General features: G+C 41.3%; 3 protein-coding genes across 11 annotated transcripts in view; 2 read left to right on the top strand and 1 right to left on the bottom strand.

The window, feature by feature from the left end:
- Positions 1-1,620: 1,620 nt before the first annotated feature.
- TJP1 (tight junction protein 1) lies at positions 1,621-317,653 on the bottom strand. 6 transcript variants are annotated; one of them, XM_030577350.1, is made up of 29 exons: positions 317,472-317,653; positions 306,549-306,681; positions 109,964-110,020; positions 93,458-93,582; positions 92,923-93,025; positions 84,067-84,346; positions 82,684-82,787; positions 79,978-80,146; positions 79,465-79,609; positions 59,120-59,262; positions 56,632-56,737; positions 55,724-55,874; positions 52,695-52,803; positions 51,694-51,913; positions 50,646-50,830; positions 50,427-50,522; positions 49,395-49,477; positions 44,177-44,387; positions 42,972-43,072; positions 40,477-40,830; positions 39,797-40,048; positions 38,291-39,190; positions 37,883-37,977; positions 37,008-37,232; positions 19,214-19,386; positions 14,632-15,109; positions 12,918-13,135; positions 11,301-11,444; positions 1,621-3,132 (listed from the first exon to the last, which is right to left on the bottom strand). In XM_030577350.1, exons 1-29 carry the CDS (start codon positions 317,636-317,638, stop codon positions 3,038-3,040), a joined length of 5,622 nt encoding a protein of 1,873 aa, XP_030433210.1. In that variant the 5' UTR covers positions 317,639-317,653; the 3' UTR covers positions 1,621-3,037. The 6 variants fall into 6 exon arrangements, with proteins under 6 accessions (XP_030433210.1, XP_030433212.1, XP_030433211.1 ...); XM_030577352.1 differs by having other exon boundaries at positions 11,361-11,444; XM_030577351.1 differs by having other exon boundaries at positions 11,340-11,444; positions 317,472-317,582.
- Positions 317,654-375,202: 57,549 nt separating this feature from the next.
- On the top strand, positions 375,203-398,805 carry TARS3 (threonyl-tRNA synthetase 3). Of its 2 annotated transcripts, XM_030578428.1 has the most exons (19): positions 375,203-375,475; positions 377,231-377,323; positions 378,710-378,900; positions 379,517-379,640; positions 380,921-381,042; positions 382,624-382,741; positions 383,444-383,508; positions 384,867-384,945; positions 386,786-386,932; positions 388,702-388,800; positions 389,269-389,435; positions 390,100-390,262; positions 391,013-391,150; positions 393,168-393,245; positions 393,354-393,454; positions 394,741-394,845; positions 396,536-396,608; positions 397,144-397,258; positions 397,659-398,805. In XM_030578428.1, the coding sequence occupies exons 1-19, from the start codon at positions 375,221-375,223 to the stop codon at positions 397,805-397,807; spliced, it is 2,382 nt and encodes a 793-aa protein (XP_030434288.1). In that variant the 5' UTR covers positions 375,203-375,220; the 3' UTR covers positions 397,808-398,805. The 2 variants fall into 2 exon arrangements, with proteins under 2 accessions (XP_030434288.1, XP_030434289.1); XM_030578429.1 differs by lacking the exon at positions 388,702-388,800.
- A 5,802-nt stretch (positions 398,806-404,607) lies between these two features.
- TM2D3 (TM2 domain containing 3) overlaps positions 404,608-417,530 on the top strand; it is a 15,747-nt gene continuing 2,824 nt past the window's right edge. The window contains exons 1-5 of one of the 3 annotated variants that reach the window (XM_030577132.1): positions 404,608-404,797; positions 406,064-406,162; positions 413,583-413,740; positions 414,065-414,239; positions 414,892-414,967. In XM_030577132.1, coding sequence (XP_030432992.1) covers positions 404,704-404,797; positions 406,064-406,162; positions 413,583-413,740; positions 414,065-414,239; positions 414,892-414,967 — 602 coding nt within the window. In that variant the 5' untranslated portion in view covers positions 404,608-404,703. The remainder of the gene's footprint in view (positions 404,798-406,063; positions 406,163-413,582; positions 413,741-414,064; positions 414,240-414,891; positions 414,968-417,530) is intronic. The other 2 variants (XM_030577131.1, XM_030577130.1) reach the window with 2 other exon arrangements.

Genomic DNA, 417,530 nt, shown 5'->3' with positions numbered 1-417,530 from the left:
CCCTTCTATTAAGAGTGTCATTCAGGCTACTTTACATACCATAAAGCAGCAAAAAAGTACTCAAGAATGCCCCCCCCCAACCCCCTCATGTCACTTATCAACCTCTAGCTTCATTCTAATCATCTCTAAGACATTAACCTACTTGCTCTCTAATCCACTCTTCCTTCTGAAATGTCATCTACATTATAGATTTTTGGACTTAAAAGCACCTGCTATATCTAACACCCATCTACACACAGGCGCTTTCAACGGTGTACAAATATTACCAGCCCCACTATAATTGCACTTACTAAAAGCAAAACTCAGACTCATCACAACTGTACTCTGCACTGTATCGTAATAGCAGTGTAGACAATGTCCATACTTCAACTGCACTGATGCAAGTGGTCCACCCGGCATATAGGTTTCCATAAACCCTTTAGTGACTCCCATTTGCAATGTCTTGTATTCTCCTTAAATTGCTAATTTATTGTTTTGAGCTTCTGGAGAGCTTCTGTAAATTTATATTTTGGGAGTTTACAGTTCACATTATAAAAAGTGTTCCAGCATTTCTTCAACTCTGGGTTCCAACTCCCACAAACCCCATTATGGGAACCCACAGGACAAGTACCCACAACATGCAACTACTGAAATATTTGGAGAAAATGCTGTATTTAGATATGCGGAACACATTTTACACTACTTTGGACACAATAGTTCAACTGAGCCATTGCAAGTATCAGCAATGTGTTTTCTAATGCACAAAAGTCTTGAGGGATGATGTTGTCTGCTAATTATCTATCCAGTAAGAACGAACTTAGAATGGAAATGCTTCAGGTTTATAAGCCATATTTCAAAGTGATTTTTAAGACTACTTCCAGAATTTAGGCGGGGCCTTACAGAATCAGACTATACCTTAATCATCAGTGACTTACCATTCAAGTGACAGTCCTGCCAATGTAATTCTAGTGAAATATCTTAAGTTTTAAGCCAGAAAAATACTGAGCATATTATAGAGCTCATTAAGTTTGTGTACGGGTATTATTTAATAATTTAGAGCAACCAATTTAGAGCAACCAAAGGGCATGATTTATCTTTTATCCTAAATGTACCCAAGGGATAGTTGGCTTTTATTTAGTGTAAATCTATTCTAAACTTTTGGTTTTTGACATACAATAGATTGTAAGCCTATACTATCATGGCCATCCTGTTATTGAGGACCTTCTAGTGCCAGCCCTATATTGGATTTTGCCTCTGTAAGACAATTCCCAAGTTTTGGAATAGATCTCAGGAAATTAAAATGTGTTTGCCAGCTTGCCAGCATGTTTTACAAACTAATTTACATAGCTGATACAATAAAGAGCCTAATTTACCCATGGTGATTCATGGCATAATTCTGCCACTTGTACTTGCTTCGAGTAATACCCTACTCTCGAGTAGCCCCAGTGGGCTCACACCACAATTGCACCTTGAATTGGTTTTATTATGAGAGTTAAGACTATTCAATGCGGAGTCTCCCAAAATAACTGAGCATGAGTAAGGATGGCAGAATCTGGTCCTTAAAACAGAAACTAAACTGATTTGGAAGTGTGCACATAAATGCATTTTGGAAACAATAAGATACTGAAAATATCCTTTATTATTTTAAAAACAATTTTATTCTGTATATTTAGAAATGTGTAATTTTAATAACTGCAAAGAAAAATCAGCCACACCTGAATAGCTAAACTGATTAACAGAATGCAGTGGTATATTATCTAAACAGTGGTAGTGCTGATGTGCCATAATAAATTGTTTATTAGTAAAAAAATACATTTTAGGGCACATAGTATAGCTCCTTATCACAAATTACAGTAGGGATATTTTTCAAGATTTTAATCAAACTAGAGAATTCCGAGTTATAGTCTTCAAATGCAGCTCTTAAAAAGGTAACAACATTGTGCATTTTTTAAAAAATGTTCTTGTTTGTATATTGCAGAAATGCTGCTTTATTGCTGCAGATGTCAAAGTTCAAGGCTCAAAAGGTGTGAGAATACAAAGATATCCTTAAGAAACTTTGTTTTGTTTTTATATATATTTATATATAAAAAGGTAAAGCTTATAAAAGTTAATTTACAAACCAAGAACAAAAGTGGTATGCACGCTTTATATACAGGCATTCTATAACATCTATAAATTTTCAAATGCATAGCAGAAAACATACCATCATTTTCTTCTGGCTCTTTTCTGGTTGATCAACACAAACAAACAATACTTGTTCTCTAAACCAGCAAGTTCACAATAAGTCACTTTATCAATCTGTTTCATGATATATCATCTAATTAAGCACAAAAGCCATACAAACTTAGTAATATAGAGACCTATGAGAACTAAGACTATTAAAAACATGAGGGTAAGGCATCCCTGCTGGTTAATATGTCTGTAGTAGTGTGTTGGTTAATTTACAAATCCACAGAGGCAACTGAACCATAGTCATCTCACATGCTTTCTATCCTTCCCATAACAAAAGAAAACTAACAATGTTTTCATGTACAGTAAGTAGACGTGCTTTTATAAGCCTCACAGTAGAGGAAAACATCTAAGTTGTGCTAATTAAAAGTTTATCGCTACTTTATGGGACATGTACACCAAAAGAGCCATCGAAAAACCAGAGATGGAAATATAGTATTGTGTATTTTAACACCCCCACCCACAAGTTAAAAAATAAAAACGCCAAATTCTATAGTTCAACCAGTGGACTATGAACCAAATTCAATTCTTCTGTATGTATTCCATTGTACTTTAAATTTTAACAATGAAACATTAGCTGTGTCCATTTAAAAAAAAACCAAAAAAACCCAACATTCGGAACCCACAAGAACCCCACCCTGTTTCCATAGTACACTTCCTGTTTGTGGCATGTATTCTGACCATGGTTCGAGAGTGTACTTGCTAACCATTGTTAGTTAAAGCAAGATGCTTAAACAGTAAGTTCCGTTAATACTTGATAGAGTCATTCAGTTTATATGTAAGGTCCATCTCAGTTTCACATTATTTACTCAGTCAGCTAATTTAAGGATTAGAAGTGGTCAATTAGGACTGAGACACAGTTTGCTCCAACAAGATAGTTTGGATCTCCAGGAAGAGACTTGTTCTGCCAAGTTTTGGGGTCACCTGTGGGAGGAAAACACAATGTTGGTGTTTAGAATTGAACGTCAAACAGTGTACATCTTGAAAGAACCATGTTTTTTGGATAGTACCTTCTAGTTCAGAATCAACATGTTTTACAATAAGAAGTTTGTATTTTACTCAGAAAGAATGCAAGGATGGTACAGTTTTAATTTAGTAAACTTATTCTTGTTGTGGTAATTCAAAAGAGACTTGGAGGTACTCAAGGACTGTTGTACATACAAAAGAGATTTGCTCTGCAGCAGTACCAACATAGTGCTTTCCCTTCAAATGATCAAAACTAATTTATACTGGATGCTCACAGGACTTTTGTATTAAAAAAACAGAAAATTTGGACATTTACTAGGCTACATTGACTAATCATAATTTTAACAAAGACAAGTCAAAACTCAAGATAAGTTCTACTCGCTATGAAGTAGGGGGAACTTTATTTTGTATTATGAGTAATTTTTTATCTGAACACAGTATACCAGTAGTACAGTATAACTAACTGAAAAAAGATGGTTACTTACCTGTGTCATAACTGTTCTTCAAGGTGTGGATGCAGACATGTATTCCACTCAGCTGGTCATATGCCCAGTGCACCAAAGCCAGAGAAATAGGCCTAGCAGTATCAGTAGGGATGATGCTTGTGCCCTTTGCTTAATGGTCCCTCTTGACTATATATGGGTCGTGCTACCCTAATTCCCCTCAGTTCCTTCACACCGAACCTTAGGCTGGGGATTCTGTTGCAGAGGGGACAGAGGGTAGGTTGTGAATACATGTCTGCATCCACATCTTGAAGAAAAACAGTTACAACACAAGTATGTAACCATCTTTTCTTCTTCAAATATCAGCAGACATGTATGCCATGCAGGTGACTCACATGCCGCTTAATGAGGAGGTGGGGCTCAGAGTCTATTTAAAACAGTGATAGTAGAACTGCCTTCCCAAAAGTTTACATCAGCCTTTGATGCTGTGGTGATAGCATAATGTCTAAAAAAGGCCGTTTACTGGAGACCACATTGCAGGTATGTAGATACGCACTATGGAAACATGTCTAAAAAATGCTGTTGATGTTGCTTGAGCTTGGGGACATAATCCAAGCCACTCCAAAAGTCATAGTAATTTAGATATCCATTTAGATATGATTCAAGCTGAAACCAATTGTCCTTTCATCCACTCAGTGTAAGATATGAATAGACGAGGTAAAGAACAAAATGGTTTATCCTTTCAGGATAAAATGTCAAATACCTTCTCACATCTAAGACGTTCTTCTGCACCCAAATATGATTTGGGGACAAAATACAGGTAAGAAAGTGACACACTGTATCTCAAAATAGCATCCTGGAGCCCCCATATTCACCACTGTGATACGATTGATAAGTTTGGTACAACACATGCCTTGTGAGGTATCATTTTAAAAGTCCTGATCTGTTGAATGTTAATATTCTGTTGGATTGTATGTACTAACATTGTATGTGAAGTTATGAAGTATTGCTGCATGTGCTTGTGGGGGGCGGTTGCCCCACCCCTATGAGAGATTGGGCTAGGGCAGGCCAGAACAGCTGCAATGAGAGGCAGCCAATCAGGGAAGGCCTGAGGGAGAGCCAATGAGGGCTGAGCAAGTGGCAGCCAATCAGGGCCAGGCTCAGCCCTATATACAGGCTGCCTAGGAGAAGAGCAGGCAGTCTCTCCCAGACGTCCGACAGGGAAGGTCTGTCTCCTGAGCTGGGAGACCAGCACTGGGGGAAGTGCCAGGCTGCGGACCCTGAGGAAAAAGCCTAAAGGGTGCAAAGGGTCAGAGGGGAAGTGACCCAGGGAGAGTGGACAGCAAGCGAGGGGAGAGAAGGGCAAGGAGGCTGCCGCTAGAGGGTCCTGGGTCGGGACCTAGAGTAGTGGGGGGGCCTGGGTCCTTCCCTTCTCCCTTACATTGCACCTGGCCGTGGGAAATTCCCATATTGGACTACACCATACTCCTTCTGTCAGGGGTTAGACTTTGGGGGTATAGGTGGCCACTGTGGCAGGTGGAGGACTGCTGTTAACCCCCCTCTACCCCCTGGAAGGGGGTGAGAAAAGACTAAGGAGGCACTGCCAGAGGACAGTGTCCTGAAGGGGACGCTGCGAGCAGAAGGAAGCAACACGGATCCAGGCGACAATGGAGGGTGAGAGATGGACGGCACACCACCAGGAAAGGGTGCTCCTCATGGACTGAGCTAATTCCCGAAGTGACCAGTGGGAGGTGCCGCACCGGTGAGTCCTGCCCCGTCACAGTGCTACTGAAATATGTTGAGACTGGGAAACTCCCACAGCTAGCCTTTCAGCTGCAACAAAGGATGGCCTTGACAAGTGTTGATGTCCCATCAAAAAAAAAAAAATCATCCACTTTCCCAGATTCGTCTTAGAGTGCACACAGGCAATGGAGACTGCTTGGTACTGACATCACAGCAAGGATCTTTCTAGTAGTTAGAAGAAGATATAAAAAGAGACTGTATTATCATCATTTGGCCTCTTGCCTCCCTCTACCCTCCCCCCCATCCCAAATCTTAATACGTGGAAGATTATCTAGAAGACAAAGACTTTGAGATCGGGAGATTGAACTCCTTTCCAGCTTGGAATCAGTGTGAGTATTAAGAACTGTAAGATGCCTGTAACAGACAATGGGGTGAGAGTCTGTTTGATTCAAATCTTGCTTAGTCTGTTAAAGTTAAAATTTAGACTGTGAATTTATTTTTATTTATTAGGTAATAAACTTTGATCTCTATGCCTGCTACTTATCACTTAAAATAAGTCTTTCTGTAGTTAATAAAATCTGTTTTATATATGCTTTAGGTTGAAGTGCTTGTGGAATCTCAAGTCAGATTACAAAGGCTGGTGCATGTCCACTTTTCTATGAAGAAGTGGCAAATGTATTAATGATCTTGCTTTGCCCAAAAGGAGCCTTGAGCAGTGCAAGACAGTATATTTCTGAAGTGCAAGGGGAGATGGACTGTTGTCTCTCTCTCAGTGGCTCAGGGAGTCTTCATGCAATATAGCAGGGTGTTGGGCTCTACATGGCCATGACTGAGTGATCATAGTGCCTGGAGGAGTGTTGGTGCTTGTTACTGTCATAGCTTTCTGGGAGACACCCAACGCAGGAGAGTTTAGGATGCACCATGGTCCCATAGTTTCAGGCTCTATCCTGAGGATTCCGTCACACAGTAACCTGATTAAGGCAAAAGAGATCTCTTTTGACAGAAATTCTGGATGTGGTTTTAAAATTACCTTGTCTTTGCAGAGCTAGGTGTACAGGGGATTCAGCATCAAGACTTGTAATTTACTGATTTGTCTAGTGGATGTGATAGCTACCAGGAAGGTAGTCTTCTGGGAGAGGAGAGTGAATGAATAGCTCTAATGGTAAACCCATTAGTGCATTCAGCACCATATGAAGGTTCCACAATGGCGCCATTTTCTTTCATTGGTGGAAGGAGACAGACAATGCCTTTCAGAAACAGCCCTGCTATAGGACTTGGCACTACTGACTTCTCCCAAAAAGGGGAGTGGAAAGCTGAAATTGCAGCCAAATGAACTTTCAAGGAGCAAAGAGCCAGGCCTGAAGATTTCAACTGCAACATTGTCCAAAATGTTCATCATATGTCAGGCGAGATTCAGAATTCCCTTCGAGATCATCCAAATTGAAAACTGCTTCCTCATAGACAAGTAGGTGTCCCTCGTAGATGATTTTCTATTACGAAGCAGAACTTCCCCAACTACTTCTGAACACCGCATGTCCTCCTCATCTAGCCACACAATATACACATGGTAAGGTGTAGACTGTCTGGATGAACACTCTGGCCATGATGTTGAGTCAACAGGTAAGGGAGAAAGACTTGGGAGGTCAAACTGATAGCATATGGAGATTGGAAAACCGATATTATCTTAGCCTTGCTGGGAAAATTGTGATCAGCTTGGCATGGTCCATTTTGATTTTGAGGATAAGCTGAGGGGTAAGAGGGATGGAGGAAGGCACACATTAGTTTGGACCCCAATTCAGGTGAAATCCGTTTGTGAGACATTCTGGCATTCTTGGAAGAGGGCCCTCAGCACACTGTTCTTCAGTAACCACTAGTGGTTGTTCAAGAAGATTCTCCTAAGGTGATCAGCCAGATGAGTCTGAGAGCCCGGTCAGTGAGCCATTACTAGCATATTTTTGTTGATGTAGACGTGCCAAAATTTTATTGCTTCATGACAAAGTTGACTTGAATGGGCTTTTCCCTGCTTGTTGACATAGCACACCACAGTGATATTGTCCACGAGTACTCTGCACTGTTGTTCCCTGAATGTGATGCCAAAAGGCCCACCACACATTGTACATTGCCTGAAGCTCCAGCACATCGATATGACAGGACGATTCCTGTTCCAATCACAATCCCTGAATTGTTAATGATTCCAGATGCACTTCCTAACTTATGGAGGAGGCACCAGTGACTGACATTCTGTAGGCATGGCACCAACAAAGGGAACCACTTGACACACATTTTCTTGAATTGTTTGCCACTGCAGCAGGGTGTTTGGTATTTCCAGAGGTACTCTCACCAGAATGTCTAGTGAATGGTAACTTGGACAATAGACAAGCCTCACATGCTGCACTATGTAGATACATGTGGCCATATGGCCTTATAATTTCAGACACACATGGGCTGTTGGAGTAGGATGTGGAGGTCCAGACATAGGTGAGTTTTTGGTCCTTTTTCTTGGAGGACCTGAGGAAGAGGAACAGAATATCTTCCTGCTAGAGGCCGCCTCAGAGTCCTGCTGAGGAACATCAGCATACTGGTACCATCTCCTATGCTGCTATAGGCCTCATGGCTTGCTCCATCAGGTACTGCTTGAGTCTCAAGTCCCTTGCCATCTGTGCCCTTTTCTTGAAGGACTTATCGATGGAACCCCTATCCTTAATGTGCCTCTTTCCCAGGCTGAGTTGAATAGTGATGCCCACACATGGTGTTCAAATAGCCCCACCACATAAAAAGCAATATTTAAATCCTGGTGAAGGTATTCCACCAGGAAACTACTGCTAAATTCCCTAATCAATCTGTGGTATTGCTAATAAACAACTAAACTATTTACAAGTTCTCAAAGACAGAGAAGGGGAAAAAACGGGCAGTGTGAAGAAACATTATCGAGGGTGCTCCAACTCCAGTCTCAGGCAATGAGAAGGAAATGAGGGGAGTCAGGGCAGTGCCACCCCTACAGGTACAGCTAGGCAAATTTCTACAGCTTGTGTGTGCTAGGCACCTGCACATCTAAACGGTATACGTGTCTGCAGCAACTCAAAGAAGAACTTCTACTAATCTTTGAGAGAAATTTTGCTAAAGCACTGATGTGCCAATGAGATGGTAATTTGCTGATATTTATTTTAGATAAGATTTACAACTGATATATTTCTACTTATGGTCATTAAAGCTCCTGTGATACTTTCTTTAAAAACAGAAGGTTTATTCTTAGTTGTCATTTGACAGAACTCAGAAGATTAATTCCACTCTATACTTATTGTCCCTTGTAGTTTCAACTTGAGAAGTTCCCCACCCAATAAACCATCGCAAGATGTTGCTGGTCCAAAATATAGTGTCCTCATTCCACCATTTTAGTGGTAGATTATCTCCTGAGATAAACATAGTAGTGTTCTTTAAAGCCTGAAGGATAAATGGCACTATAAAATTTCAATAAGATGAGCCAAAAAATACATCTGTTTTAAGATTTGGAGACTTAATTTACATCATACAGCATCTCAAACCTTTGTGTTAAAGGAAAAACCCATGAAAACAAACATGAATTACACAATGTGCTGAAATGATGACAACACCTGATGTGGAGACTGGGAAAAGTAAACATGGCCTAGGGTTGTCATGTGTATTTAGAGAATTTTAAAACAAATCAACTGATTGCAGCCAACAAATGCTAATTATTTAAAACAGTTCTCAACTAGAACTTTAGTGCTGCTGGAGGATTTTCAGTTCTGTAAATACATTAATTCCATTCAATATGGAAACCTGAGTCTTTGTAAAATATCTGAATAAATTTGCAAATTGTAATAAGGATAGGTTTTAATCTCACAGATGAGGCAAACATTTTAACACACCCCCTCCATGGTTAGATTCTAACCAATACAACCTATAACTGTTACTCCACAAGTTGAAGGTACGATTACTTTCCCATGATTTGGGCATTTAAATCCTTTGAAGTAATGACTGTACAATATCAAACTAATACAGTGCAACAAGTGTAATATAAAAGGAAATGAATGTACTCTTAGTCATTTAAAGATGCAATTTAAATTCTCTCCACTCAAAAGTTAAAATGAGATTAACCAAGAATTTCAAATGTTTTAGGGATAATATACAGGTATTTCTGACTTTAGTGTAGCAGAGAGTAGGTCAGTATATGTAATTAAATATTCATTTAAAGAACAGGACATGGAAACAACTGAGATCAAGCAAAAGATTGAACAGAGAAAGCACCATAGTGTTGCAAACCACTACTATAAAGGCACCTGAAAAATCAGAGTCCTGTAACCAGCTAATTTAAAAAGAGAAAACAAATATTTATTTAAGACACAGTATGGTCTACTTACATATGAGCAGACAGAATTGCCTAATTCTGAAATCGTCTCAAAAAGCAAGATTACTGATACATCCTATTTCAGTTAAACAGAATAAATTGTTGTGTTATAACTCCAATACAGAAAGTGTTAGTACTTGTATATGCTTTCTCTCTCTCTCTCTCTCTCTCTCTCTCTCACACACACACACACACACGCTAATTTAGGAGAGGAAATGATCTGTCTTAAAGAAGTTTTGATTACTATTTGGGAGGACTAGCGTTTCTCCTTTCATTTCAAGTAAATTCATGAATAGATTTTTCAGTTACAAAATATGAGTGCTTTTTAAAAAGCTTTATGTAGTTGTGATGGCGTTTTTTGGGTCCCCATCACTTAAGTATCAATGTTTTAACATTTCAAATATGTACATACAGTTAAATAGATGTATGGAACACATGCATATAATAGCATAAAAACCATCCAAATGTTGATTTCTTTAAATCAGATGCCCATTATCAAAACGGATGCTCTGTCAGTGTCAACGCACTGTTAACAGGTATAGATACATTAATGACAATACATTTTGTTTTAAATACTGTATACATAAGTACTGTGTTTAAATATTATATATAGATTATATGTACACATTAGAGGTGTAAATCCTCCATTGTAATGTTAGAAAGTAGCTGAATAAAACCTTTACTTTCTTCAAATGTGCAGATATTAATTTTTAAATTGCTGTAAGTTCAGACATTTCATGAAATTGCTTGAAACTTGCATAAAAATTCTACTTCTGCCTAATACTGATCACCCAGAATTTCAGCCAACAGTGTTTTCTGTGGTCCAAGTAAGGGGGCGAAAGTGGTAGTGAACGTACAGAAAAAAAGAACAGGCATACAAAACTGAAACCTGGTTGCAACTTCAACTATGAAAAGCCTCTCTCCATAATTCTGGGTGCAAAAAGGAGGTTGGTGAAGAAACAGGTGGAAGCAAGCAAGAAAAATCGTTTGGAAAATCCAGCCATATTAGAATGAACTATAAAATGCTTTTACAGACAAACACTTTAGTTTTCTTTAACAGTCTGATTGTAAGCATCAACTTGCAAATATGAAAACAGTTAATATGTAATAAGCCACGATTTAAGAGCGCAGAGGTTAAATTTACAATTTAACAAAAAGTATTATATGGCCAATTAAGAGAAGACATGAGTTTGTGGTTTAAAAGCCAATTAGCAGTACATAATCATTTCCCCCAATTTATTTTAGTGCAAATTTACAATTTTAAAGTGTCTGCAGCTGTAACAGTCCTCAAGGAAGAAGAAAAAGTGTAAAGTATGATGCTATTTAACGGACCACGGATAAGGTAGATAATATAATACTGTATTTTTCTTCACCATCTTGGTTTGTCAACCACAATTTTAGCCATGAATTTGCACCATGAGTAATGAAAGTGAAATGGAGAGTTTGACACAAATACAATGATTGAGTTATATATTACACATTGTCACCTTTAGCCAAGTGATCTTAAGCCAAGTGATCTTAAATTACACCATAGCACCCAAAAGCCCCAAAAGGACAGAGGGAGGACAGCATACCCGACGAGGAGTCGGAGGATTTTAGAGCAAAAGACCAACCATCAGGGGTCATGGACGCACAGTGTGGTAAGCGCAGCTCCACTGGCTTCAGGAATTTTAGTCCATGGGGCCCACACATTACCAACGGGCTAAGTAGTGTTTCACCTACAGTTAAAGAGAAACAAAAAGTTAACAGTGGAAACCAGTTTGCCTTGAAATACATTCAGTATTTCTTCATACACAAACAAGAGCAAAATATAACTAAATTAATTTATAATACCTATGAAAATTTAGCCTCGCAAATAAAACAGAACTACTCAGCAAAATTGTTTCTGGTTGCCTTTCCTATTACCATACTCCAGTGTATTTCAGCTGGACTGGATCATATTACAAAATGAAAGGCATATGGCCAGACAGGCCAGACTATTGGACTACATTAGAATTTTTCTGACCTATAATTCCAAACATGTGCTCTATACCAGGGGTACAAACGTGAACCTCTCAGTGCCTTGCCAACACCACAGCTTTGCTCATGCTACTGCTAGTGGTGTTTTATCCACTAGGATGTCAACCATTTTAGTGTTGACAAGGGAATGCACAGGGTTGAAGCAAGAACCCAAGAAGTCACTTGTTGAAAGTGATAGCTGAGCTAGCAAATAGTTGCCTAAGAGCCTAGCCCTCTCAACAGTCAAAAGGCATGGTACAAGGAATTGAGAGTTTTTATTTTTGCATTTCGATGCTCAACATGGTAACGAGAACATGCTCCTTGACTAAACCACCCATATTCAGATGATAGGTCTAGAGCTGCTTTGAATCTTGCGCCACAAAGTACCAATATAGTGCCTCAATTGTAAATTCCTGAAATTGAAGTCCTGAAGGAGAGAATAACTTCTCCTTAAATGACACATATATAGTACATGTTTAAAGAGCTACTAGTTTCCATTTGTCTAGGTTCTGGAGTGGCTATTGAAAAAACAAACTGACTACAACAAAAAGATTTGTAGGTTATATGCTGTACTACTTGCCACTTTTAATACACCGTAAAAAGTGTGTGTTTTAGGAAACAGCAGTAGTCATTCAGGGATTGTCAGAAAACCAAGTAAAAAAAAAAATCTCATTTCCTTGAGTATTTTCTACCTCATGCCTACTTTTATAAAGCAAAGAAGGACAGAAAAAAAATTGGCTGTTAGTAGGTCTTTGAAACTTCCAGCATTTGAGGTAAATTCTCTCAATGTATTTGGCTAACACTTCACTTAATTTTTAAAAAGATATATTGTATAATGGTTTCAGTCTTATATCATGTGAGGAAACATGAACCTGGCAGACCAGAATACACTCATTCACTGACTATAGAGATAATGAAGCAATCAAAGTCATTTTAAACAATTATTTTCAAAGTATATTAAACTTTAATTTGTGCATGTCAACATACTTAGATATTAAAAATTATAGTCAAAATGGCGACACCCTGAATTATTCTCCCACCTGAAAATATAATTGAACAAAATACTACTTCCTCTGTACTTCTAGTTTGTAAGCTTCTTGGGGGCAGAGACCATGTCTTCAAATATTTTGCAGTCAGTGCTTAGATAATTAATAGCAATAGATGGTATATTAAGATACGAAGACAACTCTTACCTTTCTCTTTATCTAAAGGTGGGAGGATACTATTATCTCTGCAGACCTTGAAATAGATTTCTTGCTCTATTCCCTCTGGAATGGCTCCTTGTGGTATAATTATACTAACTCCTGTCTCTATGGAGCTTAATACACCACCATTGCTGTTAAAAACACCTCTTGCTGTGGCTACTACAGTGTGTCCATCCTCCTCCTCGTCATCCTCTAGTGCTGAAGGGCTAAACGTGAGATACATAGATTAAGCACAGCAGTTTTATATATATCTCCCCCAAAATCAGTAGCACACACTGTATTTTGAATTAATTTACCAATGCAATGGTTACATTAGGCAGGCTAGCCCTTTTAAAGTGTAATCAGTCTCAACTAAGAAATAAGTCAAATGGAATAGGGTAATTTTTGCTTATCTTTTGAGAGAAAGGATAAATGGAGATGCATTTCTGCTGTAGCCACAAAAAAATTAACTTGGAAATTTACCAACAGCATCAGTTAACTAGTTTTGAGTGGTCCAAAATCTCTAGTTAGGTTTTTGAATGCTCAATTGTTTCAGAATAGTCACCCCAACTACAGAGCTCTGCATAAGAGGACTAAAATTTACTAGAATTCTGTTGTTCCAGCACCACATTTGTCATGAGTTTAGTATCATATAAAAACACAAAGCAGATGCATTATGTTGATAACTCTTATATGACCCTCACTGAGACTTTTCTTTCACTTATCTTTAACTAAGGACAATTTGTCAGCCTTAAACTTCTATAGCACCAACAAATACCACTTAGAATCCTGCTGTTTTCCAGGCTGTGAAATCAATGTTGCAGAGGAATGGAAAAAACCTTCACATTTTATCGGGAGGTTTATTGTACTTAAGTTAATTTTACGTCAATTTCAGAACTACTCATTTCTTTTGGAAAGAGACCAATAATTTAATAAATCAGTATCAGCTCAGCTTCTCATGGCATAAAAGAACCCCAACTGCTTTAGCACAAACTGCTCATTCTTATGTTGCATTACTGAATTTTAAAAAACAGCAAAAACTATTTCAAATTTGAATCGTACATTATGATCACACAACATATGGCAATTGAGACAAAATATTTTGCAAAGATTTTACAAACAGATACCCTATTTTAAAACAAAAATTGAGGAAATGCTCAAGTTAGTGAAAAGTATGCCCCTTATAGATGAGTGGATTTTGAGTTTTATAGTAGCTTCATAATTTGAGAATGGGTAATTGCAGCTTACTCTTAAACAGTTATATTGTTTGGTCTCATAGCAGGTAGAACAGAGTTGTTGAAATGACTGATCTCTTTTTAAAAGAGTGCTTTTAAAAATTGATCTGAACTAAAAATATAGCTTCCTCAACACATACAAGACCACTCCCACTGAATTTACAATATTAAATTGTGACATTAATCATTTAGTAATTTCAGCTTCTGAAGAGGAGTTGTTTAGAGCAAGACATGTTAATTTTTACTAAAAGACAAAAGAAGAACGCAACTACATTATCAAAAAGTAGGATACAGGCAGACAGGACAACCCATGTCTCCCCAAAAGCCTCCAGAGTTAGTCCCAGGAGATGCATCCTGGTTTTTGGATTAGAGAGTCTGGGCAAACTAACAGCAATTCACCCAGGACTGGACACACTGCCTAAAAAACTGTAATTTCATGAGCAACTCCATTCTTAAAAACGTATAAAAGAAAAAAAAATATATCTTACCTTACAGGAATGGCTTTAGGCACAGCATTAATGTTATTTGGTTGATATTTAGGCACGTCTGCCTGTATGGAGAATGTATCCATTCCACTGTCAAACTCAGAAGGCTGCAATGAGTTATGTGCTTTTAAAATTGGTTGAGGAGAATTTGGAGCCTTTGATGGCAACTCTGGTTTATGCTGAGTTTCATTTGGCAGTAGATTGTGGTTGAATTTAGGACTTTCAAACTTTCGCTCAAATGGCCTGGCAGCACTTGTATAAGGCTTCGTTGTAAAGCGATTATAAGCCGGGGTGACTGTTTTCTGAGTCTGCTCAGTTCCATTAATTGGACCCTTGTCAGTGAAGCTTTTCTGAGGATAGAAGGTAGACTGCACAGTGTCCTCTCGGTTGGAAGATCTGAAAGCTGCTGGCTTATTTTGAGATGGAGGTGGGTCAGGCTTGGGCACTGTGGAATTCTGGAAATCTATGGACATAGAGTTAACTGTAACACAAAATGGGGGAAAAAAACATGAAAAAATCCATATATGTAAGCCTTAATATTCAATTTTACAGTTGAGACATTTAGGTCTATTATGAAAATTTTTTTATTTGCAGTAGGGCTGTCGATTAACTACAAAAAATTAATTGCAATTTAAAAGTTTAATCATGATTAATCAAACTGTTAAGCAATAGAATACCAATTGAAATTTATTAATTAATTGTTTGTGGATGTTTTTCTACATTTTCAAATATATTGATTTATATTATAACATGGAATACAAAGTCTACAGTGCTCACTTTATATTATTTTTATTACAAATATTTGCACTGTAAAAATGATAAAAGAAATAGCATTTTTCAATTCACCTCATACAAGTACTGTAGTGCAATCTTTTCCATGAAAGTGTAACTTACAAATGTAGATTTTTTTTTTGTTACATAACTGCACTCAAAAACAACAAAGTGTAAAACTTTAGAGCCTACAAGTCCACTCAGTCCTACTTGTTGTTCAGCCAATTGCCAAGACAAACAAGTTAGTTTACATTTATGGGAAATACTGTTGACTGCTTCTTATACGTCACCTGAAAGTGAGAACAGGCATTCGCATGGCACTTTTGTAGCTGGTGTCGCAAGATATTTATGTGCCAGATATGCTAAACATTCACATGGCCCTTCATGCTTCGGCCACCATTCCAGAGGACTTGCTTCCATGCTGATGATGCTCGTTAAAAAAAATGTGTTAATTAAAATTTCTGACTGAACTCCTTGGGGAAGAATTGTATGTCTCTCCTGTTCGGTTTTACCCACATTCTGCCATATATTTCGTGTTATAGCAATCTCGGATGATGACTCAGCACATGTTCGTTTTAAGAACACTTTCACAGCAGATTTGACAAAACACAAAGAAGGTACCAATGTGAGATTTTTAAAAATAGCTACAGCACTCTACCCAAGATTTAGGAATCTGAAGTGCCTTCCAAAATCTGAGAGGGATGAGGTGTGCCGCATACTTTCAGATGTCTTAAAAGAGTAACACTGATGCAGAAACTACAGAACCCGAACCACCTCAATAAAGAAAAGCAACCTTCTGCTGGTGGCATCTGACTCAGATGATGAAAATGAGCATGCGTCGGTCTTCTCTGCTTTGGACTGTTATTGAGCAGAACCCGTCATCAGCATGTCTTCTGGAATGGCGGTTGAAGCATGAAGGGACATATGAATCTTTAGCGCATCTGGCAAGTAAATATCTTGCAATGCTGGCTACAACAGTGCCATGCGAACGCCTGTTCACACTTTCAGGTGACACTAAACAAGATGTGGGCAGCATTATCTCCTGCAAATTGTAACCAAACTTGTTTGTTTGGGCAATTGGCTGAAGTAGGACTGAGTGGATTTGTAGGTTCTAAATTTTTACATAGTTTTATTTTTGAAAGCAGTTATTTTTTGTACATAATTCTACAGTTGTAAGTTCAACTTTCATGATAAAGAGATTGCACTGCAGTGCTTGTATTAGGTGAACTGAAATATACTATTTCTTTTGTTTTTTACAGTGCAAATACTGTACACTTCGTATTGTGTTATAATTGAAATCAATGTATTTGAAAATGTAGAAAACATCCACAAATACTTAAATAAATGGTATTCTATTATTGTTTAACAGTACGATGAATTGTGATTAGTTTTTTTAATTGCTTGACAGCCCTAATTTGCAGTAGATTTAGTAGGATGTGATTGTATGTTACTCACAAAGTTAGCATTAAGGGTTTCAGAACAGCACTGAAATTAAGCTACTGTTTAAGAGAAATGTTATTAAATTATATTTTTTAGAAATATAAAGGCTTACTGCCCATTTCTGGTCCTACACAGTCATGACATAGGAATTTATAGTTTTCAATAAATGTAGGACTTGTAGCCTAGTTTTGGTCTTCTATAAAAAGTGTGTTACATTTAGGTATATACTTCTTAGATGTTAGCCTTGCTAGCTTCCTAGTTGTAGGATAAATAGGAAATTTAAGAATTAGAGTTAAATATATTTTCTTACGTAAACGTAAGTTATGTGTTGTAAAGGAAGGTCCTGACTAGCAAGTAGAATGAAAGCCTTGAAAATAATAAGATATAAGGTCAGAAGGAGTAAAGCAGGGAGAATGTCTGATGCAAAGAGTAACTTGAGAGAAGCGAAAGTTTCTAAAAAGAAGGCCTCTGACCGATAGGGATAATTGTAGATGGTTTTAAAGACTGTCTGTCTTAAAATGAGCCAACATGACCCTTTCCAAACCCACACACCAGTGTTAAAGCCTATGTAAACCCAGGTGCAATGGAAAATACTGTAAGGCAGCAAGGAGGAGGGGAAGAAAAGATTTACTTTCTTCCGAAAGCCTATCTGGATTAAGATTGGAAATAAGGGTAAATGGTCTCAAACTGGTTTTTAGCTCAAGTCAGTAACTGGCAATATCATCTCTCTTGTTTGTTAAAGGGTATAAACAAGTAAATTATTAAAAGGTTAATTGCTAATACTTGCCTGACCACACTTGAGCCAACCAATTCATGTTTAAGAACCCCTGGGTTTAGCCGGTTTGTAAGGATCTTGATCAAATCCTTATAAATCTTTTGTTACTGTTTGAATGTAGTAAATTGCTTTACTTAGGCTTTTTAGGCAGGTTTAGAGCAATTGTATAAGTGCCATTTGGCCTTTGGGTTAAATAAAGGAATTTATGGTTAAATTAGTGTATAGCGGTTAATCATCCCAAATAATAATTCCAACACTAGTATACTTCATAGTGATATGTCACCTACACTTTTGTTACCTGTATTAGCACATGTACACATTGTACATACATGGCTTTCCATAAAACATATGCCTAATTTACACAGCACAAATTTGCTCTAACCTTTTTATGAAATGGAGTAAAACAGAGCCACAAGTAGCTGAAGTGGCTGGAACCAAACAACAGACAAGCTACACTGAAACATCATCATAAGCTTGAGCTAAAAGAAAGAACATTCTTTGTTAAGGCTGCCTAAACAAAGTAGAAAATTCTCTATTTTCACAGACTTGAGAGAGACACACATCAGGCTCAAAGAGGTGCGGGGGTGAGGAGGAGCTGGGAGACTGCCTATAAAGAAGAAAAAGATAAAATTGAAGTAGGAAGACTAATCTGCTTTATCTCTGTTGAGACTGTTAACATGGAATCAACTACAATATAATAGTTGTTACGATATGGACATTTCCCTGAAAGAGGCTCAGCTACCATCAAATTTTTTCATAGAACTCAGTAGAATCATCAAATTGTCAAAGTATAGCATTAGCTCATTGGTCCTGATTTCAACTAGTTAAAGTCCCATTATTAGTATTGTCAGTGGTTCTCAACCAGAGGTATATGTGTATCCCTGGGTATATGTAGAGATCTTCCACAGGGTACATCAACTCGCCTACATATTTGCCTAGTTTACCAACAGGCTACATAAAAAGCACTAGCGAGCTCAGTACAAACTAAAATTTCATATAATGACTTGCTTATACTGCTCTGTATACTATACACGGAAATGTAGGTACAATATTTATATTCAAATTGATTTATTTTATATGGTAAAAATGAGAAAGTAAGCCATTTTTCACTAATAGTGTGCTGTGATACTTTTATATTCTTATGTCTGATTTTGTAAGCAAGTAGTTTTTAAGTGACGTGAAACCTGGGGGTATGCAAGACCAATCAGAATCCTGAAAAGGATACAGTAGTCTGGAAAGGCTGAGAGCCACTGTACTAAATTATACATCCAAGTCCCTAACAAATAGAGATTTTTGTATCTTTAAGTGTAAGTGGTCTAAGTAAGATTCCCATTAATTGAAATGTCTACATCTTTAATCAACACCTTTATCCGAACCTATTGGTTCTAATTCCCCAACTAATTTACATTTTTTACTTAAACTTGGGTTGAAATTATCATAGTGACAGAAACTGTGTGTGCAAGAACTGAGTAGTTCAATTTTAAAAAGTTTGTGCAGTAACTTAAGTCTGTACTGGAGAATAGGAAACTAGGCAAATAGAACATTTGCGTAAATTCAACACTTCTTTCTATTAGACGTGCCAACTTTCAGATTTCATACCCTCAGAAAGTGCAGACTTGGGATGTGCCTGAAGAAGTACGACAGGGTTATTAATCGACTGAGGTTGAGTATACTGTACTGGAGGTGGGGGAGGAGGAGTAACTTGAGGAACTAGCTCATAGCGCTTTTCACCACCAGGTCTATCTGTGGGCTCTGCATCAGTAGGCTTCCCCCTGTTGGAAATAAAAGAAAAACAATAGGCTGACTTGTCTAATTTTACAAAAGTTTTCAGTTCCTGAATTCACCATTATTTCTTCTTCTATAATACCTAATTTTCATCTCTTCCTATGAACATTAACTGTTTCTGTATAAAATCCAATCCTAAGTACAAAACATTCATTTATAAGCACAAGAGATTTCAAGACAACACTGAATCTTTAAAAAGATTAGTAACACAAACCAAAAGATGGCAAACAAAAGGCAGATGACATTTTGGGTGTATTTTTGTAATGTTCAGCTCTAAATCCTTCATTTTCAATTTAGTTTGGGTGGTCTTTCAATTGAGGAACTGTGCCATTATTTAGGTATGTATTAAAAACAGTAATTTAAAATTATCTAGTTCTAAAAAAAACATGAATTGGATGTTCAATAGAAAGACTGATTTCTGTCAGAACTCTTCTAAATACACCCGATATTTCAACAATGCCATCTTAATCATAAACGCAATCAGCTTAAGCGTCACTAGCTTTATGTGCATAAATTTTAGCTAGTTAAACAAGCAGACCATTTAAACGTAAATTTCAAATATTTCTCACACATGATTTTCAGGAAATGGCCAATTTTCAAAACTACCTACAGTTTTTGGCTATCTTAAACTTACTTTCAAAATAATTGTGTTTAAAATTTTAGGTGCACATAATGCCTGTGAGAAATGTAACAGTGAGAGGACAGCTTAAAACATCCTCACATCAACGGCAATCTTACCACTTGATGCTCCTTTTCAAGTAGTCATAGCTAGTGTAAGAGCCAAGAAATCTAGGTGATGGCAAAGCAAACAGCAATAGAAGAATGAAAGAAAAATGGTCATTCTAGCTTAAGCACATTATTTCTTCATACTTTATGTTAGTCCTAGAACTGTTCACATGACAAGACATTGTACAAAGAGACCGAATAAAGTTAGTCAGCTAGCATTCTGACAAGACCTTATTGTATATGTACAGTGATCATATGCTATGCTTAATATGAAACTTTTGTCCATGAATTACAGGCAGGTGAGGCCTCAAGGTGTCCAGTCTCAGTAGTTAAGTTCAGGTCAGACTGAAATAGAAACCTTCATCATATCTTGAACAACACTATTAGAAGGCAATGAAAGAATTTCAGACTCTCATTCTACTTGACTGTAAATAGGAATTTTAGTATTCTGAATTTGATATACTGTAGGTACAAATCATGCTTATCGCATTCTGGGGCTATTTACTACACATATGCTGTAGTTAGTATTGCACTGCAGATGACTAGCTGCGAAAGTTTTTATAGTGAAGAGTTCAATCTTATTCCTAGAGAAACTCTCAGCTCTCCAGTATCAGTGTCCACACATTAAAAAAAGGTTTCTGGTCAGCATTACCATGTCCTGTAGTTACTCTCCCAAATAACTGTGTGACATTTTAATTCTGCCTACTGAGAGAAGAAAGGTGAAATGCGCACGCACACACACACCATGGTTTGTGTTGTAAGTGACCTTTACTATTGTGATCCCTTCTTCCTTCTTGGGGAGCTGGGGACTACAATTGGGAAGTAAAAAACCTGAAGTGAAGCATCCACAGGGACACTACTCGAAGAAGTATTATTATCCAGATATTCTGCAGGAATTTTGTTCTAAAAGTTCAATATCATTTTATCACTGAGATAGCAGTAAGATTTATGCAATAAACTGAAAAATATTACTAGCTCCACTTTCAATTAAAATTTGGGAATATTCCTTCCAACATATATACAACTCTACTTAATGTTAATATGCATGAATTTCAGTGAGAATGGATCCCTTTCCTCTCTATGGAGTAATTTAAACATTTTCCAAAAAAAAAATCACTTATGGTCATATTTAAAAAAATACAGAGGCTATTCAAACAGTGTTCTCTTTCTAAGCCACATAAATCAGATGCAAAGATGAAAACTACCCTCTAACTAAAAAGACCTTTGATGTCCCCTCATCTATGAGTGGCTCTCATTTATTTGTGGTCACTTATTTTAAGGCAATTACTAGCTATGTAGTTGATAACTGATTGAACTCATTCAGCTTGTAGGACTACAGTCCGACATAATGGCATTCACAAGTATTCTCCTACAACATTTAAAAAGTTAACCTAGTAAAGATTTATAACTATTTGGTAGACCAAAAAAAAACAAAACAAAAACAAAACACAAAACCACACCAATCCACAAACTTAGCCTGTTCAAAATGTAGACTGCATCTGAAAACAGGATCTCCTTGAAAGGAAGAGCATTCCACAAAAATGTAGCTTTGTTTTAAATGCACAAGTTTTATTTTTATTTCCTATTACGGTAGCAGGTAGAAGCTTCAAGCAAGAATCAAGGCCCCATTATGTTAGGTGCTCTACAGACTGCTGGTAATAAGACAAGTCTTTTCCCACTGACAGAAAGAAATTGTCAAAGAATAACCAACATACTGAAGAACAAATAGTAACTCATTGCGAAGGCACTGGGGTCAATGGGTAATACAAAACTGAATAATGGGTAGAAAACATTCTAGAAAATTAAGACAACATTGGCTCTTCCTGAAAGAATGGATGAGATCCCATGTGCATTATGTGGTTCCCCTCAGTTTGAACCCCAGAATACTGCTCCATTTGGGATCGAACACAAAAGCTCGATGGAAAGGAAAGATCACTCAGTTCTGCTTCAAGAAGAGAGCTACTCTTCCTTGCCCATTCCGATATAGGCAGGATGAAATGTAAAAGCAGGACACCAGCAATCCTAACTCTGAAAGATGCTGTGAGGAGAATGGACTGGGATAGCCACTCTCACAGTTAGTAAACAAGGCCTGTGACTGCCAAAACTAAATAATCCTCATTTTAAGATTTCAGTATGTCAGTATTGTAAAAGGGCGGTTTGGATTTATAGTGTTAACTTCCAGACATGTTGATTTTGAACAAAAAAATCTCCAACCATATACAGTACTCATCCCACAACAAGAGGAGTTACCATTACAGGCCTGTTTCTGCCACCATGGGACCATGCTGTTCGGGGTCCAAGACAAACGACAGGACAAACTCAAATAGGGTGCAAAGGTCTACAGAGCCAGTTCCCAACATGTTTCTGGGCAGGGGATGCCTACAATAGTCTCATTAGGCTTCCTCTGCCTGTCCTAGGCCGCAAAGAGAGACCAGTAGTCTTTATGGAGAAAACCAAATAGTTTCATGAAACAAAAACTCAGTCTTGTACCAGGCCTACCTTCCTCTACAAGGCTCTGGCCGTCAGTAGTCTCTGCAGAGGTTCTGGGCTGGTCCTTTCCTCAGAAAGCAATGGTCTGTTCTCCTCCCTGCTTAGCCAAGACTGAGCTGTCCTCTTCCCTTTTTAGCTGCCCACTTGGTATCTCACAGCAAGTGCAGGTGTAGTGCAGTGAGGCTGAGTGGCACCATGACAGTCTGATAACCCTTGCTGGTTCAGTGTGGGATTTGCATACCCCATCACATAACTTACTGCTCAAGCCAGTTCCTGGGGGGACTAGACAGATATCAGCTTCCCTTCTTCCCAGGAGAAGAAATTTAGAGCTGAGTCAGGGGGAAAGTGGAGAACATGGAGACCTGGAAGATGGGTCGGAAATAGGAGGGAGCGTGGGCTATAATGGCAAAGAGAAAGGATGGTCAGGGAAAAACTGGGAGGCAAAATCAAATCAGTATCTTAGATGCCTATATACAAATGCAAGAAGTATGGGTAATAAATAGAAAGAACTGGAAGTGCTAATAAATAAATACAAACTATGACATTGTTGGCATCACCGAAACTTGGTGGGATAATACATGATTGGAATGTTTGTATGGATGGGTACAGCTTGCTCAGGAAGGATAGACAGGGGGAAAAGGGAGGAGATGTTGCCTTATATATTAATAATGCACACACTTGGACTGAGGTGGAGATGGACATAGGAGACCTTAGTGTTGAGAGTCTCTGGGTTAGGCTAAAAGGGGTAAAAAAACCAAGGGTAATGTCAAGCTAGGAGTCTACTACAGGCCACCTAACCAGATGGAAGAGGTGGATGAGGCTTTTTTTAAACAACAAAATCATCCAAAGCCCAAGATATATGTTGGAAAAATAACAAGCAGGGCACAGACTATCCAGTAAATTCTTGGACTGCATTGCACATAACTTTTTATTTCAGAAAGTTGAAAAAGCTACTGGGGGGGGGGGGGGGCGCTGTTCTAGATTTGATTTTAACAAACAGGGAGGAACTCCTTGAGAATTTCAAAGTAGAAGGCTGCTTGGGTGAAAGTGATCATGAAATCAGAGTTCACAACTCTAAGGAAGTGTAGAAAGGAGTACAGCAAAATAGAGACAATGGATTTCAGGAAAACTCAGAGCTGATAGGTAAGGTCCCATGGGAATCAAGACTGAGGGGAAAAACAGCTGAGGAGAGTTGGCAGTACTTCAAAGGGCCCAAAAGCGAGCTATTCTGCTAGGTAGAAAAGATAGAAAATGTGGCAAAATACCAGCTTGGCCTAACCATGAGATCTTGCATGATCTAAAAAATAAAAAGGAATCATATAAAAAAATGGAAATAAGGGCAAATTACAAAGGATTAATATAGGCAAACAACACAGGAATGCAGGGGCAAGAAACTAGCTATGGAAATAAAGGGAAACAAGACAACTTTTTATCAATACATTAGAAGCAAGAGGAGGACTAAAGAGAGTAGGCCTACTGCTCAGTGAGGAGGGAGAAACAGTAACAGGAAACTTGGAAATGGCAGAGATGCTTAATGACTTCTTTGTTTCGGTCTTCATCGAGAAGTCTGAAGGAATGCCTAACACAGTGAATGGTAATGGGAAGGGGGTAGGTTTAGAAGAAAAAATAAAAAAAGAACAAGTTAAAAATCACTTAGAAAAGTTAGATGCTTGCAAGTCACTAGGGCCTGATGAAAGGCATCCTAGAATACTCAAGGAGCTAATAGAGGAGGTATCTGAGCCTCTAGCTGTTATCTTTGGAAAACCATGGGAGACAGGACATATTCCAGAAGACTGGAAAGGGGCAAATATAGTGCCCATCTATAAAAAGGGAAATAAAAACAACCTAGAAAACTACAGACCAGTTAGTTTAACTTCTGTGCCAGAGAAGATAATGGAGCAAGTAATTAAGGAAATCATCTGCAAACACTTGGAAGGTGGTAAGGTGATAGGGAATAGCCAGCATAGATTTGTAAAGAACAAATCACATCAAACTAATCTGATAGCTTTCTTTGATAGGATAACGAGTCTTGTGGATAAGGGAGAAGCGGTGGATGGGGTATACCTAGACTTCAGTAAGGCATTTGATACGGTCTTGCATGATATTCTTATCAATAAACTAGGCAAATACAACTTAGATGGGGCTACTATAAGGTGGGTTCATAACTGGCTGGATAACTGTACTCAGAGAGTAGAGAGTTCCCAATTCTGCTGGAAAGGTATAACAATTGGATTTCCGCAGGGGTTTGTTTTGGGACCGGCTCTGTTCAATATCTTCATTAATGAATTAGATATTGGCATAGAAAGTACGCTTATTAAGTTTGCAAATGATATCAAACAGAGGGATTACAACTGCTTTGGAGGACAGGGTTATAATTCAAAATGATCTGGACAAATTGGAGAAATGGTCTGAGGTAAACCGGATGAAGTTTAGTAAAGACAAATGCAAAGCACTCCACTTAGGAAAGAACAATCAGTTTCACACATACAGAATGGGAAGAGACTGTCTAGGAAGGAGTACGGTGGAAAGGGATCTAGGGGTTATAGTGGACCACAAGCTAAATATGAGTCAACAGTGTGATGCTGTTGCAAAAAAAAAAAAAGAAAAAAAGCAAACACGATTCTGGGATGCATTAACAGGTGTGTTGTGAGCAAGACACAAGAAGTCATTCTTCTGCTCTACTCTGTGCTGGTTAGGCCTCAACCGGAGTATTGTGTCCAGTTCTGGGCACCGCATTTGAAGAAAGATGTGAAGAAATTGGAAAGGGTACAGAGAAGAGCAACAAGAATGATTAAAAGTCTAGAGACCATGACCTATGAAGGAAGGCTGAAAGAACTGGGTTTGTTTGGTTTGGAAAAGAGAAGACTCGGAGGGGACATGATAGCAGTTTTCAGGTATCTAAAAGGGTGTCAAAAGAAGGAGGGAGAAAACTTGTTCATCTTAGCCTCTAAGGATAGAACAAGAAGCAATAGGCTTAAACTGCAGCAAGGGAGGTTTAGGTTGGACATTAGGAAAAAGTTTTTAACTGTCAGAGTGGTTAAACAATGGAATAAACTGTCTAGGGAAGTTGTGGAATTGCTGGAGATATTTAAGAGTAGATTAGATAAATGTCTATCAGGGATGGTCTAGACAGTATTTGGTCCTGCCATGAGGACAGGGGACTGGATTCAATGACCTCTCAAGGTCTCTTCCAGCCCTAGAATCTACGAAATATGATCTATGGTCGGTCAGCCATAAGAGCTCCTAATTCACTCACCTGTCTGGCTGATGTGATGGCAACTAGGAAGGTGACCTTAATGGAAAGATGGGACATTGGACACATGGTCAATAGTTCTAAGTGTGGTTGATAAGTAGTGACAGTATAAGACTGAGATCCCATTGTGGCACCATTGTTGTTGGGTGAGTAAAAACAGAATGGCCTTCTATAGGAGGATGGAAGGCACTGATTGCTGGAAGGTAGCTAACAGCAATCCCTGACATCTTCAGGGACAGGGGATAATCTGAAATAGCTGGGATATCTACTGATGCTGGAGATAACTGGTTCTGTTGCATCAAGATAGAGAAACACCTCCATTAAACCAGATAGCATTTTCTGATAGTCTTCTCTGCTTTGATTGGTAATAGATTGAATGGCTTCTGAATATGAACAGTAAGTCTGATGCTCATTCAAACACTGTGAAGAGAGGAGAGTCAGGTTGGGATGTCTGATGTTGCAGTTCTCTCCCAAGTTAACAGATGCAGTAAGGGACATATGCTGTTTGGAGGACATACTGATATTCACAAGACATCCAGAAACCAGAAGAAAATGGTTACCCACCTTTTTGTAACTGTTATTCTTCGAGATGTTTTGGTCACCTCCATTCCATTGTAGGTGTGCGCACACACCCATGTTGTGGTCATCGGAGATTTTCACCTTAACGGTATCCATAGGGCCGGCTGTGTCGCCCCCTTGAGTGCCGCATTCATGCGCTGGTATATTAGGCTGCCCTCTCATAGACTCATAGACTAATAGGTCAGAAGGGACCAATCTGATCATCTAGTCTGACCTCCTGCACAAGGCAGGCCACAGAACCCCACCCATCTCTCAGTTCTTTCTTGCTGACAACTCTGACAGAGGGGCAGGAGAGCAGGTAATGGAATGGATATGAGCAAAAGAGCTTGAAGAACAGTTACAAAAAAGTGGGTAACTTTTTTCTTCTTTTAGTGAAATTTAATAGGCAGCAGATTTTAAAAAAAAAGTATTTCTTCATGCAATGCACAGTCAACCTGTGGAACTCCTTGCCAGAGGATGTTGTGAAGGTCAAGACCATAACAGAGTTAAAAAAAGAGCTACATAAATTCATGGCGGATAGGTCCATCAATGGCTATTAGCCAGAATGGGCAGGAATGGTGTTCCTAGCCTCTGTTTGCCAGAAGCTGGGAATGAGCAAAAGGGGATGGATCACTTGATGATTATCTGTTCTGTTCGTTCTCTCTGGGGCAACTGGCCACTGTCAGGATACTGGGCTAGATGGACCTTTGGTCTGAGCCAGTAGGATCGTTCTTATGTAGTGCTTGCTCACGTCGATTCCATTGTAGGTGACTCACAAGCAGAATCTTTGGAGGTGGGCTCTGAGTTCACAGCCTTGCAGATTGTAGCATTGCTCTGCCGAAGCCAGCGTCCTCTTGAGCTTGCTGGGTCAGGGTATAATGCAATGCGAATGTTTGGACCAACGACTAGATCATGGCTTGACAGATTTCTTGGATCAGCACCTGTGCCAAGAATGTTGCCAATAGCACCTGTGCTCCAGTTGAGTGAGCTGTTACAGTTGCCAGTGGGGATACCTTTGCCAGCTCTGCATGGACATAGGGTGACCTTTCATCCTATCTGCCATGAACAGCTGCTTTGACTTACGTAACAGCTTCATTCTATCTATGTAGAATGCTAGCAACCGCCTGATCCCCAGGGTGTGACTCCTCCTTTCCTCATCTGATCCATGGGGCATTGTGACCCTTTTGGGTCGGGACCCCAATTTGAGAAACTCTGGTCTTCCCTGTGAAATCAGTATAGTATTGGGCAAAAAGCACACAAAAGACCAGATTTCACAGGGAGAGAGACCAGCTTTCATGGTCCGTGATGCATTTTTCATGGCCATGAATTTGATAGCGCCCTATCCAAGAGATACTTCCTCAGACGGGACTCCCATCCCTCATGTGTTTGGGGATGGAGGGAGTGTCAGATACTGCACCTGGTGGCAATATAAGCCTCCCCAAAGCAGTGGTGATATGAGCCACTGATGGAGAAGGTACAGGGGCAGAAGTCACTTAAACTCCAGAACTCTGGGCATAGTTTTCTCCCGATTGGGGGAGAGAGGAAGGTAGGGTCCCTGAGGTAGGGAAGGAACTATCCTATGCTCATTATAACAACTAGGAAAAATTCATTAAAAACACTAACCTATTTTCAGTGTATATTTATAGATAAGGCGGCTATTTAGAACCTTTGGACACAGAGGATTCTGACTCAGGCCACGCAGTGGTGAGGAGGACCTGGAGAACTGTTGGTCCGCACTGACCCTTATGCTCTCAGTACAGAGCATGAGGATAGCAACTGCACAGGCGCAGACCAACGGACACTGCTTGCTAGAAATATCCTATCTCAGAAACATGAAGCACACGTGTACCCACATGTGGAATACCCAGAACTCAAAGAAGAATTTTTACTTTCATCAGGTTTTATGTCAAATTGTACAGATATTTTTACCCCCCATTTATAGTCTCGTAAGAACACCCACAATGCAACCAAGATTAAGGCTTTGTTTTCATCTAACTTACACCATTTTTACACCAATTACATTGACTTCAATTAAGCTACTTGTGATACCAGAGTCAATGAAAGGATCATCAAACTTATCGGCTGTGTCTACACTGGGAAAAATTTAACAAAATATTCTCATAGGTTCCAAAACCTGCTGCAGAGCATCACCATAGAGTGATGGCTCTGGTTGCTAGACTCACTTCTACCACTCTCTCAGTTAAGCCTGCTGAAAAGTAAATTTAATCAAAATGGTGTTATATATCCAGCTGCAGGTCCCTCACCTACACTATGACTCCAACCACTTTTCAATAAACATCCTTTCCTCTCTGTGGTAAAACAGGGCATAAAAATGGATATTACAAATTTTCTACTTTAGTGACAAATCTACATAATTTGTTCAAGCTGTTAAAATAAAGCCTTCTTTTTTTCATACTACGAAACTGGAGGAATATTTTTAATAGGTTTTCCCAGTATAGAGAAGGCCATGATTTTATCCTAAAATGTAAACCCAACACAAAGACAGTTTTCAAATGTTATTTACCTTATGTGGACAAGACTGTTATTTGTCAGTTGCTGATAAAGGAGTTAGCAACAGATGCAAATGACCTAGTGCTGAACACAGTTTAACCTCAAGTGAAGAGGTGGCCAAATCATGTTCATTGCTCAGGAATAGTGATGAAGCTGACCAGAAACAGCCAGCAGTGTTTCGTAAAGAGCACTAATGAACTTTTTAAATTTGCAAGGTCTAACATAACCACTTAACTACAGGGCAACCAGAATAATTCTGAAAGAAAACTTATGGGAGAAAAAGTGAACGGCAAGACTAGACTGAGTAAAACAATACCTCCAAACACATCACCTAAATCTAACAATTCAAAACAGGCAATCTTTTACAATCAACCCCTAAATGAAAGTCCACACTGCATATAAGGAGAGTTTTGCTCTAACGTCTATAATTGAGAATACACTCTCCTAAGCAATAGGCCTATAAAGCAAAGGATAGAGCGAAGAGAAAACTATTCATGTACTACAACTGCTGACAACTAGAAGACACAAATGTGACATTACCCTTACAAAGCAGCTTCACTGGTGCCACATATTTTCTAAAATGGACTTTTTGGCATGATTCCCCCATGAAGAACGCCTGATTGGTGGACATAAATATGATGAATAAAAACATTTGTACACATACATTTCTCAGTGCTGAACTTGTAACATGAGATTCTTTCAAATGTAAAGTTACAACTTGACATTTCATATAAGGAACACTAAACCATTCAAACTGCTAAATAGATTAGTTTGCTTACAGTATAGAGTTTATTGTTACCAAGTAGACAGATTTTATTACTTACTTTACTAGACTATTTTGTTTCCAAAACAGTTATCTAAATTTGTTAGGGGCAGGAAAATGTACATAAAATATTAATACAAAATGTGTCAGTCAATGGATGAATAATATTTTAAAATTAATGGAGTCTGTCCACTTTGTATTACACCGATGTACAGTGAAATTGTAAGCCTAGATGCCAAAATGTATGTTTCTTCTAACCACAGAAACCATCAATAAGACAAGTGCTGAGTTATGGCATTAAAAATTTATAATTATGTGAATCTTCACACAGAAGACTCATGTAAGTATTTAACTTTGGCTTGTCATAAACAACTGTGTTGTATCTGACCAAAATGCACTGCTCCTTTCTCAATATTAAAATTATGTTAATATTATGGCCCTACAAAGACTTATACAAATGTTTAATAGCAAACAGTCCTATTGACTTCAGTGGGGCAACTCACACTGCATAAAGCTAAGTAGGAGCCTCTCTGCAGGATCAGAGCTTCTGTGTGTGGTTATTCAAGGCAAGTTCCCAAGAAATTACAAAAACAGACATTTCATGCAGCAGGTATCTAGATGTGCTAGGTGCCTTTATGAGGCAAATATAAACTGAGAGGGGCAGAGGAGTAGACACTAATTCTAGGCTCAGAGTTTCTTTAACAACACCCCTCCATTACTTGTTTAATTAGCAATTTCTTATCTATCAGTGACTAATCATCTATATACCATATGAGATTTGTGCAAAAAATCTTTAAGTCACTTTCTTGCAATTGGTGAGTAAGAAAAGCCAAATACTATAAAACATTAGCAAAAATAACGGGATATTGGGATAAACAGAGATCATGATTTTAATATGCAAACCCAAACCCAAAGTGCTGTTGCATTTAACTCTGTTACTGCATGTTCCAAGAACTCTACGCAGTGCATTCATGTCAGATCTCTTAGGTGGCTCTACCTTTAAGATGTCCTCAGAAGGCTTTCCCTCTCCGGCAGCTTCAGAGATTTTAAATGTTACATACAGACGCTCGCTGGGTTACGCAAACTTGACTTACGGAAATCCGCACTTACGGAAAAAGTTCTGTAAGCTTTTTTTTGTTGTGGTGGGGGGGGGGCGTGACTGTCAGGTATATGTTCCCGACTTATGCAAAATTCGACATACGTAAGGCGTTCTGGAACGGAATGCTTGCGTAAGTTGGGGAGCCTCTGTACTCTAGTACAGGGGTTGGCAACCTTTCAGAAATGGTTTGCCAAGTCTTCATTTAGTCACTCTAATTTAAGGTTTCGCATGCCAGTAGTACATTTTAACAGGTTTAGAAGGTCTCTTTCTATAAGTCTATAACATATAACTAAACTATTGTGTGTAAAGTAATAAGGTTTTTAAAATGTTTAAGAAACTTCATTTAAAATTAAATTAAAATGCAGAGCCCCCTGGACTGGTGGCCAGGACCTGGGCAGTGCGAGTGCCACTGAAAATCAGCTTGTGCGCCACCTTTGACATGTGTGCTATAGGTTGCCTACCTCTGCTCTAGTAGGTTCTACTTACAAAATCTGAATAGAATACGTGAAGATCACATACTGAAAAGCTACTCTCCTTGATTAGCACCATAGAAATTTCAGCCCAAAAGCTATTTTCCCCAATCAGAAATGTGAAGAGAAGAGATGAAAATGCCTCCTCCTTCCCATAATCACATCATTGTTGTTGAAACTTTAATAATTAACTCTCGCGAGTTTAACAAATTAAAATTACTAATACAATCCCCATGCTAATAGAGTTTAGGATAACGGACAAAGTTTTCAAAAGTGCCTGCTTGACTTAGGAGACTAAATCATGTATTTGAAAAGCTCCTAAAGCCCACTGAAAGCCAATGGGACTTCAGTTCCTAAGTACTTTTGAAAATTTGACCCATCATGATGCTGTTATGTGTTATAGTATTTTCCCCCTTTTCACATCAGTAATACAATCAATGGACCACCATTACATTGTGGTTTTATGCACACATTTCCCCTCTCCCTGTTAATGCCACCAAGCAGTTCTAGTATCATCTAGTTGCTGCCCTTTTATAGTAGCTCAGTTAGAGATAGTGGACAAAGAATAGTGAAATACCTGCCTAGTGAAATGCCCCTTACTGCACTGCAGTGACAGTTTAACTACAATAGCTAATGTAGATCAATTAACCCAAAGTGGAGGATCACTTTTGTCTTCAAAAATGTTTAAATTTTTTTTAAAACTAGAATTTCCCTCCATTATCCATTCCTACCTCATTTACCCACCACCTGCTTTTCTACAGTGACATCAGGAATACTCCCAAGAGCTCACTGCGAAAGTAGATAAAGCTTTTAGAAAAAGATCCCGTCTCTAAATTTTTCTCTGCTCTGAACTGTCTTGAACCTGACAACTTAACTGAGATCAATAAGACATAAGTTTATGATGGAATTGCCTATTTGCAAACAGCACCAACAATCTAGTCCCTTATCTCCGGAGCGTGTCATGTCTCAAATTCTGATGAAATCTTACAGCCCAGCCAGGCCTGACTTTGCTCAGCCGTTACTATTCCCATGTAAAGTGTTTATTTTGTTTACAGTAAATTGTTTGCATTTCTCTCTTACAAGTCAGAATGTTCATCCTCTCAGATTTCACCATTTTCTGTCTGATAAATGTGAATTTTTTCAAAAGGAACAGACACTAACCTTAGTTTGTTTGAATGCAAGCATCTATGATAGCAGAACGAAAGTTTACAGATGAGAAACCACAGTACTTGTTCATTGATACTGCAAAGCCACATAAGAACGTATACTCATTTCTCTCTCAATATATACACCTCTACCCCGATATAACGCTGTCCTCAGGAGCCAAAAAAATCTTACCGCATTATAGATGAAACTGTGTTATATCGAACTTGCTTTGATCCTGCAGGAGATGGATTGCAGCTCCCGCTTCTTCTACACCCTGGAGAAGAAGGGGGCGAAAAAGCACATCCTCTGCCTTTTGGCAGCGGATGGCACCCCCTCATGGATCCAGTGAAGATGTGCAAGAGGGCCAGGGCCTTCTACGCTGGCCTTATCTCCCCAGATCCAACAGGCGCCAATGCCTCCGGGGTGCTTTGGGATGGACTCCCAGCAGTCAGCACGGGTGACCGAGACTAGCTGGAGCTTTCTCTCACTCTTGCTGAGTTTTCAGAAGCCCTTTATCTCATGCCCACCAATAAATCTCCGGGTATGGATGGGCTGACTGTGGAGTTCTACCGTGTGTTCTGGGACGTCCTCAGCCTGGACCTTGCCACCGTCTGGGCCGAGTCTTTGAAGAGTGGGGTCCTCCCTCTGTCGTGCAGGCAAGCAGTGCTCGCCTTACTGCCGAAGAAGGGAGACCTCTGTGATCTCCAGAATTGGCTTCCCAGCTCATTCCTCAGCACAGACTATAAGGTCATGGCAAAGGTCACCTCACTGCGGCTGCGGTCCATGCTGGCGGACGTGGTCCATCCAGACCAGACCTACACCGTCCGGGCCATATCATCTTCGATAATCTTTATCTGGTCTGGGATCTCTTGGAGCTTGGGTGTAGGGATGGTCTGTCGTTCGCCCTCCCGTCCCTGGATAAGGAGAAAGCGTTCGACCGGATGGAGCACGAGTATCTTCTGGACACGTGGGCATTTGGCTTCGGGCCCCGGTTTGTAGGGTTTCTCCAGGTGCTGTATGCCTCCGCAGAGTGTTTGGTCAGGCTTAACTGGACCCTGACCATACCGGTCAGCTTCGGGAGAGGAGTGCATCAAAGCTGCCCACTGTCGGGTCAGCTGTACACTCTGGCCATTGAGCTCTTCCTTCATCTCCTTCACAAGAGGTTGACGGGGCTGGTGCTGCATGAGCCGGAGGTGCGTCTGGTCCTGGCAGTGTACGCCGATGACGTACTCCTCATGGTCCAGGACCTGGACAACCTGGAGACTTGTCAAGCTGTTTACTCAGCAGGACTCCTCTGCCCGGGTCAACCGGGTCAAGAGCTCTATCCTGGTGGCGGGTGAGCTCCCTCCCACCCATGCTTCAGGGCATCCAGTGGAGCGCAGGTCTGCTGCTCTATCTTGGCGTTTATTTCTCTGCCACGCATCCATCTCCACTGGAGAACTGGCACGGTTTAGAGGGCAGGGTGACTGGGCAGTTGCGGGGCTGGACAGGACTGCTCCGGTGCCTCTCCCTCCGGTGAAGAGCATTCGTGCTTAACCAACTGGTCTTGTCCATGCTCTGGCACTGTCTCAACACCCTGTGCCTGCCCCCGGTGTTCTTGGCCAATAGCCAGAGGCTGGTTCTGGAGTTTTTTTGGCTGGGACTGCACTGGGTCTCTGCAGGGGTTCTTCATCTCCCCCTGGAGGAGGGAGGGCAGGGCCTAATGTGTTGTACATGCAGGTCCACGTCTTCTGCCTCCAGGTCCTCCAGAGACTCCTTTATGATGCAGGTAGCTCGGCGTAAAGCATATTGGCGCACGCCTTCCTCCGCTGCCTGTGAGGGCTCCAATATGACCAGCAGCTCTTTTTCTCTATCCGAAAGCTCTTCCGTAAGACCTCTCCGAGCTGCCAGTCTTCTACCAGGACCTCCTCTGGACCTGGAGGCCAGTTTCAGAGACCAGGTCCTTTGTGGCCACCGAGGGGTAGATCTCCTTGTGGAGCCCCTGCTACATAATCTCCACCTTTGTGTGCAGGTTGTGGAGTCCCCTTGGTGCGCCGGAGATTGGTCCTGGAGGGAGTCACCAAGATCGAAGACCTCCTGGACTATGACCTGGGGGGTTGGGTGGATCCCCAGGTGCTCGGTCACCACATGGGGCTCTCCACACTTACGACCCCCTCCCAGCGCATACTCCAGAAGGTGGAGGCAGCCCTGCCTCCCGCGGCTCGGTTTTTCCTTGAGCAGGTCCTGTGAGAGGGCCTGCCCCTCACTCCAGGCCCTCTGGATCTTTCCATCGCCCCTTGCCCCGTGAGCCTTCCTGGCCTCCCCCTCCTCAGGCCTTGAGCCGGCTGCGTGCAATGCAGCGAGGTCGTTTACAAACCGTGCCAAGGGACCATCTCTACATGCTCATGCTGCACATGCTTCATTACCCCACCCTCATGTCCTGCCCTGATACCAAGTGGCGGGAACAGAGCCGTGAGCACAGGCATGTACTTGGCACGGTTTACCTCTGTCCCTGAAGTCTGTCCCTTTTGTGGCATGAGGGAGATCCTGGCATACATGTATTTTTAGTGAACCAGGCTGCAGCCCATTTTCCGGCTCCTCCAGAACCTCTTATTGAGGTTCTGACTGCACTTTTCCCCGCACTTGTTTATTTATGCACACCCAATTTGAGGCCCCACTAAGTCGCGGGACCACCTCGTCAACCTCCTCCTAGCCATGGCCAAAGTGGCCTTTCGTAACACCTGGGAAGGGGGGAGGGAGGGGTGGAAGGTGCTGCGACTGTGGAGCTGTTTTCCATTCTTTTATCCGTTCACATATCCGGGCAGAGTTCCTCTGGGCAGTGTCCACCGGCTCTCTCGACACTTTCAAGGAGCAGTGGGAGCTGTCCAGGGCTCTCTGCTCGGTGTCCCCTTCTGGTTCCCTATTTCTGACCCTTTGACCCACACGCTTGTTCCTGTTATTGCCTCTGTTGTCCCCCAAACTCAGTTGGGTTCTGGATTTAGTAGCTCCTCCCTATGCTCGGGGAGGGGCTTTTTAGCAGTGAGCGAGCACTAGCACCATGTCCCAGTTCTCAATAGGAACATTCTCCTGTATCCATCTGGCCTGCCCCTATCACAGAGGATAAACATACTGCTGTTTGCACTGGTATAGTTCTTTTCATTATGGATATTAAAAATCTTTACAAATATTAATTGAAACTTACAGCACCTCCTTGAGGTATCATCACTGCCAGCCATTGTTCCTCAGGGTCTTGCTGCATGGTGAAGGAATCACTTGCTCAGGGCACACTCTCCAAGGGCCAAGAAAATTCCCCAGTTTTGCTTTGACAGCACAAGCCCTAGTAGACTCTGGGGGCCAGCTGAGCTGTTTAGGTCACTTCTTGTGATGTCTGGAAGCAAAGAAAGGGACTCCTTTCCTCTACCAAGAATTGTTAGGTGGTTGAAGTCCGTTTCTTTCTTTCAGAAGATATATAGAGGAGGATGAAAAATAAGAACTGATTCACAGCTGCCTGGGTCACTAAACACATTCCTCTCCTCCTTTAGTATCGTGTGGGAGGAGCAAAAAAAGTTGGAGATCATTGCTCTATATGCAGATCTTATTTAAACAAGTAACAAGCTAGTAACTAGATGATTCATACCGTTCAGTATGATTCTTCCTTTTTTAATTTGTATAATATACTTGGCTGACTTTTGCAATTTTAGGTTCTCCTCCCCCACTACCTTTAAAAGACATCGTGCAACAAATTCAGTAAATCATGTGGAATTTTATGTATCAAGCCTCAACTCCTAGAACGTTATTTTCCCACAGATTCTTAGTGTTAGATACATTATCAGGGAAACAATATCTTATACCCTGTAATTGTAACTAACACTGAATATTAGTGAATTCACCCACTAGGTGATCTAGTGCTGGACCGTTCTATTGAGAGATTTCCCTAAAATCCCTCAGCACACACAAAGCCTGTGAAAAAGCTATCATCATTTTCAATTTTCAGATGGAGGAAGTGAAGGTCAGAGAGGTGAAGTGTCAGAGTTAGGAATAGAATCCAGGTGCCCCGACAGTCCACTACTCCAGACACTGGTGCTCACAATAAGGTAAAAGGATAGAACAAATGACAAGGAACCAGACAGATCCTAAAATACTGAAAGAGCACGGGAAAGCCTATTGACTACCTAGTGGTGATGTTCTCAATTAAAAAACAAACAAAGAGAGCAAGTAGTAAAAATGTGCACACACACATGCGCATGCACACATATGCACACTATGTGAGCTAAATTTGTGTCAGAGCTTTCACACAGTTTCTGTATAAATGTTCCAAATCAAAGAAGTGGTCCAATACAGGAAAAAGATGTTTCCATCTACAGAGAAAGACGTTTAGTATCAACATCACATCCAGAAAGTGTAATGAAAGTTTTTCAGACTAACTTCATACAAATAAATTCTCTTGACAATAAAATTGTCTGTTACACAAAAGCTATGCTTTTTCATCAGGTACTTTGGACATCCATCTTGGTGGTTACAGAAATTCATACATAGTAAGTTCAGTTTTACTCCTAAATTCCACCTCACTTTAAAAACAAATGAATAAGACAAGATAAGATGAAAGATCTTACTTAGAATAGTTAGTGAAGTTCAGTTGATTCTGAGAATGTACTGGTTTAGCAGGCTCAGGGTGGTGGCTGGCTGGAACCTGTGTAGAGGGCTTATTTTCAAAACTTCTGCGATCAAAGTAGGAAAGCTGCTTTCGATAGTACTCTTCATCTTCCTCAGGATCATAGTGATTTGAACGTACTATGTCTTCAGATGGCTTCACTTGAGGTCTCTGTGGTTCTGGAGCCCTAAATGGCAATGATGATGATAATAAACAACACTTTGGTGGTTTTTAGTAGTAGTTTGTATTTTAATTAGAGTTCCACATCCCAAATGCTTCTTTGTAATCTAGCTAACCACAATACAATTTAAAAGTAACTCTCATACAACTATGTAGAAATATATTAAAACTGCTTCTCAAATAAATAGAATTGCATTTAGCTGGCAAGATACAGAGCTTACATATGACTCAACAGTGGACTGAGAGCAAAACCTTTCAGCCTTTAACATATACTGTATTGAGGTTAGTTAGCTACGGAGGTTGTATCACAACAGTAAAAATCCCTTAAAACCTTTCCTTCGACTTTACCCATTTCAAAATTATCTAGATTAAATATTAAAAAGGTCTCCAACTTGCTGCTGTCTTTTCTTATGCCATAATTATTTATTTCTTAAAAAGATCTCAGGAAAGGGCACAGTGAAGTTCACTCAATCTTGCATCAGAGCATCCTTTAAGAAAAGTGTCTTGGTGGCCTCTATTACAGATGTACATGTCACAGTGATATAACATTTCTACTGTAATTTTAAATACCCAAGCAGAAATATCTTACCATTGAAACATCTCCTCTTTTACTATTAGATTACATATTTGTGTGTTAATGAGAAATGGTACATTTACCTGTAAATTGTTTTGTCGTGTTCATACTGATTTTGAGAGGTTGGTTTGGAACCACTCACTGTGACAATGGCAGGTTTAGGTGCTAGTTCTGGAGGCTGTAAAAAAAATCCAACATATAGCTTTACTTCATGACATTCCTATATTTAGAAAGTATCCATGGTATTCGTTTAAAAGAAAACCATGTGATTCAAAGTATCAAAATCTGAAGAAAGGGTGCATTTGGGGTAGCAAATTCCCCTTAATAAAACCTTCCACTTTCTATTTTTAACATACAGTATACTGAAGTTACATAGCTAAGAAGGTAGTACAACAAAGAAAGAACTCCCTCTCTTTATATATAGAAAGACTTACTGTTTCTGGTACAACCTCGTTTGGTACTTAACTTCAGTATATGCATTAATTATTTACCTTGACAGCTGATGTATCATTAGGGTCTTTGATTTTTTCCACTGATGCTGATCTTTTGTTTTCAAACATCTTAACTCTAGTTAGCACTGATTGTGGTTTCATGGCTGGATCTTCTTCTTCCTCTGTTAGAGTTGGTGGTGTAGGCAGTGGTTTACTGTTGGAAGGCAGTACTTCTGGTTTGGTTTGTGATGAGGGTGGGGGAGGAGGAGGAGGCACACCTGCAGTGCTATGAGAAGGCTCATACTGTCCTGCTTTAGCATTAAATCCTTGTGGAGGACCTTGTTCATAGCCTCTCATATGTGGATCGAAGTACTGCTTAGCTTCAGGAGACTTAGATATTGCTGAAGGGTATGTCTCAGCTTCTGATTTATATCTACTGTGAATATCATATCCAGGAGTGGGCTGTTCTTCATATCGCAGTTGTGGTAGACTGAAGTTTTTAGGTGCATGTTCATAGCGAGGCCTACTGTCATAAACCATTGGAGGTGGTTCTTCAAAGCGAGGTTGTGCTGGGTAGTAGCTGCGTTCTGTGCTCTCTTCTACATTTTGTCTGGGGTTAAAGTCCCTAGGAGGTTGGTTATCGTAAGGTGGTCTTGACTGGTAGGGCTGTTTTTCATCATAATATGCCCAGTGGTCCTCATAGGGAGGTACATGGTCATCATAATGCAGATGAGGGTCATAACCATGGGAAAACTGATCTACATAGTTCGTAGACTCATACCTATATGTTGACGGCTCATACTCTCTACTGGGTTGTTTCTCTGCATACTGAACCTGGGATTCGTAGATCAGATTTGTCTCTTTCTCCTGTCTCTGTACTGGATGATTAACTGCTGGTTGTTTCAAGACGTAGTTCTGTCTTGGTGCCGCCTCATTAATGTATGGATCCTTTTTGTATACCTGTAGAAAGAGAAAGTCTCATGTGTAACATGAAAAAAGTGATTGCGCCTATGTTTATTTAAAGTGCTACACTGCAAGCAGAATTAGATAAAATTAGTTTAGGGGTTTATTTAAATTACAGGGAAAAGCAGTCTTTTTTTAAGAATGGAAATTAACTTTAATGTTTGAAAAAATTCACATTCATATTCAGTGTACCCTGATCTACTCATTTTATAAATTATCTGTTTCCATTTAGTAAATTGGAATCCATAAGGTGTGAGACAAGTTTAGCATCATTTTGAGGACAACACAGGTTTTTGACAAAGGCTCATTAATGAACAGCATAGGACGTTGACAATTTAAATCAAATATGCAAACAAAAAAAAAATCAGACAATGCAAATTTCATTTAAAATTTCTTGTTTTCTAGAAAAAATAGAAGAGGATGTACCGTTTGAAGCCATGCAAACAAAAAACAGGATGATTCTTAGAAATCTAGATGCACAGTTGTATAGTTCATGAACCCTCAGAAAAATCAAAAGGAATTCTCCAATAAGGAGCAAAAAACCCAGTCATGTGCTAGCTTGATGTATAGCAGCAAATTAGTGCAATGATGCAGCACAGGTACCTTTGTTGGATCTATATGCGGTGATAAGGATGATGGCTCTTGATCTCTTAGCATTATGTGAACTCCCTCAGTGCTTGGTGTTCTTAAGGGGCCAGCTTGTAGTTGAAAAGAGTTGTAAGGAGCTGAGGTGGGCTCCTCCAGTCTGACATTAGTTAAGTTTACATTAGGATTAACAGCAGAAGGTGATGAGGTTGCAGGGTTTGTTTCAGGCGACGGGGAAAGGTAAGGGCCTGCAGGTGAGGCTTCTGCTTTCTGTGAAGTGTTCAAAATATTTTAAATATAGTGCTCCTGTATAATGCTATGACTTTCCAGTCTATATTAAAAATAATACTAAATGTTTCGATCAAACACATCTACTACATGTATAGTTGTTTAAAGAGCACTGATAGAAAGTATCAGGCACTAGCACTTTTCAGCAGTTTTAGAAAATCATATCACTTTTTACAAAATGAAGCAGATATCTAAATATAAAGTAGACTGGAACATCAGGTATTTTCATATCAAAATAAACCACAGCCCCTTTATAAGAAAAAAACCCCAAATTCTCTAACCCATTCTGGCATTATTACTGGCAGCTTCTGTGGTGCACTCACAATATTGTCAAGGACTGTATACAAAAGTCCCTGCTCCTTACACTCTAAGCAGAATACCTCCTATCAAAGCGTAAAGTTGCTGCTTACCAGTTGAGAGGCAGCTGTTTTAAATCCTGGAGAATCTATTCTATGATTTGGCTGGGTCTGAGCTTGCGATGCATAAGGAGGATATGTTTGACTTTCATGATGCATTCCAGAGGAATCCTCTCTTACAGGTTCAGAGGACCGTGTAATAGCAGATTCAGGAGGAGTCCCAACTTCATCATTGAGCGTTTCATCAAGTTCTTGATCAGTGTAGGCACCCCCTTCTGTATCTGTGTCATCATAATCTGAAGTGTGTCTACTGTCTGTGCTGTACATGGAATATTCACTACCTGGAGCTGACAGGTAGGAAAGGCGATCATCGTGTAAGTCGAGGTCATCACTTGTAGCACCATCTGCCTGTGTCAAACAAAATTAAATTAAGATCTTTAATAATTTTCAAAGGATGCCCTTCACCTTTCATAGGAAACTGGGAAGGATACTTTCTTGTGGAGAACTAAAAATCCATGTAAATTCAACACACTGTATGTATCTGCTTCCAATGTGTGATGGGCAGTTAAAAAGCCTGGTTCTTTAAAGCGATTAAGGGTTTGATTTCCAGATGTGCTGAACAAATTCAATAGGAGCTATAGGTGCTCAACAACTCTGAACACTTCTGTAAAATCAAGCCCTTATTGTTGGAGGATATCATATAAACTGCTCTGAGGGTAGGAGTCTGCAGTTTTCCTATCTCCATTGCTCCTCTATTTCAATAACTGCTGGCTTTCCAGCTGCTACACACAGTCACTTCCATTCTGGTTGATCCCATGGGACTGGGGGCAGGGAAAGGGGCAGCATATAGAGAGAATCAGAGCTTCTCTTCCTTCCCCCGCCCACTCCAGCAATGGCGCTGTGGGATAAGTGGCATTAGCCATTGCATGCAGCTGGAATTGCTGTGCTCCCGTTGCCCCTACCTCCATCTCATATGCCTGCTCAAAGGGAGCCTTCCCCACAGGTTAGGAACTGTTCTCTGAGGGTATGTCTACACTGCAATTAGACACGTGTCTGAGTCAGCTGGCATATGCCAGTCACAGGTGTCTAACTGCAATGCAGACATACCCTTAAAGCAGGAGTGGGCAAACTACAACCCACAGGCACGATCTGGCATCTCAGGGCTTTGGATCTGGCCCACGGGATTGCCCATGCCGCTCCCAGAAGCCGCAGGCACCATGTCCCTGCGGCCCCTGGGAAAGGGCAGAGGGCTCCGTGCACTGGCCTCGCCTGCAGGCACTGCCCCTTGCAGCTCCAATTGGCCGGGAACAGGGAATTGCAGCCAATGGGCGCTTCGGAGGAGGTACCCGCAGATGAGAACAGTGCGCGGAGCCCTCTACCCTCCCCCAGGGGCTGCAGGAATGTGCTGCTGGCCACTTCCTGGAGCAGTGTGGGGCCAGGGAGCCTGCCTTAGCCCTGCTGTGACTTGCCACCATCCCAGAGCTGCTCCAGGCAAGTGGTGCAGGGCCAGAGCCCGCACCCTGAAACCCCTGACGCACCCCTCCTGCACACCAACCCACTGCCCTGAGCCCCCTCCCGTACCCTGAACCTTCCTGAACCCCAACCCCCTACCCCACATTAATGGCCCTGCATGCAATTTCCCCACCCAGATGTGGCCCTTGAGCCAAAAAGTTTGCCCACCCTTGCCTCAGAGTATCACCACCACCATATCAGCAGAGATTAAGAGTAATTCCCACTTGGCAACTGTTTAGTGGCCTACCCAAAATGAGTCAATCATTTCTATTCAGTTCGTCAGGCCTTTCTGATGTTGGCACCCTTCTTGATAAAAAAAATGACCAATGATTGAGTGTACATGATAACATAACTATCTTCTCCTACTAAGCAACAGGGTTGGGGTATTTTAGCGCAGGCAGTGTGGGGAAGCTTACAATGCAATTGCCTGTGCTGTATGTGTTAAGGCCACAAGGGACTATCAAGCTCTAATCTGACCTCCTTTATAAACAAAGACCATAGAATATCTCCCATTAAGTCCTGCATTTAGCCCATGATTTCTGGTTAAGCTAGCGTATATCTTTTACAAAGTCACTAATCCTGACACACGTCAAATGACAGATAATCCACCACACCTCTTTGTAAGTGATTTCCATGGGCAAATAACTAAGTTTTTTGTCCTCGTTACCAAGGTTAAGTCTCTACTTTTATCTTAGTAGAAATCAGTGTAGAGCAGTTCACAGTTGTCAACTGAGTCAGTTGATTCCTTTAGACCTGGAAGTGATAGGCAGAACTATAAAAAAGTTTTTTTTCATTCCAGGAGAAAACCCAATTGTCTTGAAAGCACAACTGAGAGGAACGGAAGAGAGATGTACAGATACAGTGGTGACCACTAAGAGCAGCAATATCACCAGGATTGTTTTTAAGCCACAAAGATACTTTATAACAATCTTATTATGATCATGAAAAAGGGAAAGGAAAGACTGCTCACTATTTTACTGTACAAGAAGAGTAATGGTTTTATCATTCGTACTCGAAGGGAAAGTGACATTCCTTACCTTTCCTTCTGAAACCCACACCAACTGGTTCTGTTGCTGCTGAACTGCTTCCTTTAGTGCTCCATACCAGCCATCATTCATTGAATTCAAGTTGATAGTAGCTAAAAATAAAATGGGATTAATGACTTCTTATATAACATTTCTTTTTTAGTTGGAGAAAGTTCTGGACCACTATTACCAAATGTAATGTGAATTGTGAGTTTAAATAACTCTTAGGGTACTTTGTATACACACATTTATTTATGTCTCCCTTTTATACAAAGTAGTTTTGGGCATTTTATCAGTTAACAATGAGAGCTGAGTTCAAGCACAATTCTACTCTAAAAGAAACTATTAATGTGGCATCTTTTTCCTTAAAATACTTTCCTCTTGTGTTTAATTCAGAGTCCTATCTGTTTCCTTTAGACTTCCTAAATTGTTTCTGCTGATTTTTACTCCTGTTGGCTTTGCCAAGCCAACACAGCTAAGAGAAAGTGAGGTGGCTTAGATTCCTACCCGTGCTTCAGCAGGACAGATCTTTACTAAATTCCACCTATCTATCTGAGACTACACAAATACAGCAGATGTAATCTGGTCTACAAAAGTATTACTGGTGATGACATACAAGGAAGAAAGCGTCTAGTTTGACAGCTTTATTAATTGCCAGCCCTGTAAGCAAAAATCAACTTTTTTTTTTAATTAGCGAAACTGATCATATTTGATTCAGGAATCAAATATAGAAAACTGCAGCACCCTATGATGTCATTTTTACAGTCACTTTCAAAGCAGAACCACATGTTAAGCCATCACAGCTCTCCCACTGTTAATACCACTCTTTGCTGCTATGGGGCAACAGATAAGTCTGAAAGTGAATCAGGACCAGAGCGCAAGGAGGAAGGCCAGTCATGGATACAGTGGGAATTAGTCACAGTGAGAACAGCATGTGATACCCAAAAAAGGGAAAGAGTTTGGGAAGGGTCCAAAACGTACCATAGGTCATGAAGGGATCTTTGTCTGCTACCCCCCCTTCAAGAAGAGAGGCAGGAAGAAAGTAGAAATACAAGAAGAGAAGAAAAGAACCACACAAACTCAGTTACCTAGGAATGCAAAACTAAAAATCATATTCATACTATACAAGAGATGCTGTTCAAACCTATGTTGGATATATTACCCCGCCCCAATTTAAGTTGGGCTTGGTTCATAAACATTTCCTGCTGTTTACTTACTTGTGAAGAGATGATGATTATTTTTCCGTAACTTGTGAGCTCTTTCATACAATTTTCTGGCACTTTTCCGTGATTCTGGACACAGTCTCATTCTCATGGTTTTTACACCCTGCTTGGAATCAGGGTTCAGGAACACCACAATGGGATACCATTGTGCATAATTCAGACGATCCACAGCATTTGGAGTGACATCTAATAATGCATGTTTGTCCTGCAGAGAATAGTACATATGCAAGTAAAGTTTTCAAGCGCTCTCTCTCTAGATAATGCATTTTTAGTGTCTTCTACAGGTTTGTTTTCTATTTACCCTATAGCATTTATGCACTGATAACTAACTTACTAACCTTTTCCATCCTGAAAATGGGAAAACATATGGGAATTCCCAATACAGCCAGGCTGCCCATGCAATCAGTCCCATCAATATCAGTACTACTTAAAATTGGTATGCCTAAACATGAATTGTTATAACATGTAATATATTTAACCCTTATAAATCAGGCACTTTTCCGAGGTAAAGGGTGAGTCATAAAAGGGCATTGTACCAGAAAAAGTCTGTGGTTACTAGGAAGAAAGGCCAGGTCCAGATTCCTAGGCAGAGCTAGTTTTCATGTCTCTTCAACTCTCCTTCCAAGAAATCCCTGCCACAAAGCCAAACTCAGGAACATGCAATTAGTGCAATAGCATGTAGTGTTTCCAGTTTGTGATGTTCCTTCAGTGGCTCACATTTTTTCACCGGAGGGGGCAATAAACAATTTTTTTTTTAAAATAAGACGAAAGAAGAGGAAAGGGATGGGAGTCACATGGGGTAAGCTAGTATTAGACATCTCCAGGAATCTAAGTGAGGGAGTATGGCATCAGCTTCTTCAATTAAGTAATCTGTCACTTGCTTAAAAAAATGCATATGAGCACCACAGCTGCAAGTCCCACCCTTCTTCATGTGAAGAAAGTATAAGAGAGTAAGCAGCTTAGAACAGCAGTAATGGAATAGTAGAGACTTCTTGAAACAGAGCCTACAAGCACGTCCAGATTGAAGAATCTAATGACCAGGAGCGGGGGGAGGGATCAAGTTTTCAAGTGAGAGTCTGCATTATATTCCACAAGTGGTTATCACATGTCTAGTCTACATGCATTGGATAACTTTTTAGTTAGCAGTACCTGGAGGGGTGGCACATCCACCGTTCGCTTCCTCACATGTATGACCAAAGTATAAAGAGCAGAGTGGACCAGTACTGCCTGTGATTCCACGTGGTGAAGCACAAGTCCCTGAGTTTAAAGCACTGCCCCCTCCTGGGAGACCATCCTACATCTCAATACCCATGCAAGTGGCACGTTCTGGACTGGTGAGAGATCCTTTTTGAAACAGATCCAGCATTTAAGGGACTAGTGCTTGAGGACCTTCTTGTTGGGAGCAGTCTGTACACCCACACTTTGTTCCTGGGCCCCCAACATCCAAACCTTTTGGGGACCAGAGATCCTCAAGGTTTGCACCAGACACACCATCAAAACAAACTGAGATGCTCTCCCCAAAGTGGCCTTGATGCCAAGGGAGAGTCAGGTCCAGCCAGACACTGAGCAGAAGAGGTGCAGAATGTCTTCCCTAAGCTCTGACTCTAAGCCTCACAAAATGACATAGCTGTCAGATATCAAAGGTACATCAAAATTGAGGAAAAACTCCCTAAGCACTGCAGAAAGCACCAGTCAGTATTACCCAGATGTGCCATAGGTCTCACCTAGCATGAGCCATGCTGGGAATGGGGAGCATAGCCTCAAATGGGACCTGACCCAAGACTCCAAGAATACTGGTACAGTGACCATTCATACCAGCCCCCATGACCTCCCACACTATACAATGTTAATTTATAGGGTATGTGGGCCCTATAAGCACTCCCAGTTTGCCAAGGACCCAGCTTCCCTTGAGCAGTGTTTCTCAACCAGGGATACAGGTACCCGGGGCGATGTGTAGAGGTCTTCCAGAGTTGCACACTGATGAAGTTGTCAATCTGCCATAGTTCTTCCTGAAGACTCATGCAAGGAAGGCAAGCAGAGGCTGCATAAAAATTGGATTGAAGAAAGGCCTTTCTGTTCTACTTATGCTAGGCCCTTCAGAAAATCCCTCTATCTCTTGGTGGTTTATGGGGGGAGAGGGCTAGGGGACAAGCAGTGTTCACTCAGAATATTCCAGTTGGATAATCCAGTTCATGTTTAGACTGGCAGGGGCTCCTCTCCTTCGCGGAGTACTAGCACACCTTACCAGGGCACAAACTACATCAGTGGCCTCTTTGGCAGGCATATCCCTCAGAGATATCTATAGGCTGGCAACTTGGTCTTCTGTGCACACATTCATGAAACATTATGCATGAGTGCAAGCAAACAGGGATGATACTGTTTGGCAGGACTGTGCTGCAGTCTCTGTGGGAAGGCCTACTGTTTGGGAGTTACCAGCAGCAGAATATGATATGGACAATCACCAAGAAGAAAAGGAGATTACTTACCTGTGCAGTAACAGATGATCTTTGAGATATATAGTTCATATACACATATCCCATGTATATGGGCTACACATCTCAATGCAAAAAGGCTGTGTAATAACTGTAATCCTTCAAGATGCATTCCCCCTCCCACCACCAATGGGCACTTCACTTCACGTGAACATGCACCCCACATGACTTTGATAAGAGATTTTCATTAGTAATGTCCGTTTGGCCCACACATGCACTGCTGATATTCTCAAGCCCTGCAACAAGACAAACTGTCCTCAGTTCCTTCTCCACTAAGTCTCAGAAGGAGCTCTGAAGCTGAGGGGAAGGAGGACAGGTAGAGGAACACCCATAGGGGACACACATCTCTAAGAACCATAGTTGCTGCACACAGCGAGTAACCTCTTTTTCTTTGAGTAGTGTCCCTACAGATGCCCCACGTCTGATGACTCCCAAGCAATACTCCCATAAAGAGGATGGAGCTCTGGAATTTGAGTCTAGAACTGAGGAAAGAACTGCATTGCCAACAGCCACATCACATCTAGAGGCATTAACTATAGCCTAATGCCTGGAGAAGGTATGTACTGAGGACCATGCAAATCTCAGATACTGGGACATTTTTAAGTGAAGTCATAGATGTAGACTGGGACCTTGTAGAATGAATTGACATATCAGAAGGAGGTAGAATGCTGGAAGCACTGCAACATACAATAATACATCCTGGAATCCATTTTGACAGTAGTTGGATGGAAAGAAACTGGGAATGGATCCTACGGTTACGTAACGTTCTGAAGTGCAGAGTAGAGTTGTGGTATTGAGTGACATGCTTGTACCTCCAGGACAGTACCAAGAGTTTCAAGTGCTTTACAGAAGGTGCTGATGTAGCCGGAGGCTTAGTTTTATACAGCACCAAAGAACCTGAGACGGGTACTGGGAGAAGGGTTAAGTCTGACCCTGATCATCTGTTTGCGCTCTGGCCATCTCCACCAGATGGTATTGGGGCTTTCTTGGAGCCAGGCTTAGCCTTAGAGGTATGGGATTTTCCTGCCTCACTAGTATCAGAGGAGCCCTTTTCCTTTGGCCAAAAGGTCAAAGTCCCAGACTGTTGACCAGCTCAGATAGTTTTCAAGTAGACTCCTTAAGAGGAGAGCTAGACCTCCTCTTCTTGAGATCTTTAGAGGAGGTCTTCGAGGCAGTCTCTCTTCCAGGAGAGTGCTGTACTGAGGTTGATGAGATGCTAGATATCCCCATAGACTGATGTGCAGGGGGGTTCTCCTGACCAGGCACCGAAGCAGGATAAAAGGAGCACTCCATCATTAACAGTTGCAGCTTGATTTCCCAGTTCTTTCAAGCCCTGGATTTGAGGGCTAAACAGAAGTTACACTTCTATAGGACATGAGACTCTCCTAGGCAGCAAACACATTTAAAAAGAGCGTCTGTCGCCCACCATGATGGCCTCTAAACGTGTGGCAACATTTAAACCCCAGTGAACTGGGCATGCTCATCGCACGGAGGACCTCCCAGGAGAAAATATAAATCTTCTAAATAATCAGTTTAACTAACTATAAACTAACTTACTAACTAAAACTAAAATCAACTAAGTTAGACCAAAGTCAGCAAGTAGCCAAGGCACGTACCATGAGGACGTGCTAAGCTGTGTCTCAAGCCAAGGCGGTTGAGAAGGAACTGAGGGCTGTTTGCTTGTGCAGCTTGATACAGTCTTGGTCTGTAGGGCACGAGGACATGAGCAGCACATGTGTAGGCCAAATGGACACTACTAATGAAAATCTATCAAAAGGTGCATGAGGCAAACCTTGAAGTACATCCCTTACTCAGGTAAGTAATTTATGGCTTTAAAATTTGTTATTGGAACATCTTTGAATTGCCATGCCACTACGAGATAATAGTAATTGGAGCAGAGACTGGAACTTGGATGTCCCCCGTGAGTACCTTAACCACTAAGGTACACACTCACTCTCATACTCTCTCTCTGGGCAAATAAATATTCAAGTGTTTTATACTAAGTGGAACAGCTTCAACAGGAGAGACTGAAAGACACCTTTTGACTCAAGCAAGGCAGAATCTTTTTAGGTAAAACCTTTTTTCACTGAAGATGAAACAAAACACTTTAGCAAATTTGTGTCCATTTCAGCAAATTGTTTGTCAAAATGAAAAGAAATCATTCAGAAATGTCTAAACAAAAGTTTTCAACATTATCAAAACATCAGTGTTTTTGGAGCTAGAGTCACCGGGGATTTATGCACTAATCACAGAGGAAGTTGGTTGAGATGCCCTTTTATGCCCAATAGCCCAGGGGGTATCCTAGGTTAAAATCCCTGCTCTGGAGCAGGTACTTGAATCCAGGCCTCTTTTCTCCCAGGTGAGTGCCTAACCATTAGGTTATTGGCTAGTCTGCAATGGGCGCTCAGAGAAGTGTTGGATCAACTTTTAAAAGCTTCTACACAGAGAAAGTTGTTTCATTCAACATTTATATCAGTTACACAATGACAGTAAAAGAGTACATAATTTACTACAGGGCCTGGAGATAAAGTATGTACATTTTTTGTTTTTGAAATCTGATTTATACTTTGTTGTTTATGCTATTGTATGTAAAAACCCCAGCATTTATTAGGTTTATTCATATGATTGGTCATTCGATTAATCAACACTCCAGTTCTCTCTCATTTGTTTTCAGAATCAACTACACATTTAATGAAACAAAGCATATTTTTACCACTTACTCTGTCAATTATCTGTTTTATTGTATGAAGACGAATAATGCCAGAACTACGTTGGTCAGTACCAGCATCTCTTGGTTCACTTTCTGTTCAAGAAAACACAGTTAAAAGTCATGATTTCTTAGCCACCTACTGGTCAATTACACAACCCTCTCTATGCCCCCATTATAATAAAATGGGCCATCTCCTTTTTCTAGCTCACAATACTGATTCAGACCTTATACAAAAGTTACAATGCTGAAGATACATTTTTTACTTAAAAATAATCCAAGAATTAAACTATTAGGTTTAGTTATAAAATCCTAAGAATTTGTTAGGTATTTACTAGGACAGGGGTAGGCAACCTATGGCACGCGTGCCCAAGGCGGCACGAGAGCTGATTTTCAGTGGCACTCACACTGCCCGAGTCCTGGCCACCGGTCCTGGGGGCTCTGCATTTTAATTTAATTTTAAATGAAGCGTCTTAAACATTTTAAAAACCTTATTTACTTTACATACAACAATAGTTTAGTTATATATTATAGACTTATAGAAAGAGATTTTCTAAAAACTTTTAAATGTATTACTGGCACGCGAAACCTTAAATTAGAGTGAATAAATGAAGACTCGGCACACCACTTCTGAAAGGCTGCCGACCCCTGTACTAGGAGCTTAATTCTGAAGGTTTTTTGCAAGATGCTGAATTAAAGAGGGGACTGGGGAGGGAGCCCTAAGGAAGCTCAGCATGTTACAGGATTGGGTCCTATGATAGCATTAATAATAATAAATTGAGTTTGCATTCACTCAATGCATGTAATGTTTCCTGAAGAGTCCTATAGCAAATCTGTATTACTTAACCTTTAAAGCATCTGTATCAATCATTAGTTAACTGTGACTGAATGTAAGCCTTTCAGAGTGTTTCCATAAATTGCTGACAATATAAAAGTGAAACTTTAAAACATTAATGGCTGCAGGAATAACGCAGCAAAGGCTAGCAAAACAGGTGATTATGCAATTATTTTATATTAAATCTGATAAGCAAAGAGAGACACTTACTTGCAACTTGATAAATATCTGGTTCTTCTCTTGCCAGTTTCTCTCGTGCAACATCAGCAATTGGCCCGAAGATAGTTACAGGCCTGAGAAAGCCAGCTGGAATAAGAAAAATCAAAGTAAATTGATTTAAATGTATTTTAGGATGCTATTTTTCCATCATGAAGATTAAAATGTTGAACTGAAACAGCAAATATTTTAACCTCTTTAAAAGGAAGTTACCTTCTCGAAGAACAACTCTTTCATATGCAGGAAACTTGGTCTGAACAGGTTGGGCAGAAAGATCTTCTCTGCTTTTTCTGAGATTTCTCTTTGAGCTACGTAGACCTCGGAACCTCCAAAAATCTGCACGATCTCCCCCCGCTGTCTTTGGAAGTGTGTACTGTACACTAGCTAGCTGTTCAGCTCTAGGTGGGGCAGAGATTCCAGGGGTCAAAAAAAATGACAGAAAACCCCAACTTCATCAACAAACAAATTAGCTTTTGAAATGACACTTGATTAACAAAGTTTAAACCTGTGAACACATTATAATGACAACAGGCTAAAGGATCACTGATCACCAAATGAGGGGTTCCCAGTGTTTTTCAGTAATCTTAAAGTGATTACCTTGCGGACCCCCTTCTCCTGCCACTGGTGATCAATTAACACAGCTGAGGCAACTACAGCACTTACAAAGTATGTACTTTTCAGAAAGTATTTATGTATTTGTAATTTTTTAGCGGAATACATGTTGTGTCTACTCTTGCTCTTCATTAATTTTAGGCCCTATCTAGACTAGGAAAAAAGATGACAGAATCCCCACTAGATTTTAATTTCACCAGATTAGCACATGCTGAAATACAATTGCTTTGTCTTGACTAGAGTTTTAGAAGGTGTTAATTGAAATCAGTTAGCTAATTCAATCTGACACACCTTTAAGGCCTTGTCTGCACTAAGATTTACTGCCCCATCCTTGTGTCTCTCTTGCCTGGAAACAGGGAGAGACAACTCCATGCAACTAGCCAATGGACTGTTCAAGGGCGACAGTCTGTGAACCTTTGTTCTAAACTAAACCCAAATGTCTATTTGGGTACTCAAACTGGATACGTCTAATTGCAAACTATTTGGAGGTTCTACAACTGTTTTTCTTCCAAAATGTTAAGAAAGGTATAAAATGTCTGTGTGACAAGGAGATTTTACTAAAAATAGCATTAAACAGACACAGAACTTGCACAAACTTGGGCCACAGATTTCACAAGCTACCTTGTAGTAAATAGTTTCAATATACTACCTGTTTTTATTGGGTATGATGCCTCTTTCCACCTCTTTGTGATTCTTGCCAATTCGAATAGCCAGCCAGGACCCAAGCTTGCCATTGTACAAAGTATCCACGACCCGGAAGACTTCACCTTTGTTGAAACTTAGCCCATAAGGAGATTCCTTTTCATATTCAAAATGAGTTCTGATATAGAAAGAATCTCCTACATCGGACTCAACAATGCGACGATAAACTGTAATAAAATTTACTTGAAGTTGAAGTACATTAAAGGATTCCTAATGCTCACAGCAGTTCTATAAAAAGACTGAGCAGAAATCTTGCCTATCCTTAGTTCTCCATTTTAACTGTGAGGTATTTTGGAAACCCATAAGACTAAAATTCCCACATATCAGCATGTGAAGTTCACATACAATCCATATCATGTTAGTGTGATGCATTCAGAAACAGTTGGTATCCTCCTTGAATTCACAGTACTTATATGAAAAAAAGATAAATAGTATAATGAGTTCAGAGCTGAGTTAGTGAATTTAGCATATCAAGCCATACTGACAGCACTGGAATCAGAGATCACCTACTACAGAACGAATGAACCATAAAGCATCGATAGTGCAAGTTTCCTCATTGTCCAGACACTGTTTTTCAGCCATTATTTAGACCTAGTCTACACACTTTTGTACTGATATAACTCTTTCAGTTAGAGTTGTGTGGTTTAAAAATTAAGAAAGAAAACAGTTATAGCAGTACAACCCCATTCACTTGGGAAAGGATTGAGACCACAGACTCATTTCAAAACAAGCTATTGGACTGTTGCCAGATAATTAATCTATCACTACTGTACAATCTCTACTGCATTTGAAATAGTGACCTAAAAATGAAAGGCTTCACTTTACCACCCTTCTTGAGTTGCCACTCCCCAGGGCAAACAGTTATCAAAGGTTAGCTATACTGTCTCTATCTGGTCTCAAAAAGCCTACCAAGCAGTTTCTGACCTTATATTTGAGGCAATTACTTACCATCCTTTTTCTTCTGTGCCAAAATTGTCACCTCTTCTCCTTTAGGGAGATCAAGCAGAAAAAGCACTGCTTCCTCTCTGATGATATTTGTGAAGTCTACATTATTTACCTGGCATGAATACAATAACGGTTTTGAATTACTTCAAGATGTAGTGAAACACATACACGCACTGTGAAAAATACATTGTGAAACATACATTTCACATAAATAATGCAGTTTTTAACAACGTATTAATGTTAGAGTGGTTTATCCTGTTAAATATAACTTAACTGCATGAACTTCAAGAAGCTTTTTGCATATATTTCTCAGAATAAGTGAAAAATATTGCTATTTAACAAAAATATGCAGTATCTACAGAGTACAAATTGAATAGACTTTTTTATTGAATACTTCTAGGTCACCCATCGTGGATGATCTAGAAGTACCAGAGATTTTAAAGGGCAATATATTTAGATTATTAGAGATGAAGGAGCTTCTTAGGATGTGTCTACATGGGGAGTTAAACCAAATTGATGTGACAGGTGTTTAAGATGCAATATGTAAGTCATGCTAATGGAAGGCATATAGGATGGCTATCTCCTCTTTCAATTTGCATTGCGTACACATGACTGTGGCTTGCCATGTACTAGCGTGTGACATTTTTAGAGGATATTCCATGGCCCTTTGCTTTGCTATTGAGCAGTCTGCATTCTGGAATTCTTCTGGCTGTGCATTGCAGGATGGATAAGGGAAGCCAGGCAGATTCCAATTTTTAGTGTTTTTTTTAATCTCATATCTCCATCATCTCCACACCAGGCTCCTCTCTGGACAGGATAGTGCCATTTCTGAATTGCTGGCAGCCAGCATGGTCGCAACAATGCTCTTCACCTCTATGCTGGCAACTGCAAACATAGGTAGGCTGCTTGTGCTTTATTTCAGCTCTAGTAGCCAGTTGAGTTTGGTTTTGGACTTTGACTTCGACTTCTGCACCAAGATGATGATATGGCAGCAGCAGGAGCTTAAGCATCAACAGAAGAAGCAGGATGAGGAAGAAGAGGGTGACATCCAGCAACTGCTACTACAGGAACTGTTCCTGGAGCAACTTTGCACCGCACAGCACTGTCTCTAGGCTCAGAATATGAGAAACAACTACTGGTGGGAAAGGTTTGTTCTGCAGATCTGGGATGACCAGTAGTGGCAAGAGAATTTCAGAATGGCTAAAACAACCTTTTTTGAGATGTGTGTTGAAGTAGTTCTGGAAGTGCAGGAGCAGCATGCTAACATGCGGTGCCCCATACCTGTCAAGAAGTGGGTCACCACTGCCATCTAGAAGCTAGAGAACCCCAAATGTGAGCAGTCCATAACCAATTCAGAGCAAGAAGATCGACTGTTGGAGCCACTGTCATGCAGATGTGTGATGCCATGGATAAAGTACTGTTTCACTGGGTTATAAAGCTTAATAATGCTCAGGAGATTTATGGCTTTGTATGCATGGGTTCCCAAACTGTACTGGGGCAACTGAGGAGACCTCTGTGCTTATTATTTCAGTTTCACCCACATCTCCCCTGACGAGGGCTTAGAATTTATAAACAGAAAGGGGTATTTCTCCATGGTGCCAAAAAGGCTGGTTGACATCCATTGTGTTGAGTGGTGAGGCTTGAAGCTATACAGAGCATTAGATGGCTCAAAAGGGCTGAGCTCAGTATCTTGTGCTATCTAGGAGGTAAAGAACAAGGCTAGGTCCTGGTTTGAAGCACTGCCTTGCCTGCTGTCCTGGCAGGAGAAGGAGAAGCAGCAGCAGCAGCAGCAAGTGCTGATTCCAAGCATTCTAGTTCTGTATTGCCTCCAGGAGTTTCCTCTGCATCCCCATCTTTCTCAACAGTGTCTTTTGCTGCGGTAACACTGTCCCTGGCCACAGCAAATTCCATTTCTTTATCACTCTCTGATCCAAAGTAAAATCTCCATCTCTCTATTTTCAGGGGTTTTATGAAGAGTCAACTTAATTCGGTTTAAGCCCCATATAGACAAACTCTTAGATTAGTTGTCCAAACTCGTTCCACATGATTTTCATTTACAGTTGCCCTTACTCCTTGCTATCTAATCTTTAAGGATATTTGAACATTTGAGTTCTGATTATCAACAATAGGTAGTCAATGATTAGCACATGCATGCTGTTAAACTTTAAAGAAACATGTTTTAATCAGTTCAATTTCAAAACTTTAAGTGTAGGTCTATCCCTTTTCCCCACTGAAGTCCATAAACAGCAGGTAAAGAGGTCCAAACATCTTGCTTTTGAAAATACACTGAAGGACAAAAGTCCTTGTAAAATTAAATGAGAAATAAAAATTCCATGTTTTAAACTTTATCATCAATAGAAAAGAATACGAAGAAATTACTTTTCTAGAAAACAACAACATGCCCTAGTGGCATTAAGAGAGTTTTACTCTCATGTGGGAAAAAAAACACAAGTTTACACAATTTACCATATATTCTGCAAATTATACATAAGGGGTTGGACCAGGTCTCTAATGGTATACTTTTAATAGCATATGTGATACCCAAGTTTTACTCTATTCACTAACTGAGCTAACTGTAGGGTAAATAAAGCACATTCTTCTCCTGTTGAAAAACGTGTGTTGGAAGCACTGCTCTGAAATAGGGGTGGGGATGATTGGGCAGTAGATTCCTGTGGACAATACTACTTATCTAGTTCTGCAAAGTGGCTAGAAATCTGTAAATGAAAGATGCTAAGTGCTACGTGCTGACTATTTGTATATATGATACAGATATTTATACACACTTTTTAGTTAACAGTTTAAAAGCCAATTAGTTAAACAATTATTTGTCCAATCTGAAACTAGAGAACTTGGGAGCCATAGTTTACCAGTGATCTAGTAGCAACAGTGGAAGCTGGAAGAATTTTTACCACCATCGTCTACTCCTATTCAGGGTAGGCACAGATAAACAGTCTACCTAAAAAGGCAACATGTACCAAAATTTTGTTGCATTACTGAACAACAGATTCTTTGTATGAAAGATTTTGACCTACTCTGAGAATTTGATCTCCTTCTTCTAATCCTTCTTTTGCTGCAGGGCTGTCCTCCAGAACACCAGCTACAAATATGCCTACATCATTGCCGCCAGCCAACCGCAAGCCCACGCTGTCTCCTTTTTTGAATTTTACCAGCTTCATGCTTGGCCTGTAGGTTTATAACACGTTCCAATTAACAGAGATACAGTAGTCGAATATGCGGTCATAGATTAGCGGCTGGGGAATTACACCAGCAGAGAATTTGTTCCTTATTGCAATTTGATATCATCGTAACCAAGCTACAGTATTTCTTTTAGCAACACACCAACTATAATAGCATAATATTTTTCTCATCAGCTGAGCTTTTGAAAATAATGGTAATATTCACTTGCTTAAGAGATTTTGTTGTTTGCTTTAATATATAAATCTTATTTTAAATAGAATACTTCAAAATTTAAGGGTTTTTGTTTAACAGTCAACTTTCCTTTGGAAGTTTAGAACTGAACTGTTATTCCTCACTCTCTCTCCCCTTTTATTTTTATTTTTTTGGGGGGGAGGGGCGGACATAGTATATAACGTGATAACATTATTATAGGGTTCTCCTGAATGCAGGACTGTTTTTCCTTAAAAGAGAAGAAAAGTAGTATTTGGAAGAGAGAAACAAAACATGTTATTAAATAATATCTATAAAGTGATGAGTAAGTTTCTGAATTACAAAATATGTAATATAACTGTTAAAGCACCCAAAGCTCACAGATGAGCCTCAACTCCCCCACCCCTAATACTTATAAACAGATTAGAAACGTATGTTAACACAAAGCCCTAGATGTCTCCGTTCAGACGTAATGTTCATTGACTTAATGAAAGCTTGGTCTGCTTGAGGACTGTAGGATCAGGTTCAAGTAAATAATTTTGAATTACATTACCGAAGCACTCCATCTTCATGAGTTGAACTGGGTAAAGGACCATCCGATGGACTGACTGGTAAATCTACATCTGGCTGTCCGGCTTGAGCATACACTGGCTTTGGCTCTATTAAGAAATAAAAACAAAAAACCCCAACTTGCCATGCTATTAATTCTTTAAAGGATGTGGAACCAATACAGTTTAACTCATCCTTGAAAAATTGTAATCATGATAACTACCAGCTCAGGAACAAAATCCTTCTCCCATCCACAAGTGTCAGTAATGAAAATAACTCTCTTGTACTGACTGAGTAAGATTAGTTCTCTTGGGTGAGTAGATTTTTTAAGGCTGATCTAACTACTGCACTGCGGGTTTTGTTTTTTTTCCTTCAAATTTCCCATTGTACTTTGATAACGTCCATTGAAATTTTGAAGCATGCAAAATACATCACAGATAAATACAGGATCTTTAAAAGAGAAAACACATTATGCTGTTTTTTCCAATCATGTAAGATTTGGACATTAAGGATTAGGATTCCACTAGGGTAACCACTGTCCAAAAATGGGAGAAGCCAGAAGGGTTCATTCAGTTACTGTAATCTTCCAGCTAAACAACTCTACATCTCTACCTTATTTGAATCCCAGACATGCCATTTCAACTGCCTTTGACTCACTGTTCAAGCTTTTCCACCTTCCTGTCATAATTTCTTCAAAGAGAAAAACTGACAAAATGTGATGTGATCTTCCCCCTGTCCATGGATTGCCTTCCTGTCTCCTCCCCCAATTCTCTTCCTTCTCCCCTGTAACAGATGCAGAATTTTGCTTGATCTCCTCCTCCAACCCATCCATTTGTCCCAGTAACTCCTTACATCCCATCCCCTCATTTCCTTCACACCCACTCATCTCCTCCTTACACTTCACCCCTCTCCTCCCTCTGGCTTTCCCATCCCCTCACAATACAAGCATGTTTTCATTTCTCTCATTTTACTATCTCTCAAGATTGCATTTCTAAGTTCATTGAAAGCACTGTTTACAGTAGCCATCTCGAATTTCTCTTTCCAATTCCATCCTAGATCCTCTCCAATACAACTCCTGCTCCTTTCATGCCAATAAAACTGCTCCTGCTAAAGTCTCTATAACCTTGTCCTAGCCAAAGCTCAGAACCAGTACTCCATCCTCATCCTCCTTGACCAGTCCGCCGCCATAGCCCACGTCCAGACTACCCCGCCGTATTGGCGGGTTAAAATCGATTGCTCGGGGATCGATATATCGCGTCTAATCTAGACGCGATATATCGATCCCCAAGCGTGCTTACATCGATTCCGGAACTCCATCAACCCGAACGGAGCTCCGGAATCGACACAGAGAGCTGCGGACATCGATCCCGCGCCGTCTGGACGGGTGAGTAATTCGATCTTAGATATTCGACTTCAGCTACGTTATTCACGTAGCTGAAGTTGCGTATCTAAGATCGATTTTCCTCCCCTAGTCTGGACGAGGCCTTTGACACAGTTGACCATGTTCCTCCTCCTTGGGTTGTCTTCCCTATGTCCTCTTCTCTCCTCCTAAATCTCCAATGACTGCTTCAACATTCTGTGAGGAGTCCACAGAGATGTCATTGGTCACTCTCTCTACTCCTCTACATATCTCTGGGTAATCTAATCAGTAAAATACAAATTTAACCACAGTCTCTATGTTGAGAGAACTCAGATCTCTACTCCAGACCTGCCTACTTCCATCTAAACTAAAATCTCTGCCTCTCTCAGATATTGCCTCCTAGATATCTTGCAATGAGGTCAAACTGCACACAGGTAAAACAGAGCTCTTAATCCTCCAAATCCTCCTGCTACCTCCTTTCTGGATTACTGTGGACACTGCCACCATCTTATCCATTACTCCAACCTGTAACCTGGCATCTGCCTTTTTGTTCTGTGTTTATACAGTGCATGGCACAATGGGGTCCTGGTACATAATTAGGGCCCCAAGTGCTATGATAATACAAATAAACAAAAAAAGATTTAGCTCTCCATTGAGATCAAAACTGTTAACCACATCTAGGTTTAAATGGGATAGTATGGTTTTTAGGGGAAAAAGCCCTCCATCTTATCTTGTCTTTGGAAATCACGAGAGAATCCTCTTAGCAACAACTATGCTTAAACACAGCTATAACCAACACAGGTTTCAATCCCACAGCAGAGAGCGCTTTAGAGTGATCTTCCAGAATTGAAAACCACAAATACCACAAGCTGAATTATGCTCAGAGAGAGTCTTGCATATTCAGAAAAATGGAAAAAACGTTGGGCCCACTTCTGCCATTACTTAAACTGGCTTCACCCAGGTAACTAGGGGCAAAAAGCTGGGCCCTTTGAATTTGCATATTCTGAGTATTTATGCAGTTGTATATTTTAACAGCTTGAGAGAAATCATATTGTAGCTATGAAGTAGTGCAAATTCCTACCGAGCATTCATTAAAGGCAGCAGGCATAGCTTGGCGTTTTACCATATTTACCTGGCAGAGGTGGAGTTTGTTTTTCATTTCTTTCAACTATAGCCTCTTCCATGGTTTTAGAAACGGGGATATCATCTGCATTCTTTACAGGTGTAGAGACAGCTCCTGGTTTTGATATTCTCTCATCTTCTCTGCTCCGGAGACTATATATCAGAAAAACAAAAGATATGACATTTAGTTTGTACGCCATGCTACCTCACAGTATTATTGTAAAACCACCATTTCTGCATTTCAGTTCAAACAGATTTGCTAACAGATTCATCCCCAAATAATCTGCATAGTGGGAACTCTCCACATGTAGATCCCTGGAAAAGGGAGGGCAAGGTAGAATAGAGTGCTCTTTTCACTGCCCCATGTCATTCCCATGCCTTGTGTGGATAGTCTTCCATGCTAAATTCAGAAGCAGGAATGGAGATGGGAGCAAGTGATGTGCTATTCTCTGTGACACTGTGGAGTCTAGTGATTTCTGGGCAAAAAGCCAGGATTTACCATGAACCTTTGGACCCCTCCTGTGGTTGCTGACTCAGCTAGGACTGAGGAACTCAGCCAATGGCAGCCCTTCAACACTGAAAGGAGGTTTCCCTTCCCCCTAGATCCCTTGAGGTTGGAAAAAAGCAGCCTTCAAAATTCACAGCTCTTCCAAATACTTTACACTTGAGATTGGTGCAATGAGGAAAAAAGTGAGTGCCTGCCTCCCATACCAGCTCTCTACTTCTTATTTCTTCAGCGAAAACAGGAATAGCCTCATGTATTTTCTGCTCCAGAATGCATCTACATAGGGTTACAGCATGCAACATCTAAAGAGAATGTGATGCACTCCTTGCTAGATAGTCTCTGGGGAGTGAACCTGGGAGCTCTAGATCTAAAAGCATCAGCACTTCCATTGTTTGAGCTAGAGAACCAAGTACTTTAGCAAAGAGGCAATAACAAACTCAGTCTGTACACATGAACAGAACCTCAGTGGATTGTACAAGCATGCAGTACCCTATAATTGTATGTGAGCCGTAGCCGTATAGCTACAGACAAGATTCAAACTCTACATAGGCTTAAAAGTAGTATACCACCAACTTACAACTACTTCCTAAAAATCCTTCAGGTCAGAATTCCTGGCACATATGAATTTCAGATACTTTCTACTTACTAATGGCTAATGATAATCAGCACTGATGAGCAGTTTAATCAAGCATTGTACTAAAAAAACCACAATTCCAAAACATATTCATTATAAAAAAGCATTAGTTTACAAGATATTCAAATTCTGCTGAAGTATTAAAAACACATGCATATAAAAATAAAATGGTCAACAGAAGATACTGCATAACAAGTACGTTTACTTTTATTTCCGTCACGTTGTGTGTCAATAAAAATGCAATGAGTGTTCTAAAGGAATTATATATTTGCCAGGCATTAAAGGATACTGAATTTGACTTTGTTAGGAAACATTTGTTTCCTTGAGGACACCGACCTGCTCAGTTACTCCTTCCTGATGAGCCACCAGGAAGGATTTTGGGTAAAAGTGTCCTTGGTGAAGTATATTGTACAAGATAACACAACATGATTAGATGGCTTTCCTTTTGGATCTCTCTATCATGGACTGATGTGTTCTGAAAGATGCAACCTTTCTTAAGATACTACTGATTCCAGAAGCTAGATGGAGCTATTGGGCAGTAACTTATATATATATTTTAAAGGATGGAAATACATCTCCACTGATACACATTATGCACAGCAAGATTTTTCAGTTGTACTAAAATAATTACTTCAAAGCTGTGAATTAATTATAATGATGGGAAATAAAGTTTTTTTTTTTAGTCAGAGTCTCTACTGAAACTAAGCCTGTACCGAAAGATAGAACCACTAAATTTATAAACATGGGTGAGATGTGCTTTCTCTGGCAATATTAAGCAGCTGGGATCAGAAGCAAGGTTTACACATTCTGCTAAACTAGGGCCACCATTCACTGGTGTGTTACTCAGGATAAACCATTAGAATTTGATACAGTGCCTGCTAGAGCCAACATTTTCAAACTTGAGTGCCTCAAGTTGGGCACCTAACTAAAAATAGCCTGCTGTTCAAGAGTGCTGATAATTCACAAATTCGACTGCAATCTGTATATCCCATTGATGCTCTTCACCTTTGCAAGTCTGGCCAACTATACTTCGATACTAAAATTAGCTAAAAAAACACCTGTACTTTAGGCATCCAAGTTTGAAAATTTTGGTCTTTGAACTTTAATTTACACTAATCTCTTTTTCTATAAAATAATTTTTGAACACTTATCTGACTCCCCTTTTCTCATAATGGTATTCATATTGAATAATTTTCAACGTTTTTCTTGGTGGCAATTTGGTACTCGTAAAGTGAAACTAATAGCGTTGGCTTGAGCAATGACTGGGAGCAGGCACTGCAAGTTTTCCCACCTTGTGCTGCATAAGTAATACATTAAGCTTCTGCAAAACCTTGGCTATTCCATTTCCACATTTCCAGCATACATGTCCTGTTGGACAGTGATTTTAGGATGTGGACAAATGACTGTCTCTTCACTTCTCAACTATGCAAAGGTTTGAATCTTTGTTCCCTAGAAATAAAATGCCAGTTCCCAATTAAATATATGGGCATACTTGGATGTGTGTATGAAACAAGGAAACCTTTTTAAAAGCCGAGGAAATGGAGAAATGAAAATAAGCTCGCATGATGATGTGGTCCAGAACTAGATTTTCTTATTTTTGGACACTGAATAGTAGTTAATGATGTTCTACAATACAACTTTTTATTTTGGTATAGCATTTTTCACTATCCCAAAATGTTTTTCTTCTTGAAATATTACTATTTCTGACATTTTATATTAGTTAATTTTGATCTTCAACCTCTTCTACATGCAACTTGAGGACTTTGTACTTGCACATTCTTGCATGTTAGTATCCTTTACTGATATTCTTGCATAAATGTAGTTGCTATTTTTAATTAGTGCAGCTCAAATATGTAATAAAAAGTTGAGGCGGCATTGAATAAAAAGGAATAGAGTTTCTAACAGCAAATTCCCCCCATGACTCCCCTTTTGATTTTTCATTGTATTATAAATATTAGTCAATTTATGTACAAGCTAACTCTTTATACAGGGATACAGAATACATAACAAAGGACTTCAACATACATGTATGGGTAAAAACAAGGTCTCTCTACATTTGTTCCCTCAAAAATGGGGCGAGGGGGGAAGAAGCGGAAAAAGAATCCCAGGTTTACAACCATGGTACAAGTCTCATTGCAAAAGGCAATTATTTATTCTAGAATGTTTTATCAGAATTCTAAAAAAAAAAAAAAAAAGTTATTTCCCATCTCCTGCAAATATGGCTGTACGTCCACAACTCAGGAATCTGATTTTAATGAAGGTTTCATTTGAGCTTTTCAGTTGACTGAAGCTATGTTACCCTAAACTCTCAAAAAGAGATATTATTTAAGTTTCCTACTATGAAGTATTTTACATATTTATATCTAAGCATTATTTATACAGCCATGTTAGTAACAGGAGAACATGAAGTTTATACTCTATACACTACCACTCTGGTAAGAGAAACAATTATGTAAAGCTTGTCTTATATATACTTATTAGGAATGACTCTGCAGTACTACTTAGGGGCTTCATGTCACTCTGGTATTCCTCACTCAGGCAGCCAATCTCTAATTAATGAAAAGAAGTGTTTAAGTGTTCACTATCATATTCTCTAAACTAGAGGAAGACAGAAACATTAAGACACTGTGTACAATGCTTCATGGCATTTATAAATGAACATTATAAGCATTTTGAAGAACAGCCACTGTTAAAAGACTTTAGATAAAGTAATTCAGGGTCACTTGCTATCACATGGACACCATTTTTTAAATTAAAATCTTTATGTCTTACATAATAAAAGTTTTCTTAAAAGCACATTTCAAATTACAGAATTATAAAGCTATGAAGGATGCTAGTACATATCATCTTTTATAACATCAACCACTCAATGGAATTATAGTCCTGTAATACAAATTTGGTTTTATTAGTTTAGGATCCAGGTATCTGACAGTCATGCAGTTTGAATACTGACACACATTATAGCCAAAGCATTGAGAAAGCTAGAGACAGTGAAAGATTTCTTCTATGTTAATATTATATCCTTTTGCCCTTCTCTTTTGGCTTGTCTACACTTAAAATGCTGCAGCAGCACAGTTACGCTGCTCTAACGCTTCAGTGAAGACGCTGCCTATACCAACAGGAGGGCTCCCATCAGCATGGGTAATCCTCCTTCCCAAGAGGTGGTAGCTAGGTCGATGGAAGAATTCTCTGAACAACCTAGAGCTGTCTGCGCCAGAGATTAGGTCAGTTTAACTGCTTTGCTTGGGGTTGGATTTTTCACACCCTGAATGACAATTATATGAACCTAATTTTCTAGTGTAGACCAGGCCATTCAATTTATCAGGAAGATTTTCCTTAAGAGAGAGAGTCATCTCAGAAACAAAAACTACAGTAGCAACTATAATGAGTAGATTTAAAGTCAGACCTGCATTTAAAATGAGTGGAAAGTTTTCTAGAACAAACATAGAATAACCAAAATATATGCACTAAAAGATATTGGACCTGCTTCTCCTCTGTGTTAGTCCAGTTTTATCACAGTGTAATTGCAATCTCCTCAATGGAATAACATAGGCATAAACATGGAGTAATGTAGTGGTAAATCACACCAATTATAGGCTTATGCAATTACTCGTTCACATTACTCACTCTTACAACTCCAATATTAATACACTTTTTAAAAACATCTTCATTTTGTTTATGAAGAAAAGTTTTATTTCAATCAAAATCTAAAATCGTATTTTAAGATGGCAGTAGATGGTACTTCACTTGCAGCTCAGGTCATATTCCCCCTCTCACTTCTAATTTTTAGTTCTCACCACCTAGACAATGATTAGAGATTTAGATTTTATACAACCACATGAAATCAGAGAGAGAAGTAGAGAGAAACAAAAGCTTCAATGTAGTGTGGTAAGGAGATGGGGAAAGTAGAGGTCAGAAACAACCTAATGGGTCAATGAAAGGTGGCTGGAATTAGTCCCACGGAGCTCAGTGTCACCATAAAAGCACTGTGCCTAGGAGTAAGTTATTTGCAACAGGAGATCTTACATAAGGAAATCAAAAGAACATGTGGAAATCACATGTGGAAATCTACATTTATTTTTAATTTACTTTGAAGCCTTGACGTAGTATTGCAAGAGTTACCATCCATTTCAAAGTTACATTATGATTTATTTCACAATGTTTAGAAAGGGTCATTTTAGAATCCTAACATATCAGGTTGACTAGTATGCTGGGATGTCATCAGTATATGGTGGTTCTAGCTTTGCCTTCAATCTCATGCTTAAAATTACCAGAGATGGATTAATGCTCTTGAATGAAACACTCCTAGTCTTTTCATACTGCTGAAATTATCCATTCAGATCATTTTGCACATTTTAAGACACATCAAATTAAAGAAACAAAAGGTTTCACTTAATTCATAGATTTAAGGATCATCATCACAGTATACTCTGATGGGATCACACAGGACATAGAATTTCATCCAGGAATTCGTGCCCATATTCCAAAAAATTATAGTTGAACTAAAATATATATTTTAGAAAGGCATCTAGTCTTAATTATGTCAAATTATGGCCAATTTACCACACCCTTAGTAAAGTGTTCTGGTGTGGTTAATTATCTTCACTGTTAAAAACTAGAGTTTCACTTCCCGGGTGTATTTTTCCAACTTCAACTTCAAGCTACTGGATCCTATTATCTTTTTGGTCTGCTAGATGAAAAACTCCTTTAGTTCCCTTAAAATTAGATCACTTCTCTCTGTGTAAGTATTTAGACTATGATAGAGTCACCACAACCTCTCTTTTTATAAGCTAAACAGCATGACCTCATCAAGTCTTTTTTCATTGCAAAGCATGCTTTACAGACACAGTCTCTCTTAGAAAAACTTCAGAGTACATGAGAAGAACTAACATTGTTTTAAAAGCATGGCAACGGAACTGGACCCACAACTCCAATAGTGATCTAAACAGTGCCATATACAAAAAGGAATATATCACCTCTGTTCTCCTACTGCATGTTCCCCACTTTCTATGACTTTGTTTTTAAAGTGACAAAATCTTGTTAAAAATTACAGCTGCATTTCCCATGAGTCATCAAAGGTGTTAGTTATTTTGCTGTGTATGTGTTCTGACAGTATTGCTTTTACTTCTAACATCTGTGCTGTGTCAGGGAGGACTTTTTTAGCATGCTTAACACTGCGGCATTTTTAAATAACCTTCAGTCACAAAACAAAGTCAGCTTCATGTTAGTTTAATCAATGGACTGCTCTTACTTTTTAAACAAATTTCATGGTGTAACTGACAAAGAAAACAAAAAAGTTTGTGACCTGTAACAAGAAAATGCTTCATGAGTTTGTACACAAACTCTTCAAGTATGATTGACATTTAGAGCCTGTCCACTCTAGTGCTTTTAGACTTTTAATACCATTTACTATTTAAGATGATGGATGGTTCAGCATGAAAGAGAGAAGCATTTTTTGAAGAGCACCTCAATGTAGATTATAGTTTTGTCCTGATGTGCACGGTATGCCAGTTTCAGTGGGGCATTTTGGATGCTAACAAAAGAACGGAAGGAAAATCTCGTGTGCTACAAAATAAATAGTTGACTTTTGGAATGAAAGTTGTCTTCATTCTTGGTACAACTTCATCTTTATGGGAAATGCACCGTTGCCATCTACTAGTAAGAATCTTTCTTGCTGAGGCAATTCCAATCACGATACTTTTAAAACAGAAAATAGAGCTACTTAGACCGATTGAAAAAGATGCTTCTTTAGGGACTACTACTAAATTAAAGGTCCAGAATTATTCCAATTGGTGTAGGGTAAACAAGAGATGCTTTTCTGAGAAGCCTTTCAGTGTCTGAGGGTAAGGAAGTCCCATGCTTGCCTGCTATCTCTGGTATGCTAGATATGACAGACATTTTGAAATTTCAAAATGAGAGGCTTACGGCTTGTAAAAAAGTTAAAGTTGTTCTACATAAACGCCAAAATATATGTTTTGCTCTTGTCTTGTCTGCCGCCTTTCTAATAAGGTCCTTACACAAGGCTTTAAATCTAGATCAAGACTTTCAATATGCCCTGCTTGTAGAATTCCTTCCAGAAGCTAAGAGTCCATCTGAGGTCATTCGAAAAATCTTTTTGTTTCACCTGGTGCCTCTTCAATATCATGTAGCTAGATTCTCCTTTGCTCTAGGTTGGTATGTAAAATTAGTGCTTGTGATAGGAGGTATTTCCAGCAGAGGAGAAATAATTGAAAGGTGGCTGCCATCTGATTTAGGTCCAACAACCAGTACCTCACTGACCACTGTGAAGCTCGGAGAATACATATGCTTCTTCCCTCTATCCTCTGAATGGTCCCTAGGATCATTGTGAATGGGGGGAAAGACAAACAAAAGACACTTATGGGAGCAGATAAGAACACATCGTCTGTTGCCTTGGTTTGGTGAAGAACTTAAGAACCTTTGTATTGAACCTGGATACAAATACTTCTATTGAGGGGTGACACAGAGCCTTGACTACTGAGTAAAAAGATATTTGTATGTAAACTATATACATCTTCAGGCCTATTCCTTTGGTTGACCATTCTGCTTGTAGGTTCAGCAGCCTTTTGTGTGGAAGGCTGCCAGTGACAGAAAAATGGCTTCCTGTACTTCTCTGTTGATATGAGCTAAAGCAGAAGTGTTTTCAGGCATCACCAGTACATAATAATTGGTACAATTTGATGATAGGACATACTTAGTTTTTCTGAGCTTGAGCCAATTGATATTTGAAGCTCCTTGTCTCTCCAAGATCCTTGCCCCATATGAGATTTCCCCATCCCTTGAGACTGGCATTAGTTATCACCACAGTTCTAATATTCTGTGGCCATCCAAGTATCTGCTGATTTCAGGCTGCCAGGACAAATTTTGATACTACATTGGATACTTAATAGTGAAGATAGGGAAATGCTGTGAGTTCAGGGAAATAAAAAAAAAAAAAAACTGCTGGAGAAGATATGAACAGAACCTTGCCAAAGCAAGAAGTCAAACACAGGATAGTGTCATTCCCAGTAAAAACATCAGAGTCCTCATTGATATGGCAAGAGGACTGATTATCTGTATATACAGCATATACGAGCTTCTGAACCCTGTCTTTGAGAGAACAATGCTGTGTAGCTTAGTATCTATGATAGCTGCCAAATGTCAAATAGAATCAGAGTGTCATTTGGGGTTGAGGACAAAAGGATGTTGTTCTATAATCTGCATAATGAGGCAAGTTACTTCCTGATCCTTTTTCAGAAAAGGTGTGCTGATGAACAGGTTGTTGAGGAAGGGGAACACATGAATTTCCTCCTGCCTAAGAAAAACCACAGATAATAAGCCCTTTGTTAGGGATCCTTGGGTGGTTACTGGGCCAAAGGATAAAGCAGTGTACTAATAAGGCTGCCCATTATAAAGTAAATTGGAGGTATTCCCTGCATGTATGATTTACAGAAAAGTACAAATGAATTCTATATGTTCATTCTGAAACTTTGGCTTCCAAAAGAACTTTTTCCAAGAACTAGAGATCAAGTACTGCTCTGCGTTCTCCAGAACACATGGGTACTAGGAACAGGCAGGTGTAACATCTTAGTGACATATGGCAATCATCATATTTTTGAATTTCATCTGGTTGAAGGAATGGGAGAAAACTGAAGTCCTTCTGGCACAGCCTTCCCCTCCAAAGCATAATTAAGGCTGAAAACATCCAGGACCCATCTCTCAGCCATTGCATTGACTGCCTGTTTCTTGTGGGGTCAGGTCATCCAAAAGGTCCAGGCCAGTTGTCTGCTTCCTGTGGGGCTGAGTCGTCTGGACCAGTCGTCTGCTTCCCCAGGGGTCAGGTCAGTCCAGGATCCAGGCAGTCTGGGCCAGTCATCTGCACTCCACTGGCCTGCTGCCACCTCCCAGCGTGAATGTTCAGGGGATGCATCTGTCCCCTCCAGTGGCTGGGCCACTACTGAGCTTCCAGATCCCACCTTCATACTTCTGACCCCGCCCCTTGGCTTCCTGGGCATGGAACCATCCTCTTCCTCTGTGTTTGCGGAGGGCCAGTCCACCTCACTACAAGAAGGCTAAGGGTTTTCCTATGGAATTTCCTTTTTCCTCAAGCCTCTGAATCTAGTCCATCCGCCTCAACCTCCTCCTGGGACATTTAGCTGAACAGGAGCTAAAGTAACATCATGATTTGTAACAGGGCCTGAATTCTCTTTTTGAACTCTTGTATGCTAACAAGTCTTCTATGACTTCTCTTCAGCTGCTTTCTGAAGAGAAGATTCACTGAAGTGCCCGCCCCTCCCATATACTTAAGAGGTGACCAGGACCTGCTTGGCTTCAAAATCAGCCTTCCATGGCTTTAGCCAGAGCTTGTGATGCGATGTGGAATTGTATCATTACCCTTGCAGCAAATCTGAGGCTGTCAAGAGAAGCATCCAGCACAAAAGCCACTGCTTACAAAAACTTAATTTGGCAAACAGCCTACAGGATTTCCTGATCTTGAAAGAACAGTGTCCAACAGAAAGTCATCCATACACATGCTCTTATGAATGAAGCAGATGCAGAAGAGGCAACTCCTGAGATAGCATCAAGAGTTCCTTCTGAGGAAAGACAATTCTTCTGCAAGTATGGTCCTTAGAGAGGAAGTCACCATCAAAATGAATCAACTGTCTTTAATAAACAACGAAAGAGCTACATCAGTCTTCGGTAGGGTAAGTTGGTCAAGATTTGGTTTTATGGACATAATAGTGCTCTTTAGCCAGCCTCTTGGTTTTTGTTGGGTTTCCTACTCAGTCAATGCTACTTACATCCTCAAGTGCTGCATGCAAGGACATATAGTTTTCAAATCTGATGTGAAGTACTTGCAAGTGGCCTTACTCTCCTTTCTACACACTTACTCAAATGCCGCCTCCTCCTTCAAGGGTTCATCCGGGGGAAAGCCGAGCCACACAACCAACCTTAAGCAGCATAGACAAAACAGGTTTTGAAAAAGAGCTTGTTCTGAATTTCCTCAGATATTTTGATTCAAAAATCTGAAAGCTGCCCTACTTCCCAGGAAGGACAAACCAAGGAATCCTTTCTGGATCTTTTAGCCTTTTTCTTGTTCTTTTTGTAAATCTTTCTTAAAGGATTCTCTCTCACAGGAACTTGAGGAAGATGTGGAATAATCTGCCCACCTCTTGCTCTTGCACTAACTGAGCTTTACAGATGGATTCTGTGGAGGAGCGACCATTATGGTTACAGTCTGAAGATGAATATTATGGTTTGGTTACAGGAACACTTCTTACTCTTTTTAGATGGCAAAAGAAAAGAAATATATCACCTGCATATGGAAGCCTTTTTAGAGTCTACTTTGTTTTTACTTCTTTTCTCCGGATCCGAAGAAGGAATGTGGTCCTTAGATGACCCAGAAAGAGAAGGCTCTCTAGGCAGGCAGGGGCCCAGGTCCTTGATGGTCATGCCCATGGCTGAACTTTCTTCGTCCTTGTCATAAACAGATGGTTAAGGGTTAATGTCTCTTTTACCTGTAAAGGGTTAAGAAGCTCAGTGAACCTGGCTGACACCTGACCAGAGGACCAATGGGGGGGACAAGATACTTCCAAATCTTGGTGGAGGGAAGTCTTTGTTTGTGTTGTTTGTTTTGTTCGTTGTTCGCTCGTGGGGCTAAGAGGGACCAGACGTACACCCAGGTGTTCCCAATCTTTCTGAATCAGTCTTTCATGTTTCAAAATTGTAAGTATAGCCAGGCAAGGCGGATTAGTCTTATGTTTGTTTTCTTAACTTGTAAATGTGTCTTTTGCTGGAAGGATTTTTACCTCTGTTTGCTGTAACTTTGAATCTCAGGCTAGGGCGGGGGGGAGTCCCTCTAGTCTATATGAATCGGAGTACCCTATAAAGCATTTTCCATCCTGATTTTACAGAGATAAAGAAAGAAAAAGTAAAAATTAATTAAAAGCTTTCTTTTTAAGAACCTGATCGATTTTTCCTTGTTTTAGAATCCAAGGGATTGAGTCTACTCACCAGAGATTGGTGGAGGGAAGGGAGGGGGGATGATTAATTCCTCCTTGTTTGAAGATCCAAGGAGTTTGGATCGATGTGAAGCTTCACAAGGCAACCCAGGGACGGGAAAGTCTGGGAGGAAAAGGAGGGGATGGTTCATTTCTCCTTTTTTAAGACCCAAGGGGTTTGGGTCTTGGGTTCCCCAGGAAAGGTTTTGGGGGAACAGAAGTGTGCCAGACAGACTTCTGGCTGGTGGCAGCGTTACCAGATCTAACCTAGGAATTAAGCTTAGAAGGGTCCATGCAGGTCCCCCACATTTTTACCCTAAAGTTCAAAGTGGGGAAAAAATCTTGACAGTCCTACATTAGGATGTTTGCTAATGTTCCCAAGGGCAGACACAAAAGTGCTGAGGAATCCTGAAGCAGGTAATGGTATGGAGAACCCTGAGTATATGAGAGCCAGCCAGTGGATACACTAACCCCGACCCCTGGAAAGATGAGGCAAAAATTGTACACCCTAGACAGCTCCTTGTTGGCTGCCTGGATGTCATCTGAGCTATCATAGCTCTCACTACTCTTTTGGTGGGTTTACAGTTAGGCAGAGTGGTACAAGTTAGCAGAGGCCTCGGTATGAGGCCATCTTAGCATCCTTTCCCCACTGGTATGATGGCAGGTTTCTTCTGCTTGGGTGTCCTTCTCTTTACGCCCTGCCAGAGCAATCATATGCATGACATCTAGTGCGTGAAAATGGATCAGTCCCACAGGGAGATGAGGGACAATCATCTATCCTCCTTGTTCCTTCTCTGATCCCCCAGAGGTCTCACAGATGCATGTGGATGGGTGGAGAAGAAAGATGGGGTGACATGGTCTCTGCAGAAGACAAACAGGATCCCACATAAGCAACCCTCAAAGGGAGCTACGCTGGCCTTTCTGCTTGTGCTTCTTTGTTCACCATTGCAGCAGCCAGCTCAGGGACACTGCTGCACCCATTAGTCTTAGGCCACGTCCAGACTACTCGCTGTATCAGCGGGTTAAAATCGATCCCCGAGCGCGCTTATATCGATTCCAGAACTCCATCAACCCCAACGGAGTTTCGGAATCGACACAGAGAGCCGCGAACATCGATCCCGCGTGGTGTGGACGGGTGAGTAATCCAATCTTAGATATTCAACTTCAGCTACGTTATTCACGTAGCTGAAGTTGCGTATCTAAGATCGATTTCCCCCCCCTAGTGTGGACCACCCCTTAGTCTTAAACAGACAGGAGGAGGAAATGGGGGAGAAAAAAAAGTCTCCAGAGCTTATTCTAGCCCAACCTACCCATACCTAATTTAAGATTTCAAAGTGTTTTTTAATTGCTCTGAGCAGACAATTTGGGTGAGACTGTTGACAGCTACTGGAGGCAGAATACAATTGATAGGGTCCTCAGGAGCATGGTCACTTCAAGTGTCTCCTGCCTGACAAGTCTGCTTGTCTCCAAACATGGTGCAACAAACAGAAGATCTGCTGTAATGTACCTGTAGTTCCTCCCTGTGAAGATGAAAAGTGAAGTGCATTTCTTCAACATTCATGGGTAAGCAAAGGGCTATAAAATGAAGTTCAAGATCTCCAATCATTAGACTATACCAAATAAAATTTGAACATCATAAATACAACATTTCTACTTACCTGGCAAGATACAGGTTCATGTGTTTTACTCCGTTTCATGGACTAATGATTAACAGTGCTCAGACTCCCTGCTCTTAGGTGTTTGTGGTTTTACCATCTAATTCAAGAGCAGTTTCAAACCCTGAGTTGGTGTTTTGGCAAGGAAAAAAGTTGTTTAGCTTTTTCCTCGTAACTACAGGAATTTAATAAAATGTCATCTACACACTTTCCTGACGGTAATCGCTTCCTGAAATATCTTGTCATTGGGGCTCAAATTCATACATAAATTTGAAATATCCAATCCTGACCCTGTTTGGATCTGAGGCTCACAACTGATAGCAATACCCTGTCAAACTAGGCAGCTATTCTGACAGGAATATCCCATTCAGCAATAATCTGGAGCATTCTATTACATCTCAAGCCTAATTCTGGCATCTTTTCTTGACCAACAGTCTGTAATTGGTCTAAGCCTGAAACTTTTCTTCTCACACACAACTTACTTGAACAAGAACGTAGAAATCTCATAAATTGGTTAACTTCCTATTTCTAACTTGAATTGGAATGTCACTATTTAATGCACATGCTGTGCAAAAGTGAAATGGACGCATTTATATTATTCTTACCTAAGACTGAATTCCATGTAACAGCCTCGTCTAGACTTGAACAGGAACAGATAGAGAGAGAACCCATTGTGCCCCACTTTTAGCTAGTATCATTTTCCTACCACCAAATACAAACATTTTAGATTAAATGTTTGAAGAAAAGACGGTTACTCACCTTTGTAACTGTTGTTCTTCGAGATGTGTTGCTCACATCCATTCCAGTTAGGTGTGCGCGCCGCGCGTGCACGTTCGTCGGAAACTTTTTTACCCTAGCAACTCCAGTGGGCCGGCAGGTCGCCCCCTAGAGTGGCGCCGCCATGGCGCTCTATATATACCCCTGCCGGCCCGCCCGCTCCTCAGTTCCTTCTTGCCGGCTACTCCGACAGTGGGGAAGGAGGGCGGGTGTGGAATGGATGTGAGCAACACATCTCGAAGAACAACAGTTACAAAGGTGAGTAACCGTCTTTTCTTCTTCGAGTGATTGCTCACATCCATTCCAGTTAGGTGACTCCCAAGCCATACCTAGGCGGTGGGGTCGGAGTGAGAAGTCGCGGCCCGGAGCACCGCAGTTCCGAAGGCCGCATCCTCCCTCGACTGCTGGACCAGGGCGTAGTGGGAAGCAAAAGTGTGGACCGATGACCAGGTCGCTGCCCGACAGATTTCCTGGATGGGCACACGGGCTAGGAAAGCCAGCGATGACGCCTGCGCCCTGGTAGAATGCGCAGTCACACGGCCCGCAGGGACATGGGCCAAGTCATAACAAGTCCTGATACAGGACGTAACCCAAGAGGATATCCTCTGGGAGGAGATAGGAAAACCTTTCATACGATCTGCTACCGCCACGAAAAGCTGGGGGGATTTTCGGAAGGGCTTAGTCCTGTCTATGTAGAACGCGAGAGCCCTACGGACATCCAGCGAGTGGAGCTGCTGCTCCCTGCCTGAGGAGTGAGGTTTTGGGAAAAAAACCGGAAGGAAAATCTCTTGGTTGACATGGAAGGCTGAGACCACCTTGGGCAGAAAAGCAGGGTGTGGTCTCAGCTGCACCTTGTCCTTGTGGAAGACCGTATATGGGGGGTCTACCACAAGAGCTCGGAGCTCCGACACCCGTCTAGCTGAGGTGACAGCCACTAGAAAGGCAGTTTTCCAAGAGAGGTAGAGCAGGGAGCAAGTAGCTAACGGCTCAAAGGGGGGCCCCATGAGTCGGGACAACACCAGGTTAAGATCCCAGGTGGGAGCAGGGGGACGGACGTTAGGGAATAAACGTTCCAGCCCTTTAAGGAATCTCGACACCGTCGGGTGAGAAAAAACGGAGCGACCGTCCGCACCCGGGTGAAAGGTGGAGATAGCAGCTAGGTGGACTCGCAACGACGATAAGGCCAGACCTTGCCCTTTGAGGGACAAAACGTAGTCTAATATTTCGGAAACCGAAACTTCCATAGGGCGGAGATTTCTCTCTACGCACCAACAGGAGAAGCGCTTCCATTTCGCTGAATACGTGGCTCTTGTGGACGGTTTCCTGCTGCTCAAGAGCACCTCTCTCACAGGCGTGGAGCATCGCAGCTCTGGGCCAGTCAGCCACGCAGGAGCCACGCCGCTAGGTGCAGCGACTGCAGGTCTGGGTGACACAGGGTCCCGTGGTCCTGGGTAATCAGGTCCGGATGAAGGGGCAGGGGAACTGGGTCGGCTATGGCCAAGTCCAGCAGCATGGTGTACCAGTGCTGCCTGGGCCACGCCGGGGCTACCATGATCACGAGCGCCTTGTCCCTGCGCACCTTCAGGAGGACCTTGTGGACTAGAGGGAACGGGGGAAATGCATAGTACAGGTGGGTCGACCACCGGATGAGGAAGGCGTCCCCTATCGACCCCGGTTCCCTGCCCTGAAAGGAGCAGAATGCTGGGCACTTCCTGTTCCCCCTGGACGCAAAGAGGTCCACCCGGGGATAACCCCACCTCCGGAAAATGGAGAGAGCGACATCCGGGCGAAGGGACCACTCGTGCGACAGGAAGGATCTGCTCAGTCGATCTGCCAGAGTGTTCCGTACTCCAGGGAGGAAGGAAGCCCTGAGGTGAACGGAGTGGGCTACGCAAAAGTCCCAGAGACGTATCGCCTCGTGGCACAGGGAGGAGGACCTGGTGCCGCCCTGCTTGTTGATATAGTACATCGTCGTCGTGTTGTCCGTAAACACGGCGACACAACGACCCTGAAGCTGATGACAAAACGCTTGACAAGCAAGGCGGACCGCTCTCAACTCCCGTATGTTGATGTGGAGCCCCACCTCCTCCTGGGACCACAGGCCCTGTGTCCGCAGGGTCCCCAGGTGGGCCCCCCAGCCCAGATCTGAGGCATCCGTTGTCAGGGATACCGATGGCTGAGAGGGGTGAAAGGGAAGACCCGCACATAACACGGACTGGTCCAACCACCAGCCGAGAGAGTCCAAGACCTTCTGGGGGATTGTGACTAACATGTCTAAAGGTTGCCTTTGCGGCCTGTAACGGCTGATAAGCCACAGCTGGAGAGGCCTCATGTGGAGCCGAGCGTAGCCGGTCACAAAAGTGCACGCTGCCATGTGGCCTAACAGGGTTAGACATGTCCTTACTGACGTCAACGGGGCTGACCGCAAACGCTGAACGATCGCCGCCATGGTCTGGAACCGTTGCAGAGGCAGCGAGGCCCTGCCCATCGTGGCGTCCAAGACCGCCCCGATAAATTCCACCTTTTGCGTGGGCCTCAGAGTGGATTTGTCTGTGTTTATCAGGAGGCCCAGACTTGCAAATACGGCGGTGATCAGGCGGACATGGCTGCTGACCTGCTGCTCCGACGTGCCCCGAATCAACCAGTCGTCCAGATAAGGGAACACGTGGACACGGTTGCGTCGAAGATGCGCCACGACAACTGCCATGCATTTTGTAAACACCCTTGGGGCCGTGGACAGGCCGAAAGGGAGGACTGCAAACTGATAACGAAGAGCCCCCACAACGAAGCGGAGAAAGCGTCTGTGGCGCGGCCAAATGGCAATATGAAAATACGCGTCCTGCATGTCGAGGGCGGCGTACCAGTCTCCCGGATCCAGGGATGGAATAATGGTCCCCAGGGATACCATGCGGAACTTCAACTTCACGAGGTATTTGTTGAGTTCTCGCAGGTCGAGGATAGGCCTGAGGCCCCCCTTGGCCTTGGGGATCAGAAAGTAGCGGGAATAAAACCCCTTGCCTTTCTCGTTTTCCGGAACCGCCTCTATGGCTCCTTTGCTGAGGAGCGTCTGCACCTCCTGTCGAAGGAATTGCTCGTGAGAGGGGTCCCTGAAGAGGGACGAGGAAGGATGGCGGGAAGGAGGAAACGAAACAAACTGCAGGCGGTATCCCGTCTGCACCAGGTTTAAGACCCAGCGGTCCGATGTTATTTGGGACCACGCCGGGAGGAAAAACGAAAGGCGGTTTGAAAACGGGGGGAAAGGATCCATAGGGGAAACTGCTACAGCGCCCTCGGGCGCACCTTCAAAATGAAGGCTTAGGACCAGGCGGGGGTTTCGAGGAGCCTTGGTTCTGCCCCCCTTGGTTCCCAGACTGCCTGCGCCTGCCGTTCCTGCCGCGGCGCCTGTAAGGGTCCTGCCGCTGGCGGAACTGGGAAAACGGCCTACGGTACGGCTGCTGCTGTGGCCTAAAGGGTCTACGCTGCGTCACGGGGGTGTGCATCCCGAGGGACCGCGCAATGACCCGGTTGTCCTTCAGACTCTTGAGTCTGGGGTCTGTCTTTTCCGAAAACAGGCCCTGGCCTTCGAAAGGAAGGTCCTGTATCGTGTGCTGGAGCTCTGGCGGAAGGCCGGAAACCTGCAGCCAGGAGATGCGACGCATCGTAACTCCCGACGCGAGGGTACGGGCAGCCGAGTCCGCAGCGTCCAAGGATGCTTGTAAGGCCGTGCGCGCGACCTTTTTGCCCTCGTCCAGGATGGCCGTAAACTCCTGGCGAGCATCCTGTGGCAGCAGCTCTTTAAATTTGTCCACTGCCACCCAGGAGTTAAAAGCGTACCTGCTCAGCAGGGCCTGCTGATTAGAGACCCTGAGCTGCAGGGCCCCAGCCGAATATACCTTACGGCCAAGGAGGTCCATCCGCCTGGCCTCTCTGGATTTGGGGGCCGGAGCCTCCTGGCCGTGACGCTCCCTATCGTTCACCGACTGCACCACCAGTGAACCGGGAGTCGGGTGAACGTGCAAGTATTCATACCCCTTGGAAGGGGCCATGTACTTTCTCTCGACTCCTTTCGCTGTCGGAGGAATGGAGGCCGGGGACTGCCAGATAGTATTGGCATTGGCCTGAATGGTCCGTACAAAGGGCAGGGCGACCCTGGTGGGAGCATCCGAAGAGAGGATGGTAACAATCGGGTCCTCTATCTCCGAGACCTCCTCTGCCTGCAGACTCAGGTTTTGGGCCAACCGCCTGAGGAGGTCCTGGTGCGCCCTGAGATCCAGCGGGGGGGGACTGTTGGAGGAGGTACCCGCCACCGCCTCATCCGGGGAGGAGGATGAGGAGACCCCAGGCACGATAGTGTCCAACTGAGGGTCTTCCTCAGCCCTCGCCTCTACCTCCGGAGCCACAGCGGAGTCCTGCTGTTTGGACCCTTCCTCCGCCTCCGGGGAGGGAGGGGGGCGAGACAAGGAGGCTTCAGGGGCCCTACGCTCCGCATTCGCCGGTGTGGGAGGGAGCTGCTGGGGGCCCTGGGCCTGATGGTATGCCCAGGGTGTCCAGAATCCCCACTGTGGTGGGCCTTGGTCTTCCAGCGGCGGATCCCCGAAGAGCGCCGCCTGCCGGTCGGTGCCGAGCGCATACGCACTGTCCGCCTGCGAAGATACGGACGGCTGTCTCGAGGGCCACGGCGGGGCCGACCCCGGATGGTACGGGCCGGTGCGGGTCGGCACGGAGGATCGTCTCGGTGCCGGGGACCGGTGCCGGGAGTCGTATCGGTGCCGGGATCGGGACCGGGACCTGGATCTGTCTCGGTGCCGGGATCCTGATCGGTACCGGGTGTCGCTTCGGTAGCGGGACCTGCCACCGGCTCGGTGCCGGGAGGTCGACCGGGACCTACCACCGGCTCGGCGCCGGGAGGTCGACCGAGACCGGGACCTGCCACCATCTCGGTGCCGGGAGGTCGACCGGGACCTACCACCGGCTCGGCGCCGGGAGGTCGACCGAGACCGGGACCTGCCACCAGCTCGGTGCCGGGAGGTCGACCGGTGCGGCGAGTAGCGATGGGACCTGCTCCTGGAGTCGCGGTGCCGGTGACGCCGACTGGAGCTTGACCGCGACCGTCCGGAGGTCGACCGTTGCCGCGAGTGCGACCGGTGCCGCTGAGGGGAGCGGTGCCGGGACTGCGAGCGGCGTCGGGATCTGGAGCGCCCAAGACGTCGGGACCTAGATGGCGAAGGACTGTCTCTGGGCGGCGCCGACATCATGGGCTTGCCCCTGGACACGACCCGCACCGGAGGTACCGGGGGTGGCAGCCGAGTGGGCTCCGTCAGGGCAATAAGGTCCCGAGCCGAGGCGAAGGTCTCCGGTGTTGACGGGACCACTATCTCAACCCCAGATCTCATGGGGGAGCTCGGCGGCACCGGACTCAACGGACCCGCCAGGCCCGGAGTCAACGGTGCTGACGGTGCCGGCGGTGCCGCGGCCGATGTCGAGGCCGGGCGCTCAAGCCGGGTCTGCCTGGCCGGAGTAGCAGACTTCGACGGCCTAGGCTGTGATTCCGGTGCCGGAGAAGGTCGGTGCCGAGGAGTCTTCTCGGTGCCGGAGCGATCCGGTGCCGGTGCCGAGACCACGGTCCGCGAAGTCGACGGGTCAAGTGCCGCCTCCATGAGGAGAGTTCGGAGCCTCTGATCTCTCTCCTTTTTTGTCCTCGGCTTGAAAGCCTTACAGATGCGGCACTTGTCAGACCTGTGCGATTCCCCGAGGCACTTCAGGCACGCTTCGTGGGGATCGCTGGTGGGCATGGGCTTCTTGCAGGCCGCACACTGCTTGAAGCCCGGCGAAACAGGCATGAGCCTGGCGCCGGGTGCCGGGAAGGGCTAAGCCCCCGGCCAAGAACTATTTAACAACTATTGACTAAACTATTTACTTAACAACACTAATTAACACTATATAGAACTAGAGATAAGCGATTGAAAACTAGGAGAGCTAGGGACGTGGAGGACAGCTAAGCCGCGCTCCACAGTTCCAACGACCGACACGGCGGTAAGAAGGAACTGAGGAGCGGGCGGGCCGGCAGGGGTATATATAGAGCGCCATGGCGGCGCCACTCTAGGGGGCGACCTGCCGGCCCACTGGAGTTGCTAGGGTAAAAAAGTTTCCGACGAACGTGCACGCGCGGCGCGCACACCTAACTGGAATGGATGTGAGCAATCACTCGAAGAAGAACTACTTTTCCTAAATAGGGTAGTTTCACTGGAATTAAAAAGTTTTTTGAAACATGTTTGAAAAACAAACTAACTGTGTTAAAGTCTGAAAACAAAAGTTGTTAACTAAATAAGCACCATCTCGCAATAACTACTCAGACTGAATTGTCAGTGGGGCTTGTGGTACTATTCAGCCTGAGTATAGCTATTGTAGTCCACTTCTAACTTTCTGAAACTGAGATAGTGAGATAATTTATATACTTCAGTACACTATATCACTAATGTCAAACCGAGTAAGTCACATAAAAGGAATACCATTTAATTTTGATAATTTCCTTAAAGAACAGGATAAAGTAGAGAAGAGTCCAAGCCAAAAAATTTAGTTCCAGGTTCAAATTTCCCTGAAACTGAAAGATGTCTGAAACATGAGTTTGGTTCAGGCCCAACTCTAGATACATAATTTCAGTACTATATCATGCTACCATTTCCACAATACTGTGCCACATTTGTGGTACTGTAAAAAAACACAAACAATCTTGGTACTTAATGTCACTTTAATAGTTGATTAAAAATAATACAATGCTACCATCACCTGCCGTTGCTGGGCTGCTGTGGAGAATGTCTGGAATGGTCTGAAGGCTCTGACCTCTGGTCAGGAGATCGTGAACGACTGCGGCGGGGCCTGTCATGTGATCGGTTGGAATGATCTGATGCCAGCGACTGAATTTCTGAAATGTCTGTTAAATAAAAGTTGTTTTTTCATGAAATGATTGTAAGTAAAATGATGATATGACCTGCCCAAAATGGAAATAATTTTGCAGAAAATACATATGAAGTGCGTCAGATCTTCTGCACTGACTTCAAAATAAATCACCTAAAGTTAATGTTCCTTTTCTTCCAATTGCTTTTTCTTGAATAGTCTTTTTTTCATATCCTTGAAGATGTGAATTCCAATGGTGTTTGAACAAGTTTATCAGCCGCTCAAATGTCGATCCCTCCTCTTTTCTCCTCCCTCATCCTCTGTCTCCACACTAGGATTTCACATCTTCATGACCCAGCGACATAAGAAATATATTTTTACCTTGGGAAATAAGTTTATACTCACCATCTCTTTCTGAAGCATTAGCAGAATGAACGCTGTCAGAAAGATCTGGGACATTCAAAAGAGTTGCTCGCTCATCTCGTTGAACCACCATCTTCAACTTGCCTTTTGACCTTTCTATTAGAGTTTTTGCATCTGTCAGCGACATATTTTCAGTGACTGTGCCGTTTATCTGTAATAGAGCAAAAAGACTAGAGATAGGAACTGAACGGAAAACAAAACAATCTAGCTCCACTAGCTAACTCCTTTAAAGCTAACAAATAAGAGTACTCCCTCTCTACAATAACTATTTTTAACTCTTAACTGGTCAAATTTACCCCTTCAAAATTAGTAAATATAATTTTGCTGTTAAATGGTCTTCAACCTTGTTTTAAAAATGGAAACAACAAAACAGCAATATCTAAGCAAGTAGCTAAAAGATTCAAGTTTAGGCAAGCAGATTAACTGAAATAGACCAAAAAGTTATGGAAATTCAGTGGTACTTTATCTTGCAGAACTGATGCCTAGGGAAACTACTTCTAGTCTAACAGCAGTTCTGATTCAGCTGAGTTCTTAAGTTTTGCCACCTCGCTCTTTGCAATGCAAGCCTCCAATTGATTTATCAGAATCAGATTGCCTTGATCAATCTTGCACAAAAATTAAAATCTATAATGACATCTTTAAATGACAGTTTTAAGTCTGATGGGACTTAGAGATACCCAGCTATTTAGTCAAGAAAAATGAATATAATATACTCAACATATTTATATATTATGAAAATATTAATGCAAACACATCTGAGCCACAGAACGCAGAAAACTAATGCTCATCTTTTAAATTTAAAGTCTCATTACTTTAATCTGTAATGATTAAGAAACCTAAAGTAATTTCTTTTGTAAGCCTTACAAAACTCCACATAGCAGTGGGAGGATTTGCCCCTGATCACTAATTGCACCAATAAAATTAAGATTTGTAGCAATGACATGCACTGAAAACTGTTAACCTCCCCACACAATATAGTTTATGAAGTTAATTAAAAATAATTCAGCCCAAGACATCTGGTTGTGATGCACAATGGTATACTTCTGTATTAGAGTTACTAAATTAACGCCTAATCTTGAAACCTTTGCTCAGACAAATAGCCCCAATTAATTCTCCAACTAATCAATGACAAAGCAATCGTTTTAATGATTGGGCCTACAAATTGACCCTAATTACAAGATCAACTGTGAAAAGTGAGTGAAAGTTCATAAAAAGTCAAAATACTTATACTTTTTTTCCCCATCACTTTGTTATTCATAAAAGGGAGAGAGAGAGAGACTGAATTAGTACAAACAAAATGGCTTACCAATATAATTCAAGGCCTGTATTAAGATCAAGATCATGCCTGGTAAACAAGAAAAGCCTGGGACTGGAAATCTATGGACTAAAATTTGTCTCTCAAAAATTAGGCCTAAACTGGTGGACAAAATAATGACAGGATGCTCTAATTCCCATGTCTCCCCTTTTGGAGGTTCTTAAAAGAAAATACTTTGGAGAAATTAAGAAGCTGGCTGCCAAAAACCATGATGAACAAAGAACAGGAAAAGAATGAGCTTTACCATCATGGTTGCCACCGCCACCGTCTCCTGGGACCACAGAGGATTTACCATAACACTTTTAAGTCTGTCTTGGACCAGTCTAGGGACTTCTCTCAGGATAAGGACAGTAGAGTGACCCAGATAGCCACTTCCACTTGCTCCAGATAAATCTCAATCACCACCTGGGATGTGAGACTTTGTCACCCTCTTAGGCCCACTCAGGTCTTTTTCCTTCCCCATCTCATTTCTTCTCTCTTTCCTATCTACTCCCCTTGCCTTCTGTCTAACAAGACCCTGGCTTCGTAGGCAAAGACTGTATATTGTGCAACACTGCTATGAGCCCATGACCAAAGAGGCAACTAAATGCAATGCCCTAAACAGCCTGATGCTGGTACAACTTTGGCAGGTCTCAGAATGACTAAAGATTGTGTGGCATGCCTGTGTTTCTCCAGCAGGGATGTTGGAAGTGAAAGGCAACCACAGAAGCTGAATTTTCCATCTCTGGTGGTTTTTTTCCCCCCTTTTGTGTGCTTTTGTCTTGTTTTGCCTTTTAGGAAATGGGACTGGACTTTAAAAACAACATCAATAGCTCCAGCTCATCTCAACTAATTTCTTCCCTTTTTCCCCCCCAGAAAAGGACATTACCATTTTTTACTGTCAAACAAGGGGTTTACTTTCTGAAAACTCTTTCCAGCTAAAGGGAAAGGGAACAAAGGATGTTGTTAAAATAAAAGCCTTCTTAATACTTTATATTTCAAATGCTTTAACATGTTTTTCCTTCTCTGCTGTATCTTTAACACAAGTTTTAAAAAAATGTAATGGCTTGTTTGCCATGACACTTAGCGGGCTGAGATTTCTGTATACTAAACCCCAAGCCTCGCTTAACACTGTTTAATGTTGGACACTGACAGGGTATTGTTAGCACCTCTGACTCTTTGGGCCCATATAATCCATCAAAATTAATACAACAGGACTAATTATGTGAGTAAAGGCTACAGAATCAGAGACTCTTAACCTTCCTCCCTCAATGCAAAAAATACAAAACCTGACATTTCTTCTATTGACAGTTACATACACCTGTGAGGCAGTTACATCTAGTACAATCAACATACTGGTTCCTTTGCTAAGCAAAGACAGCTATATACTGTACCTTCAATACAACATCACCTTCCTGAATGTTGCCGTCTCTTGCTGCCAAACTATCTTGGGATATTTCTTTCACAAATATGTGGCTAGCCAAGCGCAGACCATACTCTATTTAGAATAAAAAAAAACCCAGTATGAAATCTCAGTTTAAAGAAGCAACATTTATGGATATACAGCACTGCTTTACAGATTTACATTCAAACAAGAACCCAGTAAAAACTCAAGTGTTTTTAATACAGTAGCGTATTGAGGGTTATAGCAAACTAGTATTGTTAAGCCAAGGGCAGAGATACGGTACAACTGCCTATTATGAAATTCCCTGTTCTCTGAACAACTGTGGGAATCTTACTTGCATAATTGGCATATAGCTATTCCTTAAAAACTAAGGTATGCCAATCCCTATTTTCATATGGGCTGGCTGCCAACGGCTGCCAGCGTAGCAATTTGTATGAGTGCTATATTCCTCAATTGTTCTGTGATCATCTAAATTCTTCCTCTAACTGGCCCCTATAATCAGAATAAACAAACTGATTTCAAGCAACAAAGATGCTGCATCCACTTCTGACTCCCAAATTCGACAAATGTTTACACAACATATATAAAAACCTAATAAGGCTGTAAAACTATGGGAAGAGGATGATTTTTTATTTTAAATAAAGTGAAAATCTTATCCCCTCTCTTCTTTCCTTCTCTACCAAATTTTTCCTTTTTAAAGGTCAGCAAGATTACTGACCTCATAGCACCACTATAGTTAGAGCTAGATATTATGCGACAACTTCGCCGTCCCTCACACACTGAGGTTTATCTTCAGAATGACCACCAAACCTTTCAGATCGTACTCATATTATATAGCAGTTGTGTAATTTTTTTTAAATAGCCCCATGCTAAATGGAAAAAAAAAAATCACACATTAACCATGATTCTGTGTGTGGTGGGTATTTTTTTGTTTCTTTTGTTTTGTTGTGTTTTTTTTTTTTAAAGTTGGCCATCTTTCAAAAAAGCTTGATAGCAGATATAGTCTCAACCTTAATTCCATGTTAAAGTTTATTCTATATTTTGAGTGTGTATATACTATTCAATATGTGTTTGTAAAATTTTAGTGGCTAGCAGAAGTTGGATATGCAATTACAATTCCAGTTCAAATGAAATTTGAGCATTCCCTTCAATCAATCACATACACTAGTACAAGAAAACATGGAGAAAAACCTAGCACTAGAAGTACAGTAATTTTAAGACCTGTAGGTAGCGCTCTAGTCTAGATTAGTCTAATAAGCCCTTAGCAACGTAACATTCATCAATAATTCAATCTAAAATTCAACCTTTAACATTTCGGTACAAAATTACAACCAAAAGTATGACGGAGACAGCAAAAAGTCAGTGGACATACCTTCATTTTTCCTAGATTTCACCAATGTTACTTTGGTAGGTTTTGCAGGTTGACTGGAAGCAACAGATCTCCTGTCTGATCTTGGTGATAAACTTCTCTCTCTGCTTCCGCTTCGGTCTCTTACCCAGCTCTTCTCATGCCTTCTGCTGACGCCTGGCCCACTGCGTGCACTTCTTGGATCATGCATTTCCTCTTCATAACTATCCTCCTCATTTTCAGATACTGGCTCAGGTTCCGGCCGGGCTACTGGAATCTGAACTTTCTTCATTCTTCGAATAGTCTGTAATCAGTAGCATTAATTACTTAATTTCTGGTTAAATGTAAAGTATATTTTTTTTTTAAAAAGTCTTAAAATTAGGCAATGGGCCACCACAGATTTATACTGCTGTATCTAACGAAAGGTGCACTAGGGACCTCAACACAAATATGGAAGGCAACATCCATATCCCAAAGGACTTACAATCAAACATCTGGATGTCTGAAGGAGAAAAACAAGGGGGGTGGGGGGAATTCAGAGCCATGAAAAGATGGTTACTCACCTTTGTAACTGTTGTTCTTCAAGATGTGTTACTCATATCCATTCCAGTTAGGTGTGTGCGCCGCGCGTGCACGTTCGTCGGAAGATTTTTACCCTAGCAACTCCGGTGGGTCGGCAGGTCGCCCCCTGGAGTGGCGCCGCTATGGCGCCTGATATATACCCCTGTCAGTCCGTCTGCTCCTCAGTTCCTTCTTGCCGGCTACTCCGACAGTGGGGAAAAAGGGTGGGTGTGGAATGGATATGAGCAACACATCTCGAAGAACAACAGTTACAAAGGTGAGTAACCGTCTTTTCTTCTTCGACTGATTGCTCATATCCATTCCAGTTAGGTGATTCCCAAGCCTTACCTAGGCGGTGGGGTCAGAGAGAGATGTCGCAGAGTGCAACACAGCAGAGCCGAAGGCTGCGTCATCCCTAGATTGCTGAACCAGGGCGTAGTGGGAAGCGAAGGTATGGACAGAAGACCAGGTTGCTGCCTGGCAGATTTGCTGAATGGGCACGTGAGCAAGAAAAGCAGCCGATGAGGCTTGAGCCCTGGTGGAGTGCCCAGTCACGTGGCCCGTGCGCCAAGTCTTAACAGGCACGGATGCAGGACGTTACCCACGAGGAAATCCTCTGCGAGGAGACGGGTAACCCCTTGACACGTTCAGCCACCGCAACAAAGAGTTGGGGGGGGGGGTTGCGGAATGGCTTAGTTCACTCTATGTAAAAGGCAAGCGCCCTACGGACGTCCAGTGAGTGTAGCTGCTGCTCCCTGTGAGTCGAATGGGGTTTTGGGAAGAAGACACGTAGGAAGATCTCCTGGTTAACATGGAAAACCGATACCACCTTGGGGAGAAAGGCTGGGTGCGGTCTCAGCTGCACCGTGTCCCTGTGGAACACAGTATACGGGGGATCTACCGTGAGGGCCCGAAGCTCCGAGACCCGTCTCGCTGATGTGATGGCCACCAGGAAAGCAGTTTTCCATGAGAGGTAGAGAAGGGAGCAAGTCGCTAATGGTTCAAATGGAGGAAACATGAGCCGGGTCAGAACCAGGTTAAGGTCCCAGGTAGGGGCAGGGCGGCGAACCTAGGGGTAGAGACGCTCCAAGCCCTTAAGGAATCTAGTCACCGTAGGGTGAGAGAACACCAAGTGGCCACCCCCCCCGGGTGAAAGGTGGAGATGGCAGCCAGGTGAACCCGGAGAGATGATATCGCTAGGACCTGTTGCTTGAGGGACCAGATGTAGTCTAAGATATTAGCAATGGAGACCTCGGTGGGAAGGAAGTTCCGTTCCGCGCACCAGCAGGTGAAATGCTTCCATTTGGCCAAATACATGGCTCTAGTGGAAGGCTTCCTGCTGCCCAGGAGCACTTGCTGCACTGGGGTAGAGCAACGGAGCTCAGACTGAGTCGTGCCACTCAGGAGCCACGCCGTGAAGTGGAGTGATTGAAGGTCCGGGTGATGGAGCCTGCCGTGGTCCTGAGTGATCAGGTCCACATGAAGGGGCAGAGGGACAGGGTCGGCTATGGAAAGGTCCAGCAGCATGGAGTACCAGTGCTGCTGGGGCCACGCTGGAGCTATCATGATCAAGCGGGCCTTGTCCCTGCGCACCTTCAATAGGACCTTGTGGACGAGCGGAAACAGTGGAAAGGCATAGAGCAGGTGCATCATCCACGGAACAAGGAAGGCGTCCGCCACCGAATCCGGTGAGAAGCCTTGAAAGGAGCAGAACATCTGGCATTTCCTGTTCCCGTAGGATGCGAAGAGGTCCATTCAGGGAAACCCCCACCTCCAGAAGAGCGAAAGAGCAACGTCCGGGCGAAGGGACCATTCGTGGGAAAGGAAGGACCTGCTGAGATGATCTGCCAGCGTGTTCCGAACCCCCGGGAGAAAGGACGCGATGAGGTGAATAGAATGGGCTATACAGAAGTCCCAGAGCCGTAAGGTCTCTTGACACATGGGAGAGGATCTCGTGCCGCCCTGCTTGTTTATATAATACATGGTCGTCGTGTTGTCGGTGAATACCGAGACACAACGGCCCTGCAGATGCTGACGGAACGCCTGACAAGCAAGGCGGACCACTCTCAACTCCCGGACGCTGATGTGGAGGGCTAGCTCGCGAGGTGACCACAGGCCTTAGGTTTGCAGGAGCCCGAGGTGAGCCCCCCAACCCAGGGAGGAGGCATCTGTTGTCAGGGATACCGAGGGTTCGGGCGGATGGAACGGGAGCCCTGCACACACCACGGGGGGTCCAGCCACCACTGGAGGGAGTCTAAGATGTCCTGGGGAATGGTGACAACCATGTCGATAGAATCTCTGGCTGGATGGTATTGTGCGTTGAGCCAGGACTGGAGGGGTCTTAGGCGGAGTCTTGCATAGTTCGTTACGAACGTGCAGGCCGCCATGTGTGCCAGGAGGGTAAGGCAGGTGCGCACTGAGGTCAGGGGCGCTGCTTGCAGTCTCCGTATGATGGCTGCCATAGTTTGGAACCTCGACAGAGGCAGAGAGACTTTGGCAAGAGTGGAGTCCAGGGTGGCGCCGATAAACTCTATCCTCTGTGTGGGAATTAGTGTCGATTTTCCCATATTGATCATTAGACCTAGGCTTAAGAAAAGGTTCTTGACAATGCGGACGTGACTGAGGACTTGCGCCTTGGAAGTCCCCTGGATAAGCCAGTCGTCTAGGTATGGGAATACGTGTATACGACTGCGGCGAAGGTGGGCGACGACTACAGCCATACACTTGGCGAACACTCTTGGGGCTGTAGATAGTCCGAATGGGAGGACCGCAAATTGGAAATGTTACCAGTTGACCACAAACCGGAGGAACCTCCTGTGGGGTGGGAAGATGGCTATATGGAAGTAGGCATCTTGCATGTCGAGGGCAGCGTACCAATCTCCAGGATCCAGGGATGGGATAATGGTCCCCAGGGATACCATATGGAACTTCAACTTTACTAGGTATCTTTTGAGTTCCCTCAGATCAAGAATAGGTCTGAGACCTCCCTTCACCTTGGGGATTAGAAAGTAGCGGGAATAAAACCCCTTGCCCCGCTCAAGCTCGGGAACCTCCTCTATGGCTCCTTTGGCGAGGAGCGCTCGCACCTCCTGTAGGAGGAGTTGCTCGTGAGAGGGGTCCCTGAAGAGGGATGAGGGAGGGTTTGAAACAAATTGCAGGTGGTATCCAAGTTCCAACGTGCGTAAGACCCAGCGGTCCGATGTTAGCTGGGACCATGCAGGGAGAAAAAGGGAAAGACGGTTGGAAAAAGGAGGGGACGGATCCATCAACGAAACTGGTACAACACCCTCGGGCGCACCTTCAAAAGGAAGGTTTCGGCCCCGAAGAAGGCTTGGAGGGGTTCTGGTTCTGGCCTACTTGGTTTCCAGATTGTCTGCAGCGACCATTCCTGCCTCGCCGTCTGGCGAGGTCTTGCCTCTGCCGGGGTTGGGGGTAAGGCCGGTGTTGTTGCTGTGGCCGGAAGGGTCTGCGCTGGGTTACGGGTGTATGCATCCCTAAGGAGCGCATAATGTCTTTTAGGCTTTGCAGCCTAGGGTCAGTTTTGTTGGAAAACAGGCCTTGGCCTTCAAATGGGAGGTCTTGAATGGTATACTGGAGTTCCGGGGGGAGGCCGGAGACCTGCAACCACGAGATACGGCGCATAGTAACACCAGATGCCAGAGTACGTGCAGCTGAGTCCGCGGCGTCTAGGGAAGCCTGCAGGGAAGTTCCCGCGACCTTTTTGCCCTCGTTGAGGATCGCGGAGAACTCCTAACGTGCTTCCTGAGGGAGCAGCTCCTTAAATTTGTCCGTGGCGGCCCAGGTGTTATAGCTGTAGCGGCTAAGGAGGGCCTGCTGATTGGAGACGCGGAGCTGGAGGGCCCCCGCAGAGTGGACCTTTTGGCCGAGTAAGTACATGCGTCTCGCCTCCTTGGATTTTGGGGCCGGGGCCTGCTGACCATGTCGCTCCCTCTCGTTCACAGATTGGACGACGAGGGAACAAGGGGGAGGGTGGACATACAAGTATTGATTCCCCTTTGAGGGGACCATGTATTTACATTCCACCCCTTGCGCAAAGGGGAGAACAGAAGCCGGAGACTGCCAGATCGTAGTGGTGTTAGCTTGAATGGTTTTAATAAATGGAAGGGCAACCCTAGTGGGGGCATCCGCTGACAATATGTCCACCACTGGATCTTGTATCTCCGAGACCTCCTCGGCCTGCAGGTTCATGTTCTGTGCAACACACCTGAGGAGGTCCTGGTGTGCCCTAAGGTCAAGTGGAGGCGGGCTGGTAGATGATGTTCCAGCCACAGCCTCATCCAGGAAGGATGAAAAGGAGAGACCTGGGAGGAGCGGGTCTGCGGAGGGCTCTGCCTGAAGAACTGCGTCCAACTCCGCAGGGGGTTTGGGGTCCTGAGGCTGGGACAACTTTCCTTTCCGGTGCCAACCGGAGTTGCTAGGGTAAAAATCTTCCGACGAACGTGCACACACGGCGCGCACACCTAACTGGAATGGATCTGAGCAATCACTCAAAGAAGAAGATACCAGTTATGGAAGACAGCTACTATGAACAAGCTACAGTATTGTTACATGTTATCAGTGATCTTTGCAGTACTAATAAATCCATTAAAAACTCCAACAATGTGCCAAGAGTGAAAAAAAACAGCAGCAAGGCTAATCTGAAATGAGCTATTGTGAATGCAAAGTCAGGCAAACAGCTTTTCATTGCTCCAGGATTGGAGGATGGAATACAAACATTGCAGAACCCAACTGGTTAGCTTCCTACTTCACTCAAAGATTGTGTTTTCCTACGCAGAGTTTTTGGATAAACCAGTGTCATAATGCATTGCAATTAAAAAAAACATTTCTTCCCCCACTTAATTGCTTTCTGCTTTTTCTCTTTCCAAATTAAAAAAAAAAATCAAAAAAAAAATCAGATGTTCATGGATATGGTCATCTAAGAGACGAGTTAGGTATTTGACAAAAGGATTCCATACATGTTTAAATGAGATGGCATAAATGCCTTAAAAGCATGGTGCCAGCTGGGATGAGAAACAAACCCAGAAGCAGTAACTGTCAGATTTCTCCTCCTGTGAGCTTTCCTGTCATTATTATCTTTACATTTAACAGCCACTTTAACCTGAATTGTTCATTCAGGTATGAATGAATTTGGTTTATAAGACCAATGATACACCTGAGAAAAGTCAAACAGCCATCCCAGTATTTTACTGGTAAAATGCCCAATTACATATAGAAGCATCATTCCTTGTTACCAATGTCTGAAAATTTTAAGTTTCAATAGTTATGAAATGTAAAACTAATTGTGACCATAAGGTGGGTAATATAGTAGAGATATAAAGCTGTCTTATACTTACCAATAAGTACCAAGCATAAATGGGGAGGCTAATCTAGACCACAAGATTTTGCAGTGGTAAATAAAGGTAAATAAAGCAGCTACTTTACTCAAATGGCTTCTATGACCAAGGTCCATAGCTATGGAAGTAGCAAATTCATGAATTTAAGAAGAGGTGAGCTGACAGCATCTTACTTGGCCAAAACATATGGAAAACAGAGTAAGTGTATTCCATCATCTGTTGGCAGCACTACTTCATCTGCATTTGAGGCTGGCAAGAAGACCAAAACTAGAAGTATACTGGTCATCTTGTAGGAGGATAGCGGTCAAAGATATGTAGGTTCTCTCCTCAAAAGTCAGAAAGCTAACTTGTTTTTAATTTTCAGTCCTTCGAATTCCCTTTATTTTTTTAAGTTAAGTTTGTCTTTGAATATTGGATTAAAAATAAACTTCAAGTGTACTCATGTTATTAAAAGCTAACTTAAGTATGTTGTTCTCCTTAGAAATTTTGTTTTAATTTACAAATATTGTTTAAAATGATTTTGAACCAAAAACAAAACTGGGAATAGCATTACCCTCTGCATTACGAGGACAGAGGCATGAAAGAACATTCCAGGTCCCACAAAAAGTAGTGATTGAAAAGCCGTCAGCTAGAATTCTGAACAAAAATAACCCCCTTCCATACAGTTTATTTCACTTGGGTAAAGTTATGTAGAAGTTAAGAGTCCAAAGTGATGTGGCCTTGATGTCGTATGTGAGACCTAACTGCGATGTGTAATCAGCCTGACAAAATGAATTTATACAAGGTTTTCAAGAAGGGCAACACTCAAGCAGAACGCTGTCAGAACCCCCCATCCTTCTACTATCAAATACAGACTTAGGCTAGGCTAGCAGAAAAAGTTCTGCTAACGCAACACAGGAGTCCAACAGTAGCCTCAAGAAAGATGGGTTGTGGAAAGCCATCTAGGGAATCTGACTGAAGGTAAATCTGATAAAAATCCCGCTGCAGAGCAAAAGTGGACATATGCCAAAGCAAAATAATGCCACAGGGAGATTGGTCTAGAAAGGAGCTGTCTAACAAGCCTCTCAAGAAGCAATCAAGCTCTAAGGCAAGTTGCAGAAGCCCAGAATGGAAGATGGTGAACAATGAACTATAATAAGGCTCAGATAAAGACACTCTTTCCTGATATGGAGTCCTTGATCGTTTTAGCTCGAAACAAACCAGTTCTACTCTACAGCAGTGCACTAAAAGTTTTATATTCTCTTTTATACAAGAAGAGAAGGAACTCACATAATCATAGTCCAGGGAAATCCAGTTTGAGAGAGGACAGAGTTGGAAGCTCTTAAGGGGTCCAAGGTAACTTAAATCCCGTCTAATGTACAGTATAGGCTTTGCCCTTTAAAAGTACAGCTGTCCCTTGTGAAACCTTTGTCCTGGTCACAATGTAACTAATGTGGTTGTTGTGCAGCTAAGCCCCAAATCCACATCCATTTTAAGATAGTAACACATCTGCATTGAATAGAAATAAAGCTAAACAGAAGGCAAAAGAAAATATGATAGATGGACTTACGTTGGGTCTACATTTCTGCATTTTTCTGGCAACTGTATCCCACAGATGGCGAGACAGAGTAAAAGCCATTAGTTCAGACTGATGGAACACTCCGCTTTATTGTCAGTTACATTAACCATTTTGCCAAATCAGCACATTAGTTTTCCTATTGCAGTCCAAGCAAATTGGTAATTGCTAACAAAATAAGAGTAACAGCTATTGCAGTGCAATATTCTATTTCCACAGAGCTGCAAGTCTGGATTATTTCCCCTTTAATTAAAGCCACAAACCAGTTATTGGAACTACTCAAAATTCTACTCATTAACATATAATCTATTGTATACTGAGTATCTTATTGACAGTAACTCTGTTTGGGTTTGAAACCTGCCAGTCTTTCAGGATTGTGATTGGGCAAACCACAGAGGGAAGAAAGCATTAGTATTGATAGTTCAAAGTTGAGATTTATCCTGATAGTCTATATCATTAGAGGGAACTAACTATGTTTGAATATTCTGCTTCAGTAATTATACCCCTGTAAATATTTGGGAACTATAATATATTCTTCATTGTTGTTGGGTTTTATGCACAAGTACAAAAAATATTATATTTCCACTACAGATCATGCCATTTCTGCAGCAAAACCACCAGAGCCTCCACTGATTTGCTTTACAGCATTACTCTGAAATGTCAGCTTTCTAATATGAAAAGTTGTACAGCTTGGCATGCAAGTTATTTTTGACATCTGCAAACCCACTGGATTTCCAAATTTATAAACATATAGCACTGCAATTACTGCAAATCTGTATGAGCGTGTGAAAAAGAGCATTACGGAATAGCCAGGAATAAAAAAGTAAAGTTTTTAAGCCCTAAAAACAAAACCACTTTCCAAAATTAAACAAATTGCCAATGTGTTTATTTTCTATTTCATTTTTTAGAAATATAAATCTGCAAAGTTTTCAGAAAACCAGATTACTACCTTTCACTAATGTCCAATTTTGTTGTTTTGCAAGTTCAAAAGCTATCTATATCCTCTGAATAAATCTGAAATTATAGGAATTAAGGTTATTGTGCCTTATTTTGGCAAATGGTGTTTACTGAACACAAAGATGGGTTTGTTGGGGCTTGAATAAAGAGTGAAGACCTTCGGCACCGACTAGCATTTGAAAAGCCTGATAATGCCTGCAGAAATAAGCTGAGAAATGAACTGTCTCGGCAGCCTAGGAAAAGTCTTCTTTATAGTGAGAAGAGGAGCTTCTGTTACCTAAAGTCTTTTCTGACTGCATGTCTTGCTAATCAAAAACTATGGTTTAAAAGTTTTCAAGAGTAATTTTGGGTGTCTTACTTGACAGTTTCTCAATAATAATGTGCACAATTCCACCAACTACTGACAGTATAGGCACTTCTACTAAATTTAAGGTTTAAAACACATTCACTTACTATTTTGGCATTTTTTCCACTTTTCCTCAACTGTTGAACGGCAAATGCATGTTCCACGTTATCCATCGAGACTCCATTAACCATTGCCACACGGTCATTTTCCCTAAAAAAACCATAATGTGATGTGTAATAAAAAAAATTCCAATGAGCTGAAAGAGAACATTAAAGAAATGGCAAAGAGTAGTCCTTGTGGCACCTTAGAGACTAACAAATTTATTTAGGCATAACTTTCCGTGGGCTATAACCCCCAAAGTCGGTTATAGTCCATGAAAGCTTATGCCCAAATAAATGTGTTAGTCTAAGGTGCCACAAGGACTCCTCGTTGTTTTTGCTGATACAGACTAACACGGTTACCCCTCTTAAAGAAACGAGTCATTGAAGAAGCCACTTGCAGTATCAGAGGACCACTGCGCAGCTATCATATCTTGAGAGCTACCATAAGATAATTAGGAAATTCATCTGAGTCAAGCACTGATATCCCAAACCTCGATGAAGTAGTAATCTCCCATAGAAGGAAAAAAAACGTAACACTTACTGTAGTAGTCCTTCTGCTGGACCTCCTTTCAGGACATCAGAAATAACTATTGATGTTTCACCACTCTGAAAATGGGGATTATCTCTTCCTCCAGATATCGCAATGCCAAACCCAAATCCTGGAGCCTAAAACAGAACATAAGAACCATCCTCAGATACCACATTACCTACAGACCAAATTGCAGTTCATACTATTTCATCAAAAATTCAGAATACCAGCATTTTAATACACATCTCAGCAAAAATAATAATATGTAATTAAGGAGTAAGAATACTTTCCTCTTCTATAGCATTTTTCATCTAAGGTTCTGAAAGTATTTTACAACGATTAAGTCTCATAGCAGACCTGTAAGTAAAGTAAAAGTGTATGCCGATGGGGAACATACCACCAACCCCTAAAATGATTATGCTCGTTGAGAGGAAGACAGCAGCTGATAAAACAAGCCAGAGACTATACAACCTAAGGTCAGGAGGTAAACAACAAACAACAACAACCACCACCACCACCACCAAACTGTACAATTATAAGTGCAGGGGGAAATTTGAATTGTCTGTCTAAATTTCCCGAAATTGAAATTTGGGCAGAACCTTAGAGTTCACACCCATACTCTTATGAAGATAAAAACGGTCATACTGAGTCAAACCAAAGGTCCTTCTAGCCCAGTATCCTGTCTTCCGACAGTGGCCAATGCCAGGTGCCCCAGAGGAAATGAACAGGATTGGTAATCATCAAGTGATCCAGCCTCTGACTCCATTCCCAGCTTCTGGCAGACAGAGGCTATGCACACCATCCTGTCCATCCTGGCTAATACCCACTGATGAACCTATCCTCCATGAACTTATCTAGCTCTTTTCTGAATCCTGTTATAATCTTCGCCTTCACAACATCCTCTGGCAAAGAGTTCCACAGGTTGACTGGGCATTGTGTGAAAAAAATACTTTTGTGTTTGTTTTAAATCTGCTGTCTATTAATTTCATTTGGTGACCCCTAGTTCTTGTGTTATGAAGAGTAAATAACACTTCCTTATTTACTTTCTCCACACCAGTCATTATTTTATAGACCTCTATCATATCCCCGCTTAGTTATCTCTTTTCCAACCTGAAAAGTCCCAGTCTAATTAGTCTCTCCTCATATGGTACCTGTTCCATACTCCTGAACCTTTTCCAATTCCAATACATCTTTTTACAGATGGCGTGACTACATCTGCACTCAGTATTCCAGAGAGCCTCAAAGTGGTTACAACTAAACGTCCCTTATCACAAAGGCTGCAACTCCAGCAAACATAATACCCCTTAATATTCTGAGGTAATGGTTCAGTACAACCCTGCTTCCTGCAGCACTTAGGTGTTTCGTAGAGTTCTCATTTTGCAATATTCACCCAACCTGACCCTGCATCATAGCACAATGTAGTAAGTTTACACGCTCAATTCTTAGTAATAACAGCAGGACTACTTGTATCATTAAATACATCAAAACCTTGTCAGCACTGGCAAGTCATCTACATGTTAACAAGAGTCATTTGCTTCAATCTTTTCCCTCTAGGGTGCTATCCCTCTGCAGCAAGGTCAATGCTCTGAAAAGTTATTGCTACTGGATATTTCAAGATTTGACAATTATGCTTACAATTTCTAGTCTGCCCAGAAGTGGCAAGGGTGGGAAGTACATTTTAAGTTGGTAAATCAGTTATATTTAGTAAACTGACTGCTTAGCTCTTCCTGGGAAGCATAAATATTTGTGGGAAACAAAACACTATCTTAAGTAAGTATGATATATTGCTGCAAGATTTGATTTTTCATTAAAAAAAACTTTAAAATATTTGTTCAGTATATTTTTTCATAGTAATGGAAATAATAAATTGTCTGGGTTCCAATCTACCTTCATTTTCCATCACAAAGTTTTACTTCTGTGCTTCTCCCTGTCTTTTTCAGCATAGGAAAGGACCCACTCACATGAGACCACTGAAGATATGGATTTTTTCTCTAGCAAGCCCATTTAAACAGCCAAACAACTAGGCTGCTATAACAAATTCCCAAAGGAAGCGATGAATTCTCCATCACTTAAGTCTTGAAATCAATGGATGTCTTTCTAAAAGATATATGCTAACTCAAGCAGAAGTTATGGCCTAGATGCAGAAATTACTGGATGAAATTCTATGGCCTGTATTATGGTCAGATTAGATCATAACAATCACTTCTGACCTTAAAAGTCTAGGAATCCATGAACTGAAACTATTAAGAGTATCTTGGACCAAGAACTAAAATTCAGAGAGATTAGAATTAGCCCCAAACAAGTTTTTCACCAGTGCAACTCCACTGATTTCAACAGTGCTCCTTCAGATTTTACATTACTGTGTCAGCAGAACTTGGCTCATGCTTTTAATTTGGTGGGCTGAGGAAGAACAAACAAGAGTGGAGACTAACCTATTTTTAGATCTGTTCTCAGTTTATCCTCCCGTAAATGCATAAGCACAGAAAAAGTTTCCTTTTCTATTAATTTGATAGTCCTTCACTCAAGGGAAAAGTCGTCTTTTCATCTCTCCAAGTTTCTCCACTGTCATTACAGGTAATGCTTCTAGTTTCACAGTATTAATTCAGAAATCTAGAATTTTTTTCCCTCCAACTCCTATACAAATACATGTTACTTAACTGTGAACACTGATGGATTTAGGTGACCAGCATGAGAAGAAGAGAACAAAAGAGGTCTACCAGCTGAAACTACAAATCAGAAAATCTGATTCCAGATCTAGCTCTCATGTAAAAACATTAATTTGGCTCACCATTTAATTAGGGCTCCAAAATCATTCCATCATAAATGTCTAATTTCATAACACAATTTTTCTGAAACAACATCATGAGGGCAAAAAATGTCCATTTTCCAGCTCTGCCATCATATTAAATTTTCTTGGGAAGTCAAGCAAAATCTTATCATTTAGAGATGGTACGGATGCGAGAAGCAGCATCACTATTTTCTGCCATTTCAAAAAAAATTGTATCTACTCTTTAAGACAGAGCGAAAATACAAGGAGAAGAAATTGAAAAACTGGATGTGGACAATTTTTAGTGGCTTTGCATAGTTTGACAAGAAACTTGCATTTATTAAATTTATGACCATTTGGACTTTCTCCTGTACATAACTCAGTATGCAAATTTCCACTCTCTACAGGAGCATACATACCGAGAAATGTACCTTGGATGCACATTTTCAAACAAACATTCTTTTGCCAAAAAAAATTAATTTAAAACCTGAACTTATTTTCCATAAATTCAATTTTGGGTCAAACTCTAACATTATTCATTAGTTGCTGGAGTAAGGTGAACATGATTTACCCCTTTATTGTGTCAATTTCAATGATCCCAAAGAGTCAACGTTTGAAGAAAACTGGTCCATGGTTTTAAATTTATGAACATTTAACTTCAGCAACCCCCAGTAGTACCTTTACTCTCATATACGTAAAAGGGTATGTGTACAAAAAAAAAAAAAAAAGACAACATTAGGTGAAAGTAAAGTCTCTAGTAGTAAACTTTAGGGAAAAGCTTTAATAAACTTCCTGTAATTTTTTATATTGCAAAACTGGAAAGTTCAAATAAAACTCGAAAAGATGGAAAAATATGAAAGTTTCCATTTAACAACTTACTACAAGTCACTGACATGTAAAACCCTCAGATATTATGATAATTTGGCCAAGAACCCTGAGAGATGGGAATACTTTAAAACTTGGAATGCTGATGACAACTGGGGACATTTTAAAATTAAGTCCACTGCAGTTTATCCACACACAACACAAGTAACCTGATTACCAAGTTTGAGAAGTCTGCAGCCACATAAGCCCAGCCATTGTAGAGACAGATGAGATAAAGTGGTTGTGAACTTTTCATGACTAGGAGAAAGGGGAAAGAGACTTGCACATATGAACTGTTTAAAAAAAAAAAAGGAATATTCTCTACAAGCTTTGAACACAAAATTTAATTCCAAGTTGGAAGAAATTCACAAGATAGGCAGGGGAAATAAGTAGAACTCATTTCTAAAAACCTTTGCTTCTGGGTACAGAAAACCTGATTATCTCTCCGTAGGAGGGGAATTAGCTGATATCTCTATCAGATGAACTATCAAAAGGCAGGCTCAGATCTCTTATGAACTAACAAGTAGCCCACTATGTTAGGGAATGCAATAAAAAAAATACTCTTTTTTAGAAGTCAAAGACAACGATCTTTTGTGTTTCAAAGCATAGCTTTCTCTTGTAAAAAGCTTTAACAAAATTCAAAGAGACTTCTTAAGAGCTACCACCACTGGAGTTCAGCAAGATACTGTATTCCATGCTAGCACACTCAGACCTCTTACATGCATAGATATGTTCCTGATTCTAGAACTGGTGAACTCGAAGTAACTGGATCAGGTTTGATTAGATTAGATTAGAATAAAACTAGATTAGAACACTAGAACTCACATGCCTAGGTTGCAGCTATTAGGATTAAGAGTGCTCTGACCCCAAAGAGGAAGCAAAATCAGAGGCATTTCAAGTCGTGTTTTCCTGCAAACAAGTTCATTGAGGTTCTCCCCCCTCTTCTTGGGAAAAAGTGAATTTACTGTGTTGTCTTTTAAAGACCACTGGGAATTTTATATTTGGCTTAGAGAATTTGTCTTCTCTAGACTACAGCCAGCCTCCAGTAGCATCTGAGGAAGGATGCATTTGGGCTACAGACAAACTGCTGCTTAACACAGTAAGCATGAGCAAGCCCTTCCCTTCAATGGATTGAGAACAACAGTATTTCCTGTTGTGAGGGGAAAAAAATGCTGTGAGAAGTATATGAATGGTCTTAATTACACAAAATTTAACTGCAACCTGGACTTGCTGGCTCTGGTGGGCTCCTCAATGAGTCTAAGGGTCATGGTCTGTCAAGAGTTCTTCAGCTGAGACTCAAAGCAGAGAGTGTATGGCCCCTGAATAAAACTAAGAATCATGAATGTCAGGGGTAATGCCAATGAACCTCTTACGGTTCCAATGGGAAGGGCATGAGCTAAAGGTTCAGCAGTGGAGATGTCCCCCCAATGAGTCTCATAAGGATTGCACCTCTGGAGCTTCATCCCAAACTTCAAGTGTTCTTGTCAATTAGATTTGCTTAAAAATAGCATTTTGTCTCTTTTCAAATGAGTTCAGTACAAATCTACAGCAATATACTGAAAACAGAACAAGAGCATCTTGCAACATCTATGTAACAAAATCTTTTTTAAAAAAGTCTTGAACTATTGCCATTATTTGATTTATACTTGAGCTCAATGTGCAGACACTATACTACCTCATCACATGAAAGCAGCAAGAGAATCAAAAGGATGTTATACAATTTCTAATTTGTTAAAGAATAAACAGAAAAAAGTGGATGCTTATCAGAGTTGGGAGAATAACTGATTTTTCAGTTTGCAGACAGTTCTGAAAGGTTAACAAAATCAATTTGGGTTAAACAAAACGTGAAACATTTCAGCAAATCAGAAAGTTGACAAAAACTCATTTCTTGTCAAAGCATTCGTTTTATTAGAAATGAACTGATTTGTTTAGCTAATGGACACATCTTCATATAAAAATAATGGAAACGAAGGACTAGATTCACAAAATGGTCTGTGCCCCATCTTACAACTTTCAGCCCAATTCTTAGGGCACTCACCCAGGATGTGGGAGACCCAGGTCCAATTCCCTCTTCTGCCTGATGTGGAGAAGGAGTTTGAATTAATAGTCCACAACTGATCAGCAGCAGACAGTGGTAGTGTAGAGTTAGTACACTGTATTACCGTATAGTATTTACTACTGAAACCTTCTGACTTTTTAAAGCATAATACTGCTCTGAAAAGCAATTATGTATAAAATGGCACCTTCTTACTTAAATCCACTTCCTGCTGACTTTGACTTAACTAAATTACTACATTGTAAGTCATGAAAAAGCCAGAATAGCTTTGAGATAGTAAGAGGAATTTTACCCTAGCATGCATCTCAGCAAATAAATCATTCACTAAATTCCATTGGAGAATGTTTACTGTTGTGATGCCTGTGCCAGAAATAACCTGACTGAGTTTGAAGGAGTGGCAGCCAGGAAAAAACACATTTTATTTGTAAACTGAGCAGGTTTGATGTTGAAGTCACTGAGGGACTAATGAAGAACCCCACAATGTCATTTCTCATAAATGAATTGCACTTTAAAACACTGGCCTTAGTCATGATTAAATAAGAAGCAGCCATTTACATGGCTATTTACATAATTTAAGTGCTGTACAAATGAAGACCCTGACCCTACCACTGAATCCTTGTAAAACTCATGTGTGTGTGTGAAGCCACAGTGAAGTTAATGGAGCTCCAGAGAGATCCACTTGGGTCCCAATCCTGCACAATATATTAAATCTCTGCACCCCCAAGAAGTACCACTCATTTTTTAAAAAAGGGGCGGGGGAAATGCGGGGGAAAGGGAAGCAAAGAGCAGATAAGAAACTTTCAAAGTAACACAAAGGAGATAAGGATTTGCAGACTGGCAATGAGGAATTCCTAAAACCTGTCTGCCTCCTGACAAAATGTACTACTTTATGAGAAAAATATGTTTTATGAAGGGAGGTAAAGTTATTTTTTACAATGCAGACTTCGTCACTGCAATTCTCCTTCAACAAAGCAATTACCAGCAGGGCACAAATGTGAGCCTTAAAACACTGGGTGAATGAAAAATCAGTCATTGAGGAATTCGGAACCTTCACTGAACCACACACACACTTTACAACTCAAAGTACTGATGCTTTCCCTTTACCTCTCAAATGGTTGCTTATTATAGTATATGCTGAGTGGTTCTTATTACTAAGTATTTCTTTTACAATGCACATTACTTTTACTAGGATTATCAAAATTAAAACTAAACTAGAAATGAAAAAATGTACATATGGCATGTTCTATCATACATTTATGTGGAGTTTTTCTGGTGTTTATTTCTTAATTTATGCAGTGCTAAGTATCAGGGGGTAGCCGTGTTAGTCTGGATCTGTAAAAGCAGCAAAGAGTCCTGTGGCACCTTATAGACTAACAGACGTTTTGGAGCATGAGCTTTCGTGGGTGAATACCCACTTCCTCAGATGCATGTAATGGAAATATCCAGGGGCAGGTATATATATGTGTGCTAGCAAGCAAGCTAGAGATAACGAGGTCAGTTCAATCAGGGAGGATGAGGCCCTGTTCTAGCAGTTGAGGTGTGAAATCCAAGGGAGGAGAAACTGGTTCTGTAATTGGCAAGCCATTCACAGTCTTCGTTTAATCCTGAGCTGATGGTGTCAAATTTGCAGATGAAGTGAAGCTCAGCAGTTTCTCTTTGAAGTCTGGTCCTGAAGTTTTTTTTACTGCAGGATGGCCACCTTAAGGTCTGCTATAGTGTGGCCAGGGAGGTTGAAGTATTCTCCCGCAGGTTTTTGTATATTGCCATTCCTAATATCTGATTTGTGTCCGTTTATCCTTTTCCGTAGCGACTGTCCAGTTTGGCCGATGTACATAGCAGAGGGGCATTGCTGGCATATGATGGCGTATATTACATTGGTGGACGTGCAGGTGAATGAACCGGTGATGGTGTGGCTGATCTGGTTAGGTCCGGTGATGGTGTCGCTGATGTAGATATGTGGGCAGAATTGGCATCGAGGTTTGTTACATGGATTGGTTCCTGAGCTAGAGTTCCTATGGTGCGGTGTGCAGTTACTGGTGAGAATATGTTTCAGGTTGGCAGGTTGCCTGTGGGCGAGGACTGGCCTGCCACCCAAGGCCTGTGAAAGTGTGGGATCATTGTCCAGGATGGGTTGTAGGTCCCTGATGATGCATTGGAGAGGTTTTAGCTGGGAACTGTATCTCCAATGCATCATCAGGGACCTACAACCCATCCTGGACAATGATCCCACACTTTCACAGGCCTTGGGTGGCAGGCCAGTCCTCGCCCACAGGCAACCTGCCAACCTGAAACATATTCTCACCAGTAACTGCACACCGCACCATAGGAACTCTAGCTCAGGAACCAATCCATGTAACAAACCTCGATGCCAATTCTGCCCACATATCTACACCAGCGACACCATCACCGGACCTAACCAGATCAGCCACACCATCACCGGTTCATTCACCTGCACGTCCACCAATGTAATATACGCCATCATATGCCAGCAATGCCCCTCTGCTATGTACATCGGCCAAACTGGACAGTCGCTACGGAAAAGGATAAACGGACACAAATCAGATATTAGGAATGGCAATATACAAAAACCTGCGGGAGAATACTTCAACCTCCCTGGCCACACTATAGCAGACCTTAAGGTGGCCATCCTGCAGTAAAAAAAACTTCAGGACCAGACTTCAAAGAGAAACTGCTGAGCTTCACTTCATCTGCAAATTTGACACCATCAGCTCAGGATTAAACGAAGACTGTGAATGGCTTGCCAATTACAGAACCAGTTTCTCCTCCCTTGGATTTCACACCTCAACTGCTAGAACAGGGCCTCATCCTCCCTGATTGAACTGACCTCGTTATCTCTGGCTTGCCTGCATATATATACCTGCCCCTGGAAATTTCCACTACATGCATCTGACAAAGTGGGTATTCACCCACGAAAGCTCATGTTCCAAAACGTCTGTTAGTCTATAAGGTGCCACAGGACTCTTTTATGCAGTGCTGTAATTTTTCAATTTTTCAGCCATTACTGTGAATTAGCCAGGTTCCACTGTAGTTCTGAGTCCTTAATCACTACGGTGTAGTGCCATCCAGTGTTATACTGAAAAATATTTTTGTTTGAGAAGTACGTTTGAACGTTTTAGGCCTTGTCTGTATAGTTGAAACTGTGCTAGCTATAGCCTTATTTAAATATGGTTCTCTGACTGATTCAGACAAATTTTATGTTAGGAAAGTTATGCTGCACAGTATTGCCTCACCCTTGAAGTAACTTCTAGAACAAATATGGGAAACAACTGTGCTATCATTTCCTGTAACAGATATGGTATCTAAAAATTGCCCACAGCAAAGCTGCTAGCAGCAACAAGTCCTTGCCAGTCACCATCTTTCCTCTGTGAAGTCAGAGGAGTTGAATATCAATAGAGTTCAGGGAGTTTTTAAAGAGCCGCAACCTAAATGAAGATATTTGTTCCCCATCAGAAGGGCACTGAGGTTAAATACATTAAAGACTGTAAAACGTTGAGATACTATGATAGTGGGGGCTATAAAAGTATCTTTGATAGACACATGCATGAATCATTTTTAAATAAACTGGCAAAATTTTTCCCCTGCCACATCTGTTGCCCACTTAGATAAACAAGCCATCTTTTGTCACTAAGAAGTATCGAACCAAACTCCACTACCCAAGTCCACATGGAGTTATGAAAATACATAAAGCTAAAATCACACTGTGAAATCAGTCTGTTCCACTGCCTTACTTGGCTTCACTCCATAATACACATATTAATAGCATTTAGGTCTTACAGAAAAGCATATGGACAAAATCATGGCAATTCTGAGGAACTGTGCCAGCAGACTAAATATTTCTTGGAGAAATACAATGAGCAGCCAACCTAGTGTGGAAAGGGGGTGTCTCCAGTTTGATCCATCTCTGCAGCACCTCCTTCTGTGCTGCATCTGAATAATTCAATGCTAACTTGCTGCTCTCAGCTGTTTCAGGATGAGCAAATTCCAGAGGGGCTCCTTTAGTTCCCTACTCCTGTGAAGAGAAATTTGAATCTTGAAGGCCAACACATCAGAGACTAGATGGATGGAATCTGCAGCAGGTCTCTTTAGTCTGGACTCATGGAACTACTGAGAGGGCAAGTAAGTCATGCAACCATATTCTTATAACTCCTGGGGAGGTGTTTTTCCCCTACATCGTTTTAGTGCTCTGAAGATTGATGGCTGTGACTGAGGTCAAAAATTAGCCTCTTATATGCCTGTATTGTAAGGTTATATGGTAGCCACCTCATCTACTTGATAGCTTCTGAGTTGCTGACAAAGTCTGAAAGTGAACAAACAACCACAAAAAAACCTTCTAAAAGCTACCTCTTCCTTCACATCTCCATCCCAAATAGTGACCGGTTTAATATTTTTAAACAAAACCAAAAATCCCACATTAACAATTAGAGGGGCTTGCATTTGGTGTTTAGTACAGGCTAAGTTCTTGCTATCAGTGTTAAACCTTGTGGTTTACAACAGGACAAGACCACCAACTACTCAACATGTAGATGTAGGTATACATTTGTAGTGGCTAGAACAGTAAGCACACATGACAGAACCACAGACATGGGAGAATGTCATTCTGGAAAATGGGAAGTGTCCAACAACTTTAACATTGTGCAGAAAAACACATACTAAAATGGCACTTTGATACCAAGCAGGAACATTATGAAGTTTTATATATTTAGTATAGTGCTGTTGCTCTCAATGAAAATAGAGGCCTTGTTGAAACAATAAATCGCTTTGCAAAATTCCAGTATACAACCATTTCCAAAAAGGCAGCAGCTCCTCTGGGTCTTTTGCTAAATACAACTTTTGGAAGGGCAGCACCTGCACTTCATTGCACTGTAGTGTATAGTGAAAGCTAAATTCAGAGGCGCATAAAAACAGCATTCTGCCCTGCATGACTGCCTTCATGTATGTCACTCAGTATTACTTTAAATGTTCGCAGCTATTGACAGTGCCCCAGACAAGAAAACTGAAGGAAGCTCACTATGGGTTTGTTTCATGGGGAATGATCTAAAATATGAATTTACTCATGACCTCACCAGGATTTGAACCCAAACCCCAAGAAGTAAAGATCACCTTACCGTATCACATTCAACAAACTGGAATATTTTAATTTTTTGAAACAAGAATTAAATGAAAAGCTACAGAAAGAGCACTGGAAAATTAAGTCCTACATATCCACAGCAATGAAAGTGACAATGCAAACTTAATCAAATTGCTGTGCTAATGTGCCTTGAACATTCTGAGAGAAATCTATCTCTAGGCCTGAAAGGGCAGTTCATTCTTTGTGGACTATTCCATTTTTCACTCTGTGGTAAGACTGCCAAAAAGGGTCCTACATATTATGTAAGCTACACCACTCAGATACCCTGACACCCCAATATTCACCACTGTCATGTAATTAGGATATGTTTTGTACGAAGTATGTCTTGTGAGGTATCATTCGAAAAGTCAATCTACTAGACATTAATATCTTGTTGGATTGTATGTTTTATCATCATATGTGAAATTATGAAGTTTGGCAATATATGTGTTACTGAAACATGTTGTGAGTTGAAAAAAACATCCACAAGCATCCTTTCAGGTACAACAATAAAAAGGCCAAACAATTTTAATGGCTTACTGGGGAAATGTACATAAGCACAAGAATGACCCCAGGAACTGTGTACAATAGAAACCTCTCAGATATAGCCCTACAGAATGGGAACTGTTTGACCCAGGAGACAGCAAAAGAGCTTTCCAGCAAGTGGGAAGAAGATATAAAAAGGAGGACAAAGGCATCATGAGGATACCTCACTCTCCCTGTAACAACACACCCGGAAATACCTGAGGGGCAAGGGCTGAACTGTGGGAAGTGATGGTCCCAGGCTAGAAGGATTCTTAGCCTGTGTATGAAAACCTGGGAAAGCCAAGGCAACTTGTGCCTTAAGAATCTGCCAGCATGTTTATCACTCAGGGTGAGAATTTGCTAATTTATATACTATCTAGTGTGTTAAACTCAGTTTGTGGTTTTTGTTTATTTACTAAAGTAATCTGCTTTGATCTGTTTGCTATCCCTTATAATCATTTAAAATCTATCTTATGTAGTTAATAAATTTGTTTTTGGTTATTCCAAAACCAGTTTGTTGAATTCATAACTATGGCAGGGGGGAGGAGAGAAAGAAAGCTGTGCACATCTTCCTCCACATTGAGGGAGGCGGTGGATTTCACGAGCTTACGCTGTACAGATTCCTGTGCAGCGCAAGACAATACAATTTTAGACTTACACTCGAGAGGGGGCATGCACTTGAGTATTGGTCAATTCCAGAGCTGAGTCTTTCCACACAGAGCTGCTGATCTCAGTGTCAGTGTCTTTCTGCAGCTGGGTGTGGCCTTACCGGTGCGTGTGCTGGAGGAGACTTGAGGGCCTGACTCAGCAGGGCAATGTCAGAGAACCCAGACTGGCAGAACCAGCAGGCTCAGGGTACCCCAATACACCAGGTGGAACTCCAGAGGGGGCAGTGGGCAACCTGTCACACACAATATCAGATGTTCACAACTTTCCATCACTACCAGCTTGAGCAAGATTTGAACTAGTGATCAAGAGGCACAGACATAGGCCTTGGCTACACTCACACTTTACAGCGCTGCAACTGGGGTGTGAAAAAATACCCCCCTGAGCACTGCAAGATACAGCGCTGTAAAGCGTCAGTGTAATCAGGGCAGCAGCGCTGGGAGCCCGGCTCCCAGCGCTGCACACTACACCCGTAAGGGATGTGGTTTACATGCAGCGCTGGGAGACCTCTCTCCCAGCGCTGCCGCTCTGACTACACTCATACTTGCTTTGAAATTCCAAATGTAGCCATACCCATAGATATATCTATATCATAGGGCAGCTCCTTCCTGGGACAACCTCCAGCTGTAGGGTTGCTGCTGAACAAGTGCACCTGCATCAGTTTCCCTCCTTCAGAGTCCTCACTAATTCCACACCAGGCTCTTTCTGCTCCATACCACTACTTTTTGGGTGCAGTATATTACAAAAATGTATGGCACAACAGTCCATAACTAAAGTCCCAAAACAGAGTCTCTCAGAGCAAAATATATACAGTTTTTAAAATCCACATCCTCGAGTCCCTATATGCCCTACATAGCACACTCCGGCATCATCCACCATACTTGGGCTCTTCATTCGTGCTCTCCTGACCTTTTAGCAGGACAGTCACCTCAGCCCTTCTAGCTGGAGTGCAATTCCATTTTTCCTAGCTGAAAACCCCATAACTCCTGTGCTGGAAGTTCACCCTGCCCTGGCTCCAACTTTCCACTGAGATGTCAATGGTTAAGCCCCTCCACTAGCTTTAAGCTCTCTCCAGCCCTTGGCTTTGTCTCCCCATGATAAGAAAAGTCAGCAGATGACTCTTGCTGCTGCTCTCTGGCCTTCAGCCTCTGAGCCCTAGCTCTCTGGCTTGGGGTAGTCAACTGACAAACTCCTCTTGCTGATCTCTTGCCTTCAGCCTTTCCCCAGGACCCACCTACAGCTTTTCTGGTCTCTGGCAGCTCTCACCTGCCAATCTCACTCCCAACCAGCTCTGACCTGCCCTTTTCTAGACTGCCTCAGGCCTGGTCTACCTTAGAATTTACATCGACCTAGCTACGTCCCTATGGGATGTAAAAAAAATGTATTTCAGGGGGTGACATAATTAAGCTAACCTAACCCCTACTGTAGATGTAGCGAAGTCAATAGAGGAATTCTTCTGTTGCCCTAGCTATCACCCTTCCATTGACTCAGACATAGGTTAGGGATTTGTTACAGGAGTGGGTGGGTGAGATTCTGTGGCCTGCATTGTGCAGGAGGTCAGACTAGATGATCATAATGGTCCCTTCTGACCTTAAAGTCTATGAGTCTATGTAAGAAGAATCTATGCTGTGGTGCTACAGCAGCATAGCTTGGGCTGTGCTGCTATAGCACTTGTAATGTAGACACTGCTGCGGTCCGTACTCTAAGAAGGTTCTGACTAATCAGGTCTGTCCCAGCTCTAGGGCCCAGGAGCCCTCTTTCAAGCCCACTTGGGGGTCAGCTGATAAGTCACAGGCACACGGTCTTCTTCCCTCTTAAAGGGCTAGTACCACCCTCTAACAATTTCATTATCATTTTATTAATCTATTTAGGAAGTTAACACGTTTCAGTACTATGGTCTATACACACTCCCAACTTCACATGTTTTCCCCTGAATTTATTACTCAGGTCTAATTTATCAATTTGTGTCTACTGCTCCTTTCTGTCCTTCTCTCTTTATTTCTTGACTTTAGTATCTTTTCCACTTTAACAATTGTTTTCTATAGGTCCTTTTCCATCTCACCTTCACAATCTCCCCCAGAGGTTCAGAACACATTCTGTAGATTAGCAGCAGTGTAACAAGGCAATCAAATTTAAGAAACAAAAGTTTAGAACTAGTCTTGACCCTGTGATGCTGCTTTGGAAGAGGATTACTTCTCAGCTGCAGAGCAGACTGAAGCAAGAGTCAGCCAGCCTGATGTATACATGTAATCCTAATATGCATACTTTCTCCAGAGGCAAACCCAATGTCTTGAAAAGTATGTATGTGGGGTGAATGGTGTACTATAACCCTTTATTAGTACAGGATAGTGGGAATCCATTGAACCTTTCTCTAGCACTAATATGTTTTAAGGGTTGGTTTGTTTGTTTTTTACTTGAAAGATTTACATTATCAATGTTGATATTAGATAAAATATTGCATTAGTGAATTAATGTCACAGCATTAAAAGAACATAATCAAAATGTGTGTTACAGTTGATATTGAAGTCCAATCAATTTAAAATTTACATGGAATTAAGTCATTTTGTTATTAATGATGTGTGAACTTGTTAATTATGTGTATAATATAGTAGCATACATTTACATTGTGTATACCCCTGTAACTAAATAACCTATCAAACGAGAAAGAAGCCTTGTGGAACGTAACAAAGAAATTTAACAGAAAAGTGCTAATTTCAAAGCAAGTGATCAGTTTGTGTGATGGGGCCATGGATCAGCCTTCCCATCGCACTCCCCCTGCCAGTTGCTGGCCCAAGCCAAGGAATCTAATGATCCAACCAGACGACCAAATTAAGTGATGAATTCTGGTCACATGCCACCTGAGGTATGTTGCACATGTGCTAAGAAGATTGTGTGTGATAATCGGAGGTCAAAGACTCAAAATACATTCTTTACTCTCCAGCATCAATGGAAAAGCCCATCTGGGTAGTGACACTGTCAACTTGTTTTCTGAAGAAGCTTCAAGTATGGATTCAAGGAAAGATCCTGGATCTCTGGACTCTTACAGTGAAGTGTACCAGACGCTAAGCAGAGCTGCCCAGAGACAAAGACTTTTGAGAAAGTGGCAGTTTATAACATCACTGCCACTATTTGGAATTACAAACTAACTCACCTGTACATATATTTTTACGTGCTTTAACCTCTCAATAACTCTTATTTCCTTTTCTTAGCTAATAAATCTTTAGTTAGTTTAGTATATAATTGGCTACCAGCATTCTCTTTGGTGTAAGATCTAGAGCAATGGTCCCCAAAGTGGTGCCCTCGGGCACCATGGCGGCTGCCAGAGCATCTATGTGCACCTGCGTACTGTCCAGCCGACGCACATCCGCTGAAATGCCGCCAAGAAGCAGCGTCATCCAGAGGTTGCACCGCCGAAATGCCAATGATTTTTGGCGGCATTTCGCTGGCGACGCCTCTGGATGACCCTGCTTGTCAGAGGCATTTCAGCAGCGACGCCTATTGTTATTGCCACTTCTCAGCATTTCGGCAGATGCTCGTCCACTGGCCACAGCCCTCGGTGGCTCGTCGTCTCACACCCGCCACACGAAAAAGGTTGGGGACCACTGATCTAGAGTATCAATTGATCAGGGGTAAGTGACTGGTCTCTTGGAACTTGGAGCAACCTGATGTGGTGTGATTTTTGGTTTAAGTGACCTTTTATCATAAAAAGTCCAGTTTGTGTGAGTGGCAAGATAGACTGGAGAGTCTAAGGGGACTGTCTGTGAAGCCATGGTAAGACTGGTATTGTGATCCAGGAGTTCACATCTGTCACTGGTGTGGTGAAATATAAGTATAGAACACACCACCAGCATAAGTGGTTTTCTGACAGTCTGCCCTGAGGTAGGCACATTCAGTCGTGAGCCACTCCAGACAGTGTGACAATTTATAAAAACAATCTACTCTGCCTACCACAGGTCAACACAAGCAGATGACTGAGGCCTCAAGCACAATTTCCAGCCAATTCTGGTCAGTACATGGTCAAAGTGTCAAAGTATGTGTATCAGAAGTACAGGTTTGTACCAACTATTCTCAAATGGAAATTTTTATTTGTGGAAATTGTATTCTATTTACATTTAACTACACTGTCCTATAAAAGTTTCAGCAAAACAAGCATTTGCAACACATTTGTGTGTTTTAATTACACAGTTATACTGCTAAAACTCTTAGCTTTGCAATGCATGAACTACACTTCAGCATAATTTTCAGTCGTGTGGGGATATGTACAAAGAAGTTACCTAAGAAACTCAGGCAAGATCAAGAGTGACTAGGTAATAAAGTTGTCTTCTTGGCAAGTTTTACCAATAACTACTGTTTGAGCAGAGAATTTACAACAATTCTAATTTTAAACAAAGGAATGTGACAAAATCAGTTTCCTTTTCTTTTGCTTCCTGACATCTGGCTCTTTTCTATTGTTTTCAAAAGCTGCCAGTATCCTGAGTTATGCATACAGAATTAATTGCTGTAATAACTTACCCTGTGAAGGGTCACTGTGTGTTGTTCCCATATAGCTGTTTCTTCCATTGTTGTGCTCTGATTTAAAAAAAAAAAAAAGTGAAGTTAGATTTTGCTGTCAATATGTAGAAGTTCTTCTGAGCTGTGCAGTACCTCAACTGTAAATTGACAAATTTATATTCATAGTTAGCTACTCATTGGGAGTATTAAAGCTGAGGAAAAACAGATTTTTTACATAGAGACAGGAAACAGCTCAATGGAACTTCCTCGGTTTCTAACTGAAACATTCGGAAAAGGACTCCTCATTATATTCACCTCATACTAGTTGCATGGCAATTTTCAGTGCCTATACAAGTACTACGTTAGTACTATTGCTCATCTAGTGGCTGTGCAATTTTTGCTTATGTAACTGCACTTTCCCCCACACAGAAGTTTGCCTTTTCAGAACCAAGTGAAAAATACAGAAAGAAATTGCATCCAACTTTAAACACTGTGTTTAGCAAACCCTTCCTTCCACCCAAATTCAAACACTGAATTTCAGAGAATCCTAACAGATCCAATAGATGGCTAGACAGTCCCCATTTGGTTTTACCTTATTACAGAGAAAACCTAAATGTGTCACTTCCTATTTTCTTGAGTTATTTCAATAAGAATTTGAGTACCAAATGAACATTGCAGTACTACTTTTTCAAAGAGGTTCTGAATTTCCTTGATTCCCAGTTGGCAGGATTAGGCCCCAAAAGGAGATTTTAATTTAATTTTTAAAATAAATTTCATTGTTTATTCTTTGTGCCTGTAATGTTAGGGATATGTTACAAACTATATTTAAATTTCTTTTATATCAGCAAGCTTTGATCAGAGATACAATGAAAATGTTTAGAGAAAAGTGTAAGGTCTGTGGAGTTGAACAAAAGGATGAAATTCCAAATGTTTCCAACCCTTGGAATTATAATTAAGTTTAAGAGAAAATGTATAAACATTTGTTATGTAGGTTCCCACTTGTTCAATGAGCAGTAGTGAGTGCTGTTGGTCTAATGTCCAGTTTTAGTTTTGCTATAATCAAATGTTGAGTTATTAGCTTCTGATAATACCTCAGGTTTTGTTAGTATTCCACCATTTATTTCTGTTCTAATTAATTTTCTCTCTCTCTCTCTCTCTACGGAGTACAGTACACAAGCTATTGTACTGTACTGTGCACAGGGGTCACATTCAACTGACTCTGCAGTTCAATTAATGCTAATCTTTTATCTGAACTGCAGAACAAAACAGGGACCCCATGTAAGGGAACAAGATTAGACAGTAGCAATATAAAAACATTTACAAGCCCTGAATTTTTGCCTTGAAAATAAAGACTTGCAAGTCTACACAGTGTGCCACAAGAAGTGGGCAATGAGGGGAAGAAAAAAGCAGCTAGTAAGGACCAGGAAGGGGCTTTGGAGAAGGAGCAGGAAAGTCAGTAGGCAATATATGGGAGTGGCACTGAGCCTCCACCTATCCTGCTGAAGAACTGTCTTGCTTTTCGAAGTGAGTGTCCAGTCAGCCCAGAACCTTTCATGGACAAACAAATCAGACATCTATTTAATAAAAAGTGAATATAAATAGGTGAACATACTCAAAAGAAAGTTTCAATAAAAACAGGTCTAAAACCAGAAATAAAACAAACAGTCTTAACTTGGCAGCCAGCAGTTAACTGTACCACCCTATGTCAAATACTAAGACTCAGTGCAACAATATATACAGATGGCTTATGATACAAAATGAAAATAATATCCATTACTATGCTCTACTTTTGAGAACTTTATCCTAATACCAGACACAGAGTGTGTACTCTTATCCCCTCATTCAATACCTTAAAAAGTTACATCAGAGTATTACAGGTATATAGAACACTTTACAGGTAAATACTAAGGTCCTTGCCTGACCCTAAGAAGCTTACTTCACACTTGATACTAAAATGCCTGGTTTTCTTTTTTCCTAGTGCACATTGTGTTTCCTAAAGTGAACTGATTTTTCTTACAGTAGAACATATTTTACTAAACTGCAACTTCCTTTCTATTACATACTACCCAACTGATTTGAATTAGAAAGATTATGGCTTTTTAACTCTTTCCCCTAACAAAAGTATGGCATTTAATAGTATAATTATGCCAAACACTTAAATACTGAACACATTATCATGAATATAGCACCAGTGAGAGATTGTTTACATACTAAAAGGAAGTCACCTTAGCAACAAAAGAAAATCCATCTGTTTGTTAAGCAAGTAATACCAGCAAATGTTACTCATTTCCTGATGGTCTTATTCACCTAGCTTAAAAAATAAAAAATTAGTTTTCGCAAAAAAGTTCTTTAGCCTGAATACTCTTGCCAAGCTAATGAAGAATTGTCTGTCCTAGTAAATTAAGCTCTCTTCATCCAATTTTGTTGAAAAAACACCCATTCATTTATATTGTGGTTTGTTAATGTTTCTGGCTGATTGCTGTCTTTGTGGGCCTTAATATTGGAGTCAACAGCAGGAGATGAGGAAACTGCTGAAGTGCCTTATAAGGCATGAGTGTAGTAAACAGATCCCACAACTCAAGATGCTCCATAACTTTTTATAGTAATCAAGTACTTGTCTGGGATTTAAAACATACATATTTCATTTTTTCTGAACAATGGCAGCCTAATTTCTACTGTTTAGTGATACATCTAATTCCTTATGATAATTCATAGACTCATAGGTCAGAAGGGACCAATATGATCATCTAGTCTGACCTCCTGCACAAGGCAGGCCACAGAACCCTACCCATCCACTTTTATAACAACCCCTAACCCAGGACTGAGTTATTGAAATCCTCAAATTTGGTTTGAAGACCTCAAGCTGCAGAGAATCCACCAGCAAGCGACCCATGCCCCACGCTGCAGGGGAAGGCAAAAAACCTCCAGGGCCACTGCCAATCCGCCCTGGAGGAAAATTCCTTCCCAACCCCAAATATGGCGATCAGCTAAACCCTGAGCATGTGGGCAAGACTCACCAGCCAGCACCCAAGAAGGAATTCTCTGCAGTAACTCAGTTCCCATCCCATCCAACATCTCCCCGCAGACCACTGAGCAGACTTATCTGGTGATAATCCAAGATCAGTTGCCCAAATTAAACTATCCTATCATAACATCCCCTCCATATACTTATCAAGCTTAGTCTTAAAGCCAGAAAGTCTTTTGCCCCCACTACTTCCCTCGGAAGGCTGTTCCAGAACTTCACTCCCCTAATGGTTAGAAACCTTCGTCTAATTTCAAGTCTAAACTTCCTTATATCCAGTTTGTACCCATTCGTCCTCGTGCCTACATTAGTACTAAACTTAAATAATTCCTCTCCCTCCCTAACGTTAACCCCCCTGATATATTTATATAGAGCAAGCATATCCCCCGCAGCCTTCTTTTGGCCAGGCTAAACAAGCCAAGCTCTTTGAGTCTGCTTTCATAAGGCAGGTTTTCCATTCCTCGGATCATCCTAGTAGCCCGTCTCTGGACCAGTTCCAGTTTGAATTCATCCTTCTTGAACATGGGACACCAGAATTGCACACAATATTCCAGATGGGGTCTCACCAGCGCCTTATATAACGGTACTAACACCTCCTTATCCTTGCTGGAAATACCTCGCCTGATGCATCCTAAAATCGCATTTGCTTTTTTTAACAGCCGTATCGCATTGGCGGCTCATAGTCATCCTGCTATCAACCAATACCCCAAGGTCCTTCTCCTCCTCTGTCGCTTCCAACTGATGCGTCCCCAACGTATATCTAAAATTCTTATTATTAATCCCTAAGTGCATGACCTTGCACTTTTCACTATTGTATTTCATCCTATTACTATTACTCCAGTTTACAAGGTGGTCCAGATCTTCCTGAATAGTATCCCTGTCCTTCTCCATGTTAGCAATACCCCCCAGCTTTGTGTCATCCGCAAACTTTATTAGCACATTCCCGCTCTTTGTGCCAAGGTCAGTAATAAAAAGGTTAAATAAGATTGGTCCCAAAACCGATCCTTGAGGGACTCCACTAGTGACCTCCTTCCGCCTGACAGTTCACCCTTCAATATGACCAGCTGGAGTCTCCCCTTTAACCAGTTCCTTATCCACCTTACAACTTTCATATTCATCCTCATCTTTTCCAATTTAACTAACAGTTCCCCATGTGGAACCGTGTCAAACGCCTTACTGAAATCGAGGTAAATTATATCTACCACATTTCCTTTATCTAAGTAATCCGTCACCTTCTCAAAGAAGGAGATCAGATTGGCTTGGCACGATCTACCTTTAGTAAATCCATGTTGCAATTCGTTCCAATTACCATTGACCTCTGTGTCCTTAACTACTTTCTCCCTTAAAATTTTTTCCAAGACCTTACATACTACACACGTCAAGCTAACAGGCCTATAATTACCCGGATCACTTTTATTCCCTTTCTTAAAAATAGGAACTATGTTAGCAATCCTCCAGTCGTACGGCACAACCCCCGAGTTTATTGATTGCTTAAAAATTCTCGCTAACGGGCTCGCAATTTCACACGCCAGTTCCTTTAATATCCTCGGATGGAGATTGTCCGGGCCCTCCGATTTTGTCCCATTAAGCTGTTCAAGTTTGGCTTCTACCTCAGTTGCGGTAATATCCACCTCCATATCCACATTCCCGTTTATCATCCCTCCATCATCGCTAAACTCCTCACTAGTCTTATTAAAAACTGAGGCAAAGTACTTATTTAGATATTGGGCCATGCCTAGGTTATCCTTAACCTCCATACCATCCTCAGTGTATAGCGGCCCCACTTCTTCTTTCGTTGTTTTCTTCTTATTTATGTGGCTGTAGAACCTTTTACTATTGGTTTTGATTCCCTTTGCAAGATCCAGTTCAGTGCGGCTTTTAGCCTTCCTCACTTTATCCCTACATGTTCTGACCTTACCAAGGTAGCTTCCCTTGCTAATCCCGCCTTTCTTCCACTCCCTGTAAGCTTTCTGCTTTTTCCTAATCCCCTCTCTGAGTTGCTTGCTCATCCAGCTTGGCCTACAACTCCTGCCCATGGTTTTTTTCCCCTTTCTTGGGATGCAGGCTTCCGACAATTTCCGCAGCTGCGACTTAAAGTAATTCCAGGCCTCCTCCGCATTTAAATCCACAAGTTCCTCCGTCCAATCCACTTCCCTAACTAATTTCCTTAACTCTTTAAAATTAGCCCTCAAGAAGTCGAAAACCCTAATCCCAGATCTACATTTGTTTATCCTTCCATCTAGTTTAAACTGAATCAGCTCATGATCACTCGAACCAAGGTTGTCCCCTACCACCATTTCTTCTATGAGGTCCTCACTGCTCACCAAAACCAAATCTAAAATGGCATCCCCTCTCGTAGGTACTTCAACTACTTGATGAAGAAATCCATCCGCTATCACATCCAGAAAAATCTGACCCCTATTATTCTTGCAAGCACTCGTCCTCCAGTCTATATCCGGGAAGTTGAAGTCTCCCATAATCACACATTTCCTCTTTGTGTTTACTTCATTAAAGACATTAAAGAGGTCTCTATCCATATCCAAATCAGATCCCGGTGGTCTATAGCACACCCCAAGCACTATCTCAGGGGAAGCTCTAGTTGCTTTTTACCCAGTGTGATTTTTGCCCAGACAGACTCTGTCTTATCCATTCCATCGCTTCTTATTTCATTACAGTTAATCTCATCATTGATGCACAAGGCTACTCCACCACCTTTGCCTTTCTTCCTGTCTTTTCTAAACAGCACATAGCCTTCAATACCTGTACTCCAGTCATGAGTACTATTCCACCAGGTTTCTGTTATCCCTATAATATCCGGTTTCACTTCCTGCACCAGTAGCTCCAGTTCCTCCATCTTGTTACCTAGGCTCCTTGCATTAGTGTACAGACATTTTAATTTTTGGCGTTTGGCGTCAGTGACATTCTTTCCCCCGTCGTGCACAGACATTCTACCCCCAGCATCACCCGTTACTCTGGTTTCTACTCCACTATTCCTCCTTGGATCAATTCTTTGGTCCGCAAGGGTATCCCCTCTCACTTTGTTTACTTCCCTCTCCAGGTTATATTCCGGCGTGGAGATCTCTTGAACATCTCCCAACCATCTCCCCCAACTTCCTAGTTTAAAGTTCTCTTGATGAGGTCGGCGAGCCTCCATCCTAGAATTCTATTTCCCTCCTTACTTAGATGAAGTCCATCCTGAGCGAACAGTTGTCTATCCGTAAACGCTTCCCAATGACCGTACATCCCAAAGCCCTCCTTATAACACCAATGCCTGAGCTATCTGTTGATCGCCATAATCTTGTCACTCCGTCGCCCTGCTCTAGGAACCGGCAGAATCCCACTGAAGATCACCTGAGCCTCGATTTCTTTGAGCGTCTTCCCCAGTCTGGCATAGTCCTCCTTGATACAGTCCAGCGAGTAACTAGCCGTATCATTTGTTCCCACATGAAGGACAATCAACGGATTCTTTCCCGCTCCTGCTAGGATCCTATTCAGCCTCAGGTCCACATCCTGTATCTTAGCCCCTGGCAGAGAGCACCCCCTTCTGTTCTCCCGATCAGGTCTAGTTACAGGTCTGTCTATTCTTCTCAGTAAAGAGTCTCCAATCACGTAGACTTGCCTTTTCCTGGCGACAGTGTGATTCTCCGATCTATCCCCCACACCAGCTGGCCGCAAGTCCTCTTGATTTGTATTCGCCCTTACAATCCTCCTAGGGCTCATACTTGGTGTCGCCTCCATTGACTCCTCCCCTCCTTCTGCAGGACTAGCTGCTCATCTCTTTTTCCTTGCCCTCTCTCCTTCAGCAGCCTGCTGTGCTCCATCTTCATTTTCCAACTCAACAAACCTGTTCCTGAGTTCTATTTCTCCATCGCTGGCCCGTCTTTTCCTCTGCCTGGTTCTCCTAGTCACATGCTTCCACCGTCCACTTTCCTCACCCAGCAGCCCCTCCTCAGAGTTCTTTGGTCCTGCTTCTATCTGCTCGTCTGAGCTTATCCCCTGTGCCTCATCATGTCTGTGTTCCACCATCTGCTCAAACCCCCTTCTAAACTTAGCCAGAGTTTCCACCTGCATCTCCAGTCCTCTTATCTTTTCTTCCAGCAGGTCTATCAGGCAGCAATTCAAAATTAAGCACCAATATTTCACTTCAGGTTACAATCTGCAATGTTACAAGCATCAGGCAAATAAAACTGTGCACCTATAAATCACCATACACTTGGGTAAAGACATGATAATGAACTAGGCCATAAAAGTATGCTCAAGAATAAGACAATTCAATCAGAACGCAACGCCATTATCTTATTGAATGACAAAACTGACATGGACAGAAGCATATGCAATATTAAACAATGAAACTAATCCCAGGCATTATCAGCTGGTTTGCTGTGTCTTTACTTGACTACCTGAGTCATCACCAATACTGAGTTTGAAGCATTTTTGCCCCAGCCCTTCTGACTAAACTTCAGAATCACTGCTACCCATTAAGTTACATCACTTCCGACTAATGACAAAAAAAAATTTCATCAATTTAAGAATGCTTAAAAAAAGAAAGGAGACTAAACATTAAGAATATATGTGTTCAATATTCAACAGATTTGTGTATTTAATCTTCATTCATTTAACTCGAGAACAATTTCTAATCCCTTTCCTAGTATATATGTAGGGCCCTATCAATTTCATGGCCATGAAAAACTTGTCCCAGACTGTGAAATCTGATCTCCCCTTGCTGCTGGAAGCACCTCAGCTGAGGGCTCCTACCTGCGAGTCCTAGCCTGGCTGGGGAGGGATAGGACTTGTACTTCCCCTGCATGGCTGTTCTTGGGGGGTGGAAGGGATCAGACCTACCTCCGGGTACCTTTTGGGTTGGGACCTCCATGGTTACACCACCTTGACATTTCAGATGTAAACATCTGAAAACATGAAATTGACCAATTTTAAAACCCTCTGGCCCTGAAACTGATCAAAATAGACCATGAATTTGGTATGGCCACAAATGAAGTAGTTCAAATGACTTACATATCAAAATAGTTTCATAATTACCTGCTGAATTTTAATTACCTCAAGTAAGTAAGTTAACTGTGTGCAAAAACTAGACTACTATCCAAACACGCTTTCTCCCCAAATCACCTTTAAAGAGAAGTGACAAAAGTCAGCTTCTGATGAAACAGCATTATAGGAGAGAAATACAAAAAAACCCCCCAAAACAGTTGATATAATTACACTACAACCAGATTTTTCCCCAATAAGAAAAGTTGTTTGAGAAAAGATTGAAAAGTTATGGCTAAATAGATCTTGATGTGTCATCTTTCAAATTAAGAATGAGCAGTTTTATAGTGAGCATACTTCGTAGTTAAATACCAGTTCTAAAACAATTGTTTCTCAACTTGAAAATGCAACAAGATTAATTTTTATGTTTTGCTGTAGTATTTATGTATGTAGAAGTTTTGGGGGAAGTTTAGGTACGTTTGGAAATATCTCTTCTGAGAGGACTGAGCATGTGATGCTGAAGGTTGTGACTGATCCTGTCCTCTGGTATGTCATGAGTCTTCTGCCACTTGTGAGGAGGTTTATAGGTTGTTGGAAGAAGTGGGGAGTTCTGAACTGTTGTTCAGGTTGCAGACAGTAGACTTTTCTTTTGAATACAGGTGCACAGATACCCAGAGATCATGGAGTTGCTCTGGAATCTTTGAGAGAGTGGAGGGAAATGTCGGTCTTCTGACTGAATAGATGAGACTCATCAAATGGGAGGTCCAGTATGGTATTCTGTACCTCCTTGTGGAAATTAGATGAATGCAGCCATGATTTCCTCCACATAACAATTCTCCTGGCATTGAGCACGAAGAAGTTTCCCTGACCAGCTTGCTCTCCAAGATAGCCTGAAAACTGGCACAATCTTGCTAGGAAAGTTTGTCCATAAAGTCCTCCAATTTGCTGTCACTGAGAAAGTCATATTTAGCCAATAATGCCTGGTAGTTGGAAATCCTAAGCTGGAGACTAGCCCACGAGAAAACCTTGTGCCCCAGTTGCTTCCCCTGCTTGTCTGCCAGGGTGGAGAGTGGGTGTTTCTGCCTCGCCCCCTCTGTCACTGTCTGTATCATGAGGGAATTAGGTGTGGGGTGAGAGAACAGAAACTCAATTCCTTCGCTGGTACATGATACCTCTTCTCTGCCCCCTTGGAGTGGATGCACAAGTGGCTGGGGGTGTGCCAAACAGTTTGAGCCAGTTGTAGAATGACATTGTTGATTGGTGGAGCAACAATGCCCAGTACCGAAGCATGCAATAGGTCAAGAACCTGATGCTGTTTGTCCTGTATTTCCTCCAGTGGAACATGGAGGTCCTCAGCCACTTTGCTTAAGAGGTCCTGGAACTGAGAAAAAGTCATCCAATAGTGAAGGGGGAGCCAAAGACACAGCAACATCTGTTCTAGTGGCACCAGATCTGGACTAAGTGGTTCATCCTCCAAAACTGGTTGTAAATGCCCACTTGGGGATGCTCGAAGTGGGGAAGGGGGTGAATCCTCTCTTGCTGAACGGGAAGGCTCCGAAGCTGGATATTGAGGCCAGGACCCCCAGTACAGCCAACAGGACTGATCCGGCAGATGCTGTGGAGGGCTCCACGGAGTGTGACACCAGTGCAACCTGTGTTGGGGAAAAGGGCGGGTACTGTTACTGAGCTGGCGGAATAGTAAGGTAGCCATATCAGCGGTAGGGCAGAAGCAGCCCCTGTGCTCTTTCCAAGTCCTCCAATGATGCTGAGTCAGAGCCCAGTTCCAATGACAGTGCCATAGGAGAGTGGGTGGAAGCCCAACTCAAGTGAGGTAAGTCCAGGGTAGGAGAAAGTGGGAATCTCATTTCCCCTGATCAAAAAAGTTTACGGGGCCTGAGCACAAGCTCCGTAGCCAGAACCAGAGGGCTACTTCGGAACCAATGGTTCCCTTCATTTAGGGGGTGACAACTTGGAAGACAGACAGGGCTCAGCGAACAGTGGGTCCACCAGTCTGTGAGACTTCTTGTGCTTGTGAGCCTTGGAACATGCTGCTTGTCCATAGCTCGAACTCGTGGAAGATGCATTGTTCTTCTTAGCCTGGAGAAAAACTTACTGGCATGTTTATGTGCATGCTTCCCTGTCTCATGACTAGACTCTGGCATGAGGTCCACAGTACTGGTACCAGTGAAACTGGACTCCCTGTCTGATCAGAGGCATAGTCCTGGGTGTCTCAGGCCAATGTATGGAAGGTTCCCTTGCCTCAATCTGACTGCGGCCTCATGGCAACCTCCATGAGATGCTTCTTGAAACGGAGAGCCTGAACTTCCTGGGTACAGCTTGGGAAGGAGAGGCAGATACTGCACCTGGATAAAATGTGGGTTTCTCCCAAGCAGTAAGGAGAGCACTGGTGCTCATAACTGACTGAGAATCAACATGGTCAGGAGGCACAGATCTTGAACCCAAGCACCTTTGGCATAATCCGGTTCAGGCATGGGTGATTGGGGTGGGCAGGGGACCCGAGGGGACCTGAGAAAACAGAGTTTCCGAAGTCTCTTAATTTCTAAAACTATTACTGAACACTAAAACTACAACATAAACAAAAAGAACTATGTACAACTCCAAAAAAACAAACAAACAGGTGGTGGATTTTTCCTCAAAGTGCATCAGAAACAAGAGGACACTAGCAGTTCCAACTCGATCTACATGGCAGTGAGAAGGAACTGAGGGTGCAGTTGGTCTGCTCCGCCCTTTATCCTTAGACAAAACCAAGAGGCAAAGCAATGGTGCATGTGCGGACCAACAAAATTCTGCTACTTTCAAATTCTCAAGCTTTGGATACATGCTACATGTGTACAACTCTCAGTGAAATTTAGGGACCATCCTTCACAAAAGAACTGAAGGTTGCCCCAGTCTATGGCTGGGGAAATCCAGCTGAGCCCAAACAGCATATGGAGGGTATGCAGGCAGAGAGTGAGACATTATCACCACACAGTCCAAAAACTATATTCTCTCAACTCCTATGCATTTTGTTTTACTATAATACACCAGCCTTATCTGGATACACAGTCTTTGCACTAAGTACAAGAGTACTTGTGGCACCTTAGAGACCAACAAATTTATTTCAGCATGAGCTTTCGTGAGCTACAGCTCACTTCTTCAGATGTACAGAATGGCTTTGCACTGAATCTTTCAGCAAGCATGCAGAGGAATCTTATTCCATTGCATGACTGTGGTAATCACACCAAGTTGCTGCAGTATGTGTTAAAATATTTTTTTTTATGCTCATTTCATCTATGTTGCACATACTGCTTTACCTCTAATCCAAGTTCTCTGGCCTCCCATCCTTTACCTTTTGCTAATTACTAGGTACTTTGTGAAATCCAATCTTCTTGGCTATAAAGTTACTGATTCTGCAGCCATCCTTGTCCTGCTTATTTCCCAGGAGATTTCTAGGTGCAGGCGTGAGATGCAAATCTAAAAAAAAAAATAGAACCTAGGGATTGTGACACCAAAACAACTTTAAGATAGCTTCCAAAATACCTTGGGTGTAAGAGCTGCTGCACAGCATTAACTTTCTCTGTGCCAAAACACCCAATGGAGTCTAGCCATGAGATATCAAACTTCAAAGAACAGATTCTGCCAGTTAACAAAATAAATTAAGATAGAATAGGCTGAATTCTGTGCTGAATGCCCTTTGTTAGCCAATATATTGGGGCATTACAGCACTATTTAAAATCACAGGTCCCAAACCTGCAACTGAGTCTCTCTCAGTTAATATGAATGGAGGACGAGGACTTTTCGTTTTTAAATTTAAAAAAAAACCTATAAGAAGCATCCGATCAATTCTACATTTGTTCATCTTGCAGCATGCATCATTCTCACACAATCCAAATATTGAACAAAACGTTGATTATACAAGACAATCCACAGAGGTTCAAATAAATAACGAAGCTATTTTATCAGCCATGGAGTTTTCTAAGGGTACGTCTACACTACGGGATTATTCCGATTTTATATAAACCGGTTTTATAAAACAGATTGTATAAAGTCAAGTGCACATGGCCACACTAAGCACATTAATTCGGTGGTGTGCGTCCATGGTCCGAGGCTAGCGTCAATTTACGGAGCGTTGCACTGTGGGTAGCTATTCTGTAGCTATCCCATAGTTCCCACAGTCTCCCCTGCCCCTTGGAATTCTGGGTTGAGATCCCAGTGCCTGATGGGGCAAAAATCATTGTCGCGGGTGGTTCTGGGTAAAAGTCGTCACTCATTCCTTCCTCCGGGATAACAACGGCAGACAATCATTTTGCGCCCTTTTTCCCTGGATTGCCCTGGCAGACGCCATAGCACGGGAACCATGGAGCTCATTCAGCTTTTTTTTTTTTTTTACTGTCACCGTATGTGTACTGGATGCCGCTAACAGAGGCATTACTGCAGCACTACACAGCAGCATTCGTTTGCTTTTGCATGATAGCAGAGATGGTTATCAGTCGTTCTGTACCATCTGCTGCCATTGTAAATTGGCAGTAAGATGACGTTTATCTGTCGTTCTGTACTGTCTGCTGCTATCATGGGTGCCCCTGGCTGAGGTGGGCCGGGGCACAAAGGCAAAACTGGGAATGGACTCCTCGAGTCAATCCCTCCTTCATGATTTCTAAAAATAGAGTCAGTCCTGCCTAGAATATGGGGCAAGTGTGCTAGAGAACCAGTGTATCAGAGAGCACAGCTGCTCCATGTCAGATCCCACAGAAATGATGAGCTACATGCCATTCACGGGAGGTGCCCCTGCAACAACCCTACCCGTTGCTTCCCTCCTCCCCCAACCTTCCTGGGCTATCGTGGAAGTGTCCCCCCCATTTGTGTCATGAAGTTACAAAGAATGCAGGAATAAGAAACAGTGACTTGTTAGTGAGATAAAACGAGGGGGAGGCAGCCTCCGGTGCTATGACAGTCCAGGCAGGACATTAAGCAGTGTGGAGGAGAGGAGCCCAGCATCCCGCTGCTATGATAGTCCAAGCAGAACAGAATCTTTTCTTTAGACAGGAAAGGGAGGGGGCTGATGGAGCTCAGCGCCTAGTTGCTATGATGAGGATGGTTACCAGCCGTTCTGTCCCATCTACTGGGAATGACCAGGAATCATTCCTATTTTTACCCAGGTGCCCCCAGCCGACCTCACCTGAGGCAAGCCAAAAGCACTCACGGGCTGATGGCGACAACGGATATCAGTCATATTGTACCGTCTGCCACCAGGGAGGGGAGAGGAGCGGATACTGCTCTTCACTGCTGCAGTATCGTGTCTACCACTAGCATTCAGTAGACATAGGGTGACATTGAAAAAAGTCAAGGAACAATTTCTTTCCCTTTTCTTTAACATGGTGGGAGGAGGGAGTAAATTGGCAAGCTATACTCTGAACCATGCTGGACAATGTGTTTGAACCTACAGGCACTGGGAAATCAGCCAAGAATGCAAATAGTTTTCGGAGACTGCTGTGCACTATGGGATAGCTGGAGTCCTCAGTACCCCCTCCGTCCCTCCCTCCATGAGCGTCCATTTGATTCTTTGGCTTTCCATTAAGCTTGTCATGCAACACTGTGTAGCCTGGAGATATTTTTCAAATGCTTTGGCATTTCGTCTTCTGCAACAGAGCTGTGATAGAACAGATTTGTCTCCCCATAAAGTGATCAGATCCAGTATCTCCTGCACAGTCCATGCTGGAGCTCTTTTTGGATTTGGGACTGCATCGCCACCCGTGCTGATCAGAGCTCCACGCTGGGCAAACAGGAAGTGTAATTCAAAAGTTAGTGGGGCTTTTCCTGTTTACCTGGCCACTGCATCCGAGTTCAGATTGCTGTCCAGAGCGGTCACAGTGGTGCACTGTGGGATACCACCCAGAGGCCAATACCGTTGATTTGCGGCCACACTAACCGTAATCCGATATGGTAATACCGATTTTAGTGCTACTCCTCTCGTTGGGGAGGAGTACAGAAACCGATTTAAAGAGCCCTTTATATCGATATAAAGGGCCTCATAGTGTGGACGGGTGTTACGTTAAATCAGTTTAATGCTGCTAAAATCGGTTTAAACACGTAGTGTAGACCAGGCCTAAATTTCTTTAAATCACCTCCTAGATGTTAAGAAAAGTCTCTATTGTAGCAGTGTGTGTGTGTGTGTGTGTGTGTGTGTCCTTCATTTGGGCCACACAAATAAACCACCTGCTTGTGTTATGAACAGTAATGTTGGTAAGTAGCTATGGGTCAACTAATGTACCACAAAAATTAGATTTACTTCACTGTGTTTAGTGCCAAGTATTCTCCCCTATAATATGGCCTCTATACGCAAACGCAAAATTAAACATTACTTCAGCTTCTGCTACCCTCGTGTTCACACCTGCTTCTAAAGTCAGCCGCCATATTTTGTTCAATTAAAAACTAAATTTAGAAGCTACATGTGATTCTACTAACACTTCCCTAATGAGCAATAGGCAGCTTTTCTAAGAAATCAAGAATAAGTTTAGACAACTAAAATCCCAACCTCAATTTCACATTGTCTTGTGTAGCCTTACAACTGATCCAATTATCCACTCATCTTTTCTTTGTAACAATTCTGCTAACCCAAGCTGCTAGATATTTCCAGCATTAAAATCATCATGTGGCAAATGGGTTCCACTCAAGGCCAATGTGGAGACAGACAACACAATTTCTGACGTGTCCACGAATTGCGAGACATGAAAAATTTCAATATCCTATTTGGGACAGCAATACTGGGTAATATGCACACCCACTATTACTTCCCACCAAGGAAATGCTGGAGAGAGAGAGAGAGAGAAAAAAAAAAAAAAGGAAATGCTGGAGAGAAGACAAAAATTGGTGTTTTTCGAGATGTGTTGCTCATGTCCATTCCACATTAGGTGTGTGTGCTTGCCACATGCACTGATGCCAGAAGTTTTCCCCTCAGCAGTATCTGTACGGGAGAGGCTCTGGTGCCCTCTGCAGTGGCACCTGCATGGTGCAGTATAAGGGGCACTGCTAACTCCCCCCACCCTCAGTTCCTTCTTACCGGAAACTCCGACAGTGGGGAAGGAGAGTGGGTCATGGAATGGACACAAGCAACACATCTCTAAGAACACCAGTTACGGAACAGGCAACTGTCTTTTCTTGGAGTGCTTGCTCATGTCCATTCCACATTAGGTGACTCCCAGCAGTTCCCATGGAGGCAGGTAGGAGTTCATGGCTGCGTAGATTGTAATACAGCTCTGCCAAACCCAAGGTTGTCTCTGCCCTGCTGAGTGATAGCATAATGAGATGTGAATGTGTGGACCAAGCACTATGTCGCGGCTCTACAGATGTCCTGGATTGGGATGTGCGCCAGAAAGGACACCAAAGACATTTACACTCTAGTCGAATAGGCCCTGACATTTGGCAGCGGTGGGACCTTTGCTAGCTCATAACAGGTCTTTTTGCAAGAGGTGATCCAGTCGGAAATCCTCTGCGAAGGAACCAGGAGGCCTTCATCCTATCCATCGTAGCGATGAAGAGCTGGGTCGATTTCCGGAAAGGTTTGATACGCTCCAAGTAAAACGCCAAGGCCCTCCAGACACCCAGTGCACGTAGACGCCTCTCCTCAGCAGTCTTGTGTGGCTTAGGACAGAACACTGGCAGGAATACGTCCTGGCTCACGTATAAGGAAGATACTGCCTTTGGCACGAAGGCTGGGTGGGACCGCAGCTGGACCTTGTCCTTATAAAATGCGGTGTAAGGCAGTTCCAAGGTCAAGGCCTTAATCCCTGAGACTCTTCTCACCGACATCACCGCCACCAGGAAAGCACCCTTCCAGGACAAGTAGGAAAGGGAGCAGGAGCCCAGTGGCTTGAAAGGCGAGCCAGTGAGCCTGGAGAGGACCAGGTTAAGGTCCCACTGCGGGACAGGGGCCCATACCTGTAGGTAAAGGCTCTTGAGGCCCCTCAGGAACCTGATAGATCATGAGAAAAGGCCATCTGACCTTGGATTGGCTAGTGGAATGTGGAGATGGCCACATGGTGCACTCTGATGGAAGAATGTGCCAGACCTTAGTTCCTGAGCTGCAGTAAGTAGTCCAAGATGGACGGCACTGAAGAATGCGAGAAAGAAATGCCGCGCTCTGACGCCCAGCAGGAAAACCTTGTCCCCTTGGCCAGGTAAGTCAGTCTTATGGATGGTTTCCTACTTCCCAAGAGGACCTGCTAGACCTCCTCCGAGTAGGTACGCTGCTCTGGGTTCGACCATGGAGCATCCACGCCGAGAGGTGTAGAGACCCGAGGTTGGAGTGTAGGAGCTAACCATAATCCCGTGACGGCAGGTCTGTACTGAAAGGAAGAGGTCAGAGTGGCCACCACCATGTTCATGAGCATGCCGAACCAGTGCTGGCAAGGCCTGTTGATGTAGAACATCGAGGCCATATTGACCATCAGGACTCCCACCACTTTGCCTGACAGGTGCAGCAGGAAGCCCTCATAGGCCAGTCGGACCGCTCTGAGCTCCTTGCCATTTATGTGTAACCTTGTCTCCTCTGGGGTCCACATCCCCTAGGTCCGGAGGCACCCAAGGTGCACCCCTCAACCAAGGTCCAAAACATCCAACACTAGCTCGACAGATGGAACAGGACTGTCAAACGGGACTCCTTCCAGGACCTTCTCATGATTGGTCCACCACTGCAGCAAGGTGAGAACCGCCAGAGGAACGGTTATAATCTTTTCCAGGTGATCTCTGGCTTGGAAATAGGTCAATGCCAGCCATTACTGCAGTGGCCGCATTCAGAGCCTGGCATGGCAGACCATGTATGTACAAGCTGCCATGTGGGCTAGCAGGCACAGGCACACCCTAGCCATTATCAGGGGAAAAACAGACACTTCCACAGTGAGGTCCATCAGGGTCTGAAATCTGTCCAACGGCAGGAACATTCTCGCCTGGGTCAAGTTGAGCACAACCCCAATGAATTCTATCCTTTGAACTGGACCTAACATGGACTTTTTGTAGTTGAACTGTAGTCCCAAGGAGCAGCACGTGGTTTGTAGTACAGTGATGCCGCATTGGACCTTAGCCTTGGAGTTGCCTTTGACCAGACAGCTGTTGATGTCTGGTTAAATCTCGATACTCCGACACCTGAGGTAGGCCGCAACTACCACTATGTACTTGGTAAATGCTCTTGATACTGTAGCCAGGCCAAACAGAAGGATCGCTAACTGGTAGTGGGTCGAACCAACCAAAAAACAAAGGAAGCGTCTGTATCCTAGAAAGATCACTATGCGAACATATGAGTCTTTCAGGCCGAGGACAGCATACCAGCCTCCTGGATCCAGGGAGGGGATAATGGAGGCCAGGGAGACTATGCAAAACTTTAGCTTCCTTAGGTATCTGTTGAGGTCTTGCAGGTCCAGGATGGGACGTAGCCCACCCTTGGTCTTTTGGACCAGAAAATACCAGGAATAGAAACCCTTGTTTCGGCGGTGGAGGTCCCACCTCCTTACCTGCACCTCTAAGAGCCCCTGAACCTCCTGTTCAAGAAGACTCATTAGAAGGGTCCCTGAAGAGGGACGGGGGAGGAATGGAAATATATTAGAGGGTGTAGCCATGTGCCACCATACTGAGGATCCAGAGGTCTGAAGTTATCGACGACCACATCGGGAGGAAAAAGGAAAGGCAGTTGCAAAATAATTGAGAAAAATCGGATCCAGGAAAGACTGGTAAGTCGCCCTCAGACATACCCTCAGGCCTCAAAAAGACTTTTTAGCTCCTTGCTTGGAGTGGGTCATGCCCAACTGGGCAGAGGGTGGGGGCAAGTGGCTCGTGAGCCATCTATAGCCCTTGGGCTTTTTGTGCGGCAGGTCCTGTTGGGGCTGGCTTCCTTGCCCCAAGAAAGTTACAGTTTGAACCGCTTATGTGCTGGGTCCAGAATGTAAAGAGTTTTTAGGGTGGTTCCGAAGTTCTTCAGCCCATATAATTTGTTGGCCGTCTACTCTGCAAATGGGGTCTGGTCATTGAAGGGGAGGTCCTGAATCGACTACTGAGCCTTGGAGGACAACCCAGATAGGAGCAGCCAGGACGCTCATTGCATGGAGATGGTGGACGCCATGGTGTAGGCAGTGGAGTTTGCTGCGTCAGATGGTGCTTGCAGGGCCGCACTCGCAGCAGCTGTACGCTCATCGAGGATCGCCTGGAATTCTTTACACGAACCTTCCAGGAGAGCACTCTCTCAAACTTGGCCGCAGTCTGCTACATATTAAAGTCGGAGCAGCCAAAGAGGGCCTGGTGGTTGGCCACTCTCAACTGTAAGCTAGACAAAGAATAAATTTTCCGTCTGAACAAGTCCAATGTCCTGGCATCTTTATTTTGGGGGGTAGCTCTGGGTTGCCCCTGGTATTCCCTGTGGTTAATTGCCTTGACCACCAGGGAATTTGGGGCAGGATCAGAGTACAGGTATTCATGCCCCTTAGGTGGGGAAAAGTAGTTGCGCTCTGCCCTTTGGAAATGGGAGGCAGAGAGGAGGGGATTTAAGGGCCACTCTAGCAGGGGCTGTGGAGAAGAGGACGGCAAACAGGGAGTCCGCTTGCTCCTCCAAATCCTCCACCTGCAGGCTAAGGTTGGATGCAACCCTCTTCAACAGCTCCTGGTGGATGGATGGAAGGAAGGATGGAACGTGCGGTGCCAGGACACACTCCTGTCTCGGTGGCGAGAACAGTGCCACAAGGCTCAATAGGTTCTCCACTGCCTCAAAAGCCAGGGTGGATGGGAGCAGCAGATGCTCCGATAGGTGCAGTGAGTGAGAGGACCCAGGCTTGACTGCCTCACTTGGGCAGGAGTCAATGTGGCTCCACTTTGAGTCCCCAAGTTGTGGCCCAACTGAGGTGCCACTGGTGGCTGGTCCCTTGGTCTTGCTGAGGGAGACAGGCCTCTCTCCAACCTCTCTTTCTTCTGCGTCAGCGACTGGGATCAGTGCTAAAGGCTGCTATGTCCCTGAGAGGCTCCATGAGGGTGCTGAGCTTCCTTGTCAGCATCTTTCTTTGGTGCCGAGTCCTTCAAAGATGGGGTCAGAGTGCTTTGCACCAAAGACAACATGCTGGGAGCAGGATCCCCGGTGCCTGGGTCAACTGAGGTCGGAGAGCTACCTCCATAAGGAGAATTTTGAGACACTGCTCCCTCTCCTTAATGGTTCTCGGGTGGAATTTCTGACAGATCTTGCAGCAGTCCTTCCAGTGACCCTCACCCAGGCATAGTAAGCAGTTGGGAGGAGGAAGGGGGGAGACAGTTTTTGGCATTCACTTTGTGCAAATCTGGCAAGTCTAAAAGCCTGGGGATCATGGCATGCCCCAGTAACAAATGAGGTGAGGAAATGGGGACGATAACCTCCCCATAACTGAAACTTACAAAGAACTACTGAACTATACTAACTACCAGAAACTAACTATGTACAGTGTATAAAGCACTGTTAATCCATTTGCCGAAGCAAGAGAAAAGAAAGTGGAAGTTCCAGCTACCATCACTTGCTGTAAGGAGGAACTGATGGAGTATAGGGTTGGCAGGGCTCTATATTGGGCGCCATGAAGGCATGAAGCCAGGGTGCGCTCAGCCTGACCCTACGGTCGCTGCTAGGGGAAAAATTCTTCCAGCTACTGTGCATGTGCACACACACACCCCTGACTGGAATGGACATGAACAAACACTCAAAGAAGAACTGGAAATTGCAGAAGTAAGAGTTTTGCTATATTGATTTGACAGTTCTTATAAGCTATTAACGCATCACTTGAATCAGAGGTTAGTTTTTTGGTTTTTTTTTTAAATGAGGAATTATCTTGAAGTGAAACATTCACTTACAATCATCAAGTACATGTTGGACAAGGCATACGGGTCACCAGTATCATTTGCTTCAGAATGTCTCACCCGGTACCCTCATCTTCCAGCTGATTATGATTTCTTGTTGCTCTTGGACATAGACTATAGGAACGATTCAACGGAGCCCCCACATTCAGACACTTGAGAAGCCCTCAACCGAGAAAGTAGATCCAGAGACATTACACACTAGGAGTCTGCACCATCATTAGTACATGTGTATACTTCCCCTCTTCCCCCTTTTCTTGCAGTTCTATATAAGATTCAGAAAATGCTCTTCTGGTTGTTGTCCTTTAATTCTGAATCCTCCACATACATTTTATAAGTCATTGTTTTTCTTGCATTTCATTACCAGATTTGTGTCTTGGTACTCAACCTATCCTACTCTAGCACTAATAGACAAAATCTGAAAACTGAAGCACATAAGCTAAAAGAAGCCACCATAGATGCAAGTCGTGTATTCAATTGTGAATTCCACTCATCATGGTTAGCTGCATCCCATAAAGGATTAAGTCAAGAATGCCCTCCATGCTCTGTACCCTTAATAATTACAGCTTTCATAAGCACCTTCACCTGTAAGATGATGTTTGAGCAGGATATAATATTAGGCAACAATACAGATTCAGAGTCTAATGATCTCCTCATATCAGAAAAATCACCACATACTGTACCATTTTGAAGTTAGCCAAAAAGTTTAAGACGAGGTAGTCATTTCTATCACTGTCTAAAGACTGCAAACTTCTAAAACCATGCACGTCTATTCCATGACGCAGGCCTCTTTTCAGTACGTCTCCTGAATAAGGCTACAACCCTATTGGCAGAGGCATGACACTCAGGTACCACCACAAAAAGGTGACAAAACCAGTACTGGAGTTTCCCAGAATAAATTACCAATTGCTTATATATTTTAGAAAAAAATATCACAGGATAAATGTTAATCCACTGGTGATTACATGAGATACTGTAAGGCTAGTTCACAGAGTGTTCCTGGTCTTTAAGAGCAGCATAGTTGTTTGTGGCAAAGTCAGCCAGCAGCTAAATGAAACTTACTAAACTCACAATCTCTGAAGTGTGGGAACGCTATGCTTCAGAATCTAGGTTCCTAGCCTCTTTTGCTTCTCCCCACTTTTCTATGAAGCTGGTCATGACAACACCTAGGCACTGCTTCTGAGTTTGCAGTTCTACCAGTGCTTCAGGAATCTTGATTCTAGTTTCACTTTGCTACAACATTGAACACAAAAACAGAAGTGAAAGGAAATAGAAAAAGAGAAAGCAAAATCAGAAGCCAGATTTTGTAAAGACAATAAATTAGGAAGAAGAAAAAAACTGTTAATAAAGAATTACTTAAGATTGCAAACTCTTTGGGGCAGGTATCTTTTTGTTCTGTGTTTGCACAATGGAGTCTTGGTCCAGGACTAGGGCTCCTAGGCACTACAATAAGTAGTAAACATTAAATCAGCATTAAAAAATTAGTTCTTATTTTAAAGCTATTGGAAAAAATTAATTAAAATTTTCTAACTTTGGAATGTGTAATATCATAGAAAACTTCAGATATTTATCACTGACCACCACACTTCATAAATTCATCCTATTTTATTCTTTCAAATGACTAAAGTAAATCTTTGTATTGACGGAAACTTCTAAATATTAATGTAAACTGTGGCCATGTTTTGTATTTAATGGTCATATGTTTCATACAGGTCTTAAAACAAAATCCTAGAAATCAGTTAAGGACATAGCTTCAGTTACCGATCTCAGACTCATATTAAGATACTCTTAGGAATTAACTGCTTATCCCTTTCAGGTAAGTCTTAGCTCAGGGGTGGGCAACCTACAGCACGCGTGCCGAGGCAGCACGTGAGCTGATTTTCAGTGGCACTCACATTTCTTAATCTTCTTAAACATTTTAAAAACCTTATACACTTACATACAATATCTAGTTATATATTATAGACTTATAGAAAGAGACCTTCTAAAAACATTAAAGTGTATTACTGGCACATGAAACCTTATATTAGAGTGAATAAATGAAGACTCGGCACAGCACTTCTGAAAGGTTGCCGACTCCTACCTTAGCTAGAATTCTGCCAACTTGTTAGCAGAAGTGTCAGTATCACAAAACCAGTTTCTCCTTTTATATAAGCAGCAGCTGAATATTCAGACTCACTAGCTCAACTAGTTTTACTAAAAAGACCCCCCCCCCCCACAAAAACTGTGAACAAGCATTTCTCGAAACTGGAGTCCATGGGTTCCACTGATCAACTCCTCCTCCTCCTCCCTCAACTCTTCCCCCTCCCTCCCAGTGCATCCTGCATGCTGGGAAAGGAGGGGGAGAAGCAGAGATGGGGGCGCTCAAGGGAGGGGGTGAAAAGAGGCGGGGAAGAGAAGGGGCAAGGGTGGAGCAGGGGTGAGGCCTTGGCTGAAAGGGCCAGGGGATGAGAAGAGGACTTGGAGGTCCACAGCAAAATTATAAATGAAAATTGGGGTCCTCAGGTTAAAGTTTGAGAACCGCTGTGCTAACAGAAACATAAAAGATGCCACTAACTGCTTTTGCTGTATGGCCACACCCTGGGTTTATAAATGCTAATATCTTCCCTTAATAAAATTAAAGCGTAAGAACAGCAACACTGGGTCAGATCAAAGGTCCACCTAGCCCAGTATTCTGTCTTCCGACAGTGGCCAATACCAGGTGCTCCAGAGGGAATGAACAGAACAGGTAATCACCAAGTGATCCAGCCCCTATTGCCCATTCCCAACTTCTGGCAAACAGAGGGTAGGGACACCATCGCTGTCCATCTTGGCTAACTGCCATTAACTTATCTATCCTCCATGAACGTATCTAATTCTTTTTTGAGCCCTGTTATAGTCTTGGCCTTCACAACATCCTCTGACAATAAGTTCCACGGGTTCACTGTGTGTTGTGTGAAAATATACTTCCTTTTGTTTTAAACCTGCTGCCTATTAATTTCAGTTGATGACCCCTAGTTCTCGAGTTATGAAAAAGGAGTAAATAACATTTCCTTATTTACTTTCTCTACACCAGTCATTTTATAGACCTCTACCATATTCCCCCTTAGTCAGCTCTGCTCAAAACTGAAAAGTCCCAGTCTTATTAATCTCTCTTCATATGGCAGCTATTCCATACCCCTTATAATTTTTGTTGTCCTTTTCTGAACCTTTTCCAATTTCAATACATCTTTTTTGAGATGGGGTGACCACATCTGCATACAATATTCAAGATGTGGACGTACCATGGATTTATATAGAGGCAGTATGACATTTTCTGTCTTATTATCTATCCCTTTCTTAATGAGTTCCAACATTGTTTGCTTTTTTGACTGCTGTTGCACACTGAGTGGATGTTTTCAGAGAACTATCCACAATGGCTCCAAGATCTCTTTCTTGAGTGGTAACTGCCAATTTAGACTGCCATCATTTTAAATGTATAGTTGGGATTATGTTCTTCAATGTGCATTACTTTGCATTTATCAACACTGAATTTCATCTGCCATTTTGTTGCCCAGTCACTCAGTTCTGAGAGATCCTTTTGTATCTCTTTGCAGTCTGACTGTGACTTAACTATCTTGAGCAATTTTGTATCATCTGCAAATTTTGCCACCTCACTGTTTACTCCTTTCTGCAGATCATTTATGAATATTCTGAATAGGACCAACTGGTCCCAGAAGAGACCTGTTGGGGATACCACTATTTACCTCTCTCCATTCTGAAAACTGACCATTTATTCCTACCCTTTGTTTCCTCTCTCTTAACCAGTTACCAATCCATGAGAGGACATTCCCTCTTATCCCTTGACAGCTTACTTTGCTTAAGAGCCTTTGGTGAGAGACCTTGTCAAAGGCTTTCTGAAAATCTAAGTATACTATATCCACTGGAACCCAGCTTGTTGACATGTACAACTTGTCTTTTCACCATTCCTATTTTTAACCCTAAAAGACCAGTTCAAGGAGTAGATATTAGCTTAGCACAGTAATTTATTTTATCAAATTTAGAACACAATGAGAATTTTAGTTCACTCATTTTAAATCTGCAGGTTTTTCAAGATAATGGGGGGCTTCAGTAAAGGGGAGGGAGAGAGACTACCACAATAAGACAAAAGCAGCATTGTTTTTCCAAGGTTTAGTCTTCAAACTTGTCTGATATCTAGCAGACCAAAATATAAATTTCCATTTTAACAAGCCCCCTTTTGGAGACAGAATTTAGACAAATTATTTCCAATTCTAGAAACCATCTTAGAGGGTTGCATGACGTGGCTCAGTTTAGAGAAGTGGTAATTTTAGGCTTGGTAACAGTCTTATGCTAGGAAAAAACCACACAAATTGTACTAGTGGGTTAACTAAAATCTTTTTTTATTCAACAGAAATTCCATGTTTGGTTCACCTTCACCTTTATCAATCTAGTTTTTCAGAAAGTACGATTTGAGAGGTAAGTATTCCAACAAATCAATCTCCTAGTTAATGATCATGCCAGTTGCAGACTATATTTTCAGTATGGAATTCCAAGGATTGCCAAAATAATTATTTTTTTAACTACAACAACTGGAGAGACGAGAAAAGTACAATATCTGTTTGGCTATTAAAGCTCTTAAATAAAGAACCAGTGAAATGCATATAATTCCCAAGCAGAGACAACCACTTTCAGCAAAATCTCAAAACAGGAATACCACAGTGATTGGCCTTTGCTCCCATTAAGAGTGACTCCCAATTAAAAAGATACTACTTTAATAGCACTAAAGATTATTCTGAAGAATTAATCAGCCAAGTGAGAGTTAAATTAAGAGAAGAGAAACCAAAGGTAACTAATGAACTGTGCTGAATATAACAGGGAGATGAAAGACAGAATTACAGGAGAACCTCAGAGTTACAAACACCAGAGTTATTAACTGACTAGTCAACCACACACTTGGACCTGGAAGTACACAAATCAGGCAGCAGCAGACATGACCCCTCAAAAAAAGTGGGGGGGGAAGAGGAGGGAGCAAATTGATAAAAATCAATGAGTTGGGTTTTTTTTAAAGAAAATTTTTAAAATCAATTTAAAATCAGATTTTTTTGATAAAGATTTTTTCCTCAAAAAGCAATCTAAAGGTAGTCTTAATTAAGATACAATATAGGTCAAAGATCTCTCATCATGGAACAGGGATTATAAATTCTAATTCTATAGTATGAGACAATATATTCATGTAATGTTTAAGAAAAGTTTTGTAAATGAGTTCCAATAGTTCATGGATTAGGGACCCAAATTTATGGGATTCCAGAGGCTTCAGTATAGATTATTTAGGTTAATCTTTCTATTTACCCAATGGGACTCAGGGCTTAGTCTAGAAGATACCATCAGAGATGCTTAGATTTGCAGTTCTCAAACTGATTTGTGTTTCCAGAGGTAACATGCTTGTTAATGGCAAAAATGTTTTAAAATAAATAAATATATAGAGGTGAGAAATAACAGACCTCAACTCTATTGCCTCTCTGCAAATTTGTGTACACAGAGTCAATCCCTTATCTCTCTCTAAAAAGTGTAAAGTTTCAAAAAGTTCAATGAATAGAAGATAGTTGGAGGTGGAATAGATCTGGACAAGGAGAAGAAGTCTGGAGATAAATGTGAGAAGCAAGGGACTTTTGCTTGTTTTGTTAAAATATATGATTGCTGTTGAAGAAAAAAAATCCACAATACTTAATGATGTTTTAGTTAAACAGAACAATTTAAATGTCTGTTTGGTAATGCTCTCCTCCCAATACAGCATGGCAAGAAAATCCTCCAAATATTAACGATTAACCTGTTGAATTGGAGATATTTATAAAGTCATTGGGAGGTGAACTATCTGCTTCAATTACCTTTGGTAAATGAAAACCAAACAATCATTCATTTTCTTATATAGCTGTAAAACAAATCTGAAAATCTTTCAAAATAAATCACTTTACAAATGTATAGTGCGTACCTTCTAAAAATGAAACCTACATCTCTACCTTGTGAAGAATATGTATTAAGGTTATAACAACCAACAAGAATGCACTTTTATGTAGAAAACCATGATTAAAGAGTCTGACTAGAGATTTAAATTATTTAAATTAATTTAATTTAAATCAAATCCATCCTGAAATACTGTACAATTACTAAAAAAAATAAAAGGAAAGCAGCATTTTTCTTCTGCACTGTAAAGTTTCAAAAAGCTGTATTAAATCAATGTTCGGTTATAATTTTTTTTAAAAGCACCACCATAATATTTTGTTCAAAGTTACAAACATTTTAGAGTTACAAATAACCTCTATTCCCAAGGGGTTCATAACTGAGGTTCCACTATACTCCTTTGGTTTACTTACGAAGTTAGTAGTTGTTTTAGAGCAGAGAGCATAAACTAGTTTGGAATCGGAAAATAAAGGCTGAAGATGAAGAAAAGAGAAACAGGACAGAAAGTTAATTCAATGTGATAACACCAGAATTTGGAAGGAAAAAAATTGTAGAATATAAATTTTAAAAATAGGTGGGATTGAGAGGTTCCACCCCCCCTCAGAATGGAGATACAAATGTGTGCTTGGAGGCTGAGGGAAAAGGGTGGAGGAGTGAGTTAGCCAACAAGAAATTTAAGGGGATGGATCAAAAGAACAAGAAAAGGGAGACCTTAGAATAAAGGGCAGTGTGGAGAAGGGTCATTGTTTTAAACAGTCTAGATCCTTGGCAAAGGGAAGAGAAGGATACATCTCATTCAGGTAAAGGGACTAGCTTATTGTCACTAACAAAGCTTGGTTTTGTTTTGCTAAAGTTCTTAATAATGAAAATAAGCTCAAGGTTATCTGGCTTCCCAAACACATGTTTTGTTTTGTTTTTTATTTATTTAATCTGATTTAATAAGGCAGTTAGTGTTAAATGATGATCTCTTTCTACATAGCATGCTTTGAGTCACAAGTATTGTTTTACAGGAAATTCACATGCATATTTTTACTGTACTTAAAATATTTACTTCCTATCTTAAGGGGAGAACCAAAAATAGCAAACACAAAGGAAAAACCCCAAAGTCAGCCAACAGGTTGACTGAAAACTGAGCAAACAAAATGAAATTGTATGAAAGTTATCACTAACTGTTCACAAACCTTATCACGACCATTTCTCAAGATTGAAAAAAAAGTGTTAGCATCGAAGTGGGGGAGCACAGTTTGTTTCTAACTACCAGTATGACAAGTCAAAATATAACCCAGCAACTGACAGTGATATGAAAAACTCACTCCCGAGAGACGTAGCTAAGCTGATCAAAATCACAGTGTAGACACAGCTAGGTCAACAAAACAATTCTTCCATGACAATGAAGTGCACTTTTTAATGAGGCTCTCACAGCTGGGTGTAGGTCAGGCTGTCATTGGGAAACATATCCCTAGTGGTGGAGCGCATGTGGTACATGGTGGGTCAGGAACATGTGAGGAATGTGGAAGGGGAGTTTGGGATGGGCATGGAAGGCAGTTCTGAATGGGTTGCAGGGGGAGGTGAGCACAGATGTGTTCTTCCTGCAGTGCAGTCAGGGACCTCACTATGTCAGCGTGGTCCTTGAGCAGCTGTATCATCTGCTCCTGCCCATTTCCTCTCCTGACTATCCATTCTCAGTTTATCATTGATAGCGAACAGAGAGCTTGGAAAGAGGTTATCAGCACGATCAGATGATTGTAGCATCTCCCTGACTAGGTCTTCCCTGCTCCACTTCATTTGTCTCATCATCAGAGCTGCTCCAGCCACTGTGCAGGAGGAGACTCTCAAGGCCACATTTACAGAAGCTAAAGACACAGAGGCACTGTTATGAGTGCACTCACAGCCTTGATTCATATAAATTACATAAACCACTCTCTCAACTTCCCTTGACATGCACACAGCACGGTGAGAGCCCTAGCCACAGTGAGTTAGGCATGAGAGGGATGGGGCAAGATAGGACAAAGCATGGGGTAGAGGTGTCTCGTAATGATTCCCTGCTAGGCACCAAGGGACACTATTCTGAATATTGGGGCTATTTTCCATAGGCTCAGGTGATAGAAGCGCTTGAGGGTAACTGAGGATGCAAGGGTACAGTTCCTGCATGCGTGCAGCTGCAGACCAGGTCAATATGCTGCTACCCTGTGTGCTGCTTTGGTCCCTGTAGATGTAATTGTTTATTGGCAAGGCAAAGTTTCCTTCTAAGGGGGAAAGAACGAGGCAGCTGTCACAAGGAGTCTTCGGCAGAGGATTGCAGAATACCTCCACAAAAGTTTCCTAGAGATTAGTATGGAGCATTCCCGGGACATCCCAGTGTGCATCAACAATCTTTTCCGCAGGGCTCCCTCTGTTTAGCTAGACAAGGGAATGAGAGGCAGATGTATGAGGTCATACGGTTGATTATTTCTATCCCTTTCCTACCCTGGGGGGAAAAAAAATAGCTCTACCTCATTTCTCCATGCAGTATTGAAGCATGAGTACTTACCAGAGCTCCCTTCCCTTGCATCAGGTGCGCCAGAGTTAAAAATCAGCTCCTGACTCTCCATGTCACCAGACAACCCCTGCTGCCTGTCCCCCATCTTCCGCCAACTCCACTTTGTTCTCTGCCTTCACTCCACTGGCCGCTGCCTCCAGCTCCACAAAAGTATCCACGAGGCACTCAGTGGGGGGTCACCTCCGGAGATTACATGCAGTTCCTTGTAGAAGTGGCATGTCTTTGGCAATGCACCAGACGGACAATTAGTCTCCCATGCCTTCTGGGTGTTCGACCCACCTCTGCATCCAGCCCTGCCCCAACTCCATCCTTTCCATGAGGCCTCGCCCTTGCCTGCCCCCATTCCAACCCCTTCCCCGAAATCCACGCCCCTACTCTGTCCCCGCAATGCCCCTATTCTGACTCCTTCCCCACATCCCCTCCCCGGCCCTACCTCCTCCCCTGAGCATGCTACGTTCCCGCTCATCCCCCCCTCCTGGAGCAGCCAAGCAGCTGTTTGTCAGCTGCAAGGCGGGAAGCGCTGGCAGGTGGGCAGGGGAGCGGGGACATGGCATGCTCAGGGGAGGAGAGCTTGGCTACCAGCGGGTGCAGCGTACTCACTAACTTTTCCAGCCCCAGAGCACCCACTGAGCTGGCGCCTACGTGCCTGCGTCAGCTCGATTTTGGCATGGCACTTGTGTGCGCCTCTCATACCCCTCTATGCCACAAACAATCTGCCTGTAGCTATTAAAGTTCCTATGGCAGGAGTGGAGCTGTGACTACACAGCCTCCTCTCCCCACAGACCCAGCAGATCCAACTCCTCCAACGTAGTCCAAGCAGGAGCATTTTTGCAGGAAGTTGCCATGGTCAGCTGGAAAAATGCTATATGAGCTATCCATGCTGAGCAAACAGGAAGACAAATTTCAAACATTCCCAGGGCTTTAAAGGGGGAGGGATGCATGCCTGTGTAACTGAACTCCACTGCCCAGCAGCCAAAGAGATGACCAGAGCAGTCATGATTGGTATTGTGGGACACCTCTTGAAGGCCAATTAGGGTGACATAAGCAATGCAATTTCTACACTGACACCGTGTTGTTCCCACTTCATCACCTCTTCTCCAGGTGGTTTTATTATGTCAGCACAGCAAGAGAGTTAAAATGGCAAGAGGAACATTGCACTGTGTAGACATCCACTATTTAGTCAACAAAACTGTGCAGTGTAGACATGGCCTTAGAGTAGGGAGAAACAGGGCAGCTCTGCTGTCTGAGAATTAAAGACTAGTGAAAAGACAGTAAAGTCAGCTTGAGCACTGAGCTTCCAGCCATCCCCTGCACAGCCACAGGGCAGCCCTAACTATAATCCTCTTCTACCTACCAGTGGCTATGATCCCACTCAGTTTTTCCTCAGCCACTTCTTACTGGGTAAGGGGAAACTCAACACCCTCAAGATCGGCGGAGCTGTAGTAAAGAGAGACAGAATGAGTGTTTCCATTGCTAGATTAAAGGGCTGCTGGAAGGGGATTAGATATGGGCCTCACTAGCAGAGAGAAAAAAAGAAACAGAACTCAGGTCCAGCATTACTGACTGTTGACCAGACCAGAGCTCCCAAGCAGTAGTGGTGTCCACCTTGGAGCAAAACTAAAAAAAACCACATTTTTCAAGGTGACCAGGAATGATCATCCTCATCATGACCCCGCTTTTCTACAAGTGAGGCCAGCAGCTCCAAGTTTAGTATTTTAGTGGTTCTTTGATTTAATAGTTACCAAGGTCTTCATAAATCAGATATTACAAAAATATCAAGCATCAAGAACAGTGTAGAGTCCAAAACAAGTTAAACAAACTTCCCTACACCATCTTCCTGATACATTTTTGAGGTTGAATATTTTAACTAAAAAAAGAAGTTACTTATGTGAAGAACTATTTAAATCTCAACTAGACATTCTAGTTTAAGACATTCAAAAAAGCAATCAAGAGATATCTTTAGAACTAGTCACTTCAGCTAGCTCTGGAGATTTTTTTTTTCTCTCCAAATTTGTCGACTGTTAATACATACCTAAGATACTTTTTTAAAGCAAAACAGACCCCCTCAGCAACCTTAATCACATGGCATCCTCCCCTCCCCGACCACAACAGTATTACTTGAAATACTCTCTCCAATAAGATGGAAAGTACTATGTCAAGGGTCCTGGGGTACCTTCTCAATTAAGTCTTCACAGTGTACATGTACCCACCTTTTTGGTATATAGGTCTCTACTAGGCTAGAAAACTATTAGAGCACAAATGATAGAGGCTAGATAACACAGCTCTATTTTAAAATATGCATAGTGCCTCTCCATAGCACTGAAATTTTCTATCAAGAATCATGTTTAAAACATGGCTGTCTAAGAGAAGGCTTAAACAGTTTGAAAATCTAGTATAAACAAGTGTATAGTTAGTGAAGACTAAAACATGGAATGGTCAGCTGACACAAGCCAGTATTAAAGAGAAACTGCTCCTCTTTCTAGCGTATATTCTGATTCAGACCTGGCTACACTTGCAGGTGTGCAGCACTGGGAGTTACAGCTGTCTCCATACAGCTGTGTAGGAAAAGCGCTGCAGTGTAGCCACACTGACAGCTACCAGCGCTGCAGTGTGGCCACATTTGCAGCGCTGTTCGGAGTGGTGCATTATGGGCAGCTATCCCACAGAGCACCTCGTCTCATTTTGGCGCCGTGGGCTGTGGGAAGGGGGCGGAGGATGCGGGTCATTCTGCTTCCTGTCCCAACGTCCCGTGATGCATCGCTTCACATCCCAGTAATCCCTGTTTTTCCGTCCACGTTTGGTGCCATCTTGACTCTCTCAACAGTTCCTGTGCAGCACGATTTCTGTGGGAAATGGAGCCCGAACTGGTGAGGAGTATGCTGACAAATCTTGCCAGCACAATCATGTTTGGCAGTTGAGCTATTTCTTATGATCCAAAGTGATCAGGAATCCGATGATAGCGAGTCGCCTGACGCGTATGACACGAAATAGCTGCTGGCATTCACGGAAATGCTTAGCACCATGGAACGCCGCTTTTGGGCTCGGGAAACAAGCACTGAGTGGTGGGATCACATCATCATGGAAGTCTGGGATGATGAGCAGTGGCTGCAGAACTTTCAGATAAGAAAAGCCACTTTCATGGGACTGTGTGCTGAGCTCGCCCCCACCCTGTGGCGCAAGGACACGAGATTGAGAGCTGCCCTGCCGGTGGACAAGCGGATGGCTATTGCAATCTGGAAGCTGGCAACTCCAGACAGCTACCGATCGGTCGGGAACCAGTTTGGAATGGGAAACTCGACCGTTGGGATCGTTTTGATGCAAGTTTGCTGGGCCATTAATTGCATCCTGCTAAGAAGAACCGTGACTCTAGGGAATGTGCAGGACATTGTGGATGGCTTTGCACAAATGGGTTTCCCTAACTGTGGAGGGGCGATAAATGGGACGCATATTCCTATTCTGGCACCACCCCACCTAGCATCCGAGTATGTTAATCGGAAGGGGTATTTCTCTATGGTTCTCCAAGTGCTTGTGGATCACCGTGGGCGTTTCATTGACATTAACACAGGCTAGCCTGGAAGGGTGCATGATGCACGTATCTTTCGGAAAACTGGCCTGTTCAGGAAGCTGCAGGCAGGAACTTTTTTCCCCAGACTGGAAGATCGCGGTAAGGGACATTGAAATGCCCATTGTGATCCTTGGAGACCCCGCTTACCCGTTAATGCCTTGGCTCATGAAACCGTATGCAGGGAAGCTTGACAGGAGCAAGGACCGGTTCAACTACAGGCTGAGCCGGTGCCAAATGACTGTGGAGTATGCTTTTGGCCGTTTAAAAGGGCGCTGGAGATCTCTGTATGGGAAGCTAGACTTGGGGGAAAGCAGCATCCCTGCGGTTATATCCGCGTGCTGTACCCTCCATAATATTTGTGAAGGGAAGGGTGAAACATTCAGTCAGGCATGGACCTCTGAGGTTCAACGCCTGGAGGCTGAATTTGCACAGCTGGAGAGCAGGGCTACTAGAGAGGCCCAGCACAGGGCTTCAAGGATTAGGGATGCCTTGAGGGAGGAATTTGAGGCTGAACACCAACAGTAATGTGTGGTGCCTTGCAGGGGAGTGAAGTGCAGTGGTTATAATGTTAGTAGAAATCCGTTTTTCCTAAGCTGATTTGCAGTGCCTGTTTCTTTCCTGGGCTAAGGTATCTTTTTACTTTCTGCAATAATAAAGACTGTTTTCAAAGCCAAGAATTCATTTATTGAAAAGAAAATAACTTTATTGACACAACATTTTGGGAAACTAAAAGGGCAGGGGGGCTGCGGTGGGGAACTGTACAGTCACAGGTTTGAATGTGTCATGTCTGGAGAGCTGTGCAATGACTGCTGCACTTCAGGATGCCTGTACTGCATGGTGATGAGGGTTGAGTGCAGAGGGTAAGGGTGTTAGTTCTCAGGGCTGGTTGGTGAACGTACAGGTGTTGGAGGCAGCTGGTGGTGATAGTAAGAACCTGGATGCTGGGGAAGGGGATTTTGAGCTGACATTGGGGCACACGTGAAAGAGCTTTGGCCGGGGGGGCGGGGGTTGGGTTGGCACAGTAGTGCTCTGCCTGAATATCTACGAGCACCTGGATAGAGTCCGCTTGCAGCACCAGGATGCTTATCAACTGCTTTGTGCTTTTCTTCTTGGTCGCTGGCGGATCCTGCTTTCCCTTTCCCTCCAGTCCTGCAGTTTTTGATTCTCTCTGGCAGAGTGATCCATAACTGCTTGCAGCAGGTCGTCTTTGCTTTTTTGCGGCTTCTTCCGGAGGTTTTGGAGTCTTTCAGCTGTTGATAATACAGGCATCTGAGAAGTCAAGGTTGCTTGTAGAAAGGCAAAAATGGCAACAGTTAACAGAGGCAGCATTGTTTATATCTCAGACAGTTTATACCCACACAGTGAAGGAGTTCACCGTCTTCACAATAGCATAATTTTCCCATGCCAAAGAGAGCGCACATAACCCAAAGGAGCCCAGAAACGGTGAGTAAGGGGGACTGATTGATTGCTACTGGGGTTTTTGTGCATTGGGGAAAGCAAACAGCTGCAGGGGGCACCTACACTGAACAGTCTCCCAGGAGTTGATCCTGCAAGATCTCTCACTACTGTGGGTCACCAGGGAAGAGCGGGAGGGTCTTCTACAGCAATGCGGATTCCACCCTGTCCCCTATGCAGCTTGCCTGTGTGCAGCAATAGTCCCCCCACCTCTCACGGCTCAGTGCTGTGGACGTGTTAGCCTAACTGGGACAAGGACCACAGAGGCTCTCCTAATAAACTTGCGCAAGCGCATTGCCCATGCTCTGGCTGAAACTTTTGAAGGGATTACTGACGCCGATTACCGCGATGTGATAGACCACATCAATGGGCTATTCCATATCTCGGCATGCATGCATGCAGCCCTAACCCTCCCTCCTCTCCCGAAACATTTCCATCCTGAAAATACAAGCGGCTTACCAGGAACCTGCTCCTCTGCTTGTCCTTCACCGAGTACCGGCTGCTGCGACTGGCTACCTTCCTCCTGGCTTGAGAAGAGCTCCTGGTTGCATGCTTCCTGGGACTCCGGGGTGTCTCCCCCCATCCCAGTACCCTCACTCTCGGTTTCCTCCTCCCCCACCACCTCCTTCTCCTCTGCTCCCCCCCCCCCAGGCTCTGAAGTGTCCATTGTGGTCCTCGGATTGGCGGTGGGGTCACCCCCAAGTATCGCGTCCAGCTCTTTGTAAAAACGGCACGTCATGGGGGCAGCACCAGAGCGGTGGTTTCCCTCACGGGCTTTGCAATAGGCACTCCGCAGCTCCTTCACTTTAACCCTGTACTGCAGAGCATCCCAGTCATGGCCCCTTTCCATCATATCCCGTGACATCCGCCCATAGGTATCGTAATTCCTACAGCTGGAGCGCAGCTGCGACTGCACAGCTTCCTCCCCCCAAACACTGATGAGGTCTAGCAACTCTCCACTGCTCCAAGCTGGGGCTCATTTGGCGCATGGAAGCATGGTCACCTGGAAAGATTCGCTGACTGCACTCTACACCTGGCTGAGCAAACGGGAAGGGGATTTTTAAAATTCCCAGGGCACTTAAAGGGCGGGTCACCTGAGGGCAGGGCAGTAGAGTGCGAACTGATGAGCAAAGTGGCTGAACAGGCATTCTGGGATACTTTCGAATACCTCTGGAGGCCAATAACAGCGCTTTTGGTGGCCACACTGGCAGAGCAGTGCTGCATCACCAGCGCTGCAGTCGTTATTCCCCAGGCAGAGGTAGAGTACAGCCAGCGCTGTATCCAGGGAGATACAGCGCTGGATGTGCCTTGCAAGTGTGGACGGTGTGTTAGTTGCAGCACTGTAAAGCCACCACCAGCGCTGCAACTCTCCAGTGTAGCCAAGCCCTCAGCTAAAGCTTTTAAGTCATAAGTCTAAATTACTATCTGAAACTCAGGTTTACAAAACAGAAAAGTGTTCAAGTTCCTACAACCTCTAGCTCATCCCTCAACAATTCCATTACTCCCCATTCATTATAGCTTCCTGGAACAAAAGTGACTTAGCATTTACTAGGGGGAAAAAGTTTCAAAACAAAGGTCAATCAGTGTAGCTTGGAAATCTGAACCTCTTTGTCCCATTGTTTTTATAAGGAGAAGGTGGTAACATCCTGGAAGTTTACACAGGGTAACCCTTTACACCAGTCACAGATTTTATTAAGAAATTACAGACAGAAATTACAGCCTAATATTGCTACTTAAGAGTGACAAGAAGTCAAAAGTTGAAGTAGGGGGAGACATACAAAAAAGAGTTAGGAGGAAAGGGATTCTGAAAAATTAAATATAAAAATAAAAAAGAGACTAACTTTAGACACACCACCATGCTGTACCCAAATCTTGGCAAACATTCTTTGTGTGCTCCTATTTTTATTACTCACCGCATTTCTAATGAAAAAGCGTGAACAACATACTAGTTCCTTATCCAAGCAGCTGAAGACGACACTGGATAAGCCCTTTTGACAGTTGAAATTCTCATATAAATTCTTTGCCAATGATATGTTTATCCTAGGTGATAGCTGCAATTCATTTGTCTGTTGTTTCAGATGCAAATAGCATGCTATCAAGAATGAAGTACCATAGGTACTAAAAATCAACTACACAGATACTTCAGAGCACTCTCCTTCCACCCAACTTCTCCATTATTAAAAACTTTAAATTGCAAATGGATTAATAAAGAAGTCATTGTGAATAAACTAGAAAAAAATCACTTGAAGTTAAGAGGAGAGTAGAAATGTCTTTATGTACTTCTGGCGTTTCCGTGGTATATGAGAACTGCACCAACAGATCCCCACCCAAAACATTTCTCTTGGCTGGTGAAGCTAAACCCTAAAGGAGGAAGTGAGAAGAAAAAGGAAACGTGGGCCTGGTCTACACTACGCGTTTAAACCAAATTTAGCAGCGTTAAACCGATTTAAACCTGCACCCGTCCACACAACGAGGCCCTTTATATCGATATAAAGGGCTCTTTAAACCGGTTTCTGTGCTCCTCCCTGACAAGAGGAGTAGCGCTGAAATCGGTATTGCCATGTTGGATTAGGGTTAGTGTGGCCGCAAATCGACAGTATTGGCCTCCGGGCGGTATCCCACAGTGCACCATTGTGACCGCTCTGGAAAGCGATCTGAACTCAGATGCACCGGCCAGGTAGACAGGAAAAGCCCCGCGAACTTTTGAATTTCATTTCCTGTTTCCCCAGCATTGAGCTCTGATCAGCACGGATGGCGATGCAGTCCCAAATCCAAAAAGAGCTCCAGCATGGACCATATGGGAGATACTGGATCTGATCGCTGTATAGGGAGACAAATCTGTTCTATCACAGCTCCGTTACAGAAGACAAAATGACAAAGCATTTGAAAAAAATCTCCAGGCTATGATAGACAGAAGCCACAGCACAGTGCTGTGTGGCAAGCGTTAACGGAAAGCCAAATAATCAAATGGACGCTCATGGAGGGAGGGAAGGGGTACTGAGGACTCCAGCTATCCCACAGTCCTCGCAGTCTCCGAAAAGTATTTGCATTCTTGACTGAGCTCCCAATGCTTGTAAGGTCAAACACATTGTCCGGGGTGGTTCAGGGTATAGCTCGTCAATTTACTCCCCCTCCCCACCCCCCGTGAAAGAAAACGGAAACAAATCATTTCTTGACTTTTTTCAATGTCACCGTATGTCTACTGCATGCTGCTCGTAGACGCGGTGCTGCGGCACTGAACAGCAGCATCCATTCCCCTCCCTTCCCCGGTGGCAGATGGTACAGTACAAAATGACTGATAGCCATCCTCATCATCATGTGAGTGCTCCTGGCTGGCCTCAGTGAGGTCGGCATAAAAATAGGAATGACTCCCGGTCATTCCCAGCAGATGGCACAGAATGGCTGGTAACTGTCTTCATCATAGCAACTGGGGGCTGAGCTCCATCAGCCCCCTGCCACCCCTTTCATGTCTAAAGAAAAGATTCTGTACTGCCTGGACTATCCTAGAAGCTGGAGGCTGCCTCCCCCTCATTTTATCTCACTAAAAAGTCAGTGTTTCTTATTCCTGCATTCTTTATTACTTCATCACACAAATGGGGGGACACTGCAACGGTAGCCCAGGAGGGTTGGGGGAAGAGGGAAGCAACGGGTGGGGTTGTTGCAGGGGCACCCCCTAGAATGGCATCATTTCTGCGGGATCTGACACGGAGCAGCTGTGCTCTCTGGTTCTCTGGTACACTGGTTCTCTAGTACACTTGCCCCATATTCTAGGCAGGACTGACTATTTTTAGATAAAACAAAGGAGGGAATGACCCGGGGAGTCATTCCCTTTTTTGTCTTTGCGCCCCTGGCTGACCTCAGCAAAGGCCAGCCAGGAGCACCCATGACAGCAGCAGACGGTACAGAACAACTGATAACAGTTATCCCATCGCCAATTTACAATGGCATGACAAATGGTACAATAGAGATGGTAACCGTCTCCACTACCTTGCAAAGGCAAATGAATGCTGCTGTGTAGCACTGCACTATCGCCTCTGTCAGCAGCATCCAGTACACACACGGTGACATTGAAAAAAGGCAAAATGGACATCTGCCAGGGCAATCCAGGGAAAAAGGGCGTGAAATGATTGTCTGCCGTTGCTTTCACAGAGGAAGGAATGAGTGACAACATTTACCCAGAATCACCCACGACACTGTTTTTGCACCATCATGCATTGGGATCTCAACCCAGAATTCCAATGGGCAGGGGAGACTGCGGGAACTATGGGATAGCTACCCACAGTGCAACGCTCCAGAAATCGACGCTAGCCTCAGTACATGGACGCACATTGCCAAATTATTGTGCTGTGTGTGGCCGCGTGCACTCGACTTTATACAATCTGTTTTACAAAACCGGTTTATGTAAAATAAGAATTATCCTGTAGTGCAGATGTACCCCTAGGCAGTAATTCTGTCACAAGACCATAAGACATACAATAGATGCTGAGTGTTGACAGCGCCAACAATTTGCGGAGTTATTAAAAAAATTAATCACCATTAGCATGATTAATTGTGCTGTTAAACAACAGAATACTATTTATATAAATATTTTTGGATTTCACATTTTCAAATATATTGATTTTAACTACAACACAGAATACCAAGTGTACTTTGCTCACTTCATATTATAAATATTTTCACTGTAAAAAGAAACAGTATTTTCAATTCAATTAATACAAGTACTGTAGTGTAATCTCTATCATGAAAGTTGAATTTACAAATGTAGAATTATGTACGAAAAAACTGCATTCAAAAATAAAACAATGTAAAACTTTAGAGCCTACAAGTCCTCTCAGTCCTACATCTTGTTCAGCCAAGTGCTCAGACAAACAAATTTGTTTACATTTGCAGGAGATAATGCTGCCCGTTTCTTGTTTACAATGTCACCTGAAAGTGAGAACTGGCATTCGAACGGTACTGTTTTAACAGGCATCGCAAGGTATTTACACCCCAGATGCGCTAAAGATTCATATGTCCCTTCATGCTTCAACCTCCATTCCAGGGGACATGCTTCCATGTTGATGATGCTTTTTTTTTTTTTTTTTGATGTCAATTAAATTTGTGTCTGAATTCCTTGGAGGAAAATTATGTGTCTCCTGTTCCGTGTTTTACCTGCATTCTGCCATATATTTCATGTTCTAGCAGTCTTGGATGATGACCCAGCATGTTTGTTTTAAGAACACTTTCACTGCAAGATTTGACAAAATGCAAAAAAGGTACCAACGTGCCATAGGTTGCCTACTCCTGCATTAATGGGTTGATCCTGCATTTTCTTTGCAACCAAAATCCCAATGTCTGCAATGGGAGTTTTATGGGGCTCAATCCTGCATTCCTTGTGCAACCAAAAAACTATACACACTATAAAAATATAACGTGATATTTGTTTCCCTCTGCTACTGTGTTTAACATCTGCAGAAAATAGTTTCACTTACATATAAAAAAAATCAATACAGAATATCAATGAAAAGGTGATCATCATCCTCAACTGCCTGCAATAAGCATGAACAAGCTCCAGCACTGAAAAGGGCCTATCACATATACCTTAACTCAGGCCAAGGTTCCAAAACCTGTTCCCTTGAGGCTCACCTGTACAACTGCAAAAGGAACTGCAGCCCATTATTAACACTTCTTGAGGAAAATCATTTTAATTACGCAGATATATATAAACTATAACACTGTAAATAAACAATGCACATTTCATTTTTTTTCCATGTAAACAATTGTAATGACAGAAATCCCTAGCATTATGCACGCAGAGAAATACTTCAAGATCTTTGAAATCAAACCATTTTTATAAAACTATACCTTTAAAAGAAATTGAGAGCAAACTGGGGGTCAAACGGGAAAAAACAGTTTTGTATAGAACTGAATAAGCAACACAACAGTGTTAACAAAACTGTCAAGCACATTCTATTATTTCCTTTTAAAACAAAATAGTTGTCCAACTTTGAACACTATACTGTGCTTTCAAGTTTTTTGGTTTTTTTTTTTAGGGTAAAATCTGAATTTCTGTGATGTGTAAAGACCCAACCCCATTCTCTACTAATCAGAAAAGAATAAAATATTGTAAATAAAAAATATATGAATAAAAAACTTAGTCTTCTTAATGGAATGGATGTGCCTGCTTCTCTTTGCAGAGTTTTACCAGCTGTGGACACATGTTAGTGAGGCTCAACCTTATCTTCAATTTTTGGCCTTTCAGCCAGCTCAGGTTGCAGGCAGGGAGTAGCTAGGGGCTGTGTGCAGGCAAGAGTGTAGCTCGGGGTGCAGATGTGGGTGTAACTAGGATCTGTATGTCAGGAGGGGTGCAGCTCAGGGTTTAGGCAAGGGCTGTGTCCAAGGGGGTGTTGCTGCTAGAGGGCCCAGCCGTGAGCTCAGTCCCTAGTTGGCACAATGGGTGCAGCTCCACTTCTTGTTCAAGCCAGGCTGAGTGAAGCCATGCCATTCTACGTGGTCACTGTGGCCACCAGCATCCAGTGGTTTGCTGGCACCAAGGACTACACTTACATTGGAGGCCATGGCAGCCATTACCCAGCCCACACCAAACATTCCTCCGTGGTCCCCTAGACAATGGATATGTCAGATCAGAAATTTTAAGTGATTAGGAAAGTTTGCTTCAAGAACTTAAAGTACCAGTATATGTTCAGCTTCTTACTTCTCTTCTAGAATGACACTGAGCGTTTATTTAAAATAGACTAAGAGGCCATTTTGTGGTGCAGCACATGTTCCATTCGTGCAAGTTCTGAAAATAGTGAAGACTATCAGCAACAGGTTTCTATGTCACACGAAAGTCACAGAAACGTTTTATGTAGCAGAATTGCTCTTTAAGGACTCAATCCTGCAAGCAGACACGTAAGTGCACATACTTTAGACCATGCAGAGTTCAACAGAATCCAGCTGGAGTCAGTGCTAGTTGCAGATCCAAATGCATGGTTAGTATATAACTGAAGCTACCATACTTATCTGTTTTTTTAAATGACAAATGACTAGTTGATTGTAAGGACTCTAACCGGACAGACAGAGCAAGTATACTGAGCATAGTATCTTTGTCATATCAAATTAATTTACATTACACTAACATGTAGTCTTCTTCTGCAATTTCTCAGAGTCAAAGCAGCAAAGAGTCCTGTGGCACCTTATAGACTAACCGACGTATTGGAGCATGAGCTTTCGTGGATGAATACCCACTTCGTCAGATGCATGAGTGGAAATTTCCAGAGGCACATATAAATATGCAAGCAAGAATCTAACTAGAGATAATGAGGTTAGTTCAATCAAGGAGGATGAGGCCCTCTTCTAGCAGTTGAGGTGTGGCTAGCCAACTACAAAAGCACTTTCTCCTCCCGTGGAGTTCACATTTCAACTGCTAAAAGAAGGCTTCATTCACCCTGATCGAACTAACCTCGTTATTTCTAGCCTGATTCTTGCTTGCATATTTATACCAGCCTCTGGAAATTTCCACTACATGCATCTGACAAAGTGGGTATTCACCCACGAAAGCGCATGCTCCAATATGTCCGTTACTCTATAAGGTGCCACAGAGCTCTTTGCTGCTTTTACAGATCCAGACTAACATGGCTACCCCTCTGATACTTGATCAATAGAGTAAGATTTTTTCCTCTAGAGATTTTCCAGACTTTTTAAGAAGTGGATTAATTGTTTAATTACTCAGACTGAAATGAATATATTTTACCTTACTGCATCCAATTGTAATCAAGCTAAGTACATAAAACTATAATTCATCATGTTAGCATCGAGATGCTAAGACAACAGCCAGGAACTTCTAAATTAGTACTGAATCTGCCTGATCAGCCCATTCTCCTCAGGAGAGCTGGGGAAAATGTAGTATTTTTAATAATAACTTTCCTGCACTGAGCCATTGGTACGAACTCCATGTGGCTTTTTAAATTTTAGATCATTCCATTTTTAAGCAAAACCCACATACTTTCTGTATCTGTTTATTACAATCTAATAAACAGCACTAAGTTTATCCTTCTATTTATAGTGAAGATATTTCCTCTTATTCCAATACTCATAATATACTTTTAACTGTGTTAATGTCAGTTAAAATTAAGTTATGTCTTCACTGCAGAGTTAACTTGTAGTGTTACTCGAATGTTGCCCTTAACCTCCCTCCCATCTACACACAAAACATTCTCACCTGAGTTTGGTTGTACTTTCAACCTGGGCCTTAGCTGATCTTGTCCTGTGGTATAAGCAAAAGGCCAAGTCAAGCTTTCACTCCAGCTGGGAATCCACAGAGCCCTGGGCCCATACAAAATTTGCGTTTGCATCAAGTCCACAATCGACCAATATGGTCTGCAGATAGCCACATCCATGGATGCAAACAACCACAGATATAAAGCAGATGTCCATAGATTTGCAGGGCTCTAATAATCCATCCACTTTGCAGTGAGAAAGCAGATTAAACCTTTCCAGTGCTGGTAGTTTTCCAATACTTTCCACAATTTCCCCCGTGTCCCAAGGAAGACAGGCACCTTCTTTCATACTTCACGAGGAAAGAATCATAGAGCAGCTCAGCTAACTGCAGCAAGAAGAAAATGGGATATGGCCTTAGGAGTCCTCGCGATACATGGGTGAATGCAGCACCAGTGAGAACACTAACTTAAATGTAGCCTTGCAGTAGAGCTGCTCACATCCATGCTAGGCTAACAAAGGTACTCAGACCCAGATCTTAATCACCTAAGTTAGTCCTACTGTGAAGACTTAGTGGGATGTCTACACTTCCATCAAAGGTGTGAATACAGCGCACATAGGCATACTTGAGCTAGATTTAATCCAGCTATTTTTAGAGACCAATAACAATGAAGCCACAACAGCACAGGTTGTACAAGCATGCCCATGTGTACATACACCTCTACCCCTATATAATGCGACCTGATATAACACGAATTCGGATATAACGTGGTAAAGCAGTGCTCTGGAGGTGAAGGGCTGCACACTCCAGTGGATCAAAGCAAGTGATATGATGTTATTGTCTTATTATTTTTCTGTGGTACTCAATTGTTTAGTGATAACCAGCATGGGTTTCAGTGTGGGATGGTAGGCAAACTCTCACAGAAAAATAATAAACAAAATCACCATATGACATGGATGCAAACCAGTTTACGCAAATCACTCCATATCTGACCTCCTAGGGCATGTCTACACTACAGTGGTTCATGTCAACACTACCCTCCTCAACAGGAGTGCTTTCACTGACTTAAGAAGGGCAGTGTGGAGGGCCGAGAGCCTGGGCTCTCAGCTTCACGTGTAGTTCCCCCCACCCCATCCTCCCAGGAGCCAGCCCATCTGGGAGCAGGGAACACTGACCCAGAAGCCACCAGGGCTCCCAGTGGGGACCTAGGACCTCAGGCAGCAGCCGGGCTCTAGCTCGAGCCCCCCCCCCCACCTCCCCACCCTGTGGTAACAGCCTGAGCTGTGAGCCAGGTTTTCTTGTCAAGTTCAAGGCTCCAACAGGGAACTGTGAACTTGACAAGAATGACAGCCAACATCAGATGTAAGTAACTCACACTGTCTCCACCAGTGGTCCCCAAACTATGTGGCATGCCCCCCCCATAGGGGCACAGAAGAGCATGGGGGGGACGGGGAAGGCCTGCACAACCCCCAGCTCCACTCTGGCCCCAAACGCAGTTCTGCTCCATTCCCAACCCTCAGCCCAGTTCTGCCCTCATTCCCTCTCCACCTCCAAGCCAGCCTCAGCTCCGCTCCCATCCCCCGTTGCGCTCCCAACTCTGCAATCAGCCCAAGTTCCTCTGCTGAGCTAACTGTGTAGTAATGAAGTGGGGGTGTGTGGGCAGATTACATTACTGGTAAAGGGGACGCAAGACAGGAAAAGTTTGGGCACCACTGGTCTACATGGATACTACATCACCCTAACTACACCGATATAAGCCCTGTGCCTCTCATAGAAGTTGAGTTATGATCTTGATGTAGCAGAGCACTTACATCAGCAGGAGGAAAACTGCAGTGCAGACGCTGACATAATTAGATCGACAAATAGCTTTACATAGACCTAACTCTGTAATGTAGACCAGGCCGTAGTCCTTGTCCTGGAAAGAAACCTACACGACACTTTAAAAAGACAGGCCTGGGAGCTTAAATTCATAACTTTACTGGTCACTAAAAATCATTAAAAACACTGTTATAATAAACCCTATATCCAATCTGTAGGACAAAGAAGGGGTAGTGGATTACAACTGCAGAGGTGCTAACAGTCCATTTCCCCTTGAATGGTCTCTTGCAATATGTTTTAACTCCTTATGCTAAACAATCTGTTCCCACCTTGTTCAAGTACGTTCCCCAGACAGGAGGAAAAGCTGTGTGTAGCTCAAAAGCTTGTCTCTCTCATCAACAGAAGTTGGCCCAATAAAATATATTACCTCACCCACCTTGTCTCTCTGATAGTGCACAGTGTTAATATACAGTTATATTCTGTCTGGAATCACTTTGTAAAATATTACAGTTTTTAGATCACATGCTGTTAACACTTCATCCAATACTCTTTATTCTACTCACTATTAAATGCTTGTGGTGGTGGGTAAGGGTGAAATATGATTCTCTGAAAGTGAGACTAACTGCACATAAGTGAATCACCACAGTAAGGGAAATGGGGTTTAACAGAACACAAACCTCCCTCCCCCCACAATGATTTCCTCTTCTCATGAGATAAGGAAGGAATGTTACCACCAAAGGTGAAACAATGTTTCTCAAATGTAAAGGCCAAAGGCAATTAGATTGCCCCTTGTATTTATTTTAGGACTAGTCTATGTTTAGTTTTTGTACCAATGCAATGCTAGAAAAAGTTTGCTGATATAGTTACACTTGCAAACCCTTTTAAGGTAGTCACAGCTTGTAAAGTCAAAAACTGCTTTCTACCAATTTGGTTAAACTAGTGAAAGAACTGAACGTGTACCAGATCTCAGACTATGGATGAAATCTCTTGAACTGTCTAGTTTGTCCATTTCAGGTCATCATCGTCTACAATTCCATGTACAGGTGATTCAGGAAAGTCTCCTACAGGAAAAGGTTGTTTGGAAGGTTGGAAGGACTGACTGGAGATTAGGAATAAAACCGCATAAATCCTAGCCATATTTATTAGAAACGTTGAAATTGTTTACATAAGAGGGCACAAAACTTTTGGTTTGCTATGCACTTTTGCGTATTTTATATTAAAAGAAAAAGTTTCTTTTGAGACCCCCTCCTGGGACTGCCTATTAGGAAAGCAAAACATTAGTTTAATTAATTCATAGCTCACCTGATTTCTGTAAGATTTGTATTTTCATAGGCATGTAATCTCTAAATTTACATAATATGAAGTACAGTAATTTAGTGTTTTAGTGCCTCTACCATTGTATCCACTTCATTTTTATGGGGATATTTTAATTATTCCCCTTTCCTCTCCCCCACATTCCAAATCCTTCTTGTACGTTTGCCTTGGGGAAAAAACAAACAAACAAACAAACAAACAAAAAAAACTCTCCTCAAAATCAGGACCGAAAAAACCAAAATTTGCGACAATACCATTCTTGCTGCAGTTTACCATTGTAAACAGAATAAAAACTAAGGAATAAGGGAGAGATGATATATCAGTTTTAAACTGAGCAAGAGACTATATGAACTAGTATTTCAATGGCAATTAAGATATTGAAGCAAAGAAAACCCGATAATTTTATTTCAATGTGTATTAACAAGTGATTAGCCCTACTGTTGACCATATTAGCAGCAGCCGTTAATCCTTTTCCTCAAAAAATTAAATACAGTAACTCTTTTGAATTGAAGGTCTAATTCAGCAGTGGATAGTCTGGTTATGACTTAACTGCATTCTCTATTCTCTTTACTGCACCTGCTGCAGCTGGGAAGTCTGCATCCACATTCCTTCACAAGATTAAATCCGCATGCTAGCAATCATTGTAGTAATCTTAGCTAAATAGCAAAAAAAAAAATATTTTAAATATACCAGCTGCTCAGTCCTAGAAGTTCACTATTAGCTCGATTAAAAAATGGCACCACATATCTGAATTTTGGTGTTATCGTATTTCCCTTTTATGTTGACTTTTGCCCCCTAAATAAAGATATACTTTTAAAAAAATAAACAGTGCTAATGACCACATATAGCCACACGTTTCACAAACTATCCTCAGGCCTAAAATTATACTAGCATTGAGTAGAGATGTAGAGAAAACATCACAGAAAATAACCATTCCAAGAAGAGAAAACTGAAGGTGTAGGTCCTGATCCAAACCCCACTGAAGTCAAAGGGAGTCCCTTCCATCTACTTCAAATAGACTTTGGATCAGACTCCCTGCACCGCAGACTCAAATACTGGCAGGGTAAAAGTTAAGCCTTTTCATCTATCTGAGGTTAAACTCATGCAGAACTATGATGCTTACTGTATGAAAATTATTTGTATTAGACCTTAACACCATGACTATCTGCTCTCCATGGACATCAAAGACTGCATTATATTTTCCATAAAAGCAGGGATTCACTCAAGTGTCCTTGGGCAAGCAAGGGCCAAGTTCTTCCTCTAGTATATTAGTCACCCAAATCAAGCTTTTAAAAAAAAAAAAAATTTTTTTTTGACTGTATTCTGAGCCTTACAGGTCAGACAAGAAATGCCTCTCTCTCACTGTTGAAAAACTTGTCTTTTAAACCAAGAAACAAGAAAAAGTTTATGAACTTCATTATCCAACATGGATGAATTTTGTCCATTAGATCAGTGTTTCCCAAACGTGGGATGTCGCTTATGTAAGGAAATCCCCTGACGGGAAGGGACGGTTTGTGTACCTGCCTCGTCCGCAGGCTTGACCGATCGCGGCTCCCTCTGGCCGCGATTCGCCACTCCAGGCCAAGGGGAACTGCTGGAAGTGGTGGCCAGTATGTCCCTCAGCCCACGGTGCTTCCAGCAGCTCCCATTGGCCTGGAGCAATGAACTGCTGCCAGTGGGAGCTACGATTGGCCAGACCTGCGGACGCAGCAGGTACACAAACTGACCCGGTCCGTCAGAGACTTTCCCTACACAAGTAGAGTCCTAAGTTTGGGAAACACTGCATTAGATCATCTCAGTTTACTTGGTTAAAGGTTCAGTTAATTTAGTTTCCTAGTCCCATTATTTCCTCCTATGTTTGTTCAAGAGTTTATTAGCATGATAGCTGACAATATTCGAACACTTATTAATATTCATGTATTTAGTGAACAAACTTGAGTGAGCACATTCTTGACAGTTGTCAGGTATTTCCTCTTCTTTGGCACATGATCCAGGCAGAGAGCCATCTTTTCCCAAATTTGTTTACATGATGTGCTATATACAGTGAGGTTATTTCCCTTCCAAGTTTCACCTGCCTTACATAAATGACCATTTGCTTTTGATTCTCTCACAAACCCATTACATCCATCTGCTGAGACTATTTGTAGTAGCTACCCATCTCCAAGGGATAGCTTAATTTTTAAGCTATCAGCTGTATTTTGTACTTTAAAAATAAAATGGGAATTAATGACTGGCACACAATTTGAAGGAGAGAGTCCCAAGATGGGAAAGAAGTGGTTCTTGTGGAAAATGAGGGCTAAACACCTAATATCAGAGCAAACTTTGTTTACAGTCAGAAGCTTACGCACCCATCAGCCTGCAACAGCTTTTTTAAGAAGAGCAGTCTCGTAGCTTTCTACAAGTTAATCAGCATGTGATGGGGCAGCACCTTATTACACTGTAATAGCTATCTCTGCATTATAGGAGTGCTCATACTGACCTAAAAGATCAGATGTCTTCAGCATTCCATTAACTTCCAAGTTGATTTGGCTTATCACTTCAGAGCAACATAAAATGTGTTTGAATAGATGGAGGCTAGACAATGAGGTTTTATTTATCTAAAATCAAATTTTGATTAGCAATAATTAGATTTTTTCATATTTCCTAAATCTACTATGTATGTATCAACTATCAAAGGAAGGACAAAAATCAGCTGTGACTATTCTGAATTCAACTTGTACAGCATACAAATTATTTTTTAAATATAATAATATTTTTAAAATAGTAATACACCTCTACCTCAATACAATGCTGTCCTCAGGAGCCCAAAAAAAAAAAAAAAAAAAAATCTTATTGCGTTATAGGTGAAACCATGTTATATCGAACTTGCTTTGATCCGCTGGAGTGAGCAGCCCCCTCCTCCCCCCCCGGAGCACTGCTTTATCGTGTTATATCTGAATTCATGTTATATCCGGGTAGAGGTGTATTTAATATAGAATATTTAAATGATCAAGAATAGATAAGATTTGAGAGTGTACTTAGATCTAAAGTTTCAAATTCTACTCTTTAAAAATGGGTTTTTATTTAAGGCTAATTAGTTTGGAATGCATGGGGGAGTAGAGGGTAGAAGAGAACAAATTCTAAACTACTTAAACTCGTTCATTATAGGAAAAAACACACCATAAGCCGAGCAATATTTGGTGACCCATACTAAACTTCGGGTTCCGCTTGAAGTCATGGCCCTTCCTGCAAACCAGGAATGAAAAAAGGGAAAAGATCACACACCTAGCTAATCTAATATGTTAACAGCAAAGCAAGTCAATTAACACCAGTCCAAATCTTGCCAAGAAAACTGAAAGCATCCAGGAATAGTATTAATCCTAAACTAAAATGTGAAGGCACAAGATTAAAAAAAAATAAAAAAATCCATCCTGCATCAGGATTTGACTCTTTACAAATTATTTCAATGCCGTGGCTGCTTCTCTGCTCTTGCATGCATGATATTTTCAATGTCAACCCCACTGGAAGGCTCAGGAACAAACATCTGTAGTTGTGCCTCATCACATACAAACCATTCTTGTTCATCTTATTCAATTTGTTGCACAGAAGTTCACAGCCTGCTTACTTTACACAACTAAACTACTTTCTGCCATCTCTATTCTAGACCACCACTCGAGTTTTCTTCCATCTACCCAGCAACAACAAAAAGGGTGAGGGGGAATAAGACAGTAAACATAATGGGGTAAGCAGGAAGAAGCATTTCAGAATTTCCCCCCACAAAATTTAATCCAGGTATAATTCAAATAGATAACCTTTAACAGTCTCTGAGACAAACCATTATTTAAAAGCTACTCGAAACATTTATCAGTTTTTTAAAAAAAAAAATGGTGTCTTGCCTTATTGCCAAACATCAGTCTGAACAAAAACCTCATCATACTCCTAGCTAGTATGATTTATGGTCTTGGTACCTATTAGTGCTTGACTATACAAAATCTACTGTAGATATGAACAAATAGGTTAGGATTATGTTTTAAGAGGAGTCAATTCAGAACACAGTGGTTTAAAAGGATAATTCCAAAATCCTTAGAAACGTGTAGACATAAAAATGGTCATATTAAGCCCTGATGCATTTGACTTACTGAATTTGGTCCAGAAATTCTAAGTTACTATACACATCCTCTCACCTGCATTTCAACATATCAGTTTCTTTTAGTAAAATAAGTTCAATGAACAATTTGAGGGAGTCTTTCTACTAAATCTGAAGTACAGATTCCACTTTCCATAAACACAAAATCCCATCTTGGAAAAAACTTCACTATTCCAATGTTTCTTCCTCTTGCATAGCAAATACATATGTTTTGTTGTGAAAAGTTACCATGTCTCATGATCGGTTGCTTTATAAAAATGTCAATGTTACTAAGAACTATTTTTAGAAAACACTTCCAGTAAATCCTGTGTTGCCAACATTATATACAAACTAGGACAACAGCAACACTGATAAAAAGAAACAAGAATGCCTTAGGCCATGTCTACATCTAAAATTTTGCAGCGCTGGTTGTTACAGCTGTATTAGTACAGCTGTATAGGGCCAGCACTGCAGAGTGGCCACACTTACAGCAACCAGCGCTGCAAGTGGTGTTAGATGTGGCCACACTGCAGCGCTGTTGGGCGGCTTCAAGGGGGGTTCCGGGACGAGAGAGCAAACCGGGAAAGGAAACCAGCTTCGCCGCGGTTTGCTCTCTCGGTCCCGGAGCCAGCCAGCAAACCGCAGGGAAGGAGACCTGCTTGCTCGGGGTTCCGGGACCGAGAGAGCAAACCGGGAACGCCGCGGTTTGCTCTCTCGGTCCCGGAGCCAGCCAGCAAACCGCAGGGAAGGAGACCTGCTTGCTCGGGGTTCCGGGACCGAGAGAGCAAACCGGGAACGCCGCGGTTTGCTCTCTCGGTCCCGGAGCCAGCCAGCAAACCGCAGGGAAGGAGACCTGCTTGCTCGGGGTTCCGGGACCGAGAGAGCAAACCGGGAAAGGAAACCAGCTTCGCCGCGGTTTGCTCTCTCGGTCCCGGAACCCCGAGCAAGCAGGTCTCCTTCCCTGCGGTTTGCTGGGTGGCTCCGGGACCGAGAGAGCAAACCGCGGCGTTCCCGGTTTGCTCTCTAGGTCCCGGAACCCCGAGCAAGCACGTCTCCTTCCCTGCGGTTTGCTGGCTGGCTCCGGGACCGAGAGAGCAAACCGCGGCGTTCCCGGTTTGCTCTCTAGGTCCCGGAACCCCGAGCAAGCAGGTCTCCTTCCCTGCGGTTTGCTGGCTGGCTCCGGGACCGAGAGAGCAAACCGCGGCGTTCCCGGTTTGCTCTCTCGGTCCCGGAACCCCGAGCAAGCAGGTCTCCTTCCCTGCGGTTTGCTGGGTGGCTCCGGGACCGAGAGAGCAAACCGGGAAAGGAAACCAGCTTGATTACCAGAGGCTTCCTCCTTCCACGGAGGTCAAGAAAAGCGCTGGTAACTGTCTACATTGGATTACCAGCGCTGGATCACCAGCGCTGGATCCTCTACACCCGAGACAAAACGGGAGTACGGCCAGCGCTGCAAACAGGGAGTTGCAGCGCTGGTGGTGCCCTGCAGATGTGTACACCTTCAAAGTTGCAGCGCTGTAACTCCCTCACCAGCGCTGCAACTTTCTGATGTAGACAAGCCCTTAGTATGTTTGCTGTGTTGTTGTAGCCATGCTGGTCGCAGGATATTAGAGAAACAAGGTGGGTGAGGTAATATCTTTTATTGGACCAATTGGTGAAAAAGACACGTCTTCTAGTTTACACAGAAGAAGAGCTTGTCTCTTTCTCTAACAGAAGTTGGTCCAATAAAAAATATTCTCTCACTTACCTGGTCTCCTAAGTATTATAGTTTATAGAACATGAAAAAAAAATTCACAATCTCAAAGTTAAAATATTTTTATTGGTGCACTGTAAGTTAATGCAATTTCAACAAGAATCTGATGTTATTGGAAGATCTCCTTGCAATTTAAGATGACATTGGAGCTCAAATAAAAACATTTCTCATTGAAACAAGAATTAAAGTCTTTTTTTTTTTAACCTGAACACTTATCATATATGATGTTACAGTACTTCATTATTCTTTTGGATTAAATCCATCAGCTTCACTGCATATCAATATTCCTTTCAGGTTAATAGGCATTTATGCCTCAGACATATTGGGGAATAGTGATATTGTTAAGAGTTTTTGCATGTAATATAATCACCAAGAACAATCTGTTTTCTATAAGAAGAACTTTAGAAAAATCAGTACTTCTGGAATTGGTTATTACTATTCCATTATACCACTGATTTCACCACTTACAGATAATGCAGAATGTTCTGTACATAAAGGGCAAGTTAAGTATTTCTAAAACTAAATTTAAAAAAAAAATTTAACAGGGTTTGAGATAGATGGTATGTTAATACTTGACATTATTAACTTGATTAAAATAAATTTTAAATTCATGGGTCTGTAAAACTAAGTGTCTGAATGACAAATTTATTAGTAAGAGGATAGTGAGAAACAAAGGGAATAAAAGCCTCTAAATTATATGGATTTCACCCCTCCCCTGCCTGGCAGAGTACCCTCTTTCATTTCTGACAGAACTGATCATTTTAGCATCTGGAAAACTAGCAGATGGAGGAATTTGTTGTTTGAAACATTCCTTTGGTTGGCTGTTTCAAATGGAGTTTTCTTCTTAAAATGGTCATTAGCAACAATGTTTTAATGTTCTCTGGAAACATTACTTTTGTTGCCATAATCAAAAGTCTACTCCAACAAAATCTGCACCATGGAAATTGTAAACAAGTTAAAAAAAAATCAAAATTCCATTGCTTTTTTTTATTAAAAAAAACCACCTCTCATCTGTTGGCATTTAAGCTAATATCTTAGCAACATGCGCAAATGCTAGGTCAAATGCCTTAAACCCAAATTAGCTTTCTATAACTATTTTTAACCATTTGATTATAAAAATTGACAATGAAACCTTTTGAAGGGCAAGATGTAAACCTTAAATAGTTTGGCTGACAAACTAAATTTACATACTAAAAAAAAAAATGAAACATACACAAACCAAACAGTCCTAGCATTATCACTAATCAAGTTGATAAAAGAAACTCAGATGTCTAGGAAGAAAACAGCACAGTCCATTCTACAACACAAGAGCGATCTCAGCAACACTGGCTTCTTACTATTGTTTAAAAAAAAAAGTGTTAAGATAAAAAGAAGCATTGACTGATTTTAGATAATGAAGGATGCAAACAAGGGTTATTGGGTTTTTTTTAAGTTAGTATTGGTTCACTTCAAATAAATCATCTCGAACTTTGCATACCCCAAACTGCCAGCACAACAAATTTCTTCAAAGAACATGCACCAAGTTTCAACTCAATATTCCTCTTAACAGACCAAGTAACATTAATTCTTGCCAGAAATGAACTAACTTTAAATTAGAAACATGGATTAGAAGATTTCATCTGAACTATGGCATGTATCAGACTGTGTAACCTGATCTTCTTGGATGGCTAATTACATCAAAATCTGAATATGGGTTAGCTGAAACAACACCACCTCAAACTCAGGCAACTCACATCTTCAATTATCATGACAGAAATTCTCAGGTATCTGGTGTGACCGGTTATTCTGCAATTACTATTCACATGAGTAAGTCTTGTGCACAAGATAGTCTTATTAAGTTTAATAGCCTGGTTTGCATTTAAAAGTTACTGTTAATTAAGATTGTAGGATCAGAGTCAAGTTGCAACCAAAAAAAACAAAAAAAAAAACACCAAGAAGTTTAAAATATTGAGTTGCAGGAATGGAATTCTGACGAGGCTAGTTAAAGTTAGACTTTTATGCAAAACACTTGGTATATACTGTCTGCACAAGCAAACATAAGGCAATGGAAAAAATTACAGACATCTATGAAAGCGTTTAAGGACTTGAAGGATTTTAAATGGTTTTTTTGTCTCTCTCACACATAATCCAACTTAAGGCTTCCATACCAATGGTCTTCCCAGAAGTATGGCCTTCTAGAGCAGGAGAGGCCAAACTTACTGACCTGCTGCAATCTTCTCAAGCCAAAAAAAAAAGATATTAAGGAACATAATTGTACTTGGAGAGTGATAAAACCAAGCCAATACATCCCCCACCCTCTACACTTCCTTCTTCCCCATCCCACCACAAAAAAGGAAGTGATATACTGATATGGACTACAAATAACGTTTAAAAAAAACCCAAAATCCACTAGCTCAGTGATTAAACCTACTTGTCACAGTGAAAAATACATGTGCCATCATGCTCGTACACCCATCCCATGCCCATCCACACAAATAAAGCAGGTGAGTATTAGATTGCAACATATTGTCTATTTACTTTCTACTGAATACATTTTATGCTTACATCATCTGTCTTACATCTCCTTTCTCTTACCAGCTTCACTCCACTTTTCTTTCCCATGACAGTTTCACTTTTCCTCTTTGGAATATATTGTTTCCCCTTTATCTTCTTTCTCCTTCTCTGCATTCCATTCTTTATTTCCTTACCTATAATTTATTTTCTCACTATCATTCTTCTCCTAACTTATCTCAATGATCCCTCTTTGCCTCCTCATGCACTTACCAAGAGGGCTTGGAAATTGCCACATCTCTAATAGCCAGAGGACTAAAACTACCAGATAAAAGGCCAATCACTACACCACTAGCATTCATGGGCAACTGAAAAGCTCCAGCCCAAAGCTCCACAGCAAAGAGGATGCTGGGATTCCACACCAGTATATTATCGCAAGTTTCTGCACAAGACTCCTTCCTTCAGATCAGATTCACAGTGGCCAGAAAATTTCAAATAAACAAACATAATTGATCTAAAAAAGCCACTCGAAATAGCAAGGGGGGGGTGAGGAGCAAGAGCAGTGAGGTGTGGAGGTAATCTGTCATCAGGCTGAGCATAGGGATGGGATTTGCACCTTTGAGTCATCCTGTTGCATGATCACACTGTCTGTGTGGATGGGGTTTGCCTATATGTCACCATGCTGGAATGGGTATGGGGCATAGTCCAAGAAAAAGCAACTCCAGAATTCAGCAGAAAACACTCGCCCAATCTTTAAAAGATAATCTCAAATATCACCAAAATCAGCCATCTAAAACATTAATGTATTCACTACAGTGAATTACTAATTTAATATTCTTGTGTCTTGAAATTTGTTCAACAAGCAACACTTGATGTACTTAAACCGAGATACTATCCTAATTTACTGCAATATTAGTTGCTCATTAGTCTTTGAGTAGCTGAGTGACCTTGGGCAAGACACTACAGTGTTTTGTGCCTGAGCTTCCTCATCTGTAAGTTAAAAATAATGATACTGACCTTCTCTGAGATCTCTTGATGAAAAGCACTATATTAGAATTAGATATTATTATTATTATAGTTCTTTGATTTATTTTTCCTACAGTCTTTTTTAGTTATAGTAAACTTAGGTATTAACTTTAATGAATAGCAGGCAACTCATTTTTAGACAGAAGTATGATTTAAGCACCAAATTTAAGTTGTGTAAACTGATTTCTATTCATGTGTTTGTTTGTTTTTAAGTGACTACTATTTTTTCACTCTTTTTGAAGAAAACATTTGCAGATGTTTTAATGCAAACTCAGGCAGTGTTCAAAGTGCAAACATTGCACCATTAAAGGTTTGAAAATGAAGCCAACCACAAAAGTGAAAGTGACGTCAAGGTCAAACAGCAGGGGTGCTTAAAACTAAACTAATTTTAAAATGTTTTCAATTTCAGTTAAGAGGTTATTCATTTCCTTTACCTATTCTACTAACAAATATTTTTAAATTGACAGTGTCCTTTTAACCATAAGACAACATTCCTCACGTTTTACAATTAAATAATACAAAGAGTATTAAGTCATATTCACTTGAGATAGTTTATGAATTTAATTTCTTTATCTGTAGAGAAGAAAAAAAGACAACAACAAGAAGGATGTTGCTGTGCCATTGAAATTTGGCTATATCAATTTCAAGGCTGGAATATAAAGACCAAGCTTTCAACTATTTAACACTTGGAAATAGAAAATACTAAAAGTGAACATAATGGAGAGGTGAAAGGGTAGAGGGTTTACAAGAACCTATTTGTTTTTATGTGATGGGTTTACAAAAATGGCATAAAACACAATTAGACGTATAGAACAGCTTCCATATGAGTAGAGATTAATAAGACTGGGACTTTTCAGCTTGGAAAAGAGACGAGAAAGGGGGAAATATGATTGAGATCTATAAAATCATGACGGATGTGGAGAAAGTAAATAAGGAAGGGTTATTTACTTCTTCTCATAACACACGAACTAGGGGTCACCAAATGAAATTAACAGGCAGTAGGTTTAAAACAAAACAAAAGGAAGTATTTTTTTCATACAACACAGTCAACCTATGGAACTCTTTTCCAGAGGATGTTGTGAAGGCCAAGACCATAACAGGGTTAAAAAAAGAACTGGATAAATTCATGGAGGATAGTTCCATCAATGGCTGTTAGCCAGGATGGGCAGGGATGGTGTCCCTAGCCTCTGTTTGCCAGAGGTTGGGAATGAGCAGCAGGGAATGGATCATTTGATGATTACTTGTTCTGTTCATTCCCTCTGGGGGACCTGGCATTGGCCACTATCGGAAGACAGGACACTGGGCTAGATGGACCTTTGGTCTGACCCAGTATGGTCATTCTTTGGTCTGACCCAATATGGTCATTCTTATGTACATTCTTTCTAGTGTTCAGATTGAAGTATGGGCTGAAGGTATTCTTAATGAAGTTTTAAAGCAGTGTCTTGTCACACTTTTTTACAATAGCTATATTCCATATTGCCACTTCTTGTGGCATACACAAGTGCAAGGAGCTGGACACAAGAGCAACACTGCTGTACCCCAGGCACTTCTGACCCAGAGATTACACTTTTCACGCTTCCCTAGGAAGGGGATCACTTGATTAGAAACTACAGCAGTGGTCTTACTGGCAGCACCAAAATGCATCCTGTTCCTTCAAAAAGCTCCATATCAGGTGGTAACAAAGGAAAATAGGTGGGAGAGAAGGAGACCACAAATGCAGGTCTATGCATCACTGAGTGATGATAGAAGCTATCAAGCACTTTTGCTTCCATACTCTTAATGAGGACGCAGTTAATGGAACCTTATCAGCACCACATAAAATTGGTACTCTTGAGGGAATTCTGCATCAAAAAATTTAAAATTCTGCACACAGTATATTTTAAATTTCTGCACAAATCTGCAAATTTTGTCAATAAATAAATGTGGGTCCAGCTTGGCAGCAGGGAGCACAGGCCACTAGCAGCACTAAAGTGGGAGATCACCCTGAAGCCCCCACCTTGCCTGGTACAGGAATTAGACAGTGAGGCTGCATCTGACTCTGATACAGTGCAAGAGCTGTGCCCCACCCCGGAAACACCAGAGGGCCTAGCCCCTCTGCACCAGGTGCAACAGGTGGAGGTGGGCAGGCTTGGCCAGCAGGATCCAAGTGTGGAGGGGCTTAGTGTGGGGCAAGAGGTTTCTGCGTGGGGCAATCTGGGTGCAGGCGGCTCACTGCGAGATCTGGATGGACAGGAGCTCATTGTGGGGATCCAGGTGCAGGGAAAATGGGACTCTGGTTGGGTGAAGTTGGTTGTGGCTCAGCAGGGGGGTCTGAGTGTGGTGAGATGGGGCTCACTGGTGGGGGGCCTGGGTCCAGGTGGAGGGGGGGTACGGCTTGTCAAGTTCGCTGGACATGCTTAAAGGAGGAGCCCCAGTTGCTGACAAGGGGACATTGCATTTTGGGCTCCCACTTCCTCTCCCCTCCCCCGAGCCCCCATCCCCATCTCATCGCCCTCCTTGACTGCCCCATCCCTCTTCCCTCTCTCCATTCCCCTCCCCCTGCCCTATTCCATCTGCCTTCCTTCCACACTGACTCTTCCCTCCACCCCCTCAACCCCACCTTCCCTCATTTTCCCCCATTGCCCCTTAGGCACTCACTGTTGCACTGAAAACAGGGATGTTCTCAGCACACAGAAGGGGCGCATGACTGGCACTAGGACCCATGAGGTGTCATCCAGCTGCAGAACTAAGATGCAGCCTCCTGATTCAGCTGGGCAGCTCTGCACTTGCAGAAATGAGGGTGGGGAGCCATGGCACGTAACCCCATATGCCCCCCCATGCCTCACCTCTGAATGAGGGGCAATCATCCCCCCCAAGAACAGTACCCCTGGTCATCCCTCTCGCCCCACATGGCTTCCCTTTGCTTCTCTGCCATTTTCTGCAGGGAAGCACAGGAATTCTGCAGGGGCATGGCGTTTTCTGCAGGCATGCAGTCCCACAGAATTCCCTCAGGAGTAAATTGGGTTCAAGCAACTCAACGTCCTGAAGGACAAGAAGAGGACATCAAATAAGCTTAGGAGATGGAGTGAGCTTCCAATTTTAGAAACAGAAAAAAAAATATCTGACAACACACATAATTTGTTATTTAAGCAACCAGCTTTTATGTGCAACATTATACTTTTTAGGCAGCTCAGGTTCAATTTTATCATGCTTTGTGATGTGGAGGCTAGAGACAGAGTTTTTTCAACACATCTCATGCATCTCAGAAGTGTGTTTAATGACCAAAATACATATCTAGTCTAGTCCTACCTTCTCACTAGATATACCACAAATCATAATAGCAAAACAAAAAATTCCAGAAACACGGGAAGTTCTCTTTCACATTATAGCCTCATTGAATATTCAGCATATTTTCTTGCTATTTCACTACTGGACGTTTGTTGACTCTCATCATACCTCGAAAGTGAAACTAGACCTATGTCAACACTACGGCGGTAAGTCGACCTATGCTACAACTCCAGCTACGTGAATAACGTAGCTGGAATTGACCCCCTGTGGTTACTCAACCTAAGGTACGTCAACAGGAGAAAATCTCCCATCAACTTACCTTACTCTTCCCTTTGGGGGTGGAGTACAGGGATCGACTGGAGAGTGATCTGCAGTCAATTTGACGGGTCTTTATAGGTGGATTAATCTCAGAACATCGATCCCTATCATAGTGTAGACCAGCCCTAAGTGTAAATATTGGTATGCTAATCAATCACACTATGTCCCTGAAGCTATTGAGCAGGACTGCCTCCTTCCAGTTAGGTGAAATGAGCCAACAATTAAATGCTCGTTTGTTTAGTGACAGGAAAACCACCACACTAAACTGCATGCAAACCTGGTCAATGAATGTGCCATGAAGTCTGAGGACTATGTACACACTATATCTTAAATCAGAATAAATTATATCGTTCAAAGCTGTGACTAAGCCACCCCCTGAGCAACCTAAATTACACCAACCTAAGTGCCAATGCGGACAGTGCTATGTCAGCAAGAGAGTTTCTCAAGCTGACGTAACTACTGCCACTTACGGGGGCTGGAGTAATAAAGTCAAGCTCTCTCCTGTTAAAGCATCTTGCACTAGCTGTGCTACAGCAGCACAGCTGGATTGGTGCAGAGTGTAGTGTAGCCATAGACTAAGGGGAACGAGCTCAAAAAGCAGCAAAAAACACTACAGAAGCACAAAGTTGTACATCTACACAGCAACTAGATACCCGTGGCTGGCCTGTGCCAGATGACTCAGGCTTGCACTGTTCCATTGCTGTGTAGACTTCCAGGCTCAGGCTGGAGCCTGAGCTCTGGAATCCTCCCACCTCATAGGGTCTGAAGTCCAAGCCTGGAAGTCTAGACAGCAATGAAACAGCCCTGCAGCCCAAGCCCCACAAAAAAACAAGTCAGCTTTCACAGGCCAGCCCTGGGTGTCTAGCTTTTGTGTAGACATACCTTCAGAGACTGTCAGAGAAATACTTATAGCATGACACTTAGGGGGAAAAAAAGCTAGAATGCTGGCTTTAAAGAGGTTTGAGAAAATAATAAAGAAACTGTCTCCAGCTGTTTGATGCCTACTGTGTTCAGGGAAACATAACCCTATGTACAAAAGAAAGGATATACATAAACAGGACTGCATAAAAGAAATACCTGACTCCATCATTAATTTTTCCTAACAGAATTAACTGTGAATTCTGGCTAACCATTTAGGCCAAAAGGGATAACAGTGTAACTGTACATTTCTCAGAAGAATATTGAAGTCTCCAATGCAATGCTCCCTACTGCTGTTTTGTTGGAGTTGATACAATCCCACTCAGGACAATACATCTATTTATAATGGATTAGTTGGTAATCAGAGAATTCTGTTAACAATTACCAAATAGATTTGGAAAAATAAATATTATAACATTAAAAATTAATATTTACATTTCTAATACCTATGATTTGTTCAAGGCTTTGAAGGATTAAATAGACCATAATGCATGGAGTCTGGAAAGGACTCTTAAAAAATCATTACTGAATACTCCATTGACTTCCGAATTTGCTGACTGTGTTCCCAGTCCCACAGACACTGGGCCAGTTCCTCAGCCCAAGTACATAAAGGGGCTAGAGCAGAAGTAGAATAGACAGTTCACCATAATGCTGGCTTAAGCAGTTAGCAGAGGATTCCCCTGGCATGAAACACAGAGCTGATACTGCTGGCCCTATGTAACCTCCTAAACTATAGTTGTGATGAGGGCATGGTGGGTGTGTGGCCATGACACTGTTGTTCTCCAAGGGTCAGCGCTCATAACAACTTAGAGCACGTAAAGGCACCATTTCTCTCATCTTTGCAGAACCTGTGCCAAGCTGGACCTAAGAATCCTATGTACAATAGGTATACTCACACTACCAAATGCTATGGGCAAAAGCGCTTGTAGAATCTGCCCCTAAAATAGCACTGCAGTGTAAGCTATTATAGAAAAAAAAGAACGGCTGAATTTAAAAATTTCTCTTTTAGACATAGAGTTCAAATATGCTCTATGGCAGGGATCGGCAACCTTAGGCATGCGGCCCGTCAGGGAAAGCCCCTGGCAGGCTGGGCTGGTTGGTTTACCTGATGCGTCCACAGGTTTGGCCGACCGTGGCTCTCACTGGCCACGGTTCACCATTCCAGGCCAATGGGGACTGCAGGAAGGGCAGCTAGCCCATCTCTTGGCCTGCGCTGCTTCCCGCAGCCCCCATTGGCCCAGAACAGCAAACCGCAGCCAACGGGAGCCACGATCGGCCAAACCTGCAGATGCGTCAGGTACACCAACCAGTCCGTCCTGCCAGGGGCTCTCTCTGTTGGGCCATGTGCCAAAGGTTGCCAATCCCTGTTCTGGAATCCTGAAATTTATAAAAAACACCCTCATGACTTCTTCTTTATCAAAACTGACATATTGTGTAACCAATGGAGAGCATATCCACCGAAGAAGTCATTACTAATGTTACTATCCCTGAAAAAAAACATGATTAGAGAGGGTGTAGTACAGATGGCAACAAAAATGAATCCATAATTATCACGACTGAAGGAAAAACCTGAAAGGGACACAAACAGGTAACACTTTAATCAATCTTGGGGCAATTGGCTGTGTAAATTACACAGTATCAAATATTTTCTAAAAACATAAGTAAGCATGATTGCCCATATATAGCCCTAGATGGACACTTAAAACCTAACACTGTGCCAGCAAAACCAAGGTAGGACAACTATGGAGAGCAGTGTGTAACGGTGCATATGGTTTTACTGTCCTCCATATTATGTTCGTAACCCACTAGATCCCAGGTTTGTTACCGTTCTGGATACACTACCAAGCTTATCTTTTTTCTTGGGCTCTTGAGAAGATGAGGTGTGGAAGGGATTAATGTATTTATATGTTTGTTCCCAGAACTGTGATTTATAAGAACCACAAGAGGTTGACATAAGCAGTTGCATCTGAGTCTCCTTGGTTATTTTGATGAATTGAACTTTGGAAGGAGTGCCCTGAAATTGGGATAGGTATTTGTTACCTTCATTTTATAATTCTAAATAAATAAAACCACAATGTATGCCATAAACTTCACAGTAAAAAAAGTGTTTTACCAGTACAGCTTGCCTGCTCTTTTTTTTGGTCATAGCCACATACCATAACACTTGGGGTACAATAATACATTTTCAGTATCAAAATGGACATATATTCAACCTTACAAGAACTTGGTATTTCATCTGTCTGATCCGACAAGATTTCAAGATATCACTTTTAAGATTTGTACAAGCAACATTTGATGTTCATCATAATATACAAATAGAGCTAACAGAATTGACGGGCTCTCACACTCTTCCAGTACAATATTTGTCTGAAGAACATTTTTGCAAGTGAGATTACTTGTATTTTTATGCAGCAGCTTTCCTGACACAAAGATGTCCCAATCAGCAATTAGAACAAATACCTTAGTGAGTTTATTTTCCTTCTGTAAAAGTAAAACCAACTTAGTCACAGCCATAGTTTTCAGACTTTGTTAGTACTACCATAATCTTTTTCCTGCATATTGAACAGGAAACACACTGCAGTGTACACTCTCTGATAACAATGTACAGATGTGGATCACTTCCAAACACATGACTTATGGCTCTTTGTTGTGCCTTTGAATAATTTTGCCTCACAGCACAATTGTTACTGAAAATGCAGCTGAACTTTTATCAGAACACTGCAGTTGCCAAAAGTATTACTAGATAGATAAACAGTTGGAGATCTGAGGTTTTTAAAGAGAACTTTAAAAGGTAACTTACCCAAAGGTTTGTTACTTCAACTTAAAAGGTTGAAAACTTGTTTGTTACTTTTTCAATGCAAGTTAAAAGGACATCATCAAATGTGAAATCTGTTTTTCTTTATAGTCAAAAGGAGATTAAAATAGGATTGGGTACTACAGACATTCCCAAGTCCCTGACAATTTTTGTGATTTTACAAATCTATTTTCTACCCATCTCTCTCCTTTGTTGCAATATGTAAAGAACCTTACAGACAAACAACAGAAGATTGTTCTGACATTACAGGAAGTGCTCTCTCAAATACACAAGTAAAATGGAAAAAGCCTACAGAAATTCCTGCTCCCCACCTCGTCTTTCAATTTCATTTATTAATATCTGGTGTTATTTGTAACAATATTAAGTAAAAAACTTCATACAAGCATCTATTTTAAGTTGATAGTACCCTTTAAAAGCTTGCATGCAAGTTTCAAAGAGGAAACAAATATATGGGTGTTTGAAAGGTTCAGGTTTTGGAATGGAACGGTGACCTATATTTACAATGAGTGCAATGTCATCCCCTCAGGCAGAGAAACCGGAAAGTGTGCAGCTCAGATTCCTCAGGATCATCTGAAAAGGGTAACGATTATTGCAAGTTTTGTTAAACACAGCACTAATTCTATTTTAAGCAGCTTTTTTTTTTGTGTGGGTGGAGAGGGAAGGATATTAAATATGGGCTTAAAGGGGAGAAAGTAAAAGACTAGAAACCAAATTATTACAATAGACTCAGTTACCGCCCTGTGTTTTTACACACAGGGGCTTGTTCTCCTCAATTTGTTCTTGGAAAATACTCTTTTTTGTGAAGCTTGGGAGCAGGGGGAAGGAAGAGATGCATCACATATGAAGTTAGCAGTGATGAAAGATATCAGCTTGAAAGTCTTCTATTTAAAAACCACCACAAAGGTATATCAAAGGCAACAGCATCATAACGTTAGTGGCAGCCACAGAAGAGACTATTTAATGCCAGTAGTGTTGGTTGTTTTCATAATGAGTACACTCACTCAATAAGCACTGAATGGATATCAAAAGTATTTCTCATAAGCCAAATAACAGCTATCAGAATTTTTGTTCACTACTAGCTTGGCCTGGATTTGAACTTGCAACCTAAAGCTAAAAAGCTCAACATCTCATCACCATTTACCTCAGCTCCTATTAGTATTAAGTGACAAAAGCATATCAGAAGAAATTAGGCTACCTACATTTTGCAATCAAATTCACCATAAGATTAAACTGTAATGGAGAAAATGGCAAGGAAAATTAGAGAGAATCTACAGTATACTAATAGGCTGAGCACGTATTTCAACTCTTAAACAGTGAAATTATCAGAATGTATGTTCTTAACTTAACGCAGAAAAGAATTAGAGTACCAAATCTGAGCAATTTAACAAAGGACCAGCCAACACAGGGCAAACTAACATAAAATGAACAATAATCAAAACTTCTAGAAGAACGCTACCTAAGGCATTATATACGTAGTCAAAACTTTTAATTTTTTTTAAAGGAAGTATTAGTCAGTACGCCAAATATTGAGATATGCAGAAAAAAATTCAACAGGTTAGATAGAATGTGCTAAACAAAGTTTTTCTAACCGCTTACAAAAACTTGTAAAAATTACAGCTGTTATTCTTACTACACTCTGGTCCAAAGTGAGAAATTAAGTATCCCTTCTTTACTGCTGATAAAAAGACTAAACTTGAAACTGGAATATGAAAGGCATTAGTCCTCCAGAAATCAAACATTTCTGAAATACTTAAAGCTAAATTTGTCTTCCTTATGTCTCCAACTACGGATTAGAGAAGTGGCATGGGGCATAGGTCACTACACAAAGATCAGTCTGGGGGCTAATCACTTAAGCAGGAATACCAGCATACGATGAGTTTTAATAGTTTTATACAGAAATTCAAGTTAGTTGTAAAATATTCATTCTCGCACCATTAGAAAGCCACAACTTATGTGATAAAAAAATAAAGGTAAAGTTAAAATTATACAAGATTTCTTGAATGTGTCCTTTTGAGAGCTATTTTTTACAGCTTACCCTTAACACATTTGAAAATAAAAGTTCTTGAATTGTTGACCCAGAGGAAAAAGCAATAAATATATCTTTTTTGTTTAAATCCATTTGTGCATGCCATTCATACACATGCGCACATGTGCCCATCATCAATTTGGTATAGAACCAAGGCCTGGAAGTTGTTTCAGTTAACTGTTGCTACAGTATGCAGAGAGAACCGATAGCATAGGTCCACACATAAACTTGCACCAAAATTACTAAATGTTTCAACCAATTTGTCTTAGCAAAATACTAATTGTCTAGCACACTTGCAAGGTAGCAACTGTTCTATTAACTTTCACTGGATATGTTTGTTATCCAGTACATAAATGGATCTGATACAGAAATGTACGGTGCACTATAATTTTTTTCTTATTCAGGAATTAATTATGTCTCAATTAATTTGGAAGTTTTAACAAAACATTTTTAAAAAGGGTTACTAAAACCCAAACACATATGAAGCACTTACAGTGTAGAGCTACATTAGTGTACATTTTTTTTTTAAATCTCTTTAAATGCATTTTGAATTACCGCACTTAAGTCTGAAATGTAATTTTAAAATAAAAATGTTGATATAACTTGTATGTTAACAATAGTCACATTTGGGCATTTTGAATAAAACTTAACTGGTCAATAAAATTAAGAAATCCTAACGTATGCAAATTAGTCTGGTTAACTATGATTTACAATTAATTTGTATCACATTATCACCTTCCAGCCCTACTGGCATCCAGTGGGGGTGGGCGGGCGAAGCCTGCCCACTTCTAAAGGACCTCCCCCCAGCCTAAGGGGAGGACCAACAGGTCTGGGACACCAAGTAATTACGGGGGACAACTAATGAAAAAATAGGATCAGGAGTGAGGTCATAGGGCTAAATGAAGGGAACCTGATGAGGACACTGAGTAATAGGGACTTCTAATGCTCAGATCTTACATAGCAAAGGGCAAACCTTACCACATTAGTACCTCATCCTGAAGAGGAGCACTACTAGGTGCATGTGTACACAACAAATGACATCAGATCGAAACTGCATAGTTTCACTTGAGAGCAAACATTTCAAACTGAGCAAATATTCGCCAACACATCAGGGAACTTGTTCTAATGAGTCTATGGTCCCAGCCTAGGATCATTTATAGCTAAAATTAGTTTGCTTTTAGACACTGAAGCACTTTCAAATCAAACCTTTCATTTCACACGTAGGAAGAAATAACCTGTTGAATGTTCGTAACTCCACCTTTCCCCCTGGGGAAGTGAAGCGATTACACATAGCAGCGGCATTGCTGAGAGAGGTCAGAGTACACACCCCGCAACATGCACCTGCACCTTAAACACCTACAGATCACGTGGAGAAGTTTCTCAAGGGCTAGCACCACCCAAAGTCAGCAGCAACTTCCCCAGCTGATTCAGAGGCTGCGCCCGAAACATCCAGTATTACAGGGCTTTAATCTAGCTACATTTTTTTCCCCTTCACGTCTCGTGTCCCTCCCACAAGGACATCTCCTTTCTAAGCACAAAGACGGTCCAAACACAAAACAAACACCCCACGCCTCGGACACATTTCCACTCCCCACCCTGCTCAAAGCACATCTGCCCGGCCTCCCCAGGGGCTTCGGACCCCGCTTTCCCCTACGCCCAAACATTTGCATCAACTTTTTTTCTTTTTAAACCAACCACAAGCGTAGCATCTAAAAAGAAAACTCGGCAAAGAGCCCGGGCAATAAAGCAACGGGGGGGAGCTGGGCGGACCCTCACCTGAGTTAACGATCCCACCGAGCCGTTTGCAAAGGCAGCTTCGGCTGCCCTCCCGGCTCTGAAGGGCTCAAACCGGCACCATCACAAAACAAAGGGGACCCCCCCACCCCCTCCTCTGCGCTCTCTCTCAAGGCCAGGCACGCACCCAACAGGTGGGGGCCCGTGGGAGAACCCGCGAGAGGCCGGCGCCAATCCTCCCAGTCAGCAGCGCCGAACAGGGGCGGGGGACGAGGGGCCCCGTGCTACCTGCGGCTCTCCCAGGGCACAAACTGCCAGGAGCAAGCAGCTCAGCCCCCCTTCCCAGGGTGCAACGGGCTGAACGCTGGACACCCCCGCCCGCCGCACCGGAGGGGACACCAGCCCCCCACGAGAGGCGTGACACACACAGGCAGGCAGCGGCCAACGGACAGCGACTGACCCGGGGGGCTCCTCACGCCCCGAGGAGCGGAGCTGGCTTTGGAGCCCATGCACGGCCACACCGGGGGCGGGGGGCGTGCTGCTCCCCTGGCCTGCGGAGCTGGGACGAGTCTCTTACCTTGGGGGAAGCAGCCGCCGCTCTGGCAGACATTTTGTTTCCTTCTTTCCCCAGAGTGGTGTGTGTCTCTCGCTAACCGCTCCAGCCAGGGAGAGAGAAATGCCCCACCTCCTCCTGCGTCTCACACAGCTGCCCAAATAAACATCGCCCGGGGAGAGGGGGAGGAGACGAGGAGGAGGCAGGGGAGAGCGGATACAAGTTTGATGAAAGTCCAGCTCCGCAATATTCCTCCTCCGGGGGGGGGGCTGGCGCTCCACTGGCCAGGAGCGCTGCTGTGCGCCGGGCCGCCGGCTCTTGGGGGGGGGGAGCTAATGCCGTTCCCCACTGTTTGCCCCTACAATAGCAGGTCCGCTCCTTTCTCCCAGCAGCAGCTACATGCCTTTCTCTCCAAGCAACCACTGACATGTCTGACTGCTGGGACTGCCCATTCTCTGGCCTGCCTGGAGGGGGGAGCTTGCTTCTCAGTCACTCTCCCCCAGATCTCCCTCCCCCCAGGCCACATGGCACCGCACAGAAGTGAAAAACCCAAAGCCCTGACAATGAGCACCCCCTTTCCCTGCTTATCTCTGGGCAGGAGTCTCGCTGACAGCAGCTCGCAGTTCTCCTCCTCTCCCCATTCTTTCCACGCTTTGGTTTGGACTGCAGACACTGGTGACTGGGGCAAAGAGTTCCCTAGTTAGACCACACAAGCCTATCAGGGGCTAGGGGGATGGTTTGAAATGCATGGAACAGAGCAGGCCTGGGATGGAGTTCATTATAGAGAGAATAAAACAGGGCCAACCTAGCACAAAGGAAGAGGCTCACCCCCTGCCCTTAGGGGTGGAGTCAGCTGAACAGGAGTTATGGAAACATTCTGGGGAGTTCAAAACAGACCAGGTTAATAGGTCTGTTATTCGGCATCCCACCCCACTAAACTTGCTGTAAGAGCTGGGAAGGAAAAAATATTTATCCAGGCTTAGTTCAAAAACAATCACTGTTGCTTTGTATTATTTCCATTTTCTGTAATTTGTGGTCTGATCTGATTTTTACTATGGTGTTTATTTTACTTTTCAAAGACTAGAGAGATGCAAAGATATTACACAGAGCCTTATCTAGCAAAGTAATTTCCCTGGGGAAAGCGAGTGCAAAATGGTTTTAAAGCACTTCTAAATCAGAATGGCAGCATTTTACATGAACTTTGATCCCATTTGGCTAGGTATAGATGACTACAGAGGTTCAAGAGAGTAGAGAATCTGTTCACAATATTTTTTTCTATTGTACTTTCTCATGGACAGCTTCAAATGGAATCTGAAACTCCTGACCACTTAAACAATCTCTCCAACCTTAAATAATGTCCCTGAAAGCTTAAATAAGGCAAAATATTTAATAATTCTTTTAATCTCTCTTTTACGTTTACCAAACTTTATGGGCACTGCACTGAAATGCATTTTCTTTTGAAAAAAAATTCAAATAAACAATTTATACAAATTTAGGAGTCAACAGTCAGAATTCAAAATGGAGAGACAGATTCTCAGCTATGCTCAAGTAGCACTGGGCATAGTTCTGCTGAGGGAGACCATTGTAGCCTTCCCTGATACTGGGGCAAACTCTGTGCCAGCCCACTTCCTAGCATAGATTAGGGTAGCTACAAGGCTGTTCTACACTATAGTGGCTGCTAGTCACCCTCTGGGGCTCTTCTGGCAGTTGGAGATTACTGGGGTGTACAAATGCTCTTTTTTTCTTTTTTCCCCAAACTTCCACTGTGTTGGAGACAAGGAATGATTCACTGGCCAGATCTGCTGACTTTAGAACAGCATTGCACAAGGACGGAAGTACAAACCTACACTTATGGTTTTATTAATTACTTGAAATAACTTTGAGCTTTGCTTTATATTTCTTTTGATACATTTATACTCTGGTTAAGAAGAAAGGTCATGTTTTATAACCACATATTCAATTTACATTGTCTACAAGTACACACAGAGAGGGGCAGGAAGGAAAGGGTGTAATCACAACAGGAAAGAACGGGAAAACTCCAAAGTGCGGAAGAGCAGGGGAAGAAACTTAGCAAGGGGAGAGTGACCCCAAAGAATGGAAGACAACCCCTGAGATTCAGAGAGATGAAAAGAATCAACTGGAAACACAGAATAAAGAGTGAAAAAGGGGAATGGGGTGGGAGAAAGAGAGACCCATGGAGTTAAAGTGAGCAGAGGGCAAGAAGAGAGTTCTGGGGAGGGACAGAGAGAGATAGATGAGGTGGATAGCTAAGATAAAAGAAGAGAACGGAATGGGAAAGAAAAAGAAAAAATACTGTCATGAATTCAGATGCTGAAAAACACTGGGGGGAAAGAGAGGCAGGTAAACAAAAGAAACTATCAAGCAAAGAGAGACAGAACAAACAGGAAGATGTAGTCAGTCCATTACTTTTTATTGTTTTATAGAAAACTGGATGCCAAAATATTACAAATGCATACAAGCATATTTTATTGTATTCATCAAGAGATCTAGGAAGCGTGATTCTCTAGGACATGTAGGAGTTTGAGAGATTGGGTATGGATAAGAGTTGATTTGTGTATTCCTGCCATTCTGGGGTGGAGATAACCTGTTTTGTCCTGATTGCTGATAGGACTGGTATTTTTTTTAACAAGACTGGTGCTAGCTATCTAAATATTTCTTTATACAGTGTCTGCTTCTGTCAGTATCTGTTGGGGTCTAGGGTGCACTTAGTGGTGTTTTAATAAAACATAACCTGCCCCAATGCTAAGTCATGCTAGCATAGGATTCCCTATAAGCACCAGTGATGCAGAATTTTTTCATAAGCTTTTTTATTTTAAATGTTATTACATTTTCCAGAGTGAAGGGAAACTGATCCTGCCATTTCAAAATATTATTTCCTTGAGAAGAACCTTTGCATTTTCTCACTGCCTTTGGTTTCCTACAGCCTCTCCCTCTTCCAGCTGGCTAGATGTGGGCCAAAGGATTTATATCTAAATTTGTGGCTTAGCCCCTCTTTAAGTAAAATGACAAAGAGAATTTTAATTGTTACTTTTAAATCAGCTAGAGTGCTTTTTAACTTTCCATTACCAAACACTGTGAGAACATTATGCTTTAAAAAGCTGTAACAATAAAAACATTTCCTGAGGAATGTCCTTTCTTTTCCAAAGAGTTTGAAAACTCTTTGGTCAAATAACTATGGCCCCAACCCTCCAACTGCTTAAGCATAGGCAAAGCCTTGCACCCAGAATATTACCAACCTCAAGTGTTCAAAAATCAAGACTTGGGGATTCCAAAAATTGAGATTTACTTAAAATCATGAGATTTTTTAAAACAATATAGTTGGAGTTCTTTTTATTTGCCTTTTGAACCTTTATAGGTCATGTTTTCAAGCTCATCTCTGCAGCCATGAGGGCTAGAGATTTACTTTATACTTTTAATAAACGCTGAGATTCTGGTATATTCACATGATTCCTGAGTTAAAAAATACCAAATACATGGGAATACACAACTGGGGAATTTAGCCTCTCCCAAAAAATTAGTAATTGCATTAATCAATAAATAAAGGAAATATTGAGGTTATTTAGCCCTATCTCCCACACACACATTAAAAAACCATTGCTTACACCCCTGAAATGTCATGAGAGTTGGCAATACTGCATGCATGCAGAGCCTTGTTGACTTTAGCAGGAATCTGGGTGCACATAAGAGTTCACCTGAGAGATCTAATTGCAGGATTAGTGTCTTTACTCATATTCCAGTTCCCTTCAGCTAGTAATAGTGGGACCTGCTCTCACACTCTTTTCAGAGGTTAAAATCCTGTTGAAGTCAATGACCTCCTTACTTTGGCTTATTAAGGATTGTAGGACTAGATTCCATCTTCTTCTTCTTAAAGAAATAAAAAGTATGTAACTATTCTTTTCATAAGTATCTGTTGGCAGATATCTAAAAGTATTTAATTATGTTTTTTATCTTGGGCAAGAGAGTTTAAAAAAACACCTTTTATGATTCAACCAGTAACAATTCCTAAGAAGTTCATGCCGAGATGAATAACATTTTTATTCATTTAAAGGACACAGACAAACGATCACATGTGTGGAATCTTAACTCTAATTTGTGGTATATGCACAGCGTACACTAAGATGACAGGAAGTCTGTTCTGTAATTTCTCATGATTTAACTTTTCTGATTGCTCAGTATCAAGAAAGAAAGGAAACTGAAAAACCACAGCGGCTGAACAGATAATTTCCTCTGTGGTTTTTGGTGTCTGTGGCCCAAGAAGAGAACAATTTTACAAAGGTTTCACTCCTTTGTGTTTGCTGCTGTAACCAATTAGTCTTGCAAAAAGTGAAATAAAAGATTGTGTTTTATATATATACATATATAATTGTACATTACATTTTTGTGAAAATTGCCCAGATTCAGGATTTCAGTAATGAAGGAGGAAGGGACAGAGTGGAATACACACTTCAACCACAGGAGAAAGAAGAAAAATTAACAGGCTTCCTCATCAAGAAATTATAAGGTGGTTAGAGAAATCAATGGGACCATCCATGTGCGTAAAGGTAGGCATATACTTAAGAACCTTGCTGAATTGAGTCCTTAGGGAATAAAGTTCATGTGTTATTGATGTCTAGTGAGTACTGATCTTTTTTTAATTCTCTTGAGATGAAAGAACTATACTGATGCCCTATAAACTATACTTTATGCCCTCTAAAAAAAACAATCCTATATGCAGCTTCAATCTCCACCCCATATGCACTGCAGAGGACTTGAACAATGTTCTGTGTGTGTAGATGTCACAAAGTCTTCCAAGAACCCTCTCTCTTTCATTGAATACTGGGCCAGGGCAATACTGCAAATACACAATGACTAATCTATGCTGCTTTTATATACTGATCTAGCATGTAGAGTCTATGTTTCTCTCAGTAATGCCAGATCTGCTTACCTTTTATTGCTCCATTTGTTTTTTCTGACGTATTAGGTGAAAGAGGGAAGGTGGAAGTAATAAAAGACAGTTTTGAAACTTAACAGGGCCTATGTTTACACCGTGTGTCACTACATACACATCAGTGGTGTTAAACTAAAGATGAATCTGGTCTAAAGGAATGAGAATATGTTCCAGCCATCAAACATTTTGTTTTAAAGCACTCTAACAGCACCATGTACATGGTATGTGGGTAGCATTTAATTCCTACGTATTCTTGTCCTGACAAAAGATACCTTCTACATAAGAACAACAGTCCGACTTCACATAAAGCTCATTATTACCAGAATTTAGTATGAACATCAGTCTAAAGATCTTTTTCTCTTTCAAGCTACAAACTTTTTGGAAAGGTAGCCCAAAAGTATCCCTTCTTTTATGTTAGCAAAAGCATTTAATGTATTTCACTTTTTGATAAGCAATAATGTATTCACAATCAATATTTTTCAGAAATGATTGCACACTATAAAATGGCCAAACTGCGTTCTGAAAGCCAAGCAAACCCCCACAAGGATAAAGCTGTGAGTGTCTGCCCTGTAAGGGTGTGGTTTTCCTGTTCCTGAATTGTTTTAAAACTTGAATTTGTGTCTCTGTTCTCTAAAACACAGCACACAAATGTCCCTGTTATGATGAGTGCTACTTTAATCTAAAATAAAGTGTTGTGACAGATATTGTTGATGAGAAGGATATATATCTTGAACAGGAAAACATACATTCAAATTGTTATATTGGTAATGAAGATGACCAGAAAAATACCCTAAAGACTTGCGATCTTGTTTCCTAATTATTTTTACAATAAAGGTTTAATTGCCTAATTATGAGAGTTTAGAAAACTAGATGTGGAACTTTCTATTGTTTATTCTCTACAGATTTTTCCCTTTTTTAATTATTTCCTCTTTCTTCTCACAATTTTTTGGACTCAGTTTTATCCCCAGGAATGCACATCCATACCTCCATAAAGTAGAGGGGCTATCAGCAACCCTTAATGGTGAGAGACCTGGCTATATATACTACCTCCACTGTGAGCCCTGCCGTCAGTTGGCATCTTAAGTTCTGACACCACTTCTTGTTCCATCAATGAGAAAGTTTCCCATTGACTTCAACATGATTGGATGAAGCACAAAGGGTGATAAAGATTTTGATGATGTGGCCCTTAGGATGTTGAACTCTGTCCACCTGGATACCTGCCTTTGCTTATTCTAATTCTTAGCTTATTCTTAAACCAGCTAAAAGAACATTTTCAGACCTGTGTTTCATCTTAATCACTATTTGCTTCAGTGAATAAAACAACTCCTTTTAATGATGCCACTTTGGCTTATTAATATTGTATTCTTCTATTTTATGATGGATTAATTTTGTACAGTACTGTAGACATTTGCATAGTAAAGTCAAAAGCTTTCTAGGGAGTGCTTTATAGGTAAATAAACCATTGTTATTTTGTATTATTAAGCAAAAAGGATATTAAGCCAGATACATGAGTGTCTCAGACATATATCTATGCTATAAAATTTTCAGATGGGTTATATTTTAACTAAATATATATATATCAATTATTCATACTTTGCCATCTGAAACATGCATATCTAAAGCAAATTTATTGAGCACCATATAGTCAACACTTTGGCTGGAAGAAGAACGAGGAGAACTTGTGGCACCTTAGAGACTAACAAATTTATTTGAGCATAAGCTTTGGTGGGCTAAAATCCACTTGGAGTAAGTACTGCTTCTAAGCCACCTTCAATGCGCAGCCACTAGAGAGCTGTCTGGTTACTCATGATATTACATATGTTTATTCCGCTAAGTAAGTCAGAAATCCAACAGCAAAATTCAGCTGTCAGGGAGAACATGTGGATTTTTTGATACTCTCTTGTGGAATATATTCTATCTATTTATCTTCCTGTGTGACTGGTATAGTGTGAAATGTTATGAATTAGAAGTTAAACATCCTTCATTTTATTTAACTGTTTCAGAATACAATGTGCAAGAGAGCTGGATGGAAATTTCTTATGTGGGAAGAGGCTGTGGTTTTCCCAGACAATAATTATCAGGGCAGGGAAAGGCATGTCACATGTTGGCTTTGGTATGCCATACAACTCGAGGTGGTCAACAAGTGACGTGCTGTGAAATAATGAAACCCCTTCTGCAATACCATACAGTACGTACTGGCCAAGTATATAGCACTGCTGGTCTAAAAGTACTTTTTGCTTGTACAATAGAGGAATAGGATATGAAAAGTGTAGAGCCAAATTTCTGCGTTCCTTAGCAGACATGCAGTTACTAAGATTCCTGGCTAATCAGAGGAAAGAGGACTATGGAGCCAGGGTTGCTTAGGAAGAGGAGGGCTTTGAGGGGCTAAAAACAGAGTGAGCCACTGGGACCAGGCTCCTGGCAATTCACATTGAATCCTTATGCATCCAATAGAGAACATTTTAAATCTTGAACATTTTGGACTGGTCCAGGGCCCACTGAAGCCAATAGGAGTCTATCCATTGATTCATTTGGTGTTGGATATAGCCTTTTGTGCACTGCATGCACAGAGTTTCACATGCGTGAACTGCTGTAATGCTTTGGTTCTTAAAAATTCTAAGAACTCCAAATCATGGAAGGCACTAACATTTTCCATGCACAACTATTTTCAATGTTGGTGGCTCCACTGGCTTTCAGAGGACCCACACCACTTCTCCAAACCTCCCGCTATTAAAATGTGAAGTAGTGGGGGTCCGCTCCAGCAGATTTCCAAAGGTATGGGGAAGAGGAACTATGCATCATACAAAGACTACAGAAGACATCTGCACTAGGTAGTGCTCAGGTAAATTATACAACCATACATATGCGTCATAGACCTCCTTAACTGTGCATTTTATGAGCTTAAAAGTCCATAGAAAACTGACTGAATATAGGCTGCACAAAACCAGTTCTTATTAGCATATTTGACTTCAATGAGGGCTATTTCCATGGCAAATGTAAAGTTTTACCACAGCCATTTTGAAACCAGAGCTGTTCAAAAAAAATTTTAACATTTTTTCATTGTAGAGAAAGTGGATATTTTTCATTCTTCTTCTGTTAAAAAACAGCTAATAAACAATTTTAGCTCAAGCTTTTTAAAAAAAAAACTTTTTCACAAAGAATAATCCTGAAAATTGTTTAGCCTAACAGGTGAGAGTTTCATAAAGTTAAGTGTGATTAAAGTACAAAGTTAGAATGCAAATGGTTATGCAATCTTCTGTATAGTCATAATTACTGCTCCTGCTGATACTGAATACAATATTTATTGTATCTCAGTTGGAATTTTACCTAACCAAATCTATTTGATCTAATCCATCTATCTAGGCGGCATTTTATAGGAAACAGATTTGCAGATATATTCTGATTTACCAAATCTGAAAGTTTTTCAGAGAGACTAACGGCTGGCATGTTTCACCAGCTGACTACCTTCTGATCTCCAATAAACAGGTACATAACTCCACATAGTTTGTAAAATTGGATACTGTACTTGCATACGAAAACAAAGGGCATTATCTGTCTTAGATGACAGAGAGCTACAAAGAGCCATGTATCTTTAATAAGATTCCAGTGTTATTGATTTGAAAATCAACCAACCTACATTTTTCCCAATTTCAGTTACAATTCTGAAAAAAAATCTTCTTAGTGTAGTTCCCAAATATCATGACAATTTAATAATTATTTTAAAATAGTGCCCTGGAGCTGCAATCAGGATTGTGCCATATAGTCTCCAAACATATACAAAAACACAGTCCCTCGCCTAAAAATAGTATAATTGAAGGCTGAGTGCGGCTGAACACTGCAGACTTTTATTATTGGATAAGACGGTTACTCACCTTTGTAACTGTTGTACTTCGAGATGTGTTGCTCATATCCATTCCAGTTAGGTGTGTGCGCGCCGCGTGCACATTCGTCAGAAGATTTTTACCCTAGCAACGCTCGGTGGGTCGGCTGGGCGCCCCCTGGAGTGGCACTGCTATGGCGCCAGATATATACCCCTGCCAACCCAGCCACCCTTCAGTTCCTTCTTGCCGGCTACTCTGACAGAGGGGAAGGAGGGTGGGTTTGGAATGGATATGAGCAACACATCTTGAAGAACAACAGTTACAAAGGTGAGTAACCGTCTTTTCTTCTTCAAGTGCTTGCTTATATCCATTCCAGTTAGGTGATTCCCAACCTTTATGTAGGCGGTGGGGTCGGAGTGAAATGTGGCAGAATGTAAAACTGCTGAGCCAGAGGCTGCAGCATCTCTTGACTGTTGAACCAGAGCATAATGCGAAGCAAAGGTATGGACCGAGGACCATGGAGATGCGTGACAGATCTCGTGGGTAGGTACATGAGCCAGCAAGGTGACAGATGAAGCCTGAGCCCTGGTAGAATGCACGGTGATGTGGCTTGGGGAAATATGAGCCAAATCATAACAAGTGCAGATGCACGCCATCACCCAAGATGAGATCCTCTGAGAGGAAACAGGTAGGCCTTTCATTTGGTCTGCTACTGTGACAGAGAGTTGGGGCGTTTTACGAAATGGTTCTGTCCGCGCAATATAAATGCGAGCGCTCTACAGACGTGCAGGGAGTGCAATTGTTGCTCCCATTGCGTTGAGTGTGGGTAACATGAAAGGCCGAAACCACCCTAGGGAGGAAAGCCGGGTGTGTCACAACTGCACCTTGTCTTTGTGAAACATAGTGTACGGCGGAACCACCGTAAGAGCCCTGAGCTTGGAGACTCGTCTGGCCGACGTAATGGCCATGAGGAAAGCTGTCTTCAAAGGCTGGTATAGTAGCGAGCAGGTCGCTAACGGCTTGAATGAGGGAGACATAAGTCTGGTTAAAACCAGGTTGAGGTACCAGGTTGGGGCTGGGCGGCATACTTGAGGGTGTAAGCGCTCCAAGCCCTTGAGGAACCTCGAAACCATAGAGTGTGAGAACATGGAACGACCACCTTAGCCTGGGTGGAAGGTAGAGATGGCTGCCAAGTGTACCCTCAGCGATGACACCGCTAGGCCCTGCTGTTGCAGGCCAGAGGTAATCCAAAATAGAGGGGATCGAGACCTCAGTAGGAGTAAGATCAAGCATTTCGCCCCTGGAGGAGAAACGCTTCCACTCGGTCAGGTACGTTGACCAGGTGGAAGGCTTCCTGCTACCCCGGTTTAGTCACGCAGCAGCCACACCGTGAGGTGAAGAGACTGCAGGTCCAGGTAGCAAAGCCTGCCGTGGTCCTGAGTTATGAGGTCTGGGTGGAGTGGCAGGGTAATTGGGTTGGCTATTGACAGGTCGAGCAACGTGGTGTATCAGTGCTGCCTGGACCACGCTGGAGTGATCATGATGATGCGTGCTCTGCCCCTGCGGAGTTTGAGCAGGACCCAATGAACCAGCGGGAACGATGGGAAGGCATAAAGGAGTTGGCCCTTCCACGGCAGCAGGAAAGTGTCCGAGATCGATCCCGGGGAGAGACCTTGGAAGGAGCAGAACATCTGGCATTTCCTGTTCTCGCGGTAAGCGAACAGGTCTATGTGGGGAAAAGTCCCCACTGCTGGAAAATAGAATGCATCACATCAGGGCAGAGCAACCACTTGTGAGACAGGAAAGACCTGCTGAGTCGAAGTGCCAGGGCGTTTCGAATGCCTGGGAGAAAGGACATTACCAGATTTATTGAGTGGACTATGCAAAAGTCCCAGAGATGGGTGGCCTCCTGACAAAAGAGGGAGGACCATGTCCCTCCCTGGTTGTTTATGTAGCACATGGCCATTGTGTTGGCTGTAAACACTGAGACACCATGGCCTCGCAGCTGCTACTGGAACCTCTGGCACACCAGGTGGACTGCTCTCATTTTTGGACATTGATGTGGAATGCCAGCTCCTGAGAAGACCAAAAGCCTTAAGCTCAAAGGTGACCGAGGTGAGCACCCGAGCCGAGAGATGCCGCGTCCATTGTCAGGGACAGCGAGGGCTGGGGCGGATGGAACGGCATCCCTGCCCACACCAGGGAGGGAGTTAGCCACCATTCTAGGGAGCCTAGGGTGCTCGAGGGAATGGTGACTATCGTGACCATTGGGTCCCTGTCCGGGCGGTACGCCGAATTGAGCCAAACTTGGAGAGGATGGAGGCGGAGCTTGGCGTAGTTGGTTACAAACTTGCAGGCAGCCATGGGACCCAGGACACCGAGACAAGTGCGAGCCGAGGTCGTTGGGAAAGTCTGCAGACCTTGGATGATTGTTGTCATCGCCTGAAACCACGGCTGTGGTAAGCAGGCTCCGGCTAGGTCGGAGTCCAGGATAGCTCCTAGGAAGTCTAACCTCTGCGTGGGAACCAGAGTGGACTTTTCTGTAGTGATCATCACGCCTAGACGTGTGAATAGGTCCTTGACGATGCCCACATGCTGAGTGATTTGCGTCTTGGAGTCTCCTCGTATAAGCCAATCATCCAGATACGGAAAAACGCATATCTGACGTCGGTGGAGGTAGGCGGTGACTACGGCCATACACTTGGTCAATACCCGTGGGGCTATAGAAAGGCCAAACAGCAGGACCGTAAACTGGAAGTACTGACGGTTGGCTAGAAAGCGGAGGTATCTTCTGGGCGGAGGGAAGATGGCGATGTGAAAGTATGCATCCTTCACATCGAGGGCGACATACCAGTCTGCAGGATCCAAGGACGGGATAATGGTTCCCAGGGATACCATGCGGAACTTCAACCTTATCATAAACTGGTTGAGTCCTCGCAGGTCCAGGATAGGTCTGAGACCTCCATTCAAGTAGGGGACTAGGGAATAACGGGAGTAAAACCCCTTGCCCCTTTCGTCCATCAGCGTCTGCACCTCTTGTAAGAGGAATTGCTCGTGAGAGGGGTTCCTGAAGAGTGACAGGGTTGGAACAAATTGCAGGTGGTACCCATACTCCACCGTGCGTAGTACCCAGCGATCTGAAGTTAACTGGGACCATGCCAGGAGGAAGTATGAGTGGGATCACGGCCTGTAACTGGTACGCCGCTCTCGGGCGCACCTTCGAAAGTTCGTCTTTGGTCCCGGTGATTGCGAGGGACCTTGATCTTGACCCTCTAGGGGTCCTGACGGTTGTGTGCAACCACCTTGGCCGCACCGTCTGCCAAAATCCTGTCTCTGGCTAGGCACAGAGTACGGCAGTGTGGCAGGGGATGGAAAGGCCTGCGTTTGGTCGCCGGCGTATGCACACCGAGAGAGCGCATTAGGACCCTGTTGTCCTTCAGGCTTTGCAGCCTGGGGCTGTCCTTGCCGTGAAGAGGCCTTTACCATCAAATGGTAAGACCTGAATGGTATACTGCAGCTCCGGCAGGAGGTTTGAAACCTGAAGCCATGAGATGCGCCTCATGGCAACACCCGAGGCTAGAGTCCTGGTTGCTGAGTCTGCTGCATCCAACGAGGCCTGGAGGGAAGCTTTGGCCGCCTTTTTCCCTTCCTCCAAGAGGGCAGCGAACCCTTGGCGGGAGTCTTGAGGGAGAAGCTCCATAAACTTACCCAACGCCACCCAGGTGTTATAATTATAGCAGCTAAGCAAGGCTTGTTGATTTGCCACCCCGAGCTGTAAGGCCCCTGCAGAGTACACCTTGCCGCCAAGTAGGTTCATTTGCCTAGCCTCCTTCGATTTTGGGGCTGGCGCCTGCTGGCCAAGCCGTTCCCTCTCCTTAACGGACTGAACGACTAGTGAGCAGGGAGGAGGACAGACATACAAGTAGTCGTACCCCTTAGAGGGCACCATATATTTATGCTCGACTCCCCTGGCCGAAGGAGGGATATAGGCTGGGGACTGCCATATAGTATCGGCATTCACCTGGATGGTCCGAATAAACGGGTAGGGCCCCTCTAGTGGGGCAATCACCGATAGAATGCCCACTACCGGGTCCTCTACCTCCGGGACCTCCTCCACCTGGAGGTCCATGTTGAGTGCTACCCTCCTTAGGAGGTCCTGATGGGCTCTCAGGTCATTGGTGGACACATCAGAATCGCGGTCCTAAGCATAAGAGCTGTCCGCATGGGATGACACTGATGCATGTCTGGATGGCCATGGAGGTGTTGAAAACCATGGGCAGAGTCTCTGACGCCATCGTTCCTTGCCCAACTCGGCACCGGGGACCGGTACCGGGAGGCGTACCGGTACCTGCAACGAGATCCGGACCTGCGACCAGAGCGGTGCTGGAAGGTCGACTGCTCGACGTCGGGAGCGGCTACGGGAGTCACGGTGCCTGTAGCGGTGCCGGGAGCTGGAACAGTGCTGAGAATAGCGGGTCGGCAAACGAGATACCGACCCGTGCGGCGAGTGCGACCGGTACCGAGGAGAACAGCACCGGGACTGCAAGTGGTGTCGGGAGCGGGAGTGCCGACAGGACCTGGAGCGTCTGCAGGACCGTGATCATGAATGGTGCCCTCTGCTGTGCCGACAGAGGATGGTTGTATCAAGGGAGGCTTGCCAAGAGACTGTATTACCCACACCAGCGGTGCCGGGGGTTCAGGCAGCATCGACTCTATCATGGCAATGAGATCCCTTGCTGTTGGGAATGTCTCCAGCGTGGAGGGAACAGTAAGCTCAACCACAGCACGTACCAGGGATCTGTCAGGCACCGGATTCGACAGCCCTTCTGGGACCGAGATCGACGGTGCCAACGTTGTCAGTGCCTCGGCAGGTTTCGGTGCCGGGCGATTTGACTTAAATAGGCTCTCTGGCTGCGGTGCAATTGGCTCGGAAGCAGCAGGAGCAGGGAGATCAACTAAGGCGCGCGCCGGGGAGCTGTCAGGCACTGGATTCGACAGCCCTCGAGGGACCGGGATCGACGATGCCGACGTCGTCGGTGCCTCGGCAGGTGTTGGTGCCGGGTGATCCAACTTAAATAGGCTCTCTGGCTGCGGTGCAGTTGGCACGGAAGCAGCAGGAGCAGGGAGCTCAACCACGGCGTGTGCCAGGGAGCTGTCAGGCACTGGCAGGAGGAGTCGTAGGCTTTTTCGACCTCGGAGAGAAGGAGTGGTGCGAGTCAACTTCGGTGCTGGCGACGGCCGGTGCCAAAAGGCCTTGGCAGTACCGGCAGGGTCCGGTGCCGAGGAGGCGCTTCTGCCCGCTGATTGACCATCGCTCGGTGCCGAAGGCGGAGAGGTAAGTGAAAATCTCGCTCCTTTTTGTTCTCGGCTTAAAAGCCTTGCAAATGAGTACTTAGCTGTCAAGTGCGATTCCCCGAGGCACTTCAAACAGGAGTTGTGCGGATCTCCTGTCGGCATCGGCTTGTGGCAGGCCGAGCACGGTTTAAAACCCGGTGAGCTGGGCATGGGCTCCGGCACCAGGTGCGGGGAAGGGGCTACTCCCCGAACCCCGCTAACTATTAATAAACTAACTATGCTAGTAAAGAAAAAACGTATAACTATATAAATATATATATAAAAAGATTATAACTATATAACTATATACACGAGAACTACTAGTAGCTAGGGAAGTGGAGGTCAGCTAAGCCGCGCTCCACTGTTCCAACGACCGACACGGGCAGTAAGAAGGAACTGAAGGGTGGCTGGGTCAGCAGGGTTATATATCTGGCGCCATAGCAGCGCCACTCCAGGGGGCGCCCAGCCGACCCACTGAGCGTTGCTAGGGTAAAAAACTTCTGAAGAACGTGCACACGGCGTGCACACACCTAACTAGAATGGATATGAGCAAGCACTCGAAGAAGAATAGATGGGAACAGACATTGTATTTACCACATCTGGATGATTCTGAATGTTTTTCATGTTTTGAATTCCTAATTGATTAGACAGCATAAACTTTACAAAAGAATAAGAAAATTATGTACTACATGGATTTCACTAGATAAATTTTTTATTGACATCTGCCATATTTTTTTTCCATGTGTGAAATGTTAATGCAGGTGAAAGATGCTAGAGTGATAGGGAGAGCACTTCAGTCTCTAGACTGCTTATGGAACAGGTAAAGCAAAGGCAATAAGCAAAACAAGCTTCCTCACAATATCCAGTCAGTGTGCCACAGCTCTAATTTGGCAGAATTGTTTCTAGGAGAGAAAAAGACAGTACTGTCTAGTTGGCCCTTACAGCCCTCTGCTGGGAGAACCAATGGTATTGGGTTGTGGTACTTGTCCACTGGGAACTGAACTTATCAATCAAATTCACTTAACATACCCATCAGATACCTACATTTTTCAGTCACCACCAACCTGAATTAAATTTGAAACAGTGACATAGAGGTGAAAGTCTCTCTTATTCACTGCCAATCCACTAAGCTATGCAGTCGCCAGTAGTCACCACACCTGCTCAGCATCTTTCTGTATAAACCTGATGCTGCCGCTGATGAATTAATCTTTCTAGAAGTATTTTCCAAGTTGAGACGAGTTTACAGTGTTGCCAGGTGTCAGGATTTTCAGGAGTCAGAAAACCTGTTACTTCTGGTGTGAATTCATTTAGGGTGAGCAAATGTTAAGAGAAACAATGAGATATGCTTGATATTGAAGCATTTTACATAGCTTCTTGAGATGTTTGTGGAGGTGGAGAAACACTTCAAATAAGACTCTGTTTAAACTTATTCTGAGATAGCAGAATAGCAGATTCCATACCTCTAAAATGCTTCTTCTTAGAAGGGACAACCCTCATTTATAGAGTGATATCTTTTTCCACCTCCCCAAAGTGTAAGAGTATGTCCCTTACTGTTTTTTTAACAAGATGCATCAAGTCAAGACCATATTAAAAAAAGAAACAAATTTTAAGAGAAGGAAGGTGTCATAGTATAATTCCCAAATCTGGACCTTAGCGTCCAAAATATGGGTACTAGCATGAATTCCCCTAAGCTTAATTACCAGCTTAGATCTGATAGGCTGCCACCAATCAGGACTTAGAGTAGAGCACCTGATAGACTCTGGTCTCCCCCAATACCTTCCCTGGGGACCCCAAGACCCAGATTCCCTGAATCTCCCAACAAAGGGGAATAAACCATTCCCTTCCCCCTCCCTTCTTCCTCCCAGCTCCTTCCCACCCTGGGAACACTAGGAGATCGCCTGATTCAACTTCTTGAATCACCACACCGAGAGGAGTGTTACCTTCCCCCTCACCCAGAGGCACTACAGATTCAAGCTGCGTGAATCTAACACAAAGAGAAAATTTATCCTTCCCTTCTTCCCACCAATTCCCTTGAACCTTAACTAGGAGAAAAAAATTAACAGGTCTTACAACCAAAACTTTTAATAAAAAAGAAAGAAAAAAAAGGAGAAGGTTTATCTCTGCACTTTAGATGGTAAACAGTTACAGGGTCTTTCAACTTATAAACAATAGAAAGAAACTTTCTCCAGCAGAAACACAATTTAAGCTACTTCCAGCAAGTACACATATGCAAATGGAAAAAAAATTAAAAGACTATGACCGCCTTTTCTTACTTACAATTCTGAATAGATAAGAGACTGTAGCAGGGAGATTGGCAGAACCTGGTTGCACCTCTAGCCCCATCCAGGACCCAGAGAGAACAAAGCCAAACCCAAACCCCACAAACAAAGGCTTCCCTCCACGAGATTTGAAAGTATCTTGTTTCCTGATTGGTCCTCTGGTCAGGTGTTTGCAGGTTACTGTTTGTTAACTCTTTATAGGTGAAAGAGACATTAACCCTTAGCTATCTGTTTATGACAGAAGGAAAATCAGTTTTCACAATTTCCCCTTCCATTCTGATCTCATTTTTTCCTACCTCTATTTCTTCTCTGTTTTTCTTATTCTCTCCTTTCCCAAACCTGCGTTCTCTTTTTCCCATTCCATAAGTGGCTATCAATTATTTCTGTTTAAAAAAACACACCCTCTTTTCCAGTAGGCTGTGGCCATCATGGGTTAGCATCTCACCTATTGTGAAGCGAGATGACTGTAAATTTAGATTGTATGTGAAAATGAGTTAGGTAATCTCAACCCAGTTCCAATGAATGGATTTCAGCATTATATCCTGTTGATTCATGAGAACTCTTGGACAGGAATAGTAGAATGGAGAATTCTGGAATTATGTATTTTCACAATCAATATTAGGGCTGTGTCAACTTAGGCTTTGTCAAAAGTTCAGTTTTTAACCTCAGGATAACTAATGCACATGAGCTACCCTGAGGTAAAAATGTAGTGATGACAAAGCACTTTAGTTTTACCATAAGGTAAACTCACTGAAGTCAGTGAAACTCACTATAGCCCTGCCTGGGGTTGACATCCCCTAGTTTATCTTGTGGTAAAACTAAAGTGCCTTGTCTCCACTGTGTTTTTACCTCAGGATAGCTCATGCAAGTTAATTATCCTGAGGTAAAAAGCTCTCCTTGTTTATCAATAAAGGCCTCAATACCTTTAGCCATAGAAGATGTTTCTCTTTATTTAAAAATAAACTCTATTCTTAAAAAGAGGTTATTTTATCACAAGAAATACGGCTAATGTTATGGGCTATCGCATAAGCCAAATGGTGCTGTTAACTAGAGTGGTCTCATCTAAACTGAGGATTTTTCCTAATTCTTCCATTATGGTTCTAGCACTAGTGTAGCTTCACTGGTGCAAGCAATAGTGGGAGCACCACTGTTAAATGGCTGCCAGCATTTCTGCCACTATGTCATATTGACCTGGCCTATGCAGGGTTAGATTATAGAAAGAGTATAGAGAATAAGACAATGCCTATGCTACTGGACCTGGCTCAGGAGATCTGAGGTCTATTCCTGGCTCTGCCACAGACTTCCTGTGTGACCTTGGCCAAGTCACTTTTTTTCTCTGTACTTCAGTTCCTCACTTGTAAAATTGGGATGATACTACTTCTTTTCTCCCATGCTTTGTCTATTTAAACTATAAATTGCTCAAGGCAGAGACTGCCTTTTACTATACACATGGACAGCACTTAGCAAAATGGGATCCTGATCTCGGTTGAGGCCTCCAGGAGCTACCATAATAGTACTATTAAAAATAAAAAGCATCTGTGCCCTATCCACACTAGCATTGGAATCTAAGGAAAATACATGCACGGGAGGAAGGCCATGCTGTGCACTGACAGTCTGCTAACTGAAAAAGCATAAGGCTTTCATGATGATCCTTAGATTGGGATTCCTAATATGTCGGTCTTATCCATTAAGTTAATACAACTTTGCCTGAAAGGGAGTGCCTAGTAATAGGCAACTGAACTAAGGACATTTCAAAACATTGATGAGGATGTACTGGTTAGATCTCAGGACTGGGAATGAGGCAACCTAGGTCACATCATAAATCTGCCACGGGTTCTCTATGTGACCTTGGACAAATCACTTTACTTCTTTGTGCCTCCATTTCTCCAAATGGGGTGGTAATAGATAGTTCTTTACAAAGACTTAAGGTCTTCAGATAAAGAGCTCTATACAAAAGCAAAGTATAATTACTATATTTGACACACAGGAATGTGGTTTCCTCTACCTGTGAATCTGTAAATGTACCTCAGGACGGAAGGAACAATAAAGTAGTCTCCGGGGCTTGTTAAGTGTTGCAGATAAGTCTTGGGTGAACAGGAAAGGCTTTATCTCACTTATGCTTTTGACAAAATAAAAAAAAGCAGTGAAAGGCAAAAAGGCATCCTTTAAAAAGTGGAAGATAAATCCTAATGAGGAAAATAGAAAGAGCATAAACTGGCAAATGAAGTGTAAAAATATAATTAGAAAGACCAAAAAAGAATTTGAAGAACAGCTAGCCAAAGTCTCCAAAAGTAATAGCAACATTTTTTAAAAATACATCAGAAGCAGAAAGCCTGCTAAACAACCAGTGGGGCCACTGAACAATCAAGATGCTAAAGGAGCACTCAAAGATGATAAGGCCTTTGTGGAGAAACTAAATAAATTCTTTGCATTGGTCTTCACTGTCGAGGATGTGAGGGAGATTCCCAAACCTAAGCCATTCTTTTTGGACGACAGATCTGAGGAACTGACCCAAATTGCGGTGTCATTAGAGGAGGTTTTGGAACAAATTGATAACTAAACAGTAATAAATCTACAGGACCTGATGGTATTCACCCAACAGTTCTGAAGGAACTCAAATGTGAAATTGCAGGACTATTAACTGTCATCTGTAAACTATCATTTAAATCAGCTTCTGTACCAAATGACTGGAGGATAACTAATGTGACGCCAATTTTTAAAAAGAGTTCCAGAGGTGACCCTGGCAACTACAGGCCAGTAAGCCTCACATCAGTACCGGGCAAATTGGTTGAAACTATTGTAAAGAACAAAATTGTCAGGCACGTAGATGAACATAATTTGTTGGGAAATAGTCAATGTGGTTTTTGTAAAGGGAAATCATGCCTCATCAATCTACTACAATTCTTTGAGGGGATCAACAAGTATGTGGACAAAGGAGATCCAGTGGATATAGTGTATTTAGATTTTCAGAAAGCCTTTGACAAGGTCACTCACCAAAGGCTCTTGAGCAAAAAAAAAGTCATGGGAGAAGAGGGAAGGTTCTCTCCTGGATTGGCACTGATTAAAAGATAAGAAACAAAGGGTAGGAATGAATAGTCAGTTTTCAGAATGGAGAGAGGTAAATAGTGTTGTCTCCCAGGGATCTGTACTGGGTCCAGTCCTATTAAACATATTCACAAACAATCTGGAAAAGGGGGTAAACAGTGAGGTGGCAAAATTTGCATATGATACAAAACTACTCAAGATAGTTAAGTCCCAGGCAGACTGTGAAGAGCTACAAAAGGATCTCACAAAACTGGGTGACTGGGCAACAAAATGGCAGATAAAATGTAATGCTGATAAATGCAAAGTAATGCACATTGGAAAACTTAATCCTAACTATACATAAACAATGATGGGGTCTAAATTAGCTGTTACCACTCAAGAAAGAGATCTTGGAGTCATTGTGGATAGTTCTCTGAAATCATCCACTCAATGTGCAGCGGCAGTCAAAAAAGCAAACAGAATGTTGGGAATCATCAAGAAAGAGATTGCTAATAAGATAGAAAATATCATATTGCCTTTATATAAATCCATGATATGCCCACACCTTGAATACTGCGTGCAGATGTGGTCGCCCCATCTCAGAAATGATATATTGGAATTGGAAAAGGATCAGAAAAGGGCAATAAAAATCATTAGGGGTATAGAATGGCTTCCATCTGAGGAGAGATGAATAAGACTGGGACTTTTCAGCTTGGAAAAGAGGCGACTAAGGGGGGGATATGGTAGAGGTCTATAAAATCATGAGTGGTATAGAGAAAGTAAATAAGGAAGTGTTATTTACTCCTTCTCATAATACAAGAACAAGGGGCCACCAAATGAAATTAATAGGTAGCAGGTTTAAAGCAAACACAAGAAAGTATTTTTTCACGCAATGCACTGTCAACCTCTGGAACTCCTTGCCAGAGGGTGTTGTGAAGGCCAATACTATAATGGGGTTCAAAAGGGAGCTATATAGATTCATGGAAGATAGGTCCATCAATGGCTATTAGTCAGGATGGGCAGGAATGGTGTCCCTAGCCTCTGTTTGCTAGAATCTGAGATTAGGTGACAGGGCATGGATCACTTGATGAGAACTTGGCTGTTCATCCCTTTGGGGCACCTGCATTGGCCACTGTCAGAGGACAGGATACTGTGCTTGATGGACCTTTGGTCTGACCCCGAGATAGGACAGAAGAGTCTGTCGGGCTAAGAGTATAGCTGGATAGATTAACAATATTGTTAGGTGAGTTAAGGGAACCACACAAATCTGACATCAGGAATCATAACATTCAAAAAACAGTAGAAGAACACTTCAATCTCTCTGGTCACTTAATAACAGACCTAAAAGTGGCAATTCTTCAACAAAAAAACTTCAAGAACAGACTCCAACATGAAGCTGCAGAACTGGAATTAATTTGCAAACTGGATACCATCAGATTAGCATTCTAGACTTTAAATTCCTCTGGTTTTCCCACAGCTCTGGTCTGATGGTTCTTGTTTAGCAGACTCCTAAGGCCTCAATAGCTTCACATCCTGGACCTTACCATAGATGGGAGAGTTCCTCAAACTAAAGAGAAAAATGTTATTCTACTGCAACAACATTCTGTAAAGAGATGAATTTTGCCTCTGAAACTAATCAATTCAGCCAGTATAATCTTTACATGAACTATTTAAGTGATCCACAAAAAATGGTGCCAGTCTACTTTCATCCATTCCCCCTACCTTCCCCTGAGCAAAGGGAGAGAAGGACTCTTACTGTAAAATTGTGGACTTTTAAACCTGTTGACTAAAACAGTAAGTAATATTAATTTATATTTGTGAAAAAAATGCCACTGTCCTAGTGATTTCTGATGTAAATATATTGTTTTTTATAGTATGTATTACATTTTCCTACACTGTCAAAAAAAAAATTAAAATGCCCCATGTCGTAATAGGAGCAGGAATGCCTTTCAAAAGTCATGCATATAGGGTTTGTTGGGAGTAACTACTTCTTTTACTCTGGGCTAAACTCAGCTTTCCATGGGAGCAGTGATTTGCAAACCGTATGTTCTTGCAGAGCCCAGTCAGCTGGACACCAGAGTGGGAATCATGTGAGATAGGGCAGATGGCAGTAATGGTTTCCACCAGTGTTCCCTCTAATTCTTATGTGCACGTGAAGAATGAATTTTGTTATGTGCACCATTATGGAGGTGATGTGGGGTGGGGCCGAGGGGTTTGGAGTGTGGGAGGCGGCTCAGGGCTGGGGAAGAGGATTAGGGTGTGTGGGGAGGTGAGGGCTCTGGCTGGAGGTGAAGGCTCTGGGGTGCAGCTGGGGATGAGGTGCTTGGGGTGCAGGAGGGGGCTCAGGGCTGGGGCAGTGGATTGTAGTGTGGGGGGGTGGGCTCTGGGGTGGGGCTGCCCTGGGACTGCAGCAGGGAGAGGGTTTGGGGTGCAGGCTGGGCTGGGGCCAAGGGAGGGGCACCTCTCTCCAGCCATGGCAGCTCTGCTGAGCTGGGGGAGGGATGCCTCTCCATGGCTGCGGCAGCTCCTGCAGGCAGGGGTTGCCAACTCTGACTGAAGCTATTGTGGGAGATTTTTTTTTTTCTAACATGACATAATGTCATTTTCTTAAAACATCCTATTAAAATCTCCTGGATTGCTTTCAGTGGTCACTGGGACAGCAATGCTGATTCTGGAAGACTCCAGGCCAACCCTAGAGGGTTGGCGACCCTACTGGTAAGGCTGGACCGGGCTGGGGGAGGGGCACCTCACCATGGCAGCTCTGGCGGGGTGGGATTGGGCTGGGGGAGGGCCCCTCTCCCTGGCGGTGGTAGCTCTGGTGTGGTGGCGCTGGGCTGGGCCACTGCTCCCTGCCTGCGCAGCCCTTGTTAGCCTTAGTCATCCACCCACCTTCCTCTGAGTTTTCTTATGGGAATGGCAGCTTTAATCTCTTCCTGAGAGCTCCACTGAAACTCTTTTAGTAGGACTGGCTACAGGAAATACTGAATGCGGCCACGCCCCACAAAACCATCCTCACTACCAAGCACCCTTTCTGACCAATGTCACTCACTTTATAATCACAGACTCATAGAAATGTAGGGCTCAAAGGGAACTTGAGAGATCATCCCCTCTTGTTCCATATGCTGAGGCAAAACCAAGTAGATCTAGTCCACATGTACACTACCACCTATGTTAGCAAAATGTACGTCACTCAAGGATGTGAAAAAACACGCCTCTGAGCAATGTAAGTTCTTCTTCCAGTGCTTGCTCATGTCCATTCCATATTAGGTGTGTGTGCTCGCCACATGCACTGGTGCCAGATGGTGCATGTGGCAAGCACACACACTTAATATGGAATGGAGATGAGCAATACATCTTGAAGAACACCAGTTACGGAAAAGGTAACTGTCTTAAGTGGTAGTGTGCACAACGCTATGTCAGTAGGAGAGCTTCTCCTGCCAACATAGCTTCCATGGCTTATTGGGAGTGGTTTAATTATGTCTGGGAGAATTCTCTCCAGTCAACATAGAGCAGCTACATGAGAGTTCTTACAGCGGCACAGCTGCATTGGTACAGCAGTGCCACTATAAGGTCTCTAGTGTAGATATAACCCTAGACCAGTGGTTCTCAATCAGGGTTCCGAGGCCCTTGTGGGGGTCATGAGCAGGTTTCAGGGGGGCTGCCAAGCAGAGCTGGCATTAGACTCACTGGGGTCCAGGGCAGAAAGCCAAAGCCCTGCCACATGGGGTGGAAGCCTGGGCCCTGAGTCCCACATATAGGCTGAAGCTGAAGCCTGAGCAATGAAGCTCTGCGGGGCTCCTGTGGCATGAGGCCCTACTCGCTATCCCCTAACACCGGCCCTGGCTTTTATATTCAGAAAACCCATTATTGTGACAGAGGTGGGCCATGGAGTTTTTATAGCATGTTGGTGTGGCGGCGCCTCAGAAAGAAAAAGATTGAGAACCCCTGCCCTAGACCATGTGTGACAGATGTTTTTTCTAATCTCTTCTTAAAATCTGCAATGACAGTAATTCCAGAACATCCCTTGGGAACCTATGCCAGCATTTAACTATCCTTATACAATAGTTATAGAGTTTTCCGTAAGAATGCTCCATATCACTGCCATCCTCTTTCCCTAGACAGAATCTACCATGGATCATCCTCTTCAGACTCTGGGTGAGTCTAGTCCTCTAACTCTCTTTCTTAACATTTTTAACAAATGACTCAGTTGCTGCAACTTATTGCAACAGAAACTGTGATATATGTCATTTTTACATTTATATCGCACCTTTCTCCTCAGAGGAATATACATACAACCAACACAGAAATACAGCCAGCTCTAGGGTACAAGTAGCAAAGTGGGCAGTTGGCACATAGCACAAAATTGGGATGGAGAACAGAATATTTGAGTGAAGTTGAACATTCCTGCATTCTGTCAAAAAGCTGCATAGATTTTTTAATGTCTATGCATGGACAATAGCAAAATACTCAGTTATAAGGTTTTGTACAAAACACACATACTAACTTGCAAGCAGCTGAACATATCTTCCTTGGAAGGATGAAGAGATGACCCAATACTACTGGTATATAAGCTTTTAGTTACAGGGACTCTAGACATTTCAAACTTGATGCCTGGATAACTAAGCCATAACTTTCAATTTTTCCAGCAATGTCCAGAGGCTTTGCTTGTACAGGAGTGTACCCCAATATATTGCACTCCAATTTTGGAGCTACGTGTATATAAATCCAACGTGAGTTGCAGCACAAAATGCTAGGACACCAGCTGAGATTTCAACTCACTGAGGCACCAGTCATATACGAGCAACTCTTGGAAAAGCAAAAATCTGCCTCTGAGTGCATAGGAAAGCAAACAATAGGCAAGACAAATATTGCACTAACCTTCACAAGCAATCTGATAGTTATTTTGGATACTTTCTCTGATATATTGTCTAGGGGATTCAGTACTGATTATGAAAACATATTTAACTACAACATGCCACAAGAAAATGACAAAATATACTAGTATTTCTAAATTCTAAAATTTGTTTAGGTTTTAAAATATATATTTGATTTTAATTAGTGAAATTATCTATACATGACACCCCATCCCCAAATTCTTCCTATATAACCCATTCCTTGCTACTTGGAAGACCCATGTGTTTGGCAAACTATCATATAAATACAGATTCACATACAACTGATTATTTTTTCCCAGACAAACTCGTTTGTGAAAATACAAATGCAACTACAACCACAGCTGGGACATACTGCAATGTCTGTCATTACAGTTCTGATCAAATACCTGTTCCAATTGCCAGGAATGTTTGTTGAGCTCCACCTTTAATAGAAGCAGTGTGAAAGCAATCAGCTGTGACCACACCCAGGGTTTATTGTGGCAGCAGCAGGATACAGCTGTCAGATTCAGGACTTGTGTTTCATGTAGGTGTGTAAATGGCCTCCCACCTGGTTACTCATAATTTTGTTTTCCAATTTTTGATAGTCCCAGCATTAGTGGAATTACATTTGCAGCAACTTAGGGAACAATGATTTGGCTTTTTGTTTCTTGCTATTCATAGGTATTAAAAGAAAAACAAACTGTGTTGCTTCATTGAGGTATAGCTGATTTTCACTATTATTTATTATTACTGTTTTTCTGCTCTGTTTAAGAAAATGTTCAGAGTACATATGGTACTGACTTGGTCTTGAAAGGCACAGTCTAGTAGGTTCAGCCCAAGACCAAAAAGCAGGAACTCCTAGATTTTGAGTCTAGTTCGGCCACAGAGCCCTCCTCTGTGACACTGGGCAAATCACTTGATTTTAACCTCTCTGTGCATCCAATTCTGTCAGTAAAATGGAGATATCCTTCAGGGGGGCTACATTAATATGTTTGAAGTACTTTGAAATCCTATGGTAGACAGCCCCATATACATGCAAAGTTCTGCTATTAATTAGTGGTTTCAAAGCACAAAGTTAAGTACTAAATATTATTAGTTGCTCTTCAAAATTCAGACAATGTGCACATTGATTTGTTCTACATATATAGCTTTTAATTTTTCCTCTGAACTATAATACTTTTGCATATGGAGTCCAAATGGCTTTAGTTTTTTTGGGGAAGCCATAATGCATTGCAAACTGGTATACAATTTCCTTCCACTATCACACCTACCTCACTTTCAGCATTACTGATAAGTCTAAGGATTCTGCCTGCCACTGCAACTCTGGATATATTATTCATTACACTTTCGATATTAGCCTGTATTTTCCAAAATGAATCACATTTTGTTATATTCTGCATATTTCTTATCTCACTAGTTCTTTCTGCATTATTTTCTATCCTAATTTTCACAGCTCATCCTCGTAAAATTATTTAATATGCTTTTTTTACTCTGCCTCCCCATCTACTCTTTGATAAGAGACATTAAAACCAATTTTACAAATATGCTTTTTAGACATTTTTCTATATTCCTCTCTCCAGGAGAAACTATAACAACTCCAAAGGCATTATAGTCCTACACTCTCCCATGCATTTACATATTAGAAAACTTAGTCTGTTGGAGTCTAGAATCAACAGAGAGAAACGAGGAAATGTACAGTTAAGACTTAATCTTTTGTCCTAGCTGTGCCTGGGTTTTGCAATACATAATATGTCTCTATGTTATCACCATATGTTATCACCAAGGACCAAGCTGTAGCCAGGCACAAGAACTCTCAATTTTCTTGCTTTTGTAGATTTAAGATCTTAATGATGCAGCAATAGCTTTTTGTTTGAAAATATAAGCTGGTATAAATGGCTCTAGTGAGTAATTTTCCCTTAAGGGTAGCTGCATAAGTCTGACATATTTTCTGACTATTCGTATTATTGAAGGTTGTTTACAGCTCTAAGCAAAACAGAGAAAGTACTGCAGCCCTCATGATCAAGCAATCTGAAAAGACAATTGTTTTGATAGCTACAGAAGAAGAACTCAAATATATCTAAAATCACCTTTCAGTTTCATCCTAAAACTCAGATCCACACAATGCTATGAAATAGCAGGGTGGTGGAAGGGTATTGAAATGCAAATTAGCATTCCAACTTTGCTCCAGAATTCCAATAGTTAATACTGCCACAACAAATAGCTTTTTATCCAAGTCAGGTATCTATGTGCTGCATCCCCAGAGATTTCTCTCTTAAAAACAAAAAACAAAAAAATCAAATCTGGAATTTAACAGCCAGAAACATATTTTTCCCCAAAGTATTATTTTATGGAACTTTCTTGTCCGCAACGGAGTACTTGAAAGTGATTCATCTTATTTTCAAGATATGGAATGTCATTTGCTATTACCAGCCAATTCAATGGTGCAATAAGAATATAATTCTTAACAGTGCATCTCACTGTTTGTTGCATACTATTAAAATGGTAGTGTCCTGACAAGAACAGCTCACCATTGAGAGGACACAGGGAAAACACTGATTTAGCTGAAGAGCCCTAAAGCAGCAGTAGTTCAGAGTTCTGTCTCCAAAAGAAACTTGCTGGGAGCCAACTGCTGCTGCTTCTTTCCTTGCTTTCTGTTCCTGACAAGACTGGAACTATTTTTTATTGACATGCCACTTACAATGTGCTGTGAAATGAAGACAAAATGCAAAGGGAGATCACAAGCTGTCTCAATTAACAGGTTTCAACATATAGAAATTGTTTTGAAATGTTTTGAGTTTATGCAGGGCCTCCTGGGTGGGGGCAAGTGGGGCAATTTGCCCCAGGACCCGGGCCCCGCAGGGGCCCCGAGAGTTTTTCGGGGCCCTTGGAGCGGGCTCCTTCTCTCGCTCCGGGGGCCACGGAAAACTCTCGCGGGGCCCAGGGCCCCAGAGCTTCTTCTGCTCCGGGTCTTCGGCGGCGGTGGGTCCCGGAGCAGAAGGATCGCCCGCCGCCGAGTTACCGCCAAAGTGGGGGCCCCCTGCCGCCGAAGACCCCAGGCCTCTTGAATCCTCTGGGCGGCCCTGAGTTTATGCAGAATGGGGGAGGGTAATATACTGATTTAGCTCTTCAGTAGCCATAGTTTTTGCCATATCTGCCAATACTTTACCTACAGAGAAATGTCAGAGCTATGAAATTAATTGCTACCATACCTGAAATAATTTTCAGTGTATCTTTAAAATTAGAGTTCTGTCAATAGGGATAATATTATAGAGGTTAAAGCACATGACTGGGAGTCAGGAGACCAGGGTTATATTCTCTGCTTGGCTACCGACTTCTTGTGTAACTTTGGGCAATCACTTAACTGAGCCTCAGTTTACTCATCTGTAAAAAGGAAGTATTAATAATACTTACTTACCTTTGTAAAGCACTTTGAGATCGTGGGATGAGAAAATCTTAAGTATTATTATTATTTCTCCCATCCTATGTCACATTCATTGTTTTCCTCTCTGTTCCCAAGTGCAATGTAAAATCCCACCTAATTTTCCAAACCCCGCAAAATTACCTTGATTTGCTCTTATTTTAAATGTAGCTACCCCCTGCTTGCTCACTTCATTCCTCCAATCTTGTTCTCTTCTTTGTCCCTTCTAATCTTCAGCTCTTTCATTTTTGCTGCTCCATCTATCTAGAAATCATTTCCTCCCTGTCTTTGAATTGTTGAGCCATTTCCTCACTTCAGAATCCTATCTACAAACTTTCCTGTTCACCTTAGTCCATGATTGACTGTTCAAACGCATTTCCCTTCCCCCACCATAACGCATGCTCATTTTCTCCTCATTGGAAGTAGAATGCCAGGATGTTTACTTGAACATGTACTGCAATTCCATTTCAGTTGTTATTCTGCATCATTTCCCCTTTTGCTCTCTATGAGATTTCCTGCATCTACTTTGCTGGAGTTTTTCTCTCTTCATTCTGCCTCTTTCTGTAAATCATTTGGTAGCAACTCTGAACAACAACAAAAATAATGTTATCTAAGGATTCAGTTACTTCTGGATGTGTTAATAAAATGTAGCTAAAACACATTTTTTGACAATAATCCCAGCACAAAAATAAAGCACATTTCAGGAAGAGCACTATATTAAAATAAACAAGGGGATTCTAGAACAAAGGTCCTCAGGGTTTTTTTTTCCACAGTGCTGGATTCTGCCACCTCTACTCATGATGAACAATCTTATTCCCAGAATAAGATCCTCTGTCAGGTGAGGAAGGCTAGCAGAGTCTGGTCCTCAAACTGGACTTCGTTTTAACAGATTGTCCTGTGTGCACACCTTCTCTCCTTTTCATGATAGTGCATGCCATCTCTGTGGTAACTACAGCAATTACCTCAAAGGGAAATATTATCAGGAAAGTATTTAAGGAATGTTTAGCAGTTAGTTGGAAACAAAGACGAAAGTCAGAACCAGTTCTCCATGGCCCCCAGTTTGGCAATGTCTATTCTAGCGTAATGTCTAATCTGTAGGAGTAACATCAAGGGTGGCTAGAGCACCTGGACCAGCAACCTTTTTTAGCATTTGTATAAATCCAAGTAAAACAGCAATGTAATAATAATCACACACAACACTTCTGATAGGAGAAGCAGTCGGGTTTAGAAGCCAAGCCTGGGATGAAGCTCAAATTCCATTCAGCATTCCAATTCCACTTCTACCACACTGGGTGACCCTGCATAACTAAAATTAAACTTCTCTGTGTCTGGTTTCTCTGGGGCAGATTCTCTGTGTAGCAAGGCACTGCAGGACCCTCTTGTCTCCTGCCCCCACTGTAAATTAGTAGAATGCTACGAACATGTCCCATCCGATCCTCAGTGCACCTCCTACAATGGGAGTTGCAAGCGACTTGCATCACCCCATGCTGTTTCTGGGCCAGGGACTTCTCCCTTGGCCTCTTGCAGCTTCTCTGTAGCCGTTGCATATTGCTGCAGCAGATTATAGAGGCTGAGGCGAGGGCCACAATCAACCTTCTGTCTGTCAAAGAGGAATAATAATACTTATCTAACCAGGGTAACTCACAGGGAGTGGGAGTGGGTTGAAAATTACAATCAATAATATGTCCGGTGCCTTGAAAACAAAGCACTGTGTACGTGCTATCCTATGGTCAGTTTAGGCATGTATGCAGCCCAGATATATCTAGCACAATATGTTGGAAAATAACAGGAGGAACATAATATATATGATGATGACGACTCTCTTTCCATTCCACTAGAATCTGAAGAGGGCATTAAACAGTAGCTAAAGTCAGACACTTTAAAATCAGCAGTTGCAGATACTTTGCATTTAAAAGTTTAAAGGGGCTGGCTGAGGAACTTGTTGGATTATTCATGTTGATTTTCAATAAATCTTGGAATACTGGGGAGCTGCAGAAACCTGGAACAAAGCTAATGTTTTGCCAATATTTAAAAAGGATGACCTAGGTAATTAAAGGCATGTCAGTCTGACGCTGATCTCGAGCAAGATAACGGAGTGGCTGATACAGGACTCGGTTAATAAAGAATTGAAGCAGGTTAATATAAATTAATGCCAACAAGGGTTTATAGAGAATAGATTCTGTCAAACTAACTTAATATCTTCTTTTGATGAGATTACAAGTTTGGTTGATAAAAGTAATAGTGTTGATGTAATGTACTTAGATTTCTGTAACTGTTTGACCTACTATCACACAATATTTTTATTAAAAAACAAGAACAATATAAAATTAACATTGCACACACTGAATGGATTAAAAACTGCCTAACTGATAGGTCTGAACATATAATTGTAAACAGAGATTCATCATTGAGCAAGTGTCTTTCTAGTGGTGTCCCGCAGGAATCAGATCTTGGCCCTATGCTATGTAACATTTTTATCAATAACTGGCAAGAAAACATAAAATTATCATTCATAAAGTTTGCAGATAACAGAAAGGTTGTGGAAGTGGTAAATAATGAAGAGGACAGGTTACTGATACACAGTGATCTGGATCACTTGGTACACTGGATGCAAGCAAACTATGTGTTTTAATATGGTTAATTGCAAATGTACACATCTAAGAACAAAGAATGTAGGCCACAGTTACAGGAAGGTGGACTCTATCCTGGAAAGCAGTGACTCAGAAAAAGATTTAGGGATCCCGGTAGATAATCAGATGAACATAAGCTTCTAGTGCAATGCTGTGGCCAAAAGGGCTAAAGCAATCCTTGGATACATAAACAGGGGAATGTCAAGTAGAAGTGGAAAGGTTATTTTACCTTGTATTTGGCACTGATGTGACCGTTACTGGAATACTGTGTCGAGTTCTGGTGTCTACAGTCCAAAAAGAATGTTGATAAATTGGAGAGGGTTGAGAAAAGAGCCATGAGAATGATTAAAGAAAGAGAAAACTTGTATTATAGTAAGAGTCTCAAGGACCTCAATTTATTTAGCTTAACAAAAAGAAGGTTAAGGGGTGACTTGATCACAGTTTATAAGTACCTACTTATAGTGGGGAACAAATATTTGATAATGGGCAGACAACGGTATAATGTGATCATATGGGTGGATGTTGAAGCTAGACAAATTCAAACTGATAATAAGGCATACATTTTTAACAGCAAGAGTAGTTAACCAGTGAAACAATTTACCCAGGGTTGTGTTGGATTTTCCATCATTCGCTATTTTGAAATCAAGATTTTTTTCATTTTTTAAGATATGCTCTAGGAATTATTTTGGGGAAGTTCTGTGGACTGTGTTCCACAGGATGTCAGATGATCACAATAATCCCTTCTGGCCTTAGAATTTATATGTTGCCAAAGAGCTCCATAACTGTGAATGTTGTGCTGTTCAGATATTTTACGTTTATGTTTCTTGTTAAGACCCAGAGTTCTCTTGGGAAAATTTTCTTTCATCTGCTGTTTTTAACTGCACAATTTTTGTACTAATAATATGAACATTTTTAACTTTGCAAAATAAATAATATGTAATATGGTTCATGCCTTACAAAGATGTTTTTGAATATGCTACAGGAGATCCTTTTTGCATCACCTGCTTGAACCATTTTATTTCCCTCCTCTTTAGACAAATCATTTAAAATAAACTTGACTCAAAAATAGTGTTCTGTAATCTGGTTTCATTGCCTTGTAGAATAAAGAGATGCACTATATGGTATTACAATTCTTCCAGATTCCCACTCTACAGATGGTCATTGTGTTTTCCATATGACTCTTACTGTAATACCAGAATCACATGCGTCATTTATAAGAAACTGATATGTCACAACACCTGACAGGCTGCTACATAGAATGCAGGGGACAATAGACAATCTTTCAGTTCTACAGGCACAAAAAATATTTAGTGTGCTTTCCTGTTGAGTTTATATGAGCATAACATATATACACCTACACACAGATACAAGGTGGAACAAATATTGAAACACCAACTAATATATGGAAATGTTAGAACTTTTTCATTTAATATGATGATGATGATCCAAAATGTAACACAAATAAAATGGAGACACCCAAAGAAAACAAATCCCCAAGGCTGCTCTTCACTTTCAAGGCTGGGTGTGCTTAAGACACTGTGCCTGCTACTCCCATTGATCTCTGTTTTTGTTGAATGTAAATTGTTATACAGTTGACAAGTACATTGTTATTAGTGACAAAGTACCTGGTTGCTCAGACAGCCCCTCCACTCCCTGATATCCACTGTTTCCTTTCTGTATTGTTCTACTTTTAATATCCCTTTTGTGCTGCATTTATTCTCTGTTCTTGTCATTATTTGAAGATCTAAGGAAGCAACATTTTAAATTAAGTATTTATAAGTAAGTAGGGAAGAAGCATGGATGTGGATTGAGAATAACTCAAAAGAACAATGGAAAAATGCAACATACTTTTGGAATGTTATAAAAGATATAATGTAGGGAACAATGTTTACTACCTTTTATCCTGTAACTGTCCAACGTCATCAACTAAAAAATTCATACACAATTTTCAACAAAGGGTTCACACAAAAATAGTAGACATTCCTATTGACTGAACACTCATTTATAGCACACATGGGGAAATAACTTTTTTTGTTTTTAATATTTTATGCCTCCTTTTGCATCTATCATTTGATCCCGATACAGAGCTTCAAGTTTTCACTTTTTTCTTTAGGCTCTCTGCAATGAAATTCAGACACTAAAGTTTTAGGTGAAAGATGTCAGAAGAAACATATTGAAGCTCTAGCACACCTGAAACCAAATTGTAAGAGTATCTGACATTATTAAAACTGCAAAACTATAATCAAATTATAATTCAAGTCCAAATTGACAATATGATCCCTCTAACAAGCTTGACACATCTCCAGTGTGCTTTGGTGCAAGAATAACAGTCAGACATCAAAAGATTTTAATTTGTTTTGGAAATATGTTAGCATATGGGTGCCAAACCATGCAGGTTTGGCCAAGATTTCAATTCTGCAAACAAGGAGGGCAGTTTTAGAGTGGAAAGTAATCCCTTACGAGATCAGGTACTGTACCATTAAATGGATGGAATATCTTTGTTTCAGCTTCATATCACAACTCACTGTTTTTTATGAGGCTAGAATCAAAGTATTAGCAATGTTTAACTGATACAAAACCACCACTGACTAACAGAATGCAGGTCATTAAAAAGAAATAGGCTGCTTGCTCTGTACATGGGAGATAAGCTGTATGGCTCTTATGTAAATGGGGTTCTGCAGATGTAATCTTTTCAGTCCTAGTGATATAGACTAGATCTTCAGCTAGCCCAGAGCTCTGATATGAGCACAGATTGGTGAGTGGGTAAGATTTAAGCTATCTTTGTGCTCCTCTGAAGTTTAGACCCTAAAGGCTTCTGCCGTCATAGCTATGTCGGTCAGTGGTGTGAAGAGGTGTGATTCTTGAGCAGCAAACTGTAGAAGTCCCTAATGCAGATACAATTAGACCAGAAAAGCTATGTTTTTCCCGGTATAGATTTTTTCGCTCATGAGTGGTGGTTTTATTATACTGGTAAAAAGAGCTGCTGGTATAGCTGTGTCCACACTAGGAGAGCTTTGCCGGCATAGTATATCACTATTCCTATACCAAAGAATGATCCTAGTTTAGACATGGCCTTAGAAATGCTTCAGACCTACTTTAATTAAACCTGGCAAATAGGGGTCCCCAAGTGACTATTTCACAGCTGGGTCTGAGGTGGGTGTTCCTGTGCTGGTTCTATGCCACAGTGTCACTTGAGGAATCCCTAAAGATTTAACCAACTTCAAGGCTACTTTGTGCCAGTGGAGCATCCAGCAAATCCCACTGACCTAGCAATTTCAAAATGTTGAACATTACACATAGGGTGACCAGACAGCAACTGTGAAAAATCAGGATGGGGGTGGGGAGTAATAGGCTTCTCTATAAGAAAAAGCCTCAAATATCTGGACTGTCCCTATAAAACCGGGACATCTGATCACCATAATTACACAAGTCCTTCCTGTTTTTCATCTGTTTGTCAATGAGTTAGCTGGGTACTTAGCACTTCTGAAAATCAGGCCACCGATGCAGATGCCTAAAAATGGATTTAATTGCCTAACTTTAGGCACTTATTTTTAAAAAGCCTTGGCTTTGGTTTAAGTCTTAGTTATGATGGATGTAGGGTTGTAAAGAAACATGAACATTTATCAGAAAAACAAAGAGGTTAACATTCCTTTTTGATTATGTGAACTCCCCACATACTATGTCGTGAGGAATTTGTGTGGGTACTTGTTTATTAAGCTAGAACTCACAGTCATTATAGTGCACTAATGCAGAAAAAAAATAAATTAACATGCTGTAAGTCAAATGTCACATCAGAACTTAATACACTTGAATTCTTGGAAAGTGTTCCAGAGCTATCAGCTTGAACAGTGGATGTTGCTTTTTTACAGCCAGGAATTTTAATTATTATTAATTTCCGGCAATGCTCATATTATTTTAGGCACTTTCCAACAGAAATAAAGGAACAGTCTTTGTACCACAAAGCTCATAACCTAAACACAGAGAGATGATTGTGGTAAGTAAAAGAATACCTAAGTAAGGTGGTCAGGGTGGTAATTATCCATAATACAGTGTAATGTGAGCATGGTTTTAGGATGCAAAAACTCTTCGCATTTGCCCATGAAATTTAATATTATCAGTCAACTGGTTTTTTGTAGGTGTCAGGGCAAAAGTAGGTCATCAGGAGGGGCTGGATTTCAGAAAGGAAAGTGGCTTTGTGAATGTGCTCAAGTTGGATGTGATAATGGGGATGTTTGAGGCACAGGGCTTCGGAAATGCCAATTCACTCTATTGCATTATTATTATTTCTGCAGCATCATAAACGTGCATAAGTCTATAAACTTATAAGAAGACTAGTTCTCCTGAAATGCTTACAGTCTAAAACTGAAATTCAGTGAGACACTTGAATAAGCAGAACTGATCTTCTGCTATATGGGGTATAGGAGGCCAGGATTTCAGAAGCATGGGGACCTTGTGGAGGAGATAGAATCTGAGGAGCTGAATGATGCAGAGACTTGTTGCCCTAACATAGAATGAAGATTGGTGGGGGCAATATGACGTTGGGCTAATGGATCTTTGACTGCACAGATCCACTGGTCATAACACCCTGGAAGGCCTATAGGCACAACAGACACAGTAACAAACTAGGACAGGAGGAATCTGTTCACTCCCTACAGCCATTGCAGATCACCCAGTACAGTGCCCATGTTTCTCAGGCTGCGTTCTAGAAAGAGGATTTGCTCCTGAGTCAGACATAATTCAGAAGGGGGAAAAAAAAAAAGTAGAAGAGATGTAGCAGAATAAATCATGTGATTTCATTTATATTCCTCATACATCTCCTTAGTTCCAAGTTTCACATACATATAAGATATACTGCATTGGAGGAGGTGGTGTGTGTGTCATAAATTGCACAGGCATGTGATAAACTGCAGAGGTGTGTGATAACACAGCTGGGCTCTGTCTACTATCCAGGACTTCTTTTAACTTCCAACCTTTCTGAACAGCTGCCATTTAAAAAATTCAACCTGCTAGAAAAATGTATATTTATTGTCCCCCAAAATCCCATCTGCCCAAGATATGCAAGATTGCTAAAGTGGTTTTTTCTGTGACATGTGTGACACACGCAGAGTACGTGATGGGGTGGTGTAAATGTTTAATTAGCACTTGTTTGAGTTCAGAAGCAATGCCTTGGCAGGGAACTCTAGCACTCACACTACATCTGAGCCAAAATGGAATAGGGAAAGAGAAAGAAAGAGAAAAGAGATGCTAAGAGAAGAAGCAGAACTTTCTGGTGGTCCTAACGTCTAAGGATTTATGATATGGCTTCAGAGAAGAGTGGAGGCATCGTTCCAGTGACTCTCCCAGAAGAGTTTTGTTTAGTCTATGCAATCCATTATCTCTTTTCTATAAGCAATAGAAATAAAACAATTCCTTTCTCTTCTGGCCCTTTGTCTTTTAATTTTCACTTCTTTCCTCTCTTGGATTAGATCACTAGGCACTTTTCTATCCTTCTAGCACTTCTTAAGATCTCAAATAATCCTGAATCCCTTTTTCCACTGTTCATTATTCTTCCTTAATGCCTCTTTCTCTCTTCTTTTTTCTGCCTTTTCAGTTCTTCTTGTTTTTCTTCTTTCCTTTTCTGCCTATAGTTACTCTCCTCTTTCCCCTCCTCCCTCGTCTGTCATCTTGATTTCCTGTCATCTTTGTATTTTCCCCCTTGATCCAACCAAATCCCTTGCTGTCCTCCCATCTCTCTTCCTTTCCTATATTTTTCCCATCTTCCTTTTTGTATAATGATCTCTCCTTCTTGATTTGACTTCCCATCTATCTCCAAACAACTTTAAGCTCAGAATTCCACTTCAACTCCCAGCCTCTTCTCCGCCAGAAGGACAGTGAGTAGATCTGGGGAATGGGCTACGCCAGATGTTTAGAAGCAACATTCAGAGAGCTCCTGCACCAGTTCAGAACAGATAGACTGGTGCTCTGGGAAGGTGAACACACAACTAAACTCAGGAGTATCCAGACTGATTTGTGCTGGTGGCATCCAGCTCTGCATCCTGCAAAAATGTGCCTGCACTTCTGTGTACAAACCCCTGCTTTAGACAGAACATAACAGCAAAGATACTATAGTACTGGACTTTCCAGCGTTTACAATGTGCAACTCAATGTACAGACCTTTCAACCAGGCTTTCCTTGATTTGTTCCCACTTCATTGGGGTGCTACAGGAACTATGGTCCAAGCCATGTTAAGGAACAATGTTTAATCTGTGACCACTAAACCAGTTTCTAACAGTTTTGTCACTCAGTGGAAATAAGACTAAACTATATTTGAATCTTATTTGAAAAACATGTTCTAGCCTAACAGTGTTTAAGTGCAGTTCCCAAACTCAATTTAAAGGCCACTCTTGATATGGCTGACAAGTGCAATGTTGTCACCAACCACCTCCACATACAGAATTTCTCCAGTAAAATATATACAAAAAGGCATTTGGGGGAATTACTGCTGTGATGCCAGGTATCACTTCTAAAATGTCTTATTGTTGCAGAGACCAGCTTTATCATACCCTATGGACAGTTGACCAGGTAAGGGTACATCAGCTGATTGCATCCAAGCTATGACAACAAGCTAAATTTGAAAGCAGTAAAACTTTATCTATCTACCAAAGTATTTCCAACCTGTCCTCTGCCTGCCAAAAAATAACCCTTGAATGCAGATTTCATATGACTTGTCCCCGTCAACTATAGATCCTGTCAACTTGCATTATGCATGGATAACACAAATATTAAAGACATACCCTCTAGTAAAAAGCTTACACAGCTTTTTTGGCGTGAGCAGAATAAATGGCAGATAACTACAGCACCAAGGAAGTATCTTAAATCTTGACAAACAATTGGAAGTAGAAAGTATTTTCATTTATCATTTCTTGAGCATATTAGTATTGTAGAACATATCAGTAATGTTCTTTTTATATTCATTTTTTAAAATCAGCCATCCTGTTGATTTAATGGCAGCAAGTTTTAAGAAGAAAGCAAATGAAAATAGATAAAAGCTAGATAGTCTTGGGGAGCTAATTCTTCCACCACTCAAAGTACATTTATCCTTCTCCTCCCTGTTTGAAACTCTGTATCATCCTAAAAGACATGTCTGATTGCTACAGTGAACTTTTAGTCCAACACATTGTAATAATGAATAATCCAGATTTTTAAATCTTCATTTGAAAAGTCATTCACATTTTTCAGTGCCAAAAAATAATAAAAAAAAAATGGATTGCAATATGGAGGGGACTCTAAAATGCATATTTTCCATTAATTTTTACACCAAATCCATACTTTCAGATGGTGTGAAACCAAAAGCTGATGGATTTATTGTTCTTCTGACAATGTGCTTTACTGCTCATATTTAAAAACAAACAGATAATGCCAATTAGGCTTAATAATATTCACTATACTTGGGACATGCCAGTTATGTTTTGGTCTTTTTTTTTTTTACTATTGTCAAATTTGTTGGAACAATGTTCAACAGAACAATATCTCAACTTTGTACAATCTTCCTTGATTGAGTAACGGAAATATAATGAAATTATTTCAGCTCTTTTTTTCAAGAATGAGACAGGTTTACATTTTGAAAATCTGTGAGAACATAACATGATAATTCAGATTCAAAATTGACAAATTAAAGAAATTAAGCCAAAGAACGCTCTGAATGTCACTAACATAGAAAAAAGTGGAGCGGAGGGTAATTCTTCTGTTGAGAGACTCATGGCAAACATTTTTTTAACTCCCATCATGCTAGAAAGAGAGAAATGGCATTTTAACTGCTATCATGGAGAAGTGGCTGCATTGACATACATATTATGGGGCTAAATTATGTGGTATGGTGCCTGAAGGCAGACATAAAAATGTCCCCCAACAAGGAGACTACCTACTTCCCCATTTATGTCAATAGAGGTTTTGTCACTGACTTCAACGGAAGTAGAATCCAGCTATAAATGAGAGCACATATACATTAGAAAAGCAGAATGAAGTGTGTCTGTGTACTGACCAAGACAGGATCCCTCTTGCAATCTGTTCCTACTAAAGCCAGGAATAATTTCCCTGAATAGGAACCATTGCTGGATCAGGAGGCAACATATCATAAAGGAGCGGACAATACTCCTGATGATCTGTCTACAGCTCCTGTCGAGAAGGCATATGGAATTGCTAGGAGAACAAGATGTTATAAGGATGTGAGGGAATTTACAGACCCCACATGGAGACTAAGGAAGAGAAGGAGCAATACTGGGCCAAGAAGGTCCCACCCATTAGCAGCTGTGGAGCATACTCCAAACAGAGAAGCTGCTCAAAAGAGGACTCAGAGTCAAGCAGAGAAGCAAAGTGAAGGATAGACTGTTTGAAAGAGAACAATTTGTAGCTTCTGGAGACAAAGCGATCCACAGGAGAGGGACTGGTTCATGGATAAGACCCAAGCAGGAGATAGGAATCTGATCCTTTTCCCACCCACACTAGCTCCTGAGGGAGAATAACTGGACACAAGGAAGAAAATTGGGGAATGTTTATTTGACTGACCTGCTGAGACTGATTGATTGGGAACTCCCAGGGGGTGGGTAGTAGGGGGTGGTGACCATGCCCCAAGTCAAAGAGAGAGTGAGGAGGTCAGAAGCAACCAGGAGAGGGAGGGCCTAGGTCCTCCTACCTTTCCCCCACTTCCAGGACCTTGGGGGTGGAAGGAGTGTTGTACCATGGTCTGCCCCTGCGTGAAACCCAGTAGAATGGGCCAGAATAGGCACAGCATATTTCCATCCCATACTCTTGCAACTGGGCATGGATTTCTTGTCATGTCCTGATGCACATCATCCTCCAAAATTTGGTCCATGATCACTAAGTAGGCAAATTTTAAAAAGCAACCAATGAACAATGCTGTGAATATCACAATGGAAAAAATATGTGCATTAGAAATCTATGAAATAATTTACAGGCATTTCTATTTCTGTCTTGTCATGGGCTCCAAAGATACATAAAACATCTTCAATTTATACTTTAGGTCACTGAAAAGGCACAAACATGACTACTGAGAGTGCCTGAAACTCTGCTAATGGCAACAAAGAGATGTCTAAAAATATCCCTTGGAAAACAAGACAATGGCAAATTTAATAGATACTACAGACTGTTTAAAAAAAAAGAAAAAACTTTACTTCTGTTCTATTTAAAAACAGAATAATGCAACAATAAGGTGCAGTATTGGAGAGACTATAAAGACAATCAGGAAAAATGGGAAATTGAGAACAAAACCTTCCCAGAAACATTCATCTTTCTTCAAACAATAGACATGAAGGTTGGGATTCTCTTCTGCTAACACACAACTATCGTTAAGGAGTCACTCGCGTAAACAACCATTGTTCCATTGTGAAAATGTATGGAATAAATATCAGGGTTTCTGCTGCTTTGCTTGTTTAGCTCAGTAGATGGATGGTTGCCCAAAGACCTTCATGCCAAATCCTTTGTGAGTTCTCATCAATTATTTGTAAATAGGTATGTATTGTTCATTTAGGGGATGGTCCTGAGACCACTCAAGTCAATGAATATGTTGCCACCGACTTCAGTGAGAGCAGAATTAGGCCAAAAAGGAGTTTTGTGATGTGTTGCACTGTTTATATTAGTGGCACAACAATAACTCCCAGACTGAGGATAATTCCATTGATGATAATGAGACTTATCAACGCCAATTCCATTTACAGCCGGGCCTTAATCCAAAATGTCTGCAACAATGAAGTAAGTGACAGTTAAACAAGTAAAGAATCAATTCACTAATCAAGTTTTTATTTCTTTCAAATTTCTATCAGGATAACTTTGTCTCTAACAGGGTTCAAAAATTGTATTAACCAAATCTACTTGTCTCACATCACATACACAAACCCTACTGGAAATTCCTGTTGAAAATGTTCAGTTATTTCCTGCTGGTTTCAGGTGGCCGTCTAGATTTTGGATCAGAGCAAATGATCTTTTCTAAATTGGCTTAGTATTGATACAGTATATCAAACTGGTTATAATAGCCCTGGATAGGGTGACCAGACAGCAAGTGTGAAAAATCAGGACAGGGCATGGGGGGTAATAGGACCCTATATAAGAAAAAGACCCCAAAATCGGGACTATCCCTATAAAATTGGGCCATCTGGTCACCCTAGCCCTGAATTATGTTCTAATATGGTTTCCTCTGGTAAATAAGAAGGTTTGTCTAAATCTTAATTGTCATTAAAATCGTGGAGCCAAATTCTGGTCCATCACATAAATGACTATTAAAACGAACCTCCATTCTGATTAGAAATAGGCTCCATATATTTTGTCTCCAACAAATATTATTTTGCTAGGAACACGAAGTATTTGTGAGTATGTGGGTGAATAGAGCCCATGGCTGGATGAAGGAAAGTCTATACATACTCATGAGCAGAACTTGGCCCTTAAACCCATGCTGGAATGTCACACCATGACTCCCGTAGAGAGCACCTCTCTACAGGTGTTTGGAGGAACTGGACTAAAGGCAAAACATTTCTGCCCAGAATCCATCTCTACCTGTGGATCACACAACAACCAGAATTTGGCTCTAAAAGCTATTAAAACTATTAATATTAAATTGTAAATACCTACATCTCCCTCATGGTTATGTACATAGAAAGTGAAAAAGAATGGTTTACAATTGTGCTAAAAGATGCAGAGCAGCAAACAAAGTTATGCATTTTACAGAACTCCTACTTAGCTCTTCAGCATTACACGTCTTTTCCTTCATATTGTTTCTTGGCAAATCATCCTCTCTAACCAAAGACTGTACTGTGTCTATAACAAAGCACTCTTTGTATCCTGCATAATAAACTAACTTCTATATTGTATCAAATATTATGGGGTTGTTATTTTTTTGTTTAAAAAGCAAATTTTTACAATATTATATAATTATTTCCATAAAATACACTGCAGCATTCATTGTTAGTATTAACGCCTTTATCAAAAGATTTAACGGAATTACACAAAAGTGGACTCAAATGTAATACATGTATGGGCATAAGACCTTGAGGATGAATAGTGCTATAGCACAAGGTATTTTGAGCCAACTCCTTTTGCACTGTTACAGTAAAACAATGGGATTAGAGAGCTTCCCTTGTAGGACAACTGGGGATTCCTCTTGTGTTGGGAAAGATCCAGATGGTATAAAATATATATTGTTTGCTCTATGCCACCTACTTCTGGACGCTCAGCCAAGTGGGTGTGCAGAGGGGAGAGGGGGAGCAGCCAGAACATGCAGCATTCCAATGATCTGGAGATGGTCTGAGGGCTTCCTATTCCAGTTATGGTAAGCTAAATTAATCCTGAGACTGTTGTAACTTGCACTGAAGGGCCAAACTAGCCTCCAAGAGCCCCAAAGGATATGGGGAGGCAAAAGATAGCAGAAAATCATCTATGAACCCTCTTATATTACACCAAGTGGAACTCAAGCGCATCTAAGGTTCCACCTTTTGACTTTTATTCTTGCCAATTGTTCGGTTTTTCTGCTGGTTCTTAGACACATGCTGTTTAGTTTCACTGAAATAGTGTAATTTTTTGAATCTGACATTCAAATATTGCAAATATTTTCACAGGCAAATTTGTTACTACTGCAGCATAATTAGGAGTTGTTAATTGTGTGATAATATAACTATGACTTTATGCAATCTTGTTACTCAGCATTTAAGAGGGCTCACAGACATAAGATGCAGCTCACTGGTTTTGAGGATTGTGGTTTAGTTGTTATCCTACTAAATGAGTCAGGAACAGGTGCAAAAATAAATGACTGTTTAGAGAACAGTTACTTTCTTTGCACAGTATTTTTTTTGCAACAAAATATTTAGGCTTTTAGATAAGGTGTGCAAGGTTTTTTGTTCTGCTTTTTTTTTTAGTATGATTGTGGACTTAACTTTTTTCCTAGCAGCCTCTTTCTGTTTATTTGTATTTATTTATCTAACCCAGAGGTACAGACAAGAAGTAAATATCTTTCACAAGAATGCCGTGAGAGGAGCCTCAAGAACAATTATGTCCATTTGCATCAAAATTCTTCTCTTAAACAGACCTCTAGGCACTTACTAACATCAGGTCAAAAATCTCCCTTAAAAAAAAGTCTGTAGATACAGATGTAGAGTCTGATCCTACTATTGTATTTACTTTTGTGTGTAATCCCACTCAGGCCAATTCTGTTACTTATGGTAGTAAGCATTACATCTAACAGAAAGTGTTCAGAGGATCTGGTCCTTAGATTGTAACAATGATACTGTTTATCAGATACAATATTTTCAAAGACCCTAGATAAATAAGACATTTCAAAATGTCCATCTATGACACCTAGCAGTAACCGGACATATTATTTACAGTTTTACCTTAATGTGAGTCTGTCTGAAGTCAAGATATATCCGCTGTATACCATTTATGATTTCTACTTGATATTTTTTTGCTAAATAACCTCAGCTGTAGTTTACCCACCTCTGTTTTAGGAACTGATGGAAAAATAAATAGAGTTGGGCAAAATATTTTGGCTGAAGCTTATTTTTACTGGAAAATGCAGATTTAGGGCAAATGAAACATTTCATGATTGTATGTCTGTTTTGGTGAATTGTTTCTGTCAAAAAAAAAAAAATAAGAAGAAAAAATAAAAAAAATGAAAATGTTGGGGTAGGTTCACAAAATGGAGAAGGAGGCGGTACTCCCAGCCCCTTACACTCTATACATAGAGCACTCACCTGAGAGGTTCACATCCCCACTCTGCTTTCAGAACAGGGCCTTTAACTTGAGTCTCACGTTCTAGGTAAGTGCCTGAAGCACCAGGCTACGGGGTCTTTTGGGGTGGGCTTTTCTCAAGCTCTTCTGTTGAAGCTGTTCCACTTCGTATAAATACTTAAATATTCACTAGAGCAGGTAGAGGAACCTTGGTGTCCCCCCCTGCCCCCGATTAGTCTTCTAACCATCAGGCTATAGAGTCATGCTCATCTTTCTCTGGTCTCAGAATACCCAATAGCTTGGGGCAGTCACCTGCAATGTAGGAGACTCAAGTCTTTGGTCTAGAGCAGGGAAGTCTCCCACATCCAGATGAGTGCTCTAACCACTGGGCTATTGGTAACAGGGACCCCCCCCTTCTTCTCCCCATCACTGTTGCCCCTAATTTCACTTACTTTTGTTAAAAATGCCCAAAATTGAAACAAAACACACTTTTGGGCCAAACAAAAATTTCAGGTTGACCAAAAAAAAATTCTTAATTCACAAAATAAATTGTCAAAATTTTGGTCGGATTGACCCAAAACACTTTTCCCCACATTTTTCAGAACTGCCAGCAAACATAAAACCAGTTATTCCCAAAGCCCTAAGAACAGGCAACACTATGACTCCTCAGGTAAGAACATCCTAGCGCAAGCTTGAAAGATAAAGGGGCAGACAATTAGCTTAAAAGAGCCCATATCCTCTCTCCAACAAAGATGTAAGCCTTGATTTGCCAAGCAGGGACCCCAGAGATTAGAAGGACACTAAACAGTTAAAAATCCTTTTCAGGAGGGGATGTGTGCGCTGGGGGTTCTTTAGGAAAGGCTGACAAGGAGAGAAACTCTTCAGAGGAGTCTGAAGGAGTTGGATCTACCAGACTATTTTCTCGTCAGTACTTTTGTTATATAAAATAAAATATTTTGCTTTAAGAAGCTGTTGGGTTACTGGACACCATTGTCATTGCTCCTGGAGAAATAAAACTGGAGATGCTGAAATAAGTCAGACCAGCTGGTTGTTAGAACATCTGGTCAAAAAGGGACCCTGGCGGCTCCAGTCAGCACTGCTGACAGGGCCATTAAAAGTCTGGTTCACAGTGCTGCGGGGCTAATGGAGGCTAATCCCTACCTGTCCTGTCTCCACACCGTGCCCTGGAAGCAGCCAGCAGGTCTGGCTAATAGGCAGGGGAAGGGGGGGAGGCCATCAGGGTGCTCCGTGTGCTGCCCCCACCCCAAGCACTGGCGCCGCACTCCATTGGCCGGAAAACGTGGGCAAGAACAGCACCTGGAGCCTCCTGGCCCCCCCACCTAGGAGCCGGACCTGCTGGCCACTTCCAGGGAGCCTGCCTTAGCCCCGCTGCACCCCTCATTTCTGGCCCCAACCCTGAGCCTCCCCCCCCAGTTAGAGCCCTCACCCCATCCCGCAGCCCAACCCCCTCCCCCAGCCCAGTGAAAGTGAGGGAGGGAGGGGGAATTTAGTGGGCAGGGCTTCAGGGCAGGGGTGGGGCGGGCAGGGAATGTGGCCTCAGAGAAGGGGCAGTGCTAGGGTGTTCAGTTTTCTGCAGTTAGAAAGTTGGCAACCCTACTGCTGAGGAGTCACAATTCATATACAGGGAACTGCAGCCAGGGCCTCTGAGAGTGGGAGGATCACATGATTTCATCCTGAGCAAAGTGACTGCTACATGCCTCAGCCGGGATGCACTGGGAGAAACCAGGTGAGGTGAGAGGAACAGTTACCCCACTCCTGGGGGAAAAGGTAGGCTGATTGGGGAGGCAACCACAGCTGTGGCCACACCCAATCAGGACACAGCTGGCTCTGGTATAAGGGCCAGGGGAAGCACTCAGTCAGTCTTACTTTAGCCTTGGAGTAAGAAGGGCTGAGCTGCCTGGGAGCACAGGGTACATGAAGTAGAGCAGTGCTGGGGAAGGGTAAGAGGAGCTGGGGAGCTCCAGCCTGGCAACTCCCCAGAGACAGGGGGCTAGATGATTACTGGCAGTAGCCACTGAGGCAAGGTGGGCATAGGAGGAGGGGGTTCCCCTGGGAGGGGAGACCCAGAGCATGGGGGTACTGTGGTGGGCAGAACCTCAAAGGTAAAGGGCACTGGGGTCTGGGAAGGACATGGGGGGGCCTGAGGCAGGAGAGACACCAGCCAGCAGGAGGTGCTCTGAGTCTGGAAAGAGCTAATTCCTGGAACAACTAGCAGGAGGCACCATAGTGACGAGTGCTCAACCTGGTAACTGTGACTGATATTTTCAGGGGTCTCTTAACCAGCTAGAGCCTACTCAGCTGGGGGATTGGGATGACTTAGAATCAGTGGCAATAAACCCTGAAGCTATACAAACTGTTACCTCCTCTCCACCACTTTTTATTTATGTCTTAATTATGCTTCTGAAGCACAGCAGAATTCCTTCTAGAGCATGAGGACACCTAAGGGTAGCACTCCCTGCTGCTCTTCTCTAGGGGGTGCAGAACATTCCACGCTGTGCCTAGCTAGCTCTGCTAGTTTGTGGCAGGGAAGGGGAGACACCACCCTGCTCCTTTTGGAATGTCTTGAGCCCCAGGGGGCACATAGGGGGAATAGTCCCCGCACTCTTGGGAGCAGCAGGAATATAATTGTGTCCCACTGCTGTACAGGGCACAGAAGGAGCTTTGTTTACTTTCTTCCCACACAATCAGAGTTGGGGTAAGCCTAAAAAAAATTATTTCTAGAAAATGAGTGCAGTAGCACCATCAGATTTCCTCTACAGCTTGGGCCTGAAATTCACTTCCTGGCACCTTGTGTCTACATTTAAGTGAGTGCTACCATTCTGATTGGTAGCATTTTATCTTGCCTTTTCCCCCACTTTCCACAGGTGTAGATGACTACACAAGGTGCAAGAGTGTGGAGAATCCAGTCATTGTATCTTAGGCTTATAGGGAATGCGGCAACTACTGGCTCCTATGAGCTTCAGTTCTCTGGATTCTAAGTTGTTCCAAGTGGGAGAAGCATGGCTCCTTCACCCCTCCTTTCTCTGTGCATCACTGTGATGGTTACATATTTCATTACTTCTAACAAAAGTTAGAACAACATCTTGTTCCCAGATAATCTGATCATATAGTGTATAAAGTGTATACATGTAGTGTATAAAGAAGTCACTATGTGTCATAAACATCCTGCATATCCAAAGAAGCTGAGTTTATAAGCATCTGTTACAGCGGGAGAAGTGGGCAGCATGATCCAAACTCTGAAGCTTGGCCATGCCAGACATATCATCCCTGTAGCCAAAATCTTGTTTCCCAGTACTGCCTTTCACATACTTTTTTGATTGTTTGTTTCACATTTTTTTATTGAGTCAAAAATTGTAAATTTATATTTTAAAAAGTTGAATTTCTTTTACCTGGAGATGTCAGATGTATGACTCATTCATAATTCCCATCTCATCCCTGACCTCTCTGGGAGCAGTGCTGTTCAATATCATAATACCCTCTTGAAAGGGGAGTGAACAGTGTGGTGGTAACATTTCAGATAATACAAAATTACCTTGACAGGGGAAGAACTTTATCACAAGCACTCAAACATGGACCAACACACTGGATCAAAATTATAATTATATTATGGTCATCCCTACAGGCCTCAATACATCAGGACCCCCTTGTGCCAGGCACTACCCAAACACATGGTAACCAATCCTGCCTCAAAGAGTTTATAATCCAAGTTGACAAGAGAAACAAAAGATGAGAGGGAAGACAGAGGCAGACAGACATGAAGTCATTTGCCCAAGGTCACATAGCAGGTCAGTAGCAGAGTAGAACCCAGATTTCCTACTGCCAGTCCAATGCCTTAAATTACTAGACTACACTGCTTTCCCTGAAATTATCTCTTGCTTCTTTAAAGCCCCAGTATGCCTCTACCTCTTGCCAAATGTTACAAAGAGAATAGCTTTTAACATTCTTTTCATTTTTGAAATTGGTAGGCTTGGAGATATAATACCAAGTGATCTTTAAATATAGAATGAGTTGCATGCCCTAGCTAGAAAAAGAAACATAAGAAATCTAAGTGAGCTACTCAGTGAAATACTCTTCTGTGACTAATTTCTTAAAATGGCTTTGTGAATTTTATTCTTAAAGCTCATGGAGGTGGCTTGCTAGATTCTAATAACTGGGAGGGAAACCACAAATGAACCAGATTTTTTTGTCACATAACAAGGCTCTTTCAGCTTTAGTTACCCCACTATGTCCCCAGGCTTTGGGGTTTTTTCTGAGTTCACTTACATCAGCATAATTGCACTGGCTTCAAAACGGGTCTGTCACATCTTAGGCGGATTTAACATGCTCAATTTCAGCTTTACGTGGTCGGCAAAAACAAAAAAAAAGAATATTAACAATTTAAATACTGTTTCTGAAGTATGGGCGATTTCGCCCACCATTACACTCAATGTAGTTTTGACTATACGCGATTTTCGCTTTACGTGCTGACTGCGGAACGTAACCCCAGCGTAAGATGAGACAGACCTGTAGAATAACTCCTGAATTGCACTGCTGTGAGAGCAAAGGGAAGCCCTTAGCATATGTCTACACTGCAGCTGGAGGTATGATAGTGTGGGTGGACAGACTCATGCTAGTTAGATGCATGGCAGCTACAGCACTGGGGCAGTTTAGGCTAGCAGTCCAAGCTTAGACCCAGGGCATCAGGCAGGTTTGGACTCTGGTGGCCAGCCTGAGTCACTGCTCATGCAGCAACATCCACATCGTTATTTTTAGGATGCTAACCTGAGCAGAGCAAGCACAAGTCTATCTGCATTGGGACTCACATCTCCCAGCTGCAGTGTAGATGTACCCTTAGTGGTGGTTTGAGAATATGCTGGCCAGGCCAATGTACTCAGTACTATGTTTTCATCTGATCATCAGTAGGGCCTCAATTCAGTAAAATACCTAAGCACATGCTTAACTATAAACATGTGGGTAGTCCTATTGACTATTAATTACATACTTAAATTGTAGCACATACTTTAGTGCTTTGCTGGATTAGGGCCCAAGTTTTCTAAAGAATGTCATACATACAGCTCTATATTAATCAATTTTTCCTCTTCATTGAATAATAGTCAGACATACTTTCTAGAGAACCCAACCTACTTAATTCTGTAATAAACAAAAAATAACTAGGAAGGTGAATTGGAAAGGACATGGAAGAGGCATGCATTTGCACTTAGAAGTGAAGTTCTTTTTATCAGATTTCTGTTTTCTATAATCAGCATTTTAACCTTCCCTTTGATATTGGACACATAGATAAGCATGATATGTTGGGGAAGGGTCAACATGGCTTTTGTAAAGGGAAATCATACCTCGCCAATCTATCAATTCTTTGAGGGGCTCGACAAGAGTGATCCAGTGGTTACAGTGTATTTGAACTTTCAGAAAGCCTTCAACAAGGTCCTTCCCCTTTACTTTACTGTGTCTCTGCAAAGTAAGCAGTGATTGGATAAGAGGGAAGGTCCTCTCATGGATTAATAACTGGTTAAAAGATAGGAAACAAGAGGACAGGAATAGTCAGTTTTCACAGTCAAGGTGAGTAAATAGCAGGGTCCTCTGAGGATCTGTACTGGGACCAGTGCTGTTCAACATAATCATAAATGATCTGGAAAGGGGAGTGAACAGTGTGGTGGCAACATTTCAGATAATACAAAATTACCTAAGACAATTAAGTCCAAAGCTGACTGCTAAAAGTTACAAAGGGATCTCACAAACTGGGTAACTGGGCAACAAAATGGCAGATGAAATTAAGTGTTGATAAGTGCAAAGTAATCCACATTGGAAAACATAATTCCAATTATACACATAGAAGTGATGGAGTCTAAATTAGCTGTTACCACTCAAGACAGACCTTGGAGATGTCTATTGTAGATAGTTCTCTTAAAACACCTGCTCAATGTTAGGTTTTTTTCATTTGTTTGTTTTTTGAGTGCTGCTGCACAATGTTAAACCATTAGGGAAGAGAGAGATTAAAAAAACAGAAAATATCATAATTCTACTATATAAATCCATGGTACACCCACACCTTGAATACTGCATGCAGTTCTGGTCAGCCATTCTCACAAAAAATATATTAAATTGGAAAGGATATAGAGAAGGGAACAAAAACAATTACGGATATAGAACAGCTTCCATCTCAGGAGTGATCAAAAAGACTGAGACTATTCAGTTTAGAAAAGGGATGACTAAGGGACAATATGACAGAAATCTATAAAATCATGAATGGTATGGAAAAAGTGAATAGGGAAGTGTTACTTATCCTTTCATTTAACACAAGAACTAGAAGTCACCTAGAGAGCAGTTTTAAAACAAACATAAAGGAAGTACTTCTTTATACAATGCACAGTCAACCTGTAGAACTCATTGCCATAGCATGGTGTTAAAGCCAAAATATATTTGAATTAAAAAAGAATAGATAATACATCTACTGCACAGTCTGCCATTTTTTCCAGTTTAAATAGCAAAAGCGAGCATGCTTAATAAGTGTGGCAACTGTAACTCTGAAAAAGATTAAATCCATGTTAAAATTATTTTGGCCATAGGGTTTGCTTTGGGACATTCCCCTTAATTATATCTTTAATTTCTCATAGAGGCACAGGCCTAATTTTTTCTTTTCTCCTTTAGGAAAAATTGAGGGAAACATGATACTAGATTTAAGGCTATTGCCTCATCTTAATAGTTTTGGGGGTTTTTGAGTAAACTTTACTTTTGTTAATATCTAGAGTCTCAGGAAGATAATGGCCTTGTAAGTCATTAATAGCAGCAACCATTGATTATCATATCAGATTTCAAAAGTCAAGTCAGAAGATGGCCAGTTTAGTTTTGATACACATGCTTTCGTCTATGCTATGATCTTACCAGCTCTGCTAGCATAAGCTACTCAGAGTAGTCTTTGTATGAGAGCGCTCCTTATAAATTCCAGGTTTAACTGAATCCTGAGCTGAGACAATTTGGCTCTCCAATAGGTGGATTATTTTCCTCTGTTAAATGACTTGAGCTGTAATACATTTTCAAACAATACAATATCATACAATTTTCCTACTGCTTTAAATATACATAGATAGAATATTTTAGTACCACTTACTGCATTGTGTATGCCTGATAAAGAGAGACTGGGAGAATTACTATATGAAAAAGTATGCAATATACTGCACATAGACATCATACTACAAAAGTATAACACAGGTTATAGTGAAGGTATGCTTCCATTTGCAGAAGTTTAGAATTAAATTACAGTACTAACTTTCAATGACTACTACATTATTAGTGGTATTTCATTAATATATTACTGTGTATAAAAATCATAATTCACTGTTACACTGTGGTACTTTATAATGAACTGTCCTGCACATCCCAGACTGTCTGGGCATTACTGTAGCAGTTCTTCTATACTGTGCAGAGGAAACCTGTATCCATGTCCTTATAAAGTCCATAGGAATCCTTGCCTCAGCCTGACCCTAGGTGGCTATCCTGTTCCCTGAAAAATTCATTTAGATGTGCATGCATGTACAGTATGTCCTTTCTTAGGTGCACACTTAATTAGCTTAGCAAAAACAAAAACATGCCTACTGCACATGCTCAGAACCTGGTTTTCAAATGCTCACAAATCAGTCAAATCAAAACCTATTTCTTATGGACTAAGACCATGCACTGCTCCTTGGTGAAGTCTATTTAAATGTCAGATTCAGCCTTCCGCCCAGCAATAAGAATGCTTTTAAAAATGTTTGCTCAAACTTTCCAGAAAAATTCATTTGGGGGCAAAAATTAAAAATGGAAAAATTTAGCCCAAGAGGGGAGGGGTTTAGGAAGTCAAGAGCAACTGTAAGTAGGTGGTTATAATGGAAAGTATTATGCCACCTAATTATATCTGGTAACCAGCCTTCTCTTATAACAATTTGTTCATCCACACCTAAAGTAATGCTATGATGATGTATATCATATTTATTATTTGTTTTTAAATCTGTTGTGAATTAGAGATTCCTGTTCAAAAATTTAGAAAATAGGTCACTATACCACTTTGAATAGACTTATAAGAAAAAATGATTTACAAATAACTGGATAAATAGCTTGGAGCCTGATTTTAAATAAAACAAGGCAACTTGTGTAACTTGCAGCACAACAAGCCCTTTATCATGGAACTGGACTTTAAGACCCACTCCCCCAAACAAATTATAGTTTAAATTTCTATTGAAAACATAAGAGCTAATCTTACAACAATGATAGGATGTTTTTCCTATGTATAATAAAGCATGAAAGTCATATGTCACACTCTGAAAAATCAACAATATCTCCAAATCCCCATTTGTGATTACCAGAATAGCTCTTGGTCAGGTATTTAAAGTCTGGCTCCTTTTCACATAACCTACTAGTTATTCATACTATCAATACTCAGCACAATAGGACTATTGCCAGTTGATTAGGATAGTGCATAATTCTTTAAAGAGAATGAGTATACTATAAGTTAAATTGGGGGTAGGCAACCGAAGACAGCACGCAAGCTGATTTTCAGTGGCACTCACGCTGCCTGGGTCCTGGCCACCAGTCCAGGGGGCTCTGCATTTTAATTTAATTTTAAATGAAGTTTCTTAAACATTTTAAAAACCTTATTTACTTAACATACAACAATAGTTTAGTTATATATTATAGACTTTTAGAAAGATCTTCTAAAAACGTTAATGTATGACCGGCATGCAAAACCTTAAATTAGAGTGAATAAATGAAGACTCGGCACACCACTTCTGAAAGGTTGCCAACCCCTGAGTTAAATGATGACACTATGTTACAAAAGATTCTAATTAGCTCAATAAAAATGGGAAAAAAGCACCTTAAAGATATGAAACTGTCCAAGTAGGCAACAAGAGTATGAATTCACTTTAGTCACTTAATGCCATATTTTCAAAGGAACCCCCTAAATTGTAGCAGCAAAATTTGCAAGTGCATCTGTCTGCATGCATAAAATTGGCAATTTAGTACATAAATGCCCATCTGATCACACAGTGCATACATGTCAGTCCCATACATGGAATGAAGTCCCTGCTTTTAGCCATCTTGCCATTTTATTCTGCGAAGATAAACTCATAGTGTATCTACTCTCCTTTGACATCCTGATCACCTTCCGGCAGAGACTTTTCTCCTGCAGAGAAATACAGTGAGATTTCAGGTGACAATAATGCATCTGTAACTTATGAATGAAAAGTTTGCCCAGCACTACTGTTTGCAATAACAGTGGATGTGCCATTATTACCATGTGCACTTCCATGCAGTGTCAACTCTCCAAACTGAACTCTCCTCCCGCAACCCCCTCCTCACTCTTCAGTTACCCAATTTCCCACTATCATTGTGGCTGATGTGCCACGGAGCAATATGCAATCATTTACTCCTGGGGCATTCTGTGCCAGATAATTAAAAATACTGCACACGATATTTTAAAGGTCTGCAAAATTCCGCAAATTTTATTTGTCAAAATAACACTACATAATCACCAGTTTCAATTATTTTGGAAATTTATTTCAGAATACCTGTCAGCAAGTATGTCTGTAACAATACAGACACACACAAAAATTCCCCCAGGAGTAGAGAGTTAAAGAAACTCCTGTGACATTGTACTCCATAATGTTTTATGGAAATATGCTTATAAGTGTGAATATAATTTAACTGGAATATGCTTCATGCAAAAGGTCTCTTGTAAGGTATCATTACAAAGCTTATGATCCACTGAGTGTGTTCATCTTATTTGTTTGCATGTATTATTTCTATGTATGAAGTTAGGACAATAAGATATAAACTTGTATTACTGATGTAAATCCATTAAGTGGAAGCCATAAAGGGTGCTTCAGAATCAATGACCTGTAAATGGCTTTGTTTACTTGCAAACCTTCCTGGGTACATGTGAGCCAGCCGTAGAAGAATGGAGGCTGGGGTCTCCCAGGACATGTGAACATGTCAGCTGATCCTGGAATCCATCTTAAACCTGGTGCTTTTCCATTTAGAAGGAGGGGTGGGAGCCCAGGGGTGACCTGATGAGCAGTTTTTGGTTAAAGTCTGCAGCTTTGGGGGCATGGACCTGACCTGGTTTTGTGTTGCAGCAGGCTACCATGTCTGGCTCAACCAGGCAGGGTTTTGGAGTTCCAAGCTGGCAGGGAAAATGGGTTCAGAGGTAACTTCAGCACATCAGGTGACAGTCTTGAGGGAGTATTTGTGACCGAACCCATCAAAACCCCATATGACAACCCAGTTCCTGTTTCTCTGCCCCTTCCCCCTAGAACCCAGCCACAGGGTCTTTCCCAGATATCTGCACCCCCTCCCCCTCAGAGCCCAGACACCTGCCCCCTCTCTCTCCCAGAGCCCAGCCATAGGCCCGCCCAGCCCAGACACTCGCCCCCCTCCCCCCTGAGCCCAGGGATCCAGAGGGAGAAACAGCCTGATGCTCAGTCCCAGGCTTGCAGGGAGTTTCCTGTGTGCCACTGTCTCCCACCCTCAGAGTGTGCTGGGACCTGCAGCTGCCAGAAGCCTTCTAGCTCCCTGCCCTGCCCTGCCCCACCCTTCCAGCAGTGCCTTCTATGTTGGAGCTGGGCTCTGCCAGGTCCAGCGGCCCCTAGTGGTGGCCAGCAGCACTACAGCCCACTTCTGTGCACACAAGGTTAATTTTGAAAAAATTTGCATTGGTGCAGAATTCCCTCAGGAGCAACAATCCTCCATAGGTAATAGCTCATAAATTTGGTTAAGCTCTTGGGCTGGATCATGTCCCTTGATCCATATAGAAAGTAGTCCTTCATATGTAGAACAATCCCTTATGCATGAAAAGGTGACTCAGCTGTATCTGCAACTCTGTGAAGTCCAGGGCCTGTGCTGGTGGGGCAGAGATTGGGTGGGACTAGTAGACAGGCTGAGGCCCATTATTCCCCTTCTAGCACTATGGAACTTTTCTGGAAAGATAATACAGTTTCAGTCTGTTCTACCTATTCCATATAGCCCCCAGTCCCTGCTTACATGTCCCAGCCTTTATAAAAACAGGGATCAGGGACAGAATGAAAGGCTTCCATGAAAATTGCCAGAGAAGCAGAATTTGCTCTGCTAAGGAAGATTCTCGTATGTGGTGGATGCTCATCTGTTCACATGTGAATTGAGTCTGGATGCTAATGTGATCTTAACAGGGGATTTCTAATGATGATAAATGAACTTGAGCAACCTTAACTATAAGTTAAGTTTTTAAGATGTGGGAGCACAGATATGGAGACAGGATGACTCCCACACACAGACTGCCATCTCACTCCTACAGCACCAGTGTAAGGCCAATGTCAGTGAGATCAGAATGGGATCTGTCACTGTTGTATACAGAAGCATGAGTCACCATTTCTGTTAAGCTCACATGACAGTGAATTTGTACACTGATCACAAAAGAATTTGTACACTAATCACTTGAGCTCCCATAGAGATAATACTTTGTCAGCATTGGGTCGGAAACAGTCAAATGACTTGTGTCATTTGCTGAGGGGAGGACAATAGAAACAGAAGCTGAGGAGACACTAGACCTCAGTCATCTGAAGTGAATGAACTCAGTGGAATGCTAGCAGAAAACAGGCATTTCTGATGGACCCAAGAGAGGGAAAATAGCAAAAAAACAAAAACCAAAACAAAAAAACCAACTTTGATAACCTGCTTACACATGACTCCTGTGACTACAACTGACAATACTAATGCAACACTAGTGTTTTTAAACCACCCTGTTAAATTGTGTCTATGGAGAACTCTGGAATACAAACTCTGAAAAACACTTTCTTTGAACATGATGCAGGAAGCACTATTTAATCTTTTCTTGAATTTGCAGGAGGAGAAGCTCTGAAACTGCAACAGTAACCGGCTTCATTTTCTCCAATACATTTAAAAAAAAATTTATTTGTAAAAGATTTTGTGCTCACATTGTGGATAAAATTCAGCCCTAATGTAAGTCAAAGTCAGTGGAGTTGCACTGCTCATGCCAGCTCTGCATATGGAACTCTGTTCTGTTTTCAAATGGTGGTCTGCAACTTTATTTTAAATCTATTATCTACTGCTAATAATGAAAACTTAATCATAGAAAATTCCCAATGAATGTTAGTTAAAACAAATGTTTACCAAGGCAGGATCACTGCCTGCTTTTATCTAAATAACCACATTCTTCACTTATTGTTATCCATAATATAACATACAATGAAAATGGCATTAACTTTTTACATGTTGCTACCCTATTCTATCATGGAAACATTACTATATAGTTGAAGTGCTTGAGAGCAGTGAGCCCCTATATAAACTCTTTAGTGGGGAATGGATATGCCATAAATGGATTTCTCACTATGTTAGGTAGAAACAGAGCAAGAAGACTCCAAAGAGGTACTGCATAAAGACAAAGGAGAATGACAGTAAGTTTACACACACCTTCTGAAGCTGCTGAACAGTGAAACTGCCAGTCCCAGCTTTTGCTCATATAAACATAGGAAGACAGTTCCTATAACAAATTTGCCCCAGTGTGCCCTGCAGGGATTCATGTTGCAATTCTTTATTGATCTGTGTTAGGCATTATTCTGCCAGCTTGTAACACTGCAGTAAGGCAAGTCTGTGTAAAGAAACGCGTAGCAAGAGAACTACAATGGGTGGTTGGATGGGCAGGGTTCCTGGAGGGGCCGTCAGGAATGAGAGGAGGGGTTGGATGAGGTGGAAGAAATCCCGGGATGGTCAGGAGACAGGGAGCGGGGGTGTGTGGATGGGGCAGGGGTCCCGGAGCGGGGGCTCTCAGGGAATAGGGCGGGTTGGATGGGGCAGAAATCCCAGGGGGTGGGGGTGGGGGACAGATAGGAGGTGGGTGCTGGGCCACAACCCCCTCCCATAACCAGCTCTCCATACAATTTACGAAACCCAATGTGACCCTCAGGCCAAAAAGTTTGCCTGCCCCTGCCATAAAGGTAGCTCAGTAGCACCCCTTACTGTGGAGTATTGTCCCCTCCCAAAGCACTGGTGGAGAATGACATGAACCTGAAGCAAAGACCAGGGACATAGCTCAGAGCTTCCCTGTAAGTATGTCTATGCTGTAACGTAAGCCTGTGCTTGAGCCCAGGCTCAAGCCTAACCTCCATTGCGTCTACACTGCAATTGCACTAACCCAGGGCTCGGATCCAGGGTCCCAGGACCTGCCTGCAGGGCTGGAGGGTCTGAGCTCAAGTTAAGCCAGGACCTATTGCTTTGCACTGTAAATCAGTCAGGTCCCAGGAGTCTGCAGCAAATATGCCACAATTCCATGAGACAACTTCCTTATATCCTCTGTATTCCAACAACTTCCTTATATCCTCTGAAATCCACTCTTCTGAAAATGGAAGACACACCACTTTTGTGAATGGCAACTGTTCGGATCAGCATTAACCCATTTTCTTCTGATCATCGATCAGCAAGCCCACTATCTTATTTGCAACAGAGAGCTAACCAATCAAGTCTTTTTCAAAGTGAGCTGCTTCCTAGTAACATGTAGGGTGGGCAGTAAAGTTTTTCGACAGTGCGCCATGGTCCTAGGGATAGAATGACCACATTTCAGGAGTGGGGAGGGAGGGGCGGTAGGGACTTTGGGATATGGCTACTTTGACTAATATCTGTGCACTGCAGTGTGGATGCCAGAGTTCTAGCTTCAAGCCTGGGTTAGAAAAGATTTAACATAGGGTTAAAATACAATGTAGATGCTCAAACCCAGGGTTCCATAACACAGGTCAGCTGATTTGAGTCCCATTAACCCAGGCTTACCTTACAGTGTAGAGAAATCATCTGCTGAAGAGCAGGCTAGCTATTCCCAAGACGTGGGCAGGCAAGGGAACTGTGACTGGACATCCAGTTTAGGGAGCCATAAAGAGGAATTGGGCAAGGACTAGGTAATAGTGAGGTAAACAACCAAGGAATAGGATGTGAGTCATATGGTAAGGGGATGTGAGAGAACTTAAGGCACCCAGGCAAATATACTTGTTCCCAGTGTCACAATATACTGAGGAGAAACATATTAGTCCTTAGGATTCTAAGGATAAAATTGTAACAGAAGATACAACAGTCTATAATGCAAGTCTATTCTTTTATGCATTTAAATTGCTTGGAAAGCGAAAGTACCCACATAGATGCATGCGCACAGGTGCACACACACGTTTGTATTTGAAAATAAAACCAGAAATGCCCTCACAGCTGTATGATTGGTCCTTTGGTTTTGGGCTCAGTGGATGGAAGAATTCTGAGGGCCAGTTAAGTTCCAGTGAAAAGCCTCTGAACCATTAAACTACTGTAAAGTAAAATTGTTTTATGCCAAGCTGGAATCAGACTGAAAAGTATGTATTTTCTATTCATACATATGAAATATATCATGACAGTTATTTCATTAGGGTCATGCAAGTTCAGCAGCTACAGAGGATGGAAACAAAGGCATCCAGTGTACCACTACATCAGTTCTTGGAAATCTCAGATCATGTGTGCATGCTTAAGAAAATCTTCTAAAGTAGATTTTGCAATAATCAACTCATCACTGGCATGCTGATCTAAAGGCATAAACCAGCACTGGAGAGGGGTTAGAAATAAGGTTAGATGGAATACACTTTCACGTCTGGGTGTTCTTGTCAAATCATTATCCGACCTTCCTAGAGACAGTTTGTAACGATAACACGTATGTTTTTATTTTATTTTATTTTGTTACACAATGTGAATACATTTCAATGGTCGACAGCAGTGACCACACTGAATAGTACTGTTCTAAAATGTCTAGTGCCATTCATTTACAATAGCCCTTTTAAAGTATAATCCTGTAAAAACAAAGACAAAATTTTTGTCCATATAATTAGAATTTAATTTGCCTAGATTTGAACACAGAGTGGTCCATGCAGTCTCTTTAAAATTGCACATAAAACTTTCTCCTGTCATTTAAAAGGAGGAGCTCTTCCCTCCTGCATGGTGCTCAGTACAATATAGATAAACAACAGGCATGTCTGTTTGTGGAAAATATCTGAATAATGGAAACAGCCGTTGGGGCTGACAGCTAAAAGCAATAGGCTGGATTGCAACTTTACAATTACCCTGAGCATCCTGCACTGCCCCAGGAGAAGAGCACTGAATGAATTGTGATTCAGAGGCTACCAATTCCTCCTCTGCAGCCCCAGATTTCTGATGGATGAGGAATCAATTATTTTCCTTTTCATGGAAACAGTTTGTTCCCCTTCCTTCTATTACAAGCCAGTTACTTCAGCCTGTGAGCAGGGGAGGGAGGGATAGACCCACCTAAGGCTTCTCCTATTTATTCCTTGCCCTTGTCCACTACCCTGACTACTTACTTGCTCAGAGGCAATCATTTCCTGCTCCTCCTCCCCTGTGGCCAGCTAGAATCACAATATAAGCAGAGGTATAAGGGTGTGGGGAAAGCCTTGCTCCCAGTGCAGAGGAGTAAGAGTTCTGACAATCATCCCCACAGTAAACAACCCTGAACCCCCGCTGATCCTGGGATCCCTCCGTCAGCCTAGTTTGTAAGAGTATTCATTAAATAATATTACTTGCAATGTAGCTCAGAGTTACCTTTGTTTCATTATCGCTCTACTGATACGGTAACATTTTTCAAGCTAAAAAACAATGATGCCCTGTGCAGTCCAAATTAATCTTGGACGCTGCTCCTTGTTCTAAGGGGATACTCTCCTGGTGGCAGCTGTTAACAACTATTGCCCCCCATATCATTCCCCTCAGCCAATTGGAATATGTGGCAAGAAGTTTAAAAATTTGCAATGTGATTCAGCCTCTGTGGATTGAAAGCTCCATTTATCCCTAAAGATGCCACCATCCTACCCCATAAAAATCAGTGAAGGAGGAATCCCTCCTAGCAGATCTCCAGTGTTTGTGAGGGAGGTTCTGATACAATTAGACTGGGGCCACGTCCAGACTACCCGCCGTATCAGCGGGTTAAAATCGATTGCTCGGGGATAGATATATCGCGTCTAATCTAGACGCGATATATTGATCCCGAGCGCACTTATATCGATTCCGGAACTCCATCAACCCCAACGGAGTTCCGGAATCAACAGGGAGAGCCACGAACATCGATCCTGTGCGGTATGGATGGGTGAGTAATCCGATCTTAGATATTCGACTTCAGCTACGTTATTCACGTAGCTGAAGTTGCGTATCTAAGATCGATTTCCCCCCCGTATTGTGGATGTGGCCTGGGTAAGCAGAGATTGGAAAGACATTCTGTCACTTTGAAATTATAAGGACCCTTTCCTTTTCGCACCAGGATCTGTGCAAAAGAATTACTATAGTCCAGGGTCATAGGGATTTTTGCAAGTTGCACAACCTTGTAAGAGGGAGAGGAATGGATCTGGCACAGGGAACTGTGTGGTATGTGGGAGGCAGAGAGTTAATTTACATGGGCCCTACTCCCCCTGAATATACTTGCAACTCCCTGTCATAGAGCTAGAGATGGAGGATGTCCTGGTGCAGCAGGCCAGCCTTTTCCCTGAAAAAGTTGGCCTTTTATGGAGGCAGCATCCAGAAAGCAGCCCAGAAAACCACAGGTATATTTTTGCTGGCACAGTCTCACACTTACTGTACATACAAAAATATAATCAAAACTGTTTCAAGACTCTGCTACTTACTCGCTTGGAATACTTTAACCACAGTAGAAACATCTATGTCTGACAAAGTAAGGCGAACCATTAATTACCTGAAAACATTAGAGTTGATATTTGCTACCCAATCATGGTCAACTCATAATGTATGCAGGCAATGGATGTAAAATGTCTGTACATTATTATATCAGGCTAAGATTTCTGAGAAGGAAAAAAATACTTATTTGCTAGGTCCACTATCTCCCTTTATAAATTAGTAAATACTGAGAATACTTTTTATCTAAATAGAAATAGCTGCTACATTAAAATACCTTTCCCACCCAAGTTCAAACCACACCACTTGAATCTTTGCCAAATTGTTTGGCATATTGCTAGATAATACTAAAGCTTTGCACTGTTTTCCAGCACTGGTCTGCCACTCCTTTGTACTTTTCTCTTTCCAAATATTTGCTCAGGACTTCTTTTATTACAGTATTTTTTATCTTTTTCTGTAGACAAATAACTCAAGCTATATTTAACAGCACAACTTTTTTCCTGAGTATAAATGGTACTGTTATTGTTTGCAGTTTAACCTATTAATAATGCAAAAAACACTAGTCAGTACATATAAAGATCCCCCAGGCCCAAAAGATTTTAAATTTTCATAAATCAAACAAAACAAAAAGATTTTTGCAGTCAGAACTGCAGGAAAAGCACCTCATCTGTTAGCCCCCTCAGACCTCGTAGCATTAAACTGGATAGGTTTGAGAGGCTGTCATGGAGAAAAGCCTGTTGTTGCAAGAAATGATGATTTCATATGCAGGTCTATTCCCTTTGACTCAATACTGAACCAATGCCACAGCATGGGGTGTATAAAGGACAGCTGTCCTTTATACAAGACACAAAAACTAGGTCCTGGCAACTTGTAGTCATTAAAAAACTCAAGGCATTTGTGTATGTGTGTGAGATTAAGAATGTCAGCTTTGATGTCCTGGTCAAATTTTAAACATGGATAGCTACCTTCTACCTTTTCTTGCAGTTATAAGTGCTCAAGCATTCTAAACTGCTGTATGCAGTTGTTGTGCATTGTTAAATTACCATGTTCCAGCCCAGAGGTAGCCTCATTTCAGTGATGGCAGTGGTTTTTTTTTAATTATTATTATTTAAGTTGTATAATTCATTAGTTAGCATGATCAGATTTTTGAATTGTGAAACTAGGACATCTGTCACTGTGGGGAAGTGGTGGGGAAATCATGTAGCGTGTTTTTGACAGCTGTGGGAGTGTGGTCACAGGAAAGGTGACTACTTGTTTTCCCTAATCTTTAGCTTTCCGCCCACCAACCCTATGTCCTTCCAAATTCTCTCTTTCTTTCCTAGCATGCTCCATCTTCTTCACTAGCTACCAATACTCCCTCCCTACTTGTTCCTCAGCCCCTACCTTCAGTGCCACTGGCACCCAGCTACAGAGGTTGGATCCCGCCAGGGATGACCCATACCTGCTGATAGCGCATAGTGGCACAATTTAAAGGTTCAGTTGCCCCTGGAACAATTTGAGTTAGGGTTAGGGTTAGGTCATTTGAGTCATGCCTCCCCTCCCGGCAGTCCCCCCGCTTATCCTCACTCCCCTCCCAGAAAACAGCGACCCCTCCCTGCAGCTCCCAGCTGTTGCTTACTCCTGCCTCTCTGCATGGAGTGCAGCTTGCCGGCTTCAGCAACTGCCACGCTGGGAGGGGGCCTGGCCGCACTATGTAACCAATCAGGGCTGGCAAACCCTGTCAGAAATCTGAGGGGGGGAGGGACGGACGGGACGGACATGACCCTACGTGCCACCCCCCCCACACACACACACAATGCCTCTACCTGCTGCTCTACCAACTCCCAGCTGTGCCTTTGCCAGGTCTGAATGGAGCTCTCTCTCTCTCTCTGCAGGTCACATCTTCACTGAATTTGTCATGCCACCATACAGTGGATTATGCAGTGTCCTGTCTAACCCTGTATATAGCTTAGCATAGTAGCTGGATCAATTTGATAATGTAGCAGCTGGCAGAAAGAAAGATGCTAGGTTTGGTTCTAGCACAGACAAAGCTGTGCACAGCAGAAGCAGAGAGCACGTAGGGAGACAATGAAGAAAGGGACAGGGAGAAGGTAACCAAATAGACACCTGGTCACTCCTAGCAAAATAAGAACAGCACCCCAATTTCACTAGAACTAGGCAGGTCTGTGAGGACAGTTCTTCATCATTGGGACATCTTACCACCAACACTATTTAAGGCTGGAACTTTCATTGGAATTTATGGGAGCTGAGACCCAAATCGCATTGCAATTCAATAGTATTTGGACACTCAACTCCCTTAGGCTCCATTGAAGTTCCTGGTTTAATTCTATAAAGCACTCTTTGGCTACACAAATGCAAGAGCAGATCATAAGGGTGTTTGTATGTACACACATACTTTTTTACTCTGGATCACTCACTCTCATTTCTGTTTAGGGTGATGCAGAGATATTGCTATTTTTGCTCATCCACACAATATGTTATGTGATTATGCAGACCAGCTCACTCTAACCCAGAAAATAGTTGTTCCCTCATTTGAAAGTGACACCTCAGCTTAATGAGAACAAGAAAAATAATATAGGGTACCAATCTGGTTTGTGAAGGGGCCCAAAAATCCAGCTGGTGGTTTACAAGTCACAGCCCTTAAGGGTTAGCTAAAGAGGCTGCACAATGTCACAACATCCCTCTACACAGAAACGCACTAAAAAGGTCAGTGTGCAGAGTGATATTGAGGGCCATAGGAAGGCCCTTCACACCAGTAAAGTCATGCATAGGAAATGTGAGGGAATGGGACCATGGGCAGAGTGGCTGGAAACTCTATATGTGCTGCAGAAAAAAAACACCTTTTTGGAAGGCCACAGTGGGGCAGCACATGGGATATCCATGTAAATCTGTGTTTAATCATATCCAGTGGCCCCAATACCCAAACAAGGGCACTGCAGACCCTATTCTAACCCATGGGATGAAGTATCAGCCACAAGGGGACAGTCAGAGCCACTCAGCCTGGCCCCAGCATGAGGATGAATTTCATCTCCTAAACCTGCCACACTCTGTTTGGATACCATCTGTGTACTTGAGCTCCATGGGGATGGAGTGAATTTTCATCCTTATTCCTTAAATGGAATGTTTGTTATAAGGTAAGTTAAACCTTGTTATAAGTTGAGTTAAAGCCTCGTTGAAAATGAGGTGTGAATGTGCCCTTCATTTAAGATAGTTGTAAGAGAACAGTTAAGGGGTCACACCTAAAACAAGGCATAATGGAGTCTGTTCAGAAACTAGCACCAGATGTGGGCAGAGGCTTCCACTGAGTATTGTTCTGACCTGTGTTTGTGTGTGTGTGTGCATGTAAAAGGCTAGCTGGGTGTGGGAGGGCCAAGAAGAAACTGAGAAAGATTCAGGGGTAAGAGAAGCAAAGCCAAACATCATCCTGTAAGCAAGCACACTGTGACCCTGGAGAAGCCTAGAGGAAGGTTCTGGGTCTGATGCTGGAAAAAGAGGCTTGGGGTTGTAAGCTAAGAAACTTGTCATTTTGGCTTTGGTCCCTCCTGCATTCAGAGAATGAGGATTTTGTACATTCCTTGTAAATAAGCAAGATTGCATTAAAGAAAGTACCAGACTCCATCATCAATTTCTACTCCCAACTGGAACTTCCCCAGAGCCCCGAACTTTGACTAGCCACTCAGGTCAAAGAGGGACAACTCATTAATCCAGCACCAAATACATTTCAGGCAGTAATTTTCCAGGATCAGTGTTTCTCGCAAAGCCTTTGAGAGTGAAAACTCCACTACAATTTCATTTTCTTTCCTCTGCATTTTTTTTCTGGGAAAGCTATTCCCACCTCTAGCCCTAAGCAATAACAAGATAGATGCAGTTCATTAGCTTTCTAAATTTCTCCCACTTTGAGAGTGCATATTGAAATCCTTCCCAAAAACCATAGGTAAAACAAAAACAGCTTCCTCATAGCCCCTTCCACAGAAATTATTTAAGAAATATTTTTTGTTATTGCATTCTATTATTTATATAGTCCATGTGCCTGTGCTGTCATCAATGCTCTTACTTACGTTTATCTTGTGAGAGGTTATCTTATCTTCAGTGCTGTGGTATTCTTGTTTCTTATTGAGAAGACTTGAATTAAGGACTAGAAACATCTGGAATGAACAGGAGCTACACGGCAATCAAAACTGCAAAATCCTTTTGGCACTAAGGAAAATTCACTTAGTACACGGAGAAATTCCCTTGTAACAATGGATTCTTTACAATATTTCCCCAGTGACCATATATATCTCATCTGCTCAATTACCCAGAATCATGTATGTCTCAGGAAAACACATCATCACAGGAAGCTGTTCTATTTGCATATCTTGGAATGCATTAATTCACTTGGAGGATTGCAATACCTAACTTTTTCACTTTTGACATTTGCAGGCAAATCTGAGACTACTCCGTAGGTTCCCCTCACCCCGAAATAGTCCTGGCTGTAGACACAGGTACAACACATGCCATGATCATGTTTGAATGTAAAAATAAAAAAGCAGTTGATAAAAAAATGCTTCAAAGTGACTCTCAGCAAAAAACTTTTTCCCCTCTCACAAAACGCCTGCTAACCACCATGATAACACAGAATATTTCTATAGCATGGTGAGATGGAGAAGGAATGATATTCCATCATTCACATGGGGGAGTTTAACATGCACATCTGAGTCAAACAGACTCAAAAAATAGCAACCAAAGATAAGGCTGCCCTTTGAGGGCTTATCATCAGCTCTGGTTGGATTTTTCCACATGCAAGAATGCAACTAGCCAGTGTCGCATTGAGTAGAAATTCATTCAGTTACTGGATGCCTACTGTAGGAACCAAATATACATAGGTCACAGTCCTAAAAGATCCTCAGCTGGTGCAAATTAGTGCATCTCCTTTGACTTCAAAGGACCAATACCAATTTACGTCAGCTGAGGATCTGGTTCTTTGTGTACAGAACTCCTATGGCTTCACTGAGAGTGTGAAGGGCTTACAGATTCAGATCCATAGGTGGTGCATTTTGTACTACTAAATGGTCTGTGTTCCCAGCAAAATGTTAATTTTAGCAGTTACTTATAAGTCAAGCATTAAAATTTGTTTCAGGCTGAAACTTGTAATGGAGGGTCACAAATCACCCTGGGCTGAAATTTGTTTTCATATAACACGGGGAAAAACTGTTTGTTTCAGTTTTAAGAATATGTTATAATCAGCTTAATATGCCAATTCACGTTTCACATTTTTACCTAACAACAGATTCATTTTTAAACACAATTCTGTCTAAACTATTTGATAAGCTTCTACAAATTTGAACAAAAAAGTTTGTTCAGAAAAATATTTGAGTGAACACGTGCAAAATGACTTTACACTAAAAATTTCATAAAGATTTTTTTGCCGGTGGTGACTAGCTACATGCTTATTACCCACAGTGACCCAAAAGGCCATAATCATTCCACTGGATTGCTGAATCATGAAGCCAAGTGTCTCTCAATAGAACTTGATGTGTTAGACTGTGAATTTAGCCACAAATAGCTAAATTTAAATAATGTTAAAGATCTGGATTAAACACACAGAAGCAGCAAAAATAATTAGGACTTAGGTGGAGACTGACCTCTGTCAATCCAAATTTTGGTTCTGAAAAATGAAGGCCAAAATTCTCCAACTGTGGTAGCCTTATATTAAGTCCCTACAGCAATATTTAGCATTAAAATCCATATTGAAGCCAACAGGAGTACTCATAGTATGCAAAGTTAAGCTTCCATGTAAGTCTTTGTGGAACTGGCTTCTTAAGTACCATTTTATTTCATATGGATGGGGTACCTAGCTTGGTGTCCAAGGTTTAAGATTTTGGCTGTGGCTTTTTAGAAAAACTGGGAACCCAGAGAAATCTTTCCATATGTTAAACTCTAGTGGAAACAGTTAAAAATAAACAGAAATCCCCAGCATGTTGCAACACTAATATTGCATCATTGTGCTAGTGCATGAGAACCTGAAAGCTAAACAGTAAATTAACTATACAGCAAAAGGTGAAACTGACATTGTCTAAGTGAAATGGAAAATGAAAACAAAAGCACAACTAGTGAAAAGTAAATTTTAAATATTATTTTCTTTTTAATAATCTAGGGTATTATTTTAATACATAAAGAATTTATTTTAAAATCATGATTCTTAATCTAGCTCTTTCTTTAACACTGGATGTTATGACTTTTGAGGGTGGTTTAGGCCAAGTCACCCTGGTGATTAGTAATACTTCACAATTTGCTGGCTTTTGTAAGTTTTAAGTTAAGCCCTTAAAATAAAAGTTTAGGAATTCCATGCATGCTAACTAAACTCTCCCAGCTTTGGAGAGATGATCCTTCTTTTTCAGCAATCTGTTAACCATTTTTCCACTCTACCTCTACATATAGCTCTCTTAACCTAACACATTTCAAAGGAGTTGAAATGGATTCTTCCATTTTCTCCCCAAAACTCTCTGTTTATAACTTTCAAATGTTAGCAGATATGGAGGGTTTTTGTGGATAAATAAGATATACAGGCAGCCAGATTCTGATCTCATTTACAGTGGTATATGGCACCAATTCAGCAAAACACTTAAGCACATGCTTAGTTTTAAGAATGTGAATACTTCTATTGAACCATTAAGCCCGAGTCCTGCAATCAGATCATCATGGGTGGATCCTTGCACTTATGCAGTTAGAGCCCTGATTTTTTTTTAATTTGAAGCTTTTATATACATTGGATTTATATTGCTAAATATAAGACAGAACAATCCTTTTCTAACAGGCTTTACTGAATCAGTAAACACAGTGAATATTTTTAATTTTCTACAGTAGCACCTCACTAAAGCAGCAAGTATGTTTACATTCCTATTTTTTTCAGATCCTTATTTCTTCAAAAGAAAATTATATTTTATCACTTTTAATTTGTGGTGGCTAAAGCAGTTTTCTGGCAATTGAGGGCTATGTTCCACTGAAATGTAAAAACTGCCAAGGGTAAGCTTCAATTTGGTTCATTTTACCTATTATGTTCCAGATGTCTGATAGAAAAAAAGTGCTTTTCTCAGATTATGGTATGTCTTTTTAATGCATATGCTGATGTTATTTTGAGATACCTATGTGACATGCCCTTTTGAAATTAATTCAGGAAGATCATATCATGTAACACTTTACTGTTCATTTAAAAACTTGAGCTTTAAGCTTAACACTGCACCTGAAATTCTGAACAAAAAAATATTGGAATTATACAGCAGAATACTAAAATGTGCCTTGCCACATACCTAAAAATGTTCATGTGCATTTTTAACCCTTCTGCACTGATCTCAGCTTTTGTTTGTCATAGTTGTAAAACCTATGGCAGTAGCAATCAAGGTGATATGGGAGCTTAAGTTGATTAGATGTTCAAAGTCTTCTTTGCAGCAAAGAGTACACCATTAGAGTTGGCTGATTACTCTGAGACTGATAAATTATGGCTGTGAGCCAGATGGCTGTTTATGTTGTTGCTTCCTTTCCAAACAATTGATATTGGTAAAGAAGTTGGAGTTCTAAAAAATACACATAGAAAGGAGCAGAGATATGTAAAAAAACCCCTACAAGAGTATGCATGAAAAGATTTTGTTCATATTTAGAAAGCTTAGCCTGTATTTTTTTCATATCTCTTGATATGGGGGAGCAGCGATTGTGAAAATGTACATACAGCCATAAATCTAAACCTAATCCTAACTTTCTCTGACCAGTGAACACAGCCAGAAACACATGTAAAGGGATGGAAGAATTTACTAGTTGTTTCCTTCTCCAGAGAGATAACTACTGTTTGTTTCTCTCTCTGTTTGCATGCATCACTGCGCATCCAACTATTCATCTGATTCCTATTGTCACAGTCAATACAGCGATCACCTGGGAGCTCATGATGCAATGTCAGCATTCTAAAGCTAGCCCCTAGTGTGCTGAGCCAGCATGACCCAGCTGTCCTTTATCACTGCAATGTCTGTTTGCCTACAGCTCAGATAGCTGTGCATCCAGATGTGTCACAATACCTCTCAAAGCAAATATTGCATTTTAACAAGACAGAACTCTGGACAGGCATCTTCCTTTCAAGACCATTTCATATTTTATTTAACAAGATGGGGTTTTAGAAATTGTTGACCTTCCAAGCCTCAGAAGTAACTTTATGGAAAGCAGCATGTTTTTGCTGCTTATCTGTAAAAGAAGCAGTATGCATCTGTGGGTTATCTGAATGGCTGTCATAGTCCAAACCTGTGGTATGTGGACCACCAGTTATTGGCAGAGTTCGTGCTGGTTGTCTGTGGAAAGCTCGATGGTTATATGGTGCTGGCTCCTCGTTTCCAGCTGCCAAATTGCATTAAACACTTTCCTAATACAGGTTTCAGAATGGCAGCTGTGTTAGTCGGCATCAGCAAAAAGAATGATGGCACCAAAGGGTATGTCTACACTACCCACTGGATCGGCGGGTAGCGATCGATCTATCAGGGATCGATTTATCATGTGTAGTGTAGATGTGATAAATTGATCCCCAATCGCTTTCCCGTCGACTGCTGAACTCCAGCAGTGTGAGAGGCGGAAGCAAAGTCAATGGGGGAGCCGCGGCCGGTCGATCCAGCGCTGCAAAGGATGTGAAGTAATTTTAATTTGATCTAAGATATGTCGACTTCTACGCTATTCTCGTAGCTGAAATTGCATATCTTAGATCGATACCCGCCCCCACACACAGTGTAGACCAGGCCTTAGAGACTAACAAATTTATTTGGGCATAAACTTTAGCCCACGAAAGCTTATGCCCAAATAAATTTGTTAGTCTCTAAAGTGCCACAAGTACTCCTCATTCTTTTTCCTAATACAACATTTCCTTATAAATAATTATTTTAGCCACAGAGCTTGTATTTGATTGCCAATGGGAAGGGTTGTGGTATACATGAATTGGAATGGACTATAACTATGAATGGAAATAAGGTGGTCGGACAATGTTTCTCAACCTTTTTGATACAAGAGACCAGCTTGCTGCCTTCCTAGACTGGTGTCAGAAAGATCTGAGGGACCTGCAATGGTCCACGGGTGGGTCATTGAGAAACACTAGTCTATGAGATAATCTCCCAGTTAAGATGTAGTCCACACCAATGGGATAATAATGAGTAAACCTGCAAGTATAATGGAGGCAGGGGTGTAATGAATAAACAGAAACAAATGCTGGGCCCAGAATACAGACAAAACGGCAAGCCTACCTAATTTTATACTTCACACAAATGTTAGGTGAGAGATGTCTTTAAAGAAAGGAAAGAGTTGATTTGTCTATGACAAGCATTGTGCATCAGGGAGAGATAAGTATCGAAACAGAAGCTATTGCAAACTCAATTCAGTCTTCTGGGTGTCTTTTCTTACCATGTTCAGAACACTATTATCTTAGGCACTAACAAATGGAGTGCCAGTCCTGTGGAACTGTGGAAATGCCCTATATATTCCTACATTATCTGTCATATTTTGTGTTGTTGTTTTTGTCGTTTCTTGATCCTTTTAAGCCGCAGCACGTCAGTAAATTTGACTCTGGGTTATAATTATTTAAAAAAGAATGAGCTTAGGGGACTTAGTTAACATTAACTTAGGGTGACTAGATGTCCTGATTTTATAGGGACAGTCCCGATTTTGGGGTCTTTTTCTTATATAGGCTCCTATTAGCCCTTACCCCCATCCCAATTTTTCACTTTTTCTGTCTGGTCACCCTACATTAATTTCATGGTGCCTGAATCGGTCACTGAATCTAGTTGAGTTGCATACTTCCTTTCAGTCTCTGAGTCAATATCCCTCTGAAATTTTGTAGAAAAATAACAGCTATTATATCAGCTATAATCCCCCAAATGGAAATGTGCTGTAGCAAGGGAAACAATTACATCCCCACCTACTGTACATTCAAGCAGTAATTCTGCCATCTGGAGGATTTTTTTAAATGTTCTCCAAACTCAAACACAACACTGTCTGCTCAAGAATGTATTTAAAAGATGGTCATACTGCAATGTCTGGGCTTACAGATGATCATTTTGACAGGATACTTCTCTATATTTATGCCACGTTTTCATATTCTTAAAGAGTTTGACAGTCTCTGGTAGCAAACTCCCATTTATCATCCTTTACAAATTGCAATATAACCTAACAGTTGTGTATGTTGAGTTTTCTTTGGTGTTATGATATAGGAGAATGATGTTCAAGAATTATACTTTAACTGAACTCATAGTTCATTAACTGTTTTCTGTCTGTCATTTTCTATGTTCTGAACCTCATTCTAATTAGAGTGAAGATCAATTAGCACATCAAGCTCCCTCTCTTCCTCTTCTGGTCACTAGAAAAATCTCTTTAGGATTTAGGACAGGAGGAGACAATGTTGTAACAAGGCTCTAGAGGGCCTTGGTGCAAGAAGAGGTTAGGAGACCCTTTCCTGATTCCATCCCCCAAACTTCCCACTTAGAGCACCAGTAACTCGCACCCAGTCCCTCCCCACTAGGATAGTCAACATTGTATTTAAAAAATAAGGGACTATTTTCTTAGCACTCCTACCCCACCCCACCCTTCTCCTGATATTATTATCATTATTGTTGTTGTTGTTAATAATAATAAGCAGTACTCACCTACATTCACCTGGGGTATTTCTTGCTGCTTTTTGTAGCACTCAGCAACTCTCAATCTCATTGTACAGAGATGGAAAAAATAAAGGATGTCCCTTGTAATAAGGGACAGTTGGCAACCCTACTCCCCACCACCATTGGTACCTTTCTGGCCACTCATTGACACTTCCCCCCGTCCCTACCGGTTGAGCACTGCACTTGTGATCAGATGCTCAGTAGCTGTGCTCGTTAACATTGCCTGTCCTGCACTCATGCAATGCAAGCCAAATGTGAGTGAGTGGAGTTGTGACCTGGCCAATGAGGTTGCAGCACCACTCAGGTTTGGCTCAGCCACCGCTCTGTCATGAAGAATGGGCAGTGGGCCAAACCTGAGTGGCACTATGATCCTATGCACCAAATTTCAACACTACTCATGTTCAAATCTGGTCCCACTGCTCCTATGTCCAACGGAGGGGCAGCCAGGTGAAATGCTGGAGCATTACTCCATTTGGTTGTACCACCCATAACCTTGTGGGTGCTAGCACGACTGCACCACTTGCACCATCGAAGCTACATGAGTGGGATGAAATTCACTTTAGAGGTTATCAACATTAACTGTCTGGAAAAGGTAGCTACTGAAGCCCTTTCTCTGTGGATATTTTCCTTAGCCCCCCAAATATGAGAGAGCTACATATGGAGTGTTCCTAGTGCTTGTTTGTTTTTTCTAACTACTGCTTGGTTCAGAGAGGCAGTCTCTGCTAGTGGATAGAACAATGGTTTTGGGGTCAGGAAACCTGGATTCTATTCCTAGTTCTGCCCCTGATTAGGCATATGACTTGGACAAGTGACTTTACCTCTCTATGTCCATTTACCCTCTCACACTTTGTCTGTCTTTCTATTAATAATGTAGGGGGCAGGGACTATCTCTTAGGCCAGATTTACACTAAAACTTTTGCCAATATAGTAATGGCAGTAGGGTCATGATTTTCTGTGTCATTTCTATACTGGCAAAAGCCTCAGCGGAGATGCAGCATAAAAGTACTTTTGCCAGTACAGCTTATTTTGCTCATTGAACTGATATGTTATACCAACAAAAGCATTTTTTGGCAGTTTAAGGTATGTTTATTGTAGAAGGGTTTGCTGGTTTTGCTGTATTGGCATAGCTATACCAGCACATCTCTTCAAGTGTAGATGTGTCGACTGTACTTACTACTTAAGAACAGTTCCTAACATAATGGCTTCCCCGCAGGGATGAAAGTAATTTAAAGGACTTAACTGGTAACTGGATCCTGAGCAAGGGGCGGGGCCTCAACCAGAAGAGGCGTGGCCTCAACCGGAAGCGGCAGGGCCTTTAGAGCCTTGGGCCCTTTAAATCGAGATTTAAAGGGCCCAGGGCTCCAGCTGTGGTGGTGGTGGCTGGGAGCCCCGGACCCTTTACATCATTGCTGGAGCTACCAGCTGTGGAGGCAGCTGGGAGCCCTGGGGTTCAGGGGCCATTTATAGGGCCCAGGGCTCTGTCCACTGTTACCACAGCGGAGCCCCGGGTCCTTTAAATCACCACCCAATTCCCCCTGCTGGAGCCCCAGGGTAGCAGCAGTGGCCAAGAGTTCCAATAGTGATTTAAAGGGCCAGGGGCTCCTGGCCACCACTACCGCAGCAAAGCCCCGGGCCCTTTAAATTGCCGAAGGAGCCCTGGGGGCTCCCAGCTGCTGCCTCTACCCCAGGGTTCCAGCAGTGGGGCTCAGGCAGTGATTAAAAGGGCCCGGGGCTCCAGCCACTGCTACTGCCCCATGCTTTTTAAATCGCCACTCGAGCCCCGCTGCCGGGAGCCCCAGGACCTTTAAATCGCCACCTGGAAAAGCTGGTCCTGTATGGCATACTGGGTCTTGCTGGTATGCCATACTGGCTTGTACCGGCTTACTTTCACCTCTGCTTCCCAGTCCAGTTGAGGCCTCCAGGTGCTACTAATACAAACAGTAAATTCTGTTATCATGGGAGTTGCTAGATGATATTGTTACATACAGTCTTACACATTCTTTTTTTACCACATGAACAGTGGACAGTCTTTGAAGAAATGCTGTATTGGTAGCTCGTGATGCAAATTCTGTAAGGGGGGAGCTGTTGCAAATAGCAAGAGAGTTCGCACTTGGCTTATTCTCTCTAACTATAATATATTATTATTGGTATAGAGTTGCTTCCTATGAACAGGACATTGATGTATTGGCTGAGACCCCTGCAATGCCTACCCATTTGTGACCCCACTGTTCAAGGACTGGTCTCTGTAGTGTAATTAAACAAGTTACACTAAAAAAATACCCAGATTCCACATCACTGATTTCTCCCCCAAAGTGAAACCGACCTGCAAGACCACAAATTCTGACACTACTCAGCAGATGAGCAGCAATACCAATAGAATGATGACTTGTCTTCACTATCCTTCCTCAGTTGAAAAATGGCATGATTAAACATCACTGTAATGGATGCACAATAGACAGATAGATCACAGATAAGATAGTACCCTGCTCTGAGAGAAGACGACAGAGAATCTTCATAACAGCTAATGTAGCGTGTCATCTGACTGATCTGTATATTTGCTGTTCAGTAATTTGCATTGAAGTAAATTGAAATATAATGTCTAAAATCGTTCTCAGAAATCAGTGCAGAATGCTCAAGGCCCCTACGCTTTGTATCAAAAGACCAGCATGCTGGAAGAAAGGCATACAAACTCAGAAAAACTGTAGGATTATTACACAAGACTTGTCATTTGTATATGATACGGATATGTCACACACTTATACAAGTTCTAGAGATCTTCTCTTTTGTACTAGTGTCATCTTGTGAGCCGTCTGGGTGAACCAAAGGACTGCAAAATGAAATTTACCTTCTTGATCAAGATGACACTCGTACACAAGAAGACAGGCTACTGAGAGTATATATAAATATATCATAAAGACCTGATTTTTTTATTTAAAAAAATTAACAAAACATTAGGGACTTTAAAACTGAGTAGGTTTTGGTGCTGCTTAACCCACAACACAAAACAATGTCTCTTTTCAAAAGAGAGATGAATTTTTCAGTTTACCCACTTTTAGGTATTTATACTGCACCCAATGAACAATCTGATTAGTATAAATTCATTAGTACTTACAGTTTTACAAACACACAATCATATGTTAAAATATTGTGTAGTAAGAGAGAAAGCAAGACAAATAACAGCTTTGAATAAAGAATTCCAGGCACCCCTAACTTAGCTTAGCAGTTACAAACAGATGAAATATTCTTGGGAAGCATATGCACTTCACAGCCAATGGAAAACTAGTAGTATTAATTTTCACTCGAGTAGAAAGGTTTGAATTTATACTAAGTATGCGTACAGTATCTGGTAATTCTATCTGCATTTATAACGCAATTATCACCACAATATCCAAGCTAATTCCATACATAATGTCACAAATTTTTAATACATTAGGATGCCTCAACACTGCAAAAATGGTACAGGTAATTCACAATTGGTGCAGCTCCATCAGTGACACAAATGAAAGAAATATAGTATAGATAGTGCTCAAGTATTCTATCTATCTTTGATCTAAGCAGAGCAAGAAAGCAGAGTCCTGTGTACACTACAGATTCCACTGCTTTTACCACCAGTGGAACTACACCAGTGGTGAATTACAGGTCCCATTTTTGCCAAGGGACACAGGATCACTATGAGTGACAGGCAGGAAAAATGTAAACATGTTTTAAAGTATAGAACACTTGTAAACATTGGCCAGAAGGGGATCTGTAATTCAGTTTCTAATTAATGTAGATTAACATAGCCTCGTTTTTTAATTACATCCCATTGAAGTACACTGTTCGCAGTATTTACATAGAGTTTTCACAAAACACATCTCTTTCATGTGAACAGTGTGAAAACATCCACCAAAAATGATTACTCACTTAAATGGGGGCAGGAAGGGCATTGTTACAAGGGAGTAAATAATGCACAAAACCTGTAAAAGACTTAGGCTGACTTGCTTCCAAGATACTATATGTGCTCTCACCATACTGTACCCTTCACAAACAATGCCTGTTAAATCCCAGGTGTATTTGGAAGGTCTCTCTTAATAAATACAGCTTTGTGTAATTCACCATAAATGACTAATAGCAGTATGATTTGGATTGCATAATCACACTTAGCTCTTATAGCACTTTTCTACAGTATTTCTCAAAGCACTTCACAGAGGGAGGTAAGCATCATTATCCCCTCTTTGCAGATGAGGAAACTAAGGTACAACAGGCTAAGTGCTTTCCCCAGGTCACTCAGCCTCTGGCCAAGGCAGCTAGAGCCCTGTCCACTAGGCCACCCTGCCTCCAAAGAGTTAAGAGCCCAATCATGCAAATGTGCTGAACATCCTCAATGCAAGTCGAGGGCAGTCAGCACCTCTCGAAGGCATTCAGCACCTTGCATGATCAGACTGTTAAATTGCAATTACACGTTTTTGCTTTCCAGAGACCAAGGCTAACATTTTCTAAAGCACCTAATTCCCATTTTCAAAAGTGACTGAGGAACTTCAGAGCATATAAGCCACTTTTGAAAAAGGGACTTAGAGCTTTAAATCATTACGTGCTTTTGAAAATGTTATGTTATATAATTATTAATCCACCTGGAGGTGGCAGGGAGGGATTAGACAGGAAAGAAGATAGAGGCATGTTAATTTCTTTTGTAAATTTCTATATAGTTCCCTAATCATCTCTTACTGAATAAAAGCTGGAAGGGTAAGGATTAGTGAATCAGCAGAAAAGCAGAATTAGTCTACATTGTAAAAAGCATATAGAATAAGACATTATTCTATTACAGGAAAAACTCACCAGACAGATTCTGAATACACCAAGGTAAACTGTGTAAGGAGTTGTGGAATTTTAGTGGATAAGAGGTCTAACTATTGTCAAAATTCTTGTTAGGCTGAATCCTCCTGTTACACCTATGCAGCTCCATGGAAGCAAATAGGATTTCATAGTTTTAAATGAAAGAAGTTGACTCATTCTATTTTTATGTCTATGAGGTTGATTTCAGTACCAGTGAAGCAAATTCTTTTCTCAGTTACACCTGGGAAACCTCACAGTCCTCCCAAGAGAATTAAGTATAATGATAGTAAATGTATATGCAGCCACTTGCAATCAGAACCAGTCTATAAATTGGCCATTTTTATGTAACACTGCTAATCTTGGGAGTAGATTTTAGATGTTTGCTTTATGAATAATTGGACAAGCCATTTCCACTAGAAAGACACCGGGCCAGCTTCTGGCAGCATATAGGGACTGTAAATGGGAACTAAATGAGCCACAAATATTTCTCCACAGGGAGAAATAACGCAGTGCAGGACCAGCAAACGTAGCCCTATGCTACCCACGCTTGTGGCCTCTGGCAAATGCCTGGAGTAGGATTTGAGGGGGAGTGGAGTGGCCACAGTGCTTTCCACTGTCTGTTCTGGACTGTAGAGCCGCCCACAGGTAGTAGGAGAGGCAGCAGTAAGAGCAGGAAGAATCAAAACTAGCTCCCAATGCTGGCAAAATCCAGGCGTAACAAAGGGACTTAAAGCTACTTCCACACTGCCATCTATCCCACCTGGGCTGTGGCTTCCATGCTATGCTTACTGAGAGGCATAGCACCCAATCTGTCCCACTACAGATAGTTTGGATCAAAATCTTAACAAATAAAGAAACTGGACATGCTTGAGACTTGGGAACAATTGTTTCCTGGGGAAAACACTTCACATTATTCTGTAGGGCACAATGTTTATTCTCTCTGTCCCCAAAGTTTTATGCAACTTTACCCTCCATGTCCTCCCTCTCTGCTTATTAAATCTGCAGCACTTCTCCAAATCCATGGTCCAAAACGTACAGCCTGTAAGAAAACATCTTGAGAGATGTGGACTTCCTTAAATATAATGTTCTAAAGATAAAACTGTTCTTTGAAGAGGAAAAAAATCCCATGGATCCCTCCCTTGAGACGACATGAGCTGCTTTTAAAATGATCGCACAAGGTTATGGGTTATCCTTCTCTACTTACTAGAGAAATGTAGACACATTTCTCTGTCAATTAGAGCATAAAATATAAAATTTGAAAATAAGCTGTCCAACTTGGAATTCTCTCCATATTACAGAGAAGTAGACTAAACTAAAGACAGAGTGCCTCCTTGCTTCACATCAGACAGGAAGAGAAATTGTTGATGAGATTTAAAAGTAGGGTAACACACTTGTCAATATTTTTACATATGGGTCATTCCAAAAGAAATGATGGCTTCTGTGTGTGTGTGTGCGCACACACGTGTGCATGTAGAAATTAGAAAACATATTGAGTATGTCTACACTGCAGCTGGGAGGGTGCTTCTCACTCTGGGTAGACAGATGCATAGCTAGCTCTGCTTAAACTAGCACACTAAAAATAGCAGCATGGCCATGGCAGATGGGTGGCATCTCACACCAGCCACGTGAGTACAATTACACCAGACTCTGTGGATATGTAGTTGGGTGGCTAGCCCAAGCAGCTGCTCATGCTGACACGGCTATAATGCTATTTTTTGCATGCTAGTTTGAGCAGAGCTAGCCCATGTCTGTCCACCTGTGCTAGGAAGCACTGCCCCTCCAGCTACAATGTAGACATATATATTGATTACGTCCAAGAGTGGTCTAATTTTGTAATTTAACGACAGTTTACCATCCCAATAATAGAAATCAGAAGCAGCCATTGGCTTGTTTTTATTATGAAGCTTGTACTTGTGTATCTGAATTGATTTAAAATCACTTTAGTTAGTTACACCAGTGCACATCTTAATGTAGATGCGTTTAAACTGGTTTCAGATGCACTTCTACTGCGTTAGCTTAATTTGATAAATTGCTGGATTAAATTAAACAGCTATGAGTGTGATTTAAACTGGTTCAAGTGTGTCTGTATTAGAGGTCTGCACTAATGTAACTAAATTGATTTAGTGTACCAGCGCAAGGCTCCCCCCACACACACACTTCCCCCTCAAAACAAACAAACACCCATCAAGTACAAACAAGGCCTCAGAGGCTTCTGAATGCATTGTATCACTTTTGGTTTTGATAATATCTGTATGTTCTTCAAATTAATTACATCATCCCTGCAAAAGACATCCCCTTTTCACTCCCTGGAGATCATTACCATACTGCATACTGATGTGAAAATTCTTGCCAAGATTTGGGCATTTATATTGAGCAGAGTAATCAATAAAGCTATCCACTCAGATCAAAATAGCTGTATCCCCTAAATTTAACCACTCACATAGGCTTTTTGCCATCTATGAAGTAGTCAGCTACCCAGAACGATCTTCAATTATTGCTGTGCTAGTTGCTGAGTTAGGAGTTTGACTCATTCTAATGTGGGTAGAAATTAAAACCCTGAAGAAAGTAGATTTCTATTCCAGTTTTAACACCTGGGTTCATTTGTTCTTATACTAGCCCTGGCTTGGGGAAAGCAAATCTTATCCATTAAAATGGGGAGAAACACAAGTCAACATATTAAAATGCTGCAGAAGGAAAGAGAAGAGAAGTTTATTTGCATATTAGCAACTGGGGGAAGGAGAATCTTCTTACTTCTAGCCTGTCTAAAGCTGTTCCCAGATGGGAACAATAAGGCACTGGTTATGATTAATCATAGGTAGCAATTTGAACTTTCAGGCTCCCTTCCCTAGACACCAGGGCACACAGCAACTCCTCCCCTGTTTTAGAGAAACTCTGTTTCAGTTTAAACTGAATCCACTGTATTTAGAGAATCCAACTGTATTCCATGTTCACCCTGTTTCAGTTGATATTGCTAGATATTAGGCATAAGCTTATTCACTTCAAGGAGGTGAATAGATTACCCTTTACTAAGAAGGAAATATGGTTTAGTTGAGTATACACATATCTGGGAGGCATAATCTGCCACCGGTGCACCATCTGGCTTTGTGCAAATGACTTAATCTCACTGGGTCAAATTCAACCCTAGTTAGCTCCACTAACTTGGGGTTGTGCCTGCTTATGCCAGGGCTGAATTTAGATGTATGTACCTTTCTACTTCTGTAGGGTGGGGTGAGGATTAGATAGGCCACGATGATCATCTCCACTACTATGAGTGAAGGGGAGCTTAGATGAGTGAATCTCATTTTGGAAGCATACACGTGGATGATGTGCTATCTCCCTAGCATTATTCCCCATGCTTCCACCTCAAACACAAGCAGGCTTATTTGCCACAGCTATTATATGGTGTTTGGTTCTTTACAGGATTTAGAGGGTGTGATGGGTTGGAGCACAGATTTATGCAGCATTGTCCTTTGCTGACCTTGCACATTTTGCCATGTAAGGGGACAATTTGACTCTTAGTGTTTTGAGCAGTGCTCTGTAAAATGCTATAAATGCTTTTATTAGTATCTTTCTTACTGTCACTTATAAAGTAGAATGATCCCCCGTTTTTGTGTCTTAAGGAAATCTAGCTGTGTTAGGACAGTCTATATTAAGAACATTTATTAACTACATTAACTGCTAATGCAGATGAGCTGCACTAGCATGAAATAGGTTTATGCTGGTGCTGCCTCTTTTGGTAAATTACCAGAATAAGTAATACTAGAGCAAACTCCACTTTGCATCAGTGAAGAGTGTCTCCATAAGGGCTTTATGTTAGTGTAATTATATCAGTGTACACATTTCTTTAATAAAGGCAAATCTCAGCTCATGGAACAAACTTTACTGCACACCAATCTTATGCAATCATTAACACTTGTGATTAGTGAATGCAAGGTGGGTGTGAACCTCTGCCATTCTGATTTGGTAATGTTTTAAAGCTGGTTTGCTCAGGTCTGACTGACTACATAGAGGGCAAGGCCCTATTTTTAATATATATTTGTGTAACTGTTTTACAGCACAGACCAGCTACAAAGTTTACAGATAATCTCTAGGGAAACATATAATAACATTATACTTGAAGTAGTGCTAGCCTTCTTGGGATGCCAAGGAAATCTTCCATTAAATAGCAATCTCTAGAGCTGTCAACATACTAATTAAATACCCTGATAGTAAGACTAATCTTTCAAAGAAATTAGATAATTTACCATTGGCCAAAATCCAACAGACCTGATAGAATAGCTCTCATCGAAGAGACTGTTGACAGGATAATGCAAAGTCTATAAACATTTATGATATGTGACAGCTCTTTATAGATTTTGTTTTAACAAGAAAGGACAACTGGACCCAGAAGACTGATGTTTCATTTGTTTTATACTTTGTGTAAACTAAGTGGTATTGTGATTGATAGAATGTCAAATTTAGGGACAAATACTCTCCATCACAAGCAAACAGCCCCATTTAAGTTAATGGGATTGTTCACATAAGTAAGATGAGCAGAATTTGCCCCCACTCCTCCTATGAAAAAAGTAATATGGATTTTAAATAGTGAAACAAAATAATGATTTGTGGTTGTACATAAACAAAACTTAAAAATGTAGAGTGGGAATTTCAAAAGTGGTTAGTGTTGGCCTAACTATTACCAATGAAATCAATGGTATAAAGGTTTGGGAATCTGTACATTGTATGAAGCTGATGTGAGATTATGAACTCTATGTACATATCTTTACCAAACTGCAAACTCTATTTTGAATGGGCAGCACTTTACCTTCTCTATTGTGCATTTACCTTTATGTTGCATTGGAATTACAAAGATGGATGGCAAAGGGCTAACAAAAGAGGGTTGTTGACTTAAGTGTTCAACCACTGAAACATAATTGCTCCAGACAGAAGGCTGGCTCCTGCCCAGAGGAACTGGCTTTGCATGGGAGAGGTCACCTAGCAAATACATCACTTGGTAGGACTCTGGGGTCACTTGTTGAGGCTGACTAAGGAGTCACCTGACAAAGGGATTGTAATATTACGGAAGGGCATAAGCTGCTCTATTTGGTCTGTCTTCAGCTATTTTTCACCACCTTAAAATGAGGGAAGCTGCTGCAGGAACTGGATGAAGCAAGGAGAGGGGAACTCTTGCCTTGCTGAACACAGATAATTCCCCCAAAAGACTTCCAAGAGAAGGCGATTGAGTGAGGGGAAGTGCATGTAGGCTTTATTATTTTTGTACAGTTAAATAAAGTGCAACAACATTGTAGAACTCTGTGCAAAGTGTCTGTGTGTATTATATTCTCCACTTACCATATGCCCCCTGAGAGACTTAAATTATAACCCAGAATGCTTATGCCGTTGGTGGGATTTTGGGAGTGGGTGTTTTTAAGCAGCAAAGGGAGTCTAAAAATCAGCATTGGTTCCAGGGGCTAGGCAGCTGGGCTGCACAGTCACAGCTCTTAGGAAGGGATGTTAGATAGAAGGTCTGCACTGTGCATGCCTAGCTAGGAACTCCATGCCTGGGCTCTGTTCAGATTCCAGAGGCTTAAAGCATCTAGGGATCCAGAGATGAATTCCCCTCACTGCAGTCAAGTGGCCACTGGCAGGGAGAGCCCAACCAGATCTGTGGCTCCCTGCCAGGCATGGCTATGCCTTCACTGTAAGTAAGGTGTTTTTACATCAGGACAGCTATTTCAATGTAAAACCTTGGTGGCAACAAGGCAAGGGTAGTTTTTAAATGCTGAGATAAAGATAGAAAGCTCATAGTGTAGGGCTGTCCTCAACTAGTTACACTGAGATAAAAACTACCTTATTTGGCAATGAAAGCATAGCTAGTGGCAAAGCTCCATTTTAGTAGGAGCAGAGTTAGGCCAAACCCCCAGCCTATATTTCTTTAATTTTATCCTTAATCATCCTATTACTTGTATGCATAAAATGAATGATAACACTGATTTTACAAAGGATATGATACCACGACTTAAACAGTGGCCCCTATCGGATCCCTGTGGTGATAACAAGGTGTTATAGCTATTTTGGTCTCTTGGGTGTATAGGACAAAGATCTGGTTGATGTTACAGCTGGTGTCTTTTGTCCAATGACATTTAATAAATTAATGTATTTCCTTCATGATTTGATATAGGTTGAATGAAAAGCATTTAACTGGAAAGTAAGAAGCTCTGGTTATATTGGAGAAAAAGGGTTTGGAGAGTGACTAGCTAATTGGTAGATCAAGGTTTGAGAAAATATTTTTTGGAAGTGAAAGGGCAGAATTTGTATAGGTAATAAATGGGGCTGTCCTAATAACAGTGTTCATAGTAATGCCACTGGGGAGCCTAAATATAAAGAATCTGGAAGATTCAAGGATACATCTGGTCAGAAAAAACGCAGATGAGTAGTTTGCATCTGGGAAGATCAACTGTTAAGGAATATATGGTAAAAGAATTGAAATGCGAAATAAAGAATAACTGAACAGTTTTTTAAAGGAAAAAAAGATACGTATTTGTGGTAAGGAAAGTCTAAACTAATCCAGGGGATGGCAAGAACCTAAATAATGAAGTGGTGAAGGATCAGTGCTCTTCTGCAGTGCCATAAGTTTCTATAACATGCATGGGAAGGGATGAAAAAAATCAAACAGGCAGCAACTACGTAGCAAAAAGCTACGGTTCTTTATTTTCATTCATTAGGCATCAGTGACAGGTTCTGCTGCACTAACAAACACATTCTCTCACAGTAAATGCAGTAACAAATTGGGGTGGAAGGCAGCTGAGCTTTCCATCTGGACCTGCCCACCTTTCTGTCTTTCAGTCTTTGTTACCCACTTTTTCACTTACTTGAGATCACAGATGCGCTGACTCCTAGGCCTCTGTAACCTTGAATTCTCTTTATATGAAAGGAAGAAAAGTCACACAATACCTTTTTGCTTTTAATTTGCTGACAATTCACTTTTTACTATTCAGCATAATACCACACTGTAGCTCACAGCACACAACAAGCAACAAATACTCCATGTGCTCACAATCACAGCAAGGTCTGGCAGACAGCTGTATGAATACACCAATAACAGGGCTATCTGAAAGCAAGAAATCTGCATGTCATCAGCTTCTGATACAGAAATGGCAGCTGAGGAAATGGGGCACACTGAGATTTTTGTTTTAATTCCCCAGCAACTCCACTCAACTTGCTGTGAACTTGCTTACCAGGTTCTGCTTCCAAAGAGGCTTATGGTAGAAGAAGAGGGAAGGATAGATGAAGGAGGCATCCACCCAGCCTTCCCCTCCTACTTATCGGTCCTGCACCCCCCTCTGACCTTCCTAGCTGGATCCTCGCCCTGCAGGCTTGCTTATCCCAAGCCTTCTACCTAGAAACTAAGGCAAGTCTATCTGTACACAGCAACTCATACAGCCCTCTTACACCTTTGAGTCTTTTTCATAATGATCACAGGGTGCCCATTATATCTCCCAGCAGGCTTGGTCTGAATTACATGCTCCCCATGGCTGTCACATGATCCTTGTACTCATTTCCTGTACCTGAGGAGGTGGGCAAAACCTAGTAAAGGGCAGGCTGAGCCCCAAACCACTTAACAAGGCAGCTCACACTGTGACATGTCTAATAAACTTCTGTCCTATGCAATACCACTGATACAGTTGTTACCAAGATCAAGATCAATAAGAAGGCCAGAGAAAAGTGGGAGATAGAAAGTGTTGGGCAATGAGGCTGCAGCCTCCACTCTGTTGGCAACTGGAGCAGTCACTGAGGGTTCCTGGCAATTTTGTTCTAGAAACCCCACCACATTTTAAAAGACGGACAGATCTGAAGCAGACACCTCATGCTATCATGATCAGTGAAAAGACTAAAGCTGGCTAATGAGCTAAAACCTGCCACAGACTACTGACAGAGCAGAACCCCAGGAGGGACAAAGAAGACATCAACTCTGTGCTACCAAACACAAACACAAAACTGCTGTTCTGTTAGGTATAGTTGGAAGACTGAGCATAGTGAAATGGAGGTGAAAAACATGAAGGGGAGGGCAGGGGGAAATGAAGCTATTTAACTACAGCATCATAAAACTTATATTTATGAATGAAAAACTAAGACATTATACCCCTGAACCTAACCAAATTACAGAAGGAATCTTTTTATATGACATTTCCTCCTTGATCAGTTTCTCCACTGTATTAAGTACCAGGCACACATATCTTGCTCATTAAAGCAATATATTTAATTAGATTAGTTAATGTTCACAGCATGTTTTAAAGATGTAACATGCCATGTAAGTACACTGGGTATATGTAGTATACTCAGTATCTGTACAGGGAGGAGACCCTCATCATATGGACCCTCTGCAGAACTGCAATAACAATGAATAAATACTTATAATCTGCAGATCTCAATGCACTTTACAAAGGAAGTAATTATCATCCCCATTTTACAGATGGGGAAACTGAGGCATACCAAAGTGAAGTGATTTGCCTAAGATCACTCAATAGCAGTGTTTCTCAAACTGAGGCTGCTGCTTGTGTCGGGAAAGCCCCTGGCGGGCTGAGCCGGTTTGTTTACCTGCCCCGTCCGCAGGTCTGGCCGATCGCAGCTCGCAGTTCTCTGCTCCAGGCCAATGGGAGCTGCTGGAAGCAGCGGCCATTATGTCCCTCAGCCTGCGCTGCTTCCAGTATCCCCCATTGGCCTGAAGCGGCGAACCGCGGGCAGTGGGAACCGCGATCGGCCAGACCTGTGGATGGAACAGGTAAACAAACTGGCCTGGCCCGCCAGGGGCTTTCCCTACACAAGCGGCAGCCCCAGTTTGAGAAACACTGCCCAATAGCCTAATGGCAGAGTCAGGAACAGAACCAAGGTCTCCTGAATTTCAGTTTTTCTGTCTACTAGATCATGCTGACAAGGTGCTTGTTCTCCACTCCTCTAGAAACCTTAGAAAGTGCTTCACAGGCATTGACCAGAATTTTAAGAGTTGACAGGCAGAAAAAGTGACCCAACAAAGAAAATATAATGGGTCTCCCCCCCTCAGGGCATCTTTATGAAAACCCAAACAAAATAATTAAATAGCCTTTTCTCATCCTTTTCTACATTAAAAATTTGACCCTTGTGTATCCAGGGAGACCCTTTGGTGATGAGAAAACTACTGAAATCAAAATAATTAAGAGACTGAAAGCTGAGTAACTGAGAAGGGAAAGGGTTTTTAGTCAGTTTAAAATTCATGGTTTCATTTGTTAGGTTTTTATTTTTTTTGTTAACTATCAAACTCTAATTTTTGTTTAACATTTTAGAGAAATTATGTGTATGTTAAAGATTTAACACCTATCCCTTCAATTAAGGCACAAGTGCTCATAATAGACATATCCTAGGCATTAAAGTGGTTCTCTCATAAAACCAAAATATTCCAGTAATATCTATGTTAAAAACAACCAAGAAAATACTTCTTTTGAACAAACCTTTATACGTAATAAAAAAACAAAAAAGGGCACACACCTGATTTTTAAATAACCGTGGAAAGTCACCTTTACAGCACCATTTATCCTAAGCAAGAAATACCATGATTCATAGACTCCTGGCATTCTCATTACATTAATTATTAGGGTTACTGGTCTTACGCTTTGTTAAATAGTGGGAGGAGTAAGGCTGGGCAATTACTGGATTAGTAATGTTGTCATTAGAGAGACAAAGTGGGTGAGGTAATATCTTTTATTGCAATAACTTCTGTCAGTGAGAGAGACAAGCTTTTGAGCCACACAGGAGCTCTTCTTCATATCAAAAGCTTGTCTCTCTCACCCACAGAAGTTGGTCCAATAAAAGATATTACCTCACCCAGCTTACCTCTCTATTTCCTGGGACCAGCATGCCTGCAACTACACTGCATACAATAATGTTGTCATTGTAATTTTCTTTCCACCTCATAACACCACATGTCTAAAAGCTTGCTCCATCCAGAATGACTACTAGCAGAGCCATTGTCACCACCATCTCTGAATGAATGATGGTAGGAAAGGTAAATAAACCAATCCAGCAAAACTAGAAAGTTGACTTTTGCTTTCCTTTTGTTATTTCCGCTCAGAACTGGTGGATTCCAAACTTACAAGTGATAATGTTACAAATGTATGATCAACTCTTATATATAGGAACTAAAGGATTCTACAACTGATATAGGCAATAATCTAAATTCTTGCAATTTGTCCTTCAGAAATGATTTAAAGGGACACTGTTAGCTTTAAATTCAAATTAACAGTGTCCCTATAATGTCTTTGTGTAATATATGTAACAAATTCCATGTACAGAAATATTGTTATAACCATTTTACTACAAATGTGATTTTTCTTTTCTTTGTATTTTTTTAAATGAAATATTCTGAAAGCAGCATAGATTTTGGATAAGTATTGGAAGTGATGTACTTCCAAAAATAATGCAATTTAAACTCTACAGCTCAGTTTCAATCCATTTTTTTATTTTACATACTGTGAAATGTGCCCTGACAATGGGCAAAATTGTCAGTATTAATACTCTGTAAGAATAATACAAATAATGTGGATTACTGTATTTTTCCATTACTGTATTCTTTCTCAATGGATATAATTTCTTAAAGTAGTTTTAAGCAAGAGCAGCGCCAGGGTTTTTGGTGCCCTAGGCGGGGGTCCTTCCACGCGCCCGGTCGTTGGCGGCAATTCTGCGGTGGGGGGGGGTCCTTCCGCGCTCCCGGTCTTTGGGGCACTTCGGTGGCAGGTCCTGGAGTGAGTGAAGGACCCGCCGCAGAATTGCCGACGAAGACCCAGAGTGCGGAAGGACCCCCTGCCGCCGAATTGCCACCAAGGGTGGCAAAATGCCACCCTCCCAATCCTGGTGCCCTAGGCGACCGTCTAGGTTGCCTAAATGGAAGCGCCAGCCCTGATTTTAAGAGACACTGGATTAGTAATGTTGTCATTAGAGAGACAAAATGAGTGGGATAATATCTTTTATTGGATCAACTTCTTTTGGTGAAAGAGACAAGCTTTCGAACTCCAGAACTCAAAATAAAAGATATTACCTCACTCACTTTGTCTCTCATCTCCTGGAACCAATATGACTACAACAACACTACAAACAATTATAGTAGTTTTGTTCATCTTTGGGCTGGGTTGAGTTACAAAGACACTGCAAAACTGTGAGAAACATCTATTTTGTTAAAGGAAAATTGCACATAATTTTCCTGTTTTTGCAGAACAGGATTTTTCATGTATGCAAATAGACCACTTCCAAATATTGTGCATGCAGTTAGTGAATGTCATGTTACACCCCATATTCTTCATAGAAATATGGCATAACTAAGATATACTTAATGCAAGATGGCTCATGTAAGATATCATTGGAAAAGTTATGATTTACTGAATGTGATTATCCAATTTGTATGCATGTATCATTTCTGTATCTAAAGTTAGGAATATTGACTATGAAACATATTACAACTCTATGTGTACTGGGGGGGGGAACGCCCACTAGACAGTAGGCAATCATCCTGAATGACCCATTTGAGAAGGACAATAGAACTCTGAAGATACTAATCTCCCACCTTGATGAGGCGCTTCTTGGATGTTCATTGACACTACAAGGTCAGGTGATAATGTCACCTGATGAAATGTCACCTTGGACACTGCTGGTACTTTTCCAATATAGGGGGATGGGGATCAAACAAAGAATTCCTATCTTAGGCTGGCTTTTAAGGCTTTTAAGGCTGGAGAGGCGGTTGATCTGGACTATCCTCCATTGCCTACCCAAGAAAAAGGACTGTTGAAAGAACCTGAAGGGGCAAAGGAGCTAACCTGAAGGGAAAGGCAGGGGTGAGTCCAGACTGAGACAAGGGTACAGTCTTTAAGAAGAAATAACTGGAACTCTAAGCTACTGAAACTCTTCAACTTATCTAAAATAACATTTAGGGTGAGAAATTACTTCTTGAAACCAGTCTTTTTGAGATCTTAAGCTTATTACGCATGTTTTGTTTTATTTGCTCAGTAATCTGCTTTGTTCTGTTTGCTATCCCTTATAATCACTTAAAATCTGCCTTTTGTAGTTAATAAATTTGTTTTGTTTATTATTAAACCCAGTTTGTGCAATTTCTAACTGGGGAGGCAAGAAGGTTGTTCATATTTCTCTTCACATTTAGGGAGAGGGTAAATTTTTATGAGCCTATCTGTGTGTGTGCTGGAAAAGGCTGGAGAGCTTAATTCAGCAAAACAGGGAGAGGGAATCCAGGCTGGTGGAGCAGGAGGGGCTCAGTGAAACCCCAGTACATCAGGTGGCATCCCAGAAGGGGGGGTCTAACTCATCACACTGAGGACATTTGAAATGTTAGCTCATATTGTATGAATGGTCCTTCCATTAAACTGTATAACCTAGACACTGAGGTGTATCCAAGCCATGCATTATCCATCTCAAATGTGGGGGACAAATGTGACTGTACACTAACTGTTGGGATAGCTGGATGTTGATCTGGTCACCATCTTTGGTTAGAGAAGCTAGAAGGCTGCTCTGATTTATGAATGGCTGTTCATCATGAGACCAAAGGGTTGTACCATTATCCAGGGATATTATGATAATGCCCACAGACCCCAATCAGGATTGGGTATCCATTGTTCTGGGTGGTGTACAAACACAGAAAAGAAACAATCTATGTCTTTGAGGGCATGTTCTACAGGGGCTGTTTAGTTCTAGTTGCCATAACCACAGAAATCTACAGAGAATTTGGCAATCTTTGCTGAGATTATTATGTTAAACTCATCAAACTATTTATGTTTGCAGTGTTGTTGCAGCCCTTTTGGTCCCAACTTCTCTTCTTCGGTAGCACGAAAGCTTGTCTGTTTCATCGACAGAAGTTGGTCCAATAAAAGATATTGCCTCATCCATCTTGTCTCTTTAATTAAACTATATGTCCTTTCAGCAACTCACTTTTTAATCCATCTTTCAGCTGTACTTATAAAAGAGTACATTTATAAAAGACTGCATCTGAATGACTGTATAACTATAAAGCTACATTTAACATTTAAGAAATCCAGTTTTGGAACATCAAAGTATCTTGCTTTGATTTGTCCTAAGCTTTCCACTCTCAAGGCATCTAAGAAGTTAATCACTACAAAGATTAATTAGTTAACAATTGTACAGCACTTTGAAGTGCTAAATATTATTAATATAGGTATTTGCTTAGTCCCCAATGGTGCACTGCAAGTCACATCACTCCTCAGCATTTTATGCATGGTGTTTTGGGCAGCCGTTCAAAGCTGACCTGCAGTCATTCTAGCAAAATTAAATGGTTTGGGGGTCAGTTCTTGGGGATGATCCATTTGTGGGAGTTGTTTCAGAGGGCTTGTCTACACTTAAAATGATACAGTGGCACAGGTGTGCCACTGTAGCACTTTATTGTGGACACTCTCATCGGATCCTCCAGTTGGCATAGATAACCCACCTCCCTGAGAGGTGGCAGCTAGAATGACAGAGGAATTCTTCCTTTGACCTAATGCTATCTACGTAATCGTGAGTTTTAGGGGATGGAACATTTCCTTAGGTAGTGTTCAGGCACCTGCATAGCTGAGCCATGGCCCATGGCAATCCCTCTATGTGGGCATTGTGGCCAGTGGATCTGTGTAGTTTTTGACCCACTGGACACTCTTCTCACAATCCCCAAAAGAGTCCAACTACTGAGGTAGTGTGCAGGCACCTACATAGCTAGGCAATGGCCCAGGGAAATCCTTGCTATGTGGGCTTTGTGGCCAGTGGATCTGTGTAGTCTTTTGACTCATTGTGCACTCTATCCACAACTCCATGAGGAGACCTACTATTGAGGTCAGACCCATGATATGGAGGGAGTTGCAGAGTCATCCTGCACAGCCTAGAGCCACTTTGGAGAGTAACCATAGAGGTTCTGCTATCTTTTGGTACTTCTGTATTCTAGATGGAATTTACTGCATATTAAGAATAAGTCTTTGGCCTGAGTCCAGATAGTTTAGCTAACTTATTATTGGGCCCTAAACATATTATTTGTCCCCATTTTTCATATTCTATTCCTTGCAGCTTCCATCAAAAATATATGTAGCTTAGCAAAACAGTCTATGTAACCAATATGTGCAATATCATTCTCTGTATAAACAAGAAACCTGTGAATACATGGGGGCATAAAACAGCCTATAATACAGACACCAATGATCTAATTCTGATCCAATTTACACTGCTGTAAATCAGAAGTAACACCTTTGACTTGTATGCAATTAGACCAATATAACAGTAGCATGAGTGAGATCAGAATTAAGTCCCCAATTTAAAATCATGAAAAATAATTAAACAGCTATCAATAATGTTAATCCTAATGACAGAGAAAGGTAGTTAGCTGTTCTTTAATGCAGGAATGAAAATTGCTTCAAAATATTTCATAAGCATTTTGTTGTTCTTGCTTGGTTCCTAACAAAAATAAGCCCATTAAAATATATCCAGTAATATCCACATCACTATGGTGAAAAGATCTTGTTCCTGATAACAATTAATTAAAAGTCAGATTTTAAATCTGGAACTCCCTCTCCTTACAAATTTTTAAACTTTTGTCTTTAAAAAGAGTTACTCTTTTATTCAACAGGGCGAAAATGGAAAACTGCCAATCTGTTATCCAAGATAATGAAGCAATTTCTCAACAGGGGGTAGATCACATAAAACACATGAAATAAAGAGGGATTAAAATTTAAGGAATGTCAGAAGTTTTCACCTTCGATAATTATCATAAATTATATAGTACTTTTGTTTCAAATAACTTGTTTTGCATTTCAGGACTTTGAGAATACATAATAAATTAAGGACCTATTCTTACATTCCCTATATATTATTGTCTGCCGAAGGATTGCAGGTTCAAATCCCAAATGGATTGGGGAAAAAAATGATACCTCACTGTTACATGACTTCAGCTGTTGACATCACTTAGCAAGGAGGTTAGTTGTTGACATTGTAAGCTGAAGAGCTTTTTACCTAGTCTTTGTTTTTTGTGCTACAAATGGATTAAAGTTAATAAAGCTTTAAGTTTATCTGTCTTTCTACATCCATAGCTCTTATGAAATAACATAACTAATGTTTGTTAATTTGTCTCTTAGCCCCTGATCCTGCTACTACATCCATATGGGCAGACCCTTACCCCTGATGGAACTCCACTGATTTCAACGGGGCTTTATGTGAACACAGGGGTCAGCCCAGGAAGTTGTAGAATTGGGACCCGATAAAGCTAAATAAGAAGGAAAAAAAATTAAAAGTTGTGTGTGTGTGTGTGTGCGCGCGTGTGTGTGTGTGTGTGTGTGCGCTTCTATTTTATCTATCTATGCATAAGGAGATTTTATAAATAGCTGCTATTATTTCAGTATCTCCTTTCAGTGAGTGAAGTTAGAACTACTCTCTTGGAACCAGGTTCTGGGAGATGTTGTGTTCAGCACCTCAGAGTTGAAGTTTAAAACCTTGCAGGATCAGTCCCTTAACTATAAAACATTTTAAGCCCTAATTTACTCATATTAGTAACTAAATACAGTAGTTGGAACTTTTTTTTACATTACACTGATATATCCCTTTAAAACTTTTCATATGCTTTAGGGAGGATAACTTTCTACTCATCTACTCATTTTAGAGAGTAACTATTTGCATGATAATTAAAGGCAGTCACTGTCCCTACAGGTTGCCAGCTTGTGGGAAGAACTACTAGTATAGAATTACTATGTGCAGTTTCCAAATTACATCATACAACCAATCAACAATTTAAGAAGTATGACTGTACATCTTTCCAAAGAACAGGCTTAGAAAATTTAGTTAAGACCTCACATACCTGAATTTTACACAGCATATTTTTAGTTCATTTTTACTGCAAGTAAAAATATTTCTGGATTAGCTAAAATATATGTATTTTTAACTGTGCTTACTTTATAATCAATCACAATATGAAAAGTTATGGGAGTATAACAATAGAGCTAGCAACTCTCTTTAAGTCATCAGGCCATGGGCTCTGTACAAACAGTTCATTCAAGGCTTTTGTCAGGAACACAGACTTCAATCTTTCCCAATAATACTATCCCATATTTATCTATTTAAAATCTACATGTACTATAAGCGATTTTCTTATCTGTAGATCTACAATGTGACATACTGTCCTGCAGGTTAGGCAACTTAAGGGTATCAGCCAGACACCACAGTCATCCTCATGCCCTGGATCTACAGTTAGTCCTAATTTGGATTGTTTCCAGATCAAAGTTCATGTGAACACAGAAGAAATACTTCCAGAAAATATGGTATCCCTATGGAAGTGTATCAGCAATTGAGCTTTCTAGCTGTTGGGATTGCAGATAAATCCTGAGTAGGCAAAGCACTATAACTATGTTGTAGGGAACAGTCTTCCACTGGCAGAGAGATGGACTAGATAATCTAATAGGTCTTTTCCATCACTAAAATCTATAATTCCATGAACTTCCTACCAGTTGACAATATTACAAGGTTTGACAGGCATATATCTTCAGAAGAGGGACAAAGATCACTAAGAGTCAGCATCAACTAAAAAGTTCACAAGTGGCAACAGGGCAGTGGGCAAAATAACAAGAAAACCCCTTCACATTCAGAAAAGAGCTCACCACTTGCCACTTTTGTACATGATAAACCAGCAGTGCCCAAAGCACTAAGTGGAGGAGAAAGGGATGAGATCCATGTAAAGTCAGTTCTCTACATCAATCTGACTGTAGTAAAGGCAGAGAGATGCAATGTGGAAATAATAAAAGAAAAACACTAAGGGCCAAAACAAACAAACAAAAACCCATAAAATTATATTGTTCATAATCAAATGTAGGCAAAAGAGATACAGAAAATTAAACCCCAAATCTAACTTCTTACAATGAAGCAGGAGCTAGACAAAAAATCAGGTTTTGCATTCATCAGGTTTCACCACTAAAGGAGAAATCCAATGCTCACTGAATTCAGACTCTAGAAAAAAAAGTTACACACCTGTTCAGTAACTGTTATTTTCAAAATATGATGCACAGGTCCGTTCCACTTTAGGTGCATGTGCACCAGTGCATCAGAGCCAATGATCTTTTTCCCACAGTGGTACCTGTCAGGGTGGTGTATGCACCCCCTGCACCCTTGTGCTGCCAGCCAAGGATGTACAGGAGGTGAACCTGCCCCAACTCCCCTCAGTTCCTTCCTGGAAGCCATATTTGCTGTTACTCCTATATAGAGAGGCAGGAGGGTGGGTCATGGATGGACATGTGCGATGCATTTTGCAGAACAGTTATTGAATAGATATGTAACCATTTTTTCTTCTTTGAGTGCTCGCACATGTCCTTTACACTTTAGGTGACTCACAAGCAGTTCCAAAGGGAGGACGGTATCTGACTCTACCTACAGAAAGGCTGCAGCACTATTCTCCCAAACTGAGGCCTGGGAGAGAGCATAATGAGCTGTGAAGGTATGAACAGATAACCAAGTCACAGTCCTGTAAATGTCATTTAGTACTTTTGCCAGATCTGAGGAAGAGCTCTGTATAGCTCAAAAACTTGCCTCTCTCACTAACAGAAGTCAGTCCAATAAAAAATATTACCTCATCCACCTTGTTGTCTCTTTAATAGCCTGCGACCAAAATGGCTACAACAATATTGCACACAGCCGAAAGGAATGTGAACCAAGAAAGCAGCCAGTGCTTCCTGTGCTCCCACAGTATACTAAAACTTTTTGAGGTAGTGGAATATTAGCAATATTACAGCATAAAAAAATTACAAGAGATCCAGGAAGAGATCGTATGTGAAGTAACAGGTTGTCCTTTCATCCTGTCAGCAAAAGAGACAAATAATTATGGAGATGCCCTAAACTGTTTAGTTCTGTCCAGGTAAAGGGCCCTGTGACCATCTAAAGTCTAAAGCTCTTCTTCTATGTGAGAATGAGGTTTCAGAAAATAGGTTGGTAAAGATATAGTCTATTTCATAGGAAAGTCTGATACCACTTCAGTGACAAATTTAGGGAATGGATGCAAACAAACATTGTCTTTATAAAATAAGGCAGATCGGTGACTAAAATCTAAAGGTTAGCTACCCTCCTGGTCTGAGTAATGGCCAGCAGGAAAGTCACCTTCACTGAGAGATGAGAAAGGGAGGATGTAGCTATAGGTTCAAATGGAGGCCACATTAAAACTGAAAGAACTAAATTCAGATCACAGGATGGTGTTGGGTCCCTAATAGGAGGAAAGAACCCATCTAAACCTTTCAAGAACCTAACAGTCATAGGTTTAGAAAACACAGATCTTCCCTCCACAGTTGGGATGGAAGGCAGAGGTAGCTGCCAAGTTAACTCTCAGGGAACTGATAGAAAGCCTTTTTCCTTCAGGTGAAGCAGGAAATCCAGAATAACCTGGATAGGAGCTTGTGAAGGAGAGACCTCTTTTTGCTGGGACCATACAGAGAACTTCTTGTTTTTCTTAAGGCAAGTATGTAAGTATATCTGGTGGAGGGTTTTCTGCTATTTAGCAGGACATTTTACATTCTAGTGGAACAGACAGCTTCTTGGTGAGTTAATTACTGGGCATCCAAGCAGTCAGATGCAGACTGAGCAGATTGGGATGCAGAACCCTGCTGTGGTCCTGGGAAGCTCTGTCTGGGACCTGAGGGAGATCTCAAATAGAAAGTCTCAATAGGTCTGAGAGCCAATGCTGATTGGATAAGGCTGGTGACACATGGTTTGGGGTGCAATTCAGTAAGTGGTTATTTCATCATGTGCCCTGCAATCCTAGGTGCTTTACAATTTGCTTTGCTGCTGTAGCTGTGGTTTCACTAATCTTCCTTGTTCCCTCACAGCCATGGCTGACTTTTCCTACTGTCAGGACCTTCCGCTGAAGTATAAGATATGCTTTCCCTTGTCTTCTGAGGTGAAAGATCTTTGCCTAAGCAGGTTTCTCACCTGTATTCACCTATCTCCAGAGACTTCAGCTTCCTTTGGTTGAAGGACCCACATTTCTCAACTTGCAAGAGCTTTGTTCCCTAGAGAGGGATGCCAAATTCCCAGCAGCACTGAACTCATTATGGCTGCTCTGAGGAGGCTGCTATAAGTTAGACAAGTACCCGAGTTATACAGGGGCTGTAGCAACTGTTAACTGCATGGACTGAAGGGAGGAGCACAGGTTGCAGGAGAGAAGAGTTTGGAGAAGGCACTAGGAAGTCAGTATGTAGGCCCATGATGGGGATGCTAGATGCAGTTGCAACATTTCTATGAACAGTTCTGTTAATAAAAAGCCAGTTTAGTTTTATAAGCATGGAATCCTCTCATGTTGTTACCCAGCACATAATACATAAAAGAGAAGCCTCCAGATTAGCCTAGGACTGGGAGTGTGCATAGGTGGCTTAAAGCCACCCTCTCCACTCCCAACCCTTAGCTATGAATTCTGTGCTTCAGCTCTAAAAAGACCAACACAGACTCTCATTCCAGGAAAAATAGGAGATGCCATCACAAATGGTGGAAAAAATTTGTTCTTGCTAGTGTTTCCAAAATGCTTCACTTCTACATGCAAAAGCTCCCACAGACATTTCTGTAAGAAGTGGTTTAGTTGTGATAAATCATTTTAAAAGTAGTTTCTCTACCTTAGTTGCAGAATAATCTCCTAAGAGCTACTGCAGTTCTGGAATAAATTCTTCTGCAGGCTAGTTGGGGTTCAGCAGCAACGGTTAATGTTGACTCTGTTCTTAATTTTTAAACACAGTAACAGCATTTTATTGATGAAAAAGCAATTCCACTAATTCTTGGTTTTCTAAACAAGAAGATGCAACACAAACAGAATGTGACTTTGTGGTATTAATTAGTGAATGCACCACAGAGGTAACTCCTATCCACTCTACAATGTCTTAATGAATTTGTAGCCTGTTATTGGCATGGTTTGGCTCTAGATATGATCTATGTATTACACATGGTTAAAATGTTATTAATAACTTCCACCCCCTGCAAACAGCATTAGTCAAGGGAGTTTGCTAGTTGACTGTGGCTTACACTCTCTATACAAAATCTGTCTGGGTCCAAGAGCCAAGATGATTAAATCAGAATTTGGTGAAATCAGTAATATTTCCACAAGAATTAGATACTACAGAGGTAAGGATGCAACCACAGAAGTTGCAGACGAATGACCAGAGAATTATGAGCAGGCTACTCAGTGAGTTTGTTTGGTTCAGGAATTGCTATTATCTTCTACTTACAGGTTTCTGATTTTCTTTCATCTACAACCAGCTAACTGCATATTCAACATTCTCTGAAAAATGTAGAATGGGAGACATTAGGAGACACTTCTATTTCATTTTCCATGCTTATATACAGATACCATAGGTGTGCTCATGACTCATACTATAAAACACAGTGGTGTGGGAAGCATTCCACCACACAGTGTGAATTTCAGTCATTCTTCCAGGGATGAACTAAAACCAAACAGTCAAGTACTTGCAACATGAGTAATCTGACATTTAAAGAAGATTTACTCATACAAACAATGAACTTCCTTTCTGTCAGTGGTTTTGTGGTTTCTTTTAAGAAAGTACTAATGAAGGAATTACAGGTTTAACAAGAGAACATGACAGATGCCAAGATGCTTAAGCAATGCCAGTTGGAGTGAGAAAAAAGCTAATAAAGGAGGGCTTAAAAAGTGGTTATAACAAAGCTTTTCAGGAAATATTTAAATATTTAAATATTCTGGTATGGTTATGACTCAAGGGAACGGTAATGAGTCAGAGCCTTTCACCTTAAAGTCAGTGGAAAATAGCTTTGAACAGTAGTGATTACAAGTCTTTTCCACCAGGTGGCTGCTCTGTGAGATATGAGTTGCTGGTTTCAGTACAATCCATAGTGCAGTGGTTCTCTCAGATTTTTGTACTGGTGTCCCCTTTCACATACCAAGCCTCTGAGTGCAACCTCCTTTATCAATGTAAAACACTTTTAAATATATTTAACATCATTATAAATGCTGGCGGCAAAGCAGGGTTTGGGGTGGAGGCTGACAGCTCGCGACCCCCCATGTAATAACCTTGCGACCCCCCCGAAGGGTCCAGAGGCCCAGTTTGAGAACCCCCCTGCCATAGTGCCTATGTTGCCACACCACAAAAGCCATCATTGCAAGAACCTTGTTAGCAGCCTCAACAACAAAATTAAAGAATGAATGGATCTTCTTCTTCTTTTGTATGGCATTTGAAAAGTAACAGGCTGGGATTATAATTGAATTTTAAGATTCGAAAGCCATTCTAATGTTTCTAGGGCAGATAGATGGATCCCCCTTGTCCCACTACTGCAAGCATGAATGGGGCAGTTGCCCATGATGTGCTGTATGGTTTGTACTTCCCCACAATCACAATTTGGTGATTCTTTGATTTTCCATTTGTGGAGGAAATAACCTTCCGTGTATTGTCTGAATGCAGTTGGTGCAGTCCACTGCCTACCAGGAAGACAGAACCCTGGGACTTCTTTCATTGGATCTTCAATCAGGACTTTGTTTGGGATGACAGCCTTCACATGGTCTCCCCTGTTAAGTGCAAAAGCACTACAAATGTCATCAAATCGGTGACTGAATGACCTTATAGGACTTCCTCATCAGAAAAGCAATGACAATAACGGCTCACGTCAGCGTCAAAATTTCCTTCTAGTAGGCCCACTGAAGCTCAACATTGAGGGCCTATCCAATGCAAATTGCACCACATCACAATGATTCTGTGGGCTCAAAACACTGATGTCCTTGCACTACAAGAAACACACGTGGAGAGTGAAGACCACTGATCAAAGATCAACAGATGTGCCCTCGTATCTGCAAGCCATCCTCGCAAATATGGACTTGCAATGTATGCAAAACATGAACTTAAATATTCCATCTAGGTCATGCTTATCACAAACCTTTACTCAATCACCATCAAGTTTGAAACATGTACCAGCCACCATCAATAAAATGGCCAGGTCCAGTGTTACCAACATCAATCCATCCTATCACCCATGTCAGTGATTTCAATATCTACCATATCGTGAGGCTATAACAAGAACTACAGTGGCAGAGAACAGCTGACATCCTGGGATTTCACTGAAGATCAGCATCTCTTTTGTGATGCCAAAGACTGTGGCACATTCAGGTCAGTCCCATGGATGAAGTGCAACATTCCTGACCTTTGTTTTGTGTCATGTGATACTAGCGGCCATCCAATACCATCTACAAGGTCAGTTCTCAATGACTTTTCTAACAGCCGACACCATCCAGTTGTGATTTGTGTAGGCTTACAAGGTCCATTCATTCAATCCCTCCTGAAATCATGCTGGAATTTACAGTTTGCTGATTGGTCCTGCTATGTGGCAATTGTAGAGGGATCAATAAACCAAAGCCCACCATATCCAGTTTATTACCACCATTTTGTAGGCCTACTAATATCAGCCACCAAATCAAGCAATACAATGGCCTTCAGAAAAGCATTCACTCTTTGCTGGACAGAAGAGAGTAAGGCATTCTTTTTGTCAATATCAGGCCAGCAAAAGCCCCCAGACCACAAGAACATTGATGGAGTCTTTGAACTCAGCAAGAAGAAAAAGGTGGCTCTTGACTTCACAGGGTCAAGCTGCAAAGATTGGAAGCTCCTCCATCTTTTAGACAGTGCATCTTCAGCAGCTTACAAATTATCTCAAGTAAATGCAGATGCCATTGCTGTACAGTTAATTGTCAATTTCCATGTGCGGATGGATAAAAACAAAAGGCAGCAAGTCCACAAACAATTTTACTGTGCACTAAATCAGTGCTACTTGTCTCCACCTCTTTCTACCCCCTTCACAGTAGATGAAGAGGACAAGGGTCTGCCCAACACTAAGTCCAGGAAAGTGGCAGGAATTGATAGAATATATCCAGAATTTCTGAAGAACCTTGGCCCAAAGGTAAAAAGGTGGCTGGCAGACTTCTTCAACAACATCCACTCTTCTGGCATAAAATTAAAACAGTGGAAGGTAGCTAAGATCATAACCATTTTGAAGCCTAGAAAAGCTACGAGCCCATCTCCCTCCTGAGCTATTGCTATAAACTGTTGGAACAGCTCTGACTTCAGAGGTTACAGCTGATACTGGAGCAACTGGTTACCAAAGAGCAGGCTGGATTTAGAACCAGTCACAACTGCTATGATCATGTGTTGGCCTTAACCAGCTACACAGAATCCAGGTATCAGCAAATTTAAAAACAGTGGCAGCATTAATTGATCTTTCTTCAGCAAACAATACTGCATGGTGCGAAGATCTCCTGCTGCAGTTATCATTAGCTTTTCTATACCAATCAATCATCACTGAGATGCTGAGTAACTGAAGATTCATCATAGACCTTGGTGAATCTGCTAGCAAATCATGGATACTGAACAATAGCCTTCAAGAGGGATCTGTTTTAGTGCCTGCACTGTTCAATCTTATATCGGTGACACTCTGGTCACATCATCCCATAAATTCATTTGTGCAGATGACACTGCACTAGCACCACAAACGTCCTCTCTGAAGGCCACAGAAAAGGTTATATACAATGACCTCTGGACATTTGAGACATATTTCAAAGCCTGGCAACCAAAATCCAGTACTTTGAAAACACTCATCTCTGCCTTCCACTTGAACAACTATGAGGCCAAAGTGCCACTGAAAGTAGACTTTTGTGGTCTGCCTTTATCGCACGACCACAATCCACGGTACTTTGGAGTTACCCTTGATTGGATGCTGAACTATTGCCAACACCTTGACGACACCAAAAAAAGATAAAAACAAGGGTCAATATCATTCATAAACTCACTGGCACATCTTGCGGTTGTGATGCACACACTCTTCAAAAGTCAATACAAGCCCTCATTTTCTCAACAGCATAGTATTGCATTCAGTTTGGTGCAACAGCTCCCACACCAACCACACTGACACTGAAATCAGTTCCCTGCTCAGTGTCAAAATTTCCTTCTAGTAGGCCCACTGAAGCTCAACATTGAGGGCCTATCCAATGCAAATTGCACCACATCAAATCAACACCAATACCATGGCTCCCAGTTTTAGTGGGAATCGTATCAGCCAACATCACGTGAGATGCTGCTGTAGTCTGGGAGTACAATAGGAACCTGGCCAGCCTGGCCCTGCCGATACACCAAGATATCAGTGAATGGATAATGAAGAAAGAACTACTCCAAAAAGTAAACACACTGAGGGCTTGGCTACATGGGGAAATTTACTGGCATCTCTCAATGATAACACTATAATTATACCAGTATAACTCCCTGTATGGACACTTTTATTTGAGAATAAGAGTGCCTTTTTTTCTATTTTAGCTCAAATTGCTTTCAAAGCAGTGTAGTCATGCAGGTAAATTTCCCCATGTGGCCAAGCCCTGACAAGCTGATATGCATGGCTGTATCTATCCTGGGAATAAATAAAGGACTTTGGTCAATGGGACTGTTAAAACAGCACTTTTCACAAGCACTAAATGCATTCTACAAATTAAACAATAACAATTATATAAGTTGCACTGAACGAATTGCTGGTTTGAACTACTTATTCAGACAGCTCTGAAAAGGAGCTTAGAGTAGCTCCTACATTTGCTATAATGCTATATTTTTCATTAGGAAAACTTGATGATTTAAGACTATGCTAACTCTGTAACTCTGCAGTCTTAACTGTGGGGTATATTGTTCATTTGCCTAAATCAGACTAGAGAGTCCATAATTCTGCAAATAAACCTTTCTAGTTATGGAAAGAGGACATCTACTAGTGTGGAGTGAGGACATCAAATGGGTGTATGGAGAAACATGTTTTTTTGGTCTGTTCTCAGGCTGAGCACACAATACATTCACCTACTGACGTTTCCATGGGATCTTCCATCCCTTGCTTTCTCAGAGAGCAGCAACAAAGTGAAACAGAATTTGCTATATTATACTTAAGATTTTCTTATCTGCTCTTTCTTAGGCTATGTCTATGCTACAGCTTAGGTCAGCATAATTTATGTCACCACCTCCTGAGATACCTAAATTCACCAGCATAAGCGCTGGTGTGGACAGAGCTATGTTAGCAGGACTTCTCCCGCCGACATAGCTATTGGTGCAGTTGCACTGCTGCAGCACTGTATTGTGTAGGCAAGTCCTTATCCTCCCAGTTGTGTGCACTGGCACATTATCTGCTGCTAGACTTGTTGCCAAAACCTAGGTGAAATCAAGTCCAACTGACGTTATAGACATGAAACATGTTTTGTTTATTTAAAAAAAAACACTCCCCTTTAACTTAGGATGACCAGATGTCCCTTTTTTAAAGGGACAGTCCTGTTTTTGGGGACTTTTTCTTATATGGGTGCCTATTACTCCGTACCCCCTGTCCCGTTTTTTCACAGTTGCTATCTGGTAACCCTACTTTAACCCAACCTTTTTGAACTAATATTGGGCCATCTTTTAATTTGTTCTCTGTTTGGCTCACAGAGACATGGAGAATATATTTGAATTCAAGCTGAAACTGCTTTAAACACCCAGTAAAACCCATGAGGCGAGAGTCTCGGTTAGGAAATCTCCATGAGGATCCTCTTGCAATGATTCTACCCCATTTCTCCCCCACTCCCAGCCAGTTTTCCTGAAGGAGGCAAAGGATGGGGGTGGAGGAGAAAGGCTCTGGGATGTAGCCACCTGGTATATTTCAGGGGATCTGTGGGGGGCCCCACTCTCGGGCAGTGCTGTTTCATTGGAAAGCCCCCATGGCAATCTGATGGAATTGCTTCCAGTGGAATGGGTAGGACAGAGTGATGCCCAAAAATTAGCACTCTCTCATCTTTCCACCTTATGTGTCAGATCTCTTAGTCATAGCCCTCCTTGCTCACAGAAGCATGGGAAGTATCTAGCTCTATGATTCTCTGGCTTATAACAAGTAAATATTCCTATAAATTTCTTCATCAATGGTAGGTATTTCCAGATTTAAAAAAAAACACTAGCAACCTCAGAGGATTCCCTTCAAATGCTCGGATATCAGAAAGAATAATCCTGTTTATAGTATTAAAGGATTTAATGGAAAGCTATTATAAGTGAAGCAAGACAGCTACTACCAATGAGGTCTGAATAGTGCTTGGCAATGAAAAGAGAAAGATAGCAAAGAAATATGAAAAGAAAAATACTGACAAAATTGAAAGAAAGTGTCTCCATTCAGTTTGTGGTTTCTTTCATTTTCCCACAATTTTCAATTATTTTTGTGTATCCTCTGATTGTGACTTTTTACTGAAAAATTTTTTCAGTTAAAGCTTCAGCTATTAAATTACCAGAGTTTCCAGTAAAAACTAAAATGTTGAGATGCTGATTTAGCATTTACTTATTTAGAAGTCAGAGGAAAGCATTATAATTTTATACAGACTGAAATTAATTCCCTCATCAGTTTTCTCCTATCCCACTTTGCAGACTTTGATATTTTTCAATATGTGTCTAAAGGAGCTTGATCACCACACAGCAAAGTCCTGTTCACTTATTTCCTTATGGACTTGCATCAGTGATGGTGCCAGCAGAGTTCCAGAAATGTGTAATATAGATTTCATATCCACTCACAATTTCAGAAAGGAGGTTTGACAAAGCTCTGAGGATATTGTTTATGCCTCACCATTGTAGTGCCCTAGTCCCAAATCTTTAAACATTATATCCTGGTTTGCAGTCTGGCTCCTTTCTGACTCCTCTCCTGCAACACAGAGGGACTGGAAAGCAGCTGAAGTCTCCCAGCCAGAAATTCTATTAACATAGGAGGCTTCCCTGGGCAGCATAGGTCTGCTGTAATGGCCGTATGCCACCCTGTCTTGCAGGCACAGTGTAGAGATGTGTTGTGGGCCAGAGAAGTTGTGCCTTAGCACACTGTGCTCTAAGTATTCTGGTCTGCAGGACAGTCCCTTAGGGTATATCTACACTACAGCTGGGAGCAAACCCTCCAGCCCAGGTAATGCTAAAAATAGCTATGGGGACGTTGTGGCATTGGGTTCAGACACATCCTACCGTGGTTCCAAGCTTGGGTGGCTAACTCGAGCCTTCACCATTGCTGTAACCTCCACATACCTATTTTTAATGTACTAGTGTGAGCCCCGCTAACACAAGTCCTTCTACCTGAGATGGGAGGCTCACTCCCAGCTGCAGTGTAGACATATCCTTGAGGACCATTACAGCACAGGCTTAAGTTAGAGCAGCCATTAGATTGGTGGCCTTTCTTGTTTCTTTATGACATATAAAGAAGGCCCCAATATTTTTTGTCTCTTCACCTTCTCCCATCCCCCCAAAAAGGAGGGTGATGGGAAGGTTCTACTTTTTATTAATTATTAATTATTATTATTTTATTTATTATTAACACTAGAAAATCAAGTCTTTTCTCTGAAAAACTCAAGAAATTTGGCAATAACTTTGTTATAGAACTAAAATACCACCTACACTAGAGACTGTAATGGTGTTCAAATCAAATCCCTTTTCTTAGTTGTAATTGTAGTATTAGTATAGACGGACTCTTAGGGTGTGGGCTGCATTTTGGTCATCCTGGTGTAGAGCAAAAACATTGTTTTGAATGGTTCAACATAAATGATGGCTATTGATATATTTAATGTCTTGAAGATAGAAGCGTTGGATCCGTGTTCTGTGTTTAAAAGGTCTCTCCTGCTTAGCTTTTCCTAGAATAACAAAGGTACACTCTTGAACTGTTGAGGTGTACCAAGTATTATGAACCTCAGATGACTAAAAGTCACCAGATTTAAACTATTCTACCCTACTGAAAATCCAATTTTGTATCTGAACTCCATGACAGTGTACCTTTAAACTTCGTATTTATGGCTATAGTAATTTTTTATGAGATGTTTTAACTTTGTGTATTATATAACATCCCCATTACACATTTCTGCTTTTTAGGGTCTTTGTACCTTTGCTGTAAAGCTATGCCCTGGAGTGACACTTATCATTCAGTGATTCAGCCTTGGGGAAAGTAAAATTAGTTTTCATCTGTTTTTCAAATTTGTGAGCCAAAAAACAAGGGAAGTAGTTTTCTGGTTTTAGTTGCTTTTTGTACTTTTCTAATTTAAACCCAGCATTTTTTAATAATAAAAATGGCAGGCTCCTGAATACACATTTGCAAACCTGCTAATAATGAAATCTTTAGCACAAGACCTAACAAGCTTTTAATGATTGTGACACTTACAGTTCCACTGGGATTGCAGTGGCCCAATTACAAATATTTGTTTCCTTTTAAAAACAAAGGGAAGATAAATTAATACAAAAAAACCTACATGTTAGCATAGTTATGGCTGACAAACTGACAAGAAAAGAAATTTGGAGTTTTAAGATCAGACATTCCAAGCGTATATTGTTATTTCTAAATACAAGGCTCTGAGAGTAAAGCTGTCATTTTTACTTCTCATGAGCTGTAATAAAGATTCTGCAGGCAAAATGGTGAAAACCTAAAATCTTCAGGGAAATACATTATCTGTAATGCTGTTGCACAGCTTTAAAGGATGGCATCATTTGACCTGCAGAATATTATTGACACTGATGCATCAGAAGAAAAGAACCCAGTTTGATTCTCTGATACCAGGTTGAGTTTGTAAGGTTGGAATCTACAGAAGACATCTGTTTACTTGTAAAAGGTGCAATTGATCCCTGTGCATAGGGTAAGCACCAGGACGATGGACCATTCATCCATTTAAGCCCTATTTTGAATTCTTTGGGTTGTACCTATGTTTGTACAGTGTCTACCGGAATGGGGCTACTGGACATTGCCACAATACAAATAATAATAATCATAATTAATAGTAAATAACAGGCCACCTGAACAGAGTTGAATTTCCCCAGACAGAGGTGAATTTTACCCATACTAAGCAAATTTGCTAAGTAATCCTTGAACCACAAAAGAACCCAGAAAATGTTAAAGGGAATTTATATTGGTTGTAAAGACTGCACTTCGAAGAAGTATTTTCTTCTGGTGAGTATGTACAATAATTCCCTACAATTTAGATAACAGCTGCTAAATAATCATCATCAATGTACCTGTCAACATTGTGGCTCAACATAAAATTTATTCTATGGTTATGAGAACTGTAATTGTTTCATTGATATTTATGCATGAGCTTAAAATGAAAAGATGCTAAAAAAGAGGAAAATAAAGTTTCATCAGAAAAATAAAGAAAACATCTTTTAACTATTAATGCCTGTCAATAGGGAATGTCAAGTACTTTTTGGAGATAGGCATGATAAAGAATTTTTTGAATGAGTCAATAAAGTAATGGAGGAAGGAGAACCAGTTGACATAATTTATTTAGTTTCCCAAAAGCCCTTTGGCAAGGTGTCTCACAAGAGCTTACTAAAGAAGCTAAGTAATCAAGGCATGAAAGGCAAAGTATTATCTGAGTTGAAAAACTAGCAAGGAGACAGAAAGCAAAGAACAGGATTAAATGATCAATTTTCATTTTAGCAAAAGATTAGCTATGGGGTGCGTCAAGCTTCTGTAGCAGCCCGATATTAATACATTTATTAATAACCTGCAAAGATGGGTGAGCAGTGAGGTAGCAAAATTTGCAGATGACAAAGTTATTTAGGTTAATCAGGATCAAAAGGGACTGTGAGGAACTTCAGAGAAACCTAAACAAGCCCGGTGAAAGGGCAACATGATGACAAAGGAAATTCAATGTCTACACATGCAAAATAATTCACCCTGGAAGAAAAAAATTAAACTATTCTGACACCTTAGAGAGTTCTGAAGTAATTATCAACCCAATGGAGGGAACTGAACATCACTGTAGACAGTTCAATGAAAACCTCTGCTCAATGCACAGCTGTGGTCAAAAAGGCTAACAGGATGTTAGGAATGGGACAGAGAATAACACAAAAAACATAATACCTTTACAAAAATCAATGGTGCAGCCTCACCATAAATTTAGTTTATTTTCTCTCAGGAGTAAAGCAGTCATTTGACAATGATCACCTAAGTAGATATTGCATCCCCTATGAACATCTCCTCCAGTACCTTGTTTGTGTACTATTTATGGTGTGCTGTTGTGCAAATATGCTATGCACTGCAGGATAGCAGTGCCAACTTGCCTGCTACCATGCCCTTGCCCACCACATTGAGCATTCCTGCTTCTGGAAAACTAAAAGGGGACAAGCTGGAGATTGATGGGCAAAGCTAAGTGTGACAGTTGCATGAGGAGTAAGATCTTTTGGCCAATAGTAACGGCCTCCATGCAGTTACTACTGATGGCGGTATATAGTTGCAGAAGTACATCTGTTGTGCTAACATGCCCAGTGCTAATATGTAAAGTACATGTAACTACATATAATTTTGGAAAAATCTAAATTTCTAATATGTAATTACCTGAAGCACATATGACCATTTGGAGTTTTCACATACTAGTCAAATATATTAAAAAATAATACTGTGTATTCAGCATATGGAGAAATGGAGCTGAGCCAGCATAAGACAGAAGGAGAGGGATGGAGGCATTGAACATAGTGTGGGACAGTGACAGTGAGAAAAATCAGGTAGGGAACTAACCGGCACAAGGTAAGGATGCTGGGAGAAGGTGTAGCAGAATGAGGGAGAGGGGAAGCTGGGCCTCACTAATGGAAACCTCCAGTGCTTTTTTCAAACCATACAGTCTATTATAAAAAAGGGGGTTAAAATAACCATTTACAGTATAAAACAATAAATCCTATTCATTCCATGGAGGCTGCTCCTGTTTCTGTGAGTAGATAAAGAATCTTTCTCTCTTGCACATGCACACATTAGTGGAAAAAGGAAAAAAGCATTCTGCTTTGAGAGGTTTTTAGTACGATTCAACATTAAAAATATCTTTTGTGGGTTTTGTGTAGTTTGTTTTAAGTTAACTTGTTTTGTACAGGTAGATGAAGTATGTAGAGCTGTAGGTGATGACAGATAATATATATCATATATATCACCAATTCCCTTATTTTATCATATTTCTTCCTACACACTCTATTTAGCTGCTTTTCCAGTATTTACTTGTTTTGTAAATTCAGTAAAATTGTTTAACCATACTCATGCTTTGTAGTGATTTTCTGTTGTGAAAGGAGTAGTTCTATCATATCTGTGCATTATATTGTTTAAATCAAAAGTCACACTAAGAAAAATTGTTAAATAAGCATAGTGTGAATGAGTCATAGAATCAGAGGCATGGCTCATTAACCAATTGGTTATTGTTTAATTGAAGATTGAGCCAACTTAGCTGAACAAGAAATAATCAATTGTTTTGAACATGCAAAAAATCACATATATCATGTATTTAGAGTTTGTGTCTTCCGTGCTCATGTAAGAAGGATAGTCCAGAACAGAGCATTCCAGGCTTCTCAACCTGAAATGACTGCTAGAGCAGTAACTTGAAGAACAGTTTTCAGGTTCTATTTTTTTCTGCAGTCAATATTTTATGGTTTTAATTTATATGAAATTGTGTTTTTGTATATTTTATGTAAGGGTAAGATCTGTATATAATGGTAACGGGGTGGATTCATAGGTATGCTGAGTTTACTTCGAGCTGTATAAGCAGTGCAAAGTTAACTCATACCAGCTGAAGAATACCAAGGCAATGCTGCCCATCATAATTTGTGTGTGTGTGTGTGTGTGTGTGTGTGTGTGTGTGTGTGTGTGTGTGTTGGGGGCAAAAAGTGGTATATACTGAGGCAGGGGGAGGTGCTAGGCCCCCAATAAATAAAATCCAGGAAGCATTAAATTAACCATTTCAACTGGACCTCAGCCAGCCAGACTCCTTTCCAGTCCACCATTCTGGGAAATATATCCTCAGCCCTCTCCAAAACTCCTATCAAACAAACATATTTTGCAGCTCTCTGTGGTGTTCGGACATAATGTCTTTCTCTTTTGCAGAGAGGCTGTAGTGTTTGGGGGTAAGAGGAAGGTGATGTATGCTGAAATATAGGAAGACATAATCTCAGAACTTTGACATACAGGGGACTTGAACCTTTTCTAATGTAATCATGATCTGTTGTGTGTATAATGCACATACAGGAACAAACTCTCAAACAAAGTGTTAAATAATGACCAAACAGACAAACTCATCTGATTTTAGATTCTGACTTCTTGTTCTTCTGCCTTCTTCATTGGCCATAAAAATTATAAATCTGATGACCTGAGTTACGTTTGTGGATATGGGCGTAAGGAAGAAGGAGCTTTCATTTTCCCTGAAAAATCACCATTGTGCAAAAATAAGACGGGAAGTTTCAGTCCCAAAATATTTTGAGACAGTTATAAATGGCTGAAAAAAGGGGCTTAAAATGGAAAACCTTTTTCAACCTTAACTATACCATTCACCATGCATTCATAATCAAATATATTTATGCCACATATTTGGTCATAAGTTATCACAAATGCTTCTATGTCAAAAGTCATGATGTAAATTTCAAATATTTATATACATTGGCTTTATAAGGTGTTGTGGAGGTCTGTAAATTATGCCCAAACCAGGAACATTGTTTCTATAACTAAATGGGAAAAATCAGGAAACTAAAAAACAAAAGGTAAATAGCATCTTAAAATGAGAATGTTTTGGTCCTCAAACCAAGATTCACATCTTATGAATAATATGGTTATTCCACATTAATGGCAACAAAAGATTGGCAGCATCCTACACATTTACATATTTCACACACAAATACACACTTTCAAATATGATAAGAAGGTAAATGGGATCTAAAAATTACAATGTTTTGGTCCTCAAACCAAGAGACCAGGTCAACTGATTTAAAATAAAGATCAAGAGGATTAATCTTGCAGTTCTTTATAAAACAATTTTACAAAGACATAAACTATATAGGAAAACTACTCTGAAGCAGTTCAAAAAAATACTGCAACTTAATGCTTCTAAAAGCATAATTTTTCACTAGCTAGACTTTCACTTTTTCTTAAGTTGGGACATTATAATAGCCACTGCTCTTTAAATTATGTAACAAGGTCATATGATGACTGCCTAGGAAGGAGTACTCCGGAAAGGGATCTAGGGGTCATAATGGACCACAAGCTAAATATGAGTCAACAGTGTAATGCTGTTGCAAAAAAAGTGAACGTCATCCTGGGATGTATTAGCAGGAATATTGTAAGCAAGACACAAGAAGTAATTCTTCTGCTCTACTCTGCGCTGATTAGGCCTCAGCTGGAGTATTGTGTCCAGTTCTGGGTGCCACATTACAGGAAGAAAAATTGGAGAGAGTCCAGAGAAGACTGACAAAAATGATTAAAGGTCTAGAAAACATGACCTATAAGGGAAGATTGGAAAAATTGGGTTTGTTTAGTCTGGAAAAGAGAAGACTGGGTGGGGACATGATAACAGTTTTCAAGTATGTAAAAGGTTGTTACAAGGAGAAGGGAGAAAAATTGTTTTTTTTAACTTCTGAGGATAGAACAGGAAGCAATGGGCTTAAATTGCTGCAAGGGAGGTTTAGGTTGGACATTAGAAAAAAATTCCTAACCATCAGGATGGTTATGCATTGGAATAAATTGCCAGACCGGCAGCTCAGGCGGCAGACACAACCCCAGACTGGCAGCGGTCTGGGGTTCCGTCCATCTAGGCCAGCAGCAGGCTGAGTTGGGGCGGCAGCTGGGACCCCAGCTGGCAGCAGCGTGCCACTAAAAATCAGCCCGCATGCCACCTTTGGCACGTGTGCCACAGGTTGCCAACCCCTGATCTAGATAATACTTAGTCATGCCATGAGTGCAGGGGACAGGACTAGAAGATCTCTCAAGGTCCCTTCCAGTCCTCTGATTCTGTAATTATGACATCTTTGACATATAGCAAATGTTTTACAACATTTCCAATATTTTGTGAGAAGTTATATAAAATAATTTATTATATGGTCAAGCACATTTTAATTAGTTTATGAGAAAAGAAAAAAGGTTTTAGTTAGTATTTCATTCTTTGAGAATCAAGGTAATTTCTTTACAAACAATGTGAAATAATTAATTCTTCTAAGTCAGGGGTCCCCAATGCAGTGCCCACGGGCGCCATGGCACCAGCAAAGGCATCTAAATGCACCCACGTCCTGTCTGGCGGTTGAGCATCCGTTGAAATGCGGCAGAAATTCAGCAGCATTTCGGCAGCGAAGTCTCTGGATGCTGCTGCTTGCCGCTGACAAGCGATGTCGTCCAGAGGCATGAACATCCAGAGGCGTTGCTGCCAAAATGTCACCGAATTTCGGCAGCATTTCGGCAAATGCTCGACCACCGCCACGGTCCTTCATCTGGCGCCTGCCAGATAAAAAGGTGGGGGACCCCTGTTCTAAGTTAATTAAAGGGCACTGTTCCCAGGAGTCAGGTTCTAAGACCCCTGTACGGACATGCAGAGATTTTCTCTGCTGATTCACCTTGACATCAAATGCTTAAAATTTTGCACAGATTCAGAGTTACTTCTGTTGACTCATCGTGGCATCTAGGGTTAGACTAGATGATTCCTCTTAGCTCCAAACAGAGTGAAATCTCCGTCCTGCTCCAGCCACTTTACAGTATGTAAAAGGGCCAGAGTGGCATAACTGGACTGTGATGGAGTTTACAGACCCCACACAGACATTAACAGGGAATGAAGGAGCAGCACTGGGCCAAGAGGACCCCACCCCTCAGCAGCTCAAAATTGAAGATCTTCTCAAAAGGGAACAGTGATAGTCAAGCTGAGGGGAGAGTAAAGAGACTGTCTGAAGAGAGGAAGCCAATTTTCAGCTTTTGGGGATAGAGTGATCCCTGGAGAAGGGATAATCAGGAGGAGGAGGGCCTGACCCTTTTCTCTTCCCCACTTCCAATTGAGGGAGGGAACTGAACATTAGGAAGAGGGCTAGGGAATACTTATTTGACCAACTGAGTCTCTGAGACTGATTGGGAACTCCCCACTAGAGGAGATAAGGGCTGCGACCAAGCCCCAAGCTAAAGAGACAATGGGGCTGGGGAGGTAGGAAGTAACCCAGGGGAGGCTGGGCATGTGTGCCAGGAAGAAGCCTATCTCCCTTGGGCCCTGGGCCAGGACCTAGTGAAGAGGGAGGGCCCATATCCCCTTTCTACAGACTTTGGCCCTTCTTTACAGAATGAGAAAAAAATACTCCCTAAAAAATAACAATATAGACAAAATTAGGTGCTCTTCTTTATTATTGCATAGGTACAGTCTTCCCCTGATGTACACGTAGACCACCTTTTTGTTCCTGGTGCCTTCTCCTTTCACCATGTTTACCATATTCATGCTTGTGTTCAGTCTATTCTTATGGTTATCTCCATGGTTTCTCCCATGTCTTTCTGTTTTATTGTTTTACATGGTTATTTCTGAAAAGTAAATAAAATTATTACAAAAGATCCCTTAAAATAGGGATTATATTTGTGTGTCAATGACCCTCTTAGTCTCTGCCATCTCATACTTGAGCAAATTGTATAGTAAACTTTTCAGCAACACTACACAATTCCTGAGCTCCCAGACACTGCATCAAGTTTTAAAACTTAAAATCCACAAAGCATACTCCAGGTCTGTTTCAGGCCTCCAGCATTTTTCAATCACCTTGTCCTTGCGTAAAAGATCTTAACAATACATCCATATAATCTTCTACAGTCACACTGACTTTCCCGTGGCTTTTGTGACCACCCTGTGTTGCTGAATCTTCTTCATAAGTGCACACACCGAGGCACCCTGAGTAGAGCGAAGTCTCTTGAATTCTTGTACTCCTTCCTGTTTTTCCTCTTAACCAGCAGGAAAATTACAGCCAGTTTCTAATCTTAAAACATCCTCTCAGCTCACTAGACATTTGGATTGTACATTTTTCAACACATCAGGTACATTTTGGGAGCAATCCCCATGTGCTACTGTATTCCTTTTCTGTGTGTGCCTTGATGCCTATTCAACGGGATTGCAAGTCAGGCCTAGAGGCCTTTTGCTGCTGATTGCATAGGCACTTACACTAATAATGTCTGATGACCTTTAACTTGCTATGGTGGCTATAAACCCACTAAGACCTCTTTAATTTTTAATGTGTGTTTCAGTGTATCATTTATTAAATGTCATGTCATTTTTCTTTTTATTTAGTATTTATATTAAGGTAGTTCCCTGGAGTACCAAGATCAGGGAGCATAAAAGCAACCAATTAGTGTGCCACATCTTCCTCCTAGACATCTTCTAGCACTGAGAGGGTCGTTCTATCTCCTTTCTTATCCAATTCTTGGTTCTCCACTGGGACTGCCAGCAATTGTGGCAATGGTGGGCTTTATGAATGTGAACTTTGGTCAACAAGGAACTGGACTGAGACCACACCTTTTCTTTTTACATAGGTCCAACAGCTGCGCGTAATGACTTTCAGTTTCTATAAATCTGGAGACAGGGCAAAAGACCCAGAGATCTGGGTGCATACACAGGTGGGAAGAATGTGGGGCTTAGAGGTACCTCTGCCCTATCCTTCCCACTCCCCATAACCCCTAAGCTTCCCTCATTTAAGCCCCCAACCTCTCCCCTCCCCTCCCACTATCCCTACCACTTATTCCCTCCCCTAACACTCCTCCCCTCACTGCAACCCCAACCCCCTCTCCCCCTATTTTCCCATTCCTTTATTCCCAATAGCCCTTCCTTCTCAGGAAGCATTCACATGTCTAATTTTCTCCCCAAGGACTTTGATTACATTTGTGCAGAATAAAATTGCCACCCATGACTCACAAATTGTAGCAACCTCCAGCCACTCAGTCCAAACCTTTTTTTTTGTCTTAGGTGGAGGCTTGTGATTAATTTATCCTTAGATATGTTAATTGAAAGGTGAGTTCACAGTCATCAGTCTCAACAAGATCAGTAATTTATCCAGTCAGATTTTAGAGCACTAACAAGAGTCAAGCTTTAAAGCATATAAAATGGCGAGAATGGAAACCCTATAGTCATTTTTCTGCATTAGCTCATGTGGGCTGTAAATAATGTACATTTTCTTAAATACTGTTCTTAATTTGGGTCCCACAAAGATTTAGTGGATGCCTTGTACTACCATGGATAAAACTTGACAAATTGAGAACATTTTAATCCTTATCACATCTTAGCTTGATCTCTAGTTCTGAGCAAAAAAACACCAGAAACTTTTTGGAAAATGGCTGTATTTTCTGGGCTTATATCCCCACAACCCCTCATCTCAAATGACCCCACATTTGGGTCACTAACCCTACCCTGCATCATCTAAGTATGTCGATTTTAGAGGCTTTAGAAAGATTGATCATTAAACAGAAGTCATGACATAAGCTTAACTATCGTGGTGTTGCAGCACCACCATAATATGAACAACAGAAGTTGCTGAGGGTAAACAACATCCAGAAGACAGTCTATTTAACTGTTTCTGTAAAAGTCACTGTACCTACTGAATGTGATACTACTCCCCCATATTCTTCATAGAGATATTGTTATGACATGATTATGGCATAACTATGGTGTATTTTACGCAAGATAAGCCATGTGAGACATCATTGGAAAGGTTATGATTTATGGAAAGGTTATGAATATGATTATCCTATTTGTATGCATGTATCATTTTTGTATCTGAAGTTAGGAATATTGTCTATGCATCTATTACAAATGTGTTTACACCTTGGGAACGCCCACTAGACAGAATGCAATCAGGGTTGGGAAGGGCCATTAGGGAAAACAATAGGTCTTTGAAGATGCTAATCTCCCACCAGGAAGCCTTCCTGGGGACGCTGCAAACAGCCTCTGTGTAATGGCTGCAGAGACATATGACCAAGTCACCTGGTACTGGAATCCATAATAATACTAGTATTTTTCCACTGACCAGGGGTGGGAATCAAACTGGAAACAAACAATTCCCACCATATGCAAAAATTATTTAAGGCAGGGGAGTTACATCATCGGGGTTCGTTCTTCATTGACTCTGCACCCAAGAAAGAGGACTGCTGGAAACACCTAAAGACAAAAAAGACTGGACTAGAGGAGAAGGGGTGAGCTGAGGTTAGAGGGGTCTGGCCTGTGAAAGGAACGTCTGGAGTTTTAAGCTGCAAGTAAATGCAGCTGGTCTTCAAGAATCTCTGCAATCTGCCTAAAGCAACATTTAGGGTGAGAATTTGCTACTTATAACCAGTTACTTTAGTATATTAAGCTTGTTTGTTTTATTTGCTGGGAATCTGCTTTGATCTATTTGCTATCCCTTATAATCACTTAAAATCTATCTTTTGTAGTTAATAAACTTGTTTTTGTTCTGTCTAAAACCAGTGTGTGTGGAAATCATAACTTGGGGAGAAATCTATGTATATTCCCATCCACACTGAGGGAGGGGGCAAATTTCATGAGCTTTTGCTGTAATTTTGGGTTTACACTCCAAAGTGGGGTGTGCACTTGAGTATTGGGCAGTTCCTTAGCTGAGCCTTCCCATGCAGACCTTATCTCAGCATCTGTGTGTAAAGCTGTGGCTGGGTAAAGTGCAGTCTGAAGCCTGTGGGAAGGCTTGGCAGGCTGCACAGCAATACCTTTCAAAGGGAACCCAATACTTGCGAAATGACAACTGTCACAGCAGCCGCCTGTGAAACACTGAAAATGAGAACAGTAGAATGGATGATGCAGATGTGAATGAAAGTTGCCAGATGGTGCTGGCAATATCTGACTAGCTGCACATAGTGGAGCAGCAGTGAAGGGTTTATGAAATGAGAATCATGTGATAGAATGGTATTGTGATGTGAATCTGGGATGATCAACATTGACTTTAGAACTTTTGGATGGAAAAGGCCACATTTCTGGAGTTGTGTGCTCAGCTTGCCCCAGCCATCTAGTTCAGAGACACCAAAATGAGAGCTGTTGTGACAATGGAGAAATGGGTGGTGATCACACTCCGAAAGCTTGCAACACCATATTGGGTAGGTTGGCATTCAGTTCAGTGCTCGAAAATCCATGGTGGGGCAGTTGTATCCCAGTATGCAAGGCCATCACACATGTCTTACTACACAAGATTGTGACTCCAGATAATGTGCAAGAATAATAGATGGTTTCAGTTAAATAGGCTTCCTTAACTGAGGTAGGGCTATAGACAGGACCTGATTCTGGCCCCTCACTCCTGGCTTCTGAGTACATAATCGGAAAGGACACTTTCCCAAGGTTATGCAAGCATTCATGGATCACATTTACTGACAACAGTGGTGGGTGGTTTGGGAAGGTGCATGATGCTCACATTTTTAGGAATACAGTACTTTTTGAAAGGTTGTAAGTAGGAACATTTTTTCCTGGACCAATATATTCACATTGGTGAGACTTCAAAGCCAATTATGATTCTAGCCAACCCTTTGTTTCCGTGGCTCATGAAGCTGTAGAATGGGCTCCTAGACAGCAGTGAGCAAAGATTTAACCAGCTCCTAAGCGGGTGCAGGATAACCATGGAGCATGCATTTGACAGATTAAAGGGACAGTGGACACATCTTAAAACTAGGTTGGATCTCAGTAATTTGCTGGACCAAGACAAAATGTTATTATCAGAGTGGAGGAGAGAAGTGGAAAGATTTTCTGCTGTTTTTGAGCAGCCTGAAACAAGGGCAATTACCAGAGGCCATCAAGGCATGGTATGGCTGAGGAAGACCTTAAGAATACACACTAACAGTTTGCCATAGTCAGACAGCGAGCTGGCCAGGTTATAAATTATGAATTTATTAATCTGATGAGGTGTTATTGATTTGTGGGTTTATATTTCTGTATTGTAAGACAAAAAAATCAATCATGGTTTTCACAAAATAGAACTTTATTGTGCAGTAATATATAACACACTGCTTAAAAAAAGAGTGCAAGGTACTGGCTGCTCTGGGCTGCATCATAGGTCAGTGTATACTGGGGTCCCCAATGCAGTGCCCAAGGGTGTCATGGCGCCCGCTGGGGCGTCTAAGTGCGCCCACATACTGGCCAGCCGATGAGCATCCACTGAAATGCCGCCGACAAGCAGCATCATCCAGAGGTGTCGCCACTAAAATGCTGCTGATTTTCAGGGGTATTTCGGCAGCGCCGCCTCTGGATGATGCTGCTTGTCGGCGGCAATGCCTACTGACATTGCTGCTTGTCGGCAGCATTTCAGCGGCGACACCTATTGACGTTGCCGCTTGTTGGCGGAGTTTTGGCGGATGCTTGTCCGGCACCACGGTCCTCCGTGGCTCGTCATCTGGTGCCGCTGGATAAAAAAGGTTGGGGACCACCGGTGTATATGTACTCATAACAGTTCTTACTGTCCCCTGAGTTGAGTGATAAGGATATGATTGAGGGCATGCTGGCACCTTTAAGGGGTGTGTGTGCCCTTGAAACAGGAATTGTCCATCCAGTGTAATGGCTGATGGGGTATAGGCCTTTGGACATTCTGTTTCATAATGCTTTGCAGCATCCAAGTTTGTTGCCTGAGGAGTTGCATGATGTTTTGGTGCATTTCTAAATTCCCCTTCTTGGTCCTTCTGCCTTTCTCCAGCATGCCACATGTGGTGATGGGGTCCCCACTCAGTATGGCAGTGAGTGCCACATAGTGGTGAACAGAAGTAGCAACTCTGGGAGACAGTGCCAGATGTTTTGTTGACCTCCTTTGGCTTCTGGCAGGACTGTTGCAGTTCCTTCCATTTTGCCTGACATTGGAACTTGTCCCTGTTGCATCGCAGTTTCTGCATCTCCTCTACAATATCTAAATAAACAACTTTATTCCTGCAGGAATTCCAAAACTCTGCTTTCACTTCTCCTTCTCCTCACAGGCTGAGAAAATCCAGGACTTCTTTCCTAGACCAGGTTGCCCATGAGCTTTAGCTGGACTTTCAGCTGAAGCTCTACATGGAGCCATATCTGTGGGCTCATAAAGATGGGCTCATATAGTTGGGCCAGCAGGTAAAGAAGCATTTCCAAATGTTGCTGGAGATTTTAAGAGGTGGGTGGACTTCCAGTCACTGTGACCACTGGGCAGTATAGTTAAAAAATTCAATCAGAGCAATCAATGTTGTGGGGGCAGTGGCATTACAGGATTGTTCCTGCAGGACTGTTTGTACTGGTATAGGTAAAACAGCATCCACATAAGCACGATAGCATTGGAAGAGTGTCAGTAGAATACTTACGTAGCTTGGGGAGGTGGTTTAACTTGACTGGCAGAAGTTCAGTATATTGTTGGCAGGACTCAAAACAGTATGGACATAAGTCAGGCTGCACTGATTGAAGGTAAGTTTTATCAATAAAACTTTGTGGCACAGACCAGACCTATACATGTGCTTGGGTCGTTGGGTTGTATCAGCCAACCTTCAATATACCTGATGAAGTTTAAAGAGGTACTGTGTAGTTAATTAGGACCTCATCCTATCTTATCTCTCCCTACGTATGGGACAGTGGAGAAAGTCTTCAGCAGTGTGATGAAATAAATATAATCCAGCCCCATGACAGCAGAAAGGAAGAATCCCATTTAGAGGGTATTTGATAGTCATTTAGCTAGAGTATCATATCTCCATCAGGGTAACTAGTACCATTCATCTTATGGAATACTTTGATTAATATTTCTTTTTTATACTTTAAGGAACTAGCCTCAAAGGTCTTTTTCATGAGGACTAATATTGCATTTCAAGATCTAGCCATTTTGCTTTCCATGTTTTCTCTCGTGTTCTTTGATTAAATACCTCTTTGGGCTTATCAAATATAAATTGTATCAGACTTCACCATTTGTAGACATTCTGTCAGCATGGTTTCCAAAAAAACCTATGTATGTTTCTCTGATTTTTGGAAGAAGGTTAAAAATGTCCAAAAAGGACTCTCTGCTGAGCTGTCAGTCTGATATAGGGGCTGCTGGGTCAGAATATCAGTACATAGAGATTGTATAATGCCAAAACTTGGGGAAGACTGTCCACTAAAAAGCCCAGAAAACACTTAGCAAAGGAAATAGCAGGTATATCTTTTCACATAATTTATTACACTAATTTCTTTCACTTGGGTGGATGGGAATAATTTAAGACCCAACCCTATTCTTCTATCCACCAACTCCAAATTCCCCATGCTGCACAACCTACCCTTGCCTAAGGAGGGTTTGATGCATTTTTTCCAAAGCTCATCAACACTGCTGAGTGTTGACCGGGGACCATGTGAAATACTGCAGATTTACACACATTCATCTTCTCTAGAAAGTCAAAAAATGTTTAGATTTCTTGACTGAAAAATAATTTATTTTCCTACAAAAATGTCTTTAAAAAAATCAGCTCTATTTTCCTTTTCTTCTCTTTTGCTCTGGGGCTGAATGCTCTACCATTTTACAGATGCTTCTTTCTTTTTTACTTACACATAATTAACAGATTTCTGTGGACTGGCCTATATTAACTCACTGAGAAAGACATATTTCAGGACAGAAACATCTAGCCAGTGTTCACAAGCAGACAACTCACATGCGTTTTTATACTAAAAAGTAGTATTAAAAGAATCTTTTAATTAATCTCTCATGAGTTCTGATTTCCAAGAACTAAAGGGGTGGTTCCAATATGACCAAAATAGTTCTCAGAAGTGAATGCCAAATAGAATATTAAGACAGACATACTACTAGAATTTTCATTGGATAAAATGTAGTGAAGTATTTGAAAACCCATTCATACTGACACTTATTTGCTATTTTTAAACACAAGGCTGTGAGCCTACACCAGGAATTGCCCCTGCCATTGTTTCCTCATATATAAAACAGTCCATCTTTTTTAACACAATGGTGGAAGAAAATAAAATAACCTACCAGTAGAAGAAAAATATAACCATTCTGCAAAGCAAATTAAAACTATGACCCAGTTTCTGGCATGAGATATACTTAGGTTTTGGCTCAAAAACAGAATAAATTTACACACATTTAATTATAAACTCCTGTAGGAGTACAGCAGGTACTATGAAGGTTCCAACCTGGTATCCCAATACAAATAAAAAGTGTAGGGAAAAATCTGCTTTCAAGAGTAGAAGAAACTGAAATTGTGGCATTGCACTTCTTTATACATGGTCAAGAAACCTTATTTTTCAAAGTAAAAATACTAGATTAGTAAGACTAACAGAAACTGAAGAATAACAGATAAAGCACTAGTTTTCAACATGCTTATATTTAAGTGAAGGAGAAGTGTGTCCATTTTTTTACTGTGAGTGGCTATAAACAGAACCTTGTTCTAGAATTAAAATATTTGAGGCTCGACCCTCAGCTGCATGAGGCAGGGAAGCAGAGGTTGCTCTCCATCTTCTGTTTCTCTTGATCATGGGGCTAGCCAAGGGATGAACCAATCCCCACGATACATCAGAGTAGCCACAGGCTGTGGTCACCAGAAGAATCCCCTGTGTCTTTATGCCACCAGAAGAATCCCCTGTGTCTTTAGGATTTCCCTTTATCTTAGGGTCAGCTTTGAGTCCCCTTTACATTGTTGAACTGGTGCAAAGGAGTCTCAGCCAGAACCAGGAATCTGATCCTTTTATTCAAATAGTTCAAATTATAATGAAAGAGAGGCACATTTTTCTCTAGCTGATGGCTCTGGCTAATTATCTTTCTGCTCTGCTACTTTATAAAGACTGATCATCTCAGACTGAAACCAGAGGTCTTCCACAAAATGCTCTCACTGAGGCTATGCTTAAACCCCATGCACCCACATATGCATGTGTTCCCACAGCAAAGGGATGAATGTCTGGGGAGTCTATTCGTTTATTTTTTCATTCAATCATATCATCACCTAGCAAACTTAAGGGAAAATCTCTGGAAATGTTAATACTTAGTTCTTCAAAATATAGGGTAAAATCCATACACAAGGCCTACAAACCTATTAAATCCCAGTTAAACGCCCAAGGATAAGGTTAAAATGGGACTTAAGTGCTCAGGCTTTGTGCTGGTCTTTAGCATACAGGTAAATTCTGCTCATAGTGACTGTACCCAGTGTTCAATTTGTGTAATCTGAAGTGAAGGTGAAGACCCTGTGGAGAAACTGGTTATAACCTCCTACTAAACAAAACAAACACACACACAAATATTTGGTGCAATCTGGTGTAACACCAAAGGAAAAAAAAATGCTCTTCAAAGTATTTTAATTAGCCTTAGAACTAAGTAATTGCTATCAGAGTAATTTAGCAGTGACCAGAAGCAGAGTGCATGACCTAAAAGACAGGGAAATCACTCCAATCCTGCATTCAAATGGTGATGAAATTTTAACAGGCTCTTATTAACATCCTTGTAACAAAGCTATTCCAATTGTACCTTGTAAAATAGTGATAAATTTAAAAAAGGCCCTAAATTAAAAAACTCTATTTCTAAATATAAACTGTAAGGTCCTCAAAGAAATTTCCATGTCTTCTTGTGTGTTTGTACAGCACTTAGCTTGTGGTCTCAGTTTAAGGGAGAGTGAATGTGTGTAGATAAGGATCTAAATATTGCAAGTGAAGTAATACTGTAAGCTAGAAGGCTATACGATCACATGAAAGGGATCTGATATTATATAATATAAAGAGAAAATACATGATGGCCTAGATCTTTTTTGACATTTTTCTTCATGAGTAAGGAGAGACCTGACAACTCACCCACAGATATGCAAACAGCATGATGGCACTGAAGTAATCAGCCAGATACTATTTGAAATATTTCCATTCACTCCAACAGAGTCCCTACACCTCCAATTTCAAATATGGTTGTTGCTTGTGAGAACAGCGGGAATAGTTTCTAATGTGTACAACTGTATCTACTCAAAAGTACATTTCTAAATCAAATAAAATGGAAATCCTATAGGTGGTGTAATCATTATTAAGGGGTCAGAGTCTGCTGTAGATTTAAAATGGCATTCTGAACCTATTCAGGGACTTAACCTTTATGTTTATTTTAAACAAGGAACCACATTTAATTTGTTCCTCTTTACTTAACATTACAGAACATAGGCATTTCTGAGGAATATATTTGAAGGGTTTCCACTAATACAACTGTGATGATATTCTGATTATAATAATAGGAAGAAAGTCAGTCACAATTTGAAACTTAGCTAATTAAATTAGTTCTTCATTTCTGGTTCACATCCTCAGATTAAACTTCAGTTTCACACAGTGAGCATGGAGTCTGAGACCTAACAGTCTGCCTCAATATTTAAATATGACTGTAATAAAACTTGGGATATTTTTCAATCAAAAGGCAACATGGGAGAAGTGAAGAACATTGAAAATATTCTCCTCTTTCCCATCAGTGCTGAAAGAGAGATACCTTGGAACAGAGGTCAGTAATATTTTGCCCTTTCAGTCAAACTGGCAAAAAGAATTGATGTGCCAGACAAAGCATATTTCATATTTCAATGCTGCCCTAGCAGTATCAGTATAAGAGAATTAAGTGATTTACACACACACACACACACACACTTAATGCTACTAATTGCATGTGTTAAATAATAGCAATAATAAATATTGTCTTTGAAACAGTTTTTCCATTTAATGGACTAGTCAAATATGAAAAAAGCTTTAAAATATTTTTATTTTGCATAATGTAAAATGTGCTAATAGTTGGTAAGAATTATAGTTAGATGGGAGAGATTCATCTTAGTTATCTTAGATAACCAGAGAACATTAAAATTGCTTTATCATAGGGGACTGATGCAGAATAAATCTGGATATCAGTAGATGAAAACATCATCCTACTGAATTATTTCACTTGCAGCAAATGTCTTGCTGTACTGTACTATAATATTGTGAAGTATATATGAGCTACTACAGAGGGTATAATTCTCAGAAACAGCTGCATAATGACTACACTGCCATGAACAATAACAAATTAAGGGCATCTACAGGAATCCATCTGGGGTAGTGAGTATTCCCTTCCACTTATACAAAGGCAAGACTAAAATAATTGCAGGACTTTTAAAAATATCATTCCTCTTACGCCTTAGTCCTGGGAAAAGGCTGAAAAGGATTTAATTTATATTCTAATTCATGCATTCTGAATGATTTCATAGATATGTACATGTGTGAATTATTTTTTCTTGATGTAGTTATAATCTTAAAGTACCTAAAAAACTGAACTGTTCAAGTTAAAAATTAAACCAAACTGGACAAAATTTATCACCCCACACGCCATTTTATCTAAAGCTTTAACAGAAAAAAAAGTATTAGCTACAGAAAAATATAATAAAGATTGCAATAAATCCATGTTTTTCAATAAAGTCCAGAAAACCATACAGCATATTATGCAGTGAGCTAGTTAACAGCACAGTCTGCTGCTTGAATTATTTTATTTCTTCACTGCTGATTTTATTTACAACTGTAATAACAGCAATGATTTTGGGATAATAAAATTTTCAAACAAGGGAGTGGTTTTTCAGTGATTTATCGTAAATTAAAAAAACTGAACAGAAAGATTAGAATAGTGACATAAGGCTGTCATCATATGCTTCTATGAAAGTTAATAAGAAGCAAGACCTAAAACTCCTCAGAGCATCACTACACATAATAAAGAGAGTGAAATTCATAATATAGGCAGCAACAAAGCACAAGACATCTATCCACCCCCACAACACAGCATTCTGGGTTAATCTTCTGGTTTTGACCACAGCAGTACAGTCAGCATAGGCAGCAGCATGAGGAATTAACAGCTCTTCCATCTTCTCTATATGAGATCTTACAGTAAAAGTAGGCTTGGCAGAATTTGATTTTTTAAAATAATGTTGACAAATAATATTAATGTTTATTTTAAGCATTTTGTCAATTTTATCACTTTAAATTTACACAGTTTTGGGACATTATGGGGGGGGGGTCAGACAATAGAGAGAGTCAGATTCAAAAAAGTTAAAGCTTTATAACAGTTAAAACACAAATTGTCAATATTATATCAAAATATACAAATTAAATATCCCTAAATCAAACTAAGTTCTGAAGCAACATATTTCTTACTTTGCCTAAAAGACAAAAGTGGAACTGTACTTTGTCCATAAGATGAAATTTCACTGATTACATTTTTTAAAAAAGACAAAACCCTCAATCTCCCTCCCCAAAACCCCCCCACCAACATCCTCTGTTGATTTCCTGTTCCTAAAGTAGATTGTCCCCATCGTAGCAAATGCATTCAGCACCACTGTGTTTACTAGAGAACTAAAATGTAAAATAATTAAAACAGTATGTGATCATCATGTGCAATTGTGATGCTGTCTAAACAGGTTACCAAGCTCTGTTGTCATGACATCACCTCATTCACCTGATGTAAAATTACAAATATTTCTTACAGTAACATTTATCAGTTATACAATTATTTAAAATACAACACAATTCAGAATGCATTTGCAATGAATTACAAAGAGCAAATGACGTTAGTTATGTGTATTACCTATTAATAATACTCACTATTGAAAATGCAAGAATCAATTAAGCAGTCCTAGTGTATTTAGATCTCTATGAAAGCACTTAAGCACAATCTTAACTTTAAGCAAATTGATTTAGGCATGTGTTTAAAGTTAAGTACATGCTTAAATGATCTGCTGAATTGGGATCTTGATACTTAAATAATCAAAACCTTTTATTTTCTTCCTAGCTTTTTAAAATACTTATAACACAACCTCTTATCAGGTGATGTAACATGACTCCCACGTTCTATTAATTCAATAGTAATCAACTACGTACAAGATTTTCAATATTGCAAATGCCAATAGTATAATTAAAATATATTACCAATAATCTTATTTCTGTAATTGCATGAATCATAAAACAACCAGAGCATAAACATACCAACAGATCACAATCTCCTAATTAAATCAGACTCATGATGAGTAACAGATGGTGCTGAAAATAAATCACTTACATTTATATCATTCACAAAAAAGCATATTAGTATGTCAGTATTCAAATGAGAATAAAAATTCTTTAGCTCTCCAGTACTAATGACTGAAGAACCATACAGAATCACTTATATCAGTAGCAGTAAATTGACTTCAGTAAATTCAGGACTCTGTCCACGATGGCCCCAAATCTCAGGGCCTTGAGGACCTCCAACTTCAATAGCTTCTGGAGATGCTTGTTACCACTCAGGATTTAGGCAATCGTTTGTGAAACAAATATCCAAAAGCTATCCTCTTCAATATGACTTTTCATTATAAACAGGTAATTGTATTAGCAGGATTTTTTAAAAGTGCCTGACTTCCATTAGTTGAACACTCAACTCCCTTATGCTCAGTTGGAAATTTAAGCCTTTTTTTCCATTATGTAACAGATATGATGGTATATCTGAATCAGAACATAACTGCTGAATACAATCAATGCAAATGCTATTACTTGTCTTATCTCAATCAATTATGAACTTACCATAATTTTTAAAATACAAATATATGGCAAAAGAAAACAATGTAAAGCTTTAATACAGTAACTTTATATATATATATTTTATACAGCTTTGTGACAGAGCATACCAGACCCTCTGAGGCCCCCTGCTGGAGGTTTTGTGGCCGTGACACACCCTGCCCCAGAAAAGGGCAGTGGAGAGAGTCCTCCAAAGTGCCTAGAGTGGCTGAGTGGGACACAGCCAATCAGGGCCCAGCTGGTCACTCTCAGATGAGCTGTAGGGGCAGAGTAGGATCAGTTTCTTGCTGGAGCTGGAGGAGTGTGGATTGTGTGTGGCTGGCTAAGGGAGCAGCAGGGCAGGGTGATGCTGCCAGAAGCCAGGGAGAGTGAGCAGGAGCCTGAGCTGGTTGCTGGGACTCCATCAGGACATGGCCCTGTGGAAGGGTGAAGAGAACACAGGGAAGTGGCTCAGGGAATTAGAGTAGTGGTGCTACTTAGTTAAAGGGACACAGTGGAAAGATGCTATCTACAGGGTTCCTGGGCTGGGACCTGGAGTAGTGGGTGGGCCTGAGTCCCCTCCCAGTCCCATTAGCCACTGGGGGAAGTGTCCTAGACATTGAGGCACCCCAGAGTGGGAACTGAACTGCAGTGGCCCAGCTGGAGAGCTGTGGCCAGAAAGGCCCTAAGAGAGTGAAGATATTATCTCCAGGGAGGAAGTCCTGGGGCACTGCTCTATCCTGGAACAGGGACAACTTGAGGGAGACGTTACAGATGGCAATGAGAAAAACCCTTTTTGGACTTGAAACCCGGAAAGCCTTTTACTTTTCTCTCTCTCTGACAATGTGTGACTTGGCCAGAGAGCTGAGAGAGTGAGCGTGCAGGCACACACACTCCCCCCTGGGGGGGTATTTGTGAGAGTTGAGTGTGCCCTGTTACACTAAGTGGGGATTTGGAACTGACCCCTGAAACAAGGGGAGAATGGAAGCATTGATAAGGCTGCTTGCCCAGCATCAGCACAGATCTATTGAAACTCAGAGGGCACTAGTTGAAGCACAGCATGAAGTGTAGCAGGCTCCTCAGCAACAGCAGGCTGCACTCCTGGAGGTCCTTCAGCTCAAGCAACACGAGGAGCTGCAATTCCAGGAGTCATTGTTGCAGCAACTAACTAGTTCAGGCTCCTCAAACCAGTTGAACTCTAGGTCCAGATACCACTGGCCAGACTGGGGCTACATCATGATCCAGAAATCTACTTAGTCACCTTTGAGCAGGTAGGCACAACTGCTACTTGGGATAAAGACACCTGGGCCACTCACCTGTCCCCGGTCCTGTCCGGGGAAGCTCAGGTGGCTTATTGGGCTCTAGAAGATGAAGAGGTGAGAGATTATCAGACAGTGAAGGCTGCCATACTTGACCACTTGGATCCCCAGAAACCTACTCGTGAAGGTTCTGCTCAGAGCTTTTTGCCTCAGGGGCTTGCCACCAGGCCATAGCCCTATGCCTTGAAACTGGGCCACCCAATGGCTATACCCTGCGGTCCGCACGACTGTGGCGCTCATAGATGCAGTAGTCTTGGAGCAGAACCAAGACATATTGCCAGTGTAAATTCAAACTTGGACTTGGTGGCATAAGCCCCGACTTACTTGCTCACTACCTGGTCTGACAAAAATACCCTGCCAAGGTCTGACAGCTGGCAGGTCCAGGGTTCAGAGGACCCTAGCTATTGCCAAAGGGAGCACCCAAGAGACCCAAACTGACCCAGAAGGAAAGTCCTTCTGGATTCAGGCCTGGAGCACTGTTCATGATTAGAGCTCCATATCTGTCATGATTAAGCCTCCATGACTTCTGCAGGGGCCAGGGTGGCTGACCCCACAGCTGCCTAAGCAGCTGGCTCCAGGTCCAGCTGTTTAGGTGGCCATCAGGATAGCCACACTAGCTGCTGCTAGAGTGGCCATGGGGACAACCACAGCAGCTGTTGCTCCGGCGGCCCCAGGCAGCAGTCCCTGGCCAGAGCAGCCGCGCTCCATGGCCCTGGGCAGCTGGCCCCAAGCGGTCCCCCACAAGTAGGACCCACCCCAATTCCCCTCCCTCAGCAGTGCTCTCCTGACCCTCCAGTGCCCCCCTGCCCCCAGATTTAATCACAGGTATTTTTAGTAAAAGTCATGGACAGGTTACAAGCCGTGAATTATTGTTTATTGCCCATGACCTGTCCATGATTTATTTACTAAAAATATCTGTTACTAAATCATAGTCTTAGTCTTGATGGATGCTAGCCCTCCCATCCTAGAGCTGCACCCCAAAAGCCCTGAAGAGAAGGGGTCATCCAGACCATATTCGAGGCCTATTGGTATGCTTTTGCTGTGGGAGGCCAGGACACTTCAGCTGGTCCTGTCACATCATGGAATGACTTTCTTTGACTGTAGGGTCACAGAACCATGTAGCAGCTCTGAGCCCAGGCTCAACCAGCAGCATAAGGCCTATGTGGCCCAAGTCACTGGCAGAAGGTGTACCATGCCCAGTTGGTAGACTTAGGGTACTCCCAAACCCTGGTTTGAGAGTTCCCGCTCAGCCTTAGCAACCTCCAATTTGACTGCCCCTTCAAGGTGACATATGTGCATGGGGATGTCCACTCCTACCCCACAGCTTGGGTACAACTGAAAGTGGGTGAGCATGAAGCGAAAATTCAGGTTGGCATGACAGAACACCCTAGATTATAATTGGGAGAAACTGGCAACAGTTCCCCTGTTTCCTCCTCCCCCAAGCAGGTGGTCTTATTCCAGCTGAAACAATACCCCAACAGCTAGATAAGACATTTCTAGTACTGAAATCTGACCTTTTGGAAGAGTCTGCCCAAATCTAGAGGATTAGTAAGTTTTGAAGGCAACACTGAGAAGAAGGGAGGACCTGGTTACAGATCCATTTGGCCAGGGAGACTGCACCAGGGGAACCATCTCGGCAGATGGATGATGCCAAATCAGAAGTGGGAGAAGTGCCTTCAGATCTGGGGACCCTCTCCAGGAGGTTCAGCCTCCTGACATAGCCCATTTAACCCAGATCTATGATCACATATGTGGGCAAAAGGAAGATGACACCTTAAGTGAGTCATATGCCTGGATAGCAGTGATAGATGGAAAGGCTACTCAGGAAGTCCAAGCTGCCCAATTTCCCCATTTTGAACTAGAGAATGATATGCTTTATCAAGTTGACCTTGACCCAAGGACTTCAACAGAAGTATCAAGGATTTTCCCTAATTTACTATGAAGAGGAAAGGTTTCAATTCATTTCCCTTTCCCATGCACATCTGACACTTGAAATTCTTGCCCTTTTCAGAATGAATCCAGCCTGCAGTTTTGAGAGTGGAATGGGAAGGGCTGAAAAAAATTAATTTGCCTTCATAATTTTGTTGTTTTGCACATCTGTAACATTTCTAAGCTGCAGGTAGATGCCCAGCTAGACACATGCAGCACAGGATTTGTACTCTGATATGTGCCATCGAAGCTGTACATTTCAAGGGTTGTCTGTCATCCAGAGAAGCACAATATCTTCTAGAGAAGAACTGACGGGTGAGGGCTAACCTGGATAGGCTGAAGGCAGCAGTGCTGGGAAGGGATACAAAAAAGGAAAGAGATATGAAACATTGCTGATGGATTTTGTCCTTTACAGGAGTTGCTTTCTTTATCCCTATATCCAAGGACTGCAAAAATCTTGCCCTGTTTCATTGTCCTGTTTCCTGCCTCTGCCAGAATGAGATGAGGCATGACTAGCTATCGCAATCCACTTGCCCACATACGGACACCATAGATATCACTAGAAAGAAAACACAGGGCCCAGGCTTCCAGAAACTACAGACTTCCAGCCAGTTGAAACAGAGGAGAATTTCTGTTATCTGGAATTAATAGTACTCAGATTTTCACCATTTGTGGACCAGCTATGGATGGCAACATAGACACAAACATTAATTTTTGGAGCAACCATTCAGTTTGACAAAGCTTTCCTCAATCATCTGGGTTTTACGGTAATCTCATACAACAAGCTGCCAACTTGTTGTGACTATGACCTAGACACATAAAGACCTCATATTAGTCATCAATATACCACCTACCTGTAGTACCATGGCTAGAAGTCAGGACCATTAGCACCCCAAAGACAGGCCTTTGTCAGCGAAGCTAAAGCAAAATCTTGACAGCACCTGTTCCTTTCAGATCACCCTCTACAGAGGTACAGGGCTCCCAGATCAAGAAGCAGGAGCGAAGTTACTCTTTAGCCACTAGTGCAGCTTCAAGACTGTATTAGCCTCCACTCTGCTTGTTCCCTGAACTCCCCTTTGAGGGACAGGGGAGAAATCTATGATTATACACATATACCAGCCTACTCCAAGCCCACCACCATTCCTCTCTGCAGTAGCTAGGCAAAGGGCCCCATGCAGCTGGATGCACATTCCTGCCATGGGATCCCAGTAATCTGTCTCCCCTGTGCCTCAGAACCAGTGCAGTTCTACTGTGGGCACAGCTCTTCATGCCTGTAGCAGAGGAGGCTTTATCCAAAGCATTTAACAATCATTAGATGAGACTGATTAATCAATCATATAGGATCTTCTTGGGAATTGTAAGAGTATTCTCAGAGATGGGGAGCAGAACATTTCCAAAAGGACTCCTTTTGGATTTCTATGAAGTTATTTCCTATCAGAAATGCTACTTGTTTCACTTTGAAACTTTTTTCACCATCAGCATTACTGATGTGCATCCTTCTTCCTTGTATGATAATACAATCATCTAACAAATTATCAGTAATTAATGTAAATGACCTCTTAGATGGTATCAGCATATATAACAGTTACTACCTTTTGATGTGAAGTTTTTCATCTTTGTTCTGCATAATCTGGATTTATTATAAGCACAAAAGTTACGAAGAATGAGTTTTGAATAGTCTTCCTTTTCCCCCATATAAAAGCATATTTCTTTTCTAGTCCATCTTTTCTCTTCAAGATTAGTCTCTGTGACTGTCTCTCAGACTACTGCTAAAAAGAGAGCTATCTATATAACTGGAGAGGGAAGTAAAGTGCTTTTAGAGGAGAAAAAGAATATTTGCATTTTAAACTATACATTTCACAACTAATTTCAACATGTCACTAGAGTAGGGGTGGAAGGCTTATACATTAGCAGCATCACTCAGACATTTTTCTCTGTACTTTATTTTTCTGACTATTACATTTAAAGACAATGAGAATCTCAAATCCCTGTGCAAAATTTTAATAGTATGTCAGTAAGATTTTTAGTCCACAGCAGCAAGGAAATACAGAGTAAAATTCTGAGCTCATCTTTGTGCTTATTTCTAGTAGTATCATTCTCTAACAGGACCTCAGAATACCTAGTAATCTTTCATACTGGGTCATGATTATTAATATGTAGACATAATGAGATAATTTGAGTTTTGTAAATGTGCATTCTGTTTACTTTTACACGGTAATTTCTTTATTTCTGTTTAAAATATTCCTATAAAATACAAGTAAACAACTCATATGCACACAGACTTGGGCAGCTGTGAAACCTATATTATTCGCCTATTAATCTGCATTAACTCATAATTCATTTCAGGAGTTACTGAAATTTAATGTAGTATTAAAATAGGTGCATTTTATTTTGGTATTACTTAAAACATCTGAAAAAATGTATGTACATAGAGGCATTTACGTATAATGAGCTTGATCTAGAAGAAAAACTGTCCATCTTCATGGACCATTTTAGCCCCAGGAGGCTATGGGCAGTGGCAGCTCACTGGGAAGACCTGTCCTGAAGGGAGGCCAAGAAAGCAAGCATGGAAAAAGTGCAGCTCTGCAGTAAGATGCTGTAGAGTTGCTTGTGGCAAGATAGCCAATGTATAGTAAATGAGTTCCCCTTGCCGAAGTTTTTTTGCTAGGATGACAGAACATACAAGAGAATGTGTAATAAACTTCTTCCTATGTGCCCCTAGGGGCGGAGGCAGACATATAAAAATCTTCATAAAGGAGGGCATAAATTGAGACCTGTAAATTAAAAACTACTGTGTAGATAAATATTTAATTTTGCTACTAAATATCCTGCATTAAGAGTTTAGCCAGTTATGGACTCAAGGACCATTTAAGAGTAAGGTCCAAGATTCCCCTTCACCTCTAGTTCCACTATTCCAGCAAGTGACCAAGAATTTAAATGAATTGATTTAGTTTAATTGAAATCACAGGATGTCCTAAAAGTTACAAATCCAGGACCTATTACACCACGAAGTATGGAGAGAGTGAGTGAGCTCCAAAGTCAAGGATCTCTCAAAAGGAAACACTTTGCCATCAGCAAGTCATTACCAGGTAGCTGTTAACTCAACTACTATGGCTAGTCACAACAGCAGCATCACAAACAGAAGAGTTCTAGCCTGAACAAAACCATTTAGGGCTTTATAGATCAAACCCAACTTTGTAATTGCAGTAGCTTAATGTGGAAGTGGCAAGAGTCTAGTGTCACAAGATCAGTGTCTGCCATTCTTCTCAGATGAGAAACTAATCTTCTGCTAGCTGAAGTTGGAAGAAGACATACTGACACTTCTCTGCAAGTCCAGGAGCACTAATGAATCCAAAAGACCCCGTGCCCCGAAATCAGGCTAACCAGAGATCATAACATCTTCAAAGCAAAATGCAAGAGCCATCCCTTTTCAAAAGCCTTCCCTAAAATACATACATGTATGAGCTACACTTCATTGAAGAGCATTCAGAAATATTCCAATACTTTATCAACATACATTCATGAAAAAAACCAAAAAGCTACTCATTTCCGATATCCCTTTCAATATCACGTACTCAAGTCTATTAAAACCACAAAGATATTAAATTTGCTGAAGCTATATTTTCACAATCAGAAGATCTAATACTCCAGACAAGAAGAACCAAATAGCATAACAGTACTGTTTAATTAAAATAGAAGTTCTGTTCTCTTTCTATATTAGATGTTATATACACATGTACACATTTTAAAAATATTTCTTTTCTCTAGAGCTATATAGTATTCATACACTGTGGACACTATTAAGTAACTTCTGTTGAAATCATATGCTTTTCTTATGAGTACAACCTCCCAACTCTAAGTATGAAAATGCAATTCTAAAACATCTTGCATTTTTGCCTGTTTGGAAATATGATAATAATCATGTAGATGTATGTGTGCCAACATTACTTTGCCTCCACTTCCACACGTGTAATCTTTTGGGAAACAATGATAAAGTTTGACATTTTAATTTGTAATACTTATGATTTCTCAAAAAATCAAATGTAATTGTTGATCACTAATTATACGAGCAACACCCGTGCAGCTAAAACCCTCGAGCAAAGGGTTTGGCTTGTAACATCCCTAAGTTTTAATATAATAACCTGTTGATATGTCAAATCTACTAAACCAAAAAAGGACAGACCTTAACCATCCTCCTTATCGATAGTAAAGGTTTTCAGAAACTTCAGCTAGGATAAATGCAATGGATATAGATACTTACATTGAACTCACAGAAATCAATGCTATCAAGACTTTTGCTTCTATGTATTCTTCCTTTTATTCTTCTTAAAGAAGGTTTTCCTTGACTCACACTACATGTAGCACCATTCGGATTTTCAGATGATGGAGTCACCCTGTCAAATAAAAATAATTATGTATAAGATTTTGAGAAATCTCAAACGCTTGTTTAAAAGAAGACAGATTGTAAGACACAAACAGTGTAAATCTAAACAAGTGATGAGTCTTACTAGAAAACCAAGTTTTCACCCAATAAGCACCATACACATTGTCAATCCTAAACCATAATTAAAGCTTATAGATGCTAACATAATGGGTGCCATAGAAATACTTATAAGAAATAGAATAATACCTTTTCTTAAAAGCTGTCAGAACAATGAAATGGATCTTAATAGAATTTATTTTTCTGACAATATTGAGGAAAATTCAACCCTCTGATACAGGATTATGGCTCCCAGTGACTTTGACAGATTACCACTCATAAGCGTTCATGCCATTAGCTTTCTAATCTTTTCCATTTTGTGAATTTTAATGACTCTGCCACTACTACTACTACAGGAATCTGCAACTGCAGTACAATACTATGAATAAGTGATTCACATTTCAAGTTACCTATTGGGAGCTGTTAATGACTTTAAACTAACCTGCTTAATGTTAACCAAATGTGTTAAATCCTGTGTGAGGTCAAATTTTGAAATGTGAGGTAAGCCACTAGTCAACCTGACAAAGTTTTGGAAAAGGACATTAAAAGACAATCAGAAATGGACCAAAAAGGAAGAGAGCACTTTAATAACTAGGATAATCAGTGACAAGGTGAGTTAGGTAATATCTTTTATTGGACCAACCTCTGTTGGTGAAAGAGAAAACCTTTTGAGGTACACAGAGCTCTTCAGTCTACAACATGAATATTCATATGTCTAAACATGTTTTTCCAATTATAGTTATAAATGGCACCTAAGATTAATATAGCAGAAAAAATTTTTAGAGGTACTTTGCATTTGACAGCACTTTGGGTAGCCAGTTTGTTGTTTTCCATGTACAGTCAGTTATTAAGATCCCTGTTCAAAAAAGCACGTAAGTGTTTGCTTAACTTTTAGTTTATTTGTTTGGAGTTAGTGTATTTATCATGTGATTAAGTGCTCTGCTCATGAGTGGAATTGTGGGGGGAAAGGTCGGAGTTCTTTTTCAAGCTCCGCACATGCGAATCATGCAAATGAAATGCTGCTCACAGTAGATTGTGCTGGTATTCAAAATAAGATTGGCTCCATTGGACTCCTTGAGTTTGGCTCACCCTCAGTGGGGAAAAAATATGCCCATGGGCTCTGCTTGGCTCCTGGTGCTGGGCTTCTTCTTGATTAGGGGGAAAAATATCCAAACTCCTGCTTAGGACAGAGAGGCATTTGTTTTGTGGGGAAGGAGAGGAAATAATTGCAAACAAAGAAACTGATACATGAACAGAGATCCTTTACAATTTCATATCCGTTGCATCATTAAAAAAAAACAGTTGTAAATATGACTGCGTTATGTGTAGTTGTTTGGTACCTAGGATTTATTACATACAGGGTATTGTTACTGCCCTTGAAAATGTAATTTTGATTTTATTTTTTTTGGTAGTGTTAGTTGGAAGAGACTGCAGAGCCAAGCTGGAGGCACGTGTGTTTTAGATGAGTTTAGACATTTCTTCCTCAGGCTAAAATAGTTGTAATTTGTTATTGTAAGGGTCGCTAATAAATTTTTATGTTCACCTCAAGAGAAGTCACTTTAATGCTGAATACTTTTGTCTTAATTCTCTCCTTCCTTATATCATGTTAAAATATTTTAAGTGAGTGATGTGCACTATTTTGAGATCTAGCTTATATTTTAAAAGCACCTATGCTAGACCCCTTTGCTATACATTTAAATTACTATAAATTCTAATTTTTTTAACCCATAGGCTGCAGTACTGCCTCATACTGAGCATTTCCTCTGTATTTTTAAAAATCATTCAACCTCAATGAAAGAGCGCGTATAAAAATAACAAATTGGTTCAATTAAGGTCATTTTTTTAATCGAATATTAAAGAAGTATGTGTTGGCTGGGGCCTTCTGGGACATTTGGAAGCCCCTTGTTAAAATTCTGTTGACTGAAAGGGAGGAGCATAATTTTCTGACTCTGATGGAGTCCATTCCCCACTGTATAATGCTAAAGAATCCCTGACAGAGATTTCTTAACTCTGGAGTTTACAAAAATGAATCTGAAAAGTCAATTTTTACCTCTGGAGATCTCAGATTGGGGCAAGTATTGTTAAAAAGAATCTCTAGGAGAGGATGCCCCTAATCCTTTATGAAGCCTCTCACTTCACCCCCTCCCTCTACAGAAAACAAAATAATATTTAATCAAGTAATTAAAAAGCCACTCTCCTGTTAGCAGTGGAAAGGGGGATGCTTTGCATGGTGCATAGCAGTGGGGAAGGGAAGGCAGACTAAGCCATTAATTTCTGCAGAATTTAAGTTATCACTTTTAAAATACGTTTTTGCATTTATGATTGAGAAGATGACCTTGTAAGTGTGAAACAAATGTAAATCAGTCCGGTGTTGTCTTACTGAACCTACAGCAGACAGTTCCATTGACTTTGCTACTGCTCATAACTTTACCAAGCAGAAACAATAACAGAGTGACTTGTCCATTTCACTGCTGCTATTCAGAATGCTGTGTGCAGCAGTGAAACTCTCAAGAATCAAGTCAGTTCAATATTGTTGCAGTAGCAGAGGCATCCACTAGCATTAGTCACAAAGAAGGAGGACTCAAAAAAAGGAGGCTGTAAAGTTGGAGGAGAGAAGCAGATATTCAAAAAACATGAATCTGGCCTCCCAAAAATTCAGAGATATTTTTTAAAAAGCTGAATACTTTTTATTTGCCTTCTGACTTTTGAGTCTTTAGGGTTCACTTGCTTACATTTTCAAACTTTCCTTTGCATTCATGAGGGCTAGAAATGTACTTTAAAAAAAAAAAAAAGAAAGAAAAAAAAAGAAAAAAGGAACACAGACTCTCATTTAATCTTATGATTCCAGCAGTTAATACTTTATGACAATTGCAAAAAGTCACAAGAGTTATAATATAATCATGAGACCTAGCAACCCTGGATAACTCTTTCCTTCTTCCACCTTGTCACAGACAGGAGGCTCTGGCGAAGGAGAAGAAACAGAAAATTCCCAGCAGATAAGGGGAATTTTATCCCATATATCTACTACTTTATCCCATATATCTACTAACCATAGATTTAAACAGAAGATGGCTTACTAAAATGGGGGTTTTGGAGGGCCAGTCATCCTAGTGGTTGGAGCACTTGGCTTTCAGCCTCTTCTTGGTTGAGGAGCTTTAGTCTTCAAGGTAGGAGAGGGGGAGGAGAACCCAGGCCCTCTCTCTCTCACGGCTCCCAGCCAAGGACCCGTGTGCATCAACCCCTGAACAAGAGGAGCCCTTCCAGTAGGGAGTCTAAATCCACTGTCCTGGGCTACTTCCTACCTCTGTCTCTTCAGTTTGGGGAATGGCCCTTCTAGTCCAGTTCACTGGGGGGCTTGCCTCCCATAATGCCTTCTCATGGATCTTGGGTGGTATCCTGGCACAGTCCCAGGCTCCTTTGGGCAGGGCAGCTGCAAGTTGGTGATGCCAAACCCCGCAATACTTCTGGGCTGCACTCTGGTGCCAGAGGCTCCTATGTCTCTTTCATAGTCTGCCTTGGGAAACAATATGCACTCCCAGGTGGCTGCCTTGGCTAGCAGGCTAGTGACCCTTCCTCTCAGTTAAGGTGGCAGCTAGCTCTTGTCTCTCCACCAGTCAGCCCCAAACTAAGCCAGGTTCTCTTCTTTTCTCCCCCCTCCAGACCTGGCATTGGCTGCAAGCATAACAAGGCCCAAAGGCTTTCTTTAACCCATGCAAGTTTCTCTGCTTCATCACAAGTCTCTAGGAGGGTCAGGAGACACCACCCTAGTAGGATTCCCAACAACCTGCCTCTTTCCTGAGGGTGGCAGTAGAAGTGAGGGTGATAGCGCATTCCAGCTTGACCTAACTTGTGGATGCCTCACTATGACTTTCATCTTTCATGTTTATCTGCTTAGATTAAGTGGTGAGTAAATTTTGCAATTCCTATACATAGTACATTTTTTCAGGAACAATATATTGTGGCATCAGAGGTGTCCAGAGGAAAGAGGTGAGACTGCTATCTTAAATAACAATTCTTTAATACAATCAGAGCCTCACAAAGCAGCACCACTAAAACTGGCTAGAGAACTGGCTAGAGAACACTTTCTTTTTCACTTTCTATTCTTCTGGCCTTTCTCAAAACACATCCAATTGCAACCCCACTAGTAAGAGGGGGGAAACCCATTTATAATCTAAACATTTACAGCAAATAAACATAATACAAGTTGATGGGTGGTGTTGCCTCCCACTTTAGTTATGAAAAAGCACTTTTGTTTAAAACTAGAAAACCAAATAAATTATTTAGTCCCTGTCTTTAAACACATTTATCTCTGGCATACAGGATTTATCATAAGCTAAAGGGGGGAAATTTGTGTTAAATTTTTGTTTTTGTTAAAAAAAATTGTAGTACGTTACTGTAATACTGCTAGTTTAAGGGCTTTTGTATTAGGGCCTGAGGAAGAGATTTTCAAAGCAGTCTAGTAGATTTAGAAATATTAGAAATCAAGATTTTCAAAAGTGACTAGTGATTTTGGTGCCCAATTTGAAATATCTTGAACAGGCCTGATTTTCAGAGAGACTGTGTGTTTGGTATTTTCTGAAAATCAGGTCCTTTTAATGAGGCTCAGTTTGGGCAATGGAAAAATCAAAAATCAAAATCAGCTTTGAAAAATCAAACTAGTAACTTTTGAAAAACTATGCTGTGTAAATTCTGACTAATTTGAAAATCTCAATTTGAGCCTGCGAACTTTACTTAGCGTCCATAATCCTTACTCACAAAAACAGTCTATTTGACTTCAACATTGACTAGTCCCTGATCAGATATTGTATCTTTGTAAATTTCATTCCTGTTGATCAGAAAATGTATCTTTGTAAATCTACCTAAATTATATTTCTATAAACTAAATAAAGTCAAGTATGCAATATATTTTAGGGATCTTGTTCCATTCACTTATTGGCAAATCCGCTAACCTATCAAGATATCAAACTTCACTGACTCACGAATAATCCATCTGTCAAAAGACGATTTAAGACATAACATAACTAGGCAGAATGTATGTTCAAAAAATTATATAAACTATTTATAATGCATGGTATCATAGCTTTCAGAAAAGGCCACAAAATTTAGCAGATTTTCTCCATGGTGCCAGAACAATAACAACTTAGATATAGGTTTGATTTGTTGACAATATACAGTAAAAGAATAAACACAGTTATTAAATATTATACATGAAAACATCTACATATGCACTAAAACGTGCATTGCTGTTTAATTTCTTGCTTGTGATACAAAGAGTTAAAAAACATTCAGGGTCACAGATAAATTTTGGCTGAAACAAACTGGACTAATTTCAAAATGTGTTCTATTCTGTCAGTTACACTTAATAGTATTTCAAAATTTAACACATTTTCCAAGGCAGCTCTTTTACCTTCTTCCTGTTTAACTAGTGTTACAGACTTTTAGTGGCCTACTCAAGTTTACTTTCAGTGGGAATGTTATGCAACGTGTGTGACTGGAGTAATTACAGAATTTCAATACAATATTTAAGTACAAATTTTATCTTATAAATACAACTTAAATATTATTTCTCTTATTGCTGACTACTGTTGTTGCAAACTTCACCACACGTTTGCCATAACACCACATGCATCCTTCAATAAAGGCTTGATCTTGCCCTGCAAGGTGCTGAACAACTTAAATGTTATTTCTCTTATTGGTGATTACAGTTCATTCGGAAAAGTATGGAATAAAGATATTTACATTTTCACATTTTGTGTATATTCCTACTGATGCTCCTCTGAAATATTTAAAGCAATATTTAAAGTCACTACAATTAATGTTCAGTTGAAGGTCACACAGTAACTGAATATTTTCGCAATAAGCAATACCGGAACAGAAAAAAAAATCAGAATTTTAAGCTTATAGGACTTATATCTGTTTTCTGATTATAGTATGAGTACTTGAAAGTTACGAAGCTTGACTTCAGAAGCCAAGCTTCCCCACTGCTAAAAAAAAATAGTGATGATGTTAGTAGGACTCAGTGATATCAACAAAGGACAGGAAGAGCTAACATTCATTCCTACTGATCACCCTGGGAAGATTTGAATGCCGTTCCATATTGCAGAAATATTTGTTTTTAAATGATTAGTGATAGGGCCAATTAGATTTTCATGAAAAAAGACTAATAACATTTATTAAAGCCAGGCGTTGTGCAGACAGCTGCTGCCCTGCAAACTTCCTCACATTCTTGCCATGACACCACATGCATCCTTCAATAAAGACTTGATCTTGCTCTTCAAAATATTGAACATTCTAATACAGCAAAGTGCTTATGCATGTACTCAACTTTAAATGTAAATAACTCCCCATTGACTTCATTTAGACTATTGTGCTTGAAATTAAGTAGGTGTTTAAGTGTTATGCTGGATTGGGACCAGAATGTTCAGCACTGTGCATGATCAAGCCCTAAATGAATCATTAAGTCCCAGTTATTCATATGTCTTGTTAATAATAGCCCCAAATGGCAGAAATGACCTAGTGGAAGCAGTGTATGTGTAATTTCTTCAATCTGATACATTACATATTTTTCTTTAAACTATGGGTCACCTCAGACAACCACAAAACATGTACAAGAGTCTCATATTTACACTACCCACATTTGTCTTAATAATTGCCATAATAATCTCGATACAATTGACAATCTTATATCTTGTTTTCTGAGCTTTCTGGCAAATAGTTCATTCCTGCACCATTGAAACCAACAGAAGTTCTAACTCTGATTTAAGCGGGAGCAGGATCAAGACCAAACAAAGATGGAAGATTCTTTTAGAACTCTTGCAGACTGTGATTTATTTTTCTCATTCAAATCTTCTCCTGATTTCACATATATTTCTTACAGAAATTGTCTTTCCATTGAAAGGCTTTAAAGTCTAGACATTAAAACCTTACTCCCAGTTTGGTAGGAAATTACATGCTTATTAATTACATGACATCTTCTATTTTACAATAAATTTAGCTTGCAGGTATTGGGATTTCAGTAAATATTGACTTTGGCCTACTGTCTTAAGATTCTTACACATCAATAGTTTATTTTCCTTAAGTAATTTAGCAGGTGTGTTAATTCATGCTGCACTCTATCTTAAAAAATGCAGCCCAACTATCACCTGATGTTGACAGTAAAAATCCTGGGTTGTCTTACCAAGGTTAAAGAGACTGACATGATTTTCTGTGTGTGATTAACACATCTCAAATTCTTAGTTCTGTTCTTTAACAGCTGGTATAGCCAAGGTTCAATGTCAAAATGAAAGATTCACAATTCTCTAACCCTACAATCCTGTTTCAAATTTGAAAGAAGTACTACCAGAAAGTCTTAAAAGTGCACATCTGCAAACATAATTTTAAATGTAATGTAGCAAATAATAGTTTATTTTATAGAAAGTGAATTTCATGCTCATAAAATGTGCCAGCTGACAACTTGGGAAGTGAAGGCTATTATTCACAAAACAGGTGAAACACAGGCAGCAGCAGCACTGCAAGCTTCCCACACTACCTCAGCTCTGACCTGGACAGAGGGACCTCTCTTAGGAAAGAATTTAGTCACTTTTTAGCTTCTCTGCTAATTACTGCCAAGTGTGATGGTAGTTTTGCCACCTGGGAATAAGACTGGGAACATCCAACTCACTTAATATACCCTATTAAATAGGTATCAGGTGGAATCAATTGTCAGACAATGGTAACACACATTGGGTTTGAACTGGCATCCTAGAGATGAAAGTTTCTATAGCAGATTACCCATCTCAGGAGATATACAGCATCCATCTTTTTTGTTTTGATCTTGTAGCTGTGCTTTTTGTGTTTCATGGAACAGGATGTACAATTTTTATGGGGGGGTGAGAAGTGGGAGGAAATTAGAGTGGCAGATGCTCTATAAAGAAATAAACAATTGCTGCTATCTTTTTCATTTTCATTCAGTAGGATTCAGGTGGATTATCTCCACAAACAAAAGATAAATATTTTAAACCTTTTTTATCAAATGATTTATTTTGCCTGCACTTACAGTATGTACTAACATATAAAACAATTTCTGAATCTGCCTGGGCAAAAAAGAATACTGAAATTATCATTTTTATAAATTTGAAGAATATGCTACCATTTGATCATATTAAAAGTATGAACTAATCTGATTTATACATTTTATTTCTGTACATCAGGTTAGAAACTATTGATGATATATGGTAATGGAATGTACCTCTTACTCTGCATTTTTGTAATATATTGCATTCATTTACATAAAAATATATTTCACAAAAACTAAGCTTTATATAATGTATGATTTGAAAAAAAGCTAAACTTAAACCACAATAAAATCTTAATTACAAAATATCCCTTAAGCATACACATCAATAGTTACTATTTTACCCACAGAGACATAGCCACAAAGACAATGTCATATGGACCCTATTGTCACCCACTGATAGGGAAATAACAATTTGAAACACTAATCTAAGGATGTAAAATATAAGGATTTAAATAACTGACACAAATTCTTGTATAGAAAAAAGCAACATGTTTTTGTCTGATCCTTTCACCTAGACCATCAACAACCTAATGCAAATGACATTGGATATATAGCATATTTTTCTATCAACAAACAAAAGTTTGGTCCTCATTTAGGACCCACTACAGTGTGTGTCTTGTCCCTTGGAAAGCAGCAAAATTTCACCATAAAGCTACGAAATATAAGGCTGATCAAATTCTCACTGAAGTAAATGGAAGTATACATTGCTGTATACAGTATGCAATATCAGCAAAGTGAAAAGGAATGACATTGCTGGGAGGCGAGTATAGGTAGTAGCACTTTATGCTTCTGACATAATCAATCCCAAACCACTGTATACAGTACAAAAGTGGGTTTTCTTAGGAAAATCAAAGATAACCACATGAAAGAATATTTTTTCCAAAAAAATGTTTGATTTTGTGTGTTACAGTTAACAAGAATATGTTTTTGCCAATTTTGGTTACTAAAATAATGTTATTTTCTATAAACTTTATAGTAAGGTTCACTATTCATGCTAGAAAGATTATTAGATATACTTCATATAAACCTAAGTGACTTTTTAAAACACCAGAATGTTAAATTAGTTTTCTAAATTTTACATTTTCTGCAATGAAATAAAAAGATAAACTATGAAACAAATATAGCAAAGTATATTTTGGAAAACAGTTGTTAAAGGAAGCTTAAATCAAGTAAAATATTAATCTAATGAAGTTGGCCTATCGCTATTTTATTATGAATGAAGTTGGCCTATCGCTATTTTATTATTTCCCTGTATTATGTATTTCCTTGACATTGTCTGCTCTGGACGATCATGTGAGAATACGGACAAAATAAAACAATGCCAAGATCCGTAGAAGGTATAAAATATGTGCTGTCACAGAATGCTGTTTGTGAAAACAGTTCATTTTGAAGCTATCTCATTGTTAAACAGTATGTCTTAGCACTTCTTTCTCAGACATTTTACACTCTTTCATTGTGACTCATGGCCATGGTGATAGGAAACCATAAGAACACTACTGCTCAAGTTTCGTTCTCAATCTTATGAAGATATTTTTTCTTAAGGTGCAAATGCAATTCAAGATCCAGGATGTTTTCCCCAGAAAATTTGGCTTTGCAGTCAGGTAGATTTTCTCCTTAATATAATTTGTTCTGATAATGACATGCATCCTACTGCTTCAATCAGGCTATCGGTGGTCCCTTACAAGACAAAAGAGTGACTGGATATTGCAATGCCATATGCTTCCTGGTGTCCTACTCACCCACACTGCAGTTTTACAGTACTTTATATTTTTCTTAACATATTGTCAGTTCATCTAGAAAATTAGTTTAGCTCACCAGTCAGTAAGCACAAAACCCACTGGAGATGTGTCAAAGAAAAAATAAATATATTTTGAAATTAAAAGTATAATATTACATTTAAATATTGAACGTCCCTCTTTGAGATTCACACCTGTCAAGAAAATAGTGGGTTGGCATTTCAAAGTTAGGCTTTATTCATACTACAGCTCAAAGAAACAACTATAAAACAATCAAAGGAAATATACAATCAGACTGCCATGCCTATAATATGCAGTGTTGTTGTAGCCTATAATAGACCTTCCTTGTAACTACCCTTGCACCTTTCTGAAGGAGCTGCCATTATCTCGTTTTGACATATGTTTGTTGTTTCTTTCTGAGAACATTTATTATACTGAGAATTGCACTTCTGAACCATGGAGAGGCTTACAGTTGGGTGCTTCCTAAAATCAAGACGTTTTAATAAAAGAAAACTGTAGCGGGTAAATGGACAGTTCAACAAAAGGCTGAACATAATGATTTGTCTTTGATTTAAAAAAAAACTATTGGTAAATAATTCGTCATGACCTTTCCATTGTGGTGTTTTCTGTTAAACAAATGGGGCCCCTTTTAAAATTATTTCCTGATTTGTTTTTAAATAGGACCATAACATATGCCACAAAACAACAATAAATGCCCGGCAGTGGTAGGTCCGACATGAGTTCATTCGCCTTGCACAGGATGCACTGTTTATTCATCCCAGCCCAGACCCCAGCCCCAGTAACAAAGCAATGTGTGTGACAAGGTGCAAGGTTCAGCCGGCTCCCTCATCATCCTGCATGCAGCGCCCGGCAGCAACCTGGCTGTCTCCTGCCCATTTTGTGCCTACTCACCACAGCTTCCTCTTTAAGGGCATCAGACTGCCCCTGTTGGAGGCGGTCACCCCTATGGCCATCTGCAAGACAGTCAGGTATTTCTGATACTTCATTTTGCCGTCGCCCCCCCTGTCCCTGCCTCGTCCCCGCCGCCGCCACCGACAGAGTCTCTCCAGCCGCTGCATGCAATCATCAAATTTTTATTTCCAGGCATCTGCCGTCCCTGCGTCGCGCTTCTTCCCCTCCTCCTCCTCCTCCTGCTGCGCTCCCTCTGTCTCTGCCCCCCCAGCTCACGCTCTCCTCCTCCTCCTCCTGCTGCGCTCCCTCTGTCTCTGCCCCCCCAGCTCACGCTCTCCTCCTCCTCCTCCTGCTGCGCTCCCTCTGTCTCTGCCCCCCCAGCTCACGCTCTCCTCCTCCTCCTCCTGCTGCGCTCCCTCTGTCTCTGCCCCCCCAGCTCACGCTCTCCTCCTCCTCCTGCTACTGCCGCGCTCTCTCTGTCTCCGTCCCAGCTGACGCTCTCCTCCTCCGCCGCCTCCCGCCGCGCTCCCTCTTTCTCTGCCTCCCCCCACAGCTCACACTTGTCTCCTCCTTTTGCTGCCGCGCCTCTCCTCTCTGCCCTCCAGCTCTCCCGCTTCTCCTCCCCCGCCTCCTGCCGCGCTCCCTCTCTCCCTGCCCCCTAACCTGGGATCAAGCCCTTCCTCTCTCACTTAGCCCACTCACCTGGGCTATCTCGCTTTGCCTCCTCCCCTCGCCAGGTACCCTGAGCATTGCCTCCCGGGGACACTCTGACCCCCATCCCTCAGGGCACCTGGGGCCTCTCTCTGACCCCGGGTCCCTCTGGGTACCTGGGGCCTCTCTCTGACCTCCAGTCCCTCTGGACACCTGGGGCCTCTCTCTGACCTCCATCCCTCTGGGCACCTGGGGGCCTCTCTCTGACCCCCATCCCTCTGGGCACCTGTGGCCTCTCTCTGACCCCCCCCCCGTCCCTCTGGGCATCTGGGGCCTCTCTCTGACCCCCATCCCTCTGGGCACCTGGGGCCTCTCTCTGACCCCCATCCCTCTGGGCACCTGGGGCCTCTCTCTGACCCCCCTGTCCCTCTGGGCACCTGGGGCCTCTCTCTGACCCCCCTGTCCCTCTGGGCACCTGGGGGCCTCTCTCTGACCCCCCTGTCCCTCTGGGCACCTGGGGGCCTCTCTCTGACCCCCATCCCTCTGGGCACCTGGGGCCTCTCTCTGACCCCCCCATCCCTCTGGGCATCTGGGGGCTTCTCTCTCTGCTCCGTTCCCCACCCCTCAGAGGGTTCCTGTGGAGGGGGTCTCTCTTTCCCACGCACCATCACTAGGCCCCTGGCCTCTCTCTCCCTGCCCATCTCCGGTAGCTGGGGTCTGCCCCTCCCTCTTTCCAGAGCAGCGTTATGCCGTATCCCACGGACAGTTCAGTTACCCAGTGCCGCTTTGCCGCTGCCATGCTCCCAGCCCGGGGCTGCCCTCTCCCCTCTGGGTCTCTGTCCTCACTGCTCTTATCTCATTAGCGCCTAGAATAGCCCCATGTTATTTTAATCCCCACCCCCACCGGCTGCCACCATCACTTGTGATTTAGCTGTAATCAGGCTGTGGAGCCAAACACCGCATCAAACGCAAACTGGCTGCTGCTTAAAGGAGATGCCCACTGTGCCCCGGGCATAGGGGCGTGGAAGTGTCCCAGCCGTAGCACCTTAAATCAAAACCTCCTTCTGAACAGAGAGAGAGAGAGAGAGAGAAAAAAATGGCTACACACTGGGTTACAGAGGATCCCCTGTCCCACATTCACCTCTGGCCCACAGAGATCCGAATTCCTATGCAAAGCTTAATGAATCAACAGTAGAAAGAACATAAACATCATTCTTGATTCTCTCACATCCAGAAAAATGATAGATTTGAAAGACAGATGGCCATTAAATAAAACCTATATATGTGATATATTCATTCCTAGACATCTATTCTCTCGGCTCTTAACAGAAATAACTAACAACAATCATGTGTTGCATCTTATACTCAACACACACTAATAAGAATGTCTTAAACCTGTTTTGTGCCTTTCACCCCAAAGTTTACTAATATTTACATATTGCACTCCATAGGTGCCTATAAAACAAAGTTCCTGACCTAAAGGGCTTTCATTCTAAAGACATACAGTATATAAAGTGATAAACAGTGTATCACCATACTATGCTTTCTATGTACTTACAGAACCACTGAGGTGCAAACATCTCTGGGGTGAAGGTAGGCTTTTAGCTGACAGCCTGATCAATAGCAGTGTGAGTTTTTTTGGCTGCAGATACCAGAGCAAAACATGTCCAAGGATCTTTAATGTCCACATAAAACAGAGAAGATCTAAAACAATATAATAAGTCCTCCAACAGCAAAAAGGAGACAAAGTAATTTGGGCCTTGGCCCAAAAGATGCCACAGATATGCTCAGGTGTGAATACTGGGATATAGCATTCCAGGCTCACAGGGCCTCAGTAGAGAAAGCTCTATCTACTACCAGTATTCTCAAGATTATGAGAGATAGTCCAAAATCATAATCCTACCCATCTCAATTGCCAGAATAGGTCAGTGGACTGGCCCCATATTATTTAAGGGTGTGTATATTTAGTGCAGGTGCCATCAACCCACATTAATGATGAAGTAATAAATCTGTACCAAGATATTACAGATGTATGAATTGTATGAGCTGTAGTATTTACAGTGGTGATTTAAATAAGTGCTGTCAGCCTCATTAAGAGAGAAAAAAATACCTTAAAATATTTTCACTTGCAAGACTCAAATATCAGAAATTTCCTTTTTTTTTTTAATGCCTCAAAATCAAAATAGACTATATTCTACCAAGGTCTATTCCGTACATCAGGAGATAAGAAATGCCAGCATTATACTCACAAAGTATAACAGATGTTAATTAAAATCATATAATAATAATCATATTGCTATGGTCACAATAGCGACTGGGCAATTACAGTTTTGTTCTCCGAGCCAGGAAATCTGGGATTAGTAGAAACATCCTGGGGTTCCAAAATATCATAAATAGGAAGGTTTGAAAATTCAAGCACTGGCTCAGTGTCTCTAACATTGGCCTACTCCTCTATAGCTCTCAAGACACAGTTCATGGGTTCTTGTTCTCCTTCTAATAGATCCAACATTTACAAAATTGGGAATTACTTAATTTTAAAAAACAACCAATAAATTAGACTCTGGTCAGGAGAAAGACTAGGGGTGGGAAATACAACTTTCTACTTAACTGTCATTCATGTACTTTCTAGGTTTTGCCTTTGAAACTAATGCTGCTAATGTACTGCCTACTGTGTACATGCGTGACTGCCATCTAAAGTACAGAACATCAGACCAGCTCAAGTAGGTACCATAAATCTTAAGAGAAACAGGAAATGTGATTAAGATCAGAAAAGTTACTGAAAAAATGCAACTTTCTTGTTCAATTGAGACCTGCTCCATGTGCACATGCAGAGTGGTCTCTGTTTACTTTCATGACTTTGAATTACTCTTTATTGTCTTTACGCACTTCTGCTCCAGAGCCCACACAAGGCTATGAGAGAGCAGAAGCTGAATTTTATTCTGACATATCATCAGCAGAATTTTTTAGCTAAATTACAATTACCATCCCTGTTTTGCCCTTACTTACAGTTGTGCAACTCCATTAAGACAATCATTTACACCTGTGCAATGCTGGTGAAGCCAGTCCTTATTATTGATGAAGCTACACAAAGAATGTTGGCTTCATTTTCAAATTCCAGGTTGAATATATAGCTCTAGCAGCTAGAAAAAAAAAATATATATATATATAATATTATAAACTAGTTATATCTTGATATGAAATTATTGCTAGGATAAACATGGAGCCCTACAATGACATTTTTACAAAGTCACATTTGAGACTATAAATTCAATTAATGAGCCTGTGCAGGAGGATAGACATGGATCTGTGGATCTGTTTCTAGTGTTTGTGTTTACATACATTACAATATCCTCCTCAATTATGCCGTCAGCTTTATTTTTTATATGTTTAGATGGAATAAAAAGATCAATCTAGTTAGAAGGTAAATAATTTTAGGCAGGGGCTATGTCTTCATATGTATTTGTAAAAGAGCTAGCAAAATGAGCCCACAAATGCATAATAGCACCCTTACTATTATGATATAAATGCATAATAATAAATATAAAAATAAGCTGGGCTTTTTCATGCTAAGGCAAAAACATGTTTCTCTCCTGCCCTAACCCTTGAAGACTCCCAAATCAGAAATTGCAGGGATGTTATATACACAAAGCCTGATTCTTCCTAAAGCAGGAGTTCTTAAAAAAAATAATGAGCATGTGAAACACTAACCTGAACCTACTGTAGCTCTCTCTGAAGAGGGCTAGCTAATAGAAAAAATCTGCCCATATGCAAATCTACTGAAAATAGTACTTTAGTTTGAAGTGGAAAATATTTTCCAAATTCTGTCTACACAGCAGCTTCCACCACTGGAACTGTGTTGATGGTCCCAATTTTCTGAGTCCAGGCAAGGCCACAGAATTTATAACTTAAACAAAGGAATGGGCACAGCACACACAGTACAGAATAAACTCTGAGTAGCCCACATTCATCAGCGGGACATGGAGTATCATCCACAACCCTCTGGCCAACAGGTCCCATATCCTTAGTATATACTTTTTTTTCCTCATAAGGCTTTTATGTCAAGCATTAGCAACGAGTTTTCAGAATACACATTGGGGATATTCTACACTACTGCAGCATTTAATATGACATGAACAATTCATATTATACACTTCACTAGGTAAAGTGACATTTTAGCATTCCAGAACCTAACATGATACAGCATTGTCATTAAAACTGTCATTAAATAACTGTGCTCCACTATTAGTTAAATGTCCTAATAAGTCTTCCTTCTTAACAAAAAATCACCCTTCTCATAATACTTCCTTTTTCAAAATAGGTTATTCCATTACATTTCAACATTTACTCAAATATAATCATAGCATTAATGTAGCTCTCCCAGGCAGGGAAGTCTGTGAAACAGGCTGTCTTGTCATTTGGATCTGTGACCTTGTCATTTGGATCTGTGACCTAGGCATGTCTAGACTGCAGTGTAAGCCCAGGGCCAGTGGGACTTGAGTCAGCTGACCAATGTTAGGGAAAACTAGGCTTGAGCATCTACATCGTATTTTAACCTCATGTTAAGATTTTTCTAACCTGTGCTCAGACCTAGGCCTCTGGTGTCCACACTGCAGTGCACAGACTTGAGTCAAAGTAACCATATACTAGGGTCCCTAGTGCCCCCGCCATACCGAAATGTGGCTGCTTTAGCCATAGGACTATGGTGCACTATGAGTAATCCTTAATGCCCACTTTGCATGTTACAGGAGTTTGAAGCAGCTTGATTTGCTAAAGGGTTGATCAGTTTGCTCTCCATTAAAAACCCAATAGGCTCTCTGATAGTGTGCTTGCAGATCAGTGATCAGAAGAAATGGGTTAATGCTGCCCTGAGCTGCTGCCATTTGCCAAGGGTGGAGAAGGGGGTCTTCCATTTCAATAGAGTGGATTGCACATTGTTGGGACAGAGAGGACTAAGGAAGTTGTTCCATGGAATCGTGGAATACTTGCAGCGGACTCCCGGGACCCAAGTAGAGTAGGGCTGTATCTACACTGCAAAGCAATAGGGCTGAGACCCTAGGTCCTGGCTTAACTTGAGCTCAGATCCTCCAGTCCTGCAGGTCCTGAGCCTTTCAGGTCCAAGTCCTGGGTTAATAAGTGCAATTGCAGTATAGATGTAAGGGGGGTTAGGCTGGAACCCAGGCTAAAGCACAGACTTACACTGCAGTGCAGACTTACCCCTTGAGGCTTCCAGAGAAGAGAAAGGGGACTGAAGTCTAGTCTACACTAGAAAAGGTTTGCCAGTATAGCTATACTGTCAAACACTCCTAGTGGAGACACAGTTTATGGTAAAAGGCTCTTTTGCCAGTATGGCTTATACCAGTTCCCTGAATGAAATAAGCTATACTGACAAAAGGACATTTTTGCTGGTATAACTGCATCTACAGGAGGGTTTTTGCTGACATAGGTATGTTGATTAGGAGTTTTGATTTTGTTTGACACTCTGGACTGACATAGCTATGCCAGCAAAATTTTAAGTGTACACCAGCCCTAAGACTATACCTGTCAAAATAAAGTAAGAGTGCTCTATAGCATCTAAAGAAACATCTGGTGGGGTGACTCCTGATATTACCATCTCCCCATCCAAAAGCAAGGACAATTTTATGTGTGTGCACAACAGATACAAAGGAAAACTTAAACAAACAGCACATAATTAGCCTGTAGAATTCACTGTCAATTGGATACCAACAGGACTCCACTGGCCATCACATACAGTCCCCAGCTAAAACCTCTCCAGCGCATCATCAGGGATCTACAACCCATCCTGGACAATGATCCCACACTTTCACAGGCCTTGGGTGGCAGGCCAGTCCTCGCCCACAGGCAACCTGCCAACCTGAAACATATTCTCACCAGTAACGGCACACCGCACCATAATAACTCTAGCTCAGGAACCAATCCATGCAACAAACCTCGATGCCAACTCTGCCCACGTATCTACACCAGCAATACCATCACAGGACCTAACCAGATCAGCCACACCATCACCGGTTCATTCACCTGCATGTCCACCAATGTAATATACGCCATCATATGCCAGCAATGCCCCTCTGCTATGTACATCGGCCAAACTGGACAGTCGCTACGGAAAAGGATAAACGGACATAAATCAGATATTAGGAATGGCAATATACAAAAACCTGTAGGAGAACACTTCAACCTCCCTGGCCACACTATAGCAGACCTTAAGGTGGCCATCCTGCAGCAAAAAAACTTCAGGACCAGACTTCAAAGAGAAACTGCTGAGCTTCAGTTCATCTGCAAATTACAAAACCAGTTTCTCCTCCCTTGGTTTTCACACCTCAGCTGCTAGAACAGGGCCTCATCCTCCCTGACTGAACTACCTCATTATCTCTAGCTTGCCTGCATATATATACCTGCCCCTGGAAATTTCCACTACATGCATGTGACGAAGTGGGTATTCACCCACGAAAGCTCATGCTCCAAAACGTCTGTTAGTCTATAAGGTGCCACAGGATTCTTTGCTACTGTCAACTGGGTTTTCAGTGCACAGATCTGTGTTGGGGGAAGTGCAAAACTTTATGCCTAAGGGGATATTCTGGATTTTCCCTGGTATGCAAAGTGGACATACCTATTGATACATCACTATATACATATATTTCCCCCTGCATGCTAACCCCAAGGATTGGTGGAGCTATGGCCCTGCCTCCTACCTACCCGTTTACTGTCATAATGTGGCCCTGGAAGAACGTGGAGGGAGAAGCCCTGCATTGTAATTGTATCAGGCCCTTGCATGGACTGCTAGGAGGAAGGGAGATGGGGTAAAAAGGCTTCTTGTGCCCTCCCCAGCACAGCTCACCTATGTAAGGGCTGCACAAAATCTGGTTTTCAATAATAATAAAAGATTGGACACAATAAAAATAGCATGTAGCTAAGATATAAATTGTATATGCTAAGTGTCTTGATGCTTCAAGGCATGAACTGATTACTTCAGTAGTGGCAGAAAGGAATTTCCTAACCCATATTAGTGCACAATTGACCATTCACTTTAGGGCAAGTTTTTGCCTCTGAAGTATCCTTATGACAGGGCAGCCCAGTTGGCGGCAGCTTCTACATGACTATGGTGAAGGAAATGCCCCAGTTGCTGCAAACTGTATCGAAATTATATACAGTTTTCTAAAATAACTTAATCCTTAAGTTTAAATTCTTAAATTCTGAGGCTTCACTCAATTAAAGTCTACATAAAGGAAATGAGCTTTTTCTGTGTTGCCTGCAAAGAAGCAGAACCATACATCTATTGGTTTCTAGACTTGCTCTCTATAGAAATTCATGCGATGTTTTTGATTGTGGGCTGTCAAGAAGGAGGGGCTTGCTAGAATTTATCCATTGAGATCCTCATTAATAACTTGCAAGCAGCAATTTCTGTGGCCTGCTGTTTGGAAGAAAGTTTTAACACTATCTGTTATGCGGTATGCAAACCCCACACTGAGCAACAAGGGGTTAAGGAGCTGTTCTGGGATCAGCCAGCCCAGACCTGCCACACTTGCAAGAGATGCACACAGGAGGAGGTGTTAAAAGGAATCAGAACAGCTCACGTGGGGGCGGATCAGTGTCAGAGAGGGAATGCTGAGGGAAGACAGGATCTCTCCCTACATTAACAACTGCCTGAGGGAAGGGAAGACTTGCTTCAGATATACTCTGAGAGGGAGACATTCCTTGCTCTTGCTCATGGACTCATACTCATGGACAAATTCCCCTTGTTTTATTTATGGACTACCCAGCAAGGGAGACAGTTGGAATTGACATGGCTGAGGGCTAAGCCACAGGAGAAGGAAGCTGCTGCCCAGAGAGAGAGAGGGAGCTACCAGACCATGCACAGCCACAAGGAGATGCCAAGTGGTGAGATGATCCCTTGCATATCTCCTCATCACAGATGGTGAACTTTGGACAATAGTGGGGTGGTAGGAAGTGGCTCAGGAAAGGCAACCTAAGGAACCCCTGGCAGACCTTTGATAGCCCTCACAGGGCCCTGGGCTGGAGCCCAGTGGAGTGAGAGGGCTCAGGCTCCCTACCAAAGCCCTGCCCTGCAGTTTGAAAGAGTTAAGCTCTCACCAATAGGCAATACTCTCCATGAGTGTAGGCCATCACACCATCCTTGCCAGATCCTATGTGGAGTACATTCATGCTACTACAATAAAATATAGGCTGTTACTGAAGTTAAGATATGGAATGAGATGGACCTACACTACAGCGGTTTCTATGCTTTTAGGTTTCCCTTTTTTTTAGTGGGCGGAGGGAATTTTACATTAAAAAAGAAAAAGAACCTTAAGTCAAAATTATTCACATATTATATTATCCCTGACAAACATGACTCTATCATAGGATTAAATAAGCTTAATGTAGAAAAAAATAAGCATATGCATGAGTTCTATTAGCGCTCTCTGATACAGTTTAATCATGTAGAAAACTACTGGAGGGAAGAAATCACCAAGAATACAATTTCAATGTGAGAAGCTACAAAAAAGAACTGTAAGTAATATAACTTCACATAAAAGAGCTTAAGAAACACACTATCATCAGGAACTCATCACAACTGCAATACACAAAGATCCAATTACAGTAAATAAATTCCTTAGTTGCATACTGTCAAAACTGCCACAATACATGACACTGAGGTAAAGTCTGGGTAGATCTTACTACCACAGGTGCTGACTTTCCTCTGCCCTAGGCCCCGTCAACACTCGCCTCTTCCCGCCCCTGATCCACCCCCTCCCCGCCCCTTCCCACCCAGTTCTGCCCTCTCCCCTCAGCGTGCTGCATCCTCGCTCCTTCCCCCTCCCTCCCAGCCTCCTGCATGCTGCAAAACAGCTGATTGCAGTGGGTGGGTGGCACTCATGCGTGGGGCCTGCTGGTGGGTGGGAGGCGCTGAGAGGGTGTAGGGGAGTTGATAGGGAGGCTGCAGGGGGGTGCTCAGCACCCACCATTTTTTCCCTGGGGGTGCTCCAGCCCTTGATTTGGAGTTGGTGTCTATGCTTACTATCTTGCTTTGATACCGGTGGCATGCCTGCGGAGGAAGCCTCTGAGCACATAACATTTAAAGGCAGAAAGCAGGATCATGAACACAGGGCGTTGTTATAGGCCTTTGAAGAGAGAGAGAAGCAGGTTTGAGGAGAGAATATAGAATATTGTGGGCCAAGACCAGAAGAAAGATCTGTGAACACAAAAAGGACTCTAATGAAAGAAGTCATCAGGGGATATTTTGAAGTTTGCTCTGAATAACTCAGACACTTATTTCAGATGATGTTCAGTGATAAAAAATAATATATACTGATCATTATACAAGTTTAATCTTAGTTGGGAAACTTGTTGAACAGCCTGTTAACTAGCAGAATGTACAGCAGATATGGCAAATGCTATAGCAGCACTGTAGATTGTTTGGAAATACAAAACAACTGATGAGGCAGCTGCCCTCTTTCCTAGAGTGAGACACATGTAAGACAGAGTGTCCTAGGGGACTGCTCTTCAATATTTCCTATTATATTTTATACTTACTTTGGTGTAATTTGTGCATATTCATGGTACACATCAAGATAATTAGGTGAAAATCAGAGGGTACAGCATTAGTGCTTAAGGCACTGATCCTGCCAACACTTAGGGTACGTCTATACTACTCGCCAGATCAGTGGGTAGTGTTTGATGTATCGGGGATTGATTTATTGCGTCTCATCTGGATGCGATAAATCACTCTGCTAATCGACGTCCATACTCCACCTTTGCAGGAGGAGTAAGCGGAGTCGACGGGGGACCCGCGGTAGTTGATTCGGTGCCGTGAGGACAGCCAGGTAAGTCGAACTAAGATACTTCGACTTCAGCTACGCGAATAGTGTAGCTGAAGTTCCGTATCTTAGTTCGAACCCCACATGCACTGTGACTATTTCAATTGGAGTCAGTTGGACCACTTAAACAAGTAACATTACACATGCACTTAACTGTTCAGGGCCTTATTTAGCTCCATTAATGTCTTTGATTGAATCCTAATGGAAGTGCTTCCACATCCATGATCCTGCAGAGCCTGGAGGCTAGCTGGATGTTACATGAATGTATTGAAATGCTTCAGAATTCTAGTTGTAGGCTGTTTGATACGTATGTCTAATTCTGTATTTGCACACTCATTACAAACATGCAAAATCTTTTTCATCTTGTGGAGGAGAGTGGCCAGAAAGGAAGCAGCTCTCATTACAATATGTGTGACTGTTACACTGTACTCTTTTTAATCAGATTAATACTACAATGAAAATTAATGTAATAGGATTTACTATAATTAGGAGCCAGAGCACAAAAAACTAATATAACAAAAAGAAGACAAAAATGTTACAGGGACTCTCATTAAAAGACTGTCTACTATGTTAAAGATGCTTTGTATATGATAATTTCCCTCTTTATGACCACTTTTTCCTAATAATGAAAATACACAGGTCTTGTCTTATAAGACTAGAAGGCATTTACTTTTCAAAGAGGCACTATCTGAGAGTTTAGCCACCATACCTAGGTTGATGTTTCCTCTGAATACTGTGTTGGTGCCTCAGTGTCCCCTATGCAGTTCTTAAGTATCTAGGTGGTGGGATAAGGGCATGTGATTGCTGAAGAGCAAAGGGACAGTGCACCTAAATGCCTGGCACTCTGTCTCCTAGCAACTGATGGCCTGGGCCCCTGCTCTGCAAAGGTGCCAGCTGAAAGTGTTGGAGACAAAGGGATCAGGTGACCTCCTGGCCCGGGAAAGAAGCTGAGGAGAGAGGAGGAGCTGGGAGGGGTTGTTAGTCAGGAGCTGGCTGGGGACAAGGAGTGAAGTGCAGACGTGGGGGGGTCTGGCTCACTGCCCCCAGAATGGACCCGGCCGAGGGATCCAGTTCGCTGTATCTACAAGCTCTGTTTTAGACCCTGTTCCTGTCATCGAATAAACCTCTATTTTACTGGCTGGCTGAGAGTCACGTCTGACTGCAAAGTGGGGGTGCAGGACCCTGTGGCTTCCCCAGGACCCCACTGAGGTGGGCTTGCTGTGGGAAGCACACGGAGGGGCAGAGGATGCTGAATGCTCCAAGGAGAGACCCAGGAGGTGAAGACGTGTGAGCTTCTTGCCCTGAACAAGTCTGCTCCAAGGGAGAGGAGGCTCCCCAAAGTCCTGACTGGCTTGGTGGAGAGCAGTTCCAGAGCACTGCCCGGTGACTCCGTGACACCTAGGTTTTATTTTTGTTTGTTTAAAATCTTACAAAACCTAATGTTAAATGGAATTTGTTACAATGAAAATAGTTACACCTCAACAGAGTTAACAGTTCAGCATTGTGCTAGTATAGTAGAATCAGAAAGTGAAACTGACAGCAAACAAACTAGAAAGAAAAGTGAAACAGACTATTCTTGTTTCATTCTCCACAATGAGTCGTCTTCTTCTTCTAGCTTTACTCCAATCTATATGGAGCTGGCTCTGTGAGTCCTTATTCTCCAGTCCAGTCTTTCTTGAACCAGTCCTTTTGTATGATGTCCATCCATCTAGTTTTGGGTCTTCCAACCCTTCTGTTACCCACCACTTCTGAGTTTAACACTCTGTGCCCTATATTGTCTTCTGATCTTCTTTTCACATGCCCAGACCGTCTAAGCCTGACTTCCATCAGCTTTTCTGTAATTAGTATGTTCCAAACATGGTCCAGCCTTGTAACTCCAAGCATTCATTTTAACATTTTCATTTATATTGTGTTCAAGATCTGCTCCTATTTCTTCTCAGTGTCCAACATTTGGAACCATGATGAGTGAAATACAAAAGTATAAAAGGTGAAAAGCAAAATTTTTACAACTTTCAGTTTTTAATGATACAGGTGAGGGAATTAGCTTTTTAACGTATGTTTTTAAACCTGATAGTGTCTCTAATAATATTATTACATAAAGTGTGTTTCTGCAGTTCCAACATAGGAAAACTTCCAGGAGTTTTGCCTGTGTATAGACTAAAGGACTGATTCCCGAGTGATTACACTATGATTACCCACATTTCTGTTCTAACATATTCATACCTAGTCACAATAAAATATAAAGGGCTTGAGTTACGCCCATATTTGGGGGTGGAAAGTCTTTCTAGAGTGAGCTGCAGTGGTCACAGTACAAGAAGTGATGGTGGTGATTAAGGCCCAAGTCCTTCAGAGAGCTCTGTAGGCACATATTTGGAACTCCACCTGGCATAAGGATCCATAAGAATGGGGTAAGCTGCAGGATCAAGTCCTAACTTGTCGTTCTTTCCTCAGAGTCAGTGCTGAACCAATGTCCTAGCATAGTGATGCGATGTTTTATGCTCTTGGAGGTGTAGGGCTATTCCACTATCAGTGCACTCATTGGAGTTACTCCAGATTTAAACCACTGTAACTGAGTGCAGAATCTGGGTCTTTTCTTTAGGCTGAGGCAAAAACCCTGACCACGCTTTATAAGTGGAGGGCCATTGATTCCCCTCTAACCTAGAGAAATGCCAACTTGGGGAATAATTACATTCTAGTTTCCTAAATGTCACCTGGTTAAGTATTTTTACTTCTTCTCCTAAAAAAGAACATTATTGTTTTGTAGTATTACAGATGAGAACGGCTGCCACATTCCACTCCAGGAATAGCTGCATTTCTATGATGAGTGAAGAGATCTCTACATACGCTCTAAATCACTTCAGTATCCTTCTGTTGAAAGACACTGCAATCCTTCTGAACAAAAATAAGTTTAAGTTTTTAACTATTGTTTTTATTATGTTGGTATGACAACATACAGGTTTCAGGACAAAAATATCTCCTCTTCTGCGATGGGCAGTATTTATAAACCCCACAATTTATGTAATGCAGACTGCGTTTATGTTTGCCGTGATACAGATAGCTAGAATAGATATTTTTCATTATGCAGTGGTATAGTTACACATCTAGGCTGTTGAAAGGTGCTAAAAGCGACCTCACATTCTAATATATGTGTAAAGCAAGCAGACGGGTATGGTGACATTGTTTATCACAGATAGAGTGACCAGAGTGCAAGTGTGAAAAGTCGAGCCAGGGTGTGGGGGATAATAGGCACCCATAGAGGACAAAGCCTCAAATATCAGGACAGTCCCTATAAAATCGGGACATCTGGTCACCCTAATCACAGACAGGATGGATTCCCTGTAGACCAATACAGCTCCTAACATTTTAGGCAGGCATAAACTCGGAAAGTTTGGCATGGTAATTTCACATCTGGACTTTTGTACATGTTCTTGGATTGCAAGGGGTGCTCACTGCTCAACTCCTGGGCTCTGCTACAGGTCCTGCCCCCACTCCACCCCTTCCCATCCCCTCCCCTGAGCCTACCATGCCCTCGCTCCTCCCTGCCCCAGATCCTCTGCATGCCATGAAACAGCTGATCAGGAGGTGGGAGCCACTGATCAGCATGCTGCTGGTGGGTGGGAGGCAATGGGAGCTGGGAGGGATGCTGATCGGGGGCTGCTGACGTATTACTGTGGCTCTTTGGAAATGTACATTGGTAAATTCTGGCTCCTTCTCAGGCTTAGGATGGCCACCCCTGATATAGCACATGAACATAGGCCATTGTCAAAAATCTAGATTTTATTACTTTAAATTGTTCAAATCAGTCTGACGACATTACTAAGTTATGGTCTGAACCTTTACTCATGGAAACAGCAAATGGGACTATTTGCACGAGTCAGAATTATTCATATTATTAAGCATTTTCAAGTCCAGGACTTTCAGAAGAAAAGAAAGAGCAGAGGCATCAAAAATGCTTTCCAGGTTCTGCCTAAGTATCATTAAAATAAGATAAAAAAATCCCATCTCAGATATGCAAAACCATTAAACAACAACGCTGAGATCCTAACAAAATTTAAGCCAATGTTTTCAAAAGTGGGCAGTGATTGTGGGTTCCTCAATTTTGGGGTGTTTGATTTGAGACCACTTAGGGCAGAGGTGGGCAAACTATGGCCTACGGGCCACATCCAACCCGCTGGCCCCTCCTGCCCAGCCCCTGAGCTCCTGGCCTGGGAGGCAAGCCCCTTGCCCCTCCTGCACTGTTCTCCCTTCCCCGCAGCCTCAGCTCACTGTGCCACCAGTGCAATGCTCTGGGTGGTGGGGCTGCAAGCTCCTGGGGCAGTGCAGCTGCAGAGCCCGGTCTAACCTGGTGCTCTGTGCTGTGTGGTGGCATGGCCCGGCTCCAGCTGGGCGACTGTAGCGCCACTAGCCACCAGTGCTCTAGGCAGCACGGTAAGGGGTCAGGGAGCAGCGGGGGTTGGATAGAGGGCAGAGGAGTTCGGGGTGGTGGTCAGGGGGTGGGAGTGTGGATAGGGGTCAGGCAGTCAGACGGCAGGTAACAGTGGGGTTGAATGAGGGCAGGGGTCCCGGGGAGACTGTAAGGAAGGAAGGGGGGGTTGAAGGGAGAGCTGGGGGCAGTCGGGGCAGGGGTTCTTAAGGCTGTCAGGGGACAGGGAGAAGGGGTGGTTGGATGGGGCAGTGGTCAGGGGGGCCATCAGGGGGTGAGAAATGGGGGAGATCAGATGGGGGCAGGGCCAAGCCACGCCTGGCTATTTGGGGAGGCACAGCCTCCCCTAACCAGCCCTCCATACAACTTCCAAAACCCAATGTGTCCCTCAGGCCAAAAAGTTTGCCCACCTCTCATTTAGGGTATCTCAAGCTAGGTAGTGAATATCACCAGCAGCTTTTGAACATTTTTCCCCAAGTGAATAAAAAGCTTTTAAAAGAAGTTTTAAATATATCTCCAAATTAAACCAAGGTTTGTTCTACGTTCTTGTAAGTCCATGGAGGTGACATTCTTGAAACACTATTTCTCTTTGGTTTCCTTAAAGAATACCTGATAGAAAACAAAGAACAGTAGGTGTTCTTTATGGAGCATTGACTGGATATTTTTTATTTTGCTGAACATACAGGAGATATTCAAAATCTGTTTTTCTGCAAACAGTTTTCAAGAGGCCTTTTATCCTCTTGTAACACACGTGTAACATGTTTAAAAATCCTGCTCAAAGCAAACAAGCAGTTGAGGATTTTTGTGGCGAACAAGCAATTCTCTGTCTTCTACTTCACACATAACACAATTAATTCTGTTTTTTCTCATCACATAGTGCTATTTTTGCTGCCTTTGGCATAGGTACTCTGGCTCCGAATTTTCTGCGAATGGACCAAATTAAAAAAAAATGCCCTTGGCATAAAAATAAAACTATCTCCATGGCATAGTACCAAAATGAAAAAAGGCCCTAAAGTAATAAATAAATTATATGAGGACAATCAGAGAAAAGCCACTGGTGAGCTGAGCAGCCAGCTATTCCTGTCTCCACATACGAGCACAACCTTTAACTCCCCATCAGATGATAAAAGAAATAATTCACTACTATGTTATTTTTCTGGCAAGGTGTATTAGGCTTAAACACCAAAAGTTGTGAATTTTGTTTTTCTCTTTTTGTTGTTGTTACTCAACTTTCTCTTGTTCCGATTTCTCTTGACTATCCTAACTAGGTATTATAGGTAACAGTAATATATACGTTTTCAACTAGATTTTATTTTTCCAAACTTCAGAATTGGTCAACAAACAAGTATTCATTGATCTTAAAATATCTGCACCTTCTAAGGACATTTTCCAACCACAAACTAACAAAGATGTGAGATAAGATAATACATCTATTCAGTCTTTCTGCCTTTGTATTCTTTGGTTCCCCTTCTATTATTATTTAATATTTAATATTTTGTTAATAGAACAGACAAACAAAAAGCAAAGCCAGATTCTGAGCTGGTGTAAACCAGGCTGGCTCCACAGAAATCACCAATTTGCACCAGTTGAGGATGTGACCCTTGGTATTTAACCCAATTTCACCTTTTCTGCATCAGAACATTTTGGTGTTGGAAGCACTGTTTCTACTCCGCAGCAAGTGTGTAACACACTACAAGTCTACATATAAAAGTTGCTCACAACAGTGCACAAACATTCACACCAGCATGCTTATTACAGTTGATCTGCATGGTTAAATGTCATTTTGCACTGTTCTAATGCTAGTCTGCACAGCATAACAGCTGCAATAGTACTATTATTCTTCCCAGTGCAATTGCACCATGCCTTTTCTCATTCTTCAGTGACAGCATTGACAGCTTGAAGCATAGTCTCTGTCACCTGTCATGCCACTTACCTACCAGCTGTATCCAGTTCCAGGAGCATCCAAGGTGTACTTGGCCCTTCCTATGTCCTCCATGCTCTGAGCAGGCCTGAGAGCAACCAAGGCCTGAGAGCAACTTGGCTGGTCTTGACCCTACCCAATCCCTCCTCTGGCACTGCAACTCCCAGGCCAGCAAGGAACAATGCAATGCAATAAAAGAATAAATAATCTTTAACATTTTTGTAATATTTAAAACTTTCTCCCCTTCTCTTCCATTGGTTCCATGAAGGTTCTCCTGCAAACACAAAGGACAAACTTCAGAGAGCAGTTAGCAGACACACACAGGGACATGCCTATGCACCCCTCACACCTCAAATGTATTTACTTTAGTGAGGTTTGCCACAGTAGTCCAAACTCCACCTCACCACCATCTGCCACACTCTTGAGATCTGAAAAATAGAACACACACACACAAAAGGATAATTAGCTAATGAATGACCAATGAGGCCACCCCTGCTATTCTCCCTTTATCCCCAAGAAAATTTCCTTACCTCCTCCTGATGCTCCAGCATGCACTTATCACCCATCAGGGCTCAATGCATTACTTGGAAGGGAGCTCACATGGTTACATGAAGGAACCCACGGGTATGTCTTTCCTCCAGAACTTGGTCTGGAACATTCCCATCTATGGTTCCTAGTGGGAAACACAAGAGAGAAAGAGTTGACTGTCTAATTAATGACAAATAACAGAAGAAAAAATCAAACATCTAAAAATTAGTGACTACCTGAATTAAAATCATGAAATCAAGTTCCTTATCTCCACAAGTGTCCAAAGGGGATATCTTTCTTGTAAAGGCCAGCTCTCCAGGCCCAAAGATGGTTTAGAAGTGGTTTAGAAGTGGCTGGTGTGTTTCTGATATAGTATCTGTGTTGATAGTATGAAGCTGTAGCAGGGAATAGCTCCTGACTCTCACAGATCATGCATGGATCCCTGTGCACGCAGAACCACTTGCCACATCCAATGGACTAAACCAAAAACATGAACAGCTGTAAATAGACACTACAAACCATAAATATTACAGATCTGCTCCAGGAAGCTGTGCTTAGCGTTGTGATGGGTACACTAATCCAGAGACCCTTCAACAATTTTCAGGGAGTGCTATGTGTGGATTATATGGGCCTAAAGAAAAATGTTATTGAGGATGTAGATAATGCTCCAGTGTAAATAAGGCTCCAGTGATCTCTCCAAAGAAGTATTTCTAAAAAGGTTTTATAAATATCATGTTAAGTGGCATATCAACATCAAGCAATACATTCCATCTATCCTGCATATTTATGCAATGTGATCACTATAATATCTAGGCATTCAAGAGAATAATGTCCCCAATAAAAATGGTCTCAGTTTTCATCACCTTCATAGGAACTTGTCTCTTGTACTTGCATGTATTCCACCCCCCCCCCAGATGCTCTCCTCCTTTGTTCTATTGATATTAATGAGTTATCTGTGCACATTAAGGGAAGTTATTTATTATAATTATTACTACTGCAGAAGCACCTAGGAGCCCCAGTCAGTAGTAGGCACTGTACAAAGATTTAACAAAATGACAGTCCCTGCATGAAAGAATAATCTAAGCATACCCCATATATCTTCTAAAGTGTCGAACATCTTCAACTCCCATTGGCTTCAGAGGGAGTTCAGGGTGCTGAGGTTCTCCCAGAATTGGGCCTTCAATTGAGTCATCCAGATTTTCTCCTCACTGATAGGCAGGAAGCCCTAAGAGGTAATCATATAGCATAACAGCAGAATTTGTGGAGTAAAAAGTCAGGGTAATGGTGAAATGAAAATGTTGTGATTCTTGTTCTGGCTCCCAAGAATGTTATCCTTTATAAAGGATTAAGCTCCATATAGAGGTAGAAGTTATTAAAAAGCCCCATTGGTTGTGTTCATAGCCACTTCTCCACATCTCTTCCTCCTGCTTTGCACAGATACCTGACATCTCATTACAAATATGTTGTACTTGAAACATGGAAATGCATCTAGACCAGTGGATCTCAAAGCCAGTCCGCCGCTTGTTCAGGAAAAGCCCCTGGAGGGCTGCGCCAGTTTGTTTACCTGCTGTGTCCGCAGGTTCGGCCAACTGTGGCATCCACTGGCCACAGTTTGCCGCTCCAGGCCAATGGGGGCTGTGGGAAGGGCGGCCAGCAACTGAATATTAAATTAAAAGAAATATATCACAAAGTTTGAAAGCAATGGTGTTACACCAGTATAAAACAGGAAAAACATAGTGGTGATTCATGCCAACCACCTTGCTGGTGTAACTCCAAGGGGGCCACCTCAGGGATTAATCTGGCCCTTCCTTTTTAGACTAGTATTTAAAAGACACTATGTAGTTAAAAGCCTTATATATAACATAATTTAACCATTAAGATAAAAGCAAGAAAATATTATGATATAGCTTCCATGGACTGTTTCCCTTATATCTAATGCAATCCATTTAGTTTTCCATAACACTGGACCATGTTACATACCCTGCCTGGCTCTTTACAAATACAGTGTAATACTGTGGTACAAACACTATATAATACCTGTATATCTGTTTGCATATCTAACCTGCATTGATGACAAACACATTTCTGATAGTATGTAACATCATTTTAAAATCCCTTTTCCATTCCCTTTTTCTTGTAATCTACAGTAATATATTTATCACCTTTTGGCTTGAGCTCCATCTCTCTGAATCTCATTAGCACCTTTTATTATAGTAATCAACAATTTGCCTTTTGATCCCAATTGGACTTCTCTGGGGAAAAATGACTTTATTTTCTGCTTTGTATTTCTACTGTTTTGTTTTTGTTATGAGATATTGAAGCACAGACTCTTGTTAGCAGCACATTTTTATGGCTACTATCAAATAGGAGGAGGACAATAGGAAAAGAGCCCATATGAAAGCATTGAAGATTTTCACACATTGGGTCAATACTGATAGATTGTGTTTTGAGAGCTTTTCATGCCTCTCCCCTTCAGCATCATTAAGTTTAATTCACATATTTTCAGACATAAGGAAGTGCTCTACAAAGGCAATGTAAACTGGCCTTCTATTATACACACAGATCGACAATGCCATATCCCATTGGCTAAGAAACCAAGTCCCAAACTTACTCTCAAATTGTCTCTCACAATACTACACCACTAAGCTCTGGAATGGCCTACAACACCATAAAGATTACTCTCTTTCCCTTATTCTATATTCTGACTGTGTTTACCAGGACATTTCTAGGCTCTGTAGTATAAACTGTTCCCTTCTTGCACTTCTCTTTCCCCAGAGAAAAAAGAAGAAGTACCACCAATCCTCTACACATGTCAATAGATCTTAATCGCATGAACAGCAAATAGTGCTGAACTCAATGGGAACTACTTGAGGGAATAAGAACTGCTTGCGTGAATAAGGTTTGAGTTGTAGGGTTTTTTCCCCCCTTATTTGTATTCCATGAGAGATTTAATTGCTCTCATGGCTTTAATTAACTAATATAAAAATATTACTAAAGTTAAAAGGAAATTCACATACAGAATGTGAAAACAACATTAAAGGGTCTAGCTTACCCAGAAAACCAGGACACTGGGAAACTCTATATTTAAGGCACCCTGTTGTGCCTAGCTACTGTATACTGTCTACAGTTCTTAGTGATTGACTTGGATAAGTATGGCCCATTTTGCTTAGGTAGAGTAGAGGGAGCAAATGGCCAAAAATCACACAAGGGTACCCTTCAAAAGGCTGCAAGGTGGAGAAAGGCATCTATATATTATAATTACCCAGCATTATGTATCCACTACCTCTGTACGATCCAGATAGAAAAATTCTTATGCTGGAAAGAGGGGGCTTGGAAGATTTTGGGAACTGCCACTCTTTAATAGTTGTGTCCTTTGGAAAGAAGCCTGCCAATTTCTAAAACAGCAGCATAGCTGTAACTTAAACTATGCACACTGTGGTCCTGCAGATGGCTAGTAGGAGCATGCTTCTAATTTGGGGGTTTGGCGGAAGACAAGAAGCAGAGGATCTACTATGTTTATCTAGAGATCATTAGGGTTCCTTATGTCTCCAGACTATGTATGGAATTAAAGTCATGAGCCCCTACTTCTTCCATACTCAGACAGTTCAATCTTACCAAAGGGAGCATGCAGCAGTTATTTGCAGCAACAAAAGCTATAGAGACTTTTATGTAAGTGTTCTCCTTACATGCGTTTTACGCGGAAGTGGAACATATGGTCCTGCATGAGCATTAATACGTAGGTACAGCTGGTCTTTGAAGATTTTAAGTGATCCAGATAAAAAGAATGAGCAAACTCCACCCAGGGGAGTCTGTGGCTGTTTAGAGATTGTTCCCTACTATAAGTGTTGCTTTTATAGGGAGGCGTCTCAGAAGACCTTAGACTAGAGTCAAGATTTCATTGCGGGGAGGAAAGCAGACATATAAGAAAATGAGACAAAAATAAAACACTAAACCTGGACAGCAACAGAGAACTTAATCTTTGCCTGGCAGTGATGGAAAACAAGCAAACTGATTTATTCATCTATTGTTTTTAGTTAATGCAACATTTCTCTATTACAGCAATCTCTCTGTGCCAGGTTTTTATTATACTGTGGCACTGGCATACCTAAAGCTCCAACCACACATAAAGTTCAGATTGATTTTTTAAAAGGGTATTATTTGCCAGCTGTAAGAGGAACTCTCATAATCTATGGCCTTGATGGAGTAGTGTCAGTTTATACCAGATGAGGACCTGGCCCATAGTTTGGTTATGGGAATGCGTGAATTTAAAAGTAATTCCCTTTCAAATGAGAAAGAAATCACAAGAATTACCTTTGTATGAGAACTAGGACCCAGGTAATAAAAGTGCTCAGTCCATATTTATATTTTATACAGCTCCAGGCACACAAACATGCTTCACTATTACCCACTCCAAAGTCCCAAGGAAGAACGCCAATATTATTAGATGTATAGAATTTCCAACATGAGACACTCATCAAGGAAATGTGATTGTCAAAAGGTGGAGAATAACCATTCTTCAGATAATAAAACATTCAAGACAAGGAAGGACACAATGGAAATGGAGGGCCTAAAGAACCTGGACAAGCAGAAACAGTAAAAGGAGATTGTGTATGTTGAACCTGTGCTTCAGTTGTTTCATGACCACAAGAGATAAATGAATGGAGCAGGAGAAAGTAAAAAAAACAGAGATGACAGATAAGATGGAACAGAAGTGCGGAAGCAGGAAATGAATCAGACTGTGGCCCTGTGAAGAGACATTTTAAGTGCCATTGAGATCAGTAGCAAATCCAAAGCTTACAGTTATTACAAATGAGAAAGCTGAACTGCAGAATCAGAAGCCAGAGGCAAACGACTATGATTAATGAAGCAAGAAAGTCTTATTTAGCAGGACTATTCAAAGTAAAGATGCCATTAAAGGAATAACGCTGGAACCCAGCTACAATCCCAGCAACAATGAAAATAAAATCACAAATTCATAGTATAAGAACACAAACACAATCATAATTTCCTCTCAGAATGATTGGGGGAGGGGAAGCAAGGAAGGGAAAGGAATTCTTTATTTAGAATACAACCAGGGTTAAAATCTTGCTCTAGGACTGCCCCTAGATAATATGTCCCTGACTGGAAGGATTAGAGCTACCATGACATAAGAAATCCTGGGCTAATTTAGAAGCACAACAGCTGAAGAAAGGCTGCTCAACAGAAATTGGGATTAGGGCAAGAGGTTAAATTACTTCAGATTCTCTGTATCTATGCTGATCTTAGTGCCAGATGTCAAAGTCTGGACAATATAACCATCTTCCCAACGCACCAAAATCTTCTCCAGGCAGAGGGTTTGAGAGGGTAAGAACATAGATCCTATAGCTATACATATGTCATAAACGTGTGAACAGAAGACATTCCCTTGATACTTTTTGAATAAAGTAATAAGAGGAAACAAGTGATATAGAATATGGGAAATGTAAAGAGATAGTGCACATCATTTTTGAGTTGGGGGAAACTACATTCAGCAAAAGTCAAAATTTCAAATTGTAGTAATTTTTTTAAAGGTAACTCAAAATATGCTTGTCAAATTTTCTTCAGAGTAAGCAGAAACAGTTTCCTTTGTCTGAAGAATAAATCTGGCAAATTTCTGGTCAAACCAATTTTCCAAATCAAAAGAACAGAAGGGCTCAGGTAGATCTATATAAGGGAGCTGGTTGCAATCTTATCTCCGTAACACCTGCGTGTTTGTAATATGTTGTCAAACATATCTGATATATGATTGATGTGTATAAACATGCTATGTTTCATTTTGTTCTTCAATTTAGCTGAAAGGCACTTTCTACTGAATTGGTTTATTTTCTTGTACATGTAATATAATTTTTAAAAACATTTTTAAAAATCAGCTTCTTTAATATCATGTGGGAAAGGTTAGCTGACAATAGATATCACACAGAGAAATACTAACTACATAACACATTAATAACAGCTGGATGACTTGGAATTAGGAGGCTTGACATGACAGTGCAGGGCAAATTTCAGTCAGCTAACAAAATGAGACGACTATTCCTAGAGGAATGAAACTATGCATCCAGACTGGATTTGAAGAACCCTGGGCTCCCATGTGAAGCTGTCTGGTAACTTAGTCATGACAAAGATGCCATGAGATCAGAGAGCCCAGCAGAGAAATTGTTCTGCTACAAAGGATTTCAGCTTGAGAAATCTTGATAGCTTGAGGAGGTCTGATGAATCACAAAACTGTGCTTGCAGATACAAAGTTTAAAAGAAGCTCTATGAAATAGTCTTTCTTTGTGAAAACTTTTATTTCTTTAAGCAATGCACCTGAATTCTGTCATCTTTCACTTTTAGATTAATTTCATTTTACAGAGCTTCCTGGTTTAGATTTTTGTGCAGAAGTTTCATTTTGTAGGTAGAAAGGCTTTCTAATTTTAGTGTCATATTTTAAAATAGTCTCTCTCTCTTTTACACACACACACACACCATTGCTCAGTACATGCCTAGGGTCATACTTTTGAGAGGCAGACTCTTCAGTTTCAATAGGGCTGTAGGATTTATGGCAGAGTGTATACCCAGAAGACCGTGAAAGTGTCCCTTCATAAGACTTAGGTTGTAGTCCCTAGGGAACTGTACTGGACAAAGAATTACATGCAGATCAGTGAGGAGGCATGAAGGGGGAAAACGGCAATTGAGAGAAATGATTTTAGGAATGTGCATATACATTTTTTTAAGGCTTATGAAACAAATGAGTTAAGTGTAGTGTAATTTGTTCCACTCTAGACTCTATTCATCACTGCTTTTCCTAGGTCATCCCTTACTCAGAAAAAAATCGAGATTGGGCCAAGTTCTCTGCTCACTGACTCTCGACCCAACTCCACCCAAGTCAAAGGGCAACAAAGAGAGACTTTTGCATGGATAAAAAGTGCTTGAATAGTGTCCAGCTTGTAATTAGTTTCCCAAGAGAATGAGGATGAAGCCATCAGAGCTAAATGGATTTGAAATTTGAAATCCTCACATCTTCGACAGAGGATCAGAAAGTCAGTAAAATAAAATAACAAATCTTCTTTTATACCAGGTTGTTAGATTTTGCTCTCGAAAAACACTTGTTAGAAAATTTAATTTATTATGCATCAGACTAACTCATATTGAACATCCAGTATGAGAGCCCATTCCTGCAAACACTAACTCATGTTGAGATCTGTCCTTATTTATGCAATTAGATCTATTCAGCCTGATTGTCCCTTACCCTAAAGCCTATTGATACTGCTCGGGTGATGTTAGGGGCCATTAAAGGCAGGAGATCTATACAGGGCCTTTAAGATAACTTTTGCAGCATAAAAGCCTTCCCTGACTGACACAGAGATGCTGCAGTGAGTCAGAAATGAGTACAGGGGTATAGCCATGGCCAACAGGTGTATAAGTTAGAGGAACTCTGAGGCTACTTGAGCTTATGCCAGAGCTGGGCTAGCTCCTGGGTACTCCAAGAATATGGAGAGCACAAAGGTGTTTAAAGCCACCTTGCTTCTGGCACATCCCTCCATAGATGCAGCAAGTCAGGATAACTCAGAACTGGAGTCACTGACTTTAGTGGGACTTTCACATGAATAAGGATTGGCAGGATGAGGACCTAACTGGTTTAGGGCCAGATCCTGTTTCCATTAAATTCAATGGATGAACTCAATTAACTTCACTAAGAACAGGATGAGACTCTTATTGAGATGATGGTCAAAAGAGAGAAACCTGTTAAAAGAATAATTTTCCTTTTTCCACAGAAGCTGAGGGTTTAATAGTTCTTAGCTTTATTGGTCAGTATTTCTTTTTTATCAGAGGGGTAGCCATGTTAGTCTGGATCTGTAAAAGCAGCAAAGAATCCTGTGGCACCTTATAGACTAACAGACCTTTTAGAGCATGAGCTTTCGTGGGTGAATACCCACTTCGTCAGATGCATGCATGCATGTATTCACCCACGAAAGCTCATGCTCCAAAAGTCTGTTAGTCTATAAGGTGCCACAGGATTCTTTGCTGCTTTTATTTCTTTTTTGTCATCTGCCAGGCCACTTAGACAGTGGTTCTCAACCAGGGGTACGCAGAGGACTCCCAGGTGGTACATCAACTCATCTAGATATTTGCCTAGTTTTACAACAGGCTACATAAAAAGCACTAGTGAAATCAATACAAACTAAAATTTCATACAGACAAAATGAGAAAGTAAGCAATTTGTCAGTACTAGTGTGCTGTGACACTTTTGTACTTTTATGTCTGATTTTGTAAGCAAGTAGTTTTTAAGTGAGGTGAAACTTGGCGTATGCAAGACAAATCAGACTCCTGAAAGAGGTACAGTAGTCTAGAAAGGTTGAGAACCACTGACATAAAAGATGCAGTGACTTTAAAATCTTCCTTACTTTCTCATTTGTTGTCTACTCCTCAATTTTGTTCCAACCTTTTAGTTCAATTAGTTTATAGTTGTCCAAACAGAAAAAATGACTAGTTGGTATATGACATATTACCTCTGCATTGTATGAACATATTGTAATTTCCACAGCACTTAGTCAGCATTCTGATGATTTAGCATTTATATTCCCGACAGCTGTTTATTCCTTTCAATGTGCTTTCAGAGATAAATGTCCAGAAGGGATTTACTGCCCCAGATCTATCAGAAAACATATTTAAGATATTCTGTGGCATTTAAATCATAATACAATCTATTATTCAGTAATCTTAGGACAAATAGCATTTAATTTGGAACATTAAATAACTTATCTTAAACCTTGTAAATTACTTTAAAATATAAACTGATTAAGAAACCAAAATAAAGTTAAAATTCCCCCCCTAGAATCTTGATTTGGTGGTTTCAGGATATATCTTTAAGGTTATTAAACAATATACTAAAACTGCTGGTACTGTATTCTATCTTCTCATTACTTCTTATTTCTGGAACTCAGACAGAAAGACAGCAAAAATTAGAAGAGGAGAACTAGTAACAGGAGTATATATGGGTCCCAAATGATTCCTGAAGTAACTGTAGCAATGGAGATGCACTGCTAAATTTGGCCTGCAGACTTACCACTAGGTTATTATCTGAAACAGGATGAGGGATTTCTCTCGCTCTCTCTCATTTTTGCAAGAAATGGCTGGGCTGGCTTTGATGGAGAGGATTCATGGCTGAGAATCCCAGGTAGAGATAGGTACCTCCCTCCAGCCTGTCAGTTAAGCACCTAAATCCTTTTGTGAATAAATGATGTAGAAGCCCTGCCCCTTTCCTCTGCATTAAACTCCTGGTTATCTTAGGAGATACTCTGCTCAGCTTGCTGCCTTCTGAGAATCCCTTTTTTAAGTGCCTAACTCTCCCCATACAATGCCTGGGGACCCCAGGCTCCCTAACTCAGGGCTGTGAATTCCGCTATGTAGCAGAGCACCTAGGAATTAGGTGTTGCAATACTGAGACCCCTTTGTGAATTTAGCCCTATGCTCTTTAATAAAGTCTTCTAGCACTCAACCAAGGAATAGCATTGTCAGGTGGGTGCTGATTCCACAAACCCTTACTAATGTCAGTAAACAATTCATATAAGCAAGGACTTCTGATGTGGGTAAGAGTATGAAGGATGAAGCCTTAGCCCTGAAGAGTCCTCTAAAATTCCATTAATAAAAGAGAAATGCATTACGAGAGAGTTTTTCTGATAGCTTATTGCATTTGTCTTATGAATGGTCCCAATCAGGGTTTCCCTGAAAAGCCCTACGGGAAGGTGACCTTGGCAAACTTTCTTTTTTTTCTAAACCCTTGTCATACAATACCATGCTAACAATGTCATCAGACTCTTGACTCAAACTGGAATGCATCATGAGTTGTTAGGAGACTGTCCTGGGAAGATAAAAAGAACTTTTCCATAGTGAATAATTTTTCTTGCTGAGGCTAACACCATAAGTGTGATGGGGGCTTTCCTGGTAGAAAATAAGATACAATACTTTTTTTTTTATTTGTATTACTGTAGTGCCTACAAGCCCTTGTCATGTACCAGGATCCCAATGTGCTAGAGACTGTACAAACACAATACAAAAAAGTTGTCCTTCTGAGAGTAACATAGGGCATGTCCACATTAGAAGCGCTACATTGGAGCGCTGCTGTAGCACATCTGGTGAAGACTCTCTATGCCAACGGAAGACTACTCTTCCGTTGGCATAATTACTCCACCTCTCCTGCCGACACAGCACCGGAGTAGAAGGTGCTTAGGTTGCTGTAACTCATGTTGCTTGAGGGGGGGTATTTTTTCACACCTTAAGCAACACAAGTTAGATTGACTTAAGTGGTAGTGTAGACCTGCCTTTAGAATCTGCTGTGAAGCAGTTTAGGAAAAACTACAATTCTAAATCATAACATTAGATGTGAAGTTAAAATCTTGATCCATATTATAGACTCATAGACTTTAAGGTCAGAAGGGACCATTATGATCATCTAGTCTGACCTCCTGCACAACGCAGGCCACAGAATTTCACCCACTCACTCCTGTAACAAACCCCTAACCTATGTCTGAATTATTGAAATTCAAATCGTGGTTTAAAGACCTCAAAGTGCAGAGAATCCTCCAGCAAGTGACCCATGCCCCACGCTGCAGAGGAAGGTGAAAAACCTCCAGGGCCTCTCCCAATCTGCCCTGGAGGAAAATTCCTTCTCGACCCCAAATTTGGCAATCAGCTAAACCTGAGCATATGGGCAAGACTCACCAGCCAGCACCCAGGAAAGAATTCTCTGTAGTAACTCAGATCACCATGTGATCACAGGCTTTGGGGTAAGATTATAGTGTAATAAAACTTGAACCTTGATGTTAAACATCTTTTATATGGCTATGATGTATGGAAAACAAAGGAAAACGTATGAGTAGAAGACATTAACCTTTGGGGTCTATTTATGAAAATGTATATAGGACATTTCTGCACAATTTTTGCATTCCTCTTGCAGAATAATGTCTAGCTTGTTTCAATGTTAAATGAATCTTAAAGCGTTGATAATTGTTACCATTTACTTAATGTCTTCTCCCTTTTAAAATATTTATGTTACCTTCTGTCTGCTTTTAATAATTTTTTCTTGACCCTGTAAAATGTAAAAAAATGTAATATTGTAAACTGATGGCTGTCAGTATCTCTTCAACATTTGATGTAGGCTTAAAGTGTAGAGAAGAGTGTGCATGAGGATCAATATATGAAACCTGTTTAAAAGATTATCTGGCATTCTAAGTTTAATATCCTACTTAATCTATTTGTGGATTTGTAGATAATACAATTTCTTGTTTATAGATAAATTCAATAAAAGATAATAATACTCTGACCTCAAATAATGTTGCATGTGTGCATTAAGGTAAGGCTGAAAACTTAAATGGATGTGTATCAGTATGGGAAAGTTTAATATAAGGGCCAGATCCTGGTGTAAATCAGTGTAGTTCCAGGGACTTCAATCAAGCTGCACCAGTTTGATCCAGCTGAGAATCTGGCCCTACCTGTTTACACACTGAGAAATCATCCACTTGCCCAATACAGGTCTATATTCTTGTTCATTGCTAGATTTGCATTGAGATTCATTTGACTATAATTTACGTGTTTGTACAGCACCAAGTACAACGTGGTCCAGGTCCATGATTAGGGCTCCTGGGTGCTACAGCAATTCATATTTGCATTTAAGTCTAAACTGTCTCTTAATTATGTGCTTTTATTTTTACAGTATATTAGAGCTGGTCACTTTTCACTTTCTGCATAGTAAATACAATACTTTTAGGGGTGTAGTGGGTCAGCTGCCCCACTCCTGCAGAACAAGGGTAAAAGCAACCCTGGAGAGGGCTGTGGCTCAGAAAGGCTAGGTTGATTGAGGAAGCAGCCACAGCTGTGGCCATCTCAATTAGGGCCCAGCTGGCTCTGATAAAAGGGCTGTGAGCCAGGAGCTCAAAAGGAGTCTCTCTCTGGCTCTAGAGAGAGAAGGACCAGGCTGCCTGGGAGCTGAGAAGGGTACCTGAGGTGAAGCAGTGCTGGGGAAGGGCAGAGGGAGCTAGGGAGCACCAGCCTGGCAAAACCCCAGGCTGCAGGCCTTGAAAAGGGCCTATGAAAAGGTACTGGTGCTGCAGAGGGGCAGCCCAAAGATAGGCAGAAGCAGCTGGTCCAACCCCCCTTGCCGATGATGAGTGATTTACAGACTGCCATCTGCCCCAGGGAGCCGGGGCCAGACAGTAACTGGCAGTAGCCACTGAGGCAAGATAGGGATAGAGGGTTGTGGGTTCCCCTGGGTGGGGAGACCCAGATTGTGGCGCACTGCTGTGGGGCAGCACCCTAAAATGGAGGGACACAAGGGGCCAGTGGCAGGTGAAACACAGGCCTGAAGAGGGCGCCCTGGGTTGGAAGAGCTAATTCCCTGGACGACCAGCAGGAGGCGCCGCAACCAGCGAATTGTCGCCCCGCCACAAGGAGATGAGAATTTATATAGTTGGGCACCAGTGTCAGGTTATTAAAGATATATTTTTGCATTCTTCTCTTGGGAAAAGCACAATATTTGTCCTATGTTACCTGTAGTTCTTTAGTAACTGGTTGAAAATATGCTTTAATTACTACTAATAAAACAATAGGACACATCATGTTATTTGCTATCAGTCTGGCTACAATATGTTATTGTCAGCATACCCCAGGATATTTAGAATATCAGCAACCTCTGCAGTTACCTCCAGAGTGATGTCATTCAAGGCTGGAACTTTAGTACTAACAGTACTTTGGAATTGTTACATTTTACTTCTTGACATAGACATTAAATAAAAGAGAAAAAGTTGATTCTGCATTCCTTGCACACTCAAAACTCCCACTGAGTTGAGTAGGAATGCAGAATCAGACTCGTAATCTAGGAACTGTACCAAGCTGATATGTTTCTAGCTAATAATATCATACTACTTTAAGATTCTGAATGTAAATCATGCACATTTGTATTGATTAACTATTTTGGAATCTTCATGATATTATTATGTAAAATAAAAACATATACATGCAAATGAAAAATTGACGTCAGCACCATTACAAGATTTACCCTGATTTTAGATTATCACAGCAATTAGATTAAGCTGTATCATATTTAACTATTTTGCTTTGTGCCTTACTAACAAAAAGACTTCACTAAAAAAAAGAAATGAAGACATTAAAAAACCACTATTAAACCTTGTTTATATAGACAATCAAACATTCAGCTGCAGAACTAAAAATACAGATGAAATTAAAAGGAAATATAACTAAAGTATGGTTAAAAATAAATAAATTGTCACAAAGTTAAAAAATCCAAGAATATTTATATCAGTGACAAAATGGAAGAATGAGCAACAGCATGAGGGATGATCGCACCACTAAACAAATGTAGCTCAGACATCACCCCAGATTTATCTGTAATAGAATTATTTTTTAAAAAGGCAAATGAAATAGAAACTGGCAGTTTATTTTCATGTTAGCAGAATGAGAAGGCAGAGCAGGGAATGTTTATGGAGATAATGCTGATTTAGACTAAAAACTATATCTTATGGGATTTCAGTTCCCTTAAAGTGAAATTTCTGACATCACTAGGGAAAGATGCAAGTCTTGATATGTTTATTTGCTGTTCCTTTTCCACCCTTCATTTTGCTTTTTACACTTCTTTCTAATGCTGACTACAATCATGGCACAACTGTTCCAGGTGGCAAACTAAGAGGAGCAGCTTCCTGTCAAAAACAAGCCAATGCTGCTTGACAAATTTACCTTGACCTGACCACTGCGGTGCCACTAGTCACAAGCTACTTGGTAACAGTTGTTAGGTAGGTCAACTAGCTTTTGTTGTTGCTGCAGTTAATAAAAATGTCAGATGATAAAAGAGCATTACTGTGCAGTCACTTAGCTCATCAGAAACTAATCCTGATGCATTTCAAAGAACATTTGGGAACTGACATAATCTATGTAAATAAAACATTACCCATATGCTTACTACCTGCTACATTAACTACTGATCAAGCAGAAATGTACACGTTTTATACTAAAAATACATACAAAAATAAGGATGGCAATCTTACAGTGTTTGTACTGGCAACTGAATTAGTCATGCAGAGCAGCGGATGTTTGGAGGAAGTCAGTCAAGGTTTCATCCGAGTAACCTTTGGCAGGAAATGGCTGTTCCTGCCTTCCTTGAGTCTTAATTACATTGGCCTAGCTCATCTCCTCCTGCAGAATAACCTACAGGAGGGATCTGCAGAGGAGGAAAACTCTGAGGATTCTTTCACAGAGCTTCCTTCCACATCATCTCATCAGGATGGCAAGGTTTGACCCCTGTGGAGAAAGCCATCAGTCCCCAAACTGGTGGGTCCCCAAGAATCCGTACAAACATCGCAGGGGTCCAAGGCCTTTGTGCAGAGGGCTTGTTCCTCCAGACCGGCTTTGGCCCCCCAGAAGTGCAGTTCCAATGCAGCTTCTCTATACGGGACTATCCTGGCTGTGGCTTCCCTCAGGAACCGTGGGAATGCAGACTAGATAATATTACAATCTGGGGTGCTTTCTTTTCTGGCTAATGTCCACAGGGCCAGAAGGTGGGTGATTTACATCACTACTCAGCCAACCTCCTTCCCCAGACAATGCAGAGAGCATCTTGGGGGCAGAAGGGAATAGTGCCAAATAGGCTACTGAGGCCTACTTTCAAAATGAAGCGGGCAGATTTGGAAGGTTCCCCCTGTGAAGACTTAAGAGGCACAATACATGAAATGTTGGTATCTCTGAGGCTGAAGAGAAACCATTCATTCCACCAAAACATGATCCTCACTATCTTTGAACTGTAATTTTTCTGGATACTACATATGAGAATGACTATATCAAATGTAAAGGCAATCTACATCACCTGCAGTAAATTACAATTCCTTTTGAAAAGTAGCTTGTCTGGCTCTCTGTTGTGATATTTCTTGTTCCTGGATACAGGTATTTGGGCAGACCCTGGTGTATTTCAGATTCCTCTCCCTACAGATTTCCTTAAGTACTAAAAAGTTAAATCACATCAGAGCTAAGGGGATATTGTGTCTGGTACAACTGAGGTTTATCTTGACCAGGATTTAAAAGCATGTTATTGGAAAGTGTTCGCTAACACATACTAATATCCACATTAGAAAAGTCTAGTATAGACAGTGTAAGCGTGACAGCAACACATGCTAGCTGGTTGAGCTGAAGCCTATGGGTGGCTTTTTAGAACATATTGCTTAAAATGTGCTAACTCATTCTGACGACTCACCTTTGAATTCTAGTCAAGACAAATACAAAATGAATAAACCTTCTATCTGGAAATTGTAAGAACCTGAGGATGAAAAGTCTTTAGTATGTTCAGCAGTTAGAAACTACAGTTCTGGGGATACTGAAATATAGTTACCAGTATGGTGCTACATAGGATACTCAAATCTTATAAAAATCTTAGTGTACTAACTCAGTTCAAACTACTGAAAGTCATTGTTGAATTTCAAGCTAAAAGTCCCCAAGTCTAAGGAGTTGCTCAGCTTGTATGGAATGTCCTGTAAAATATCTCAAATGAACTTTCACATTAAAATCTTATTCTTAGTGTGACACTACACCCAGTGGTGGATTAACAAATTCGGCACCCTAGGCCCTCAAAAAATTGCTGCCCCCGTCCCCAGCTTACCATTGCTCCCCCATGGTAAGCCTGGGAGGGAGGGGGGAGAAGGGGAGTTGTGGCGCATTCGGGGGATGGCAGCGATGGAGTGGAGGTGAGCTGGGGCAGGGAACTAAGAGTCACTCCCTGCACCCGCTGGCCCCAGCTCATCTTTGCTCCACCTCCTCCTATCTCACTGCTACTCACTTCTCCCTCCCTCCCAGCACTTTCGTGCGGCAAGCCTGGAAGGGAGGGAGGGAGAGAGGAGAAGGGGAGTTGCAGCATGCTCAGGGGATGGCAGCGGTGGAGCGGAGGTGAGCTGGGGCGGGGATCAGTTCCCGGCCCCCTGGGGTTACTCCCCGCGCCCGCGGGCTCCAGCTCACCTCTGCTCTGCCTCCTCCAAGCATGCCGCTACTCGCTTCTCCGTCCCTCCCAGAGCTTTCACGCCGCAAGCCTGGGAGGGAGATGGAAGGAGGGAAGCACGGCGCACCTGGGGGAGGAAGCAGGTCGGGGATTTAGGGAAGGGGCAGAGTTGGGGAGGGGTTGCAAGCGCCCCTGCAAATTTGCCGCCCTAGGCCTAGGCCTTGTTGGGCTAGGCAATAATAAGTCGCTGACTACACCCCATATTCTTCATAGAGCTATTGTTATTATATAAATATGGTATAACTAAGATATGTTTTATGCAAGATGAGTCATGTGAGGTATCACTGGAAAGGTTATGATTTACTGAACATGATTATCCTATTTGTATTCATGTATCATTTCTGTATCTGACATTAGGAATATTGACTATGTAACAATTACAAGTGGGATTACCCCTGGGGAACGCCCACCAGAAAGAATGCAATCAGCCTGGATGGTCCATTAGGAAAAACAATAGGACTTTGAAGACGCTAATCTCCCACTTTCCTGGGATTCTGCAAACAACCTTTGATGCCTGGCTGCTTTGGCACTGCAGGGCCATGTGATAATGTCACCTGGTACTGGCTTCATCTTGAACTACTAGTATTTTTCCACTAGTAGGGGCTGGGGATCAAACTGGGAAACAAAAGGATTCCCGCCATATATAAATCTTATTTAAGGCAGAGAAGTGACTTAATCAGGGTTCATTCTTCACTGAATTTCCGCCCAGGATGACTGCTGGAAACATCTAAGAAACAAGGAGAAAGCAGGGAGAAGGACAGAGCCCAGACTGGAAAAGGTGTCTGGCCAGTGAAATAAATGCCTAAAAGAACATTTAGAGTGAGAAATTACTACTTGTAACCAGTCTCTTTAGTGTATTAAGCTTAGTCTGCATGATTGTTTTATTTGTTCAGTAATCTCCTTTGATCTGTTTGCTATCCCTCATAATCACTTAAAATCCATCTTTTGTAGCTAATAAACTTGTTTTTGTTTCCTCTAAAACTAGTTTGTGGAATCCATAACTGGGGCGGGGGAGTGGGGGAGAAGCTGTGCACATCTTCCTCCACATTGAGGGACGGAGTGAATTTCATGAACTTACCTTGTACAGTTTTCTGTGCAGTGCAAGACAATCCAATATTGGGTTTTCACTCCAGAGGAGTTGTGCATTTGAGTGCTGGGCAATTCCCTAACTGAATCTTCCCATGCAGAGCTGATTTCAGTGTCTGTGTCTTTCTGCAGCTGGGCGTGTCCCTACCTGTGTGTGTGCTGGAGGAGGCTTGAGAGCCTAGTTCAGCAGGACAGTGTAAAGGAGCCCAGGTTGATGGAAAAGGTGGGCTCAGTGGTACCTCTGTACATCAGATGGCACCCCAGAGGATAGGGGTAACCCATCACACTTAGTATCCCTCTGTGGTTATAGATGCCACTAGTCTGGAATTTGTCTGTTGCAGGACAAGTTTGTAAGCAAAACTAACTGACCTGCAGATAATGCAAATAGGGAGAAACAGAAATATTGGGTAAAAAAGTAGAAAAGAAAAAGGGACTAGACCTAATTGTGTAACTGCCCTGACAAAGGAATTAGGCACAGCCTCAGTCATCTCAATGCTGGGAAAATTTTATTGATACTCAAACTAAATTTTCTTTATTTAATTTTATCCCATTATATTCCATGGTTGAAGTCTGGCTCTCTTAACACATGGTTATAATATGATTTGGTCTGGTCTATACAGGAAAAAACAAATCTTATTATAACATAGTTAGAATATAGCTGTATTATAATTGGGTTATTAGACAAGGCCTAACTCTGTCTTAATAATTATCCCTCCTGCCTAGGTTTGAACACAATGGGCTTGGTTTACCACTGCCTTGCACTTAGCATAGTCATTTACACATGTTAAAAGTGTGTGTAAAAGTGGGTGTAAAATGCTACTAAATCAGAATGGTCACAATTTACACCAAGTTTTTACTGGTGCAAATGACTGCACAAGGTGCAGAGCACCAGAGAACTGGGCCCAATTTCCCCATGTATTGAATTATCACACCTGCTACAAATTCAGGCCCTGATCCTAAATAAAGCTCCATTTTGGTGGATATTTGCTCTTGCATAGAGGTCGTTGGTACTCTGGGTCAAAGACTGTTTAGTTTACCTCACCTAATGAAGTACACTATAATAGCATTGTAATGGTGTGATTAGGAACACATAGAATTGATAAGGCTCATTAATGCTTACTAATAAAAGTTATGTGAGTATATCAAAATGAATAAACACCTCTATATTTTCTGAAAATCTGTATCAATGGTACTTTTTGTTCTGTGTTTGTAGAATGCCTAGCACAATGAGGTCCTGGTCCACGATTCAGTGCTAGAGTAATACAAACAATAAGTAGTAATAATAATTTTAAATAACTTGCTCAAATCTTTTAACAACTATATTATAGTACCATCTAGTGGTCAAACCAAACCAGATAAAGACTTTGTTTTAAGACTGTGGTACACTGAGCAAATACATTTAATGTTAGTTGCCAGTTATTGCATCATAACTGTCTTTTGTGTACTTCAGTGAGAAGCAAATAGACATCTCTCTTATCAGCCTTACATAACTTATTGGAAAACAGACAAGGATAAATTAAAACTCTAAATATAACAAAGATATTTACTTTCCTCTACCACATCTCCAGCCTGCTCTAAGACACATATTTTTGAATTTTGAAATTTTGATTACATTTCAAATTTTAATGAAGAAACAAGGAATTTTTAAAAATTATTTGCATTTTCCGAACCACACCTGTTTTTTGATCAGTTCTACCATTTAGCTAAAAGAGTACTAATCCTATAGAAAGACAAATAATGCCATCGAAGCACAGAGTTTAACTGGATGTAGGGAAAAGCTGACTGTTCTTACAAAGAGACTGAAATACACACTGACAAAAGTTTGCAGGCTGTGGATTAAATAAACCTAAATAGAAGAGGTCAGTGTGTCCAACTTTTTTCTGTCAAGCTATTCCTTCTGTCGTTAATCTGTGTGTTTTATTTGACTCTGAACTCCATGAAGCAGTTAAACTAATTAATATATTGGTTAATTATATTATAAACCCAACAGAACATTTAGAAGAGAGTCCTACTTTCTCATCTGTTATCATATCGGACATTAGCTAGAAATATGGTCTGCATACCAATGTCAGTAAACAATAGAGAGAGAGAATAATACAGTGGAGGAAAGTTCTTCCAGGTTTATTATAGCAATATGACCTCTGGTCTGGAGTCCGGATATATCTCTGGATTTGAGGCCTGATTTTAAGCATGGCTTCAGTTTATGCGCAAGTGGGGAGATGTGGTCTGAGAATAAGCCCTTTTTGGACCACCTGTGGTAAGAGCCTCAGCTCCTGTAGCTAGTCACTCACTAATTGTCAGGAAATGGACTCCCCATTGCTCATTATTGTATAAACAAGAGAAAACTTTATTTGAGAGCATTATTCACACACCAGTCTGTCCTATGTGGCAACATGGCTCCTGTAAGACTCCCTTGATATCCACTGGTCTCAAACTCACCTCAGTGGTAGGGTGGCCACTAAGGCATCCCCAGAACACCGAACATTCTGGTCCTTCCAGAATGGCATGGGCCCACTCCTCCTGGCATGACCTCGCGCACACACGGTTTATGCGAGATCACACCAGAGAGAACGGAGCAACATGCACTGCATAATGGCGTCCTCCATGATGACACCGGACAAAACCATGTACGGTACCAGAAAGGGACAAATTTTTCCAAAAACAGAACTGTTGACTTAAAACCGGACAAATGGCTTCCCTACTTGCTGACAGCATTGCCAATCCTCCAGTATTGCCCTGGAGTCTCCAGGAATTAAATATTAATCTTTAATTAACGATAATGTCTTGTCATGAAATCTGCAAGAATACCTCCAACCAAAATTGGCAACTCTACTTGCTGGAGAGAGGAAGAGAGAGAGTTCACATCATGTGAAAGAGAAAGGGAGTAAGATACTGCTAAAAGGGTCAGCACCATTTTACTCACTGAGGGTCTGGTTCAGCACTTAAGCACTTCAGTGGGACTTAATGTGCTCACGTGCTTTGTTGAATCAAGAACAACATTCCTAGTGGATTGAGAGACATTATGTCAAGGATCTACCCAAATCATTGGGTATTTCAGAATCCTCACAATATAAAGGATTGGGCCTCCGATCATTAAACCAACCAGAATATGACATCATTTGTAAATTATTAAATACTCTAGTGGGAAAAGGATTCACTTAGCATGAAACAAATTTGAATGTTGAGACATAATCAAGACCAGGGGCGGCTCTATGTATTTTGCCGCCCCAAGCACGGCAATCAGGCAGCTTTCCGTGGCATGCCTGTGAGGGTCCGCTGGTAACGTGGATTCGGCAGCATGTCTGCAGGAGGTCCGCTAGTCCCACGCCTTCGGCATATCTGCCGCCAAATTGCCACCAAAGCCGTGGGACCGGTGGATCTCCCGCAGGCATGCCACTGAAGGCAGCTTGACTGCTGCCCTCACAGCGACTGTCAGGCCACCGCCCGTGGCTTGCCGCCCCAGGCATGTGCTTGGTGCGCTGGTGCCTGGAGCCGTTCCTGATCAAGGCACTATAATTGAAATTCCATTTTTAAAGTAAGTTTAAGAGATTCCAAAGCACAGAGCCACTGTGGGTAAAGCATGTACTGATTCCTTAGCTATTAACAAAATAGAAAGCCATATTTCTCTTACATATATCCATTTTGAATGCATATATAAGGACTATTGGACAAAATCACGGTCCCTTTGAAGTTATAAGAAGTTTTACCATTGACTTCACTGGACCCAGAATTTGACCCACTGATTGGAGTTGAAGATTTATTCTGGAAAATTATTGCCTTCTGGTTCAAAAAATTACTTTCTATGAGATATAAATAATACTTGAAACTGCAAGTGCCACCTCGTTAATTCCATTATTTTATCAATGGCATAGAAAGTGATAAAATATCGAGTTATAAAACCTGTTATTTTAACACTTTCAAAGTCATCACAGCCTGCATTTGTATTCTGTAAATGAACATTTCCCCTATCGTCAGGTTAAAAAAAACTTTAACTTGTTTAATTAGAATATATTGAATATTTCCAGATTGCCTTACAGATCTTATCTGGTGTTTATAAAATAGCAAAACAGGTTTCCATTTGTAATGTTAATATCAGCTTCTGTACTTCAAGAACAGTAAGACTCATCTGTTTGGTACAAGGACCCTCAAGATCTTAGTGCCTTATCACATAATTAGGTTTAGCTCTCAACGACATTAATATCAATTTTAATACTCAGATTGTAAATTAGTCACTGTATCCTCCTACCACTTTGCTGAAAGAATGCATAATGCATACCAAACTGCTATTCAAATTCTACATCCTGAATTAACAAAACAGTACTTCAAAGGCGCCAGTGAACCATTTATGGCCTGATTCTGCACTCCCTTATACCAGTCTCACTCTACTGAAATCAATAAAGTTACACGAGCAGAAAACTAGTGTTGCACAATGCAGATTCAGACCTGCTGCCTTTTTAGTTGCACATGACATCTTGGCTCATGTCATAGTAACACAAAGTTGGATTTGTATTTTACCCCTTACTTCGGAGGTAAAAAATGGCCTGAAAGAAAGAGATTTTTGATGATGGGTCCCAGGTATGCACTCTTTGTACATGCAAAATTTATGCATGCAAAAAGTCATCTTGAAGAAATGTCAGTTAGACTTCAACAATACCATTTGTGAACCCTTTCTGATTATCTGGTCCCTAGTGGCACCTGTAATTTGCCTATATGAAAAGACAATGGGCCAGATACTTGATATGGTCTTGCCTTAGTTGAGCAGCAGAAGATTCCATTTGGATGGGTCAACTGCCGACTGGAATAGTGTTGACATACAGGAGGTGTGCTGAAAGCATGGATGGGGAGAGAGCATGACTAGAGTGGAGTGGTACTCCAGAGATCCCAAGCCAGCATAATTGCCCAAAGGGTGCAGATGCCGCCAACACAAGATTGAGCAGCTCTGAGACTGCTCTAAATTGCACTGAGGGCTGAATTGGCCTCAGCAGCTCTGGGGATGAGAGAATGCAAAGGTGATATAGGAGCATCTTTGCCTGCTTTTTACAGTATGTCCTGCCCCAATTTTAACAGGGCTGATACCACCATACCTAATTTTTGTACACTTTTTATTCAATCAGCACCAACTCTGCATGTGTCCCTTTCAAAAACCAATTCTAGAAAAAGAAAGACAGTAGAGAGTGTAAACAACTTTGAATAAAACTGCATATTTTTATTTTACTTCATTTGAGATTCATTTAACAATAATTAATAAACCAAACTGTGACCCTCTTGTGCATGGGAATAAGCAGCAAATTAGCCTATTTCTACATAGGGGGTTGAAAAACCTTGAGAATGCTCAGACCTGCACAGAGAAGGGCACAGAAAAGGTTTGCAACTATTCTGAGGGAAAGTAATCTGAATGATGGAGTACAGCTGTCTTTGCTTCCACACACTTCTGTCCCTGACAACATGACTTTCATATTACAAATTTGTAAACCATATGTGAGTCATTTTCACACTGAAAAAATGTTGGTTTTCAAATGCTGAAAAATAAATAATTTATTTCTAAACTGTAAAATATTATTCTAATAGTTTTCAGAAAGGTCATGGTCACTCATTGAACTGAAGCTCTTCTTCATTCAAAAATCTTAAGCTCTGTTGTAAAGCAGCTTTCAAACAGCAGCTTGACACACACACACACACACACACACACACACACACACACACACACACACACACACACACACACACCAGTTACATGGAAATAAAAGGTTGTATGCAAAATCTATTATATTCAATGTGTGAGAATAACTGACCTATGTCATAACATCTGTAAAAACAGCATCTAATTTTCACAGTTTGGATATTATTTCCCCTGCTAATTTCTCTGACACTGTGGCACAGTCTTCTCTTGATCCAGGAGGGACTGACACATATACATTCTATTCATGCTAACGAGAGACATGTGCCTTAGTACTTCATTCCTCAAGTAGTGGGAGCAAACATCATTGGCTAACAGGAGGGAAAGTCAGGACTCTGAGGGAAATAATTAAACATTTTCTCATATGCAATCTGTGTGAATTTCACAGGGCTAAGGTAAAATGTGCAATGATGCTTCAGGAATAACAAAGCAAGCTAACAAACTAAAGCTGCAAAAGCACTGTTACTTTGAGCACATATTCTGGTGCCTGTGTCCCCTGGCACAACCCCGTATCCCCATCCAATGGAGATTACTTTTCCTCCTGGCAACAATAATCTGAGAACTAGATGTGTGGGGCTATGTGGGTACATATGGAGATAACACCTTCTGACCATAAACTGACCCAGATTTGCAGAAAACATGCAGAGTGGCATCCCCACAGATTAGGAGAGTAACCACAAGTGTGACAGACAGAGATGGGGTGAAGATGAAGAGTCTCACAGGGCTCAATCCTCTCACCTCCTCTGTCCAACATCTTTGTGAGGGCACTTCTGGAGATGGCTGACTGCACAATGAAGTTCAAATTGCTGGTCACAATACACTGGTCTCTAAATTATTTATGCCTAGATTATTTTAAAGGCCGCATCTTAATCTTCGACCCTCCATAAATCTGAAATGCTTGAACTCCCTGTCCCAAGGGTGGAGACTGTGACAGCTTGGGCAAAGCAATTTTGGTAGTGAGTTCTCACCTCCAGAACCTCCTATTCTGATTTGGCATGAGCCCATACAAATATTTCCTCTCTTTTTACCCAAGTCTCTTAACTATCTGAACTATGTAATCTTGAACTCTTAACCAACAGGACAGATCTCTTTCCATCCTATGTCTTAAAGCTTCACACAGCATGAGAACATGATGGTTTTACTCTTCTCATTCAGAAAGATAATGATAACCCAATTTAAACTATTTAAAGTGCCCCTAGAGACCACAGTGATGAACACGTTATGTGTATAATAAAAAGCTGTACAGTCTAACATCACATATTATCTATTCCTTATTACTTTAGAGCCCAGTGCTGCTCCCATTAAAGTCGGTTGGAGTTTTGCCCTTTACATCAATGGGGGCAGGATCTGGCCTTTAGTGTACATGTGCCTTATCTGATATTTTTTTAAATAATACTTGTAAATGTTATTAGGGGTCTTTCCATTTTTCTCTTTGTATTTGCCTTTTCTTTTGCTATGTACTGCTTAGTTTTCCTAATTGTCTCCATGTAACCCTTATTTACTGTACTGTTATATTTATGGACAATATTGTCTGTCTCTGGTTGCCTGGTTGGTAGGGGAGACCGTTGCCTTGGTTTTTAACATTGTGTGAATTAATGCAGGCCTGCGTGGGTGGCAGATTTGGCCTGCTTTCGGCTATAATGTTTTCTTCAAAAGTAGGGCTGTCATTTTTGTAAAGTGTTACAAGTCCTTGGAATCTATTTCCCTCCATACTCTATGTGGAATGTGTGTGGATATGTACAGTTTCATTTCTGACAATGTGGGTGTGACGCTTATGGAAATCATAGTGAAGGCTGGTTGCCAATGATGTTTTTCCCTTGGGTGTAGGGATAGGAGTGTCAATACACAACAATAAGTGTGAAGATTTTTGTTTATATTTTTGAAGCACGTTATTAGTATAGTTGTAACAGAAATAGAAACAATATTGCTTCTGGGTGGTTTTTATTTTAGTCTGTATGCTGCAGGTATTGAGCCAAACTGTGAGCTGGCTGTTTAGATACTAATTTGTGTCCCTGCCCTCTTTCTGGCCAGGTCCTCAACAAAGGTGACCATGATCTACTGTGGCTGTGCAGCACCTCCTGCCACAGCAATCAGCAGTCTCTGCGCTTTGGGAGGACGAGTGATGGTACACTGCATGGGTGTGCTTGGAAAAGTAAAGCTCCCAGTGCATTTTCCCCTTGTAGTGTACACACAGGACTAGCTGGAATGTAGCCGATAATATGGAATATAATTTCTTATCAGATGGTGGGGTTTCTTTGATCGTTGAGGAGTCTATAGTTATTACAAGTTGCATGTTTTATGCAGGGCTCTGTGTGTGTGTATGTGTGTGTGGGTGTGTGTGGGTGTGTATGTGTGGGTGTGTGCACTATTAAGGATTTCAGTAGTGGATTGGCTTGAGGAAATCCTCCATATTTATCTACTGCTTCTTTAAGGTATTTCTTTAGATGCAGATACTTTTTAATTAGTTAGTTTGTATAAGTGACTTATGAGACCAATACAGTAGAATCAATCTAGCTATAGTCCGGTTACACTCATTCACATTCTGAATAATTACACACTCTCAGAGGGTTTTTGAATCCTTACAACTAGAGATAGACCTGAACCACGAAGTTCTGATCTAGATTTCATCAGCGGGAGATTTGGATCAGATATTCTAATTTGGGCCCATATTTACTCATGTAACATACAGCTTATTGCAATGAGTGTCATGGGATTTCATTTTTGTATGATGTGTTTCTGTCTGTAAGGTATGTCTATGGCCCTTGTTATCATAGTAACTGATCATCTTACCGTTATTAATGTATTTATTTTCACAACACTCCTATGAGGTAGGAAAGTGTTATCCTCATCTAACAAATGGAGAATGGAGGTACAATGAAACTCAATAGATGTCTATGCTGCAATTAAAAACCTGTGGCTGGTCCATGCCAACTGACTTGGACTAAGGGGATCGGGCTAAGGGACTGTTTAATTATGCTGTAGACATTTGGGCTCGGGCTAGAGCCCAGGCTCTAGGACCGTGGGAGGTGGGAGGGTCCCAGAGCTTGGGCTGCAGCCCACGCCCGAATGTCTACACTGCAATTAAACAGCCCCTTAGCCCAAGCCCTGCAAGCCTGAATCAGGTGGCACAGGCCGGCCACGGATTATAAATTGCAGTGTAGACGTACCCTAAGTGGCTTATTCAAGGTCACACAGGTAGCCCATGGCACAGCAAAGAAATAAACCCAGTCTCTAGAATCCCAGATCACAGCCTTACCCACGATACCATCCTTCCTACCTTTTTTGCATGAAAATGTAACAAATAGTAAATTAAAAAAGGAATATGAATTCATACGTGGTGGTATGTTCTTTCTGTGTCATGTGGTTTTTACCACTGGGAACTTCAAAGGAGCAAGGTTTGCTGCCTCACTTCCACTGAATTTCACCAAAAGTTGGGTACCTATCTCCCTTTGGCTCCTTTTCAAATCCCAGCCTACATAGCTTTCCTATATGACACTGACAGGATTCTTGTAAGAACTAAACTGGTGCAGCTGGATATAAAAATTGACCTTACACAGCTCTGAGGACCGATAGCTTGTAGAAGACTTGAAATTTTTTTTTAAGTACATCAACTTTGTTGTAGTTTATTTTTATTCTTTTCCTCAGTGAGGAACCAGATATCTATTAAGTGAGTTAATAATATAAGGACATGAGTAGTGGGTATCCTCTAAATCAGGGGGTCCCAAACTGGGGGATGTGACCGCTCAGGGGATCACAAAGTGGTTACAGGGGGTCATGAGCTATCAGCTCCTTGGTCAGACAGCCCTGAGCTCCCATCAAATTAATTAACCCCCTCATTTTTAATTTATATGGGGGGTCACATTCAGAAGCTTGATGTGTGAAAGGAGTCACCAACACGAAAAGTTTGAAAACCACTGCTCTAAATCACTACTTTAGTCCTGACAACTGTAAATTAATGGTGCTACCATGTATCACATGGTTACAGGAGGAGACACGTGTGGCATGTGAATTTCCCAGCCTCCCTGTCTTCAAATGATTGCAAATCAAGTTATCTGCTTCTGCCATGCAAAATACCAAATGAGGAAGACCTGAGACCTTCACCAGGATCAAAAGACAAGTTCATTCAACAGGGCATTGATAGCAACATATGTCAGAAATACATGTGAAACCAAATGCAACTAGAAACTTCCTATTAGGATCTCTGAATTATTTAATACACATGGAAACTGACTAACAGCACCTATTGTGATTCATTTTTTGTAAAACAGATAATATTGGTAACTTTCACCTGTACCTGTTGAATGATTGATTCAGTTTTTCCTCAGCAGAGGGGTTTCCTTCCTGGTTATTGGTCTCATAGGTTTCATGAAGATCCATCTCTGATACAGCCCTCAGTTTTGTGTTTTCTGATGATACGTCTGGGAACCCTCTATGCATCTGGTCTGAAAAACAATAAAAACATTTTTCTAATTGCTGACATATGGCTCAAAGTTACCTGTTGCTTGGTAGGACACTATCTATGATGCAACAAGTGGGTAGTATCTATTTTGCAGTAAACATTACTATATTTATGGGCATCTGTTATGAGAGAACTGGACTTGACATAACCTGGACTTGACATAACCACAGCCATTTTATGTACTCCGTCACCATAAGCTGGAAGCGATTACATCATGTAGTCAGGAATAATTTGGTCTTTGCTTATGCAGACAAAAACAGCTGCACAGCTGCAGTATTGCTAATAAGAATAGATAAAGGACAGATTCATGAGAATGCAAGGAACGTGAATAGCTGATCTTGAATCTGGGTGTTTGTGAATTTCTTGTCTGTGAGTTTCTTGCTGGGAGTTGCTTTGCTGATAAGAAACAAGCTGCTTTGCTGATAAGTTTTTTTGCTGATACTAGGGTAATTGTCAGCCCATTGGGGTTACTATGAGTTATGGGCTTTGTTTTGAGCAACCTATAAAAGAAATTAGTTAGAGTGCACACTCTGGAAAAGTTTCGGAGAGAATTTCAGTGAGCTAGGAGACTGACATAAAAATCCCCAGTGGCTAGGAGGAGCACCAGAAACCTGCTGCTGCCCACTTGACACCATCTTAGACATTGGGGAATTGTATCTGGGTTGCTCTAAACTATTGTTATTTTAGATGTGCGCTTTAGATTCAATAAAAACAAGGATTTTTTGGGTGAAAGCACTTGTGTATGTACCAGTGATTTATCAGACAGAGGAGCTATGTCCCTCATTGATTTATTTTCTGACACCACTTCATCTAAGCTAGTTTTCAAATAAGGAGCAACTGAAAGAAATGCATTTAGGCCCTGATTCTGCAGTACATTACACATAAGTCAACTGCTCCATATGAGTTTAGCAGTTCAACATTGCAACAGCAGAATCAAGGCCTTAATTATTTGTGTACAAAACATTCAAATAATAGGTTAATCCTATTGATTCTTTACATTAGTTAAGTATAAAAAGACTAACAATAATAACTATGATGACTTGCTAGAAGTAATTCACAAAGAAATATAACTTGACATGTAACTTAAGGTTACCTGCTGTTTGGTAGAACAGTAATAATGATGCTAAAAGAGCCTTATCTTTCCTGACCTAAGTTTTTCCAATTGACTTCAATGGGCTTTGGATCAAGCTTTCACGTTAGAGTCTCTCGTTTGCAGTAAACATAACTGCTATAACATTTAACTTCAAATCTAAGGATCCAAAGCTTAAGAATAGATTTTATAGAAATGATTTGGGGCTAGCTGGTCAGCAGTCCACTCTCACAGTAAAAAGATCTGGAGTACTGGGAAACACTCTGCTACAAACTCTACTCTGGCCCAAGTTCTGAAGAATCGCAAAAAAGTAAAATTGTCTCCATATAAATATTTCCATTTGCCTTGAAAAGGCACATGGCAGAATTAATATGTTATAGGAATTTGGGAACAAATCCTACAATATTTACTCCATCTGAACTCCTCTTCGGCCAATGAAGGACTGATTTCTCACTGTACTCACTGTTCTCACCAGAGTAGGGACCCAATCTCACTCCCACTGAAGCAATGGGAGTTTTGCTACTGACTTTAATGAGAGTTCCATGGTATGAAGGGACTGGAAAATCAGGTCACTCATAACTTCAGGAATAACGATGGCTTTAACACCTCTTAAATTATTCAGGATGTAATCTTCTGTGAGATAATGAGGCAGAGGAGTTCAAAGTTGTGTTAAATCAATTGTGAGTGAACAATAGTACACACTAGCCACTGGTCACAATTCACTGGCACAGCTTACTGTCTTTATATTGAACTGTTAGTCTAGAGATTGAGGAACCTCTCACCTGGAAACCTGCTCTAATTTCAGTACCTGTCACCTGTTTCTCTCTACTAGGGCAGCAAGACAACAGGTGCTGTGGAAAAAGTTGAAATACCTTTCAGGAAAATGATATTCCAGTCCTTGGACTCCTGTTCTTACTGGCAAGGCTTTTAATGTTTTGTAAACAGTAATGTCTGAGAGTGGTTTTAGTTCTTATTACTCACAGTGTTTTGCTACTCCCAAAATACTGTTGGGCAATTATATACAGGATACACTTTTCATTTCACAATCTCCTTTCCATTCACCCTTGCAGATGCTGCCTCCTGCCTAAACTTCATTATAAAATTTTAGTGTGTGTTGGCCAGATCCCTAAATGGTGTAAATCAGTATAGATTTGTCAAAATCAATGGAGGCTTGGAGCTATGCCGATTTACACCAGCAGAGGATCTGGTCCTAAACACGCAGTGAAAATACTGCACTGTCTCCAAATATATGCATTGTACATGGTGCCATTTAGCAAAGCTCTCAGGCCCCAGTGATGCCTCACCTCATAGGTTTTCATAGGGTGGCCACTGACACATCTTCAGACTACCAGACATTCTGGTACTTTTGGAACAGCATGGGCCTGCCCTTGCTTGCATATCCCCACCCCACATGGTGTGTGGGAGGTCACACTGGCAGGAGGGGCAGGGCAGGGCAGGGCGCTCTGGAAAATGGTGTCCTCCATGATGATACCGGACAAAACCACAACTGGGGCTGACCAGGGACAAACATTTCCAGCACCACGGTGTCCTGGTTTGAAACTGAACAAATGGCCTGCCCAGGTGTTGAAGGCCCTAAACACAGTGGAGCTGCCAGTGTGAGAAGTCTCAGAGAAACCATGCGGTGGGATGCCATGCTACCTGTGCTTTTCTGCTTCCTGGTGTTTCTTTCTGCAACAACAGAGAGAGGACTTGGGAGGATAGTGTCTGACTAGGGGATCAGCAGTGGCGTGCCCAGTGAATCCTTCATTTCTTGGCTTCCAAAGCCTAAACCCTCCACAGCTGCTGTTATAAGCTAGGGACCAGCAGCAAGGGCTACTAGCAGACATGTGGCAAGCCCCTGGATGGCAGAGGAGGATTCCTTCTCCCTGCGCCGCTCTGCCCATTCACTCTCGTTTTATGTGGAGATAGAGGAAAGAATTTGGTACTAAGAAAAGAGTACAATACATCCTTTCTCATCTCATCTCTAGTCACAGCAACTCTTGGGTCCTCATAGTGTGTCCTATTCTATTGAATTCCCGTTCAATGTATTAACTCATTCATTTTAAAACAATGCAAAATCTGTACATGCAAATATATAATATTATGTATCTTTGATCATTTAATCTAAACTTTCAGAGTGTGTATGTGAATTTGAACTTGCAATGCCTGTGTATGTTAAACTGAATCTGCAGTGTGTGTTGTATATTAATTTGAGCCTGCAGTGTGAGTGTGTACTCATTTGAATATACAGCATGTGCTTTTCTTACCCTGCCATCAGGAAATCATTATCTCCAATAACAGATTCTAAAACAGTCACTTTGAATAGCTGATGCATGCTGGTGAGGGAAGGGCATGGAGAAGTGGAACCACAGTGGCTGAGGACAGTTAGCCTGGGGCATTCTGCCCACACAGTGCAGAGGCAGGCAGAATGGCTAAGGGAAAGGCATGGGGGTGCAGTTTCAGCAGCATCCCTTATTGTTTGGGAATATGCAGCCTTTGCTCTCTCTTCTTTATTCCCTGCACCTACTAGGATATATCAGCAGGCAGGCAGGTCCCCTCAGTTCTAGTGGTTACAACCCCTGGGAGCACTACCAGCCCCCCAGGCTAGCAGCCAATGGAGCACTGAAGACCACATTGTGGCTAGCTGCTGTGTGGGTGCTTCAGAAGCTATGGAAGGAAAGGTTCCCTATGTTCTCTCTGAAGTCTGTGTAAGTGGAGCCAAAATTTTACCCCCAAATGCACATCCTGATGCACATTTGTATAATTCAATACATCTAGATTTGTACGTGTTTTAATTAGATGGTGCAGTTCTGTGTAAAGAGTTCTTTTTATGATGGCTTATAATGAACAATCCCTTAAATGGACACTGTGCATAAAATACAATTTGTATGTGTCAAATTCCACGAGGATATTTGAGAACCTCATTTTATGCTTTTATTTTCTTGTGACTGCATAAATCTGCACTTTAAATCAATAATAACAAAGTATAATAAATGGACATCTGTTCATAAGTAAATAATGGTAAACGGACCGTTACCCTATTGCATAATTGGATTTGTAACTGTCAATTTTAAAGATAATTAAGTTTTCAAGTGTGGACACAAGGCTATAGTTATTTCAAAGGCAAAATGGCTTCAGAATTGCCTAGATTTATTGCTGTTTCTAATTAGATAGTTTAAATACTGAGTCTTTAAAACTCTGTTCTTGATTTATTAGGAAAAGGTCTTCATGTTTCAATGAAATTCTAAAATTACATGTTGTATATAATCTTTGAGCACAATCTTGGAGTAATTACTCAGTGAACTTGCATTAACTTCAAAACTTCAGATAACTGGAATATTAAAGACTTTACAAAAAGTTAGGGCATTAGGACATATTTTGTAACAACTCCAAAACATTTTCCATATTATATTTACTCACATCTAATAAACAGCTTGGATTAATTTAGATATTTGTAGGGCCCAATGCTCAGAAAAAAATCCCATTGATTTAAATAGTTATGTGGATATTTAGGAATACTACATTTTTCATCTAGAACATATATTTTAAATAAGTGTAGTACATAAGGTAGCAAAATATACCTTGTGAGAAGAATTGTGATTTAATAAGCGCATATAATTAAGCTTACAATGTATCACTTGAATAGAATAACTTGTTTTATTTGTGTACCTAGATATTTCCTTTTTATAACAAGGAGCCATAAAGAGAACAAATATTTAGTACAAAAGAGAAAGTAAATACTAATTACAGTAAACAACTATTAGTGTCCGAGGATTTTGAGCCATTACCAATATGCACTTGAACATTTCAAAGCAAACAATGACCTTACCTTTATAGTCAAGGAGAAAGCACGTGAGCAAGTGGGGACAGACCTCCTCCAAAATGGAACAGAAAGCAGAAAAAGCACTTGGGCCTTTTAAAGTGAGTTTATCTAAAAAATATTCAGCTTTCTTCTTATAGCTCTCCTGGGACCAAATATCTTTGTATTCCTCCAAGGAAAAGACTCCCTCATAAACCAAGTATGACAGCACTTTGTTCACGTCTAGCTCTTCCAGTATCTTCTCTCTGTGATTGTTTAGGATTTCAGAAAGCCATTTATTCCTGTTCCCATTTTCTTTTTTGGTAGGTTTTTCACAGTTATAAAAACAAGACTTGGCTGTTCTTCCAAACATTTTGGCATTTAAATACAAAATATAAAATTCTACTTCTGTGTGTGTTGTGCAGTCTTCAATATGCAATGTACATATAATGTGAACAGATAGAATGCAAATATATATTGCTGTCTGTAGTTATTGTAATTCTACTGGAATAAAGAAGGCCTACATCCAAATTATAAAGAAAACTAGCTCAGTGCTTGCAGCCCCTTAAGAGGATTACTTTACACTAATTAGCCCTTTATAAGCGTTAACATCTTCTGAACCATAATGAGGCGACTGAGAATAGTTTATCTACTGTTACTTTTTAATTCCATAGCTGATTTTCAGAGATACCCCTTTGTAATAAATGACTTATTCAAGAAAACTGAAATAATCTGCCCAAACTACTACAGAATACAAGACAAGAATGTGTCTTCTGTGGATTTCAATTGTGTATTCCTAGGGGACCATGACACAAATTCCAGTATAAATGATCCACTATCACTCTTTTAGGAAGCATTCTATTTACAACACATTAGATTTACATATTTAAAAATGAATAGGAAAGAAAAGTAATTACAAACACAATTTCTATACATATAATTGTAAAAAGCTATATATGAACCAGGAAATAAAGGAGAAAATGCATATACAAAGACCTTTCTCTGTGAAGATTAGCATTTGTAGCTAAGATTTCTTTGTGTTTATATTTATTAAATTATATTTGATTAATATAAAACCCCATCATAGTTTCCACTTGATGAAGCAGAATTAAGAGAAGAGATTATTGCAATCACACTGTAGGTGTTCTGCCACGGGTAATCATTCACTGAGGATTGCACACTCATATAACCTCCTCACACCAGGACTGCAAATCTCTTCAGTTTACTGGAATTTCTCATATTTACAGGGCATTTTTTAAGTCCTTTTTTCATATTCTCTTATTGCCAGCCTGGATTCTCTCCTCCCACGATACCTATGAACAAACTCTGTCTCTTCCCTGTTGCTTATATTCTGGTGCATACGGTTCCATCACTGCCCAGCTACTGCTGCTGCATTCATAGCTCTCACTTGTGTGGCCTTTTCTGGGACCGTTACTAGGGCCTTTACCTATTGCACTGCAAAGGTGAATGTATTCAAAGCTATTTTAGCAAGCCTCTAGGAAGTCAGGTTTGCTAACAACATGTTTGGTCCTCACCATCTTCAGGAGCAAGTACTGTCTCTTCCTGTCAGGCCTCTTATACCTCTGAACTTCCACCCATTTACGACTCCAAATCGCAGCTGACCAGTGAATACAACAATGCCCGCTAAACAAATGATTTTCCAGATTTAATGGAAATGTTCTGAAGCACTGCCACCTTGTGGTTATTTGTGGCTATATCAAGACTACTTCCCATTCCTGGGAGCATCAGATGTGCTCACACCTTATCAGCAGTAAGACAAGAACCTTTAATTTTTTTAAAGATACATATTAATTTCCTCCTTTTAAAATGTTGTGATTTATTGTATATGGGAATGGGAGTCTTCCTGCCTCTCCCACATAGAGTTGGCTTGACTGACCCTGTTATAACCTTATTCCCAGATTTGGACCTGGGGGTTAGCATGAAAACCTCCAAGCTTAGTTACCAGCTTGGACCTGGTACTTGCTGCCACCACCCAAAAAATTAGAGTGTTTTGGGGCACTCTGGTCCCACTGAAAAACCTTCCCTGGGGACCCCAAGACCCAAATCCCTTGAGTCTCACAACAAAGGGAAATAATCCTTTTTCCCTTCCCCCCTCCAGGTGCTCCTGGAGAGATACACAGACACAAGCTCTGTGAATCCAAACAGAGTGATTCCCGGTCCTGGAACAAAAAGGACTTTCCTATTTCCCCAGAGGGAATGCAAAATCAGGCTAGCCAATTCAACACACACCGATCTCCCCTGATTTCTTCCTCCCACCAATTCCCTGGTGAGTACAGACTCAATTTCCCTGAAGTAAAGAAAAACTCCAACAGGTCTTAAAAGAAAGCTTTATATAAAAAAGAAAGAAAAAATACAAATGGTCTCTCTGTATTAAGATGACACAATACAGGGCAATTTCTTAAAAGAATATTGAATAAACAGCCTTATTCAAAAAGAATACAAATCAAAGCACTCCAGCACTTATATTCATGCAAATACCAAAGAAAAGAAACCATATAACTTACTATCTGATCTCTTTGTCCTTACACTTAGAAACAGAAGATTAGAAAATAGAAACTACTTCTCCAAAGCTCAGAGACAGCAGGCAGCCAGAAAACAAAAGACCCAGACATACAATTCCCTCCACCCAAAGTTGAAAAAATTCGGTTTCCTGATTGGTCCTCTGGTCAGGTGCTCCAGGTGAAAGGGACATTAACCCTTAGCTATCTGTTTATGACAGACCCACCCTAGGTTCTTCCAGGTTTTACAGTGTATCCCATGGTGCAGGGCACTGAGAGGGAGAGCCTCCATTAAGAGAGATTATGATGATGCAAGGCACCTGTAATATCCATTAGGAGCTAGGAAGAATGGCCCAGAAAGTGGATGGTCAGCCAGGGATGGCTATGACATCGGCAATTCAGCACATCTTCCAGGCAACCTCCACTGGTAAGGGCTCCCATAGAACCATGGCCCTACTTGAAACCCAGAAGAAGCTTGTAGCTCAGACACCACCTCCCATTCCCTCTAAGTGAATCCTCTTGGAATGCACATGCCCCCATTGGTTGGAGTGGGTTAAATCAAACCTACTTTTTTTTCCAAGTTCTCCATCTCTTTTTACTATTATTACTGTTGTTAATAATAATAATAATCATAGTAATAATATATGACAGCAGCATCCAGTAGCCCTGATAAAGTTTTGGGTCCCATTGTGTTAGGCACTATACAGTTCATGGTCCAATCATCCTTCAATCTAAGATATAATTGTCCATTTTATATCCCCCTAATAAGTTTCCACTGTGAATAAAGTTCCAGAAATGGCCCCAGAAGTCACTACAATATATGATGTCTGTTTTCCTTAATGGCTTGCCAACCCAGGGGCATTAACGGCTTTAGCTGATGCCTACTGAAGTCAATGTAAAGGCTCTCATTTATTTCAGTGGATGTTGGATCAAGCCCAAAATTAGAATTTTTGAGTTCACAGCTCAGTGTCCTGATTAGGGTGACCATACGTCCAATTTTGGCCGGGACAGTCCCTTTTTAAGCACTGTCCCAGCTGTCCCAACTTTTTTGGGAAAAGTGGGCATTTGTCCCATTTGTTCTTGCTGATTTGATCAGTTGGCAAGAACGAATGGGACAAATGCCCACTTTTGTTAAAAATGTGGGGTGCAGTGCAGAAGAACACGAGGGGGAGGAGGAGAGTGGAGATGCTAGCCCTGCACAGGGTGGAAGAGGCATGCAGGGGGCAGGCAGTGTTCCAGAGACCAGCAACAGCCTTGTGTATGGGGGGGGGCTTGGATGAATAGCTGTGGGTGTTCTATTTTCCCTTTGGGAAATATGTTCACCCTAGTCCTGATGTCTTGTGTCAGACACAGGTGGTTAAGCCTGTACAGATTTCCCAGATTAACTTCAAAACTTATTCTTCATTAATTTTATTAAACTGAAAACACTAACTGGCCTCTGATATCCTTAATTGTGTAACATATAGCATAGTGGTAACCATTTATTGTGTACAACTGCAGTACACAACTCAAAGAGCTGAGAACTTAAAGTAGTATGATGCATTTCTTAAAGGGAAGGTGCAAAATATTTACGTCTTCGTCACAGATGAAGTGCTAAATCCTGCCCACCTTACTAGCGTGAGTTGTCTAGCTGAAGTAAATAATATACATTGAAGTCAATGGGACAACTCTCTTCAATGAAGGAAGCAGGATTTGGCTCAAAGTATAAACCAAGAAAGTCTACATTGGTCTTAGATTGCTAGAAGGCTCTGGGGTACTAATGGTTGGAGGGAAACAGTGCTTGGCAATAGAACTGCTGAGAAAAGCTAGAGCTATATTAACTGGTTAATATACAGAGCAAGCTGTACTATGCATGCAGAAGACACAGTCACCTAAGCCAATGGAACAGGAGAGACAAGAAGTTTTGTGACTGTTTAGTATATGAGTGACAATGATGTGAGTGGTGAACACTTCATAATTTGTCTAGGGAAGCAAAATCTTTCGAGCTAGCACTGTCTGCATAATGCATTGGAAGAAGATATGTCTCCACAGCCAAAAGGAGATGCCCTGTTAATCTTAAATATAACATTTTTATAAGACTATAAAAGTCAGAAAGACTAATGAGTGATATTATAGATGTACCATAGCCAAGCAAAGGTGCATTATTTATTGCACATGCAAGTACAAAATACAGAGCATAAACAGACACAGGGTCTGATTCCTCTCGTCCTTGCCCATGGTGTAGTTATTTCCACATGTACAATTAGCTGTGCAAAATGGAATGCTTCCATTCTGATCTGGTAACTCCCAGGACTCTTAACTATAGAGTCCTCAACATGGAAGGATGCTAACCATAGAAACCTCTCCTAGACAATAGCTCTCCTGACTTTCTGTGGTCATAGAGATGTCACTGGCTGACACTGGACTGAGTGATGTAGGGAGTCAATATAGTCATAGCTTAGTGGCTGTGGCATGTTCGAAACTGCAGCTTAGGCAGGGGTAAGGAGGGGAAAGCTCTGAAGAAGATGGAGTGGGGCGTGTGGAGGTCAAAGGAGGTGAGAGCAATGGGAACCAAAGATAGTGGGGAAGAGGGAAATCTGAGCAGGGGAGACAGAAAAGTGAGCGGAAAATCTGAAGGGGGAGGATGTAAGATGGAGAAGGTGTGGGGGACACTCAAGGGGGAACCAGATCAGGGGAAATGGGGGAGCTGGGGCAAGAGAATAAAGGAGTAACTTGAGGGCGAAGGTGATGGGTTTGACATGAAGAATGTCAAATGCTACAGGGGGAAGGAAGTGAGGGATTTGATGGCAAGAGATTTATGTAAATGAAGCAATACATATTCACTGAATACACAAAATGGGGCATAACATCTCTAGCTTTCCATATTCACAGCCTTCTTGGGTAAGCAAAGTTTAGCATGCTGCCTAGACACACAGGGTAGATTTACACTGCAATAAAAGACCTGCAGCACTGCTGTGGCTAGCTCAGGTCAACTGACTAGACTCACAGGGCTCAGGTTACATGGCTAAAAATTGCAGTGTAGATATTTGGCTCAGGCTGGAGCCCAGCTCTGAAACTCTGTGAGGGGGGAGGGTCTGAGAGCCTGGTCTCCAGACCAAGCCCAAACATCTACATGGCAATTTTTAGCACTGCAGCCCAAGCCCCACAAGCCTGAGTCAGCTGACCCAGGGTCTGAGAACAGGTGTGGTGGCCTTTTTATAGCGGTGTAGATGTACCCACAGATCTCTTCAGCTGACTCATCGTGGTGGAAGATTCTAAGACTCTACATAAAAATGTTATTTTCCTGAGTCTTGCGGCAATCAATCATGCAGGTTCCATTAATCCCAACGCAGGATACAAAATGGGTTTCAGCCACTCTCAGGAAGAATGAGGGGTAAGGATATTGACAAAGCAGTGATGTTGGTGTTGCACAGGAAACAACCATTGAAACAGCCACACGCTGGCAGAAAGGTTGTGTGTATATACTGTTATTTGACACAAGTGCCAAATAAGGATGCATTCTCTCATCTCTGTTTGGCATTGCCATTGACATCACTGTCAGAAAAAGTTTAGGTGGATAAAACATAGACCTCACATGGCTCAACAACAGTACACTAGGAGATCTAGATTTTGCTGACAACATAGCTTATCTAAGTGATATCTCAACCAACATGCAAGTAAAGATTGAAAGACTATCCCAGCATCACAAAAAATATGTGGTCAATAATTAGTTATGAGAGACAAATCTGATGAGGACCTCTGCTAATTCCCAACTCAAACGTTATTTTAGAGGGCACAGGCATACCAGAAGTGAGACAATTTAGGTACCCAGTAAATTGCAGTAATGTGCAAAGCAATGGCGATGTTCAGAAAGAAATAATGTCACAAACTGACAAGGTGGCAATTGTATTTACCAGCTTAAACTAGACTTGGTCATCTACAATCAACAAACTATTAATCTTCTACTCAAAATGTTGTTTCCATCTTGACATATGGATGTGAAAGTTGGAAATCCTAAAGGTAGACTGATGCCTAAATGCCTTTGAAGGCAAAATAGTATGTGTTATATGGAATGAATTTATAAGTAATGCTGAAGTTCAGCAGAGAGTTCAACCATGGCAGATGCGCAACTGGGCAGCTAGAAGAACGCACAGAGGGGCTGACCAGAAGAATCCCTCCATCAAACACCACATAGAGAGAGAAATCTTATGGGACTTCACAACATAGAGGCCACGTGAAGAGCAGCCAAAGACAGATGAATGATGGAGCCTTGTTTGTGCCCTAAGTGAGGTCTGACGTTGCAGGAAGAATTCAGATTGTTATTTAAGTTAACAGTAAAGGAAATCTCAAGAAAGGGGTTAGTTTGGATGCTAATCAGTGCATCCTTTGCCTTTTGCTTCCCTCCCCACAAACATAAACTGAACTTGTCAGTTAAGATCATGCCACTATACACAGTGACAGACTTAGCATTTTGAGTCAGTGAGATGATTCTTTGAGGAACCTTTACACATAACTGAGTCATTTTATATAGAAGTGAGGCACGGGATCTTCATTCCATCACCAGTCCAGCCTCCCATAACAGCCAGGAAAAAGCTTGTCAAGGAACAATTTTCCAGATAAGCTGTAATGCGAGGGATACCAGTCCCTCAGCCACAAGAGTTGCTTGTGTGCATTCTGGCAGCTTTAAATATTAGCTAATTAATAATTCCATCACAAATTAGGTAGGTATTACTGACAATTTTAGAGAAGGAGACCTTGAAGCACATAGGTAATATGTCAGTGATTAATTGTGGCAGGTTTAGGATAAGTTATTCAAGTAACAACAAAAAATAGTTTGTAAAGTAAATCTAGTACAGATGCTACTGGAATGTAGCTTGGCTGTATTCTCCTTCTCGATCTCTGCAACTATGGTGTATGTCTGTCACTGTGTATTCACATGAAATGTGGCACTGCATAATACCCTCCAGATGGTATGACAACTTTCCACTTCAAGCTTAATCCTTTCTAGCACAAAAAGAACATGCTAATTTTCTACTTACCATTGTTAAAACTAACACTAAATGTTCCTGTAACTAAATAATAATAATGTATCTCGTTTCTAATCCTTTGTTTACTTTACACATTTGACAAGGGTCTGTGGTGCTGCTACCATCAGCAACAGTCTTGGTGACACCATCCCCACAGCCACATTTTGTGCTGGGTTCCCTTAACCCCCCAAATGAGCGATGGCTGTAATGCAGACTGTGTGGCCTTCAGTGAAAGCCACTCCATGCACTTTCAGGGCCAGTTTTTAGCATTTGCAAGGTTTTTTTCTGCAAGGAAAAGAAAGAGACACACACACCCCCCCACACACAAGGGGCTGTCCATAAATTACATAACACATTTTTTGGTGATTTTCAAGATCTACCCGTCCCCTTGTAGCACTGAAACAAAAAGTAAAATTAAGAAATTAAGCCCCCCCTCCTCCTCTTAATGGTTAAATAATTTATGGTCAGCCCCAACCATGGAAACTCTGGGATTTAGCCGAGGTCTCTAAAGGCTGGGTTTGTGGGAGGCAGGATTGTGCGGGGCACGGTGGCAGTGTTTCCCCGTGCACCTGGCAGAGACGAGCCCCAGGAGCTGCTGCCAGCCCAGCCCAGCCAATCTGGCAGGGACTGGGGAGGAGGGAGCTGATCGGCGGGAGCTCCCGAAGCTCCCAGCGCGGATCCGGGGCGGGCCGGGCCGGGCCGGGGGAAGATGGCAGCTGCCGCAGAAGCCATCGCCTTGCGCCTGGCCCGGCAGGAGGAGGAGATCCGCTGGTTAACAGCCGAGATCGGCTGCCTGAAGGAGCCGGAACCGGAGCGCGGCCCGGGCAGCAGCAGCCCAGAGCTGCACAGGCTGAGGGCGGAGAACGAGAAGCTGCGCTACCGGCTCCTGCACCTCCGGCGCAGCCTGACAGCTGAGCTGGGCCGCGGGGAGCAGCGGCGGCCGGGCCCCGCAGGAGGCGGGAAGGTAGCGCGGGGCAGAGGGGGGAGAGGTAGACCCCCGAGCCAGCCCCATGCTAACCCTGGGTGCCGGGCAGGGGCCTGCCTGGCATGTGGCGCGTGGAAGCGATGGGGCTGGCGGCCGTGGGGCGGGGCAGCCCGTGGGGCTGGGCTGGGCGGCTGTAGGGCAGGCGGCTTTGCGGTCTTCCATCGTAGTGGGCGGGCTGGCAGCTGTAGAGGCTCAGTGACATGAGCACCAGCAGCTATCACTCAGTCCCCCAAGACTCTAAAATTTCCCTTGTTTTAGTTTGGGTCACTTTAAGGTCCCCTCAAGCGATTTCAACGTTTTCTTTTGACAAGTGCTGAAATGCTGGTGTGGCCATTATGTAGAGGTGGAGAGTAGCTCCTTGAGCCTGCATTGAACATGGGTTGGTGCCAGGAACTTCTTCCTTTTTTTAAAATGAACTAATATTTGCTTAGTGTTTGTGGCTTGGTCTGTGCTTTGAAAACGTGAGATGCTGTACAGGCGCTAAGTATCCTTCAGCAAACAGGTGTAGTGCCTTGCTGGATTAGGGCAAACTGTCTGCTACTCAATCCAGGTAGAACGGGGGTTATTTGGTAGGTTGGAGGAACATACTAGAAGAAGTGGCAGATGTTGATACAAGCTGTATCCATAAGGAGAGTTTACCTGCCTCTTGTTCAGGTTCACAACTTGTATGTTCTGTTGGCTGCCCTGCATTATTCTACATCCTCAGGTAGCAGTAGTTGCCAATTATTGGTGATACTGGAGTCAGTGACTTCTTTAGGATAAGGACCTTGCCATAGTGATTCACATTTCTGTGATTTTGAGACTAAATTACTGCAACATGTTTTTCATGCACTTATTCTTTACAATCACTCAAACTTCAGCAGGGACAGACTGTAGCAATCCATTTGTGTTGTTGCAGAGAGCAGATTACACAGGAGCTCAAATAGCTGTACTAGCTCTCAATGAATTTCCAGATAGAATTGAAATATAGAGCCTTAAATAGGTTACAACCTGGTTACCTCATTGATATCCTTCTCTCTTTATGATTAAGTGATCATATTAGATATCCAGAGGCCTCAGCTTACATCAGAGCTTTGCTGTTCAAACATGTAGTAATAGACTTTGCTCATTCCCAAAGGGTTTACATCCTAAAACAGACTAGAGGGTGGGAGGGAAACTAGATGCAGAGAGGTGAAATGACTAGCTCAAGGTCACACAGCCAGTCAGTAGCACAACTGGAAATAAAACCCTTGTCCTGAGTTTAAGTCCATTACCCTACATTCTGGACCACAATACCTCTCTATAGTCAGCTTGTTTTCAGTGTGGTCTGAGTGTGGAACTGGTTTCTTTTATTCTCTCACCAAAGCCTGATTTTGTTGCTCTTCAGACTTTTTTGTTCTCTAGTCTTTTTCCTGGGAGGATTTTGTTGATATGTTGTAGCAGTGAGAAAATTCCAAAGGATTTGGAAAGATTCTATCTCTTGGACACTGGGCCTGTTATTTTCCTGGACCAGTGGACATACACCCAGAACATTGTATAAAAAGGCACAGTTTTTATTTATTTGTTACAAAGAGTCTGATGATGGGCTAAAAAAGTCATGGGGTGTATCCTATCAGAAGAAATTGAAAGACAATGTCCCTTTTCTGAATATGCTTTCATTGCTGTTTATCTATCTAAATCATGTGCCTGCCATGGAATGTCCCAGTAAACATAGTGGTATAACTTTTTTTTTTTTTTTTTTTTTTTGGTTAAAAGAATACCTCCAATGCAGGCCTGACTGGTGCCCAAAATAAGAATAAAAAGGAGAAGAAAAAAGAAAATGAAGTTGTGAATGGGCTTAGGAATGAGGTAAGCAGATATTTTATAGTGCACAAAAGAAGAATCTTCACTAGGTTCAGGGCTGGTCCTCCCCTTTGTCACACCTTGTGCCTCATAAGTAAGGCTGCGAGTCTGTCACGGATTCCATGACCTCCATGACTTCTGCAGCGACTGGTGCTGGCTCAGGGGAGGGAGAATTCTAGCAACTGGCTAAGACTTGCACACATTCTTAATTTTACACACTCACTAGTCCAGGGGAGGGCAAACTACAGCCCTTGGGCGGATCCCGCCCATCAGGATTGTCAGCCCCGTGACGCAGCGAGGCTAAGGCAGGCTCCCTGCCTGCCCTGGCCCCGCTCCACTCCTGCAAGCGGCTGGCTCCTGGGGATGGGGGAGGTAGAAGGCTCCGTGCGCTGCCCTTGCTTGCAGCTTACATTGGCTGGGAACAGGGAACTGTGGCCAATGGGAGTTTCGGGAGCGCTACCCTTGCCTGTGGGTACCACACAACAGAGCCCCCTGCCCCACACCATCCCCTGGAGCCACTGCTGGACATGTTGGCCATTTCTGGGAGCGGCATGGGGCCAGGGCAGGCAAAGAGCCTGCCTTTGCCCCTCTGTGTGCCACTGCCACTGCAGAGCTGCTCGAGGTAAGTGGTGCTGGGCTGCACCCTGAACCCTTCCTGCACCCCACACCTCCAGCCTCCCACCCTGAGCCCCTTGCTGCATCCCGCACCCCTCCTGCATCCCAACCCTCTGTCCTGATCTCCTTCCTGCACACCACACCCCCTCCTACACCCCACGCTCCCACCTGCACCCAACCCCCCCTGCCCCGGTCTTGCATACAATTTTCTCACCCAGATGTGGCCCTCGGGCCAAAAAGTTTGCCCACCCCTGCACTAGTCCCATTGAATTCAGTAGTATTGCTTACAGTGTATAAAGTTAAGCATGTGCAAAGCTGTTATTTTCAAGATAAGGGTTGAAATGCATATTCTTGTCAATATTGACCAAGAGTCAGAAAAGTTTCATCAGCTATAGATGTGGCAAGGGGATTTCAGCAGCTGAGAGTGGTATTGTGGGGGAGTGGTATTTGGTGAGCAAGAATACAAGGGAATGCTTAGTGGGGGTGCAGACAGAGACTCCCCATCCCTCCAGGATAGCCCTGGTGAGGATTGGATTTTAGAATATTTCAATATTAATCTGTGTAACAAACTTGAAATTGGCCATGATAGTTATTACAACCTGACACTTTGGGAGTTGGAAGTGTTTATGAATGTACCTATGTATTTATTTATCTTTCAGAAGCACATGGAGATACCAACCAAGATCAGATGTTGTATAAACACATGGTAGATTAACCTGCCATTTGTGTTCTCTTTTTTAAAAATAGTTTTCTGACTGCTTTGTGTGATTCTTACAGCTGCAGTATGAGCCAAGCTTCATAGATGACAGGCTGAAGCTTTATGAAACACTGAAAAAAGAACATGATGCCTTGCTTGCTTACAGAGCAGCCAACCAGAGCAAGCCTATAAAAGTGATTCTGACTGATGGTAAAGTCATTGAAGGGGAATCTTGGAAAACAACACCATATCAGTTGGCTGCAGGAATTAGGTAAACTGCAGGTGTGAATGTGTTGTAATAAATAGTGGGTCCCCCCCCCCCTTTGGAGGTAGTTGATGATATAGGGTCACTGAGTGGATGACTGGCTCTTTTTTTATTTATTTTTTAAATATTTCCTTTGCCTTCCTTTCATTGTGAAAGCATTGATGCAAGTGGACTTAATGCAGAAATCACTGGATGTGGTTCTTTGGCCTTTGTTTTACAGAAGGTCAGACAAGACGATCATAATGGTTTCTTCTAGCTTTAAAATCCAATGAAACTGTCAGCAATTAACTCTGACTTGAAATTCAATCCTAAATAATGATAGAATATGGGATTATTATTCAGTAAGCAGAGTTCTCCTCCTCCCTTAACCTCCAAATCCTTCCTTCAGGAGAGAGTAAGTCATCATATGGTTTAAAGTCTGTAACTCAAAAGTGAACCAAGTTTGAAAATGTTTTAAAAGTCTATAGAGGCCAAAGGGCCAGATTTTGAAGGTTATTCAGGTGCCTGAAAATATAGACAAGTGCCTCGTAGGATTTTCAGGAACACCTGGGCAGCTAAATGCCTTTTAAAAATCTGGCTCCAAATGCCTTTGATACGCATGTTTATTACTTTTATTTGTTAGTCGAGGACTGGCTGATAATGCAGTAATAGCCACAGTGAATGGTGAATTGTGGGATCTGGATCGTCCGTTGGAGGGAGATTGTTCGCTGGAGCTGCTTACATTTGATAATGAAGAAGCTCAGGCAGTAAGTAAACTGACTCTTGATTTTACTTGATTAAAGAAACTAATATCTTGAAAAGAAATCTCCCTTTTATTGTCTTGGTTTTCTTTTTTAATAAAAATCCTGAACATTAGTAGTCCTCGGTATAGTTCAATATATTGAGCACAACAAAATTATTGTTAAATGATTAGTCAAGTGACAAATAATTGTGACTTGACCAGGTATATTTGATATATATATAATGTGCTATTTCAAAAGGGAATTTATGGATAAACACAAATTTTTAGACTCCTTTCTTTCTCCCTTTTTTAGCTAATGTGTAGAAGTTGACTGAAAACAAAACAAAAATTACCTAGATTTGTATGTTGTTTCAATGCAGCTTGGTGTTTTAAAAATGTCTCTGATATATGTTGTGGATGAAGCATCCAAGGGTTTGACCCTGGGAGAACAGTGGTAGTTAAGGTTGCTTAACATCTCAAAAGATCAGGTCCTAAATGTGTTAACATGTGGGGAATCTTATACTTTATACAGAAATCTCATCCTTATACAGAATTTGATCTGTGAATAAAATATGCCTGCCTGAGCCTGCAGCACTTCAGTAACTTCAGGCATGTGTGTATCTCACTCACTGGAACTATGTGCATAAAGTTATGTACCTCAGTTATTGTGGAGTAGGGGCTGAAGGCCCCAATTCTACAAAGATTTAAGAATATGCTTAACTTTATGCACTGTGAATAGTCTCATTGATTACCATATAGGACTAATCACAGTGCATAAAGGTAAGTCCGTGAATAGGTCTTTGTGGGATTGAAGCCTAAATTCAAAACAGTTCAAAAGCTAAAAAACTTGTCATTGTGTAAGAGTCTCTGTCAAATGTCCTCAGATAATGTGCATAATGGCATTTATAATAGTCAGACTGCTGTGTATGTGATCATTATTTGGGTAGAAATTAAAGTTTAGGTGGCCAGAAATCAGCCTATTTATGAATGAACAAAACACAAAATTGTTGTGGCTGAATCACACCAGAAGTCTAATCACTAAGCAAATTAGAATAAAACAGGGCCACAATGGTGCAGCTACCATCATGTTGTTGAATTTATCAGATACAGTTATTCAAATCTACATTAATCATCTAACACAGTAGAAATAAAGACAGAAACAGCATTTCCTGCTTAGAATTTAAATATTGTGGCTTCATCTCAACACTTTTCTTTGACAGAAATGCCTTGCTTTTTTAAAAATTACGTAACACCAAGAAGTCATTGTCCTGTGACCTGCTTTTCTGACTTATTATTCATTTATAGGTTTACTGGCATTCAAGTGCTCACATCCTTGGAGAGGCCATGGAAAATTATTATGGAGGCTGTTTGTGCTATGGGCCACCTATTGAGAATGGATTTTATTATGATATGTACATTGAAGACAGGTAAAATGTCACAGATGTCTGTCTGTAAACATTTTGATTTTGACTTCAGTACTTCAGGCTTAGTTATGCTGAATCAGGTTTTTACCCGCATATTAAAAAGAAAGTAAAGTGGATCCATTGTTTTCATTTAAAACTGACAGGTTAGTCTTCTCTTCATGGCAATTTTTGGAAGAAATAGTTATTTCTGAAGTTTATTCCTATCAGACTTCTCCTTAAGACTTACAGTTGCTGAATGTTTTGTGGAAGAAAGTAGAGCTGTGAGATAAAATTTTCTAAGGTGTCTAAGTCACCTAAGGCACATAACGTTTCAGAGTGGTAGCCATGTTAGTCTGTGTCAGCAAAAAGTGCCACAAATACTCCTTATTCTTTAGGTGCATAGGCCCTCAAGTGTCTGTCACTTTTGAAAATGGACCTTAAGTCTTCAATGAGTTTCAATTAAACTTTATCTCTTATGTCACGTTTGAAAATGGGACTTCTGCTCCCAAGTTACGTAGGTGTTTACCCATTGTCTAATCATTGTTTGCAATTATATCGTTCCGTCTGCTTTCTAGCTCTCCGCTGTGTGTATATATATAGCCAGGCAAAACTGAGAACTGAAATCAGCTAATAGGATGTTTCTTCAGCTGACTTGAGCCACATGTAGCTTTTCAGTGCTGGTCCATGTGTTATTAAAAGTCAATAGTAAAGAAGAAGAATTTTTTTTTGCTTGTGCCTTTCTATTTCCTTATATGTAAAGTTGGCCTAAATGTTTTTTCTCTTTGGTTTGTTTAACTTTGGATATGTCATGAATATCAAGTTGTCTCCCCTATTCTTTCCTGATGTGTCTCTAAAAGTTGGAAGAACTGAAGTGTCTGTTTTCTCTGTCCTCATCTGAAAGGGGGATAGCGTTGAATCTTTTGCACAGAAAACTCTTCTTCTTCCATTAATTTGACAGGAGTTGAAGTTAAGCGTGATTATTATTGGTTGTTTTGTTTTGTTTTAAAGCTTGACTAAATGTCAGATGCTTAGGTCTCTTGGGCCTGAGAAATTGTAGTGTAGACATTTGGGCCCTGGGACCCTGTGATGGGGAGGGTCTCAGAGCTTGGGCTCCAGCCTGAGCACGAACATCTACACAGCAATTTTTCAGCACCACAGCCTGAGCCAGCTGACCCATGCCAGCTGTGGCCGTGACGTGAGGCTTTTATCCCCAATGTAGACTTATCCTAATGCACTCAGGTGCCATGAAGATGGGATCAGTAAAAATAAATAGGACAATTTTATATAACAGTATATATTCTTTTGAGGCCCCAATCCTGCAACACTTATGCATGTGTTTAACTACTACAGTGAGTAGCCCATTGATTTTTCAATGGGACTTCTAACAATAATAAAGTTAAGCATTTGTTTGCAGGATGGGGGCCTGAATGCATAGTTATATTAAACTAAAGGAACCATTGTAGTGATTAAATCAAAGAAGTCCACTCTCCTTACAAAAAAGGAAGTAAATGAATATGGTTTCCCTATGGCATTTGAGGGTAGTAAATTGTCCTACTAAACTTTTCTGTTATTTAAAAGTATAGTAACTTTTCTCTATTTTTTTAGAGGTGTATCTAGTACAGAATTTCCTACATTGGAGAACACGTGTAAAAATATCATAAAAGAGAAGCAGGCTTTTGAAAGATTAGAAGTCAGTAAGGAGATCCTACTAGATATGTTTAAGGTAATTCTTTGGAGCTACTATAAAACTTGGAGAAATGAGCATGTAAAAATTATTTTTAAAATAGAATTTTAATTCATTTTGGATAATATTATGATTTACGACTTTTTCTTTGTCCATCTGTACAATGGGTATTAATTACTAGTCTCTTGGTAGTATTATGTTTTTAATATTTTGTAAAAGCACTTTGAGGTACTTGATGGAAAGACACTACACATAATCAGCATACACCCAGACAGATTAGCTATATCTGTCTGATTGTCCTGTCTTCCCTGTATGTTTTATATCACTGTCTTCTTCTGGAAGGAATGTCAGGCTTTCTCTGCTATGTATGATTATGTCACTCTTTTTAGTACAGGGGTTCTCAAACTGGGGGTCGGGACTCAATGGGTGATGAGGTTATTACATGGGGGGTTGCAAGCTGTCAGCCTCCACCCCAAACCCCGCTTTACCTCCAGCATTTATAATGGTGTGAAATATATTAAAAAAGTGTTTTTAATTTATTAGGGGGGTGAGGTGTCGCACTCAGAGGCTTGCTATGTGAAAGGGGTCACCAGTACAAAAGTAGGAGAACCACTGCTTTAGTAGTTTTAGTGCCTTCTAGTGAGTCAAATATGAGTGCCTCCATTATACCAGAAAGTCATTGTAGTTGTTGATGTTAATGAAGTTCTAGTTCCAGATATCTGTTTTTTCTCCCCCATATAGTATAATAAGTTTAAATGTCGTATCCTGAATGAGAAAGTTAACACGCGGACTACCACAGTATACAGGTAAAAATATACAAGAATACATATATTATTTCATTGCTTAAATAACTGTACTTTTATAATCAGACAGTAGGAATTTGGGCAGACTTCATCTAAATTGAAGGAAGAAATTTTTTTTCTCTACATTTATTAAACTAACATCCCAGAATTCGTGAAGGTTCCCTTTTTTTTAACTAGGGCTCTGATCCTACATACCTGTGCACATACTTAACTTTAAGCACATGAATAGTCCCGCTGAAGTCAATGCTTAAAGTTAAGCACATATGCAGCATTGAGGCCTAGATTTGAAGTTAGTGTTTGTGCATAATTGTATCTTGTCTTCAGGTGGATGACACATGCTTCTCAGAATTACCTCTTGTCTTCATTGGTAGACAAGGGGAGCATGCCCATCCTTGTAATTGCCTCCCATCTGAGGGAGAAGAATAAAACATATAGTCACAAGTGGAATTTGAACCCACTATCAGTAACATTAACTGCTAGCATGGTGTTTGATGTGAATCCTGTCCAGCTGGGGTTGTAAAAGGTAAAGTTGGCTGGAAAATGGCAAAACTTTTTTTTGTCAATTTTGTTTAGATGAAAACTTCCTGACCAGCTTTCGTGGGAGAGTGTATAAGCCACAGGATGTCCTCAATCAGTGGCTCACAACCTTTCCAGACTACTGTATCCCTTTCAGGAGTCTGATTAGTCTTGTGTACCTCCTAGTTTCAGCTCACTTAAAAACTACTTGCTTACAAAATCAGACATAAAAATACAAGTTTCACAGCATACTATTACTGAGAAATTGCTTACTTTCTCATTTTTACCATATAATTGTAAAAATAAATCAATTGGAATATAAATATTGTACTGTACACTAAAATGTAAGTACGTAGAGCAGTATAAACAAGTGATTGTATGAAATTTTAGTTTGTATTGACTTCACTACTGCTTTTAGGTAGCCTGTTGTAAAAGGAGGCAAATATCTAGATGAGCTGATGTACTCCCTGGAAGATCTCTGTGTACTCCCAGGGGTACGTGTACCCCTGGTTTAGAACCACTATCCTGTATGGCATCATTAGGTAGTTGAGGGTAGGTGCTGAGTATTGCCTAAGAGTCTGCTCCCTATGATTCATGTGAAAACCACTTTGCAGTACTGGGTCATAGTATATTTCTGAGACTAGAGAAATTACTGAGAAATTCATGCTGCACAATTGCATGTAAAACACACCTCATAAATTTCTGACCACTTATGTATAATTATTGTATTCGTAGATGTATGCTAGTCACCATAACTTTTTCTTGTACATTATTACTGATTATATTTTAAAGTGTTGTAAGATTTTAGGAATAAAATGGTATATGTCTGAATTATTTTGTTGTAGGTGTGGTCCATTGATTGATCTCTGCAGGGGCCCACATGTGAGACACACTGGAAAAATTAAAGCCTTTAAGATTTTTAAGGTAAGAGTAGAAATTGATAAGCTTTTTCAAAGCTAACTAGAGCAGGGGCAAGATTGAATTATACTGGTGTGTGTGTTAGAGGGTTTTGGTTTTTGGTTTCTTCCCTTCCCCTCCCTCTTCCCCTCCCCCCCCCAAATGCCATAGACTGGGGTCTACTATGTCCTTCTTTTTTTTTTCTTCCTTGATTGTCACACCATCAAAGCCATCCTTAACGTTTCCCCCCCCGCCCGCTCACTCCAAGTAAAATTACTGATTACCCTCCTTCTGTCTTCCCTGCTCCCCCAAAATCAACTGACTCTTGTCCATCCTGATTGTGCTCAGCTCTGTAGTGGTGTAAATGAACAGGATCGACTCATTTTTATAGATTATTAGTGTAGCCATTTGTTCACAAAGTAAGGGAACGTCCATGTTTATTGGCACAGAAAACAGTGTTTTGCTCTGTCTTTTCTTTATTTTTAGATCCCATTAACTTGGCCAACTGCTGGCCAGTTAAGCCAATGAAACTGACACATATGCATCTCAAGACCGCCCCTGATCTGCTACCATATGTTGTCCCCACACCCTCTGTCAAGCCCCCAGTGAGCACACTGTTGCGCTTGTCTCCCTTGCACACCACAAGATCTCTGTAGAGTGGTGACCACAGGACCTATAGTTATATTTTTTCCCAACCTGGAATGCTTGCCCTGGGTGACTTGGAGGCAGGGGCGGCTCCAGGCCCAGCACCCCAAGCGCGTGCTTGGGGCGGCAAGCCGTGGGCGGCACTCTGCCGGTGCCGCGAGGGTGGCAGGCAGGCTGCCTCTGGCGGCTTGCCTGCGGAGGATCCGCTGGTCCCGCTGCTTCAGAGGACCTCCAATAGGCATGCCTGCGGAGGGTCTGCTGGTCCTGCAGCTTCGGAGGACGCCTGCGGGAGGTCCACCGAAGCCGCGAGACCAGTGGACCCTCCTCAGGCAAGCTGGAGGAACTTCCAAGAGGAAGTCCCTATCTGCCGTGCTTGGGGCGGCAAAATGCCTAGAGCCGCCCCTGCTTGAAGGGGACTGTAAATAATGTGTAACCTGTAGGAAAAATCAGTGACAAGCATCTGTTTGTTTCTTTTTATGTTTTCAAGGCTATCTTTTTCAAGGAGACAGTCTAGAAATTATTTTTCTAAATGAAAACTGAGAATTCTTCATGTTTCCAGGCCCCTCAAAACATGGGGCTTACATGACTGCTAATGCTAGGTTAGCTTTCTGTACCTGAAAGTACTGCTTCTTTAAAGTGACATTCTGCACAAAAGAACCAGAATTAACTTGTGCAGATGCTTCTGGTAATTAGATAATATAAGTTACTGGCAACCATTAATTGGTTAATTAGTGGTCAGAGTCCTTGATCTCCTTTGAACATTCAGCATCCTTTTGTTCAGTTAACTTTGTGCTTGAGATCTGTGGGGCTGTTGTATTTAAATATTCAGATTAAGTGTTCAATCCTCAAAACAGTATCTGTATTTGACTTGGAAAACGAGTTATTTTTACGTTTTCTACTGTCTTACTGCATCATGTGAAGTTTACATTCATCTGTAATGTAATGACATGATACAAGTTAAAATAACATGGCCAAGTACAACAAATGCATGATTAGAACAATTATTTATTTATTTTTATGCATGCTATGTTACTATTTCAAAAAAAAGCAGTGCATGCGTTTAACTGCAAGTATCTTTGTCGTTTAAACCAATATTGGATGACTTGTCAATTCTTTTCCCAAGAAGCAGTGAGATACGGTAATTGGATTGGATTAGCGTTTATTCTTCCCCTGCAACTGTTTGTATAATGTTTTTAAAAAATGTTATTTTTTTTAACTTCAGAATTCTTCTACATATTGGGAGGGAAAGGCTGACATGGAAACATTGCAGAGAATCTATGGAATCTCCTTTCCTGATAACAAAATGATGAAGGAATGGGAAAAATTCCAAGAGGAAGCCAGAAATCGGGATCATAGGAAAATTGGAAAGGTAGGTACTGTCGATATTTTTATTACTTTTTAAAGGACGTTGTCCTGATGATTAATCCAAAATATATTTCTTTCTCCCCAAAAGACCCTCTGAAAACTGAGTACTATTAGCCACCCCCAAATGATGGCTAAAATTTAGTTGGGTGACCCATGAACAAAACTAAGAGACTGATTTTTGCCATTGCAGATATTAAGGATTCTTCATAAAAATGTAGGAATTAGAGATGACTAGTTAGGCCACTTAGTCTATCCCTCTGTTCCATATGGGTTATCTAATGTTGATTTTCTTCCACTACTTCCCTTCTAACTATTCCGTGGTCTAATGGGTCTTGTTTTTTTGTTTCCTGATATTCATCTTAAATCTTCCTTTACTTAATTTAATCCTGTTACTCCTATTTATTCTCCCTTGGACCACCCTAAATAATTGTTCTTTCTCCTTAGTGTTCAAACCCTCCTCTATCCCCTCCCCACATACCCACCTGTGGTTGCCTTCTAGCTAGGCTATACATGCATAATTATTTTAATCTCAGAAATCATTCCTTCTCTTGCCATATCATCCCTCCAGTTTTCTGTTGCCTGCTTACTTTTTGAATCAGCATGGGATTAAAATTGACAAGATCCCTGTTCTCTGAATCTCCCAGATGACAGATTAATCTCCTAATATCTAAAATGTAAATCAGAAAATAAAGTGTGAAGCAACTATTTGATGACTTAGATGCACATATATGCTGCGAATAATTGAACTCATTAATATATTAATCTGAAACTTGTTTACTGAGAAGTATACACGCACTGAATCTCCATAAATCCTTGCCCAAGCTGACTCTCTCCTCTCTTGTTTGTACTCAACCTTGCCTAAATTCTAGCCTGTAAACTCAAGGCATGGACCTGACTAGCTATGTTAGGAACCTAATACACTAGTGAGACTTGTACAGATAATAAACATGATCTGTGTTTGATCACATTTCATATTAGGATTCCATTTATAAAGGTTTACAGGGGTTAATAAAATATCAGTAGATGTCGTAAGTATGTTCCAGGAATGAGTCATAACCATCTCTAACACACATAGAAGCATATCAGTAGAAATTGTTATAACTATGTAAACCACATATTGACTTGTTGGAGACTCTAACAATAAAGTAACCAAGCATTACAACATCTTGGTCACTTATTAACCCTTTATAAACTGAATCTTAATATGAAGTATGATTTTTTTTTTGTTCAGTATGTATTTACATTTATTTCTTTCCCAGTTAAAAATGGATGAACTGTTGTAACATGATACATAGGATACTAACAGAGGTTCTCCAAAGAAAATGTACAGTACTAGACCCCACTCTTATGCCTACATTCTTAGCACAGGGCTTTGACAAAGTTTCTACTTGCTCAAAATCCTGGGCCATTAAACCGTCTCACCAATGAGTGGTGTCTGCCTGCCAAATGACTTTTTTCCTGCACTAGTAGGTAGGAGTGTTTTAAGGGCTCAGATTTTTGAGGAAATGTGAGATTAGTCAGTCACACATTTTGAGATGGGTCTCTAGTGTCACATGCCTTCTGAAAATCAGAATTACTGGTAAATTATTTTCTCCACATTTTTAATCTTGTTCTCTTCTGTAGTTCTTATTGCTACATTCTAAAAATATCATTCACTGTCTCTAACAAGGAGTCTTAACGCTCTCAATTTAAAAATAGTGATTCGAACTGGAAAAAACATTCATGGATACAATTTTTAAGTGGGCTTACTGAATTCTACATTCATTTGTACAGGAGCAAGAACTTTTCTTCTTCCATGATCTAAGTCCAGGAAGCTGTTTTTTCCTCCCCAAAGGTGCCTTTCTTTATAACACTCTCATGGATTTTATACGAGTAAGTGGGCATGTCTTAAAGTTTCTAATCAACATAATTAAACATTTTTCCTTTCTCTTGAAGATGTTACTTTTTTCAGACTGGCCTTAACTCAAATGACACATTTTTGAGGTCCCTTCCAGCCCTACATTTCTATGATTCTTATTGATCCAACTATTGCATTCAGGCGCTCCCACACAAAAAAATGTGCTCTATGTATATATTTGTGTACAGATATACTGAAACTTTAGTGAGGTTATGTGGGATAACTGCAGGAAGAATTTGACCTTAATTTTTTTTTCCGCTAATTATTAAATCACAATACATTTATAACTTGATTGCAGTCATTTAACCCTTACACATGTGATCCCATTGACTTCAGTAAAGATCTGTTGTAAGTAAGGGTTGCAGGATCAGGTTTTTACCCTATGTAAAGCACACTCTCTAACTTTTGTTTTGGCTGCATCACCTTTTGGATTTGTTTTCTAGGAGGAATATCATAGGCGTAATTTTACTGAAGTAATATCACCTAACATCTACAACAGTAAACTCTGGGAAGCATCAGGTCACTGGCAGCACTACAGTGAAAACATGTTCTCATTTGATGTTGAGAAGGAAACATTTGCCCTTAAGCCCATGAACTGTCCAGGACATTGGTTTGTATTATCTTTCCTGTTTTCCTATTTCTGAAGGTAATGTTTTGAGGCTCAGGAAAATTATATTAACTTCAGTGCATTACTATATTATAGTAAAACTTTATACAGTAGACAACCCTTATAGGGCAATCAGCTGTCGTCAGCACCTGTCCCAAGGTATGTTTAGAGAGGTTGAGTACAGTTCTGCCTCTGTTTATTAAATACATGTTTAGGGGGGAAAAAAGATATAATTTGCAACTCACTTGGGTTTTTTTTTTTTGCAGTTTGTTTAAAATTTACATTGGATAAGGATGGGATGAACTCATGGCTAGAGAGTAAGACAGGATGCTGGAAACCACTGAGTTTAACTTCGGCTCCAACAGGGACTTGGTTCTGTGGTCTTTGTCAAGTCACTTTTTTCTGTGGCTCATTTTCACCATCTGTATAATGGTTGCTATACTTGCCTACCTTTCAGGGGTGTGGAGAGAATTAGTGGTAGATTCTTGAAAAGTGTTATGTAACTGATAACCTGTTTATCTTGGTTTTTTCTTTGACTGGCCTAAGCTGATTTAATTCAAAATTAATCTTTTTATCTTGGGCCTTGTGGAAGATATTAGCATGTAAAAGAAGTCAAAGACTATTGGGTATAAGTTTTTCCTGCCTAAATATACTTTGTCTCTTCTAGCTTGATGTTCGCTCATCGCCCACGCTCATGGAGGGAAATGCCTATTAGACTTGCAGACTTTGGGGTTCTTCATAGAAATGAACTCTCGGGGACTTTGAGTGGTTTGACTCGAGTCAGGCGTTTCCAACAGGATGATGCACACATTTTTTGCACAATGGAACAGGTGACGAACTTTTCAGCCTTGATCTTCTCTTGGCATGTTATTGTGTAGCTTAAGTGCATCATTTGTTGCTTTTATTTCATCCCTATTGCTAGGTTGCGTCCTTCTAATTCATCTGGGATTCAGTGTGTCTTAGATTTCTATATAATTGCTTAAGTCAGTATGCTATCATGCTTAGTGTCTACGTCAGAAATGGCCAACAGTATAATGCCCTGATGTTTTATTAAGTTTTCCTTTTGGGGTATAAATGTTTATTTGCAAAGGAGAACAATAAGTATTTGAGACGTTACTGACTGTGGGTTATTAAGTAGGCCTACCTGGAGTTGTATATCTACGGGAAAAAATCCTATACAGGATCTTACTTTTACATATCTTGAGACAGGGATATTGAAGTAATAATGACAGAGTCCCAAGAGATCAAATAACTAGGAAAAAAGTAATATATCATTGAAAGTGATATACCAGTTTAAAAGGTGGTATATCATGGTAATGTTCTCCACTTAACTATGCTGAGTAGTATTTTATTCCATGAATGATCCCAAAGATTTCAGTGGGGAGTAAATTAATACACTGTGTGAGAGAGAGTGGTAGAACCTGGCCTCAAAATCCCAAGCCTACAAAACATGTTTCTGATTCAGTAAAAATAGAGCAAGCCTGATTACAGTGATAAAACAATAGTAATGATCAAGCAGTTCTCCTTGACAGCATTTTGATATTCTGTTTGTCAGCTGATTTGTGTTGCTTAAATTTCAGATTGAGGAAGAAATGAAAGGCTGTCTGAACTTTTTGAAGTCAGTTTATGCAGTGTTTGGTTTTACCTTTCAATTGCATCTTTCTACAAGACCTGAAAACTTCCTCGGAGAAGTAGAGATCTGGGACCATGCAGAAAAGGTAACGCAGGAAGGTACTTTATACTTCCATTCACAGAAATTTAATGCATTTTAATATGGCCAAATGTAAATGTATCCATCTCAGAAAAAGAATGTAGGCCATACTTACAGGATATGAGACTCTTTTTCCTAGGAAGCAGTGACTCTGAAAAAGACTTGGAGGTCCTGGTGGATAATCAGCTGAACATGAGCTCCCAAAAGAGTTAATGTCATCCTGGGATGCATAAACAGAAGAATCTTGAGTAGGAGTAGAGAGGTTGTTTTGCCTCTATCTTTAGCACTGGTGTGACTACTGCTGGGATATTGTGTCCCATGTGGTGGCCACAATTTAAGGAAGATAATGGAAAAATTGAAGAGTGTTTAGAGAAGAGCCATAAGAACGTTTTTAAAGGATTAGAAAACATGCTTTAGAACGGTGGTGGGCAACCTGCGGCTTCTGGGCTGCAGGTTGCCCACCACTGATTTAGAGACTCGAGCTCAGTTTGTTTAGTTTGAAGAGGAGGTTAAGGAGTGACCTGGTTACAGTCTTCAAGTATCTACATGGGGAAAACGTTAAATAATATGTTCTTCAGTCTAGCGGAGAAAGGCATAACACAATCCAATGGCTGGAAGTTGAAGATAGATGCATTCAGGATGGAAATAAGGCATAATATTTTTTAAAGTGAGTAATTAACCATTGGAAGAATGTATAAAGGATCATGGTGGATTTTCCACTGCCAATTTTGAAATCAAGATTAGATGTTTTCCTAAAATATATGCTCTAAGAATTATTTTGGGGGAATTTCTATGGCTTATATTGGTAAGACTGGGCTCTAAAATGTGTACTTGATAGATGTGAAGCACTGACAAAATAAATCTCCTGATTCATATAGTTTCTTGTACCCATAGCTTGAACTGACTTTCTAACAGAAATTTCTTTGTTGCTCTCCACTCACTCTGTAGATCCAAAAGCCAGGATTTAAAGTTATTGCCGTATATACTTGTTCATAAGCTGAATTTTTGTTAGTAAAAAAGGGAAGTACCAGAGACGGGTTGGCTTATGAACAGGTATAGAGAGGAAGAGGTGGAACACAGCTCCTCCCCCCAACAGAGGGAGCAAGGAGAGGCAGAGCCAGAAGGGAAGAGGCAAGGCTAAAGTCTCTCTGCTTCTGGCCAGGCTGCTCTCTCCCCAGCCTCCAAAGCAGCTGCAGCTCCGGGGCTGGCAGGTTGCAGCCGTGCCACTCAGCCCCACCCCCCAAACCAGGCTGTGGCCGCACGCCCAGCGCGCTGTAACGTGCTGCGGCCGCCCTGCCCGGTCTGGCCCACCGGAGCAGGCTGCGGCCGCCCTGCACGGTCTGGCCCACCGGAGCAGGCTGCAGCCAGGTCAGAGACATCCTCCTCTGGCCCTCTCCAGATAAGGTGGGAAGGGATGGGATGGGGAGGGTCCCGGGCTAGGGGTGGTGTCATGTGGGGGGTGGTCACAGGGGTTACTCCTCTGACCCCCAGCTTCATTCCCCCCCACCCCTCTCAAAAAAATTTCCCCACCTGTTGCTGTCCCGGCCCGTCAGGGTAAGCAGCTGGTGTGCTGGAACACTTTGTTTATTTAGGTTTACCTCCGTGCCTGCGATGCTCGAGGTAAACAAACCATCTCGGCCCACCAGCGGCTTATCCTGATGGCTCGGGAGCCAAAGTTTGCTGACCTCTGAATTATAGGGTTGGTTTATGAACGGGTTATAAAAAAAATTCAATTTTTACTTATCCATCCGGGGAGGGGGGGGTCGAATTATAAATGAACCGGCTTACGATCGAGTATATACGGTACTTTTTTTTTAGCTGTATTTGTTCAAAACTCTTTATATTGCTAAGATATTTGAGTCAGTCCTACCCATTTTCTCACTTTGTATGACTTAATCTTTGAAGTACAGTTCTTTCCCTCACCTTCCTCTTCATGGGCAGCTTTGGTAGGACTTTGTTAAAGAAATACACTTTTTAAAAAAACTGTAACGTTTATACTAGTTCTTTTTTATTTTTATAATTAGCAATTACAAAACAGTTTAAATGACTTTGGAGAGCCATGGAAGTTGAATCCAGGAGATGGAGCATTTTATGGTCCTAAGGTGAGTAAATCAGTGCAGTTCTGCAATGAAGCTCTAATGCAGCTTTGTAGGTGCATAATAGAGTAACCAAAAAACCTTTATATAGTAACTAAGGCATTTCCTTTGCAGATTGATATTAAAATCAAAGATGCTATTGGCAGGTACCATCAGTGTGCTACCATCCAACTTGACTTCCAGCTACCAATCAGATTTAATCTTACTTATGTTGGGTAAGTGCTTGAATTCTTAATCTGTCAACTATATGACAGACAATTTTTTTACTTTCACTGTTTGTAGCACCCATTAAAAATGAGTTAACCAAAAGCAGTTTAATTATTTACTGGCCTTTGGACAAGCTGCTGACCTACCACTAAATGCCTAGGTGCATTAGTGGGGAAAGACATCCCCAGCAGTGGAAATAAGGACTTGGAATGGGCCCTGAGCGGAGGATTTTCCCCCCTGATTTTAGTAGTGTGTTCAACTGCTCAGTTTCAGTGTAAATGTAAATGAGCAGAAAAAATTGATAACTTGTCTGTCTGGTCTGCTCTTCCTGAAGAGAACTGAGTGCATCTGCCTTAGGTAGCCTTTGAGGAAACTTATTTGGGACAGACACACTAATCAATACTATAGTCCGATGCGTCACTGAACACATTAAGTTTACACTTTAAATTATCAGCACCTTGCAGGATTGCGTTCTTGACACAGTCACAATTTTAAAGTAAAGATCAGATCAGCTGGGTTATCTTTGATGGAGGTGCATAAATCATACACGAACAATTCTTTCGAGAAGGGAAATACCATTTTTGGCTTCTAACTTTAGAGAAGAACACTTCCTTGTTGAATAAACAAGTTTATGATAGTCATGTTGTCCTTGGACAAGTACTTCCATTAGTTTTCTGTTTTTCTGATTTGCCACATTTGATTGTAATTTCTCTCTCCTGACTTTTTTTAATAAAAAAGCAGGATCTTTGTTTTGGATTTGATCTGCTCTTGCTACTTATTTGTCATCTGAAGTCCCAATTGTTTATTTTTCACAGCATGATAATCATCACAGAAACCAAAGGATTGAAGTTTCAGATGGGAAATAAGCAGTAGGAACAGGGGAGATCCTAATGAAGATAATACTTTAATGTAAATATCAGTAAAAATGAGTAGAAAGAAGTATATCAGAGAAGAAGATATATAGATGTGGACCTGAGTCATAGAGCTGGAATCTGAATTCAAGTTCACAGTGGTTTACAAAACCAGGGTTTTCTTTTGTGCCCATTTCTCATTATACGTAGGCAGGATTATTTCAAACTGCTTTAGCCATCAGTTATTTCCTGAATGTCAGTATGTCACAGTAAATTTGGAGTTAAAGCTGTTGGATTTCATGCCATTGATAACTTGCTAATATTTAATATTTTATTTATATAAAAAGCAAAGTAGAAGATGGAAAAATGACAGTAAGCTTATATGTGCGCTGATTAAGGTAAATGTCTTAATCTTCTTTCTTTCTGATTTTCTTTCTTTGCAGTAAGGATAGTGATGATAAGAAAAGGCCAGTGATCATTCATAGAGCTATTTTGGGCTCAGTGGAGAGAATGATAGCTATTCTAGCAGAAAATTATGGAGGAAGATGGTATGTGACACGTACAGTACTAAGAAACAATTAGGCACATAGCGTGAAAATACAGAAACTTCCTAATAGCCAACACAAGACTCTTAGCAAAAGTAGCACAGGCAACACAACCAAAAGGTGGAATGTCTCATTAAGGCCTGAGTGCCATAAAATCATTAATATAATGGTTCATATTTAAAATATTAAGATTACTGTATACAGTAGACAAACTCAAACAACATAATTGTAGACTAAAATAAAATATTAGAAATTCAGTTTTACTTATTTCAGATTATAATAAAACTAGTACAGTAATTTAAACTGCCATATTATTAATATGGCAGTTTAAATGTTCGCAGAATACATTTTATTCACCCTTCATTATTTAGCTTGCAGATTCATTTTTTATACTTATATGGCTGTTGTACATATATAGATCCATAAATTAGAGAGTCTTAACATATATAAATAGTGAAAGCTGCTCCTTTATTCATGATTAATATCTGAAAGATAGCTTCTTCATGAATTGATGATAAAGAAGTACCATTGAATGGAGGGGGGCAGAAAGGGAACAGATCTCACTCATGAACGCACAGTCCATTATTTTAAAAGTATAAAATAAATGAAAACGGATCGTGGGAAAAATTAAAATGCAGTCTAGTTATGAAACCAACTTTGAAAGGAACAAGAGATCAAAGTTGTGTATATATCTTCATGCCCTGTGGGTTTGTATCCTGAGCTCATTCAAGGGATTCCAGACTTTTATCTAAGCTAGTTGGGTACTAAAGTCACAAGCAGGAGTGCAAAACCCAAGGGTGGTGGTGTCACTAGGATATTTCCTTCAGAGAACAATACCTACAAGTGATTTCCCTTTACACCATAATATGAACTGACTCCAAAGCAACCTGAAAATGTTGATTGTTATACGGTAACGTTTTCCCTTTTTTTTTTAATAACATTAACACGAAAGTAAATTTAAACTTAAACTAGTAACCTCTTTCCATATTTTTTTCTATTGTTCTAAGGAACAGTGATGCATATAATATTCTGTAGTGTCTAAAGGTCATCCACTATTTGGAGACAATTAGCCACAACAGGGATGGATTGATTTCATGACATTTTATTTTAGTTTTAACAGTAAATTTCAGGGCTTCTGTTATTTAACCCAGCTCCAAAATTATTCATTAATATATTATGTTCTAGGTCAGGGTTCTCAACCTTTTTCTTTCTGAGGCCCCACCAACATGCTATAAAACCGCCGTGGCCCAGCTTTGCCTCAACAACTATTTCTCTGCATATGTAAGCCAGGGCTGGCCTTACGGGGTAGCAATCAGGGCAATTGCTCATGCTTTGGCTTCAGCCCCACATGGTGGGGCTTAGGGCCCTGGGCTTCAGTCTCATGCGGTGGGGCTTTGGCTTTCCGCACTGGGCCCCAGCAAGTCTGACTCTGTCCCTGCTTGGCAGACACCCTGAAACCTTCTCGCAGCCCCCCAGGGGGCTCAGGAACTGCTGTTCTAGATGAATTGGGCAGGATTAAGATCATGCCTTAGCCTAGATGTCTAATTAAATTTTAAAATTAAATATTTTTGAAAATTATTCAGCTACTCTTAGGGCATATAAACATTGGTATGAATGGAAGGTATGTGTTTTGTGTATGTGTATATACAACATATATTTTTTATATATTTTTTATTTTTGTTACATTTGCCAGGCCTTTCTGGCTCTCTCCTTGCCAAGTCATGGTTGTCCCTGTGGGCCCTACTTGTGAAAAATATGCTCAGCAGGTAAGAGTAGACTTCCTTTAAAAATAGAAATAAATTTTATTTTATAATCTATTGGATAACCTATTAATTCCATCCTAGAACAGAAACATGTAACTTAGGAAATATAGACATGCTTGACAGAGATGAAAGCATTATTGTCGTAGTCTTTATTACTTTATAAAATTGTCATGAATCTAAGATGGGGACATGTAATTCCTAAACAAAATCATTCTTTTGGGCTTTCTTACTGCTTAGGCTTCAGTAATTCTCTAGTTTTAAAAAAAAACAGAGTAGCCATCTTGAATATTGTAATCAGTGTTTTATTATAAAGATGTCTGTTAAGCTCATGGAATAAATTTGCCCCAGTCTTGCCAAGTACATAAATTTTGTATAATTTTCTGAAGTGAATAGTCTCTGTGATTTCAATGGAACTCCTCGCAAGAGCATATTTATGCATACTTAAATGCTTTGCACAATCAGCATCATGATCTCTGGTGATATATATATATATATACACACACACTGTAACATTAATGAAACTTTAACTTTCTTTTAGGTTTGCCGTGAATTTTTTGAAGCAGGATTTATGGCTGATGTTGATCTAGATCACAGCTGCACATTAAACAAGAAAATAAGAAATGCACAGCTTGCACAGTATAATTTTATTTTAGGTAATTGTGTATTTAGGTTTTTGATCATTGTATAAGTGTTTTTTTTTCTTTTTTAAATTTTGGTTATAAACTTCAAATGCTGGCATAGAATTTTATTTTATTTTAAATTTCATAATGTAAGCAGTAGATTAAATAGATTTTTGGCCAATTAGTTAAAGCAGAGTTTCTTTTCACATTTTTAAAAAAAAAAAGAGTAAAGGAATAGGTATGAGTTTAAAATAGTTTTATGTTTAAATGGTAGGGCATACCTTCTTGAATGTGTGGAAAAGACTAAGATATGGGGCTGGAGTGATGACCAGCATTGGTCCCAGTGAATTTTTCTCTAGTAGTTATTTACTCTTCAAAAGTTACAAGCTTGCTGCAGATCCATTAATGTCTTTCTGCAATATTCCTCTTGCAGTGGTTGGAGAAAAGGAAAAAGCAATTAATGCTGTCAATGTGCGAACAAGAGACAATAAGGTTCATGGAGAGATTTTGGTAACATCTGCCATTGAAAAACTAAAGAAACTGAAGAAATCACATGCTTTATATGCAGAGGAAGAATTCTGAAATAGCTGCTAACTGGGAGCCATGTTAACTCTAAATGAAGCTGATTATTTTTCCTCCTCTCTCTAATACCGTTGTGCTTATTTGCAAGGTCTTTGAATTAATGCACAGAAATGGAGCTGATGTGGGTGCTTTGGGGATAGTGTGAAGGACAGACGCAAGCCTTGGCTCCTCAAGCAATCACATGAATCCATAGCAACTGGAAAATTCCATTTAGAAAATAAACTTACACCTATGCTACAAAATGTATTGTTCCAGCTATATAAATAAAGCTGGAGCTCTATAAAAGTGGTCAAGAGAAAAACACTGGAAAGTGTACTTGCTGCTACTGCTAAAAAAAACCAAAACTTAATCAGATAGTCAAAAGTAGCTATGTAACTTACTTGTCTGGCATCAGAAACTTGGCAGCTTGTAGATGAAATTAAAATGCTCCTCATATCTTTGTTTTGACATCAGTTTTCTCAAATATTTTTGTTTGGGCGTGTCTAGTTCCTACTGGACTAATGTCTACAGGCCACACACATATTGGTACTATTGTAAGTCTCAGCAGCAAAGACAAGCACTGAATGGGCATTAAGACTGAATAGGTGACCACCTAGAGAGAGGTTGAATTATACTGTCTGAGCAATGTAGGAAATGTAGGTTGTTGGCTATAGGGTTCTTGTTCTTTGAATACATGGAAAACCTCCATTTACAGTGCTGTAAACTTGGCTCCTTTCACAAGTACTAAATTCACTTTTAAAAGACTTTAAAAAAACAAAAACAAAACCACCCCTCCATAGAGTGTATTGTGGTGTTTCTGCTTTGTTTGGGATACGGGCACTAGAAAAATCTGTTACATGTACATTTCCTTAATTATTTTATCTCTACAACACAGTTTATTGGAAACATCAGCCTAAGTGTATGTTGAATCTAAATTTGTACTTTTAATTGCTCCATTTTGTAATTAGATAAAAAAGTTTACTGTTCCAGGCAGTTGAAATAAATCTTAAATACAACAATCTGTTTTGAGACGTTTATTCTCTGTTCAAGTCTAATGATCTTATTTCATTTTTTTTATACAGTTGTTTCAGTAATGTGGCTTGTCTAATTTTTGTTCAACTTGATGATACTACATTGCACTAAACCAGTTGTCTGAAGCAATCTAAATTAGGTACACTGATTTACATAATTAGTTACCTAACATCTTAAAAAATGAAGCAGAAAGTAGGATTTAATGTATAAGTTTTTTACTTAAACAGAAAATTCAAAGTTGATATTAACCTTCTGTCTGACATTTGTGCACCTTTGAGTCTACTCTTTGGGCCCAGTCCTGGGAATCCTTGAAAATGCAAAATTACCTATACTAATCTGGCCCTTGAAGAGCAGGACATATTTTCATCTGTTTAGAAAGAGTCAGTGCCTTGCAGTAGCACAGGTGTATGACAGTGATGTTGTGCTACAACTGGAGAAGAAGCAGCCCTAATAGAGTACAGTATCACAAAAAGATGTAATTAATTTTACAGCATTCAAAAATGTTTTACATTACAGATGGGAAGACATGATTTGTGTCATGAAAAGTTTACAATTTAATTTCAGTATGATGCAGTAAATGACACTTCTTTTTTTATTTAATCAAAAAAGTACGTAATACTGACATTAGTATGAAGCATAGTTTAAAACCTGTGGAATTTTCTGTGTTCAAATTGATGTTATAAAAATATTACTAAGCAAATATATGAAGTGATATTTTGGAAATATCATTCATCTGTAACTAATAATGTCTGTAGTGATGGTTTTCCTGCTGACTGTGCAATGCCTTTATCTTCAGATCCTCTTTTAAAGATGTATATTTTCTTCCTAATTTTTATTTCACTTCCTGTTCTATTAATGGAAGTCAAGGAGGAAATATTCTGTCTGCTCAAGTAACTCCCTGAAAAAGCACAGGAACACATCTGTACAGACACATGCCTAGAACTCTGACCAGGGTATTCTATTACAAAGGAGATACTTTATACTGTTACTTTAAAAAAAAGTTGAATTTTTCTCCCCTTTTCTTACCTCATGATAACTTTAAGAACTTTGGCAATGATTACCCTCACTTCCCTGCTCCCCAAAGTTTTTGAGGGCTAAGAGTGAAAAGTGCAAGTAGAAATAGCTTTTCTCCCCTACACAAGATGCCAAGGAAGAGGTGTGAAATATATGGCCTAGGACAGGGGTTCTCAAACGGAGGGTCGGGACCCCTGAGGGGGTTGCGAAGTTATTACATGGGGGGTTGTGAGCTGTCAGCCTCCACCCCAAACCCCACTTTGCCTCTAGCATTTATAATGGAGTTAAATATATAAAAAAGGGGTCACTAGTACAAAAGTTTGAGAACCACTGGCCTAGAGGCTGCATCTGGCCTATCTTATGTACTTATGTGCCCTAAATGACATACTTAAGCTATGCAGAGTCTAAGCTTGCTTTTTTTTTTTTGTTTTGTTTTAGGGTAAATTTCTAGGAACTCTGACTGCAGCTATAACCTTCCCAATATAAACAGTTGTAAATCCATTATATGTCCACTTGCATTTGCAGACAGTCTGAAACAATGACTGATAGGTAAATTTTCCTATTACCTATCAGTCTCAATGTAGTGTCATCTCATAGCCCATAATGGCACTGTAATATCAACATCCCTATTAACAAATAGAAGGGGAAACAGGATGGCAGTGAAGACTTGAAAGGGTGTGAACTGGAAGTTGTTGCAAGAAAGGAAATTCAGAGGGAACAGGCAAAAAGAAAATAGGGAAAGGGAGAAAAGGGAAGAAGTAGCAGTTGTCTAAAGAACAACATATGGTCTCAGTAACACTGAACATGGTAGTAAGATACCAAATAAATAAAAATTTAGGTATTACAGAATCTTTATGCAATTTATTGAAATCAGTGGTAGATACATACCAGACTGAGTTATTTAAAGAAAGCCTGACTTTATAGTCTTCTCCCTTTTCTATACATAGACATGAAAACACCCCTATTTTAGTGATTTGCATCGCTTGTGATCTTTGATTGGGCTGTCATGGACAGATGCTTTGAGTCCCATATGACCTGTACTTTTGAATTTCATCTAAGGCCTGGTCTACACTACGAGTTTAGGTCAAATTTAGCAGCATTAAATCGATTAACCCTGCACCCGTCCACTCAACAAAGCCATTTTTGTTGACATAAAGGGCTCTTAAAATCGATTTCTTCTGTCCTCCCTGACGAGGGAAGTAGCGCTGGAATTGACATTGCTGGTTCGAATTAGGGTTAGTGTGGACGCAATTCAACGGTATTGGCCTCCGGGAGCTATCCGACAGTGCACCTTTGTGACCGCTCTGGACAGCAATCTGAACTCGGATGCACTGGCCAGGTAGACAGGAAAAGCCCCGCGAACTTTTGCATTTCATTTCTTGTTTGCCCAGCGTGGAGAGCTGATCAGCACAGGTGACCATGCAGTCCCAGCATCGAAAAAGAGCTCCAGCATGGACTGTACGGGATGTACTGGATCTGATCGCTCTATGGGGAGATGAATCCATGCTACCAGAACTCCGTTCCAAAAGAGGGAATGCCAAAACATTTGAAAAACTCTCCAAGACCATGATGGACAGAGGCCACAACAGTGCTGCGTGAAACTTAAGGAGCTGAGACAAGCGTACCAGAAAGCCAAAGAATCAAACGGACACTCCGGGACAGAGCAGCAGACATTCTGCTTCTATGCTGAGCTGCAGGCAATTCTACGGGGGGCCGCCACCACTACCTCACGCCGTCCGTGGACTCTGACGATGGGGTACTCTCGGTCGCCATGCCTGAGGATTTTGCAGACAGGGAAGATGAGGAGGAGGAGGAGGTTGAGGAGACCACACAGCACACCATTCTGCCCAACAGCCAGGATCTTTTTGTCACCTTGACTGAAATACCCTCCCAAGGCAGTATCCCGGACCATGAAGCCATAAAAGGGACCTCTGGTGAGTGTACCTTTGTAAATATAAAACATGGTTTAAAAGAAAGCGTTTTTTAATTATTAATTTGCCCTGAGGACTTGGGATGCATTCATGGCCAGTACAGCTACTGGAAGAGTCTGCTAACATGTCTGGGGATGGAGCAGAAATCCTCCAAGGACATCTCCATGAAGCTCTCCTGGAGGTACTCCAAAAGCCTTTGCAGAAGGTTTCTGGGGAGAGCAGCCTTATACCATCCTCCATGGTAGGATGCTTTACCATGCCATGCTAGTAGCAAGTAATCAGGTATCATTGCATGACAAAGCCTGGCAGCGTATGGTCCTGGTGTTTGCTGGCATTCAAGCAACATCCGCTGAGGGGGGCAGGGCAGCAGGGTTATCAGATGGGGGCGCTGGGGGGGTGCAGGGCAGTAGGGCTGTCAGGGCACTGAGTGTGGGGTGGGGCAGCAGGGCTACCAGACAGGGCGCTGAGGAGGGCGGGGCAGCACAAGAATTCTAAAATCATGAGTTATATACCCTCAAGTCAAAAAATTTTAATAAATATTTTTTTTGTGCCTCTTTGTTCCTGAGCCTGTAGGGTGGGTGCAGTAAGGCCAGTTCCAATGCCTTGAGCCTAAACCCCTGAATAAATCTTAGTTTACCCTCATACTCCCAAACATTTTAATATACCTAAGGCCATATCTACAATTTAAGTGTGGGTTAACTCAAGTTATGTCGCCATAGAGTCACTACGGTTACTATGTCACTTGCATGCATGCCTCCTGGACTCCTTGCCTCAGCAGTCAGGGTACTCACCAGAAGCAGTGGTATAGATTCAGAATGAGGTGCACCATGAATAGATATCCCACTGTATTTTGGGACGCTTTGGTTTGGCAGTGTATGCTGGGTACCAAACAGGTCAGATGGGTGTGGCTATGAGATCAAACTTCTTATAATGCATTGTTAACCATCCACTGAACTAAGTTAATGAGGTTACAGCAGGGTTTTGCAAAATGGAGTAAGCATTTTAAAATGAGGTTTTAGTTACAATATGGAGTCTTATTAAAACAAGTGTAATGAACGGTTTAAAATGTTGGGAGGCAAACAGGAGTTACAATGTTAGAACAATGAAGTTTGGTTTGTTCATTTGATACAAAATGAAGTCATATTGATAATAGTAATTAAAGAAAAGAAACACTTTCATTCTTCAGTTCTACACTGACTTACAAATGACCCTTCAATCCAGAGGTATTGAATGGGTCACACTTTATGTAATTGTCCCAAGGCTATATAATCTTTTTGAAACAATCTGAGTTTGTGGTTTCAGCATCCAACAGAACATAGCACACATTACAATTAACATTAAACTTATCAGAATAAAGAAAAGAATAATTGGGTGCCCAATTATCATACCAAATATCATACTAATGGTGCGTTATAATTTGTTCTGCTTGTGCAGATACTCTTTATATTTCAAATCCCTGATGTAAAATAGCCAAACTATGCGTCTGAACCTGGGCCTGTGTGATTTCAGTCAGTTGGACAATTCGGTTATTTTTCTTCATTAGTTTGTACAGACTTGTCTAATTGACCCACAAAGAAAAGTTAAAGTTTAGAATATTACTGGTATCCAGTGCATTAGTTCTTTCATCCTCATGAATTGGGAACTAATAGGTTAAGGAGGGACTTTTTAATATAGTTATATTAGACATACATTGCTGTACTGGTGGTTCTTGCCACAAAAGCTCCTTTAATCTAAAGGCACTGTAGTGAGGTCAAGACTCACCAGCGCAGCGCCTCCTGCTGGTCATCTTGGGAATTAGCTCTCCAGTGTACCAAGTGCCTCCTACTGGTCAGTGTCTTGCCTGCTGCTGGCACCTGTGTCCCTGCTGTACCCCAGTGGCCTTTACCTTGGGGTATTGCCCACACAGTAAACCCTTATTCTGGGTTTCCCCACTCCATGGGAACTCCTAACCCTCTCAACCCACCTTGCCTCAGTGGCTACTGCCAGTTACTGGGGCAGACTGCAGTGTAATGGCCACTCATCACTGGCAAGGGGGTAGGATCTGCTGCCCTTGTAGCTGATTCCTGCAGATAGCAGTCTCACATGAAGGTGGTGTGAGAAACTGCTGCCTGCAGGAATTAGCTTCATCACATTGCAGTGTTACAGATAAGCACATCCCTATAGTTTGCAGTTTCATAAACATATGTGTGTGTGAAAATGCTATCTGTAGGACCATGCTACCCACAGCAGTGAAAGGTCTAACTTTGCTAAAAAAGGTATTTCAAGCAGTCTCACAGGTAAAACCAACCTGATAGCTTTAACAGTGTAACAAGCCTACAAGCAGTACGTGTGGTATAGCTTGCCTTTAATAAGGCTTTTGATACTGTCTTCCATGACCTTCTCATAAACAAACTATGGAAATGAAACCCAGATGGCTATAATGATAAATAAGATGGGCATAACAAGTGGGGTTCTCTAGGGATCAGTTCTGGATACGTTTCTATCCAAAATCTCAATGACTGAGATAATGGCATAGAAGTATGAAAACCGTTTTCAAGCATGTACCAATAAAGTAGGATCTATTCAGAATCTTAATGATTGAGATAATGGCAGAAATATGAGAACAGTTTTCAAGCATGTACAACAAATAAAGTAGCATCTTTTAGCAGTTTCTTACAATCTATACGGATCACTAACTGCTACCGATGGCACATTTCTACACTGAGAAATTTAACATACAATATAGTGCTAGAAACTGCTACCCGTGGGCATCTGCTGCAGCGGGTAACAGTTTAATACATTAGCAGCTTCTAGCAATCGATAAGGATCGGAAAGTGCTACCGGCAGCACACGCCGAGGAGGAGCAATATCCGTCACTCCTCCTGCCCCACCCGCGCGGGCCGGGTCTACGCGCTCTGCGCCTGCCGGGAAGGGGACGGCGAGGCCCCGGATGGAGCCAAGATGGTGGCACTGGTGGTGTCTGGGCTGTGGGCCTTGAAGCGGCTCTGTAGCGTCGTGCTCTTCGTCTCGCAGCTCTACGTGCTCTCGGGCCGCGGTGAGTGCGGGCGCCACCCGCCGCCTCAGGGCCAAGGAGGGGCCGCGGCACTGCTCGGCCTGGCAAGGCGGCTCCCCGCTGCCCTCCGTACACGCTCCCGCCGGCTTTGCCCTCCCTGGTCGTAGGCCGGTAGGAGCGGCCCTTAAGTCCGCGTCCCGTGCGCCCGTCCCGCTGCCCTGGTGTCCGCATGCAGCCGCCCGTGCTGGGCGAGCTCGGGCTGACGGTGCCCGTAGGACTTGGCCTAGCCTAGCCTGAGCCCAGAGCCCTGCCTGCTCTGGGAGAACGTGGCCTCGGCTTATGGAGCCGCTTGCCATAAGCCAGTGGCCCTTTTTCTCCGTGCTGCTGCGCTGTGTGGTGGTGATCTGGCTGCCTCTGTTGGGGAGGGGCTGCATTGTGGTGGTGCAGTTAACTACTAGCATAAACAACAAATGTCAAAGTGATATAAAAAAATCATTTAGTACAGTGTATAATTCATCTCTGGAACTCATTGCCACAGGAATCTTGCTGTGGCCAAGAGTTAAGGACTCAAGAAAGAATTAGACTTTTATGGGACTAAAGAGAATTTTCAACAAATGTTAGGTAGATTAAAATGACTTTTAGATCGTGCTGCTTAGATGGATTCCTTGTCTTGAAAAGTGTTATCATGTTGTTTATAAGATATTCTGGGTTTCTCAACACAGGCCACATGTTTATTTTCCCATCCTGGTGTGCACCCCATATACCCTGTGTGATCATGCATTATGGGTATAATTTGTGGGGTTTTTTTCCAAATAGTTATGAACATGAGTAGTCCCACCACTACTTACATGAGCAGAGTTGAATATTTAGTAAGTGTTTGTTTGCAGAATTGGGGCCATAGTCTCCAGCCAGTTCGGTGGTGCAGTTTTCCTGCTAAACTGGCCAGTGTATTACTTGATGTTTAATTATTTTTATTCTGTAATAGACAGTATACTGTAATATTTGCATTCCAAATAGTGTAGCTTCCTACTAGGTCACAAGAATTTAAAAGTGAAACTGATTAAAATTGACTTTTATTGTCTTAAGTGGAGTAAAGTGCAAAATCCTAATGAACAAAGTAGGGAAATCTGTGGAGCTTTTTAAATATTAATTTTATTCCAAAGATGACTCTTAATGTCAGGAGGCAGCTTGATATTTTGTATTAGAGTGCTGGGATTTAACAGTGATTGAAGACCAGTTAAATTCTAGAATTATTGTATCCTCTCAACGGTAATTGAAGTGCATTGAATCTGTTAATTTTTCTTATAGCAGGATCCTTGATGACAACAGAGCACTCAAAACAACAGTTTGTGTCTACAAAAGGTGTAACATCTCCAAGTACAAATACTCCATATACTAGAGCAACAGGTACAAGTGTCTGTTCTTCTATAAAAGGTCCTAAGAAAACAATAGATTTATAGATTCCAAGGCCTGAAGGGACTCTTGTGATAATGTAGTCTGACCTATATCACACAGGCCAGAGAATTTCCCAAAATAATGCATGCAGCACATCTCTTAGAAAAACATAGTCTTGAATTTTGATTAAAAATAGTTAGTGTTAGAGAATCCACCACAATCTTTGGTAAACTGTTCCAATGATAGCCATACAAGCCTTTTCCCTAGTAGTCCTGAATTTAATAATACAATTTTTGAATTCTAGTATTAGAAAACTAACTGTACAGAGTATATCATTATTAAAAGGTACACTGCACCCTTTGGGTACATCTGCATTGCAATTAGATATCCACAGCTGGCCATCACCAGCTGGCTTGGGCTAAAGAGGTTTTTTTTAATTGTTGTATAGAAGCTGGGGCTCAGGGTCCAGCCCAAACTGTGGGACCCTCCACCTCATGGGGTCCTAGAAGCCCAAGCCCAGTGTCTACACTACAGTTAAACAGCCCCTTAGCCTGATGGCCCCGAGCCTGAGTCAGATGGCACAGGCAAGACATAGGTTTTTAATTGCAGGGTAGATGTACCCTGAGGCACCATGAATTATTTTCCAAAAGACTATAACTGCTAGTTAGGGCTGTGTAAATGAAAAACCCATCCATGCAAATCCCACATGATAATTTAGGGGAACCTACATTCACAGACTTGACACCTGCATGTCATATTAGCCATTCAGTGACACTCCATGCTTCCACACAGGTTGGATATAAAACAATGATTTTTTTTTTAAACCAAAACCCTAAAATATTGGAAAATTTTATTTGTATCTGATTTTTTTGTTTACGTAGATTTTTTTTCTTTTTAAAAAATAAACCTATTTAAAATTACATTTCAAATTGACAGTCTGCTGTAATCTGTTAACTAGTTTTATTAAATAAAAACATGTTTGCTGCTTAAGTTTTAAAAAAAAGTAACGTCCACTGAACTGGTGGAAGTCACTTTTGAAGTGCTAAGCCAGCTTTTGACAGCAGTAGCCTTTTGTGCAGGCACAGAGAATATTTTCTTCATTTGAGTTCATACAGCTAGTTCAGTTCAATGACTTGCTTAATCAAAGTTGAGAAACTGATTGGGAATTGAAAAAGCAGGAAATTCTGTTTTCCTTAGATTCTAGGAATAAAAGCAAGGTGTTAGAGGATGAGCTCTACTAGTTCTAAAATATTGATGGAAATGTTGACTAAGGACAATCAGTACAATTCACTATTTACAAATAATACTTCCTTTGTGTAATAAATCAGCTTTAAATGCAAAATATGCTTTGATACATTTTTTCTTATGCAAATTAAAAGCAGTCTTATATAATAGAAAACAATTTTAAAATGATGTTTGTGTGCATTTTTAATTTAATTCCAATTTCTATCCAAATGCAGATTGGCACAAAGCATGAGTAAAAATTAATCTAGTAAATTAGAAATGTGTCATTCATAATGTTTACAAGTAAAAAAGTAAATTTAAGAATCTGAAAACATTAAGCTATAACATTTCTTAAATGTGTATAGACATAGTGTATCGTCCTGATTATTTCAAATTTGTCTTTGGTATAGTGTAAAGGCTATATTAAGATGCAAATCAACATGTTTTAATGGTTAGCTACCAATGAGACTCAACCTTCATTTAAAAAGAATAGGAGTACTTGTGGCACCTTAGAGACTAACAGATTTATTGTAGCATAAGCTTTGTGTCCATTTTGTGTCTGATTTGTGTCCATTTATTCTTTTACGTAGAGACTGTCCAGTTTGGGCAGTGTACATGTCAGAGGGGCATTGCTGGCACATGATGGCATATATTACATTGGTAGATGTGCAGGTGAATGAGCCTCTGATAGTGTGGCTGATAGTATTCAGGGGATACCATCATAGGACCTAATCACATCACTCTCACAGATCCTGGGAGACAGGCCAGTCCTTGCTTACACACAGCCCCCAAACCTGAAGCAAATACTCACCAGCAACCACACAACAAAAACACTAACCCAGGAACCTATCCTTGCAACAAAGCCCATTGCCAACTCTGCCCACATATCTATTTAGGGGATAGTGTCATAGGACTTAATCACATCAGCCATACTATCAGAGGCTTATTCACCTGCACATCTACCAATGTGATATATGCCATCATGTGCCAGCAATGCCCCTCTGCCATGTACAGTGGCCAAACCGGACAGTCTCTACATGAAAGAATAAATGGACATAAATCAGACGTCAAGAATTATAACATTCAAAAACCAGTTGGAGAACACTTCAGCCTCCCTGGCCACTTGATTACGGACCTAAAAGTCGCAATATTACAACAAAAAAACTTCAAAGCAGACTCCAATGAGAGACTGCTGAATTGGAATTAATTTGCAAATTGGACACCATTAAATCAGGTTTGAATAAAGACTGGGAGTGGATGGGCCATTACACAAAGTAAAACTATTTCCCCATGCTTATCTTTCCTCCCACCCACAGTTCCTTATATGTCCTTGTCAAGTGCTGGAAATGAGCCATTTTCATTAGCACTGCAAACAGTTATTTTTCTCTCCTGCTGACAACAGCTCACTTTAACTGATCACTCTCCTTATAATGTGTATGATAACATCCATTGTTTCATGTTCCCTGTGTGTATATATATATCTTCCTTCTGTATTTTCCACTACATGCATCCTATGAAGTGAGGTGCAGCCCATGAAAGCTTATGCTACAATAAATTTGTTAGTCTGTAAGGTGCCACAAGTATTCCTGTTCTTTTTGCGGATACAGACTAACACAACTACTATTCTGAAACCTTCATTTAGGAAAACAGCTAAAGGATGCGTGCAAAACAAGATTAACATGGATTTAAATCTTGAATAAAATCAGGTATTTTAATTGCTTCACTGTGCCTCCATAAGAATCTGCTTCTACCTCACACTCAATTCAAAAATAGGTAATTCATTGTTATGCAAAACTTCAGCTCTAGTCTCCACAGTATTTACATACTTTCTATTCACAAATGTGCATGGGTAAGTGTGTGATAAGTTAGGTGTTTTGTGGAGAAAGTATGAGCTTAGAATTAAGTTTTCTGGATGTGAGTTGGAAATGGGTTCCTTGGGGATGGGCGGAATAGGCTAGTGAGTGGCTAATGTGATGTGTGGATGTTGGCATTTATGAAATAAATAAGATACACCACTCCTTGAATGCTACATGCAGTTTTAGTTGCCCCATCTGAAAAAAAGGTATATTACAGTTACAACTGGAAGAGGTGCAGAGAAGGGTAACAAAAATGATTAAGGGTATGGAATATATAAGATTTTTAAGACTGTGGCTTCTAAGATGAACAAGGAGATGACTGAGTGGGAGATGACAAAGGTCTATAAAATCATGCATGGTATGGAGAAAGTGAAAAAAGAAGTGTTATTTACCCCTTCACATAACACAAGAACTAGGGCTGCCCAGTGAAATTAATAGGTAGCCATGTTTAAAACAAATATAAGAAAGTATTTCGCACAATGTACAGTCATCCTGTGGCATTCATTGCCATGGTATGTTGTGAAGGCCAATAGCTGGATTAAAAAAAAACAATTAGATACATTCATGGAGAATAGGTCCATGAATGGCTGTTTCCCATTCACTATGTTTAGCTAAACCTCTGACTGCCAGAACCTGGCTCTGGATGACAGGATGGATCACTTGATAATTGCCCTGTTCTGTTGATTCCCTCTGAAGCCTCTGGCACTGGCTGCTGTTGGAAGACAGGAAACTGGGTTAGATGTACCACTGGTCTGACTCAGCATAGCCATTCTTATATTTACACATTCTTAAGATCCCCTTAACACAAATAACTTTTGTTAGCACCTAAAGACCCCAACTGAAATCAGCCCCATTGCACAAATGTAATAAGAGAGTTCTGCCTCAGAAGGCTTACAGTCTAAACAGAGAAGAACAGATAAAGGGTAGGAGACAAGACATATGCAGACATGGTTAGAGTGACTTGGCCAGGGTCACACAGCAGGTCCATAGTAGAGCCACATATAGAACCAAGGTCTCTTACTGATCATTTTTCTGCTTTTATGGGTTTGCATGGGTAGTGCCCTTGGGAAGGCTTGGATGAACAATAAACTTGATGGACAGGAGAGCACAGTGGCAGGTCCCAGCCAGTGAATTATAAATTAAGTGTAAAATGTGCTACTGTTAATAACTGGCATTTATGACTCTAGTATAAGAAGCAGAAGTCGTGTTAAAAAGTTATGTCATTTTTACACTTGTAGCTTGAGTGTTTATGGAAGAGTAAAAGTGTCCAATCTGACTAGTAATTTAACAGTAATAAAAAGTTATTCATAGTTCAGTTCCCTTACTGATATGATGTCAGATAACCAGGCTCAATCAGTTTATTAAGCACAATACAGAAAGTTTAATATACTACCAATACGGGGAACAATCTTAGTGTTTACGTCTTTCATCTGTTCCAAAATATTAGCTCAATTCTGCTTCTGTTTATATTCTTCTTGTTTACAACAGATCGAAGATTCTACAAGTTCTAGTGCATTACCAAAGACTGTACACCCTTCCTCTATTTAGTACTGTATATATTTTATAGACGGCAAAGACATCTCTACCAGCCATACCTAGCACACTGTTCATATTTGGTGAGACTCAACAGAATATCCATCTTATTCTGACAGATGATACACATGCGAAGGAAAGAGCGGTTACAGCAGGTTAACACCAAATAAATTTCCACAAGAAATCTATTATCAATACAAAGCATTCTGAGAGTACATTTTATAGTTATACAACTTAGCATGACTATACAGCATTCTGAAAATATGATATTGGCTAATAGAACTCTGTAAATATGTTTGAGATCTTAATGTTTAAACACTTTGAGGTCTTTGGATAGATATCTTGGTTCATGATTTTCATCATGGCAAAAAGTTAAGGTAACAATACAGAACCGTGTGTCACTCCACTAAGACTAGTGGTGGTTAATGTATTAAATCTCAAAAAGGGCTGAGATGTCAGAACTTTACAGACAGCACAGAATTATTTAGGTTAGTCAAAACCAGAGAAGACCATGAAGAATATTAAATAAAGCTAAGTGAATGAAGAACACACTGGATGATGAAATTGTTTTGTGAACACTGGAGGGAAAATTTTAAACTACCCAGACACATTCTAATTACTTATTCTAAATTATCTCTGTTAACTGGAGATGGGGGAGAAAGACCTGGATGTCATTTTGAACAGCTCACTGCTCATCAGCAGTCATAAAAGCAAACAGTGTTAGAATGCCTAAGGAACAGGATGGAGGATAATATGGAAAATTCCCATTGTATAAATCAGTAACGTAACCTGTAATACTGTATTCAGTTCTGGTCACCCCATCTCAAAAAGGATAAGTAGAAACTACAGGGACATGTATTTTCTGTTTCTCATGATACAAGCCCTTTGCTATTTAATATTTTTATTAATGTGAAATAAAACATAAAATCACTACTGATAAAGTTTTCAAATGACACAGATTGGGTGAGTGGTAAATAATGAAGAAGATAGATCACTGATATAGAGCAATCTGGATCACTTGGTAAGCTGTCAACTGTAAAATCGTTCATCTAGGAACCAAGAATGTAGGCCAGACTTACGTGATGGAGGACTTTATTCTGGGAAGCAGTGACTCTGAAAAGGACTTGAGGGTCCTGGTGGATAATCAGCTGAACATAAGTTCCCAGGGCAGTGCTGTGGCCAAAATTGTTTTTTATGATCCTTGGATGCATAAACAAGAATCTCAAACAGGAGTAGGGTTATTGCTATCTCTGTATTGAGATTAATATGACAGCTACTGGAATAGTGTGTCTTGTTCTGGTGTCCACAATTTAAGAAGGTTGTTGATAAATTGGAGAGGGTTCAGAGAAGAGCCAGGAGAACAATTAAAGGAGTGGAGAACATGTCTTACAGTTCAAAGAGTTCAATCTATTTAGCTTAACAAAAAAGGTTAAGGGGTGACTTGATTACAGTCTGTAAGTGCTTATGTGGGGGGCAAATATTTGCTAATGGGCTCTTCAGTCTAGAAGACAAAGGTATAATAAGATCTAATGGCTAGAAGTTGAAACTAGACACATTCAGACTTTAAATAAGGTGTGTATATATATATTTTTTTAACAATGAGGTCAATTAATAATTGAAACCAACTTACCAAGGTTTATGGTGGCTTCTCTATCACTGGCAATTTTTAAATCAAGATTACATGTTTTTCTAAAAGAGATGCTTTTAGAAACAGGAATTAATTCAAGAACGTTCTATGGACTGTGTTATGCAAGATGTCAGAGCAGAGGATCACGGTGATCCCTTCTGGTCTTGGGCACTGTTCATCTAAAACAAAAGGACATTCAGTTAAATCGAGTGGTGCCAAATTCATAACTTTACAGAAAGTGGATTCTTTTTATGTAGTGCATAATTAGATAGGATTTTATTGTACAAGATATTACTGAGGCTTAAAGCATAGCCTGGTTGAAAAAAAAAAAAAGGATTCTATGTTTATATGGATAATAAGCATCCAAAGTTAGATCTGTAAAATATTTAAATGGCTTTGGAAGGAATATACACCTTCAAGCTTCAGGTTATAAACTGACCTTTGATGATCTTAGGATAAGAAGAAGTTTCCCCTGGGACAGATTATCCCATAGTGGGCAGGGGTCAGATTTGGCTCTGTGGTGTGAGCTGGGAGGTATGGGGAAGGAGAGTGTTGGGATGTGTCAGTGCTTTGCCCACTGCTGAAAACACCCACCTATTAATTTTGGTGCTCCCCACAACACAGATCACTTCATTCTGCCCTTCCTCCAATTGATTTAGACTCTCCTACTGGTTCTTCACACACAACAGATCAGCCCACGGAGGGAGGGGGAAGACTGGCATCAGGATCTTAATCCATTTCCCAGGTTTGCAGGTGACAGATACGAGGGAGAGGAATCTTCACTCCCTGCAGGAGGTCACAGGAGTTGATGGTCTCCAATCTGTGCTTGTGTGCTCCAGCCCTGTGCTTTCAGGAGGGAGTTGTGGCTGATAGACCAGGTGTCTCAGAAGGTGGAGCTGATGGCATGGTGGGACAAGATAGCAATGGACTTACAAATGCTGGTATATGGTGTATGGCCAATGCTGGCTGCTGCTGAGCTCTGCTGCAGAGTTCTTCCTTCTGAAGCATCTGATACTGGTTGCTGTTAGAGGTGGGATGCCTTAATATATGAGATACTGGTTTATGTTAGCTGTAAGTGGAGAGTACTTTATTATGAAATTATTTGAAGTAACAAACAGTAGAAGTGTGTGCCTATACTGTAGTGTAGGTAATGCTGAAGCTCTTATTTTTAACATATCCTTTCACCCTTCAGAGACTACGGAGATTCCATCTTACCTGAGTAAGTGTCCCAGCAATGGGCTGTGCAGCAAATTGCCTCCAGACTGCATGACATGTAAAACAAACTTCTCCTGCGTATATGGGAAGCCAGCCACTTTTGATTGCAAGATTAAGCCACAAATTCATTGTGTTGTAAGTAATTAACTTATTTCTTTGTAGTTGGAATTTGTCACTTGTTAAAGGTACAGTGTAGTTTAAATTATGTCCTAAAACTCATAAATATGTTACAAAACAAATTTCTAGGCATAAATATAGTTACATAGCAAATATAATTATTTCTTTAACACTTCTCTAGTATTCATTACCCAACTATCTAAGTGCTGAATATAATGTATCATCTTGTTGTTCTGTCTTTGCACATCAGTGAAATCTGTGAGGATTATTTATTTATATCCTGTGAAACATTCTTGATATAATATTTAAGATTATTTACATTGATAATACTCTTCTTTATAGGATCAGAGAAACAATGAAGTGGAGAACTTCACAATCAACATGACTTGCCAGTTTTGCTGGCAGCTTGAACCTACTGATTACGTGTGTACCAGTTCTACAAGTTGCATGACAGTCTCTTGTCCAAGACAACGATATAATGCCAATTGTACAGTGCATGATCATATTCATTGTCTAGGTAAGTTGGTCTACGAATGAATGGTTTAGAGAGGATTCTTTAGTGAAGAATTCTTGAACATATGTTTGTTCAGTGTAATGGATAAATGTGCATATAACTTATTTCAATGTCTAGTTTGTTTTTGTTTAGTTTCACTTTCTGGTCTGACACTTAATATTTTAAAATTATGATATGATGCTTAGAACCATTGTTTCAACAGTACAACAGTAGTCTTACATTAGGGTTATTGGGAGTGTTTTCTCTCCTGTGTTCACTTTCTTCAATGGAATTATTTAATGCAGTGTCAACAGAATTTGCATTGAGGTGTTATTTATGGCACAGATTAAAAACATCCTGTCAATTAACATTTGAAATCACAAGAAATTTAATATAGGGTCTAAATCAATAGACTTGGCTCTTGATTTTTCTTAATTTGGTGGTGCTTTGGTGGAAACCCATCTATGAAAGTATAGGAAATGGAGACAGTGTTCAGGCTTTCATACTGTGGTCTCATCAGAAAAGACAGGTTGAGTTACTGATGCTATTTAAATGCAGAACAGATATTTGTTAAGAGTAATTTGGCATATTTGCACTTCAGATTTCAGTTCCTGAGTCAATCTTTGGCCTTTGTTCATGGCATCAGGATTTGAATGTATTTAATTTCTCTTCTCAGGTAATCGTGTCTTTCCTAAGATGCTTTACTGCAACTGGACTGGAGGCTATAAATGGTCTACAGCCTTGGCACTAAGGTAGACTCAAAGTATTGCAGAACTTCAAGTGCAAATTACATATGAATGCCTTTCATTAAATGGAAAAAGAATCAGGAGTACTTGTGGCACCTTAGAGACTAACAAATTTATTGGAGCATAAGCTTTTGTGGGCGTTGGATGCGTGCAGTGGAAAATACAGTAGGAAGATATATGCATGCACAGAATGGAAAAAATGGGTGTTGCCATACCAACTGGAACGAGAGTAATTAATTAAGGTGAGCTATTAGGTGAGTTATCAGCAGGAGGAAAAAAAACTTTTGTAGTGATAATCAGGATGGCCCATTTCCAACAGTTGACAAGAGGGTGTGAGTAACAGTAGGGGAAAAAATTTAGCACGGGGAAACAGTTTTTACTTTGTATAATGACCCATCCACTCCCAGTCTTTATTCAAGCCTAATTTAATGGTATCTAGTTTGCAAATGAATTCTAATTCTGCAGTTTCTCGTTGGAGTCTGTTTTTGAGGTTTTTTTGTTGGAGTATTGCGACTTTGAGATCTGTAATTGAGTGATCAAGAAGGTTGAAGTGTTCTCTGACAGGTTTTTGAATGTTATAATTCTTGACGTCTGATTTGTGTCCATTTATTCTTTTGCGTAGAGATTGTCCGGTTTGGCAAATGTACATGGCAGAAGGGCATTGCTGGCACATGATGGCATTTATCACATTGGTAGATGTGCAGGTGAACGAGCCTCTGGTAGTGTGGCTGATATGATTAGATCCTATGATGGTGTATGAGAAACTGCAGAATTGGAATTAATTTGCAAACTAGACACCATTAAATTAGGCTTGAATGAAGACTGGGAGTGGATGGGTCATTATACAAAGTAAAAACTGTTTCCCCATGCTAATTTCTTTCCCCCTACTGTTACTCACACCTTCTTGTCAACTGCTGGAAATGGGCCATCCTGACTATCATTACTGTTAGAGAACTTATTTCTTCACTCTTATCCTTTCCTGGTTCTTTTTGCACGAACAGAGAGCAACAATACCCGAAGTCCAAAGGTGCAAACAATTCGATGTTTATTGGGGTGAACTTTCAGCAAACTTAAATTTAAGTTCCTTTTCCTTATTTTTCGAATCCCAACTTACTTCCTGTTTTGCCCCTAATTTATATAGTAATATTTTCAGCTATACCTTAACCAATCATTCTACTAAAATTTACCTAACCAATCCTAATGTATTGTAACATGATTAGCTAACCAATTATATCCCACCACCTTAATTCGTTTACACCTAGCAAAATTAATTATACAGCAGACAGAAACAATTACAGAACCAGACAGAGACCGTGCAAATAAACATACAAAACAATACAGAAGTAAGGATTTCACAACTACATCTATACAGACTTAAGGGTTCTCCAGCTGTATCTATTGATAAGTGAGTTCTTGCCAGACAGGATGCGCTCAAACTAAGTTTCCTTTTACATCTTTTAGGCTCTTCCCTTTCTCTGGAGGTGACAGATCGAATCACCTTCCTAACAGTCCCAGATTGCCTTATTTTAATATGACTAGTTTGGAATGTGAGGACGTGACCATACATTTCCCAGTTTATGGCTGCTAAAGAACCAGGCCTCAAACTGTCACAGTAAGAGAAGGCCACTACACAGACAGTGATTTTTGATTCTTTCTTTTATACCTCTATAACTAGCTAAGTAATAAAAATACACCTAAAGTGTATTTGCAGACAGGCCTGAATATCTATATACTAACCATTACAAAAGTTTTTTTTTTCTCCTGCTGAAAATAGCTCACCTTAATTAATTACTCTTGTTGCAGTTGGTATGGCAATACCCATTTTTTCATGTTCTCTATGTATATCTATCTTCCTACTGTATTTTCCACTGCATGCATCCGATGAAGTGGGTTTTAGCCTGTGAAAACTTATGCTCCAAATAAATTTGTGGTCTATTCAAAAGCATCCGGCGATCTGGATTTGGCCCATGGTTCACTTAGCCTCTACACACATCGGTAGCCAATATCTGTGAATACAGCACTTCCTTTTCTCACACAGTTTAATGAGCAATGAAACAGCTAACAATGTTGAGATGTAAATTATCATTGAGCAACTGAGATGAATGAGGCAGTTGACTCTTTTAGAGATGTTCCAGACTTGGGTAGATGTTATTACACTGGTTACAGCTGGCTCATGATAGGTATCAACTCTTTTAAAAAGAGAATTGAGATGACCATTAGGAAGAGGTGCCAGTATGCTATACTGTTAAACCAGGCTGTAACTTTCGATTCTTCACACACTAAACACCAAAGCATTGTACTCACTGTGGTGGTTTGGATGTTGTCACAGGACCTCAATACGTTTGTACAACTTGACTGTGAAACAAGAATTATTTCCTTTAAAAAAAAAAAAAAAAAAAAAGTTAATTCAAAATTCCCCTAAAAGGTGAATTATATAAGGGCTGATATGAGAGCCTGTACTACTTGATTTATCATAAGTTATGTGAACAAAAAAAGTAACAGACGTTTTGTTAGAAAACTGATCTGACATGGGCCATGTCTACATCTAAAATTTTGCAGCGCTGGTTGT

This window comes from Gopherus evgoodei, chromosome 10 (assembly GCF_007399415.2).
Source record: "Gopherus evgoodei ecotype Sinaloan lineage chromosome 10, rGopEvg1_v1.p, whole genome shotgun sequence".
NCBI classification, from domain to species: domain Eukaryota; kingdom Metazoa; phylum Chordata; order Testudines; family Testudinidae; genus Gopherus; species Gopherus evgoodei.
Note: the sequence above shows the minus strand (reverse complement) of the source record. Positions and strands in the feature narration are given on the sequence as shown.

Coding starts and splice junctions, on each gene's coding strand:
- TARS3 (XM_030578428.1), top strand. CDS start 375,221: ATGGCAGCTGCCGCAGAAGCCATCGCCTTGCGCCTGGCCCGGCAGGAG. Junction 375,476..377,230: donor GCCCCGCAGGAGGCGGGAAG/GTAGCGCGGGGC, acceptor TTTGGTTAAAAG/AATACCTCCAATGCAGGCCT. Junction 379,641..380,920: donor ATAATGAAGAAGCTCAGGCA/GTAAGTAAACTG, acceptor ATTCATTTATAG/GTTTACTGGCATTCAAGTGC.
- TJP1 (XM_030577350.1), bottom strand. CDS start 317,638: ATGCAGCGGCTGGAGAGACTCTGTCGGTGGCGGCGGCGGGGACGAGGC. Junction 82,788..84,066: donor GAAATCTAGGAAAAATGAAG/GTATGTCCACTG, acceptor TATTCTAAATAG/AGTATGGTCTGCGCTTGGCT. Junction 37,978..38,290: donor ATGATACATCAGCTGTCAAG/GTAAATAATTAA, acceptor TTTTTTTTACAG/CCTCCAGAACTAGCACCTAA.